Below are 552272 nucleotides of genomic sequence, written 5' to 3'. Positions count from 1 at the left end.
CAGCTCTCCCAGCCCGGCCTCGCAGCAGAGGGGCTCCAGCCCCCGGAGCATTTCTGTGCCCCCTCTGGCCCCGCTCCAACAGCCCCGTGTCTGTCCCGTGCTGAGGAGCCCCGAGCTGGAGGCGGCGCTGCAGGGGGGTCTCACAGAGCGGGGCAGAGGGGCAGCACCCCCTCCCTCGCCCTGCTGCCCGCGCTGCCAGGGATGCGGCCCAGGGCATGGTTGGCTGCTGGGCTGTGAGTGCCCATTGCCGGCTCATGTCCAGCTTTTCATCCCCCGGCACCCCCAAGTCCCTCTCCACAGGGCTGTTCTCCATCCCCCCATCCCCCAGCCTGTGCTGATACTGGGGGGCTGCCCTGACCCAGGTGCAGGACCTTGCGCTTGGCCTTGTTGAACCCACCATTCTTGAAATAAAAGCTGTTCCGGTGCCATGAATTAGCAAGAAGTTAAAATAATCCAGTTGAATCGTAGTACCTGATGACCAAAAGAATTAAAAAGCAATAAAAGCAATCTTGGATTGCCAAGGAAATTGATAACCTGTATCGTCCTCTGCTTTTAAGTTAGTTTAAATCCAGTAAGAGGAATATGCACGCAGAGGTTCCTACATGTGGATACACCCGCCGTATTAGACTTGTGATGATTTTTTTTTATATCGGTTGATGAAAGTCAACCTAATGAAACCGGTGGTCTTACAAGTCCAGTTGTTTGTGTGCTGAGGGTTCTTGTGTTGTTACAAATGATACAGACAAGGTTAACAGAACATAGATTTGGAAGTTAGTATAGAGGTACCTTTTCCAATTCCTTTATACATCTGCCTGTTAATGTACCTTTTTATTTCTAATAGAACTGGTGCTTAAAGTTAGAATACAAAACCCTAATCTTAGAGAAAATGACTTCATTGAAATTGAACTGGACAGACAAGAACTGACCTATAAGGAGCTGCTCCAAGTGAGTTGCCGTGAGCTGGGTGTTAACCCTGAGCACGTACAGAAGATCAGAAAATTACCAAATACAATGTTAAGAAAGGTAAGAACTCTAAATTTTGAAGTAACTTAAAAAAAAAGATCTTTAGGTTACCATTAAAAAGGAGTAATTTGTTGGGCACCTGCGTAGGCCCATGTTGGGATGAAAAAAAGCCAAAACAAAACCCAAAAACCCAAACAAACCTCTCTCCCACACCCCAAAAGAAAACCAAGCCAAAAAACCCCAAACCAAAAACCTCACTTCAGTTTTCAGCACTCAGTGGTTGTTGGGTAGGTGTCCAAAGCCAACTGCCTCTTCACTTCGGTGACACTTACCTCTGCAGCAAGCAGAAAACAGACCTGCTGACCTGTGTTACTGATGCATCACTGAGCTTTCTTTCACACTCAGATCGCTCTAGAGCATTGCTGGCATCAGTTGTGGAGCTAATCTGATCAGTACTGGATTAATAGACTTCCCTGTACGGCATCTGCACTGACTACAAGATGACTTAGTCAAGACGTGAAAGAAAAACAGACATAAGCAATTCTGTCACTTGCCAGCTTAGGTTGTTGAAAGGGCTGGTTTTATTTCCAGCTCTAATTAGCTCGGGCTCCCTGGGTGGGACTGCAGGACACTTACTGCTCCTTGGGGTGATACACAACCAATTCTGTTTAATGCTGTTTAGCAGCAGAGTGCTGCTGCGGAGGGGATCGGAGCGCGAGGCTGTCCTGTGGGAGGGTGTGCTCCGTTGCTCGCCAAGGACCCCGCCTAAGCCAGCGCCACGGCGGTGTTGGTGGGCCACTCTAGAGGAAGCTGCTTCTTGGGTAGAGGCACGAATCAATTCACGAGCTGCTAAGAATTACCAAGGGGGAAAAAAAGAGGCGCTGAGGGCGGGACGCAGTAGCTCTTCACAAGTGTAATTCCAGTAATCGCTCGCACTCACCGTCAGTATTGCATTCCTTCTAAAAATAGGCTTGAGTAGCTGAATAGGATCCCAGAATAGATTTAAGATGCAACTGGATGTCTGCTTTCCAGTGTAAAGAACTGTCATGTTTATGGATCGATACATACCGTGTTAGTATGAGCCTATTATTTTAACTTACCTTTGCAAAACTGAACAGACGGTTTATCACCTAACAACTTATTGTATTTATTTAAAGGACAAAGATGTTGCAAGGCTACAGGATTTCCAAGAACTGGAGCTTGTTCTAACAGTAAGCGACAAAAACTTACTTTTCAGAGTCCCAACACTTTCTGAACGGAGTGGTTATAACAAGAAGGCATCAGAACTGACATATTAATTGTTTAAAGACTAAACCAAAAAGATTTGTATGTCTCATTTTAAAATTACGTTTGAAATACAGTCTTATAAGGGCTAACGATGTGGGGAAAAAAATAACCTATTTTGTTAACCTCAAAATAAACTGAAGATGTTACGCACAGTTACAGCCTCTAGTTAATGTAAGAGCAATGAGTCTGATACGAAATAGCCTAATGCAAAGGAAGTATCTGTTAACGCAACACTTCTTACAAAAATCTTGAAATACCGTAGAGTTCGCAGCTCTCAGGGAAAGGCTTACCTTAAACTGTTCTAATCGCCGGTTTGCTATAAAATAGCAGAGGTACTCAAGCTAAAGAACCTGCCATGAAACCCATTTAATATTTGTACTAAGTCCATTCCCATTAACGGTCACTTTTTAGGTCCTGTATTTTAAGTCATATCTTATTTAGAAGGAAAAAAACCAGAAGGGTTTAAATCTGGAAGAAGCACAAAACTATGTCTAGTTTAAATACTATCAAGTGACTTATTACCTGTGATTTCTTAATCCCTGTTTACACTTTACCCTATTTCTCAGGTTGAAAACAAAAAGTGATAGTCCTTATCCAAATCATAAATATGCTCTCAACCAAAATCCCTTTCATTGTTGTCTGTCAGTATCTAGTATTGACATGTGCAGTTTAAAATACTATTTTTGTTACCCTATTGAAAACCCATCTCCAATGCTGCTTTAATTTCCCCTTTTAAAAGCACAAAAACTGTAATTTTATTTTCCTTTTACCTCCACATTCCTGAGAAAGATTGCATCTTGAAACTTCAGTGTTGCCTGTGTAAAAAGAAACTAGTGAAATGCCCAGGGTTTTCTGGGCTGATATTAGATCTTGACGTTCCTATGCAATGTATTTTCTTTTTTTTCCAGTGACTTGTGTTTATTTATGCTTCTTACTGAAAAATCACTTTTCCTGTTCCTTAAAACTCAGACTACTTTGCTATGAAATTCTGGAATAAATACATTGAAAAGTCTTTAAGAGCTGGATTTTACCGAATTTTTTAGGATTTTAGTTTTTACTCAGTCATTGGCATGTGAGGAAGAGTTTACCCTGGTAGGTTAACTGTAAAAGTACGCAGCATGAATTAGCTGAACAAACTGAAGTACGAGATGTAACAGGCCAACAACATACCGAAGTGGGCTGACTTCCCCACTGTTTCTTTGTCTTCGCCCTCCCCCCCCAGTTTCTTTGGAAACTGGAGCAACCAAAGTATTTTACGGTCTCGTTGGCTAAGAATTTACGGCGGCGTTGGGTGCGGGCCTGTACGCGGCAGGTCCAGCAGCGGCGTGCTGAGCGGGGGCGGCCAGCCTCGCTGCAGGAAGCGCCGAGGCGAGGACCGCATCGTCAGCTCGTACCGCTCCAGACGACTTCAGGTACCTGCCACAGCCTTGGCTCCTTTCTCGGAGGCTGTGGCAGGTAGAGGGGTTGGTTCTCCCCCTGCCATCAGCACAGTCGGCTGTATTACAGCTAACACAGCAGGAACTGGGGCCCACACTTACCCCGCTCGCTCTGTCTCGTCCAGTGACTAGTACTTTGTGCGAAGGGAAGCCGCTTCAGCAGGAGTGACTGGGCACACAAGAGGGAGCCCTCTCCCAGTCTGCCTTGGCGCCCGCTGTCCAGTGCTCACCTGGAAGCACAGCTCCGTGCAAACACCCAGATCTCCTGTGTGCCGGGTAACTAGACTGACGCTCACTCTCCTAAGGCTAACAGTAGAACATTTTGCCGTGACAAAATATCCTCTTCGGAAAAGCATTGGAGGTCAAACGTGGCCCAAGTCCTTGGCAATATCTATTTTTTATACCAAATTGCTGGCGGTGACTTAACTCCTGTACAACAGAGTAACAGAGTAGTTGTTCCTCGTACTGCACTTTGTCGGTTGTGGTCTCCCCGGCACACGGCGCAGATGGGGTTTGGGCATCAGCTGCCTAAACGCCAGCTAAACAAATCCACGAAGGTCCCGGGATTAACCAGTCAGACCTACTAGAGATGAGCTCAGCTGCTGGGTGGAGGACTTCGTTGTCACACTGATTACCTTGCACAGATGCTCATCGCTACCTATGCAGTCAGAGAATATTTTTATACCTTATGCAGCTGATAAATAGAAGATACTATTAACACTCTCACAACCTGATCAGCGTATAATCATTGCATTACTGTGTACGATAATTCATTACTTTGTGCCCTGCTATAGGAAATGTTTATGTCAAATTAATGCTTGGCTGCAGATTCTTGTTTCTATTTAAGAAGTATTATTTGTAAGAATCAATAAATGATTATTTTTGTCTTCTCAAAGCTTTTCTGAACTTTACTTATGGAAAAACATAGGAACTTTTTCTTGCCGGGTAGGTTTCTAGAGCGCTCGGTGGAGGAAGTGAACAACTAAAGCAAAAGCCATTTGATCAGATTCCAGCAGCAAATGTTGTTCAGACACAGTACTCCCTTTGTCTGAGGGGGCTTGGTTAGCAGTAATAACGTGGATATTTATTTCTGCAAAAGAAATCACTTATTATTTCAGGTGGTTAAGCGCTGAATGAGATAAGTTACACAGACATCTGCTCAGCATGCACGTTCGGCTTAAGTGGAGACTTACTCAGAGTGGCTTTGTACGTAAGAGACACAGCAAAATTAGGGTACTTCTGTGCCCGTCGTGTCCCTGCAGGCTGACGTGGAGTCTGCTAAACTGGTAGGAATTGTGTCAGTTAATGATTTATATTAAGCCATCTGTAGCTTTAGTTTTAAATAGACGTTACTTGAAATTCTTCTGCTGAAGAACTTCGTAATGCTCAAGTTGCCCTGGGCAGGGATGCCAAAGGGCCCGGGACAGCTCACAGCCTTGATGCTGTAGCATTCAACTCCCTTGTCCTGGGGGAAGTCTTGAAAGGAGCAGGTTGGAACCACTCGGAGATTACACATCATTTCACTACTTTTCAGCTGAGTCAGTGCTTAACTGAGCCTGTCCTTCTACCTCAGAACCAATGAATCCTTATGCAGAAAACACACAAAACAGGTGTATTTTGTACCATTAATATAATTTACTAATTATAAACCTGAATACAGTATATCTTGCCCTGTGATACATCAATTTTCTTGGCAGAATGTTTGGCATTCTTTGGGAAAAAAGGATATAACAAAATACTTTATGTATATAGAAAATATTTAAAAATTTAAATTCACCTTCTGGTCCTTGTAAAATACTTTGTTCACATATCACAAGTTCTGTCTACTACAAAAACTGGTTTGTAAGTTACAGTACATTCACAAGTCACTTTTGTGGCAAGTCAGCAATATTAGGAAAAAACAAACGAACCCAAACCAAAAACCCACGGGGTCGTCTTTTCATGCTAGTCCAGCATCTTTGGCCATGCTGTAGAAAATACCCTTTGCTGCTATAAGGCTTGCAGGTGTATCGAACTCAGCTATGGTTCCGTTGTCTAGAACAAGAACCCTGTGCAAAACAAGAGGCATTGGGGGGGAGATGTGAGAGAATCCCTTGCAAGAAATGTGATCCCCCTTTTTATCACAAAGCAAACTGCTCTAATCTTTGCCTTGCCTTTATTTCCCTGGATTATTTTTCACACCTCGAAACACAACAGATAAACATTCTCCCTGGGCTGCTGTTTAATTTAAAAAGGTACAGGACAGTCACCACCTCCCAGGGGCAATAAGGGGAGGGAGGGGGGAAGTTGTGGACTGGTAGATCTGGAACTGAAAACCAGGAAGCCAAGGAGACAAAAGCTCATGAAGCGTAGTAACATATTTTAAAGTAATTACTATGACATGATGTTAGCAAGAAGGTTACAGCAGCTGCTAGTTTAAAAAGGATCTGTAAGCTTGCTGCCAGTGCCATTAATGCAACTGGTAGTATCTCTTGCACAGCTCTGGTTACTGATTATAGAACCTGTTTCTTACGCCGACAGTGGCAAAGTCGGGTCTGGGTATTCTAGGATTACCTGGCTTAAGCATCATTGCCTACATCCTGCCTGACAAGAGCATCCAGAGACAAACCAGACCCTTTTAAGTGCTGCTTCACACCCCCAGTAAGCCAGCGAGCCCGCCCCCGCCACGCACCATTAAGAGATTTTTACCTCGTGTAATCCATAATCGTGTTCAGCCTGTGAGCTATCGTCAGCACCGTGCAGTCTTCAAACTGGGTCCGAATTGTCGTCTGGATAAGATCATCCGTCTCGAGATCGATAGCTGCTGTCGCTTCGTCTAGGATCAGGATCCTCGTCTTGCGAAGCAACGCTCTCGCCAGACAGACGAGTTGCCTTTGGCCAACGCTGCAAGCAGAGACAGGGCTTTCAGGAACGAGGCCCCACTGCCCAGAATGGCTTGCGCTAGAGCTGATCACTCATCAGGTGAAGTTACCCAACAACAAAAATAGTATTTAGCAAACAGGCATGTCCGCCCCAGAGCTAATAAATACACATTGTGGCGGCACTCAGCTAGTTTTAGCATATGGGTTCGCTTAGTGCCTGACCCAGTACTGACAGAGCCACCAAACGCCCTCTTCTATCACTGCGACAAATGCCAGGGGAGCTAACGATGACACCGCTTCTGCCCAAGCTTTCAGAAACGCACACACCTGCAACAACACTGAGCATATGCAAACTCAAAAAGAAAAAAAAAATATCTGAGGCTATAAGTCCTTTCTACTGTCAAGAAAACCCCTCTGGGCAGCCAACACCACCTCCCCTGCCACAACACCACCTCGACAGCCTCTGCGGGACAAGGAAGGCGCTGAGCGTTCATCACATACGTAACCTGGTTACACCACAGGCCCTGAAGCCAACGCAGCTCATCAAAGCATGGCATTTTATCATGCTCCTTCACGTCTTCATGGGTCTTCCAAATAATAATGGAAAACAAACAGGGCTCAAGTGTCAGTTTAGGCAGAGAACTCTTACTCAGCTCAGCAGTTATATATGTTATGGCATTTCCCTTCCTACCGAACCATGTTTAAGGGACTGCCTGTCCCTAAATACCCCATCATCCTCATAAGACAGGATTTTGGTCTGGGAGAAATCCTTCCCAGCAGCAAAGAAGAATCGGCTCATTCGTGGCAGGGGCAGAACAGCAGGTAAACAGTCGAGCCTTAGTGGTTTTCTTGAAACAGGAATAGGTAGCTCAGTCATTTCAGACACAACAGACTGCGCTGTAAACTTGTGGTCAAGTGTTGTTACTCACTGTTACAGCTGAACAAAAGCTCAGTCTACGTTTCTAGTCCAAGCATTCCTTACCTAAGATTTTCTCCACCTTCTGAGCATTCATAGTCCAACGTGGATGGCTGACTGCTGACAAACCTCTTCAAATGAGACAGTTCAAGAGCTTTCCATATTTCTTCATCGGAATACTTATTAAATGGATCCAGGTTCATCCTCAGTGTTCCAGAAAAGAGAACGGGATCCTGCATATAAAACCAACTTTCATTAGACAAGTGCTTTAGCTGTTTTAAACACAGATATTACGAGTTAGTGCTTTGAAGGCTCCATTGCATTGCAGGTGGGCCACCTCCCAACCCCATCTACTCTGAAAATACATTATGTTATGCACACTTAGAACTCAAGTTCCAAGTGTAAGGATGGTTTATCCTAAATCTTGTTTTTGTCACCCAGCATCAGCTTATAAGGTGGCAGGACAGAACCACTTAAAGTATAAATGATTTGTTTTTGTGAAACAATTTTCTGAGTGTAACAAAGCATTTTTCTCTGTGGATAAACAATTATTTATGGTTTGTTAAGCTGTTAGAGATCCTTCCTTATTGTGACACACGGAAACAGTACCTGAGGAATAATTGTTAGCCTTGATCGAAGGTCATGGAGACCAATCTCTGAAATTTTCACACCATCAATTTTAATTTCCCCTTTTACAGCTTCCAGGATCCTAAAGAGACAGAGCGTCATGGAGGACTTCCCCGCTCCGGTTCTGCCAACAATTCCAATCTACAACAAATTGCAGGTTTAACAACAAAGCATAGAGTTAAAACCAAACCAAAACCAACCAAAAAAAAAAAACAAAACCAAACCTCCAAGATTCCTCTAAGAGGCCTGACAAAGATCTGAATCTCAAAGAATGTAACCATCCTTCCCTAGAAACCCACGTCATCCATTGTAACACATCTATTGCCATTCCTGTAATTTGAAAGATTCGGCATATAAACGCATGCCTAGGCCTGGAGCCATCCTACCTAACTTTGGGTGATTAGCTGGAGTACCCGTGCTAGGAGTCCAGTCACTCAAGGACTAGAAATAAAGGCTTTCCAGATGGCAATTCAGACCTTCCGGTAAGCACGTGTATCCCCATTCCAGAAGGTGGCTGTCATCCTGTCTGCTTAGAATAAGGACAATTCTCTTTTAATAACAGCTTGTTATGTGGAGGACTTTCCCATGCTAATTGGTCTGTCACCAGCACACAAAACCCAGAACTTTCTACTGAAGCATGAAGAAATGAATCTCCCAGAACAAAGACAATTTCCTGATGAAGGAAGTAATGAATGTCATTTCCTTCCGTGCCAAAAATTTCACAGGGAAAGCCAGAGAGCAGAAAAAGCTGGAATTCCTTCTTCTGTCTGCACTGCTTCAGAAAAGCGTTCTTCTCACTGAATTCTTCTCACTTGCGCTGGTGCCTCCTACACGGTCTTTCCGGCAGCCTGTTGCCAGCTTAACTTGGAAAGTCCAGAAAGTCCCATGCAAGTGGTCCTACTGCTTCCAGCCTGGGGGATGCGGGCACACCGACAGCGTGGTTGTCACTGCGGGCTCCTGCAGTGCCAGCTGGAGTAGGTCTCCAGCAGGGGGGCAAGCGTGCTTGTAGACCCTGTCCTCTACGCCATGGTTGTCACTGGAGGCCCAGAGCACAGTTTTAGCAACGACACAGAGCTGGTAACTCACCTTTTCTCCACCGTGCACTCGGAGGTTTAGACCCTTCAGCACTAGATCCAGGCCCTTCCTGTACCTCACTGAATAATTCACAAACTCCAGCTCGCCCTTGGATGGCCAGTCTTCTGGGGGACTCTTGCCCTCAATGATCCAGGGAGCCTAAGGAAAACAGGAGTCAGAAATGCCTCATATACGTTTAAGAAAAAAATAATTCACACTCAGATATAAACATTAACATTTGTGGGTTACTAGAAATACATCTGATAAATCAAATCTCTGTTATCAAATAAATTTACAATAATTGGGGAAAACCATGGGTTCCTAAGTATCCACCCATTTTGGTCTTTGTTGTGAAGTTTACAGGGGAAAAAAAAGTCTCATCACATAGGGCCAAATCCTCAATGGAAAAAATGCAAATTTATATCCATTAACTTACTAGAACACTGCCTGTTTCATGCCAGCTCAAGCTCTGCCTTATAACATGTATCATGCATCTTGTCTAGCTTCCTTTTAGCTTCCAGATTAAATACTTGATCTCCAGAACCACACACTGCAGCTTTCCTCAGAGCCTCCATCTCCTGTTCCTTAGTCTCCCATCAGGTACACAGGGCTAACGAAACCCAGCGTGCCCACAGAGCAGACTTCCCAGCATAGCTCCATCTGCCACCTTTAAAAGTCTCTGGCAGCAAAGGTAGGTGATCGGATGAGTGGCCTGGATTTGGCAGTACAGTGTTCCTAGAGATGTTCTTCTCTTATGGGAGACGAGGACTGATTAAGAAGATTAAATAGAAACACCATTGAAAACACGTGCATAGCCTGATAACGGTCCTGCAGCTGTGCTCAGTAGCAGGATCACAGCACCATCCATGCAGGTAGGACTATGCATCAAACACTTCAACCCCAGTGGGAGCGATATTCTGATGGTGAAACTGATCTCTGTTGTGCTATAGCCACTCACAGTAGCAGAAAATGAGATGCTAAGCACAGGCTGCATGACGGCGGTAATGATTTGGAGCTCTGATAGCATAAATTACAGTTGAGAGTGTGACATTTGTTCAGGTTAAATGATAACACACTCAGAGCAGGAACCGTCTCTCAAGGGTCTAAAGACTGATCATGTAGGTGCGCGCATTAAAGTTTTGCCACGCTTGTTGGCGAGAATGCTTGACGCTGACCTCTGTTTCAGTTTCTGAATACTCTTTTATTCTTTCAACAGCCACAATGTTAGTTTCAAGTTCCGAAGTCATTCGAACCATCCAATTCAGAGACAAGGTCACCTTGGAGGAGACAAAGAACAAAATATCACCCACAGAGGAACAACAGATTTAACAACAACAGCAAAACCAGACACTGCTGTTAAGACCTGGATTCACATTAATATCGCAAATGGAATAATCACTGTTGCATTGGCATTAGGAGTTACTGGGACAAGAAGCCTACAGATAATCAGGTGCTCAGGCGAAGAAGCATATGCCTCCCATGGTGATTTAATAAATGGCCCTCAAAAAAGATGGTTGGAAGTCATTCCCCTAGTCAGGGGTCTCACTGGAGAACAGCTAACAGCAATCCTGCACGCTCATGGTACCTAAAAAGCTTCTGGCAAGAGTGAGACCATTAAATCTGCTAAACTATCCACAGCTTGGGTGAGTACAGTTTATCTTTGTTCAGATTTATGAATCCTACTGATCTGCCTGTCATTACCCAGACACACCAATGCAGTACAGGGCAGGCACAACATGGGACACGTTAAGCCCACGCTGCTCAAATGACCTGTTCTTGGTGGGTGCACCTGCCACTTCCCGAGCTTCCTGCATGCCACCGCTGGGGATACCGGGGCGCAGCACAGCCTCGATGCTCCCAGAGTGCCCCGAAGCCCTACTGCACATGAGCTTGCTGATGGTCTGTTGGCAGCTGGTGTAAATACCTACCGTTTCCAGATTCCCCACAACTCATTTTTATTATCTCTTTATTAACTTCAGCTTTAACAAGCACTTAAATTATCGCTAATATACCCATACCACCTACAAAAACGCAAACCTATCAATGAACAGAAAGCTGTAATACATACCTGTAACGCATAAGATACTGAAAGTCCTACCAAGCCAGCGTTCAGGCTGTTTTTACCAATCACAGCAAAAAGGGCAGCAAAAAGGACAATACAGTTCCCCACAAACTCAACTCGAACACCCAGCCACCTGGCAAAAAGGCAGACGTCAGCAGAGCGGTGAATGGTTGCTTGGAGCAGTTACGCAAGCACAGGATTATCGAAGGGGAAGCAAGAAGTCATGTGCCTTTTTACCTGTTCGAGACTATGCCAGGATAGTAACTCTTCTGATTTTCGTCGACCTTCAGATCACTGATGTCTACGAAGGACTTCACTCTCCTGTAGGCTCTGATGACACTGGCCCCTGACACGGTTTCTGAGAAGTGTGAGTAGATGGGAGATCTGCTCACAGACTCCAGGCGCTTCAGCTGGCGGGAGGTAGCCACGTAGAATCGCTGCCATTTTTTTTTTTTTTGTTTGGAGAAAATTGAAGGGTACATTAAACACTTTCTCTTTTAATTAGCAGTGAAGAATTTTTTAGGTTGAGGATTTAAAGGGAGATTGACACTGTTGCACTTCAACCCTCCAAAATATTCTCTATAATTAAGAATAATTTCAAGAAAGTTATCTTTGCTTCATTCCACGAGAGTATTGGGTAATTGCGGTTTCTATAGACTAAGTTGAATTTATCTACGTCCCTTTAAATTTAGTTAATATAGCCTAACCGAATTAATCCATTTGTAGGAGCCTCATATTCCAAGAAAATGAGACATGAATGTGCACATCCCTTATCAGGTCTCTATTTATGGTCTATAAAATAAGCTTCATTTTGACTCAGAAGTCAATAAAGTTGATGCTTTCTATTTTCAACATTTTAACTCCTCACTGCCTTTAAAAACTTGTCAATATGTCAAATATATGCACACGTCAATACGTTGAAGTGCACTGCAGCTCTGTCTCTAGCAGTAGGCTTATTTGTATTACTTAAAGGCAAAAAAAAAAAAAAGCTTATGCCTATTGACTTCCTGACCAAATCTCACAGGAAATTGCTTTATCTGAGAGAAGTAAATAATGTTTTGTTTACATAAACATGTAGTTACTGCAGATATTTCAATTCTCCCCCAAATTGCTTTTGTTTTTCCTAAGAAGAAACATGAACAACGGAATAAGAGTCATTGCAATGGTAGTCAGATATTTTTCCAGTTACCTGAACAAAGAAGTACAGAATTGCGAGTGGAACTATAACCACAGCAAAGAGCGGAGTACTCGCTATAATTACAATCATCGTCGATAAAGAGGTGAAGAATGTCCCGAGGAACATCAAGATGGTGGGTGGGATTACTTCATCGATCACATAGATGTCCTTCGAAAAGCGGTTGATGATTCGGCCGGTTGGGGTGGTGTCGTAGAAGGACTGCGGGGTGTGAAATTTGTTTTCCAGCAGAGCAGCGTGGAGTGTCCGGGCTGCATTAATGCCTCCCATGGCCAGGGTAAAGGAGCAGATGAGTACTATGAGGCCTAACGGGTGAAGAGGAGACGTGTTAACCAGTTCCTGATTCACAGCTCTGACTCTCAGCAGTTTCTGTTGTGCTAGAAGCTTGTTTTCCTTTGCTATATTCCCTGTCCACCCTTCTCTTACCACGCACCTTCGCGCTATGGCATTGCGCTCGCTGCTGCATAAGGCACAGGAACATGTCCTGCAGGATTTCACCATGCCGTCCACATACAACGGACGCACAACCATCTTCCCTCTGCTTTCCGCAAGCCTTCATAAAGTCCTAATGCTACAACTCAGCCTCTTCTGCACCTACATTTTCATGTTTTCTCTCCAACTTACCTCTCTCAAGCTTCCACGTCACCTGTTCAGCCCCTTCCAGGGGCTTCACAACAAAATTAAAAGTGTTGGGCTGAGCTCAGACTTTGTAGCTCCAGGTTACGTTACTTGCCTTGCTTAGGATAGGATTTGGGGGGTAATTTGGGGCAACCAGCAATGGGTGCCATGGCTTTCCCACTTAAGTCCTCTACTAAACATCGGGACATCATGATTTTTATCTGGTTTCACCTTGCAAGAGGCCCAAGGCAGCATAGACTCCGATTCGCATGGCCGTGTTGTGCTGAGTCCCATTTATCACCGGCTCGTTGGTCCAGTCACTGAGCCACACGTTGGCCCCAATGGCAGCAGCGTTTTGACAGCAATATAAGAAACATATCACTAAAGAAATGACAGGGCTGACAGCCTTCACGTATTGCCAGAACACCGTTAGCTTTACCTGCAAAAAAAAAAAAAATCACGCACCAAAGCTGGTTTGTACAACTTGCACAATGAGGAGTTTAGACAGAAGAGGAAAAAATTCTTCAAAGGAACTGCTAAATTCAAAACTGCCCAAACTCTAACATACCACAGAGAAACCGTCCATCTGCCTGAGCTCCACATCAGGGCAATGGCTTTCAAAATAAGTCAGAAACTTCTCTGAAATACTCTCTTCCTTCGTTTTGAGGAACTGTATTTTACTAGTTTTGTGGGGTTTTAGTTTTTAAGACTATGCCAGAAGGAAAAAGCAAAAAGAAAAAAAAAAAGAGGCTGATCAAATGGCAGCAAAGGATGGGTAACAAGAACAGGAGACAGGTTTTTCAGGCAAAAGAAGGAACTTGGCAGGCATATCTAGCTCAGGACTACTTTAAATGGCCTATTTAAGGAAAAGTGCTGAATATGCCTCCATTCAGCAGCTCAGATGAGGTACCAAATGCTAGTGCACCCCAACAGGAACATAATAGATGGTGCTTGTGGCTAAAAGTAACGATGCTGTCTCTAAGGGAGTGCAAAAAGGCAGCAAAGCAAAAAGAGACAGAGGCTCAGGACAAAACTCAGTTTCTAAAAAAGCGTAAGAGGGAATAATTAAAAGAACAAGTGTTGTTGATTAGGGACTTTGGAAGCGAAAATAATCCACAGAAACAGTTAATTACATGTCTGTGCCATGGGACCATGTACAGACTAAACAGGACACACTGAGCCTTCTCTGAAGTGGAGGGAAGGGGCTTTCTTTCACAAAACCTCCCTGCTCCTTTCTCATACTTTTATATTCCCATCTTCCCTTTTTTTCCTTCTCTTCTGTTTTTCCCTGCTCCCATTTCCCACTCTGGCCCTGCTCGAGGAGTGTACGGGCCCTTTTGCACCTACAGGAATAAAATGCTCTCAAAGGCGAGGCGGTGGGTATCCCCTGGAAGAGACCCACGGGCACAGAGCGGCCAGCTGCCTTGAATAACCCACCGCTGCGGTTCATCAAATAGCCAGTGCTGCAGCTGGACTCAGCAGCAGCCAAGCAGTTTGATGACCAACAGCGCTGAAAGCTTGGCAGTGCAAAGACAGGGCTGTCGGGGCGCAGTGCTATGTGGTATCAGGTGACTGTGGCAGAAGCTGGAAGGGATTTATTTTCTTCTTTCCCTAAGTACATAGCTCTTGCCAGGTAAAGAAAGCTCTGCCAAAATCCCAAATTTGAATCATCAGTGGCCACCAGATAATGCTTACAACCTGCAGTCATAATTTGTACACCACATTTAATGTAACTGGATCAAATGTAAAAATAAAAATTATTTTTTCAAACAGGAAAAAAAACGTAGAAAAGGGGAGTGGGGAATCAAACCACACCGTTCCCGTTTCAGTGGTTTCATCCTGAATAAGTTTCTCGTTAGGATTTTTTCTTGGCAGAGGAGGCTCTGCTGGCTTCTTTTCACAGACTCTTCTTCTCGTTGACATTTTGTTGGGACATTCTCCTCCCTCAGAAGATATTACACTAAGTTGCCTAGTCAAAACAAGAGAGTCATTAGGAGAAAAAGGGCAGATTCTAGCAGTGCCAAGGCAAGACCGGGATGCAGCAGACTGGACTTAGTCCCAGCCCTTCTGCTGAGCTCCCATGCCAGCCTCACCCACAGCTAGGGGTGCTTGTACCGCCCCTCTGAATGTTCAGGGATGTTCAGTGACGGCAGAAATACGGCTCCTAACGAAGGCTGTGGCAGGGCCGGGGCTCTTTGGTAAAGGCCTTTAGAAAGACATTTCAAAGCTAACCCCTGAGCTGCTCTGTTTCCACACCAACAGTAGCTGGACAGCATCTATAGGTACGGTTATGAAAACTTTTAAAGATTTCCAAGATTCCCAATGGAAAGGCACAATGCAAAGGGTTTATCATGCAAATGGCAGCGGTTTAGTGTTGTGTGGGTAAATACAGTGGTGCTACCTGAGAACCGGGGAGTTGCTTTAAGAAATTGGCTCAGTTCAGATTAATAAGAGGATTGCAGGAATAGATGTTTGATCTTCATTTTTATGTTATTTCCCATTTATTTTCAAAAGGACACTAAACCAATTCATTTATAAAAGGAAACTAAGGAAACTAAAGCCCAGACTGAGAAGCAGTATGTGACTAACATCTTTCAGATGTGTTTCAACCCAGACTATACAGACTATAAACATATGAACCTCATGTTTACCTCAGAAACTGTTTGCGGACCTCATTTGTCACCGGTTCATTATCTGCCAGATCAGTGTGGATGCTGAGGGTGTCTTCAGCTAGCAGGACTTCTTCCTCCTCCACCACTGCAAGACAAGATCACACCTCAGAATTTCTGCTGAATAAAGCAAAAAGGACAGAAAAAGGCAGCTATACAAAGTAAGAGTCATGAAAAACAACACCACAGCAGAAAAATCATAGTGCATAAACTCCCCCACAGTTTTGCTTCCATCCCTTCTGTGCATCGCTTCTCCTAACTAAACTGCAAAGATCTTGTGAGGCAGGTTGGCTGCCAAATGCATTTACATCACATTCCTTTAGTGCATCAGAAACGTTAAGCAATAGTGCTACAGTTGGTTCTAGCTAAATTCACTTCTAGGGCACGCTCTAGGCATGATCTTGGGATGCAGGAGTCGTGTCAGGAACTACTGCAAGCCTGTGCTGTTGGAAGATGTCACGCATGTTCCTTTCTGCCTGACTGGAGAGAAGCAGTGCTGCAATCAAAGGGCATCGGAACTCCGTCACACAGAGGAAGCATTTACTGAAACGCTTTAATCTCGTATCATTTTATCAGAATCAAACCAAGCTGAAACGTAACCCAAGATTAAAACATCATTTGAACTTTGCTATATGCAAAAACCAACAAAACAGAAAAAAATACCAGACTCTGGGTAGCCCCTTTGAAAGCAAGCCCTGTTTGTTCTTGGCTACTCCATTTTCCTGCTGAGCTTGACCGTGCTAATTGTATAATAAATTACCAACTTTAAGATCATTTCTAACACAAGAATTGCTTTTTTCTAGGACAGACCACATAAAATTTTGAAAGAAATTTGTGAAAATATTTTCCAATAATACAGACCTGGCCATAGCCAATAATTTTCATAGTAGTGCAGAAAGGCAAATGCCAGGTTGTCACAAAGAAGCAGGGGACGCTTTATACAGAAAAAAAAGGACATGTTTTAAGAAAAAACAATACTGTACTTGTTGGTTCGTCCTCTTCGATGTCTTCATCAAGTGCATAATTTCTCAGGAATTCTGCAAAGGCCTTGTTTTGTTTCAGAAGGTCTTGGTAAGATCCCATTTCAGAGATTTTGCCATCTACCAGGACAACAATATGGTCTACCTGAGGCAGGAAGCTGATGCCGTGGGTCACCAGGATTCGGGTCTGGGTAGGGGAAAAACGAGAAAAAACACACATCTCTCAGTTGTCCCTGTGGGGACTAGCGTTACTCAGCAAGCCAAATGCTACCGCATGTTTGGGACAAGGAGTGAATTACCACGTCAAGGTGAAATACCAGGGGAAATACACTGCCTTTGTTAGCTTGGAAATACCTACATGACCTTACTATACTTCCTACTGCATGCTGATATAACCACAGAAGGAAGTAAATCAACTGAATCATCATTCCCTCTTTCCCATAGGCTGATTTTCTCTGCAGCCCTTCCCTTCTGAGCTCTGAGATAGCCTGAGAAGATCATGGAGTAGAAGGGAAAGAAAAGAGATTGCAGGTGGGTCACATACTGCCAGAGACCCCTGTAAGATCAGTAAGCTGTTCCAACTTCCGCACCACACTGCCTCCAAGTAACGACAAGCAACACTGAGCTGACAACCTTTACAAGTTTCTGCAAATGTCGTGTTTTTGGAGATCTCATAGTAAGGATTTTAAAAGACAGACCAGGTTTCTGCCTCTACATGTTCTGACTAGATGACATCACTTCTGGGCATGCCTAAATAACAGCTCACTGCAGAGTCTGTGCTGTGGGGAAAAGGTGTCCACATTGCCACTTAAACACAGAAATTCAGGAATGATTCAGCACTCAAGCCTCGGTGGTGAAATAGAAACACTGATGGTTAACGGGAAAGCTGAGTTTGTGTGCATTTTGAAGAGGATGTAAATGCCAGCTTACTTTTCCTTTAAGTACCCCATCTGGACCAATAACTTTGTCAAAGATGTGCTTTGCAACATGCGAGTCCACAGCAGAAAGAGGATCATCTAATAGGTAAATGTCAGAGTTGCTGTACACCGCACGAGCGAGGCTCACTCGCTGCCTCTGGCCACCTGAGAGGTTGATGCCCTGAAGGGAAAGAGGAGAGAACAAAACATATCACACAACTCGGTTCCAACAACAGCTATGACTTTTCAAGGCTCTCACCCAGCCAAACACACGGATGCTAAATTGAAACATGAGACGCTGAAGAGAATAACTCACTCCGAGCCAGAGACAGGAACAGAACGCCTCTAAATCTGTTTGTTCACTGCCAAACTTCCACTCACCCAGCAATCTGGAGACAGAATAAGCCTCTTGCTTAATAAGCTCCTAAAGGGAGCTCTTAAAATGCAAAACTATAAAAAGGAAGACCATCAACCGAGATGTAAAATGCAAACATTCAAAAGCAGGGCTGCAGCACCTGGAACACCTTTCCACATGTCTCATCTTACATACAAATCCACATCTCCACCCCACTTCATGATATCCAGCTCAGATTTGGTGGCTTATGAAAAAAAGCCTATGTTAGTAATCACAGATGTAAAAGTTTCTCATTAAAATGAGGTGTTAAGGGATGATCATATCCCTTTTTCACTTGATGCACACCATAGGTTCCCTCCCTTTTTATCCCTATGGGAAAAGGAAGGACTTCAAGTATTGTAGACAGGCACCTTTACAATTGGACAGCAAATGGAGGACGCTCTGATCTTCCAGGACTAGACGTGCAATTACGCCTCACAGTACAAACACACACTTAAAGTTAGGAACAAGTTTAAGTCCAACTGCCTTTCACAAGGCTGCCCCACACCTTTCAGCATTGATTGTAGCAGGGATGCCATCGTAAAGATCAAACCAAATCAAGGGCTGACTTTACAGCATTCTCTCTTTAAGTTAGAACAGGAATCACCAAGCAGGTTTGACTTGAAAAAAAAGAAATTACCTTCTCTCCTATCTCAGTCTGATCTCCTCCTGGCAGCACTTCCAGGTCAGTTTTTAAAGCACAGGCCTCCAGGACATTTTGGTATTTTTGTTCATTAGGAGCTTGCCCAAACAAAATGTTATCTTTCAGCGTGGCATTCTGGATCCAGGCTTGTTGAGGCACATATGCAACAGAACCCTAAACAAGGAGGGAGAAATGAAACCTCTGACTTGTAACAAGCAACAATTCACGCTTAAAACTCTGATTAAGATCTGCAGCACGTAGATATAGCTCCTGTTTGATACACATTCACATTATACATACCTGTGTGCTAACTGCTGATGTACTGCTGATAGAATCAGGAAAGTCATTTCATATAAAACACAACCGAACAGGTAACACACAGACAAGTTGGCACAGGAGCAAACAGAATTCCCTCACCAGCCTGATGTATGTTATAAGCAATGGCAGGCAGAAGCAACACATTTTCATACCATCGTTAAATGACATCGTAAACAATACCAACCTTCACAGCCACTTCTCCTTCCAGCTTTTCCATTTCACCCAGGAGAGCAGACACCAGAGAAGACTTCCCACAGCCAACATGGCCAACAATGGCAACCAAAGCACCACTGGGGACCAACAGATTAATACTGTGGAGGAAACAGGCTGGAAATTAATTAAACATTAGTTTACTAAAGACATTATGGGTCTTTAAACCAGGGCTGAAATACAGTGACAAATCAGCCTGACTGGATAGAGTAAGCATGGCTTGGTCACTAGTCTTCTCCCTTTCTATGTATAATCAACTGTAACCAGAACTGTAGGAGTAAATGGAAACCCAGCATTAACCTATCTTGTTGGTTGTTAAATCAGTAGGATTGGTAGCAAGCCTCCTTACAACCTTTGCTGTGTTACATCAGTCCATCAGCAAGGCAAACAGGGTTAATAAGCTCTTTGCAAGTGGAAGTCTTTACAAGCAGAAGTCTTCTGGGTTTTGATTTCAAAACCAAGAGCAATTGTAGGAAAGTAGCAAGTGAATACATCCCATCTAAAAATGTTTAAGTCACTTTAGTAGCATATTACAGTACTGTAAATAGGGTTCACAACGACACAGTAAAACAAAACTTCCCCAATTAAAATTCTTCACCGTTTTCCCTACTGTTTTTAAAGGTACTACTTTAAGTCCTGGTTTTGAAGGTGAACTGATCACGATGCAGAACTAGGGCTCTAATTCTTACCAAGCAGGTAGTCGAGGTCTTGCACACTGTAGGGGGTTTTCTGTTTGGTGGGTGTGTGTTAAAAAAAACACCACAAACACACCAAACAACACACAATGTTCAAAGCAGGAAAACTCAAAAGCACTACAATTTTTTTTTCATTATTTTTTTTCCCCCTGGCTGAGTTTTGCCTTCCTGCTACTTTAGGAAGCACCAGGTACTTTTTAGGCCCAGGTAGCTAGCAAACTTGAGCTGGAGATGCATGGTTCTTTCTGAAATAAACACCACAACACTGAAGTCAACCTGGCTGCAGATTTGATTGCCTGATCCAAACTGGCTCCTTTGAACTCTAAGCCTCTTGCTTGCAGGAGATTCATGTATAACTTGTTAACAAAATACACTCAGCACAGCAGCACAAGCTCCTTAGACTGAGAATTCTAAGAATACTTATCAGATTTCTGCAATTTTGATCTGGCAACAAAGCATAATGTAAGGAAGTATATGCTTCCAAGCAAATCTTGTTTGTATTCATTCAAATAGGCAAATGAGCAAAACATGCATCCCCATAGTCTGGAAATGGCCCATGTACAGCCAGAGGGATGAGTCTGGCACGAGACTCCTAAAAAAGCACTGTTCGCACACTCAAGTCCAAACCCAGACATGTCACCTGTCCTCATAATCCTTCAAGTCAATATGGTTTGTCCAACGCTTCAGTTAAAAAAGAGCCTGTCCTTTAATAGGTAACTATTTTATGCTCATCGCTGTGGAGTTAAAGCCTTACAGCACTGTTCTGTAAATACCGTGAGGATTAGCTCGATGTTTTAAAGGCAGAAGAGATGCACGTATGGGATGTGTGGAAACAACCCTTTCCAGAAGGAAGCCTGCAGATACTAGTAGACATCTTTCAGACCTCCCAGGAACCAGAAACCAGGAAGCAGGTAGATGTATTGCAATTGCATGAAGAAATCTTACTCTTTCAAAGACGGCTTAAGCTCCTTTCCCCAGCTGAACGTTGCGTTTGCTACACTGATGGCATGGCCTGTATGATGGAAACACAACAATAGAGAAGGCAGAAAACATATTACACAGAGTAGTACGGCTGAGAGACCGGTAGACAGAGGAATCTTTATTTATGGGTGTTTCATGTACACTGTAGTTCCCTTTTCTACTGGCATGGGAAGCAGAGTCTCATGACTGGGTCACAAGACAGGCTTGTTCAGAATGAAAATAACTGATGGCAGCTTAAGCTATAGACTGTGAGCTTACAGACCTATGGAGCTGAAAAGCTGTCCTGCTTCACCCTGCCTCGGTGTGGCTGGTCCCAGCATTTGCTGCTCAGAATCCCTGGGCAACTGTTAGCACAACTTAACTTAAGAAACCACTTTCAAGTCAGTAGGAGACCACTGCACGCTGTTGACTTTGACCTATCAGATTAAATTTGCCTCTGTGCAGCTTTTCGCTTGCCACACTAACAGGTTACAGATCCACAGGTTTTCTTCACCTCCTGGTGGGGTGGTGTATAACAGTAATCGCATGACAGCCTCACGGCCGTCCCTGCTCCCCCTCTGTCTACAGCATCACACACGAGAGGGGTTTCAAACCACCGTATCACCAAAGTGCATTACATGAGAAAACCCATGGTTTTTTTTGAGACCGCCCGGTTTGCTCATTCATTTTGGGATACTGTTTCCAACAGGAAAAAAATCAAAACTGTTTATCATCTTCCCGAGCATTTGTGCAGTGCAAAAGGTTTGAGCAGGTCTTGCTGTCCCTAGTCAGTGGATGCACTTCATTATTCAATGCTGTTAGTGTCCGATACATTGCAGGTGCAAACTCAGGCCCAATCACTCAGCTCGAAGCTCAAAAATATAGCCAGAACCTTTTGTAATTTCCACATAGCCTGAACAACGAACACATACTTTACAAAGCAGCAGTGTTTTTTTTTTTAAACCGAGATTATTATTTTCTTTTTGTTTTTTTCCCTAACTCAACCAGTCCAAAACAAATACAAGATGTTTGTTGTATTAGCACAGTTCGAAAAATACTGATGTCTTTACCTGGTGCGATCACTTGTGTTTCCACGCAATTTGGATCAAGCTCATCATGACTCAGGAACTGCTGAATTCTCTTTAGGGAAACGCTTGTCTAAGAAAAGAGTGTGGCATTATTTTATCATTCTTTTAATGGGAACTTAATGCTCTTTTTGCAGAAGAAGAAAGCATGCAGAATGGCTTAAGCTTTCACCCCGTGAGCTTCCTGAACAGTGACTCATTCTTTCCCTGCAATCGGTCTTATGCTGAAATTCAGGCTTTTAACTGTGAAATTTCTCAGGCCAAGCTGAGTTCATCTGAGTGAAGCAAAATTCACACAGACAAGCTTACTCAGAAGATGTCAGGCTTTCCAATACAGGGCAGCAGTAGATAAAGGATATTAGAAAGATAAAGAACAGGGAGATGCAAGGGATCTCTGCATTCTAGAAACCAGGGGCATCTGGGGTTTCTTTTGTTCAAGTGGCCCAAAACGACTGATGCACCAGAGCCTCCTTACTTGCGCAACGTTGCTAATGACTTGTGGAAGCATATTGAGGGGAAACTTTAAGATGTTAAACAAGGAGAGGGAGACAAAAGCCTTTTCTGCATCCAGGATATTCTTCTCATCCACCGAGACATACACAGCAAATGTCGTCAACGCTACCTGAAAGCCAGAAAGTGAGTTTACTGTAAGACATATGTAATATTTTGACATTTTGAAAATCAGTCAAGCCTGATAGGCATCTTTGAAATAAAAGTAGCAACAACAAAACTGGGCAAATTCTCTAGTTGTGACCTTTTCAACATGCTTTACAAATGACAAGTCATATGAACAAGTTGATACAAAAAAGGGCACACAGAATAAAATAACTTTCAGATGACTAATGGCTACATTTAGTTGAACTAGGAGGCTCAGGAGGTGAACTACAGAACTTGGGTAAATAAAAGAGAAGCGGTTATCTGGCTGTGGTTTGGCTGCATTTCCAACTCTACCCAACCAAATTTTCCCATTGTAAACTGCGGGCTAAGTAAACAAGACTTACTGATTAGTAGGAAAGGGAGCAAAATCCAAGTTATTTGCTGGTTCGCTGTATGACAGGGACCAGCCACTGTGGAGGGACTATCCTATGCAGTAAACTAACGGGGAGTGGGAACGGGAATGCGTATGTAAGGAAGTGCATTAACTTTAGGGAAACATGAAAAAGGCTGGATCTTGAGGCTGTTAAGAATATTTCTGCAGGTTTGGGCCTTTGATCTCAAGAACAGTTGGCTAGGCATATTTTTGACAAAACACTTATCTGAATGTTTTTATTCACCAAAACCCTTTCTGCAAAGGAGATCACGGTGCAATGAAGTTGAAAATAGAGGGAAAAAGAAAATTGATGAAAATGTATTTCAGAATTGGCAAGGTATCATCTGGGCTTTATTTTTTACATTAAATCAATCTTTTTTTAGGTTGTAGAATAATTTATCAACTCCCTCTCCCACTAAAACAGGCAGAGCACTGTAACACGAAGGTAGAAATGAGAGCTCAAGACAGACGTTGTCCTGACTGACTCAACTAAAATTTTTTTTGCTATTCACAAATATCTCTGAGGTTTCAAATTCTAGTTTCAATTTGTTATGGGAAGTGCTTTGAAGTGGTTGGAAATTCTCCCACGACAGCTATTCCCAGCTTCCACTGGCAGGATTTATCAAGAAATACTTTAATACCGATTAACAAAAAGGCTCTAGAGACGGGGAACCTTGCTTCAAAGCATGTGAATACATTTAAAAAAAAAAAAAATGTATTTACATTGTATTCCTACGTACATTTAGCAAGCAGAAAGCCTCATGCTTCAAGGATGTATTTGTAGAGCTTAGGAAGTCATGCAAATTCAATTTACCAGGAACGGTGCGCTGATCCATGCAAAGGTGGACAAAGAATTGAGATAGGCAGATTTTTTCAAAACTCGCAGCTCATTCTTTCGTATCTCCAACACTTTTTCTGAAAACGATGGTTCCCAAGCATACAGCTTCAGCACCTTTATGCCACCCAGAATCTCATTCATTAATTTAATGCGGGAGTCTTTATATCGCATTTGTTCCACCTAGGTTATTAGAAAACACAGGAGACAGAGTGTCACAGGAATGACTAGAAGAGAGCTTTCGACACGTCTCACAGCTGTCGTGGTCCTTGGGCTATTTCTAAAGAGGACGCGAAAGGTAATTAAAGTAAGCCAGAGTGTTATCAGTGAGCTTACTGTGCAAGTCTATTCCTCCAAAGAAACCAGAAATCAAAGAAAATGGCTGAAAAGCAGAGTCTAAAAGCTTTCAGCTCATCCTCACTGTTAGGGGTTACATTTTCAAAACCACCTTAAAGGAAGATTCAGGCACTTCACAAACACTACCCTGCTTCTTCCCTTGATTTCTTCTGATTTTTTTTCCTGATAGGCATAGCTGTATTTCTTAGGGCATCCCTTGAAAATTGTTGCCTCTAGGGTTTGTTCGTGGGTTTTTTTTGTTTGTTTTGTGGTTTGTTTTTTTTTTTTTGGCTATACATTAGAATACAGTGCTTCATTCAGTTACTTTAAAAAAAAAAAATCCCTGCTTAGCTGTATAGACAAAATGAGAGACTGCATTCACACACCCCCTCCAAGTGATGCAGCTCTGAGCATCTTATAATGGGCAAGAGATAAAAAGAATGTTAATACTAGCATGTCAGCATCCAAGAGATTTCAAGGGAAGTCTGGATGCCTCTTTAGGGCACGTAATAACACCACTCTGTTACTACGGCTGTGCTTAAATGTCATTATTTATACTCGTTTTCCAACTCCTACCTTTTTTACATCAACAGCTGACTTTTTTTTTTTTAAATCTTCCAAACAGTCACTGACAGGTTGCACAGCACAAGCCACTTATTAGCTTTTTCTATCACAAAGCCAGAGGGCACTATTATATTGGGTTTTTGTCAGCCTTCCTTGACTAGAGACGTCTAAGACTACAAAGAATGGAATAAAGGATCCTTTTACCTTAGATGATAATTCAGATTTAGCCCAGCTCAGTAGCAGTGAAAGCCAACACTGGCTATTAGCAAAAAACCCAAGCTGCCAGGTTTCAGTTTCCATCTCTGAAAACAGTCATTCACAGCTTAAGAAACAGCATTTATTTGCCCTTTCTCTTAGACACTCCTAAAGAAGCCACCAGGTGAAGGGATATGGAGACGAAGAAACTTCTTGCTAATTCCAGAAGCTGCTGCAGCAGTAGGAAGAGCCACTGACTTGAAGCCACACCTTTCCCTTAAATAGCATTCAATTCACTACAGGAAACCTATCTGAGAGGATACAGTTATGAAATATATCAGTACAATCTTACTCATGAGTAAATTGGTGCAAATGGCAGCTCTTTATTGGCCAAGACAACCGCTGATGCCTTCGTTTCTCACAGCACAGCTATGATAATGTCACCTTCTCTGCCGGTACCTTACCTGGAACGCTCTGGTTTTCATTGCTATTGCAGAGTTGAATGGGATAAGTAAAACCATCACGGCAACTCCTGCCAGCACAGAAGGCCCTAAAGTCTTGATTGAAAGAAAAAAGGTAAGTAGTTGTTGTACCCAAGTGCTCCTGTTCCCTATGTGAGCATCAAAACAACAATAGGTTATGGAAACAGAAATGAACGTTTTACATAGACCAGTTGAACCCCTTGCAGTGACGTGTTCCGATTCTGCAGAACAGCTTTGAGGAGGAGACAGAAAAATATGAGAGCATCCAACCTGAATTATTATTATTATGATTATTATTGTTATGCTAGTATTGGTGAGAGCAGAGAGCTTTGTGATTTACCTGTAAGTGGTTCCCAGCGGGAGGGGAAAGTAAGTTTGAACTAACACAAATACAGAGCTATTGAGCAAATGTAGGAAGGGAACAAACAGGCCACACAGAAGGCCTTTTTCCATCGACTCCTCTCTTACCTAGGGAACTGTAATTACTGAATTAACCGAGTACCCCCAGTGTGAGTCAAAGCACGCAAACTGCTAACTACCAGAGTTCAGCTTGCCAGCAGAGCAGTAACTCATAAAGCTGCTGCAACTTAATGGCTTTTCAACTCTAAATCAATATGGTTCTGTTGGTGCTACTGTTTTATGCAGTAAAACAGATTGATTGCATAGAAACGTTTTAAGGATGAAAGCCAGTGCTCAAACTGAACCTGGAATAAACCAGAAACAACTTTGCTGTAGCAAAGGAAAAAATACAGTTATTCCAGGTGAGATTTGTTTCATGTTGACTTGCACAAAGCTTCTTTATATGGCGTGATATGATCTGATACTATCTTTACACATGGCTTACATTTTCTGCGTCCGGTTTTTTTTTTGTTTGGTTTGGTTTTTAAACCGTTTCCTCTCGTTTGTATCAACTACTGGGAACACTGTGATGAGTCCGAGACTGATCCTATCAAAGCATGCTGGGGACAGAGGAGACATAAAGGCTATCTTTTGCTTCAAACGCCTTACCTGGCCTACCAGCTGAACAAAATAATTAAGAGACTAATTGATCATGTACACCAGTACAAGCTATTTTACTGCAAGGCAGAACAATGAGTTTCTAAAAAAGCGGTGGTGGGTCAAATTAACAAAGAAAATAAGCAGCTTGCACATCTTCTAGATCAATTCTGAAAAAAAATGTGACAACGTCTGTACCTGCCAGAGGAAATACAAAGCTAGAAATATCTGGAGTGGTGCAGACCACAACATGTTCAGGAAAGTCATCAGGTCCATGAAACGCTGGGCATCCACTGACATCAAGTTGACGATTTCTCCGACAGTAGACGAGCGCTTCGCAGAGTTTGTGATGACTAAGGACTGAGAAATTAGAGAGATTCAGCAGATTCACAATCTTGGTACATATGGAGAAACGCAGAGAAGAAATTCTCAATTATTAGCAATGTGCTTCTCCAATAAGAATAAAATAATTCACACCTACATCAACTCCTGATCTCCAAAGAACAAGACTTCATGAAATGGTTTGCCTGTGAGCACCTCTGTCTCAAGCAGTACGCAGCATTCTGAAGAAAACCTAGCTGCACCTAATCAACTCAGCACAAACATGCTATTCTCCTGGGTCCCTTTTCCGGAGATTTAAAATGAACCAATATTTGCCTGTGATATGTCTGGTGACCTACCAGTACACCCCCATTAAGTTGCTGATCACTAGAAAATGCTGTAGAGTATGACAGAGGTACTCCTAAAAACTCACCAAAAAACCAATTTTGTATTTTCCAGGAGGCTATTCTTCTCCAATATGCCCGCTCCTCCCTGAGCGTTTGAGAACTGAGGCCACTTGCTTGGCTATACACTGGTGTTCCAGCCCATGAAATGCTTCCAGCCTTACCTTTCGGTATATGACTCCAGTGATCCCAGTTCTCAGCCTCATCCCAGTAACAAAGCAGTACTGGAAATGCTGATGAAGTATGAGTGTCTGCAGCACAGCACAGACAAACATCAAAGCGGCAATCAAAAATCCCCACCAGGCCGGGGCATCTTTGTTCTTAATGAAGCCGATTAATATGCTGTTTTTCAGAAGATTGGGGAAGGAAAAGGAAAAAAAAAAAGAAAAATAAAAAACATGCAGCAAGTTTAATGGGACATAACACAGCTTCTCTCAACTATGGCATGCTGCCACATCCTCTCTCTAACCACAGATGGTAAACAGCTCTCCAGGATGCAAGCTGAGTTACGGTTTCGGTCAAACAACATTGCAAGGATACAACAGCAAAACCTTAGGCTTTGCCAGTGAGAGAGCCCATTTGCAAATGAGCCTGTAGAAAATGAGATATGACGAGAAACTCCAGGTCTCCCCCGAGATCCAGAGTTTAAACACATGGCTCACTGTCTGAGCTCTTTTAGGCAGCCCCCCCAGGGCAAGAGGTGAATGATAGGACACAGTAGGACAGTGTAGTAAAGCAGGCGAAACCAGCTTCTTACCCAAATCCTTTTTAGGCAGCCCGAGTGCTTCTGCCTGGGGTGTTTTCCCACAAAAAAAAAAAGTTAGATTAAAACACATCCTCCTGGATGGCTGCATAAAGAGATTTTCACTCCTACCTTTTTGGTAAAAAGGTACTACCATTAAACTGGCTATATCGTCTTTTATTAACAAGCCATTGCTTACTACACACAGCTGCTCTCCCTGTGAGAGCTGCACGCTGCCATGTAGCAAACAAGCAGAACAAACCATGGCAATGTCCAGTGTTCTCAAAAATCACAGCTGTGGTATCAGCCTACTGACCAGAGCACTGAATTGTCAAAATACAGGAGGAACAGAGATCTGACTCTGTGGTTCAAATAACCAGCAGGGGGAAAGTGCACCTGGAAACTACAAATCAGGCCCCAAAGCCTTGCGTTAGAAGCATGAGGTTGCTACATTTCTTTCTTCCAGGCCAGAGAGATCTTCCATCTGCACTGCACCAGTCATTCACGCTGTAAGTGGACAGCTTCAGGAAAACCTCTCCCTCGTAGTCCCAGCATGGCATTCAGCAGTCTTTCAAGTAACATAAAACTGTCTTATGTGCAGCCTGCCAGACAGCCATGGCTTCTTCATTTTCTCTTACCACTAGCAGTGCATTTTTCTAGACTGCAGGATTTTAGACTTGAGAAGAAATTCCCCATCATACGCTTTGAGATATCACTGACAACATATCCAGGAATTTATGCAAATTTGAGAAATTCCCAAAATAGATTATACTTAATGTGCTCTCAGAAAGAAGCCAGCTGCCTCCTCTTCACTAAGGACTCTGGAAGAAGATGGACTACAAGCTATTGGAAGTCACCATACTGGGTCGGACCCTCTTTTTAGCATGTTTCTGGGTATGTCACAAACGACCCACAGAACAACATGATCTCAGAACGCAGCTCCACACTGCATTATTTTAAGAGACACTCATATAGGAGCAGGGCCCTCTCTTCTCCTCTTCCCCACACCCACCTGCGGCCTCCATCCAAACCCCATTCCTCTCTCATGCATTGACAGGACTATGTGCTTTTCCACTGATTTGGAAATAAAAAAATAATTGTTTGATATAAATGCTGGTGTCTCCACTGTTACTTTTATCCTAGTTAATGATTATCTGGTGAAAGTTCTCACCTTAAAAATAATATTAACAGCAAAAAAAAATGTGGGCATCATGCAAATTCCTTTATGGATCGGGCTGAGCCACTGGTCCCTCTGGAGATGGGAGGCACAGGTGTTCCTCATACAAGGAGAGTTTGAGGACATACCACTTTTGTCAAGATCTCTCTCTTTTATTTTTTTTTAATAGAACCATAATTTTCTTTCACATAGAAATTTACTGCAACTGTGCCTCACACATTCTCATTGCTGTGCACAACTGAGAACGCAAGAACTCATCTAAATGCTCCAAAACCTCTCCCAGATGACACTGGCATGGCCAAAGCACCACATACTTGAGCATCACGCTTCATTTTTATATCAAGTCACCCCGCAGCTGCGGCCACCACCAACACGTGTGGGTATCAGATGTACAGAGACCACTGGATCCAGCAAGCAGCGCTTCACTTTGATTTCACAAATAATCCTTTAGGAATGGGGAAGAATTGCTTTGGACTGCTGCACGGAGCAACAGGTAATTTGTAATTCAAAGCTGTCTATTGGCGATGGACGATTTATGAATCTTGCATTTCACTGAAGCTCAGCCAATTTACAGCTTAGTCCACAATAAAGAACTTCTTTATTTCATAAAGAAATGGCATTTCAGTGGGAAGGTGGGGGAGCATACATATGCAGCACTGTGAGGGAAACTAGCTATGCATTTCAAAAATAAATGCTCCGTGCCAAAGCCAAGCCTCCATAGGGGTTGCACATAGAAACTACTCGCGCAGTAAACCAACCTTAACAACTGAGGGTTGATGAAAGAAAGCAGGTCTTGTATCAGCTTGAAGAAGGAGCCAATTAAGAAGTATGGCCCAAAGGTCCTCAACAGAGCTTTGAGAAAGGAAGGCTGTCTATTGTGCTTCTTGTCTCTGATCAAAACTTCTGCTTCCTCTGGACCGTCACCAACATGATTCAGCACATGGTTAGATTTCTTCACGTATGTCACATCTTCTTTCCTAGGGAAATGAAACAAGCAATTAGAGACAACTGACAACGAGAACGTCACCGCTCTATGGGTACAGCACTGCAGTAACACATACAAGTCTGCTCCTTTCTTTCCTTTGCCACTGATCAACAGGAAGACTTTCAACAAGATCTAGATATGCTCAGGGATAGGCCACTCTTGTGTAACGAGTGTTCTTTGGTTTTTCTGCAGTACTTAGGAGGTATACTCCATAGGCCAGAAAATCAGTCACGGTGGGATGAGAACGTGGCCCAAAGGAGGAGGAGATGAAGGCTTGACTTCCTTTGGCAGAGGGCAGGGTTGACCGTGAACCTCCAATTTCTTGTAAATGAATCCTCTAACAGTTGCTGTTTACATACCACAAAAGGCACCCTCACCTAGTCAATCCAAGACTATATTTGTTATTCAATTAGTAGTTGTACTAAGCCTTTAGCCTTATCTGTCCGGGGTGGACAGGCATTGAATCACAAGGTAAGAGAGGAAGCCGGCACAGTCCTCTCAAAATAGTGTTTTGCATTCCTGGAAACCTGAAAGAGGACAAGCTGCAGCACCTCCAAAGCTGAGCCGCAGCTGTCCAACGTTCTTCCAGGACAGAAACTTTGGGTTTAGGTGCCTTCATTTTACTTGGATGACAATTTAAGCTTTTAAACCCTGTTTGGCTGTATCCATTCTTTACTTTCTGCCCCTCTTTCTCCATCTGCAAAATAAGCCAACAGAAGAGACCTCTTCTGCAAAACCCTTTGAGCCTGACTGATGAAAAACAGACCCAACAGGGCCGTGCTGCTCTCCAGGGCTCTAGGTGGGTTTTCTAGAAGCACCTCTGGGTTTTAGGTGCCTGACTTCTGTTGTCCATCAATAAAGAGGGGGTGCTGTGGGAAATTATTTGCTCCATGAGTTGTTCTCAAAGAGCAGCCTGGCAGCTCTTCTACCAGCAAATACCAAATTGCTGTTGTTTCTTTGGGGCTATGGGACCTAGAGAACAATTTCCTGAATGTCAGCCAGGAAGGTTAAGTCCAGGTGGAGCAGGGAGAAGGAAATTAGTCTGGGGCACATAAGCCATATAAGAGGGGACAGATGGAAAAGAGACCCCAGAAACAGTGAAGACTTACAAAAAGGCATTTGAAAAATAACTTGTAAGTACTACCAAGTGAGGTTGGATTTATGATTCTTCATAAAGAGTGTGCACATTTTTTGGAGCTGCCTGGCTGCAGAGTTGAATAATTCCAACAGCCTGTGAGCGTTCAAAATGATCACCATAGCTAACAGCCCACAGGTAGAAACTTGTTCACATCCCTTCAAACAAAGGCATGTGCAAATCCCAATTTCTTCACAATAAAGTTTGAGGGCAGGGGTAGAACCTAAACCAGACAATCTTTTTTTCCCCCCAGCAAGAACAAACAGCTTGTCTTTGTCCTTCCAGATCAAACCCAGAGAGTTTATGAGCAAAGCCTTATTTTTCTGGCAACCAGGCTGTTAAACTCATTCAAGGATTTGAAGAAACAAGACTACTTGCCCCTGGCTTTGTGCTATTAAAAATGTTTATTACGGTGAGCTAACAGCAACGCAATAGCTCACTCACAGCAAAAAATCCCACAGGGAGAAAATTCACGACTGCTGTTTACTACAGGTAGCAAGATGAGGTCAGGTTTTCAGCAATGTGTGGGACAGCTCACGCCCAGGTTTTTATCAAAGCAAAAAGCATGTGCCTGGTTTCCATTATTTATAGCAGGGCAGATAATAGATGCTGATTATCTCATGGGAAACACACAACTTTCTCAATGGTGACGACGCAGCCCTGCATCTTCAATTTGTCTTCATAAGCATAGTCTCTAAAATCAGAAGGTAGCTAAAAATGAGGCGAAATAGATTCCAGCTCTCTTCTCCATCCAGCACAGCTCTACATTTCTCAGAAGCAACTGCACTTATCAGCAAAGTGAGCGAGTAAAGACTTCAGCCATGCATGCAAAGAGAGCAAAGCAAAGGAAAAATACTCTTTGTGTGCTATATTCTCTATAATAACGACTTAAATCCAGGCCGATCTCTCCTGTAACTTGTTAGTAGTAAATTAATTATTAGCAATTATTTAACCATAATTGACAAGACAGCTGTGGAGCAAAATGTGAAAAAGGTTTTGCAGGTTTAAGAACAACAGAAGTGTGATATTCGTTACCATAAAATAAGTTTAAAGGTTTAGCTATGCCAGAGTTGCAACTGATTAAGTTTTTTAAAATAAATTACTACTATGTACACTGCAAATATTTTCCACGCCACTTTCAACACATGTACAACTTGACACAGCATTTTCAACGTCATAAAATCTTGCTCAGAGCAGACTTAATAAAAAGAGTTTAAAATATATATTTACAACAGCTCCCAAGCAACTACCACTAATGTTATTTGAGATGAAGTAATTGAAAACACCTACTTATAATTGAGGAATAAGCAGAGCCACGAAGATTTTAGAGTGATGTGAAACTCCAATCTGGAGTACAGTGATTTGCTTTGTTATTGCTCTTTTCCCCACCTTAGAATCATTAATTGAGTTGCCACAAAATTCTACCTGAGCTAAATACATGCCAGAATTTATGGTTAAATTCATTGCCAACTGGCCCCAGTTTGTATGAATAATTTCCAAAACGCAATGAATCCCATGACAAAACTCCAGGCACGGTTTCTGGTTTCCTAGCAAAAGTTTTCCTGGACCCTAGGCACTTCTGCAGAACGGCTGTGCTCTTACTATATAAAAGCCTGGGGGAGTAAGATTTATGTCTGTGCGAAAAGACCAGAACCCAGACAATGCACGTTATTCCACACCATAAAAACAGAGACATTAAGAAAACAAAAAAAGCCCAAACTAAAACCACAACGCACATACACACAGAGCACTAGTGGACAAGCTGCTGGTGTTAGTGCTGGAAACCTTTCAAATTTTAGCTGTGAAGTGGAACTCTCCACATCATATTTAGCCTTGCCAAGAACCTTACAACTTTCTCCTAATATTAATCACATAACAGGGTCTTTCCAATTCGGCAAGGATATGCACAGAGCAGAGGAAAGCCTCCACATGGAGCAGAAATCTCCACAATGAAAGGAAATGGAAGTGCAGGCCTCCTCCTTATGGACATTTTTCATTTGAAACACGCTATTATCACATTTGTTTGGAGACATTTTGGACACTAACCAGTGGGAGAAGGAAACACAGTTGCACAATAGATCATTTCTTAAGATTAGATTAGGTCCGAACATGCAATAAAAAGGATATCCTCTCTGCATGGCTCATCCCATTTCCATCAAAGACTATGAGAATTTTGCTGCTAGCTTTCTAGGCAGCAGGAGTAGGGTCTCAGCTCTTAAAGTGGGATATCTCTTCCCCTCCTGCCTTTCACACGTTTTGAGTTTCATATCTTTACTGCTCAGAAGTGAAGAGTTGCTCACTCCTAAGAGCCTTAAGGCTAAAAATAGCATCAGGCAAAAAACCTCATGATGGGGATGATGAGGAATTCCTTTTGGTTTGTGGTGCCTAGAAGTTGTGCTCTAACATGCCTAGGAGGGATGCAGTTCTGGGGTTAGACATCTACCAGCCCAGTGATGAAGGCTGTTCATTTTCTACAGTCCAACCAACTCAGTCCCTTCTGCTTACGCATCTTCAGCCCTTCTCCACAGGGCAAACAGCACCACCTGCCCATCAGATTAATCTCCGTTTGCGGACTTGTTCGCATACTTACTGTTTGCACTCTGCTTTTTCTCTGTCCCACTCTTTACTTAGTTGTTGCACAATAATTTTTGAAGTATCGTCTTCATTCAGTGACCACAGATCTTTCTCTTCGAGGGGCCGTTTGTACCCAAGAATTGCCATGCTGCACATATGGAGAAAAGCAGTCCAATTCAGTTTGGCTAATAGTACTTAAAGCATTGCTAATGACTCTGGGACTATGAAGCTAACAGAAGCAAGAAGATACATCTCCACAGAAAGGGTAATAATTATACCTCCACCTCCCTTTGTTCCTTATATTGATGACTGCGGTTAAGGAAAGGACATTATGTAGTTTTGATTACATGTATTTTACTGAAAACATCACTTCAGGAAAAAAGGACAACAAAAACCAACTACCAGCAGCATTTGAATGAAACTGTGGTGTTAAATGAAAACAGTGAAGCTTTAGACGTTAAAATAACTAAGTCTATCTGGAACAACTGTCAGAGGTGAACAAAATGCAAAAGTGAAGCTCATGTACGTTAAAGGAGAATCAGATTTCTCTGAAAACTACAGTTCCTCAACTGTAAGAGGAATTCTGTCAAGGCATACAAGCACCTAGTTGCCAAGAATCTCAATGCAGAAGCTGAACATTCAGAACTCTGCAAGTTTAGAAAGATCTCACTCTCTTACTAAAAAGAGCTTTACAGGGTTGTTGCCAGGACAATAAAGTTACATGGATGGAAGAATGAAGATCTCAACACATTCAACCACTATGGAAAAACTGGGTCTTAACAGGACCTTTGACAGCTGTTCCACTTCATTATCATGGAGTAGCAGTAAGGCCAATCTCATATTTGCATCTTGAATCCACATGCCTTTTGACAGCAGTATCAGTTGGTGGTAATCATTTGTATGTGTAGCCCAGTTTACTTTCCCCCTTGCCCAGAAAATGTCCTTATAAAAAAGCATTCACCCATGAACCTCAACAGGAAATAAAATGCATCCTCGGATGGGTGAAAGGTTGCCACAACTAATCCTGTGGAACACGGTCTTACATGTTGGTTTAGGTTATAGTCCAGCACCCAGAAAGTACAGCCAGGACACACGCCCTGCTATTCATACCACAGTTGTTGCCACTGCTCTTTAGTGAAGAAGCCTGGGCAGCATGACCACTCGGAAAGCTGCTTCTAAAAAGTCAAATGCAAAAGTGCTGACAATGCTGTGGATGAAAGAGCGTCCAACATCCACAACTTACAGAGGAAAAACCTCTGCATTTCTAACTCTTACAACACACGTCGCAAGTAGAGTTTGGGGTTGTCAGCTGTCCAGCAGCTTGAAAAAGAGAAGCTTACCTTGTAAACCACCAAAATGTCAATCTTGACAGGAAGCCTGAAGTTAACTCCGGACATGGATTCTATAGTAAAGTTATAGGGGGGGGGGACAGGACACCACAATAAATACAGCAAGACATTTACTATTACTTTAATAAGACAACAGTCTCTTTTGATCAGTTTTGGTATATTATATGGTATATTACACGTATGTACTTATGTCCTAACGAGACATAAAATTGATTTCTTTCATTTCCCATGTCATGCAGAACTATCTCTAAAAACTGCTTCATATACTGCCTTAAAAATCACACTTCTATAAAGTGAAATGTCATTCTATAGTTTCTGAAATGTTAATTTTAAGAAATGAACTCAACTCTCAGCATGGCTCAAACATAAATCCAATTATAGAGACCATTTTATGAATTGGAGAAGAAATTGAGCCTGTGACACCACTAATATCTTCTATTATTAATGTTTTTCCATATCTAATCTCAACACATATAGAACTCGTGTATTAAGACAACCCTTATAGACATTAGCTAACTCTAAATGAATGTTAAGCAGGTAGACCACCATCTCCACAAGAGCTGCTCTTGAAATAATTAATATTACACTTCAGGTTTATAAATGTAATTTAAACTGCCGCAAAGCAGCAAGTAGGAGAGCTGCTTTCACTACATAGCTTCCAGGCATCACCGATGGCATGTGTAATGGAAAAAGGCTTCAAACCCCAATATTACTCTACATATCCAGTGTTTCATAGGGGAGTCACTAACTACTGCAATCTCAATGACAATCCAAAGCTGTTTTCAATGACAAGTATTCTCAGTGGAACTCTCAAAACATGATATAGTCTGTAAAATGCAAATAAAGCAAAGTAAAAATACTTACAGGATCTGTATTAATAGGGGAGAAAAATGGAGGCTTTTCTTTAAAACACGAAAGGATCAACTCAATGATTATCAAAGCAAAGTAGATGTAAAACGTGGTAAACCTGAACCTTTCATTTACATGGCCCTGGAGGGAAAAAGAAACACAGTAAATGATTGTTTTAATCGTACTTCCCAGCCCCCCCAACACACTCTCTCACTTTTTCACAGCTTCTTTGGCAAGTCCTTTCTTCCTCTACAGCTGAATACCGCAAAGTAGTTGCTAGCAGGAACTAGCTTACAACAGCGTCCACATACTCTGTAAAGTGCCTAGGAACATGCTTATCTCCAAGCTTTTCATTAAATTATGTCAAGTTCAAAATGCTTATACATCTTTCACAGCATACAGACACTCTCTGGAATCAGGGCTACATGACATCCCTTAAAATTACCTCCAGGGGTTCTTGCAAGATCATGTCTTAAGCATAGGAATTGTCAACCCAGATCAGAGAACATCCACTTACTTTAATATCTTGTCACTGACAAGCAGTCAGTGTTAAATACTTTCAGAAGAAGCTGCAAAAAAACCCACTACATTGCATAACAACAGTTCCATCTGCTCTAGAGATATTTCCTTTCCTACTCGTAAGTCTGCAGTTGACTTAAAACTTCTTGCTGTGAGGGTATGTCTCTTATACAGCTCCTTCATACCCTAATGTTGTGAATGCTCTCATTGTTCACTTAAAATATTTAAGCCTTAAGTGCAAAAGAAAGAATATTTGGTCCTTGGCAGCTGCAAGAACAGGAAAAACATCACCCATACCCGTTCTAAGGCTCTGCACCCATAATTTTAAGTTGATTAAGGATTCAAACATTGGTAGTCCAATATTTGTACTTATTCACCACTACTACAGTTTTTAAATTGACTTTAAGCGGTGTTTGAAAGGATCTCACCGGGACTGCAGCTATTTTCTGAAGAAGTTCTGCACAGACTGTCATTTCAGGTTTAATTCAATCTCTGCTGGAGTATTTACAACAGGCTGAGATAGCAAAATACTTGCTAAAAGGATAATGCTGCTAATAGTTAGAAAAAAGTAAGTATAAGAAAAAAGAAAATACCGAAGAGAATCAACACTGATTTCACTGAGAAGAAGCAATCACCTTAATGTTTTTCAAGTACTCATTTTCACTCCTAGCCTTTGATGATCTAATCACTGAAGCAATCTGCTTTGCCCTACTTGGTGAAATTTGTTTCTGTGGAAAACATAACAACTTTCTTACTGTGGGAGAACCTGCTATGTTTTCAAACACGAATCATTACAGCCCAGGTTTCTTTTGTCTCCCTCCAACTTTCTGCCCTCTATTTACAGCCACAGTTGGAGTCAAAATGCTGTCCTCAGCACATCAGGCACTGACAGAAGAAAGCCTATGGAGCTGTATAATGTAGATAAGCTGCCTAAGCAAAAAAGGAACTTTACATATTAAAATGAGTCATCTCCAATTACTACCCATCGGTACTTAAGCATGGAAGGGGAAGGGGGCTGCAAAAGGGAAAAGGGAAGGGAAAAAAACCAAAGTCTCTTCTAGTATATAGACAGTGTGGGTACAGCCCTCGCATGTCTATCAGGTTTCCAGTATAGCCTTGGGCTAAGCAAAATCTGCTTTTTGGCATTGCATGAGAAATCCCAGTTCCCTTCCAGTTACACAAGTCTGAGTCAAGGCAACAGAACCAAACTTCTCTTTCTCTCTGGCAAAAGCTGGGCTCAGATCTGACTCCAGACTCACTGATCCACTCCCTTCACAGAGATGTTAATGCTACATTTCCTGTTCTCCAAGCACTAACAAGGATGGCATGTTACCTGTGCCGTTGTAGTCATGATCTTAGACCGGAAAGGCCCCACGGCGCAGAGCACAGACAAAAACCAGAAGATAATGAGCACTCCAGAGGACTGAACTCCTCTCAGCCTTTCACATTGAATAAGCAATGTAGCTAACAGCTGTAAAAGTAAATACAGGAACACGTGAACACAATCCCGTCCCGCTGCTCCCCTTATTCACGCTCTCAGTTGGCAGCTATTACAGTCATCATCGACACAGGACCTCTCTGAAATAAGGCCCCATTATAACTTCACAGAAGTCAACGGCAAAACCTCCTCTATCTAAGGAAAGCAGCAAATAACTTTGTGAAATTATTTGTTTTTACTGTTTTCAAAGCCTCATCTCCAGAATTCAATTTTTAGACCAGACTTTGTACCTAGGGCTAGGCACAATTAAATATTAGCTACAAACATTTTTTAAAAATGTAAGAGCTGTCACTTCCCCAGTCCAGATGGACAATCATGACTTATCTAGAAAACAAGATTTTAAAAAAAAAAAAATCTAATCAAGGGAATTAAAAACTTAATGGGCAAATTTTACTGCTTCATTTTTAATTCAACAGCCACAAGCCTGTTTGTCATCCTAGGCAAAGCAAACTTTGTTTCTATTTAATGGAGGAACAGCCACCAGATAAGAGACACAGTTTTACAAAGTCCAATACAATGTTGAACAATGCACAAGCTGTGCTTTATCACATCTCCCCATTTAGGAGAAGTCATACCCAAATTCTCTCCACACCTGGCTCACAAGCCTGGAGAAATAGATGAGAGCAAGGTGGGAGAGAGAACAACCTCTCCATTATAAAGATTTTAATTTACATAGCTGAATCTACACGAGAGAGATATTTGTAACTGCTGCCTTTTCAGTAAGCCAAATTTGCTTCAGTAATACAAGTACTGATAATTCAGTTAAAAGAGTACAGGATGAAGCAACGAATGCAAAGGAACCCTTCCCCCCTTCATCTGTCTAAGAAAGAGCTATTCTTATTGATCCCAACAAACAGAAACAGCTACGAACCATGGTGATGCCAACGATCAATGGAGTTACAAAATAGACTGGTGGAGGCGTTCTGTTTTGCAGGAGCTCATGGAAAGAGTAGAAGAGATCTGCCCAGCTCACGCACCACAGCAGGACACCGAACAGCTGAAAGCAGTCAAACAGAAACAGCATTTGGTAAACTCATCTCCAGGGGCAGTCAGAGGGCTGGCAAACCCCTTACGATGTGCAGATCCCAGCAAGACAAAGCTGTGCAAATGGAACACCACTGCTGTGTCCATCAGCTGCTACGGAACTGTCCCACTGCACTTGCACCAAGGACCTCCTCTCATCTGCTTTCCGAGGGATTTGCAAACACAACCAGTAGAAAGACTAACATATTTACCTGTTTTTTTTCCCCCCATACTATTCAGTTTTGATTGGAAACACAGGCAGCATCCAGATTAAAGGCAGACGCTTTTCTCCAGGAATAACCCCAGTTCTTTCACGGCCTATGGAAAATCACTTGCCCGCTTTCCTTAGACCTAGTCGTTTACAAGCCAGAGGCGCTGTGACACCAGCCATCTCTTAAGCACAAGATGCAGATGAAGTCACACAGCTATTGGGCAGGAAGAGTAGCTTGAAAAAATACCTTCTTGTGCTTACTTTCATGAGATTAATTTCTCACTAGACCTACCTTAAGGTCTTTCTTTTGCAGCTTTCAGTGGTTTAAGGCTTAAGTAAGGGTGAAGCAGCACATTTTTGCCTCAACAAAGGGTTGAACTCTCTTCTGCAGGGCAATCATCTCCTCTCTACCCTGAAAGGTGGGCTTGCAGAATGGATTTTCTTTCAGATGAGCTATTCTTTGGTATCCTTCCTCAGAAATCTGTATGTACGCTGTTGTTTCCTATTAGCACGTTCTTCAGTCCCCCATAAATCAGAGGAATTTTCATTTAAACCCTAATGCAGCACTTGCTTGGACACTGAACAAATGCTTACAGACTCAAAACTGCACATTACTTGTGGAGCACTACAAAGAGATCTTACCGTCTTGAACCTGCTCAACATGGAAAGCACAATGTACCCTCTTTTGTTGTGCTTTAGGTAGAGAAGATACAAGGGCAATGCACTCCACAGATAAATGCTAGGGATCCACGCTAGGATGGTATTCTGGAAACACGGTGTCAGGTCTGGATTATCAGTGTGTATCGAAAGATTTGAATCCTGGAAAAAAAGATGAGACATTTATTAATAGAGAGGTGGAAGCACTGCCAATTGCAACATCTGCTTGAAGAAGTTCTATCCAAATTCTGCTGGATTTAGCCAATGGCTTCAGTAAAAGCTTTCCAAAAATACCTTTCCCAACTACTTGTGGTTAATCTGCTATAGCAAAAGAGCTAAGTACAGTTTTAAATACTGGGCAAAACCTAGAAAGACAGACTTCTGCCCTTCTGCATCTCAGAGCTGGACATACATTTTGTAGCAGACGAACCCCTTGTGTTTTGTGTCTTTGCTAAGGCTTAGTTTCAGGTGCTGATACCACAGCATTCCTCAAGCATTCCCAGCCTGGAGCACAACTGCTAACCAAAGCTCTCGAGGCAAAATGCTCAACTTGAGAACTCAATCCAGCAACAATGTCCAGCACTGGAGAAAATGATCAGGTTTAGATCAACCACATGCTGACCTGGGAATACCCCCTCCATTTATGACTAAAATTTTGTCCTTCTTACCCATATGCCGCCAAGTATAATTACTTGTGTACTGGTTTTGGCTGGGAGAGAGTTAATTTTCTTCCTAGTAGCTGGTACCGTGCTGTGTTTTGGATTTACGTGCTGTGTTTTGGATTTAGGATGAGAGCAATGTTGATAAGACACTGACGTTTTAGCTGTTGGTAAGTAGTGCTTACACTAGTGAAGGACTCTTCAGCTTCCCACACTCTGCCGGGTGCACAGGGAGCTGGGAGGGGGCACAGCCGGGACAGCTGGTCCCAACTGGCCAAAGGGATATTCCATACCATATGACATCATGCCCAGTATATAAACTGGGGGGAGTTGGCCGGGGGGCAGCAATCGCTGCTCAGGGACAGGCTGGGCATCGGTATGTGGGTGGTTGCATCACTTGGTTTCCTTGGGTTTTGTTCCCCTCTCTCTTGTTGTTTTACTTTTCATACTATTATTATCACCATCATTTTAATTATTAAACTGTTCTTATCTCAATCCATGAGTTTTCTTACTTTTGCTCTTCAGATTCTGCCCCCATCCCACCGCAGGGTGGGAGGGTGAGCGAGCGGCTCTGTGGTGCTCGGTTGACGACTGGCGTGAAACCATGACATTTCCCTATTCTAAACAAAGGTAAAAGGAATGTATTGTACTTGGAGGTAGGAATATGGGTTTTCTTGCAAATATTGTAAGCAGTGCTAGCCATCTGTGACCTTGGACACCACAATTCACATATGCAACTTGTACCTAAGGATTTGAATACACCACGTGCGTTACACAAGTTCAAATTAAAATAGAAGTTTCAGTACAGTGAAGGGGAAATGGGTTTTAATCAAACCTACTGGAAATTCACAACTTGCATTTCACCATCTGAGGTGTCATCTTACATGTGGTAGATAAATACTTACTTGCAGGAAATGTAAAATTACTTTGTTGTACTATCATTAACAAGCAGATGATAAAACTAAGATATCTGAGCTTCAAATATGCCTTATCTCTGCACTAGAATCATTTACTTGTACCTAATTATTTTTGGGTATGAGCTCTCAGTAGAAATATGTTTCAGTTAAGCTCAGCCACTTCTCCCCACCCCTTGTAAATGATTGACTGACTAGTCTGAATAGGAATTCTTCATAAGAATTTCTAGTCCTGCTTTTGTTTACCAAGAGAAGAGAAGCCGAATGCTGAAAGTGATGGTTGATTTTAGGCAAACCAAAGAGCCACAATTTGCTGACAGTCTTGCAATTTTGGTGACGATCTGTCAGAAGGGACACGCATGACTGCATCGCTCCACAAACACACGAAAGAGCTCCTAAGTGTGATGAAAATACAAAGCCTTGGCAGGTTGCAGGATGGTTTGGCTGAACTGTGACAAGTCTGTCACTCAGTGCTTCAGCTTTGGCACGAGTGAAACCTCTGGCAGCGGTGAAGGGTGGCACAAATCCATTAGCTGCGTGTCTGAACTGTACCCATTTAATGCCGCAGTTAGTGCCGCTCCAGCTGAGAAATGGCTCATCTGGACGCACGAAAACACCCAGCGTGGGCCAGGGGAATAAACACATTCCCATTTACCTAAACAGGTTTGTCCAGACCTAAGGGAGACTTCAGCCACAAATCAAAAACACTGGGGCAATTACACTGCAATTCAAACTCAAGATCAAAACCAACCAAAACTCCAGCCTCACATTCAAGCTATTTCTGTGTTTTTCTCCAGCAAGCAGGTCTCTGGCACCAGAAAGGAAGATAGCGTCTAAGAGCACCCATTTTTGGCTCATCATCAAAACATTTCAGCATCTTTAACGTGATAAGCTCCCCTTGCAGCAACCCTGCTTGGGGCAGGAGATGCCCTCTGGAAGTTTGGAGATGAAGAGCTCGTTAGTTCCAAAGCAGGAGTTTATCTACTATCATTTATTCAACAAAATACTAATTTCCTCTTTAAATTACATGTGGTTTAGCAATGTCTTGAGCATGTTTGCAATTGTGCTCCTTTTGCTTGCTGGAAAAAAACTCCTGGAAAAGGAAACCTGAGGAATAATAGCAATAACTGGGCACAGAATAAAACAAAGATTCTGTTTAAGGGAAAAGTTATTGGGGGGGGGGGAGGGAGGGGGGGGAGTCTTAATTTAAACCTTTCCTGTAAGACCAAAATGTTCAGAAATGGCTTTCTGTCTGACAGCAGCCTAGAAACTGCCCCAGATGTCCATTAACTTCGGACAGAACACAAGCTGACTATTGTATCCAAGACACAGACTGTATGGCTGCCAAGCCATTTAAAGGTTTTCATTAACTCTTATTTAAACAAGACAAAGGACTTGCATTTCTGAATGTATAAATACAGCTGGCCAGAAAACAAAAATTCTGTCCTAAAAAAACATGTAAGATTTCAAGATTTGGTTGAATTATTCCTGAGAATAAAAGTGGAACCTTTCCAAAATTACGTGAAAGTACAAGAAATGGCACCGTGGCACCCACCCAGTGACCAACAAGAGCCTACTACCGCCATGGCACATGGAAAATGGGGATGTGGGCTGAAGGAACAACCTCCATCCAAGGTGACAGACCTGACTACTGGCTATCTTGGCAATGTTTCCCAGGTCCAACTCCATCCTGGACCAGATATACTAGCTTTCCTGGAACAGATCTGCTTCTGTAAAAAGCTTCCCTTTCAACAAATTGGTGTTTTCTGAGAGGAGACTCTTTCCATCCTTGACTACAATGAGAGGGGTTCCTATTAGAAGATACTACTTAAATGTTTTAGGTATTGTGTAATTCCATGCAAATTACTTGCTGTCCCTAAGACCGGACCACACTGGACTAATGCTGCTATGCCATGTGCCAGGGACTCTGCTGGGAATTATTATTACCAAATTATGAATTATTAATAATTATGAATGGTTGTTTTTATTATTATTAAATCCGGGAGTCTGAAAGTTGCGTTTCTTATCATATTTCCTACCAAGCTGGATCTGTTTTCACGGAGCTGGCAGTTCTGCTTTCTGGCTTTATAAATCACCACACTGACAGCATATATTCCAACATCCACTCCAATCCTAAACAACTCATTTTGAGCCAGACTGTAACACAGAGTCTCAACCCTATCTACCCTGACCAAGCCAACATTGTTAAATATTGCTAAATACCCTTCAATTCAGCAGTAAAGTTATGAAACGCCACCCTTGAGAACAAACACAAGAAGCAACAGCTGGAGGGACACACCAGCTCTTTGACTCCTATCTTTAAGGCTCCTGCTTTAATCTGGCTTTGACTTTCCATATTCTGAACTCTGTCCTGGAAAGCAGAGCAAGTTTAAATGCTTCTTGTGTCCTATTCTGACTGAGAATGAAAATACCCACCTCGGGCTGTCTGGGTTTGAGGGTTTTCTTTGGACATGCTACTGAAAGAGGTCTAACACGCTGACGTTGGATAGCGGACACATTCCTTGGCTCACAGCTCTGTGCTGTCCTGAGAGCCGCTCACCTTCCTCCGTGTATCACAGCTGTCTCAGGGTCCCCTTCAATGAAAGCCCACTGAAAACACTCTGCAGACAGCTGGGCAACCCATCAACAGGGACCTCGCAACGGGAAATACTCAGCAGCAGATGTTGGGAAACACACTTTCTCTAAGAAACACATCCCAGGGAAATTGTAACAGCCAGTGTGTCCAACTCGGCTAACTCGCTTCCCCACAAGCAAGTCTTAAGGGCAGTAACCTGTGACCTCTTCCTAATCCAGATGCCCACTGTGCTCCGTGGCTCCTCCAGAGTGCCGAGAGCCCTGTGGCAACTGTCTGTAAGCAGCAGCGCTTCCTTGATGCAGTGTCATGGATCAGCTTGGAGGCTCTGCTGGTGAGATACAGCATTGCAGAAACACCAGCCCACTGTACCGAACTCCCTGGGCACACAATTTTCCTTAATCCTGTAATAATACTTAAATGCAATGGCAGCGTCCATGGGAAAAGAGATTAGAGACTTTTTACAGCTTCGCAGCAGACAGGAGAACCCCTGGAGTCTAAAACTTACAAATTGGTGGGCCTTTCTGTTGATCAGTTAAGAATATCATTGACATTGTCCCCTGCAGGAGCGTTCAGTCATACCCATCACTCCAGTCGCAGTCTTTGGATAAACATGACCCTTCTATTAAGGGCCATCTGTGCCGTAAGACTTATATTTAGATGTGCAGTTTTAAATACATGATCTTCATTTACGGGAAAGTATTCAACAGGGGAAGCTCAGAGCAACACTCAATCTGCTCTAATACTTAATACTTTCTATTATACTTTCCCCTCTGGAAAAGAACACTGCTATTGAGAAGGCCATCCTTGAAATTGATAATACCTTTAAAGGAAATAAAAGTTCAGTAAAACATATCTTGCGTTTCTTGCACATCATCCTTTACAGCTTTCAAAGAAAAGGGGGAACAAACAGAAAGCCTAAAGCTAGGCTGAAAAACAGCAACAGGGAAATTCCTTCCTGCCCCTTACCCAAACCCCAAGCATGTTGTCAATAGAGCCTGCTGAGAAAGGCCAGCTGGGGTTGTGGTCTTGGGTTTAAGTCTAAACCAACTCCTACTCCACTGCAAAAGCTCAAAAGAAAAGTACCTCACACTGGCTTTACCCAGCATACAGCTGATGCTGCAGTAACACTCCTCACGCAGCCAGCAACGGAAAGCTTCCAAACCCGAGGGAAGACTAACAATATCTTTTATAGTCTCAAGCTCCATTGAAAGGATAAATTAATACATCGTTTCCCCCTAAGTTTCTATAGTGCAAAAAGAATCTGGAAAAGCACAGGAAACAAATTCATTCCTTATCTGCTAGGAAGGTGAAGGCCATTGTGTTGACGTCATTCACACTCTACACAAGGTTAAAACATGCCATATCGCTGATTCTGTGTCAGTTATCACTAGCTGGCACATTATTTAAGACTAAAAATCAAATTGGAAAGCTGACTGGGAAGGTACACATGAGGCGTAAAAGACAGGGAGGAGAATAACTGAAAATAACACCACTTCCCTGCAGTGAATAAACATAGAAATGGTATCTCTTGTAGAAGAAACTGTTAGTGAGAACATAAATGCAGAGGAGAATCTTCCTGCCCTTCTTTTACCCCTAGCTCTGGTAAATACCCTGCCAGCATGTTTCATTTTCACAGCCTGGCAAAAAAAAAAAAAAGTAACAAAAAAAAAAAAGATGTTCTTCTCTTGGCTCTACCACACTGGCTCCTCCCAAGAACGAGGATAGCTCTGCAGTGGCTCTGAACCACACCACCAAAAACTATCAGGGCTCAGTCTTTGCTACAGCACAGGCTTCATCTCAGCCTCCCCATGTCTCACCTCCCACTTTTAGCTGTTGTCAACCTTCTCTGCTTGGTCTCTGTTGGTAAACTATTTCGGGCAAACCCTAATAATAATTTTAGAACATAAATGGAAACAAGCAGTCTGCTCCAGGCCTCCAGAAGGCTTCCAGTTTCAAATGGCCTTTTCAGAGCAAGCTCACCTTATGCACAGAAGTAGTAACATGCTTCATTAATCCATGGTGACTGCTGCACGACTCAATTCCTTCGCACGATTACATGAGCAACACTCCCCACCCTCCTCCTTAAGGCAGGGCAAAAGATAACAGCATTCTCCACTGTTTGTAACCTATATAAGCTAGTTTATGGTTGTGGAGTAACTAGTCACAGGTTTTTGCTTGAGCTGAAGTTTCATGGTACAAATGGTACCAACCATGCAATGCACTTGGGAACTGTGGGCCAGACATCAGAAAAAAACAAACCAATTTAAAAAAAAAATCAAATCAATGTACAGGCTTAGTGACAGATGTTACACAAAACAGTAAGTTTTGCTCTCCTCTTCTTCTTTTTGTTTTTGAGTTTTAAGAGTAGAAGTTCAGAGCTTCTCTGCTGTTATGAACAAAAATGAGGCAGGATGAAAAAAGGTAGATTCATGCTCTGCCACGGTCACACAGCCCAAGGAACTGGGTCTTTCAGGAAAGCATTTGTAGCTTAAGAGATAGTAAACAGGAACCTTCTGCATCTAAGACAACATATACCTAAAGTAAAAGTAAAAGTAAAATCCATCTACTTCAACATTTAGTAGCAGTCAGTCACCTTGCTTGGACAGAGGGACATTTACCGACCTGCAGAAGGGAAGGCTGAGTGCAGCCACAGAGGTATGAATGCTCATGAATCAAAAGCAGGACTGAGAGGAAAAGGGAACAGGTCTTTCAGCAGAAGAAAGTCCCCGACTGTCTTTTAGAACTGATCTAAGCTATATTCTGTTGTAGAGAAAACTCTAACTGCATCAAAGGCCTTTCCTATGGCCTTGTGCAAGTACAAATAAAGGTGTGGGTTGCTGTATTTCAGCCCGGTGTGATGGTGCGGGAGGAATATCCTTAATTTGAGCCATCCCAACTCCTTTCAGTTGAAAGGAACAGGCTAAATCCAAGGATCATCGTGAATGTAGCTCAATTAAGAAGTAGGAACAGCTGAAACAGCTGCAAACGAGATGGCCCCGGCTTTATTTTCTCCCCTTCCCACCCTGATACCTCCGTTTTAAGCCAGCCCATCCGGTTGGGCTGCTGTACAGTTATAATAAAAGGGATTTTCACCAAAAAATTGTCATCAGTGCCGCTCTGACACTCCGCCTGCCTAGTGGGAGCTGGAACCAACAAATTGACTGCAGCGATAATGAGCTTTCAGAGTCTGGTCAAGGCTGTCTTTAACATGACGGCAGCGTGGGAGTTTGGTGGGGCAGCATACAAAGGTGACGCGCCATCTCAAGCGTCCGAGGTTGGTCACACTCTTCAGCTGCAGGGATGCTCATTAGGGGAGCACCAAGAAGTCAAATGCAGCAGCAGGCTAGAGGGCAAGACAGGCTCGGCGTGCTAATGAGCTCTAATGCCAAGATTAAGCCTGGTTTATCACTCACACAACTGACCTAAGCTCACCTGTCACAGACAAGCGTTACATTCTAGCCACATTCTCACAGTTAATTTGCACAAACCGTACTCATCTCTCAGTCAGACCTACTTATTTCAGTCATTTTTACTCAGAAAAGGAGTAAACTCTACAGTCTGGCCCTAAACCAAGACAGTAGTTTCAGTGATAAAAAGAGCTCGCAAAGCACCATTACAGGTAGCATCAGTGGGAAACGCCTGCTCCTAAGGCTCCCCCACCCTCTCAGCTATTTTTTCTTTTCTTCCCTTCTCCATAAAGTGAAGGTTGGCCTTCGGTGTCGTGAGGCCAAAAATAAAAGATGGGACCAGGTGACTACAGAAAAGGAATATGTTATTCAGAGAAATCAGAGCAAAGGCAGAACTGTCCTGGTGCATTGTTTTACCCCAAACCAATTGCGTGCACAGCTTCTCTCCAATATCAACTAGGTGATGTAAACCTAAAGCTTAAAACTTAATTTTTGACACCCAGAAACCCCCTATCTCTAAAAGAATATTTTTTAACTCTGACCTGTACAAACACGCTGCAACCGAATCCGCCGAGCCGGGGCTGGTATGAAGAGAGCAGCGCCAGCCCTCAAGGACTGCTGTAAGACCACGATGGCCCAATTGCAACAATAACACTGCTTCAGTGACCCAAAACTTTCACACTTTGCCACAAAGAGGCTGAGACATGGAAAGGGAATTTTTGCAGGTCACCAACATGTAAGCAAGAGGTAGCACCTCTGTGTCAGGGCAGGAGAAAAAAGGGGAAAAAGCAGCAGACAAAATAGCATTGCTGCATATGGAGATTACCACAGGCCACTATTTTCCATCCGATAGATCTTCCAGTAATAAGTTGTTTCCCCCAGAAGATATACCTTGCTTTTTCATAGGAAACAAAACATAAAAGCATAAAGTTTTTTTAATGCTTTTTTGTTTCACTTTGCCTGCTGTCATCTCCCTTTACTGTATGTCATAAAAAGATGACATCCAGAACGCGGAGGTTTTTCCCTTTTACTTTTCCACGTTTCCAAAGGTACATAATAACAAAGGGAAATGAAAAAAACCCTGCATGTCTAAGAGGTGACGGGATTCTAGAATACAAGTCACTCAACTAGGGGGGAAAGGAGAGACACCGAAGGAAGAAATGAAAAATATGCTGCTTTTTTTTCTCCTAAGTGCACAAGCATCAAATGTATTTCTGTATTCTCAGAAAGTTTCAGAAAGAAAAAAAGAAATTACTTCTGAAACTAAATGACTTTGACATTTGAAATATCCCCCGTAAAATAGCTTTTCATTTATTATTCTGTTCTAGTTCAAAGCTTTATGACACTGGCACATGACATTACTGTAAATGACCTAAGTTTTACTGCACTGACTTCACCTCTCGCGCTGCCGTGAGATTAGCACCAGGACAAGATGCCAGCTCACACAGGCCCAGCACAGAATCAAGGCTGTTGGCTGTACAAAAGCCTGAACGTGTTCCTGGGAAGATCTCTGGCTGCTTGCCGCCATGCTCTCCTCCAGCTCAGCCAAATAACGTGCGACTGGATAACGGCCCATCGCATTCATGGCAGTATCAGGAGACAAATGGAGCATTAGCTTACTGGAAAAAAATCAAAGATCCCATTTAATAGGTTTCTCAAAGGAATTTTTCTTAAATTAAATTTTAAAGAGTAATAGTCTCTTCATTTTAATACATTTCAAATTTACACGTGTAGACAGGAAACGATTACATCTCCAGTGGCATAGCAATTTGCCTACCAGGTAGGTTAGGCCCATCTCAAAATGCTTTATATTCTTAACTGTAGCGATTTAACAAGTCCCATTTTAAGGAGCTCCTCATGCAAGCCAGATTTTGTTTCATGTAATATTTCTTTTCAGAAGGCAAACTTTATAGTACTCCTAAGTCCCAGACACTACTCCGACCAGCTATGCCACTTAAGCTAAAACAGTCAGAGCTGTGACCAGGGAGGAACAGTGGTGCTGAAAGCTGAAGAACGTACGTGACCTTCAGTTTTGCTACAGAGAAGTCATCTCCCTGCGGGGCTTTAAATCCTCCACTAAAGCAGGGAGGGACCTTGCCTCCCTACCATCTAGCCCACCTCACAGCATCCTCGAGTTTTACTGTCCCACCCCAGGGAAACACATGGAAGGGAGGGACAAGCAGGCTTTTGGGTCCAGAAGACCTCAGTGAAGCATCTCCCACAAAGCCACAACGCACCCGGGCAAAAGAAAATTCTTCTCCCCTTAGGTGTTTGGTTCTTTTTTTTTTTCCTAAAAATCCTCTTTTCCTGCAGTTCCAGAATTGCAACAGGAATTCAAGAAGGGACCCAACCATGCTGATCAGATGTTGACCGTGAAAATTTTATCATCTGCCCCCGTTCTCCTGCACTACGCCGTTCATCTGGCACCCCATCAGCATGCTGGTTTGAAGGAAATGGCAATGACTGCTTTCCTTGAAAAACGAACCACCACATTCACACATTCTACTGATATTAATGTTATTTTCATGAGCTTCATTAACTGACATTATCATTGAGGGACTCCATAAATCCTTGATATTGGCAGCTTTCTCTGGTATTAAGTTTTGCTCATAGCTCTCAAATCCACACTTTGTCTTTCCCAAACAGATTCAAATACAGTCTGTTGTGCCATTTACACACAGATGAATGGTAACAGGTCCTGGAAAATACTCCAAATCTAATGGTAAATATTTAAACTGCTCCTGACACTGAGAATCTGTGGCCCAGATCCTTCAGCAATAGCTTCCATTTAGCTCGATTTGAGAGTCTTAAAATCTTGGAGGATTTGAGCTTGAGTACTTAATTGCTTTTAAGTTCACAGGATGTTACCAACAGAGCTACCCTTTGAGAGAGCATAACCTCATAGATCCGATGCCTGAAGAGACCACTGAAGTTACCTATTTTGATCTCCTACCTAACCTGAGAAAGAACACAGATACCTGACACGAGCATTTGTGAAGAGATTTATAGAAGTGGGACTCAGTTATCCGAAGTTCGATGCAGTTCACAAAGGTTACATGGAGACCTGCATCACGATTACATGCCTATAAATACCGAACGTTCTGTGTTTTATCACAGTGAGGCAGAAGGGGAAGCTTATATATGAAGAACAGCCAGTCTGGACCATACCATCTTACTGCAGAGTCCTTCCTTGGCAAGGACCTGCCACCACCTTTCACTTCACTCTTCCTCTGCTGGAACTAATTTAGGTGAAAATATAACAAAATAATTGAAATTTGATGGTTTATTATCAATATAGGGCCCAATCATGTAAGTTGTAGGGGTTTTAAAAATAAATTTGTACACATGTTACAAGAAGTACGTTTTTTTGTCATCTTCCTTAAAAGAAAATTTATTCCTTACTACAGCTATCGTAAGTCATCTGGAAGTACAAAACATTAAGCACGAAGCATGATGGAGCAAAAGGGGAAATTATGCAGAGGGGAGACTGATGGCACTTTGACCCAACAGAGCAGGAAGCTGCATTTCTAGAGAGCATCATGACTTAGTCCACACCTACCAAAATTTCACAGAATGACTCAAGGTAAAGGAATATCCGCAAACCTAAATGTTAAAGGGCTCGTGTGAGACTATCTCAAAGACAAGACCGAGGTATTGTTTACTTTTGAGAGTTACTGCAACTTCCTGTTGAATTACTCAAGAGCCTCTGGATGAAGAAGGAGCCAGCACTCCATGTAGGATGGGGAATTAAAAAAAAAAAAAAAGGCAGACCGACATCTGTCAGGATACCAAGCTACAGGGTAGGCAAGGAAACTGAGCTCTGTCAGCTAAGCAGGATCAAAAGGAACAAGCCTGGATCTCACCCATAACTGACTAGATGTTGTGGTCTCCCCTTTGAAGTGCTCTCTCGCTTGTCCTCCCATTTCCTACTGTACCGTTAACAACAAAAACCCACCAAAACCATACGCTGCTGCTTAAGCCTAGGCACTTAGTCCGGCTGTAGGCTCAGGTGTTTATATGACCCATCATCCCAACAGTACCCACTTACTGCAGAGCACTTAATGTTTTAGTCCCACAGCAGCCATAGCGCCATTTCCTACCCAGAGAGCCTGAGCCACAGAAAGACAACGTGGCTTTACGCTGGAACAGGGTTTGGTTTTCTAAGCTCATGTTGTTTAGTCACTAGGCCAAAACACTTTCGCAGCAAACACTCCCTAGCAGATGACTTTGTTCTCCTCTCGGAGGAACCACTCACATTTTACTCCAGTGGAGGACATAAGCAACAAATAAGTGATAATTCACCAGTATCTACTTCTCAAGTACAGAGATTGTGGGTCACATTAACTGGCATGCCTAACAAACATGCTTACTGTCACATAGTAAATATGTGACACAATAAATAGGAGGTAATTATGGGCAATAGTAAATAGCACACCTAAGGACTGCCTTGTGTGGGTAAGCGCTATTGCGCTCATCTCCTCCCGAAAGGCATTTAGCATGGGAATGCTGGTAGAGATATTAACAATTAGCTTCAAATTCTCAGCTGAAGTAGGCAGCATGTTTCAGCGTTCAGATGAAGAGGCTGTTCATACTGCATTTTGAAAGAATAACATTCCGCTTGTACCTCTTATATATATATAAATACCCTATATTGGTATTAGCAATTTGCCGATTCCAGGTTCAAGAGGTAAAGCAGTAGCTGGAAGCCAGAAGCTTTCATAGATTTCTAATGTGGCCTACAGCACTTCCTTTAATTTCTTATTTCTAAAATGGGTTGAACAGGATATTATTTTGCCTCTGCACAAAAAAAATCCCAACCTGTTGACATTTCCAGCAAAATTCCCCATCCTGCATCAGGGTGAAGAGTTAAAACCTTACACCCTCCAGAAGCCAAAAAAAAACCCAACAAGATAAATCAATCATCTGTTAAAGTTGATATATTTCAGTGTAAACATTTTCATGAGCTAATTCTGAACTGTTTTGGTTTGATTCTGACGTCCTTTTAACAGAAAAATGTTGTAGTTGGTTTAAACTCCAAAACAAAGAATTGTTTAAATTGGAATGGCATGTTTCCTTTCCCTCTAAACAGTTTTAAAAGTGACCCCAAAATGTTATTCAGCTTCCAAAAATATCTGGATTTTCTTTGACAAAAAATGGGCAGTCTAAGTTCGTCAGCTATGAAAAAGCAAACATTACTACTGGTTTACATTTTGTCAAGTTCTTGATCTGAACACCTTTAGTTTGCATGCACAGGCCAGTAACTGCCTTTCACCCTGTTCTCCCTTCTTCAAGCATAGAGCAGCACGAGAAACCCCAACTTTTGTGGACGTATTTAAGAAGCCTGTAGCTCTGTTTTCGTAGGGAATGGCATATTTTTACAGCAAACCATTTCAAGGTGACTGTCATCTACATGGTCATCACTTAAAATCTCTCCTACAATCAGTTCACTGTATACACTTTTGTTAACAGAGAAAATCCCACTGGCTACCAAAAATAGGGTATAAGACCCTTGGTCACTGGGTCACGTGTTCCATTTCACAGTTATCGAGTCCCATTTTTTAAAACAATTAAACAGGTGGAAGGTTGATCTGACTCTCAACAACTCTGGATCATTCCAAAGAAACAGAACAGGTCTGCATTTATTAAGTCATTCACCCATTTACTTATGGAACACTGCTCGTCTCTTTTCAGTCTCCTTTTATTCTTCAGTAATATTTTACAGTCAGGTATAAGTATGGGATAATTAGACAAAAAAAAGCAGTTTCTGGAGAGCTTTGTAACACATACCTGACATCTTCCTTTGCAGACTCGGACACAAAATGCATTCCTCTGCCAATGCAAACTACCACATTTCAGATCAACTGGCATTAATCACATTTGAATATTACTTCAAGCAAGGCTGAAAGTATATTTTTTAATTATGATTTATGCTTTCTTAAGTACATTTAGCCCTCATCATTTATGCTGTAAATAATGTTTATTAATTAAAATATCTTCCCTGGATTACCTTTATATTACTTCCTGCAAATTTAGTTTTGAAAAGCCTTGGCAATATTAAAACCAGGATGCCCTCATAGCGTACACCGGCCACAGCGCCGCAAAGGGTACCATGCTTGAGACTAACAGTACGGCATCAAGCACAGAATGATACATTTACTTCCTACTTAAAACCAGAAAAAAACTGCCTGAATGTTTTACATTAATGCATCAATAAATGGTTAGCAAAAGCTTTGGCCACGACGCGTAGTTGCACTACAAGACTTCCTTGAGAAGCTAGAACATGCTTCTCAAGGCAGTCAATAAACTAGCGAGCAGTGTTGATCTGTTTGTGCTTGTTCCTATTCTATAAGTGTTTATAGTAGAAGAGGTGAAAATACTTGTTTGAGCAAGCTTATCTGCCAACTGTTGTAGCAGAGAGCGCTTGGAAATGAAATCTGAAACTGAACAAAGAAATGTAACCAAGAAGCTTAGGAGCCCAAGTCCTCCTTTAAAAAAGTAATATTGGGACAGTTTTTGAAAGATAATTAGTTGTCTGAAGGTGGAGCTCAGTATTAAGTCCTCGCAGCCAACTGCTTGTGTTGTCCTTTAATAGCTGTCTAGCAGTAATTAATCTTCAGACATCTCTTTTCATTCCTGCTCACCTTTCTTTGAAAAAAAAAAAAAAAAAACCAAAACACAACTCCCTTCAGCTAAATCAACGTAAGAGAAAGGCACATGCAAAAATTGGGATTTATTGGAGGGCAGGTCCAGATTCACCACACGTGCTCAAATCCCCATGGCTTCATACGGTCTAAAGTGCCTGCCTAGAGAGCGCCGAGGAAAGCGGCACGCTGTAGCTTGGGGAAATACTGCACCGAGCACCTGTAACAGCATTTACACACCACACCACCCCAGCAGACCACGGCAGCAATTTCCAAACTTTTCTGCTTACAACCCCACTGCCCGCTGCAGCCGGCCTCTCCGCAAGGCTGACGGCTCCAAACGTAACCGCAGTCCTCCGAGGCTTGTGACCACCCTTGGCTGCCATGGGCCCACACCCCTTAGCAGCAACAAAGCGCCGAACGGGGAGCACCTTCTGCTCATCAGAGGGGCTCTGAAGGGCAGCAGCAACGCCAAAACAGGACCCCTCTGAAGAAGGCAACAAACGTGTTCATCGCTGAGAGGTCCCGGACTGCAGCTGTTAGGAAACTCCCCATCTGCTGCCGGAGGGCGGGAGCTGTGGCATAGCCTGGGGTCTGTGGGGGTCCCCTGGGGCCTTGTGGGGTCTTGGCTCCGGTCCGGAGATGCTGAATGGCGAACGAGCAGGGCGCTACCGGCCCCGCTCCTGCTCCTCAGCCGGCTGCGGGAGGAGGCAGCGCACCCGCCGCTCGGGCCGGCCGGCCGCCGGCGCTGGGCGGCCAAGGCAGAGCCGCAGCTCGGCCCCTCCGAAGCCGCAGGACCGAGCCCTGCCCGCCGGCTCCGGCCCCTCAGAGCCGGCGCGGCGAGCGAACGGCCCCTTTCGCGGGGAAACCCGCCCGCAATGGGCGCCGAAGGGGCTCGTCCCCGCTTCCCCCCCCCGCCCCCCGTGCGCAAACTTCCCCATCCAACTTTCTCCTCAGCGGGGGGAGAAACCCACGGCGCGGGAAGGCGGGGAAGGAGGCGGCACCGCCGGCCGCGCTGCTTACCCAGAAGCGGGACCCGCAGAACGCCTCCATAGCCGCGGCAGGAGCGCGAAGCCTCCTCCAGGACCCACGCCGGCCACCAGCCGCGGGGAGAAGCCGGCTCCTTCCCTCCTGGGCGGGCCGGGGGCGGGGAGGAGCGGGCCCGCCGCGCCCCGGCCCGCCTTCCCCTCAGGCGGCGGGAGGCGCCGTCACCGCCGCCCCGCCGCCGTGCCCTCCTCAGGCCGCGGGGCGCCGGCCGGGGCCGCGGCGCTCGGCGACCCCTCCTCAGGCAGCGAGGAGCCCGCCAGACGGTGCGAGGCCTCCCCTCCGGCGGCGGGGCAGCCCGGGCGGGGCGAGGGCGACCCCCGGCCCCTCAAAGACGCTGGTGCCACAGGGAAGGAGAGGGGCTGCCACGGTCCTCCTCCGGCCCCTCAAGCCTGGGCACCGCTGCCAAGTTGTGGCTTCTTGCTTTCCAAGGGTGACCTTCCTGTGGAAGGACCGAGCCCCCAGAACATTCCTCCTGGCCAGTGTGACCTGCTGGGACAAACAGACCCCTGCTCTTGGAGGGGTACATTGGTGGTTCCCACATGGGAAGCAAAGGGCGGGCTGAGGGATGGTCACCCAGCTGGCACCAGCTGGGTTTGGGGCTGACTGTGTCCATCCATCCAGACCACTCAGGCTAAAGTTGACACCTTGTTGTCTCCCCTTCAGAGTGGTGGGGAGTGCAGTTGCCTAAGCGGGACTTAAATGAGCATCACATTTCTTATCCGTCCATCTGCAGCCTCTTCCTTCATGCTAATTGCTTCCGCTGTAGATGGGAGGTTAAACCAGTGGCATGGATCTATTTTCAAAAGCTTTCAGTTAATAAATTTCACGTAAATGTGTAACTAATAGATTTTGTAGTGTAGCACCTTGGACACAATCTGGATGTCACCTCCCCGTGATGCAGAACCACTGTTTGCTTTCCTCTTGGGCAGGACTTCCCCTACAGCATTATTGACCTTCCAGCACCTGCTGTTTGTCCACCCACTTGCTGTAGCATCTGGTTCAATAACATCATCTCATGCAAAGCACCCTCCTGCCACAAAGCTCCTTAAATACTTCAAGAGTTTGAGTTTCCTTCCTTGCTGGAAGGTGAGGAACCATCAGGCAGAAGGGTGTTGTCAAAAATGCTCACCAGAATGGAAAAGAGAGATGAGAAGCACAGTATTGCTGCGTCCCCAAAGTATTTAGTCCCCAGAGAAAACATACTCTGCTGATCTTTTATGAAGACCACTGAAGTTGCTAGGGGTGATACGCACTCAGAGCACTGTCAGAGGAAGGCATGTGCTTCCCATGAACAATGCTGAGACTTTGTTTTAGACAATTACTATAATCTGGCTAAAGGGACGCAGTTCTTATTAGTGTGGGAAGATAAGAACTTGCCAAGATAAGGTTTTCGGGTGATTGCCTACATGATTTGAACTCTCAGGCTGATCCAGGCTAATCAGCACAATCACGTTACAATCCTCTCAAGGAAATACTAGTGGAGCCCTAGCCAACTGGGTGAACGAGATCTTCTAAGGACACCGTGGGTTGTCTTTGCAAGCCTTACATCAAAATTTTGTTCAGCGGCATTGCACCACAATAAAAGTTTTACAAAAAGTCAGTAATAGCTGGGAATTACTCCTTTATGGCTCTTTAAACCTCCTGCCCTGTGACAACCTGTGAGAGCAGCTGCTCCAAGTGCTGAGAATTCGCTCTCTCTTGACACACGAACATGCATCTTTGCTTCTTGCACTGAGGAGCAGAACCTGGTGCAGTTTGAGAATGTGCCCTAAATTAAGACCAGCTCCGGCATTATAAGATGTCACAGGTACAGAGGCACCCCGCGAGCAGCTGCCATAGGCTGTGTGTACAGGAGGGGAGAGGTTTATTTTATCAGTGTACCGCACAGTTCCATTGACATGTGCAATACGAATTAATCCCTGATGAAATTATTGACTTCAATGGAATTGTTCCACCATATCTGTGGAGGAAGGTCCTGTATTAGGGTATTTCCCTGGGCCTCACAGGTCCCTAAAGTAGTGGGCCCTAAGCGATTCTGCCTCTTGCTTCATGTTCCTAATTCATGGTGGGCAGCTTCTGCCTTCAGTAGCAGTCCATGCCATTAAACCCGGGTGGTACTGATGAGTGGGCGCCAGCTCCCGCTGCGCACCCCACCGCAAGCGCGAGGCGAGCCACCGGGCAGCCAGCGTGGCCCTCGCAGCACACCCTGCTGACTTGCACTGACTTTGCAGTGTAATTACCGACTTCCAGGTGCTCTCTGGCAAAACCCACTAGCAGATAGGAAAAAATCAAAGGCAGGAATATTAAAGTCTCAGGCAGACAAGATGGGGGGGAAGCTTAAAAGCTCCGGGGAAGGGCCATGGTAAAGGATTCTGCTGAAGCTGGTGCAAAGCAGAGCCTGAAGCACTATCTCAGGCAGCTCACTTTGGTCCTGTTCCCTTTGATGATGGGAAGGCAGATGGATGTACCTACAACACGTCATCACTGCTGTGATGTTCCCCCAAATGCAAGCTCGCTGAATTCTGGTGCAGGAAAATGAAACAGCACCTTTGCTCTAAACGTCAGGGAGGTCACGAACTCACCTTTCTCACCTGACATGTATTCCGGGGAGTGGCGAGATCTGATCTGGGTTCATTCAGTAATGTATTTGCATCCTCTTTTCCATGCCAGCTGCAGCGTAAAGGACTTTTTACCTGCTAACACATAGAGCAGGTCAAGTCAATGCCATCACAAAGCACTACAAGGCACACCCAGGGCCACGCAGCAGGTTGGCTATCAACTAGGGCAATTGGCCGGGGCAGGACAGGAGGTAACACGAGAGAGAGGCTGGCTGTGTGAGCACGGTACCAGGTATGAGGCAGGCTGCTTTTCATATCGCACCCCATGCTGATTTGCAAAGCACTACAAGGAAATTGAAGCGTGACCAGCTTCTGAAGAAATCCACATAAAAACAGCCATTTAGAGGTGAGGGTTGGGGAGGGCTTGAGCATGTGCAGCTCTGGAAGTCACAGTTTCATGGTTAGTTGACTATAAATATCACCTTCTTTTTCTGCTTGGAACAGCAGAGACTCAGCTTCCTCTGAGACCCACAGAGTGTCACATTTTACAGATGGGAAGAAAATGAGGTTGCCAAAGTAGCATCTACAGCAAGGCCCTATACAGTTACTTCAGAAGATAGGGGATGACATCTTGTTTTAACACATGAAAGATGTGGACTTGTAACAAACTCTGCTTAAAGTCAACACGGCATGAGTAGCAGCAGGCTTCGTGTTTCTTCTCAAACAGTCACTGCTGCATATAGCATGCATCTCTTCTTGCACGAAAGGATTTTAACTTTAATTTCCTCATTGCTGAAAAGCACCATGAGCAGTTTAGACGTCCCATGATAAAACAGATGAAGGAGTGGGCTGGGGATTTGCAGCTCCAGTTTTTACTCACAGCTCTGCTTTTGGGCATATTATCAGCTACGTGGCTTTGTAGGCAAGGAGTGGAAAGCAAGACTCCCATGGCTGGAAGAAGAGAGGCGGCGGTTCCCGGGAACGCTAGCGCAGGGCGGTTGGGAGCACGCTGCGTTTGACCTGAAGCTGCACTGTAAAGTCATGCTGTTCACTGTGGGGTGAGGTGGGGTCCACCCAGTGCATCAAGGCTCTGTAAAAGGAGAAAATGGTGCACATATGACTCCTCCAGGATGCCATGTGTAATACCGGCTTCCCCTGTTACATGAGTGCTCTTACATTTCACGCTGAGGCCAATGAGCAGGACAAGCATCCAGACACACTGAGAACTGCCTAGATTACCCCAAACTGATCTTGGAGCTGCTCCAGCAGTGAGCAGTTGAACTCTGAATGCACCAGGCATCTCTCACATGCTAGATAATTCCACAAACATGCTCTCAAGTGCCTACAGCAGTTGATGGAAGCCATGGCAGGTGTAACACATCGCAGCTTGGGGGTGGTTTAGCTGCAGAAGGAGCTTAGAGTGATGGACAAACAGCCACAGACAAGTAGCACGTGGCACTTGGGCCTTCTGGAGCCAAGACCCAAACTACCCTACTTCAGGCCCCACCATCATTGCCACAGCTTATCTTCTCCCCTGCCAACTCAGCCACCCCACAAACCTCTCCTAGTTTTAATGGGCTGAAGCCATTCAGGATTTCACTGCACGCAGAATTCACAGTGGTTGCAGGAATCCAAACACCAGGTCCTGCTTTGTTTGAATGAACATGGAGTTGTCTCCAGCCCTCGGCCGGGCTGAGCCGGTGGCACCCGGCAGCGCGGTTCTGCGCTGCCTTTGCAGGTCTCAGCACGGCACGTGCTGTCCACTGAGCATTTGTTCCTTTGTAGACTGACTCATGTATTAACTTCTTCCTGATTTCCCCTGGAACAGCTGGATTGTGCTTCTTCTTTCCGTAAAATAATTGTTAGCACAGTAAGTAATTAAGTGTTTTAACCATCCTTTTAATTTCCCAGCTGGAGCTGCAGGGGTCTTTGGTTACATTATTTAGAGTATTAAATTGATATGGAAAGATAATCTATTCAGGACCTTTGAAAGCTTGCCAGTTATAGTATCCAGTGACTCAAGCAGTAGTAGAGAATGCTGGAGGATCTTGCGTGATTACGTAGTGTATTGTAAACATAACCGAAGCATGTAGAAGCCACTTTAAAGTCCAATCACCCTCGAATGCAAAAAACACCAGTGAGGCAATGGCTTTCGCTGATGACACTGAAGACCATGCCAAACCAAACAGAAACAGCAGGTTACCAGGGATCTCAGGTGCAGCCTGAACTAACCCGCACAAATAACCCAGCCGAACCACTTCGTGGCATTGCCATCTAGTGACGAGCGCTCAGCCTGTGCCCGAGCAAACACCGAACCCCTGAGCACCTCGGCACACGCCACAGAAGGTGGCACGAGGCCTGCTTGGTGGTCCTCCTGCCATGCTGGGCCAAGCAGAGGTTGAACACCCCGCTTGAGCTCACAGGTCGTGGATGTATCGCAGCTGCTGTGTGAGTGCACAGGACTGGCATGGATTGGCACGCACAGGGAGGGCTGTGCGCTGGGCTGCACATTTTACACGCGCTTAAAGGGAGGCATAAGCACGTGCAGGGACGAACAAGCCTCTCAGGTGCTGCCACAGCCTCTGAGATACTAGACAGCCCTGGGACTGTCCCTGGATGGGCTGTTGTCTCCCAGGGCTTTGCAGAAGCCCAGGCCATGCTACCGGGGAAGGGAGATGCCGGCGGAGGCGCGCAGCACCCAGGCTTCGAGCAGCTCCCGCAAGCACGTAGCAATGCGTGCCTCTGCTGCGTGGCTGCACTGGCTGGCACGGTGCTCCTGCAGCTGCGAGAAATCCTTCCTCTCCTCCTACTGTAGGAAGAGATTTTTTATAAATTGTCGCTGAAATTCCCCACAGTAGAAACCCTCTTTCCTCCCCCTCTCAACACTGGGCTGTTTCTGCAACACCGAGCTAGGAACAAAGCGCTTCACGGGTGGGCGGAACGGCCCCGCAGGGCCCTTCTTGCCCATTTCCCCGGCAGCCGCAGCGCCACGCTCCCGGTGACCCGGAGGGCAGCTCGCCCAGACCCGCTCCTTACCCCAAGCCCACTAGATGGTAGCAAAAGGCTGTGCACAGGGCGGCCGTGGGCTGCCCATGCCCCGGGGCTGATGACCCTTTCCCACCTCTGGGCCACTCAGTTCAGGGCTGTGGCCCTCCAAAACTTTACTAGCCTTAACCCTTTAACGTGCAGGATCCTCACCCCACAGTAGCTGATCACCGCTGGTCCTTTACACAGTTCTGAGGCAATAAAGGGCACCAGGTATGTTTCTTTAAATTGCTTTTTCCTACCTTATCTTTTGGGGAATTCTAGTACAGGTCACATCTAAGACTCGTTGGTGTGTCTCCCTTTATCTCTCTGGAACACCTGAAATCCAGAAGGCACAAACAGGCCTTTCCTATTGCTCATGCAACTACTTGTAGGGTTTTGCAGAGCTCCGGCTGACTGATGTGCTGTGCCTACAGCTTTTCCACTGGGACACTGCTCTCCAGAAGCAGGACAGTTAGCCAAGTTCACCTAACTGTCTCAGTTAAACCAGAAACAAATTAAATTTGAAGTGCTACTTCCCTAGACGCAGCTACCATTTCATGGAATACAAAAATCTGGCATCCAAATTACTTACCAAACAGAATAACAAAGTAACATGCCCGAGCTCTGACAAGTTGAGAGCAAGCAGCCACCCTGGGTGGGAGCCTTTTAAAAGCCACAAGCAAAACTCTGCAGAAAAGCTTCATACAGGACCACTCATAAAACAGAGCCAAAAAATACACACACCCCCACCACTGCCCCAAACCCAGCATTGGAAAGAGGGGGATTTGCCATCTTCTGTAAGGAATTACCTCGGGGCTGAACTCACCTGTGTGCAGAGAGGTGGGAAGTGATTGAACCTGTGAAATGCCCTGCTTTCTTGGCCCAGCCCAGCTCATCTAAATGCCATATGGATTCTCCAGCTTTGGAGGGGTGGGAAGACACTCCAGTGGTTCCAGCTTGGTGGGGTTGGCCCCACAGCCTGGACAACACAGATGCATTACGGAGCTCACCTCTGGGGTCCTGCTCTGCATGGATTTGCATCGGGTTTTGCACAGATTCACATTTTCTCTCTTTAAGGGCTAACTTCCTTCCTGCTGTTTTCTACTCAGAGATGAATACAAGAGGGCCTTTCTTGAAACACCCTCTAGACAACATAACCACTCTGGATGGCAGTTTAGGGTCTCTCCTGCTGCAGGGTGATCAAGTCATTCAAGCCAAAGCGCCTGGTTCCTCCCTCTAGTGGCTGCTCCCCAGAGGAGAGGAGACCATGGTAGGAGCCAAATAATTCATTCACTCTCAAGACCCCTGAAGTGTTTAAGTTCAAATGTTTCTGGTGGTACCTGAGGCAGCATCTGGAGCCTGAGCCCCCGCTGCCCTGCACCACGCAGTCTGCGGCTCCCAGGGTGGTACCATCCCCGCCAGCTCCCGCTTTGCAAGGAGCTAAATGATTGCAGGAGGGATGGAGAAGAGGCTGCTCTACTTCACGCTGGAGATCCCAAAGTAGTGAATGCGTGGAAAAGCCCAGCACATTTCTCCTCACAGCAACATGTTTTCACGGGCAGATCGAACCTGCCCCTTCTCCAGCCTCCTTTCTCCCCGTTGGCTGCAGCTCTCTCCGCTGCGTCCCGACAGCCTTCGCCTTGTTAAGCAACTTGCCAAGCTGTCCCTTGCCAGCGTAGTGCAATTGCAGCAGCACAGCTGATGGCCTCCTCGGTCAAACAGCGCGCCCTGGGCCATGCGCTGGGCCGGATTCGGTTGCGGTGTCAAACCAAATTGCTTCACAAAGGGCCGACGTGTCGCAATCTTTCTTTCAGCTTCCCGTCCGCTGCTGCTATACAATACCTACTCCAACTGTTCGCAATTAAAACATGACCAAAGATTTGACCGCTCTGAATAATACAGATTAGCATCAGCAACAACAAAAAAGGGAAGTGCACAGTTGTTTTCTTTTCAAAAGCTTTTAATAGGACACATTTGTTTTTGTCATTTGTAAAGATTTACACTCATTTTTTGTCTTTTTTCTTTTTTTAAAAAGGAACATTTTAACCCAATTTTCCCCATGAATACCACCTTTTGTTGCCCTGACCAAAAGACCTCGTTTTGGCCTATGTACCTGATACAGTATAACAATATATTAACTATTAAATACAAAGTTCTATAATATATACTGGGTTGTTACGGACATTGCAATGGTACCGTGCCTAACTCTAGTCACCTTGTGTAATAGTGTACATGGGTTACTACAGCCAAAGGGGCAGAAAAGGGGAGACTGGGGCATACCCTAATTTACAATGGTAACGCTTTTGTTTTCCTTTTTTTTTTTTCACCTTGAACACACTTTGTGCTGAGTGCAATCCACAGAAGTCAAAACCAGTGTTTTCTCTGCCCTCCTCCAAAATATCTACAGTATTAACAGCCTGTAACCGAGCTATGAAAAATCAGTTCTATGGGCGAGGGGCTGCAAGAATGGCGTTTACATTTTTCCAGACGCGTCTGCAATCTCTCTTTCCCCACGTGTCAGACTGGCTATAGCAGAATATCCTCCTCCCACCTGCATACAGTAAATCCACAGTAGTAAAGTGCTGGTGTGCTTGAATGAACCGGATAGCCATGCGACTATTTTACCATTGATAGGGGCTGAGTTTTGGGGGTAGATGTTTTCTATGGGTACGGTCTCGAACAGTAATAGCACTGCAATATCGTAGAACTTGAGCTTAGCTGCTTACTTCTAAATGCGACCTGGGTGCAGGCTCTGAAACTAGGCTCTACATGTTGTAATACAGTAGGTCTGGCTCCAGGTTTATGAAAGGAAACTTGTGGATAAGAGCTGCTTCTGTTCCCAAGATGCTACGCGGACTTTTAACAATTTCTCTATAGATTTCTACAAAAATATAAAAAATTCTATCAACATAACCATTCTACAGAATTCCTGTGGATTTTGTACATTTGGTTTAAAAAAAGTCAAATTCTATAAAACCCCCCCAAACGGTATTTAAAATTATCTTAAGATTATTGCACACACTGCAGTACACTTGTATTTGTTTTTCAAAAGGGCATCTAGAAAAAACTTATCTGGTTTAGAAAACAAACTATTTTACATGGATTTCTTTGCCTGAATGCATCATCATAGAGTACTTTTTTATTGGCTACTCTTCACTGAATATTCACGTGTGATGTAAACTTTTTGTTACTTCCACAAACCTTGTCAGTGGGCAAAACCTTTTAGCCTTTAGGCTTTCTGTTACATTTGGAGTTGAGCTTTGGATTAACATCACATCACCATTTTGTGCCACGATTTCAAGCTAAAATGTTGCATGGTTTATTTTGTAAGGAAGGAACTGTACGAGTAGTATCATTCCAGCTACACAAACACGCTCCTGATCGTTAGGGAACCAGGGTCGGCAATTTTAACGGCCTAGCGATTTTCCCAAATTATTTAGTACATGTGAAAGGCAAAGCTAAGGCTCATTACGAGTGTAAAACCAAAAAGGGATTAAGAATATTTCTCAGGCTTAATACACTGTAATTTTATTATTTCCTTAAATATGATCTGGGGGAAGAACCGATGAAAGGTTTGTTTGAAATCATTGCTTTAAACGGGCTTAACTCTGGATTTGGACTGGCATATCAAAGAGAGCGGTCTCCATATGGGCCCGTGTTGAAGACAGGAAAAATGTCCCAGGCAAGAATTAATCTAACTGCAGTAAATAGTACAGAATGTTAATCCTCCTACTTCAAATACCCTGACTGGCTGACTTCCCGCTGAAAGCCCTTACATTTCTACAGGACATGTAAATCAATAGGGATTGTTTATGGAGTAAACGTCCTCAAGTGAAAATAAAGGAGCTTAAGACCTCACATGGGCTGTTAGGTATGAACAGCATCTTCTTCTTGTAGGTACACTTGAAGCTAACGCAGATACATGTAGTCGTAACAGTCTAATCTCTGAACGGATAAAAGGCGGTACATCGACATGTTGTAGTGCTTTGAAAAGATCAGTAGTTCTCAAAAAGTTACAAACTCCCAGCTGACAGAATTAGCACAAAACCTCCTCTTGCTTGCGCTGGTTTAAAGGTTTAAAGACACGATCCAGCAAAGCCTTATCCATGTACGCGGTTTTAAACCCGTGACTATTCACACACTTCAAACCACGCCTGCAGAGTCGTATTTAGCCTGCATCTTAATGTGATTTCATGGGAGTCGAGTGAAGTTAATGTCTGGTTTCCATCGGTATTGCGAGGAGCGGGAGGTGTCGAACCGGGCCAAACTCTCTTGATTTTCAGGCTGTGCTGTCCAGTTCTACAGATTGCTTTTTGCAGAGGGTGTCAGCACAGAAGTAAACAGTTAATTTCTGAGATGACTGACATTAAGGGCGTGTTATAAAGTAAGTATATGGATTCTATTTTTATCTACTTTTTTTCATGATTTTGCTGCTTAAGGCTTTTGATAGATTGGAAATAAAATTACAGTCAGGGTCATGTAAATTAACTCTAGCAGAGATAGCAAAAAAATGACTTTCTGAACTGAAAATCAACAGTCATTTCAGTACATACAGACTTTCTTACATGTATTCCGTAAAATAACTCGCAGCAGGCCTTGGTTCTGTCGAACACATACGCATATGATTTTAATTTCCAAGAATTACTTAAATACGATCAACCTCAAGGCAGTTTAAGCAAGAGCTTAACTTTAAACATGCGCTTAAGCCCACTGCTGTGTCATGTCTGCACTGAATTCGCCCACTGCAAACCTTAAACCTGCCCTTGCTCTCCGTTTTGCACGGGTGCAGAAAGGAGGAGCCCCACTGGAAACGGTGGGCTTCCAGGGGTGTCAATCTCAGCAAAAGGAACAGTCTGTCTTGGAGACGCTGGAAAAACATCTCAGAAGTGACCACAGACTTTTCTTGCCTCGGTTCCCTAGGCACGTAAGAAAATTATCCATGGACATGATTTTGTGAGTCACCAGTGGATGATCTATAATATCCTTTCGTAATTCAGGATTGCGCACGGTTAAAGGGCCCTACATTCACCATCTTCAGGCATCTATCAGCATGTCGTACCTTCCCGGGTTTGTGCACCTGCTTTTCCTCTGGATGTCAATTTTATGCAAAGTTGGAATATTATTTTAGTAAAAAAAACGCCGCTGCATTTCTATACTACCCAAACAATCTTTTTCCCGGAATAACATTGAAGTCCAAGGGGAAAAATAAATTACATTAAATAATTCTTATTTACTGCTGACTGTGGGATACATTTCCTCTGTAATGCACTAATTGGCTACATTTTGTGCTTTGCAAAACAAAATGAAACCCAAACAAAGCAAAACAAAAAAGAGAAGGGATTAAATATATATTTTTTTTAGGTTAAAATATTCATAAAAACCAACTTTATCTCAGAAATATTCTGAGATACATAAAATAGAAGAAAATTAAACGAGTCTTTAGTCACAAAATGTACTACATCCCGCAATACTAGATTCAATTAATTTAATAAAATATAATATACATATAGATTCTGCACATTGTATTGCTTTTACCTAAGCAGAGCATACGCTTAAGTAAGCGTGATATAGGTTAACCACTCTTTTAACCAGCTGGTTCTTTAATCTTTCTTTGGAAATTTTTTACCCAGTGCCATTTTGGAATACAGAGTTCTTTAATTTATTTTTTTTTTCTATTACATGAAAGGAAGAAAACATTTGGCACCAACAGAAAAGTAGCTCAGGGGTCCATTTCCGTTTGATCAAAGGAAAAGCTAGGAAGTGTCAACAAGTCTTTCTTTGGGGTCGGAGATGTTGACATACTGTCTGTAAGCAATGAATCCCCTATATCCATCGAATCCTTGGACTCACAAGACGGAGCACGCCGTCTCAAGCAAACATCTCCACTGGCAGGTGAGATGCTGTGAGGTCCTCTAGGTAGTAAACTCTGTCCGTCGGGTGGATCTATAGATATACAGGGAGGGCTCAGTTTTTTCTTCTGCCGTGTTCCTTGCAAGCCTTCCATTTCACTTACCACCTGACTTATGAAGCCAGAAGAGCTCGATGTGGAATGGTGCTGAGGGCTGTTTTCCATCGAACAGATTTCTATTGAATGTCTCCTTTGATCATCTAACCAGGAGGGCGGTTTTTTTAGAAGACCCTGGGTGTCTACACTGTGGTATTTCTTCAGGTCCTTCAATGTAACGTTGCCAGTATTGCCTATGTTCCTCTTAGGAGTGAGAGGCTGAACCTCTGAACAGGCACTCGAGGCTGTACAAGTTTCTGAAGTGAAAGGCTCCGAGGAGCTGTTTATGTCAGGTGCTTCTTGGTCCATTGAATCTCCAGGTGTCTCCTGATACGAGTCTGCACAAGCACACGATGCTGGTGCCTGCTTTGAAATATTATACTGATTGTGGGAAAGCTGCTGCGTATGAACGCTTGCCCGGCTCCATGCAGCCAACTCTTGTGCTTCCGAGGGCGTCAGAGCCACTGATGACTCCTCCTTGGGCACAGCGGGGACACTTGGGTCAGAGAGTTCACTCACCTCGGTGTGGAGGTTCTCCTTGCTGTCCAAAGAGTCGTTCCTTATAGCCATCTGTATTGGAGCGCAAAGGGATCGGGGAGGAGGGGAGTTGCCAGATGAGAGAGACAGACCAAACAAAGGTTAGTACAAGCAAGGCACAGTGTTTACAGGGCACTCAACTCGCTGAGATGCCTCAGCACAGACCCGCTGACTCCTATAATGACCTGTGTTGTGGGTTCTAGCAATTCGCATGCTGCAGAGATCTGTGGGTTTGCCCCTGTGTAAGTGACAGCAGAACTTGGCCCTTCATTCTTCCTAAATGGTTGACCTTTAGCTTCCTCCTCTAAGGATGGAGGGCTGTAAAAACAGCACGCCTCCACCCAAACGTAAACATCTTGTTATGCAAAGAATGAGGGTCTACAGCAAAGCCCTTTATAATTTTAGCAGCCCGGGCAGGAGCGGGAGAGGGAAGATGTGCGAGAGAGCCTTTGTATTCCCTTCTCTAGCTCAGGTGATGCTGAGGGCATGGAGCAGGATCCCCAGAGCCAGTGACGCCAGAGCAACCACGCTCTGCGCCAGCATCAGCGCCTGTCCCTGGCTTTGGTTCCCAGGCTGGAGCCACGACTCTGCACCATCTCGATGGCAGAGGAGCTGGAGAAGCTGGAGTCCAAAGCTGGACTAAGAATAATAATAATAATCTGTAATTATTTGAACTTATTCTGATGCTTGAGTTCAGGCTTCCTAAGGCACATTTTGCCTTGGCTGTCTTGAGCCATATGCAGCATCAGTGCCTGCTGGCAGAGAGAACCTATGGCATGGTTTGAAGGCTTTGTCTTTTCACTGCACTGCACCCCCTTGTCAAAAGGGTTTATAAATCAGCTGCATTAACTGGCCCTTAAAGGCAGAGTCTCAGTTTGAGAAGACTCTTAAATGATCTTAAAGATTAGAAACTTCACAGAGAAATTTGGAGGAAATGCGTACAGCTGGTCTCAGTCCTTTAGAGAAGTGTAAGGAGATGAAATTCCTCATACTATGGAATGCGTTTGTGACAAATCGCCCCAAAATGATCTTAGAATTTATATAAAAATTGTCCCACAAGGATCGTTTGAGCCAAATGATCTCTATTCAGGCAAAGCTCTCATCAGCTGCAGTATGCACATGTGTGCGCACAGAAAGACAAGAGTCTATTGCTCCATCTGCACATTGGGCTCCCTTTGTCATCTCTGAGAGCTGAGAGAATAATATGGCAAACAATTTTGTCCAATGCTGGTGAATCCGTTCTAGTTAAAATTTTACAGCATAATCTGGCAACTAACCGCAGTCGAGAGCGGAGCTAATTCTGGTCTCCTCAATGCCAATAGTTCTAGTGAGTGTTTGGGAGAAGAAACCACATTTGTATCCTGAGAAGAGACACAGACTATAGAAAAGTAGAATAGAGAAGCAAAAAGTAATTGTTGCCATTATTTTTGCTTGTACACCAACCTGTGCTGCATACAACGACAGTATTAGTCACCACCAGCTCTTTATTTCCCTATGATACAGGCATCTTTGGTAGCTGTTAGTAGTAACTGTTTGTACAAATGTTTTACTGGTTTGTTTCAAAGTAAAAGGACCCTCTGCCGTCCCACTGGGGTGTACACCTGTGGTAGCCACAGCTTGGTGCGGGCTATACCTTGGATACACGGTCCTGGAACCAGAAAATCAATATAGCTTTAATTTCAGATAGAATTCCCTTGGAGAAAAGCTTTTGTGCAATGCACTGCCAAGGAGTGTATTCCTCAGCAGGGAACGTTCTCTCAAAGCATCCGATCCACTCATCTTCATCTGTGAGTGCATCACTAATTGTCAAACTTTCCGGAGTCTCAACTGCACGTTATCGGGGGGGGGACTGTGTTCACGCTCCAGCACTCTGGAGGGAAAAGGAGGTGAAACACACGGGTTTTAATGATGGAGAAAAGTGCACGGACCAGGTATGTGGTGGACAAGGTTTATCTATACGCACATTTAGGAAAGGAGAGGGGACAAGGGGGAAGGGAAAGGAAAGAAAGAAAAGAAAGCAAAGAAAACAAATCAGAATTACATGCAATATACGTAACAATAAGGAAAATGGGTACTTGAAACCAAAACGCTGTGCTAGTTTGGGCTATTGTGATGTGCTGGGAGCAAATTAGTGGTGGCAATAAAAGGAGCCAAGCAGAGAGCACTTGAGCAAGCAGAAGTGCCGGGGGTGTAAAGGGAATTTTGCCTCTTTAAGGACTAACTTTCACAGTGCCTGGCCTGTGAAGACTGCAATTAGCAGTAACAGGAACACTGCCTTGTTGCCAGGAACAACCTTACTGCTCCCATTAGCCGCAGCGGGAGCTCCTCGCTACTCGGGAGCCTGCCCACCGCAACACCTCAGCAACCGTCGGAGGGGTCTCTCCAGCCCACGGACCATAGCTGCTCACTGTCCCAAAGCTTTTTGCTCTCTGAACTGTCACTCCAAGAGCATGCTCATGTCACTGCATGAGCAGAGGAGGGAGGGGAATAAATTAACTTCAACATATGAAAAGGTTTAGAAAAAGAAGCCTTCAAAGATAGGAACAAAATTAGGCTGAGGAAGATGGCTAACATGGTAATTTATTCTGGATAGATCAATTCAAAAGGATGGGTCTGTTATTCATTGGAAAGCAGGAGAGAGTGGTTATGAACTGGAATCATGACATCAATTAGTTTCCCCATTAGCGGTGATTAGGGTAGCTGGCCAGACCTGTGCAAACGAATACATGCTAGGAATTCCTTATGTCAATTTAGTATTACAGACTAATGTAATTGTTAACCTTGGTACTTCACATTCATTTTTAGAGCTTAATGAATCAACTGTCTAATTTGTCAATGTTGATTAAAAGATGAAAGAAATGGGAATATTTTCATGCAGGAAAGAAACTGCTTTTGAAAAAATAGAACTGATCTATTTTGTGTATATAAAATCAGGCATGAAACTGTGGAAGAAAGCAGAGTTTGGGAATCAGACATGCCCATGGACCTGCTTAAAAATGTGGGAGTGAAGCACAAGTTTAAGTATTTTACTAAAAAAGATAAATTTCAACTTATGCTTCCAATCAATCAGACTGGAATCCTTGATTAGATCTCTTAGATCTTTTGTTGAATCAGGATTTAAATCAATGCCAGGCAAAAACCAGAGACGAAACCAGTTGCACAATAAAATGCGTTCTGTTTTGCATATACTCAAACGTTTCAAAAGCACACAGGAGATTCAAAAGGACCCTAATTTTCAATTCTCACTGTAAAAACAGTATGCCTTCCATGATGGCTTTGCATACGAGATATCCAGCTTCCTTTAAACAGTTTTCCTCTTTCGAGAAACCAGAAGAGCCAGAGGAAGGGTGGCCTGGGGTGGATTCTGCAGTCCCTGTGTCCTTTCAAGCACTAAGAAAATCACAGCAGTTAAGAATTAGTTCCTTAACCCCAACGAGCCCCTGGGGAACATTTGGCTGCGTTTATGAAGAGGACTGAAAAAAATAAAGCGCTAACAATGCGGAGAACATTTAGGCACGTTGCCAAAGGAGATGATACTCATCACGCACATTCTTTGGAGACTCCCGGATGGCTTTTAGATCAAAATCCATCAACATTTTTGGTATTTCTGTGGGAGAATTACCATTCTCCGGAGGTTTTTCTGTGAATGCCTCCTTGAATTTAAAGTATGGTTAACCTGGAAACACGACCATATAAAACCTCAGCAGGTCCACGATCGTAAGTCTGCTTACCTGTCTGCGGAGCAGCCTTTCGGCAGAGGGAGAGTGCACCTGCTGGGAAACCTGGGGTTTGCTCTCCCTCACCAAATGGTCATGGGCTCTTATGTGGTGAAAATGGTCTTTTGGAATTTGCAGGAGAGAGCTGGTGTCCGCCGGCTGCGACTGCACCGATGCCTTTGAACCTTGCAAGAGGGAGAAGAGACAGATACGTGACATGCTCATCTGGGGATCACGTCCCAATCTCAATGGCCTTTCAGAGAAAACTGCTCCGTTGCAGCTTGGGCCAGACAGGCAAAACCACTGAATTCAGCAACTGGCTGTCCATGATTGGGAAAAAACTCCAGCCTACTAATAAATTATTCCGAAATTGTCTATTATTTCATTTTTCTTGGCATTTTCCCCTGATACAACTGGGACTAGCTCCTGTTAAGAACAGAAGATTATGAACTAAAAGTTCATCTGGATTGGCAATTTCTACATCCCTGCTTTAGGGCCAATAACTTTGCAGGCAACCACACATCTTAGTGCCGCAAGGATCTGACTTTGGAAGACTCTAGAAAAGGATGTCTCCATACCTGAGCGTATGCAGAGACCGACTGCCGGGATCTCAAAACCGGTGTGCACAGTGGGAATGAAGCAAAAGGGAATGGCACCTGGCAGCTTTCAAGGCTAGTTTTACAAAGCATCCCTGGGGAAGAAAATACGTACTCTCCAGCCTCTTTCTGACCCTTTGTGGTTGCTGGCTACTTCTTCTAAAAGGTTTGAAACTCTGCATGCTCCCCCCGCCACAGGCTCAACATTTTTCAAAACAATTCATTTAACCTGGACCGCATCCCAGAGAATCTCATTTGTCCTGGAATCTTTCCCAGAACAACAGCCCCATTACGAAGGAGTATTCAAACAAATACCTCCTGCAAGTGCCAGTGTTTCTGACAACAAAACCTTTCTCAGCTTGAAATATTATGGCTTAGTTGGGGTGATTTATTGGAGGCGCCTGGCACCTTTTGCTATCTTCACAGCACTTTATAATATTACAAACTAAACAGGTAGGGGTGACTTCCCCCACCCTGCAAAGCGGTGACATTGTAGGTGGAACAGGACAACGACGCGTATGCCAAGATTTGGGCACCTTACCCACCTCTGGGTACTTTGGCCCACTTAAGACGACTGGAATTTCACCAGCAGGATTAAAACACAACAGGTTTAATTGCTTAATGTGGTGATGAATAAGACATCAGCTCTACCTTCCCAAAATGCTTCTCCTACATCTCGGTGGAACAGCTTTTCCTGTGGATTTACAAGGGTGCAGTGCCTGCCCCTGCCCAAGCCAGGGCTGTTAGGTGGGGCTATTCAGTTCTCCATGCTGGAAGTGCAATCTTGAAGAAAGAAGGGACTCAGAAATTGCCCACTTTTTGGTCAAGTTGACGTATTTTTTGTTCAAGACAGGACAAATCCGAATTAAGGGTCAAAAATGCAGCACTGGAAACTCCCTCTGTAACAAATATGATTCTTCTGTATGGTCAGGGATTATAACTCCAAGAAATTTCTTGGCTATTAGAGAGCGCCGTAAATTCTGGCTCCACTGAAGGTAACGGGAGTTCTGCTATTGACTTCAGCGGGGTTTGACCAGGATTTTAGCTGCACCTTTTGCATTATGTGCAAACAGGTTCTTCAAAGGATGGCTCTTGACCTTGAAAGTTTTGTATTAGGGCAGTGATTTCTCACCACTCCAGATTCAGCTTCCTCCGTTGTGTCCGCATTTTTTTTCCCGATGCTCAACAGTCACTATTCATCCAAATTCTTATTACTATGCAAATTTCAACATCTTATTTCTAATCTGTTCAAATCTCCTACCATACTGAACAGTGCTTAAATTATGTTCTGCTTAGAGGCTTTCAGATGGCAATGCTTGTAAAAACTTCTCTGTTTTATCTGTGACAAATGTCTAAAATGATGGCACGTACAGAAGAATTAAAGGCAGCTACATCCACTTACCAGCTGAAGGTAACCCCTAGCAGCCAGAGTAGATGAAAGCACATTGATAAGCACCGTGAGGCAGCTGCAAATACAGGTACAGAAGTGCGGGTAGAGAGAGAGCCCTTGGTATCTGCAATCCGCTGTATCTAAGAATATCTCTGAATTTAGCTCTAAGGCGTATATCCCAACCTCACACACTGGGAAGGACAATTCTACACTCTCTCATTTTTTCCATTCATCTCACACTGAGTTCTCTCTCAATTCAGCACGTTTATGTTCATTTTACAGGCATTTAGAGACACCATTTTCCCTTCTTTCACAGATGTTCCCATGTAGGGCTTCCAAGACCTGCTGGAATAGGTACTGCTGCAAAAAAAACAGACACGAGGAAATGTTTTGCTGCTGGGATTTTTGCCCTGGGGCCATAGCTAGCTCAGGTGAGATGGATGGAGCCCAGGCTGCGCGGACTGTAACCTTCAGGAAACCAGGCAGGGGGACAATCAGCCTTGAGCCAGGCCAAGTGCTCACTGTCACATTGGCAAAAAGTTCAGAGGAAAGGAGTTATCTTTAACAGCCTGGACTTTGCAAGTTGTGGAGGGTCTTTGCAAAGCCATTCCGCAGGTCTGGATACCAAGACCTCACTGGAAACCAATGGCAATTTGCTGCCTCCTACTGAAGAGCTTGGAAAATCCCAGCTATTGATATATTGGAAAATCCTGCTCTTGTCCCAGCTGAGAGATGTGTACCTGACTGAGACTTGTGATGTGCCGGATTCCTCTCGCCCAGGGAGGCCGGGCAGGGGCTGGAGTACGGCGGCTGGAACATGTAGCTGTCATTTGGCAAAGAGTGGGTGCGCCCCACCGAAGGCTTTCTCACGCTCAGCAAGTCCTTGCTGGGAGACAGGGTCAGCGTGTCATCTTTGGAGCGGAGATCAGCCTATGGGGAAAAAACCAGTGAGGAAGGAAGACATCGTGGGATGGGAAGAGGAGAAGTGCCCAGAAACGCTAGCGACAGCCATTGCAATCAGTATGGCACGATGGGCATGCACATCGTCAGTATGTACAAGTTGCACAAATGGATCTACCAGGAAGCTATACCCCTCATTTTGTATTGTCAATAAATTGTCACACAGAATGAACCACAGAAACAGAGGAAGCAACACTGTAGTAATAAACCATGACTATTTCAGGGATATGCAAAGGCGGCATCATGCCTCAAGGCCAGCAAAGGTCACATGCTTTGCATAACTTTGATCCTCTGCAATAACAGTCAAGCTCTCTCTATGTGCCCTCATCAGCGAGTCAGACTTTTGCAAAGGTGAGTAGTTTCCTCTTCTCACAATGAAAAAACCCCAAACCAAATACAAACACTAGTTTACAGAAAATATTCTCTATTCTGGCTCCCAGCACAATTTTATTGGTTTTCCTTCTCACGTAATGAATAACTAAACCCATTTTATTGAAAGGGATATCTAAACCTACCGCTTCAGGGTTAAAGCCATTCTGTAATTAGACGGGGACTAATGCAAGCGAGGGTTATTGTATATCTTTTGACTGTGGAGTTTTTACAGCCAGTCTCTTGGAATGGGCAGCACCAGAGGCGATATCGAATGAGGTGGATTCAGGGCTGATTTCATAAGGAAGTATCTCCATCCCAGAAATGTTCTTGGGTGTTATTAGGTTGGACAGTATTAGCAAAAATGGAAGTAAAGTCAACTTCCCTGGGTATTTCTAATGAAAGAATTATTTCGTCTTTAAAAGGTCTCCATTGAAAAACACAGAAATAAGATGTGACACTGTAGTCCGATACAGTATATTGCTGATCACTTTTGGAAGCTTTAAATCTTATTTTCTGATGAATCTTCCCTTCACTCAGTGCATTACAGGTTTTCTCAAATCAACACTGAGATTTTTTTTCCCCAATTTTATTCATCAGTAATAAAGCAAAAATTTCACTATGGCATTGCCTTTGCACAAGAAACATGATGAGATTAAAAAGAATTTACAAAAAGGGGAGGAAAAAAAGGGAGGAAAAAAAGGGAGGAAAAAAGAAGAAAAGGAAAAAAAAAGGAAGACCACTCTTGTAAATTTAATGAAGGAAGCAGATCTGCACTGTCATGCAGCATTAGTTTCAGTCCTCAGGAACCTGCCGATGTGGATATAGCCTGGATATAGGCTAGATAAGAGGGACTGCAGTCTCCTGATATAGCTCAGGGAAGGAGAGCAAAACCTGTGCTGGTAAAGCTGAGGCTTGGGTTTTGGGAACCTCTCTGTTGCTCCCTGTCTTCCCCTTCCGAGCAGTGTGTTTATGCTATTTAGCTTTCCTATGATTTAGCTTAAAGCAAAAAAAGATGGCCTGAAACCTGAGATTTCAAATTCAAAACCATTTGGATCTGAACACGGGAATTTGGATTTGACATCCTACCCCAAACCAACCTTTAATGAACCTTTAGGTTCATTGACAGGATCCAATACCACAGTGGGCTTGTTTCCACTTCCTGATCATCTTGGGGGAAATCTCATGAGTGAACTTCATGAAAACCATTTAAAATGGCTGCAAAATGATCTTCCGAGTCCAGCTCACAAACAGAGCAGTGGAAGCACATGACTTTTCGGTTCACTGGTAGTTTTGAATAACATGTTGTTTTGGCTTGAAAATCAAATCTGAGTTTTCCATGAACCAAAAAAAAAAAAAAAATCCCAACCCAAATCTATTTTGAGTTAAACAAAACATTCTGAGATATTTTTCAACTAAAGCTGTGTCTAAATGAAGTACAAAAATATTGCATTTAGCAAATATTTCAATGAAAGCTTGCAGTTTTTCAGGAGTTTGGGAAATTGCTTTGACCAAAACACTTTGTTGGTATTGACACAAATTCACAAAAAGCTTTGTTCAACCTGGGTTTGCCCCTTTTTTTTTTTGGAGAAAACCCATCTCTTGGCTGTACCCTTGAGACCTTGCTGTGCTGCCAAACAGGTTTGTCTAATCCGATTCAAAACTAGGAGGGCTCTCCCCTCAATCCAGCTCTCCCATACGAAACGTTAAAACGTCGTTTTCAAAATCTTTTGCACGTGATGCCATGAAGCATGATGGGAAATACTGTCACGGTTTAGGAGATGTTTCCCAAATAAGTGCTAATTAGGATGACAATCAACTAGAATGGCAGAAAATTTATCAACAACACAAACATCCAAAGGCAGGTACATGAACAACAACAAAGAAAACAAGAATGATCCAAAAATGTTGGAAGAGGAGTTATGTCTGTTGTACAGCAGAAAAAAAGCACTTGACCGCTACACAGCTAAAAATGTCTAATGTTTCAAAGAGGAGATGGTTAAGGCAGGGTTCAAAATACTGGTTATTCCATTCAAAAAAACACAAAATAGTCCAAACATTTCCCCCCCCCCCCCCCCAGCGGGATGACTGCTAGTAAGAATTCACAAACCAAGCAGCATCTCGGAGAGATCCCCATCTGATATTTGTAAAATAAACAGTCTGGCACCAATCACGCAAAAAGCCTTGTGGTGCCTGTGTTCATAAAGACAAAAATCCATTACAAACCAAAGGGTTGTAGACGACCCCTCAGCGGAGGACACATGAGTCATGAGCTCATGGGTGTCTCTTCCACGCAGCATCACTGATTTGTTTCAGATGGGGAGGAAATGTCAACCTTGACGCTTTCCAAAGCATTTTTTTACTCTTTATTTTACTTGTAGAAAACACTTTGTTTTTTACATAAGACACCAAAGGAAAAATAGAAACAAATACTTGTTCCTCACAAGGAGCCAAGTTCGTGGACAAGAGTCATAACAACCCTCGACCTAATGGCATTAAGGACAACGTCCTGTTTAGGGGAGTGGTTGGTGCTATGTGGAAACGGGCTTGAACTGAAAATGCCATTAGGCAGGTGCAGAGAGGTGGAAGCAGTATTTCGAACCCTGTAAACATCAGACTATACAGCGACCAGTGTATGTACATTGCTTTCCAGAACATTAAGTAAGTGTGTGTTAGTATCATCAGGAAAAGAGTCATCCGTCAGAGCTAAGGACCAGGACTTTTCAGAGAGAATATCTGACGTCAGAGACAGAGCCTCCATCTCAGCTAGAGGGATCTAAAGGGAGAGATGATTAAGCATAAGAAACCAGGACACAAATCTTTAGGAAAAGAAAAAAAAAATATCATAATCTAAATACTTCTAGACACTAAAGCAATATCCCTGCAGTGGGAGATGCTACATCATGCACATTGTTACCGGGGACAGAATGTTAAAGAAACGAAATATAACAAAGAAATGAAAAGAAGGGAAAAAAAAAAAAGGACTGGGACATTCATACTTAAATGCTTACCAGTGAGCTGGGAGGGAGTTTAAAACCATACACTAATGCTAGCATTGTATTTTGCTGTTCTCCTGTCTAGATGAAGAAGCAAAAGTAACATTACTTTCATACTAAAGGTATTTATCCTCTTGGCTCTGATCAAATACAAGAGGCTTCAGGGTCTCCCGACGTCTCTGAAGTTGTTCCTACCCCATAACCGTGCCATTTTCTTGGCCTCTGAGCTAATCTGGTTGAGTGCCCAAAGATTCCCCAACACCAAAATCAGTTTGCTGGTGGGGTGTGGAGCGTGCCTTTCCCTGTGCTCCGGGAGGCTCCGGGAGGCTCCGGGAGGCAGGTGAGACTATCATTAACTTCCTAAAGGCTAAACGGGGACAGGGAGAAACTTCAGGCTTGATTCAAAGTCTGGAAAGGTCAGCAAGTGCCCTCCTGGTGACTTCAGTGGGGTCTGGCCTGCTAAAGAGCCTCCAGTGCCAGGGTAAGCACTAATAACTGTCCTCCTAAAAGAACTGCCTCCATCTTCCAGCCCCCAAACGCCGCCCCAGCCCTGGCCCCATCAGCCTCCTCCAGCTCTGAGCAAAGCCGAGCTGGGAATAGGGGCTGCACTGCCGTACCGACGCCGTACCGACGCGTCTTGCACGAACGCGTCCCCGCTGAAGGCATTATCAAGTGATTGATAAAATCTTTATCAAAATATCGATAAAGCTCTCTCCCTAGGCACAGAGCTCTTTTTATAAGAAATGCTAAACGTCACTTCAGGTTTTGGAGAGAAAGGGGAAAAAGGGGGCTGCGGGGTCTCCCCCAGAGCAGCATCCCTGCTGCCAGGCACCGCAAGGAGGAATTGCTCGCCCCGCAGTGCAGGCTCAGCCCTCCCCAAACCCCCACCTCAGGTACACGGCTGAGGCTGGCGCCCGCGGCAGGGGGAGAGCTGCGCCAGGGACAGCATCTCATCGGTAACCTGCCCACCGGGCTCACGCTTGCGGGGGCCTCCTGGTCTGGACAAGTCCCAGGTGCTTCCTTTCTGTTTCTCACTGTGCATTTTTTTTTCCCTATCCTTTATGCGTGAAAGGTCTTTCAGCAGCAATATATCTTCCAGGAGAAACCCCAGAGGCCCAGATCTGTTGCACTTAAGTTGTCAGAGGGCTGGATTTTCTCACTCTTAGAAATGGCATCAGTGGAGTGAAATAAACGCAGTGATGAGTGAACCTTGAGAGGCTCAAAACTTCAGCTGAGATAAGGAAGAGGGCTGGGCTCCTCTCGTCTAACCTTGGGTTTGATATCTCCTTTAACACAGTTGTCTGCTGGCAATGGATGAGAGAGACGCTTTGGAGGAGCTCCTGATTTCATACAAGGCTCCCCAGAAAAGCATCGCTGCAAAGGCTGCCAACACGAGGACGGTGATGCCTAATGGGGACAGATTGAACCCACCGCTGGAGCCCGGGCACACGGGGAAGGGCTGCGCTAGAGCACGGGGGGACACCAGCAGCTCCTGCCTGACGGAGCTGCTCCGCCGGGAGCTGCTATTAATCAGGTTGCTTTCAGCAAGTCCCAGCGCTGCTCTAAATTTCTGACTTGCCTGAGAACATGACAAATGCTGTGAACAGAAAAGCCAAAATGTAAACAAAACATCACCCCCCCCCCCCTTCAGCCTCCCCTCTCCCAAAATTGAGTTTGAAACTGTCAAAACATTTTGTTGGAAACATTCAACTGATTTATATGGGTTTTAGCTACGGGGGGGGGGAGCTTAAATTTTGACAGAAAAAGCCATTGCAAACCGGAATGCTATACTTTTTCATTAAAAAAAAAGTCAAAACAAAACCATTTTATTGCTGCAGCAGCACTTTCTGGTGAAAAATGTTGTGACCAAAAATTTCCAACCAGCTCTCGCTGAGTTTCATACTGACCCTCTGCCTTCCCTGCCAAAGCTACCCTCTCTATTCCTCCAGCAATTCTTAGAGGCAGCCACTTCCTATAGCTTAGCAGACCTCAATCTGGAAAGCGATGCGCAGCAATCAGAGGGAGACGTTATCCCACTATATAAAGATCTGCAGTAGGATTTCATTTTACCTAAGCTTGTTCCTTTCCTCTAATGAACCACCGAGTCGGATAATTTTGAGCGTCAGTGAGCTCATAAATAAGCACATTGATTTAACAAGAAAACTTCTGCTATTTTTAGCAAGAAAGGAAAAAAAAAAAAAAGAACCATGAAATATGGAATTTGCTCAATTCCAACTGCAGGAAAAAATAGGTATGCTTGAATTATTATTATGGTCACTGCTGTGATTCAGGGAAAATATTTGCTCTAAAGAATAACACGCTTGAGAAAGCAGGTATTTTATTCTAAGTAGAAAATGAACTAATTTTAAACAAGTATTACAGCCCCTGTTCGAGAAAGCACTAAAGCACACAATTACTTAAGTACACCATTAAGGGCTGCCTCGCCTTCTAAATTCAGTTTAGATCAGAGATGAGGATCTAGTTTACAGTGACCCACTTGCAAGAAGCCTCTTCAGGAAAATCATTCGAAGCTGGATTTTCATGCAGTGTAAGTAGGCACAAAAGGTAGAGATCGTTTTGGGATCCCCAGCAGCTCAGGCTCTGCTCTGGCAAAACCTCACACCGTACTCCAGGCCCTGTGGATGCGTCCTGACGTCGCTACAGAGCCCTGGTTAGGAGCAAGAAGCCAAATACAAGAACCCCACTGAAGGATGGCGATGGGATTTTGTATCTTTTTCCCTACGACACTCATGAACGGTAAATCCCAATGAAAATCCGCTTACTGTGTTGAAGAGGGAAACTCCGGGCCTGTACTTTTCCTCTTGCATTGTTATATACCATCATAAACCAAGATATTATCTCAACTCCCACGGAAAAAGCCAAAATTGCTTATGCTTCAAATTCCCTGTAACTATATTACATAAAGTAAAGAACTTTAACTCTCTACTAAAGGTCTCAGTCAAATCGAGTTTGGATGGAGACTTTGCAGGAAATTAGGAATATTAACCTGGTTCTCAGAGTTGTAATATTCGGGAGCTGGGAGGGCATAATGATGGCACACAGAGCCTGACAGGTTGTCCATCAGCTTCAGCTCTCCTTCCAGAGACTCCTGGATCAGCAGTGATATGGTATCAAACAAGTGCCTTTCCTAGGAGGGGTGGTGTATAGCATGCAGAAAGAGAGCGAGCCAAAAAGAGAGAGGGGAAAAAAAAGCAAGGGACAGAGACAGAGAGAAAAAAGGACAGTGTGTAAAACCCAACAAACAAAAGGGGAAAAGAAAACAGAACAGAAGGGGTGGAGAAGAGACGGAAACGTTCAGGGAGCATAGCAGTAACAGAAACAACGGGACAGGAGAGGTGAGGCAGGAGAGGAGAGAGAACAGTGCAGTAATATCACGGTGAGCAGTGACAGCTTTCTCAGACATAACTAGAGACGGGGCCGACGCCGGCTGCCCCGGGACCGCGGTGCTCCCGCTCAGGGCCCTCCTCGGGGACAATTCTCACTCTCAGCAAACATGACCGGTTACTCGTGGGATCTGAGCTGTGTAGTGGGGCCGGTATAGCAGCATCTTGAGACTTGGTGCTGTGAACTTCTACAGGACACTACTGCTGTAACGTTTCTGTACCCACTGTCGGCATTTTTGAGCAAGACCTAATATTTGACACCTAAATCCATATCCAGGGGTCACATAAATTAAAATAACCTGACTTGAAGAGAAGCTGAGCCTCCTGTCCATAAAAGCTGCCGATTCCCAGGATGGACACACGTCAGGTCACTAATTCACGTGCCAGACGTGGGTTGAGGTGCCTCAGTTGTCCTGGCCAACTTCAAACCAGCTGGCCACAGCGCAGCCAACGGGAGGTTATAGAGAGCAGGCTCTGGCTTTCGCAGGCAGCATGGGAGCAATTTATGGGTTGCACCTTTCACGTAGGGAATGCCTACTACATACAATGAAATGAGGACCGTCGTTACAGTCAAACAGCACGCGGTGCAAAAATCCAGGGGAATAGGCAAGCAAAAGAGCATGCTGACCACATGTCCTTGCAGGGTCACGTCCTGGGAATTGTATTCCTCTGCTATCATGCTCAAGCATCAGATTTTTCCTGAAGTTTTTGGCTGGGAGAATAAATAGTCAGAATAAAATCTCCCGGAGATTTTTGAGGCTTCTGTTTGAGTGAAAGAGCACGAAACACACTCTGGAGATTATGACTAAAGTAATCCCTTTCCAAAGCCACCTTCAGAGAGGGCAGGTTTAAGAGACCGAAGCGCTGAGGGTTATCCTTCCCACTGGCTTGTCTTGCAATTTCTCTCTTTGCCAGTGTGAGGACTGATGCAGGACAACAGCGCTGAGGACAGCTTGCTAGTGCTCTGCTTAACATGTGCAACAACAGTTGGGGCATGTTGTTTCTTCCTAGAGGATGTAATGAGTCTGGATTTCCCCATATTGTCCTGAACTCCTTTTTCCTGTGCCAATGAGCAGCTTTGGACTTCATCTCAGCCCTCAGTGACTCCTAATGGCACCAGAAATTTCCAGTAGCTTAAGAACTGAAACAAAGCTTAAGCAGGGATTTACTCTTTTTCACCCTTGGACTAAAGACCATAAATGAGTTTTTCATGCATTAGGATACTCATTAGTCCACCACAGGCAGCAGCCAAGATACGCTGTTGTGAAATCATGATGTAATAAAAGCTAGTGAGGTCTGTGTAGAGTTTAACCCAATTTGCAATCAGCTAAGACTAAAAAAAGGCTGGACCATTTTTCTTACATAATTCCAGTCCAGTTCCCTCCCGAAGGACCTGTCTGGGTCTTGACCTCACCCCTCTCATTCCTCAAACCGAGTCCTCATCCAGACACTGTGCTTTAGAGAGACGTGTTGCAGCTCGTAGCAACTACCACATTACAGCCCTGCCCCGGCACCGCTCCTGCTGGTGGGAGTTTTGCCACCAGTTCTGGTGAGCTCAGGTTTGAGTCCCCTCTGGATTTATTCTGTTGTTAAAATAATCTTTTCTTGCAAGCTTGATTGTGGGGATGGATTTTATATTGAGGTTACATAAAACAAATTTAATACTTAAGCAAAGATTAGTCAAGTTTTATTCCTCTTTTATGTTGCAGTTCATGGTCTGCATTAGAAAAGCAAACACATTATGCTCATGATTTTGCTGTCACAAAGGACCTGGCCCAAACTGTGGATTAGAGCAAATTTGGAGCTGGCTATGAACTGGGTGGCTTGGGCACATCTCCAGAACAAATTGCAAAGCTCTCTACCTCCGAACAGATGCATCAAGGCGGTCTGGAGACCTGCTTAGGGTCTCCTCCCTGGAGCATCGGCTCCCACACCACGCAGCAGTCGGTCAGCAGACAGTGAGGAATACAAGCCCTGGACGTCCAGTACACCCACTCCTTCATTACCGCCTCGTGCATGTCTTCCCCTAGCAAATATGCAGGACAAGCCCTTTTCAACCCCCAACTGAGATTCTCACCATAGGGTAAACTAATGAGAGCTGAGAATCCACCTTGATTTGCATGGGATTGGTACATCCTCGGGGGCTCTCAGGTCTCTCTCCACCGGCACTGCCTGTCCACGCAAAGATGTCCGAGGGGCTGTGCTGGCCGGGGGTGATTGTCTTCATTTCCATCTCCAGTTCCGCTTCGAGCTCTGCCTCCTCCTTAGCCTCCTTGTTGCTCTCCTCCAAGTGTTTCATGAGCACGGCGATAACCACATTCACCAGGACAAACTGGGCCGTCAGCACGAAGGAGACGAAGTAGATGGGTGAAATGACGGTGTTGTAACACGTGGACTCCTGGTCACAGTCTCGCAGGGTGTCCTGGAAACGGGGGAAACGATGGAGGGATGTGAAGAGGTTCTAGCATGGACCTCAGTCCGCTGTCTGGCCGTCTGGCTGCAACGGGTTCTCCTTTCATGAAGAAAACTGAGAGGATTGGGCAAATTTCATGTCTAGAATGGCAAAATACTTGCCAGTAAAACCTTACATTTCTCCCTAGTCACCACAAGCAACCTCAGAGGACATTTTCCTTGGGGCGTGCAACAACCAACATCGACACCCTGCTGCTCCTAAAGGCAAGGCTTTTTGACCAGGTTAGAGACCAGATACACAGGAATGTGGCAGATGGATCCAGGGCAAAGCAGGGTGCAGCTACAGCCCACCAGCTATCCCACAGCAGCTGGGCTCGCAGACACTCTTTCCTCAAGTTCACATGCTGCCATTAAAGCTCTGGCTACCTAACGCTCACCGTGGGCTGAGAAGCAATTCCTTTGGACTAGCTAGCACCCTCTGTATTCGTAGACCAGATTTCTTCACAGTAGCATGTCTTTATGGCTGTCCCCCAAGACAGACTCTCTCTCAGAAACCTGGGTTTTCCCAGAAAAAAGACCCACAAAGTAACACCACCACCAATAATAATAATAGGAACTGGAGACATCTAAGGAAAAAAATAAAACTAATGCATGTTACTGAGCTGAACTCGTGTTTTACTTGAGACATGAGTCCCTTTATTTTCCCGCCTGCTTTTAAAGTAGCTCCCTTAAGTTAAAAAAAGGGAATACATGGAGTACGTCAGGAGCCTGCAACCAGAGGCACAGTGTTGTTGGGAGGAGAGGACAGAATTAGAGACTTTGCCCAGTGTACAAATGAAGACACCAGCTCTCTGCAGGACGTGAGTGTCCTGGATGAGCATCGTCACCGGTCTGGAGCAGAGTGGCTGGCTTCTAATTAAGCAGTTATAGGCAACAACTCGTATTCTGTGGGTCTCTTACCTTCATTATCCCATTCCAGTTGTCTCCCGTGGATACTCGGAAGAGAGTCAGAAAGGCCATCCCAAAGTTTCTGAAGGTGGCGTGCCGTCCCAGCCCCTCGCAGGGGTGCGTGTCGTCGCACTCTGTGGGACCAAGCACAGCCGTGAGACCCCTGCTCGCAGACTGCCCCCACCCCTTCCACCGGCGCGGGAAGACTCACCAAGGTCTCCAAACAGCTCCACTCCAAGAGCTGCAAATATGAAAAACAACAACATGAAGAGAAGACCCAGATTCCCCACCTGGAAAGAGAAAAAGAAATGGGGGGGGTGGAAAAAACACAAAAAAAGAACATTCATTGATTTTTTTGTTCCAGACCTGTTTCTTGCTGCATTCTTTAATCCAAAACTTAAATTGCTTCAAGGGAAAAATGACCTCAATGTGAGGACTGTATCTCAGACTGCTTCGGAAGGGAAATGTGATTCTCTAATGACAGCAAAGATAAAATGATTAGCATTCCTCTGCAGTAGGAAATTAGCCCTGGGCCAGAGGAGATCTGGTTTGATATGGCAGTGGGTTACCTGCGGCAGCGCTTGCATCACGGTGTCCAGCAGGGCTCTCATCCCTACAGCCATCTTCAGCAACTTCAACACTGCAGAAAACACATGCGTAATATGGTAACAGCAGCGTTAGCATGGAGGCGCGACCTCAGTCCCTCTCCCAGGAGCCACAGATTACATGAAGAGAAATGTGAAATCATGTCAAGTGTTCTCCATTAGCTGCTATAGTCCCTGGCCTTTTTACATCCCTCCTGGTTGCTTAGATACTATTAAAATCCCGTGAATGGCAGCATCGCCCATCCTGAGACCTGGAGAAAGCGTTATCGTTCTGCCTGGCTTTCCCTTTCCCCACCTTACCTGTGTTGGACCCGTCTCATTCCTCTGGTTATCACGAGCAGTTACTTTCCCAGCCCTGGGACTACTTTCCCACTTCCACAGGCTACCCACTTGCACACATGATTCACTGAGGAGCTGATTTACACAGCTCTTCCAGAAGGCTGCATTTCCAATTGGAAACCACATGTATTTTTAATTCTGAAAGGGATCCAATGCACAGGAAAAACACTTCCCCCCTCCGCCCTTGAGACAGAGCAGCATTTCATTTCTCCTCCAGTTCCTTCTTTGCTTAGACCAGGGCTGCAATCAGAGCAATTATGCCTGGGAGCACAACGCTGCCCTTCAGGAGGGCCTGGGAGTACTTTATTAGGGGCCTTAGCACTCACATTTTACGTCTTCATCATTTGGCCCTGAGGCCTCCCTGTTCTGAAAAATCAGGCCCTGAAGAAGCTGAAGGCTTCCCAACTCGGGTACGTGTCGTTACGAGTCTGAGGGGACAGATGGATGCAGAGTGACGAGGCACGCTTTGTCATCAAGCGGTGAGATGTAAAGTCCCACGGGAAATTAAATTTATTAGATGCTTGTCTTTTAAAGCCAACGTACTCGAGCTTGTGTTCTCTAATCCCTGTTAGCGACGACTTTGATTTGACTGGCATATTTTTTCCAGGTACATCTCTGGGAGTTACAGCCACAGCTATTTCTCCTTTATTTGTAAGCTCTCAGCCTTCAAGTCCTCTTAAGACAGAAACACATGGTCAGTTGGCTCAGCTTTTTGGCTCCTCGCAAGTATTTTCTCCCATTGTTCTTTTATTTGTTTACAGCCTGTTGATGCCAGAACTATGCACATCATGATGGGGATGTGCCCCAGAACCGTTTCCCAACGCTTAACTCTCTCCTGGAGGGGACCCTGCACCTCAAACACACGTCAATCCTGCTTTATTCGTCTCACCTCGAGCAATCCTGAGAACCCTCATGATTCGGATAATAGTGGGGTTAATTGGTAGCGAAGCGTTCACCTCGATCTCTTCCAAAGTGATGCCCATGATAGACAGCAGCACGATTGCCAGATCTAATTGGTTCCATCTGGAGACAACACAAAATGAAGTTTAACATCTACTAAGAAGCTGGCAAGGGGAGGTAGCTTGTTTCACATAAATTCCAGTCATTTCAATGGTTCTAGCACTCAAATGATTCTGCAGCATTTTTCTGAGGGTATTATACAAAAGCAGTTATGTTATGAAATCATTATAACTAATGCATCTCATTAGAAAATCAGCCAATTCCAGAGATACTCTTGACTGTGGAGAAACAGAAACAAAAGCTGGGCAGTTTTCTACCCAGAGGCTGCAGACCTCAGGGGAGAGGCTGCGGTGACTGTCCGGCCACTTCTAGACACGACACTCGTGGACCTCAGCGTGAGACCTGCCCTAGGAAGAACCCGGACCCTGTGTCCAGTCCTGGCAACAAAAATCACGCTGGGTGAAGGAAAGACCCCGAGGATTCGCGCCGGTTCGGAGAGAGGCGTAATCCCTGCATGGACACCCGAAATGTGGGGAAAGGGGTGGAAACACCCCCTGGCTGCTGAAGGGCTCGTGTCAAGTCCTGCCCAGTACCAGCGCTCTTAGTATTAACATTGAAGGAGGCAAAACTGGGCGGAGAGAGAGTCACCAAGGACATAAAATCTGTATTTGTGAGGTAAGAGAGTGAAAATCTAGAAAAAGAAGCAATTTCATCTGCTGCTCATCATCTGCATAAAGGGAGGTCCCTTTTCTCTTTCATTTCCGCTCGTGACCTAATTCTCTCTCGGCATAAATTTTGGCACGTCACCAGGTCCTCTTGACTCTACGGACACGCAACTGGAGTGAGAAGAGAACCAGCCGCTCGGTGTGAGACGCGCTCCTATTTTGCCCATCCCCGAGGGCCAAAGTGGTGCAATCTCACTCCTTGGCACGCACGGTCCTTTCCCCAACTCACGTCCCAAGCGCCCACCTACCCTGGTTTCAATCAGTGACACCAAAAAGCGGTCACATGTGTCAGACTGACATCACCGGGAAGAGATTGGGGTCCAGCCCACTGAATTTGGGCAGCTGTCTTCAGAAACCTGCTGCTGTCCCCCACGGTCACGATGGAGCTTTGGTTACCTGTCTTGGAAGAAGCGACGAAACCCAAAGGCGATAAGCTTGAAAACGGACTCCAGCACAAAGATAACGGTGAAGATGTAATTGCAAATCTTCAGGGCTTCATCAAGAACCTGGGATGTGGGCACAGGACCGAGGTTAGATGCTAGCTCTGCTGAGGGGCTTTGCTGTCTGCAAACCTGCCCTCCTCTTCTTTCACCAGTTCCTCGTTTCCAAACTACAGACAAAAGGCTCCAACCATGGGCCCTCTCCAGTGACAAACGTCCCAGGGAAAGGTCCCAACACTCCAGGGAGGGCACGGACTGCCTGGCCCCAGCCCAGCTGATACAATTCACAGGAGGGGCTGACACAGCTCAAACCCCGCGGCAGTAACACAGTCCCAGCCGGGATCACTGGGGTGAGTGGTGAGAGCTGCTGCGTTTGCAGGTGTCAGCAGCGCAAAACCCCTCGTGCTCTTGGCAGAAAGCTGAATTTCATCCCTCGTGCTCTTTTGTGCAGTGCTGCAAGAGCCGTGGGCTGGCCGGGACTGTGCAAGCGCTGGCCAAACGGCTTCTTGGTGACAGCCTGTCATTTACTCCTCACCTTGAGCTTTTGGCAAGGAGCAGGAGAGAGGGATGCTGTGCCAGCAGGAGCGAGCGCCTCTGGTTTTCCTCTGCCCACCCTTCCCTCTGCAGGTGTCACAGCCTGGCCATTAACTACAGGTGCCTCCTGGCTGGGACAACTCCTGCAGAGTCAGGCATTAAGCCATGTCAGAGATTATTTCATCCCAAAAGTCCTGCTCATAAAAGGACTGCGGTAGCAGCATCCTGCGTGGCCTCTTAAGTAACCTCCATCAAATCGGATGGTAATAACTGTGTCCAGAGCACTATTAGGGAACGTGGGAGATGGCAACAGAGTGCTGTCAGACCAAAAATAAGACTTGCTGATCCCCAAGCAGGAGAAATCATAGTAGAGAGAATTTCAGCCACGCGCTCTGCCTTCATACTACAGCTTAGTTTCCAGCATCCAGGGACAAAAACCACCTCACCTGCCCAAGAAGTACAAGCCCAGCCACCAAAGGAAGCCATGGCTTTGGACGAGCCTCCCTGTCATACTGCAGGGGACCTGGGCTCTGCCAGCAAACGAGCGCATTTATTTGGCAAAAGCAGATTTTGCCCAGCAGCTCTTTGCTCAAACCACCTCTACGTGCACCGCAGTCCCTCCTCTCACTGGGCAGCCGCAGCGTCTCTGGCTGGGATCTCATCCACAGGGCACCAGCCCGGGGTATCCCACCACCCACCCCTTTCAGCACCAACCCGCCAAGCAATCGTTAGACTGGATAGGAAGCTCTCTGGTATGTTTAGCCTTTTAAATATCTGCAGGATCCCAGCCATCAGTTACCCAGAGCAGAGTGATTTTGGGGCCCTGATTCAGCAGGGCTGTCAAGCGTGTACATGGCTCTAAGGATGCTGTCATCTCAGCACAGCCCGAGCTGGGAGTTATTACCCAGATGCTGCATACCAGAGGCTTAGAGACAAAATATTATCTTCCTAAAGAAAATTAAAAACAAAAGCCTGCCCAAGGTTTTTATAATACAAGAGAAAACGTAGCTGCAAAATGACTGCGGTAAGACACGTGCCCTAGAGCGATTCCCATACAGGCTCCTTAGCCAACAACCTTTTTCATCACCAGATGACTGAATCATGCAGTGAGACTTCCAGGGTATTTAAAGGTGACCTGAACAGAAAAAAGAAATTGGGCTTGTGCCCTTTCACTTTTTGGCTTCTTTATGATGCGCTGGAGGGTATTTTTCCCCTTGCTTGCATGTCTTAGTTGTTTGGGGTTTTTTACATTATGTATTCAAGTCCTCTCTAGTCTTAAAGAATAGTTCCTCCTATTGTGTGTTATATTTATTCATTCTGAAAGTGGCTAATAAAAATAAGTACAAGTTATATGGCAAAGGCAGCTATTTCCATTTCATTCTTATGCAGAAGAGACTTGACATCCCAGGATAGGCTGGTTTTATTTTCAGAATATGACAAAGACCCAGGAACTTAGCACACTAATATATTAAAATGTAGTTTAAGGCCCAGCACGGAATCCAGTACCTGTGAGAATTGGGCCCTATGGGGCACCGGGGATTTAGGAGAAACTTTGCAAAAGGAAACATCTCACAAAATCTTTTTCCTTTTTTCTCCCCCCCCCCCCCCTTTTTTTTTTTTTTTGTGTGGTGGAAATTCTAAGCCAAATAGAAGATTTCAATGACGATCTCATCTAGCAAACCAAACAAACGTGCTCCCACCCTTGTTTTCAAGGCAGGCCATTTGCACTTAAGTAGAAGGGAGAGGGGCAACAGCAACCAGGTACCAAAAGCCACGGTTTGAGCTGGAACCAGCTGAAGGATGGGTACGCCCCACGGCGCAATGGGCCAGGGGAGTGGGGGCCCCGAGCTCTAACAGCAAGACTGGCCTTAACTCTGCCCATTGGCACATCCCACCCCGGCTGAGCACGGCCCCCCCCCCCGGGCTGTTCCCCCTCTCTGCCCCGGTACCTTTGGCTGCTGGTAGTGCTCCATGGCCATGGTGATCACGTTGAGGCCGATCACGCCGGTGATGAACAAATCCAGGTAGTGGCTGGTGCACATCTGGTGGATCAGGAGGCGGAAGCGGGAGTAATCCGAATAGTAGGGCTTACACTGTGCTTCTGCAGCGGGGAGGGGGAGAGCGGAGAGGCACGTCAAGTCATTTCTCTGCGTCTTTCTGAAGTCAATGCACCCGCACTTTCCAACTCCAAAGATGATAAATTGTAGACCGACTACAGCAACATGCTGTCTTTTGGGTTTTTTTTTTTTCCTTTTTTCTTGCTGGCATGTTACCATTTTTAACAGACAGCAGGGCTCCCATCATCTTACTTCCATTAAATATCTTCCGTGGGACATGCGCTATACTCAGCCTTATGGCATCAGGGATGAGGTGAGCTGGGACTATTGTGCTGCTAGAGAATGTTTTCCCTGTAGGGAAATTTAAATCAAATTAAAACAACAATTTTTGTTTCTGCCGATCTTAAAAGTCTCCAAATTATCCAAAGCCCAATTACTGGTCAAATGTTATGGACAGATTTTACTAACAATGGCTTAAAAATACAGGCCATTGAGTTAGCGGTGGTCTCTGAAAGAGAAGTAATTCAGTCATATTATGTTCCTTGCAAAAAACTGTAGAGGGAACAAAATTCAGCACTTTGGCTGTGAGAACCCTGAAAAATGGTCCATAAAAATACCAAGGAAAACTGATCAGTCAGCCTTAGCGATTAGAAAACAATGATCCTCCATTTAGACAAGATTACCAAAGTACAGATTTCACCGTTCAACTCATTCTTGTGTTCAGCTGCCTCAGGGATGACACATGCTCTTTAGACCCCGAATGTTCATGGAGATAAACTCATTTACTCACCTAATCTCTAATGAGGAAATGCCAAGGCTGAGTATATAATTCAGTACAATTTTCAAGGAGGCATTATAATGCAGATTGAAGTGGAAAGGACTGTCTTGAATATGTCAGAGTATAATATTACTCTCATAATTAGATGATCAACTGGTTATGAAAATTATTGAGCTGTAAGAATTACATGGCTTGATATTTAGTGCTCCTGAGCAAATGTACAGTTTCATACATTATTCTGAGCAAAAAGTCGGGCAGAATGAAGCCATGAAGCACAGGTTTGGGTTGCCCTCAGGGAAAACTAATTTCAGAAGATTAAATTTTGCCTGGAAAGAGAATTCGCTTTGTCAATAGCCAGTGACATTGCAATCAAACCCATAGATTTAACGGTTCCATGTGCTCCCTACTTCACAACGGGATCCTGAAACATCAGACAAGTTTTGGTTTTTCCATAGAGACAGACCTTTCCCTTACAGCCCAGGGACCAGAGAGACAAATCACTCAGCAATTTTATTCTGTAGGGGTTTGGAACGCCCAAAATTCTGCTTCAGTGTCATCAAATGACAGGCAGTATGAATATTCGCTTTCTGATCTGCAGTGTGCTTTAGGTGATCTCCACCTGGGCGCTAAAGCACTGTATCGATGAAAAGGTCTATAAAATAAATTTTCGTGCTGAATCTATTGAGTGCTTACAAAAAAGCAGACTGGTAGCTGCTGACTCACTCGCAAGACTGTCAGATATCTCAGAATCTGCATAAATCTCCATAAAGCCAAGATATCTCGATCACAATATGCTAAATTATGAGTAGCAAATTAACTAAAATGTTTGAATACAATTAGGGTAGGAATAGGGCCTATTTTTACGAACCAACTTATCATGTCAGAAAGAAACACCATTGTAATTGGATCACTTGCTTCTTCTGCATTTATGCATAATTCACGTACAAAAAGAATAATGTCAGTGTTTCTGCCTTTTCTTGCAGTGGATTTACTTCTGAATAATTACACCGGAATTCAAATTTTTCTTAGCTTTGATGGACAGGTAATTCCAAATCCTACAGAATAGCACCGACGCCGTTAGAACAGAGAGGATTTAGAGAAAGGTTGTAAAAAAGTCTCCTGTGCAGGGCCCCTGCACCTGGATTAGCCAGCGCATGACCTTATAAGCAGGGTTGCTAATTATTCATACGTCTGCCAAGGCTCTCCCCCTTCGCATCCGCCCTCTCCCGAACGCCAAACCTCCTTTTCACCTTTCCCAGCACATGCCCCCAGGTTTCCACAGGCAAACGTCTCCGGGTGCTGCTGTTGCAGATGCGCTCGCAGCCTTCGGAAATTACCATTAGCAAATGTTTCATCCTTCCCCGTTAACTTTGTTAGGAGGGGATTTGTCAACCCTGTTCATGAATCATGCCACCGCTCGCCTCACCGGCTGCCGCATGCCGGCCATGCAGGTTAGTGCAATACCGGTGTTACCGAGAGATGAGCCACACGCAAGCTGGCATGCCGTCCGAGGACTATAGATAAAGAGCTACTGTGTGTAGGTGGGCAGGGAGCTTTCTGAACAGATCAACCGTTTTCTTGCTATTGAATAAATACCGTTGATTTAACCCGACCTGTGTAGTTCTGCAGAGAAGCTGGGCGCTGCTCGTGTATGATCACCTGAGTGCAAAGCCCCTGCCCCCTATCACACAGTATCATTTCTAATTATTGCAGTAAAGATCTAAACAATACCAACATCTTGGGAAATACAGACATCTGTTAAAGTCCAGGTGGTGAACTTCACAACTAACACAACACCACATTACTGTACTGTTACAATACACTGTGTCAAGAACAACAAGAGCTTTGGGTTAGTCTCGGTTATTACTGGAAAGGTTAACTTGGCTTCCCGGCACACATGGCGTTAAAGAAAAGAGGAGGACAGCAAATGAACAAAAGAAGAATTGGCAGAATGAGAATGTGAGAAAATGGGGAAATACAGCAAAAGCCCACTACAAGACATCAGGCTGGTAAACAGGGTATAAATCAAGCTGCTTCACCGTGGCTGGAGGCCAGGAGTCGGGGAGAGGGAGAAGTGGCTCAAATTTAGATATCGTTACACTGGAGAAAATCAGCTCAGACAGAGAAGCCTGAGCAATCTCCTCCTAACCCAGGTAGGAAGGCGATTTTGCAGCTGTTTGAGAGCTGGCTTGGGAGAGGCCCGCCCGCCCCTTCACCTGGGTGGTGGTGGTCTAAGGGGACCATGAGGGCAAGGGGGGTGGGTGCCCGGCCTGGGGGGGGCTCTCAGTTTTAATTTGTTATTTTTACGGGCTCTCAGCTCCAGTTGTTTCCCAAGCAGACATTCCATACTCCTCTTGGCATCGTCCCACATGATTATAACTGATCCCCTTGACAAGGGCTGGGAAGCAGAGCACGTAGCCCCAGCCTGTGTCCTGGGGTGGCCACGCTCATCGCTGTCCTCTCCTGCCCCTTTGGAAAGGCAACGACCGCTGCCGTCGCAGGACGACCGTTTCCCCCTCCTAAGCCTGCTCCAACTTCTCCCTTCGGCTTCGGCGATCGCAGCCCGGGTTTGGGGCATTAAGCCCTGCGCCCCTGTTCATCTGACAGCTCTAGGCCGTGACCTGTGAAATGGCCCCAGCGACCAGCAAAGCAGCGCTGGAGGCACCCCTCGTTTTGCCGGGCAGTACGACTGCCAGCTCCCAGAGCGGCCCAGGGCTCGGCCGGTCTCTGCCGGCGCCGCGGATGATGGGGCCAGAGCCTCTCTCTTCCCATTAACTGCATTTTCTTGGGGGGAATTGGGCTGGGCATGTGGCTCCGAAACGTCTCCAAACAACGGCTGCCTCCGAAGATAGCCCTGTCAAGAGAGAAATTGCCACTTTCCCCGAGGTGGCTTTCGAGCGGAGGTGTGTGGGCACGGGAAATTGGAATTCACGAGAGTGGGACAATTCCATTACCATCTCCTCCAGCCTCTTCCTTCTCCTATAATAAGGGAATTAACTACTTTGCAGGTCTGAGTATATCTGGAGGACAGCGGCAAACCAGTAAGCAACGAGCCCGTGACGCAGCTGGATTTACAAACTGTATTAAGAATATTATTAAGTTAAAAAGTAGTTTGCACTGAAGGAACGTTTTTTATTTAAACACAGCATATTTCTTGGCTTTTATTGTACTGAATGGATTTATTAAAAAAAAAAAAAGGCAAAATGGAAAATGGTAAATTATTTCCACTGAGAAGATTCCAGTTGTGATAGAATGTAGACTCAAAAAAAAAAAAGGAAAAAAAAAAACAACTATAATATCTCAGTAAGCACCAGGCAGCCGCACACACACACAATACTTCATCTTATCTTCACAGAAGGAGAAAAGCAGCCCTCTGTAAGTGCAGAGATGTGTGGAAGCTTTGGGGTCACAACTCCAGATTTCTCATTGAACCACGGGAGGTTTGTCTACAGCGCCCCGGACCGATTCCCTGATATCCCCAACAGGCAGGTTCAGAAATAAAACCTTCCTATTCCCTTATGCCCGTGCCTGAAAAGCAGCATGGCACATTCACTACTACTGGATCCAAAGAAAAGACAACAAAAGGAAACACAAAGCACAGACCTGACAATCGCGCACATTTTAAAAGCAAACTCTAAGAGTCTTTCTGAGCCTGAGCGGGAAAACGGAGGAGTTTGGAATGAGTTCAATGCCTTGAAAGTAAAATAAGACAGTCTTGATGTAGCTCTGTCGGACCAGGAGAGGAGTCACAACCAAATAAAAAGAAGAAAAAATAAACAGACCCCCAGACCCAGTGACAGCACCCGCCTTGTGCTGCCCGTTTCGCAAGAGAGGACAGGAAGCCTACCGAGAAGAGCAAAAATGAAGGCAAAGAAATAAAAATACCAGGAATGTCAACAGGAAAGAGGTTCAGGATTTGTTAAAGCATGTTGTGATAACTTCCAACAAGGCCTTAGAAATATAAGGTGGGAACCTCGGTCTCCCTGAGTTATCCTCTGCAGTGAAAGACGATAGCCCTCACCTTGCGGTCTTTATTTAATCAAAACTCCCTTCGATACGTAGGCGACGGATGGAGCCCTGCTCCCGTCTCAAGCACTGGGAGCTTGTTCACAGGTGAAAGCTTTAAGGGCACAATTTTCCTAGCCTATTATTTTTCTCAAAAATTACAGCTATATTTGTGTCTATGTTGGCACCTCTTCAATTATTCAGGCTCATATTCTCATGTTATGACTTAAACAATATGCTTGCCAGATCAAAGCTTCTCCTAAAAATTAAAAGAGCAAGGGTCAGATCTGCATCCCCGAGCAGCGTCCTGGTGAGGGGGGGTGGGAAAGGGGCACGTGAACAAGCCCTGCTTCGGGTGGCCAGGTCAAACCCCCAGCAGTGTCCAGCCCAGCTGGTCCATCCCCACCAGGACCTGGAAAGGCTTTGAGCTGGCATCTTTATTTCTTTTCATTCACAAGATGCCTCGTGGATCAAGTGACTCTCAATCAATATGTAGACTTTACGAGCTGGGCGGCACAATGGCTAAGCCCCATGCCCACGCTGAGGGCTGGCGTGGGGTTGATCTCTCTGTTACAGCACTGAGGCTCTGCTCTATATTGAATCTTACCCTACTGAAAAAATACTATGCCTCCCTGAAGCACAGCGTTTGTGGAGCAACGAGCAAGGGCTGGAGAAATGATGAAATAACCTCCCTAAGCGAGACTGACTGCCTTCCAGAGACACTCCTGAAAATTATTCAGAGACTCCTAAGTCGGTGGTTGGAAAGCTAGAGTAAACAATAAAGGACCCATTTCACAGTCCAGTCTTTATTCTCTAAGAAAAAAAACAAACAAAAAACAAAAAAAAAGGAGAGAGAAAAAAATAAAAGCCATGAAAAGTCTGACAGTGTCTTAATGAAAACCAGAACAAAAAAAATACTGAGGAACGTAACATGATCAAGGGTTTGTAAGTGTCAGCCCTGAGCCAGGTCTGCAGACCTGCAGTTCAGAATGATATGCGTGTGCCATGAAGTAAGCAAACGAGCTTTGCACCACACACACGGTTTAGTGGGATGCCTCACAGCAGCGGTGGCCAGCCGTTAGTGACACAGCACTGCCATTCAAGTGGGACGAGACGTGCCGACTTCCCAGTACCTTGCACTGCACTGGCTGAGCTCTCCATTAATACATCATCCAGCATTAGATCTAAAAGAACGAAATGGCATTAATCACCCGGCAGGACACACGGCAAGACTTCCCTTCCCCTTCAGAGGTCCCTATGGCTCTCCGGCTCTCCATCACCTCTACTGGCAATGCCTCCTCGCGGGATCCTCTCCTCGTGCCTCGTGGAGGGTGGGGTCAGGTACGCGGGCTCATCGTGAAAAAAGAAGGGCTCTTGTGCTTCCCCCACGTACACAGGTGGAAGCCCAAGAGATCCCTGAGAACCCTCTCACTTGATGATGATGATGAAGGAGAAAACAATTCTGAAGGATGGACTTTGTACACATCCTGCTGGGCCAGCGCACCTTACAGCGACCACTCCCGCATCTGCCTACACCTCACCGAGCGGGGGTCTCACATGCTCCTCTGATTTTCAGATGTCCGACTGGGTAAATGCATTCGAAGGGTCTACGATCAGAAGTGACCGTGCAACCAGGTAGATGTCTACATCTGTCTATGTCTGACATCCGTAGGTTGGTTTGGGTATCTGGGGACCCTCAGGAAGCCCAGCTGAAAGGAGCCCCCATGCAGTTGCTGGCATAATCAAAGCCCTAGTCTCGGTATCATCTGCAAGGTCCCATCATGCTGAGCGAAGCTAAGCAATGACATCTGTTTCCTCCGAGGGCAAAGCCAGACACAGTCAATTAAAACCAATGTTTCACTGAACACGAATTGGGAAAACTGTTCTGAAGTGATTTGGAGGGCTTCATACTTTGCTCTTGAAAGGTTTTTATGGGGATTGAATACTCAGCAATATTTGATCCTCAGTAAAATAGCTGTTTATTGCCTCTTTAATTAGGCATTTCATAGGACTGAATGAATAACTACATCTCCAAGGATGGTTTGTGATTCCTTCCCACTGGGAAATTGCCCAGACTTACGTCTTTTCTTCCTCCAGTTCCTCTAGCATTACAAATAAGGTCATTAATAATAACTAAACATCTATTTTTCTTCTGCAGAAATATCTGCTTTCCAAAACTGCAACTTTAAATAGGGATCTTTCTATCCAGCCTTTAAAAACATTTTCTAACTCATCAGCCTGAAACTGTGTTTGGGAACTTGGACTGACCGAAAGAGCTTTCTAGGCATTTCCTTGATGTGAAAAACAACAAAAAAAATTCTTTCCATCTGTATCCCACTTAACTGAGAGCAGTCTAACGTGTCCTCCACCGCTCTTGAGGGAAGCCTCCATCTTTCCACTGACCATCGAGGAAGCCAGGCTCTTGGCATAAACCAAAGTTTGATGTCCAGAGGCTGGTGTGATACATCCTATTGGTTACAAAACCTGTGAAGCTCATGGGACTTAAAGATGTGACCAAAGGAGAGCGCTGGGTAAGTGCTGAACAGAGAGAGGCTGAGACACCGTTGTGGTATGTGGTTGCACGATTAAGCCTGTCACGGCTATTAAACACCTCTTAGACTATTAAAAAAAATAAATCAGACTTAATATTACCAGCTTTCGGAACAAGCGCCCGATCAGACAGCCTCTTAAACAGTACTGAAGTCTGTCAAAGATAGAGAAGAGAAGTGAAAGGGGACACGGAGAGAGCAGCAGGCAGACGGACCAGGGAGGGAAAGCACAAGGCCATGGACACAAAGGGCAACGAAGAAAGTTCGGTCAGAAGAGAGGGCATGCGAGAAGAAGAGTACCTCCGACCTGTGGCCTCTGGCTGAATTGTGTCTTATTTATTCAACCAAATTAAAAGAAAAAAAAAAACCTACAAGACAAACGTCAGGTTGGAGACTTTTGACAGAGCGGAGGTCTAGCCTCCTTTCACCTGTAAAGCCTTCTCTAGGCAGGGCTGCGAGCTTGCACGTCGAGTTGGGAGTTTGGCTCAATTTGCATCAGCGCTACTTTGCCTAGTGAGTTACTCTCCTCGTCTGCTTTTTTTTTTTCTAATCTGTATTTCTCAAGCAAATGCATTGATATGTTTCTCTAAGGAGTTTTTAAGCATTACTAGAATGAGATGGCTCCATTATTTTATTACACTCTTGAATAGCAGTGGTGCTACTGTGCCGATAAATAAACCTGCTTGATAAATGGGACAGGTAACATCACTGTGGCATTACAAGGCTGTAATAAACCAAATAGTGAATCCAGTTATCAGCAACAGTGCTCATGACTCAGAAGATTTATGGTGCCATCCGGCACTGCTGATCTTTGCAGTTATCACTATTTGTGTAACACTGAGCTCTGCTATCCAAGAAGCTCCAGGTCTGATTATTAATATGTTTTAATTTAAGTAACCTCCAATGAAAAACTCATTGCAAATCATGCAGCCATTAAAAAGGCTTCCGTGGCTCCTTGCTCAGCCTAAAACGACACTATTTCCTTCATGCAAATTTTATAGCTGGACATGCTTTTGGGAGAAGAATGATCACCAGACGCGAGGGAGGGAGGGAGGAGGGAGGGAAGGGAGGAGGGGATCATGTGGAAGGTCAAGCAGGACTCAGAAAGATGTGGAAAGACTACCGACCAGCCATCTGTTTCTCCTTACTCCTTCTCTTTTTCTCCAGCCGGCGAAGCCTCTTCTCCTCCCGCCTCTTGGCTTCTTCCTCCTCCTGGTGCTGCCGACACTTGTGGAAATTCTCCACCACCACCCCCACGAACATGTTGAGGACGAAGAAGGCCACGATCAGCAGGAAGGAGATGAAGTAGAGGAGCATCCACGGGTTGTAGTTCATGACTGGCTGCAAAGTGGAGGAAGGCAAATATCAACTGAACCTCAAAAAAAAAAAACCCCAAAAACCGGGGTGGGGGGGAAGAAGGGGAGCAAATTGGTACAGCTGCCCCATCCACAAACCCACAGGTGCCCCTCTGAGGCAGCTTGGTGTGCTTTGCTCTTCCTGAGAATTAGAGCCCTCTGAGACACTCTAACTGAATGCTCCCAAACTGCAAAGCACGTTGAGGACAGACGAGTCACCTTGTTCTGCCAACAGCAGGACAGTTGCATCCTTTGCAGCTATTGTAAGTCCCTCACTGAAAACCTGTACCTACACAGAGCACTTCTGTTCTCCTGAGATGTCCAAATTGCTTGAAAAGTCAAACCATTCTTCAATAGGAGAAGTTCTCCTAACGCTAGTTACACCAGTTGTGTCGCAAAATCTGTAGGGAAAATGCTAGGTCCAGGTCCAGACATTTCAACTTGAGTCCTTGTTACGCCCCAGGACTTGGGTTAAACGGCTCCCTCGATCCCAACCCCATAACCCCACCTGACTGTGGAAACTAAGAGTATTTTGCAAAACAAGAGCCAAAACGTGTGACCTTTGACAACTCATTTCTTACAGTTCTGCTAGAGCACGTACCTGCTGGTCAACTCCCACAGCATCTAAGCCATCGTACATGATGTCCACCCACCCATCCTTGGAGGCCAGAACAAAGAGAGACATCAGGGCCTAGAAATACATGGGAAAAAAGTTAGACAGAATTGCACTAAAGCTCTTTTACCTATAACATTTTACTCCTCTTTGCCCTTTCCTGTCTGGGGATTATCATTACCTGTCTGATAACGGGACACTTTGATGCCCAAGGTTTCTCCTGACAGCAAAAACTTATCAATGACAGCGCCCGGTTCAGCAATGAGCGCTCATTTGGAAACCACAAAGCCGAAGACAAAAGCAGCTTCATTTCCACCCTCCAGGTCTCTACTGCTCCCGACTAATTAGTCCTTACCATGCTGCTAAAATAAGGCTGTGTTGCAGAGATGGTTGAAAGTGTCCGGCTCTATTAGACAAGCCCTTCTGCAAGATATATTTGGTTTGTTATGTAGCAGTGAAGCAATTAAGTACTCCACGAAGCCACATGTGCTTGTTCTGTTCCGAAAAGAAGTGTATGCCTGCTTGGAAACACTACCTTTGGGATTTACAGAGACAGAACGCTGTGTATGTGAACTGAATATTTACTGCTACTGGTAGTGCCCTGTAAAAAAATCCCATGGGATAATAATGCACAGGTTTTAAGGCAAGGAAGTAAAGGAGCAAAGAAGCAGATTACCATTCTATTAATACCTGGCCGAGATTATCAAAATTATACTTGTGCCGGACCCATTTGTAGCTTGCTTCTGTACAGTCCGATTTATTTGTGATGTTTCGGGTGTCCTCCCCCTGGCAGACAAAAAACTTGCCTTTGAAAAGCTGCAAAAGACGCAAAGAGAGGAAAGGTAAGGGTTCGGTCCACGGGATTTCTCTGCAGCTGATGGGCATTTCTCCTGGGGTATTCTGCACAGCCCACACCAGCCAGAGTAGTTAAGGGAAACGGCCTCATTCGTGCTGGTTATTAAGTGCGAGCAGCCTGTACAATATGCACCTAATGAGCAAGTGCATGATTTCACACCATTTAGGACACCCACCTCGTGCATTAGGTTGCCTGGTTCAGTGATCTGAGACTGGCCTAAAGGCCTTTCCTTCTGGGACGCCAGCTCAAGCGTAGCCCTGGCTAATAGCCCAGACCAGCTAATGGCTTCTTGCCACACGTGGAATGACTCCCGTGACTCCAGGCCAGTCAATGATGCTGGTTTCAAGAGTCACCGACAAATTAAATGTAACGGGGGCCCTCTGTCAGCAGAGAAAAGGTGGCACTGAAGAGGCACAGCGATGGACTAAGCTCTGTTCTCGCAGGTCACAAGGAGATGCGGCGGAGAGGAGCCAAGCTGCTGCGAGTGACGTTGGGCTCTCGCTGAATCAAGATTGCTGTCAGTCCAGCTCCGGTCTCTGACCCTCAATGCTGTTCTCCAGCTGTCATCAGGCTCCGCAGCCTGTGCAGGGGTCTCTGAAATTATTCCTTATGTGCAGAGCTTAAGAAGTCAAGCCCGACTGGTGCTGGGTACCTGATCCCAAGTTTATTTCGTTGGTGTAAGCCAGGAGAGACACAACTCCTGAGGACTCAGCTCCCGATTTACACCTGCATGAGGAACATGAGCCTCCATGCGTTTAATTCTAGACCTGGTGCCTCCTGCACACAGAACAGAGAATGGCAGGGGATGATTACTGCTTCAGACAGGGTGATTGATTCTAGCAGGATGGATGGTATCAAAGCCTGGGAGACATCCAACAAATCTGGTTTTATTTGCTGACAGAAGCTATTGACATCACTGTTTTGGGGGGAAACGGCAGCCTGCTCTCCAGGCTCCTTAAAACACCACCTGGGTATACAGAGAAAAGATGCTGACGGGTTTTGATCTGTTGTTCTAGACAAGCATCGGTAGAAATAATAGTGAACGCGATAAACCCACACATTGCTCCATGGGTTTCCTTCAGAAATCAACAGCAGCAGGATGTTCTCTAGGCATGCAAAATTAATCACCACTCAACGCAGTCATAAAACTTCTGGATGCGAGAAGAGAAGTATTCCCTGATCTTTCCATGGAGAAACACTATCCGTGGGTAAGGCGGACTGGGGAGATATAGCCTTCACAGAGAAAAGCTTTAATTAAGCAGGAAGGTAAACAACTGCTTTTAATATATTGTCTATAAATACAACTTCTGCAGGAGCTGGACTGCAATGCCACTCAGACGGGAGCAGTAACACAGCTACTAATGGGGCTTGGAAATACAAAGCCCCATTTGCAAAAACGCTGATCCCTGCCACTGCTTCAGATTTTAGGACTTCCAAAAGTGAAAGACCCAGTGATTCCTACTGTACTTATTTTATCAATCTATTTCTTGTGTCTTTTTAATGACTATTCATGTGCAGACAAGCTCTAAAATAAGAACAGTCCCGCTAAGAGGAGACACTGTTAGAAACCCGGACATCTGGATTTTAATAGCGTGAAAAGCTTGATCCCCAGTTTATATCTACATGGGAAAAGCAACCGTAACTTTGAGAGATCATCTTTTTATAGAAAATAGCTATGGCCCTCATCTCACACCTAATTAGCCATAAATATTAACTGAGAATTTTGCATCCTGAATACAGGATCAGCCTTGCTTGTATCTACCACTTAAGCACATCAATAGTCATGACAATTTAACGTCAGACTGCAAGTCACCGGGGAAAGCAAGCACAATTAGCAGGGAGGAAATTCAAAGAGCATGCTGCAAGTTTTGTTGTTTGACATAAATTTTCCCGTGTCTGAGTTTTATATTGTTTTACGGGATATGCTTAGTTTTATGAATCTGTTTAGTATAATGGATGGATGTTGTTGTACTGTAATGCTAAGCCAATCTAGCTGCTGAGATGATTATGGATGGCATGATTTTCTTCTCTGTTTATTTTCAATGCTGCATTTATTATTTAAACAGTATATTAGTATAAAATATTACATAAGACACCTTTCCAAAACAAAGCCAAACAGAGCTGCTTTCTAAAGCTGACCTGTGACAGGTCGGATAAACTTCAGAAAGAAATAAGTGTTATGTCAGAATATTTATATGAAACAATCTCTTCTCAGGTAATGAGAAACCAATTGTATCGGAAACTCTGCCACTTTTCCCCCAGGTTCCTGCACTCCTGGGACTGAGGATATTGCCAGCAGGACTGGCAGGAAGCAGACTCAGAAATCTCTATTTCTGCAAGCTTTCAGTTATACAAACTGCCAGAATATGGACGAATCTCCAGGTCAAGGTCTCTCTGGAGTTTACAAACCAACAGTTTCTGCTTTGAGAGTTTCTATTTCCCCACTGGCTTATACCTAGAAGAAAGGTGGAGGCAGATGTCCCCATGTTATCTCCTGAACAGAACAGGAATGGGATTTAACAGTTTCCCTGAGCAGAGTTTTTCTGGTGGTACATGTCATGCCTCAGGCCCGACCCTTCCCTGGTGTGGCCGGGGGAAGAAAGCAGAGAAACAGCTTGGTTCACGTGCTGCTGCAGGCAGAGCAGAAGTCCTTGTGGTGGGGAAAGGACGAAGAAAGCCCATTCCGTCCTTTGAGGGGGTCGTCACGCTGGCTTTTGTATCACTGCATAAAATAGGGAAGCTTCAAGGAAGTTCAACACATCAAGTGACACATAGCCAAGACTGGGCAGTCAGGAATAAACGTGTCTGAGAGCACTAGAAAGACGGTGCTGTGCTGCTGGGGAAGCAACCGAGCGCCACATAAGCCCTTGGGTCTGAGTCATGTCAGGCTGTTAACCGTGGCAAAGTTACGGATTCAAAACCAACACACGTTTCCAGAGCTGGGGAGAAAACCTTGATGGAACCAGAGGGAGGCAAAACCAGCCCCGCTAACTGACCCTAACCGTTGCTCTTTCAGCTGCGGGTAGGGATGCGTGTAGCTGGGCCACTGTTGTTAGGTTGTAATTGTTAATGAGTTTTTAATGGCTGACCAATAATGGGAAATCGGCTTCCTCCTCGCTAGGAGCGCTCCTCAAGGAGGCCAAACTGGTTTGGTTCCAGAAAGGCTTAGAGTGTGCCCGTCAATACAGATACCCAGACGTGGGACAATCTGGGGCCTGTTACGGTTCTGGGTTAGGTGCTGAGGCTTACAGGGGACTCACCTGAACTCCCAGGATCCCAAAGATTATGAAAAAGGCACAGCAGATGACCACAATGTTCCCAATGGGCTTCAGGGATGACATGAGAGTCTCCACCACCAGCTTCAGTCCTTGGGCTCGACTAATGACTCTGTGGGGGCAAGTAAGCACAAAAGCTATGTTAGCCCTGTTCTTGCCCAGTTCCGCCTCCTATGAAGATAAAAGATGTGGAGAAAACAACATTAGGAAATTTTTTAGGGTGGCAAATAACTCAAAAATCATGATGGAAGAAGCAGTTCTGGAAGATTGACCTGTGAGATTATGGAGCTGTTTGAGGGAAACGGTCTCTGCCTTGACATGCAGCTTTGCATAAAAGAAGAGGAGACAGGCCAGAAAAGTCACTGGAGAAGGACCTAGGAAAGGAAGATATACAAGCTATCCCCATATTTTTCAGGCCTGGAATGATTGTTTTAATCTAACCCACGACCTATTCTTGATCAGCATCTTCTAGTTACCATTCACTATAATATATTCAAGCCGTGGTATTTTCCTTTTCCTGTCATTTGGTCCAAAGAGCTCTCCAGGTTTCCAGCCTTGATCACACCCTTCCAGGATCCGGTCTCTTGGTCTGGGCCATCCACACACACACCTTTATGCCTGTAGCCTGTCCAGGACTGCAAAGAGAGGGCCTCCCAGTGTCCATTCCTGTGTAGTTTTAGGCAAGGCTCTTGATTTCCCCGTCCCAGTCTGTGAAATGGAGCAGCCACTCTTACACAGCTCCCTGCAGATCTGTAGTGATCATAGAATCACAGAATGGTTTGGGTTGGAAGGTACCTTTGAAGGTCATCTAGTCCAACCCCCCTGCAGTGAGCAGGGACATCTTCAACTCGATCAGGTTGCTCAGAGCCCCGTCCAACATGACTTTGAATATTTCCAGGGATGGGGCATCGATCACCTCTCTGGGCAACCTGGGCCAGGGTTTCACCACCCTCATCATAAATAAAAAATCTCTACGTGTCCTTATAGTGCTGCTGTGTACGGGGGCCTGAGCTACCCCTCAGTACTATCAGTCTCCACGTTATACCCACTGTACAACCAAAGTGGTATCATCCAGATAAGACTTCACCAACAGGACCAGAGGTATCTAACCTTATTCCTGTAGCTCCTCTCCAGCTGGTACTGCGTAGAATTTCATAACAGAGGATTAGATCATACAGGAAGGTTGGGGAAGAATAACGTGGGCATCATGAGTGAAGCAGGTAAAAAAAGAAAAAGGAGAAGCTCTGCTATACCCTCAAGGACAACACTACAATGAAAGGACAAGGCTTGTGTGATTTAGAGAAGCCATCTCGCCGTGCTGGGCAAGATGAATGGGGTATTTGGGCTCACAGACCTGAAGGTGGAGAGCTGGGGGACTGAGAAAGGCATCTGAAGAGGTTGCATGTCTCCCTCCTCTTGATACCAACTGGAATTAAGAATTTCACTAGTGCTGTAAATAAATTTGTATTGATGCCATAGAAACTGTGCTTTCCCAAGGCAGAAATAGCTGTCTGCTCTGTAAGTCGGCGGGAGGGAAGCTCCTGTGTGTTTCTGGGCACCGGCTGGTGACTCCTTTGAACACTTGGCACTCAAAAGCGCCACAAACTTCCCCACCTTCTTGTTTCTGCCTGGTTCTCTCTTTTGCTATGGGAGTCCTCTCACCGCCTCTCCAGTTTCACCCCAAGTCTGGCTGCACCACCTGAAGCACAGTTGGAGTTTTGTTGCCTGGAGAGGATCCAAGTTCTCCTCCTCTCTCCCCCTCCTGGGCTATGGTGCTCCCAGCAGAGGTCCCCATGGACACATCCACATGCCCGACATGCATGGCCCTAGCTGGGACCCCAGCCAAGCCTGCACCAGCCCTCTCCTGCCCCAGAACGGACAGGTTTAGCAAACTGCAGAGCTCAGCGCACAGGCAGCAGGTCTTTCAAAAACTGTTGGCTTTAAAGAGTATTCTGTAAAGCTAAAAACTATTTCCCTTTTTTCTGGTTAAATATTTACTTGATATGTCAAGGGTAACTCATCAATTATCGTTTTAAAGAAGAAACAGATGGTGGTATTTTTATCCACTCCTTTAGCAGTGAAACACAAAAGGCAGATGCTGCTATTCCTCATGCTGGGTGTCTCTTCCAGGTAGCTGCTGTGGCTCCCTATTTTGGACACCTCAGCTTTCCTGATGCTCAGATATGGGTTATTTTAGGGAATGAGCCAGGGAGTGAGATGGCTTAGGGAGCAGAAGTTTACTCAAGGCTGAGATGCCCCAGGGGATGGTGCGGACCCCATCAGCCGTGGCAGGTGGAGACTGCCTGTGTGAATTAGCCCAGGCTGAGGTCTTCGCTGGGACAGCTACGCTGTCATGTTGCACCTGCACCGGCGCTAAGCGCCGAGCTGAGGCCAGCCGGCAGAGGAGGCTGAACGGCAGGTTAGTGTGCCCAACTCAAGGAGCTGGTGACTCCAACCTAACGGGCAGTGTCCGCAGGGCAAGGACTCTTCCGCCCCCATCGGAGTGCACACCACAAGTGTTGGGCTGGATGGTCTAAGGCTGAATTGCTCTTGCGGATCCTCAGATGGCCTCAAGACCTCACCATCCCTCACCAATCACCTTCACACAGTCCTGGGTAAAATACTATGACAACTGCCAAACTATGGATGGGAAACTGAGGCACAGAAGGACCGCAAGCCGTGTTCTCAGAAGTACACAGGCACGTCATTTCCAGTGATTTCAATGGAAATTAGGTACTTTGGTGCCTTTAGGGATCCTGACTTAGCTATTCTGCCCACTGTCGCACAGGATGGAACCAAAGTCACGTCTCCTAAATAGAAGGCCTGTTGTCTAACTACTGGAGCATCCTTAAATTTGGGGGAACAAGGAAGAAATTTAGCCTCCAGAATCTAAAGTTGATAATTTCCTCCAACACTTATTAAGAAAGCCTAGTCTAGAAATAATAAAGTGACTTCCCTTGTGAGATACTATTTGGTATCCAGCAGAGAAAGAAAATAGGAGGTTACTTGTCTGACTTCACAAAGTCATGTGTGTTGAGAAAAAAAGGGCTGAGAAACTGCAGCATTTGGCTGCTTTCAGAGTTTTGATCAACTAGGGAATTCCTCAAATGAGAATGCATGAGGGTAAAAGCTGCCACCAGTTTAACTCCACACCAGTGCTGTTTCCAGCCCTACAGGGAGAAAAGATTTTGAAAAATTTTGAAAAGTAATAGTTCTTACTAATTAAAATCTTCAGACCTTGAAGCTGCCTCAAACTAAGGGCCTCATCCAACGTCAAGGCAAGTCTGTGCAAAGACTTTTGCCGCTTCCCTGAGAGTCTGATAACTCCCTAAGAAGTGCCAATAAAATCCTCAGCATTTCCAGATTATTAGTGTCAGCTCCAATACGTCAACATACAGCACCCTGCGCCTCAACAATATTGCCCAAGGTCCTGCTGATATCAGGCGTGTAAACTAAAATTATGTGACCCACCACTCCTGCAACTTATCGCTGGAGGATGCAGCTGATTTGGAGCCCTCTGGGCGTGCCAGAGCCGCAGACTCACCGAGGTCGAACTCAGGAAAATTCCAGCCTGCATTAGGCATGTGACAAGTGGGGAAATTGAAATGAGACCCTTTTCCCCGCCCCGCCCAATGTGAAGAAATGTTAATCCCTTGAGTTCCTCCTGGTTCTGCTGGTCTCAGCATTCCCAAAGCTGTTAAGACCCCTGATGTGAGACACTCCAAACCCACTGCCGGCCTCATCCCAGCTGGATCACACTTACTAACGTTAAGCCTGCTAGTCTGATCAGAGCTCTCAGAAGAAGTAGCAAGGCTTAGATAAAGCAGCAGATCAACATTAATGAAGACCTTCCTCCACAGATTACGAAAAAACTAGCAAAGGTGATAATATGATAGATAGGAGGGAGTCTATGAAATTACTATTTCATACTGCAATGGTATGAACAGTGAATAATGTATCCATCTGCTTTGGAAGTCAAAGCCCAGGCTCTGTAGAGAGTAAACCAGCACTGAAGTCCATCCACATTAATTCTGAATACATTTTCAATTTTAATTTCTCTTGTATCTTAAGCTACAACACTTGATCCCAACAACAGCAGGTTGAACGCATTAGGAAGGAATGTTATTGTATAAGCAATCCCCCTACTGGCTGAAACATCAGAGGGTCATGGAAACCTCTTTAAATGGCACTCCTTTGTGAATATATTTTGGGAATTCTGGTCATAAAGCTGAGCTCGAATCCTCATGGATTCAATTTGGAGGCTGGTAATCAATCATGCAATCAAGAGCCCGTGATCGGCACACAAGCCAGTTTTTTTTAATGCCTGTGCAAAAGACACGAGCATGCATGGCTTTGTGTGCTGCATAAAGCAACGGGGTTGTTTTCACAGTAGAAAATAAGTGACAGATTGAGGGAGATCTTTTGCAAGAAGAATCCCTTCAGACCATCAACCAGGAAAGCCAACGCAGAGACGACAAGGGCTGTCCCTGCCCTCCAGTTGAGTGTGACAAGCCATGGCTTGGCTTCTCACCGAGGGTGTCCTCCCCGCAGTCCCGCCCCCGAATGCCCACGGGAAGGGAGGACAGAAGGAGCCCAGTTAGCTCCTCTGTGGTGGGGACAGAGCATTCTCTTTGGTCTCTGCCCTACGCTTCCCTGGAAAGGAAAAATTGGCTCAGTCTCCACCAGGGACTTCACCTGGACCCAGGGACTGGAGCCGCGGTGTACAAAGGCCTCAGGTCGCCTGTCCCAGCTGTCACCCCATGCTGATCCCGCTGAACATCCCACACAGATCCCCGCGCCATGCGGCACAGCCTGCGGCAGAGGCAGAGCGGGCAGCTGCGGGCAGAGGCGTGCTCAGGGCAGCCCAGATGTGCATCGCAGAGGCAGATGGGGTTCCACATGTGGAGATTTATGACTTACTGAAAAGCCCCAGTTTGATGGCTGCTTTTTCATTTCCTACAAATCTAATTACAGGGGAATAGAACTGATTGTGAACATATTTAGAGAATGGGCTTGTTGCTGTCTTTTTACATTTCCTTTGTAGCAGAGAGCAGTATGTTGGCTGAAAACATCGACACACTCTCTTGAGGAAACATATCAAATGCCAACAGGAACGGAATAGCAATGGAAGAGCCTAATCCTGCACATGCTCCAGATGGCAGGTCTTCCTCCAGGCTGCGGTTACTCAGTGGATTGTTCCCCATAACTCAGACTACTCATGCACATAGGTGACTGCAGAGAAAGGCTCTAGTAAACAAAGACCCAGGTCCTGGCCAGCCCAGACCTACAAAGAAGCACAACAGGGCTTTTACTAGATCAGACAGGTGACCCTAGCAGGGCTTAGCACAACCCAAGCTTCTTCCTCTCCATCCGATTTAACCACACCACCTCAAAAGCGAAACTTGCATTCCACAGTTCAGAGATGGGAAATCAATCTTTTACCCAGCGCTATCCAGATTATTTTGTAGATTTTCTTAACATTGATCAAAAATCAGCCATAACAGAAGAGCAGAGCAGATCTACTGAACCAGCAATCTGGCAGAAACTGCCCCCAGAAATTACAGGTTACGTGGAGATGCCAGGGGCCACATGAAGAGAAAAAAAGTCTGCGCTGGCGTCACATAGGAAGACAGTCCAGTCATATGGTCAGGGAGCTGAACCACACCAACGGCACTATCTGTCCAGATAAAAATGATGAAAGCAGGCGCGTCCTAAAACTCACCAGGCACAACATAATACAGCCCAATGTAAGAGAATGTCTTTCAGAGCTGTTGAGGATATTTCAAAAATATAAGTATAGGCATGGCCATTGTTACTTAGACTTATTATTCACACGGGGGTAGTAAAACAACATCTTATGTCAGAAGCAGGGTCCTATTTTTCTGTCCTGAAAGAGAAAATCCTGACTCAAAGTGAACCTTTTATGAAGGAAGCAGCAGTAAGATATGACAGGCACACAAAGATGCTTTGAGCAGGAAGGTTTATTAGCTGCTGCATAACAAGAGCAGCAACAATGGTATTAAAGAGGGACCGCATTTAGCGTGGAGAAAAACCTTCATGCCTTGGGGTGCAGGACAAAGCAGGTGCCTGTTTGGAAGAGGCTGGTCCTTGGGCAGGTTCTTGTCAGAGGAGTACCTGCCCCCTGGAGCGTGGGATACTGCTGCTCTCAGAGATGGGGGACCACGTTACCAGGACAATCGCTTTCATCTTGCCCGGCCAATTTTTAAAATAAATGTCTCTGTAAAATTAATGGGGAACTGAGGGGAAAAAGGCTTCTTTGCATTCTAGGTTAAGCAACAGTTTAGTCTCTGCTTCCTTAAAAATGATCTGCCACCTGCTACTAATTTCCTTCTTTGTTATGAAAGCCATTGACTGCCTGAAGGAAAGGGGGAGAAGAAGCTGTTAAGCTGCACTTTACACAGAGCAAATGAGAACACAAATAGCAGGGGATGTGTGTTTTAATGAGCAAAAGAGGCATTGATCAGTTTACTACTGCACTTGGGGCTGGTCCCAAAACACAGCGAGTGCCTGGAGCTCCTCGCGGCTCTGCAGGACCTGCGGACGCTCATTGTCTGCGGAGCAGCAGGAAGCTGGGCGCGACGCTGGCGACAGGCGCCGTAACCTTGTCTCGCCTGCCCCTTCCCTTACAGGAATGCTGCTGCTTGTGGGAGAGGCTCAGCACCCCCTTCGGCACGCACACCCTACGATCTTTAGGCGTTCCTTATCCTCTGCTTACCTTAAAGGCCGCAGCGTCCTCAGCAGTCTTAAAACGCGTAGCATCCCCAGGATTTTCGTGCCGCTGTCTGACACCATCGAGACCAGGATGTCGATGACAGAGATGAGAACCAGCACCCCATCCAGCACGTTCCAGCTGCTTTTCAAGTAGGCTTTCTCCCCAAAACACAAGCCTAGTGCCACCACCTGCCCGGACACCAAGTTGCAACAAATTATGAGTATCACATCCAATATGTTTCTTCCAGTTAGCAACCTGCTGAGAATGCATTATTTACAGATACAAGCCTGTGAGTCCATTTGCTTCCCAGTATAGAAGCCTAATTAGACAAATCAGCAAACTGTTATATCTCAAGAATTGTAAAAATACCTCAGCAGAAACATCCCAGATTGTCCTTTACAACTGATATATTTTTAATGCAGCTAAACCTAGCTGCCCAAAACTGTTCCTAACATGTTTAGCTCCGGCACAAAAAAGTTTGATCATATTTTATTCCTACAGACTGCTGGAGTAAAGGTTCAGAGTGGCTGACCCGAAGCAATCATTTACAAGCTTTGCAAATAAAGAAACTAGAGAAACTTTCCAAAGAAAAAGCAATTGTTCTGCAAGATGATTATGGATTACACAAGAGAGGTTTACAGCAATGGGTTTCTGAGCCTCCTGCCTCAAATCCAGCAAAATGTTTCAATGTGCTTAAGTCTCTCCCTCCTCAGGAAAGCACATAACTGCTTAGATTGTTGAGGACAATTGGTTGTGGAAGACAATGGGACTTACATGCATGGCTGAAGTTAAGCATGTGTTCAAGAGCTTTGCTGAATAGGGAAGGATTGCTGAATTGAAGCATCCCATTGCTCATATAATGGTGTAAATCAAGTGCAACTTCAGGGAAATTGTTCTGATGTAAAGCGTGCTCAGAATAAGGCATGTGGTGGGTATCTGAATATGATTTTGAAGAGGAAAATATACACCTTGCTTGTAGCTGGTAGACCTAGGGGTTTTGTGAGTCCACCCTAATAAAACATCACTAATATAATAAAGGAACACTTATCCTCCAGCTACATTTACCTTAACTGTCATCTCAGTCAGGAAGATAACTGTAAAGATGTAGTTGGAGAGCGTTAGGAAAATCCGTTCCTATAAAAAAGAAAATGAGAGACAATGTTTTATAGCCTCCTCTCCACAGTCGTACATGTCCCTGTGCATATTTGGGTGGTTGCTAATTGTCCTCCAGCTTCTGTGCTGGAACAAGTCTCGGACTGTTTTCTCGCAAAGAGGGGAAAATCCAAATATTTAGACAAAACCAGTGCGCACGGCACAGCGCTGCCGTGCCTGGCCTGTGTCAGCACCATGGACAGGGGCGGCCGCCGGCCCCAGCCCCCAAATCCCCCCATTTGCCCCCAAATCCCCCCATTCGCCCCCCAACTCCCTCCCCCAAGAGAAACAGGGAGATCTCCCCCCGCTTGGAGCATGCTTAACAAATCTCCACCTGCCCCTCACCTGAGGACGTCACCGCACAGTGTAAATATCACTGAGCTCCCAATTCTCCCAGAAATTAAGTCAATATTAGAGTGGCTGTGCTGCAAGGCAAGCAGGACCCATGGGATGCTGAAGCACAGCTGGCAGGAGTTGTCACAGCTCCACCGAAGCCAGTAAAGCTCTCGGGGTTTATGCCAGCTGAGACCTGCCCCCAGAAGGTTGATTCGCTTGCCCAAAGCCACAGGCTAGACCTGGGCGTGAAGCCCAGTAGTCTCATCCCCCAGTCCCCTGCACTATCCACCAGCCCATGCAGACCTCGCTGCCACCACGCTGCAACAGCAGCTAGTGATTACAGATGAGACCATGGACCGGTTCCCTATCTGTAGTTAGCAGAAACCTTTCTTTTTAATGATGATCATTAAATAAATTACACTCTTCCCTAATCCCCGAACAATCTGATTGCCTGCACTGAGAAATGGACAGCAGAAGGCGAAGGCTGGAGGAAAGATGATGCGTATGCATGTATGCATGCGCGCATACAATTGAACCAGGCCCAGTTCTGCTAATAACAATTTTGGATTTATTTCTGCCTCTCCCTACAGAGCAGTCCTGGAAGAGATGCAGATCTCTCACTCAAAATGAGATGCAATTTAAACAAGACAAAACACCTTGGCAACTCTCTCGCTTGCCAGATCATGATTTACTGAAAGTGACTCAGGAACCACAGAGTAGCTTGTTTCCATACTGGGTCCATAATTAATTTGGTCCTAGACCTGCACTGTGATTGCCTGGGCTGTGATAGGAAACATCTCCAGCCGCTAGCTGACTGCCACACAAAAAACTGCTGTAGAGGGGTAGGCAGTATGCAGGCGAAAGAGAGTAGGGACCTGCTTGTGGAGCTGGAGATAAAACAGCAATAGCATGGAGGAGAGACGGAGGATATTACATTCCTCTCTGGCAAGCGTGTGGCTATTTCCAAGGATAATCTCCCCGGCCCATGTTGCACACTCTGCGATGGGGAGCGCGTGTTGGCTAGCAACGGCATCCCCTGTTCCGATAAGCCAGCTGAAACTGGGACAGGCAAAGAGAGCTCGCTTGAAGCAGCTAGAAAATCCACAGCTTGGGGAAGCAAAGTACAATTATTTTAAAGAACTGAAGCTAAACTAACTCTCTTGGTTTCCAGATGAGAGCTCCATCAGCGCAGGCAGGGCCCGCGCGCTCCTCCTGGCTCCCCTGCTCCCTGCCCCACCACTCAGCATCCCCCTTCCCCTCCCTGCTGCTCCCAGACCGTGGCCCAGCTCAGCTCCAGCCCTTGGTGACCCGATTTGGTACCCCTGGTTATAACCTGATGCCGATGAACCTCACACTAGGCACTGTCTCCTTTCTTCTCTACAACTCCAGTGCCCAGGGACACCACAGCTCTTCCTCCTCCTTTCATATAGAGTATGGGGTTTTCGTGCTACAGTTCTTTGCTGGGGACTCCTCTGACTCATGCATGTCCCCCCATTCCCTTCATCTTGGGGTAACTACAGTTCCTTTTGGAGCCAGCCTTGGTGAATGGTGACTCTCAGAGGAAAAAGCAAGGGGGTCCAAAGAAGCATTTGGCATTTCAAGGGACAGACTCAGGGTGCCCCATTTGGGGAACAGCAGGGTGATTTTCTCCTGCTAGATGGGCTGGCAGAGACTCCTGCTCTCTTCTTGCAGCTGCGAGATGGTGCCCCACGACTGCATGAGAACCAAAAGGAAAAGAAATTGATTTAGGGGAGGGACCAGTGGGCAAACTATTACAGTAAGAAGGACTACTAGGGAAGGCTTAAAATAGGCACCGAGCAGCCAAGACTCCAGTTTTGAGGTCTTACACTGAAGATCCACAAAAATGAACAGCCTGACACGCCTACATCAATAAAACAGGATTCTATATGATTGCGATATGAGCAGTCTTTTGCAACACATCAGCAAGAGCCCAGCGTATCGCTCAGCCACAATGCTAAAATAAAAGAGCAATAGGATGACTCTGCCCCTCTGACTGACAGACGTTGGTGCTGCGAGGGCCTGGTTTGAGAAATCTTCACGTAGTCTATTAAAACAAAATGGTTCAGGGAAATGGCATTGCCGTGCATGTATCAGTTCAGTTTTTCTTGTGTCACAACAAAGCTGATACACAAAGGGGAGAGAAGAGTATGAAATGAACAGTTTCCCCCATTCCCTTCGCACCACACATACGTGCCCGTGGAGAACAGATGGAAGAAACGAACATTGTGTTGAGAGAGTAAAAGTGTTTGAAGGTTTCTCAGGGAAGGAAACAGAGACAGATGTCATGCTTATGTCATGTGTTAAAACCTTGATCGCACTTGCAGAAATGGGATATTCCATATATTGCAGGCCACGAGCCCTGGGTAGGGACCAGGAGAGTTGCTGTACCTAATTCAAAGGATATGCAGGGGGTGTTGGCAGCACCCCATTTAGAAAAGAGAAAGAAAGCGAGACCAAGCGCACAGCAGTGGGGTCCAAGCCACGTGTTGGCTCCACGAGGAGCACAGGAAAAGGTTAACCTTGGAAACTCACAGCACTGTGAGGCTCGATTTTGGGTCGTTCCATGGCAATGGTAATGCAGTTCAGGAAAATGATCACCAAGACGATATGATCGAACATCTTGTGTGTGATGATTTTATTACACATCAGACGAAACCTGCCGAGAAAGAAGGAAAAAAAAACCAAACCTAAACCAAAACAAACAGAGGAAACACAGACTAGCTATTAATGCTCAAATGGTTGGGGAGAAACGCAGCAGCTCGACGCATGGCAGGGAGATCGAGTGCTCCGTTTGCAAAGCAGATGAGCTGCAATCTCCCAATCCCCTCCCTGGCAGAGCCGCACGCTGCAGGCAGATTGGGGTATGAATAGAAAAGGATCCAAGCTACAGAACTGGGCCACAAAATTCAAGCCTTGGTGACGTTTGTAGAGGACTTTGGTTCACTGTAAATGGAGCAGCTGCTTCCACAACTCGGACATGCGGCCAGGTTTGGATCTGACCTCCTACGTGGTCCGTAGTGCTCAGATTTAGCTTAAATAAAGGAAGAAATACTCCCAGCAAGCCCCTAAGGGTTGAGCGCACATGGAACAAAGGGACAGAAGCTATTTATTGTGACAGATGGCAGTACACTGACCCAGGATTTATAATACCGTATTACATTTCCCAAAGTCTGTTTCTGAAAATCTCTCTAATCTTTGTATGAATGAACTCAAATGCTGCCCAGGGCCCACCAGCTCGCACCGGGGAAACCCCTCGTGAAGCGTGAGTTTATGTCTATAGGAACACGTAGGACGCCACAGAGCCCAGGCGGCCCCGGCATGGCTGGGCTTTGGGAAGGGCAGAGCTGGGGTCCTGCAGGCGAGGAGAGCATCTCTTCTGGGGGTTGTTGGGAGAGGGGGGAAAGGAAGGGGGAGGACAGAGGAGTCCAGGTTGAAAGGCAGGTTTAGGAGGTCAAGGAGCATCTTTTGCTGTCTTCTAAGTGTGCACTGGGGGCAAACTCAGATTTCTCTGCTTAATGCAGCACCTTTCGCCCTGCTTCAAACTCCCCGCATTGTCAAGTGAAAAACTTGCAGAGCACTGGCATCACCGATGAAGCAAACGAGGAACTCGATAAAGCTGTAGCCATGCCCTGGGCTATGGGTCTCTACTGGATGCTCCTATGCCGGGGCCATTTGCTGTGCGACCCCCGTGTAGTGCTAGAGCAAGGACTGGGAGTTTTGTGGACTGACACATAGAGACCCGTCTGGGATAGACGGGCAGAGCGAGCCATCGTAATGAGGGCACGCGTGCCCAGCGTGCCACCACCGCTCGAGCGCAGCCGCCTTACCTGGAGTGAGGGGCGAAGATGTAGATGGACCAGGAGTCCCTCTCTTTGCAGCAGGTGGGGAGACGTGCCCGCACCCATGCCTTCACGCGGTCCCTTTTGCTCTAGGAGGAAAACGTACAGCAGACCAGGAGGGAAACAGAAAGAGAACTGTTAAAAAAAATAAACCCCCAAAACTTCCAAGTGAAGGACTCAGGGCAATTTTTCACTGAACACATATCTCCAAGTGCTCAGTAAAGGTGAAATAAAACGATCTCCCCAAAAAAAGATCCCGCTGGGCAGGAGAAGGAGCCCTGGCAGCCAGGCGAGGGCTGTGCCAGACCTGCGAGCTCACAGGGTTTGGTCTTGCTTCTTCCTCCGCACGGTAACTGCGTCTGGCACACAGTCAGACAAGAGGACAAACATGGTAAATAAAATCCTTGTCCCTGAGTTTCTGAGGACTAATAACCCGCTGTGATCAGCCTCAGTCCCTCCAGATACTTGCCGGATGCTTGCCCGAATCTTCTAAGGCTTTGGGGGTATTTTTGTTGGGATTTTGTTGTTTGTTTTTTTTTCCAAGAATATATAATGCTTATGTCAGAGGTTATAAAGGGAGCAGAGGGAGGGATTCCTGCTGCTTGCTGGGCCAAGCCCTACATCCATGCACCACTGGAAAGTCAAAGAAATCATTTGGGGACCCAAGTTTTGGTCCAGGAACACAAACGCAAGCATCTGTGTCTCATTCAAAAATTATAAATCCAGAAGGGAACATCATGGCCAGCCTGACCTTCTGCTTAACACAGGCCATCCAACTCCTGCAAATTAATTCCTACTTGAAACCACAGCGCATCCTTAGTCACGCATACTTGTGTTTTAGACTGTCTGCAAGGTCGCTTAAGGCCAGGAGGGCAGATTGTAAAAGCCTTGGCCAACAGGTCAGCTAAAGACATGAAAATACGGACACTGAGGAGAAGCCTCATCCTGGCTGCAACAGCCCCTGGATTAGGTCTTGTCGCCTTCTCATCCTTAGGTCTCCGAGGGGACGTCAGGATCTTTAATCCAATCGACACTGCAGTGCTAGCATCTCACGCACGGACAGCCAGCAGAAGCCAGGCAAACTTCTCGCCCACCACACCGGGGCTTTCCCAGCCCTTCCAAATCAAAGCACCAGAAGATAAATCCAAAGACCGGTGTGTGCAATGTCACCGCAGTGCTTTGTGCTGACAGATAAATAAAAATGAATCCTTGCTCTTTCATTACCCTTGTTTCTCTGCTACCACCTGGGCTTGGGTGGGCACACATGGGGCAATGTGGCTGCACGGGCTCCTTGGGGGTTTCTTCTGCAGATGTTCAGCGCCGTGAGTGTGCAGAGGGGCGCGGAGCAGCAACAGGAATCACCGCTCGCACCCCAGGAGCGCCCAGGCCCTGGGGCTGAGGCACTTTTATTCATTTCACCCTAGAAACAGGGAGGGGGGATTCATTTGGAGCCAAACTGTTAGCAATTGGAGGTACTCTGGACTGTAAAAATGGGATTTGTTAGGGTAATTGAGTGGAATGGAGGAAGTGTTTTCTGTTCCTATACGCACTCAGCCAGGGGTCTCATTAGCGATGGGTAATAGCTAGTGCAGCGTCGGTTTTAATGAAAGCACTTGGTGACAACCTAAACCCTTCAGAAAATGAAAACCACCTTGTGAAATAAGTTTGAATAACAACAAAAAAAAAGCTAGATCTACCCTTCTCCTTCAGCCATCCATCCTTCCCTCTCCATCTACGCAAACACAGAGCACACCATGGCACACCAGCACATTTTGGCCACGTCTTGGCTGTTTTCACATCCCTTTTCCAACTCCAGGCAAGGAATCAGAACTGCTCCCTTCTCTCTAAACTGTATTTAATAGAGCATGCATCCTTGGGGTTGCGTTACCCCTTCGAGCAGCCTAGTTAGCTTAATTATCCATAGATTTAAAAAAGGTAAATAAACGGATAAAAATCAGGTGTCTGCTCAAAGTTGCAGAAAGAACAGCGATTGCTACTCCAGCCTCCGGACACGGAGTAATAGCTGCGACTCAGTCCAGTTCATTTTGCGAGCTGGAATGTTTCCAGAAGTATCTATTATTCAAAGCAGTTCTGGTATTTATCATGGGGATTTGTAGTGAATGGTAATGCGTCAGCAGCACAGAATGCTTCTTTATATTCCTTTTGTCCAATTTTAATGCCAAAGATATTTTGGGGTTTGGCTAATTGTTGCAGCTTGCAGTTCATGGGCTAAATCAGATAACAGAGGCAAAAAAGCGATCTTCCATCGTGTCTCTCTATTCAGCATGTTAGAGTAAGGGTGAGGACCGGGGCTCGGCCGGGGCCGGCTCAGCCGGGGCCGCAGCCCGGCTGCTCTGTGCGGGGCCAAGTCCATCCGCAGAAATCTAAAGTCAAAGGAATTACTCCAGATTTCTGCCAGTGGACCAGCACAGTTCAGTTAATTTGAGCCAAATGTAAGATATTTGTGAAATAAAACCCCAGCATTTCCAGCCTAAGTCCCATAAAATGCTTTCTCCGCAAGGTCCAGACACGCATCGACTGCTCACAATCAGGCTGATTGCTGCTTAAGCCTGCATTATGTTCAAAGCGATGTATCAATTATGTGGTTTAAATCATATCTATTTGTTCATAAAACACACCTGGACAGGATGAATAAAGATGCGGGAGGAGAAGAAAACTGCTCTTTAATTCAGTTGCCACTTACTTAGACAAAACCTCCCTGGCTAAGACCACCCGAACTCCCCCCGCCGGGACGCAGTCAAGGGCCGGGACACGGTGTGACGCCGCTCGCTAACAGGCAGCGGTGCTGCCTTCACCCGGCAGCGTGCGAACAGGGCCCTCTGATCCCATAGCTGCTGCTAACTACCTCCTTTTTTTTTTTTTTTTTTTTTTAGGACTTCCAGCTATTAATATAGTTCTGAGGGCAGGATGAAAGGCAGTTGGCTTTAAAAGATGACTGATCCACTCCTCGGAGTCAGGGAGAGGCTTAGATTTATAAAAGATTTATTATAAGGATTGAGGGGGAACAGCTGAAAAATGCTCTACAAGCGGCAATGGACCTCCAGGCAAGCTGGAAGCTGCACAGAGACACTCGGGACCTGATTATTTAATTTAAATATGCAGCAGGAGCAGGCTGAGAGGGTTTGGGGAGCGGCTGGACTGCACGGCACGGAAAGAGGTGCGATAGGCAGTGGGGAAAGGAGCTGCAACTGCAACGTACAGTGAGGATTTTGGGAGGAAGGGAACACGTTATTTGGTTGCAGATTCAGTATTTCTCTCACTTTCTGCTCTAAGCGTTCAGCAATTTGGGTAGAAAAGCATCCAAAAGCATTCAAAATCCAGCACATGTGACCAACAAAGACCTCGCAGCAGATCCCTGATCTCGGTCACGGCCACATGAACCCAACCAGGCAGCAGATCGCTCTCCCCGGGAAGTTCCTCCTCATCTGCGTTCATGCAATGAAGAACAGATTTCAGTCCCCTGATTTTACACTTCTGGGGAGAAGAGCAATCAGGGGCCTGATTCGGGCCCCTCGGAGGGATGTAAATCCAGAATAAACTCATTGAAGGCAGCAGAGCGGCGCTAATGTAACGGGAGCCTGGGAGATCCAAACGAAGCCTTTGCACTTCCTTTCATTTCTGCGCAGAGGCCATCAAAACCAGCCAGCAAGGAGAGATGTGAAGCTTTGTTGCAGAAGGGCATATTTAAGATTACTTTGATCTCAATAATAGTCAAGTTCTTTTCTTCTTTAGTTGGTGAGGGAGTTTTGAATTTTATTTTTTCCATTTAAAAAATAATTACTTTTTTCCTGACTTTGTCAAGGCTAATTTGGGGCAAAGCATCCCCCCGAACGTCAGGAGGGAATCACAAAGGGAAGCTCCGCAACCTGGGGGCTCATTTCACTAACCTAAGCAATATTTTCCAATCTGTCTGGTTTAGCGATTTGCAGTGACGACATATTTCAGAGCATGGGGAAAGGCACCAGCTGCCAACGTCCCAGCTGTGGCTACACCATGGGCTGGGGCACAACTTATTTACCCTATTTTGCCTGTTCTTTCCCTAGGCATTTGCTTCTGACCACTCCGTGGGAGAGGACTGAGGGACAAGCTTTGGTCTAACCCTACGTGGCCAGACCTCGGCACACAGAAGAAGTTTGGTTTATGCTAAAAGCAGCTGCCACAACAAAGATTAAAAATGTGCATCTTATTCAACAGCCCAGCATCAGCACTGGCCGCGGGGCTGGGTGGGACAGGAGAGGAGGGGCATGTCTCATCACACCATGTCCCGTGCAAGGGGGGCTGCTGGCTTCTGATCTCGCAGGGGGAAAAGAAAGGACCTGCAGGATGTTTGGACCAGGTGAGCTGGAAAAAGCAGCAGATGGAGCATGGAAAAAAAGAATCCCTAGCTAGCAAAAAAGAGCATAGTCTCTTGATCACTTTTAATAGTGATTTTTCCAAAAATAATTACTGCTCCTTTTCTTTAAAATTCAATTTATTTTATGGAGGTTAAAAACCAGGTTAAGACAATCAGTAAAACTCCCAGGCTGAGGATCCATGCTGGAGATGTAATGGGATAATGGCTTTTTTTAAAGGCGATTCACAGCTGAGTGACTCCATTCTGCCAGCACTCTCTTTCTCCTCCTGTTCCTTCTCTGGAGTCACCGCTGCCTTTCGCATCCCTTCACATGCTCCAAATTCTATTTTCATTCAACAAACTCGGGAAAATCATGTCCACAAGCTGCAGCTTTCATGTTCTCAATACCGCCCCGGTTACCATCACGTGGCTCTACCCAAACCCCCTCCACTTCACCGACAGAAACACAGTTACCCCCTGGGGATGACACATCACATTTTTAAGCCTGACAACAAGGTAAAGTGAAACAAAGAGGTAACCTGGGAAGAGCAGAAAACACCCCAAAACCCCCCCAAGCTGTCCTGGGGACATCCCGATGGGACAGTCCTCCCAGGCATCCTGCCGCCAGCTCAAGCCCCTCTCTGCCAGCCACGTGAGAAACCTTGGAAAAGCAGCCAAATTCCCTTAAGACACAAACATCCACATGGAAGAAGAGCCAGGGACCCTCGTCCCTTCCCTGTGCTTGCAGCCCTTTTAGCTAACATGTCCTAAATGGTACTTTTCAGGCCCGTGAAAGAGAGACGCTTCCTAGACTAATGCCTCTTCATTCTGAAATTAATGCAAAACCTTTGAAATTGCCACCACCTCTACGGGACTTACACTGCCACGGGAATGGGGGGGCCAAACCCTGCCCTCTCCTTGCCTGCTGATGTCAACAGAAATTGTCCGCTGTGGTGCGTGGGGCAGAAAGCTGAACAGTGGCTGGAGAGCGGAGAAAGTTAGGGGGTTTTTTTGTTTTTCTTTTAAGGAAAAATAAAACCAGAAAAGCATATATTTCCAAGAGACACCCTTTGCTCTGCACCTTTTACTGGAACCTGGGGAGTTTTGCCTTGATCTCTCCATCACAAACCATCTGATACTGCAGTGAAATATTTAATCCGATGCCAACCACATTTCTGGTGGCATCCACAGCCCAGAGACCTTCTCGTGCTCTTCTGGCAAGACCCGGCCCCTGCAGCGGGCCATTGCTTCGCACCCACCCATGCGCTCCTGAGAAAGGTACATGCATGAATTTGATAAGGGAAAAAACCCAAACTGAGTGTTCGGTGTTTCCTTACCATGTTGCCTTCGTCATCGCAGTCCTGTCGGGGGTCATCCAGGTGGAGCTGGTGCAGCAGCAGACCCGGAGAGGTCTTCCCGTTGCAGTCCTGGTGCTCGGAGGTGGAGGTCCGGCTGCTGTGCATGCTGCTGGTCCGGTACAGGGAGGGCACCTGCAGGGTATCCTGGAGGTCAAAGGAGCCTTTTGTTTCCAGCGACTCCATGCGATGAGGCAAAGAGCCGTTGAAGCTGCCGGCCCGGCTGGAGCGCTCCTCATCCGAGCTCTCCCCTTCCTCCGAGCTCTCCTTCCCCTCTCCAGAGAGGAGGGATCTGCGCTCGCCGCTCTGCCCCCGACGCTTGAGGCTGGGGGCCCGGCCGATGCTGTTCCAGCTGGAGCGGCGGCTGTTCCAGCTGCTGCTGGCGCTCCAGGGGCTGTGCGGGGAGCTGCGGGCGCTGGGCTGCGGGAAGGACAGCGACAGAGAGGGCGTCAGCCCCGTGCCACCCACCCCACGCCGGGCTGCTGCTGTGCCAGCTGGGGTGGATGGAGGGACAGACAGTCCCCTAAGCCCAACGGACACCCGCTGAGCATCCGCAGGAGGTGACGCGAGTACCGGGGACTTGAGCTCGTGTGCAGCAGGGTCCATGGAGACGCCGCTGGCCCGGCGCGACTCGTAGCCCTGCGCTGCGTCTCCGAACATGGCACTCTTGGGCATGGGCATCGGGGTGGCAGCGGTGTGTATGATGAGCGGCGGGGTCAGGCTCTTCTTCAGCTCTGGGTGGTCGCTCAGGGCCATCACTGGAAGACACAAGCGGGTTTTAGGTGCCACACCTCAAGGGGCGCATCTACAGCCTGCTCCTGGGCAAGGAAAGCGGCTGCTCAGGGACGGCTCTCCTGAAGCATCAGGAGGCTGGGGGCCAAAACGCCCTTCTGGAGAGCTGCGAGCCCGTCCTTCAGCCTGGCAAGGGAGCAGGTGGGGGTGTAAATCAGGAATGGGATCAGGTGCCAATGGGAGAGGAGAGCAGATACAGACTGTCACCTGCTGCCCCTCAACCCTCCAGCCAACACCCACCAGCTCCAACCCTGGGAACCTCCTGCCCCTGCTGCGCTCCCTCCATCCTCCTTCCCTGCAGCTCCTCCACTTGTGCCCCTGCAGAGAGACTCCAAAAGCCCAGGCCTTGGGCTCGGCGGGGAGATTACAGCCCGATGCCATCACGTCTGGCTCTGCATCCCACAATCCAAACCCATGCCACAAGCCTGCTGGCCGCGGTTGAGCATGCCACGGCTCAGGCTACGCCACTCTCTCTAGGAAGGCTCTTCCCTTCGGGACACGTTGTTTTCACAGCAAAGCAAGGTTGCTGCGGAAGAGCCCTGGGGTTGTTACTCACAGGCTGGATTCGACAAGTTTTTCTTAAGTCCTCCCTCCTCTTCCAGGCTGCGGGGGAAGAGATCCCCCTCAGAATCAGACTTGGAAGCATCACCCTGGAGCAAAACAGAGGGCTTCAGCAAGGAGGGTGAAGGGCTGCGGTGCACGGACACCCCTCTGAAAAAGCGGATTCCCGTCTTCAACACCACACCTACGGATCCACTGAATTTCGTACCACGATGCAACATCACCTTTCACAAAATGACGCATGCACATATTTATACCACAGACTAATTAACCTCCTACCAGGAAGACAGACTGCTTCTGGCTCCAAACGTGGTCCCAGAAAGGGATCAGCAAAATACAAACCATTGCTTAATTTTTGCTGCTGGAATTGCATTCTGGGCAGGTATTAGGGAAGGACAGATATCCGATAAGCAATTTGGGGACAAAAATTGACCCTATTCATCTCTCTTAATTTATACACTATGGCTCAAAACTCCCTGCATGTGGCTCTTTCTAGTGATGCTTCAGTGAAGCGGCCCAGGATTCAGAAGGGGCCAAGGGACCCTGACTTTCCAGCACAGCTAATGGGCACGTGTCGATGGACACCCCACCAGCTCAGAGAGGACCCAGGTGGCAGAGTGGGATAACAACTGCCCTGGGTGGCTGTTCCTCTTCCAGCTGCAACACACAACAGAAGCAGGAGTTTTGCGGGTTTACGCTGTGTCATTTTGGCGATTTAAATTCCGCTGTATCATTTTGAACGCCGGGGGCTGAGCGAGAGCTGCCCGTTGACATGGGCCCATCCTCAGGAGGAGAAAGAAGAGGTTTACCATTGCTCGCAACGTGGTGCCTGGCTCTCCCTCGGTCTTGTGGCACAGACCCGATGAGGGACATCCCTGTGCACTCCACTGACTCTGTCCATTGGCACTGCAGAAAGGCGCTTAGGGTGTGGTATAGTCAGGATACACCCAACGGGCAGTGGTGCTTGCCAGAATGATGTCCATCCAAAAGGGGAGGATTCCCGGCTGAAACCACTGCTCTGGCAAAGGGCACCAAGCCCCGTCGTGATGTATGTCGGGAGGGAGGAGAGGTGGGAAGGGAGGGAGGATGCTGGGATGAAAGAAGCCAAGCAGACCCTCACTTCAGCTGGGAGAGACCAGGAGCCCCAGAAAACCCCGCCAAGGCTAAGCTGCATCCCCAGGACCCCTGACCAGCGCTGCAGAGGTTTGGTGCTCGGGTACCTGTTGGTTGTAAGAACCCAGAGGGAGCCCAGCATGGGACGGGAGGAAGAGGTGGCATCTGACACAAGGTCCAGTGCCCTGCTCCTCTTTGTTAAGCAAAACCCCAGAGGGATGAACCCTAATACTCTCCCATGGGGTCACTAAACAGTTAAGGTTTGTTCCAGGCAGACTGATCACTCTCAGACACATATTTTTAAGGCAAAAGAGAGTGTGATGTGAAGTATTGGCTCAAAACTTCCCCTCCTGATGATCCAGGACTTCTGTGCTCTTCAGGGAAGATCATCCTGTAAGATGCAGACTGGAAAAGTCAGGAATGCACCTTGCAAGGGGGAGAAGTAAAGTTGGGCTGGCCTGAACTTCACTGGAGTCAAAACTGTGTCTCTGTATGAGCAGGGGCTCCAGCTGGCTCCAGGTACGCTCCTTACGGAGGCTCCCAGCTCAGCCCGTCAGAGGGCCTGCCAGGAATTACTCATTCTCCCTAATGGGTTATTAAAAAGGAATAAATAACAGGAAGAATTTTATGTATTCCTGGAGTGCTCTTTAACAGCCCAAAGGAAAGTTTTAGGGTGCACGATGAGATGTGTGCCAAGATGGAAAAGCAGAGCTACGCGGGGACTTCCCACCCCCCTCCCCAGCACCAAACCCCACGGCTGGAGGGCAGAAAGCATCCCCTCTGAAACACCACGTGCCAGACTCAGTATGGTGCAGGCAAGCATCTCGCAGCCGGGGCTGCTGCCCGTTACCTGTTCTTGCACTCCCAGTTTGCCTTTCTGGATAGAAAAGGGGTTATGAGAGAACAGGGAGTTAAAATTCTTTTGGGAAACGAGGGTATGCCAAGATGGACCAGCCTGTACCGAAGGGGACTGACGCACTGGGATAAGACGGGAAAGGGGGTTTGTGCTGAAGAAAAAAGCCAGACTTCTCAGGAAGGACAGAAAGGGAAGGGAGTGGTAAAGAGAAAGATGAGGTTGGCAAAAGAGTAAGGTTTGGAGCGTGCTGCATTTCGGAGATCCACGGCTTCCTCAGACCTGAAGGGGACCATTTCACATCCTGACCCGCACTGTAACACAGCATCTCGTCAGAGATCCCAGCATCCCAGCCAGCCTTTCTGGGACACGCCACACCTCAGCTGCCACCATCCTACCGAGCACGGGGCTCCCCCCACACGTGTCCACAAACAGGCTTGATTCCAGGTCCCTTCGCTCCCGGGCACCCTCCTCCACCTGTGAGATGCAGGGAGTGCTTGGCAGGCGTGCCCAGCAATCAGCATCACCATCTGCATCCCTAGGGAGGTCCCTGGGATGTGACCACGCTGTAGAGGGGCTGTGACAGCCCCATGGGGAGCCTTCCCTGGGGCAGGCATCTAGAAAAGGGTTGGCGAGAGCCAGGGCTGGAGCCACATCGCCACCCCGAAGCACCCACCTTAATTTACCTGGCTCCCCCAGAGAAGGAAGGGACTTAAAATCAAGGCTGACTCAACAATGAGGACAATAAAAAAGAAAGGAAAAAAAAAATAAAAAGAAAAAACAAGACCCAAAACACCCAAACAACCCCCAAAAGAACAACAGCTACTACAATGAGAACAGCACCACGGCGTGTGACCAGGCACCACGAGAGAGACAACCACAGTGGGCGGTGGGATGTGCTGTGTACATACCCCCGACGAGTCGACAGGCAGCTGAATACAGCTTAACTGCCCACTCGCGTCTTCTCGCTTGGAGATCTCCTGAAGGAGAAACGGGGGGAGGGAGGGGGGAGGAAGGGGAAGGGGGGGTTCAATTTTCACAGTTTCAACAGCAGGACTGAGAGGGGAATAAAAAAAAAACACACGAGAAAAGGCAGGGATGGAGAGGGGAAGGGGGGAAAGGGCAGCGTGCGGCCGCGATGGAGAGCCGGGCTCGGGCACCCACTCCACTTGGCGCAGGGAGGGGGTGGAAGATCTCGGATGGAGCAAAGCCTTTCAAAGGGACCAGCCTTACCTTTAAATTAAGTGTTTCGAACAAAGCTTACTTCAACTCCTAAGTGATAATTGTGCTAATGAAACACCAGCTAATTATTGAAAACATGATTATTATTTTTTTTTCAGCTGCATAATAGGATCTTTATTTATTATGCCTTCATTAAGCAGCCATGGAGGCTTTTGATGAATGTTTGATTAACACAATATCAGTCCTCTTACAGCCAGGTGAAATACCTAACCTAAGGAAAGCCTCCAGAACCTGCCGTGAGTTCAGATCCCTCCTCACCCCATTAGTGGAGACACCCGTTGTGCCCAAACAGAGCAGAGGTCTGCGGGCAGCGGGGCGCAGCCCCATCCTGGGGGGCTTTGCCACACGAGTGGCTCCAGCATCTCTTCGCAGCACCAGAAGTCAGTCTTTCCCTACCCACTTGGAATGCACGCGTCGTTTCTGACCTCGCTGTGTTTCCCCTTCCTCAGGGGTGGCTCTTCCAACGCTCCTTGGCACATTTCGGCAGCGTGGCCGTGCCCAGTCCCTTCCCGTGGGGCTGTGGGAGGTTATGCACTGTGGCAGGAGGGCACAGGTTGTCCCATTGGCTTCATTTCTTGCCTACAGGGCAATGGATCTTTCCTCCGGTTGCTACCTGGGATGCAAAACTCACCCCGCTCTAGGCTGGGATGAAGACTTTAAGAAAGACTGATCCGCTTTGGGATCTCAGTGGGCCAACGGTGTCTTGCTGGGCATGTAACGGACACTTAATTTAAAGTGTTTGGTTGTAACAGAGAGACATGGAAAAGCCATTGGAAGAAAACACAGAAACACTTTTCCTTCACAAGGAAAATCCCACTGAAACAGATAGGAATGCAAAAGGTAAGAGATGCAAGAAAAACACCATCCAAAATGCCTACTGGTGGGAGAAAGGACTGTTCTCTCTGGTTGAAGCCCAGGAGAAGTCAACATCCATATTTCTCCGAGGATGCTACATCCAGAGAGGAGTTAATGTCCTCCTGCAGAGAAAAGGATGGAGGTGCCGGAGGAGGGTCCTGGGAAGGAAGGGGGGCACAAAGGAGGGGAAGGAATAAACACACGAGCGAGGACGGCTGGGGACAAGGGGACACGAAACTGGGAGGATTACCAATGGAAGAACACGCTTTGGAGATAATATTAGGAAGTCCCTCGGGAGAGGAGCTTCGTGCCTGACAAAGAGGAGTCATTGCTTGCTTCAGAGAGAAGTCCCCAGGGCAGGGACCTGAGAGGTCAGGCAGCAATTTCAAATTAGAAGCTCGATCAAACGGAGTCCCCTGCTCGCCTTCCCCGCTCCACCAGCAGGCTCGAGTTGAATCGGAGAGCGCGCGGTCAAAAATAACCACATTGCATAAAGTCCTGCGTGCGCCTCTTGCAAGAGAGAAGCAGGTTACCAAATAAAAAGAAAGGAGGGAGAAAAAAAAGGAACAACGAAACTCAACCCTGCAAAATATATTGCTCCGTATTTAAAGTTTGGAACAGGTCCTTTTTGTTTCTCAACTGCTTATATACATCTGCTGCCTAGCAACTGGGGCTGCAAAGCCATGCACTAAAATTAACGAGGTGCTTGCAGATTGAGGAAAGGCACTCAAGGACCAGGGAGATAAAGGCAACAGCCCTGGGGTTGTGTTTCAGCCTAGAAATCTGAAGGAGAATGGGGAAAAAAAAGAAAAACCCACAACAAAAAAAAAAAACACCAACCCAACTCAGAAGAAGGGTCAAGTGCAATCACAGGAGGGGGGTGCTGGGGTTTGTTTACGGCGAGAGATGATCTCTCTATTAATTCTGCTTAGGAGAGGATCCTTTGTGTGCTGGCTAGCAAAAACCAGAACGAGATCTGTTTGCAAAGCTACACACCAGCAAAGCTGAATAAACATCAATCGGCAAGGCCAGACCTGACTCCCGACCTCCAGCAGACATTTGCTCCCCATCTGCTGCGGGAAACTTGCGCTGAGCCGGGGGATCTCTTGATCCCATTGCAATTTACTGGAGGAGCGTGGAGAACTCAGAGTGATGAGGACATGGAAGAAAGATTATTGCTAAAAATGCCATCATCAAAGCCTGAGATACAACAGAGTGCTGTAATCAGAGTCACAAACTATAGAAATGCGGTGTGAGTTCACCGAAATTGCTGTGGTTGGGCAGAATTGGCTGGGTTTGATCTACGGAGGCTGTGCTGGATCCCGGTCCCTGAACTTGCCTCTCAGTATGGCACCGGCCTCGTTGGCTTCAGGCTGCCTCAGTGCTTTCCTGAACCAGAAGTTACTCCCTGATTTACACTGCACTTAAAGCACATTTGCAGCTTACATGGAAATCCTGGAGCGGGCTTGGACCAGCCCGGCACTGCCCCAGCAGAGGAGAAGCAGGGGCAGGCGACGGGGCAACCCCGCTGCAAAAAACACAGCCAAAAGCAAATTTGGGGGGCGTTGCAGGCGATTCCTCCGACTCCAGGGAAGATGTAACCCTCAAGGACATGGCTATTGGAATAAAATCGCAGCGTGTTAAGCCAGGGCATGAATTTACAGGGAGTTATGCCATGGTACCAGCTGGCTGCAAAGCGAGCGTGGGATAAGTCGCTGCCCAGGGAAACAGGCGCGCCGCAGCTGTGTTGCGCGAGCGGGAGCATGCCGGCGGGCGAGCACGAGGATGCTCTAGCATGAAAAACCAGGCTGAGCCAAGGACCAGAGGTGTCAGTCTCCCTCGAGGACCAGGGGATGGAAAAGGCGCTGCTGAATTTAAAGGCTACGTCCTTTTCTCTAAGAAGCAGGTGCAGCAGGTGAGCTCCCACTTCGGCGACCTTCAGAGAATCAATGTGCTAGACCGAACAGACGAAGGTTCGGGTTTCTAAACCATCATCACAAGCAGACAAGGAGCTTTTTACCTCTTCTCGCTCAGGCAAGGGAACATTGTGCTATTCGGGAGGACCTGGCAGTGACCTTCCCTCTGGCTGACTGGCGGGGGGGGATTTGCAGACAGAAACAGTACGACAATAACAATTAAATAACAATTAAAAGAGAAAAGCACCAACACGGAAAGGGACGATAAAAAAAATACAAAACTCTTCTTGCTGACTCCTGGTACGGCTCCATTAATTTAACTCTAAACTGTGCTCCAAAAATAATAATAATAATAATAAAAACGGTTCTGTGCAGAGCTATTCACAGGGCGGTAGGGTATCATGATATACAAGCAACAAATCTCAAATAATATTTAGTCACCCCAGAACGCTTACAAAAATCAGAGATAGCGTGTAATCAGAGATAGCACAGCCTACACAATCAGATCCCAGTGAGCAGTTTGAGGTTATATTTACCTCTCCAACCCCCTGGGCAGGGCGTAAAGGTCCCCTCCCCTTACTGATGCTCTTGGACTGTCGGTCAATTTTTGCAGAGAGCGGGTGGGCATTGTGGGTCCCCCGCTCTGGGGACTGGTGACATGCTGGCTCGCTCTGAGCTGGGCAGCTGGGGAGGCGGTAGGATGAAAAAAAAGGTTGACTTCAAACCTAAGTGCCCCCCTGCCCTTCCATGAAAGCCTCCAGCAATCCGCGATGTCTCGTGGAGGTTCCCTGCCCAAGGACGCAGCTGGCAGAGACCAGAAATCACATACTTTTAAATGTGCGTAACATTGCAGAGCTGGATGCAGGAAGAGCTCCATGAATGCATACCATCAAAAAAGATAATCATGTCGCTAATCTCTTACCAGCCTGAGTAAGTTTTCAGGAGGGGCTTTTAATCTGGCTGACAAACACGGTAAGAACTGTTTCAAAGACACTGTCGTAGCAGCAATGCCATCCGCAGTGCCTGACTCACCGCTGAATTCCCACTCCTGCATTAATGCTAACAATGCTTTTCATTTAAGCCCTTCGTTCAGAGGGTTTGCTGTATTAAATTGCACCGTGGCTAAGAAAAAGAAAGGCGGGGTGGGGGGGAAGACAACTTAATATTTTCCCCCACTTTTTCCATCTACCACTCTTGTAAACATATTGCTGTCCATCTCAGAAATCAAATTCCAGGATCTGGAGGCCCTGAAACTTTAGAAGACAGCAGAGGCACAAGCATGAGGACATTACCTCTGTCTGGAAACCCTCTACCAGGATGGCCACCAGCAGGTTAAAGAGAACATAATTCCCAAACGTCATGAGCGCGATGAAGTAGAGAGCAGCCCAGGAGGAGGTTGACGCCATGCCGTTGTAGAGGACCTTGTTCCAGTCTTCCTGAGTCAAGATCTGCAGAGGAAAGGTATCAGGAAAATGGAGATACTGGAGGATTGTGTGCCACTTTCCCTGAGCCTGGCTGGGAATCTGTGCTCTGGATGGGCCAAATGAGGATCCCGCTTCTGGGGTATCCACCATAGCTATAAACAACAAAAGGATAAATCTGGCCCAAGCCATCTCTGAGCCAGAGAAGAGACAGGACCAAAGCAACCATGACTCCCACACAACCGGTAAGGACCCTGCCCAAACCGCCCCGACTCCCACCCGCACCAAGGGACGCGTTCAGCTGTAAGGGAGTGCGACATCGCATGGGTCGGACCTTTCCTTTGGCCGGCTGGAACAGCTAAAAGGCCTTCACAGATCCAGAAGTTACAGAGCTCAGAGCGGCTAGAATGAAAAACTGAACGTATCAATTACAGTCTTAAAATGGATTCTGTTCTTTGTTATCACTGCAAAGGGTCCTGATCTCCTCCTCCATCTCCACCCTCTACACTTACTTTCACCCACCCAGCCCATACCCTGCAAATGCAAGAGCCTCCTACCTCGGCAGCTCCTCCTTACTAGCTTTCTGATTTATTCTGGAGAAGGGTCAGAAAACCCCTGTGTTCCTGCACTTGTGGTTTTGGGTCCTCTCCTTTCCATGGTACTGAGCTTCACTAACCTCTGCCAGATGCTTTGGAAAACAACCCCAGCCCCTGCAGCCCCAAAACGCACAGGAATTGTGGCGTTTTGCATTTTGTACCTGGAAAACAGTGACGATGGCCCAGAGCAAGGAGTCAAAGTTCTTCCTGTCAGGCAGTGTGTCGCCGTCTCGCTCCGAAGCAAACTTGCATCCGAAGAGGTGCATCCCCAGGATGCTGCACGGGAGGGAAAGCAGGGGCTCAACAGGAGACAGCATCGGTCTCCTATTAAAAACTAAGAACCGTACAGCAGGGCTGACCGTGTCTCCTGATTTCGCCCAGGCAATTCTTTTTTCTTTTTTCAGAAAGCTGAATCATTCATTCACTGAAGAACATGCCTCGAGATCATGCAAACCAGTGGTGAATTTGGGTCAAACCCATCAAACAGTTTCAACCAAAAAGTATGCCCGCTCCTCCTTTTTCTTCTGCTTTGTTTTTTTGAAAGTCAAAACATTTCGTTTCATCATTCTCTAAACAAAATGTTTTGAATTTCCATTTTGCAATGACACGTTTTTAGCAAAATATGCTTAAATTGAATTAGGAAGACAGAAAGGGTTTCTGTGAAATGCCTGAACGAGACATGTCAGGGGACCCAAACCAGCTTTTTCAATTCTGACATGAAAACAGAACACTTTTCATTAGAGATTGACACTAAAAGAATAATTTGTTTTCCCCTGCTCTCGGCCAGGAACCTGAATAATCAAATTATTCACAGCTCCACTGAGCACCACAGTTGCAAACGGTGGCTTCGGAGTGAACGTGTCACTGGGAGAAGGGACGTTATTCCCTGGAAGAGGCTGGCCTTCTTCAGCCTTCCCAGTGCCTGGGTCGCTGGCACACCGGAGGTGGCTGTTACAAGGAGACAGGCTCTTCTCAAATTCTAGACCAAAATCCAAAAACTGGGGGCTACACCAGGCCTACTTCTAATGTTTCCACTGCAGAGCCTCACTTCTCAGAAGAGGAGGCCATGCAAGAGCACAAGCACCACCACAGCTGACTTTATTTCAGGAACATCGCCCGCTCCTTGGCAACATACTTAGCACCAGGCTTTCTGCTAGTCGGTAAAGAATGGGACCGCTGCCTTTGGGCGATGTCAAGGAATCATCCAGCTGAAAGATTTTCCTTGTAAATCATCTCGCAAAGACAGATGTCTCATTTGGCCGGAGTTAAGAGAATTTTGTCGGGGCAGCAAGCCATCGCCAGCGCTGGCCAGCAGCGCTGTTTCCGGGACTGTTCAGCTCAGCCATGCCCTGGTATGGACTCTTATATCTCACCTCACCACGGGATCCCACCTAAAAAACCCAGAGCAGCCTCAGGACTGGGAATCGGAAGCGCTCACCTGAAGATGAAGATGAAGAGCATCAGCAGCATGCAGAACGTGGCCACGTTGTCCATGGTCTTCATGAGCACTACGAGCTGGCGCTGGAGGGCTGGCATGAAGCGGACCAGCTTCAAAACTCGCATGAGCCGAAAGGTCCGCAGGACCGAGAGCCCCCCGCCTTGCTGGCCCACTATCTCCCACACGCTGATGGAGGGGAAAAAAGGTCATTGCAGGATGAGAAGACAAAGCCTAACGCAAAGGTACGGAGGAGAGGAAGCAAAGGGAGGGTGAAATTCAGAGAGGAGTGGATGGAAAGCGGGCAGAGACGCATTGCCAATGTCCCCGGCGAGCTGGACTCCATCCAGGTTTGCAAAAAGCAGAGCCCCACTAGAGTATCAAAAACAGGCCTGCAAATCAGTGGCTGCAGCTGCAGGGCAATTACAGCCTTCACACATGCCAAAAACCAGACAGCTACTTAATCGGGCACTGGTTGTACCGTTTGGATCATAGACTTTCCCAGGACATTGGGACTGATAGCTTTCTGCTTGGGCCTCTCTTTAAATTGACTATAAAATAACCCCAAGACATGTATTAGCAATCGTGTCTAAGTGCATTAATTTGCAGCAGAAAAGTATAAATTGTCATAGGAAGGTATTTATGCCCACTCTCCATTACTTTCTGTTTAATTATACAGCCAAATGAGGGGAAACAGCATAAAGAAAGCTCTAGGTTTGTACCTAATCACCACGATGATCCCATCAAAGATGTTATATGGATTCTTAATGTAGCCAAAAGGACCATAAACAAGGACTTTCAACAGCATCTCCAGGGCAAAGAGGCTTGTGAAGACTATGTTGCTGATCTCCAGGGCATTGGTAAGCTCCTCCGGCTGGGGAAAGAAGAGGAGGAAAGGGATACAGTAAGCAGCACAGCTCCATTTGTTAGGCGTATCCAAAATTACACCTGGAAATACAAGCCCCGATACCACAAGTGTGGGAATACTGATGCTAATGGTGTAGCGAGGAAATGGTAATAGCCCACTCAAAGCCCAGGAGAGAGGAGAAAAATGCTATCAGAGTATTTAAGGTTTACACACCCGTTGTAAATTGAGCAGGTAAATCCAGACACGGACTTCACGTTAATCGCAGCTTTAGTACCACCTCAGGAGCTTTATGCAGAAGTGGCGCATACTGAGCCTTAATGCTTTCACACCCTCCAAACCAATTCTCCTCGTGCAGAAGGGAAAGTCAGACTATTTTCTCACACAAATATCCTTTTAGGGCCTGTCTTTTTATTTAGTATCTCATCAAAAGATTTAAGATAAGATTTTCAAATGCAGAGATTTGAGGTGCTATAGCTGCGACGGCTCAAAAAATCCTCATTATCAGGAAGCCCCAAATACTGCGACTGAGGAAGGGCCCGATCCTGGCAGTTCAGACTGGCAATCTAAAAATAGAGATATGAAAAAAACCCACCTAATAGACTTCCTACAATCTTAGACCTAAATTAATAATTTTCATGTTTTTCTAGCGTATTTCACAGAGGGTTCCCCACAATGCCTGCAGACACCCAGCGCTGTGCTTTCCCCGGTGGGTGGGCGGGCATTATTGGAAAACGTGTGGCAGAAGACAAGAACCGGTGGCAGAGCCTGTTTAGGATCAGTCAGTGGCAAAGACAGGAGCGGAATCTGCAGTACCAGATCCCTTCTTCCCCATTTAAGCCCAACACACGGCCGCAACTGCATGTTTCTACTCAAAGGCGTCGTTAAAATCAAGAGACAGTGTCCCGCTGGCAGATGGCCGCAGGGTCGTGTCACAACGCCGAGGTGCCCGTGGGGCAGTGGGCTGGCACAGTTCACAAAACACCTCACACTGGGGGCTGGATTCCTTTTGGGGGTAGTCTGGCACTTAACTTGGATACTTTTCTAAATCCCCACATGTAATGACCCACGCTTTACGTGCCTGAACACCATGGTGGGTTATGACCAGATGTGCAGGTTCACAGCAGCCACACCATGAGCAGAAGCCACCATGCAACGCGTGCCGTTGACTGCTCCCCCCACTTACATGGAGCACCTTCACGGCTCGCCAAAAACTTCCTACGACAGACCGGGAGCTCCCACGCCACAGCACGTGCTGCGGCACAAGCTGTAGGGTTTGACCTGAGGTGACCCAACCCCAACCCGACACCACGGGAGCCGGGAGAGGGGATGGCTCAGGGAGAGGGTCAACACTTGATCAACTGTGTTTCAGAGCCCCAAGAAACTACAGCAACCAAAGGCTTCAGAGATATACACTGGCAAATAAACAGAGACATCCCCATGGGCATCCAACTCTTTCTTTCTCAGGGTTGGAGTCTCCAGGCACAGCTGGCCCTTGCAGCTCAAGTTCCTCCAGCCCAGTGCAATGGTAGATGGGGACCAAACTGGTCTGATGTTATCTCAGCACGGTAGCGTAATCCCTGGGGACTTGCCCTGATACCGGTGGGAGCTTGTGATGACACAGCAATGGTCACAGGAGAGCAAAGCGGGAAACAGCAGAATTGAGAAGAAAAAGTAATAATAAAGGGAAAAAAAAAAGGGGGGGTGGTGGTGTTGAACACCTCCTATACCTCAGACATCCTCGCTGAGGAGCAGCTCCCTTGGCTAGTTTGCCAAACACACCAGACGTACAGCCCGAATTGCCTCCTCGCTGATCTAGAGCTAAAATACAAATGCTCCAGCTCTCGATATTAAACGCAGCCCTGGTTTAAAAATCATGTACCTATGGGAACACTGAGAAACAAAGTAATAAATAGGCCAAGAACTTATATGTCAAGCTGCACCTCAGGACAATTTCAAATAGCTGAAAGTCTACATTAGTCACAAAAAAAATGCCAACTCATTCATGAGTGCCCCAACACCGAGGCAGGCTGTGCTGTTATCGTTACCGCAGCGATACTGCTGGAAAGGAAACGTGTTCCTGGAAGCTTTCCTCCTCATCCATCAGCGCCACTAACCCGGGCCCCGAAGGCTGATTTCCACCCTCTGCTCTCCCCCTGCAACCGCGCTGCCAAATCTAACCTGCCCCACGGGCGCAACCCGGTTAAGTCCCTTGGCGCATGAGCACCCCCAGAGCCGCGGCAACCCTTCCCCGCGGGGGCTGACATGGAAAACCCAGCCAGCCCCGGCAGGGATGTCATGCTAATAGCGTGGATTAATGAAACTTTGCACTTCGTGAGCACCTTCTGGATGGAGATGATACTGGGATGTACAAATCTGGATGGGAGGCGCTGGCAGGGCACGGTTGAGTGATGTGGGGAGCCATGGGGGGAGAATTGCTTACGCTGCAACTCTCCCAGGACCCCCAGCACCCACTGGAAGGGCCATGACCCCCCCAGCCCACGAAACATCCCTCCCAGCCCACCCAGCTCACAAGAGCCCCAACTACCCCTGACACCGGCATGGCGTGGCGATGGGTCAGCCTGTGCAGCGTGGTGATGCTCAGCACCCACAGCAGCACCGAATCCATCCATCTCCCGCTGCTTCACCCCGAAAAAGCTGCCTGCCCCCTGCCTCCTCCTCCACACACTCTTCCACTTCCCTCACAGGAAACATTTTTAATGTCTGAGACACTGAGTGCCCATAATAAAAATGAAAAGTGGGTTCTTCTGAACCTGAGGTGAGAATTATTATCCAAAAAATCTAAGATTACTGGCCAAAATGGGTTGAAAGAGGAAGGGAAAACTTCCCTTTTACCCAGCCAAGAGAAGAGGAGGGTCTGCAGGGCAGCCTGGAGCTCTGCCAGGGGAGGGCGAGGCGAGCATCTGCTGGAAGCACGCCGCAACCAGAGCCAGCTGAAATCAAGCAGTTCTTTTGCTTCGGGAAACAACGCATCCCTGCACAGTTGAGACGGGGCGATGTGAATTACTCGGAGGATTTTTGCAGCCGGCTGTGGAGCGCTCTCCCCCAAGCCCCTCGCTCCCGCTCGGCGGGTCCCCGGGGCAGCTCATGAGCCCCCTGCAACGGCTCTGCATCCCTTTCAAGGGACGCACCGCTGCAGCCAGTCCATGGGGCACCCGCCCGCACCCCTGCCACCAGCACCGCCTGGAATTACTGACAAAAATAGAGGTGGGCTGAGATCATGGTCCTGCCCAAGGGGATCACGGCCAGGCAGTGGGGATTCAAACACTCCTGAGAATGCCAGCTACAGGATTTCCATGCAGCCATAGATGCATCTAGATAATAAGACCGTTTACAAGATGCTTCTGCTCTAGAGAAATCACAAACGTGTCGAGACAGCTTTCCTTAGACATCATTAAAAATACATCAGGAAAGCGGCTTTTCTCTCCCGTGGGAATTGAAATTGTCATCCCATCCCAAACAGGAATGCAGAGTTTCAGAACTGGTGAACTGAAACACTTTGTGCCCAAGATTTTGAAAGCTCTCCCCTCCATTTCGGTCCCTATTCCCTTATCTATTTGCTCTGTACCGTAAATAAACCTAAATTAAAAACCATAAATAAAAGTCAGCTTGTAGAAGAACATGGAACTTTTTGTTCCCCAACCGTTCAAATGGACTTCTCGAATATCTCAGACAATGTATTTCAATACTGTTTTTTTAAGCCAGTTTGCTGAAACTGCTCCCCTCCCATGAACAGCTTCGAGTTTGATAAACTGCCATTTTCTGACAATAACTGTCTAATCACAACAATATTGACCAGCTGTGCACGTAATGCACCTGGGAGAGTCACCGACTCCTGGCACACAACCAGCTCCATGGGTTCTCACTGGGCGTGGAGGAAAAGAGCCGGAAAAATCAAGCAGTTTCCGCCCCCTGACCACAACATGGCAGCTGGGGGAGGTATCATCCTTCCTTTGATTAAATTATATATCTGGAAAACAAACCCCTCCAGGAAGGACCCCGCCAGAAAGGACATTTGGCAGCGAAGCAGAGCCAGAGGTACAGATCCTGGGGTCTCTTTGTGCCACAAAACCTCCTGCCCACCACCCCAATTACGGCGCATCTGCCACAGCCTCAGCTTCTCCATTAAAAGAAGAGCCTGCTAATTCTCTCAGCAGCAGCAGCAGTGACTAATTAAAAGGAAAGCATCCTATGATTAAATGAGCAACGCTCAGAAAGAGCGAGATACAAGCGCAATTCAGCTGTGGCACGAAACACCATCCCTTCCAAAGAGTCTTTGGTAAATACTGAATTTTATTTCCAGGACACCTTGCCTTGCTGGACACACAGACGTGGCGTCCTGGATAAATCATTCCCTGTTAGCTCTCTGTTTGCGTAGTGTCGATTTGTTGATGTACCAAACAGCACACTGACAAGCTCTGGCAGCACATAAAATAGGAGCAGACAGCGCAGCATCTCTCATAAACACCACGCCGCAAACGAAGGCGGCGGGCAGGAGGCGAGCCATGGGCGCCCGCTGGGAGGTAACCCTGCCTGGCAGGGTGCAAACGTGGCGGCGACGGGGGGATGCTCGCTGCACCCTGCCGGGAGGTTTCAGGCAGGGCAGCCTGGCAGCAGGCAGGGCGCAGCCGTGAGGGACAGGAGGAGGCAAGGGAAAACGGCCCCAGGTGCTAAATGTTGCCTTGAGGGGTATCTCAGGGCTGGACCAGCACCTTACCCTTTCTCAGCCTTCAGAAATAGGCTTTAACGCATTTCTTTCAGGTTTTTTCTTTTTTTTTAACCTGAGCAGAAGCTCCCTAGTCACATTTCTGATGGCAGAAGGGACGCGATCCGTTTCCATCTGGGCATGAGACAGTGGCACACGCAGCTCCTTCCTGCGCACGGGGCTCCAAGGTGGCGGCTGAGCCAGCGAGGCTGCGGGCGACGAGTGGGGGAAAAAGGCAAGGACGGGGGTTAAAAGCGCAAGCTCTGGGACCTGTGTTCCCCAATTCCTGAAAGGCAAGCCATGCCGTGTTATGAAGTGCAACCACGTGCCCTGGCAGATGGTGCACATTGCTTACAAGGCTTCTAACTCCTGCCTTCCTCCAGCCGTGACCCATATAAGGCACAGGCACAGCACAGGCCCTTCATCATCATCATCAGACCTGTGCCCAGCACCGTGGGCATGTCTGGCACGGATCCCTCCATCCCCATTTCCCCCTTGCCCAGGCAGCAAGCTCCAGGCTGTGGCCAAGCCTGGTCTTGCCCAGCCTCTGCCCCTCGGGATGTCAGCACAAAAGAGCAGAAGCACCCCCAGGGTCTTTCTATCTTGCTAACAATAAAATAAAATAGAAAAAACACTCTGCCTTGCCACAGCACAGAGGGAGGGATGGGGTGACCGGCCAGGAGGCAGATCCCTCCTGACCCCGAGGGCTCTGCTTCTGCAAGCAGATCCAGAAGACCATGAAAACTTCTAACCATTCAAACGGCTGCAGAATAAAACCCTTCTGAAATCATTACCATGGCAACTAAGGCAAAATAACACAGAAAGAAAATACCAACCTCAGCTATTTCACAGGAAACACCAACAACATTTTACTGACTCATCACTTGCAGATATTTAATATATATACATAAGAAAAAAATCAAACAGGTCAACACAAAGACGCGAATTTCAACCTGACACCACTCCATTAAGACCCTCTCCACCCTCCGTGTGGGTGCAGACACGCACTGGGTCCGCCTCGAAACAGGAGCCAGACCACGAGTCCTGGGGCAAAACTCAAGAAATTCTGATGAATGGAAGCAGCTCTTAACAAGATAAAGTGCCCTTTTTTTGCCCTCTCCCATGCCCAGTTCCCCATCATTTGTAGCTCATGGCCATGTCCTCAGTCAACCAACGAGCCTTCTCCATGCCCTGCCCTCATCGCATCCATGTTATTCCCCCTGCCTTGGTGCACCCGCTGAGCAACAGCCCCCCGAAAAACCACTTTGGTTCCCTTCAGTAAATACAGCTCCTCTTAGCTCCAGAGCCGCTTGCTACTTTATAAATAGAAACTCAATCCACACATATTTTCAGCGATGACATTCATTGTCTTTGGGGCTCCTTAAAAGGCATCAGGCTTTTGCTATTGTCCTGGGTCCAGCAGCACGAACCTGAGCCGTGCTTAATTGGAGCCTGATAGACTGATAGGCTTTCTCTACTCATCCTTTGCCAAATTGGCTAAAGAAAACAATTCAGAAAGTAGCAGGATTGCAGCGGTTTTTGCTCTGTTCCTCCTGGGGCTGGAGACATGGAAAGGGCAGCGTGCTCACTGCTCGGTGGGCTGGAGGAGGACTGCTGGGAAGTTCAGGATTTATAAGCGTTTATTAAAAGGAAATGACTTTGATGGACAAGCAAACAAGTCCAGTTTTATCCCATCACCACATGGGAAAGGAGGATTTTGTTACAGGCTGAATGGAGGCTGAATATTTCATGCCACAGCAAGTCATGCTGTAAGAAAGGGAGGAAAGCAGCTTTCATTTCAGAGAAATCAGAGCTGTCTGCACAGGAGGGACCCCCCTTCTGCCACCGCCGCTAATCTCCTCACCTTCCACCCGTTCTTCCCCCGTTCCAATTAACAGATGTCCCTTCCCACCCCACACCTGCAGGAGGAAGGAGCTGAGTCCTATGGACGTGGCATCTTCTAGTGCAGGACCTTCCTCTCCATCACATCCTTGCTGAACAACCATGGAAAACCACCGAATTCCCCAGCCCTGACTGCCTGTACAGGGCCGTGTCCCCAGGCACCTCTGCCTCCTGTCCACACTGAGCCTGGCGTGCAAATGAGGGGACGAGCCCCAAGCACGATGGAGAACCTCATCAGCCAACCCTGAAGGAACCTGCCATGAACCATCCCTGCCCAGGACCACGAACAGGACCTGCAGACCATGCTCTCCTCCCCCAGGCCCTGGGGCTGGGCTTTCTTTACCACTCTCAGGAGGCACAGCAGATATTCTTGCCTGAACTCCTTATCTCTCTCAGTTTGAGATTTCTGGATGAATATTATCCCAGAAAATGCAGGAAAAACATGAACTGGCTCATCCCTCTGCCCAGGTTTCGAAGGAGCTTAAGCTGAACAAAAGCTGCATTTCCACTTGGTCACACCTTGTAAGTACTTGAGATTTAAAGCCCTCTATTGCCAGTTAATCTAAACCAAGTTTGAAACTTATCTCTGCATTAGTACTTGAGAAGGTACCGGGGGAGGGAGGAAATAAAAAAAGAGAAAGAAAAAGGCTGTCTCTGTATGGCTCCCGCACAGTTCTGCTGAACCCGGGTTTCTGATGCTGGTAACACTATCTCTAATGCTGACAGGCGTCCACAGGGGGAAAGTCGGTCGTTTCCCAACATCAGCAAAAACCCAATTATAACCAAGAGCTCAAATCTAGCAGGAACAAGAGGAAAAGCGCTCGGCTCCTGTCCCTGCTCCTGCTGGGGGCTGAGCGGGGTGGGAAGGGGCTCTGCGAAGGAGACGGGTGGCAGCCGGGCAGAGTCATGGGCACCACCGGCATCGGGACCAACCTCTACCAGCAGAAGCAGGGGAAAAAAAGTGGACTGAGCCCTGGGAAATCACCAACAATCAGCAACCAGGAGTGCTTACAGATGAAAGCGTTTGCTGGTGCAAGCTGAGGATGCTCCAGAGGCTCTAGCTGAGTTTGCTGGCTCCTACCCAAAGGGGAACAACAATAATCCAAGAAGGAGCAGAGAGAAACGCCCGGCTATCTGCAGACAGCAGCGATTTTTCATCCACGCGGGGATGAAGCGAGTTTCGAAAGCACACATCATTTTCCCATTTCACTGAGCCAGAGTCTCTTCTCAATGCTGCCTGAGCAGAGATAACACGAGGGTACGGATGGCAGCTGAAACAACAGCTGTAATGATAGGATCTAAGGCAGCCCAAGTATTTTTCAGTCTCTGAACTAAATTAACAGGAAAGGATTGACACTTACAGCTCCCCATCCAGGGAGCTGAAGAAAACTTTAGCAGATGTCAAGGAATCTGCATAGGCTCATCCCTAAAGCATGCAGAGGACTGAATTATCTGATAAAAAACCCATACACTTTCCAGTTGCATGAAATCTCATTTAATTTTCAAATCATTCAGTCTCCAGAACCAGGATAAAGTCTGCCTTATAGGCAGAGCCCTTTTTTTTTTTTAAACGACTATGAGGGCTGTGGCATCCCTGTATTTTCATGACACTCTGGAAGAGCTTCGTGAGCAAATCAATTAAAACGTGCGAGTCCCTACAAGACCTCATAAACCCTTCAAATCACTGAGGAGTGGAAGAACCCCCGAGGTCCATAAAAAGAATTACCCCCAATAACAAGCAGAGAGCTGGTTTTGAAGTCAGTGATCCTAGTGATTAACAGCTCTGATGACTTCCATTAGCATTGACTTGACTCCTCCAGCCTCCAACAACAAACCGTTAATAAGAGTAATTTCTGCTTAAGCAGGAGCTAATTGAATACGGCAGGTACAAATCTATAGGGCACCTCATTTTCCTACCGTGGGAGTGCCCTATGCAGCTGCAGCACTGAGAAATTAAGTTGCCGCTAGCTAGAAGCCCTGCGTTGGGCAAAGCCAGCAGACACCGATGGAGGGAAAGCCTTGCTGTGCTGCCAAAGCTTTGATCACTTGGCTAAGAGGAGCTGGCACAGGGCTGGAGAGATGTGTAATGGAGTTAAATAGAGACATGGGATATGCACCAAGGTGGAAGTGGAGATATCTCTAGGAAGAGAAGACAGTGCATGAATGCGGGGCCTTGCGAGCTCCTGGGGAGAGCCCGGGGCAGATGGGGGTTGTCTGGGGAAAGGCTGTCCCATTGATTTAAGGGATGCATGCACACGCCTAGGTGCCCTCCTGAATCAAAGCCTAATGAATCAGGTTCATACAGGGAAGCATCAAATTAGAAATTCCACCACAATGAAAAGTTGAGCTATACTGTTAAGGCCACAGTTGGAGTAAAGCAGCCGGGGAGCAGGGTTAAGGGGGTACAGCACTGGTTTGCGTCGGTGCACGATGCAGAGCCCCTGGCGCGGCACCAGCTGCTGCCTTGTTCTGGGACAGGTCTTTGCGTCCCTGCACTTGCAGGAAGCAATTCAAGAGAGGTACAAGAGATACCAAAAATATTTTACAAAAAACGGATTCCCTTCCTTGCTGACCTGGAGGCCTGACACAAATCCACGCACACGAAAGCAGCCTAAATTTAGATGTCCTGGATCAACCTGACGTGGAGCCGTGGAGGTGGGAGGGGACACGGTGTTGCCCACGAGCACCCTGTGCAGCCAGACAAGGGCAAGCTGGGCAGCATGCACCCTGCAAGCTGCAGCTCATCCCCAGACCCTCCACAGCCTCATCAGGAGGCAAACAAGCATTTGGCAAGATCTCATTTGGCACACAGGGACATCAAAGGAGCAGCCTCCATATGCCCAACAAATCTGCAGCTGCCCTCCACCACCCTTGCAGCCAGTAATAAAACGTTCAGCTTGAAGCTGGTGGAGGTTAGAATGCTCTTAGCCACCAAGTCCTGGGAGTAAAGTGCTTCTGATCCCCAAACACCCTTATTTCTTGAGGCAGTGCTCACAAATGGATCCAGACCTGCTCCCCTCCAGCCTGCCCAGGACTTTGGACACCAGCACAGACTCAAGGACCCCAAGACCTGGGGCACCAGCCTGCCACATCCCCACTGTCCAGCTCCGTTACACCACTTCTCCATGGAGCAATCAAATTTTCCTCCCATGTGGAGAAATCAATCAGTGGGTGTCACAACAGCTAATAATTTTCAGTTACCTTCTTCCCTGCACACTGAATTCAGGCAGAAGCAGAAGTACATAAATACCATTTGGGTGACTATTATTAATGCTTGAACCTGGAGCCTAATGGTTCCTCCACGCCAGCAGGTTTTCTAATGCTGCTGCAGTTACTGACCCTTCACCTCCCCTCTCGATCATCCTGGATACCTGAAAATTTCACATCCTCTGATGCTGATTAGGAAGACTCCCATGTTCTCCAGCCTCGGCTGTTTACATAAATAGACACTTTAATGCATTTTGCCAGCAAGCTTTCCTTTGACGCTTTGGCACAGATGGTTGATATTTCCATGCCGCAGCGGCTCTTAGATCCTAATGTTACCAGTGACAACTTTACATCATCTGTACTGTGTACGCTCTGGGCCCCTGCAGCGGGATGCACTAGGAATCCAGCCTGAGACGCTACCATGGGCTGAGGCTGCTCCTGCCTTCCGCAGATGGAGTTTGCGCACCTTGGTTTGGGGCACTGCTGCTTTGTGGATTCCTACAAGACCTTGCTGTAGCTGGGGGTACTCCCCCAGTTATCCTCCTACCGGGGCGATGTCAGGCATCACCTCTTCCCACTTCCTTGAAGAACTGCCTTCCATGGATGACCAGTTTTTCTCCTTGGGTGCTGTCCCGGAGTCATTCACCCATGTCATCTCTCCAATTTGCTTTTAAGAATTAATAAAAGGTTCTCTACAGGTCTGAACCAATTTCCTCTTCCTTCCTCCAGAGACACCAGAGTTTTGGACCACTCTACATCCACGTCCCCACAAGCTCCAGCCATGGATTTGAACCAACTGCAGCTTTGGGGAGGCCAGGGCTCTCCAGTCTCTTGTTATGTTAACAATGGCAAAACACCGCAGAGACGGCGGCTGAAATTCAAGCGCTATTTAAACAAATGAATATGTAGGGTATAGTTCATACAATGCGAGTTCAGACAAGGAAAATCGGAACAGCCAGGCAGCTCAATGCAAACCAGATTTTGAAAACAAAAACAAAACCCCAAAGCCCTTCCTCAAGGAAGCCCTTGCTGAATTCTTTCCCCTGCTGAGGAGTCCAACATCACGCCTTGTGCTAAAGCCTTTGCATTTCACTCCAAGGAAGGATTTGGAGAAAAAATAAAAAGGCAGCAGCACACGGAACACAGTCTGGCTTACAGCCAGGGCTGGGGGGAAAGCAGCACAGAAACCCTCTGGTTTAGCAGTGCATTTTACTCCTGCTCTATGGCAGACAAGCTTTTGCAAAGCCCCAGCCATTTGAACCCGCAGCACTGCAGAGTCCCAGCTTCCCTAGGGCAAATCAGTCAATTGGTTCAACAGTGTATTTAAAATCCCCCAGAGCCTACCTTTAAATCACCTTTATATTCCTCTACCCAAAGCTAATAGTTTCTACCTGCATTTTGCTTCATCTCCGTAGAAAAAACAAGCTATTTAGCAGTGACATTAATAATCCGCAGCAATCTGCTTGTCATTTCCCTGATGGAAAATTTCACACTGCTGCCCAGCAGCAACGGCATGGTGAGTGCTATGTGCACCTCCAGCCCCTCCGCTTTCCTCCCACTAAACCCAGCGGCTGTGCCAAAAGCAAGAGTCAGAGCTGGACGGGTGGGGAAGACGGGCAGAAAACACCGAGTTAAGCCCGGTCAGGTGCACCTACAGCTCACGCACGTGCAGGAACCACGTGGAAGCAACCTGATGCTCAGTGAGAAAGTCAGCAAGCTCATGTGAGAAGGAGCTTAGAGGAAACCCAGCTCCTGAGCCCCCAGCCATAAGACGGTAAAATATTTGTTGATAATTACTTTACTGTGGAAGGTGGTCTATGGAGAGGAGCTTCAGGAGGGAAGGTCCTTAGGTAGAAGATGAGCTCCTGGGGACACGAACTACCTTTTCTATGTGCATCCAGCACCACTGGCCATGGGTGCGCAGTCTGGCCAGGTTGACCGATGGGTGAATGCAAAGAAATGGCAAGAGGTGGGGGCCAGTGTTTTGAACACACTCCAAATTTCTACTCATTTTGAAGTGCCTTCAAACCACCATTTTCATCCTAAATATCCCAACTTGGCCTTCTCTGGTTGATGAGTCTGTTAAGCACATGACTGTAAAGACTATTTCAGTCTTTGAGGCATCTTCCATGGAAAAAAGCAGGTCTCTTTAGGATGCCTGTCCCACGGTGAGCTGCAAAACCTCCAGAGGAGCATACTTTTCTGCCCTGGCTATATTGAGGACCTCAGCTGACCAGCACACGTTCTGAAGTCAGGATGCTCTGGTGGTCCCAGATCTGCTGAATCCCACCCAACACTGCTAGGGACAGCTGGGAGGGCAGAAGCCTTCCTCCTGCCAGCGTAACCACCAGCCCATCCATCCTCCCATGCAGTAGCTGCTAGCATGTCCTCTCCCCTCTGGCAAGGTGCTGGTAAACAACACAAGGCTTTTGACATGGCACCATAAAACATGTCCTGAAAGTATTTATCCTAATATAGCCCGGTGTGCCCAGGGTGGCCTCATGTGAAAAGCCCAAGAGGTAAATATTCATTAAATAAGCAGAGAGCTTAATATAGAAAGTCATGGAGTCAAGTACTCTTCAAGTCCCCTCACGTCTTTGCAAACATCAGCCAATGAAGATAAATTTGGTGTGGTTGATCACTTGCACTTTTAGGAAAGGCTCTTGTAAAAGAAAAAAATCATGTTTCACTGCCTGGTCCAGCATTTCTCCCCTCTAATTCCTGCTCTCATAACTGTCAGATTATGAAACTGCAGACTATAAGCCTCCCGAGTTTACAGAAAAACACCTCTCTGCTCTCTGCCGCCGCTTTGAGCAGATGAACTAATAAAAACAAGCTCCACTATTCACTCCAAACGCTTGCAAGAAAGGAATCTGGAACAGTAGTAGCTTCAAAATACCGTCAAAGAAAGCAACCACCCACAGCGTCTGGAGTCCCCCCACGCTTATCAGCTCCCTTCACCTTGTTACCCGAAAACCACCACAAAAATCTGCCTCTTCCCATCCAGCTGCCTGCTGAGAGGCGCCGCTGGCCGGGGCAGAGGCCAGCACCCCACTGCCTTATTTCCCCCAAGCCAAAGAATTAAGGAGCGGTGCTGCCTTTAGGGTGTTTGATGATGGGAGCTTGCTCGGGCACCCATCCCTGGTGGGCTGGTCCCCCGGTACGCACGCAGGAGCCTACACCAGCACCTCCCAAAGATGCTCCTGGTAAAGGGCGACAAGCTCTGACAATCCGCCCCTTGGACAGTGGCAGCAAAAACACGGTGGACCTGCTTTCACCCCTCAGCCGAAGGAGGAATAGGACTGTTTATTGGTTTCCTGAGCCACCTCCTGCCAGGCTCTTAGGAGGTGATCTTCCCGATATTATTAAATAAAGGTGGAATCACTCAAGCTTCCCCGCAGAGCTCCCACCAAGGGCAGCACGTGAAGGTGAAACATGCAGGACTTCAGAGCACATCGCTGTTTAATGTGTACTGAAAACAAGGGTTAGCCAGCCAGACTGCATTAGGATGTCAGGGAGAAGGCGCTGGCTGGAAGGGACACATTTAGTACAGCCGCGTCTCCCTGGCGTTCGGTCATTGAGGCATTAATGCCATGGGAGGACACGGGAATTTGGAGCCGGTCTGCAGCCGCTGCCACTGGGAGCTGTGGGAGAAACACCTCTGTGTGCAACTGCAAGTGACTCTGCAAATACAAAACGTGCCAGGAAGGGAGAACTGCAAACAGCCAGGCTCGAGATGCAAGGGAGTTCCCAGCAAAGGCTGGTGCTGGGACAGGGTCTGTCTGGGAGGCGAGAGCTCTGGCGTCCCTGGAGAAGCACCATGCCGGGCTGGCCACTGGGAGCCCTCAAGCACTGGAAGGGTATATAACACGGTTTTGCAGCATCTCAGCATCCCTGCTAATAAACTCTTCCCCCCAAATCCACTGGAAGCGTGCACCAGCAGCACCAAGCCACCCCACGCCTGCAGCAGGACCAAGGGCACCGTGTCAGGTGTGCTCCCGGCAGAGCCACAAAACCTACGTGAGACCAGACCGTGCAAAAACCTCTCTAAAAGCAGAGCTCTTGTCATCCTTATAGAGACATTTCAAGAACAACGTGGCAACTCCTTTTCTTAATGGCTATATATAGGGAAAAGCTCTGCTAGGTGACAAGTGTGCGAGGGGCTGGAGCAGAAGCAGCCTCTTGCCTGCAAGGACTCAGATAATCGAGCAGAGGAATAGCCAGCAATGAGTCTATTTTGGACTCAGCGTGCTGTTGTTGGAGCATTCACTGGGGAGGCAAAGACATTTGTTACCTCCTCTCCAGGGACTGCAAATTCAATAGACTTCTCTGCCTGCAGCTGCACCGACCGTGGAGCCCGCAGCCGCCGGCAGTGCCACTAGGACTGCTGGGCTGGCGCAAACCCCGCGACAAATGCTGCTCCCTCTCCTTGGCCCCTGCACCACAGAAACCAGCAACACGTGGCGATGCCCACGCGACGGCGGTCTCGGCACGGTGCTGAGCATCCCTGGCAGGGCCGGGATGCGGGAGCTCACGCAGCCAGGTGCCAGCCAGGTTGATCACTGCCTGCAAGCTGGATGTGGGCTCAGAGGAGAAAAAACAGCCCTGCTCTGTCCTCGGACCCTTCCTACAGCACCCCAGTGCCTCTCGCCCCAAACCATCGTGCTGGCAGCTGGATTCGGATAACACCTCCCACCTCCCCGCTGCACTGGGAGCTGCCGGGCCAGCGCTCACCTGCTCGTGGTACTCGATCCCCATGCTGAGCGTGTTGATGAGAATGGCTACCATGATCCCACGGCCAAAATATTTGCTGTCCACGATCTTCCGGAAGGTCTCGCACACCACGTGCCAGAAGGCCAGCACCCGGCTGGTTTTCCTGGCCCGGGCTCTGCCCCGCTGCGGGTCCCGCTGGTCGCTGTAGTGGGCGTCCTGCGTGAACTCGTAGACCCCCTCGCTGTCCGAGTCGGCCATCTCGTTGTCTGTCAGCTCGACCTCGCTTGCCAGCGCCTTGAGGCAGTAAGGGCAGCCCTCGGGGTTGCAGGAACCGCCGTCCAGCTTGGTGCAGGGGCTGGAGATCTTGCAGGAGCTTTGGCAGGGACCTGAAATGCCAGCAGGGCAGGGGCAGGGCAGCCCGTCAGCCAGGACACGGGGGCTGCAGGCAGCCACGGGAGCAATCCCCAGTCCCCGTTAGCACCAAGCTGTTGCCCTCAACAGGACAGGCATTTCCTAAAGGGAAATGGGCTCCTGTTGGGTAAAGGATACCTAGGCAAAACCTGGGCCCCCCAAGCGCCTTCTCTGCAGTTACAAAGCCCTCTTTGCTGCCCCCAGGCAGACATTGCCACCAGCCTGGGACCCCTAGCCCATCTCATTATACCTCTGGCCATCGTGGCTACGAGAAAGCAATCAGTTCCCCTGGCCCTGGCAGGCTCTAGGCCATAATTAGTGGGAGCGCTGCCGCCAGCAGCCTCCTTTCCTGCTCCTGCTGTTTGCTGATGCTCCAAAATCACCAGCTTCCCCCTCCACATGCTGCCCCCAATGGCAGCTCCCAGCTGCCAGGTGGCTCCCGGGTGACAATACCAGCAGGATATTCCCCCAAAATCCCACCAGCTGGCTGCCAGGGGAGAGGCTATTGGCAAAGCACGCTCCTGACTCATGCACAGCAGCACGCAGCAGTGTGAATAAAAGCCCAGCGTTAAACCATCTCAGGGCCCAGCTCTGTCTATTTAGTCTCTGGGCACCTCTGGGTTAGGGGCAGGACTTGGTCTTTTCCCTTCAGAGCTCCTGGCTGGAAAGGTCAATTCGGCTGAGGAGGGGTGGAAAAGGCATTGACTGCCTGGGAAAGCTTGGCCAGAAACACTTCTTGGATGCTGAGGGGGTTTGGACTAGACTGGCCTGAGCTTCCAAACCTCAGGATGTGGAGGGGGAAAGAGCATCTTGTGGTGAAGGTATGAAACCCCCGATCCAGGAAAGCTCCATTCTGTGTCTGGCTCCGTTACAGGCTTCCTGAGCAAATCACTCCGGGCAGATTTTTAGTACTCGGCATCTGCAATTTCCATTGAGCACTCGTGCAACGCAGACAATCTCCGCGAGCCTCAGGCCCTGCGGGGAGCAGAGCTATGCAATGCTCAGGGAAGTGCTGGGACATAGATCTGGAAGGTGTCCATCCCCAAGCTCTGCAGCAAGCGGTGGGCAACGCAGCCACCTCCAACCCCTCTGTTTAGCAAGGAAGGGACGTGGCCATTTGGAAGTGGCCAGGCTGGGCTCTGGCTCTGTTTGGTGTCACTGAGCCCAGTTCTAGCTGACTTGGGGAGTGCAGGGATTTGGGGAGCGTTCCCTGTAATTGCAGAACTCATTTGACTGGGAGGAGATGGGATGGGAAAGAAGGTGGGTTCATTAAAACATTCATTTCTCTTGGATTTTTGCAAGTATGAAGTCTGGGAAATTGAAACCTCTCTTCTAGTTTTGGCTGTAAGATGCCTTAGGTATGTCAGAAGATTCATGCTGGCCTCACCTGGAAAGCCATCGCCTTTCTCTGTAACGTGGACTGAAAAAAACCCTGCAAAGATTCAGAAAGAGAAAGAAATTGGGTCATAGCTCGTATTTCTGCAAGACAATCCCAAACTGCAGTCCAGCCCCAGGCTCACCCGTACTCTGCGTCTCCAGCAGCTTGTGCATGGTGCTGTACGGCCCGGGCGGGATGTTGAGGCTTGTCAGGGTGCTGCTCCCGGCACCGACCGCCACCTCCGCCAGGCTCTTCTCTTTCAGCATCTCATGGGAGGTACTGGGGTGCACCGTGGGGTACACCTTGCTGCCCACGATGTTCTTGGGGATTCCCTCCGGGCTTGGCAAGCCGAGGCCTGGCTGCTGGAGGGATGACCGGCAGCGCACCGGCTCGAAGTGGCAGTCGGCGTGGTAGATGCTGTGGACAGACTCGGTGTTGCTGGGAGCAGTGCTGGGGGCCCCGTGGGGGTTCGGTGCTGAAGGGGGGAGCATCAGCCGGTTGGTCCCGTTGTGGAGCGAGCTGGTCTCCACGTCACTGATCTCCGGGCTGGCGCGGGGCGCCCGCAGGTTTCCGTTGCCCAGGTGATAGTGGTGGTGGTGGTGGTGATGGTGGTGGATGAGGTGGTGCACAGAGGACCTCTTCCTGCTCCGGTGCTTCCCAGCGTGCCGGTCGGCCCCCGCCTTGTTCACAGGGCTGGTGAGGAAGCCCATCCTCACGCCCGCCAGCCGGTAGACCTCCACGAGCTGCTTGCTGCCTTTACGGGCAATGTAAACCAGGTACTTGAGGAGTTCGTCATAGCAGCTGCCTGGCTCCGAAAAGCTGGCGAGGGTGCTGGCATTGGACAGGTAGCGCACGCGCTGCTCCTTCATCAGCTGGCTCTCACGCTGCTTCGTCTCAGAGAACTGCGTTGCTATCACCACCAGGCAGAGATTGATCATGAAGAAGGAGCCCACCTAAGGGGACAGGAGCAATCAGCCACCTTGGGGTGGTCATGTCCACCCCACAGCCCTGCCTCACCCCACACCCCGCTGCGAGGAGGGGGGGGCAAACCCCAGCCAGCCCCATCTCCTGCGGCGCCCGGCAGGGACCACTGGCCAGACTGCGGAGGGGCTGACTCACCCCCAGAGCTCCCACCCTGGGGACTCCCACGCCCGCACTCCATGGAGGACGTCAGAGATCAAAGACGAGAGAAGATTATTTTGACAAAAAGCTTTTGCTCTTTTAAGATGGTGTTTTTCTCTCCCCGCAGACAGCGGTTGTAATTATCACAATTAGCGGCATTACGATGAATGCACTGAGCCTTCCTGATAGGAACGTTTTTTCTGGCAGTGTGTGGGCAGCTTGTGAGCGGATCCCTTTCCCCTGCTAACGGGATTTGCGGGTGACTGTTACGCAAGGGCATCAGCAGCCTGTACCCACAGCTTGGAGATTTGATTTCCAACCAGGGTTTCACGAGGTTCTGCCTTCTGCAGAGCCCAGCCTGGATCACACAGAATTACTGACGCGCTAAGGGGCTAGGACACGCCACTAACGTTACTTGCGCGGCATCTGGAAAAGTACTGCTTGCCCTTCCTCTCCGTTGTTTTGGGGAGGCTGAGAGCAAGGGATTGTTTCTTTTTTGGGAAAGCTAATAGATGAACCAGAAAAAGCATCATGGACTAAACAACCTCCTACCTTCTCATCAGGGTTTGAGTCCTGGTTTGATGAGGAGCAGAAATCCCCACAATGGCCTAATGGATGACGTGCAGCTATTTTGCTGGACTTAGTCCAATTAGACAGCAAGAAAGGGACTCATCTCACTTATCTCAGCTACATCTGAGTGAGGCACCTAATGATCCTTTAGAGTCAAGAGAGGAATAGGCACATCAACTCTGCAATGCATCTAATTTATTTTGGATGTCTACCTTCGGAGGAGATGAATCACCCCCTTAAAGCACCTATTTTTCTCCCTTGACGATAAAGGGAGTCTAGACAACGAGCTCAGCCAGTCACAGTAGACAATTCTGCTTGCAGAGATGGAGCCCACCCCACAGAAACTCTTTGTTGGGTCCTTTGTGGGTGGTCTCAGATGACACTGTGACGTGTGGGTGGGCTGCGGGCAGGAATCTCTTCCCTCCTTTCTTAACGTGCTCTCTGAAGTTTGGGACTGTTTTCCTGAAGTGTCCCCTCTGCACCAAGGACCCAGCCAGCTGGGTGCTTCAATATGGGGGGATTTCTGGGCAGCCTCCTCCCCTTCCAGAGCTCAAAACCTGACCAGGGCAAATTTGCCTACTTTTAAACCTAAATTCAAGGCGGCAGCTAAGGGAGAGGACCTTGGAGCATAAGGAGAGAAGTAGTAGAAACAGCAGCAAGAGAAATGCATCTACCCCAGCTTAAGCACATCTTTCCTTCCTTCCTTCCTTCCTTCCTTCCTTCCTTCCTTCCTTCCTTCCTTCAGGTTTGCAGCAAAATGCAGCTGTGATGCAATGCCATACTGAAGCTGCACGTCTTCCAGCAGGCTGGTTTCTACCCCTCCTGTGTGGCACCAGCTTTTATATTCACTGTATTTTCTGCCCCATTCCTCTGGGTGACTCCAGCCTGCCCTCCCCAAAGGCCAGGAGGACACCCATGTTGCCCTACGGCCACTCACAATGATCAGGAGGATGAAGTAGATGAAGTTGTAGAAGGAGTGTGCATCCATGACAAAGTACATGATGTCCACCCAGCCTTCCAGTGTGATGACCTGGTGGAGACAGGAAGGGAAAATGAAGCTGTCAAGGCTGTGTTACACCACCAGATGCACATGCAACGTTTCTCCTGGCTGGGTCATTTCTGACACCCCAGTGCAGTACAAGACACTGAGGAGCCAAATCCTGCTCCCACCAGTGCCAATAGCCACATTGCCAGCTGCCCAGGCTGAATCCAGCCCTTCTTTTCCAGCTGGACCTAAGGCCCACTATTGCATTTTGCAGAGGGAAGAGCAGGCTCTAGGCTCCGCTCCACATCAGGATGGTCTCTCTGCACGCACACAGGGTTTGGAGGCTGGGGTTTTGTCCATGCATGTGAGATGGAATCATCTTCAGAGAAGGCGCTGAATTGTATCCCCGATGTTTTGAGCACCCATGAACTACTATATAGGTGCTGCTGGTACAAAACAGACCCCAGGAGTGTGATTACGCAGCCCCTAGGAACAAGTTGGGGGACATGACCAGCTGCTCCCTGCCTTGTGACAGTTTGCACACAGGGCTCACCTGAAATATCGCAATCCAGGCGTAGCCAATGTTATCGAAGTTGATGGCTCCCTTGAAAGGGTTGTGCTCCCCAGCAGAGCAGTTGGTGTAATACTGGTTCCAGTTGACACAGGATGTGTTGGTGGTGTCGTTGTAGGAATAATAATCTAGAGTGCACTCGAGACCCTCTTCCCTCCGCGTTGGGATACTCCGGCAGTAGCGCATCCCATTCTCCCGGGGCTGGGAGCAGATGAAGGGGTTCTCGTCTTCATTCTCTGTCTGGTAGTATCGCTCCAAATCCACCGTGTAGGGGCTGAAAGAGTCCAGACAGGTCTGGGGTTTGCACACTGACTGCAGGCAATCTGGCAAGGTAACAACTGTAACAGCAAAGTCTGACATCTGTTATTTTGGATCTTAAAGCTCTTTTTCAAAAGGAATACCCTTGGACTTTCTGCAGCCCCAGTGGGTGAGCTGATGTCCCTAACTGGGTTTTGGGAATCTGAGGCAGTGCCCTTGGCCACTCAGCACCCCTCTGATGCCATTGCTAAGAGTCACTCCACCTATAAGTGCTCTGGCTTTGACTTTGGGGGACTAAGAGCAGGATTCAACCCAGCAGGGCTTCTCTGAAATGTCTTTGCTGCAGTAAGATGGAAATCAGTTTAAGTTCCTGTAGCTCCTGTCCTCCTGGAGATGCTGAGAATGGCTTAGGAAGACTCTATGTCCAAGGACCTCCCAAGCTTCCTAAAAACCAGAGACAGGGCCTTCATCTGCATTTCACAGTGCCTGTTCAGCCCACAGATAAGCTCTAAATTCCCTCTGAGGGTGGTCTTACCACAGCAAACCAGCAAAAACACTCTTCAGGGAGATGAAACAACCCATGGCCAGCCAGAAACTGGCTTCTTGCTCTGCACAGAGCATTCTCCTTAATGCTGCCAGGACTCCCACTAAAGCTTGCAAAGATATATTTAAGCCTAGTTCAGCCCCGTTAATTCCTGCAGAATTGCCTTTAATACCCTTGAAAGCTTACCTAAACCCCTGGAATTCTGGCTCAATTAAACAGCACCCAAACCCATGGCTCTATTGGATTTACTCACTGGTGAAGCAGGCCCTCTGCTCTGCTGCCGTTTACTTAACAGGGATGTGCCCTGGTAATGACTCTCCCAACTGCCCTTTGAGGACGCAACCTGCAAGGTGGGCAGCAGTTGATTAAGGAATGCGTGGGAGAGGGTAAAAGGTGCATCATGGCGGCTCCAGACCCAAAAGCCAGCCTAGCCACAGCAGCATCGTTAGGCTTGCAGGACTTCTCCATCCAGGTGTGGATCTAGCTGGGTCAACTCCAGGGAGTCAACATTTGAAAGCGATCCACTAAAAAGGTGACAAGGGTGCTGGAGCTCAGCAGAGCAGCCACTGAGGGCTTGCGGTCACCTGCCCTTCTCCTAACATTCAAAGGGAGGGAGGTCATGGAAAAAAGCAGTTAGGTAGAAGAACAGGTATGGAAATCCTGGTCTGAAAGAGGCGGAGAGCTAGCAGAACAGAGGGGTACTTCAACCACTGTTCAAACATTCCTACATCTGGCGAGCTGGCTGGCCAGGAGGCTACAAAACTCCATTTGATCACAATAGTCCTCCTGGCCTTAACATCCAGGGATCTGTGAAAAATCACACTTTGGGACAGGGACTCTCTCTTGCTCTGAGACTGGAAAGGATCTAGCATCCTGAAATGTATTGTAACTCCATCAGCCTCTCCCAGGGTTTAGGTGGGACTACAAAGGCCATACCAACAGACACCACCAGCTGCTGAACAGGATTCAGACCTCAACATCATGACAAAAGCAGAGAAGGCCGTGTGTTAATGATATGCTGAATTTAGAAAGCCTGAGCTCTTATTCTCAGGCTTTTTTTGGAGGCTCTTATCAACCAGAGACGTTCCCAAGTGCCAGCTGAGGGGTAAGGTCAGCCCTGCAGGACTTGAATGGCAAATTGTCACAGCTCGCTCTGCTCCAGCCGTGTGTGCCTGGGCAGGAGTTGTGGTGGCATTTAGGAGCAGGGAGCATTTACTGAAGACCAGAGCTTTCTAATGGAGGGTATCCCTGTCTCCTGGAGGGACAGACTTGCCCAAGCTGGAGAGAGGCTTCTGCTGCCCACACAGACTCACATGCTGAAGTTCTCGGGGAGGAAGCAGCGGTTTCTGAGCAAACCTGCCCACAGCTGGACTCCCACGATGCCAAAGATGAAGAAGACAAAGAAGCAAAGGAGGAGAACGTTCCCCAGCATGGGCAGCGTGTCCAAAAGAAGTGTCACCAGGATGCGCATACCTGAGGCAAAGAGGAAAACTCCACATTGAATTTTCTTATTCCAGCTATGTCCTCACGACCTTTTCCTTTCCATCCATACCTTTCCTTCCACGGGCAGCTGCTGCCTTCCCAACCACTGCCCTTGCCACCCACACATGGCTTGCAAACACCCACAGCTCCCCATTCCCTTCTGGCTTCCCCCCAAACCCCCTGGGATACCCCCTTCATCCATGCCCTACTCCTGGGCAGATCACCTACCTTCCCCCTCCTCCTCTCCCTTCACTCCCACCTCAAATCCTCTTCTCCTCCTGAAGTTTTCTAGCAACTACATGTCTCCTTTCTTCCCTGAGATCAAACCCTGACGTCCTGCCTTGCTCAGTCATATTTCTTTCCCCACTCAGTATATATTAAAATTCTCTTCCCTCCCTAATTCCCCTCATCTAGCCTAAATCCCCTCTCTTCCTTAAAATACAGGAGTCTCTCTGGCAGTTAATTCTCACAAGTTCAGGAACAGCCAGTTCTGTAACAAGACAAATTGATGGTGACTTCAACTCGACATTTACACACAAAAAAATTGATTTCATCTGACGTCTCTGTAATATTCTGCTCATCTCTTGCTCTTCTTCTTTCCCCATCTTCTGTATTCTCTCACTCGCTTATATTGATTTTCATTTAAAGAAAGCTTTACTGTTGCACCCTTTGCTTTGATACTTCAAGACGACTTTTTTTCTCTCTTCCTGATGCTGTCACCTCCTCTATCAGGGTTTTTCTTCTACTCCTCTACTGGGGAACAACCACCTCGCGTCAACTCCTAATTAACTGAAATTACTTTCTGTGGTTACTGCATTTATCATCATAGAAAACTCTCTTTTTTTTTTTCTTCCCACCTTACATTTCTATCCCGTTGTAACTACATTGCAGAGAAGCCAAGATAAATTACCCAGGATTTCAAAATACATTAAGTGAATTACATCCCCAGTTAGACAGTAGCAGATAAAGTCAGCCATCCATCAGTTCAGCAGTGGGGATAAAAAAAACATTGCAAACAGCATTCTGAAGCTACCATAATGATTGAAACAGCAGCAACAGCAGCAAAGCCAGATTAAGTTCAAGAGTCAGGACCAGAAAAATATTTAGAGCCCAGACACCTCCAGCATCAGCAGACAAAACCAAAGCTGATTGATTAGTTCTCGTCAAGGCACTGGGCTAGTTCAGATAGGGGAGTTTGGACTTGGATTTAATTTGGCTAAAACAATGCTGGATTCAACACCCAGGATTACAGCACCAGGAAAACGACGTTTCTAATGGAGTTGTAGCTAAGCTTATTACACCCGATCCTTACAGCGCCCGAGGGGGATGGAGCCCAGCGCCTCTCGCAGCGCCCTGGTTTTGCCCAGCACAGCAGGAGCAGCTCCCTGGGCGGTTTGGTTGGTTTCCCAATGGCCGATGCCTCCCCGAGCACAGGGCCGGGTTGCTGTCGCCTGCTGCTGTGCAGGAACAGGTAATGCCACCTTTTGCTGTTCGGGGGGGCTGAGATCCTCACGCACAACCTGATAAACCAGCACTGAATAGCCACCTCCCATCCAGCTCAGGCTTGCTTTGGAGGCGTTGGGGTCGTTGGCTGTACAGAGCAGCTCTGAGGAGCAGAGCAAGAGGTGCTCCAAGAGGAGGCTCCTCAGTGCCTTCCAGGGGCCTGTCTCCAGGCACAACAAGATTTCCTCACCCCAGTTTCTCCAGGAAAGGATGGGACGTTGCAGGGAGGGTGGGAGCAGCGTGGCTCAGACCCCTCTGCCCATGTTGCCTGGCAAAGGCTGTTGGCTCCTTCAGTCCTTCTCACCTGCATCCCTTGCCCTTAGCAGCCTCCTAAGACCATCTTCAGATGAGAAAGGCAGGCATCTGAAGGCAGTCCTGGATTATCTTATTGACTGGTGGCTCATCTCTGATGCCACAGGTGTCAAACGGAATATTATTTAAAGTTGGCAAGTGCCAGGCAGTGGAAACCAGAGAGTGGTGGTAGGACCTCACACTACCAGGGCCTGGGTGAACGTCTGAGCTGCAGTGTACTATGGGAAGCGTCTGCATTTGCCCTTCCATCTTTGGGACACAGATATAAAGAGCTCGCATCAGCTGGGAGGAATAAGGAGCTGACTTACTGGGGACCCTGTTAATGGCCCTGAGCGGCCGCAGGACGCGGACGGTGCGGACCGCTGAGAAGCTGACGTTCTGCAGGTCCAGGGAGTACTCCAGCATCCTGCGAAAGACACGAATGCGGGGGAGCGTCAAGGATTTTTTGGAGAAATGTTAGATCATCAAACATTATAAATCAAACATTATATGCCAACTGCTCAGAGGGACTTGTTACTGCATCTCTCCCATCAGGAACGTTTGCCAGAAGAATTAATTAAGAGTTGTTTGCGTATCAGAATAAAGACAACGAGCAAGAACGTGGTACACCAGCTCGCATAGCCACAGACCTCTCTCTCATCTGCTTTTTTTACTGGTTTTGTATATGCAGAAGCTTCTGAAAGTCCCTGCACGCTCCAGGAGGGCAATTTCCAGACACAGCCCTGTTTTTAACAACAACTGTACAGATACAGAACTGGGTTCGCTGCGCTGAGCCCCACCACGACCCTGAAAAGCAAAGGAGCATGCCCTGGTGCAGACCCTCTCCATGGGGTGCAGGGGGCAAGCAGTGCAGGATGCTGAGCTATTCGAGCGCTACCCAGCAGAGATCATTGGCAGGTGGGACTCAGGTGGATGGGCAAGCACGCAAATCAAAACCGATGACACCTGTAGATAACAACTGGGGCAAACGTGGACCAAGGAACCTCCCAGTGCTCCTGCGCTGTGCCTGATGGGGTTGTTTCACAGCTCAGGACACTGAGGTGCAACCCTGATTTGACTTAGTTTGAGGATGCGCTTGGACTGCTGCAAGTCCCTGGGGACCCCGGCACCGTCTTGCTCTGCTCATGGCACCTTTGCCCAAGCACGGTGGGGCCATCAGTCACATCTCGACCAGGACTTTGCTCTCCAGCCGTGGGAAAACAAGATCTCTGCCCAAAAGTGTTCTTGAAGAGGCAGAGCCAGGCAAGAGCAAGGAAGAGGACCACAAGGCTCCCCGCACAGCCAGGCTCCCGCTACCACAGGCAACCACAGGATATTAATATCTTCCGAAAATTATCAAGTTCCATCTTAAAGCTAGTTGGGTGGTTGGAAGCCTAACCCCCAGCCTGAATTTATTCAGGACAAGCTCATATCCATTTGTTCTTATGCCAGTGCTGTCTTTTAAGTAGCTTCTATAGCTCTTTGTCCCTGGTGTTTACTCATCCAATGTATTTACAGAGGACAAATCACATCTCCTCTCAGCTTTGATTTTTGCAAAGCCGAACAAACCAAGCTCTTCCAGCCCCATCTCGCAGACGGGCTCTCTGCTTCCCGATCACAACCTTTCTCTGCACCTGCCCTGGCCTGAATTAATCATACCTGATTAGACATCAAACTTCTGGAGGAGGCTTTGCTCGCGCCTGGCACAAAGGCACCAGTGCTGCCCCCTCCCTCCCTGCTGGAAGCTGTGCAGGATCCATCAGTGCCATCTCAGCTTTGCCAGGGCTGCAGCACGCTGGAGGTTTCTGCTCCTGCTGTGATCAGCCAAACCCACTCTCCTCCCTCCCGGCCATCAGCAGGTGAGGTGCACCCAGGGTGGAGAAGACTTTCTAACCCACAAATACAAGATTCAACACTTGATGCAGTGACGCTTTATCCCATTTTTCTTGATAAGCTCTAATGAGGATGATGATGATCAAACCACATCTAAGATAAAAATAACCTCAACATATTCCTCCATATTTAGCTGACACCCACAGCCGTGAGACAGTCCCAGAATACAAACGCTGGACAGACGCGCGTGGATGCTAGGAGTTTGTTCTCATCCTCTGACCGGAGAGGAAGGCGGCGTGCCCACGGAAGCCCGCCTGGCCCCAGCGACACCACCAGCCCCGTCCTCGGTGCACGGGACTCACCGTGCTGGGTGACCTTTAGCTGCAGTAAGGAGAGGGGCAACAATTTCCCTCGACTTTAATGGTTCTCAAGCTTCGGTCGCTGTTTGAAAACCAGATTTTGGTATGGTTTGCTGGATTCAGGTAAAAAGCCCATGTCAAACATAAAGCTTTTCTTTCATCCATTATTAACACAGAGGCTACCAGCAAAATTCAGAGCAGCATATGGTTATTTGCACCAAGACAAATCATTTTCTGATTAATGCCAGCTCTAGACTCACTTCCAGAGCCGTGTGTGCTTGTAATCTGCAAAGGGCATGTTGTTAAAAGCATTTTGATTTAATAGATTAAAGAATAATTATAATACCACGTTAAAAAAAAAAACCAACAAAAATAAACCAACAACCCACTACCTTGAGCAAACACTTTAACACCAAGAGCAGGTAGCTGCTCTCCTACCTCTGCTGTCGGCCACCGCTGCCGGTGTTACAGCACCACAGGCTCAGCCCCAGACCTAGACTAGAAGATCCACACATTGCTCTGATAACTAAAAGCTCAACGGCCCTGAGAGAACCCGGTGTCGGGGGGGAAAAATGTGGGTAAAAATCAATCACTAAATGGCAAGTCCAGTGAGAATCCCACCACTTCCCAGCCCAAAGGTCACTTCCCAAGGCAAGGGGATGCACGAGAGGAATCAATCCACGTCCCTGGCAAGGAAAGATACCCAGGGAGAACGAATGTCAGGATGTCACCGACTGGCAAGGTGACAGGTGCACTTACCAGCATATATAACATTTACGCATTGAAAATCTGCAATGTAAAAAGCCCCCGATGAAGCTTCAACTCAAATGTCATTTCTGTTCAAACGGGAAAGCGCAACGCCTGCCAGTGCCTCTGCCACGCACCCAGGTGCCAGGCCAAGTTAAAGGCTCAGAAAAATACTCAGCACTAAATAGGATGGATTCACAGCAAATGCTGAGACTCACCAGAGTGATCAGCATCCCCCGAACGCTGGAGTTATTCAGAAGGAAAGCGGAAATATTTAGGACTTTCTAAGAATAAAAGTGGAGCATCTGCAAAGCCAGACGTACAACGGGCTGGTGGTGGGATGCTGAGAGGGAGCTGATGCAAACCTTTGGCAAACACTCCTCTGAGAAGGAAAACTCCCAGGACTCGGCAGACAGACACAAGGGACGGCTCAGGATGGACCGGGCAGCGGAAATTCATTCCTGTTCTGCCTGGAGACAGCAAGTCTTGGAGCAAGCTGGGGTTTCTTTCATATAAAACCCAAAGGCTTAGGAAGGATGTCATAAGCACAGCATCAGGCAGGATGTCTGCCTGCAGCAAAGGGCTCACAGAAGTGATGCTCAGGAACATCTCAGGAGAGGCTGAAGGGGCTCTTTTCACCCAGTGAGCCTCTAACAGAGCACAGAAATGCCAGCAAAGCCCTTCCCACACCTACCCAGCATCGCCTCTCCGACCCACCCTGCTGTCAGCCCTGGCTCTGCTCCCATCCCCGGGATCACTCCTGCCTAGGAAGCAGAAGATGGTGTGAAGACCCATCAGAGCCATGAAGTTCATGTCGAAGGTGCTTTCCAACGAAAACTGGAGCTCTCCCCTTTCACCGCCGGGTGCCAGGGATGCTGCAGAGCTAGGGGATGCGACCGAGGGCACATAAGGAGCCGGCAACAGAGCAGCAGTGCCTGCAGGCATCCCCGGGAGCTGCCCACCCCTCTGCCTGCGGAGGCACAGAGCCGCCGCTCACTGCCGGCAAGAAATAGGGTCAGATTTATTCAGTATTAAAGGGTTTCCAAAACTGGGCATATAAGCACCCTCTATCTACAAAGCACAGTAATCAGTGGATGTTAAGCCATCAGTGTTGGAAAAGACAAGGGGAAATTCTTTAGGCAGCATTGTATCTTCAGAAAACTGGAATGAAATTTCCTCCCAGCCCTCGCCAGCTTTGCTGTGCTCCGCTTTTGCTCAGGAGCTGCTTTTTAAGCCTCACAAGTCTCACCGCATTCGTGGGTGTTGCTTAATTTTAAAAATACTCATTTTAATCAAGCTGAACAGAATAAAAAGAGCACTGGAGGGAGCGTGAACCCTGAAGGCTGCTGGATCCGGCCACACCGTGTGTCCTGGCCAGAACACTTGACTAATGAGGATCTTGACGCAGCAGCAAGTTCAGCTGAAGAACTAAAAAGAAACTAAAGAATTCTCTTTTTAAAAGTCCTAAAACTTAAAAAACCCAAGGCTTTTCACAGGTGGGTTTGAGTCAGCTTAGCTGCAAGGGAGGCTGCTGAGGGGTTTCTTTCACCCAGCAGGTTTCTGCGAGTCAGGGTTGTGGCTTGCTCAGGATGCTCTGCTTCGAAGGCGGCACAGAGCAGAGAGCATCCGCAGCCAAGGGCTTCACTGGCCCCAGCTCTCGGCTGCTCTTCGTCCTCCCAGAAGTCACTTAAAGCATCAAATTGCAAAGCTTGACCCCAGATTTTTAATCCCTGGAGATTTGTAATCTTGAGTATTGGCTTGATGTGTTCCTGCCACTTTAGCTCGGAGCAAAGAGCACCTAATTTGGGATGAGCCAGGGCGCAGCGGGGCCCCAGGAGGACGCTCCCAGCTTCCAAGACACTCATGCTCACCCCAAAAAGCACCGGAGAGGGGCAGGCTCCTGAGAGAGGGTTTGGTGCAGCTTTCACTGCAGCTCAAAGGGGCTGCGGCTGTGATTGCACATTGGGTAATTGCGTGTGCAAATCGGCCACTTACACGGGCAATTACCCCATAGCGCTCGCGGTGCCCAGGCAGCGCAGGCGGCACCGCACATCCACGTCTCCCAGGTGCTGCTCCTCAGTGCGAGAGGGATCGATACAGGCAGGCAGAGGGGCTGAAAAAGCAACATTCATCCCTGCCTCTTTTTTTTCTTAAAGGGATGAAGGGACTAATATAATACATGGGGAAAGAAAAGCCTTTGCCCGCAGTGGGAGGCTGCAGCAGGGACCACCGTGGGCAGCCCCATGCCAGTGCTTTCCTCCTCACATTTGAACTGGGGAGTTGGAACAGCTCCTTGATCAGCCTTGCACAGCCAAAGCGCCCTTCAGAAGAGCCCTGCCCGCTTGTGAAGCGAGCCGGCGCTGCGAGGTGAACGCCACGCGCTGAAAGCTTCACCCAACGCCAGCAGGAGCCTTGCTCTGGCTGCGGCAGCCACAGGATCCCTGCTCCCTGCAGAGACTGGTCTGGCAGCATCCCCCTTATCCCAGTTTCTTAGCTAAAGAGCATTTCAGAAACCACCCACTTTTAAAATGGAGCAGGGATGGAGCAGGGGACTGCAGCATCCCTTTGTCTCCCAGGTACCTATGAATACAGCAAGGCTTCCTGCAGCATAGTTCATCCCTGAAATTCAGCATGCAAAGCCAGGAGGGAGCAAGACATCCTTAAGGGTTGTTGATGAAGGCTTCACCAGAGCAAAGTCTTTATTACAGCCTTCAACAGAGAGAGAAAAAATTATAACAAACATTAGAAGAAGTGTTCAGGAAACAAAGAAAAAAGAAATGGTATCTCTGTTTCTAAAGCAAGCAGCTTGCCAACCACCTCCAGCCCCGGCTCGTCTCAAATTGTAAGCGAAGTATTCCAGAATTGTTTAAGTTTCCTACAAAGTCAAGAGGCCCGTTACCGTTACAACGAGCAAAGCACAAACAGGACCCCACAGACTTGGCCAAAGGACTGACTGAGCCCGGAGTAACAACAGACCCGCACAACTCAAACACAGGATGATGCACAGCCCTGCTTGGAGGGGAGCAGAAAGGCAGGCGTGGACCCAGAGCCCAGCTCGACCCTGTGTCTAGGGAAGGCAGAGAGGAGCCCTGTAAGCTCTCACAGCACCAAATTATCCCCTCTCCTGGGAAAACAATCAACCTTTGGGTTTTTTGTGGTTTGGGGGCTTTTTGATGAAGATGGTTTAAAGCACAATTCAATCCACGGGGATGCAGAGGTTCAGGGATGTCCTTATCCAACCCAAGTCAAAACAAGCCGATGTCCCGCGACCTGGGACTGCAGCAAAGTGGCTGGGGATGGGGGTGGCTGCAGCTGAGGAGCAGGGAGATCTCGGTCTGTGGCTGTCTTCTTCCCACCGACTGATCGGAGAAGAGCTCCCTGAACCCTGCCCGGAGGAGGAGGCGGCAGAGCAGGTGCTGGGTCCCGAAGCAGCCAGCGACATGGCAAGTCAGGGCATATCTCCACCCCACAGCTCCAGTTCACCAGCCAGAGCCTCGGCCAGCACTAAACTGTAAATGACTCTGCATATTTTTGGATGTAAACAAGCATTCATCCTCAATACATCTGTGTCTTACGTTGGGAGAGGTCGAAATCATATTGAATCGTCTTTAGAGTATGAGAGCTGGCTTGCAATGCCCGTTAACCTTCAAGCGTTCTCTTAAACGCTAACTCCCCAAATCCTCCTCTTTAAAATAACACAACATAATTATGTCATTCATCACTTTTTTCCTTCCCTTTTCCCCATGCAACTCCATAACCTACAGTCAAAGCCATGTTTCACTAAGCTGAGTTTTGATAATACAGCGCTATTCTCATCTCCAGCAAGTTTTACTGTAATTACAGAGATGTGTTGCAGACATTACACACACTACAATTAGCGCTAATTGCATTACATTGTCACAAAGAAGTCATTTACTCTCCATGAGCTCATGAGATCGGTCTGGACAGTTTAACAGAGCTGAGAAGTACTTAATGGCACGCCACGAAAGCGGCCGCACCACGGTGGGAGCAAGCACAGCACCCGAGCGGCTCTCCCAGCCCTCTGCAAGCGGCAGGTTTGGGGCACACACACAAAGAAAGGTTTCTCTACGACTTCAACCCCTGGCAGGTCCAGAAACTTCTCAAGGAATGGGGAGGATGAAATGCCACAGGGTTTGGTGGGATTTTGGAAGCCTCTCCTGAGCGGGTGGTGGTTGGGAAGGGTTTCTATGGGAGGTCTGCCCATGGGAGCTACAGCCCCGGCGTGCAGGACATCCCATGTGCCCCCTTGCACCTTTCCCACCCGAAGCCTCGCAGACAGTTTGCTGCTTCTCCTCTGCCCCTGCCATGGCTTTCTGCAGCCCATGGGCAGGGAAAGCAGGAGCTGGGGACCTGCTGGGCCATGGGGAGCCCTCGGTGTCCTGCTGCCTCCCCCCCTCCACCTCTTGCAAAAAAAACGGGAGGAAAAAAGTGGGAAGACAGAAGCAGAGCTGCTTTGTTGTGGTCACCAGGGCCATGTGGAAACATCAGTTTGTGGGTCTCTTCCCCTGCCATTTCACTGGGGAACCTGGCTGAAGCCCTTATGTGAGACCTACATAAAAACGTGACACACTTCATCAGGTATCTAGCAAATACAGCGGGGATTTGAGGACTGTCCCAGTGCACACTCTCCAGGGCCACAGCTCAGCTCTGGCCTCTTTCTCCACACACCCTCTCGGGCACAAGACGCCTCCATGTCAAACTCTTCCCTTGCTCTGGTGCTCTGCTGTCAGCACCATGGTCCGGATGCTCGTCAGGGTAATTTTCCCATGTGGGAACTGTAGAGCTACACTCAGGGGCTACCGGAGGAAATCCCCCCCGTCTGGTTGAGGTTTGCGCCTGGAGTGCTTTCTCCTCTTATCCTTACAGTGTTTTTTACCAACACCTTTAATCTAGTAATGGGCTCTGGTCCCTTCGTTTTTCCTCTGCTATGGCAGCAGCCAGCCTGTTCCTCCAGCCCCTTTCTCTCTTCCCGGCACTCGGTGCTGCTGGGGACGGCAGCGATGCTCCGAGCGGGATGCAGCGCTCCCGGCTGGATGGACGAGGGCTGGAGGAGAGCACAAGGGCACGAAACAGAGCAGAGGCAGCGGGTGTGGGGGAGGAGAAGCTCCGTTTTGTATTTAAAGGCAGTTTGATCCTTTGTCAGCTGAATTAGTTTTGATGGGGCCCAGATGGGAACGGTCCATGCACACGAAGAAAAGACCCATCATTTAGCGAGAGGCAAAGCCAACCTGGCAGGAGTCACAGGAGTGGTCAAGCTGCGAGGCTGCGAAACCTCTACAGCAAATAAATGCCTCTGTGCATCAGGGATGTGGGAAGGAGGGTGCACCAGAGGGGAGGTCGGTGCTGCTATCCATGCTCTGCCCGGGAAGGAGGCAGCTCTCATGCACCCAAACATTGGTCCAGGTGCAGCAGGTGGGTGGGAGATCTGATGCTCACTTAAGCATAATACAGCTATATTTTGGCAGTAGGAATTAGGACCATGTCTGCTGATGTCCCTCTAGACTGAAGTCCCATCACGGTGGGGTCTCTGTAGAAACACACCAAGGACAACTCGAGCGCCATAGACTTTGCAAGCTCAACAGGCAAGGCAGGACTGGGCTGGGAGGGGAACGCAGCAGCACCCCGGGGCGGCAGGGCTGGAAGCAGCTCAGCACCCACTACCACACCTCCCTGAGCCGCCCCAGGTGGGATGCCTGGCCTTGCTTGGGTCTGGTTCTTCATCACACTTAATTCTAGTACAAGAAATAATAAAGAAGAAGAAATAAAGAATACACAGGGTGGCTTTAGCAGGTTCCAGCCCTTGGCTGTGCTGCTGATGCTTACCACACTACAAGAGCCGGTCGGACCTGGGGTCCCACCTTGTCCAACGTCCTATTGCTGCGGCCCCTAACGTTGTTCAGACACTTCAGGAGGAAACTTCGAGCCCTCTCCTAACCCGAGGAGCCAGAGACTGGTGCAGCCGGAAAGCATGAGGTTGTAGCCTCCTGCAGAAGATGGGTTTACAGGGACAGTTCCAGCTCTCAGCCTTTCTGCCCTCCATCTCTGCCTCCACTCTGGGCCTTGAGCAGAGAGCCTTTTAGCCTCTGCAGCACCCTGTGGCAACAAGTTTCCTAGGCCAAGGATGCACTGGGACACCTGGCACCTCCTTACTGGTCTTATTGGGCCACTGTCTTGGCAGAGTTGTGTGCCATGACCCTATGGGGCCAGCAATAAGCAAAGCCCACCAAGGTGTTGCCCCTTCTTGGGACACACCAAACATGTGCCAGGTAAACAGCCCAGCTGGGAGGGCCCCTTGTTCCTTTCCAGGAAAATCCAGTAAATTTGATCTCTAGCTCTATCAAAAGAAGAAAAAAACCCACTGTTTTCCCAAAGGTCTTTGGGCTTTTGGAGCAGGGAGCGGAGGCGAGGGCCGGTGAGTGGTTCGTGTATCAAAGAAACTCAGCTCACTGGCCAGGGGCCAGGGACTTTTCATGTGGATTTCCAGCCTCTGCCAGGAGACTCTCGGGTGCTGGAAGAGCCCTTAATTCAAACCAGGTGTCTCAAAGGAAAACACTCAAAAAGGAAAGCTTGGTCACTTTCCCTCAAAAAAAAAAAAAGTATAATAACGAGGGCAATCACACACATTTCAGTGAACTATCCTCCTTGGCACACCGCTCCATGCTCCCAACCGCCCGCCCTGCCGCCACCTCGCCCAATGGAAACCGAAACCACGAGTGGAGCTGGAGGGAGAAGAGCCAAGCCCAGTGCCCGGTGAGGAGCCCCAGGGCACGGGCTGGCCCAAAGACCACCGCAAACAGCTTTTGTTGCCCTGCCCTGCTCTCTCCATGGGCTGAGCTGCAGCTTTCCCAAGAGCTACGGAGAGGACGGGAGGGACTGCTGTGGTCCGGGCAGTGATTCCCGCTGCAGAGCCAAGATGGGCAACGCCAACGGCACGGATGCCCAGCAAGCCCCAGCATTCACCACTGCTCCCCCAAATGCGACACTTGCCAAGTGGTGCCATGAATGACAACAGAGAGGCCCGGGGAGACGGGGCCCTGCCGCGCTGGGCTTACCCTGCAATGACGATGAAGAAGTCCAGGCGGTTCCACGTGTCCCCCAAGTAGCATTTCTTCCCAAAAATTCCCAGTGCAATCATCTTGACAATCATTTCCACGGCGAAGAAGGCAAAGATGAAATCATCAAAGCTCTGCAAAAGAAAGGAAGGGAGGAGGGATGCTCCTGCATCGCTGCACGCTCGCACCAGGGGATGGAATTAGGGACCTGAGTCCAGCAAAGTCTCCTCTTGCACCACCAAGGGCTAAAATCCCCGGGCAGAGGCAGTGCTGGGAGCAGCCCCCCGTCTTCCCCCAAGCCAGCTGGCCAACAGCACCCACAGCACTGGGGTAAAGGGACAAGTATATTTTGGGCTCTTTTCACTATAAGCTCCGTGGTTAACCCCCTCCAGCGATTCCAAGCGAGGCTTGGCTACGCTGGGGCTGACACAGCCTGGCAGGGGCTTTGCCTGGTGATACCACACGCTTGCATCCGAGCACCAAAATCAGAATTTTTTACAAGCCGGCGGGACAGCCAGTGCAGGCAGGACCCAGCCATCCCAGGGCACCTCCACCACAGCTGGAGCCAGCTCTGCCGCAGCTCGCTCCTTCCCTCTCCCCATCAACCCCGGGCTGCCGTTAAGCGAAGAGCAGCGGCCGAGCCGTACCTGGAGGATCCTGCAGCGCGGCGAGTCGCAGGCGATGTCCTCACAGGGGTGGAACATGCCCAGCGTCACGCAGTTGAGCAGGATCACCAGCATGCTCACCCTCTCGAACCACCTGCACGACGCCCCGTCAAGGAAGCAACGGACCCAGACGAGCATCCGCGAGCGGCCAGCGCTGAATTGGAAAGGTTATTCTGGTCTTTAAAGCAAGGGCCACACCAGCTTCCCTAGGTAGATTTTATCTGGTTTTGCACAGAAAGGCTGCCTGCTGTTTAGACACCTGCACGGCAAACCCACGGTGTGTTGTCCCCGCTCTGACATCAGTTTCTACAGCTAATGCGAAAACTACTATAAAATACTATAAAACGAAAGTCGCACAGCAAGAGCGCTGAGTGCTGATGTAATGGATTAAAAAATTAAAAGAACTACATCAACTTTTAGGAAAAAAAAACAAACCCACACTGTTAATTTCCTCTCCTGGCATTTTACGAAAAAGCACTTTAACATCACAATTTTCTATTAACCATGTCACGGCTTATCCCAAGGGCGTTTCCCTGAAGTTACTGCTTGGACTTTTCATTCCCAGTCCAGATTAAGACTGTCAGAACCATTAACCAACTGCCTAAAAACCTTAAGACTGTGAGGGCCAGCAGAGCCCGTCCCCTACCCCAACTTCTGCCTCTTGGAGTGATTTTAAAAGAGCTGAGCTGCCGGGACAGACTTTGGATGCTATTACTTTTGGGGCGGAATAAAGCGCACTGCTGCAGCAAATCCAGCTAGGGATGGTTCAAACCTGGTACCCAATTTCTGCATCCTTCTAGGGGGTATTTCCAGCCAGCTCCCAGCCGCCTGGGGCACAGAGATGGGAAATCCGGGAGCCGGTGCAACACGGCGCTGGGGATATCTTCCAGTCTAGCACAGAAAACACCCCATCGGCTGCCGCGACCCACGAGCAGTCGGGGCCACGCTCCTGCCTGGGCCCAGGCAGCAGCTTCCAGGCTCTAGGAAAATAAGCGTGGCCCTTGTCAGACAAGAGCTTTCACTGCAACACGGTAGCGGGTAGTCTTTGGGAGCCCTTGCTGTAGCGTTATCTGGCTGGGGAAGAAGAAGGTGAGGATGAATCAGCAGGTGCCTCCCCACCAGGCGCGTGGGGCTGGAGCTGGCAGCTCCTGCCGCCCATTCTGGGTGAATTCCTGGGAAATCACATGGGGCTGAGTCACGGCTTGGTCGCCAGCAATCTGGATCTTTTAATCAGAAGAAATGTTTACAAGATATTGGGATAGACATTCCAACTGTCAGATTGGGACTATGGGCTGGAATATTTAGCCCAAATATAGCCCTGCGGGGGGCAGGCGTGGAGGGCAGGCTGGGGGAGGGGGCAGGAGGCTGCTGGCAGGAGCCGTGGGGGATCCACGGGCGTTCCCCAGCTTGAGGGCTGGAAAGGATCCCTCTGCAGAGCCAGCCACGTCCATGGCTCTGCCAGCGAGGAACTGCAAAGCCCCTGAGAACATGAAGAATTAAAAAAAGAAGGAGCTTGTGTCTGAAAGGGCTGTGCGAGCTACTCAGCAGGGAAGTGAGGAAGCTTGGGAGTAACCTGCTTGGTTGGGTCAAACCTGCAGAGACAGACGGGTGCTTCCCCAGACAGGCAGCGCTTCTCATGCAAAATCTTTCGTGGCAGTGCACAAGACATCATGCCGGGCCTGGCTCTCCTCTGCAGGCTCCATCTCAGCTGGGCACAGGACCTGGGTGATGCTTTTGCCATGGCAGGCAGCTGCTTGGATGCTGGCTGGGAAGCGTGAGACAGGCACGCAACCATGATGCGCATCTGCTTGAAGCCACTTTCCATCTCACCTCCTCTCTCTCCAAGACCCAGAGCAGCCCTCACACCCACCCAGGGCAGCTGAGCGGATCCAAGCTCACCGCAGCCCCACGTCCAGCCCAAAGGGCTTAGCAGTGGCTGGGATGGGAGGGACAGCACGGGACGGCACCGAGGGCACCCTCCCCATCCTCCTCCGGCATGCCACGGATGGCACAGCCATGGGTGTCCCTCAATGCTTGTGAGCATGCCGGCACTGGCAAGCGGAGGGTAGCCAGGAGAGCACAGCCCCCAGGACACCACAACCTGCTGCACATGGGGCACAAGATGCAGCTGGGAGGGAGATGTGGGGACCAACGCCAGGGCTGCACCCACCAAAGCATCCCCCACCTACCCAAACGCCCTGCTGCCCCAAGCCCCAGCACCCCCCATCTTGGCACAGGCACAGCCCTCCCATGCTGCCCTCCCCAGCAAGGCGATGGCGAACACCCCCCGTCCCGTCCCCCCCACCTCTGTCCATGCCCCCAGCCCAGGGCTGGTCCCTGCCCTCCCACCCCGGCTCCCCTTGCAGGAACAAACATCCCAGAGGCATTAAAACAGCCTGGGGAAGGGGGTACCCAGCAAGCGGGAGGAGATTTTATTTGCTGATGGCAGGTCTTTTTTCCCCAGCTTTAACCGCAGGCCCACTTATCAGCATATCACTCCCTCAAGCAAATACATTTCAGTCCAATATAACACTTCAACCTGATTAAATATTCCCGGGACGGGGTCCCCAGCGGTGCCGAGGGCGGTATGTTAATGTGCAGCTGATAGATCAGAAGATTGGGGGGTTTATTCTATTTTTTTTGCCCTTTTTATTTTTTTTCCAGCTGAATGAAACTTCAAGCTCTTTCTTCTGCTAATGGGATTTTCAGAGGCACACAAAGTGCTGATGGCTACGGCTTTGTACCGACCCTCCTTTGAGCCGAGAGCCTGACAAAGGGAAACTCTTCAATTAGCAAAAGCAGAAGGTGCTTTTTGAATGCCGCTCGCTGCTGCTGTGCAGGCGGCGAAGGGGCAAAGGGGCTTTGGGAAGCACCAGAGACAGTGCTGACCCTCGGCCAGCAGCTAAGGTGAGGAAGAGGAGGCAAACGCGAGGGGCAGCGGTGGCACTGCCGCTGTCTTTCATGCCGGTGACAAACTGAGCCCACATTGCATGAGATTAAATACTTGCGGGGAGTGGAGCTGGCCCTGGGGGGTCCTGCCCCGACCTCGTGCTGAGCAGGTGGGCAGCACAGTGCTGGTCTTTAAAAACAATGAATAATGGGGTTCACATGCACACAGCAGGTAATCACCCCACCTGCTCCATCCTATGGACATTGGAGGAAGAGCCCCTGCTTTTCAGGCTCACCTGCTTACCCCCAGCTTATTTTTAAAAATCCACATTTTTACCATCAACTTGGTCAAGACAGACAGCCAAAGCGTTCACTGATTTGATTCTTTTCAATTAGAAATACATATTTCTGCTACACAGAAATATCCAGTAAGATTTTTGATGTAACCTGACTCTGAAAATTCATAAAACAAAGAGCACCCAAAAAAAGGAAAATATCCAGGAGTTGCTCACTTGTTACGAACAGGAGCCTTTGCACAGAGCAAGAGCCCTCAGCCCCCACCCCCCCCACCGTAAGCCATCCCCGTGCTACCTGCCCACGCTCGGCAGAGCCTGACCTTTTGTAATTAAGAGGCAAAAGCCCCAGATTCAATTAGCCAGCAGTACCCAGCTTAATATAATCAAAAGAGAAAGATATTGCATTATACTTGCTATGATTTGGTTGCAGAAGTTTGGATCAAATTCACCAGAAGTGAATTAAATGGGAAGCTGTTGCTCGAGGGCAGCGGCAACCAAGAGGACGGCGGGCACGATGCTCGGTCCATCAGCAGCCAGGGTGCTCTCTGCCGAGCCGCAGCACACACACCGCTCCCGGCGTGCTCTTTGGCTTGGGGACGCGGAGAGCAGGCACCGCCGTGACACAGCATCACCCATCCCCGGGGATGGCGGTCCCTTCCCCAGGGATGCCGGGCACTGCTGCCAACAGCTGAGCCAGGTACCGGGGGCAGCGTTTGGTGATGCTTTACAGGGACACACACGCCTCCGGGGGATTAATATTCTTTTCAGCCCTTAGTGCCCTGCTGCTTCCACCGTTCCCCCTCTCCTCCTTCCCTGCACCCCTCTCTCTCCTCTCCAGCTCCTTCCCTGACGCCCTTCTCCAGCTCCCCATGAGCAGTGCCGATGCTCCAAGCAGCGGCACCAAGGACACGTGCTGCCATCCTCCCAGCACCGGGAGGCGGGGTGGGACCCCCCCAAAAGCACAGCCAGCGTGATGGGGAGCAGGGCTCCATGGGTAAGGTAGGGACCGAGCTGACCGGGCAGCCCTGTGGGGCTGCAAGCTTATATCCTGCAGTAAAACCCAACCATAGAAATGCATCGAACTGCCTGGATCCAGCCAGGTGACACCTCGGCTCTGCTCTGCTGCCTGTTTTCTGGGGCAAGGAGAGGTCATTCAGACCCACGGGCCATGGCCACGGCCGGGTCCCCCATCACCACCCGCAGTCACTTCTCTTGCACCAGGCAAAGCCTTCGCTTGCCGGGACAGCGGCTGGTATTTGACAAATGTGCCGAAAGCTCTGGCGAGGCCTGGAAATTTTTGTGCAAATGTGATGTGAAAATTGGGTTGAAATGACAGCCTTCCCCTGCAGTGTCACCGAGTCCCACCAGCTTAGGAATGACACTGGGATAAGCTGCAGACGTTAATGAGAGCAGAGTTTTAGGCTTCATTCATATCATCAATTCCAGAAATAGCCCCTTTGACAGGAGCATAATGGGACTTCCAGGGTCTGGCCTTTGGGGGGGGTGGGAGGAGGCAGGGACTAAAATCCTAAAACATTAATTCAGGCTGTTTGCAAGGGAAGTTGAAAGTCCTCAGAATTAATCTGCCTCACGGATGGAAATAATAACCCCTTCCCAGCTTTGCCTCCAACTGCACCAGGCCAACAGGAAAAGGCTTTTAATGTCATGCCCAGTCGAAAGGCTATAGGATACCCATTGCAGTCCTGGACATTTGGGTTTTTTTTTCCCCTACCACATTTCTTCAAAGGTGAAACCCAGCACCCATCTTCTGCTTTTAGCATTTACAGGACGCATTTGCATCCCCTTGGCTGCTGCATGCCAGAGGTGCTCTCAGGGCATCTTTACCTGGTCAATCTGCTTGCCTGGCTTGCAGCAGAGTGCTGGCAGGGATCTGCCCCGGTGTGATCCTGACACAGCCTCAACCCCGCAGGTTTGCCCTCCCGGATTCTTTTCCAAGCCTTGTACCTCCCCTACCTCCGGGGAACACAAGAGTGGGATGAAGCAGGAAAGACGCAGCAGGTTTACAGCCCTTCCCACAGCACTGCAGCACCGCACCGGCAGCAAAACTGCTTTATCCTGGCGGGGTGGATAACCCGCTGCGGGCACAGCAGCCCTGGGCACACTCGTTGCACGCGTGTGGAGGAGCACGCCGCCTGCCCTGCGGTCCGCAGGGATTCATGCCAGGCGAGTCTGATCACCAGGGCATTCCTGGAAGACAAAGCCAAGAGGAGCTACTCCGGTGGGGCTGTAGCAAAGGGGTTTAAAAATTCGAACACTGCTCAGGGAGCATTTCCAGGATGTGCCCATCTCCTGCCCCAGCCCGGATCGCTGCATCTGGCAGCCTGAGGACACGCTGCCAGGAGCCGGCGTGACCCCACTGAGCCTGGCACATCCCCGACTGCAGGCCCTGAGCTGGGAAGAAGCTAGGCAAGGAGCATCCCTGCCTCATCCCTGCTCTGCAGCTCTTTGAAACCACTTCCCTCGCAGCACAGACAGGCCCAGGAGGTTATTTTAATTCATGCAGTTTCACAATTAAACCTGGGAAACCAAAACAGGATGATTATTCATGCCAGTGTTTTTGGAAATTTAGTCTCTAATTTACTTTCTCTTGCAGATGTTCAAGGGGATGCACTGGCAGCTCCTTCCCTCTGCCATGAAACGGCCGCGCTCTGCTCCCATCCTGGCAGGACCACGGGGCCACGGCCACATGACGGTCCCCAAAGGCCCTGTAACGCACAACAGCGACTGCAAAGACCAAAAGTAGAGGAAAAAGGGGGGTTTGGGGAGTAATCATCTTAATCATCTTATTTTTCTCCCAAAGATTTAAGAACTGCGTTGTCGGCTGCAGACAGGAGATGCTCTCCTCTGCCTCGGAAACGCAGCCGCCTCTCAAGGGGGATGTAGGATTTGCTCAGCAGCACAGAGGAACCCTGCTCAGCTGCTCAGGTGATGAAGCAAAGAACAGGGCTGTATTTAGAGTGGATGAAGCTTGATTAAAAAAGATATTTTGTAAAAAAAAAAAAAATCCTGATGAGGTTCCTACTTGCTTTACTGTTTCAGAATTGTTTCTCTGTTACCTTTTAGATTTGTACTTTAAGGTTTTTTTTCCAGCAACCAAAAGGGTTTAAAATCTTATTGCTTAAAGAGGGGGAAAAAAAAAAAAGGAAGATAAAAAATCCTGCAAGCTGAGTGTCTTGCATAATCTCCAAACTTCAGGAGCTGGAGCTTTTAAGAAAAGCCCTACATATTTCTTGCAATTAACTCCTGAGCTGGGAGGGCTCGGCTGCTGGCAGCCCGGCCCCAGGACCAGCATCTGGGAGGATGGGTACTTTAAAAAAATAATATAAAACAAAATGTCAAGCAAGAACACTTTAGACTGAATTTATTCTGGCTTCTCATCCCAGTCCGTCCTTCCTCCTCACGCCTGTCTTGGCATCACAGAGCAGAGACCAAAAAAAAAGCCCAAAACTGGCCTCATGAAAGGGCAGCCCCGGGCGAGAGGGGCGGGTAGGGATGGAAGCCCGGCGGGGCCAGAGCAGCACCAGCTATTTTACCACCTGATGCCAGACGCTGGGACCCCGACCCTTGCTGCCCCGCACCGCCCAAAGGAAAGAGCAGAGGAGGAGCCACAAAGCCTTGTTGCCCTGACCTCCCTCTCTCCCTCCACTCCATTGCTGGTTTAGCACCTTCTGCTGACGTTTGGATGGCTCAGGGACGGGCTTTCCTCCCACTCGCCCCACCAAAGCGGGGCTGCGGAGGTGGGAGCGTGCCCCGGCGCACATACGCCTCTCCCCGTCCTCCTCCCCGCTCCCAGCTCAGCCTCCGCACCAGCCATCGCCTCCCATGACGATGTGCTCCCTCCCAGCAGCTCATGCGTGGCATTAACGAAAACGACGTGAGAAGTAAAATCCTTCTTAATGGACCCCTCCTCTGCCAGAGGGACCCGGGGTTACCGGTTAAAATACACTAAATATGCCCAAGCCGTTGCTGCTGCTTGATAATGTATTTAAGACCTTTTCTCCCACCACACCTCAGGAAGCGCATAGTGGATACACACTTAATCCCCAAATATATATATTTTTAAACTCACTCACTGGAAACCGTCCCTTAATAGCACCGCAGAGCAGAAGAGCAGCGGTGCTGGCTGCTCGCCGGGACGTATCCGCGGCACCACCCCCCCACGGTGCGCAGCCCCAGCCACGGTCCGGGATGGAGCAACGCCGACAGAAACCCAGCCAAGTGCTGCAACACGGGCAGATGCATCTTTCCCGCGTGCTCACGCAGAAAGGCACCTTGTGCAGAGCTGCCAGAGACTCCTCTCTGTCACTAAGAGACTTGGGATATCTGGAATACTATTAAGTTTCTCCCATCCCTGATCCGGCTTACTGCATTACTCAAGACAAAAACCGTTATGCAAGGCTTCCTAAACAAGTTGCAGTGAAACCTTTGTAACATCCTACACCGACACGCAGTCGGGATATGTCACATATTTGTCTTATTTTCTTCCTCCTTTGTCCTTTTTTTAGTCTCCTACTTTTTCCCCCTTGGAAGTACGCTGGTTCCCATGGAAACAGTGATGTTATGGGTATGGACAGAGCTTCAGTGACGTGCACAAGTTCAGTATAAAAGCGGATTTATGTAACAGTTGGTGAAATGAAGGAATTGAAGAGATGGCTCTGCATGGCCACACATGTGGCATCAGCGCTGCCGTGCCAGGGATGCCGCACCAGTCAGGCGGGTTCAAACCGAAGCGGGAAAGAATGAGAGGGCAAAGCAGAGAGGAGGAGATCCCAAACACATGGGAAGGTGGAGCGGGATAAAATTTGCCCTAAACATACACACATACATATATATATATAAAGAATTTAAATTTATTTATTTATATTTTTCTACTCATATATTCCCATGGAGAGTACCTCTCATCCTTTGCTTCTGAAGCAGAGGGCAGATGGGGGGCCAGGGTACCAACCTCGGGCACAGAAAACCTCCTCCCATCACTCACTCAGGGGCTGCAGGAGGGCAGCCAGGTCCTCCCTGCTGCCCCAGCCCCGGAAGCCGGCTGGGACGGAGGCCACGGAGCAGCGAGCCCACGTTGGTGCTGGCAGACAGCGCCTGCCTCCACAGCCAGGGAAGATGATCCCCTCCGAGCCAGACCTCCCTGAGCAGGGAAGGGGGGCATCTCTGGGAGGCTCCTGCAGGCTTCAAAGCCTGCAAAAAGGGTGCATTTCCTCTTTTTCGCAAGCCTGTGATTGAAATCCCTTCCAAGGGCAGCACACAGATGGAGGGGATGTCTCTCCTCCTCCTCCTCCATCGGTCCCCAAGAAGAAGCCCGAACAGCTTCCAAAATGAGATCTTGCCATGCCCAGAGACATGCCACCTCGAACCCCACCTCCTTCCTGCAGAGGCCTGGCTGGCAGGCACCGCACCGCACGGAGCCAACCCCCCCCCCCCCAAAATCAATGTATTAATAAACCCAGGGAAGCGACAGGCTGATTATAGCCCCGCTGCATCCCATCTGGGGAGAACAAGCCCGTGCTAATTGTCCTGGCAGCTCCTGTTTCCCTTGTGATCCCCGGCACGCTCCAGGAAACCTCGATGGGCTCTCTGCTCCTGCCACCGCTGGGTTAACCCCCCTTGGCCAGGAAAACCCTGCACTCACCCCTGCAGAGCCAAAATATTTCCTGTGGAGCCAAAATATTCCCTGCGAGCATCAGCACCCTGCACGGTGCAGGTGATGCGGGGTCTCTGCCTCTCTCCATCCCTCTACCTTGAGGACCACCCTCTTCCCCCCCCAGCCACCAGCACAAGCTTGAACCCAAACCCAGCTTATTAAATATACATAAGGTTAGTGCATGAAAGATTCATCCGGGGCAGGGGATGTCAGCCGCTGCAGCCGGGAGTGCAGGAGACGGGACAGCTCTGCAGGGTCAACAGCAGCCACTGATTAATTCAGCGCTTCGCTAATCACCTGAACAAGTGGGTGGCAGGGTGGCACTGAGACGCAGTAACCAAGTGAGGACCACAAAACCTGGCAAACCCGGGGAGAGGCAGCGACTACAGCGGCTGCAGCTGGAGCTTGGGCAGAGGAGAGGGAATTCCCTCTGCTGACTGAGGGCCAGGGGAAACCTCGGAGGGAAGAGCTGTTAGCGAGGAGCTGGGATGCAAGCAAGCTAAACAAACCAGCTCCATCTCTGAGACACACGACCAGTTTCTACGCCCACCCTTCCCAGAGCCCATTCCCATCCATCTGCAGGCACCCGGGCAAGGGATGCTCACGGGCAGGATGTGAGAGACGGGGAAATCGGCGTGGGGCAGGAGGGACATGCCGGAGCATCCCACCCCACGGCACGGCACAGCCCTCACCTGGCAGACCCCACGGCTGCCAGACCCACAAAGTCATTACCAAGATCTCCAGAAAGGCAAACAGGCATGGCGGCATTTCAAAACATGCTTCTGCCTGCCCTCTTCCACCAAGCAGGGAAATGTGTCCACCACACCGAGGCAGACACCTTCCAAGGCCTTTAGAGAAGCTCAGGCTTTGGGTTTTGCCCATTTGCACCCTACAGATGGGCAGCCTGGGGCTCAGCAGAGGAAAGGGGAGAGATGGGGCAGGCATGGGAGGATACAAGCTCAAAGCCCCTGAGGAAACCAGGCCAAGCCTTGCAAAAAGCTCAGAGAACAAATCCAAGGACAAACCCAGCATCATTTTAACCCTTTGGACCAAGACAGGGCAGAAGGGCTGGTGGAACCGGTATCGCTGCTTCTGAAGGGTGCAAACACCAGTTAAAGCAGAATTGGGGGGGCCGCAGACCCCATGTCCCTACACCTTCCCCCTTCCCCTCTGCTGGCACCAGTGTCCTGCCCTGACCTGGGGACAGGGGGGTTCCCAGGAGCTGTTCGGGGCAATGCCTGAGCTGCTGTGACAGAAAGGATAACCACGTCAATCGGCTCCTTCGGGGCAAACCTCCTCCGGGCGCCAGCGAGGGCTGTGCCCGACCACCACAGAACCAAGCCCTTTCCACTTCCCAGTCTCCATTAGCCAACGCTGGTATAACTTTCCATGCAAAGCTTTGCTGAAGACAGCCAGCTTTGGGGCGACAAAGACAGCCCACAAATTTTTTGTGTATGTTTTCTTGCCTAGTGTCAAGTGGGGGGTGGGGGGGGAATTAAAGAAATTATGCTTACAAAGTCTGAATACGATGACAATTTTCCAACTGGCCTGCTTCAGTGTTTCGCTTAGAAACAGAGCCAACATTTCCTTTCTAAAAAAAAAAAAATCAACGTAAAATGCAATATTTTGTTGCGGGTTAATTACTTAATTAGACACGAACCATCTTACACACTTCAGATTTTGAAGTCTATCATCACAAAACGAAAAAGAGTGGAAATAGTGGTTTTCAGTGTGAGCAACGCAGAGCTTTCACAAGGAGGATGATTGTTAAGAAGGTCATTTTGCAGGTGGAGAAATGGAGGTCAAGGCTACCCCGGCCCCCAACCCGCTGCCTTTTTGCCCTGAATGGAAGAGGTTGCTCCTGCCCGCGGCGAGGGAGCAGTCGGTTCCCGGCTGCACTGGGAGATGCGAGGAGAGCATCTCCAGTAGCCGCTGGAGCCGCGAGCTGTGCCCGTGCTGGTGCGCCTGACTCATTTCTTGAGGTGTCTACAAGTAACGTTTGTCTGCGTGAACCGAAACATCTTGACGCCACGTCAAAATACCGCAGTGACTAAATGTGACTAGAAGCCGTCGCGGGCGCAGGGTTTATGCGGAACGACTGGGTGCAGCAAGCTGCTTTCCCCAGGGCTGAGCCCTGGCGGGGAGAGGGAGCTGGAGCAGGCTGGGGGGCTCGGGCAAGGCTTGCCCCCTGGCGCCTGCCCATGCGCGTGGTCTAATTGCTCCCTGCGTGCAAACCCGTGGCCGGGAACTCACGAGTTAGCATCTCGCTGGCAGAGGAGGAGGAGGGAGGCCACAGGGGGAGGAAGAGGCAGGAAGATAGGGTCGGGACGATGCTCAGCATGCCCTGCTGCGGAGCTGAGCTCTGCTGTGGCACTTGCATGGACGCAGTAGGAGACGCCACCCTGAAGCGCCTCCCAGCCTCACGCATCCACACAGCTGCAGCCCAGACTAAAATGGGGCAAGACCAATTTAAAAGCAAGGCCCAGCCCACATGCTCCAGCCCAAACCCTGGGCTGCACTTAGACACAATCTCCTACACATGCCACGTCCCACCGCCTCCTGCTACTGCCTAAAAACCAAAGCTAGATATGGAAGGAAGGTGTACAAGCCCAAGAAGGGGGGGGGGCTTCACAGTGGGGTTTGTGTGATGGAAGTTAGATGAAGTACCTCAAGTCCTAGAAAAGATCACAAAAAAAGGCTTTTTTGTACAGGTTGAGGTGCATCCTATGGAATCTGCTTGCAGGGGTGGCACAGCCCCCCTGGTTTCCCCTCCCCAGGTGAGTACAAGAGGAGGCGATGGCGAGGAAGGCAGTGCCACTACAGGAGATGACAGGGCACCTGCAGCCAGCCAGGTCTGCGCCTGCGTCCCTCGCCCCCGTAATGCCCTCCGCCCCCTCGGGTTGCTGCTGGAGGTAGCTCAGGTTTGTGTTCTTCATGATTCTGGCATTCCCAGGGGAAACCTGCCAGCATGTCGGTCCGGTCTCCCCTCCAGGCGAGGAAAACCAAAGAACAGGGGGAGGCACAACCGGCAGCTGCCCACCTTCCCAACGGGCAGGGCGCAGGCAGCGCTCCTGAGCTCCCCGGGGATTTGGAGCATCGCACCGTTTCGGTGCTTTCAGCTCCAGTGACAACGTGTTGATGTCTCCTTGCAGAGACGGGAAGGGGGAGCAAGCCGCGGGGGTGCATGGGGCTGGTGGCTGGGCGGTGGTGGGGAAGGGGATGGGATGGGACATCACTGCACAGGGTGGCCATTGGCCGGGGATGCTCACCCAGCTCCAGCACTTGCAGACCCTTCTGGGGATCCCAAAGTGCAGTTAACCCAGCGAGAGGGCTTTTCTTCCCAAGGATCAGTAGGCAAGCTCACTGGTGTGCAGGGTGCAGCAGTATGCAAGGGTGCAGGAGAGCACCCACGGGGCTGAGGGGTGCAGAAGACCTGTAGGGGGAACCACCCGGGTGCCGACACCACATGGTGCCGCTGTCAGGGATCCAGCCAGCGCCCTCCACCCACCATGACTCAAGTAGGATCTATTAAATACAAAACACCTCATTTAATTAGGATCAGGCTTCTACAGCAGCTGACAAAAGCCAGGAAGCTCAGAGAGTGGATGGCACGTCACCCCCGATGCCTCGGAGAGACTCCGGCACGGCAGCAAGGGCCTGACTCTGACTTGTGCGGCTCCTCCTGTGCCGGCAGCTCCAACGGTGTGGTGCCGCCAGAGCCAAACCTCAACAGAGAGGGATGACCTGCCGCCATCTCCTAGCGCCTGTCACCCATGTCACAACCTGGCATTTAAAATGGATTTATTCTGTTCATTCATTCCAGCGTATTAAGCCCTGGAGGGTGCTGGGCACCTGCTGCCCCAGGAGCTGCTCGGTGTCAGCAAGAAACTAGGCAGAGAGACCCTGGCAGATGCAGAGGCACCATATTTCCTGTGCCTTCCAAACCTCAGGCCATTTGCTCAGGTGGCTGGGAATGAGGTCGGTTTGAGCCCATTTTGGTGGAAATTGTCACTTTGGGGGTCGGTGTTCTGTGGTGAGCCCTGCCGAGGGATCGGGCGTTTTCGGTGCAGATGACTTGACCCTTGGCATCAGTGACCAGCAGGCTGGGACGGAGGTGGGAAATGCTCCAGCACACAGCCCCTTGTAAGCAGTGCCCCGTTCTTTCCTCTCCAAAACCTTTATTAAACCAAATCCGGACCTGGCAGCAAGGCAAACCCTGCTCCTGCAGCTGGATCCAGCCCCGCACACTGCTGTGCCCTGGCACAGCCCCAGGCTGCTCTGGAAAAGCCCCAGCCAGGGCATTTGGCCACTTCAGAAGCCTTAAACCAAATTATTTCTAATGCTTCTGATCTCTCCAAAAACTTCATGAAAAACACACCAAACCCCCCAGGTTCCCAATCTCCTGCACGTCACCTGAGCCTCGCTCGCTTTGACTTAGGAAAAGCAACAAGGACAACCTTTAGCAACCCAAAATACCCTCATATTTGTTCAGTCCCAGCCCATTTGACCACCTCCTCACTAGAAACCATGGGGATATGGGGAAAACCCCCGAACCCTTGCAGAAAAGTTACCGGCAGCAGAAGCGGCGGCAGCCTGGGGAGGAGCCCAGCAGAAGCCCTGCAGCAGCACTAACCCCAGCACCGCTTGGTGCAGAGCTCTCGGTGTGGATACACCAACCCACACAAGTCACAAAGTGTCCAGATATTCAGCCACGCTCCCCGACCCGGCATATAATTATGGATACAAGATACAAAATTCACCCGCGAGGCTTGCCAGGCAGGAGAGAGGACACGGTACAAAGCCAAGCCCTTTGGTTTGGCCAACGAGAAACATGATGGCCAATCCCAAGACCCAGCTCCGGACTCAAATCTCAGATATTTATTTTTAAATTATTTTTTATTTTGCCCCCCTCTCCGAATGTGACTCATCCTTAGGCGGCATCTCCAGCCAGTGTGCTGCTCCTGATGAGCTGCTATTGATTTACTCCATGTGTGGAGAAGCTTATTGGGGAATAAGGGCGCCTTGTTCCTGTTCCGGCATCCACGGGCCTCTGCACATGGAGTTAATTAAGAAAGAGCTCCGTGTATAGACAAGCCCTCACCAAGCCCCAGCACCTAACAAAGGCACGCAGCCCACTGCAGCCCGGCCCCGGCACCTTCCACACCCCCCACCCCAGGGCCTGGGTGACGCTCAGCAGGTGCGACCGGAGCGGTAGGGTTGGGGTGCTGGCCCCGGGGAAGCACCCCACGCCCCTGCACTGCTCCCCCAGCCCGGACACAAGCATGGGCTCCCCAAAGCCTTTCAAAGGGCAGCTCCTCCCAGCCAGCACTGCAGTCCAGCAGGAGGCTGTAACGGGAGCAAAGCACGCTTTAAAAATTAATGTGGAACAAAAGAATTTCCACAAAATAAAAATTGCAGTTTCTTTTCCATTAATAACATATTACAAGCCCTGCTAAAGAGGCTGCAGGCTCCAGCTCTTGCCCTTTGCTGTCCTGTCTCCCTTTCCATCACAGCCTCATCGTCCCCTCCTGCTCCCCCTGCACTTTTCACTTCTGTTACCCACAGTGAAAGCTCTCCGAAAGCTCAAACTTCCCCATCTCAGCCCATCACTGGTAACTCTCTGATCCCGTGTGATTTCATCATCTGCCCTCTAACGTAAAATGGATGTTCTAATTCTAACTAATAAAGTGAAAAGCAAGAAAGAAGCCGAAAATAAAGCCATCAGGCACGGGACTGATCTGTGTTTGTCTTCTCCTTAATTCCATTATTGCTCTGAAACGAGCTCTAGATATTACTGCTCCCTCATTAACAGCTGCTCCGGTTTCCCTCCGAACCCCGGAGACTGGGATCTAATGAATCCCACAGCCAGAAGAAGGGGTTTTTAACCACAACACCACAGACAGAAACTCAGATTAGAGCATCTCACGATGCTATTATTTATCTTTTCTCCAAGCCTGCAAGGAGACAAGATATTTCAGCCGAGGAGAGGAGGTGCAAAAGCACTTGCATGCACGGAGCGGAGCAGGACATGAATGCTTTCAGGCACTCACAATCCATTTACACCTCATAAAATTCTCATTGCTTTTGCCTGGAACAAGTGCAGTGGCTGCACCAACCCTTATTAAAAATGCCAGAATATTCTGCAGCAGCCGGCTGGAGAGTCGCTGCCCCAGCACGGCACAGGCAGCGCGGGTCCCGCATGCTACGGGAGCACTTGATGCTCGGGAGGGAAGCGTTCGCTTGCATCCAGGGGCATCAAATGCCTTGGTTTATGGTGCAAGAGATTTTCAGGTGATTTTGGTCTCCTCTGCAATGCTGCAAGGTGAGACGAAATCAAGTCCCTCAGGGCTCTGTCCTTCCTCATGTCCACTTACGGGGCAGCGCTCTCAGATGTCCCCACTGCTCTTCCTGAGTCCTGAGCTGAAGAAAACCAGCCCTGGGGCCTCTCAGTGAATATTTTCAAGCAGGACAGCCCAGGGAAACCTCCCCAGCACCGAGCCCCTTCCCTCAGCCCAGCACTATGGCAGAAACACCAGCTGGGTGCTGCCCGCAGCACGAAGCCTGAGGCATCGCTGCAGGCAGGGGCTGCAAGGCTTCCCTGCCTGCCCTCTGCCAGCCTAGCAAAGACACTCAGCACTTCATTTCCCCACGTGCATCCCATGCCGAGGGGCTGGGGGCTCCCATCGCCCACCCCCAGCCCTTCCCAGCCCCGTGCCTGCTCCGACACTCCTGCCTTTGGCTGTGAACACTTGCTCCAACCGCGCTCAAATGCTCCGGGGACAACAAGCGCTGCCAGCAAATACATTAGCGAGAGCAAAGCAGCTAGGGGGAAGGAGATCGGCTTTGTGCATCTTGCCAGGCTGCTTTTCTCCTGCCTTCGGCAACTGTAAATAAGGAGGACTGAGCCGGATTAGAGGTTACTGTCCCGATCAAGGGGACTTCTGTGCGTCCTAATTCGTTTTCCCCTGATCTGGCCTTTCCCATCCCATCTGTGCTGCGGCTGCAGCTCCTGCCAGCCTGAATGCCAGCAGGCCAGGAGGTGCATTTCAGACATCCTGGGGAGGTGACATCTCTAAGTGACAAGAGAGCAAAAGTGGGTGCGTTTCCCACGAGAGCAGCCACCTGCGAGGGGAACTGCTCCTCGCCAAGCACGGGGAAGGCTAGGCAGACCGGCCGCTCGCCTCCGCCAGGATGGCTTCTGCTTCCCGGCAATGCCCATGGTCCTCCTGGGGCATGAAGGATCGCATCACAGACTGACCGAAACTGGGAGGGAGCGAAATACCAGGCACAGGGCCACCAGGGCAGCAAGCAGAGAGCAAAATGTAAAAGCTTCTGTACCTTTCCCCATCCGGCACTGTGGGTGCCCAGCATCCTGCTCCCTCTGCGGGCAAACATTGACCCAGCATGGTGCTCACGCCACGGCTCCCCAGGACACTGCCAATGCCGGCGCCACACAATGCCAGCGGGAACCAGAGGAGCTAGGTTTGTGCCTCACCCCTGTCCCATCGCCCTGCAAGCTCCATCCCAAAGCAACGCAGATTTGGGACGGAGGAGGCTTGTGGGCTTCTCCCAGCCCTGGACATGCTCAGCCTGGCTAGCCCTTCTTCACAGGGAGGAGATTTTGTAGGACAAGCCAGGTAACAAAACCAAGATAACGCAAGCTCTGGCATGCAAAGATGACGATGCAGGTGCCACGGCTGGGACCAGCCCTCGGTCGCAGGAAACGTTTATTGCAATTCTCGCTCATCCTATTTCACAGACAGGCCCTGATCACAGAGGAGGGGTTGGTGTTGTAGCTACATAATTAAAATTGTAATTTGTTCTTGCCCAGAGCAGAGGAGCGCAAGTGACCTCTGGTCCATACAAGGAGGCAAAACACAAAGACATATATTTTGCCCCCTCCTTGCATCACCACCCTGCTGCGGGCCTGCCAGCACCTCCCTGGGGCCGGGCTGTCACAGCGTCTCCCCACTGCCCCTTTTGCTCCTCCTGCACTGCAAGCTGCAGAGCTCGGGAAAGCAGCTTCCCAGCCTGGGCAAGCATTTTGGAAATGGCTCCCACCTCCCAGAGCGACCCACCAGCCTGTGCCTCTCCCCAGCTGGTCCAGCTTTAGGATCCCAGCTGAGCCCACCTAATTCAAAGCTCGACTTCTGCAAGTATTTCACCTCTTATTCCTGGTGAGATTGACCCGGCTGACTGCTCAGCTGAGCAAGCGAGATAGCAGTTTCCTTTCAAGGGATTTTGCTTTATATTTGGGCAGCAGCAGGATGGGGAGGAAGACGGAAGAGAGGAAGACGATCCATGCACCACCAAAAGCATCCCGATGCCAATTCCGCATCTGAGGAGCTGTAATCAGCTCGGCTGCTTGGGTTAATGCAGGTGCTTTGGTTACCTCTGTTTCCTCTTTCCCTTCACCACTATTTATTACTAAATAAATTTCAGAGGTTGGGGTGTGATGAGGGGACTGAAAAGCCTGACTCTTCCTTTGTTTTCAAGACCCGGAGGGATCCATCCCCCAGCACTACTGAGGTCACTGAACTCACCTGGCTAAAACACAACTTCCTCGAATAGAAACTCTCTATTTTTCTCTTAAGTTCAAAGACATTCAGATAAATTCCCTCTCATTAGCTTCATCATCTGCTCCTAGATCTTAGCAAGGCTCACAGTGGCAGCACCAAATTAAGGGAAAGAGGCTCCCTCTCCAGACCTAGGCCACCTTTGCAGACCTACGGAGCTAGACTCATTCCAGGTTCTACCCCAGAGACCTGACCAGCAGTCTATTAAAATCAGGTCATTTATTTAGGTGCTTAGATCTGGACTTCAAATGGCTAAAATTAGCCAGGAAAGTTGCACTTTTCTGGCTTTCTCATCCCATGCCTCAGTTTCTAAAACCAGGGAAAAGAAGAACAATTATTTCTCTCCAACCCTTTTGAAAGCACTTGGAGATCTTTGGATGACAGCGCGATTTGGTACAGACGTATTCATTATTCTTCCCTTCCATGGAGCAGTGTTAAATCTTTCTCCATATAAAGTCATTTTCTAAATTAGGTAAAGACGGTGAGTTTTGCACTGAGCACATGTGGATATTTTTATAAAATGTTTAAAACTTCTTGTCTGACTTTTCCTTGCCTTGAAGGACAACGTACCAAATTAAACCCTTCTATGACCCCGTTTCGTTTCACCCTCGAGGACTTCTCAGTAAGACTTTGCCGAAAAGTAACATTAGCGAGTTCGCTTCATCGTGGATAATAAACGGCAAAGTTTGGGTTCATGAGCTGCTTGGGCTCACAGTGAGAAGAGAAGGGATAGGGTTGCTCCAAGACAGCCCCCGCACACTTTAACACATTGGTTTTGCTACCCAGAACCAGACAGGCGAGTCCACACGAATCCCGTAGGAAGCGCTGTCACAGACAGAGCCTCCAGCTCATCTCCGGTTTCCATACCTGTCTCGTTTTGCTCGGCTAGAAATGCTGCCAAAGCAGCTGTACAGCCACCGGCTCCGCTCCCCAAAACATACACCTCAGCGGGTCTCAGGCTGGTCCCCAGGCAGGCAGGAGGATGCTCTCCTCCACCCAGGCAGGCAGGACCGGCTGCCCCCAACACCTCCCCTGGGTGCAGGCACGTTCCCACAGAGGATACAGCTGCAAGGGTAACACGTGAAGACCCCATAGGGGATTTTTTTTTTTTTCCCCCAGAAGGGGGTCATATTGCCAGTAGCTATGCAGAGATGGGATTGATCAGCCCTTTGCCTCCAGCCCTCCACTGGGAAATGCATCCCCTGTGGGGAGCCTGGGGATGCTCCGGCTCCAAGAAGCAGGTGCAGGGAGGGCCCAGAGCAGGGGTCTGAGCAGGGAAGTATTTCTGCCAGGTGCTCGCCATCGCCCACCAGCTTCATTGGGGGCTGCAGGGCTGCAGCCCGAAGCACAGATGGATCTTGAGCCCAGACAGCAAACACAGGAAAGGTCACCCCTGCTCAGGCCTGGCAAGCTCGAGCAAAGCTGCCACTGTGTCAACAGGGAGAAGATTTGAGCAGAACCAAAATAAGACATCGATGCCGAGAAACGTGCCCGCACAAGGGTTTGTGAAGGTTTGGTGTGAAGGTCACGGAGGATGCTGTGTCACCAAACAGCTTCAGGCTTTTGGATGGCAAACCAGCCCCTTCAGCTCTCCCCACACAGTTACTGAGCCAGGAACACACTCGGCAGAGCCCAGGCCCGCTCCTGAGAGCGGGGCACAGGGAGCATCCTCCTCCCGCCTGCCCCAGGGATTGGGAGCCAGCCGTGCCGCAGACACCCCCCGGGAGGCTTTGAAGGGGCTCTGGGTGCTGGGAGCAGCACGGCCTTCGGCTCCAGATGTGCCCAGTGGCAGCAGAGACGCCGGGAGCGGTGGGGTGGGAACCCCTCTGACCCCTGGCAGGGGAACAAACGGCTGCAGCAACAATAAAAGCGACCGGGTGGGATGCATGGGAGCCGTGACCGCACGCTCCTCCCTCCCTGCAGCCGCCGGCAGCCCAGAGCAAAGCCCTGCTCTGCCTCCCTCCGCTCGCCCCTGCAGCACCCGCTCAGCACCGCACAGTTTTTGGGGCTTCCCAGGGTGCTCCTGCGCCCTCCGGGAACAGGGACGATCCCCACAGCCACAAAACAGGACCCAACACACCAGGAGAAAGGGACCCGCGGAGCCCCAGTGGACACAGCACAGGGACGGAGGACAGCCAGCATTAGCTCTGGCATCTGAGCACCGAAGTAAAAGTTTCTTATCCTCCAAAACAACTTCCTGAGCTTAAGTTTTTGTTATTTTTAACCTCACTGCTGCATTATAAATATCCATCGGGACCGGCACTTGCCTTCCAAGTCAACCACTGCGCATTCATGCTCCAGATGGGGCAAACTTTATGGCTTTACTTTTCCAAGAGCCAATCCGAAACCTTGGAGGGGAGCCAGAGAAAGGCCTGACCCGCAGGGAGAGGCCGAGGGAACCGGAGCTGCCCCATGGGGCTGCGAGGTCGAGAGGTGCCGGGACTGTCCCTAGCCGAAGCGGAAGGAGTCGCTGGGAATCGGCCACGCGTGGGTGGGAGAGTGGGACTGGTGCAGGGATGTTTCCTGGGGAAGCCAGGCTTCTCCCATGGAGAGCATCCCGAAAACATCCCAGTGCATTCATGTATCTTGGTCTTCCTCACCTAAAGTTACCACCATTTTGGGTCCCTGGCTGTTGGCAGCTGGCCAACAGCCCAGCTCCCCGGGGAGGGAGCAGACACGCAGCAGCGTGGGTGCAGGCAGGGCAGCAGGGCTCCAGGCACCCTCAGAGCCCTGAGCAGAGCTCCTCAGGGGCAGTGTGGCATGGGAAGAAACCCAGGGGTCAGGGCCAAAGCGGCGAGCAGGGATGATGGGGTAAGCGCAAGAGATGGTCATGCCTGAGGACAGTCACACCCATGCCAGGGGACATGCTAAGGGGACAGCGTCTTCCCCAGCACATGCGCTGCAGCCCCTTCCAGCACGCAGGGAGGGATGGGCAACGGCTGCTCAGCCCTTTGCCACAGCCTCTGCCCCCTTCCAGCACTTGGGGGTGAGCAGAGCCCCCCAGGGCAGGCTGCAGCGGGGCGCTGGCTCCCACTGCTGTTTTCCTATCCCCTATCTGTGTGGCAAAGGTCACTCCAGCATGCCGGGCAATTGTTCTCACAATCTGCAAGAAAGAGATTAAAACCTCCCAGCTCAGTGGATGTGAGTGGCAGAGGAATTAAGGAAAAAAAAAAAAAGAAAAAAAAGAAACCAAGAAGAGCTTTTATTCCAGCTGCTCCAAGGCGCGAAGCCAGCCCGGCTCTGCAAGGCTACCAGCACGGTCCCCGCGGCACTGCGGCCGCGTCCCTCCCGGTCCAGGGGGTCCCCACACAGGCAGGCTGGGGAAGATGCAGACTTCGTTAGCAGCTCGGAAACTTTTCCTAGTGGAAGGTTCCCCAAAGTGCTGGGAATTTTGGCCCTGAGCTGTTTACTTTCTGTATTTCTACAGATTTCACTTGTGGTTCAGAGGAATTCAGGCACAATTAGAGCTGCTGCCACTCACCCGCCAGAGCCCAGCGTGGCAGCACCAGGACCCGCTGCCCGGCTGGCTGGGGAAACCACCGGCCCTAAAACCCAGGCAGAGACAAAGGGCTCTGCCCTGCGCCCCTTCCTCACACAGATGTGATGGCCAAGGCCAAGGGCTGCCTGGGAAAGCCTCGAAGGAGACAGGCTCCCACCGCCAAGCCAGGAGAGACACGTCTCCCAGAGCCATCCTGGCAGAGGCAGCAGCCTTCACTCCCTCCGGACCCATCCTTGCAGTGGGAAGATTTGGCTCAGAAAAGGTGCTGTTGAACAACCACCCCCCCACCCCATCGCAGCCCTTCGTCTGCCAGCACAGACTCCCGCAGCCCTTAGACCCGTCAGCTCCAAACACCTCTGTCTGATTAACTGGTTATAAAGGGTAAGTGGGAACAAACTGGAAGGAGGAGAATGCCGAATCCCGAGTTAATTAGCCGGTCCTGGGACGAGGCCACACGCAAGGTGAGAGTACCCCATGCCAGGGCTCGGCAAGCAGCTCGGCTGCTTCGCTGCCAGCTTGCATGGGATTCTCCCCTCCTCTGGCAGCTTTCCCTTCCACACTCCCTGGCCCAGGAATGCCTCTGGAGGGGACAGGATAGCTTCTGCTTCCCACAGGATGGAGGAGGCTGCTCTTCTCTACAGAAACCTGTAGAGAAACCTTTCAGCATTATTTTTAAGGATGGACCCCAGCCTGAGGATTGGGATGCAGCATCCTCTTGGGTTATTGCTTCTGCTGGACCCCTGGTCAGTCTGCAGCCCCTGCCACACCCAGACCTGCAACAGGGACTCTGCCCTGCAACACAGCCCAAAATACCTTAGGGGATGGGTCCAGACCTGCTGTGCCATCCAGACTTTGCACCTTACTGGGGCTGAGTGGAATGGAGACACAGTTGGCCTTGGTCTTGCTCTGGGAATGCTCATAAGCAAATCAATCCCCCAGGCACTGGAAAGGATGGACCTGAACCCAAGCCCTGGAAAGGCATCGAGCATGGGGAGCCTGGGGCAGTTTGCACCCCAACATGGCAAAGTTGGACCAAGTTGGGCTTACAGAGCATGCTCGCTCCGGAGGAGAGCAGCTCTGGCCATGCTGGCATTGCCTGCCCTATCCCACAGTGCCGGGAACAGGAGAGCAGCAACTGCTACCAAAACCAGCTGGGGAGAGCTGAACAGCCCAGCGTGCACCACCCAGTTCACTCCATCCCCACCGCCTGCTCTCCCCTCGCTTCCCACGGGATCCTCTCGGCTGCAGGAATGGCAGCAGTGAGAAAAATCGAGGATCAGCTACAGAAAACAAATTCTGAATTAAAAAAACCTGCAGCTGCTCATGGCAAAGCCCTAGTTCTCAGAGCCACATCTCACCCCGCTGGGGGTCAGCAACCCCTGGAGCGAGCTACGTGTCCAAATCAAAGGCAGGCACAATCAGAGCGATCCAAATAACACACACAAACGGGTTATTTGCAAATAAACAGAGTGAGCCAGAGCTCACCAGCGGAAGCGACGGGGCAAGGAATGCTCTCCGGTTTAGGAAGGTTGGGATCTGCTGGTGGGCAGTCCGAGGAAGGAATGCAGTGACGTCCATCCAGCTAATAAATTAGCAAGATGAATTATTCAGGATGAATTATTCGCCCGGCTCTCCATCCCCGTGAGGAGCTGAGCGTGCAGCCTGGCGTGGCAGGGACCCCGGCGGGAGCCAGGAACCCCGGTGAGGCATTTGCTGCTGATGCTTCCAGGAAGGGCTCGGCTCAGCGCAGCAATGATGGGCTTGGGCAGTTCTCACCCTGGCAATGGGGCAAGCAGAGGAACAAGAGAGGCTGGGGGCATCATGCCAGCGGATGTCCTGAGTGCCAGGGGCCACACAGGTGTTCCCACGGTGGGTGACAGCCAAGGGCACAGCTTGTTTGGGACACCAACTCATTTGGGTCACCACTGGTGCAGCATCACAGCACGGACTGGCCAGGGGTGGGGGGGGGGCAGAGCACCCTGCCTCTGTGTTGCCACCTCAGTGTCCCCCTCCAAGGCCATACCTACACTCCCACTGCCTGGTTCTGCTCCACCAGAAGAAGGGATGTCCTTGCCAGTAACATACAGGCACTTCCATAGCCACTGCTCTGTCCTCCAAGGCACCATGCAGACCCTAAATCCCAGCCGTGCTTGTCCATTTGGGGAGAGAGGGGGAGACAGGGTCTCACAGAGCCCATCACCCTACAGGCTGTCCCATCCCACCCACCCCACCCCCAGGACCCCAAGGATTTCTGCCTGTTCAGCTTCGTCTGTCCTGCGCCAACCAGCCAGCGGTGCCCTCACGGGGCTGCCACCACCCCCCAACATCACACCTCAGCCTAATGACTTCCTAATTAGCAGAGCTGCAAGGTGTGAGATGGTGGGCCGGCGCGGTGCAACCGGGACACGATAGACACAGCTCAAACGCAGTTAAACGTGAACAGCAAACGGGGGTTGCCGCACCCTGCCCAGGGCAGCCGCTCACCTGCCGGCTCATCGCTTTTTGGGCTCCCTCAAAGCAAAGGCATCCTACATGGGAGCAAACGACGAAGCCCAAGACTCCACAGCCACACAAGCGGGATCGCCGTGCTCCACGTGCGATGAAATCCCCACCTCCCCACACCCTGAAATGCCACGGCCCAAACTGGGAACCTTGAGGGGAACCTTGAGGGGAACCTCAAGCGCCCGCTGAGAGATGGGGGAGCATGTGGGGAGCATGCCCGCTGCCAGCATGCCTTCCTGTGCTCCATCGGGTTTCTTTTCCTTTTAACTAGCTGTCTCTCCCAGGGAGCGGTTTCCTGGGCAGGGACATGACCCCACTCCCCCGAGAGGCAGGGCCGTCGCTGGGATTCATTCTCAGGGTTACAAAACCCCACAGCCGCCCCTGGGCTGGGCTTTCCCCTCCATTGGACCACGCTGGGAACCGGGCAGCAGGAGGCGAAGGCCAGGAGCTGCCCCTGCCGGGGTCCAGCATCCCACCAGCCTTCCTCGCCAGCAGTGATGGAGAGGGTGAGGAAGGAAGCGGTGATGCCCCATACCCCCACTGCAGTAGCAAAGGGAAAGGCGACCATCAGAGGCTGCCCCCGCTCTGTGGGTGCTGGCAGGAGGAGGAGGAGGATCCCAACACCATAGCAGGCGACAGCATGGGGACGAGCTGCAAAGACCCTGGTGAGGATGCAGAGCCCATGCAATACCTCTGCCCCAGCAGTGGGGCGGGGGGCTGACCCCCACCCCTCCGCAGCCTCCCCAGACCCACGGGGTTGAGTTTGGCCATAACTAAAACCCAGCGCAGTGCCGGTGGCAGGTCACCCTTGCAGACCATGAGCCCACCCCCTGGTTATTATTAGAAGCCAGCGAGACATTAAAATCCAAAAGCAAAGTAGCGGCTCCACACTCAGGGACACACTGAGTTGGCCGGCCACGGGGATGCACCCGGACTGAGTCAGGGCTAGCCCTGCCCTGCATCCTCAAACAACTCAACAACCAAAAAGAGCCACCAGCCCCAGCCCCCCGGCAAGCAGGGACCAGCGAAAGGCAACTGCAGAGGAGCCCGTCCCGCTGCAGCAGGGTCTGGCCGGGGAGACGCTCGGCGGACGAGAGCCGGGGGCAGGCGGGCACGCTGCCGCACGGTGCCATGAACAACGCCCAGGTTTACAAGGCCCCAGGGAGTGGGGAGGCTGTTACGTTACCAAATTCCCATCCAGCCAGGGAAATAGCAGGTGCTGAGGAACAGTGGCTGCCAAGATACAGTATTTATACACGTATATATGTATTTTAAGAAGCAAAATACAAAAATCGTCTGCATGAGCAAGAGGAAGGTCACGAGTGGTGGGAGAGAAACCAGAAAGCTGCCAGTTCCTAATATTCATTTCACACTATCAGTGGGGGATGATGCCCTCCCCTGCAATTCCCACGTTTCTGATGGGGAAACTGAGGCAGGATAAACCTTTGGGATTTCCTGCACCCCCTGCAACCCCCAGAGCCCCTGGGAGCTGCCAGTGCAAAGATGAATCCCTTGAGATACCCACCCCAAATATTGCTCACGCAGAGGGAGGTGTTCCGGTGGGACTGCCCAGGGGATGCAAGGCAGAGGGACAAAACAGCAGACCCAGCTCCCACCCCACCCCCAAGTCTGCTTTCATGGGGCTCCCCCAGCTGAGCTGTAGGGTCCTGGGGGGGGCTGCCGCAGCAGGATGGGGGACACTGAGCCGCTTAACTCCTGCCCCACAGGAGTGGGATCACAGGGCTGGCTCAGCCCCAAGGGGACCACCCGAGGGAAGTCCCCTCCCTCCCTGCCACCACCCCCAGGCAGGACCGAGCATCCCACGGGGATCCGCACTACCCCGCCGCGGCCCCAGGACCCACGTGGACGTGAAGTGGGACCATCAGCCTCCCAGTCGGGGGTTTCCATTGCACATCTTCCCCTCCCTGGGCAGGAAAGGGTCTCATGGGACCAGTCCTCCCCAGTGCCAGCATCCAGGAGCAGCTTCCAGCGCTGGCTGCTCCACCATGGAGGAAGAGGAGAGCTGGGGCCGGGGAAGAAGGGCATGTGCGGAGGGAACAGCATGAGAAAGCCAACCCTCTGCCAATTGTGCCAGGTTGTGCAATGCTCAAAATGTTACCATGGGTTCCTCTTTTGTTCCCCTGCCCCAAGCAGGGAAGCAGGGCAAGACCCACCTGCCAACGGGCTCCCCCCACCCTCTTCTCCTTTCATTTCTAGCAAAGTCAAAGCCTCTCGAGTTTCCACACAGCATCCCCAGCTCAGCTGGCTGGTGCCGATGGTGCATGTTCACAAGAGAGGGCTTGGGCCAAAGGGAACGTGCCCATCCTTCAGGGTCACTGCAGAAAGGAGCCAACCCCTCCGGCAGCCGTCGAGCACCGGCACACTACGATCCCTCCCTGCCTTCCCTTTCTGGCTCCCTCCACTCTCCAAGATAAATATTTTGGCTTTTTCCTCCTTCCAGGCAGCAGCACTCAGCAACTCTGCATATTTTCAGTGGGTGAGCAGGAGCTCAGACACCCACAGCCAGTGATGCCAGGGCAGCAGCAGCCTTGTCCTGCACCCACCCACGGCAGTGGCGATGCTCGTGATGCCCCAGCGTGACCCCAGCCACACCAGCATGTGGATAAGGCACTGCCTCGTCCCCATCCCCAACCCCACCACTGACCCAGCATTAAAGAGACACCCAAAACTGGGGCAGACAAGGCGGTGCACAGCAGCCCTAGACCCATTACCTGTGCAGCAGCCCTCCTTGGAAGGCAAACCCAGGGGGAACCGCGTGCCAGCTCAATTAGAGGGGAGGGAGACAAGTGACTGTAAACCGGAGAGGCGAGGAGCCTCGTTAGAGGTTATGCAACAATTTCTTAATCAACTGAGGCTGCTCCACAGAGCGCGGCCAACGCAGCCGCTTGGGGTTTGGCCGGCGCCCGCTCTTGGCCGCGGCCGCCCGGGCTCAGGTTGCAGGCAGGGTGGGTGCAGGCAGCAGTTGCCAGCGCCTGTCCGACGGCAAGCGGGGACGTAATGCGAAGTGACAGTGTTTACACTCTGCTCTCCACAAACATGCGTGCGTCAGGTCCCCACAGCCCGCCCGGCGCCAGCCACCCTGACCCATCCATCGCCGGTGCCCCTCCATCCATGGAGGATGCTGAGCTGAAAACCTCTCTGGCAGCAAGGCGATGCTGGGGAGGAAGCAGGGCGCACAGCATCCTGCTCAGCCACGGCATCGTGCGAGCGATTCCTCCAGCAGGGAACCAACCTCAGTAATTTTAGAAAATGCCAGTTTGCTAAACCACCCGCTACACCTCCAGCGCCAGCCTGCAAGCTCCGCGTTCTCCCCAGCTTTTAGTTGGGCAGGCGTGGGCCAGCCGGGAGGAGCGAGGAGCACCCGGTTCTGCCAGCTCGCCCAGCCAGCTGCTCCCCCGGCTGTCCCGGCAGCTGGAGTCGTGGGAACACACCAGAAATCACTAGAAAAGCATGAAAACATAAATCACATTCCCCATCCGCAGCTTGGGATGAGGCTGGAGGCAAGGAGAAGCCGCCGTTTGTGCCTGTTTCTAAACTTGCTGGGTTGGTGCTTGGTTCACTGAGTCTCTCTACCAGCTCGAAGGGAAACAACAGCCAAGGTCAGGGGCTGAAATGCCGAGACCGCGGGCACCTCCGAGAGCTGCGCTTGACTCCCAGGGAGCCAGCTGGAGCACAGTTGAAGTGGCACTCGAGCCTTGGCACCCCTCCAGCCCCAGCAGCCTGCCCGCGCTGCCGCACCCGGAGCGGTACAGGGGGACACATCCTGCACCCGTCCCGCTACCCGCGTACCCGATGGCCTTGCAACTTGCACAGCATCCTCACCGTCGGGCTCTGGTTGTGGGGCACTGCTGGTGGTGAGAGGGGAGGAGGAAGAGGAAGCTCCCACCAACGCTCCTGGCCAGCATACACGCTTTTTTCCTACTATTTTTATAAATAAAATACAATCCACATATTTAACGGTGATGAGGTATTTCAAGCCACGCTTGTTAGCGCCTGCTGCGAGCATCTCGGAAAGCAGCGCTCATTCATCCCGTCTGCCCACGCGCTCTCGGCAGTGACAGCGGGAGGGGTAGGGGGTCCCCAGGATCCGTGTCACCCCGCAGGTAGCCAGTGCAGGGACACTGGCACCAACCTCCTGTCCCCTGCGCTGCTCTGGCCGGGCAAGGTGAGATGCGATGGGAAGGACATCTGCCCCACCAGGCAGCATAAATCCTCACAGAGACCCGACACCCTCGTCTGCCCCACCGCCACCTGAGCAGGGCAGGATCAGGCCCCGTGGGAGCTGCCAACGGCATCTTCCCCTTCCCCTCCTCCAGCCCAGCTGCAGCACGGGGCCGTGGGAGGTGGAAACGAGGCAGCGAAAGGTATCAAACACGGCACCAAACCCAGCCATAAATAATCCCCCGAGCACAGCCAGGTTTTGCAGCCTTTCCCCCACCTTCCTCCGGCAAACCTGGGAGCGTCCTGGATTCCTAACCTGGAAACGGAGCGAGATGGTGGAAATAGCAGCAACTTTCTCCCCTCTTCTGAAAGGATGGGGATAAGAAGCAGCATCGTCAGGGTGAGCTGCAGCCTTACCCGGCTCCACAGGCAGCACCAGTCACAGTGCAGGGATGGGATGACCCATGGGTGCACAAACCGTGGCCCCTCCATCCCTTTCCCACCCCAGGAAAATTTCATCTCTTGATTACGACACGGGATTGCCAAAAAGATCCTGCTTCGCATTGCTTTCCCTGCATACCTGGAGGCAAATCATCTCGTCTGCCATATGCATCAGTTCAGCATATAAAATTTGTGGAACAACAACAAGAAGGATTTTTTGCCTCCTTCCCGACACACTCTCTCGTGTCTGTCGGGAGCACAGGCTCCCCGGGGTGGCATCAGCTGCCTGAGCACACCGCAGCGCCCAGCGCGGCTGCACCCATGGGCGCCACATTACACAAACACGTGCTGCTGCTCGGGCCAGCTGTCCTCGGAAGATAGTCCAGGCAAAAACAACATAGCTGACCCTCCCCACCTACCCCTGGGGTATTTAATGCTAACGCGATAATCTCCTCTCCCCAGGCACACACAGTTTCCTTGGAAGAGCAATAAAGGAAAATAAAAATGAGAGTCTGGGAATACTGGACATTTGCTAAACCACCACCCCAGCAAGGCTTGGACGGCCAAAAGGCAAGGGGAGGGATGCTCGTGGCTCTGGTACATCCCGATGGGGACCCAGGGCAAGCGCAGCACCTCGGCCGCACCCCACCTCAGCACCGCCAGCGCACCCAGCCAGGAAACCCACACCAGTTTGGCCTGAAAAATCGGTTGGTGGAGACAGAGTGGGTAGGGACCACAGTTTGGGGGGATAAGTGGATTTTTGGCAGGTTCCTGTGAGCTGGAGGCAGAAGGAGCTGCCCAGCGGGGGCTCTCGCAGGCATGCCCTCGCCACCCAGCCCCCGGCTTCAGCCCGGCAGCATCCTTCAGAGCTACAAACACCAAAATCTCTGCCAACACCGAAACCTCCGCCGCGGCGGTGGCTCACCCCAGGCGGGCTCTTGGCAAAAGCACCCCGGGCACGGCGTGCACACGGATCCTCAGCGGGGATGTATTAGTTCAGTCACGCAGACCTATTGATTCGGGAGCATTAATTGGTCTTCACTGTTCAAATACTGACCTCAATTAGAGCCGCTTTTCCTTTTTTATTTTTTCTTCCTCTTATTTTTTCCCTTATCCTTACCCCCTTGGCTCTGCTAGTTTAAATACCAGAATACCTACGCTGGCCTTGGGGATGCTTGGCGTTAACTGTACATTTGTAGCTAATTTATAGTCAGGCTCTTTGCAGCCTTAATGAGCCTCTATAGAAAATGGGGGAGGGGGGCAAGACACCTACTACAGGGGATGTTTGCTGCCAGGCTCGGAGCCGCTCTGTCATTAAGGGGGATTTGGAGGTGGCACCCCCAACTCCGAGCTCCCAGTTTGAACAAATCCCAGATTCGGGTGCTGCTCAGCTGGAGCGACGGCACAGCCTTCCCCCGGGAGTTATCCCATCTATGCCACGTGCATCCCAAAGGAGCGCGGCTCTGGCCTGCTGCAGCCCGCCCAGCCTCCAGCCCCCGGCTAGCCGGGAATGCAACAGCCCTTGAATTTGCTCTAATTCTCATTATTTCCTTCCACTGATTTCCGGCCCGTGGCATCCTAACCCAAAGCCCAGGAGAAAACAGCCGGGATTTCAGATTTAATTAAATCTCGCTGAGCTGGCTGCAGCCCTCCTTCGAGGCGGGCGTTGATGCCGTTATCGCTGAGGCTCCCGCGCACGGCGGGACGAGCCAGTGCCGAGGAGCCTGAGGGAGCAACTCCTGCCTGATGCTGGCACATGGGTCCCTGCTGAAGTCCATGGCTTGGGGCTAATTCCCATCCCAGAAGCACCACACACTTGTCAGGGTAAGAAACAGAAGAGTTGGAGATTTTACCCCAATTCCCTATTTATTTATTATAACCAGCTTGCCGCTGGCTGAATGGAGCCCCGGGACCTTCAGCCCAGTGCCAAAACCACGTTGGAAACTGAAAGCTGACTTCATTGGGTCAGAGACAGAAAGGCAGGCTGCGTTCCCCAGCTCTGCCCAGGGTCTAAAATAAACCCAAAGAAAGCTTTCCCAGGTCTCCGATGCTAAAGGATGGGAGCAGGGTGCTACAGGCACCCATGAGGACCCCTGGCTACGGCACCAGCTCTGTGCAGGAGAAATGAGCTCCCCAGCAGAGGCAGGAGCACCAAGTGAAGCCACCCAAAATCACAGGTTAATTATCTGCCTAGGGAGAACCGGTGCTGGGGACAGACAGACACACAGGGGTGGCTGTGGCAAGGACCTCCCCAGGCTGGGGTTTTCTCTTTGCCTGGGGAACAGCAAGTTGTTTACAGGAGGCTGCCAGGTTGCAAAGCCAGCAGGAAGCAGACACACACACACAATCAAGTATTTCGCTCTCCCACCCCAACCACCTTGACAAGTTCCAGCAGAATCTGGAAGAGGAGTACAAGACACCACAAAGATAACTAAACTCCCCCAATTTGCACCCAAAATTGCCGGCTAAGCGGAGGAGGAGTGGGGAAAGCATGCCCCAGGCTCAGTGCTTGGCCAGCCTCAGCACGCTGGCTAACCAGCCGGCACAGCCTCGGTTTTCACATGAAACCGTTTCCAGTCCTGCTTTAAAAGATGAGCTGGAAATCAGTCTTGAGAGCCACCAGCAGCCGCACCGCCCATGGCGGCTCAGGCCAATGGGGTTATACTGGTGCGTTACCTGGGTGCCAAATCACTCCTGCCTTTTGCTATTTATTGTGGATACTCTTATTTTTTCTCCTAACCTCTAAACCATTAAGTGCCCAACACAAGCAGCAGAGGAGAGGCAGCAAAGCGCTCCGGACCGATCGCACTGCAACCTCTCACAGCCACAGGGTGAGATGTGCAGTAGGATTTCAGGATGAGGGGAGGGATTTCCCATCGGGATGGAGCTGGGAAGGAGGGAAGGCAGCTACTGCTGCCTTGAGAGCCCCCAGCACCTCAATGAGCTGGCAAAAACAGGCACATCACAACTGCAGAGGTAGCTCTTCACTGCCAGCCCCAGCAGCCAGAAGAGCTTTGGCACAGATTTTCCACAGCTTCAATGTCCATCCATCACTGCACCAATTTCACGCCTGACCAGGACAGACCCACAACCCCAAACTGACCAGCAGGAACCACCTCTCCCACAGCACCAGCCCTGCTCTTGGCCAGCATTTATCTTCCCACAACAGATAAACCACGGGTAAAATTCTGAAAGCACTTGAGCAAAATCAGAGCTTAAGTCCTCCAGAAAGCCAGCGGGACTTGGACACTGCTGAACGTGTTACCTAACCATGACTCCCAGCCCCCTGCAAATCGAGCGCTGGCCAGGAGGAGAAAAATAAATAAAAGAGAAAAGGTTGGCCTGAAAGTTCACCAAAAAAAATATTAAACAGCTCAGTTCACAGCCTTTAAAAAAAACCCAAACCTGTAACCTTCCCAAAGTAATCACATTTATTTGCAGGAGTGTTTACAGAAACCAGAGATACTCCTAAGTGTCCATGCAATGTGTTTTTAATGGTAGGTCTGCAACAACAGGGGAAGAAATGTATTTGCTAGAAACGCTTCAACAGCTCCAAATAAATGAATTCCTAAAATTTTCAGCCTGTTAGCGGATGAACTCGGGAAACGGCTGCATTTGCTGAAGCGAGTCAGCGCAAACGCTGTACCTAGCATGTGCGCACCCCTTGACGTCCGCAGCATTTTACAAGAGCCGGGGCTGCTCTGAGCCCGCCCGGCCCCACCATGCACAGCATAACCCCTGCAGACCCCTCGCACCTGACAGCTCCTAACCCTAATTATCCCGAAACAGTAGGGCTAGTTAACAAGGTGCTGAGCAAGCCGTGGCGGGGGGCTCGGTGGAGAGGCGGCACATGTCCTGCTGCCTCCTCCTTGCTGGACGCTGCCCATCGAGGAGCATGTTCTCAACCCCTACACCCCATTTTGGCAGCTGGGAAAACCCCGGCTCGGGAGACTGAGGACGAGGTGACACCAAACGTGGCAAGGAAAACCAGCCTGCGAGTGCCTGCAATTATCCCACCGTGAAACCATTTTACCTGTGGCAAGGCAGTTTCCAGCCCTCCAGCCCTGAGGACCACTTATTTTGGTCCCCCTTCAGCAACCCAAAGCCCATCGGACGATTAATTCGAATCATTTTTCCCCCCAAGATGAGGCAGCATGCACCTTTCCCATCTTCATCAGCCTGGGAACATCCCACTAGGCTGCACCCCTGGGTTGTGTTACGAGCCCGATTCCCATGAAGCCCCCGGGGTCCTACAGCCTCTGAGCCCCCTCGGGTCTCCCCTCCTCCCCACAGTGGTGGGTTCACCTTGGGATAAACCCCCCACCGCCACCCCCCAGAGTAGAAATTTAATGCAGCGATGCTAAAAAGCTACCCGGCCCGTTTCCATGGGTACGTGAGGCACATGTTGCTATGTGATGTTCGGCCCGTTACCATGGAGACGGCGGGGATGTCACCACGCAGGGCTTATTAGTTGCCATGGCTATTAAAAAGCGCTTGTCCTCTGGGGACCTCGAAGGACCAGGGCCACCAGCTTCCCCTGCGCCTCTCTCTGGGATGGCACCAGCTCCCTGGGAGCCTGGGGAGGGGGACCCGGCCATGCAGGTCCCCAGGCCAGTCCCCGAAGCCATGGTGATGGGCACCTCTGTGCTAAGATAAAGAGGGAGCCCAGCCCCACATTTGCCTACAGAGAGCAGCATCACCTCGCAGGCCACCACACGCCCCAGCCCGCGGGGTGTCTTATCGACACATCCCGGCAGTGGGGCTTTACGGGTGCGGTTACAGCTGACAGGGACCCTAACCCTGGCACGCGAGGTGAGCGGGCGGAAGGGCTCAGTCGCCGTCTGCCCACTGAACCCTGTTATACACACAGCACGGAGGGTGCATCTTTGCCCCACTTTGGAGATGACTGTATGACCAAAAACACACATTACCAAGCAAAAAACACTACAGGGCTCAGCCCTTACGGACAAGGCAGCGCCACAAAATAAATATAAAAGCATCACCCACCCTGAGGTCCTGCAGATAGCCCTAACCTGGACCTCCACGTGGGAAAGCGAAGCTAAAAACCAAATCAGATCCTGAGGCTGGGGTTTATCTGGGATTAGACGCCCCGCTTTGCTGCAAGCGACAGCTTTTCTTTTTACCCCTGCACGTGCAGCCGTCCCAGCGACGCGAGCGAGCCTGGCCCTGAACAAGGTGCCGAGCAGAGCAGGCTCCCGTGGGACCATCCGAGACCACAGAGCTGCTCAGTTACTCACTACGCACCAGCACAACAACTGCCCATAGGTTCATTTAACATCTCCACGACCAGATTTTCATCCCTTCCCTCCCTCCTCCTCCTGCAAACAGCTGCACAGCACAGCCCCTGCCTGGTATTTCCAAAGCCCATTTCTCCAAGCACAGAGAGCTCCTTGCTCCCTTCTCCAGCCCCTGCAGACACCTGGGCTGCCAGTCCCAGCCCCCCAGCGCAGGATCTGGCCCCCAGCACCACCCCGCTCCCAGCAGCTCCCAAGTGCAGCTTCACGCCCCGGCTCCAATCACAGCCCTGAACCCGCCGCTCCAACTTCTAACTGCATTCCAGGAGAGGAAATAGAGATGCAAGGAAGTCCCAGCTTTTATTCATTTTTATCCCCCCCCCCCCAGACAGGCCCAGGCCCCCACTGCACAGCTCTCACACTGCCCGGCTGGGACCATGCCTGAACCCATCTCTGTCCAATCGCAAACCACTTCCCCAGCAAGCTCAAAGAGGGTTTGGGGTTTTTTATGCAGCCATATAAACCCCTATGGAAAATACTTACCTGCTTTATTAAATAAATTAAGGTATTATTTTCTCATCATTTTGTTAGATTTTCTAGGAAGGATATAATTTTTCGTTTAACACCGTTGGACTAAAAAAACCCACAGCTGAAAACCTATAGAAAGGTATATTACCCTGTAGTGGAAAATTAGATTCCTCCTACACAATACTATAGGATGATTTAAATATAACATATAGGAATATAACATGTTATTAAATTGTATAGTATCTTTCTAGAAAGACCTACAGTATAGGATTCTAAAAATTACTCCCAAAACCTATTATGTTTCAATCTAGCCCAGCTGGTTTCCTTTCCATTGCATACTGCAAGACTTCTCCTGAAAGGTTAGGGTTTTAATTGCGTCTTGAAACGGTGCCGCAATCACTCCCCGAGACCGGCTCCAAACTCCTCCGGACACGACAAACCCGAGCAGGAAACCCCCAGCCTTGGGGTGGGATGGGTGCGGGCAGGGATGTGACCCCGCTCCCTCCCACAGACAAAAAAAATACCTTTACTGGGAGCAGGGAGAGGGTCCCAGCCAGGGCAGAGCTGGTCCCAGCCCCTTGGCTTCGTCGGCACAAAGCCACTCTGGATCTCAGTTTAACCAGCCCCACCCCTCTCCCAGCACTTGTTACCCCAAATATTAGGGGGGTTCAAATAGTTATTGGTGTCCCTGCATTGTGCACCCATCGTCTTCTCCCTCTACAAATAAAAAGAGGGTTAGGGATAACAGTTGCCTTTAGCTGTTGCCATAGAGACTCTCGGGCTCGGCACAGAAACCCCAAATCTTGTCAAAAATGGAAGAATTTAAGGTTTTAATCAGCAAGAATGCACGGGAGGCCAAGAGCATCAACGGACATCCTTGCCTTAACAGCCTCTGCCTTCAGATGTATTCACCCCTCATTTAATAGCACTCTAAGAGCCAGGATGGAGAGAGAGAAGAACAAAAGCCATGAAACCCCATCCGCTTTCGAGTATTTTCTCCCCCCGCCGAATCAGCCTCTTGCTGGTCAGGCTGATTTCTGGACCAACAACCCACTGGCCAAGCTGTTTGCGTTCCCATTTCCTTCATCCGCTGCCAGAAAAAGAAAATAAAGTTCAACAATACGAGCTAGGCAAAATATTTCCCGGAACCGCCACTATTTCTCCCATAAACTTCACCTCGCAGCCAGTGCGGCCAGCAGCGGGGGGAGGAAAAATAAAATTAAAATCCCAACTCGTAGCACCACGAGATGTTTTTCTGACCGTCTCGAAATTGCTTTTTTCTGCCTTATCCTCCACATTTACTCCTGACCCGACTTCCACCACAACCACAAATCAAACACCATTGGATAAACTCACTGCTCTGGCATTTTCGCTCCTTGGCAGAGACCTGGCTGCAGCCGTGGCCCCTGGCTAAGACAAACACGGCCGGGAGCACGCTTCGGTGGCTGCCTTTCCCCCAGCAGCCCGGGCAGCATGCTGCGGCGTGCCGAGGTGGCCGGAGGATCCTATTTTACCACCGTTTAAGCCTTGCGGTGAGTTTGGGAGGGGATGGCATCCGCCGGCGGCTCAGGGGTGGGGTGGTGGTTTCACCAGGCAGTGGGATGCTGGGGATAACCGAAGCCGCGGCATTGGGGAAAAGCCTCCGGTGCCAAGGGGTGTTGTGTCTCGTGCCTGAGGATATGAAGTTTGAGGAATACCAAAACAAGGAACTTCAAAAAGGAGCGGTGCTGGCCCAAGGAATATTGTTGTATGAGCTCAGCCTCTTCGGAGCGATGGAAAAAATCACGCGCTGACCCCGAAGGGATGGCGGGAAGACTCTGTGCGTGGGGGCCAAGCTGAGAGACGTGCCACCAGCATCCACCCAAGGGGCCCAGAGGGGAGCTGGGGGGGACACGGGCACCCGTGGCAGCACCCTGCAGGAGGGGGTGCTCCCCCGCACACCCCAGCACCCCAAGCTGCTCCACAGCACTGAAGCCAGGGAAGAACCCAGACCGGGGGGCTCAGGCAGGTGCCCCCACTAGCCCCCCGGCACGCTGCCTTAGATGGGTGCTTGCTGTCAGCCTGCAGCCCAGGCAGGCTGAGGTGTTTTTAAACTTTCCACCCCCGAGTCCCCCATCTGCTTGGCTTCTCAGCCAGCCCCTCACGTTTACCTGCTGCTGCACACCTAGATGCCCACCAGGATGAAGGTTCATTTGCTCTCCGCTAACCCCATCCCTCCCTGCACTGGGGGATGCATCCACACCACCATCAGCTCCTTCAGAAATCAAGAGCTGGAGTCAGGACCTGGCTGGCAGACGGCATGGATGGGGAGTTACAGGCTAAAGGAGCCACTCCAGCACCAGCTCACCCTTGGAAACAGGATGACTTCAGCTTGGAGGTCACTTGGAGCGGAGTTTTGTGACTCCTTTCTGTGCCTTTGTTCTTCCCCCATTGCAGAAGCAGGTCTCACCACCACGCCGCCATGGCCTGGGCACTGCTCAGCCCCTGGTGGGTACATGTGTACGTACACACATGCAGTGTGCGACCCTACAGCTGCCCCGGCTGCTCTCGGGGACGCTGCCAGGCTCAGGGCAAGGGCTCTGCTCAGGGACCCTTGCTCCTCCCGGCTGCTTCCACTCCCCCTTTGCTCTGGACTAAAGCAGCCAGGCACCCATGGGTGCAGCGAAGCACCTGCATGGCCTTGAGATATAATGTTGAGGGAGAGGTTCCCATCTCCTGTCCTCAGATAAAGGCAATGGACCACACAGAATCAGATTCACCAAGGGGAAAGGCCCCCAGGCCCCCAGCCCTCCCCTGCGCCGCCCCATCCCCCTTGAGCAGCTCCCTCGCCTGCTTTCTCTCTTGCTGTGCCTGTGTGTGGGTGTATTTGGAAACGAGATCTTTCCAGCTGAACTGCAAAATGAAATGCAGAGATCACAACTCCTCGAATAGCTTCATCACACACACACACACACATTCCCCCTCCCAACCTCCATCCTGCCCCCGATGCAAAACCCAGGCAATAGTAAAAAAGAGGTAGAAAAATCAAGGTATTCAGCAGATAAAAGGAGGGGATTTGGGGGAGGGGAGGAGGAGGCAGCACAGCAAAGCGCTTTCGGTGCATCCTTTTGTCCCCTAGTTCACCACCAGATTTGCAGCTTGACCGCCACTTGCCCAACCCTCTCTGCTCCCAGAGCCGAGACATCCCGGTTTCATGGGGCTACGAAAAAAGAGAAAACAAAACCCAGCAAAAAGCCAAGCCCAAAACCCAGCTGCGAGATTTGAACATCTGCTGCTGGAGGAGCCAGAGACCAATTACTGAGACGAAGGAAGAAGCATCTCCACCCTCACTGTGGGTACCCCGTGCTGGCCTTGGGCTCCTCCGCTGTTCTCCAGCCTGGTAAAAGACAGGATTCCCCCATGCTGCTGCCACGAGCGGTTTCTGGAGAAGGGGCTTCAGTTTGCCCATGGCAGGGGAAATAGCTCCCACAGGAGCTGTACATCAACGGCCGGGGCTGGAAGCAAGAGGCAGAGCCCAGGGAAGGGGTTGCCGGAGGGGACAGGGCGTGCTCCATCCTAAGGGATGGGCTGGTAAAATAGAAGCATCCTAACAAACACCCTCACCGTAGCAATGCCCAACCCAGGCAAGGGGATGCACCAGGGCCTAGAGCAGGGGGCAGGGGAGGGGAGGGTGGGGGCTCGGGGCACCGCTCGCCTGGCCCAGGGACTTCTCCGCTAACATGGGCTGTGCCGGAGCACAAGGCCAACCCACACTGCCATAAGGAGAGTCACGTAGGCAGTAAGTTGTCCCCTATATGAAACATAGCCCAGGAGGTGGGAAGAAAACGTCCACCTTAGCTAGAAGGACAGGCTGCTGCAGCTCAGCCACCCAGGGACGTCCCAGCACCAGCTCCGGCCTCGCAAGAGAGGGGACCGTGACAGGTCAGCATGGCCCATGCTGTCACCAGACCACGAGTTTCCCAAGATGCTGACCCCATGTACACATAGGTACAAGCAGCCCAGTGCCTGGGACACTGAGAAACCCACCCGCCTGGGCACGCTGAGCCACAAAATACCCCGTACCAGCCCCTCAGCCAGCGTTGCTGAGGTGCCACGGCTCGTCCCGGGTTGGCATCGCATCCACTGGGTCACCCGGACCGGAGCATCCACGCGGCATCGAGGGCTGAAAGGGAAGGTCTCACTCCTCTGCCCAGGCTCACGGATACCGACCCCCTTGGCTAGGGCTGCCAAGGGGCACGCTGAGACCCCCCCAGCTCATCTCACCAAAGGCACCCTCAACCCCCAAACGACGGCCTAAGGGGGACAAAATCCCAGGCACAGGGAAAAAAGGGAGCGATGAGAGTACGAGGCTCCAGCTGTGATCCATCCTAACTCGAGAGCTGAGGAGCTTTACCCTCGCCTCTCCCCGAGTCAAACTGGGCTCCGCGCCCTCCAGCACCAAGCCGGCCGGAGGATTACAAACAATAAAGCGGTTTATGCAAGGCAGAGGCCTTCAAGATTTATGCCGTACGCTCACAGCAGAGTGCAAACACATTGCCCTCCACATGTGGCTGGGTCCTTTGTCAGAGGAATTTGGATTTTTTGACCCCAGAAGTCAGGATGAGTCTCTGAAGGAGCATCAGACACAGACCTGCACTGTGACCCTGAGCAGATTATGGTCTCACGGGTATATCCCAAGACATATTTATGGCCCTCTAAAGCAAGATAAGTCAATAACCACATACAGTAGCAGTTACAAGTCAGATATTAATTTAATTCCTTTCCTCCCTGTCTGCCCAAATAAGCATTAATTCAATGGAGCATCAGGGCTCCGTTATTTATCATTCTTACCAGAGCTTCTGTTTTCTCCCGTTAAGGTAGAATTGCTACAGCCAGGCTATCTAGACACAATGGTTCCCAAATTAAAGATACTCTGCATCCAACACAGGCACGGGGACCGCCAGCCCGGACCCAGGTTTCAGGCTATTAGCAGCTAATGCCGATGCGGAGGAGGCTGGTTAAAGTGCAGCCCATCAAATGCACTTGAAAGCCTTATTCAACCCACAGCAGAAGGAACATTTTATTCCTACGGACCCTGGAGCTGAGCGGGAGCAGAGACATTTGCTCCCTCCTGCAGGATCTGGCCAACCCAGCCGCAGGGGCTGTGCCCCCCGCCCCTGAAGGCATCGCCCCCCACCACCCACCCAGAGCCAGGTTCCTCCCAAGGCTAGTCTCAACACAGAGCTAAAAAATGAACCTTATTCACAATTAATATCTATATTTGCATAGCGCGGCTGGCAGCTTAACTCCAAATAAATGTTTAGGCAGAGGGAGTCGCAGGCATGGGGGCGAGCCCTGCCCTCCAGAAGGGACCTTCAGCCTTGCCGTGGGTTAACAAGCACTTTCTAATTGAATTAAGAAATCATTAACACATCCCATCCACCATCTGGGCAGGAGAGGGCTTTGCCTTGGGCTGCTCCGGCCACCAGCATCTTGGGAGCACGCAGAGGCAGTCAATAACGCCGTAGGAGGAGTGAGTGCTAAACCTGACCTGATTAAGTTATGAATCACAGGAAATCCTGAAGGCATAAAAACCCCTGGGGAGGTCAGGCTGCCAAGGTGCATGAATCCCTGTGAATCCCCTCAACCAGCTCCTCCACCGCCAGCTGCGGGTTTGCCTTCACCCCTGGGGTTAGCGAGCATCTCAAGGCTGGTTCAGTGGATGCACCAGGGGAAATCTCTTGGAAAACACCCAAATTAGAGATAAATAAGGATGCTTTGCATCAGGAACCCTGTAAGTGTGGGGCAAACATCTGGATTACAGTAAATAAATCCCCTTTTCTTTATAAGCTTGTCTGCGCCAAGCTGCCAGCTCTTGCCCATCACCTGCTTTAGCATTTTGTTCCCATTTTCAGCCCCCTCCTGTCCTCACCCTGGGGTTTCACATTCCGGCAAAGGGAGAGAGAAAGCAAGGAGGACACGAGTGACCAAGAAAAAAAAAAAAACAAAAAACCCCACCATCACCAAACAACAGCCAGTGCCTTCCACCTAGCAAACATGTTAGAAATCCCAACCACAACCACGTTTCAGGCGCCAGAGCCAAACCAACAGGCAATTTCCATCTACTTGTGACTAACCGGTGAACTTCTGAGGGTTGAGTCACGGGCACCTCCTGGTCCCACACACGTGTGCGCGGCCACAGCTTAGGGCTCACGTCGGGACCTGCCAGGCCGCGCCGCACCTCAGGCACGCGATGCTGTTCCTGGCACCCCGACAGCCCGCTTCCCGTAAGGCAGTAACCAGCGCCATGGCAGTCATCACGAAGATCGAGCCTGAAAGCTTCTCTCAGCAAATATCTAGGCTGAAATATGTGCTTTTTCCATCTGCTCGAAGCCTCTTTGCTGGGGCTTTGGTAGGAAGCAGATGTGAGAGCATCCCAAAGCACGATCGGTCGTTACTCACTCCGTTATATAAAACCATGAGAATTTCCTTTTTTTTTTTTTTTCTTTTTTTCTCTCTGTTTCTTAGCACCAGGCCAGATTCCTGGGTGAGAGGCCAAGGCTGGCAAAAGCCAAAGCCAAATGAACCCAGGCTGGGGGAAACCTCCGTGTGCATCACCAACCAAAGGGAATATTTCACATCTAGGTCGCTCAGCAGAGAGCCAAGGCGCCGGGGAAGGGAAAGCCACGATCTGGCCTCAAAACAAACCCAGAAACACTTAGGTCTCCTAATTAACTAGGAAATTCAACCCCCTCCAAACCACAGCAAAGCTTCAAAGCCCTCCCAACCTGACTCCGGATGCTGCCTCCCCAGTTTCCCGCAGACGGCCCCGCTCCCCCAGACCCTCCTCCCCATCCACAGCGGCCAGCAAAGCCGCCGGGGGCAAAGGCTCCCCAGGGCTTCTCTTCCAAGGGAAAATGATTTCATGATCCAAATGAAAACACCATCAGGGAGGTTCATTTTGGCCAAAGGTTTTGCTCCCTTCCAGCAAAACAGTAGAAAAAGAAAAGGAGAGCTGAGAGAGACCTGGGGAACTTGGGGCAATCAAAACTTGGGTTTTTTTCTGCACGGAAAAAGTCAAAGAGAGTTTAAAGTAAAAATGGGAAAGAAGCATTTTTCAGCATGACGCCAAAACATCTGCAGGGGGTATTGGGGGAGAATAAAGCAGAAAATTTTCTATGCATCATAAAATCCTGGGCATTTCCAGACTGGCTCCAACACCCGGTGCTACTGAACGGGGGAGAGAGCATGAAAGCCGATCAAGTCGAGAGCAGCGAGTCTGCACAGATCGGCTGGGAGACGCGCTGTCCCCACGGATGAGCGGCAGCTGGGGTCATCCAGCCCCATCCTGAATTACCTCCTGCCTGTCTGTGCCCCCCGGTCCTGGGCACAAGGGCTGGGGAAGAGGCTGCGATCCCCTCTCAGCCACCCTGCCTTGGCTCCTGGCCCCAAATGAAAAGCAGGTCTCTGGAGACGGCCCCCGCCGCCCTGCACGGGAGTCCTTGTTCCGGATTTCCTACAAGAAGCCAAAGCAGAACCGTCCCTGAGCAGAGCAGGGTCCCCGGGCAGGACGGGGCCACCCCTCCCAGCCGGGGCTCCCCGCGCCGGGATGACATAACCATGAACTGCATGAGGCCGAGCCTTTTGTCTGCACGCCGGGAGAGAGGGAGGGAAAGCAAGAAAGGAAGAAAGAAAGAAAACTTCTGGAAGTCATTACGATTCCTCTGCTCCAGTCTCCTTTTTGGCAGACAGCTTCCCTCTCCCCTTCCCTCCCCCAGCCACCAGCCCTCTTCAAAATGCCAGCCTATGATTTTTAAATGAGAAAAAGCTGCGCTGTACTCCAGCGCTTGGATAAACTCCTACACAAACTTCCAGATGTGACACAACAGCCTGGAAGAGGGAATTCGCAGAAGAATCTCCTTAAAAAACACACACACAAGCAGGGAGCAAAGGAAGCGCCCGGCTGCCGGCACGGCTGGGCAATGGATGGGCCCAGAGATCCCTGGTGAGATGCGATGCATTACCTAGATCAGGATTGAGCGGCTCCTGGCTCTGCTGGGGAGAGAGCAACGAGAGGGATGCTGGCCATTGTGCCCAGCTCCAGGAGGTGAATACCGCCTGCCTTTCCTGCTGAGCTCCCGAAGGGTTTGTGAACAGCAGGGAAGAGGTTTTGCAGTTATTTCTCCCCTGGGAGGAGAGAAATAGCGACCCTACCTTCACACTGCCCTTGATAAAAGGTGATGGATCCTGTTTCTCTCCAGGATCCTTGCACAGGAGCTGGCGTGAGCCCAGGGATGCACCAGCACCTGCCCAGGGAGCAGCAGGACGCTCCGTCCCAGCTGGGGGGGGATGAGGGGCTGTGGGAGCCCCCAGCCTGGCAAGTCATGCTTCTTATTTCCAACCAGGAGCCAGGGAAGGGGCACAGAGCTGGCGGAGGCTCGGCCGCAGCAGCGGCATTTCCCTCTGCCCAGGGAGGGGCGGGAAGCACCGGCCAGGTGAACTGGGTCACAGGAAAGAAACAAGTTCAGGTGCCCTGGGACAGATCAGACATAGGTGAAGCAAATAGATCCTGACTCCTTTGTGGGGTTTTAAATCAAACCAAGATCCCTTTCAGACCCAACCTCTCAAACCAAAGCTCTTTGCTTTGTTAAGCCCAAAAGCGGCGTTGGAACAAACGTAAAAGTTTAAAGGACACAGCGTGCACTCTCCCCTCAAAACACACCCTTTTGGTAACGAAACTATATTTTTAACTCTGTGCCACAGTTGAACCCTTCAAATAGCAGCACACACAGCACCCCCATGAGCTGGCACAGCTGTGGAAGGGACAAGGACCCCAAGTGCCCCCAAGGTGACGGGGGTCCTGCTTGCCCACTGCCTGCCCCACAGGAGGGAGCGCTCCGGGAGGTACGGCCAGTGTTGGGAAGCCCAAACCACAGCACAACTCGGCGTGTTCGGTTCTCGTCCCCACCACGCAGGAGGGTCCTTGCTCCGGTGCAGTGGGACCCGGCCAGGACGATGCGGAGCGGTGCTGGCACACAGACCCACGGGGCTTGGGGCGAGCTCAGCGGGCGAGGGCTGGCCGGCCCCCTCGGCGAGGCCAGCGCTGCCTGCCGCACCGTGCCGAGCTCCAGCACGGCGAAAACCTCAGCTATGCCTTGGCGTGAGGCCCCGAGGGCTCTGGGCCCGCTCCTGGACGCCGCCGGCCATCTGCAGCTCTGCTGACTTCCAGCAAGAACTGGGGGCACTCAGTAGCTCCCCAGGACTGAGCCTTTGATCATCCACCTCTCGCTAACGGGAAGTGAGTAGAGCCTAATGGGACATGAGTGGAGCCGTGCAAGAAGGCTGCTGGAAGAGCCCTCTGGGTTTTATTGCAGACCAAAGGGAGAAGGCAGGGCTGGTTGCCGTGACCGGATCGAGACGTGTTTCTTTCCTAAAGCCATTTTCAAACCCCAGATCCCAGGGACCACACACCGGGGCAGCCAGGCGCGATGGGAGCACTCCTGCCAGCGCTGCCCAAACCTCCCCTCCCCAGCCAGGGCTTTCACGGAGCTGCCCTTCACCCTCTGAACTGGGAGGAAAAGATGGGATTTCAACCCATTTGGGGGTGTCTCCCCAGAACGGCACCTTTCAGCAGCTTTTTGCAGCCCCCCCCCCCCAGTTGCCAGCGTGCTGCTCTCCAGGCAGCAGCGCTCTGCAGGCAGACACCACGCAGGGAAGAGGCAGATTTCAGTACTACAATAGAGATCACAGGCCCTTTCACTTACACTGTTATTTTCCTATTCAGAGCTCTTAACACCAAGCGGTAGCATCCTCCCCACTTTCTCCACCCCTGCTCTTCAATCACTCGGCAACTCTCAAGAAATAGCCTCGTTTCTTGTCTCTGATCAGAGGAGCAGCCTGGCACAGACCCTGCTACAGCCTTTCATCCTCCCAGCCTTCATGGTGCTTTTATTTTTTTAAGTGAAAGTCAAGTAACCAGCTTGCCTCCTCTTTTTCCACCCCCAGAAATGCTGGCTTCTCCTCTCACTGCCTCACCGGCACGCACACCAGGACACCCTGCCTGTCGCCGCAGCCCTTCCCAGCCCCAAGACTGTGGGTCTAGCACTGTGACCATCAAACACATCCCACCAGTGACACTGCTCCTTCCTTTTTGTCCCAGGCGGTCCTCACCAGGGGCAGAGCCTCTCATCCCAGAGCCAAGGGGAACACACAGGTGGGGAGCCAGGCTCGTCATGGCGCCCCGGGTCTCCATCGCATTGCATGCCTGGCCCCAGCTGGGTTTTCACGCAAGGACCACAATGGAGTGGAGCGGGAGGACAGCTTTGCAGGACTGATACAGTTTTACAGTCAAAACCCCAAGATTTCAGGCTCTAGAGTGTTTCTGAATCAGGACAAACTTCAGTGACCTCTTTCTAGCCCTAAGGGAGGGGAGGAGCAAGGGAGCAGCACAGGTCCTCCCAACTCTGCTCCAGGCAACAAGGGAGAAACCTCCCTGGCCCAGGCAGAGGATGCTCTGAATAGAAACACAGTAGAAAAGCTCAACAAACCGCCTCAACAGGACTTTGCATCCTTGCCGGACACACGGCACATCAACCATCACTGTCCTCCTAACCCCACATCCCAGCCTCAGCTACCATGGTCACGCAAGCTGCCTGGACAGGGATGGAGCGCGGCATCCCAGGAGCTCCATAGCTGCACCCCAGGGACACAAGCTGCCCTTCCCAGGGCAGGAGCAGCTCCAGCACCTCCTCCCAACACCTCATTGACAGCAAAGTTTATCAGCCAGATTACAGCACCGCAAACCTGCCTTGCCAAGCCAGCACGCCGTGCATCTCCACAGGCACGGCTCACACGAGAGCCCTCCCATCCAGTTTCCGCACAGGCAGCCAGCCTCACCCACGGAAAGGTAAAAACCACCCGAGAGCGCGGCAGAAGCCAACGAAAACCCCAGACCCCCTGGGGCAGGATTCACCACGTGAGCCCAAGCACCATCACTCTTCTCCAGGGCACCCAGTGGCAACAAAGACTTTCCAGCAACGTGATTATATGGTTTTAGCACCAGGACACAATTCCTAGAAGATTACAGCCTGAGAAGAGCTGCTTTACTGGCCCACCACACTAAAGGAAAAAAAAAAAGTAATAAATATAAACAAGCAATGGGCTCAGCTCCAGCAGTCAGGCTGCAGAGAGCCGAAGGAACGAGCAAGATGCTGCTCTGCTGAACAGCCCAGCGAGCGATGGGATGCAGCGTGGGTGCCAAGCTGGCCACTGCCTTCCTCTCATCTGTAGGCTGAAGTGGGTTTTTTTTGTGTTGTTTCTAAATAAACTCCCCCAGTTCTGGGTCAGTGACCCTGAAAACAAACAGCTGCATGCAGACACACGACTCAGAGACCCACAGCATCGTCCCCTGTAGCCCCTGGGCTCCCGGCAAGCACCTTTTCTCTGTCAGTAACAAGTGAAAGATTAGCGACAAGGAAAATCCCAGTTTGCGGGGCTGCACCTAATGCTCATCCCCTGCTCACAGCGGTGCTCGCAGGTGCCCACAATATCACTAATTTTCCAAGGACAAAAGTTAATCTGCTTGTAATTGCAGCCCTGAAGGAGAAGATGCATTTCAAGCCATTATTGGGGTGACAGATTTTACTGAAAACAACTAAAAACATACAGGTGTTAACACCTGATTCAAAACAACATCATTAGGAAGGGGAAAAAAAAAAAAGAGACTTGAAAACATTTAAATCAGCAGTCATAAACAATTAGTCACAGTAGGCAATAAGAACACACTGACTCGTAGCCTGTCGTTAATATTTCTTCCCGAAACACAAGGCTTCGTGAAGTTGCAAGATTTCTTAAGATGCTTAAATAAACACAGCTTTGAACTGCTTCGCTGGTGTGAAAGAGATTTGGGGGGAAAACTGCTGGGAGTATTCATGACTGGGAAGAGAAATCTTGTTATTCCCCTCCTGGGGGACATTTTAGGAAAGAAGGCAGCCTGTTTATCAGATAAATTACTGCTGAAACTCAAGTAAAACAATATTCACAACTCTGGCAGACCCTCGCCACTCTTCCTGGGCACACCGACCTCAGCCGAGATGCAATTCCTAACAGTTCCCGCACACCCGGAGCGGAGGAGGACTCGCACGGGATACTCTGGCCCTCTGTACAATGTAACATGTCCTCCCCGCTACCACACAGCCTCTCCCACTCCAGATGTGGGTTTGGTGCCCGTCCGTACTCGCCTGCCTTTTGCACAGGCGGAGAGGCACAGACCCAGGAACTTCAGCCTGGCAGCAGCTGCATCTCCCGCACCAGCCCCTGCTTTATTTCATTTTCAGGTTTTTGTTTCTGCAAATAATAAATGGAACTGGAGTTTGGGGATGGTAAAACACTTGTGATGCTACAAACCGTGTGCTGGTTGCAACTCAGCTCCAAGGGAGGCTCTAAAGGCACTAAGACCATAGCAAGATGCAATTTTTCTATTGTCTTTTCTATTTCTTTATTCCCCCCCCCCCCCCTTTTGAAAGCTTAAACTTGACTAAAGCAGCTCGGACACAGAGCTTGTGCCGGAGCAGACAGGGAGTCGGGAAGCAGACCAGATGCCTTTGCGGGGTCACGGCTTACGCCGGGACCTGGCAAGCAGCGGCCCTTGGCCAATGGACAGCCCAGAGATGGTGATCCCCACCTTGCCCAGACCCCTCCAAGCAAGGAGCATCCCCCAGGGGACTGCGGGGAGCGGGCACTTCAGCCAGCCTCGCATTCCGTGAATTATTTAGGGACCCTGAAGCCGGGCAGCAAACCAATCCCCTCAACACCACCACCTCCCCCCACCCCACCCCACAGATTGCACCCCCGTTAAAACCCTCGGGAAAGGGACCGAGGAGCTTAAAATGGGTGAGAAACAGTGTCAGGGAGAAAAAACAGTTCTGTAAGGGGGGCGGGAAACTGGGGTTAGGGTCCCTCCGTGGGCCGGGGGGAGGGGGGACACTGGAGGCAGCCGCTTCCCGGGGGGAGGAAGGGCCCTCCGGGGCTCCCGTGGAGCGGCGCGGCAGAGCCGGAGCATCACGGGGGGGGGGCGGCCGGGGAAGGGGAGCACCGTCCCCCTGCAACAGCCCAGAAAACTTCCCGGCCGAGCACCGGGGAGGGGGCGAACACCGCCCGGGTGGCCCCCAACCCCGGGGACGGAGGGCGATGGGTGCCCCCAAACCCCGGCTCCCTCCCCATCACCCGGCGGGCTCCAGCAGGGAGGTGCCCCCCGCCCCGGGAGATGGGGGAGGGGGCCGCGGGGCTTACCTCGCCGCCGGCACCTGCAAAGGATACGGGTTACAGACCAGCCGGAGGCACCAGCTCCGCGGCCGGCTCTCCTGGCTCAGGTAGAAGAAGACGACGGGGGCCAGCGCCGGGTAGGGCAGCGCCTCCGCCTCCGAGTCGCCGCTGCCCGCCTCCCGGTCCCCCGGCCCCGGGCGGCCCCCGGCCCCGGACAGGTCATTAAGGCGGATGAAAGTCTTGGCTCTGCCCGATTCCGGCTCCTCCTCGGCCGCTCGCGGTCCATCCTCGTCCATCCTCCGGCCGGCGGCCCCGGGGGGAGCCGAGGCGAAGCGGGGCGAGCCGGGGGGGCGCTTAGAGGGGCGCGGCCATGGCGGGGCCGGGGGGCTGGGGGCTGCGGCGGGGCGGCTTCAACGCCGGGGTGGCATGGCCAGACAAGCCGCTTCCTCGCCCCCCTCCGGGGCCGGGCCGCCCCCCTCGCCCTGCCCTGCCGTCTGCGGGCTCCGTAGCTCCTCCTCGCCGTGCCTCCGGGGGGCCCGACCCGGGCAAGCCGCGGGCAGGGAAGGCGGCGGGGCGGCCCCCGCTGCCGGTGCTGGCCCCCACCCGCGGGGCGGGCCGCCCTAGCACCTCTGCTTGCCCCCTCCGCACCCCAACATCTGCCCGGGGCGGGGGGGGGGGGGGGTGTTGCCCGGCACCCCGGGGACGGAGGATGCTCCCGCGGGCGGCCGCGCCGAGCCGAGCGCTCCGCACAGCTGGATCCCTCACTCCAACTTCAAGTCCCGGCTCCTCCTCCCCCCGCCGCCAATAGGGACTCGCTCCCGGCCCCTCCGCGCCTTCCCATTGGTTGCCGCGGGTGTCAGTCCGGGCAGCACAGCTGGAAGAGCAGCCACGGTCCCCCGGCGGGGCTGGACGGGGAGCACCCGGCCGGGGGTCGGTGCCCCCCCCACCTACCTTGCCGCGGGGGGAGGGGGGGACCTGCAGCGCCGAGCGCTGGAGGGGAGGGGGGGGGGGAGCCCTGGGCCGCGTTAGGCAGCAGCAGACCCCGGTGGGACCCGCGGCTACACGGGGAGAGGCGGAGGCAATGAGCGACAAGAGAGGGGGGAGAGACGGGGCCGGGGGAGGAGATGGTGGGGCTCGGACCCCGCTGCCGGAGGGCAGGAGCCCCAGGCGAGGGTGGCCCGCCGGGGCCAAGGTGCCGAGGGCAGCAGGAGCCGGTACCGGGAGCGAGGCGTGCCGCAGCCCCCGGTAGCCCGGGGTTCAGCGCCCTCCCGCGTGCCGCGGCTCCGCTCCTCGCCGCTGTACCGGGGGGTCCTGCCCGAGATCCTCGCCCTGCTGCTTCCCCCCACCGCTTGTGAACGGAGACGGTGCTGCTGGGCTCGGCGCATGTGGGTCACCGCCGTGTACCCCTCCCAGCCCCTCGCAAGGGGCCACCCCCTCCGCAGCATGTCGCCACCGGGCTGGGCTGGGGCACGATCCCGGCCAGCAGCTGCCAGGGGAGCCGGGCCCCAAGCGGGGGTGCGGGGGGGTGACCCGGCCGCCCCGCAACCGCGGGTACCCCCGGTCCCCCCTGCTCCGAGGACGCGGCCGGAGCTCCCTCTGCCGGTGCGACTCCCGCCGGCGGCGAGAGCCGGCCCCGACGGCGGGGACCGCACCGCAAGCATCCCCCGGGATGCCAGGGGGGACGACGACACGGGGGCGAGAACGGCGCAAGCCGGAGACCTGCTATCAGGAAGGCCAAAGGCTTTTCTGCAGACACCCCTCACCCCGAGGGCAGACATCCCCGCAGGCTGAGCCAAGGCCCTGTTTCTTAGTGCTTAAGTTTTCTTGCCACTTTAGAACTAGCTTTCTCACCTTTCCCTGGTAGCCCCCCACATTATACACATCTGTGAGCTCCGGTCAGCCCAAAACCACCTGCAAGACCAATAGGAAGATGCTCTTGTCTGACCCAAAATGCCTTCTCTGGGCTGAAACCTGCTGGCCTGGGAGGACGCTTGATCTTGGATTCACAGCCTGTGCTGTCCAGCCCGAGACAAATCACATGGCTGTTGGCAAAACTTCAAGGCCAGCCAGGCTCTGCTGCGGAACTGCAAGAGATGGTGTCCCAGGAAAGGGGATACAAACCCCACAGTCCCACCACCCATGGCCAGGAGACCCTCCTGAAAGCCCATGGGGACACAAGCATGAGAGCACATGGTGCACATGACACCAGGTGAGTGGAAAGCCCATGACATGGGTGCTAAGGATGGGAATTCCCATTTCTTTTCCACATTTCTGAGCAATTCCACCAGTTCGGATCGTGTCTGCACCCATGGAGAGGGCAAAGCTCTGCTTGCTTTGGCAGGAGTGGAGAGAGGCCAAAGGCCAGCTGACACACTGACATGCTGGGAGCTCCCTCACTTCCCCAGCAAAGGCTCCTGTGGTGGGGGAGACACCAGCCTTTGCCCCCTCCCCAGCAGGGCACATCCCAGCAGCTCAGCTGTTGTACAAACGCAATTCACCGAAAGGTCCACAAACACGTCTGTATGTGCAAGGTGCAGTCTTCGATCAAGCAATTTCCTCACTACATATGTACAGCCTGGCCACAGCTGCTTTTGATCCGATTCTCTTTGTATCCTGATAATGTACAGAGAGCCTTTGTGTGTCGGTCTGTTTATTTAAATGGATTTGGAGCAAACATTTTTTTAAAAAAAAAAAAGCTGAAGCTTTGAGCCTCTAAGTGGGTTACCAGATTATATGCTGTCTCCATTTTAATTACATTTGGCTCGTTTTGTTGCGTACATTTTCAAGAATTATGTTCATCGTGAGAATTGAAAACATTTTGCTTTGGAAGATACCTGCCCTATAAAGGGATCCAACATCACACAGGAGACGCGATACAAACCTTCCCATCTCAAAAAGCACTCCCCTTCAACTAGAACATGAAAACAAGAAAGGCTCAACAGAGCCATATATTCTCTAAGTTTAAAAGGAAGTATCCAAACATCAGGGGGATCAAGCCAGCACCAGTCTAGCAGGATTTTGGCATCGTGTACTACAGCAAACAGATAAGGATGCGCTTGCCAGGGAAGAGTCATCTTCGTTGTGGATCTTAGAGGGATGAGAGCACAGAGCCTGTCACAGCCCAACCAGGACAGCCGTCATCCCGTCACAGCCGGCAGCAGAGCAGAGGGAGCGCCCAGAGCTTTGCTGTCTCACCTTGGTGGGCAGAGGAGTGAAACTGGGAGCACCCTGGCACCACCCCATCCCAGGGCATCTCCCCAGGGAGCCCTTCCCAACCACCCAGGGTAGAGACCAGGAATTTGTCTTCCTTAAACACATGGAGGGGGTTCAGCTTCGAGAGAGAACTGGAGCGATCGGTTGAGGAGAGGGAGCACAGTGCTGGCCCGGAGCCTTGGCGAGAGGGATGGAAAGCAGCAGAAAGCAACCCTGGAGACCAGAGCTGTACATTTAGGGATTTGGGATGTAAATGAGAAGAAATTTCAATACAGCATGAGAAACTAATGAGGTCACATTCACAGTCCTGGCCTCCTAATTATACCAAAGATAGCACAGGAGAGAGGGATGGGGGTGAGCCAGGGACAGCTCAGGGGATGGCAGGAATTTTAGGGCTGCGGTGTTTTCAGAGGGGTGAGAGGAAGGGGGCTCATGCACTGCAACACCAGTTATGCCTCTGGCAGCAGATGCAATGCACCCCAAATTACTCAGCACACCCCAGCAGGGACAGGAGCTGTGCCACCTGAGGAGGAGGAGGAGGAAGAGGAAGCAGGCCCACTTTTATCCCAGCACATCCCCCTTGCTATCATTTTCCCCCCTGCAGCAAAGCTTCCCCCCACCATTTTGGGGGAGCACAGCCCTGCTCTCTCTCTCTTAGCAGTACTTCTAGGAAAAGCATCACAAATAATGTTTCATGACAGAGGGGGAGCTTTAGCTGAGCCGATGCTCACCAAAGACGGCTCCGGCGTGGTAATGGGATTTGGAGTCGGCTGTACAGGAGCTGCACTGAGCTGTAATGGGAAAAGCCTACATCTGTAACCATTTTAGCAGGAGGCGTATTGAAGACAGCCTCAACAGAGCAGCTCCAATCCGATGGGAACTAGTCGCTATTTGTTTTGCTGTTGACATACAGCTGCAGTAGCTGTGGGTGATTTTAATAAGACAGGATAATATTTCTATCAGTTCTGGGAGCTATAGATTGAACCCATATAGGCATCTGGCTCAGGGCTGAGTGATAAATCGCAACAAGATCCAAAGCTCTTCTCATGCCTTGGAACCAGAGAGAAAACTCTCGTTTCGTTTCGGATGTCATGGTTTGGGGGCAGAGCAGGCCTCCCACGACCAATTTACAGACTCAAGTGCTGTTGAAGAGCACTTTGACAGCAGCGAGCCCACTCTGTCCCTGTTCCCCCACCCCACCGGTGACAGCAAGTGCTGTGGGATCGGAGCCCTTGCTGCGCATGGGGGCTCCAGGCTGCCCCCATCAGTGAATTAACCTCCTGAGACACACAGTTCACTGTATTTCAGCTGACACAGCTACAGCAGAGACACCCACCAAACCCAGTCCCATGCAACCCCTGCTCCCTCCCCAGAGTCACCCCTTGCTCGTCCCAGCCTTGGCACAGCCCTGCCAGGCTGCTCCCACCCCCCAAAGAGCACACACTGTTCTTAGGACAGCAGCTAAGGACCCAGGAGGAGCAGGAGACCAGCCCCACCTTCAACACAGCATAAGATAACAGCTTAACCCTGCATAACCCCACCCAAACAGCTGCTTTTCCCAAGCGTTTATTTTGCTAATTCCCTTTTTCACCACCCAGACAGTTTGCTGCCCTCCTCAGTTAACCCATCTGTGCCACAGCCGTGGCCTTCACCCCGAGCATCCTGGGGCCTCGTGGCTTCCCCGAAGCCCGGGGCTGGGTACCAGCACCAGGAGTCACCGTGGAGGGTTTGGGAGAAGCAATTGCTTAATGAAACCAACTGCTGGAGGCTACAAGTAGGGCTTCATCTTTTTTTTTTTTTTTTTTCCCCTCTAATGAATGTTTTTATTGTCTCTCTCAATCTTTATTAAGTGAAGAGCTAGACAAGTAGTTGGAGGGAAAATATACTACGGCATGAAGCATAACCACTGCACAGAGGGGACGTACACGACCGGCGCAATCCATTTGGTGTGCAGAAAGGAATTAATAATTTGAGCTGGGGAATGCTTATTTTTGGCTGATGACCAGCACTTTCCAGCATGATCAATGCTTGCACCTTGACTTTTTGGTACACAATCAATCCATGCCTGAATACGGCCTGAGTTTTGGGAACTGCTACGTCTGCAAGGGCTGAGCCACTCGGGGCTGTAGCATCGGCGCGCTGAACCTCCTGACTTGGTGGGAGCCAAATATAGTTTATAGTAAAAATATAATTTATAATAAAATCCTGTCTGCCCCCCACATCATTAAAAAGAGTTTCATTTTCCTTAACAACCACTATTACCTCCAGAAAACATCAAAAGGAGAGGGAATTGTCCTTTCAAGACTATCCTGGTTGGGCAGGCTGGGTGTTTTGGTGGCCAGATCAACCCTCAAAAGGATCAAAGGTCCATCAGCCCCACAAAGACAGCTCCCCCGGGCAGGGTGCAAGGACCCAGCACCGTGCTGGACACTGACCCTATTTAATAGCCTCTCACATGTACCATGGCCGCAACCAGAGCACGTCCTTGTCCCCGAGCCCTGCCGAGCAGCCACAAGGCTTTGCACCAAAGGCTGCAGCATTTCAGCAAACAGCTCAGTGTCTACGTCTCTCTGAAGCATTAGTGCAAAATGAAGCATGGCTTTTGAGGGAGAGGCAGCCTTCAGAAAGGGGAAAAAAACAAATCCCCGAATGAAATCCAGCCTTCTGCTGCTGGGTCGAGGCAGCTCCCAGCTGATGCACTCAGGAGGCTTTGCCCTGCTCCCCCATCAGGTACCAAGACCCAGCCCTGCTCCCGGCTCACTCTCACAGCTGCCCTGGAGACCCAGCTCCGTGGGATGAGGTTTTGGGTGAGCAAGCCCTACCCCGACACACAGCCTTACCCCCCTGAGAGCACGCCGGGTCATTTCAGAGCAGGTCTCCCCTGCCCCAGCCTGGCGCTGCCCTGGGAGCCCCTCTCCCAAGCAGACACCAGCCTGCAGCTCCAGGGGCTAAAACACAGCCTGAGCCTCCAACCATCCCTCAACCCCCTCCAAATCCACATTTCTTGCCTTTTTCTCCCAGGCTTTTTGCCAGCCAAAAAACCCCTCCCTTTCCAACACCCTCCTCTCCCCAGCCCCCCTTGCATCGCTTTCAGCTTTCATCTGGTTCCCATGCAGGGCGCAAGCAGCACGCCAGCACCGCTGCTATCAGCGGCTCCCACTCTAATTGAATCTTCAAATCTTGTCTGACAGGAAGAGACAAGAGGGAAACGAAATGCTTGTTGCTGAGCCCCTAATCCCCGAGCACTGCTGAGCAACGGGATGCCGGCTCCCAAGGGTGCCCACCTTGGCCTCCAGCATTGCTACGCAGGCTTCCAGCATCCCAGTGAGCCCACAGAGGCATCACCACAGCTCAGGGTGGCCCCAGGAAGGAGGGGTACAAGGTGCCAAAAAGCCAACAGAGCTCAGAGATCAGCAAAGGGAAGGGCAGAGCCATGCAAACGCCCATCTCACACCAGACAGAGGATGGGCTGCAGAGCTCAGCCCTGGCCTTGGCAGGGATCAGAGCACCAAAACCTCACTCACAGCACACACAGGTTTGCAAGGAAACCTTCTGAACAACAGCAGCACACCCACAAGTCAGCCCCCAGCCCTCCCAAGTGACTCCAAACACAAGAAAAAGCAACACCCAGCTCTTCGTCCAGGAGCTCACAGCAGCCAGAGGCACACGAGGGCATCTCCACCTCCCCCACCCCAGCACAAGGTGCACAGCACCAACAAAAGGTCTCATCACAACAGCTTTGCCTGGACTCTTACCTGAGCATTTGGGACCTCCAACCAGCAGACACCTTCACTCCAGAGCTCCAGCAGCACCTTCAGGCAACCTCCTGCCCTTCGGGCTGGCGGCGGGTGAAGGCAGGAGCTGAAGTGGTGATTGGCACCTGCTGAGCAAGTGCTAATTGAGAAAAGGTGGAGGTGGGAGGAGGAGGAGAGGGCACGGAGAGGACAGCAGCTCCTGGTGCTGCTGGTGGCCAGGCATGAGCAAACCAGGTCTTGGTCCATGTGAAACAGATTAACCAAAATTTGCCCTAGTAAAGGTGTTTCCAGCCAACCCTCCCAGCACACACTGGCCGGGCTGCAACAGCCCCAGCTGAGGCCCATGTCATGGAGGTCAAATTCATCAAACCCCTGAGCAAAGGCTGTGCTGCTCTGGGGAGGGGGTTCACCATCCCACCCCAAAGAGGCTGATGCTGACTCCCAGCCCAGGGTGGGAGGTCTGGGGGGGCACTGCACCCTCTGCACCCCCTCCCTGTCCCAAAACTGCGGCGCCCCCCGCCAGCTGGGGAGCAAATGACCCAAATGGTTTTTAAATAAATTAATATTAAATGAGCACGTGGCACTGATACCAAGGACCGACTGACCTGGTATAAATGTCTCCTGCTCTCTGAGGAGTAGTAAATCTCAGAGACGGCAGGAGGAGGCAGGAACTCAGCCCTCGGGGGACTGGGAGGAGAGGGGTCAGGACTGGAGGGAGATCGGGGCTCACCCAGGCTCTGCGGAGGCAGAGGAGATGCTGCCGAGCAGGCAGGATGCTGGGCCACAAGGAAGAGCTTGTGCCCTCCGTCCCACCGAGCGCAGCGGGACTCAGTCGGGAGCCCAGGCTGGGACGGCTGCCCTTCCTCCAGGGAGGGGGCTCGGCACCCACGGGCGAGCCTGGCCATGATCTGGGGCCACCCCTGAGTGCCGCTGGGACTTCTGCACCCCGAACTTTGCTCCTTCACTGCTCAAACCCCTCTCAATCATTATTCATATTCCAGCTCACCTCCAGCAACCCTTGATGTGGAAGGGCCTTTTTTTTTACCCCTTTCCTTTTTTTTGTTTTAAAGACTCTGCTGGGAAATCTTTGTAATTAATGGCCCTTTAAAGTAAAATATAATTAAAAATAAAGTGGAGCACGCCAAAGCCTGCTGGCAGCTTGCGATGTGGATGGCTGATGAGGAGGGGGGCAGCCGGGCGGCTGCGGGTGCTGCAGACCTGCCACGGTGGCACTTGGGCCAGGGTGTGCGGGTACCCACTGCGAGACGCTGGGGTGGGCTCAGCCTGGCCTCCTTTAGCCCTAAAGCAATTTCCAAATCACGGAGAGTGCAGGGCTTCTCTGTCACACCCATGGGGACGCTGGGGCATGCTTTGCCCCCACCCTCCCATGGCAGATGGGGCACGGGTGGCCTCACCAGGAGGAGATACTGAACACAAAGTGCTGGGGCAGGGGGAGACCCGATCCCACCCAGCTGCTCGTGGGGCTGCAACAGGTCAGTCCATGCCCAGGGGAGCCTTCTTGGGTAGAAAAGTCTGATTTTCATACTTTTAGAAAGCCAGGGAGGAAGAACTGGCTCGCTGAGCCTCCACTAAAGCCCGCATTCCCCAGTCACTCTCTTGCAGGAGCCGGTGCGCGCAGAAGCGTGCAAATGAGGACTGGCTCATTTAAATTTAATGCTGATGAGGAGATCTTCCTTCTCTTTCCAGCAGAGAGCAGATGTTTTCGTTTCACATAGGCAAGCCATCTCTAAATCACTTCCCCAGCAGCGAGGTGGACGGTTATATCATTGTTTATAGGTTATTCGTTATTATTTCATACACAAACCTGACATTTTTCCCTTTTAAAGATACATTGGGATGTATTCTGAGTTTCTGCCACTGAAAATATCCTGGCAGTCTCGTCATTAGCCTCCTTCCAAGATTCAGGCTGCTTTCCTCATAGCACATAATTAAAACAGCACTTTGAATTTTCAGCAGCTTGCAACATCTTCATGATATACGGGAACCCAGGCAACAGCTCGCTGTCGAGCCCAGCCCTGCCAAGCGACAGCACCCGGCGAGCCCGCGCGCGAGCAAGGCGTGCACGGCGTGCACGGGCGAGATGCGAGCACGGGACGCGGCACGAGAGGTGGCAGAGCAGCGCCGTGACCCCGGCGAGCGCCGGCTGTCAGCCACGTGCCGGCTGCTCGGTGCGTCCCCTCCACTCCTCGCCGTGCCCTGGGGAGGTGCCAGCGGTACCCGGGGTGCTTTTAGCCAGTTCAACACCGTTTAGCTGAATCACGCAGCCCATCCGTGGCCTTTCTCTGGCATGAATCATAATTACCTTAATGAATCCCCAGGGAACATGAGCAGCTTGCCACTGGGGTTTTAACCCGGCCGGTGGCACCACGGGCTGTCAGGGTCACCACTTGAATGGGGCAAAAAAGAAGGGGTTTGGGGCTGCCCAGTCCTCGTGAGCACACACGGCCGGAGCCGCGCGGGGCCAAAACGAGACTCACACGTGCAGGAGGTACCAGATCCAGTGGGTCGGGGCTGCCAGCACAGGAGAAGAGCAGAGTCGGAGGGGATCCGGCTGCTCCGTGGGGCGCAGGGAGCCCAGGGGATGACCGCGGGGCTGGAGAGGGGAGTGCAGTGCTGCGAAGCCCCATAACACCAGGAGATCCCTGTGCCAGCCCCATACCGCCACTCATGCTCTGCACACTGGTACCAGCCCAGTGTGTCCCCCCTTTTCTCAGGGTACTGAGTGGATTTGGCAGTTGCAAGGCAGCCTTTGGGCAGCTCGCAGCTCCAGCCTTTCCCACGGGAGGTCTCCGAGGGGCAGCCTGAGTCCCTGTCCACGTGAGGATGGGGGCAAGGGACCAGCAGCTGCCCCATGTCAACCTGGCAGCCCCACAGCAAAGTGCAGGACCGGCAGGCTTAAAGCCTGTCCCCTGCCTCCACTTTGCCACTGATCCTGCCACGCCAGAGCTGAAGTGCTCAAGAAGCCTCACCCTGCCTTAAAACATTCATAATCGTACAAAAGGCAGTTTTGGAGTTGTTTTGGTGGTTAGCCTGGATCCACCCATGGCCCAAAGGGCATCACCTCCTCTGATGCAGACCTGCGCAATCCCCGGCACGCTGGACCTGGCTGTGGGGCTTGGTCCCCCCCAGCACAGCAAGACCCCAGACCTGCCCTGAGAGCCGCTCTCCCACCTTGCCTGGGTCCCACTAGCTCAGGACAGACCCAGCTTGTCCTCACAGGTAGCAGCCACCACCCCAAAATCATCCTGGGCTTCCTCCTGCCGTGGCCCCAGCCCATTCCACCATCCGAGCACCTGGCCCTGACAGCCCTGCCCCAGCCCAGGCAGGGACCACTGATGCTTTACTTCATGTCCACCTCGCCCATATCCCTGCCCACGTGGCAGCATAGCAGGGGCACGACACTGGCTTTATTTCAGCCCAGACAAGGCTCCGTTCAGCCCTTGCCCTGCAAGACCCAAGCCTCAGATACCTCCTGGCCCCCCAAGCTGCCCCTACCCTTCCCATGCCCCAGTTCCCACCCATACTGGCATGACTGGGGCAGCCCCCACCCGCAGCGCTGCTGGAGTGGGCACACGGTGCTCGCACGCGTGGAGGAGCCGCCAATGAAAGGGAACATATTAGTGTTCCCCTAACTAACAGAGGGGAGTTAATGACATCAAACTGGGCTTGTTGGTGGTGGTTTTGATTATATATTTTTTAAGATCTGGCTTCTATCTGTCATTACCATTATATTGCATAACCGGGGAAGGAATCTGAATGAAGTTAATACCCGTGGAGCGTGGTGCAGAATATTCATGTACTGGGAACCAGAATGAGGCAAATGTGAATCTTTATTACCAGTGGAGGTTGTTAAATATTTATATTTTCTGTTTGAGACACGCTGTGACACATGAAACTCAATTAGAATAAAACTAAAACCTGTGCTAAATTATAGATAAATGGCAACAAATGCAGGGGAGCGGCCTGAGCTCCCCCATGCACAACCGGGGGGGGACAAAAGTGACAACTTTGGAAGAAGTGGACAGCCCCACCGAAAGGCCGAGCTTCCCGCAGCGACTGGCCAGCAAGCACCAGCACAGTGCTGCATTTCCTCTGCAGGGCTGCTTTTTGCCCTGAGATACCCCAAAGGAGACCCTCGGGGAAGCGGGACGGATCCTGGCTCCCTGCAAAGCACCCCGCGCCTTCGTGCAAAGCAGCCCCAGACATCAACAGCCCCTGAATGCCCACTCCTGGGCTGTGTTTGCTCTGATACAAATGTGTCTAGTAATAAAAAAAACACAGTAAAAAGGAAAGACAGATAAATACACTGTACGTTCCGGGGTGTATAGAGAGAAATATATATTCAGGGCCAAACACTGCGCTGGTGCCGTGCTATGGAAATGGCTGGAGGTTTCTAACACTCTGCTTACTGAAGCCAAGCTAAGTACGTGGTCAGAGCTGGAAAATTAGGGGCTGAAAGGATTGAGGGGTTAATTCTGCAATTGTTTGCTCTGGGAGACACTCGTCATTGCGAGGCTGGGGAGCGGGGGAGGCCGCGCGGACACAGGCTTTAAGTGGCTGCTGCCGGGGCAGAGATCAAGCAGCGCCTCTGTGCAATATCTGCAGGGATATTGCTGTGGGTGGACGGACAGACAGACAGCCGTGCTCCCAGCCCAGACAGGCGTTTTCTTCCCAACCCTGCGTGGTGCCGAAGCCCCCCAGGCTGCTGGGATTCCCCTCGGTGGCCTTGCAAGAGCATCCCGCAGGAGCATCCCTCAGCGTTGCCATGGAGATGTGGCTCAGGAAGAGCCGGGGTGCTGTACCCCTCGAGATGGGGGGGCTGTGGGATCCCCTGCCCCATCGCAGCCCTTCTCTTTGGCTGACCCGGGAGATAAAAGTGATTTTAGGGCTTCGTTAATGCCACAAGGAACTCAGCCAGAGACGAGCGCAGGATCTGCCCCAGCGATCAAAGCCGTGGCCCTTCATTAGTGGCACTAACCAGGAGTATCATTAGTGTGTGATGAGGGCAGACAGACTGACAGACAGATGGGAGGTGGCATGGAGAGAGAACAGCAGCTTCCCAGAGGGGTTTTTGCCTGTGCTTCTCAGCTTTGCAAGCCTCAAAGGACCCCAAGTCCCCGTTGCCCCCCTCCACCCTGCTCCCATGTGGGCGGGGGGACCAGGGGCCTCTGCCAAAGCAGCGCAGGGATGGGGACACCCACCCCCTGCCCCACGCCGGCTGCCGCTAACCCAGCCCTGCCACAGCCACGCGCAGAGCTTTCCCTCCCTGGGGCATGTTTCCAGCCCGATTTCCTCCTAATTTTGTCTCCTACCTCCTTTTGCTCTGCCTCGCTGGCCCTGCCTGTCTGCCCCCAGCACGGGGTACGCCACCCCCTGTCCCCCCCTCCCCAGCTGTCCCCTTGCCAGCGCTGGCCAGCCTGGGCACTGTGTGCAGAAAGATCCTCATTTTGCCAACAAATTAAAAACATGCCATTTAGTGAAGAAAACAGCAATACAGAAGAGAAAAAAAAGAAAAGAATTTAAATTAGATTTAAATTATGTCTTTGCTGAAGCTTGTGAGCAGAATCCCTTCCTCCTGCTTCTGACTCCACTCTCTCGGAGTGGAGGGATGGGTGTCCTGCCCATGCTGGTGGGGATCCCAGGTCTCCAGGGATCCCACACCTGCAGGGAGACAATCTGTGGAATCCCTGGACCTGCAGGGATGCCTGACCTGTGGGGATCATATTTTCCATGGAGAAAGGAAGGAAACTCTTCCCCAGCCTGTCCCATCCCCACAAAGCTGCCAACAGGAGGTCCCTGACCCAACTAACGCTCCCGTGGTGCTGAGCCCCCTCGTGCCAGGGCTGCGTGGAAGTGCTCGGGGACACCCATCAGCCGCATCCCCCAGCCCAGGGAGCCCCCCAGCATCAGACCTTGCCCCCCATGAGCCTCAGTGATTGACATTTTAACGCCTCATGACCACAACAGCGGCTTGCAGAGTGTGCTCAGAGCTGGGCTGAGCTCTCAGCCATGCTGCCAACACCTCCACTGCAAGCAGGCTTATTATTAATAATAATAATACTAATATCATCAGCATTTCCCAGTGCAGTGTCTGCTACCGGAGGCTGACGGCCTGGCACTGGTGATCCACTCCAGGTGGAACAAGCCTCTGCTGGGAACACAGATGTTCCTGGCCAGAGCCGGGGTGGAGAGTAGTCAGAGCAATGGGGAGTTACAGACCAAGAAAGCAAAGCCAGACACCTTCCCCTGCCAGAGCTTAGCACCTTTGCCCAGCCTTCCTGTGGGCGGAGGGGTCCCCAGACACCATGGGGAGACCTGCTCTTGCCCCCACCTTGGGCCAAGCTGCCAGGACACATCCAGCCCCTGTGGGCTTGTGGTGTGATTCTCCACTGATGCTCAGGCTGAGGCCAGGACCCCCCCCAGCACTTCTGGCTTTGTGTACTCTTTCTAAATTAAATTTTTCTCTTTTCTCTGTTGCCCCTGCCAACCCCTTAAGAGCTGGGAGATAGCTTTGTCCCCTTCTTGTCCCCCTTGAATTTCCAGTTGACCACCAAAACACTGACTCCCTTTGTTGCCTGCTTTTCTGGGAGATACGCACAACTGTGCTGGCCACACTTTGCACATCCCAGAGGCAGCCGGCATCCCCAGCACACGGAGCAGGTAGCAACTCCCACACCCCTCGGCAACTGATGGAGCCATCGGTCACAGCCACAGAAACCTGAGTTTTAAAGGATGAGATGTTGAAGAAGAGGTGCCCAGAGGTGCAGAAAGCCTGGCACTGCCAGCCTGCCGAGCAGGCACCCGGGAGGGATGAGGACGGTCACGTGTGGGAGCAGGGTCTGGTCCAAAGGCAGGACCTGAGAGCTGCTCATGCACCTCCGGAGGGACGGGGACCCCTCGCTCCACCACAGCCCTGCTGTGGGGTCACACGACCACCCTCTGACCGTGGAGCTGGGGGTGATATCAGTGCCACCGTACTCAGCACCCTGGCTCTATCCAGGGCCCCTGACTAATTTGGGATGTGGTGGACATTTTTAATATGCTGCTATAAATATTCATGGGTTGTCAGCTATGAAAAAGGACCCTGCCTCCCACCGCGCTGCCCAGCCAGGAGGCAGCACAAGGGAGAAAGACCGAGACCTTGCCAGTGGTCACAGGGGTTCAGAAACCCTGGGGACCACTGGGACATCCCCAGTTTACACCAGCAAGCATCCAGTTGTGAGGATTCCTGGTTGGTCTGCAGTTTGCAGACAGCCCAAGCCATCTTCTGCCCAAATTCTGGTGAACCTCAAACCAGTCTCCTCATGGGTGTGTCATCCCCGGCAAGTGCGGGGGCGAGCGCGCCGGCACGGGGGGGGGGGGGGGGCTGGCTGTCAAACCCGTGCCTCGAATCCCACAGAGCCGAAGCTCACGCCTGTCACGGCAGCCTCCAGTCTGCTGAGCTGCAAAAACCTGATGAAAGCCTTGTGCTGAGTTGCAGTTCTGCTTTGCTGGCGTGCATCGCCCGAGGGATCGCCTGCCACCAGCTCCCACGTCTCCACCTCTCCTTCCTGGCCCAGCACCACTCAGGCATCACCACTACCTTGGCTCCAAAAGCATCACCCCATAGGGCTATACAGCCTGTCTTCTGCATTTCTGAACACCTCTTTTATGTGCTTCACCCCAACATACGGATCCAATTTAGCCTCTGTAACTCAAACTAAATTAGCTGCCTTTAATCCGTGGATAATCACAGTGAGCCTGGCTCTGCCTGTCCCAGATTCCTGGGTGCTGGGGTTGGCGGGGAGAGCGCTGGGTCGGGCAGGGACATGCAGGCTTCTCATCTGTGGGTTAAGCCCCCAAACAAGCCAGCGGCCAGCGGCCCCAAGGCACCGGGGGAAGCAACCTCAGGACAGCCAGAAACCTGGCTCCTATGACTGGGCGCCCATCCTGCTATTCCAGCGGGATATTTGGCCCCACAGCCCAGGCATCACCACCCAGCTCCTGCTTTCCCCAAGCCCCAGGCAGGGTCCCTGATGTGAGTTTCAGCTTTAGCTGATACCAGGAAATGTCGCTACATGCTCCTGTTGGGCTGCATTAACCCCAAAATACTCCCAGCCACGGGGAGAGGAGCAGCCTCAGCCCTCGCTGGACCTGTGTATAAAACCCCAGATGAAAAGTGGAGCGTGTTCCCCTTTGATTAGCAGCCAAGGCTCCCCAGGAGCCCGCGCTGGGGCTTTGCTCTCAGCATTTCTCGCCTCTAATTTAGCAGCTCACAAAGTGCTGAAGGCATTGGGGATGTCACCAGCACCTCACCTGGAGCGACAGCTTGGCACAGCACCTGGGGGACATCCCCATGCTGGTGACGAGGCCGTTCAGGAGCCACTGGGGCTCCCTTTGTGCACCTCAAACCCCCCCTCCCAGCCAGGGACCCACAAACCTACACCCACATCCCCAGACATCCTCCTCCACCCTTCTGTAAAGCCTCCAAAATACACATTTAATTTCAATTAATGCAATAGTTACCGCGGTCAGTAAACACTGAAACCATATTAGAGGATTAATAGCCATGTAATGGCCAAGTGTCTATTGCATAACCCTTAATGAGCACGATGGCCTCCTGCTGCCCTCCCACCGTGCTGCGGGCGCTGCAGGGCCCCCAGCCTTCTCTTCCCACCCTTCCCAGTGGTGGCCGAGGGTGACAGTCCCATGAGAAATGGATGAGATTGCTGCAGCACTGCTAGGCGGGAGGGGGAGATCTCCAAGTGTTAAAGCTGGTTAAAAGCATCAGGCTGCAGCTGCAGCGCCTGTTTGGAGGGGCTGAGCATCGCGTGGGGATGATGGTCCCTAAAAAGCCTTGGCACGTGCTCGTGGCCATGGCAGCCAGCCTGGGAATGGCTGTAAATTCCCCTGCATGGCCCCTGGAGAGTGTCTGCCTCTCTCTGCCCAGTAAAAAATAGGTGTTAAACAGCTCGGCTGTATCCTGCCCGTGTTTTCTCCCTCTGGGAGGGGGAGGCAGGCAGCATCCCCGTTCCACACCTCCATCGTGCAGACTGCTCACTGCACCCAGCAGCATACCAACACCATCCCGCTTGCAAGGGCAGAGCCATTAGCTTGTCTCTGGGGTCTCCCCGCTCCCCGCTTTGGGGGGGGCGTTGCCCTGAAATGCAACATTCAGGGCTCCCAGTTTATCCTGACAAAAGAGGAGCTGGAGCACACGGTGGCTCTGGGAGAGGCCAAACAGGGCACACACTCCAGGGCCACAGGGGGGTGGTGGATGGTTTGGATAGGAACCACCAGGGCACGTTAGTGGGAAGGGAAACTGAGGCAGTGGCCAAGCCAGGCAGGGCCCCCCCAGAGCCCCCGCACCGTGGTCTGGCGCTGCCCCCAGGTCCCTGGCACCAATCTGCATGGAAAGTCAGTTTAAAAAGAAGAAAAAAAAAAACAACCACATTTTGAGCAACTGTTGGCCAGCTTCAGCTGCAAATTCACTTGTCAGGAATATTGGAATTACTGGAGCTGGATGGCGTGAACATCTGTGCAACACAAGTGCTGGGGTGGGGAGGGGGGGAGCGGAGCCACTGCCTGCAGATGCTCTGGCGGGATGCAGCCAGCCCCTGTGAGGAGGACAGCCAGGACCCAACACGTGCCCTCCACCCACCTCCCAGAGCAAGGGAACCCCACTGAGCTCCCCAAAGTGCCCCAGAGAGGTGGTTGTGACACAGGGCACTCACCATGCCAGGACGGGGACGGAGGGACTCCTCATGCCAGCGGGACTCCAGCCCCACATCTCTGCCCTTCCCTAGGTCTGCCTGCACTGGGGTGCCCACAGACTACCCCAGTGTTTTGGGGTGCAATGGGGTTTTTCCATCTCTTCCAGAGCAGCTGCAACCAGCACTTGGCCATCAGCACCACTACAGCCCCAAGCTACCAAAACACGCCCCTTCGTGCCCAAAATAATGCTCAGGCTGGAGCTAATCAGCCACTCAGGCATGAGCAGATTGGGTGCTCAGGTGTTGACTAATTTCCCACCCAAGCATGGCACAATTGGGTGCTCAGGAGAGACCTAACTGGGTGCTCACGCATGAATTAGTTGCATGCTCAGGTGTGAATTGGGCACCCAACCCATGAGGGAAGCAACTGGGTGCAGAAACCTCATTATTTTGCCCAACATACCTTCTTGGAGGCGCTGGAAACAGGGATGCCCGAATTGTACCCCCACGTGTGTCTCAAGGAGGGATAGGCACCGAAGCAGGGTTGGACCCGGCCTTGGGGACGTCCTTCTCCATCCTCCCCCTCCCACAGATGCAACATTGCAAACAACAGCTTTCAAAGCCCCATCTCCCATTGATGTCACATCAATGCCAACGGAGATAAAAGCCAAGAGACCCAGAACCAGCGCCAGCTTTGCTGGGGAATATTAATTAGAGGGAAAGCCTCATTAGAGCAGCAAGGGTGGCTGCCGGCGCTGCCTCCCCTCCCCGTGTGCCCCAGAACACCCCGAAGGGGCACAACAGGCATCAGCCCAACCAGCTGCCTTGGTGGGCTGAGCAATGGGGTGCACTGCAGATCCTCCAGTGTAAGAGTTAAAGATTAAAAATGTTGAAAAGGGTTGTTTTTTTTTTATTAAAAAGAAGCAAGGGGAAAACCTGCTTCTCTCCATCCACTGTTGCCGGGGCTTCCAGGCAAGCCCAGAGCCCCAGGAAGGGTGATAAACCCCCCTGCACCCTCCAGCGCAGCCTGATGGCAAACCCAAGTATTTATGGGGAGAAAGCAGCACATGGGTTATTTAATGCATTTTGGGGGTGGGTTTTGACACCTCTGCAGCTGGAAAGAAGCATGGGGGAGTGTGGGACACCACCTCCTGCCACCCAGAGCTTCCCCACCAGTGAGGAAAGGGAGATCCAGTGCTGCCCTAGGGCAAGTCCCTGGAAGTCCCTCATCCACTGCCGAAGGAAACATGGGAAGGGGTCAGGAAAATGGATACTGTGTCTTGGCACGGGACCCTTGAGCACCGAGACCCCACTCCATCACCCTCCAGAAGCCCAGGCCAGCTGGGCAGCACCCTGCCAGCCCTGTCTCCCATTAATCGCCCTGGAAAACACTTACAGCAAATCAACAACATTTGCAGCAAAATCAGTGGGTCAGCGACAGGAAAGTAATGAGGAAGGAAGCATCGCTGGGAGGGTTTCACTGCCGTGGCCACGCCAGCTCCCGCAGCCAGGCCCTCCTTCGGCACCGCTTGCTGATGAGGAGCAGCACCCATGGGTGCCCTGGAGCCCAGCTGGCCAGGGGACACTGAGAGGACCAGCGAGGGGGTTGCTGCAGCTGAACTCAAGCAAAACGGGCCCTTGCCAAGGGCACAAACGCGAAGGGCTGGAGCAGCCGGGTGGCTCCGGGGATGGGGCAGAGACCGTGACCCGCTCAGGACGGGGCCACCGGCTCCCAGGCAGCAGCGAGGCGGAGGTGCCAGGAGTCCTCAGGAGCCACAACATGAGTTATTTATTTCAGAGACCATTTCTTCCTTTTTTGTTGTATTTTTTTCTGAGAGGTAAGCCCAATTCATCCTGACAGAGGTTCACAGCACGTTTTCGCCTGGCGGCTGCTTAAAAAAACATGCCGGCAAGCAAGACGGTGCAGGAGAAAGGCACCCAATGCCTGTGCCACGGGAGCTGGTGGGCACCAACACGAGCTCGGCACATTGCCCCCAGCACTGTGCCAACCCGGGGACGGCTGCCACACATGGACCTGGCCAGCCCTGGGGCCCAAGATGTCTGGGCTTCCCTGCAGGGTGCTCAGCAGCGGCCCCGCGCTCCAAGGATGCTCTCCTGGCACGGACACAGCACCAACCCGCTCCGAGCGCTCATGAGGACGGGTGGCAAATCAATCCCTGCAGCAGAGATGCCAAGTTAGGAAAAAAAAAAAAAAAAAGGAAAGCAGCCAGCCATCTGCCAAACCAGCAATTTTCAGCTGGATTTCCAGAAATACTTCAGCTTTTAAAACCAAGAGAGGAGACAAAATAAAAACCCCTCCTCTTCCACAAGCATAGAAAGCATTCACGAGATGAGGTGCAAAATTCCTCCTTGACTTCAAAGACATTTCTCCTGGCCGGTTACCCCCAGATCCTGGCACAACTCACTGGAAAGCCAGCAGGCAACGCAGCTCTGCACCGCTTCGCTGCCAGATGACAGCATCCCACCGGCCAGGGCACGGGCTGCTGTGCCGGGGGAGCCCCAGGGTGTCAGGGGGATGCTGAAAACCTGGTACTGCCCGTTTGGAAGCAGGGAGAAGGAGGAGGGATGAGCAGGAAGAAAGGGAGAATGAAGTTTATGTTGCAGCAAAGGGAGCTTGCGGTGGTTGACGACAGCATCCCATTTCTGCCAGGGTGGGCTATCTCCCCCTGCTCAGCGTGCAGAGATGCCAAGACCTGTCCCCGCAGCCAGCGTCAGCAGGATGCGGCCGAGCCCCCAGTGAGGATGGGTGAGACCCTTGGTCCAGCCTAGGCTTTGCTAGCAAAGTTCAAAGCAAACACCCCCCTCCACAAACGCTGGCCAAAAGGTGTGTTCAGGTCTTATTCCTTGTGCTGTTATTGAAACCTTCTGCAAGCAAAGGCAGGGGCCAGGCTGGGAGAGCTGCAGCCCCAAGCACCCCGCTGGCAGCACCCAACCAGAGCACCCAGCCTGAAAACATGGCCCCGGCCAACCTACCTCACCAGCGTCCACCCCTGCCTGCTCCAGCCCAGCCCAGCCATCCTGCCTCGCATGGAGCTGCTGCCGGCTGCTCTCCTGCCAGCAGGCTCGGGGGTCCCCAGCCCCCCAGCGCCTGCCCAGCAAGGAGGGCTGAGCCCCAGCCAAGGTGCAGCTGGGACATCTCCCAGCTTGCCATCCCTGCTGGGGATCCATGGCCAGGGCAATGCCAGGCAGGGACGCCCACCCACAGCGATGCTCAGGATCGTGGGGCAGCCGTGGGGCATGCCAGCCTCCCAGCTCCTGGCATCCCCAGCCCCTGCCCCCTCCAACCGCCCCAGCCCCCCAGCTCCCGGCGTCCCCAGCCCCTGCCCCCTCCAACCGCCCCAGCCCCCCAGCTCCCGGCATCCCCAGCCCCTGCCCCCTCCAACCGCCCCAGACCCCAGCTCCCGGCATCCCCAGCCCCTGCCCTCTCCAACCGCCCCAGCCCCCCAGCTCCCGGCGTCCCCAGCCCCTGCCCCCTCCAACCGCCCCAGCCCCCCAGCTCCCAGCGTCCCCAGCCCCTGCCCTCTCCAACCGCCCCAGCCCCCCAGCTCCCGGCATCCCCAGCCCCTGCCCCCTCCAACCGCCCCAGCCCCCCAGCTCCCGGCATCCCCAGCCCCTGCCCCCTCCAACCGCCCCAGACCCCAGCTCCCGGCATCCCCAGCCCCTGCCCTCTCCAACCGCCCCAGCCCCCCAGCTCCCGGCGTCCCCAGCCCCTGCCCCCTCCAACCGCCCCAGCCCCCCAGCTCCCAGCGTCCCCAGCCCCTGCCCTCTCCAACCGCCCCAGCCCCCCAGCTCCCGGCATCCCCAGCCCCTGCCCCCTCCAACCGCCCCAGCCCCCCAGCTCCCGGCATCCCCAGCCCCTGCCCCCTCCAACCGCCCCAGCCCCGGGGAAAGCTCCCCACCCTGCTGCAGGTCCCAGGGGACGCACTGCAGCTTCACAAGCCCCATCCTAGCATGGATGCGGGCACTGGCTGCCAGGCCTTTTACAAGAAAAACAAGACTTTTGAGAAGTCCTTTCTCGAGCTGTACCAGGTCTCTGCACCCTTGGCAAAGCCAGGACGAGATGTTTAGCTGTTTGGAAGTGCTTAGGCTGGGCCTTGTGGCACGTTTTCATCAGCTGTGGTAATCAGCAGGTTTTTTGCATGCACTATATATTCACTTAACGTATGTTACAACCTACCCTGTAATGGAAAAATACCGCGGCTGTGGTAACCGGCAACACTTTCAAAAGCACTTGACTCCCAAGCCATCCAGGTGCTTTTGACAATGTTGCCCTGGGTTGCTATAGGAACCCTAATAGTTTTCCCATCTGACTTCTCCTTTAACACTGGGATTTATATTTAATTTGTTTTCCTTTTCCTCAGCGAGAAGAGGCAAAGAGTAAGGGGAGGGGGGAGATGCTCATCGGTGGGTATCTCCTGGCCATGCCAAAACCAGCACCAGGGACTGGAGCCAGTTCTGCCGAGATGCTGCCAGAGCAGTGATGCAGGCAGAGCCAAATCTGCTGCAGGCAGGGAAGGGCACAGCCCCGTGGCGCTGCCAGGAACCATCCAGGAGGCAGTTGATGCCCAGGGTGGCTTTATTATGGGTCTCTCCCGTGTTCCCAGGCGGGCACGACAGTCTGTCTCCCCCTCACCCTCCTGCAGGCAGAGGGACCGGGGGGCTCACTGGCAGAGCATCCCACGCAGCTCCTGGGGTGAGGTGACGGGAAGGGAGCAGGCAAAGTTGCTGCAGAGATAGGCAGTGGCTTTCCCATCCTTCCTCTCCAGGGACGCAAGGAAAGGCAACTGGCGGTAGAGGAACCCGTCGCTGTCTCCATCTGCTAGCATCAGCACCTGCCGGAGAAGGAGCTGTGAGAGCGCAGCCAGCGCCAGCCAGCTGCTCCTTCCCTCCCCGCAGATATGCCAAGCGCTGGCAGCGTCCCCCCACGCACTGGCCCAGAGACAAGAGGGGACGGGGAGCCGAGGGGACCCGTGCCAGCCCTTGGCAGCCACCTCCCCATGGCGCCTGCGCTGCCCATGGTCCACACCATCCCCAGCAGCTTTGCCTCCCTTTTCCCCTCCAGGCACCTGGGGATGAAGCACAGGGACCAGCACACACCGGCCCGGAGGGTGACCAAGCCAGCCGGCTCCCTGGGGACACCCACCCAGCCCAGGGACAGCCCCAACCCCAGCACCAGCATTGCCCCTTCCCACCCCGCAGCCCAGCTCCTCCTGCCCTCCAGATGCTGCCCAAAAGCTCGGACACCAGCAAGTAGAGGGCTGGGGGCTCTCACAGCTGACACGGCAGCACCAGCCAGGGGTGATGATGAGGCTGCCGTGATAATTAGCTTTTCTGAAAGGGAAAACGTTTGTCAAAGCCGCAGGGCTTGCAGGCTAATCAGGGCAAAGGCCAGGAGCCAGCAGGGAGCCTGGTGCCGACACGGATACGCAGGGTGAGCAAAGCACAGACTCCTCCCAGACCCAAGGCACAGCAGCAGCATCCTGCTGCCAGAGCACTCGGCTGTCTCTTGTCCATGCCCGGCCCCAGCCCCACATGTGTGCCCACCACGGCACCTGCCGAGCACTGACACGCTCGCCACACGTTTGTGCTGCTCATGCCGCTGCCGCCGAGGGATGCTGACACCAAATGCTGCCACCCCAGCTCCCACAGCCCCTGCCAGCCACCGAGCGGTGGCACACACCCCTCCCACCATGGCACTGCTTGCCTGGTGCATGGCATCCTCTGCTGCCAGCCCCAGGGCCAGGAGCAAACCCAGCACCCACACCGAGCAAGGACACCTCTGCAGCCTCCCCCGGGCCTGGCAGGGACTGCCCTCGCCCCGTCTCCCCAGGGGGTCACCGTGTCCCCAAGCCCTTGCCCAAGCTGCTGCAGTCCTGTCCTGTCCCAGTCGCCCCAAATCTCCCCCTCTGCCCCTGCCTTGACCCAGCTCCTGCTCAGCCCGTTTCCCTGCCTGCCTCCTGCTCCCCTCCCCAACCTCCTCCCTGCTCGCCTTTGTCTGGAATTAATTCCAGGAGTGATTAATTACCAATTCATGTCCAATCTGAAATTCATTATTCATTTTTCTCACAAGCTCCCTAAGGTCCTCTTGCAGGGCCAGGATGAAGGCAAGCATCAGGCTAGCACTCTGCAGCTGAGGAGATAATGGGATCCTTCATAATTACCCTGAAGACCATTAACAGGGCAGGGATCTATACCAGGAGCCAGGATCCAGCCCTGGAGCAGGGATCCAACCCTCTCTGCTCCTGGCACTGGGACCTCCAGGGGAGCAGCCACCAGCATCGCCCCCGGAGCACTTGCATCCCTGCAGCAGCAGCTGCTGCCTGTGGCAAAGGGCTCCTCCGGGTGCAGGGTCCATTTAAACCTGCGACCTCAATGCCGTTTTATCATCAGCGTCTCGTTACAGCAAGGATTTCATTGTGAGGTTTGTAAGGAACTAATTCCTGGAATGACCTAATTAATTGTGTTCCTGCAGACAAGCCTAGCCCCCAGTGCCCTGCCAGTACGAGGCGAGTGGGGGCAGCAGGGGACATGGCCGTTACATTTCCCCAACTCCCTGGCAAAGCCGATTCCCAATGCTGCCACATCCCTGGGGTGGGTGATCCGGGGCTGCTCTGCCTCGGGCAGCTTCTCGGGGTGGGGAAGGAGAGACAGGGAGATGCGTCTCTCTTCTCCGTGTGATGCAGCGCAGAAAGGTGGATGGCTGTCTGGAGGTGGCAGGCTGCTCCTGAAGGCAGGGAGACCCTCTGAGCAGTGGGATTCCCCTCCCTTCTCTCCATCACCTCTGCAAGGCGAGGAGCCATCGCTACCACCGGAGATCAGGCTCTCTGCAGGGAATGAGCGTGGGATGGGGGAAGCCCCCGTGGGGCTGTGCTCCTCTGGGGAGCGAGCATTCCCAGCAGAGACCCTCCTGCCACCCTCCCTCTTCCAGGAAACAAACTTGGGCTGCCGAATGGTGGCTCCTGATCCACCCCACCGTCACAACATGAGGCACACACGAGGGGAGGTGCACCCAGCCCCCTGCCCTGCCTGCTGCCAGCCTCCAGCTGCAGCCCCCTGCGCACCCTTCCACGCACAGCCGCCCCGCACGCAGCCCGGGTGGGCGCCACTGTCCTTGGGCAGCTCCCGAGCACCCTGTGCCTTCAGCTGCCTCATGGAAACATCCATCCAGAGCACCCAGCCCTCCTCTTCCTCCATGCTTTGGGGAAGGCAACAGCCTGAGAGAGACGAACCTGCCCCTGGGGAGCAAGCATCCCCACCAGCCAGGCTTGTAACTAGCTTAGCAGGAGGGAACCAAGCAGCACAGGCTGAGAGGGAACGGCTGCGTTATTTGCTCTGCTCAAGACAAGACCCTGAAGCTGCCGGCTGCATCCCCCACTGCAGCCCACGTGGAGTCGGGGGACCAACAGCTGAACAAGCTGCAGGGAAAGGGACGGGGTTATTAGCAGCGGCACTGGGCTCCCCACTGCCACTACATCCCTTCCCGTCCCTGCAAACCGGGTCAGCCGCTGTAATCCTTCAAAGGGAGAGAGGAAGAGCACGGGAGCAGAGGCCTCACGCGCAGCACTGGGACCGGCGTGGCCAAGGGCGCTGCTGGACAGGGGATGGCGGAGGAAGGACGGAGAGCTGCATCCCCAACCTGTGCTCCCGGGCAGAGGCTGTGACCATCCTCCAACACCGGCATTAAACACTGCTGGGCACGTAGGCAGAGGGCCAGGGACAAAACCTCCATGGGCTGAGCGAATGCGAGGGCAGAGCAGGGAATCCTGTGCTGACGGCTCAGCCCTCCCCAGTTCACCCCAGCCAGGGTTAGAGGGGGAAACTGCTGCTTTGGCTCCAGTGCCAGCTCCCGATGCGCTGCAGCTCAACATGCCAGTCCCTGGAACCAGGACCCCAACAGGCGGGGACAAATCCAGTTCAGAGGCTGAAACACTGAGCCCCCTCGCTCGCAGCCCAGCCCTGCTTCCCTCGGCTCGACAGCCTTGCCAAGGCATGAGCCATCCGTCCCCGAGGCAGGGATGCTGCCCGCTGAACATGACGGGTGCCCGCTGCCACGCTGCCCTTCCCGGCCAGCTCCGTGGGCAGCAAACAGCTCCGTCCCCGCGGCACCATGGCCCTGCCGTGGGACACGCCGAGTGACGCATCTCTGAGCGGGGACACAGAGGAGCGGAGCGAGGCGGTAACCCCAGCACACAGCGACAGCACAGCTGGGGACAAAACGTTTGGGAAAAGCTAGACCCTCCCGGGCAGGGGTACCCCCACCCGCAACGCAGCCGGAGCGAGGTTCCACCTTGCCACTTCCCGAGGATGCAAGGGTGGCTCCAGGCAGAAGGTGACTGAGACACCCGCTGGATTCACACCGGGCATGACATATCCACACCGGAATGGAAGGTTTTCCCTTGGGAGCGCGGCGCTGGGGACACAGCTCAGGCTGAGAGCAGTATAAACAGCCAGCAGCGATAGCAGCCGCTGCTGCAGCTGCTCCCTGGGCTGGGCTGCCAGCGCTCTGTGCCAGGGAGAGGGGTGCAGCGGCTCAGCCGTGGCCCTGCTGGCTGCGCCTACGAACATGGAGAGGATAGGATGCTTCCCAGAAGGGAGGCAGGACAGAGGAGGAGGAGGATGGATGCTACAGCTGCACTGGGAGAAAGGATGAAGGCAGCAGCAATGCGTGACGGCAGCTGGCGGGGAGCGGCTGCGCAGGGCTGGTAGGCAGGGCTGGCACCTCTACCTTGTTTGGGCTGAAGACGGAGTGGACACAGCGCAGCATTTCTTTCGTGTCTTCTCCTCGGGGATCCCCACAGATAACGACCTGTCCGGGGAGAGCGTGGGTGGCAGCGGGGAGAAAGCAGAGAGCTGTGAGTGCACCCACAGCGCTGCCAGGCCCCCTCCCTGCGGCAGGTCCTGTAGGGGACACAGGAGCCCCTGTCCATACCTGTTTGAGGGTGTGGTGGAAGACAGCGTTGGCCCGGGCCATCTCTGGCAGGATCATCGGGATCTTCTGCAGCCTCTTTGAGAAGGCGGCCAAGATCTGCCCAGCTTTTTCCACCCACTCCATATGGCCAGAGTAACAAGCTGCTCGGAGCAGGTTTGTGACAGTGACTGAGTTGGCGGTGGGCTCTGCTCCGTCCTGGTCTGTAGGGGACAACAGCTCCTCCATCAGCCCGATGCCTCACCATCCCACGGCTTGGTCCTCCAGCCGGGCACCAGCCCTGCCCTCCCCATGCTGCCCCACACCGTAGCCCATGCAGAGCACGGCCGTGTCCCTGAGCTCACCGTCCTTCAGGCGCAGGAGCAGAGAGGGATCACCAGCCTCGCTGGAGAAATACGCAAAGCCTTTGGGGTCCCAGAAGAGCTTGTCTTGCATGTGCTGGAGCTGTAGGGCCCACTCCAGCCAGCCCTGATCCAGCGAGGCTTCGTACAGGTCAAAGAGAGCCTGGATAATGAAGACGTAATCCTCCAGGAAGCCCTGGATGGGCACAGTGCTGCAGTGGCAGATAGGGAAGGAGCATCAGGGCCTCTGGCCAGGTGGGAAATGTTCTGCAACCCAGCAAAGCCCTACCTACTGGTCTCTGCTACCTGAGGAGATGCCACCTCAGAGCTCAGTCTGGCATAAGCAGTGGCCGGGCCAAGCCATGACAGGGCTCAGCCCCGGTTTCTGCACAGCAGGAGAGGGCAGGGGAAGGCTCCTGCCAGCTTGGAAGATGAGGAATGGGAACAGACTTGACCTTAATTCCTCCTTACTGGGTGGGGGACACTAATCCATGCCAAACTGCACCAGAAGCAGTTCTGCACAAGGCAAACAGCCTCTCTCCCTCCAAGGTCAGTCCTGCCTGGAGAAAGGGAGGACGTGGACCACCATGGCCTGGGCAGATCCCACAGGATGGCTGGTAGGTCTGGAGACACTCTGCACCACTTCTCACCTCTGCTCCACCGTGTTGTCTTTGCCCCGGTAGCAGCTCCGCAGCAACCTCCCACTGGTGGGGTCAAAAAGGTGTCTCTGCAGGAAGGCAGCTGCCTGCGCAGCCCGGCTCACATACTCCTGCTTGGCCAGGGCCACCCCAGCCTGGGCAAAGCCCGAGATCATCAGCCCTGTGTAGGCACAGACACAGGGACAGGCTCAGGGGAGCACAAGGGACTAGTCTTTCCTTTAAAGGATGCTCAGCGTGAAGCTTATCCTCCCTGACGCGCGAGGCAGATCAGAGCTCAGTCATCAGCTCTTCCGCTCAGTTCAGACCACTGAGAAAATCACTTACTGTCACCAAAGAAAAAGGACAAAGTGCTGCAAGGCCAGCAAGAGCTAAGCTTTCACTTGCGGGCAGAAACAGGGCTTAAGAGAGCCTTCCTGTTTGCAGGACGTGGTATAACTGCAGCTCACACCACCTCCAGATGCAGCTACTGCTGGGAACAGTGCCTGCGGTAGTGCAGTTACTACCTTGCCGCAGAATACCTGGACAGACGGACACAGAGCTGGGGTCCCCTCGCTAACGCAGTGGTGGGGATGGGCTCTGTGCCCCGCCTGGGTCCTGAATCCCCAACTCCGTCCCCTTCCCCAGAGCCCAACTGGGGGAGCTGGGCTGAGCCAGGGGAAGAGTTTTGCTGCTCTCTGCTGGCAATAGGGGAGGAAAATAAAGCCAGAGCACTATCCCAACCCCACGGCTTGCAGGTGTGGGGCAGCTTTCCCCAGGCTCTCGCAGAGCCCTGGATCCCAGCCCACCCACTGCCTCCACAGTCGGCTGTCCAGTCCCAGCAGGACTCATTGCTACGAGCCCCCAGAAATGTGCTGGCTCCAGGCAGCCGTGGAGGGGTCCAGCCAAGGCACACACCCCCAGAGCTGAGCCGCCTCTCACCATTCCACGCTGCCAGCATCTTGGTGTCCAAGTGTGGCCGCGGCCGCTGCGCCCGGGCTGCGGACAGCCTTCGCCGGCTCTCCTGCAGCAGGGCACCGAGCCGCCCCAGCTCCAGCCCGAACCGGGCCGCCGTTAGCTCCAGGGAGCACTGCACAATAAGGACGTTCTTGCCCTTCAGCTCCTGATGGGGGTCCTGAAAGGAGAGCCCCGTTCTACGAATGCCACCGGGCTGAGGAGGGGTTGGACCCCGCGTGCTTTGGGGCTGCTCTGCCACCCCCACGTGCCCAGGGGTGCAGGTCCCCCACCGATGCTCGTGGTACCGGGCAGGCCTTTGCTCACCCTCACCTTCATGGGGCTCACGTTGCCGGTCTCCTTCACGCCATAGTGGTGCATGAAGACATCTCCCAGGGTTGTCCCCTCTATGGCCCCCTCGACAGGGTCAGGAAGGAGAGCCCGGATCTCCTCAGCTGCCCACACACAGAAAGCTCCTTCTCGCTTCTTTCCAGATGCGGTGGTTGGGTAGGAATCTGCATCTTCCGCACTGTAGAAACCTCCTGCCTGGGGAAAGAGCAACAGAGACCCTCCAGCTACCAGGGCAGCCCCTTCAGCCAGCGCCCCATCACTGCTGGGCTGGCAGTCCGGCCAGCAAGCCAGAGCAGTGCCCCAGACTGAGCTCAGCTGGGAAGGGAGGGAGGGAAAAGCAGGCCTAAGCCACAACCCAGGGCAGGATAAGCAGCTCCCTTTGGCCCAGCTCAGGGAACAACCTACCTGGTCACTCAGATCCCGTGAGACATAGAGCAGAATGTCTTGGGCGACATCGGCAAAGAACTCATCACCAGAGATCTGTGGGAGGCACAGGGTGGACGTCAATGTTATAAGGGGCAGAGGGGAGGCAAGAGACCCAGCGAGGTATAATAAGTGATTCTGATTTAAAGAGCTGGAACATTTGAACATCCAGGGATTTTAAACATGGGGTGGATTCAGAGTAAGATCTCTGATAGAAACCTACAGGCACTGGAGAGCAACCCTGGAGTTACACCAAGGTCAGAGGCAGCAGCACGTTTGCTGACTCTTGCAAAGACAGAAGGCTGTTCCCTCCCCCATTAGGCTCAAAATCCTGGGGCTAAACTGTCACGGATTTGTGCAGCATTCCACCTACTGGTCTTCATCCGGACAGAAGGGGAGCACGGGACCGCTCCACACCACTGGAATGGGCAATATCTTGGGGAACAGGCTTTGAAGCTGCTCCCAGACCAAGCCAGCCCTCCCCAGCCAGCACTCAGTGTGCCAAGTGAGCCCCCCCTGCAGAGGGATGCCATGGCCATACCTGAAATGCTCTGCTGTACGTAGCTGCCAGCTGCCCCTGGTCATACAGCATCTTCTCAAAGTGAGGGACGTGCCAGTGCTGGTCAGTGGAGTAGCGGTGAAACCCCTGCAAAGAGAAGGGGGCATGCCTCCACCCCACGCCTCCTGGGCGTGCCACGGGTTCACCCCTGAGGCTTTCCCCCTACCTGACCGATGTGGTCATGGATGCCCCCATGAGCCATCATCTTGAGGGTATGCAGAGCCATCTGCAGTGCCCGAGCACCTTCTGGAGTTGTTCGGTGCAGGGCCCAGTAGGCGAAGAGGAAATTCAAATTCACTGAAAGACAGAGAAAAAGTGGGAGGCTGTGGGGTGGGCTCTGCCCCCACGGCGCTGCCCGCCCCACGGCACAGCTCAGCAGCAGAGGCCGGACTGACCTGGGGTGGGGAACTTGGGGGATTTGGAAAAGCCGCCGTAGTCTTCATCATAGGAGTTGGAGAGCTGCTGGAAACAGGTGGCCATCACCTCTTTGGATGGTGGGGGTGACTCCTGGCCCTGCACACGGATCTCGGACACGTGTAGCAGTGCTTCCAGGATCTTCCGGCTGTTCTCCAGCAGAGCTTCTTTGTTCTCCTTCCACTAAGAGGCAGAGTGAGAAAGTCAGTTCTTCCATTTTTTGCCTCTCTGCTTCCTGCATTGCGCCAGGCCAAACTGCCCCTTCAGTTCTTGGTCCCCCCTCCCCAAATCGGTTCCAATCCACCTCTGACCCAGCCGAAGCTCTGACGTGTTGTTTGGGCTACTGTTTCTCACGACTGTATCTCTTAACTCAGTCACCCACCAAGCACAGACCCATTTCCCTGCGGCCCCTTTGGTAGAGCACTGCCTGCTCCGCCATTCCTGCTCCATACCTGCTCTGCGATTCGGAGCAGCACAGTCCGAAAGCCAACGTGATGAACTCCATCTTCAGGAGGAAAGTATGTCCCCCCTACAAAGGGCTTGAGGTCTGGAGTCAGCCAGACGCTCATCGGCCAGCCACCTCCACCGCTGGTTGCCTGAAAACCAAATCACGGGTGCACCAAGGTCACGCATGAGGCACCCTCTGCTCTGACCCCTCCGGCACATCCAAGTGCCTCACTTGAGGACAGGCGCGTGCTTCTCTCCACCCCTGTGATCACGCATGGCCCCATTCAGACCACCCACATGCTGGTTCTTCTTGCCTGAGGAACATGACCAGGAACTTCATCTTGAGAGCGCCAGCCAAAGCCCCCCGAGCCCTGCCCGTGCTTCCCTTACCTGCACGAAGGTCATGTACACTTTGTCCACATCTGGCCGCTCCTCGCGATCCACTTTGATGCACACAAAGTTCTTGTTCATGATCTCCCCGATCTCCTTGTTCTTGAAGGACTCCTCCTCCATCACATGGCACCAGTGGCAGGTGGAGTAGCCAACTGAAAACAAGCTCAGGCGCGTGAGGAAAGGCCCCTTGCAGGGAGCAGGACACACGGTACGGGGAGGTCGCTCAAAAGGGGGACGCCCTGCTATGGGGAAGAGCTGCTGCTCCCTTGGGGAAGAGGGGGAGGAGGAAGGCCTCCTGTGAGCACAGCGGCTTGCAGAGCCTCCCAGGCTCTCCAGCTCTTGCTTCTAAAATCTGGCCAGGGACTCTGGTAGCCAGGAAGGCCCCTGGATGGAGCCCATCTTCAGCGAGAGCTATTAAAAAGCCCTCTCCTGCTGGCAGAGAATTAGTGCCCGGTGTCCATCCTTACCTCTGCAGCTATTCACACACCAGCTCAGGACACAGCCCGGCTTACCTGGTCATCTACTGAACAACATGTGGGAACATGAAATATGTCTTGTTTCTGGTTACCTGACAGGAATATCAGCTTGTTTTCTTTCTTTGCTTTATCAAAGGCTTCCTGACCCCAAGGGTACCTGTGGAGGGAAGACAAGAAAGGAGCTTCAGGGGTCACTGCTGTCAGGATTCACGGGCTCCTCTAAAGCTGCCTGAGGAGCTGCTGCCTGGTCGAGAGCGGTCAGGACAGTCGGGGCACAGCTGGCTCAGGAGCACGGGCCCCGAGCCCGTGAGGAGCTGCACGGGAGGCCAGGCTGCTTCACCTGCCATCACTTCGCTGGCGGAGGGCCCCTCAGCCCCACGGACACAAGGCAAGGAGGAGGGAGAAAGGCACCGGCTGCTCTTACCAATCCACGGGGTTGTGAGCGTGCTGCAGGAGGTAGGGGGACTTCTCATTAATCAGGCGGTTGGTGTGACGAGGGATGCTGGGGGGGCTGGTTGTGCCCCCCATGGCCATGGTCACGCTTCCCGTTAGAAACACACACCTGCGATGCCAAACAGGCTCATCATTTCCTTGTTCGCCCCTGGAGAGAGCCGCGACGTCCCAGCCCGGCACCACCTTCACCCTGGCTCCTGCGGGTGCCCAGCAGGGGGTGGGGTGCTGCTCCCCACTCCCCACTATTTGCCCCCGTGCCAGGGGAACCACTCTCAGCCCCAGGGCTGGATGGCTCTGCTGGGGTTCTGTCCACCTCCTTCCCTGCCCCAGGACCCTACAAATTCCTCCCCACTTGCTGGAGGCTCAGGCAAGGTTGTTCTCCTCCGCTCGGCACAGCCACCCCCAGGGCCCCCTCCCCTCCAGGCCCCAGCCCACCACCAGCACCCTTTGGGCACACAGTCACCCGAGAGCTGCGGGTAAGAGAGCAGCATTTGACCCGTGTGTCCTCAGAAAGGAAAAATCTCCCCCTGCGGGTGCACAGGTAGGTGCGGGGTCAGGGTGCGGGCAGGGCAGCACAGGCTCTTCATGGTGAGGGGCGCGAGGGACAGGAGGGGACCTGAGGGATCCTCCCGCTGCTGGGCGGGATGCAGGGCTGGGGCGCAGGGATGCGGGGGGGGTGGTGCAGGGAGTATGCAGAGTCATTGCAGGGGCTACAGAGATGCAGGGAGGATTTCAGGGAATGCAGAAGGGGTGCAGGGAGGATGCAGGGGGTGCAGGGAGGATGCTGGGGAATACAGGAGGGGTGTAAGGATGCAGAAAGGGTTTAGGAAGGATTCCAGAGGGTGCAGGGGGGATATAGGGGAGATGCAGGAAGGGTGCAGGGCGTTGCAAGCACGCAGGAGAATTTAGGGGGCTGTGGGAGGTGCAGGGAGGACGTCGGGGATGCAGGAGGGGTGCGGGGATGCAGGGAGGGCGCTGGGGGTGGAGGGGGAAGCGGCGGTGCCGCAGAAGGGCTGCGGGGCGCCGCAGCGATCGATGCCCACCGACTGCAGGGGCGCAGCCCCGGGGCCCCCCGCCCGCTCCCCGGGGGCCGAACCCGCTCCTCCCGGGGCCCCCCGCCCGCCCCGGTACCTGCGGACCCGCCGCAGCGGCGCCGCCAACATGGCGGCGGGGCGGGACGGAGCCGCCGCCGCTCCCCGTCACCGGCCCGAGGCCTCCGGGGCGGCCCCGCCGCGGCCCGGCCCGGCCCCCCCCGCCTCCCCGCCCGCCCCCGGAGCCGCACACCGGGTCCGACAGAGCATTTTATTGTCTCGCAGGCAGCCCGGGGCCGCCGCTCTCCAGCAGCGCCGAAGCACCGGCGGGTCCCCGTGTGTGTCCCCTCCCCCGCCGCCGCCCCCCGAGCCGGAGCGGGGCCCAGCAGCGGGCGAGGCGGCGGCTGACACCCCCCCGCCCCCGACCCGCCTCCCCCCCCCCCCCCCCCCCCCCCGCACTCCGCTCCTTCGGAGGGTCCGGGCGGCAGCGAGCGTGGGGTGGGGGCAGAAAGTTTGGGGGGGGGGGGGGGGGGGGCGGCCGGAGAGGGGCGGCGAGTAACAGCCAGGGGCGTGGGAACCGGCAGGGACCCCGGTGTGGGGCAGCGCTGGGGCCGGGGGGGCCGCCCCCCATGCTCCCCACCTTGGGCAGGTACTGCCCCAGCTCCCCGCAGGCGCCAGGGCAAAGCCCCCTACCCAACCCAGCAGCGAGACCCCATGCACCAGCCCAGCCCGCTGCACTGAGCCCCCCAACCCCAGCCCTTAGGACTGAGCCCCAAAACTGCCCTTAGCTGCGGCTCTGGCCTTTGCCAGGGGAAAGGGGGGTCCCCTCTTGCCGGTCAAGCACGGGGGCTCATGCTGGCTGCCCCCCAGCCGGTGGGCGTGCGGAGGGGGCTGGCGTGGGGGGCTCCCTCCCTTGCAGCTAGCAAACCGCTGACTCCCCCCACAGTCTTGGCAGGAGGAAAGGCCGGGGAAATTTGTAACAGCTGGGGAAAGGGTGAAAGTCTACATGTCCAGAGGCTTCAGAGGAAGGGGTTGAGCCCCCCCGGAGCGGACGGCGGGGCCGGGGGGCCGCTCAGCGGCAGTAAAGGCTGCGGCAAATTGCTGGGGAGTTCAGGAAAGGTGCCAGCCTGGGGAAAGGCACTGGCGGAGGCGGGCAGGGCGGCGGCGGCAGCGGGGACGCTGCTGAGGGGCAGCGGCAGGGACGCGCTGTAGGTCATGGAGTTGGCGGGGAGGCCCGCCGGCAGGCCCGGCACCGGCGAGCTGGTCCGCATCTGGTTGAGCGTCGGCTTGGGTTGCTCGGCGAGGCTGAAGGGGTTGGTGGGGGACGGCGTGCTCAGGCCTAGCAAGGAGAGGATGGGACATGTCAGGGCAGCCATGCCATCCCCAGCCCTCCTCCTCCTCCTCTTCCTCCCCTGAACACCCCTCTGGCCCAGCCCGGGGAAGCCCCCCGACTGGCAGCATCACGGCACTGGCACCTACCCGAGAGAAAGGGGTTGCGCGTCTTGGAGGCCGGTGCAGGCGCAACCAGGGAGTCCAGGTTGACCAGGGAGGAGGCGGCGGGGCCGAGGAAAGCCTCGGGGGTTTTACAGTCCTTCCGCTCCTTGCCGGATTCGGGCAGGGAGTCAGCCAGGTTGGCGAGATCGAAGCTCTTTGCCCCGTCCTGCCTGGTGCTGGGGAACAGCTCGCCAAAGGGGTCCAGCTCTGGGGTGGGGGGGTGGGAGATGAGCCACGTGAGCCAGCAGGGAGACACTGAGGGTGATGGCATCCCCGCCATCACCGCACGAGGCAGCTAATGGCACGTCACACCCCCGGTCACAGCTCCATGCGGTGGAGCTGAGGCTGTGGCATGGCATACCCTGATCCCCCCACGCCACCGCGGGAGGCGGCGGGGTTGGGGACATGCAGGGACCGGAGCTGCCCCCTCAGCTACAGGGCAGCCCAAGCCCAAGCCCATGGTGGGAACAAGCTTTGGCCACACCAGCAAGCAGCCGTGCACGGCCCGGCCAGCCCTGGAGCTGCCTCCCCGCGATGGGCAGGGACAGGTCACCGTCCCCACCTGCCCAAATTGGCCCCTGCCCGCTCCCCCGGCTCTTACCGACGGGGCTGTTGGACTTGGCCGAGGAGGGCGGCTGCGAGGGCTCCTGCTCTGGTGGCTCGGCTGGCTCGGGTGGCTTTGCAAACAGGTCGAAAGCATCCCCCCCTGGAGCTGGGGGGAAGAGGTGAGACTCAAGGAGGGGAGCAAGCGGGGAGGTTAGAGGCGGGAGGGGTACGGGCAGGAGAGAGGCAGGGGCGGCTGCCTGCAAGGAGACAGAGAAGAGGGCATGCGGTGGAGGGACACAAGGCTGGGGGTCAGGAGCATGCACTGGCCTGGGGTGGGGGTTTAGATGAGCCCCCCACCCCAGTCCCATCTAACCCCAACGGTTAGATGGCCATTGGGGGTCATTGCAGACCAAAGCCGCCCCCAGACTGCTCACCGCCGTCACCCCACAGCAGGCAGGTCCCTTTCCCCGCCTCAGCAGGGACAGGCGGAGGGGACAGGCCTGCAGCAATTGCTTTAACAACCAGCACTGGCCCCCAGGCCAGATCTTGCTCTCCTCCCCAGGGACCAAAACTGAGGGCAGCACACATGGAACCTACACGGGGCTGGAGGAAGCACTGAGGAGGAACCAAGAGCAGCACTGAGCTCTGTAGGCTGCTCCTACAACCACTTCCCCATCTGCAACGCGGCACCTGCAAGCAGCAACTGCCGCATCCCGGCAGGGTGCACGCAGCTGGTTTGGGGTGAGCAAACAAACAGGTATCACCAGGGGGGGACACATTGTCACCCCGCTGCTGGAAAGCTGCTGTCTGCTCCCAGGGGAGGGCTCTGTTAAATGTGCCACGTTAATTAAACATTAAAGCAGCCTATTCTGTGCAGAGAGAAAGCCTAAAAGTTCCTTCAAGTCTTCAGGATGCTGAGGGGAGAGTGGAGGCCCCGCTGCGGGGCAGGAGGGCGGGGAGGGGGTGTTTGCAGAGCTGGCTGCGGGGGGAAGGGGGGAGCACCCCGGGATGCCCGCTCACAGGAGGGCAGCGATGGCCAATGCTGCCTGCAGCCCCCAGCAAAGCCAAAGTGACGATCGAGCCTCTTACCAGGGTTAGGAGGTTGCTCGGCCACAGCGGCCCAGGGGTCAGCAGCTGGCGCAGAACCAGACACCTGGGGAGGGGGGGATGCCGTCACCCAGGGGTCCGCAGGAGGGAAGCCAGAAGACAAGGGCGCCTTCCCCCAAGGGTCGGAGGCTGCAGTCGTGCTGGGGGCGAAATCCCAGGGCCCAGCGGAGGTTTGCTGGGCCGAGGTGCTCGCCTGGGAGAGGGGCTCCCCACCGGCGGCTGGGACCGGCACCCAGGGGTCAGCTGCACCAGCCCAGGCAGAGGCTGCCGGCTCTGCTTTGGGTTTCATATCTGAAAGAAGAAGGGAAGCTGTGGAAGAGGGGAACAGTGCAGGGGGCACGGAGGGATGCTGAGACCACATCTTCCAGCAGCCCTGCCCAGGTGTGCAACGTACAGGGCAGCGGAGGGAGGAGAGGCAAGATGTCCTTACTGATGAGCTGCTGGGGACTGGGGAGGGACAGAGGCAAGGGAGAGGTTTCTGCCACTGTCCCAAGCTTTGGCAGCCTGCAAGTTGCCCTTACCTGGCATATCCCATGGGTCGGCAGATGTGTGGCTGGAGGGGGCTGGCGCCGGCCCAAATATATCTGCCAGCTCCAGTATAGAGGACTGAAAACAGAAAGGGAATAAAGAGGTGAGGGAAGCCCAGGGCAGACCTGCAGAATCGCCCCAGAGCCCAGGGCTGGCTGTGTGGCCATCCAGGTCCCCAGTACTGTACCTGGCTTTTCTTCATCTTATCTTCTTCTTCCTCTTCCTCCCTGCCCTGGGCAGTCTCCTCCGTGGCCCTCTGCAGCAAGGAGTTCTCCCCTTGCCAAGCCCTCACCTCCTGCAGGGACAAGGGACAGGGCCCATGAGCTCAGCAACCCTGCAGCCAGCACCTTCTCCAGGAGACAGACCCACCACAGGAGCTGCCACCGCATCCCCGAAAAGTCCCAGCATCCGAGCGCACAGCTCCTCTGGGGCCGAGCCCACCAGGAGAGGGCTCAGCAGAGAGCCCAGAGCAGCAAAAGCAAAGCAGGTGCTGGAGCGAGGCAGTGTTTTGGGCTCCAGTGCCCCAGAGAGAAGCCCAAGTGCAAGGGGAGAGGAGCACCCGGGGCTCAGGTACCTTCTCGTGCTCCTCTTTGCTCAGCGCGAGCGCTAGCTGCAATTGCCTTTCTTCGTCTGTACTGGAAATTGGAGGAAGTGGCTTCTGCCAACAGAGGAAATTGGGTGACATTTAGCTTGCCCTCAGCTCGCAGGATTGCTCGGAGGTCCCTGTCCTCGCCACCACCTCTCCTGCGGCCCCTTGCCTCTCTGCACAGCATCTCTGTGCCCGTCCAGCCGGCTTTGCCTGCAGAATCCCAGCCAGGTGCCCCTATGCTCTTAAACTGGCTCCTGCTCAGGCTCCCCTGTGGCCACTGTCCCAGCTCCTTCCCCTACAAAGCCACCTGCCTCTGCATCTAGGCTGGGATGACCCTGAATTAGGCAGCCAGCATCTCCCCTGAGGGGTTTTTGAGGACTCCAGTGCAGTCAGCAGAGGAGAGGGGATCAATTAGGTGTCTCCTCACCCTTGCAGCCTGCTGAGGAGGAAGGTTGGCAATGCCGACCAGCCTCGGTTCTGCCCAGTGCTGCTCTGCTGGGGGAAAAGTACCCAGACCTGAGGCAGGTTTTGGGGAGAGGCTGTGCCCGTACCACCACAGCAGCCCCGATCACTGCCCCGTGACACTTGTCCCGCAGCGTGGGACCAGCTGGGGCTGGGAATGGGTACCCCTGTGGGGGTGTACGTGTGTGCACGGCTGTACAAGTGTGTGTGAGCGTGTACATGTGTGCGCGGCCCAGATGGGCTCCAACAGGCAATGCTCTCAAGAGCGTGTTCTTAGCGTTCATCGCAGCAGCATGTGGAAGCTATAAATACTCCAATTCCAGGACAAAAATAGGGATATATGCTCTGCTCCATCTCCAAAAGAGCCTCCATCAGGCAGGGAAGATGGGCAGCAGCAAGTGCCATCTCTGAAGCATGCCCCCTGCCCCGGCAGGACCAGGATCGTGACGCTTGGTGCCAGCCCCACAGGGATGCCCACCGGCCCGGGCACACAACCCCTCGGTCACCACGTCCCTCTGACTTTGTGTGCCTGGCCGTACCCGCACGCCCCACACAGGCAGTGCCAGCTGGTGACAATCTCAGCCAGTGCGCAAATAAGCCGTCCCTGGTGGAAAAGGGGCCGTGGCCAGGAGATAGGAGAGGGGACAGGCCTGGGGGAGGTTTCACCGTTGGGGACAGCAGCTCGCTTGCTGCCTGCACCCCTGCTTAGCTCCTCCCAGTGCTGTTTTCCAGTGCGCCTTCTAGGCCGGTTTGAAAGGACCAGCCAGTGGGAGGGAGCAGCCGGCCCCACTGTGCCCCCAGCCCGGTGCACAGCCCCGGGGACGCTGCTGGCCTCCCACCCACCATGCGAACCGCAGCGCTGGGCAAGGCATCGCCTCCCAAAACCTCTGTGGCAAGGCAAGAGAAATGGGGGAGCTTAGACCAGAGCTTAGACCAGAAGCCCTTGGTGGAAGAGAGCAGTCAGGTTTGGTGGGAAGGGGTTCGCAGTGAATCCAGAAGACCCCCTGTAAGTTCACCCTGGGGTCTGGGGGCTGGACAGGTCTTGGCCTGATGTTGTCCCTCCTAGTATGAGGATGGGGAGCAGGAGCAGCACGTGCCTCCACCTGCCTGCTGGTGATTTTGCATGCCAGCCACAGTGCGAGTAGCCTGGTGCAGTTGTGTGTGCATACACCAGCCTCAGGCAGCCCCCCAGAATCCTCCCTCTTCCCAGGGAAATGACCCACCGTGCCCACAGGCAAGGCAAGGTGCAGGGAGATGCCCGGCCTCATGCACCCCACGGCGGGCAGAGTCACCCTACCTTCTCTGCCTCCTCCCGACTCATGGCCAGCGCAAGCTGCAGCTGCAGCTCCTCCTCACCCGTCGTCTGGGGCCTCGCTTGCTCCAGGTCAGAAGCAAACCGTGGGGATGAGGATGATGCTGGAGATAACAGAGGAAAAGAAGAAGAAGCAGCGTCAGGACTGGGATATTTGGGGGAGCACATCAGCAGCCTCCCCCAGGCCCCATCCCAATGCCCACAGCTCTGCAGCGCAGCTTCCCCAGGGGACATAGCCCCACTTTAGAGCTCCCTACCACGAACAAGCCATGGGTTTAAGGTTTGGGGCACCGCCAGCTGCCACCACTCTTGGGGTTCACCACTGGCCCAGCCAAACCTCTGCCCGTTGCACAGGGTAGAGTCAGGCTTCACCGCCACCCCTCCAAAAGGTGACAGGGAGCGATGGGGGGAGCAATGGGCACCAGGCAGTGCAAACCAAATGCCTGCCTCCACCCCACAGCGAGCCCGAGCGAGCCGCCAGCCCCGCGAGCAAGCCCCCAGCCCCCTCCAGCAGCACTCACAGTTAAAGGAGGAGGGCGAGCCCCGTGCCCGGCCGTAGTCGTCGCCGTAGGGTGATGCACGGCGGCCATAGGCGGCCTGGTGGCTGCCGCTGCCCATGCCCTCGAGGGCCATGCGCTCCTTGGTCTGCAGCGCGTGCGCCCGCTCCTGCTTCAGCCGCTCCTCGTCCTTCAGCAGTGCCATCACCTGCTTCACCTTCTCTCGGATGTTGATGCCCTGGTCTTTGCCGTCCCGGTCCACGTACTGGAAGTCCTTCAGCGTTTGGATGGTGTAGAGGTTCTCCCGGCATTGGTGGGTCACCTTCTCAGAGCCGGTTTTGATGAGGTAGTCCAGGAGCGTGAGGGCTTTGTAGACATGACGCCAGTTCTTGCCGCTGTCGTTCAATCGCCGCCAGATCATGCCCATGACCTCGGCGAAGGCCACCGTGTTGAAGGTGAGGTCGGCGATCTCCGACATCAGGGAGCTGGGGGGTCCCCAGGGATCATTGGAGGTGGCCTCCCGCACCTTGATCTCTGCCTCCGAGTAGTTGTGCACGATGTTTTTCACCTGCCGGCGCAGCGCCGAGGTCGTCATGGCTGTGCAGTGCCAGTGACCCGCCGCCGGCGGGCAGGAACAGTGGAGAAGAGATGGACGCTCACAGCTACGGCCTCACCGGCGCCTGCAGTGGGGATCAGGGACACAGAGACCTCAGCACCGCCCCAACCACTGAGACCCGTCCCCAGAGCCCTCGGCTGGCACCTGGGACACTTCTCAAGGTGGAAGTGCCCATCGTCAGGGTGTCAGGTGCTCTGTGCCGGGCTGCCACTGCTCACTAACCCAAAGACACACAGGATGCAGGATGCTCAAGGAGAAAAAAAATCCATAGCAAGCCGGTACCCAGCACTGTGGAGCCGCCAGGAGATTTGGCTCTGGATTCGGCAACATTTGGAGGAGATTTTACCCTGCGCTTCTGCTGCTAAAAGTAACCACCTGAAAATGGCAGCTCCCTCCTCCAGATCCCAGCTGCCTCAGCCCCACCATCCCGGCAAAGCTGGTTTCAGGCCCCCCGGCCCTCACGCCAGCCAGAGCCCCCCCTGTACCCCCAGGTGGGCTATCTGAGGCCATATGTGGCCCTGCTCGCCCCGGCCATCGCCCCAATGCTCTCGGTGCTGCTGAGGATGTGTCGTGCAAAACCAAAACGCTGCCGTGAGTCAGACCCTGCCATGACTTACCAGCGCTGGCAGCCATCGGGTGGGTTTTCCCAGAAAACTTGATAATTTTGCTTCCCCAAGAGGCTACAGGTACAGAAAAGCATGCTAATGCGGGGCTGCGAATTCAGGATGCTATCCTCCAGCACCAGGTCAGTGAGTGGGTTGGATAACGCGGTCGCCCTCTGTGAAAATGCCCGAGCTGCCTAAGCCTTCTCTGCACCCAGACCCAGGGCTGGAGCAGCAGGGGCTGGTACGGCCGGGAGCTGCCCTGGTACCTCCCCGGAGGTCAGTGCCCGTCCTTGGGACACGCTGCGCCTGACAGGGATGCAAAAATCACGTGGGTCAGTCTGGACCCATCTTCACTTGAGCCCGTCACCACTCTGTCCCCTATTCCAGGCCAGTCCTAATCCTCACCTTCTCCCCGTGTGGTGGGAAGACACTGTTTACCCTCATTTTATCAGAGGGCTAAGCAAAGCCCAGAAGCAGACACTGCCTGGAGCTGCCTTGCCCTCAGCAGGGCCGCACCGCGGGGGAGCCAGGCTGTTCTCATTGCTCCCGCTGCAGCTGCAACAAAACTCACTAGCAATTTCTCCCCCTCCAAGATAACGCTTGCGGGCAGGGGAATATCTCCCCTATGCAGCAGTGCCTGTGGACAGCGATTGCTGGTTTCCATCCCACCACCCACCTTGTGGTGACGGTACCTCCCTGAACCGCAGCCACTGTGCTGCATCCAGCCCTCTCTCGGCTTGGGACACTGCTCCCTCCCGCCAGAGCTGGGCCAGGGCCATGCCGACGTGCCCAGGAGCCACGCACAGCGCCCGCCTCGCTCCCGCACAACCCGTGCGACCAGTCCGGCACCTCCTGCTCCCGCGGGCCAGCGGCCGGGCGCCCCACGGCTCCTCCACCGGCAACGTCCCCCGTGAGTCAGAGAGGAGCCTGGCACCGCCACAGTCGCAGGCGGCCGAAGTTTCTCTCGAGACGTTTCCCTGTACTGATTCCCTTTCGCAACACAGCCTGTCGGCACGGCCTTTGGGTCCCGCCGGGAGGGCCCGCGGTGCGACAGCCGCGCCGTTGCCCGCCTGGCACGGAAACACCTTCGAGACAAGGACAGCAACGCAGCAAAGTCCTCCAGGACTTGGCTCCATGCTCCGCTTTCCACCAACACCCGGGTGGGAGATAAAGTCACATTTTCCAAAGATGCCACCGGCCTGGCAAACACCAGCAAACACCGGCAAACATCAGCGCTTCTCCTCTGGGGCAGGACAGTCCCTCCTGCCTCCAACAGGTCTCTGGGCAGGACAAACCCCAGGTCTAGCGTGACGGGCTCCGTGCCGGAGGCCCAATCCCAGCTGGACTTTGCCCACCACGAGATGGCCCAGGATGTCTTCATGGGAAGAGATGGGAAGCAGGGGCTGGGGTAGGGGCAAGAGGAGCGTGGCCCTGGGTGGAGCGCTGCCAGCGGCGTTAAAAGCAGTGGGGGTTTATCAAACACAATATCCCCCACCCCGGAATATAAAGGGAGTGAAACAGAAGCTGTGCGGGAGATAAGGCGGCAGCACCCGGCAGCTCAGATGGAATTACCGCAGTGACCTTGAGCAGGAGGCTGCCAGGTGGGAGAAAGACACAGGGGTGCGGGGACAGGTCCCCATCGCCCCACGACCCGGCGCAGGGGGCTGCGAGGAGGAATCACACGGAGGGGGAGCAGGAGGGGATGTGGGGACGGAGGAAAGGTCAGAGGGGCCGGACGAGAGGCGGAGGAGGGAGGCCGGGGGGGGGGAGGGTGGGGGATTAAAGCCTGGCTCCATCCCCGGTCGGGTGCGGGGCTGGGAGAAGCGGCGCCCGACATGGAGGGAGCGGCGGGGAAAGGCTCCCGGCAGAGCCCTCGGCCGCGCCGCCGCCTCCCGGGGCCGCCCCCGCAACCCGCCGCGGGCTCCCGGTGCCCCGAGCCCGGCCCGGGGAGGTACCGCACCGCCGAGCTACCCGCCGGGGCCCGGCATCCCCCGGCCCGCGATGCTCCGGCCTCCAGAACCTTCCTCCTCCTCCCTTCTTCTTCCTCCTCCTCCTCCTCTTCCTCCTCCTCCCCCACCCCCCGCGGCCCGGCTGCCGGGGGGCGCGCAGCCCCGCTTACCTGCGCGGAGCGGAGCGCGGTGCCGGTGCCGGTAGGCGCGGGTTGGAGGCGGCCGCAGCCCGCCCGCCCCGCTCCGCGCCGCCGAGTTGCCGGGCTGGCTGGGCAGGTCCCGGCTTAACCCCTTCGGGGCCGCCACAGCCCGGCCCCGGTTCCCTCCCGGAGGCACGGGCAGAGGCTCCCCCCGCACCACCCCCGTCCCGGTGCGGTGCAGCGCGGTGCGGTACCGGCCGCCGGGGATGCGGCGCCGAGCCCCGGCCCCGCCGCATGCGGGAGGCGGGGATGCTGTAAATGCTCAGTCACTGCCCCTCGCTGGCAGCCAGCCAGGCGCTGCTCCTGCTGCTGCTGCCGCCTGGGCTTGAGGGGTTTGGGGCTTTTTTCTGTTGTTGTTTTTCCACTCCCCCCCATCATTATTTTTTTTTTAAACCGAAATCAGCGTCCCTGAGCTCGGAAGCGGCTCTGAGGGATGCCGACCCTCTCCATAACACACCTCCCTTGCTGGTACCCAAGGCCACAGATGCAGTCTGGGTTCATTAAAATTTGGTTTTGGGTTTTTTTTTTTCCTTTTTTTTTTTCTGGGATCTAAATTTGGAGCAGATTCTTCCCCTGCTCTGAACAGCTCCCGGAGCCTGGGAGAGAGAGGGAGGCATCAGATGACATGACAAAATAAGTCATGTCTCTCGATGATTTCGATGCCACCCCCTCGCTCCTGGCCTCTGCCTTCCATTTTAATCACTGACAGGCCTTCAAGTATTATGGATATATATAATCTTTTTTGTATCGCTGACATTTTCCATAATGGAGAGCATCTCCTGGGTGCTGAGCCATTCTGGAGGGGGATCGTGCCTCCCCGCTGATGCTCCGGCCCCGCAAAGCCCAGAGCTGATATTTATCTTGCCCCAGGCTCCAGCACTGATGGTCTGAAGGTCGTACCTCGGGTCACAGGGAGAAGGTGGCGGGGAGGCTGCACGCCTCCAGGAGCTTTGCAGATCTCCTCGGCCTGACTTCCCCAGATCTCCTCAGCCTGACTTCCCCAGATCTCCTCAGCCTGACTTCCCCAGCAGGCTCTGGCCGCACAAGCTGAATGTGCATCTTGTCCCACTCCCATCCGCAGCCTGGGAGAAGAGCACTTCCAGCATCCAAACCATCCTCCAGGACAACCTGGAGAACATCCCAGCTCAGGCAACCAAGAAGAACAGCTCCCACTGCCCAAGATCCCAGCCTTCCACTTCCTTGGTTCCCAGTGCTGTGTCAGATGGCCGAGGCAGCTGGCTCACCCCTATTTGCTTTTCATAAGCAAAGTGAACCTCTGCCCGGGGACACGACACCCCAGGAGCCGCAGCAGAGCCATACAGACGTGGCGTTTGCTAGGTGGCCCACAGCCCTGCCAGCAAGGCTCTAAAGCCGATTTCCCTCAGCCCTGGCACAAGGGGGTGGTTCACCCAGACCCCCTCTGCCATTGAGGGGCCTCTGGAAATGTGCCATCACCTTCTGCTTGCAGCATTTTCCTGGAATCCCCCTTCCCGGCCTCTCTAATAGTTACGGTGTCTTCGGGCCCCAACTCACGTGACGGGTTTGGTATGCAACTCCCAAGGCCAGGAAGGTCGCTCACCTCGGTTATTTAGCAAACACAGCTCAAATTATTAACACTAATACAAATAATGCCCACGTTTGGGAGAGAAGAAGGAACGGTCTCCTCACCGGGCTGCTAGGACTTGGCACGGCGCGGAGCGGAGCGTCCACGCGCCGTTCAGAGCGCAGGGCTGGCCAGCCCTCAGGGTCCTGGCTCTAGTGACACAACCCACATCTCACACCGGGCCTGTAAATGAGGGGTGTGTGTTTCTAAAGGTGTTCTGTGGAAGCCGGCTCTAATTCCACTGCAGTACCAGTCCTGTAACTTCCACAAATCAATGCAAAAGAAAAAAGGCAGCTGGCTCAGAGAAAGCTGCAGCAGCCAGACAGGGGAGTGCCGCACTTGTTGGCCCAGCACATCCCTTCCTGTGCGCTGCCTGTACCTTGTCCCTTGAGGACAATCTTGTCCGAGGCTGTAAGAGGCACTGGCAATATTTATGACAAAAAAAATTAGACTATTGACAGCATTCAGGTTTGTTCTCCTTTGCAGAAGTTCTCGTGCCAGGCACCAGCCCTGGGCCTCGGGGCTCCTCCCTCGGAGGGGGAGGCCAGCGCGGGGCATTCTCCCAAGGTACCCGACTAACCCAAAGCTCCCATCCACCTGTTCTCCTATTAAGTGTTCCTGTGAGTAGAGGTATAGGCGGAGCCTGGTTTCTATAGGCTGGACTGGAGGCATGGATCTTGTGAACGGGCTTTGCCATCTTTTAAGGCAAATCTACCAAATAAAAGTATTCCTGCCTTTGAGACAATCACGTTGCCTCTATAATGTGCAGGCTCCCCCCTGTCTAGAAACAGATGGCTTGAGCTGTTTGACTTGGGCATATTCACAAGCTGATAACCATCTCCAGGGAGGCAGGAGCTATTGTCAGAGCCTGCGAGACACACCCCAACTTCAGGCCTTTTTCCTTCTAATTCTCAAAATGTTGCTGAAATTCTCACTTACAGGAATGCTGAGCAGAGACATTCCCTTTGTGGGTTTGTGCCCACTAAGCCAGAAGAGGTTCCTGGCTTCCGCAGAAGCCAAAGTGCTTCCCCGCACCTTGTTAAGAGAGTCTCGACGCGTGAGGGGCCTCACCTGGCCGACAAAAAAAATAAACCGCAATTTGCTATTGTCGGGAGCCAAGGGGAGGAATATATCCTCTCCCTAGAGACAGCACACGAGTTAAAATGAGAAAGCAAAAGAAAGCAATTCTGCAGAAGGGACAGTTATTTTACACTACGTGCAGCTCCAAGACGCGTGTCGGTGTGGCTGCCAACGTAAAGCAGCACCTGCCTGAGGCACACGTGCCTGGTGCGACTGTGCAGCGACAGGCAGAATTCCTAACAGCAGTGCTCAGCACGGACAGGCATCTGCTGCCTAGGAACCCCAAAGGTATCACAAACCTCAGTTAATAATCGACACTGATGTCATTTCTCTACAGGGCCAAAGCCTTCCTGGGGAATGCCGTCCAGCTGCTTTAGCAGGAAGATGGCACTTTCCTGACATAGTCAGGTCTCTCTTGACCCCAGGTCGAGAGGGACCCTGCACCCAGCTCGGTCTGCCTTGGAAACCTGCTCCAACCCGAGCCCTGGTGCAGAGCGTGTGACACTCAGAGCTGGGATGCCTCCACAAAAAGCTCCATTCCAGCTGTGATGCACAAGGAAACCCAGGCAGAAAGCGGTGATGAGCCCAGACACACACACTGACAGAGACAGGATGGGTGGCTCCAGCCACCTGGGCCTAACCATGCCCACGGTACTTATGGCATGAATTTCACTCATTTTAATTCATGAGTGATTAGTCTCAGAAGGAAGCAAGGAAAAGCTGGCTCAGAATGGGACATGGGTCAGGTGGCAATGATGGCAAGGTCAACCCAAGAAATACACCTACGTGTGCAAAACCAGGCAGGGTGGCACACCCCTTGGGACAGTGCGTTTCACCGGGCTCCTGAATGCCTCAGAGAAGCCTGCTGCCAGCGAGTCCCGAGAGGAGACCGGACAAGCAGCCAAGAATATGATCAAAACCACGATGGATTTTTCTCAGTTACTGTCCTGGTACTCGGGCTCACGAGTACGAGGGACGCTCTCTGCTCACTCACCTGCTAGCCAAGCAAGATCGAGACCAGAGAGTAAGACCTATCTCTCGTTGACTGGCACTTCTAAATTCTTCTTCCTTAGCAGAAATGCCAGTATTTTCTACTCTTAACGGTTTCTGAGGCTATGATATTTCTTGCCTTATCTCTTCTTGGCAAGCCATCATCTGTAGCAGCAACAGAGGATCTAGCAACAGTCTCGCATCACAGCACATCAGCAAAGAGGCAGCCAGGTAACCAGTGCATCACTCGGAAAGAGGAATCTCCACTTGATCTGTGTAAATATGGTTATTTATTTTTTAAAATTAAGTCTATTTCTAGTTACAGAGGGCTTCACTCTCCCACTTTACAGCACCTTTTTTCTTCAGTTCCTCAAATAAAGAAACCATTTTGCTCACCATTGAATCCAGCAGCCCATAAACCTGCAGCAGAAATTAACAGAAGACAGTTGCAGCGAAAAGACACAAGGAAAATCCTGGTGATGAGACTGACAGACCAAGAGACAGTTTCCTCACGCACATTAACGTACATCTGTGTAAAAGTGGCTGCCTGCTAGCAGCGCTTAGCTCTAGTAATAACTTTTCTGGCTACGAAGTGTGTTTAACATTATCCGAGATACAATTAATTCTGCTGATCCCTCAAGAGTCCGCAAGCATGTTAAAGACATCCCAGATAGAAATCCCGCATGTGGCTATGTGATGGCTGGATTTATGTTAACGGATTCCAGGTTGGAATAAAGGACATCTTACCTTGTATTTCATGCTCACCTTGCTACAGAAACACAGGCGGATGTTTGTCAGTGTTCCGAGTTTAACAGAACGCTTACCTCTCCGCCTAAGCTTCAGCGTAAGCTTACAAGCAAAGAATAAAACCAAGAAACAAATATGTAAGTCAGACTCACTTCAATATAAAGTTTTTCCTGGTATGTCCCAAACAAAATAGGGTCCACCCGCTCCTGAGGAGCTTCTACTCTATCTGCAGTTATGGCTTCCACAGGCTGTGCTCCCTCTTTCACCTCCTGCGATGAAGTGGAAGATTTCAGCTTTTTCTCATCTCTTACTTTTAACTTCCTGCTGCTTGGATATTCCTGTTCAGGGACAGACCACAAAAAAGAGTGACAAAGGGGAGAACACCTTTCAGATTGGTGCAAGATGCACCTCCCAGAGGCAGCACCTCTTTCACTGGGTTGGAAACCAGCCCAAACTCAGGATCGATAACTTCAGAATGGATCACACCATCCCCAGCGCTTAGGTTCAACAGGCATCCCAACACATACCTCTTTCTCTTTCCCTGCTGTCTTTGTTGTTCTTTTTTTGCCTTCTTTATCCTTAGCACCAAATGACCTACTCTCTTCTTTCCTAGTGGTTATTCTGTCTTCCTTTCCTCCTTTTATAGGTTGCTTTACTTCCCCTATAAAATAAAGCGTTTCAATTACCCAAAAGCAACATTTTCACATGCAGAAAGGCAAGCCCACTGCGCTCACACAGTGGAAGTATATTACTTTTGCAACGTGTTTTCCTCTTCGTATTAATCTAAGCTGTACTGCACTGCAAAACAATACCTTGAAGAGTATTTTGTTTAAATAAGGAAGGAACAAGTCTCAGGTGTGTATCAGAACAAGCCTGTAAGACAGCTAAGAGCAAGATGGCGTTTTCTGCATTAGTCTCTGTGAAAGCCATGGCTAAATTAAACAACTTATTTGTGTGGCGCTTCTGTAATGACACCAAACCACACATCACTATTAGTATCACACAATCTGCCACGTTTTCCGATGTGTTTCCTTATAAAAGCTTTGAGGGGGAACTGCTGAAATCACCATTTCTGCTGAAATTCAGCACGTTTTCTGGATTTCAAACAGTCCACAGAAAACAGTTCCTGTGCTAAAACTACCATTTACCTGTTCCCTCTGGAACAACATCTACATAGGTGTCCTTCTCAGGCAAGCCCAGCAGGGATCTCAGCTTCACAGAGTGACTCACCAGACCATCGATTGTTTCACGCCACAGCTGGAGACTGAGAAAAAGTATCAGAATCAGAAGGGAGACAAGTACAGCAGCTGCCATCACGTTTCACCCTGTGCCCAGGAGCGAAAGCACCTCAGAGCTGAGACCTGCTTTGTCCAACTAAACCAATAAAATAGCATCCACCATCTAAAAATGTGTGCAGAGAGAAGCTGAATTACTTTCCTCATAGAATCATAGAATGTCCTGAGTTGGAAGGGACCCACAAGGATCATCGAGTCCAACCCCAAATTCACACCATGTCTCTGAGGGCCTCGTCCAAGCCCTCTGAGGTCTCAACGGTTTGCAAATCAGTGGGCTCATGTGGACCCATAAATATTACTGTGAAACTAGATCTCCTCCTCTTCAACACAATAGATGTTGGTAAATCAGCATCGACCTGCTCTCTGCGTTTACCAAGAGGAACCTGCATCCTCCTAATTTAGAAGCAAGAAGAAGCTGTTGATATGTTTATAGTCTGAAAGCCTGAGTAAGGAACAGAGAGACTGTACCAGGGAGGATACAGTTATCTGAGTAAAAGGGTACAGGTAATTACCCAAAGGTTTCATAAAGATAGACTAGAGTAATTTTGCCAGAAATAATCTTGTATACTCCCAAAAATTACATTAATTTAATATTCTAAACTTATCTCCAGGAAAAAAAACAATGGCATTTGGGTCCTAGACAGGTGCTACAACTAATCTATTGAAAAAACCCCAGAGTGTAAAGAAGACTTCTAGACCTCATACAATTATCTGCATTCTGAATCACAACGCTTGCAACACAGCTTGCTGAGGCGGCTGATCACACGATGCATTAACAAGCTTTATCTTGCAAAGGTAACGCACCAGGTTTGATACAAAAGGTCTGACTGAGCTGGCCTCTGTTCAACACACAGCTCCAGTGCTGCCTTATTGAGCTGGGTCAGTGCTTCTTCTCGCTGCTCCTCCTTGGGGATTGACTTTATAGCCTGATGAGAGAGAAAACACGGGGTCCGTGGAGTGCTGCTTCTCAGTCTTCATTCCCAGTCCGTGGACCCTGAGCTAAACAGAGCACACCAGGGCTCTCTCTTCACACACCCGTCTGAAACCCTCCTACACGGCTGGGATTTGGCCAAGGTGCACATGCGACCCAAGATCTGGGGAGCAATCCCAGACCCCTAGTTAGCTTGACAGCAAGCCCCTTTGCAACTTCCTGTGAAGTTGGAGAGCAGGGATTCTAGCGAGCTAGAAGGCCCCGAAGGAAAGATTAGTTATAAAAACAGCAGAGATATTTCCAAGAGAGCACTACAGAAAAACTGCACTGACAGAATCCAAACCACTCTTGCTTTAATCTAGGGAGGTCTGTACTTAATCCACAGCCTGTCACGAGTGCTCCCTTAGTGCTCCGATGAATGGGAAGGACTCTCCAAGGAAAGGAGCCCTTGGGGAAGCCCCAGGAGGCTGTGGGATTAGCCTGCCCCCCGCATTCAGTCCTGGGATGACAGAAAGCTAAATGGGCAAAGAGCTTAAAATATCTATTACAGTGCATGGTTCTCTCCTTCTTCACACAACAGCCCTCAAAGTCTCTTGGGAATCTCTTTACAAGAGCACTGAGGGTGTGGTCAGCAGAGCTGAAGTGCTTTTCTGCAACATGCAAAATAAATCATCTCTAACTCACAGCACAGTGGAAGCAGACCTTTGGGTGGGCTCACACTGGGGTAGGCCAGGCTATTTGTAGGGAAACAAAAACACCATCGGCTTGTCATAGCAGGAGGGGGAACAGGGGTGACCACCTGCTTAAAGTCCTCGAAGGAAAGGTTCCATCCTGAGGGGCCTGGTTCTTCCTCCTCCACGTTCACCGTTTGATCTGGAGCCTCCTCGAGTGTGTTCTCCCAGCCCGGGACCTCTGCGGCGCTGCTCTGAGCACAGAGAGCCTCCGAGGTACTCTCCCCGTACAGCATGTCCTCCGCAGCGCTCTTCTGGCCCGAGGGCACTTTCTCCTCAAAGGCTGAGGGAACAGTCATGTGCTGTCTCCATAGTTCATGCAGCTGCTTTACCACTTGATGCTGATAATGCAACTGTGATAAGGGGAAAAAGGTAAATAGTGAAATGAGCTAACCCTTTCCTCTACAAGCCTAGTCCTTAAAGCTGCCATGGCAGACTGTGCCAGCCTCCAGAAACCCGGGGATGCGCCAGCCCCACAGGTCTTCCCTCCCTGCTATTTCAGCTGTGCAGCCCATCAAATGGCAAATGTCACCTCAGGATTCTTCCGGTGGAACAACTCTTCCTCGGTGACGTAGGCACCCGCAGGAGACGGGGCGCGCTCTGGGGTCCGAATTCGGACAAGAAGTTCCTTCAGACTCTCTTCTACTATAGCAGCACGCTCTCGAGCAGCCAGGTCAGCCTGATGCATCACAACAACCACGACATACGTGAGTCCCCGTTCCATATACGGACACACCAACAAACTTGCACCCATGCCAGTGACCGCGTGTATATGCTATACAGGGTTACAAGGACAGGAATAACTGCAAACCCCACTAAGCAGAGTGATACTTACAACAGCTTTTCAACTAAACCCCATGAATCTTCCCCCAAACTATACTTTTCAAAGGGTAGCGTAATTTTCAATTTGTACCTTAACTGAGATCATACTGTACGACACGTAACCCCATCCCCACTAAGTAACTAATGAAATTCATTACCAACAGGAAATTAATTCTTTAAAGGACCAACGTGAACACTTTAGGAGGCGCAATCACGTCTTTATTAACAACGTTACAATAGACTGCAGAGTTCTTCCATTTTATTTAGCAAACCTGCTCAAGTATGTGCAGATGTTCTGTAAATAAACAATCATCTCACTCTCAGCCCTAACTGCACAGCAATAAAAATACCATGTCATCCACTCCCACCTTTATCCTCTATTTGCATATTAAGTTCAAAGCTCGAAGTTACCCAGTTACATGCTCGGTTACCTCCAGTTTCTCTCTGAGGTCAGCCAATTTATCCTCATACACAGCAATTCCCCAAAGGGTCACCTGCAGCAGAGCTCCTCCTAACAACAGAGGATGTGTCCTAAATTCCCAGGACTCGCTGAAAATGCCTGCTCTCTCTGACTTGAAAAGAAAGAAAAACTCCCTAGTTTCTCCAGGCAAAATTACACCTGAAATGAGAGAAAAATGCATCGGGTCTGTAAGAAACCACCTGGGTAACTTGACCCTTTTCCAACTGCACCCCAAGTGCACAAGCATTTCTCCATAGCTCAGCTGGTTACTCACACTTCATCCAGCTATTTTTCTCTTTCCAGATTTACTCCCAGTCACCATGTTACTGAACTGGTGTTATTTCCACTGCACACTCCTTTTACAGTGAGCTCAGTACTCTCTCTGGCATATTGCACCCAGCTTGCCATCGGAAAATGATTCACTTCTCAATATTCTATCCATTTACATTCAGAGTAGGAGCAACCTTCTTCCCTTTAAGTCCCATGAAAGGGATCTGCCTCGCACACCTCTCATGAGTCAGCTCCAACGCCCAGGGTGGCTTCCTAAGGAGAATCACCCCACAGGCCTGCTCTGCCATTAGTCAGACTCGGCATCTCAGACAACTCCTGCATACGTGCTCTCTGGTCTACAGACAAGGGTCTCGGAGATCAGCAGCTGTCCTACCTGGTCTGGTATCAAAGTAAAAACAGGGCATCTTCTTCCCCTTGGTTTCTCTGGAGGGAATCTGCTGGGGAAGCCTCATCCAGTTGTACCAGATGGCGGCTGTGCCATTGTTGCTCACCGTCAGGGAGCTTTCTGCTTTCTCACCGGCCAAAGTCTCATAGGTGAGCCGGGCAGCAATGCCAATTTCATCCTACAAGGAAGAGGCAAAAGACAGAGATAACTATTTCTACTCCATCTAGAAGGATTTATCTTGCCTGAAGTCATACTGCAAAGAAGGGGTTGAGCCTTGGTAGGAGAACTTGTAAGGCAGGTCCAATGAAGTGGCCATTATACAGAGCGCGCCTGGGAATCCGAGCTTCGCACCACGGAGAGAGCAAGCCCTTCTGTTTCTAGATCTCGCTGGAGCAAACGCAGGAATACTCTATTATGCTCAGAATAAATCCCCCATTCTCTGGCCTGGGAGTGATACTCATTGTACAGCTGCGACTTGGGAACTCAAGCAGGCTTAGCTTGACTAAACAATAAAAAGCACACAATTACCCTGCAAGGAGCAATGCAGTTGATCCAACGAGCAGGCTGGCCACAGAAGTCTAAAGATGGACCCAGTACTGCTTCTGGAACCACATCGGGGGAGTCCCTTAAGGAGTCACTGCTAAAAAGAACAAGAGCCAGCATTTTTATGGAGCGCAATTCACTTCCAGAGAGGGGAGAAGCAGGGGTGATTTACAAGACCCTGTAAGAAATAATCCCAACTAATGCTTTTCTACAGTCACCGCTTTAGGGACAGAGCCCTGCAGGTGTGGTAAATTCCAGCTAGTGACTTGTCACCACCAAGGAGGACAGGACAGCCAGAACTCTAAACGATACCTGCCTCAGGAAGGCTGAGGGTACCTGACTGAATCAGGAGAGGGCCTTGCATCGTGCCTATTACAGATGGACAGGCCAGGGATAAAAGGCAAATTGATGATGGAAGTGGAAGGCTGGAAAAAGACAGCCAGATGGAGGTAATTTAGAGCCGGATCCCCACCCTGCCTCATGTAAGCTCTGGAGCCACACAGAGGGAAGAGTGGAGGAAGGGCCTCAGAAAAACCCAACCCCTTTTCTCTGATTTCTGCTCCTTAGGCAGGAGGCCCCAAGGCACAAGGGAACTGCTTGATTCCTAAATCTGGTGACTTTAATATTAGAATATGCCCCTTACTCTGCCCCAGCAGAGACTCCCCTGCATTCTGGATAAGGATGGTTAAGGATACCTTTACAGACTGATGGCACATACCCAAAATTCTTTATTTCTGCCATGAAGTAGAACTTACAGGGTTTCAGACTCTTCAGAAGTGGTGGAACATGGAAAAGAGTCTGCTGAGACTGATGTGAAAGGCTGCCCTTTACCAATCACCTCCAGTCCATCCAGATCCTGGACGTAAGAAAAATGACCATCTCATGTTTTCTCTTTTTATATAGAAAGGAAGTTAAAATACCAGACAAATGTACTAAGTAAAATGAAGTTGCAACGTCTTGCTCCTGTGATGGCTTTTAGAGGTATCCAATGAATACTTAAGAGAAACAGGAGGGAACTACCTCTGGGTCTCCCAAGAATCCCAGATGACTGCATGGGTGGGAAAAGTCTCCCTCACACGTTTCTCATCCCCAGAGCCAGGTTTCAGAAAAAGAAGAGTGATGTTTGTTCAGTTTTTAAGAGGAGGGGCTACCTGCCTTCAGGAGATTATTTCAGATGTGTGTCTTGCACACGGGCAAAGGTGTTTTCCCTCTGCCGTGAGGTACTAAATCAAAGTTCTACATCAGTATTTGGCAGAGGTTTTTCATTGCCTCGGCCTTGGCAGCTGCATGCTGCTGGTTCAGGGTCCTATTCTGATCACTCCATGCAACACTTTGGGAGGCTGGACAACCTTTCATGGGTGTGGCCCTTTGGAAATGTGGGAACTTCCAATATAAGCACTGTGGGGCTAAGTTTCAGATTCCTAATGCTTCTTCAGATCCAGTTCTTGGCAATTTCATTTTACTCTACAGCATCCAACAAGAGACGAGAGATGTGAAGAACGTCCTCGTTCCTCCAGTCTTACCGGCTTATAAAAATCTATCTCCTCTAGGACAGATTTTAGCTCCTCCCGTCGATGTTTTAGGAAAAGACTCTTATCCCAGGTTAGATGGAAAGGGATCCTCTTTGGAGGCTTCAGACCTGTGGAAATACCCATACAAGAGCTCACTGTCTACATACCCACATGCCTATTAATTCCACTCTCTGACAAACTTTGGTCTCATGGTGTTTTAAAGAGGTCCAACAGGTGACTGGGAAGTAGCTGGTGCTGCAGCTGTCAGAGGGACAATTATAGCACAAACCTCCGGACCTGCAGGAGTCACTATTTCTCTCCGCTGCTCCCTCCACACTTGTACCCCATTTCTGCGGAGTCACCTTTCTGTGACATTCCCTTACCCGTTTCCATCCGGACAGTGCGGGGTTTCCCCACATGAGTGACTGGCTCTGGGTAACCGCGTTCTCTCTGAGTCAGCGTCAGCGTCAGGCCGGTGAGTTCATCCCCAATACGCTCGGGCTGGCTCCAGAACTCGCTTCCCCTTCGGTAGCCCTAGGGTGGAAAACAAGGCTCCCACTGACGTTTTCAGAGGCGTATGGCTGCCTGCTACTTTCACAGCGACTAGAAGCTAAAAAGAAGAAGGGTCTAACTCTGCTTATATGAACATTTTAAAAGTCTGTAAGTTATCGCTTTCTGCAACACAAGCCAAAACTTCCAGCAGGCTGCTGTCAAAGACAAAAGAAGAACTTGATTCTATTTAGTGCTACATGAAGGTTGAATGATATTAAAATAATGCCTCATGCAAGTGCAAATTCTTTGATAGTGCTATAAATGTAAAAAAAATAATTTTAACATAGGATACTCCCATAATCCGCCTGACTTACCCATACCCCCTTTCTCCATGGCAATCGCCCAAATTCAAGCCTGAATCTATCAGATCTTTCTGCCCCTGGAACAGCAATTGCGGCACGTCCCCACGCCATTTCCCAGCACGAGAATCTTTGGTGATAAGAAATGGCACTTGCCCACCTACAGCAGTTCATTAGCAAGGAGCCCAAGCACACCACCGCTGCCCTCCGACTAGCACGGATAGCACAGTTCATGTTTTTACTTTTGAAGTCACTGAAAGCTCTGCTTGAACGCTAGGCTGAAGGGCTTTGAGTGGCTTTGATAAATATCCAACGACAGCTCTTCAGAGATGTTACCCAGAACACCAGTGTCTCAGCTCCTTCCCACGAGCAGCGCAGCCAGGATGCAGAGGAAGTGGGGCTCTCACCTTCCCAGGAAGCAGGGCAGGGAGACTCCGGTCAATGAGGTCACGCTCCTCCTGGATTTGCCTGTAATCCTCCGAGATGCTCATCAGCAATTCATTCTCTGGCCTCCGAAGAATTTCTGTAAAGAAGGAACATCAAATCATTGGTGCTGCACTTCTGGGCACACCCTTTATCTTTATTGCTCACGTGTAGCCCCCTTACCCCATCCCCTACCAAATCCACTGTCCTTTCCCCAGCCAGACCCACCAGCTCACCTCCCCACAGTGTCCACAGCCACTAGCAGCGTGGGGAGCTCAGAGAACATGCAACAGCAACAGGATTAACCCCGGTCAGCTGTGACCATTACCATCTGTTGTGGTGCCATCCAATTTCCCCACCTGCACACAGAGTTTCACAGAACGAGGCCCCAGCTTTTCTCACCTCCTAGATATTTCTCCTGCTTTTTCCTGATTGCCATATTACGGTGCCAGTTCTGCAGAGCTTTGTGCTCTGCTAGCGGGGTCTGATGAACCTTTTTCTTCTTCTCTCCACCACATTCCTCTTTTAAAGCTGCTGCAGTAACATCTTGATGAGAAACCTTAATAAAATCTGCTATCTGAAGAGAAAGGAAATGTTCAGTTAACCTCTCCATGCACACACTGTCACCACAGCAAGGATGGGAGCGGGGAGGAGAAAAGACTTCTTCAGACTGACAGTACTTTTACTTGATCACTCTGAGGGGAACAAAAATAGGCTATTAGGAACACACTCAGAAACAATGGAAAGGTTCATCTGAGTAACTAGGCTTGAGCAACGGCGTTGCTGCAACACCAGCTCTTCCCGTGTGAGCCTGACACGCCAGCACATATGGAAGAGGAAGCCTCTTTAATTCTTCCCTCCATGACCTCCTCCTGCATGCAGGACTTCAAAACCTGCTGGTGCAGTTTCTCTGAAGGCAAGCCCTCCCCGCAGAGCATGAGAGGCTGGGAAAACCACACCTCAGGCATTACCCGTTCCTGATAGGCGCTGGAAATCATCAAAAAGTACTGTAGGCACTGCACTCCACCTCTAGAAGAGTGCTGCACAGCAGCATATTCATAACTTTACAAACCAACCTGAGTGTTTCCTCTGGCCAAAGCTTCCTTTCTGAACTCCTGGAGACTTCCCAAAATGTGATGGGGGAGAATCTCTTCACAGCCATCAAACAATCCTGGTCCTACAACACAAAAAAACCCCAAGACCCCAAGCAATCCCAGAGTCAGGCCAATAAAGCCAGGCTTGGCAAAACCAAACCCAAAGATGTGAAGGTTAACCCTACCAGAAAAACTCAGTGGTTCCCTGGGTGCCTTTGGGAAAGCAGGACATGCTACGAGGAAGCATGACTTCTTCTTTGTCTCTTCAGGTCGATATTTTCGAACGAGGTATTTCCTCCTAACTGGAGCTCTCCCAGCATCATGGGGAAGGTGTGGAGCGTGGAGCTTCAGGAAATAAACAGTCACAATGCAATTAGGTACATACTGACTCACCTCATTCCTTCTGAGCCTTCTAGGATATGCAGAGAAGTCATATCAGTCCAGGCTGCTCCTCCCACAAGAAGCACGTTACATGACTGTGGAGTTCCCAGCTTAGTTACTGTCTTTACTCTTCTGGACCCTGCTTTATAACTGGTGCAGGGAAAAGAGTTGTCAATTGCTTTCTCAATAGTTTTCTGCTGTGTCACTTGGTGTCAAATGCTTCCACTCACACAGCCTGACCCAAGTTTTGAAAGGGACATGGTGATAGTTACTAAACAACTTACACATCTTATTAGAAGATTGGAATCGTAATTTTGAAGATGCAGGAGACTTATCCTTCCATCTGAAAAGATTGTGTAAAGATCAATAGTCCTTTACTTCTAGCAACTGAACCTGACGATCTGACAAGTCATAAAAAGCAGGACAGACAAAATGGAACGAGAACTGAACTCCAAGATTGGGTTTTGGTTTAAGTAAATGGACAGCAGCCTCTGTTAAACACACAAAATGGAAGGAGAGTGTCAGTTAAGGTAGCTGTTTCTATCAGTAAAAATACATACTTTCTCCAGGTCCTCCACTTTAATTGCAAGTGCCTGGACGTCATCGCCTTGCAGGACACACGGAACGGGCTCAGGCTCTTCTGAAATTGTTGAGGGGGACAGTTCGTGTGTCTTTTCCTTCTTGTCTGAAAGAGAGATGAAAAGACCTCCTCTTCAGACTCCCAAGAAAACCCCATCTTCCTCTTGTAGCCTGGCTATTCATTTCCAGCTGAACTATGGTTTGGGGTGAGTCTTTTTAAGGTTGCACAGAACAATTAAATTCAGCATCTCTTACAACTGGAAAGCCAAACTCTGGGAAGCTACGAGGACCAAAGCAGGTCACTAGGACTGAACTGTCTCACAATTTATTCCAGATGAGAGATAACAGATTGGATAAATACAGCTTGTGCTTCCCACAGGTAGAAGAACAAATTCCTGCGAAGTTCCCTACAACAGCTGCAAGTGCAGGCACAGCTTTGCTGCCCAGCTGAGCTATGCTCACCAAGCACGACTCTGCTAGCAGGCAACTGGGTTTCCAGAAGCTCCTAAACAGCGAAACAGCTCTCAAACAGCCACCCCCTGCAGAGCCGGGCCCAGGGCAGCTCCCCCCCGGCCCAGGGCAGCTCCCCCCCGGCCCAGGGCAGCCCGCCGGGGCTTTGCTTCTCCCCGTACCCACAACCTGCGAGTCCCTCCAGCTGGGAGCGGCTGCTCGACACGCGTGACATTACGCAGCCTTTCCAGGTAAATGATAGAAGAATAATAAAAGACAAGGGCGGGGGGGGGGGGTGTCATTGCGTGGGGAAAGGGCTGTTTGTGGCGGCTCGGGAGCGGCGGGGACCCCTGGGCCGTGTGAGCGCGGCCAGGGCCGCACCGGGGGCACAGACCGGGCCCCGCGCTGGGCCTGGGGCCGGGGCCGTACCCGGGGGGGTGCCGGGCCGCAGCTCCCGCCGGGCCGGCCCGGGCCCTGATCGCCGCCGCATCCCGCCGGCCCGCTCCGCGCCCGGGCGCCATGGCAACGCCACCCGCGCACCAGAGAGACGCGCGGCGCCGCCGCCTAGAGAGGCGCCTCACAACCCCGCGACTCTATGGTACCGCTGCTCGCCCCGCCGTGTGAGAGCTGTGCGCATGCGCGGAGCGGCAGCAGCCAAATCGGGACCTACAGCGCCGCGCCGTTCCCACCCCCTGTCGTGTTTTTATTCACCGCTGTTGCAGATGTCACCAAGTTGGGTGGGAGTGTTGATCTGCTGGAGGGCAGGAAGGCTCTGCAGAGGGACCTGCACAGGCTGGATCGATGGGCTGAGGCCAGTTGTGTGAGGTTTAACAAGGCCAAGGGCCGGGTCCTGCCCTTGGGTCACCCCAACCCCAGGCAACGCTCCAGGCCTGGGGCAGAGGGGCTGGGAAGTGCCCGGCGGAGCAGGCCCTGGGGGTGCTGGCTGACAGCCGGCTGGGCATGAGCCAGCAGTGCCCGGGTGGCCAAGGAGGCCACCAGCCCCCGGGCTTGTGTCAGCACTGGTGTGGCCAGCAGGAGCCGGGCAGGGATGGGGCCCCTGTGCTCGGCCCCGGTGAGGCCCCACCTCGAATGCTGGGCTCAGGTTTGGGCCCCTCGGAACAAGAAGGGCCTTGAGGGGCTGGAGCATGTCCAGAGAGGGCAGCGGGGCTGGGGCAGGGTCTGGAGCACAAGTGTGCTGGGGGGCGGCTGAGGGGGCTGGGGGGGTTTAGCCTGGAGAAGGGGAGGCTGAGGGGAGCCCTTCTCGCTCTCTGCAGCTGCCTGAGAGGGGCTGGAGTGAGGGGGGGGGTTGGTCTCTGCTCCCAAGTCACCCGTGACAGGATGAGAGGAAATAGCCTCAAGTTGCAGCAGGGGAGGTTTAGATTGGATGTGAAGAAAAATGTCTTCACCACAAGAGTGGTCAGGCCCTGGCACAGGCTGCCCAGAGAGGTGGGGCAGTCACCATCCCTCAGGGCATTCAAAAACGTGCAGATGTGGCACTTGGGGACATGGTTTAGGAGGCCTGGGGGTGTTGGGTTGGTGTTTGGACCTCATGATCTTAGACATCTTTTTCAGCTTTAACGATTCTGTGATTGTATGTTGCGGCTTACAGCCCCCGCAAGCCCGCTGCGCCCCACAGCCTCGCCACCAGCCCCGCTCCCCCCGACGGGGTCCTCCTCGGGGTGCTGGAGCCGGGCACAGCTCCCCTCCTCGGGCATGGCTGGTGGGGCCCAGCACCGCTGCAGCTGGCAGAGTAGGTCAGGCAGGAGGGAGTCCAGCAGGGCCAGGCCCTTCATGGTGCACCGCAAGCCACTGGGGAAGAAGTGGCAGCTGAGCCTGGGCTCCATGCCGGAGCCCTTTCACCACCACCCCGGCACCCCCGGGGCTCACCCGCTGTCCAGGATGAGCCAACCCTGCTCCTGCAGCGCCTTCGCCTCCCCCGGCGCCCCGAACACGGCCTCCAGGCTGAGCTGGGGGGAGAAACACCCCCAGCGCTGCACGCCCAGGGCGAAGAGAGGGTCATTAGCCGTGGGTCATGAGCTGCGGGTGGGTGACGGGTTCTCCCACACATGGCTCCTCACCTCGCGTGTGACGCCCTCGTCCGTGCGCAGTCCCAGGGCAAGCAGCTCCTCCAGCCTGCGGGCACACGGAGAGCTGCGGGGCAGCATGGCAGGGGAGGGGGCGCAGGGAGGGGGACACCCCTCTACTCACTGCTCCAGTGGGCTCAGCACCACCCGCCTTCTGGTTCCATGCCCCTGGCTCTGCACCTCCCGCATCCAGTTGTCGGGCTCCAGCGTCTGGACACGGGCCTCCCGGCTGTGGCCGCCCTCTCCCCGCGGCACAAACCGCCCGTGGGCCCCTGCAATGGCAGCAGGGGGGGACAGTGGAGTTCAGGGGACACACAGGGCCATGCACACACCCCCACCAGCCCCTCTGTCACCCTTACTTACCTGGCCCCACGCCGATGTACTGCTCAGCCCGCCAGTACGAGAGGTTGTGAGTGCTGAGGGCACCCTGGGTGGGAGCATTGGCTGGGGTGAGGGGGGCTGAGCCTTCTGGTGGGGGGCAGCATGGTATGGAGAGGGGCACAGCATGGGGGGCACCCTACCTTCCTTGCAAAATTGGAGACCTCGTAGTGCCGGAAGCCGGCGGCCACCAGCATGGTGCGGGCGGTCTGATACATGTCGGCCAGGAGGTCCTGGGGGGGTGTGGGCAGGGCCCCTCCCCAGACCTGTGCTGCCAGGGCCGTGCCCCGCTCCAGCGTCAGCTGGTACAGGGAGACATGGTCGTCGCAAAGCCCCAGTGCCGCCTCCAGCCCCCGGGCCCAGGCGCCCCGGCTCTGCCCCGGCAGCCCGAAGATGAGGTCGATGGAGGTTCGGCCAGGGAAGAGCTCCCGCGCCACCTCCACGGCCCCCCGCGCCTCCGCCGCCGTGTGCTCCCGGCCCAGCAGCCGCAGCTCGGCATCATCCAGAGACTACAGAAGGAGCACGGTGGAAGCAGGGAGCACGGGAGGGGCTGGGACGGGACAGGGACGAGCCCCCCTTACCTGGACGCCCACCGAGAGGCGGTTGACGCCGGCCGCCCTGAAGCCGGCGAGGCGCGGTGTGCTGGCGGAGCTGGGGTTGGCCTCCAGCGTGACCTCGGTGCCAGCGGGGAGGTGGGCGACCCCCGCCACGGCCTCCAGCACCGCCGCAATGGTGCCGGGGCTGGCCAGGCTGGGGGTGCCCCCGCCGAAGAAGACGGAGGTGACGCTGTAGGGCAGACGGTGGGGAGGCTGCAGGCGGGTGCCAAAGGGCCCTGCGCCCCCCCCGGAGACCCCCCAAGCACCCACCTCTGCACCTGGCTGAGGCGGAGCAGGGTGCGTGCCTCCCGCACCAGGCAGGCGCGTACGGCCGCCTCGTCCACCACCGGCACCACGTACTTGTTGAAGTTGCAGTAGGAGCAGCGCTTGCGGCAGTAGGGCCACTGCGAGCATGGGGTGTCGTGGGGGATGGCTGTGCCCCCCATCCCCAGGCACCCCACTTTTTAGGGGGGGCTGTGCAGTCCCAGCCCCATGCACAGGCCCCAACCTGCGCCAGGGGCACAAGGTGTGTGCCCTGTGGGTACCACCCTTCGTGTGCACAGCTTGGGGACCCCCCTCAGCACCCCCCACGCGTGCATGGCCATGGGGTGCAAGGCTGGGATGACCCCCACGTGTGCAAACCCCAGCACCCTGCGTGCACCCACACATGAGCAAGCCCCAAGGTCCCACATCAACCCCTCCCCGATGTGTGCAAGTCCCATGTCCCACGTGCACCCCACGCATGCAAGCCCGCGGTCCCCCTGCAACCCCCGCCCCCCACGTGCAAGTCCCTGGGTCCCACCCCTCCGTGTGCAATCCCGGGATCCCCGTGTACCCCCCCCACGTGCAGGCCCGGGATCTCCGCGTACCCCCCGTGTGCAATCCCGGGATCCCCGTGTACCCCCCCACGGCCCGGGATCTCCGCATACCCCCCGTGTGCAATCGCAGGGCCCCGTGCACCCACCCCCCGCCGTGTGCAGGCCCAGGGCCCCGTGCCCCCCCCCCCCCCCCCCCCGGTGTGCAGGCTGGGACCCCCGTGCTCCCCATATGTGCATTCCCAGGACCCCCGTGCACCCCCCGTGTGCAGGCCCGGGCTCCCCCCGCTCACGTGCACGTAGAGCGCGGCCGTGGCGGGGGCGGCCGCTCCCGCTCCCGCCTCCGGGGCCCGTTCCAAGGCAGGAGCCGGTCCCGGAGCTCCCCCCGGGCCGCCCCCGCCGGGCCGCGCCGCAGCGATCGCCGCCGCCGCCGGCCGCCAGCCCCGCACCGCCATCGGGCCCCGCGGCGGCGGCGGCACCGCCCCGAGGCGGGGGCACGGCGGGGCCGGGGCGGCGGCGAGGGCAGGGGGATGTGTGCGGGGTGCCAGCCGGGGGGGCCGCGGCCGGTGCCCTCCCGGGCACACGGTCCCGACGGGGCTCCTCGGGCCTCCCCCTGGGGCCGGAGGAGGGTTTTCCAGCCGCGGGGCTGCTCAGCGTGCGGGGAGGGGAGCCGTGGCGCGCCTCCGCGCCGGGTTGTGCAAAGCCAGCGGTGACGATCTTAGACATTATTGCTTTTCATAATTCGCACCGTTAATAGCCTCGGAGAAGTGAAAAACGCCGATGACAAAGGCTGTGGCCGCAGATTCCTGTTTCCAGGCCAAGAGCCGGTAGTTTGGTGTAACCCACCCCTGACGTAACCCTCCTTCCCCGGGTAGAGCCCCCGGCAGCCGGGAGTTTCCGAGCCGGCAGCGAGCTCTATAAGAGCAGGGCCCGGCCGCGGAGCAGGGCAGAAGCCCCGGAGCCTGCCCGAAGCCCCTGGGCGCTGAGGCCACGCTCCCAGCCATGAGCGCTCGCCCTTCGCCTCATGTGAGTACTTAAGAGACAGGGCTGTGCCGTCCCGGGGGCCTGGGACGGTCGTGGGACATCTCGGGAGGTGACCCGGCTGGAGAGGGCTGGATGTGCCCCAGGGAAGGGGATGGGGATGGCAGGGAGAGCTTCCCAGGCTCTGCCGGGGCTCAGACCCACGGATGGTGCAGCACCGCTCCGGGGATGCGAGCAGAGCTCCAGGGAGCGGGGATGGGGTGACGGGTACCCCCGTGTGTTGGTTGTGACTGGCGCCCGCTGTGTTTCTCAGCAGTGTGTCTACCCACGCAAGCCAAGGCTGACTTTATTTCTTACCAGCAAATTCCCAATTACGGTGAGTACAACGGGGCGCTTGTGCGCAGCACAGCGGCTGTGCAGAGCGGGGAGTTATCAGACAGGAGCCAGAGGGAAAGCTCCTCTCACAGCAAAGCCTGTCCCATGCTTGGGTTAGTGCTGTGGGAAGCAAAGGAAAGTGAAAAGCCCTACCCTAGACATCAGACCTAGAGGTCCGCTGCGTCCCCGAGGTCACTGGCTGCAGTTGCTGTAATGCAGGTGATGGTTCCGCCTCTGGGAAGGAAGGTTTATAAGGATCCTAAAACCAGGGCAGGGAGGAGACCTGTGTTTCGCTTGCACGCATCCCACTTACCCTGGGGTGGGCAGAGGTGAAGCCGGCGAAACACACCGACACCAGCCCCAGCAGCAGTTTGGGAACTTGCTGGAGAGGCATCGTAGGGAAATTGGGTCCAACATGGACCATCTGAACCATCCTGGATGTTTTTTTCCCCTTTCAGAAAGCAGGCACGAACTGTGGGTGTGTTGTCCACTTGGTCTGCTTCCATGGGTAGAGCCCACAGTCCAGCTGGGAGATCAAGGATCGAGACCTTGCTGACGCGTCACATCGCTCCCCGTCGCACCGTTTCCCCCCCACCCGTCGGAGGAAGCCCCAGCGTGGAGGTGGAGGCCCAGCCGCGAGCCCTGCTCGGGGAGGATGAAGGAAGGAGGTGGTCGGGAGGTCGGTGAGAGTCAGCAGCGACGTTATCTGCTTCCCAGCTGGGGTGGGACACTTCTGCCGGGAAGGAAGAGGAGCTCTGCTCTTCCACTTCTCGGAGTAGTGTTTCATGGTTGGGAGTTACCAAATAACTCCTGTAAAACACTGTCCTGGGCGTGCTCTGTTTCGTGCTGCCGACAGGACAGGAATGTTGGTATTTATGCAAAATCCTTTGTGTCTTGTCCAAAACAACAAAATAAACGATGCCAAGTCTAATCTACCCTGGAGGTGTTTCTTTGTGGGGTCAGAAGGCCCAGGGGAGGTGTGGGAAGAGGGCAAGCTTTTCCAGCCAGCTTTAAGGAGCCCCTTCCCATACAAAGTCTCACTCTCTAAAGGCCCTGCCCCTCATTTCAAGTTCATCAGCCGTGTTACATGACTGAGGAGTCCCAGCAGCACCCAGACACAGCATTCACCTACCTTGGGAAGCCAGGCCAGGCTGTTATGACTTAAAATATCAGGAAAATATCTACCAGCATCTGTTCAGGCTCACAAAGTCTTCTGAAATGGCTGCAGCCAAATTGCTCAGAGATGCAAGATTTTAAAACCTTCATAAGGCCTTTCAGTAACAGGAGAGAACTCCAGAAATAAGCATCCCTTCCTCACACCGCGGTATTTCTGTTGGCAAAGAAACAAACCCAAGGGGGAAAAAAAGGCGCTCTGTTTTATTAACTAAGAAGTGCCACCAGCCTGATGTCGGGGAGGGAAGGGCTGCACTGCGTAGCCCAAGGCACAGGTGAAAAGCAGACACGAAGCTGGCTGAAGCGGGACTGATTGATCCCCTTTTTCACTCTGCCTTCCCCGGCTCAGAGCTGAAGGTGCTTCTCCATCTGCTCCCTCAACTTGTATTTCTGAATCTGGAATAAAGTGCAGAGAGGAGGAGGAGGAGGAGGAAAGGCTCAGACAGGAGACGGGGCAGGAGCCCAGGGATCCGGCCCTGCCCCAGCCTCTCTTACCTTGCCGGAGACGGTGAGCGGGTACTGACTCACAAACACAACGTACCGCGGGATCTTGAAATGGGCGATCTGGGAAGAGAAAACCAACCGCTACACAACCTGCCGGGAACAGCAGATCCTGCCCTCCCACCCCAGCCAGGGCTGGATCCCCGGTTGCTCTAAACCCCTGCACTTTCATCTGCAATTCCCCAGCAGCTACTGGGTGTACTGGTCTGGCAGGGAACTGAATCCGTGGGCTCAGAGGAGTGGGAGACCCACCTTCCCTTTGCAGAAAGCTTTAATCTCCTCCTCGGTGCAGTCCTGCCCAGCCCTCACTCGGATGCAGGCGCAGACCTCTTCTCCCATCCGCGAGTCCTTCACACCAACCACCTGGTTGGGACAGAAGGACGTGGTGTGACCCCTGCGGAACATCCCTCTCCTCCCGCAGGGTATGTCCGCTGCAAAACCGGTGCGACCCCTGACCCATAGCACAGGATGCTGGAGTTGTGGTGTGGGGCTGGGCAAAGGCAGCTTGAGCTGCCTGACCGTCCCACCGGTGCTTTCTACACGACATCGAGCCCTCCTGGAAGGGCTTCCCAACCGTTTGCCAGAGGAAAGGTGGCAGAGCAGGCTGGGCGCCCGCCAGCACTTTCCTTTGGTTTTGCAAAGTCGCTGCAGCAAGGGCTGAGTCAGACCAGCTCACTGTGGGTGCAACACAGACCTGTCACCTTCTGTGTGCCTCTGCTTCCCCAAAAACCCAGGCAACAGGTTTCATGACCAACACGGAGGCTTGTGAGGCTGCTTCAAGTGCTTTGGGATCTCCAGACGAAACAGCAGGAGAGGGATGAAGTCGAATTAAAGGATTATTTGAAACCCTTATAATGGCAGATCTTAGTACACCACTGCCTGTGCACCAGGAGATGGGCTTCTCGAGCCTGATCTCCCTCTAAAGTTTGCTCACGCTATCTCACAAGAGTCCTACGGTCATTCCCCGCCTTGAACCGGTTATCTCGAAATCCTAGAGACACGTCGATCCTTTTGAGTCCAGAGCAGTGACATAAAGCCCTAGAAACTACATAAACAAGGCTGGTTTGCAACCCATCTGCACTGGGACTGTTCCAAGGAGAGATGCTAGCCTGGCACAGGCACAACACTGACTAAGTAAGTGGTTTATTTATGGGGAAACTTGTCTGGCACAAAACCTGGAGGAGAACAATCACAGCAGATTGGGAGCAGCTGCTCAATGCTGCAAATCATTGCTGTCTTGAGAAGGGGTGAAGCTAAGTCTCACTCCTCATCTCCAGGGATTCGTTCGAGGAGTCTTTTTGGATTTAGGAGTTTATTAATTAATTATGAGTAAAGACTGTCCTTCCAGACTGCTTTCCAAGTAAGAATTTCAGAGGGAGCTATGAAAGTGGACAGGCAGTTTAAAAACTGAAGAGTGACAGTCACCACTTTGCAGCCGTGAAGCTGGTGCACGAGGGGATTGCCCAAACCGATGTGCCCCATGCCAGGAGCTCTGCCTGCCCCTTCCCTGCCACGAGCCTCTCCCCCCCTGCTCACCAACCAATATTACACGAAAGGAGATGCTGAAAACAGGGGAAGACAACCAGGTCCCAAGCAGCAGCCCCAGCAGCTTTGTGCACAGGTTTCCCACCACAGGAACCATTGCTGCTCACCCACCCCACCTGCCTCCCGCTCACCTGGACCTCCTCAACCTTGGGATGGGTGTGGAGAAACTGCTCAAGTTCTGCTGGGTAGATGTTCTCTCCTCCCCGAATAATCATGTCCTTGCAACGGCCTATAATTCTGCAGTAGCCATGCTCGTCCAGGCTCGCAAGGTCCCTGCAACAACACCACTCTCCTAGTCCTGTCCCAGCCCGGTCTGGAGGCCAGGTCAGGGTATCCGGAGGGTGATGGCTGAGATGCCACCTGAACATGTGGAAGAGATCAAAGAGCTCCTGCTACAGCCAGACATTGCCATCGGCAGCCTCCACACAAACATCAGGGTTCAGGGGGAGGCGATTCCTGCCCCTGCAGTGTACCCCCACAGCCCCTCCATAGCGAAGTGACTACCCCCATCTCCAGGGGCACTCGGCACCGAGGGCTCTGTGCTAAAAGCTGTTCCAAAGTTTCATGGAGAGACCAGACCCGGAGGAGCGGGGCTGTTCCCAGACTCACCCCGTCTTGTACCACCTCTCAGCTGTGACCACTTCGCTCGTCTTGGCGGGGTCATCCCAGTAGCCCAGCATGACGCAGTAGCCACGGATCTGAAGCTCCCCAGGAGTGTTCAGAGGCACAGACTTCCCGGTTTCTGGATCCTCAATTTTTGCCTGCAATGGAAGAGAAGGGCTTAGCAGGGGATGTCTGAGCCAAACATGGTGGTGTGCCCCAGCTCCTGCACCAGACCGGGAGGATGGACTGAGGACGGCTGCAGGCTGGGGACCTGGAGCAGGCAGGGAGGGTCACGGTCACCTCTGTGTGGGGAAAGACGCATCCCACCGTCTCGGTTTTTCTGGTGATGCTGTCATTGGGGAATCCCATGAAGGTGACAGGGCTGTTTTCTGTGGTCCCATAGGCAACCTGCAAACACAAGAGGAGAAACGTGCCTCAAGGGGAAAGAGCACAGCTCCAGGCATGGGGAAGATGAAGCTAGTGATGGCCACAGGGGAGCGTGGGTGGGAGGAGGATGTTCTCGCAGGTCACTCAGGTCACAGGCGAGCACTGCCTTCCTCACCTCCACAGCTGTGCTCCACAGCCCCCATTCACCATGCACAACACGTTGGGTGTCAGGTAGTTTTGACACCCCAACTACTTTTCTTGGAGGACCCCTGGGTTCACCCTCCTCTTTTTTAACCTATGTCTCTCCAAGCCCTGTCCTGTTGGCTGCCTACCGTCTCTGCCACACACTGATTTTGCCTTGGTGCCCTTCCAGCCACCTGCACAAGGTGCTGAGTTCACCTTGCATCTTTGACAGCTCAGGGCACATCGGACGTCGCTTTGGAAAAACCTTGGAGGCAGCAGCGGGCTCCTGTGGGATACCACGTGTCCCGCAGCATGGCTTCTTGCTCCAGATCCTTTTGTGCAGACATCAGCTCCTCTAACCCTCGTAAAGGCATCACAAGGCTGCACAACGCTTGGCACAGCTGCACTTACAGACTGAAAGCCTCACAGCAGGACGAAAGCTTCTTGCTGCTAAACCTCCCTCACCGTTAATCCCAACGGCAGGCTCTGAGTCACCTTGGCTGAAGGTCACTTCTCCTCGGAGGAAAATTCCAGCTCTTTATGTCAAACTCAGAGGCCTGGCGAGGCAGGAGGAGCTGGGCAGGAGGTGCTCTGGGCAGCTCTGAGCTGCACTAACAGCACCATTGCTGGAATTGCTGCTTCACCGCCAGCTCTCGGGAGCTGCATTTCAGCGGTGCGACACGCTGGAACACTGCTCGGGTCTCTCTAATAGCTCAGCGTGTTGTGTGTCGGCAGGCAGGGTTTCTCTCCCACCCACTAATGTCACCGGTGGCTGCTTTGCTGGGAGAGCACAGCTGGGAAAGGGCTGATGCTAGAAGCGTTTGCTCCTTTCTCCTCCACATCTTCAGACTGACACGAGAGCAGCTCTGACCCACCGAACTGCAACAGGGCCTGACCGTCTTCCTACAGCCTTGGCACCCAGTCTGCGTCATGCCTTTAGAGCAAACGCCCGGGCTCCATCGCTGGCTGCACGGTCAGGGCTTCTGCACGGCGCTCACCGAACTCCAGGCACTGCGTCCAAAATCAATGAGAAGCTTTGCGAAGTACTGCGAGGCGGCGTCCTGAGCAAGCATGCACATATCCTGAACGAGCTATCCATAATACTGGTGGGAGCACTTGGCGGTTTCTGCCGCTCAGGGCTGCTGAAGCATCTCACGTTGGGCACAGTCTGTCATAACGGCTGACGCTCTTGTTTGACTACACCAGGGTCAGCGTGAATCCGAGCTGGAGATTTGCAGGAGCCTCCTCTTAGCCAGGAATCTGGAGGAGATCGTCTCCAGGATGCTGCAGGGACCATCTGGTGCAAACGGCTCTGCTAGGAGCCTGGCAACCCACAGGGAGCGACTGTAAATAGGCTTCTCCTACCAGACGCAGTGATAGCTTCCCAGCCGGGGTGGAAACCTACAGCATCTAATGCTCAGACAGGATTTCTTTCCCACCCACTAATACAAGTCCTGTGGCTGGATCAAATGACTGATGAGACACAAATCCAAGATCTTAAACACTTATTAAAAATCCCAGAGCCTTTGTTTTTTTGTTTTACTCTTCTGGATGAATTGCAGTATCGGTCCCAGGATCCTGGCCAAGCCCTGAGTCAACCCCTTCTGCCTCTCCGGGTTGCTCCAGCAGTTTAATTGGACACAGCGGCAGGCAGCTCCCTGGCAGGATGATGCTGCGGGTGCCGTGGCTCACCACGCTCCTCTAGATGCCTGGCGGCTTGCCATGAACCCCAAGCACCGGCTGTCTGTGCCTTGGCCGGTGGCTTGTCCCCATAAACACCCTGACACTCTCAGTATCGGGCTTCCCGACTCGGCCCAGAGAGGAACGCGGGTCTGAACCTCCAGCCTTCAGTCTGCTGCCTGATCGCTGCCCTCCCCTCCCTGCCTGCCTGCACCGGCACCGCTCTGCAGCCAGGCACCAGGATGTTGCTCCTGACCTTTGCAAGATAGCATTTCTCTCTCGGGACAGCGTTTTCTCCATCTGCATGCCCAGGGCCAAGGCGGTGGCTGGAGCAAGCCCTCGTGCCAGTGCTGCTGTCCTTCCCAACCCTCATCTGACGTGCGGAGCATCCTCCAACAGCTCCAGCTCCATTGTCCCAGCCCAGCCACAGCTCGTGGTGCATGAGATGAAACAACACTTCCACAAAACCCCATATACCAATTTAAACTTGGAGATACCCACAAAGATTCGTAGCTTTCAAGACCCAAAGGGACACTTAGCATCATCTAGCCTTGTCATCTGGTATAATTCAGTCCAGAAAACCTCACCCAATCATTTCTGCATCAGCTCCATAATTTCCACTGGAGCTGTATCTGGTGTCAAAGCAAAGCTTTTCAGAGGCAAGGAGTCCAGCTCAGACCCTTGGCTCTGAGAGGAGCTACTAGAGTACAGAACATAATTGACTGTAAAGCCTTTTTTTGACTGTGGGGACCACAAGTGACCCCCCCAAAGCCCAGCTCACAGATCAGTCCTGCCTTCAGCAATGACAGGGACAGCTCCAAAACAAACTGCTGCCTAACTTACTCCTACCGACAAGAGATTCATTCTTTGTGAATCCTAAGCCTCTGTCTAAACCAGGAATAAAAAGAACATCTTAGCAGAACTGTGTTTTTTAAAGCACATTTCAAAAACATTTCCTGCTAGCCCTGTTTAAACACTGGCCACTGTGGAACAGGCAAAACAGCCTGAAGAAGGAAGCGTCTAAAAATTAAAAATAAAGTTAAAAACAATCAGACTCCAGTCTCTTTAGTAAACATTTGGGAAGCAGACTGATCTGGCGGGGAGAGCGGGGGACTCTGAAGACCCTGGGTTTTTCCCAGCTGTGCCGCTTATTTACTGCATAACTTGGAAGTCACATGAGCTCTCTGCTCCTCGGTTTTCCCCAGCGTTCAACAGCAATAAAAACACCCACTTCCCTCCGCATTCAACTGCTGCCGAAAGGCTGCGGTGAAAAGGCTGGCTTCAGGACCACCAGTACCCCAAGTGGGGTTACACTGGGTGGGACTGGAGCAGAAGGTCAGGGCTGCAGGAGGGCACGAGGTCCTTGGAGGAGATTCCCTCTGGACCTGAACGATGCTCAGGGAGCATCTTCACGTCCCTCATCACCACCCTCTGGTTATGCCACGCTGGAGGATGATGGCAGGGCTTGAACCACCAAAATAAAACCTACAGAAACTGAGCTTTGCTGAAGACAATATTGGCCTCGGAAAAAAGAAGCAAATTGACCATGAAATAATAGGGAATTTCAGGCTTCAAAGAAGGCGTAATGAACAACAGAAAGCAGGCTGGCAACCCAAGAGATGCGCTAGGGGACCTCTAAGAAGCCCTTTGAACCCCTCTCAGTGTAACATGCCGGATGGATCTAATTATCCCGAAACGCGTGCTGAGTGTGTCGTCTGCCTCAGCCATCTCCACCAAAGTCAGCCCAGCCCTTCCCTTCGCAGCCAGCTCGAAATCTCTCTCAGCTGAGCAACGATCTTCCTTCATTCAGCTGCTCTCTACTAAGATCCCCAAGTTTTGCTGTCCTCTGGGGACACGGATCTCCTTGCTTTGCAGATGTCCTGCTACCCCAAATTGTATTGGAATATTCCTGAACCTTCAGGTCAACTTTGCCGCTGCAAAAAAAACCAACTTCTGATCACGTCCAGCCTATGTCACACTGAGATTTCATTTCCTTCCCCAGCAACAGTGCCATCTTTGTGTCAAAAACGTCAGGACACAAACAAGCAGGTCTTGTAGGACAAATCTTCAAGGGTGGCCACCCTGTTGGCATTTCTCCCTACCCAGAGAGCTGCCAGACAGTCCCAGTTTGGATGGGGCTTAAAACGTTCCCAAAAATATCAGGTGCCCAAAGCACCGTCTTTGTGTTATAGCACGCAATAGCTTTGCCTCAGGAGGAGACCACTGCAAAAATGGCAACCCAGCTTACCCAGGCCAGAAGACTGCTGCTGAAAATTGACCTCCTGTTATTGTACAGTGAGGACAAACTGCTCCTCGCGGTCTGGAGTTAAAGCTGCTTCTCTTCTTTCCAAGCGGAGCAGAAGTCTTGAGGCTTGCAAGTATTTCCCCAGCCCTGCCAACATGTCAGAAGCACTGCCCAGTGGCAACCAGCAAAGGCATGTGCAGTTACTTACTGGTTTATCCACAGCTTGATAAAAGGTCTTTGCTATGTAATTAACTCCATCCTCCCTGCTGCTGGGTGCCAATGCATTTAGAAAAAGTGGAATTAAAAGGAAAAAGTGAGAGGAAATGTGCAGAAACAAAGTCTTGCAAGGGTGGAAAAACACTGGTTTGGGCCTACCTGAATGCTCAAAGCTGCTGGAGAAGGGAACTCAGCAAAAAGCGAGGGGCAAAGGTAACATCCCCCCTGGATCTGGAGAGCTCAGCTCCCACTGAAGACATGGCTGGAAGTCCAGGATCTTGTTGCTTCCATGCTGCATTTTAAATGTTCTCACAGCACATTCCCATTGCTTCTGCAGCTACTGAAACCACCTACTCGTCAGGTCCTCCCTGAAACCAAGGTGGGATGGGATGGGGAGGTCTCACTTTGGCCAAGGACAAGCAGGGAAGCTGCCACCGAGTGGAGCCGGTTTTCCATTCTGGGAACAGGGTGGGAACTCATGGCTGGGGAGCATTTGGGAAAGTCAGGAGTCTTGCATGGATCGGTTGTGTTCTGCAAAGGAAGAAAGGTCCGCTCTTCCCCAGAGCCTGCAAGAGCTGCGGAGAGGTCAGCAGCCCTGGGGAGAGCAGCGGGCTGCTAGGGGATGCCTGGTGCCTTGCAGGGTGGACACAGCAGGGCTGGGAGAGGCAGCAAGGGCTGGGTGAGCTTCACAGGAGAGGCCAAGAGCATCATGCAGCAGCTGTTGGGATCAGACAGAAGGGAAGGGTGGGTGGACATCAACGGGGAGCCAAACTGGCAACATATCAATGGGTGGAGGCCATGCTACAGTGGAAGAAAACCATCAGAAGGAAGGAGGTGCACCCACCACCACCTCCTCCAGCCCAAGGAGCAGCCTGGGCCCCCACACCACAGTGACAGGTACCCTGCACACACGGCAAATAGAAATGATAACTTGGGCATCAACTCAGAGCCCCAGATGCTGCTGTCACTGATGAGATACTTGCACATCACCAAAAGCCAGGGACTTCTCTAGGTACCTCTTTTCCAGGTACTGCCTGGAAGGGGGGGGACCCTGCAGACCCTCTGGGGCACACCATGCCCACCCCCCAGGGCTCTTCAAACACTGCCTGCAGGGTGCTCTGCGCTTGGGACAACCCCTCTGGGACTCCGCAGAGCTTGCACCTTCCCCTAGCCTGCTCCCTCCCCAGCGCGCAGTGCCAGGCAGAGGCAGGGGCTCGGCTCCGCAAGGGCTGGTGCAAATGGGGACGGTACACGCACCCCAGGGCACCTCCCCAAGCTGCATGAGCCCTCGCTTCCAGCCCGGACCCCAGGGCCGGCAACACTGGTGCCACTGCAAGAAGGTGATTGCTAGTGTGCACTGATGTACAAAACTAGATCTGGGTCCCCTTAAAAACTACAGCATCAGGCTTAAGCAAGCAATGGAACATTTTATCATGGAATAACATGTGCAGCTGTATCGATATGCCAGAAGTGTTAGTACTATCAAAAATAAAAATTAAATATGGAATAGACCATCTCCAATGTTATATCAAAACAGCTCTGACCTGCAGCACCAAATAAACACCCCAAATCTATATTTATACTGTTTCAAAAACTGTATTTATTTGTTTAGACCACAACGCCTCCAAGAAGGAGAGGAGGCGAGTCCAGCATCTGCAAATTACTAGGCACCAGGAATGTTTGCAGAACTGTTAATCAATTAAGAAAGAGAGGATGGTGGGATAATCCTGCCTCTTCTGCCATGTCCTGCGAGGCAGGGGGCTGGACGGGACCCAGCTCACTGCAGCATCCCACCGCAGCAGAAGGAACACTGACACTGCTGCCATTGTCACTGCCAGCCTGCGAGCCACCCACGAGCGGGACGCAGGAGAGGTTTTGAGGATCGCTGGATGTTTGCTGGCTAGTCCAGGGCTGCAAAACCCGGTGTGGGAAGACCAAACCCCACCAGCGAGCAGCTCAAAACACAAACAGCCGGGACCCCAGGGGCAAGGTGCCAGCTGTGGCAGATGCCAACCAGCTCCCGCCACAGGAATGTGCTCAGCAAGGCATGGAAATCAAAAAACATTAGGGGAAAGAACTTCCTTTTATTCAACATTTGTGCCTGTAGAAATGGAGCTGAGAAGCAGACACCCTTCCCTGAGTAGCACTGCCTCACTGTCACCCCACCGCAGGACCAAAAATAACCTGGAACCCACCTAACCTCTGCTGCAGGCACTGGGCTGGCGGGGAGCCCTGGGTAGGGACAGCTTCCCACCTTGTACCGGCATCGTGGCAGCTACGTCGCGGCACCTTCACGAGGAAGCTACGGGTCTCACCCCTGTCCACAGCCCGCCTGCTCCAGCCACAGCACACACGTCCCTGCAGGGAGAGTGTCTCTGTCCCCAGATACATGCAGTCTCAGCCAGCAAAGAGATAAATGGTAGAAAAAAGGGAAATTTATCCTCAGAGGAAGAAAGACGGGAAGATGGTTTGAGGTTTAACCTCTGAAAGGGTCTTGTTCCAGAAATACACATGGGTAGGATGTATTTATGGATGGAGTTTGCAAGGCCCTCAGCAGCTTTTTGCTCTAATCTGACCTGCGCTGGCAGAAATCTCTGCAGAAGCTGTAAGCTGTTAGCCAGTAATTTTTGCAAAGGGGTGGGAAAACCAAGTATCAGGCATCAGCTGCACTCGGGGAGGGAGCACAGACAGGCTACCTGGCTTCAGTGTCCAGCAGAAACAGGCTGGATTTTAAATCTCACCCATCAGTTGCTCTTGCACAGCATAGCTGGTGGTAACTGCAGGAATTGTTCATCAAATGATTAGAAGTAAGACTAAGGTGGTTGAACCTGCTCAGAGGAAAAAAAAATCAATCAGTGGATAAAAGATGTTGCTTTAGAGGTGATTTTTTTTCTTTTCCATCCATTTACCCAGCTCCCTGTCTGAGCTTTACGAGCAGCGCACACTTAAGGGGCACTCTCAGTCCCAATCAACCTGGAGAGGCAAAGGAGGAAAAGATGGAGGGTTCTTCTGTCTACCTTCTCTTTTGCTGTCTCAAAGGTCCTGACCATTCAAAGAGCTACTCCAGAGATCAAAGCATGTGCATGACCGCTGTGGTGCCAACTGAATCAGGCATAAGCAAAAATACCACTGTTTCGATGAAGGAGTTTTAAATCCTACAGTAACTACAGCAGCGAGTCCTGCAGGAGGTCCCTCCAGCAGGAGCCTGGAGCTCTGACGGTCAAAGCATCTCTCTGGAGATGCGGCAGTAGAAGCACTTGGTAAGGTGAGTGCCCAGGCCCCTGCTGCTCAACCGCAGGGCGTTGCACCTCCGGGCTGACAAACACTGGGAGCCTGACATGGCCTGGTTTGCACTGAGGTCCCACATTACATCGTTTGGCTAACCCCATCTGCCTCCCAGGCTCACCAGAACCTACATTCACACCCCAGAAGCCCCTTTTCTCCCCCAAATGGGCCATGCAATGAAAACACCGTTCAGACTGACAGCTGCTGACCAGAGCGCGGGCTGCCAGGCAGTTTGCATAACACCGTCCGGAGCATGCTCGGCCGCGCTGGCTAATTCCTCATTGCAACAATGGAAAAACCCAGAAATCTTGGTGAATAAGCCAGTCTGTGTCCTAAGCCAGCCCTTGGATTTCCTCCCTTTCTTGAGCCTGTCTCGCCCCTGCAAAAGCTCCGCTGGGGCTCTGCAGCCAGCCTCAGGAGCAGAAATCTCAACAAGCTCACAGTTATGTGCTCAGCTCTCAACTGTTTGCTGCAGCCAGGAACTGGCTGGAAATCAGTTCAAAATGTTCCACTTCCAAACCCCACCCCACAACCCCTGGATCTCTCTCTTCACACTCACAGAAGCAGGCGCTGGGGCTTTTAACCGCTTTGCTTTAGCTTTCTCTACTGGGAGAACAAGGGACATCCCCTGCATTGTTAACTCACCTCTGCAACTGCTACCCCAAGACAGGAGCCAAGGCAGACCCTAGTCCCAGCTCCGGCAGTGAATTCCTTGCTCTCCTACCTCACCAACCCTTTAGCAATGCCCACAACTTTCCCTGTCCACAGCTTCGTCTCGAGACCCACAGACATTGCCATCCACCTCATCTGAGCCAGGCACGCAGCAGGGCACCACTGTCTGGCATTTCATATCCACCAGCTCGTGCCCCACTGCTTCCCTGCAGGCTCTGCCACTGCCCCAGCCCTTGCTGGAAGCAACAGCCACTGCTCCACAGTGCCACGTGCTGAGAAAAACCCCCTCACACAGGGCTTCTGACCATGACCATGGATGTGTCACACTCAGCTGCTCATAGGAAAAGACACAGCAAAAATTAAGACTGCCTTTGCTCTCCCTTTCTTGGCCAGCTCCAGGTGTAGTCTAGGTCAGGAAGTCTTCAACGAAAACTCTGCACTGCAAGAGCAACTACAGCACTGGTGGCCTTTGGCATGACCCCGTATTGCTCCCATCTTCTCCCAGTCCTGCCCAGGCAATTGGCTTTGAAATCACCAAGACCAGACCCCCCCCAGAACCCTCTGTGATAACAGGACAAGGTGCTTCTCCCCAAACCAGCTGAGGCTAAATACAGCCCAGGAGCCTGCTGAAAGCTTCTGCACAAGGTGGCTGCAAAGCACAGCAGTGCTGCCTGCTATGCCGTTCAACCGAAACAGGTTGGTTTTTCCCCCCAGTGATGAATCTGGGCCCCGCTTGGCTCAGCAGGGACCAGAGAGGTTCCCCGCAGAGCAGGTCTGCGTTTGTTCTTCCCGACCATTTGCCTCCCTGTTGCAGAGAGGAAAACTACCTCTGCACAGTCGCTTCAGCAGCTGGGCCAGGCAGGACTGCGGACACTCCTCTGCCTGGTGCCAAGGGGTTAAGCTCACAGTAAGTTCCCAAAGCCAGTTGCTTCCAACTGGCTGCTGCCTGTGGTTTGTGGGAAGGGATTTTGCTTTTTAATAACATTATAAATAGGGCTGTGTTCAGCATGCTGCAAACCCAGTTACTCTCTCTCTCCCACCCATCTCCCTCCTCCTCCTCCTGCTTCTCTTCCCACCACACTAATTCCAGATCTGACCATGAATCGGTCAGGCTTCTTCCTCGGTGTCCTCAGCCTACTGGCATGTCTTGCCTCCATCGTTCAGGCATGTCCCCCGAGCTGCCACTGCCACGGCGGAGACCTGCAGCACGTCATCTGTGACAACGCAGGGTTAAAGAAGATCCCCAAAGTGCCTGAGCAAACGCGGCTTCTCAACCTGCAGAAGAACAACTTCCCCGTCCTGCCGACTAATGGCTTCCGTGACCTGAAAAAGCTGGTGTCCCTGCACCTCCAGGGCTCACGGATCAAGGAGATCTCGACCGGAGCCTTCCGGGGGCTCAAGAGCCTGGTCTACCTCTATCTCACTGATAACCAGATCAGTGTCATAAAGCCAGGAGCCTTCGATGACCTGTCTGAGCTCACCTACCTGTACCTGGACCAGAACAAGATCCCAGACCTACCCAAAGGGCTCCTCTCCCCTCTTGTCAACCTCTTCATCCTGCACTTAGGCAGCAATAAAATCCGGGAGCTGAAACCAGGGGTCTTCAATGGGGCTAAAGACCTGCGCTGGCTCTTCCTCTCTGACAACTCCCTCACCAACCTCCTGCCCGGGGCTCTGGAGGACGTAGAAAACCTTGCTGTCCTCCATCTGGACAAGAACCAGCTGAGCAGCTATCCTGTGAACGCAATGAGTAAGCTGAGAGTGCTGGAGGAACTGAAGCTTTCTCATAACCCAATTGAGGTCATCCCTGACAATGCCTTCCAGTCCTTCGGGCGTTACCTGCAGACACTCAACCTGGACAACATGAAACTGAAAAAGGTGAGTCTCTTTCCAATTGTTCTAGATAAGTAACATGGGGCTTCTCCTTTACAAAGCCCTCGGTTTGCTGTTCCTCCCTTGCAGAGGAGAGGGGAGATGCAGGTCTGCAGGCTCTGCAGACAGCAAGGCACTGGCCAGCTGATAACACCCCTGACACGGCCTAAACAAGGGATGAGACAGTACTCCACCCTTCTGTTGAGTTATTTTATGCAAAACCAAATTATCTGGAGCTGATCAAACTCCTTGGAAAAGCTGCACATTCCCTCCCAAGCTGGAGGTGACACCAGTCACTGAGAAAGGTATTTGGGGTGCTCCAGAACAATTAACAACCTTCCATCGTCCCAGACACACGGCGTGGGATGAGAGGCAGGCGTCTGCCTCGTACTTGAGGGACTGAAGGGCACTGCCACCTTGCAGAGCGGAACTGCTCTGCCTCCTTCGTTCAGCCTGGGTACCTGCTGTAGGCTGGGAGGGGGAGACTCCTCGGAGGGGGGCTATGAATAGCAGCGGTTTCTTACCCACGCCTTGCAGACAGGTAGGCATATGGACCTTCACCTCCCCCCATGCCTCCCAACCTTACACGTTATAAAGAAAGGTTTGTTTATTGATGCTCTCTCAAAAAGGAACTCTTGCAGCATCTTACAAAGGGGCCCTGTTCCCACTGGAGAGGAGGAGGGACATTCAGGTATCCCGAATGGCAAAACAACCCCCTTCTTCTTCTGTGAGAACGCATGATGCACAGGCAGGAGCATCACCCTCAGGGAATCACTTGTATTGGGACCTCTGCAACGTCAGGCAGTGCAAGAACAGAAACAAGCACACTGCAGGAAAAGCAGCACCCTGTTGCAGCCTGAGGTCTAGGTGCACCCCATGTGGCTGGAGAGGAAGGGTGCTGCAGGTGGAGCAGAACAGTTCTCCCTGGGATGATGCTTTGCCAGGAAGCCCAAAGGCAAAGGGAATCCAGGTAAGGCAGGCAAGGACTTCACGGCAAAGCAACACCCACCACGTGCAGGAAGATGTGATGAAAAAGAGAATTACTTGGCAACAAAGAGCAAGTCAGAGGGTCTCACAGGGATGAGCAGATCACCTGAAAGATACAAGGAATAAAGCGCACCAGGGTTTTAAAAGGGATACAGCATCCCAAAATGCTCAAAAACTGGAACTGCAGCTTGCCCAGGTAGAGAACAAGCAACACTACCTAAAACAGCTTGGTAGCACTCAGTCAGTATTTAAGCCCTTGTCCACCCTCAGCACTAACGTCTCCAGGATGGGAGTAGGCAAACTCAACATTTTAAAACAATGCACTGGCCTCTCTAGGCAAGACCTTAGACATGCTGTCACAGCACTTTTGTAGACTCAGTTTTAAGGCACTTTCATCATGTGCAAGTCAAAAATTACAGCTTAAATGTTGTACCAGCTGTAGGGACATCAGAGTCCCACATTATACGTTGAAGAAGTTAGGCTAACCCATGATTCTGGGGTACTCCAGGGAATTAAGTGTCCTTCAATTAGCCAAAAAGCAAGGGTTAACAATTCTAGCCAGCAAAAAAGTCTTTCTTCTTTTCAGTGACCACCTGTGGAGAGCACCTTTAAAGGCTCTTCTGCAGCCAGGTGCCTCCTTTCCTCCCCAACAGCCCAGTAAGGCACCAGTTTACAGGATCAGCACTAACAGGGGTGGCTTCTGCATCTTGCCTTCTTTTTCAGGAAAACAAAGCTCCCATCCCAGCTCAGAGTTCTCTCTTCAAATCCTCAAAGGCCTCATATCCAAACGGCCCACGCATTAACTTTGTGCTGCTAGGGGACATCTAATCACAGAGGCCTCATGACCTAGGAAATCACTACCAAATACTTTAAAGGCTGTTGGCAGCTTGACTGCAGCACTTTTTCTTCCACAAAAATACTGTCCTTAGCTGTTCCCTGCATGACTGCACGATCTTTGAGCTAATCGAATGCAAAACCCTTCCAGATGAAGCTATCCCAGCCTATACTGCACTTGAGCAGAATGAGAAGAGCCCTTAGGCTGCTCTGCAGCTCCAGCACAGAGCTCCCTTTCCCCACCAGCATCACGGACCCTCACCAGTCACCTGCAGGGCTGCATCACACGGGCCCGGACCCAGCACGTACATCAACAAGAAAGCAGGCAGTGCAGATCCTGGAAGCTTTATGTACGCCCCTCTCTACATATTTCTTACAAAATAAATTACAGCAGCAATCCTCCATCTAAATAAGGGGAAAATCACTGATTTCTTTACAAATGCATGCTCTGGCAGGCAGCTGTTACCAGCAGATGGGAACTCTTCTTATGGGGCTGGGAGAGGAATGAGCAGCTGAGACAGTACACCACTGTCCAAAACAGAACGTGGCCAAGCTACCGCCCCGCTGCACGGCATGCCAGCATCTCTCTGAGCAGCTCCACTATCAGCACAGTAAAACCTACCAAGGTCAGCTCAGTTCTGGACCGCAGAGGCCAGCACTGCCGACTGTCCAACAGCTACAGTACTCTGGAAGTCTCCTAGCTAAGCTCTAATCCTATCCAACATTGCTTAATTTGGAAGATGACAAAAGTTCACAGCTTAAAATAGTGCATTTCCTCTGTCAAGTGTTTCAGCTTAGAAAGCGAGAACACACCCTGATGGTCCTGTCTGAACGCAAGCTCCTGGCCAGAAATGGGAGCACAGGTCTTTGACTGTGGGGGCGGTTCTGGTAGACCTAGACCTAGCTAGACCTAGACCTCCTCTCCACCCTTTTGAGAAAGCTTTGTCCTGCTTTGAGAAGAGGAAGGAATGGTTTGTTATAGCCAAGAGGAGCTCTGTGCTTTGTCGATGACCCCCTCTCCAACACATCACCGCCAAGAAAGTTTATGTTGAGGGTTTGCTTTCAGGAAGAAACTTTCCGACCCAAGTAACCATGGGCTGAGAAAAGCCAGAGATGAGGCCTCGGGGAAGAGAGGAGAGGGCTGCAGAGCTGGGTTTACAGCCTCCCTCCTCTTTTTTAAGCAAGGCTCTCCCTTAAAGCCTGGCCGTTAATTGAGAAAAGAGAAATCTCGCAGCATCCCTTGCAAATAACCCACTGGAAATGAGAAAAAAACAGAGGAGGTTGAGGTGCTGGAAACTTGCCTCTATTTCTAAACTGCTCAGATGCCAAGTGTAACTTTCCACTTGGAGCCCCCGGGCACTGCCAAAGTCTACAGCCCCTTCAGACGCCACAAACACTCTCTCCTTCAGCCGTTCCAGGACAGGCAAGGCAACAGCTGCTGGGAGAATTTCCAGCCTCGGAAAGGAATACGCTCAGAAAATATCTTCATTTAGAATGGGGAAGTATGGCTCAAAAATAAAGAGGGCTGACAGACTTCACTTTATTTAGGGATGTGACTACAAAGACAATCCCGCATGGATTTGGGACATAGGTCTTTTCAGGCAGGAGACTCCACCACCCATGAGCCCATCAGCCTGATGCCTCTCATAGGAGTCCAGAGCTTCCACTGAGCCAGGATCCCCCTTCCACCGCTCCTTCTCTTGCTCTTTCCATGCTTATGCCACCAGAAGTCTTGAACAGAGGCACGCAGATTTGCAGTCCCCTTCCTTAACTCAGTGTTCCTCACCAGAAACCTTTGTGCTTTAGTTTGCAGACAACGCGTTCACCAGTGTGACTGTGCTGAAGACCGCTCACCTGGATAACAACCGGCTCACCCAGCTCCCCCGCAACTTCCCCTTTGACAAAATGGAGACGCTGACGCTCTCCCGAAATGCCTGGCACTGCAACTGCCAGCTAGCACATCTGCGCAAGTACGGCACCACGCACCCCTTCCCTCCCCACGTTCCCTGGGGTCTCCTTGGGGCTCCCCTGAGGGAGGTGCCCTTTGAGCTGTGCCAGGCTAAGAGGAGGCTGCTGAAGGCTGCACACATGCTCAGCAGCTCTTTCTCCAGCCTGCCCTCTCCGTTCGTGGTATGAGTGTTGTCCATGATGGTTTGTACCTCTTGTGAACTCCCGGTCTTGTTTCTCCCCATGTCCCAGGTGGCTGAAGGGCAATCGCAACCGCACCGAGGAGACCTGCTCTACACCTGCGCAGTACCGGGGGCAGTCCATTAGAGACACCCCGGCCCTCCGCACCTGCAAGCTCCCCACCAAGAGGTCCAAGAAGGGAAGCCGCCATTAAACACGTAAGATGGTTCACAGAGTCATTTCCTATCGGTAGCTTTTAGTCTGACATACAGCAAACCCTGATGCCACCAAAGGTACGGGGTCTTCTGTCTCTGGCATCAATGGCAGTAGGGTTTGGCTCAAAACAGCTCATCCATTCACCCACCAATGCCTCAGCTCAGAGCTGCTCCATCTCCTGGCAATACTCTGCTCCATGTGCTCCCAGAGCAGAGAATCTGCCTGGAGCATCAGGGATGGAGTCAACCCTGTAAAACAAACACAGGTCTATAAACAGACCTGGGGCAGCAAGAGTGAAACGTGTAATTAAGTGTCAAAACAAGGGCGGATTTAGCCTACTCTTATCCTGAGCTGGGATCGCAGGTGGTTTACTTTTCTAACCAACTGGAGATGCTCAGCCTTTTGCCCTCGTAGAAGTCCTCTGAGCCTGGTCTGAAATCCAGGGCAGGACATGGCTGAGAAATCTGGCCCCAGGCTGCCCAGCCCATATGAAAATAGATGTCTACCACAAGGAGCAGTTCTCAGTCCAGCACCTGCCTTTCAGCAATTACAATTCCCATTCAAGACACTCAGGTATTTAAAAACAAGGGCTGATGCTTTCAAATGAATGTCCCAGAAAAGGAAGGTTCGAGACAGCAAATATTCTTTGAATAAAGTGCTCTGGGCCAGAAGGTGATTCAGAGACAGGGCTGACATTCCCTTGAGCAATGAGCTTGCTGACATCTACCAATCCAAACACCAACCATGAAAACCTATCACACAAACACCTTACACAACTGGAAACTACCAAGAGTCTTAAATTCAGCGCACAGTGTAGCAAAAAAAACCCACAACTGTCATCACTCCATCCCAAGAATTTTACTTTTCCCCATCCCAGGAATAGGTCTGGAGCCTGTACAGATCCCCAAGGATTTTGGATGAGCCTGCAAGTTTGTAAACTCTTGGGAAAGGGACCTTTGCTCTTTTGTTAGGTAAAGTGCAGTGACGCTGCACTGCACTGTATGAACAAGGGTTGTCACTGTGCCCTTTTGCAACAGAAAAGACGAGGAAGAAGCCCGAAGCCCAGCCATGGCCATTTGGTCCCCAGTTCACTAAGGATATGCATAACAGGATGGAGAAAGTAAGTTTACGACCAAAATGTCAGGGATGATGCCAGCTGCTCTGCACCTTCCTAAAGTGGTTATTTCTCTTGCCATGCCAGAGGTTTTATGGATTAGAGATGGAAATACCAGTCGTTCTGTATAGGGTGGGTAAAGTTCTGCTCTAAGGATGGAAAACCTTCACTTTTCTAAACCACAATACTTAAATATATTTTATTTACAGGTCTGGCCATTCTTAACCTTCTTCCCTCCCTGTCTGAACTCAATTCCAGTTCACTCCTCCATGATGAGACTAAGAAAACCATGAAATAATACCTGGTTTTCTATAGCACCTTCCATCCAGCTCCCTCAAACAGGTTTACAAGTGTTACTAAAATAGAAAACTATTTATTCCAGTCCTGCAGAAGACAAAGCTTGGTACCTTCAGGTGTCAGTGCCAAAATGCAGGCACACAAACCCACTCCAGTGTGGTGAGGATGAGTTTAAGGAATATGAAGAACCTTTGACTTCATTGTTCACCTCTTGAGAGCCAGGCAGCTTTCTCAGATGTCAGCTATGGGCGTCTGTATTCCAGGGCTGACCAGCGACTTGCCTCACTGACCACATGTCAGATGAAAAGCTGGTTGGCAGTTTCTAAAAACCTTCCTGCCCTGGATTTTCAGAACCGGGGCACCAAAATAATTCAATAGTCTTGAAAATTTCGCTGTTGGATTTCTTCCTTTATGAAGAAAGTGCTCACTGACCATCAATGCTTTGGGTGAGATACTCAAGAGTCACACAGAAAGTAGGCAGAAGAGGCCAGAGACAGGACTAACCCACCTCCTCTACTGTGGGAACTCGTAATGGCTTTGTGACTCCTAACTCTTCACTTTCAAGTATGGGCTTCATTTACTGACAGTAAAAATAAACAGACATGCTAGAAGTTTACTGATCTGCTTGAAAAATCTCCTTAAACATGTGGCCTTCTCTCTTTTTTTCCCCTAGCAGGCCCTGGTATGGCCTGTCCTGGTGACCGGTCACTTCAACCATCAGAAAACTACTGACTTCTGAGTCCTTCCTTAAGCTTCTCCTACCTGTCAGGAAACATTTCTGATATATCCGAACACCTCCAGCCTCCTCCGAATCCCCGCTTCTCTGCTCACTGCAGGATGGAATCCACCTTTTCAATCTTTTCCGACATCTATATATTTTAAAAGAGGCATTTTTAAAAACTAAACTATGCATGACCATACTAAGACAAGCTAACCTAGATCCTGCCGGTAAAACACAGTCATCTTTCTCAGAGGCAACGTAACCCACGTTCCCGATCAACCAGTTGGTCGCTGTCTCTTCCCTTCCAGTGGAGTGGAAGCAAGTGGGAAGGTAGGAGCATCCCTCCCCCAGCTGTTTGATCAGGAAAATTGGTCTCAACCCATGCAAAGAGACTCCTCTGCCTTCCCACGGAGGGGATCCCTGCAGGCCAGGGCTGAGGGGGATAGGTGAAGCAATGCCCAAGAACCTGTGGCCCCGAGACCGAGCTGCCTTTTCACGCCAAGAGGCGGCAATCTCTCTAGGTTGGCCAGAGATCATTTACATGACGCAGTACTGGGAAACGCCGAAACTGAAGCCATCTGAAGACTGGATTCCCTCCCACTCTGTGGGGTCTACCAAGATGCATGTATGTCCGAGAGGAGAAGGTGCGCACCGTGCAGCCTGCCTTGGGCACCCCTCCTCTCTGCCCATACTCCAGAGGATCTAGCAGGACACCAGGATGACTGTGGTTTATTGTCACGGTTATTACAATACCACAGTTGCAATTTAACTGTGTTTTTTAATCCTAAAGAGTTATATAAATATATGTATATTTATTCCTCTGTAACTGAGTGTAAATGACCTTTAAGAGGATGAAAACTCCTCTGTCTCCTATATAGAAATCAAATTGTATATTTTCTTATGTACATCTTCTGTATAAAGCTCTTGCTGCAAAGATGAATTCAACAAGTCTCCCCGTGTCTGTCTGAGGGCTGGGGGATCAGAAGGAACACGAGACTGGTGGTACAAATATAGACTTAATCCTCTTTATCCTATGGGCAGAGCAACTGTTTGGGAGGGTTTTTATTATCTCTCTTTCTACAAAGCAGGAACATGTGATACCTAATGAGTCCTGGGCACTTGCAGTAATGTCTGAAAATATTTTGTGAGGCAAAACCCAAGCCTACTATAAAAATAGGTAGCTGTCACCTGACAGAGTCTGGGCAATGGCACCAGGGCTATCCCTGGTGTTTCCAGCTCGGCATTAAGAGCATCACATCCAGGAAAAAACCCTGGCCGCCTCTGAGATGGCTCCGGGACAGACGCCCTGGACTCCCCTGATCCACAGCAGAGCACACAGTCGTCCCTGTAAAACCCTGGTGCTGGTGCAGTCCAGGCCTGCCAACAATAACACGCCTAATCTGACTCCCAGCCCTGCGTGTTTATCCATCACAACAGTCTGCTTCCTCAGCATTTGCAAGCAGCGTGGCACCAAAGTTATTTCCTTTAAAGTAAAACAAAAAAGGCCTTTTTGGCTCAGCCATTCACTCACAGCCATGCACGTGCGGATGACAGGACCTGCCTACAAAACATGTCACCTGGAGTGCCACCGACCCCCTCGCCGGTGGCCTGTCCCCCTCCACATGCAGGACATGCTGATGCTCTTGCGCAGGCCAAGGGTGCAGGGACATGTAATGGAGCAGCAGCACGCGTGGTCCAACACGTGCTGCCCTTCTGGCAACGCAGCACCTGGTGCTGCACGTGCAGACGGCGCCGTTTCCACGTTCAGACTCAAACCCGTAGCATGCAGCAAGGTTTTGCATCCGCATGCAGTCCAGGATGAGGAAACAAACCCAGCAGGTCCGCAGCAAGATGAACATGTGCACCCACCCACACCGATACAAACCAGCAATGCCTCTTCCACAATCATTTATCCTTGCAGCACGTACAACAGAAGGGTTTATAAAAGCTTTGAAATGCACCACCAGAAGCTCAGTTTACGACACTGAGCTCTTCTTACAAAGCTTCCTCCACAGATACCCCACCAGCAACCAGGCAGAACCCCCCTTCTTCCTCCCAGCCCCTCTGCCTGGCCTCGTGCCCATGGTCCCGTCACACCTGATCCCAGCGGCTCTGGTACCACCAGGTACCGCTGCAGTGCAGAGATGCCCAAGCTCAGGGTCTCACCACAACAAACACCACTTGTAGCTCTAGTCAGCAACCACGACTCACCACAATCTCTGGCATGTGCATCTTGGTGATAATCATCTTCATGATCTCAGGGGGAACAGGAGAACCTGCAATGATTCCTGGAAGAAAGAGGACAAGATGACCATCTTGGAAACCATCTATTTATTCCCAGGAGCAGTCCCTTAGAAGGTTCTGCACTCCCAGATTTAAATGCTGGCAAGACCTTTGGGATACACGGGTTCCTGTCAAAATATTTTCTATTTTTATGGATACAGGTCCTAGTTATTCAAGAAGCAAAGGCTGCAGCAAGGCTAGTTTACCTGAATGAATTAAGGGTTGGCAGAGTTTGCTTGTTAGGAAAATAAACTCTATAGCACAAAACTAGTCCAAGCTGCAGTTCCCAAAAAGGAAAGACTCAGAGCAGAAAGAGGTACAGATTTTTTAGCATGACAAACACTCCCATCAATCATCTCCACCATAAAACCAAAAACCTTTCCTCCTGCCTTGCACAGAGCAGCCCTTTCGGGAGAGGGCAGATCACACATTCACCTGTTCCATCTTGGGATAACAGAGTGAAAGAGTGGGGTGATATACAGGCTTTGCGAGGGAACAAGATGAGACAGGATCATTTTTCACATAGCAGAGATGATTAGGTAACCTGCTTAAACATTTCTTTATGCTCCAGCGCCATCTTATCTCTGTGCTGCTCTTGCCTCAAAAGGGCTGGTGGTCTCCCTGTTTCGGCTCAGCTATTTCTGAGGCTGTCTGCGACAAGCGAGAAAGCTCCAGCACATGTTATCACACCCTCTCCAGTATTCAGATTAATGACTTCAAAACCAGGCGGGAAACTTTAGGTCAGAGAAATCACAACCTAGCTCTGCTTTAAGGACTGCACCAGCACACAAAGCATCTGCTGCCACATGGTGGTGGCTGGTGAGATGAGAGTTGAGCAAAACCAGGCTTCCCAGCTCCCCAGTCCAGCAGATAAAATGTTAGAAAGGTCCTTCACCAACCTGCTTTAAGATGAAAGAAATCTTAGAAATGCATAATTCTGGAAGGAAACCCCAGGAAAAGGAAACATGGCATCAAATTAACAGCAAAACATGAGGCTCGTGCCACTAAACTCTTCCCTCCAGAAGAGCAATTTGCTCGCAAAGCTTAATACAGCCTCCCAGCAGGGAACCAGTAATATCCAGTTTCTTGGATTTTTTTGATTTGAGCTGTCAGACTTACCTCCCCGGAGAGCTGACAGGTCATAGGAGTCAAAGTCCGGCTGGGCGAGCATGTCTATAAACATGGTTGGCGTGCCGTGTAGAAAGGAGCATCTTCAGGAAGGGGAGAGAAAAGGCAAAGCTGCAGAGCTGGAACAAGGGGCAGCCCCAGCTCAGCACCCCATCCCATCCCCATCCCCATCCCCATCCCCATCCCCATCCCCATCCAATGCAGGGCTGCAGAGCAGCAGCATGGGGGCAGGCACAGCAGACGTGCTCTTCATCCGTGCACATATACATATGTATGTATAAAAACCTATATAAATACATACATATGTGTGCATTATGCAGACACAATAAAAGCCCTTTTGTTTTACAAGCTACACATGATGAACAAGCTGGAAATGCAAGTAGCTCAGCAGCAGAGCTGGACTTGCAGAAGGTGGGCAGGCGGTTAGGTGTAAAAGCACACCAGCCATAGCAAACCAAGACACCACTACGTTTTCCAGCCAAAACCTTATGGTGACCTGAAGGATCCCTTATTTTTGGGAAAAGAGGAGCGTAACAAACTCCCAAGCGCACCTGAAAAGGCAGGATTTAGGCTCCTGAAGTGCCTGTGCAAGTGTGTGCACCAGCAAACCCGCCTCTCCCACCATGGGAAAGAAGAGCGCAAGCAATGGCCTGGCAGGTGAGACAAGGGAAGAAAGCATCGCCGCAGAGCAATGAACTCCTCCGCAGCAAGACACAAACTCTCACTTCTCCTGAGACACTGCCTCCAGCGTAGCCTTCCCCTCGAAGCTCGGCGATGAGAAGACGCAGGTGGACCCGTGCAGAGCCATCACCATGCAGCCTCCTACCGACCCCAGGCAGTGATAGAGCGGTGTGGGGATGCCAACGCGATAGTCCTGGGATCAAGCCAAAGACAACAGTAAGGAGAGGAGATCTTCCGTTCCGTGACTACCCCATCTCACCGCTGAAGAGCAAAGATCTGAACAGAGTTTTCCCGGATTCACTGAAAACTTGCTAGAAATCTGACACTTATCTGTATCCCCATTAGGTGGAAACACGACGCTGATGCTTCCTGCCTTTAATAAAAATCAGTCTGGGAGGTTTTTGATGTGAAAATTTCAATGCCTTTTCATTGCTGGACTTTTTGGTCTGGTATTGCTTAGACATTATTTTATGATATGCCAGAAGAGAAGAGTGGCAGTGCTACAACAGGCATGAAATATGCAGGACTTGGCACATGCTATTAATTTTATTTTGTTTTTAAAAACACCAAAGGCTCTGAAGACTGATTGAAACAACCCATCTTTTTTTTCTGGATCAAAGCTGCTGCATTAGAAATAACTACTTCAGAACTTCAAAAGAAAATATTTGCCTTTACCAATTTTAAATGAAACTACAAATAGAAAGGTCATATCCTGATAAGCGTTACGAGACTGTATACAGGACATGAAATGAAGTCACATAAAACAAATTAAAACCTCATTCAACAGAATTCAAAGCTAGCATCCAGAGTCTCGTAATTATTTGAAGTGAGTATTCGCCAAAATGAAAACCGATTAATTTCACAATTTTTTCCCCCACAAAAAGGTATTTTTTATTTTCCCCCAAAAAAAACTTTGCATGAAACTAAAATGAAACATCAATGAAACTCCACTGAAATGAAAAACGTTATGCACGAGTATCCCTCAACACCACCTGCAGCAAAGCATCCTGCCCTTTGCCTGAGCAAGCACCAACGCTCTCCACACATGCGGAGACGACCCCAAACTGTTCCCGCCGAGACCCACCTGCTCTGTGATGCCCAGCCGCAGGCCGATCAGATTGGCATTATTCACAATGTTCCTGTGAGAGAGGGTGGCTCCTTTGGGGCTTCCCGTTGTCCCCTGAAAGACACAGGGCATTATGCAATGACGCCACCTTCTCCAAGGATGAGCCACACGTGATCTCAAGGGAGATTTCCCAGGAAGATTCTGTGGTCATCTTGCACTTCATTCTCCATTCAGACCTGGGAGACTTTATTTTATTCTTTAACAGCATCTTAATCCCAAACGAAACAAAAAAATGGCCCAACTTCTGTTGGACAGAATTCACATGACACCCTCTCACCTCCATCTGCCCTTGAGAAAGGGCTGAGCAGCAAGAATGGAAGAAGCAAGGGAAATGTTAGAACATTTCCTCCATCCTACAGCAGAAGACGGAACCAGGGCTTGGACTCAGAGGGCAGATGGCAAAGGAAATGGGATGCTCAGCATCGCACACATCTTTCCCTGTGTCCCCAGGAAGGAACCCAACCACGAGGCGTGGAGAGGGCAGAAGCACCTACTGAAGTGAACTGGATGTTGATGGGCTCGTTGCAGGAGAGGGTCTGCTGCACGGCTCTTAACTGCTTCATATGGCTGCTGTCCCCAGCCTGCATCACTTCATCCATGTGGAAGGTGCCAGGCAGCTTGGAGTCCACTGTGATGACAATGGATAAGTCAGGTAGCCTGGCAGAAAGAAAAATACCATCAGCAATAACGGAGCAAGAAGGAAGCTGTCTGGACAGGCGTTCGCCGGTCAGGGCAAACCTCCAGGACAGCCTAAACCATTCTCTTCGCATGAGACCCTGTGCAGGTCCTTCTGCTCGAGCCTGTGTTGTGCAGCTGAGAGGACACAAGGCAGGACACAGCTGTGAGGTCAGTGCAAAGCCACCAGATGTTTCTAACTCACCTTTTGCTCTTTATTTCCCCTGGACTGGAGTTTTCTAGCTCAGGACATGACTGCTTTAGAATATCATAGTATCTCTGCGTTTTAAATTGAGTGGGAAACACCAGTGCCTTACAGCCAACCTGTGAAGGGAGATGGGAACTCATGAGAAGTCACCTCGGGTTGACGCTCAGGACATGACAAAGAGCAGTTGCCACCGACCAGGAGTGTGCGCAGCCCTGTGACCCCACACAGCAAGCGCCACCCGTTAACGCCACGCCGGGATTTCCTCCACGGCTTATTTCTGTAAGTACATGATACAATGATCTCTCTCCAGACTAAACCTGGAGGTTTTTAACACCTTCCTAGTAAAAGCCATGGTGTAGAGCCATTTAAAGATTCACTGAAGAGCATGATATAGGTCTTTGCACAGGGAGGGCGCCGCAGCCACGCTCCCAGGGCTGGGAACAAGCCTCCAGCAGGCAGATTCACTGTAGGCAAATGCAAACTGAGCCCTTAGAGGTGTGCACTCATAAAACCCCACAAGTGCAGGGCAGGGTGCTATTACCGGCACCCCAAGGCCCGATCCAGGCATGCAGCCAGCTCTTTGCTCCTCCCCAACATTCAGTTCAGGATGGGCTGGTTGCTTTTTGCTGGGCAAGAGAGCAGAGCTGCAGCCTGAGGTTCCCTCTTCTTCCAGGATCAATCCTCCTCATTGTCAGCACAAGACAAGCAACTGGTTTTTCACATTAGGCATCCCAACGCTAACAAGGAGCCCAGTCCCAAAATACAAAAAAAAAATCGAGTGTATCTGAAATGAGGACGTTTGAGGAACTTTGGAAAAATAAGTAAACCTAAAGGTCAAGGCAAGGTTTTGTTGTGGGGTGTTTTTACAGTGTTCTGTTTCCTAAGGTTTTTCCACCTCTTTTTAAAGCATAAACTATTTTGAAAATTAAAACATTTTTTCATCAACCTTTACATTTACATAATCTTGAAACAAAGCACTGTAATTACTCCAAGAATTTATATTTCTTTTGTAGCAGAGGAGATTTGCTGAATTTGACCCAGATTTGCAAACTACTTTCATCTTCCAAGAAATGCATTCTTGTCAAATAAACTATTTATATAAATTATTTACTCGGCTGTTTTCATTATTTTCCCAAGGTCCATGAAATAAGGAGACCGAGGCCATGCCAATAAATTATTTCTAAGTACCCTCTGGGGTTTGTCAGAAGGGAAGATAAACATTTGCTCTATTTTCTGGAACAGTCTGCCCAGAACCCAGGGGACTGAGTCTGTTCTGGCATATTTTGGGCCTTTGTAACTTTTTACTATTAGTTCCTTCAAACCAGTACCCTGGTGGAAGTAGCTTTGCAAAACAGACGCTACAGGAGGAGAGGAGCTTGTAGGTCAGACACTATATGAGATCAGGGTCTCTAGCTGGGCATCTCCCACTTGGTCTCAACCTGAATGGCAGCAGACTGTTCTTCAAAGGACCTGTCATATAAGCGCTGACGTGAGTTTGCTTTTACAAAGCCCTGGAAATACAGCAGGAATCAGAGGAACGTTATTCAGCATGTATTTCTGTAAATACCAAAGGGAGGGAACCTGATGGAGCAAGGAAGGGACTGCACAGGCTGACAGGATCCAACAGACAAAGCCCTAAAGTCTTCAGGGGTTTGGTTGTGCAAATAAACAAACACAAACAAATGATTAGGGGGGTGAGGGACAACAGGGATCCCCGTGCCAAAGGTACAGGGGAAAGCTACAAACAGGAGAAAACCTGGGATGGTGAGACAAGAGTAATCAACAACGGAGCTGAAGTACATTTCTGCCCTTACCCCATCGACGCTCCAGGTTTACACTGAAGGAGAAAAATCAGAGCAGAATCTGACACACAGAGAGAGAAAGAAAAAGCCAGGTCTCACTGGGAAAAAAAGGAAGTACTGCCATTTACATTTCCACCCGGTGAGAGACGCAGGAGGGCATCCACACTGGAAGAGCCATGCTTCACCACAGCACTGCAGTCAATCCTAACGCATGAAAATGGGAGTGACACCAGTGAGACTACCATAAGAGGATTAAATGAAGGATGAAATGGGAAGTCAAATTGCAGGCCAGCAACTGAATTACAGAGTTACTGATGCAAGAGAAAAGTCTCTCTTTGTTGCTAGAAATTATCCGCTTCTTTCTAGGTAAAGCCAGAACTTGGATGGTGCTGGGAAGACCCAGATGTGGTTCCAGCTCTTCTAACATCAGCCTTTGATTTAAAGCTGAAGAAACCACAGATGAACAAGTTAGCTTCTTAATCCTAGGATTAATTTCTAGCCATCAGATGATTAGTAGCCTGGATTCCTCATTACTGGACCTAAGGAGCCAGAACAGTTTAAACAGATCGGTGCTCTGAGCATTGCAAACTCAAACCCAGGCAGGTATATGAGGGTAGCTGAGGCAGCCACAATAAGACAGCAGAAAGATGTCAAGCAGTGGCAATACCTAGGACTTAAAGCAGGTTAAACTCAAGGCCAGCAAGGCCTAGGACATATCTGGGATGGAGAAAACAAGCTACCAAGTAGGCTGGTCCTTTCTGAGCCTTCCTCCTTTCTACTTTGAAGGTTAAAATCCCAGATTTTTGCCCCGAGTGGCAGCCAGGCAGGATGGCACTGAGTCAGTCAGGACGGCCGTGCAGTGCTCTCCCTCCCAGGCAGGCTGGGGAGTGAGTGTGGGAAAGCTAGAATTGATTTAAGACCGGTGTTGCCTCTAGAGATTGCAGCCACACTCTGCTACTACACAGTCTCTGCGGTCCTGGTCACCAGCTTCTTGGGTAGAACAGTCACTGCGTCAGATATTAGTCTCGCCTTGTTTTCCTCATTCCCTAGTAAACAACTGCTGGCAGGTATGGCTATTATCAGTGCAATATTGGCAGTACATGGTTGTACTGCCGACGAGAGGGATGAGAAGGATGCAGAAGTCTCCATCAAACGGACGGGGGGCAGCCAAAGGGAACCATAACAAACCTGGCCACTTAAGTGGAGCTCCATCCCCTTGGTCACTGCGTGGTGGTGTTCCGTCTACACAGCCACCACCAGCCCTGCTCTCCAGCCAGCTCTCCCTGATGTGCCAAGTGCTGATACGCTCACAGGTGCTGTGTCCCCCCTCTCCCCTTTAACAGATGGCTGCTTATATGCGTTCTCACAACGAATCAATCAGCGTTACCAGCAAGTGCCATACAAACCTTCCTGATGATAAACTCCAGCTCAAGGGCCTGGTAGGCTGGATTCACAGATACCTTAAGAGAGAGAAACAAAAAAGTCGATCAGAGTTACCCTTGCCTTGAAAACCCTCTCCCCTAACACATATTCCAACAGAAAAGTTCCCCCAGGGTCAAGCCACAACCAAAGCCTCTCCTCATTTCCAACATGCAGAACTAAGAGCTCCCCACTACAGGGATTTCCCATTCACCACAAAAATTAGCTGAATCCTGTGTTTGCACGAAAGAAAACGATCAGAAAAGGGGAGAGATTTATGTGAGGTCAGACAGTCACAACCGAGTTTCAGGAACCAAAACCAGACCTCCTGGCTCCCAGGCAGACATTCAATCCACTAAACTGAAGACTCAAAACTCAAGAGCAAGTCACGTTTCTTAACAGACAACCATGAAAATACCAGCTTTCTCCTGTCCAGCTCTCCACAGAAGCAGGATCGGCCACTGGCATTGAGTTTACACCAGGATCACACTGAGCCATGCTCATCCACCCTGTCACTGTGTCTTAGCAGACACTGGGACGAACCATGATGAAGAAAACAGACCAGAGGGCCCAGTGCAGTCCTTACTGCCGTGCACTGCCTAAATAAGATGCATTTCAGTGAATGTGCCAGGTCATTCTCTCAAATGAAAATTGGCTTTGCGGGATATGCGACTTGGACTACATTTTTAAGTGAGCAGTTGCACCATGAAGCAATACAGGTCTTATTTAGGAGGGATCTAAATAACCGGTAACTTTAGGACAGCAGCATGTTACATAAAAATGGTCCTACAGGCAAAAGCATGTCTCCAGCTATCAACGGCTGCTGCAAGCTAGTTCACAGCAGTCCATTTCCTGCTGCTCCTTCCTCTGCAATCTGCTTTCCCACATAGTGGAGGACACAGACGCTGAGTGTTGCACAGATCTTGTTTAAATACTGGAGTCAGTTATAGCCAACACGCTGGGTAAGAGCATGGAAAAAAGAGACAACAAACTTTACTCTCCAGTGTCTCCTATTGCTTCTCTGTCTCCATTTCCTTTCCCAACAGACTGCTAAAAACCCAGACACAGCAAACTCCTTACCAGGATGATTCCTGCCTGGGCAGTTGCAAACTGCATGAGAACCCACTCATATTTATTGGGACCCCACATTCCCAGCCGGTCTCCCTTTTTCAGGCCAAGAGCCAGAAGCCCAGCTGCTGCCTGGTCCACCTGTAAAACATGAGACAAGAGCCTGAGGATCACACACAGGATGCAGTGGGGGATATCTGTCTCCAGGCACTGCTTTCTGGGGAAAAAGCATCATCTTCACAACAGAAATCTGCTGCAGTCTGTCAGCCGACTGATGCAGCAGCAGCATCTTCTGAGTCACAGAGCACAGACCAGCCTCAGCTTCGCAGGTTGACTGAAAGCATGAAAAAATCCAAGCACGGAACAATACAACAAAGCAGGAAGGAAACCAAAATGGGCAATTATGTACAAATAGTTGCAAATTAATTGTTGCCCAAAGACTAGTGTCTAGCTCCTCATCAACTCAACTTAGGACTAAGCCCTGCCCATACGCTGGGTCCATCTACACCACTCGATCTGCCTCCATCCTGGCATATCACTTACTTCTCAAAGGACTCAGGTGAGGAAAACTGGATCAAGTGGTTTTTGACCAGTTTGGGGTTCCCATCCTCATTAACCTTCATTCAGCCACTATATTAACAAGACTGCTTTATTTTGCAAGATGGTTAAGCGTGTTTCAGGTGTGCAGACTGTATGTTTAAATATTCTGAGGTATTCAGGGAAGTTTGTACAGCTTTGTTATGTTCTCAAATGAATTACAAAATCTACCTTGTAGGAGACATGAATTTGAGGAATAGCTGTTCTCTGATTCAGTCTGAATTACAGCCTACTTTTTAAAATTAGGGTGAACACAGGTAATCTTGTCCATCTGAATGGATGTAACCAAAATGCTAGTAAATCTTAAAAAAAAAAAAGCCCAAAAAATTCTTCCTATCCAAGATCGTATCTCACATTTAATAGAAACTTTCCAGGTGGTTAGCCTTGAAACAGTGCCCCTCCATTCCCAATACACACAAACATATATTTGTATGTAATAAGCACACGTACACACACGTGCATTGGCATACCCACACACGTGTTTGCATATGATATTGAGACCAAGTCCCTGACTTTGCTCAGTTACCCTTGTGCTTGGACTAAAAACCTCTGCACACTCAGGACCTCGACAGTCGGCGCAGTGTGATTAATGCAAGAGCTGGAGCCTACTCCAGTTGAGAAAACCACCATGACTCGGCTCATATCCCATCAGATGGGGTGATGATTTTTAAGTATGAAAGTTCATTCTGGGACATTCAGCAACCATTTTACATATGCTGCCTTCTCCGTTCGATCTGGAGGCTCTAAGGAGGACAAAGGCAGCACGCACCCATCGATGTGTGCTGGGGAGGTGTATCACCCTCTGCTCAGGGCCAGGATGAAGATCCACATATGATAGACCTCCTCCCGAGCTGAGCGATGAATCATTTTCCATTTCTCCATCGCACCTGCTGCTGCCGTTATCCACCCGCCTCGGCTCCCCGAGGGGCAAACCAGGCACTCACCTCCTGTTTGAACTGAGCAAACGTCTTCCGAACCCCATCTCGGCAGAAGACCAAGGCGTCGCGGTCAGGAAACCGCTCGACAGTCTCGTGCAGGCACTGGCCCATGGTTTTAGTGAGAAGGGGAATGTCAAAGGCCCCCTGGACATAGCTGTTGGTCACCCTGTATGAGGCAGAGGGCACCCCTGTGTGCAGGGCACTATGAAAGAAAAGGAGAAGAGTCTATTTTTTAATATAACCCATCAATAAATTCTCAGAAGGATTATCAACCTGCCGACAGTATCAGGAGTACTCAATGCACATCCCCACACCAGTGGGAACCACGGGCAACCACTTCAGTGGGACAAGATCGGGAAGATCTCCGAAAGCATTTGGAAAGCATATGCAGCAGCCGGGGGAGAGCACTGGGCAGGCACACAGCCTCGGTAACACCAGTGCACCCACCTGGACCTGCCCACACCAGCAGGCAGCACAGACAGAGCCTCCATCCCTCCACAGGAAACCAGGACCCTGCTCCTGGGGAAGGAGCCTGCGCCAGCTCTGCAGGCTGGGCACAGCCTGGCCCTACAGTCATTCACCTGGGGTGAAAGCTACCCTGGACATCTCATGATATCTGGACAGATGATGGACCTTGACAAGAGGGGGCAACTGAGTTTGGGCAGCATTAAATAGCACAAATATCTTGGAAGGAACACAGGCAAAACTGTTGGTAGGGAAATTCCCCCAACTGGCTTCTCTCTGCTTGAAAGAGCAGACAACAGAGAAAGAGAAAGTTAAAATTAAAGCCAGAGGTCTGTCATTTTATCAGTCTCCAAACCAGTCTGCAAAGAAGAGTATAATCCTGCAGAATAAAAACTGTTTAGAAGAGTTCAAAGAAGCTGAGCTGTAACCAAGAGGCATTTGCAAAGTAATGCTCTGTGTATACAACAGCAAGCGGGCTGTGCATGTTTTACTATCTCTGCCAGCTAGACCACAAATTTATGGTACTGAAGACAATATCAGTAAAACGAGGAGCTACCAGCAAGATGGGGGGGGGGGGGGGAAGTGCAGAGGCAATAATACAGCAGGCTCACAGGGTGGAGGAGACTACAGCCACTGCAGACACAGGACAGGAGGGGAGGAGGAGAGCAGGGAGGTGTTTCGGGAGAGCAGCACCTGGACAGGAATGGCATGACAGGGTCCTTGGGAGGAGCACAGAGGCCTGGAGAGGCAGCATAGTTAGAAGAGGCAGCAATGAGAAGGTGCGGGCAGGGCAGTAGGGAAAAGCATTTAAAAATCATTAAGGCTTTCACTGAGGTCTGATCATCAGTGGAAAAGCAGTGACCTCCCTGCAAAGCACAGCTCCTGACCGTCCAAGCGCTACAGTTCTTGCCTTGGTTTCTCTCTCCATCTCCTCCTGCTCTGAGCCTCTCTCTGCCCCAGCAGCCACCCCCCGCCACACTGCCCTCCTCCCCAGGCAGCCCCCACTTTCTCTGTCCCTCCTTACTTCTTCCCTGCCTCCCTCCATGCTCTTAGCTCCTCCCTTCCTGCTGTAGGAGATGACCAGGAAGGACAGGGTGAAGGAACACTTGTGGGATGCATAGCTCAGAGGCAATGTGCCCTGTGTTTCCATATTCACTGTATAAAGCGGGGAATCCCTGCTCTAGAGAGAAAAACAGATCAGCCTGAACTCAGATTTCCCCCATTCATTACAGGAATATTCAATATTCTGCAAAGACTCAGCACTATTTAGCATAAATTCTTTGTTTTCCTGCCCACAAGAAAGCAAACCTAGCATGAACTTACTTCCTCCAGAGGGTGGAGTTCAACCTCACGATAAACACAAAGCAAGATTTTACCTTCCGGGGCACTTTTGCTCTGAGAGCTGAGCAAGTGGCCCAGCCCTCTTTCCCCACTGCTTTTCTGCAGATGGAGGGTTGTGCAACTCCCACTGATGCTGTTCCTGATGTCCCTCCTAGCTTTGCTCTTGGACAACTCACCCCAAGGCTGTAAGGGTTGCCGAAGGAGGAGGAGGAGGGAGAAGTGCTAAACGGAACTATCTTTCATTGTTTGAAAGCTCCTGGGCAAAGCACGTAGATAAACTAGGAGATGAAAGAAAGCTCTGCAGAAGAAAAGCCTTTATAAGTTATATAAAATAAAGGTTGAAGAAGCTCTCCCTAACCCAAGGGAAGCATGAACACTCCTGGCAAAGCAGCAAAAGCCACTGCAGCCACTGCCACGGCCGCTCGCTGTTTGAAATGGCGACCAGAGAAGCCACTGTCCCATTGCCATAGGGTGGTCTCAGACAAGCAGCTCCAGCCCCTCACGTGGGCAGACAAGGAAACCGCAGGCTGTTTGCAAAATATTTAATGGAGGCAATGACATTCGTATCTCTCTCCAGCCAAGTTGCCTCCAGCTTCAGCAGAGCCTGTCCCTAAACACTCCATGTTTCCCTGCCAGCTGAGGCACAAGTAAAACTCCGCTCGCTCCCGCAACCTGAGAAGGGCAGGGGCGGCCAGAGAGCAGCTGCTGACCCGGTTGCGCAAAAGCACTTTCCCTGAGCACTATCTCAGGGGTCACGGGGAGCTGAGCAGGGTTGGTGCTGGGCTGGAGTGGGAGGAAGTAAGCAGAAGCATTCCATGAACTGCACAGTTCCTCTGGGGATGCCACCCAAGGAACTAACTGGTAAAAACTTCGGTCCAACACATTCTTCTAGCGTGTGATTGAAAAAACAAAACCCTGTCACAAAAGGAGACTGGAGAGGGAAGGAAAAATTATTAGAAAATTCAGATTGTGAGAAAATTCAAGCAAAAATCAAAAATGTCCAGCTGAAACAGTCTCCTGCTGTCTGCGGTCAACCTTCAAGAACTTGCACAACCCTGCATTGCTAATGAAAAGGGTGATATTTTACACTGTCATGTCTTGGCAAAGCACTAGGCAGACCAGGCTTTCTGGTCTTACTCTCTCAACTTTTGCCAAAGGGTTTCATTGACTTTACAGGAACCAGACTTTCACACTAAATGCAAGAGGACGCAAAGGCAGAGCCAAATGACAGTTCCACCTCCAGTCTTCATGGCTACAGCTCTCTCCCTACCCCCAAACATGGGGATGAAAGAGCTTCAAAGAGCAGTAAAAGATGTCTTTATAAAGCCTGCACTGCAAAACACTGTGAAAATACCACTGGTTCCCCTCACGGTGTGAAAACAGGCGCAGCTTACTCTCAAAGGTCCCAAGCATTCGCACCTTCAAATGAAGGCATCAGCAGCTTTGAAATTAGGGCCTAAGATACCTCATCCTCATCACCCAGAGTCGCTAACTCCTCTCAAAGCACTTGCTCACATGGTTTCTTCAAAGACATTAAGGAAAGCATAAATCACTGTTGTCATCTGGGTTGGGCTCCCTGAGTTCTGGTCTGACGTTCCCATGTGCTTCAGCATTTCTGTATCACTGATCTCCTGGCCAAAGCAGAAGTGAAGGGTGTGGGGTAAAACACAGCAGGCTGTTTTGGAAGCACTGGCAGTTGAGAATGGAGGGAAGAAGGCAGATACATGATACACTGATTATCAATAGCATCACGCTGGAAATAACGTAAGGTCCATCTTCCTCCTGCCTGTAGCCAACAGCAAGCATATAGATCTGATCTGAAAGCATGTATCAAGAGACTTCTACAAAGAAAGGGTCCAAAGGATTTAGAAATAATCTTTTCATTTAGCTCTGTTGCAGAAAACAAGTAATTCGCCCTCCACCTCTTCCTGTGAAGCATCTGATACTGATGGGGATAAAACATGACCAACGGCCTGATGGTTTGATATTACAGCAGCTCTCATTCCCCTGCATCAGCCGGAGGAGAGCAAATAAAACTGTGCTTGCTCTTGGGTCTCAGCATAGACCGTTAAACACTGCTCTTGGAGAGCACATGCCTTCTGCTGGCCACACATTCCAGCAGCAAGACAGCCCGCAGTGCTTGCAAACGAGCCAGCCTCAGCACTCGGCTGCTCCTGCAAATCTCTGGAACCCTGGAGTTCAGCAGTGCAACTGAACGGAGAAACACCAGAGACACAAAAAAATCAGGCCCCCTGCCTCATGCAAAAGGCAGGCAAGCGGCCAAATGCTGGCAGGCCCAGAAGGCATTACTGCCTGATGGCGGCAAGCAGAAACAATCAGACTGAAGCAAGCACTCCCAACTAACCCTAGGAGCTCGTTGTATTTATCTCTGAATAGCCCCAACTAACATTCTGTAGTTGTTGATATAAGATAACCAACTTCATTTTTCACCTTTAACTCTTCACCAGTCTCTGTAGAAACTATCAGAAGGGACAAGAGACAATCACAGAGGCATAAGCGTAACCATCCATCCCCTACGACGAGCACACAAGCAAGCTCGTGCTTTGCAGCTGTGAAGGACATCGACCTGACCTGTGGCACCATCTGCTCTGCACAAGGATGAAAGGCCCTGCCCCTGCAGGGCTGGGGAACGATCCTGACTGCACAGTTCATACTCGGAGAGGTTAGCAGACTCCCCAGCCAGTTCTTTTGTTCATGGGTGTCTACCAGGAGCTTCTCCCAGCAAAGCAAGAGCTTTTGGGTCTTTTGCATAACACAACTGCAATGAAAATGTGGTGAAAGTTAACCCTGCTCTGCTCCGTCCTTACCTCTTCTTTACTTGTTAAAACCTTATTGACTAAAGAGTTAACCAGGTTCTGATTACTTTTGTTTGCTTGAATCATAGAATCACTTAGGTCAGAAAGGGCCTCTAAGATCATCAAGTCCAACTGCTAAAGTAGCACTGCCAAGTCCACCAGTAAACCATGTCCCTAAGCGCTCCAGGGATGGTGACTGCCCCACCTCTCTGGGCAGCCTGTGCCAGGGCCTGACCACTTTTGCAGGGAAGACATTTTACCTAATATCCAACCTAAGCCTCTCCCGGTGCAACTTGAGGCCGTTTCCTCTCATCCTGTCACGGGTGACCTGGGAGCAGAGACCAACCCCCCCCTCACTCAAGCCCCTCTCAGGCAGCTGCAGAGAGCGAGAAGGGCTCCCCTCAGCCCCCTCTTCTCCAGGCTAAACCCCCCCAGCTCCCCCAGCCGCCCCCCAGCACACTTGTGCTCCAGACCCTGCCCCAGCCCCGCTGCCCTTCTCTGGACACGCTCCAGCCCCTCAAGGCCCTTCTTGTCCCGAGGGGCCCAAACCTGAGCCCAGCATTCGAGGTGGGGCCTCCCCAGGGCCGAGCACAGGGGCCCCATCCCTGCCCGGCTCCTGCTGGCCACACCAGTGCTGACACAAGCCCGGGGGCTGGTGGCCTCCTTGGCCACCTGGGCACTGCTGGCTCATGCCCAGCCGGCTGTCAGCCAGCACCCCCAGGGCCTTCTCCGCCGGGCACTTCCCAGCCCCTCTGCCCCGGGCCCGGAGCGTTGCCTGGGGTTGGTGTGACCCAAGGGCAGGACCCGGCCCTTGGCCTTGTTAAACCTCACACAACTGGCCTCGGCCCATTGATCCAGCCTGTGCAGGTCCCTCTGCAGAGCCTTCCTACCTTTGAACTGATCAACACTCCCGCCCAACTTGGTGTCATCTGCAAACTCACTGAGGGCGTACTCGATCCCCTTGTCCAGATCATTGATAAAGATGTTAAACAGAACCAGCCCCAACACTGAGCCCTGGGGAGCCCCGCTCATGACCAGCTGCCAACTGGATTTAAATCCATTCACCACAACTCTTTAGGCCTGGCCGTCCAGCCAGTTTTTTACCCAGCGAAGAAAATGCCCATCCAAGCCATGAGCAGCCAGTTTTTCCAGGAGAATGCTTTGGAAAATGATATCAAAGGCTTTACTAAAGCCCAGGTAGACAACATCCACAGCCTTTCTCTCATCCACTAGGTGGGTCACCTGGTCATAGAAGGAGATCAGGTTAGTTAAGCAGGACCTGCCTTTCACAAACCCATGCTGACTGGGCCTGATCACCTGGTTATCCTGTACATGTGTGTGACGGCACTCAAGATGAGCTGCTCCATAATCTTCCCTGGCACCGAGGTCAGGTTGACAGGCCTGTAGATCCCCAGATTCTCCTTCCAGCCCTTCTTGTAGATGGGCATCGCATTTACTAATCTCCAGTCAACTGGGACCTCCTGGGTTAGGCAGGACTGCTGATAAATGATGGAAAGTGGCTTGGTGAGCAGTTCTGCCAGTTCCTTCAGTAATCTCACGTGAACCCCATCTGGGCCCATAGACATGTGTGTCTCTATGTAGCAGGTCGCTAACCATTTCCCCTTGGATTATGGGGGCTCCATTCTGCTCCCCGCCTGTCTTCCAGCTCAGGGGGCTGGGTACCCAGGGAACAACTGGTCTTACTATTAAAGACTGAGACAAAGAAGGCATTAACAACCTCAGCCTCTTCCTCATCCTTTGTCACTATGTTTCCTCCCACATCTAATAAAGGCTGGAGATTTTCCTTAGCCCTCCTCTTGCTGCTAATGTCTTTATAGAAGGATTTTTTATTGTCTTTTGCAGCAGTAGCCAGATTAAGCTCTAGCTGGGCTTTGGCCCTTCTAATTTTCTCCCAGCATAACCTCGCTACACCTTTGCAGTCCTCCTGACTTGCATGCCCCTTCTTCCAAAGGTCATAAACTCTCCTTTTTTTTCCTGAGTTCCAGTCAAAGCGCTCTGTTCAGCCAGGCCAGTCTTCTTCCTCACCGGCTTGTCTTTCAGCACATGGGGAGGGCCTGCTTTTGCTCTTTTAAGATTCCCTCCTTGAAGAATGCTTGGCCTTCCTGGACTCCTTTGCCTTCAGGGCTGCCTCCCAGGGGATTCTATCAAGCAGTCTCCTAAACAGGCTGAAGTCTGCTCTCCAGAAGGCCAAGGCGGCAGTTCTGCTGACCCCCCTCCTTAATTCTCCAAGAATCAAAAGCTCTTATCATTTTGTGATCTCTGTGTCCAAGACAGCCTCCAACCACCACATCACCCACACATCCTTCTCTGTTCTCAAACACTGGGCCCAGCAGGAGCCTTCCCTAGTTGGTTCCCTCACCAGCTGTGTCAGGAAGGTCTCTTCCACACACTCCAGGAACATCCTGGACTGTTTCCTCTCTGCTGTATTGTACTTCCAGCGGATGTTTGGTCACCTGAAGTCCCCCATGAGAACAAGGGCTAGCGATTGTGAGACTTCTCCCAGCTGCTTATAGAATATCTCATCTGTCTCTTCAACCTGGCTGGGTGATCTGTAACAGACTCCCACCATATCTGCCTTGTTGTCATTCCCCCTGATTCTTACCCATCAACACTCAACCCTATCGTCACCATCATTAAGCTCCAGACAATCCAAACACTCCCTGACATACAGGGCTACCCCACTGCCTCTCCTGCCTTGCCCATCCCTTCCGAGGAGTTTATAGCCATCCATTGCAGCACGCCAGTCGTGCGTCATCCACCGTGATTCTGTGATAGCAACTATATCAGAGCTTTCCTACTGCACAATGGCTTCCAGTTTCCTCCTGTTTGTTGCCCATGTGGCGTGCATTGGTGTAGATGCACTTCAGTTGGGCTATTGATCCCTCCAGCTTTTCAGGGGGAGAAGCCCTAATTCCTACATGACCATTCTCAGGCACTTCCATGGTTTCTAACACATCCATAACCCTTGCATTTTTGCTGCTGCATGGATCTCCATTCCCTACTGCCACTGAGACAGCAGACTGAAGGACCTTGCTAGCACACCATCCCTCAAACATTGGTGTGCGGCCCCCAGGCTTATCTCTAGCGAGCCTGGTTTGATCCCTTTCCCCTTCAAATCTAGTTTAAAGCTCCTTCAACGAGCCCTGCTAACTCCTGCACAAAGATCCTTTTCCCCCTTTGAGACAGGCGTATTCCGTCTGTCACCAGCAGGCTGGGTGTTGTGTAGACGAACCCATGATCAAAAGACCCAAAATTCTGCCGGTGACACCAAGCTCGGAGCCAGGTCTTGATCCTCTGGCTCTTCCTGTTTCTTCCCTTGTCATTCCCTGCGACTGGAAGGATAGAGAAGAACACTGCTTGTGCTCCTGATCCCTTAACCGGTCATCTCAAGGCTCTGAAGTCCCTCTTGATCACCCTCGGACTTCTTGTTGCAATTTCATCGCTGCCTACCTAAAAAATCAGTAATGGATAGTAACCTGAGGGCCGTACCAGGGTAGGAAGCTTCCTCCTCGTATCCTTAACACCGGCCCCAGGGAGGCAGCAGCCTTCCCTAAGAAGGGGGTCCTGTCAGCACACTGGGCCTTTTGTTCCCTTTGGAAGGGAGTCTCCAGTGGCAATGACCCAGCTTTTTTTCTTTATGGAAGCAGTTTTGATGCAAGGCATAGACCGACTTAACCTCGGTGACACCTCCAAGCTAGATGGACCATCGTCCTCGTAATTGCTCAGTTCCACTTGCAGAGCCTCATCCCTGTCACGCACGGGCACCTGGGAAGGCGGGGGAGTCACAGAGGAGACGCACTTGCTTCGCCAGGCAGGAACGTGTCCCCGTTGCCCCCTATCCCTTAACTCACTGTGTTCAGCCAAGCAGAGGGAGGATAGGGAATCCTCCATATCATGTGTTCTGCCTGCCTGTTGGGCCCGCTCCCAGGGAAGGGAGGGTGCGATTCCAGCAGTCCAGCTCTCTCGCTCTCCCTGATACCCCTCAACCTCCTCACCTCCTCCTCCCAGAGCTCTGCCACTGAGCAGGAGCTCCCCTACCTGGGTGCACCTCCCAGGGATGTGCTCACTGCTGCCATCCCGCCCTGGCGTAAGAGTAGAGCATACCTGCACCCTGGCACCCGGGCGGCAGCATGTTCCCACCGGAGCTCCGTCTGGGAAGCTGCGGCAGTTGTGGTGGGTGCAGGGTTTAGAGAGGCTGTGCCTTTCTGCCAGGTGGATACCCTGGTCAAGCCAGCAGAGCTTCAGCACCCTTCCTGCACGCCCTATCACACACCCTTCCGTGCAAACTCCCGTGCAAACTGCCATGCCCTGCACTGTTTGCCCGCCCTGTTGGCTGGCGGTGCTCCCGGTTGCCAGCGCTCCCTAAGGGCTTCTCTTATATAGGGGGTGCTCGGCTGCCATCGTTCCCGTCCCCACCCAAGTCTTGTCTGCCACTGTGGCAGGAGCTGCGGGCTTCCAGCGGGTCTCTCGTCTCCCCCTGAGGTTCCCCTGTTTCGGGAACCACCCTGTGTACCATGCAGGCACCGGAGCTGCTTGCCTCGGCGACTGGCTTGGTTTGGTTCATGGAAGGATCAAGTCCCCAGAGCTTTCAGTCTCCAACTGCAGCAGACTTTTTGGTTACATTTTACACTGTACCTCTCGCCCCTCTGCACTATTCCTGCAAAAAGGATAAATATTACATAACACTAGGAGCAGAATTTAATAAACTTTTTTATAATGTTACCAGAAGGAGTTTACCCTTCTAAATACACTTTTTATCCAAGCACTTTGTGTTCCTCCCCCTCAGTTTCACTTCTGGGCTGGAGTCCAAACTGCAGTGAACTCTCTGCCATGCTTCCCTTCCTGTTTCCTAAGTACAGATACCAACACGGCAATCTTGGCTCCAGCAAGGGCTTCAACCACCTCACTCCTAATCTCGACCCAGTTGAAATGAAGCATCCAGACCCCGCGTGTGGAAAACAAGGGCTGCTCCCCGCAGTTCCTGGAGAATAACTCCCTGGAAGTCATGCCTCCAGGTGACTATTACACTCTGAATATCAGCTAATCCTTCAAAGCCTTTCCCAAAGCCAGCTGCTTTCTATTGCTGTTCTTTCCCATGAGCTTGCTCTGAGAGGCAACATTGAACAAAAGCAAGACAAAGAACTTCCCTGACCCTCCCTGAACCCCAGAGCTCCTCTGTGCCCTGGACCTGCTGGCACCCCAGTGCCCACCACCACCCTGCCCACCCAGGGGAGGTGCTACAGGAGGATGGGGACGCTACCCAACCAAGCCCACATGCCAAAGGGCTGAAGGAGGACCAAGAAGCTGTTTGATATATTTCACGTAACCACAGTCAGGATGAAGCTGCTGCACAAAGGAAGTTCAGCCCTGGGTACATGTTCATGTCCCTCCGCAGGTTGCGTGGGGTTCATCTCCGCCCCTGGTCCCCTCCAGGGCCCGGGTAGGGGGTGGGGGCCAGACCCAGGGGATGCAGTCTGTGTTCTGCCACTTTGGATGGATTTTAGAGGAGCCAAGGGACAGCAACACACACTGAGAGTGAAACCTCCAGCTGAACCTGACCCCCTGCTGCAAGCAGCCACACACCTGCCTGGACAAACGTATCCCTCTGCAGCTGCCATACAGCCCCCGTCATGTGTCACACATGGCCTGCGTTCCCTACAGCTCCCACCCCTGCCCCTACAGCCCTCTCATCCTCTGCACCCACAGCCCTCCATCCCCTAGATCCCCCATCCCCTCATCTACAGCCCCTGTTCCCTAGAGCCCCCCATCCCCTCTTCCCCATGACCCCCATCCCTATCGCCCCCTATCCCCCCTCCCCCACGCCCCCCCGTGCCCCCCAGCTCCCCCTAGCCCCCTCCCGGCCCTACCTTCCCGGCGGGGCTCCCCGCCGCCCGCCCGCCCGGCGCAGGAGGCCGAGCCCGCCGCGGGGCAGCGCCGCCAGCCGCGCCGTGGCCATGCCTGCGGCGGCGGGACGCGGCCGCCCGGAGCCCGGCCCCTGGCCCCGCCGCTCGATACGCGGGGGCGGTGCGCTCCGCGGCCCGGCCCCGGCCCCGCTCCCGCCCCGCCGCCCTCGGCCCCGGGGCCCCCCGCCGGGCGGGGAGCGGAGAAAGGCAGGGGGCGAGAGACACACACGCACCCCCCGGCTGCCGGCACGGAGCCCCACGGGCGCCAGCTTCCAAGTCCCCGCACTGCGCTTCCATCCCGCATCCCCCCCTTCCACTCTCTCTTTTTTCCAGCCTGCTCCATCAGCCTTTTTCTGCCTGACCCGCCTGCTGCTACACCCCACCTTCTCCATGCACCCCAAATAAGCCCTACGCTCTTGCTGAGGGGGACTTGGGTGCAAGGCAACCAGCACCACCTGCATCCACTTTTGTCCACCTGTACCGCTTGGTACCTGAGCCCCATGAGTCGCTGCAGGATTTCCAGCCCCGTCCAGTTCATGAGTTATCACAGTTACCACCTCAGGCACCCCCCGGCTGCCTGTACCCCGCTAAGGTCAAAAGAGAGACCAGCTGGGAGCTGCTGAGCTACTCCAGACCCAGGCAGGCTGAGATCCCCTCACGTAAGGGCCAAGGAGCGCTGCGGTGCTGAGCTCCGCCAGGCACCCGGCCACAGGACCAGCACAGCTCTGCTTCAAGCTTAACTGATGCTGGAGAGAAAAGGTGACACACACATCGTTTCTCTGCATATAAAACGCCTTTGCGGGCACTGCCTGCAACACTGGCCAAAAGCTAATTAATCCTTGTGAAAGGGCTGATCCCAAAAAATAACCTATGTCTTTTAAAAACTCTAGGGGCGTTACCAAACAGTGCTATCGGCCCGAGGCAGCCGTTCTGCCGCTCTGCACAGGAGAAGCTGGAATTCGGTGGGTCTGGACACAGCGTGTCCGTACCACGTCGAGCGCAATGGTGCTGACAAACAAGGGTCATCAGATATCAGCCTCAGAACAGGCGTATCTCAGACACCAAAGCCATAAATGTGCTCGTAACATAGCACGTAGCAAAATACCGACTGCAGCCAGACCCCAGCGTTAGGTTTTAGATGCAGGAAGGATTTTTCCCCAACATGCGTCTTGCTCACAGTTTGGTGGCAGCGGTGATGGTGTTTTGTTGGGGGAATGGAGATTTTTGTCTTTGAAATGTGAAAAATTGGCAGTGGCTGCAGAGGGGACACTGGGAGAGGCAGAGTCTGGGAATGGTCTCCGGCCCCTGGCTGGTGTGGCCAGCTCATGTCCCCAGGGCCGCAATAAGGATCCTTCGCTCCGGATTAGATTGACAGTGTTCATCCTGCTCCCCGCAGCAGCTCCTGCTCCCCTCTCCTTTGCAGCCTTCCTCCAGCAGTGTGCAAATGCACCCTGTGTTACAGCTTGTCTGTCTCAGGAAGGTCGGAAACCTTTTAGATACACACAGGTACCTCTATTTACACGCCAGTCCCGCTAAAATCAGTAGCTAGGTGAGTTGATGCATTTCCGCAGACAGTGGAAGGCTGTATGACATTCGTGGCCAGACGTTATCCTTCCGCCATCTCAGCACCGGACGGAGCAAATCTCTTTGGGCTCCAGGAATATCAACGCGTGCTCAGTGTTGTATAACCACAGAGACAGAAACCCCCAACATCTGAGATCCCCAAACCCCCTCACCTTCAATAAATAAAAATAAAGCCGACTTCCAGTTTGATCTCCCCACGTCCTGGTCAGTAGCCTACAGGGGGAATCCAGGTTAGGTATTAAACCAAGAATTATGCAGAAGTTAATGGGACCTTGACATCTGGGTACATTTGTTTGAGATTGTCAAAGTGAAGGCAGGCTGAACCAGTAACGCCTCATACACCACTAAGATATCATTTCTTTCTAATGAAGATTTTAAAATTTGCCTTCAAGTTAATCACAGATAAGCAGGTAGGTTTTGTAACTCATCCACACCCTCGCTTCCTTCCACTAAGAGACAGAAGCTCTTGGACTTGTGTAAATCCAGAAGCGCAGGTTTCGGCCTCTGCAGCACTGCACACCCGAAGGCCTTTTCCAGCCGCGCAGAGGGTCTTGCTCAGAACCCCCCTGAGTCCCCCCAGGTTTCTCTCCCAGGAGCAGGACTGTATGTGGTGCCTCCCAGCTGGGGAAGGGAGCAGGGGCACGCCACCTCACCTGAGCCCCTCGCCACCTCCAGGTAATGTGGGGCTCGGGCAGCCGGTTGCCTCCCTTGGTGTCGGCACTGGGAGATCTGGCAACGCTAGGTTACCCCACCGGGCCCTGCAGCAGGTCGTCCTCCGGTCCTTCCTTGCTCCTCCAAACCTTGCTGTGAAAAGCTGAGGGACAGGAGAGGTTCTTGCATAACTAGACCTTGTTTTTCCCAAATGAGGGCTCTGTAATTGCAGCTCATCTTTGGAGGAACAATAACCTGCTCCAAGAAACTTCTGTAATCTCCTGGATGCGAACACGGTAACCTCAGGCAGGTTTCATTACACTTTCTATGAGGCAAATCCCTGTTTGCTCTTTTGGGGTGCCTTTGCTCAGAAAATCCCATGGTCTCAATTACCTCCATGCTGAGCTAATGCAGATCTACAGGTGCTGGAAGAAACCAACTGGCAACTTAAAAACTAACCAAAGCACCCACAGAGTAGATGTGCTGAAGGAGTTAAAGCATCTTTACAAGGTCCTGTACCTCACAATGTGCACAGGGGTTGGGAAATTCAAGGTTAGTCCTCACTGTAACCCCGCTACCGGGTAATACTAATTTGGCTCAGCCCCAGGCTCCTCTTCTCTTTCCTGGACTTTCTCCCCAGCAGGTCAGTTGAGCCAAGAGAGCGCTCTGCTCACTGGAGCCTTTGGATCAGAGCGGGAATGTTAACTGCACGTTGCTCCCTGTGAAGAGAAACATCTCGGTGTGATAGCCCAACAGCAAGGGAGCTCACCACTCCCGTTACAGGCTCGCGAAGAGATCGAAGCAGCGGCATCCGCCGTTGTAAAATGAGGTACGGGTTACTCGGTTTCTGCGTATCTATACTGGATTATTAGTTGTGAAGAGGTTGGGATTTTTTGGGGTGGTGCATGGCCGGTGAAATCACTGGGTACAAATCTCACCCACCCATGGAGCCGGAGTGGGAGGTCTCCAGCCCTTCGTGGGACGGTTTCATGTCAGAGGCCACTGACCAGGCGACGAATTTCTGACAGCCTTGGCGGGGGTCCGGGGGCGGCGGAAAGGCCCGAAGGTGCGCCGAAGCGGTGCCAGTATTCCGGGCTCGGCCCGGTTGGGTTGGGCTCAGCTCGGCGGTTAGGCTGGGCCGGCGGGGAGCTCCGGGCCGGCAGGGGGCGCACTCGGCCACGCAGCGGGCGGCTGGCGGGCCCCGCGCGGACGTGGACGCAGACGTGGACGCGGAAGTGGGCGGTGGGGCCGCGCGGCACCGCCCCCCCCTCCCCCCCCACCCCCGAAAGCTCCGCATCCCCTTGTTCTCAGCGGACCCCGGCGGCCATGTCGCGGGGCGGCGGGAAGGGGCCGAGCCTGAAGGACAAGCTGGACGGTAACGAGCTGGACCTGAGCCTGTGCGACCTGAACGAGGTGCCGGTCCGGGAGCTGGTGAGCGTCCGGCCCGCCCAGCGGGGCAGGGGCCGGGGCCGCAGCCCCGGGCGGGGACCGGGGCCCCCCGGGGAGCGGCTCTGCCAGCCCAGTCCCCGGGAGGGGGCAGCGCAGGGGAGCCCCGTGCGCTGGAGGTGGTCGTGACCCGGCCTGCAGGTCTTTAAAACAGCAGAGAGGAGGGGTTCATCTCCCGTGGGCAGAGCAGCTGCGGCCCTCAGCTCTATTTCAGGACAAATACTGCCTTTAGACCCAGAAATCAATCGAAATATGACGTGACCTCGGAGGCAGCTGCGGGGGGATGGACAGACCGACACGGGACAAAACCACAGAGGCCATAGAAGCAAAACTAGCAGGTGTCAGAAGGGTGTGGGTGTACCTCGGTGCTGATTTTAGCTTTCTTTCTCTTTCAGGCCGCTCTTCCAAAAGCCACTGTATTGGATTTGTCCTGTAACAACCTCATTTCCTTGCCGGTAAGGTGCTGGAGAGCCTTTGTGGGGATGGGTCCCCTGGGAAATATTTTGAAAAGATAACTAGTGCTTCAGTAAAGGTTTAGCAGGAGGTTTGGAGCTGGCGCTTTCCTCAGCCAGGGGTGGCTGAATGGCTTTGTCGGTGACGGGTCGGTGGTGGGTGGTTTTGGCCAAGGCAGGGGAGAGAAAAGCTTTGCGCTGTGTGAGGATTGCGGTCCGGAGGATCCCCACGTGAATACGGACTGGTTTCAGCAGCAGCAAAGACTCAGGTTTGTATCCATTGCATCACCACACATCGCCTCCTGTCTGTCTGTCCTGCCTGTCCCACTGTTTTCCACTTTCCTCTCCCGAGGCAGAGGAGGAGAGCGGTTTTCCTCCATCACAGTTCTGTAGCAAGTTGAGGATTTGTGGCTTATGCAAGGTGCGGGCTATCTCAGCGTGCTTCCCCCGCCAAGGTTCCTCCACAGAGGTGCTGACAAGCTTTTTCTGGGTTTTGTGTTTGGGTTTTAGTCAGACTTCTGTAGTTTGATGCATCTGGTGAAACTGGATTTGAGTAAAAATCGGCTTCAGCAGCTGCCCTTGGACTTTGGACGCCTGGTCAATCTGCAGCACCTGGACCTTCTGAACAACCGTTTAGTCACCCTGCCAGTCAGCTTTGCACAGCTCAAGGTAAAACTGTTTGCTGGGCAGTTACGTAAAGCTTTGGGATGCAGCCCAGGGTCTCGTGATCCTGCTCAGGTTGATTTCTCTGGTAAAGCATCCATCCTGCTGACAACCCATTCCAAAATTGAGCTGGTTCTGCTCCGCAGCTCAGAGGAAATTCTGTCACTTCTATTGAAAACACCTCTGCTCAAGCTCTCTGCTTGCCCGCCGTACCTGTTTCATTCATGTGAAAACTAAGCAATTCTTTGCTTCTGCTTTGGGTCTCTTAAATAGTCGGAGACTACTGTGCTCTCACAGCCTCCCCTTCATCGTTCCTTTCTGCAGAACCTGAAGTGGCTGGATCTGAAGGACAATCCCTTGGATCCTGTCCTAGCTAAAGTAGCAGGAGACTGTCTGGATGAGAAGCAGTGCAAACAGGCCGCTGTCAAGGTAAGGAATCTGCTTTTATTCTTTTTTTTTCTTTCCCCCTTACTTGGCTTGGTCAGTGGTAGTTCTTCCTCTTTTGCTTAGCAAGCTGGGCGGCTGCGGCAGTGGGTTGAAGTTCCTTCAGTCAGTGAGGTGCAGATTCACTGCACCGACTTCACTGCTGCTGTGCCTGTAGAGAGCAGAGACTCGGCTGAGTAGGATTCTCTTCCATTACTGAGTTGACAGAGGACTAAATATGGATTGCTACGAAAGCGAAGGCAAAATAATCCACGCCTAGGCTTATAGTTCAGAGTACAAAAATCTCGGGGGAAGGTCTGGCAAGCTGTCAGTTCACGTAAAGAGCAGCGTTCTGTGATCCTCTCGACCAGCTAGCACCAGTTTGGCGGTTAGGTTTTTAACGCAAAGATCCATTCCTTAACTGCAAAGCTTCAGGTGGGGAAGTGCGAGCTCTCTTCAGAGCTGTACGTGTAGGGGTAAGTCAGGGTTGGTGGTCAGCCCCAGCTGACTGTCCTCAGCTACGCTCCAGCTGTTCCATTGTGAACTGACTGTGCAACGAGCCTGCTGCAGAGACCCCAGCTTGTTCGCTCGGACCTTGCAGGTACTGCAGCACATGAAGGTGATCCAGGCTGAGCAGGATCGACAACGGCAGCGGAAGCTCCAAGCAGAGCGAGGTAAGCCCAAAAAGCCCCCGCACGCTGTCTGCCGACGAGGCCTGCTCTTGATCTCCCGCACGCGCCCAAACGTACTGATCAACATTTCACAAACTGCCACCTAACAAATACTTGGAATTACCAAAATCCTGTGGACTCTGGGAGTAGTAGGGTGGAAGGATAGCGGGGATAACGATGTGATTTCCTGCCTGAATAATAGTTAGATCTCTAGATGGAATGCACATAGTTTACCTATGAAAAAATATGAGAGAAGAGCACGGGATTTATATTGAGGGAAGCATAATTCTGAGGGAGCAAAATGCAAGTAATATTTTAAAAAAGAAGATAAAAAAAGGATAGTTTCCTTGTTCCAACTGGGAACAGATAAGCAGGTAATAAGGAAGAAGGCAATGACAACCCTTTACTTGAAAGGGAAAAAACTTCCTATTAATCCCCAGAAATGGAGAAGAAGCGTGAAGCAGAACAGCGAGCAAAGGAGGCTCAAGAGAGGGAACTGAGGAAGCGAGAGAAGGCAGAAGAAAAGGAACGCAGGAGACGAGAGTATGATGCTCAGAAAGCTGCAAAGCAGGAGACAGAAAAGAAACCTAAAAAAGAACACGTGCAGACCCGAAGTAAGTAGTATCCAGTGCAGGTGGGATTGTATCAGATTTCATCTTCATCTCATTTTGATGCTGCCAGCTTTGCTTTTATGCAGCCCAGGTACTGGGAGATGGGGGAGTTCGGGGGCGGGGGGAAGGGGAACCCATAGGGCTTCTAATAAGCTCTACTGCTGTGCCCTGTCCCCTTCGCCTGCATTCCTGATGAACTGCCGAGCTACGAGATTCAGAAAGTTTTTCAGCTGCTCCTACTGAGAGCTTCCCTCCGCTCATTTCTTTTTAAACATACTAAACTATACGTGCAAAACCAGATCTTGTGCAACACAAAAGTTCTTTACACCCTGTTTGCTGCTGCATGTGAAACTAAATCTGAAACTTTTCACCCTAAATGGGCAGATCCTGTGCATCTAGTTATTAACCAGAGTTAAGAAATGAAAAGTCATGGCAAAAGACAACTGCAGCGCAGGCTGAAGTATCTTACCTGAGCAGCTGGTTTCCGAGCGTAGGATCTTAAAGGTATTTGATTAATTCCTCACGTTCTCTGACTTGTAAATGCTCTCGTTACAGAGCCCGCCTCCGGTTCTCGTCCCCCTCAGCCAGCCCGGCACAAGCGCTCCTGGTCGCGGTCCGTGCTGAGGGTCCTGTTCTTTGTGCTGTTTTGTGTCCTCTGTACTTTGGCCGCCTGCAAGCTGACAGAGCTGCAACATCAACCGCTGTGCGTCAGCGTGAACACTCTCTACGAGGATGTGTTAGCCGCTCTGCAAAACCACAAAACCCTGCAAAATATGCTACACCAGAACTCGCAGCAGTGATTGTCCTGGACGGGCACTTGCTTCATCAGCATCTCCCTCCACCATCTACGCAGCCAGAATTCCTATGGAATTGTGTTCTGATTAAACTGCTTTTAATCAGTCAGCATTGGTTTGCTGGTCCACTCCACACAGAGCAGAGTTATTGTTCAGATCATCTTTGCCGTGCATGTTTCGCAGTTGGCCTGTAACTCCCATTATTTGCCCACGTTAACCTGAACCTGTTAACACTTCTTACCTCCGAGGGATGTGTACCTAGATTGTGAGACACAGAAAGCTGCCAATCTAGAGGAGTAGGAAAGACCCAGCCCTCCTGTTCTCTGGGCAGCTATAGCTCTGTCCTGGAGGTACAAGATTTTTAATGTGTATCCATTCCTTGCTCTCATTTCTGTTTGTGCTAAAATTGGTGGGATGGCTGTATGGGAATAATATATTAAGGCCTACTCCAGGACCAATTACAAGTGTGTAGGATGGCTGTGTGTCCGTCTGTTGGAGCGAAGAAGCTGATGTACTATTGAAAGGAGCTGAAAATTTTCAATACAACAGTTTTCGCAGCAATTTGTCTGAACTGGATGTTTATCTTGCTAATGCAGTTTTAATTTTAATTAGGTCTTTTAGAAACAGCCAAAAATGATTTCTGAGTGCGTTAATTTGAACCAGCTGGCACCAGCAAAGTGGCTACGGCTGCAGAAAGGCTTCTGGTGGGTCTGCAGGCTGGTTTGGTGTGCGCAGCAAGAGGGGGGTGTCAGAGACACGCGGGCTGCAGCGGTGGCAGGCGGCGCTGGGTGGCACTGTGGCAGCAGCACACCGAGGCATCGGGGCAGGGAAGGGCCTCGCCGTGGGGCAGGGGTCTGTGAATTATTTAGAACTTCCTTACAGAGAGGAGTTTGTCATATCCTTAAGGGCTTTGTGAGGACTAACTGAGGTATTGTTAAGTGCGGGTTTCAGGGATACCCGTGCTACAGGCTCCACTGAGACATCCTATGTCAATCACTAGAATCACTCCCTCTCTTACACCCAAGATTGTTGCTGATAAAAGCAGTGCCATGAGGAAATTATCTCTAGCATTTCATACCAAGGTCATCTTCGAAGCAGGTTACAAAAAGGCAAAGCCTTACTAATGATAAGACTGATTCCTAGAGTTCCATGCAGAAAAAAGCAATGGCATGAGTATCAGTTAAAAGCAAGAAAAGGCTGCCTACCTCTGGCTTAGCAGTGCATGTGTCTTCTGAGCTTCCTTGAAACAGCTTTAGGCTTTGCTTTTGGTATCTGATTCATCCCACGCTTTAAAAGGTCCTTGCTTACTATCCAGCAAGGTTCAGAAACACAGCAAACAACACTCAGAGTGAAATTTCCGCTCTGCGGACACTCCTGCGAGCGCCTGGCAGGAGTCTGCTGCTTTGCCATCTAGGAGAGCAGTGCTTAAGTTCACAAATGCCAGGCTAACAGGATTTAGCAGTTCAGGTCAGAAGCGCACCACCGGCCAGCAAGGACTCCTGCTGAATGCCTGAAGCCAGCGTGGCAGGTGGGTATTTTTTCATTCGAGACCACAACGGCTCCAGTGGATAACCTCCAGACTTCGGCTGCGGTTTAATTCACTCTCTGTGCTCATCTTGGTAAGCGCTGCTGTCGCAAAAGACTCTAGCTGTCCTTGTGTGCACACAAGTGCCTGTGGCTTTGTGGACAGGCGAGCACGTTCCCCAGTCTAATTAAAAAGAAAGCTTTTTCTGCCAACTGTTTGGTCCTCATCATTCCGGCACATATAATCAGATTTCAAGACTCTCTATAGATTAAGCCAGCTGGAGACTGAATCAAGGCAGTCTAAATTTAATGTCTGAAAATTAGTCTTACTCATTCCCATCTGCCACAGCGGAAAACTGAGAGTCTGTGAGGTAGAAGTTCTTCCACCTCACTCGAGCAGGTGCTTGGGGGGCAGCACCATGTTGCTTTTAGCATTAGGATTTTTCACATTGGAGAGAGAAGGTAACTGCTTGCAGTTTAGGATAGCAGTAAAAAGTATTCCTTTCAACAGATGACATACCTTTCTATATTCAAGATGGCATGTTAAATAGCAAAAGATCATTATTATTATTCAAAATTATTTATTTTCTAGGAAGACAAATAAAAAGAACTATCAGTACTGTAAGTGTCCAGCTCATGCTCTTATGGAAGATGTTCACCATCTTTCTTGTGCAAATTCCAGCCATTCAGCAATTTTATCCAACCTTCCTTCACTACAATAAAGTCTAAGTGTGTTTTAAGTCTTTAAGCTAGGATCAACGTCTCTGTTTGCCATCTGAGCACTCCTTCCCAGAAGGAAGCTAAATACTTAAACCAAGCAAACAGTAAAATCCTCCTTGCCAAGGGCTAGCCAGTGAAATCCAAGTAGAGACCAGGATCGTGGGAAGTCATCTGCAGATAGATTCGGCGCGAGAGTTCGGGTCCAATCCGCCGGCAGGTGGCTGTCACACCGTCACCACGGTGCACAAGGATGTTAGCCAGCATGTTTTCCCGCTCCTGCTCCAAGGAGCACCTGCTATAGGCCTAAAAGCAACACAAAAGAACAACGGTATCATCCATTTGCATCTGTTGCTCAAAATAATCAAAGCTGTGCACCTGTGACTACTCTACCCTTTCACAATGTACCCTCATTTTTCACCTGGTCTCTCCCCAGATCTCATTTGCAAGCTCACAGGCTGATGCAGAAGCAACACTGCTCCCTCAGTACTCTGCTCTGTGAAGCCAAAGCACTGGGTGCCCAGGAATCTGTTTCTTCACTGCCTTACAGCTCATACAGAATTGTGTCAAATTTAATACCAATTAAGTTATTTCCTCCACTCCTTCCATTGGTTGGCACAGTACTGGGTATTCCTGAGGCATCCTCACCTGGTTCAGCAGCTGAGGAGAAGGGTAGGCAGACACAATAGCCTCAGCCATCTCGAGGCTGACCCGGTTGAATTGTTGTATCTGCCTCTTCCAAACTTCCAAGAGACCCTTTCCGGAACGATCCACCTTCACCCCTCCACACCACCCCTTCTCTAAGTAGAAAGAGAAGCCCGTCTTCTCTTGCTCTCGCCTAGGGAGAACAAACAGGAAAGCAAATGAGACAATGAGGCTATGAAGAAACTCCTGTACCTGCATCTGTCATCATGTAGCCAGAGACAGAGCACCATTTATCACCCCATGTTGTTATAGACACCACCGGCATCAAAGTAAATGCTAAAAATTTGACCCTGTTTTCTTCACACATGTTACCCATTTCAGTAAAAATCTGGGTCTTAAACAAGGAAAAAGGAAAAGAAACAATCCTGTACTTGGGAGCAATCCTGACGCAGGCCAATGCACATCCAAAGTGGTAAACAAGAATTCACTTTCTGACTGTCAACCATAATAAAACACTTTCACACATCGTTTTTAACAACATCTTATCTCTTCTCAGGGCTGAGATGTAAAATACAGCAGCCCCTGTGACAGGAATGCTAGGATTGTGTGAGACTGCACAAGATGGCTTTCTTAGCTATCACTGCGCAACAGGCTGCTGTCCTTCCTTGCCAATGGAGGTGGCGAAATGGTTCATTCCCAGCACTGTCTCTCTCAGTTATGTACTGAAGAAGAAGAGCTGGTGCTGTAAGAGCCCAACCCTACATGTGTTCGCTTCCCACTCCTAAAATCAGACTGAGAACAAGAGCTTTCCTTGATGTAAACACTCCAATGTGAAGCCAGGGCCTGTCCTCGCCCCTCCCCAGGAAGGGCATCAGTTTCCAAGAACCACCCCTTGTTGAAGGAGCTGCAGCAGCAGCTGTGCCATATCACCTGCTCTTTTAAAAATCATTACACTGCATTGTACCGAAGTACAGCCACATGCCTGCCATCCCCTCCCAGTAACTGTCAAAGCGAAGCCTCTCCAAAGAGGACGTGACGAAACCTCATCTGCTTACTCACTTGAACGGTGCTTCAGCTACTGCTTTTGTGAACATAGTGGCAAATTCTCCAAGCTCCTCCCAGCTCTCAAAAAAGCTGACTTGGACTTGTTTGTCCAGCTGCAGATCCACCAAGGCCTGTAAACATCATCAGAAACAACAAATGGAACAATTAATCTTCTCGCTCGTGTCTGAAACAAAAAAGGGTTGCAACATCTTGCTATAGGCCAAGAACATCCACTCTCTCCCCATTTTGAAAAGTTAATTTAAGGCACTGAAGCATTTGCTCGTTAATATCAGTTTACCACCATTTCAGCTGCTGCAGTTCCTCAGTGGCCAGCTCTCGTTACACACAGGCCACCCAGCCCAGACCAGCACCGACGTGCTTTGCCAGCCGGTCACAAAGGACGAGAGATGCTGACCAAGACTGACATTTCACCGTACGGGATCAAGGCGAATGAGACACGGCAGTCTGTGGGAGAGCAGGTACATACCTGAGCAGTGGGGAACTGAACCGAAAAGTTCTGTCCATAGGGACATGGACTAATGAAGGTTGAATGCCCCCACCCAAAAAAGTGTGTGACTGGGTCAGATGTTCAAACAGCAGCAAAGAAGAGATGACTCTTTTACAGGTACTCACTTCTTCCACATCCATTCTGGTTATCTTCAGGCCAGAATCCTTAGTGTTCTTTTTTCTCCGTTTTCCCTGTTCCTCTTCATTGCCACTCACTGCTACACGTTGAGGTCTCTTTTTTGACTGAACTCTGAGAGGTGTAAGAAGAGTAAAGTAAGACTGGGAGTTCATGCTCTTCCCCAGGTGTTTCCCATTGGCCACCACAGTGACAGGCTGGATGGCCCTTTCCTTCTGTTTCTATGTAACAAATAGTGGAGCAGTGCTGGAATTAATGTAAACAACTATGGCATTTTGCAAGGCCAGAGACAAAAAGAAACATATGGAGGGAAAGCAGTTTAACCTGAAATAGTTTTCTACTTCAGCTACTGCCAGCGCCAGAATTTTCCCAGGCATTTTCTCCATCACACGAGATACATAGCTCTGTAGGGTCTCCCCCTGTCCTTCCGTACAGCCCTGGGCCTCCTGCAAAGATCAATGGAAAAAAGGAGTTAAACCATTCTGAGTTACACATGCAAGCACAGCAACCTATGGCTCCACTTTTGCAGCTGGGTCTGCAGGTAAAAATGTCTGTTCACACAGCTGTTCAGGGGCAAGCAGGCAATGCTTGATTAGGTATAAAGTTGTGGCAGAAAGATATAAAATTAAAAGTTAAAAAAACCCAACCACTTGATCTCACAATGTTACCTCTTCAAAAGTCTGTAAAAAATTGTAACTAGGAAAGAAAGCTTGTCAGAACCTTGCACTATGCAACCCTGGTGTTTTTGATCCATTAATGGGTTCTAAAACCAGGTATCTGGTTTACTGAAACCATAGCTCCATCCCACATCAAAACCTTCCAGCTATGAAGAGGGGGTTGACAAACACCATCCTTACAGCAAAGGATGTTCGAGCACACAAAAGCCGTAAGCACTCTCACTTGTTTGTAGTTGTGAACCATGGACAAAAACTCCTCCAAGCGAAGCAGAACCAGGACATTTGGTTCTTCTGTCCATTCATCTCCTTCTTCTATCTGCTCAGATATGAAACCAAACAGACGGACCATCAGTCTGTTTATAATTCACTCAAACTGGTGCTCCCACTCAGACCCCAAGACGGGAAAGATTAGAGGACACTTACTTGGGTTGTTAAGTACAATTACTAACGCATGCAAATAACAGAGAAAAGGGCAAGAACACAGAGATTTTGCAGAGGAAGAAAAGGGCAAAAGCACACAGATTTTGCTTGCGCACCTGAGATAACACAGTTTTTCTCCTCCAGGTGATGCTGCAGGGAACAGCCTGACTCTCAACAACACAGGAATACTTTGCAGCCTGCAAAGCACTAAGGATCTGGCCACCACCTTCTACCTGCAAAAGAACTGAAATTGGTGTGTGGGTCAGGCCTCTGCAGCAAGAACTGACAGTCAGTGTATGGCAGATGCAGGCTCTGAGGACAAGTACCTGGATCTAGCACCACTGTTATGTATTTCTGGCACTCCCCCGGTCGCTGAGCTTTCAGCATCTTAGCAAGGGCCCTCTTCCTCTCTTTTTCCTGCTCCTGCTGCCTCCTCCGTTCTTCTCGTTCTTTCCTCCTCTGCCACACAGCCTGGCAGTTTGCCTCCCTTCCCTTCTGACTACATTTCAGCTTCTTGGGACGGGGGGATGTTTCTGGGCTTGCTCCACTTAGCAGGGGCTTATTAGCCTGGTGCATGGATTCAGACTGAGAGGCTATAGTCCTCTCAGCACCACACATGCCATTTTGGCTGCCACAAGACGCTTCTCCAGATGACACCAGGGGTTCCCGCAGCCCTCCACTACCAGGTGTCAAAAGGTCACCGTTAGCACAAAGGCCAGCTCTCCCTGATGCATCCCCTCCGCCCGGCTGGGGGGGCTTAAAAGCCACTTCTCTCTCAGCTTCTACCCTTCTCTTGATCCTCTCGTGCAGAGGGATGACTTCCACCACGTCCTCCTCTTCCTCCTCGCTCCCACTGCTCACCACCACAACCAACCCCGCCGCCCTCCCTAGCTTGGGAGCGGGGGACGAGGATCGCCGGTGAGTCAGCCCGCTGTGCGGTAGCAGCGGCCATAGCGAGGACTGCAGCAGGGAGGGTAAAGTAGGCAGCTCCTCCTCATCGCTCCCCTCACACCTAAGCTCTCTGTCCGCCATGCCACCTTCCCCTGAGGTAAACCCCAAACGTCCGAGGGAGGAGCGGTGATTGGTACAAATGCGCGCGCCGTTGGCGGCGGTTGGTCCCAACGGGCGCGCACGCGCGCGTTCGGACCAATCGCCGCCAGCCGCGCGCCCTTCCTAACCGGAAGAAGAAGAGGTGGCGCTAGAGAAAATGGCGGCCGTGCGGCGGCTGTGTGAGTGAGGGGTTATCGCTCACCTCCGGCTTCACCCCTCCGCGGGGCAGGGAGCGGGTCCGGCCTCCAGCCGGAGGCAGAGCCTGGGAGGGGGCACCCCGGGGGAGATCACTGCCGGTAGTTCGGGGTCGTAGGCCTTCGCCTTTATGTCAGGCCGCGGCTCGGCTGAGGCGGTGCTGTGGTGAAATTAGAGGGTTTGGTTCTCTTAACGCTACGGCATCGCGGGGTCGTTCATGCGGGAAGAGGCTTCGGGGCGTCTATAGCGCAACCTGCTGAAGGCAGGGTCAGCTCTGAGGTGGGGCCGAGGTGCTGAAGGTTTCATCCGTTCTGGCCTCTCAAACCTTCACGGGTGGGGATTGCACAACCTCGCCGTGCTGCTGCTTGGCCGCCCTCACGGTGAAAAAATCACCCTTGGAAAAACAGTATTCGTGTGCGCTAGTTAGAGACCGAACAGCGAGGGGCGCTGATCTCTCCTTGCACGGTGCTATAGTCAGGAGGCTTTAAAAATTCATTTTTTGTAATCTAGAAGTATTATGGGCAGAAATACCCTTTCTTTGGTGGGACACCAGAACCGTGAAGTTCTTCCACTGATTTCCAACGTGATTTGTCACTTTGTAAATCACGTTAATCATTTGTAAATCAAGTTAGAAACTCCGTCTCAGCCTTCTCTAGGTAACTGCTTTTCCCTGCATGTCTGATGCTTTGAGGTTCATTGTTTTTGTCAGCAAGCTTCTTGCACGCAATACCAAATGTAACCCTGAAACCAACCCGTTGGAGTTCTTTTGGTAACAGTTAATTGGACTATAACTTCGTAGAATCTGTGTATATGGAACTGTAATTCTCGTTCATCTTTGCCTACTTCCCTGTAGTCTGTCAAGTCCCGGAGCCTTTCTCTTAGTTGGTGGATAAGCTCTTGAAATTAGTGGTTCTTTGTAGAGCAATTTCCCTTTTCTCAAAAATATTTCTTGCTCACCGAGTATATATGATAATTTAATTAAGAGTAAATTAATCCACTGGTTTTACTCAGGAATGTTATGATAACCACTCTTCTGTGCTGCTTAAGAGGTTGAATAGAGAGACTCAGAAAAGCTGGGTTTCCCTGCTAGCTGCACAAAAGGAGGTACCAAAGAGATTTTTAAAAATAACTGATTACATCTCGGTCATTTTTTTACTGAGAGAGTTGACTAGAGGGTCAGCTTTCTTGATAAGAAAACCAGTGTGTTTTCTGTCTGTGTGTGTTTGTTTGTTAAAGGAGGAAGTTTGTGGTGTGAGTAATATCTTGCATTCCAGAGACAATCCCTGTCTGCAACAACTGATTTTTTTTTTCCCCCTTGACTTGTCCTGTTTGTAACCCAAAGACTTGCACAAAATGCTTTAATTAGTATGTTCAGGATAGCAATTCTGTATATGCTTATATATCATCCTGAATTGGAATCTTCCCATTTGTAAGATTTCAAAATATTACCGTATAATTAAATGCCATTTGATCGAAGGGGAAACTGAAACAGAGATCACAACTTGTCTTTTCTCAAAGCAATAAAAGGCCAATTCACAGCAACCAGTAACTTCTGTATCTTATTTTACAAGGCCTTGCTTAAACATGAATTTGTGCACATCCTTTAACATCATCGCAAGAGTTTTATTCCCTCCTGGGCAGGTGTGGTACTTGAGATATGGCCTCTTTGCAGGGGGCTTAGGTAGCGGTGGTCTGAGTATGGTTTATCTTAGAACAACCTTTTTTTTTTTTTTGCCCCTCAGAGCTGTCTTTTGCCTTCAGTTTTATAGCCTGTATTACCTAACATTCTTTAAATCTGAAAAGAGAAAGTGTGTGTAATAGATTTTTTTTCATCTGATGTTGTTGTCCTTGCTCTGAACCTAGTTCTAACTACTCCACAAACAAGCCTGGTTGCCATCAGATGTGCTTCTAAGAAAACTGGGGGCAGCTCAAAGAATTTAGGTGGCCGCAGCCCTGGGAAGCGCTACGGATTCAAAAAAGTAGAAGGTAGGTCTGAGCATCTGCTGAGTCTCACTTGCGTTCATTGGGTTCTTCACGGCTTCTCCCCCGGTGCGGGTGTCGGCTGTTGAGCGTTTCAGTAGGAGGAGGTGGCCAGGGCGTTCTTCCAAGAGAAGGGAAAGGGGGGGTTCAGTGAAACCTTGTGACGAAGGGTAGCCGGCAGGAGGGCTGGGTGAGTCAGCCTCCCTCCCAGGTGGGCCTGCAAGCGGCCGGCCAAAATTGCCTACAGAAAACGTACTTTGATTCTAACTTTGCCTCTCTGGAGAGTCTGGGAGGAGGGCACACTGTGGGACACCTAATAACTTAAGTGCACTTTTCCCACACGCTGTGTTGAAAAGCTGGGCATTTTAGATGTTTACAAAGGGGAGAATTATGAGGCTTAGCAGAAGCCAAAGTACGGATTCTTGCAGCTGAGTGCTGAATAATTATTAGCTTTGCTGATGGAAACATATCAATGTAAAAGGTAATAAAACAAATGCCTTGTACCCTACAAGTAATCTTTTCAAAGACTGGAATTGCTTTTTGCCATTGTATATCAATTGCCCTTTATTTCCTGCTAACAGCATTTTTGTTTAGATGCTTTTAGCATTTGAAGTACTTTTTTCCTTAGAAAATTCCCACAGGAAGCTGGGTTTTGTAAGTCCTGGAACCATTTGTGTTCTGCCAGGGCTTTGGAGAGCTCCGTCTCCCTGCAGTCTGACTCTGTCGCTCTGTTGCAGGTGCATTTGTGCACGCAGGCAACATTTTGGCTACGCAGCGGTTGATACGCTGGCATCCGGGGGCTCATGTAAGTTGTTTTTCCATGTCTTCCTTGGTTCTCAGAGAACAGCAGTCTGCAACAGAGTCCTATACTCAAGCACCTCCTCTCCCTCAAGCTGATTTTTAAAGCTCTTCCTTATATTCTATAAAATCCTGAAATTGGGGTTCATTACCTGATATTTCCTAGTTACAGAGCCTGCTCCATGTCACAGCTGTGCCCATCTGACTGATGAAAGGACTGAAAGTTAGGCATATCCCCAGACACTTCCGTAACCTAACTGGGTCCTGGTGCTTCAGGATGGAATCAGTATCTCCTTCTGTGTAACAAGTACCGTTGCGTACTGATTGCTGGAAGGAGAGACTCTGGTTTAGTTTAAAATACAAAGCAACAGATGCTGTTGAAGCCAGGATATCGAACGAGGCAGACCAACAATCAGATCTGCTTTAGTGGTGGACCTCCAGCCTTCCCTTCCTAACACTTCTCCTCGTCCTCCAGGTGGGGATGGGCCGTAACAAGACACTCTACGCCCTGGAGGATGGCATCGTGAGATACACCAAAGAGGTCTACATACCCCCGCCCCGCAGCAGTGAGAGCAGGGAAGTGATCTGTCGTCTACCCAGAGGAGCAATTCTTTATAAAACCTTTATCAACGTTCTTCCTACCACAGAAGTAGGAAGCTTTAAACTGGTCACCATGCTCTGAGCCTCCTGCATCACACAGGGACGGATGGGAAGGAGCGGCTGGGACAGACTGCTCCAGCTGGACTGGCATCTGAGGTCAGGAATAATCTAGTGCTGAAGAATCCTGTTTAGGGACTTTTTCTTGCTCCTAAAGCACATGTGGTCGGTGTTCAGGCAGTGGGCTCACCTGCTGGCATGTGTAACCATGTTTAATAAATGCCATGGGGCTGCTGAAGGTCTTGGCTGTTCACAGACTGTGTTACTTATGTTCCTTTAGTATCAAGCTGCCTTCCTCTGGCGAGCCTGCTCTGTTGAGCCGCTGGAGTCTCTGCAGTCCCTCTTATGTTAGCACTTCTCCCACTAATCATTCCTTCTATCTATTTTTACTCACTTTTAGACATTACTGTTATATTTGTATCTTAGAACAGCGCAGAAGAGGACACATCCATTTCCACTTGCACCTAACTGTGCGTCCCAGGAAGCTAGATTTTTCCTTCTATCTAACTCACCTCAATGATTAACTCAAATATCTGAAAGTGTTCCCTTTACTAGCCACGTGAAGCACATTCACACTCATAAAGCGAACTCATTACTAGTTTCAGGGTGCCTGCTAAGATGCACGAGTCTGGGGTCGTATGTGAAGCTCAGTGGCCACAGGGGTATTGTAAAGCCATAATCCAGAAGACTTATCCTTTTGTCTTCCCTGAGTCATTCTGTGACGTTTTTGAGCTTACGTTGCTCGAAAGAAAGGAGCCCAGATGCCTTGTGGCCAAATGGATCTCATTTTATCTACAGGTTGGTAAATAATTTGAAACATTGGCTCTGCAGTAGAAAACAGGTTATCAAAATTGGTGGTGTAAGGACACCAGTGTTGACATTACTAGATTGTCTGCTCTGCAGAAGACGACTGGGTAAACTTGGGTCAGCCACGTACGTCCACGCTTCTGTCCTTTCCCAGCTTGCATATACATTCAGGTGGTTCAGCTCGGTGGTCGGTAGTTGCCTACAGCAGGTGACAGAATTCCTGGAGTCTCTCTGGATCTACCTGAAGTCCATACAAAGTTGTTCTCAGTCACAGCTGACAGTTGCTGTGAGAGCACACAGCGATGCTGCGATGCAGATTTGTTCTGCCGCTCACGGGTGAGGATTCCCACCTGGTGTCTCGCACACCAATAGAGTTAAACATTTTACAACCTAAGGAAGAAGTGAAGTAGCAGTCTGCGGTCTGATCCTTGGCACACTGGGCAGTGCTTGCCTCACAGAGGTACAGGAGCACCAGCTGCCTGCAGGAGCTCTGGCTGAGCAGACGTTCACCTTGGCTTTGCTCCCCGCGTAGAAGCAAGCGGCTGGTCCGGCGCCTTTGGTAACACTACACTCGCTGGATCAGAGCGAGGAGAGATCCCTGGCTGCTCCGCTCAGAGCGTGATACCTGGCGGTGGCTCGGTGGTTGTCCTTGTGCTGCGGGAGGGACGTCTCCACCGGCCCGGTCTGACTTGCCTGTCTTGGCTGATGGCGAATCTGGGTGGAGGTCTGAGGTTCGGCTGCTCCCTGCAGGGGGAGTGACGGCACAGGCACTTCTGTCGCTGACACCACGGGAAGAAGCAGTACGCGGAGGCCGAAGCCTTACACGTCTGTGTTTCGCTGAGTTTGGTAGCTGAGAGGGGCCTGGAAAGGGTCTGGCACGCCACGTCTGTCCAAGGTCTCTGAGCTTATTACTGTTCCTGAGAAAGCTGGAGGATGCCTCAGAGCATGCTCGTAGGGAGGTGGCATCTGTTGAGGAGAGAGGAAGAGCATTACAGCTGATCAGAAATAACCAGGAGATTATCCCACCTCTTCTTACAGAGCTGATGACAAGGCTCACCACCACCACCAGCCTGAAATTAAATTCCTGCAGTCCTCAGCGCAGCGAGCTGCTGCCTAGATGAACACCTGGAAAATGAGTGCTTAGCACCAATTTGCAACACGGCAGGGTGGAAATCCGCTGGAGAGGCACATCCCCCCTGCTCTCCCCCTCACACCCTCGGTGCCGGGCTCCTGCTCTTCCCTTTCCCCCTCCAAGGACTTGTTGCTACTTGTAGCAAGGCCAGAGAAGGCTTGACTTTTGTTAGAAGGGAACTGTTGCTCGCTTTCCTTTGACCAAGGGTCAGTTACTGGGATTTACACAAGCACCTTCAGACCGGGCTTTCTGCGCAGGCTTTGTTAGCAAGCGCAGCAGCAGAGAGGAACCTCCGCACTCTCGTCACGTTCATTTTGGCAGAGCTGGGCTAGCTTTGTCCCCACAGCAAGCGGCGGGAGTGGCGCAGGGATGCTGTGGGGGAGCTCCCACTGCAGTTCCTTAACTACTCATCCTTGAGGGCTTCGCTCTCCTGCACCCTCAGTGCTCTGGTTTCGGGGCAGGTATCATTAGTTACACCTCCTACACCAAGCAGCGGGTGCTGACGCTGCCAAACTTTATGGTGCAGCTTTAAGAGCCCAAAATCCAGCTAAATCGGTGAACCTTTAGTGCTCTGCTCAGGGTTTTGAATGTTTCTGTTCTGCTTTAGTCATTGAGTCTTCTTGTTCAACAGGAGGCTCTCGGGCCGCTGCAGGACCTACGTGGCAGCTCGCTTTTCTCTCTTCTAGTGCAAATCTTACACGTCATAAGAGGCAACGCCTGCTGCTCGTAAATAAGCCATAAACATTTCAAGGTCACAGAGGGGCCTCCCAGAGGTGTCCTGCAGGGACAAGGGAGCAAGAAACGGTGGAAGCCTTACAGATCTAAAAATAACATTCCCAGCTTGGACTTGCACAGAGCGGATGATCTGAAGGGCCTGCCCTTTCATAGGCAGCTCTGCCCAGCCTCCTGGCACAGGCATTCCTGCAAACACCGGGAGAGATGGATCATTAACCAGCACAGATGTACACAAAAGGAGCCTCCTGGTACACTTTGCGCCCTTCCCAGAGATAAAGGCTATCGGCGAAAGGCAATCGCAGGGAACGGAGTCCTTAGCTACTGCAAATTGCTGAAGCAAGACCCAGGTACAGAGCGGAGCGGGGACTGCCCCGGCTCTGTGCCAGCACCCCGGTGCAGGGGAGGGAGGGCTCACCTCCTGGGAGGGCTCTGCCCACAGCCCAAACCTCTCGGCAATCATCTGATGGATTTCCCGCTGGCGATCTTTCTTCCGCACGCTCTCGTAGCTTGGCAAGCGGGGCTGCTCCCAGGACGGGAGCTGGTAGCTGCTGGGGGGTCCGACGCAGAAGAGCTCGTCTCCCTAGAAATGCCCAGCCCAGAAGAGAAAGGTCAGCACAGCAGTGGCAGAAGGTCATGGCCTGGTACCACCTTGAGTTACTTCAGGGTTCAAAGTTGTGTGTGCCCTTCCTTGAACCCTGAGAGAGGAAATCCTCCCTCCCATGAGGTAATTACACCATGACTGGCCTTGCAAATCCCAAGCCCTGAGGCATCTGCCTGGCACTTTGTGCCCAAACACCTCAAGGCACCATGGTGTCCTCTGCAGGAGCCCCACTCCCCCCGCCCCAGGTTCTTACACACCAACAGCACTTCCCACAGTTCCTTCCTGCTGTCCAGGAGCTCCCCGGGTCCCCATAACCATGGGCTCTTCCTGAGCTCATCAGGATCTTTGCTACTGTTTCCCCCCCAGCTCCCATCGGGGATCCCCCCCGTCACCTGCATTCCGGGGTTCTCGGCGGCGCTCTCCAGCCGGGATGCTCCGCTCTGGGGACCCACGAGCCGCTGGCTGCTGCTGAAGTAGGGCGGGGGGCACTCCTGTAACGGGGGGTCAGGGAGGAGGCGGTGAGCGAAGCCGAAATCCCTCACATCCCGCGCGGCAGCGAAGCAGAGCTCGACCAGCTCCCACGGGACTCTGGGTGAGGCGGGGGAGCCACTACCTCCGCCCGTTTGGCTGATGCGGCTCTCGCCGCTGGCGGCCAACCTCTGCCTGCCTGTTTACCGATGGCGACCACTCGGGCACGTCCGTGCGGGGCCTGAGCCAGCTGGCACTGCTGCGCAGCGCACCCAGAGGGGCGGCAGCCCTGGCCCGGGGCAGGGTTTCATTCAGACTCAGCAGAACCATCTCCCTTCAGGGGACACCGAAACCCCAGCTGTTCCGCTAGTACAGATAAGAGCTCTGATTACAGCGCTCAAGATTACGGAGTTTGTAAACCCTTATCTACCGAGGTAGTCGTTTCATGATAACATAGCTGGCTAATCTGCAGCGCAATAGCTGTGCTGTTCCCGAGCAGTCTTGCTGCAGTTAAGCTCAGTTCCCTGTTGAGGTGTCAAGCAACAGCCGCGATCCCTCTTGTGGAAAGCGGGGCCAGAGCCAGGACTCAAGCCACGGGGTCATCCTCGCTCTCAGAATAGCCCCATCTCCGCCAGCAGAAAACACTCCAGAGACTCCCAGAGCAACCAGGGAGTCACTGGGGGGGCTCTGAGCGACAGATTTACTTTCGCTCCTAACAACTGAGGCACCACTTGCCTCGGCCCTACAGCACAGTTCCAGAAGCTGCAGGAAGCGCGGCTGGCTGCGGGGTGCAATTATTTAATAACTGCTTAGCAGAACCAGCGCAACTACACCCGCTTGAAAGCCGCCTCAGGCCACTACAACCACTTCACTTTTGCTGATGGAAGCACACCCTGTATACGTTCCCTTTCCATACGCAGTTCTTTGTATCCACATCCCTCTGCAAAAGGCGAGACGCCGTCTCCTTCACCCACCCACCCAGGAGCCAGGCCCGAGCGCGGTGAAGGCTCACGGCACACCCCACACAGCCTCGGCAAGCTGCTCTGCGGGGCCAGGCGTGCGGCGGCCGAGCCCTCTCCCCACCGCGCGCCGTGCTGCCGACGGGGAGTGGGGAGGAAGAGGGGGAAAGGAGCGGATGCGGGGACGCGGGCAGGGGACGCCGGCAGCGCAGCCCGTTCCCGCTGTGATTTCTGCTGGGCACTTCCCAGCCTGCGCCAGGCTGTTAAATCTGCCTTTCATGGCACAAGTCTCTCCATTCCCTGGACGTCCCCTCTGCTCCCAGGGACTCTGGAAGCGGCACCCATGGCCGTCGGAAGCCAGGCTTTACCCAGGCAGCCCCCACCACAAAGGCAGCACTGGCTGAACACGCTTCTCTTTTTCCATCACCACCTTCCCCACTTGAAAGCCAACCCCAGGAATTCACAGACACAAGCGAGAGGGCTTTGTCTCTCCCCGCTCCACGCCTGGGAGCCATGCACAAGAGAGCCAGTCGCCGAGCACTAGCGCACAGCATCGTCCACCTTTGCCCTGAGCTTCCAGCCCCCTTCCCCGCAAAACAGAGCCCAGCCTCACACACGACCGTGCCGGGGAAGGAGAACCCCGCTCCTGAGCTGCGTGGGGATCTGGGGGACCTGCGAGCCTCAAGATATTCCCCGCAGGGGTGCGACCAGGCAGGGTTGGGTGGCTGGATCTCTGGGGCAGAGAGGGAACGGGGGAGGCAGAGCCCGGCTCTGCTCGGAGGTCCCACGGCCGAAGGGGAGCCCCGCAGGAGGGGAGCGCGGGGGGGGGGGGACGGGCGGGAGGAGGACACTCACATACTGGCTGGGGGTCTGGAAGAAGCGGCAGGAGCAGAGGAACTGGCAGCACATGGGGTCCCGGTGGTACAGGAGCAGCAGGAGGATGAGGATGGCCACGATGAAGACGGAGGTGGACACGGCTGCCAGGGGAAGCGAGTGGAGGCGAATGAGCCGGTGATCCGTGGGCCTCCCCCGGGTTTCTCGGCTGGGAGAAGCCCAGGAGAAGCCGGGGTCGCCGCTGCGCCCCCCGGGGCCGCAGAAAGCCCCGCTGTGCCCGGCGCCTCCCTCTCCCTGCGGGACCGGGCCGAGCCGCGGAGCCCGTGAGGCTCAGCCCCGGCCCGGGCCCCGCAGCAGGGACCAGCGCCCGCGCACAGCGCGGCCCCGCTGCCCTCCCGCCCGGGACCGGGGCGCCGGGCTGGCGCTCAGCACCTCGCCACGGGGCCGGTTCCCCCGGTGTTCCCGGCAAACCCGCGGTTCCCGCCCGGCCCACGCTCCCGCGGAGCCAGCCCGGCACCACCGACCCCTCCCCGCCGCCCGGGACCCAGCCGAGCACCGGGGAAGGGCCGTCCCAGGCCGCTGTGCCACTCACTCGCGGCGATGACGATGGCCAGGACGCCGCTGTCCATGGCCGCGCCGGCGGCCGTCGTGTCCGCCGCGGCCCCGCCGGGGTTCGCCATCCCGCCGCCACCGGCGGCCCTGCGGCCGGGGCCCCGCCCCTGCCCGGCCCCGCCCCTCCCCGGCCTCCCCATTGGCCGCCGCGCCGCTCCCCGCCGGCTCCCATTGGCTGTCAGCGGGACTGGCTACAGCCGCCGGATGGAACGCGGTCCCGGCGGTTGCCGTGGCGACGCGGCGCGGCGGGCCCGATCCTGGCCAGCGCTCTCCCAGTCGGAGGGAGGGAGGGACACACGCCTGAGCCAGCCCAGCTCGCCCACGAGTGCCCCGGCCCCACGCTCGTGGTACCGGAGCACCGCGGGCCGCACCGCGCAGCAACCGGGAGCCGCGGCCCGGCGTGGTGTCGCTCCCCGGACCGGTCCGGGCTCGGTTGAGAGGGAACGGCCCCAGCGCTGCCCCCACTCCCGGTGAGGGAAAGCGGGAGGCTCCTGCCTCACCCTCTGCTCCGGCCCGGCAGGCAGCGGGAGGGGCCCCTTCATTAGCTAATTAACATTATTAAGTGCTAATCTGAGCCGGCGGCACCTCCGGGGCACCCGCTGCCTCTGCGCAGAAAGCCAGGAGGGAACTCCCGGGTGCAAACATGAGTGGTAACCACGCTAAAAAACCCAACAGCTTGCTCTTGAGTCACACAGCACCCAAGGGAACAAGCCCACCCCTGCCCCAACACCCACCCAGCACAGGAGGGATTCACACCCTTCACCAGCAGCGGTGGAGGAGAACCCACCCGCCTCCAAGGCCTTTTGGAGGCCCAGCAGCTCCCCCACCCCTTCCAGCCCAAGCTGCAAAAACCCGACACACGGCACCGTAGAGATATAGATATATTTGTGGCAATGTTGCATATTTAAGACAACTTTACATCACGTCTCGGACACAGAGTTTTGGCGTCATCGCCCCCCCAGCCCCGCGGTGCCCTGCCAGGCAGCGGGCACAGGAGAGATGGGATGGGGCACCAGCAGGTACCTGCCCTCACGCGCCAACGCCTCCATCCATCTCCCTTCGGCCTGAGGAAGGAACACCACTTCAACAACACGCCTCTTGCGGCACCAGCATCCTTAAACCGTGAGCCCTGTCAGGCGGGGGGAGCTGCGGGTGCCGGCAGAAGGTGACGATGGCACAGATCTTTGGAGTTGGCAAAGCCCGGCAGGCTCCTGCAGGCCCTGCGGGCTCCCGGTCGTCCCCAGCAGGCTGAAGGAGTTCCCGCTGCGGTCCCGCACGGAGCACATGAAGCCTCTTCACTGTGTGAAAACCAAACCCAGACTTCTCCGTGAAGCATCAGTCTTCGAGAAAGGAATGTCACAGGCAGCCCCCAAGCCTGGGAGGAGGGCGAGGAAAGGGGATGCTCCGCTGCACCCCTTCCCCAGAGGAGGCAGTGTCTCTTCCCTCCAGAGGAGGGGGAAGCAGAAGCAGCAGAGAGTGAATGGAACTAGCTGGACCTCATCTTGCCTCTTTGCTTTTTGGCTAGGGAAGCACAGCAGATCCCGAGAGCTTCTGCCAACTCAGAAGAAGAGGCCAAGGCAAGGGGCCGTGGCACAGGGCAGCCCTCCGGGCGCAGCAAGCTGCAGTCTCATCCGCAGCGAAACATCAGCCCCGGGGATGGCGTTTTGGCAGGGGACCGAGGCGTCCCTTTGCTGAAGCGGAGATGGAGGTGGTGGCATCTACAGCGGCTCGCTGGACCTGAAGCGTGAATTGAGCGCTCTCCCCGCTCGCCGTCGCACGCCAGCACCTCCAAACGTTTGGCACAGTTGGGCAGCTGCCTCCGAGGGCAGGCAGCACCCCACGACCGACCCTGCCCCGGGGCGGGAGGGTGCGGTTCCCCAGCAGGGCACGGGGAAACAGCAAAATAATAACAACAATACTACTAATAAAAAAAAAAAAAATGTAAACAACCCAGCACCCTGTCCTGTAGCGCCAGGACACGCAAGAGAACAAGGGATGTTACAGTCTATGGGGAGATGGAGACACAAGGACTTCCCGGCCAACACGGGGTCTCGTCTCTCTATTGCACTTTGCATCATATATATTTCTATATATATATATTTATAAAAATACAAACTAAAGGGCTGGGATGGAGGGGATGAGATGCAAACCCCGGGCCAGCAGCAGCTCCATGCACATGGCAGGCTTCAACCCTTTCTTCTTCTGCCTGTTCCCAGAGCCCCCTACCAGCCCTCCCAGGGGGGCAGCCAGCAGCACAGGGCCTGATCCTGCAGGGATCCAGCCCGGGGCTGGGCAGGGTGCTGAGCTGGTCCAAAGCCTGCCCATCCGCCAGCCTTCCCTCTGCTGTCACCCCTCCCCGAGGCTCTGAGGCCTGCAGTAACAAACACGCAGCTCTCCCCAGCCGCCAGAGCCATCCGTGCCCCCGGCACGCTCTCCCTGGCCAGCGAGTGCCTGTTCCTGGGGGAGGTGGGCAAGACCCACCTCACACCTCCCCCTCCACCCAAAATATCCCACGGGAGAAGGTTTTCCCCCTGCCTTGAGGTTCCTGTTCTCTCTTCCTCGAGTGACTATGGTGCAAATGGCACGGGGTGACGTAGTCTGAAGACCTGCCCCACGCCAGTGACGGAGGATGCTCCTCGCTCCCAAGGCCGCCCCCCCAGCTGCTCCTGCTACCTCAGCCGCCCGTCAGCTTTGACGGGCCCCAGTTCCGATTTGGGGTCCGGGGAGAGGGAGCTCCAGGAGGTTTTGCTGCAGGTCTCCAGGGAGGTGCAAGCAGAGGAGCTGCCGCTGCAGATGTCCGCCACAGACCAGAAGGTGCCAATGGCACTGTCTGCCCAGTCCTCCAGTGCCTTGCCCGTCAGCTGCGCCTTCCGCACCGCGTCCTCCACTGCCACCTCAGAGTGTGGCAGGTTGAGGATCCCCCCCAGGCCCTGGAAGCTCTGCTCCGTGTACTCGTTGCGGGGAGGCCCGCCGTGCAGCCAGTTGCTGTCATCTGGGCAGGGCAGGGAGAGAAGAGAGATCAGCGGTGCAGCAACACCCCAGCACCCTGCCCTCCCTGCTGCCACCCGCCCAGCAGGGCTCAGCACCCCGTCCCTTCTTAACCCCAGCCCTCCTCCAGCCCAAGGTGCTGCTGCAGGACCTAGGGACGGATCTGACCCACAAACAGGCTCTCCCCAGCTGCCCGGTTTGAGGACTCGCACAGGCAACAGGACGCCAGCGGGAAGGATGACTCCTGCCTTGTCACCAGCTACAGCCCAGAGAGGCCAACGCCTGGGGGTGCACCCGCAGGGAGCCCTCAACCCAGCCCCAAAGTCCAGAGCAGCCTCACCTTTCCTGAGAGGCTGCTTGCGGTTGAAGGTCTGGGGCACCACCAGGAACTGGTTCTCCCCCAGTGGCTCCCAAAACTGGAGGAGGCGGATGGTCCAGACGCCGGGGCGCAGGGGCCGATTGAGGGGGGGCTTGTACTGGGTGAACTCTGCCTCAGCATCCACCGTGATGTCGTAGGAGGCAGCGATGACATAGGTGGGGTCGATCCACACCACGGTGGCTGTCAGGTTGGGGCCCCGCGACCACTTCTGCATGGCCACTGGCTCATCAAAAGGCCCCATCAAGCCTCCAAAATTGCGGAAGAGCCTTTCCTTGGGGTCCCACTCCGTGCCCACCTGGGGGAATGGGAGGCACAAGCAGTGGGGTGCTGGCCAGGGAGATGCCATCAGCTCAGGTTTTGTAATTCACCTCCCTGAACCAGGGAAGGCATAAACTTCGGAGCCTGAAGCAATCCATGCCCCACCCTACACGGCTCTCCTGCCTGCCTGCACCATGCCAGTGCAAATCCAGCTGTGTGGTACCTTCTGCAGCTGCAGGCATTGGGCGCCACAGCCTCAGCTCTGCCCTGAAAGATCCCCTTCAGGCCCTTTCCCCACTGATCAGTTCCACACCCCACACAGAAGCCCCGCTCCTGGAAGTGGGCGTTGTGAGGGCAACTCTCCCCATTTACCTCAAGGTTTTGTAAGCGGTTTGCCTGCCCGCCATGACCCGCCAGCTTCAGAGCTCCTTGGGGCATCATCCACATCTCCAGGGACTCTGCCTGCCCAGTCGCCAAATTCTGCACTTCCTGCATCACCAGGTAACCCTGGAAACGGTCGTCATAGAAATATAAGTGCACGCTGGATGGGAAGCCCCGGGGCTCAAATCTGGAGAGAGACACACAGACGGAGAGGTTGCACAGAGCATCAGCATCCTCCCAGCATGAGATGCAGGCCACCACTCGGAGCCTGGCTCAAGCCCATAGCAAATACCCCACCTGCAGAGCTTGTCAGCCTTCCCTGCCGGCGTGGCTGCGGCTTTGCGGAGCCCCAGCCTGGAGAAGGCCGTGTAGAAGGTGAGAGTGACGTCGCTGAGGCCGCTGAGCCCATCAACTCGGTCATAGACGTTCTCCCAGTACGCCTTCAGGGCCGGCGTGTTGGGGGGGTAGCTGCCATAGAGATGCGTGTCCAGGATCTCCAGCACCTCCTGATTCACCGTTGACTCAAACTTGCGGGCAAAGAAGGTGGGTCTGGAGAGTTGCTGGAAGAGCACAGGCATTTCTAACAGTGTCGGTGCAGCCCCTCTGCCCTCCCACGTGAGCGGGGCAGCCAGGAGGGAGACAGGCCAGAAAGAAACATGCTGGGACCCATCCTGTCCCCTTTGAGGGCACAGGCTAAGGAGCAGCAAAGTACTGCCAGCATCTACGTGGGATCCTCTATGGCAGGATCAGTGGGAGCATGCAGTACACTTCCTGGTAATGCAGATGGGTTCCCATCTCTCCCACTGCCTCCCCCCTTCTGTGCTCAGAAGCAGCCATGTGTCATCAAGCTCCTTTGCTGCAATCTCTGCATTCAGATGGGCTCCCACCCTGCAGAGCCGCTGCGGAGCCCTGTACAAGGCCTGGCTACGTGGCACAGCTCGCAGGATCAGGGCCCTGCACCACAGGACTGCTCGAAAATCCTGCTAACTTCTCTTTTCAGGGCTGGGTGTATCTCCCCCAAACCTCCCCCGTTCAGTCTGTGTCCCTACTCACTGAGAGCACGAGAGACAGGTTGTCACAAGTTGTGTTTTGTCCTGCCAAAGAGGACAGCACTCTGGAGTGGTTCTACCGAAAAGGTATTTGCCCCAGGTGACAGGTCTTCAGGGAAAGAGCAGGAATATGGGAGAGGAGGTCTGGGAAGAGGAGCAGGATTGCAAGCAAAAGCTTGGCTGCTGAGCAGAACAGTCAGCATAATCCCACCACCCGAGCATTTACAGACACGTCTATGCTGAGCCCCATGGCGGCTGTGGAGCCAACGCTACTCCTGCCCCTCGTGGGGCTGGGGTGAGGCTCATGTGGGCGTGCACAGCAGCTGGCATCGCACCCAGGGCTGCAGCCGCAGGGGAGCTCAGAGGGGAGAGAGACAGGAGGAGGAGGAGAAAGGAGGATCTTTTTCACCTGTAGCCGGAGGAAGTCCTGGGGTTTGAAGTCATTTGGGGAGCACCCGCACCAGTCGACTATGTGTTTATATTGGCACTTACAGCCCAGCTTCCGGTTCCAGTTGGTCACTCGGAGGTTGTTATCGACCAGTGTCTCACAGGCGTGACTGTTCTCCAGGACCGTGTGGAAGAAGGACTGGGCATGGCAGAAGGGACAGGAGACCCCGTGGGGATGGAGGACAAATGGTTAAAGGAGACACACCCACCCCCCCAACTCACGGAGGAACAGGACAGGCTTCGACAGCTCCCAAACAGAAACCTCTCCCTTCTCCCAGCACAGGACAAGGCTTAAGGGATGAGACTGTGCACCCACATGCGCCCTTACGTGGCCCGAAGAGGTGTCTGGCCCTAAAGCAGGGTTGAGTATGAACATGACCCTTGGCCTATCTGCTCCTCTCTCCCTTCTTTCATACCCAGGTCTGGACAAAAGGGAGGTGCAAAGCTGCCTGCACAAAGCGGTGCCCTTCATGGATACCCAGAGCAGGGATGAAGTGGGACAGAGATGTTAAGTACAGCCAGAAGAAAATCCAGCCCGTGCCCTGCAGGCAGCACCCACCTCGGCTGGCAGGAGCGTGTAGGTGTAGAACTGGCGCAGCTGGGACACCAGCTGGTCCTCGGCATAGACCACATACTCCACAAAGCTGCGCGTCAGAGAGAACCAGTCGGAGCCCCCATCCACCACGATGCCCTCGGGGATGTGGCGCTCACCCAGGCGCCACATGTGGGAGTCACACTCGTGGAACAGGCGGTCCAGGCCCTGCTTCTTGATAAACCTGGGCACAGGGACAAGGATGAGGGGTTTGGGGTGTCATCCACTTTGCTGGGTGCAGCTACATCCAGAACATTCCCCCCCTGCCCCAACTGTTTCAGTTTTTTTCTGAAATCCCGCCTTTTTCTGTCCCTCCAGCTCAGCGCTGCCTCTTGCTGGGATTACCTGGCATTGTCTCGGCCATGAGACTTCAGGAAGTTCTTATCTCGGTATTTGGACAGGAACATCACCAGCTCCTCATTGGTCCTGAGGTGCAAATTAGAAAGCATTAACAGCCCCTGGGGTAAAGCAGCCCAGTAAACTTTCACTCTGCAAGAGCCACCAGACGAAAAGAGCCTAAGGCTGCTTGGCAGGTGCTGACTCAAACCCTGGTCCTATCGCTGAGGAGATACAGCTGTGGCCTTTCTGTTGTCTGGCGCCTCAGAGGCGCATTCCCCTGCAACACCCAGACCACAGGAAAAAAACAGCCTCCGTGGTACTGGCTGGGCTCCTCTGCAGAGACAGTCTGGCCTCAGAGCATCATCACCAGCACCTGGGTACAACCTCCAACCCCACCTTCCCTCAGCTCCCTGCCCCTCCCAAGGCTGCTGCAGCATCACGCAGCCCATACACCTCCACTGTCCTCCCCAGCCCCAGCCAGCTCCTCACCTTGTGGGGTAGTCAGTAGCGCTCAGGTTGATGAAAAAGTCCCAGGGCCACTCAGCCAGTTCCAGCAGGTCCTTCATGCTACGCAGGTACATCTTCAGCAGGCTGGCACCTCCCCAGATGGTCACCATGCGCCAGGGCGTCACGCGGATGTTGGGGTAGTGCCGGGCCAGCTCCACCGCCTCGCGATGGAGGTAGTTGGAGCGCTGCCAGGGAACACAGCTCACGGTCAGCAGTGAGCTCGTATTCCCAGCACCTCCTTGCCGCCAGCCCGGGGTCAGCCCTTACAGCAGCCTCCGCAGGGAGGAAAGCAGCAAGACAAGACTGTTCTGGGCAGGAGGGATAGATCCTGCTTTCCTGGGGTTGCAGAAATAGAGGTGGGATGGTCACAGCTCCACTGGCAACGAGGACAAGCCCTACCCAGCCACTTCCTCCAGCACGGTGGATGCTGTGTTTCCACTCCCCAGCTCTGCACACTGTCCCGGTGACCAATCCCAGCACTGCTAGCATCTCCCTTCCCCTCATCCCTCCTGCATACCTTGTCGACATGGATGTAGAAGAAGTGCTGCTGGTGGTACACAGCCTTGATGAGCCGCTTCAGCTGGCGAATGGCCCTGCCATGCACAACCAGCATGTAGGCGATGCGCACGGGCTTGCTCGGGGGTGCCTGCTGCAGCCGGCTCTCATCCCACTGGATGACAGGGCTGACCTTGCCTGCGTGGGAAGGGAGAGGGCTGTTAGCCTCCCCTGGCCTTGGCACCCACTGCCCCACCACCCAGAGCTCCTGATAAACCAGGGAGACCTGAGCAAGGGGGAGACAGCAGGGAAGAGCTCAGCCTCAGGCAAACCCTGTCACGCTGCAGTGCCAGGGCATGGTGGCAGACGCAGCCCCTTGCGTTGAATTGACAGGGCTGCATTGGGAAAGGGGGAGGGGGGAGCATCCCTCAAAACAGCACATGCAGCTGGGACCTGGCTCTGACCTCTGCAAGCACCACAGGCTGGGATGAACAACCCAGCTTAAGGAGGCTGGCGCAGCTTTGATTGGATTACAGAGGCAGCAGTAATCTGGGAATCAGTGACAGACTGATGCTGCTTTTCGCCAGGTGAGACAGTTTGGTGACATAAGGAAGGTGGCCCACGCGCCTGGCTGGGATGTTGCCGATGCCCGGGGGTGACCAGGAGCACCCCAGCAGGACTCACCCGAGAGCTGGCAGTGGCGAGGCACAGACTGGGGCATGAGGCTGCCGGCCCGGTGCAGGCACACCACGTTGGCGATCTCCTGTTGGCACTGCTTGCTGCTGGCCCGGGCCAGTGCCGAGAGCGCATCTTTGCCCGTGATTTCGCACTTGGGGGTGAAGCTGTTCTCAGTGGGCTGGGGAGCCCCCTCCACACTGCCCGTGTCTCCCTGCTGGAAGACAGCCAGCTGGGCCTCCCCGCGCGGCTCCGTCAGGTTCCTCCGGTTGGAGGAGTCCGGTGCGACCGGCAGCCTCCGGCCCGGTTTGTGTCTTGCCGTGACAGCTCTCACCACCTTGGACACCAGCGCCCCGGGGCTGTCCGGCCGTCCCCGCCATCGCCCGTGCTTCCGGCTGGTGCTGCCCCGGCGCCCGGCAGAGCTGTCCGAGTCCTTGGAGCCGTCACTGCTCTCAGGCAACCTGGCTTTTTTCTGCCGCTCCTGTTTCAGTTCCAGGTGGATGCAGAATAGAGGACAGACAGCATTAACTCAGACCTGCTTTCCCCCGGCCCTGCCAATGTGCTCCCCAGAACATCCCTGTCCCCAGCACTCAGTGCTCCCAGTCCATGCAGCAACACACGAGGTGCTCCAGGAGCATCCACCATGCAGCAAAGGATTCCATTACACCACCCCTCTGCCACCTAAAACCCCAGGCTGAGACCCCACAGCACCTCCTTGCACAGTCCTATGCCCCCCTCAGGGGACACCCCTCTATACGCCAGCAAGGGAGACCCCGACCCACAGACCCTGTGGTCACAGCACCCCAGATGCACAAAGAGGGTCTTGCTCTCTGCTGTCAGGCTCACCACAAGACTAAACAGCCAAGGTCAGTTGTGTCTGCACCAGCCACCCTCTGGGGTCCTGCCTGGGCAGGGACATCCCGGACTGCTGCTCTGGCTGGCTGTGGTTATTTTACTGGGAAGCAAACGGACCAGTTCCGCCCTGCCAAGATCTCACTGTGAGCCCAAACCCAGCACATCTGTCTGGGAGCCAGGGTCCCAGGCAGCCACCGCTGCACACTCTGGGGCTAAAATCACTGGAGAGGCATCAAACGAGCCCATGGTCCCTTCCCTGGGCCCCGGCTCCCTGCGCTGGGGCAGTCACTGCGATTGCCAGGTTCTCTAGAAATCCCTTTAACAAACTCTCCCACCGAGCCAAGCTGATGTGTAAAAGGAACAGTTAATTACGCTTCATTACCTGCGCCAGGCTGGCTGATGAGCAGAGTCAGCCTTGGGGAAAGCAGAGAGTTGGGAAGTTTGGATGCCCATGAGAGCCATGCCCATTGGAAAGCACTCTCCCAGCAAGTTGTGCCCATGGGCTGGGGCCGTACACCCCCAGCCCATTGCAGGTGCTCCCAGCAGGCAGGCAGGAGGCAGCTGCTTGCTCCAGCCAGGCCTCCCAGGGCTATCTCACAACCTCCTCAAAACCCTGCCTGCCCAGCCACTGCGCTAGGCACCATGGGAGGCAGCAAGCGTATCAGGGGCTACTCCTGGGCAGCAGCACCTTCTGAGGATGGGCAGATGCCTCACAAGGACAGCAGGACCAAAACAGCCCCCTGCACAAGCCCCCACTGTGGGCACAGCTGCTGGGAAGGTCACGGCCAGGAGAAACCACACCATACAAAGGCTGGAAAAAGCATCTGGCAAGATCTGCCTGCTCTGGCATCCCTGAACTACCCATGCTGTCGCAGCATAGCCTGCAAACCATGGCAATTCAGGAAGGGGCCATGCCACTGCTTAACTTCTGAGGGGCTGGCGTCAGCAAGGATCAGCCGGGCCCCCTTCCGCCCAGACGGGCATCGCAGGCGGCCCGAGACAGGCGGTGAGCCGTTCATTAGTTACCATGCAGCACCATCTGTTCAAGAGTTATAAGCCCGTTTTCTCTGCCGAGCATCACAGGAGAGAGGAGTCAGGAGGCAACAAGCAAAAAGAGAGTTTTTTCCTTGGGCTCAACCCTGTTCCTGCAGGAAGGGACCCACTGCCCCTGTTCACACCCTCCACTCCCCAACACACCTGGCTCTGGGGACATCCACCACGCGATGCCCACCCTCGGTTACATTCCCGCTGTCCCCCTGGAAGGAGCCCAGTTCCCAGTTCGCAAGCATGCCCAGCTGCCTTCCCCAGTAGGGAAGTCATTAGAAGCATCACCAGCCCTCTGGAGCTGCCAGCTAACGAACTCAATGGCTTCTAATTATTGCAGCACAACAGAAGCGATCCCTCCACCCCAGGCTGGCAGGGAACGACTCCAGACACATTGCTCTGCTTTATTTAAGGCTAATGCACAGGACTTTAGGGGATGCTCCTCGTTCCCCTCCTCCCGACACACACAGATGACTCCAGGCACCAGTCAGAGGTCACTTCTCCCATCCTCCCACCCCCAATGTGACACTGCTGTCCCCACAGTGCCATGGAGCTGTGGGTCAGGTATCTACCTGCACCCTATCCGACTGTGCCAACATCTCCAAGCTCTGCCATTGTGAGGAGCAGAGCTAATAGCACCTGGTGTCCTGCAGGATTCCCCCTCTGATCCATCGACTCCCGTGTCTGCCACATACAAGCACTCATCAGGCAAAACCGGTGCCAAAAAGTTCCAAAGTCACCAGAGGAATCCAGATGCTTGATTGCCAATTGCAGCAGCAGACCCTTAAACCTCACAATTAAAATGGCTGGAGACAGCCCCTAAAAACAAGCTCTTTGGGGGGAAAAAATAAAAATCAAGGAATCTCAGCAAAACTAGAAGAGAAGATATTTCATAGGAATATTTCTTTGGCAGCCGCAGGACATGGAGGACACCAACACACAGGCCCCAGAGAGGTGCTGCCTCCTACCTGGAAAGAGGAAGATGGGAGGTGAAGCAGGGGAAGATGTGGCTGAGCTAAAACACTTCTCCCAAGTGACAGCTCCTCTTCTCCACCCACAAGGATACTTTGCAGTTTGCATCCTCCTGGTGCCAGCTCCACTGCGGACCAAGTGCTCCGGGAAGCTCCTGCACTCGCCCAGGAGCCGTCGGTGTCACCACAATGGAGGCAGGATTGCTCTGGTCCCTCAGGCTCCCACCTTTGTGCGCAGAAAGGCTCATGCTGTCTGCTGCAGGGATGCTGTCAGCAAAGGGTTAGGTATCGATGGGAGCTCATCTCCCACCTGTCAGTCTGGACAGGGATTGTGGTGTTTGATCCCAGTGGAACAAGGTAATTTGGCTTCCTAGAGGTAGGAAGCTCAGTGTTGAGCTGGGCGGATGGAGACTGATCCAACCTCTTTTGGTCTGCATGCCATAAAGCATCTGTTTGGTGAATAAAGGGAGGGACCCTGACATCAGGCTTGCAAAGCAAAGCGACATAATCCAAGCAGCATGGCCCTCTCACGCAGGGCTGGGCTGGTGGCTCCGGTGTGGATGGAGAGTACTCGCAGGGTGGTGAGCGGTCAGTGCTGCTGGTGCCAGATGGGTTACAACCTGCTGTGGTGAAGGGCAAAGATCCTCCCTCAGCCTCTCCTCAGCTCATAAAAGGGAGCCACTTGGGAGGGTGCCTGCCAAGCAGGGGAAACTCTTCCCTCCCCTATGAAGGGAAGAAAAGGAAACCAGCGGGCTTTGAAGAACCAAGCAGGACAGGGAAAGGGGCTGCCACCAGCAGAGATCAGAGTGGCCCTTTCGGGAATACCTGGGCAGTGCAGGCAGCTGCCAAACCAAGGCCCAGGGCTGCAGCACAGCCTCCAAGCGCTGCAGGTGCCCAGGCTGAAGGTGCTGGTCCAGCAGGGAAGGCGAGTTCACCCAACTCCAGACGCTCCATGCCGTTTGTAGGACTCAAGTCTCATTTTTGCTCTCTACGAGTCGCAGCCCGTTCGTGTGGGGACGAGCCAGGTTAGAGCTGTGTCCATTAATGGGAAGAAGCCATTTACTCTGGCAATTAAGAGATCCCAAGGTTCCCCAAATCCTTCCATGCCCGCAAGGTCATGCTCTCCTGGGAGGGTTCCTCCAGCTTTACCAGAAATGCCCCTGGGGAATGGCGGCTCCTCCAGGTCTGGCCAAAATCAGAAGCTGCAGGAGGGCACAGAAACCAAGAGCTTTGCCATTTTGTAGGAAATAAAAGGTTAATTGGACTTTTCCCAGCTTGCTAATGGGTTTGGGCTGTCTGTAAATTTCAGGATGGTTCTTGCCTTCTCCAAAGAGGTTTGTCTGTTCCCAAGCCCTGGAGTCAGGGCTGCTGGTGGCAAACCATCCCCTCTCCAGGCAGAGGGGACTCACGGCCAAGCCTGTCAGCTGCCCAGCCCAGCTCAGTTTTGGGAACAGACCTGGGGAAACCTGGCAAGGACCGAGGCCGTGCAGGACAAGAGGAGAAAAGCAGATGAGCGGTGCAGGACAGTGCAGAGAGGGAAGGAGAAGCCAGGACAGGTGAAGCGATTTGATCATGGTCACAGGAAAGGGGAAGTCGGGCACTCCTGGATGCCAGATCAGTCTGCTCGCAGGCTCCCAGTGCCTCCGGATCACAGGCAACTCTGCTTCTCCACTCCTTGCAGAGTTTATTCCCTGGCTCTGTTTTGGTGGCGGGCAAACAGCAGCACACAAGAATGCTCACAGCCGTTCCTGATGTCCCAAGAGGAGGCCCGGGGCTGGGAATTAATCCGCTGAGTAGGTAGTCACCTTAGAGACCTTCCCCCCTACAAGGGGCTGCCCAGTTCCCCTTCTCACCTCTTCACTCTAAGGGAAAACTTTCTAGTCCTATGAAAAGACCTGCCGACCACAGGGTTATCCTCCACACCAGGGAGGCACCCGATGATGGGGAGGGGAAGCTCTCAGCCCTCCAGAGATCCCCCACCTCTCACCTCACGGCCACTGGCTTTGCTCTGCCACAGCTACTGTGCTCACCACACACCTGCCCCTGCACAGCTCCCCGCACAATATCCCTACCAAACCTGGCTTCAGCATCACCCTGGGGCTTGTTGGCAGCCTGCAGAAAGTCTCTACAGCCCCTGGAGCACAAGGGTCCTGCACAAGATGAGGGGCTCTGGTGCCACACCAGAATTCACCGAGGAAGCCCATACAGGGACTCTCAGCCCTTCCCCAGTGCTCTCGGAGAAAGCAGCATCAGCCACCGGTCCAGCCAGATGCAGCAGGCCTGGACATGGTCCAGACAGCTCACAACAAATAAATAACTTCAAATAAGCAACCCAGAGGTGAAGAGCTCTGTTTGAAGATGGCAGCAGCATTCTCCAGAGGCCTGGTCCTCCTCGACACCAATTCCATGTCTGCCTTTGCGCAAACACCTTCGCCAGCCCATGCCTCAGTTTCCCCACATGTAAAAAACAGGTGACACCTTTTGCCTTAGCAGAGTGTTCTGGTATGAAGACAACAGGTGACTGCAAAGGTCCTTGTACCCTCGCACTTCTCAGGGACATCCCTGATCGGTCCAGCCAAACAAGCTGCCGCAAACTTCCTGAGCTGCTGTGTGTGCTCTCCCCAGCCCTCTGAATCACTGCCTGTTTTCATATTTCTCTGGCTCAAGTATCACCAGGCCTAGCTTCCCACAAGGTCTCCCAAACCAGAGAGAAGTGCGAGACCCCCAGTGACCTTCCATGCTCCCCCCCATGACAGACCCCAACAGACACCCCACGGGCCATAGGGTCCCCTTCTCAGGTGCCGCAACCCCACGCTGCTGCAGCAGGAGCCCCTTCACAGCCCACGGCCTGCTGCCTGCCCCACAGCGGCCTGTGGGATGCCCACCCACCCCAGGGACCCCGCCAGCCCCACAGAGACACCCTGGGGGGAGGGGGCCACCCCCTTGACATCCCCTCCCAGCTCCAGAGCAAGGGATCACACCATCCCTCCCCCCCCGAGCACGGCCCTCCCAAGACCCTCCCCCTTCGAGACCCCCCTCCCAGCGCACAACACCCTCCTACGACCACCCCCCCGGGCCTCCCACCCACCTCAAGCCCCTCACGGCCTCCCCCGTCCCCCCCACCCCCCTTATCACCCCTCCAGCCCCCTCAATCCCCTTTTCGATCCCCTTCCCCCCTTATCGCCCCCCCAGACCCCTCAGCACCTCCCTGCCCTGCTCAGCACCCCCCAGACCCCCCGCCCCCTTATCTCCCCCCTACCCGCCTCAGCGCCCCCCCCAGCTCCCCCTCACAGTCCCCTTATCGCCCCCAGCCCCCCCCACCTCCCCCAGCCCGCCCGTCCCCTCAGCGCCCCCTCAGCCCCCGCCGGCAGGCCCCGGGCCGCCGCTCCGCCCCGCTCCGGCCTCCCCCGCGGCGCACCTCTGCCGGGCCCTCCTCGTCGAGGCCGACGGAGGTCCAGAGGACGAAGCCCTGGAGCAAGAGGATGGCGAGCGCCGTGGCCAGCGCCAGCCGGTACCGCCGCGCCAGCTTCCGCGCCCGCCCGCTGGCCACCATGGTCAGGGCCGCTGCGCCGCGGCAGGGCGGGCTGCGCCGGCGCGCGCCTCCCGGGGCGGGGCGGGGCGGGGGCGCGGGGCGCGCGCGCGCCCTGCGTGCGCGGCTCTGCGGGTGTCCGCGCGTGTCCGCGCGAGCGTTCCCGCGTGCGGCTGCGGGCGGGGCGTGCGTGTGGTGGTGCATCACGTGCACGCGAGGCGTGCGGGTGGTGGCGCGGGGTGTGTGGGTGGTGGCGCGCCGCGTGCTAGCGGGGTGTGCGTGTGGTTGTGCATTGCGTGCACCCGCGGTGTGCGGGTAGTTGTGCGGGGTGGTTGTGTGGTTGTGCATCGCGTGCAAGCAGGGTGTGCGTGTGGTTGTGCATCGCAGTTGAGTGGGCTGTGCGTGTGGCAGTGCATGGCGTGCCAGCAGGGTGTGCATGTAGTTGCGCATTCCGTGCAAGCAGGGTGTCCATGTGGTTGTGCATCGTGCTAGTGCATTGCGTGTAAATGGGGTGTGCGTATGGTTGTGCATCATGTGCAAGCAGGGTGTGCGTGTGGTTGCGTGTTGCATGCAAATGGGGTGTGTACGTGCTTGTGCATTGTGTATGAATGGGGTGTGCGTGTGGCTGTGTGTCATGCAGAAACAGGATGTGCTTGCGGTTGTATGTTGTGTGCGTGTGGTTGGGTGGGGTCTGTGTCACGTGCAGGCAGGGTGTGCATGTGGTTGTGCCTTGCATGCAAGCAGGGTGTGCACATGGTTGTGCGGGGGACGTGTGGTGCATTGCATGTGAGTTGGGAGTGCATGTGGTTGTACATTGTGTGTGAGGGGGGCGAGCGTGTGGTTGTGTGTCGCATACAAGCGGGTGTGCATGTGCTTGTGAGAAGCACAGTGTGGATGGGCTTCTGCCTGTGCGCTCCAGGGTACGTGTGCGCTCATGCGTGCACGCTGGGGTATGTACAGGAACGTGCGCACTGCAGTGCGTGCCTGTCCCTGCTGGGTGTCTGCAAGTGTACACACACTGGTGTGCACACGTGCAGGTATGTGTGCATGCTGGGATGTGCACATACACGTTCACATGTACTGGTGTGTGTAGATGTGCCTCGGGGGTGTGTACACATGCATGTTGTGGGCAGTATGTACATGCACGTGTGTGCACGGGTGTATATATAAGCATGTGCATGCACTGGGGTGTAGGGCTGTGTATGGGCACATGCCTGTGAGCGTAGGGGTGTGTGCACAGGCACATACATGTGCATGGGGGCACCTCCATGTGTGTGAAGGTGCTGGGTGCCTCCCATGCAGGAGCCTGCTCTGTGCCAGCCACGGGTGCCAGGTTCCCCAGTTCCCTTGCAGTCGGTTATGGGGCTGGGCGCAGGTCCCGGTGCCCTTGCTGGGTGCTCACGGCTCTGCTGCTGCCTGCAGGCAGCGTGCAAAGGCCTTGCTCAGCCTCAGGGAGTCCCCCAGCCCCGTGATGCTGCTTGGGGGCTCTCAGCAGTGAGAGGTATTGCCAGCTCCTCCCCACTGGCAGAGAAGACTTTCTGGGTGCCCAGGGGTGAGTGCCAAGTTTGCTGCTGCCCCAGGGCCACTGGGTTGTCAGAGCGAGAGCAGCAGGAAAGGCTTGCATGAAGGTGTGGCACGGCAGGGGCTTCTGCACAAACCCATCCTGCTGCCCAGCTTGCTTTAAGGTAAAAACTCCCACCCCATTCCTGTTTCTGCTGCAGTAAAACCTGGAAAGATTCAAAACCTCTTCCAGGACACCCACCCAGCAACAGCAGCTCCGAGCAAGCTCCCAGGGTGGCTGCAGGCAGCAGAAGTGCCCCAGGATGGAACCCAGGTGCCAGTGGCAGACCCTTGCCACAGCTTTGCCAGCTGCCCCCCGCCTTCCTCCCGTAAAAGCAGCTGTGGAGGAAGTATTTCACCAGGGGAAATGGGAAGCAGCGCCTGGGTGGTGATAGCAGCCCGGAGCTGCAGGAGGGCTGTGCAGCCTGCAGAGCCCCGGTGGGGCTTCCCCTTGTACAAGAGCAATTTAGTCTGCGCCTGTAAAGACAGGGAGCTGCAGGACCGCCTCGGCATCTCCACACTGGCAGGGAAAGGCTCAGCACATGCGACGGTGGGACCTCCCTGCATATAACAAACGGGCAGCCTGCTTCAGAAGGAGCCTTGCATGCCCCATCCCTGGGCAGACTGCAGTGACGGGGCCGGGAGCGAGCGTGGCCACAGCTCTGCCCAGCACTGCTCTCTCATGGGAGCTTTGACCAATCCATAAGTGAGGCTCAAGCCAGAAAATGCATGGCTTGTTAAAAAAGGACAAAAACTTCATCTTCCATCCTCTGCTAGAAGAGGTTTGTTCTTCCCTGTGTTATTTCCCCATTCAAGCTTGCCGCCTTGCAAGGCGCAAGAGGCAAATCACAGTTTAACGGTATTTAGAGACTGTTGAGCAAAACCAAGCCAGTTGCTCCCACAGCCTGTCATTCTGCAGCTTGCCAGGTAGCAAGAGCCATTTGGGAAGCAGCTGGACAACTCCAGGGGTGCAAGTGCTGTGCTCCCCCTCACCAGCTTCTCAGCCAGGGTTCCTGCCCCAGCTCATGTCCCTGGGGAAGGGCAAGCAGCAAGCCCCAGGCACATGGGCTTTCTGATGGAGAGAAGGGAGGGAAGAGCTCCAAGAATAGATGGAGGTGCTTCCCAAACCCTGCCCTCCACCCCGGACAAGCAGGAGCAGAAAGCTGGGTGCACCCCTAGTTCACGGTGGAGGGGGGTAAAGCATGTGACTCCAGCCAGCAGGACCCCAGATAATTCCCCTGCCCTGCATTAGACCTGCCACTCATATAACACTCAAGTTCCTACCAGATCACGACCAAACCCATTTATTACAGGAATTATTTAAACTCAATTATTGCACAGCTTCCTTAAAAAAACTACCAGGCAGCAACAACCACACCCGAGCCCCAGCACAGGCTCTTCTACCAGCCCAGAGCCAAACAAAGCCCAAATTGCAGAAGACAAACACCTACCTCCTGCCCAGAGAGCCAAACACCCCAGCCTGGCTGCCCTGGGATTTGTAGCCCTGCAGCTCTGCCTCCTTTGCTCTCCTGCTGCCTGGGGGCATAAAAGCAGGGCTGGCAGCAGCACCCCACCTCCTTAGCGAGGGCTCTGTGCTTGGCTGCTTTCCTGGTCTCCCCTTTCTTAAAAATCTTGCTGTGGCAGGAGTAGAAGAAAAGCATCTTCTCTGCTTGGATTGTCCTGCCTGCTCATCTCTCCTCACGTGCTAACTGGGGGCTGGAGGCCACAGTAATTCATTAATGAGCAAGGCAGTGGAGGATCCCTGAGCTCTGTTCTGCTGGGGCTTGTCTCTCTCCCCAGCTTCACGCAGGCTCCCCATTTCCCCAGGAACCACTTTCCTTTCCAGCAAGGCTCAGTTGCTGCTTCTGACTCTGTCTTCCTGCCCTGGCCAAGGGAAGAATTTCCTCTGCTGCTGAGCCCCCCTGAGTATTAGCAAATTTTGTTATAGAGTATATAGGTGTTCCAGAAGCCATCCCCTTTACGCCTGAATGAGGTACAGGGGGGTCAGTACATGAAATACAGGCATGATGGAGGGAAGGTGGAGAAGGGAGCAGGGCTGTGTGGGACAAGGTGGACATCAGGGAGCATCCCTGCTCGGTGGTGCCCGGCTCCCTCACCCATGAGATTCACTGCTGGGCACACACGACAGCACTAGGAACTGAGCCTGGCTCTGAAAATGAATTTCCACAATACTCCTGTACCCAGCCCACTCCCGCTGTCCCTCCTCGCTCAGGCTCTGCCGTGCAGGTCCCCAAAATAAGCAGCCCAGGGCCGGGATCTGCCTGGAGGCGGTGGTGAAGAAGCAGCTCTTAGTGCTTCCAGAAAAATCACTGTTCCCTTTGGGGAAGGGGTGAGTTACAGGAAGGCTTGTGCGCTGGGTTAGGATATCTCTGTGTTCAGCTGACTCCTGCAGCCACAGCTTGGAAATCGTGATTTTGGGGCAGAGTTGGTTGTGTCACCGAAAACTGGGAATAAAACTCCTTAACACCGAGCTTGTTAAAGAGCAGGTGTGACTATTTGGCGCCGGGTGCATAGGGGACCCTCCCGCCCGGCACACACACCTACTGGAGTCCATTTTTGACGTTTATACATGACAGTTACACCGTGCCTGGCTAATACATAACAGCTGGCCTGACTGAGCATCCTCTTCTTCCACTGCTCTGTATCTTCTTCGCTTAAGTTTAAAACGAATGGTTTTAATTCACTTAAGTTTAAAACTAGTGGTTTTAATTCACTGCTCATGCTCAAAAGCAGTGGGGTGTTAGTCCTTTTGTCCCTCAGTTAGGTCAGGGGTCACAATCTTCCCCTGTGGAATTACTTTCCCCCCAGTTCCTGTGACTCTCACTGGTTTCATTGTTCCATGGCGGTGGCATCCCTCGATCTTCCTCATGGGAGAATGTTTCTGTTATTGGTGTTCAAAGTTTCTCAGCTCATGAACCTTGAATTCCTTTCACAAGTTGGCTCACAGAGTCGTTTGTATTTCTCAGGATGTGGGTTTAGGTTAATAATGGCTCAGGCTGCAAGTTTAACCCTTTAGTTCTTTACAACAGTTGCACAGTGTAAATCAGCATCCCCGCCCCTGACGCCAGCCCGGCTGCACGGAGCTATAGTGCCCGAACTCCCGTGGCAAGGGAAAACTGGTCTCTCCAGGCAAAACCACTTGCATGGGACCCTGTGCATGGAAGAGCTCAGGTTTTCTGCTCCCAGCCCTGCTTCCACCATCAGTCAGCCCTTCAATGCTGAAAGTATAGAGGCTTCACCTGCCTGGTGTTATTTCTGTCTTCCAGGGAGCTGCCCTGAATCACCACTAAGTGCCTTGGTGCTGCAGCGAGGGCTCTAAGAAAGCCATCTAGTTCTTTTTTTAAAGCATGAAAACTACCTCCAGATAGGGCATAATGAGATCCAGTTACCCCCCAAAAATCCAACCGATTCCTCCTCCTGATTCCTTCAGGGAAGGGTGTTATTATTTCCAATAATAAATGTTGGAGCAGGAGGAGCAATATAAGATGTTCTTTTTTTCCTCCTTTCCACATGAAATTTGTGGCAGAAGAAGTTTGGCTGCTTGGGTGTGGAGGGGTTTGCTTTCCCTTTTTTCCCTGCAATGGCTGGAATCTGGGTGGATGCTCAATTTCATTACCAGTTGCAATGACGTTTGTCCGTGCCATCGCTGTTCGTTCCTTGTGTGCGTTCAGCTCCTGACCGAACACAGGAGGAATTTTGCTTCTATAGAAATATAACCTTATACAGGAATAACCTATAGGAATAATCACAATTATTGTACCACAGACATTTACTTCCAGCTGCTTTTGGTTTTGACAGAGCAGGGATGCTCCGCATGGCTTCTCGAATGAAATAGTTACAAAAACACTGAAAAAAAGCTCTGCAGTGGTTGATAAAGTTAATGAATTCTCTCCAAATGAAGCCTTGAAACACACTCGACTCGGCCTCACAAACAGATGCCCACCCCGTGACCTGTTTTTTGGGGGTTGTCACGATGGATGAATTGCCTGGCGCTGGGCAGGAGCAGAGGGAATATGCACAGAGCAGGGCACTGGGGCACCCTGGGGACAAGAGCGCACCCAAAGCACGGCCCCGTGGGATGTCCTGGCGGGGAGCGGTGCCACAGCAGGTTTGTGCTGGAGCAGCGCAGCCCTTGCCCATAAAGATCTGGGTTCCCACACTGCTGGAATCCACCTGGGCGCCAGCAAGGGGCCGGACCCGCTTTCAGGGCAACACTCTGCAATAAACCCTTTAGCGAGGTGGAAGACCGCCACACAAATACGGCTAAATACGGCATTGGATCCCATCAGATTCTCAGTTGCTGTCACTGATAAAGTGATACGGAAGAACGTTCATCTTTACAGAAGAATGTAGTTAGTGGGTGCCAGATAATAAATTATTAGAAAGCAGAGAAGAGCAGGGTCACAGTTACAGCCCGTCCATGTACTCCCAGCTGGGGGGTCCCTGGGGGTGGTGGTGGGGAGAGCAGAAGCAAACCTCCCTGGGGGCTGTGGGACAGGGGGGTCGGGGGAGCCGCTTCCCAGCAGCTGCACAGCAGGGGTGGAAGTACCTGTGCCATCTCCGTTGCACCGAGACCCTAAGGCACTGGATCCTCCAGCCGGGTCCCCCCAGCATTTGCATATAACATTTCTGGCTGTCCTGCTTCCCAGGAGCTGCCAGCTCTGCCTGGCATCGGCATGAAAAAAAATCAGTCTGAGGCGATCAGTGGGTATGGGAGCTTCAGCCTGCATGAATAACGCAGCCAGAGGGGCAAGCGAAGAGGGTGCTGGGTGCAGGGAGCCAGGCAGCCCACCCTCGCCTCCTCCCACCAGGCTCTTCCACACCCTGCCTGGCCGGTCTCTGGCCCGGGCTACCCCAATGCGAGGGGCAGGTTTTTTATTCCCAGCACCATTGCTGTATGGGTGAGGTCTCCAAATGCAGAGGGATGATTTCATCCTCACCCTGCTCTGCACCTCCTGTTCAACCTCACCCTCTTCGAGGTTGCTCCCTGGAAACGTCCAAGCCTACAAGAGCAGCCGCTCCGCTGTCAAGCCAGCTCCTGCCTGAGCGGAAAGCCGGCCTGTGTCCCGCTGGTGCTGCCGGCAGCAGAAGCAGCCCGCGGGGCCGGGTGCCAGCTCATACCCCCTGCGCTGAGCTGCAGGGCTCTCCTGCGGGACGTGGGGCTGACGGCATGTTGATGTAGATCTCCTGCTGCTCCGGTGGGGACTTCTGCACATGGGCATATATAGCCTCTTTTTCCTCTTCCAAATGCTGGGAAAGGAGGGGGATAAACAGAAAACATCCTTCGTGGGGTTGCTGAAACCTCTCTCATCTGTTTTAAGCACCCAGGAGCAGCCGCGGGGACCAGAGAGGGCCTCCACATTATCCAGGGTCATTTGCACCCCAGCTTGGCATGTTCCCTTTGCAGCGCCCTCCCGACCCAGCCAACCCATCCCAGCCAACCCATCCCACTGCCCACACCATTGCCCACCCGCCCCGGCTTCCCACCCCCCACCCCAAGCTCAGCACTGCTTTGCATTCTCCTACCTTATCACTCTGCTTGACCTCTGCATATTCAGTCGTGGTGTTTGCCAAGCGGCAGAAAGCCTCGGCGTTGCTGTACAACTGGCTCTCAGCTGTGCCCGTGCTGTGGTTAATGTCTGCATAGTTCAAGGCATCCGCTTCCTGACATGTGAAGGAGAGTGATGAGCTCTTAACCTACAGCTGCTCCCCTGCCTGCAACCCGGAGGGGTGCAAACATCTCCTGTCCTGCTGCCTTTCCTGATGAGAGCTGAGACTGCTGGAGCACCGGGTGGGGGGGAAATTTAACCTGCAGCAAGGGCTGGCTCAATATTCCCCTAGGGAAATCTTGGAGGGGCTTGGGGAGAAAACTCTCAGCTCAATCCTAAATTCTCTTCCCAGAAATACTCTGCAACAGTCACACAAAAATCCCTGGTTGGGCCTTTCTGTTGGTGATCAGAGCCCAAAGGGTCTCTCCCAGCTTAAAGGGCATGAACGTGGCTGAAAGCAAACGGATCTGGCAGCTCGTTTGCTCAGCTCAGTGTAGAATGTTTCCCCTCCCCTGGTGTGCTCGGAGCACACCATCCCCAGACCTTGTGCAGTTTGCCTTACTGTATGCGACATGCTGCGAGTCCTGTCCATCTCTAGAGCTGCTCCGGAGAGGGCTGTATGAAGCACAGACATTAGTCATGAGTGAAACCAGAGGAAAAAAAAAAAAGTATTAAAAATGGCGCTGCCGCTGTGAATCTCACTGCAAAGCAGGAAGGGAACCTGTTGCTCCATCAAACATCTAAACTGGAGCAGTTCTTCCAATAAAACCAGATCCCACCCTCCAGCTAGTGATGTCCCCTCCTGTCCCTCCCCATCCTTCACACTGGCCTTAAACTTTGCACCAAGCCTAGTGCAAGCCTGGCCTTATACAGCTGAGTGCATCTGGAGAAGCTGATGGTGCCCTGACACACTCAAGCGGGTGCCACGCTGGCAGCATCCACCCCGAGAGCTCCCATTCCCTGCTCACGTGGGGATCAGACCTGTGGGACGGTCCCACCGCTCCCTCAGGGGAAGGAGACCTCCTTGGCAGAGGTCTCAGCGATGGGCCCAGGAACTGGGTGGATCAGGGAGGGAATGGGGAGAAAAAAAGAAATATACAGGAAAAACCAAATATAACAAAAGACGGGCTGTGGTGCAGAAACAGCGTGTGTGTGGCAGCGACAGCTTCGCTTTACCCTTTTTCCTCTTCCTGGACAGCATTACCAAAACGCCAGCAGCAACTGCGAGCAAAAGAAGAACCACTATGATGCCTGGAGTGAGGATGTTCTCGATCACACTGCAGGAAAGAAAGAGTTTCTGTTCTCACACTTTTTGAAGCAGATTAGGGAGGAACCAGCACAGAGCAGGCACGCAGGGAGTGGCCGTGGGTGACGAGGCTTGTCTTGGGAGGAAGAGAAGCAGGCACGGGGATGGTCAGGCTGCAAGCTGGGCATGGAACAAAGCAAACGGAAAACCACAGAAGCAAACGGACGCTTAGGTCTAAGAGCTGCTGCGTCTTTGCTATTTTAAGGATCAGTTCCTGCACCTAGTTTAGCTCCAGTTTGTTGCCCTTGTAATGGGCAACGAGGCAAGGCTGGTGTGCCAGCTACCCTTTGAGGGTCCTGATGGATAGCCCCAGCTTTGCCCACTTCCTACATCATCCCCAAGAGGCAGGAGAGGCGGGAGGAAGCTCTGCCACTCCAGTCTCAGGCTTTGTCAACTTTTTCTGTGAGGCTTCATGTGACTACAAAGCAGAACAGGACTCAGCTCAGCACTTGGGTTTCCCACAAGCAAATGGTTCCTCTGAGTTTTGGGGAAGGAAACAGGGTCAGTGTTGCAGCCAGAAACCACTTCTCGCGTGGTCCTAACCTGCACCTTGCTTAAGCTGCAAGTCAGAGAAGGGACAAGCAGGGCTTTGCCAGGGCCACGCAACCAGGGGCGCTGGTTCCTTCCCATTGGGAGTGGCTGCCTGAGAGGATGAAAAGCTGGTCTCTAAAGGCAAAAGCAGGAGGTCTGAATTCTTAAGGGAGGTGCGAAGAGCCCGGAGGGTTGCAGGGCACCAGCTGCACCAGAGACCTCATGGAAGGAGGTGGCTGCTGCAAGCAGGTGCTGGTACTCACTGTGCAGGGCCAGAGTCCTCATGGAGGCCGTCATCTGAAGGCATTTGGGGAGCTGTCTGTGTGGGGACTACTACCGAGCTAGAGAGATAGGTGTGCTTGGTGAGCTTGTAGTTGAAGGTGCTGACTGGTACTTGGGAGCTGGAAGAAGCTGTAACACGAAGAGAAGAAGCACAGGCAGCCTCCCTGCCTCCACAAGGGAAAATGCTGTGGGTTTTGCAGCAAGTCAGAAGTGACCTATTTACTGTCATGCCAGGAGAAACTGAGTCCCTTCTGCCACATCCAGAGCACGCTCCTCGAGGTGGGACAGCTGTAATCCCCTGCCCCTGCCCAGGAGGAGGACTTTTGCAGTCCCAGTTTCCGCCCCCCCTCAAAACACATGCACATGCAGTGGAGTTCACGCTGCAGGAAGGGGTCTGGGAACCCCGTGCCCAGCCCAGCATCAACGCAGCAGCCCCTTTTAAGTGTCCCACCGCAGGGGCTGCTCCCTGGTGAGGGGACGCAGAGGGACATTCCGTAAGCCCAGGGCCTGGTGCCCACAGGCACTGGCTGCCCCACAGTGGGAAATGGGGCGCGTGGCAGGGGGAGGAAACCCCTGGTGTCATAACATAAAGCAAGGAGAGCAAAGATAGGGCAAGCAGGATCTGAAGAGGGGAAAATGGAGCACGGAGGGCAGGGTGGAGCACCCCAGAAATGGGTGGCTGAAGCTGGGGCACCAAGAAGGGGCTGTGGTGAGAGCCACACACAGGGAACGGGTGAAAGCAGCATCTGCTACAGCAGCAGACTGCCAAACCCTGGTGTCACATCCTGGGGCTGCTGCGCTGGGCCAGGGCAGCCCCTCCTCCAAGCTGCCCCTTGCTGCAGCCCCTACTCCCAGCACCTGGAGGGGACACACCAATGCTAGACCTGGGGATCCACAAGTACTGACCTGGGGACACGATCACCTCCACCTTGGCACTCTCATCACGCTGGAGCACACCCGTTCGCACCCCGCAGAGGTAGGTGCCCGCATCCCCCTCGACCAGGCCCTCCACGGTCACTGTGAACACCCGCTCTGTGCGATTGTCCTGGATGGAGAATCGGTGCCACCGCACTATGGGCTGCCCCGCCGACGTGATGACGATGTCAGTATCACAGGTAGAAACAAGTCCTCCCGGTGTGCACCAGAACTTCGGTTTCATCTCATGGCCATGCCGGTACGTGCAGCTCACCGAGAGGGACCCCCCCAGGAACCCCCACACGGTGCGGGGCCCCCTCACCGCCCAGCAGCCTGCGGAGACACACGGAGATGTGGGAGTGCTGCTACCGCCGCCGACCCCCGCCCCGCCCGTCGGGGCCCCCCCGGAGCCACTCGGGGGCTCCGTCCCGGCCTCACCTGGCAGCAGCACCCAGGCGAGCAGCGGCAGGAGCTGCATGGCCGCTCCCGGAGCCCCGCCGCGCCCGGTTCCCCGCCGCGGGCCCGGCCCTTCCCTGGGGACGCGCCTGCGGCACCGCCCGCCCCGTCGGGGCGGAGCGCCGGGAACCCCGGAGAGAGGAGGCGGAGGCGGGGAGCGGTGTCGGAGAAGTTTTATTGCAACCGGAGGCTGAAGGGCCCGGCGGGTCCCGGTGCTGCCCCCCCCGCCCAGCCGCCCCGGCGGGCCGTGGGGTCCCCGGCGGGGGCTCAGCCACCCCGCAGGGTGACCCAGAGCACGGCCCCGCTCATGGCCAGCAGCGCCAGCACCTGCAGCCCAGCCAGCACCGGGAAGTGGCGGAAGGGGCTGTGGGGCTGCAGCGGAGAGTCTGTCGCTGCGGTGGGTGTCTGGGGGGTGGTCGGAGGGAAGACAGGGGCTGGTGTGAGTGTCGGACTGCAAAGGGCAGGAGGGGACAGATGCAGCGGGTGCCTGCTGGGCTCTGACCCACTCCTGTCCCTCTCCGTCCCCCCACGCCCACGGTACCATCTCCTCCTGCAGCCCGGCCCCAGCCCCCCGACGGGGAGGTCCCTGGTGCTGTGCAGGGGAGGGGGCGTGCAGGGACTGACCTGGGGACACGATCACCTCCACCTCGGCACTCTCATCACGCTGGAGCACACCCGTTCGCACCCCGCAGAGGTAGGTGCCCGCATCCCCCTCGACCAGACCCTCCACGGTCACTGTGAACACCCGCTCTGTGCGATTGTCCTGGATGGAGAATCGGTGCCGCCGCACTATGGGCTGCCCCGCCGACGTGATGACGATGTCAGTATCACAGAAAATACAGCTCTTCCCAGTTTGTACTAGAACTGCTGGCTGAGCCTGAGTGTGCCCAGGTGGCCAAGGAGGCCACCAGCCCCCGGGCTTGTGTCAGCACTGGTGTGGCCAGCAGGAGCAGGGCAGGGATGGGGCCCCTGTGCTCGGCCCTGGGGAGGCCCCACCTCGAATGCTGGGCTCAGGTTTGGGCCCCTCGGGACAAGAAGGGCCTTGAGGGGCTGGAGCGTGTCCAGAGAAGGGCAGCGGGGCTGGGGCAGGGTCTGGAGCACAAGTGTGCTGGGGGGTGGCTGGCGGAGCTGGGGGGGATTAGCCTGGAGAAGGGGAGGCTGAGGGGAGCCCTTCTCGCTCTCTGCAGCTGCCTGAGAGGGGCTGGAGTGAGGGGGGGGTTGGTCTCTTCTCCCAAGTAGCAAGTGATAGGACAAGGGGAAACCGCCTCAAGTTGCATCAGGGGAGGTTTAGATTGGATGTGAAGAAAAATGTCTTCACCACAAGAGTGGTCAGGCCCTGGCACAGGCTGCCCAGAGAGGTGGGGGAGTCACTGTCCCTGCGGGTGTTCAAAAGACACACAGATGTGGCACTTCAGGGCATGATTTAGAAAGCATGGTTGCGTTGGGTAAACGGTTGGACTTGATGATCCTGGAAGTCTTTTCCAACCTTAATGATTCTATAATATGATTCTTTGTGGAGCCCGGCCCTTCCCTGGGGACGCGCCTGCGGCACCGCCCGCCCCGTCGGGGGGGGGCGCTGGGAACCCCGGAGAGAGGAGGCGGAGGCGGGGAGCGGTGTCGGAGAAGTTTTATTGCAACCGGAGGCTGAAGGGCCCGGCGGGTCCCGGTGCTGCCCCCCCCGCCCAGCCGCCCCGGCGGGCCGTGGGGTCCCCGGCGGGGGCTCAGCCGCCCCGCAGGGTGACCCAGAGCACGGCCCCGCTCATGGCCAGCAGCGCCAGCACCTGCAGCCCAGCCAGCACCGGGAAGTGGCGGAAGGGGCTGTGGGGCTGCAGCGGAGAGTCTGTCGCTGCGGTGGGTGTCTGGGGGGTGGTCGGAGGGAAGACAGGGGCTGGTGTGAGTGTCGGACTGCAAAGGGCAGGAGGGGACAGATGCAGCGGGTGCCTGCTGGGCTCTGACCCACTCCTGTCCCTCTCCATCCCCCCACGCCCACGGTACCATCTCCTCCTGCAGCCCGGCCCCAGACCCCCGACGGGGAGGTCCCTGGTGCTGTGCAGGGGAGGGGGCGTGCAGGGACTGACCTGGGGACACGATCACCTCCACCTCGGCACTCTCATCACGCTGGAGCACACCCGTTCGCACCCCGCAGAGGTAGGTGCCCGCATCCCCCTCGACCAGGCCCTCCACGGTCACTGTGAACACCCACTCTGTGCGATTGTCCTGGATGGAGAATCGGTGCCGCCGCACTATGGGCTGCCCCGCCGACGTGATGACGATGTCAGTATCACAGGTAGAAACAAGTCTTCCCGTTGTGCACCAGAACTTTGGTTTCATCTCATGGCCATGCCGGTACGTGCAGCTCACCGAGAGGGACCCCCCCAGGAACCCCCACACGGTGTGGGGCCCCCTCACCGCCCAGCAGCCTGCAGAGACACACGGAGCTGCGGGAGTGCTGCTACCGCACTTAAACCACCTGCCTCACAGGCCGGTCCAGTGTGGGGCTGGAGCCCCAGGTGTCCCCTCAGCCCTACCTGGTAGCAGCATCTAGGTAAGCAGTAGGAGCTGCATGGGCAGGCTGGTCTGGTCTGTGCCACAGGGCAGCCCTTCTGCCCCTCACACTCCTATGTTATGTCTTTGCGGCTTTGCTTCCTCTTCTGGGTGGGGTAGCAGTTCTGTTGGGGCTGGTGGTTTAGCAGGAGTGTGGGGTTTCTTATTTCCATTGGACTCAGCTGACCTCTTGCCTCCCCTGCTCTGAGAGCAGTCTTGCACTGTCCACCGTGCCCTGCCATCTCATGCCTGCCCCTGCTCCTGCCCCTGCCCCAGGGGCTCCACTTTCTGCCCCCCAGAATGGCTCTCACCGTGGGCTGCAGTCCTGCCTCTCCCAGCCTCGCTGCCACACCACCCAGCCTCTCTGATTCAGGCAGGGCACCCCATGGGGGATCTACCTCTCGAGAGGTGGCTCAGCCCTGCACAGGGACCCCCTGAGCCCAAGCGTGCCCCCAGGCCTGGGGGCAAGGTTGGCACAGTGCTCCTGCGTGGGCACCCATGGGAGATGCCGAGGGGGAGCCCCAGCCTCCTGTGCCTGAACAGCTGGACATGAGCACCCGCCCCCGCTGCTCTGCCCCGCACATCCCCCCGCACTGTCCCCAGCACAGCCCCTCTGCGGGTCAGTAGTTCCACGCTTGGTGCCCTGATCAGGTCTCTCCAGGCTTCCCTCTCCTCTCCCCATCCCTTGTCTCCTGGAAGTGACAGTTCTCCACAGCGTGCTACTTCCCACACCCATCAGCGACTCGCTGAGCCTGCGCCGGGTTGGGCAAACCCTTCGGAAGAAGCTCCCAGGGGTGAGGAAGAGTTTGGGGACAGGTGAGGACAGGCAGAACAAATCCAGCCCATGCACAGAGACCAGACACGTGCTGGGAGTCACAGGATCATTCTCCGACAGCCATGGGCAGGTCCCGGCACAGACCAAAGCCTCACGCGGACCTGCTGCTGGTACTATTGCAGCTCTGGCCTTAGCAAAGGTGAGGAGGCAGCTTTATTGCCCACAGTTGGTTCTGTTTTAGCGGTGCTGAGGGTGTTCCTTGGTGGAGACACAACCAAGCCGTTCCTGTCCCTGATTTGTGCCTTGCCCTGAACCCTGGCCCCTGACAGCGGCTCTCTGCATGCGAGGGGTCCCTGCCCTGAGCATCACCTGGGCTGGCCTCTGGGATGCTGCGTGTCCCCGTGCAATTGCTCCTGGGACCATTCCCCTGCAGGGAACAACCTGGGAGCCCTGCGGTTCCCCGTGGCTCTGCCACCTGGTTCGTGCCTGCTCCTGGCACCTTGGGCATGTCAGCTCCTTAAACAATGCTGAAGAGAAACAACTCTCCTCCAAAGCTTTCTGGGGGACACCAGTGAAGCGGGATGTGCCATGAAATGTGGGAGGTGGCGTTGCCCTGGGGGGGATGGAGGTGGCCACACTGCTCTCCCTGATGAGGCTGCTGGTGCCACACATGAAGAGCAGGGTTTCTGCAAGGTTCCAGCAGTGTGCAAGTGCCCGCTTTTTGGCGTTGCAGAACCTGGAAAATAACAGGACTAATGAGAAAAGGAGCCCACGGTGCAGCTGGGTGCCATGTGAGCTTTGCTTTCAGGCTGAGGGTGGAAAGTCGCTGTAGTGGGGGAGATAGTTGTGGAAGGAGACCTTTCCCCAGCTCTTGCTCAGCTGCAGGCAAGCTTGGAAATGTTTGGCTGGAGGTGGGGATTTGGTTTCATCAGGCAGGGCTAGCAGGGCTGACGGCTATTCTCCTTGTGCCTGGCCTCAGTGGGGCTGTGGTGGAGCCAGTGCCCATGTGGCACCCTATGACCCCATGTTCCCCCAGCCATGCCGCAGGCAGACAGACAGACAGGCACCTGCAGGATACCCAGGCTTTATTGCAAAATTGTCTTCATTTGGCAGCTCCAGCTCAGCAGACGTAGGCTCTCTGCACCCCAAACTCTCCCCCCTCCAACTCAGGGGCTGCCAGGAGGGGCCAAGGTTTCACAGGAGGAGGAGGACCCAGTGCCAAGCAGCTCCTGGTGCGGGGTGGCCGTGAGGGTTGGTGCAGTGCCGGCAGGGTTGGGGGAAAGGGTGCAGGAGGGTGTCCCTGTGGCTCTGGGGTGAGGGGGCCACCCGGTGCCCTGGTGCTGTCAGCCTCCTCGAGGAGCTGCAGGTTTTCCTGGTCGTGGTTCCTGCGCCGGCATCTCACCCAGGCAGCCCCGCACACCAGGACCAGTGCCACAGATAACTTCGCACCAAGGAAGAGCAGCAGGTGGGTGATGCCAAGCTGGGACCTGGGCAGGAGAAAGGAGATGATGCTAGAGCCTGAGCAGGGTCTGGGCAACGAGGATGGGGACTGGGGCACTTGCATGCCTGCCAGCCACCCTGCTTGCCCCGGGATGCTCCTTTGGGTTGCCGCTACCAGGGGGATCCAGGGCTGGGGGGTGCATGCAGGGAAAAAGGTGTCTTAGGCCAGGGGATGCTGTTGGGGTCTTTCCCAGACCCCAAGCCCTAACTCACAGCACTGGAGGCTCCCCACAGCACATGGGGCACAGGGTGTTGGTGGCCAGTGGGCTCACATTGCTGCCCTCGCTTGTGGTTGAAACAGCTGTGAAGAAAACAGAAAGAGTCCGAGCAAAGTGGAGACCCCCACACCCCGTCCTGCCCCCTTCACGGTGGGTCTTTGCCCCAAGACTTCGGCTGTGGAGGTGCAGAAGGTGGAGATGGGTGTCCCCAGGCAATGCACTGGGCACTGGGGAGGAGGAAGAAGGAAAAGGGGGCTTTAAGTGGGAGGGACTGGAAACCCCAAAGGATGGGCTTGTGGAAGCAGAGACCCTGAACGGGAGCTCTGCATGAAGCTCCCTACAGCCTCCTCCGTCCCTCATCCAAATCTGCACTGGGGCGGCCCCCAGTGGCTCTCGGTGCCTGCAAAGACCTTGTTCCCGCTTTGACAACCCCTGTGTCCCCCTGCCTGGGGAGGCCCTGTCCCCAGAGCTCTGTCCCAAGTGACAGGCTCCACCACATGCCCCCTGCTTCGCTCCCAGACTGGCTTTACCTGCAGAGACCATCACCTCGGTGTTGTGCCCCAGGCTGAACCACAGGCTCCTCCTCACCCTACACGAGTACCAGCCTGCGTCCCCCGGCGTGACATGGCCCAGCGTCACCATGAATGAGCGTGCGATGTGGTTGTCCCTGATGGACACCCTGCCCTGTGTCATCGTCCCCTCCGAGCCGTTGGTTTGGGCAATGTAGGTGAAGCAAAACCAGAGGAACTTCGGGCGGCACCAATACTTGGGGTAGAGCTCGTAGCCCTGCTCATAGCTGCAGGACACAGCCAGTGAGCTGCCCTGCTCGGCCGTCACCTGCACGGGTCCCGTCACCGCCCAGCCACCTGAGGGGGACAGGGAGAGGTGCTGCAAGCACGTACCAGCATCGCCTCGGGGGACCGGGAGGGAGCTGAGCCTGGGGTGCTTGGGGGAACCTTGTCCCGACGGAGGCTATGTTTGGGTACCCACAGAATCACAGTGATTCTGATTCTGTAACCATCCACTGACCACAAGAAAAGGACGGTATCAGCTGGGCTCTTGACCAGCAGTAGGCTTCCTGGGCTGGCTCCATCCCAGCCTCTCTGCAGCAATGCCAGAGCCTGCGGGGTGGGAACCACCTGACCGAGTCTCACCTGGGAAAAGAGTCCAAACCAGGAAAATCCTCATTTTCCAGCTTCTCATTCCTGAGGTGGATTTTTCCCTGTGGTTACTCATGAAGCACCCTGTGGGACACAGCCAGGTTCACACACACACAGGCGTCCCAAGAGTTTCCCGAGGCTCCTTCTCCCGTCGCTTGCTTGGGCAGTGTGTACCCGGGACCCTGGCCGTCTTTTTTAAAGGCGGTTATTTCCTCCCCTTCACCCAGGACCATGACTCACCCTGGTGGTGTCTCATGGGAGGGATTCTCTGCTTTTGCTCTGAAACAGCTGCTGGGTCCTAGAAAAATTCCAAAATGCAGCAGGTTCCTTCTCCGTGATGCCCATCCCAGTGGGGAACGCAGCCCCTTCCCTGTGCACAGAGCCCAAAGGGCTTCAGGGGACTTTGCGGGGGGGCCAGGCCAGAGTGGGGAGCTGGGGTCCAGCACAGAGCAAATGGAGGTCAGCCCCTGTGGATGGAGCAGTTGGGGCCACCGGGATGCTCTCCTGGTTGTAATGGACGGGGATGATGGATGGGGATGATGGACAGCCATCCCTGCTGCACTGTTGCTCCCCGGCTCCCAAGCCAGCTGCCAGTGCGAGCGGGGATGCTTTTGTTTGTTTTCTCAAGCAGAAGTGTCTCATTTCCCCCCAAAACCGCCTTTTTTGGCACACCCATGATTTTGTGTGGCAATGCTGTTTTTCTCCCAAAATTAAATGTTTCTACTGAAAGTTTCATAAACCCAAACACAAAAAGCAAAGCCACTTCCCTGGCAGCTGCCTTGCCGACGGCTTTCTTCCTCAATGCTCCTTGGAAAGAGCAGAAAGCTCAAACCCCAGAGGCTGAGGCTTCTCCTTCCCCCCATCCTGTCCCCTCCCTGTCCCCCTGCCATGGCAAGAGGAAGCTCTGGATTTTCCATCTGATCATCAAGTAACCCCATCATTCCCAGCAAACCGGCTGAGTCAAGTCACTGCAAATACCAGCAAGACGTAAATTCAAGAAATGGCTGGAGGTTACAAGCATGCTTACAGCTCATAAGCCTTCCTGGAAAGGGTGGGCAGCCAGGGCTCCAGCCGCTTCCCCCACTGCTCTTGCCTTCCTTGCTTTGAGTGTCGGTTCCCATTGCCCCCTCCTGATGTAGTGCCAGCAGTACTGGGGTGCCCCAGGGACCCCCAGAAGGGATGACAGCAGCCAAGCAGCTCTGTGGCTGCACCAGATTCCCTGTCGCCTCCAGACAGAGCCCTCCCCCCAGAGGAATTTCTTTATTGGATTTATCTGAGCCCAAAGCAATGTTTGCTGCTAAGCCAGGAAAACACCCCGCTCCTCAGCCGGTGCAGGAATCAGGGGTGTGGGTTCTTGCCAGCTGAGAGGTGTGGGTCAATCTGCCAAAGCAGGGGCAGGGTGTTCTCAGGGCCCCACGGGCTGGGGGACGGTGCCAGCATGGCCTCGGGCTCCAGCTTCATGGGTAGAGGCTGTCACACCGCTGAGACACCACAGTGATGGGACAGCATCTGTAATGCCTTCTGCAACAATCCTTTGCCTCCTCTGCCGCAGCAAGGACATCCCCAGGGGTGATCACAAGGGCATCCCTGGGGGTGGCCCCACAGGGACCCTCTGCCCACAAGGGGTGCTCCACTAGGACAAGTAGGAAACCTCTTCTCCCAGGCAACGCTGGCCAGGCATCCCCGTCACACCCTCCCAACACAGGGTGTTTGTGTAGATACCATCATCCTCCAGCTCAGGGTCCCGCTCCGTGTCACTGCAGCCACCCTGGCAAGGGGACAGCATGTCCCCACAGCCCTGGGGCACAGCTGGGCGGTGTGGGGGGCTGCCCAGGGTGGGCAACCGCACTGTATGGCCCCTACCCCCGCTGCCTGCTCTGCCTGCGCTGCCCGCATTGCCCTCGCTGCCCGCAGCAGGGGCTCTCACCTCTACCAGCACCAGCTCGTTGCCATAGACAGGGCCGTGGTCCAGCTCCATGGCAGTGCCCGGCTCGCAGGGGCAGCGGGGGCTTTGGTGCAAGAGGGCAGCGTGCCAGAAAGAAGAGACATGGGGTGGGGTTTTCTGTCTCACTGGGAGCGGGGAGATCCCCACAGCCCCACGCACAGGGTGGGTTTGTCCCCCAGGTCCTGGGATGGGCACTGGGGTGTGTGTGGGATGGGATGTGCACGAGTACCATTACCTTTCCCCCTCCTGCACCGGGTGCAGAGGAGCCTGGTGGAGCTGGCAGCAGCCAGGAGGGAGAGCAGGACCGTGCTGGGCACCAGGGCGCTGAGAGATGGTCCCCTGGGGCTCTAGGTGAGGGAAGAGAAGCAGGGCTGCTTCTCTCCCTCACAAGGCTGGGACTTTGCTTTTTCAGTGCCCTGTGAACCAGTGCCCTCCCACAGCCCCTCTGCGGCCAGCCGCAGGGTGGGACACGAAGTGGGGACTACGGCCTGGGACCCCACTGCATCACCCCCAAAGGTGCAAGCCACCTTGTACAGGGGCACCCACTGCTGCCCATGGTGGTGAGAGCCATTGCCCTTCCCCGTGCCCACCCAGTGCCCCAGGCTCACACCACGTCGCTGGTGGAGGGAATGCTCCGTTGCGGCGGTAGAGATCCATCAGAGCTGCCGGGGCAGCTGATACAGCTGCATAAAAGAAGGTCCTCATGGGAACTGGTGGCTGGAGGTGACTGTGGATCCCCCATGTCTCCTCTGGCAGCAGGCGAACGCTTGCTCGTCCCCTCCAGCACATGCCCCTGCCCCATCGGCATCCCTGTGGGATGTGCCCTGCATGCACCTGCCTGCCCAGCTGCACCCCTGATTCTCTGGGCTGTGTCTCCCCAGTTTGAGACATTCCTCCACCCGCTGTGAACCAGATGTTTTCCCAAGGGCAGGGGGTGTTGTGTCTACCCCTTTTCCTGGTCTAAAAATTCAGCTTTATGTCATCTGGCTGCCAGAGGTGAGTTTGGCAGGCACTCCCTGGCCTCAGCGCTGGGGCTCAGCGTTAGTGCTTGCTGTCATGTGCAATGGGCGGCTCCACCGTCCTGCCCGCGCCGTGATGGGTGCCAGGAGCCCCAAAACCAGCCTGGGGCTGGACCCTGCATTGGGCTCCAGCACACTCTGCCTGCACCTGCAAGCATCCCCAGGAGACAGCAACCTGTCACCCCTCCCAACTTCTGCCACTAGTTTATACTGGGTCCCATGGGCCTCTTCCATCACCGCTGCCTCCTCCCTGGCCACTGATGGGAAGCAAGTGCCGATGGTGTTTGCTGGGACAGAGTGCTTGGGATAATGTGGGGTGTGGGGCTTCTTCCTCCTCCTCCTCCTCTGGCTTTTTTATCCCAGGTATGACTATGCTGGGGTTCAGAGGAAAATTGGGAGCACGGCTGCATTGCTGAAGCTGGTCCAGGCAGCGGCTCTCCCTGTGCTCCTGCTCCCCATCTGGCACCGGAGCTTCTTGCTTGGGTTGCCCTCGGGAGCGAGCAGCACCCGGAGGAGCTCCCCTGGCCTGTGACAGGCAGGGATGGAGCTGAGCTTCCCCCCAGCTTGAGCTCCAGCTTGGACACCCGCTGCCCAGGCTGCCATCGCAGTGCTGTCTGCAGGCCCTTCATGCAGCACTGCCCCACTTCTTTTTCCCTCCATCCTTTTGGTTTTTCTTCCTCTTTCTAAAACTCTTGAGTAGATTTCCATTTTGCGGTAGGGTGATTCTGTGTGGGTAGATGGTGAGACCTGTCCAAACCTGCTTTTCCTTGTGCAGGTGCCCCACCCAGGATATGCAGCTGAAACCCTGACAGCTGTGTGGGAGACTGGGGTGGGGGGAGCAGGATGGGACTCCCTGCAGCCAGGCTCCCCCAGGATCCCTCCTCCACCCCACCCTGCCCTTCAGCTCCTTCGCTCTGTGCAAAGACCCAGAGGGAAGGAAACAATGCACCAAGTAAAAATGAAGAAGCAGAAGTCTGAGGGCTGTGTGGGAACGGGGTGACCACACTGGCCACAGCAGCACCTCCTTCCCGAGGCACCTCGGAGACACTGGGGCCGGGTAGGGGAAGGAGGTCACGTCTCTGAGCACATGCTGACGTCCCCTTCCTCCTCATATGCTCCTCATTGCTGAGAACAAGAACTGTGGAAGCGTTGCATCCCCTGGTTCCCCACAGCTGGGAGTGGGGCTGCTGGACCTGATATCCCTAACTGGGGGTTATTTTAAACACATCCCAAATATCCCAATCTCATCTCATTTAATAACCTCATGACAGGGTGGGGACAAACAGCGCTGCTGGCCTGGTGGCAGGTGCATCCCACTGCAGGACTCTGTAGCACAGGGGTCCCCGGTCTTGTGCAGTATGGAGGGGATGGGGGTTGCTTCTGCGGGGGACAAGGAATCTCATTGGGACAGGCAGTGAGAGATGAGGAAGCAGTGGGGAAACATGCCCTGGAGAGTGGGAGAGCTGCGGGGGAGGGCTGTTCCCAACATGGGGCTTTCTGGCAGCGAGGGGCCAAATGTGGAGCCACTCAGTGGGTGTTCATGTAGATCGGCTGCAGTTCAGGAGCTCTGGAAACAGAAACTTCGACTCCCTTTTTAAAGTCCTGAAATGGGGGAGAAATGTGAAGATTTGTGGCACTGTGCAGGTCTGCCTATGCTAGAGCCCTAAAAGTTTGTTCCTCTTCCTACAGGGTTTGATAGCTGCTGCCTGGGATGGCTGTTAAAGGGAGGGGAAAGGCTGGTGTGGGGGAAGGAGTGTGACCCTGAAGCAGGGCAGCTTCTCCTCGCTGCACCCCAAAGTGGGGCAGCTCCTCCTCGCTGTGGGATTGGGAGCAAGGAGCACCCATGGGGTAACTTGCTGAGTGCTCAGGGAGCTGCCCCAGCCACTTTACCTGCCACGTGGCCGGGCTGTTCTCATAGTCATCCTCGGGCGAGCTGAGCTCCCACTCCCTGTTCACATAGACGTTATTGGAATCTGCTTCTTGCTCCCAGCTTGCAGTGTCCTGGAGGGGATGAGGCGTGTTGAGGACAAGTGGGGTTCCAGGCAGTGGCTCCCTTGTTAGTGGAGCCAACACAAGACCCCCATCCCACTGCCCTCCCACCTGCAGTACCTGGAGGTCCTTGTCCCTCTTCCACCCCACAGCCCGGGCTGCTGGGGGAAGAGCAAAAGAAAAGGGGTCAGACCAACATGGAGCTCCCGTTGCTGAAGGGGAGCACTTTGGGGGTTCCTGAGCCCTTCCCCATGGGTGTCCTATCAGTTCCTGTGCAACCTCAGGTCTGGCCTGACTTTGCCAAGAGCCCCTGGACTGTGAGGTTTGGCGGGTTGGGGTCCTGGGAAAGGCTCCAGCCCCTTTGACCCCAAGCCCTGCTCACCCCTGGGGTGGGAGTGGGAGGGCAGCATCTGGTGTGCTGGGCTGGGGGGACTGCTGCTGGGGAGCAGCATGGGGACCCCCACAGCCACCTCACAGAGGAGAGCCACAGCTTGGGCCCCCAGATCACTGGTACCTCTGCTCCTCTGCAGCAATGGTCTTCTCATCCTGCAGCCGATGATGATGCCCAAAAGCAGCACCAGCACAGTGGAGGGTGTCAGGATCATGACAAGCAGGGTTGGGGTGCTAGGAGGGGAGAAAAGGGTGTTACTGCCCTTCTGCACTGGCCTCTCTGCAGCCCTGTGCCCCAGGGAGGGCTTTCATGCCTGTGTTTAGCACAGCCCTGGGAACATGAGACTACATGAGCTTGCAAGGATATTCCAAGGACTTCTAGGTTTACTGGCCAGGGATCCATGTGCATGTACACAACAAGTCTGTTCAACTTGGCCTGAGCAGCTGTATAGACTCATCCCCCACCTCCATGAACAAGTGCCCAGGCACGGCACACACCTGCCTGGGGTGTCAGGGTCCCCAGCAGTCCTGTGGAAGCTGGGAAAAGACCCTGGAAGCCCCAACCAGTGCAGCCATATGGCATGCAGGGATACAGCAGCCCCCTTAGCATCACATTTTGCTTTCTCCAGATACACCCCGCTGGTCCCAAAGCCCTGTGGGCAGGATGGAGCTGGATGCTGCATCCTCAGGCTGCCTGGTCCTTGTGCTGGGGACGGTCCCTCTGCTCCCCAGTGGCCCTGGCACTCACCTAGCCTGCAGATTTGTGGCTTTCAGTGTGGCCGTGGTGTTTTCCAGCTCCAGGGGAGTCCATGGGAAGGTGGGAGCAGATGTGGCCTCTTCCCTCTGTGTCATGTGGAGGTCATAGTGTGTTGTATTGGGCACTGTGGTGTAAACAGATGGGAAGCAAAGCGCTGTGGTTTGTGTTACCTGGCCCTGGGCAGTGGCTGAGGTTGGTGACTGGGGGCTTTGGAGCTGGGGAACACCCAGGCATGGTCCCAGGGGGGCTGTGTGCACCACAGGAGTGAGGTGGGGGATGGCCAAAGGCAGCTGGGAGGGAGTTTTCTTCCCACCCTGGCTCTTCTTGTCCTCCCTCCCAAGCCTCCCCACTCTCCATTCCCTCTGCCCCTCCAGCCTCCATCAAAGCAGAACAGCCATGCCAGGCACTTACCTGGGAGAACAGACACCTTGACGAGGAGCATGGGGTCATACCATGCTACCTGGATCCCGCACCAGTACTGATCCCCATCCTCCATTCTCAGGTTCTCCATGGTCACCACAAACATGTGCCGAGTGGGGTCATCTCGCAGGGACACCCTGTCCCTCTGCACCTCAACCCTGGGGGCCATGGTCTGAACGAGGATGGAGCAGGACAACCAGCTGATGCCCCTGCACCAGTACTTACTGGCGTTCACAAGCTCCGGCTCGTACTCGCAGGGTACCTCCACAGAGCCCCCCAGGAAGCCGCTCACCTCCCTGGGGCCCTGCAGAGCCCAGCATCCTGCAGGGACAGAGACTGTGCCAGCCTTTGGGCAAGCACACACCTTCTGCCAGTCCCCAGCCTGCTGCCCATCCCGCTGCCACATGAGTCGCTTCGTGCTGCCCCCAGAAAACCTCTCCCGTAGCGAGCGGGGCTGCAGCCCGGTGGTCCTGCCCCAAGGAGGGCTGCCAGGAGCTGTGCAGGGGTGAGCATTGGAGGTGCACTGGGTTCAAGGTGGGGGAGCCTGTGTGGGACCAGGGGCCGAGAAGGGAGGTAGGGCGCGGGGGGAACGGCTCAGTCTCTCTTTGCCTCCCCACAAAAATCCACTTCTGCTTCTGCCAGTGGGCTCTTCCGAGATGAGATGCCCCTCCAGCCCTGGGCAGAGCAGTCCCACCCCAGGCTCTCCCAGGGTCAGGTTTAAAAGACTGGAAGAAATGTCAAATATCCCACCACTTTTCCCCAGCGCCCCCCAGGAGCTTCACCTCTGCCATACCCCAAAGCCAAACCCCCCTGGCACGCTGCCACACACCCCAAAGCGTTTGGGTTTCTGTTAAAGCCATCGCTGCCGGCAAGTGCAAGGTAGCAAGCCCACCCTGTCTGCCCTGCCCACCCGGCACGGCAGCGTCACAGGATTTGCAGGCTCCCAACAGCCTCCCACAGGGTGGTTTTAGGGATCTGTGTGTTGGAAAAGCTTGCCACCCTCTGCATGGGATTGAAATAATTAATCAGCTCTTGGCAGAGGGGAAAGTAGGGAAGAAATATATCCGTGAGGCATTTCCATCACTGCTGGATGAAGATGTGGATTTTGGAAGGTCGGCACAGCCCCGGTGAGCCCTTACCTACTCCCACCAACACAAGAAGATCCCTCTCTCACCTGGGAGGAGAATCCAGGTCCAGACCAGGAGCCTTTCCCCCATCCTGCTCACCGGGCAGCTGCAGACTCAACTCTCACCCCCCGGAGCTACATGTTCCCGGCAGCGGCCATGCCGAAGGCGCCCTTCACTACCACAGTTCCGCTCCTCGGCTTCCTGCCCTGGCACCGCTCCCCCCAGGGCGCGAGTGCCACCTTACTTCTCTAGCTCGGGACAATGCGTACGGCTGCTGCCCTGGGCCAGGGAGACCCGCACCAACCGCTGCTTTCTGAACTTGTGCAGCCCAAGTCGTAACTGCACCCTTCCCAGCAGCTCCGGCTGCCAGGGAGGTGAGAAGGGGGATGGCTTAGGCAAAGACCTTGACAGGCTAAACTCAGCCTTCACTTTCTGTTTAAGAGTTTCAGGGCTGATGTAAAATTAAGCTCAGCTATTCAAAGGGGAAAACCTGTTGCTCAAGAGGAGACATATGCTGAGGTTGGCCAAATTGCTATGGGCCAGCAGCCTGCGCTCTGCTCCTGCTGGTACCTGTGTGCTGGGCTGCTCTGGGCTGTGTGCGTGAGAGGCAGCAGCTGGAGGAGCTGGGGTTTACTTTCCATCTGCCCCAGAGTCTGTGTGGCCCAGAGCCAGTACTGGTGTGACTGGGAGTGTGGAGGCCAGGGTGGGAGATCTGGTCCCCACCAAGGTGTCACATGCCGCCTCTCCTGGTGATGGTATACTGCCGATGGTACACGAGAGCTGCTGAGACAGCAGCGCTGAGCTGCAGGATATGGCAGAGGGTCGAGCTCTTCAAAACACAGACAAAAAGGTGTTCAGCCCACCCAGGAACCGGAGAGGCAGGAGAGGCAGGCACCAAGTTACCCTGCAAGGGTGTTTTCATGCGGCCTGGAGAGGTGATGTGCTGGCATCCCTGCCACTGCCGGGCAAAGCGCAGTGGGCCCTTCCCACCTTTCCCTTGGGGCAGGAGGAGGATTGGGAGAAGCAGCTCAGAGGTGGAGGCTCCGGCTGGAATATGCACGGTGAAGGCACCTACAAAGGCATTTGCTGGCTGGGGATTCTGAGGGCAGCTTGGTTACCCAAATGCAACCAGAGGTAGTTCTTAAAAAAGCCACTTCAGTAGAGAGGCTGGGGAAATTTTTCAAGCCGCAACCGTACTATCACCATCAGATAAGAGGTATCATTTCCCCTTCCCTTTCTCTCTTTCAGGTTTGGTTTCTGGGCAGGACCCCAGGGCAGGGGCTGGGACAGTCCGGGGCCAGTTGCTCCCTGTCACCGCAGCCCCCAGGACCGTGTTACCCTCCAGAGAGTTCCTGACTCTGTTGCAGTGGCCAAAGGCAGGTCTCCTTCCTGCCCCCAAGGGCACTGCAGAGATTTGCAGCTGCCCAGCACCGATGCTGCAACTCCCACGATTTTACCCCTGTTGGGCCAAGGGGCCCTGGCTGCAGCAGGGGTGTGGCTGGGGGGTGTCGATGAGGGATTTGCAAAGGGGATGGCTCCTGCTTAGAACCTCAGCCCCAAACCACCTGGGCAGCCTGTGGTGCTCCTGGAGTGGAAGAACAAGATGGGAGCAGGCAGGAAGGAGCCCCAGAGCGCTGCTGTGAGAGGTTCTGTCACACAAGGGACTGTAGTATTTATCCCAATTAAATAGAGTGTCAGTTTGAAAGACATGAAACTGAAAGCAAGTGCAGCAATTCAGACAGAAACCACTTCAGCAGGGTGTGGTGCGGAGTCGCAGCACCTCGTCCCCTGCAGAAACAGAGAGCGCCCTGTGCAGAGCCTGCCCGACACCCTCCAGCCGGGGCACAGGCGTGGATGCTGGGGTCCTGCAGACACCCTGGCAGGGAATGAATAAACACAGCTGCCTGCGGAGGAGGCTGCAGCAGAGGGCAGGGAAAGGCACCAGGCTCTGTGCCAGCGTCTCCATGGGGTGGCTGTGGCTGGGAAGACACTGCCCTCCCTGCCACGGGCAGGGCAAGGGGGTCATGATGGGCAGAGCCGGGTCCTCTTTGCCAGGGCTGGGTCCTGCCCTGCTCTTGCACCAAGACCTCCTTTCCTCTCTCCGTATCTCCACCTGGATGCGTTCCTGTGCCCCCTGCTCTACGTGTACCTGCTCAAGCAGCGGGTTGGATGAGATGATCTCCAGAGGTCCCTTCCAACCCCCAACATTCTGTGATTCTTTCAGCAGCAAGTGGCTTGGGAAATGCAAGGCAAGGCTATTCTGTAAGAGAAGAAGCATTGCTGAAACACTTCTCAGGAGTCCCAGTGATGCATCCCGACAGGAACAAATCAGTTCACCTTTGTGTCTCAGCCACACTTAGTGCTGGAGCAAGCACTCGCGTGCGGCTCAGTAGCCATGTCAGTGAGCAAAGCGGCCCTGGCAGCGGCAGAGCGATGGCTGGGGATGGGATCACGGCTGCAGGAGAGGAGCTGACACCTGTGCTCCTGCAGCCGCTGCCCAGCGCCTGCCTGTGGGCAGCCATTCCCAGCCCCAGCCCAGCAGCGACGGGACATGGAGCGACACGATCGGATGCTGCATTTGCCCCCGCTCTGGTGAGATTCTGGGTCAGGGTTTAGTCTCTGGTGGTGGCCTTAACAAAGAGGCTCAAAGCCCCCATGGGAGGCAGTAGCAACTGAATCAATCAGTGTGTACACCCCTCAGTGCGGGGCCCCACACCAGCAGGTCCTCCCCTGCTCCCATCCCACCTTACTACCTGCTGCCACAGCTGAGCCTTTCCAGAGTCCTCCTCTGCCCTGGGCTTCAATGACATTTCCAACCCCTGATTCTGTTATTTAATCTAGGACCTTTGAAAAATAATCTGGGTGTTTCAGGCTGTGCTTTCATAGGCAGCTTTAGCAACTTTGAGGAAATTGTCTTTAGGAGATAAGGCTGAATACGGTAATTGCTAACGCAGCTCCTTTAGTGATGGCTGATTGAGCATGCACTGTCTGATCTCTCCTTTTGCTGCCATCTCCGATAACCAAGATAAACCCAGATCATTCCCAGATCTCCTGACTTAGCAAAGCTACTAAGAGAGAGAAATCCTTGCAGACTTTGTGATGGTGGAGGATTTACCCCGGGCTGTGCCTTAGGCTGGACTCCTCAGCCAGAAAGGGTTAAGGCAGGGGTTAGTTATCACAGTGGAATTAAGAAAGCAAAATTCAACAGATTCAAAGGATGAAATTCTGGCTCCTCCCTAGTTCATAGGGAAGGAATGAGTTTGGCAGGTCTCAGGTCTCCCCCAAAAAGTGTTGTAAGGGCAGATCAGGGACATATTACAGCTGGTTATTGGTGTTGGGCAGCGGACAATGAGCAGGACCGGGCAAGGGGGACAGTGGATTAGAAACTCCTGAGCTGGCTGTAAATCCTCCACTGCTACAGCTGTACTTCTTCCCAAGGCAAATAGACAAGTAATTAAGCTATCAGGCACACAGTCTACCAGCACACCAGATCAAACAATGGGTCTAAATTGCAAGTTTATTTGAAATCATTCCTGCCATTTGCAGGTCGTTGCCTCTGATTTCATTGCTCGGCACTGAGGTCATCTGGTCAGGGCTTGCTGGGGGCTATAAACTGCTCTCTGGCTCCCAGAAACCTCTGCTGGGGTCTGGGGGAGGCTGGGAGAGCGACTGGTTTGCTTTGAATGGTGGGGAGAGATTTATTGGTGTGTGAGGGGAGGAGGGTGATGCAGGTGTCAGGCTGCAGGGCTCCCATCAAGCTACTGATAACACTTATCTGTATTGGGTCCAGACCCCAGAGCCATAAAGTGCTATAAAGCCCTTGGAGCCGTGCCAGGTTGTGCCAGTGCCTGTGTTTTGCCAGCAATCTGTGTTGTCTCATTAGGCTACGTTACACTTGGCAATATCATGATAGGTAGGAAACCTGCCGACCTCCTGAGCACTGTTAAACCCACAGGGCTAAATGTGTCTCTGGTGTAACGCCAGTGCCTGCAGTAGGAAAGAAGAACTTGGCCTTACAAGGCTTTCCTTCCTCCCGGCCAGGCTCTTGCTCAGCAGCAGCTCCTTGCCGCTTTCCTCTGCAACTCAGACAAGGGAGACAAATATTGCTGGAGTTGAGGTGGGTCAGAGGATGCCCTCAGAGCCCCTCCGGCAGCAGGAGGGTGCCAGGAGTCCCCTTCCAGAGGTAAGTAGGGCTGGAGTCTTGGACCCAGTGGTGTATTGGGGGCTTCCTCTCCTCTTCACTGAGGGCTAAGTTCACCCCACCCCCTGGGAGAGGTTTGTCTGAGCACCAGCACAGCTTGGGTGCCCAGGGTGGAGCCGCAGGGTGCCTGTGGTAGGTCTGGGTCTCTGGGGTCTGTGTGACCCAGCAGGCAGCTCGGACTGGGGCAGTACCCCTGCTCTGCATGGGTGCTGGGGCAGGGGAAGGCTGAGCACACACCTGAGACATGTTAGCATGAGGTCTCTATCCTCAAGGGGCTGATATGGCACTGGAACACCCATGAGAAGGCTTTTTGCCAAGTTCTTGGTGTATTTAAGCGGACAGAGTTGCCATGGCTTCATTGAAGTCCCCCTGAGTTTTGTTGTTCTCATCTTCCTGACCCTACCTGGTGTGGGGTATGTGCGCTATGTTGAACCATGATGCTGGCCTCACCACTGATAAATTATCCGTTCGTGATACTGTTTATTTTTGTGCTGTTGATCATCTTCCAGTGCTTGAGACCAACGGATTGGTCTGCCTGCAGGGTGGTCTGTGTCCGACCTGCATTTAGCTTCTTGGCCTCTGGGTTGTTTTTCATCTTTTCTGGCTGTTGTTGCCAAGACTGATCATATGACCCGGCAGAACCATCTCTGCTGTCAGAGGCAATAATGGGCAGATATAATTAGCAACGTCAGGCCCAGGCAGTCAAACAGCAATCGGACGGGTGCAGATGGTTCTTGGAAACATAGTCTGTTCCTCTGGCTTGGGGCCGTCTGCTGATCTGGAAGGGGAGAACCAGAGAGTCTCTCTTAAATAAACTTCTCAGTAAAGATTAATTTATTTCCAGTCTAATTGACAGCACTAGATTGCTCTGAAGGGAGTTGTAAATAAAAGTATCTCAATGAGATATTGACTGTCACCTCCGTGTTTAGGCACAGATTCCTCCTGTTTCTAAATATGTTTTGTTTTTCGCTCCAAGCAGGCTCCTGCCTGGGCTCTGTGGATGCAGTGGGTTTCCAAAGGGAGCTGCCGGGGTAGGCTCAGGCTGGCACCAGTTTCATAAAGAAGCTGAAATGGCCTGGTTAGCTCAAGCTGCTGCCTCTTCCTGGGGTGACGCAGGGCTAACCCTGGTGTCCACACAGGTCTGTGTTTTGCCACTGCCCGTGGATGCCCAACAGCTGTATGGGCTGACAGCTGTGGGGGTGTCAGCCGGAGTAGTCCTGGTGCAGGCGTGGGGCTCCCCAAGGTGGATGCCAACGATCTGGGGGTGAAGCAGGGCTCAAGTAGTGTGGCGGACCCAGCTTTGCACTCTCAGCTTGGTGACTGATCAGAGACGGTAGCGTGAAACCTCTCTGCCCAGGGCTGCCTTCCAGCCCCGCCTGCTCCTGCCCCGGGGGCACCTCCCGCAGAGGAGGGAGGAAGGGCAGCATTTACCGGTAGAGAGGGCAGGGAGCCCCGGGCGCTTTGCAGAGCCGGTCTTGGGCGGGGCGGGGGGGGGGGGGGGGAGGTGGAGCGGTGGGGGGGCTCTGTCACGGCGGACGGAGATGAGATGGGGGGTGGGGCTGGAGAGGGACCAGTAGTTCTGTGGAAACTGCCGCGGGTCCTGCCTGCGCGGAGGGGAGCTCCCACGGCCTCCCCTCCCCCGGGCAGGACCGGCCCCCCTTCCGCCCCCCCTTCCCGGGGCGGGCACGGCGGCGGCGAGGAGCCGGGGACAGCTTCGCTGTCCTGCGAGGGCTCGGACCGAGCCGAACCGAGCCGTGCTGTGCTGAACCAGGCTGCACCGAACAGAACCCGAAGGGGCCGAACCCAGCCCGGCTGTGCTGAACCGGGCCGGGCCGAACCGGGACCCCTGCGGAGCCAGACCGGAACTAACGGGGCCGAGCGGAGTCGAGCCGGGCGCTGTCCGCGGTGCTGAAGGCTGGGCGGGCGCTGTCCGCGGTGCTGCAGGAGCGTCCCGGCCCCCCCGCAGCCGGCCCATGCACCCCGGCCATGGAGGCCCGCGCCGCCGGCTCGGGGGGGGCTGGCTACAACGAGGCCCTGCTGCACAAGGTAGGGCTGGGGCAGCGGAGGGGAGGGGGGCTGCAAAGTGGACGGGGTGGGGGGTGCTGGGGTAGGGTGAGAGCAACCGCCAGGGCAGGGCGCCTGCATGGACCTCCCTGGCGTACCCTGTCTCTCTTCCCTTCTCGCTCCTCTTCTTCCAGTGGGGTCCATCACCCACCCCACATCCCGGTGGGGTGGGGTGGGTGGGATATGGCTGCAGCTCTTCCCTGGCGCGGAGGCGGGGGCTGGGCAACCTGGGTGGCTTGGTCCTGGTCCCTGCCACCTCCCGGGTGACGGTGGGGCGGGGTAGGGTGGCAGGATCGGGCCTGTTTCAAAAGCAAAGAGAGCACGAGTGCTGGAAAGAGGCCAGGCCCGCGGCCGGCATTCAGCCGCTCCCGCTGTCTTGTGCATACTCCAGGGGGTCAGGGGGAGCTGCACCACAGGGCTCTGTTTGCCAGTGACAGCCTAAGGAGAAAGGACTTCCCTGCTGTGAAATAGCAGTGTCCCAAGAGATGTCCATCCCTGCCCTCCTTGCTTTAAAATCCTTCTTTTCTGTGGGGTCCCTGGGACTGCGTTTTGTAACTCCACATTGCACGGAGGGTGGACACGGCTGCTGCTGTCCCCAAAAGACCTTGGGGGCTCAGGCTCTGCTGCAGGCTCTGCTGGAGCAGCGCTTTTGCTCCTTGTAGTCAGACACTGCCCAGCAACTTCAGGAGACATGGAGGAGATGCTGATCTCTGCCAGGCCCACCCATCTCTCCTTCTTGCTGTCCTCATGCTGCTTTTCTGCAGTCCCCAGTGACTGACACCCCTCGGGAGGAGGGGAAAAGCAGGGGTGGGGCAGGGCAGGGGAAAGGGCCAGGGATCTGTGGATCCCTCTTCGCAAATCCCGGTCTATTCTATATCCTGCTTTACTCAGGGCAATGTGCCCAGCCCTTGATTAGCAGGAAAATATCAATTACTAGCAGCTCTCATTTCTGTTGTACAGCGAGTACGTAGGACATGCCTCCAGGGATGACTCAAGAAACTTTGGTTCTTTGCAAAGCCTTAACTCTCTCTTCTCCAGCAACGAGCTGCTGCAGTAAAGGAATAACATTGGTGGAAACGAGTCTCTGGGCAGAAAAGCTGCCCAGGCAAGTAACCATCCCAGCCCCATGTTGTCTGCTCTTTCCCTTGGTATTTTGCTGCTGTTCCTGGCTGGGTTGCTTATCAAGCAGAAACAAGTATGCTTTCAATCCAGGGACGTGAGGCAGCAAATATCTCACTAGATCATGTTTCTGAGCAAGGAATCACATTTCAGATGTGCTGAGAAACCCCGAGGGAGCTTTGTACTCTGGAGGCAAAGGTTAAGTGATTTCTGGTTGGTGGCTAAACCCAGGCCTGCGGAAGAAACAGATTAGGACCAAATCAAAGCAGGAACAGCAGAGGTTTATTCTGGGCTGTTCCAGAAAAGTTTCACTTGGCACAAAATGACAAATTGTGCTTTCAGGTGATTTGACCCATTGCCAAATCGTTCTTCCACCCATTGGATGCTTGGATCCATGTAGCTGGCACAAGCCCCAGTACCATCCCTCCTGGGGGAGACGGATGTGCCCCAGGGCTGTGGCTGATTCAAACCGCTAGCAGGGGTTTTGCAAACAGGGATCCCCTGCATGATCTGAGCCAGCTTTTGTTTGATGTGCCACCCTAGAGCTTATGTCTACAGGGCTGAAATACAGCCTCTGCCGGGGCAAGGGCCCAGCAGGGCTGGCAGAGGGCCCCGGGCTCTGGCTTGAGCTAGTGTAAGGGGCTTGGCCATGGTAAAATAGCACCTAGGCAGGGTGGGGACAGTTCTGAGGTGTCCCTGTGGCACAGGACAGCTTGAGGCAGCATCCAGCAGCATCTAAATTGCCCTGGAGCACTGTCTGGAACAGGAGAGAGGTAGCACAATTTCATATATAGAGCGGGTAAAAATAAGTCTCAGTAATGCATCCCTGAGAGACCGTGGGAGTGGGGTGGTGAAGAGCTGAAAGCAGCCACAGCTTTGCTCGCAGACCTAACCCAGTGTCTCATCCTGGCTGAGCTCTGCAGGCAGCTGTGCTGGGGTGCACGTGCACAATTGCCACAATTTGTTGTTACAAATCCTGCTGATCTGGGAGAAAAACTTTGGGACTTCAGCAACTCTCTGAGAGCAGACGAAGAGCCACTGGGGGGCACTTCTCCCCCTCCTCTGTCTCAGGACTGGGGTTTTACCCTGTCAGGCTTCTACTAGCTACATTTAGCTCAGGTCCAGCTACTGCATGATAAAGCTTAGAAATGAACTGGGAAGATAACCTCAACCCATATGTGCTATCTCAGATCTCCTCCCGCTTGGCTGGCATTGGAAATGCGGCAATCACCTCCCTATGCTGCCTTGACAGCCACGCAGATCTTCTCTTACCTAGACAAGTTAGACCAAAATATCTCCTTGCTCACTGGCTGCTGACATGGGTAGGGGAGATCTGCGTGGGTTTGCCCTCGCTGCCCCATCGCTCTGCCTTGTCTCTGCAACCTACACCAAGCCAGCAGAACTTTTGAAGGGAGATGATTTGTCTAGGTCTCAGTTAGCCCCAAACCCCTAATATGAGGTGTGAGGAGGGATATTTACCCTTTCCCTAATGCAGACAGGTCTGCTCGGCAGTGTGTTTCAAGCTGTGCCTGCTTTTCTGCTGGGGCCGTGGAGCAGGTGAGCTGTGGGGTGGTGGGGAAGTGAAGTTACCTCTGCCCACCCAGTGGAAATCATCTCCTTTAGCTGGAAACAGGAATTGCTTTGATCGCTCTGGGGCTTAGGAGCGGTGCTTTGGGACTGTCACCGAGCGGCTCTCCTGGCCTTGGCCATGTTTCCCTCTATGCCTTGGCCAGCCTGTCTGTGCATGCACCCAGCAAAGCACCGCTTCATCCCCACACCACCATGTGGAGAGGAAATGCAGCACCAAAAGGAATCTTGAAACTTTTTACCAAAGTTTTCCAGGCCAAAAAATAAACCCTTGGGAATACCTGGGGGGCTGAGGGGGTGCTGGGGAGGCCAGGCTGTGGCCAAGGATGCTGGCAAGAGGCAGGGCTGGTATGGAGGTTTGTTGCTGGGAGGCTTCTTGCTATCATGACTCAAGCATGTCCAACCTGAGCTTTCAGCAGCTGGCTAGCCACATCCACTCCACAGTGGCTTCTTTTATGTTTATTCCACGGTGGGGAAGGCCACAGTGATTTCTACTGTGCTGTACCTCCACAGAGCCCATAAGCTTTTCCTAAGATCATTAGGAAAATCTCTTGGCTGATTCAGGCCAACTTTTACTATTATTAAGTCATGAAGCAATTCATGAGTTGTCTCTATTATAAATCCCAATTAAATTATTGATAGGGGAGTCTGCCTTTTATACTTGATCTCTGTAAATCCTGGCCTCTGGAGGCTTTCTGGTGCTCATTTCACCAGCTTCCCTCCCTCCATAATTAATGCTGTTCTCTGCATTAAGTGCTCCTAAAGACAGTGCTGCAGGGTGCAGCTGGTCTGTTGCACCTCCCAGCACCAGTATTTCACCTGGGAATAGTGCGTAGCACCAAAAAATGCAGTGCTGGGGTGCAAAATCCCCACAGTAATAAACCCCTGGGGTGTTTTCCTACATGGCTGCTCCAGGGCAGATCCTGCTCTCTGCACGGAGAACGTGTCTGGGCCCCAGGGCAAAGCCAAGGGGGGCTCGGGGAGGGAATTTCCCCCTAGGGAAAGGAGCGACCCAGCTCTTCTGACCCATGTGCAAGGGCCTCACCCAGAGATTTCTGCCTGCCAATATCCCCCCAGCTCCTGTGCAGGCTCCCAGCCTGCGAGGCTGCTCTGAATGTACAAGTGACCCGCAAACAGCCCAACCTCTGGTTCGGGAGGAGGGAGAAATCTCTGGCTGCTCCAGATCTGGCTGCAGCTTGCTGCCTCTCAGCATATAGGTCTGTGTAGCAGCACGTATCTGGCAGAGGTGCAGGGCTTCCTCCTGCCAACAGCTCTGCTCAGCAGGTCAGGCTTCTCCCAGGAGATATCTGGGGTTTGGGATGTTTTTTTCTGAGGGAAAATGCTGGTTCACCAAAGTGAGCATTTCACTGAAGCGTACCAGTGTTAACAGGCTCCAGGCAGGTTGTGGGGCAGTGATTTATGCAAGGCAGGATGCTGGTCTCCTGCCAGTCCACGTTCCTGCTTCATTTGTGATCCTGAAGCTTGTTGGCTGTTGGTTTCAGCCCACTCTGTTGGGGTCTGTGGGGTGCAGGAACCTCAGGACTGGGTGCTGTGGCATGTGGCTGGTTCCCTCATGGCGTGTCAGGGCACAAAATCACGCCTTGATCTGCCCAGGTTCTCCAGGCACTTGATTAAACACATTTGTCCGTGCTCATCTGCCCTGCACTTCATGAGGGGGTCCGCGCAGTGCCTGAAGTGGTGCCAGGCTGGGTCCCACCGCAGGGCCCCTCGGTGCAGGGGACGTGATGGAGGGAGCGGCTCCCTGGCTGTTGGGAAGATGCTGAAGCAACAGCTCCTGCTCAGCAGGCAAAGAGTGACCTTTGCGATGTCACCTGGGGTGGGAAGAAAGGGTGCTGCCCCAGGATGGAGCAGGGCTGCTGGAGCTGCATTGGACTAAACGCAAATCGAGGGGGGAAGCAACAAATGCAGTGAATGCAGCACAGGTCAGGGCTGTGGGGAGGTTCAGCCCCAGTGTGTTGCTGGCTCAGGGGTGGTAGGGAGCGTCACCGGTGGTGACAGGGCTGTCTCGGTGCTTGTCAGAGCTACAGGAACACCCGTGCCCTGAAAGACAGAGCCAAAACCACTTCTGAGCAAGAAGTCAGTTAGCAGAGTGTTTATTTTAAGTTGTGTCCCTGCAAAAGGGTTGGAAGTGCCTCAGTTTCCTGAAAGGATGGGAATGTTTGTACCGGTGGTTCTGCCAACAAAACCCAGATACCGGCAGAGAGGGGAGGGAGGGGTTTGCATTTGCACTGTTGGTCTCCCTTAGGCTGGGGATTTGGAGGAACACAGGCAGTAGCAGAAGGGAGGACGGGCTCCCCAGGGATGTGGTGTGGGTACCATGGCCACAGGCTGGCAGCTTGGGAGCTGCTCGGGAGGTGATGGCAATGCCCCAGCTTCAACACCCGCACAGCTCCCTCGTCCCTTCTGCTTGGGGACAAGCAAGCTTTTCTCCCTGTGGGAGAGCCCTGGGGCTTCCCATGGAGGGCTGGAGAGGCAGAGAGGCTCTGTGACTTCAAACCCAGCATCCTGCTGGGTGGGGAGAGTTGCGGATACACAGAGTTAATGCAGCTTGAAGGCAGCTCAGAGCCCCAGAGAGACGGCGTGGCTGTGGCAGTGGCTGTGTGCAGCAGCTGTGGGAGATGGTCTCTTATTAAATGGTTTTGGGCCTAATCCCGCACCACCAAAGTCCTCCCAAAGAGGTTTTCCACCAAAGCTGTGCAAGCCAAGGCTGCCTCTGCGTGGCAGCTTCCCCAGCTGGGGCAGGAGCATCTCTGCTGCTTGCTCTCCGTGATGGGCTGCACTTCGCTTTCTTTTCCACATCTCTGCACTTGGAGAGGGCATAGTGGGGCTCGTGCCTGAAGCTCAGCCCAGGGCATATTGCATTTATTACAGAGATGATCAGAGGGGTGGAAATTCCTCCCCAGGCAGGTGGCAGGACCACAGGTGACAGCGAAGGACAGGGCACAGAGGGACGAGCCATCTGGCTGTGATGCTGGCACCCAGCAGCCCATGGGGACAACCTGCTGCCGAGTGGGGCTGTGCAGTGGAGCTGTGCCACGGGGCTTAGGGTTTTGCCATGGGCTGGGGCTGGGCTGGTCCCTCCCGATCCTGCTGCCTTCACTGCCACATCATCCCGGCACCCCCTCCCCAAACACCTGGCCCCCAGCTGCAAGCCATGCCTGCAGGCTCAGGCTTCACCTGCTCCCGTGTGCTGACGCCTCTTTACCTGGTCTTTGCAGACGATACTGGTTGGAGACAGCGGTGTGGGGAAGACATCTCTGCTGGTCCAGTTTGACCAGGGCAAATTCATTCCTGGCTCCTTCTCCGCCACCGTGGGCATTGGGTTTACGGTAAGAGCCCAATCCCTGGTCCCTGGTCTGTGCAACCTCGCTCGCCCTTGGGGAGCAGTTTTATTTGGGTAGTCATAATCTATGATTCTAAGTGATGTTAAGCACGAAGAATTGGGATGATTTGATTTGGTGCTGCTGGATGAGGGGCCTGGTTTGGCACTGAGCTTGCTGGCAAGCAGGGGCAGGCACGCTTCAGGCTGCTGGGGGGATGGAGGATGGATGAGGCTTCATGTCCCAAAACCCTCAGTGAGGCTATGCCTGAGCACAACCTCTTCCATCGCACCCAGAAAGTGCCTTTGGAGCCCTGCTGTACCGGGGAGAAGTCAGCCTGCATCCTGCCTGCGCGGCCTGGGGCCCCTCACAAGAAGCCTGGCAGACGGTGGCAGAGCCTGGGAGAAGCACTCTGCTGCCGTCCAGTGCTATTTGCAGAGCTGCCGTGGGGATGATGAGCAGCTCTGATGAGTGTGTCCCCTCCCCCCGGGGAGCCCAGGACAGAGACAGCACTTGGGACCTCACCGCACAGCGAGGCCGGCATCCCTCCAGCATCCGTGGCAAGGCTGTTACCCATGGGATGGCTATTACTCATGAGGAGGCTATTACCATTACCACGGGGATTTTGTCTCTAGTCCAGGCCAAGGAGCAGGGAAACATGTGGTACCAGCGGGGGGGGGTCTGGGGCCAAGCAGCCAAGGGTGCCCCTTTGGGTGGTGCTCAGCAGGCAGAGGAGGCTCAGCTGTGCTCCCAACCTTTGCTGGCTCCCAGCTGCCTTGTTTCTTCTGCAGCAAATGACAGAGTGTGGAGGTGATGCTCAGCCAGGCGTTTTTCCTGCCTAGGCAACTGTGTGAGTACCGGCACTGTTTGCTGTACCCTTCCAGAGCTGCTTCCAGCAAGCTGCAGGGGAGCTCAGCTACTTCCAGGAGCTCCAAGTGCCTCCAGCCTTCAGCTCTGGACACTTTCCTGGCCAAAGAGCATATATAAACTATAAATCCCCCAGCTGGGTCTGAGAATAGTTATGGGACTGGAAATACAGGTTCCCTTTCCCGAGGGGCAGAGGAAGGCTTGGCTGGAGCAGGAGCCAGCAGCCGGGGAAGGCGCGGAGGCGGGTGCCGTCACAGAGGGCATCTCTGCCATCAGACCTCCTGCAGCCGTGCGTGGCCTTTGCCTGGAGGGCGGCGAGGGCACGGCTCTGCACTGGCATCCCACACACCTGAATCCCAGCAGCGTGAGCAGGGCTGGGGGGTTTCGCACTGAGAGTAGCCCTGACATGGGGGAGACGGGCTGGGTATCTGGGGGAACATAAATCAGAGGGGGCTGAAGGCTCCTCTCCATGAAGTGGTGCCTGTAAGCCTGAAGACCCTGGGCAGCCATAGTGCTGGACCTGGAAGGGGTTTTGTGGAGTGGGTTTTTGGGTAACGCAACATCCCTGACTCTCTCCCGGGACTTCTCCCACGTTCCCACACTTGGGCTTTTCCCAAATGAAGTGCGCTATGAGCCAGGCCCCAACGGGCGGCGTAGGGTGCTGGGGACTGTGAGCAGCCGGAGGAGCGGGAGCCCCGGCAGCCGTCCCAGCCGAGACGCAGGCGCCGCTGAACCGGCTCGCCGCAGCGTGTGGCTTCCGGCTAACGGCCGCTGCTTCTGGTTTCCTCCCAGCTTTGCTGCGCCTTGGTACTAACCCAGGGCCCAGCTCAGCAGATGGTGGGGCTGCAGCAGACAGGGCGAACCCCCAACCCTCAGGAGGCTGGTGGGGTGGGAGCAGGAGCTGCCATCCCCACCAAACTGGCATGGTGGGGGTGATTTGGCAGCACCGGGTCTCCATCCCCACACCCTGTGGGGGACGGGGGGGATGTTCATTTGTGGGGTGAGCGGTTCCTCCTCTCCCCATCCATGTGCCCGGAGGGACATGGCAGGGCTCTGACCCCAATCCGGTGCCGCCAAGCTCCCCCGGTAAACCCAAGCACCCCGTGGTCCCGGGTGTGGGGGTGCAGGGGGGCAGGATTCCAGCCTTGAGCCTCCTCTTCCTCATCCCGGGCCAGACGGGCCAGGGAGGCGGCCGGGGCACAGCCTTGGGGGGTGGCATTGGGCTGGGGGGGAGGAGGAGGAAGAGGAGGAGGAAGGCGGGCCGGGCTGGGTCGGGTGGGGCCGCGGCTCCCGCTGCGGCGCCGGGGCTCGTTGGCTCCGCTCGGACGCACCATGAGCGGCCCCGGCGGGGCGGCGGGGAGTGGGGACCCCCCGGCGGGGAGCGGGACCCTCCCGGCGCTGCCCCGGGACTACGAGCTCGCCGGCAAGGTGGGAGGCGGCGCGGGGTGCGGGTTGGGGGGGCAGCAGGGATGGATCCCCCGCGGGTGGAGGTTGAGGCTTGCAGCCCGGTCCGGGGGAGACTGGGAGGGGTCCAGGGGGGTCCCGGGGGCCGCCCGCTTCCTCCGCTGCCGCGATCGCGCCCAGGAAGCGGCTGCGGGCCGGGGAAGGGGAAGGCGGGGGTGGCCCCAGCTGAGCCCCACCAGCTCTGCCCCCCCCGCCCCGGGGAGGTCCCAGATCTGGCAGATGTGGGCATGGGGGCCCCTCCCCGGGAGGTGGAGACAGAGGGTCCCTGCCCGGGGGCGGGGGGAGGTCTGTGGCCCGGGTGTTTCCCAGCCCAGGGGTCCGCACGCACCCCGCAGCCCCCCGCACTGCAAAAGCCCCTGCGCCCGTGCTAAATATCGGGGTGGGAACCCTCCTCGCCGAGTGTCCCCCTTTTCCCGAGCTCAGCCGAGGGCTGCCCCAGGGAAGCGCCCTGCTCTTCCCGACGGCGCTGGGGAGGCATGGGCTGGGTGAACCTTTTACCCAAAAGATTTAATATGCAGCCTCAGGCTGTGCCCAGCGCTGGCCGTGCCAGTCCTGAGACCTCCCGCTGCCTCGCTGAGCCGGCTCCCAGAGCGGTCCCACAGGCTTCCACCTTCCCTAAACTGCTTTTATTCCTTCGCCTTTATCCTCTCTGCTCTGAGTCCTTTCACGGGCTGATAGTGGAGGGAGGTTTTTGTGTTAGAGGGAGGAAATCAGTTGCCAGCTGGATCTGGAGCGAGGTGGTGGCAGAACTGGGGGTGTTCCCAGCCTGGGCTGGGCAGGGGTCTCCCAGGGAAGGATTTGACAAGCAAAGTGGATTGGCAGGAGACAGAGAGAGCACTTCCAGCCCCCAGCTCTGCTGTGCCGGTCCGCAGGGTGTTTGCTGTGCTGTCCCTACCCAGGGTGGGCACCACTCACTGCATACGCCCGGCCTGGGGGCAGCAGGGCTGCGTGGGTTTGCTTTGCAGGCTCCGGCGTCCTGGCAGGGTGGGGTTGCGGGGATGGAGGGAGTCCTGCTCACTGCTGTTTTTAAGCAGGGGATAGATGCAGTCAGTGTCAGGGGAATGATTGCTGGGCAGGAAAGGGCTGCTGCCAGCCAGCAGGGAGAGCACAGCATCTGGGTGTCAGGTAAGGCTGTACTTACTGAGACCATCAGGCTGCTGCCTGCCCGGATCCAGCAGTGCCAGAGCAGCTGGGGAGCCCAGGCCGAGCCTGTTTGTTTAGCAGGAGGGGAAAAGGCACCATGTTTGCTTTGGTGTCTGCGTCAGGCAGGGCCCTGGGCACCAACAGGGCGAGAGTCCCAGACACAGCGGGGTTTGCCTCAGCCACACATCAGCCCTTGGGCCGGGCGCACCCAGGCCTGAGGCAGAGGTGGCTTCTCGTGTCTGGGAGCTGTGGCCAGTTCTCCTGGGTTGGGAGGCAGCCATGGGCTGGCCAGGAGACATCCCTTCTTGCTGTGGTACCTGCCTTGCCACCAGCTCTCCTTTTCTGCTCTCCCCCTCTTCTGTGGCTGGGGTCTGCTCTGCTGTCCTGGGGCATCACTTGGCTGTGCCCTTGGGGATCCCATCCCACCCCCAGCTCTCACAGGGCTCCCCAGATGTGGCAGGATCAGCCCTGGGGAAAGAAACGGAGGGACACAAGGGGGTGGGGGGGGGCTCAGCACCACCCAGGGATGCTGCCCCCTCCCCTTCCCGCTGACACCTCTCCCTGCGCCCATTTGCAGGTGATGTTACTTGGAGACTCGGGCGTGGGGAAAACCTGTTTCCTGCTCCAGTTCAAAGACGGGGCCTTTCTCTCCGGGACGTTCATAGCCACCGTGGGCATAGACTTCCGGGTGAGACCACCACAGCTGCCAGCCCCTCGCCTCCCCTGATCCGCACATCGGCCAGGATGGGGCACTGGGAAGGGGGGATGGGGGTTTTCCAGACTCTGCACCCCAAATTATCTCCTACCTGGCTGCAGGTGCTTTCTGAAACCCTTCCACCTCTCCCTGGGAGAGCAGTAACAGATGGAAAAGCCTGCTGGGACCGTCACCTCTTGCCTTTAAATCAGCAAAAAGCCTCAGTTCAGCCCATCCCGGCCGGGTGCATGGGTTGGGGGTCTGCAGCGGGCAGCCAGCACACTCCACTGGCCGGGCTGAGGCCAACAGCTGTCAGGGACACAGGCTGGTGGCTGTAATTTTGTGCCTTGAAAGGGCTGAAGTTGGCTGCCGAGGAGTTGTTAAGGTCATCGGATCCCTTTTAAACCCTCCTGCTGCTCTCTGTTCACCAAATTTCAGCTGCAGGGTCTCCCTGGGGATGCATAGGCAGGCAGAGCTGTTTGCAGCACAGGCTTGAGCGGTGTTTCAGCAGGCTGGAAGTCACAGGGGATGTCCCCTGGTAAGGCTCTGCCCGAGGCTGCTGACACGTGTCAAGTGCGGTCGGTGCTTCCTCTGCCTCTGCCTTTGCAGCTGCAGCTGCTCTCGTTTTCCGTTGCCTTTGCTTCCCCGGGCTGCTCTTGGCTTGCAGGGGGCGTTTGTGGGGGTGGGTGAGCGGGGTCCAGTGGGAGAGGGCTGTGGATTTGCTTTGGAGGGGTCTCGTAGCCTGTCCTTCCAATAAAGTCATGAAAGAAGGAAAACCTGCTGTGTCCCACTGCTGGGCTCAGCACCAGTGGCCCCAGGGGGTGTTGCCAGCTTACCGTAGGTACCTGCTCTGCCTCGTGCAAGCATCCCCTCCAGCAGCTCGCGGCTTGCTACTGGTAGGCAATTTCCAGTGTCTCCTAGGGCACATGTTTTTTTTGTTCAGCCCATTTTCTTAACTTTTATCATCTCCACATGGGCTGAATTTCCATTTCAAACAATTCCAGGCAACTAAATTATTTATAGGGGTCTTTTCTTTCCAGAATCATCCCTCCAAGTACAATTCTTCAAGAGTCTTAAAATAGGCCTTTGGTAACTCCTGCTTTTTACTCGGGCCTCTCGGGAGAAGTCCCTGCACTTCTGAGATGGGTACAGGGGTTGCTTAAGCCGTCTCTGATAACTGCCTTCCCCGCTCGCCTCCAAACGCTGCTTCTCTTCCCCAGTCCCAGCCTGGCTGCAGGGTCCAGCGGCCCCAGTGCCTGGCTGCAAACCTGGGAGATTTCCTCCTGCCATGCTGGATAAAGTGATGTGCTACCTGCAACCCACCAGCTCAGTGTGTGCAACCACCTTTAAGGGCCAAGCACTACCAAGGAAGCCAGAGCTGGACACCCAGGAGGTTTAGATTGGATGTTAGGAAAAATTTCTTCACTGCAAGAATGGTTAGGCATTGGAACAGGCTGCCCAGAGAGGTGGGGGAGTCACCGTCCCTGGGGGTGTTCAAATAACATGTAGACGTGGCACTTCAGGGCAATATTTAGGAGGCCGGGGCGTGTTGGGTTGGGCGTTGGACTTGATGGTTTTAAAGGTCTTTTATAACCTTAATGATTCTGTGATTCTAAATAGCCCAAATTTTCAGTGCAGCGGTGGTTCCTTCAGCCCATGGAGCACAGGAATCCTGGCAGAAGAATGAGGGCTTTATGGTGGGCAAAAATAAAAGCGGGCCAAGTTGTAATTAATAGACGCACATTTGCGTGGAGTCGATGCAAGACCCTCCCTGCTTCCCCAGCTCTGCTGAACCTCCCCATGCCATGTGGTGGGGGCTGCTGCAAGCCCGGGGCTGCGTGGCAGGATCCGGAGCAGGTCGGTGTCCCCGGGCTTTGCAGGGCAGCCTGCCTCATTAGCTGGCTCTTTAGGGGACTGAGGAGCCACAGGGCAGGGGCGCTGGCTGCAGGAGGTGAGCAAGGCACCGGATCCAAAGCAGGCTGGGATCTTGCTGTCCTGTCTCCGTCAGGGCCTGATTCTGCCCTTTTCCACCCTGGCACGAGGGGATGCTGCTCTGGGATGTCCCTGTAGGTACCGCACAGCACCGCACCACCCCAGCAGGACCACGGTTTGTAGCAATGAGGCTTCAACGTCCAGCCCCACAGGCAGCCTGGCTTCATCCCGCCGGCCGGGAGAGAGCAGCTGAGGGGCCAGGGCAGAGCTGGCTCCACGCTGGGGACGGCTGGCACCCGCGCCAAGGTGCGCTGTGGGCTGAGAAATGTGTTCTCCTTCTCTTCTGCAGAACAAAGTGGTGGCTGTGGATGGCGTGAAGGTGAAGTTGCAGGTGAGGTTTGGGAGGGGGTAAGCAATTCCCAGCCACACTGCTGGAAAAAAATACCCTGGACTGCTGCGGGGGCATCCCCAGCTTGGGGGTTTCCCCTCCCTGCGCTCACTGGGGTGGCTTCTTGGCAGATCTGGGACACGGCGGGACAGGAGCGTTTCCGCAGCGTCACCCACGCCTACTACAGGGATGCCCAAGGTGGGTTTGGGGTCCGGTGGGGACTGGGGAGACCAGCCAAAGGACATCCCTGCAGCGGGCCAATGCCTCTGCCTCTTCCCTTCCAGCCCTGCTCCTGCTCTACGATATCACCAGCAAAATGTCCTTCGACAACATCCGTGTGAGTCCCCTGCGCTGCTCGGGAGCGTGTTTCTCCCTGAGGACTGGGGTCGTGGGTGCCCTCTGCGGCTTGCTGGGTGTTTGGGGCAGTTTGAAGCTTGTTTTGCACGCAAGCGCCGGCTGTTTCAGCCAGAGCCAGCCAGCTGGGAGCTCATCCCCGGGGCGCCTGGCTGGGCACTGCACGGCTGGGTGAGTTTTGTTTAGGGACACAGTAAATGGCTGGAGGGAGAAAATGCGTTTTGGGATGGATGTGAACTACGTGTAGGCTACTACGTGTAGGCTTGGGCCGTAGCCAGGAGACGGGGCGTTTTCAGGACTGTTCCGCTGTGACGCTGGAAGGGTTCCCATGCCAAAAAAAAAAAAGCTGTTTTCCTGGTCTTTGCGGGGGGGGGTGTGTGGGGGTGTGGGTGCAGGCTGAAAGGAGAGGGGCAGGGGTACCACTCACCCCGACGCAGCCCCACTGCCTTGCAGGCCTGGCTGACGGAGATCCACGAGTATGCCCAGAAGGATGTGGTCATCATGCTGCTGGGCAATAAGGTGCGTGCAGGGTCCCCCTTCACACCGCGGTTTGCTGTGCTGTGCCGTGCCGTGCCGTGCCAGTCTGGCCTTGCCATCCCTATGGCTGTAGAGGGATGGGGCTCGGTAGGTGCTCTGCCTGCCAGCCGGGTGTACCCTCTGCCCGGCTCTGCCGATTTCCAGGCTCAGCCAGACCCAGAGGTTTGGGGGGGCTGAGGGGGGAGCTCAGTGTCCCCAGCAGCCAGTGGGGGCAGCACGAGGCTGAGGCTCCCAGTATGGGATGCTGCTGGGTACGGGATGCCCGCCCAGGTCCTGGATGCACCCCCATATCCCAGGTAGCCCCAAGTCTCAGATACCCAACCAGGTCCCAGATTCTCCCTGGGGGTCCCAGATGCTGCCTAGTGCCCAATGCCTGACTGGGTACTGGATTTTCCCCTGAGAATGGATGCTTCCTGAATCCTGGATGATGCTGGGTGCTCGATGCCCAGCAGGGTACCAGAAGCCCCTCTGGGTCCTGGCTGCCCCCAGGTACTGGATGTTGCCCCACGTCCCAGATGCCCCCCCCAGCTTCTTGATACCACCAGATCCCGTATGCTCAACAGGTCCCGGATTCTCCTCTGGGCACTGGATATTCCCAAGTCCCTGACACCCCCAGTTCCTGGCAGTCCCCCTGCCCACCCCACACTGCCTGCTAGCCAGGTGCCCCGGGGTGCCAGCTGGCCCTGGTACACGGTGACACTCTCCTTCCCTTGGCAGGCCGATGTGAGCAGCGAGAGGGCTGTGAGGACGGAGGATGGAGCATCACTGGCCAGGGTGAGCCGTGCCGAGGTCTAACCCGGCTGCAGCCCCCCGACAACTGCACGTCGCTCAGGGTCCCCGTGCAGCCGTGCCATCCCCTCTAAGGGGTGCCCAGATGCGCCTGTCTCTAGCACAGGCAGTTCTTGCAGACAAAACCTGGGGCAAGGCAGGGAGAGGATGGCACCTTGTTCCCAGGCCTTGGCCAGGTGACAGGAACGATGTGATGGGGCAGGAGGGCAATTCGGGGCTGTCTGCTGATGGGGCCGTGCTGCCCTTGCAGGAGTATGGGGTGCCTTTTATGGAGACGAGCGCCAAGACGGGCATGAACGTGGAGCTGGCCTTCCTGGCCATTGCCAAGTGAGTACCTGGGGGACCCGGGCAAGGGAGGTGTCCCCCCCAGCCCCACTGCCTCCTGCACCGGCACTGGAGCGGGCAGGGGGTGTGATGTGGCCCCACCACCCCAGGGAGCTGAAGCAGCGTGCGGTGCAGCCGCCAGACGAGCCCCGCTTCCAGATCCACGACTACATTGAGTCGCAGCAGAAGAAATCCAGCTGCTGTGCCTTCGCTTGAGAGCGGCCAGGAGGAGCTGGCAGCCCCGGGGACGCAGGCAGGCAGGAGGCAGAGTGGGGACCCAGTCCTGCCCTTGAGCACCTGTGGAAACCAGGCTCTGACAAGCCAAGCATAGATGGGGCAACACGGTGGAGCAGAGCGTGCACGAGGAGAGCCATCGCCCCGGTGCCAGGATCCAGGGGCTGGATCCTGCTGCCCTGCAAGACAATGCCTGGAGCTTACTGTGTGCCACTAAGGGAGTAACCACGGTGTGATGACTGCCAGCCCGGCCAGCGAGCCACAGTGATGCCTCTGTGACCTGAGCAGGATGCAGGATATGGCCCCGCACCCAGCTGAGGGCCCCTTGGAGTGGCTGGAGGGGCCACGTGTGTGCCATGGATGTGCCCTTGGGCAGGCCCCAGCCCTCTCCTCCCCTACAGCCATCCCTGCTTGACGCTGCTCTCACCTGGCTGGAAGGGCCTGATCCAGCCCCCTGTGTCCCCGGTGCTGCCGGCCTCTGGCTTCCCTCCAAGGAGCTCCGGCTCTGCCCCCGAGGCTGCCCCACACCCGGGTGCAGCCGGTGCCCGCGCTCGGCCGTGGCTCCTTGCTGCTGTGGTTGCTGCTGTCAGCTTTTATCCTCCTGCCGCCACGAGGGCAGTGATGTCCCTGTTAATGTCCCCGTTGTGTCCCAGCTCTGCTGGAGGGAAGGGCCGAGATCGGGAAGCGTCCAGCCAAGCCTGCTCCCTGCCCTCGCAGCTGGTATGAGAAATAAAACTCCCCTGGGAGCACCCGAGTGACACTTGGGGCACTTCCAGCACACATGGCAATTGGAAAAAGCCCTTTATTCCCCCCACCCCCCCACTTGTAGCCACAGGAATTAGAGACTTTTTTAATGAGAAAAGCCTTTTTCTTTTCAATTCCTCCAGATAAAACCACCTCTGGCCTCACGCAGGCTGGTGCTGGTGGGGTAGAGGTGCCTGCGGTGGCCTGGGGCTGCTGTGCCAGCTCTCAGGGCGGGCTGCGTTTCTCTCCCACCACTGCACATGTAATACTACAGTTTCTTCCTGCCACTGGCAAAGAGCAGCTGAAACCCACTCTGTGGAGAGCAGATGCCTGAGATGGTTCAGCCAGCAAACGCTGCTCCGTTGGCCCAGTGGGCGCTGGCGGGGTGCAAGGCTCAGGTGTTGCTGCATGTGCTCAGCCTGGCCCTGCCGACTCCTCTGGCACGCTGCCGGCTCCCCCGAGTGCTAGATAGGGTGATGAGATGCTGAATATTCGGTTATGCAGCTGAAAAGCTTTGCATCAGCAAAGGGAAGCTGTGGAGGGCATGGCAATGCTGCACGTGGGAGTGGGGGACTGGCTGGTGCATCTGTCCCTGCCGGCCTCTTCCCTGGCCCTGCACCTGAGCTGCTTGTCTCTCACTGGCCCCAGTGCCTCCTTCACCTCTGCTCTGCTCCTGGGTCTCCCTTTGCAAGTTTACAGATTAAAGCTGAGTATTTTTGAGGCTTTGCATCTGCCTGTTTTTTTTTATCGTGTGAGAAATGCCTGCCTCGGGTCTGCAATGTGTGAGGCTGCTGCACCAGGGGGCTGTAGAGCAGCGGGGCTGGGGGGGGGCCCTGGGAACAGCCATGGGGAGGGGGAAGCACAGCCCCTTCCTCCCTGCCGGGGCTTTCGTTGCACATTTCAGACAGTCCAAAGGTGAGAGGGGAAGAGTAAACATGGCCTGTTAAATTAAAACCAACCGCCTCCCCTGCTGTTCTCATGGTGCGGAGTCCAGCATTCCCCAAATAACTCCGTCTTCCCACCAATGACATTGCTGCTGCCGCTTGGCTGATGTCTGCAAAAAATGCTGGATGGCTTCAGCACAAACAGACATTGGCTCTTTTCTGCTTCCCCCCCCTGCAGCCTGAGCTCTCTTAACATCACGCTGAGCAGCTGGGGTGCGACGTGCTGCCCGCGATGGTGCTGCCCGCACCCTGATGTCCGGCAGGCGCTGCTGGGGCCTGCCGGACCCAAAAGGAGCTCCGGCTGTTTCCTTTGCTGCTGCCTTTCTTCCTTATCGCGGTCCCGTGCTCAAACCAGCCCTCTTGGAGCTGGGTTTTGTTTCCTGAGTTAGGGCAGCGCTCCCAAAAAGTGTCCCCCCGCCATTTCCCCCCCAAACACGCACGCTTGCAGAGCCGTGCCGCTCACAACCCCCTTGCTATGGGGAGGGGCTGCGCTGCATCGATGCTGCAGGCGATGGACCCCCCCGCCATCCTGGGGCCGTACCATGACACGCTTGCCCTGGTTTTCATCTCCGCAGGCATCTGCTGCCGGCCACCGTGGGATTCCTCTCCACCGCCTTTCTCAGGGCCGAGCGGCCACGGACAAATGCTCAGCCGAGTGGAGGAAACAAACGAGCCCACCCTCCGCTCCCAGCCCAGCCCCGAGGAGTCAGAGCGCAGCCACCCCCCAGCACGCGGGGGGTTCCCCGGCCGCTGGGGTCCCCGGGGTCGGTGCAGAGAGTGAGGGACATGTCCTGCTGCTGTCTCCTCCTCGTTCGCCTGGCTGCGGCACCGTTAAACGTGCTCCCAGCTGCCCTGGGTACCATTTGCCAACCTGAACTTCGGCCAGGCCCTGAAGACTGGCAGTGGGGGACAGTGATGGTACCTCCATGCCACCCTCCCCAGGATGATCCCAGGGGGCCGTGGGCCAGCTCTGCCCAGCATCAGCAGCCTTGCCATGGGGCCGGAGCAGCCCAGGCTTGCTGCTGCCTTGCTCTGTGCTCAGAAACCTCAGAATCTCACACTCTCATAACCCCCTGCAGCCACTTCTGCTTCCCAGGTTGTGAGCGGAGCACTCCGGGGCAGAGCAAAGCCAATTCTCCTGGGGTTTCCCCCATCTTCTCACCCCAGGCTCCTGGGGGTGCTAAGCAGGGGCCGGGAGCTACTCGGAGGAGCGGGGGGGCTCTCCTGCTGCCCCCGGACGGCAGGTACCGGCGAGCCCGGCCTCCCGTGCCGCCGTCCCACGCAGTTTCACTTTGGGTTTGGGTTTTTTTTTTTTATTTCCCGTTTGAGGTTCCAAGCATCCCTCCAGCACCAGAACCGGCAGCGGGAGCGGTGTTCGAGGAACCGGCCGAGGGGAACGGGAAGGACGGGTCCCGGGGGGCTGAGATGTGCCACGCGGGACGTGCCCCGGGGGAAGTGGGGAGAGCGGAGAGTGTCCTGCCGGCCTCCAGCCACCGTCGGGGGGCAGAGGCCATCTTCGGGGTGGTGGTGTGGTGGTGGTCCCGGCGGGGTGGCGGGGAGAGGCGGAGGTGGCCCCGGGGAAAGCGATCCGGCCCCACGGGGAGAGCAGGGTCCGGCTGCCGGCGCTAGGACCCGGGACGCCCCGGAGGGGTGTTGCATATTTGCATAACCCCACCCCTGTGGTCGCGCGTAACCACGCCTCTCTATTTACATAGCACCGCCCCGCCGATCTCCTTGTTTGGTTGCTCTCGCCCCGCCCCTCTTCCCGATTGGTGGTCGCCCGCCCCGCGCCCCGCCCCCGGCTATAAGAGCGGCGGCGGGATTGGGCGGCGCAGAGGCGCTCGGCGCGGGCGGCACGGACGGTCCCGCCCCTCCCTCCCTCCGACTCCCTCCCGCCATGAGCGGCAGCGCGGGCGAGGCGGCGCGACTCTGCCGCCTGCAGCGGGGCCCGGAGGGCTACGGCTTCCACCTGCACGGCGAGAAGGGCAAGCCGGGCCAGTTCATCCGGCTGGTGGAGGCGGGCTCGCCCGCGGAGCGTGCGGGGCTGCGGGCCGGGGACCGGCTGCTGGAGGTGGACGGCGAGAACGTGGAGCGGGAGAGCCACCAGCAGGTGGTGGAGCGGATCCGCGCCGCCGCCGGTGCCGTCAGCCTCCTCGTCGTCGATCCGGTGGCCGATGAGCAGCTGCAGAAGCGGGCCGGAGCGGGTACCGAGCCCCCCGTGGGTGGCGAGCAGGTCGCCCCGGAGCCGGCGGAGCCCGCGGCGCGGGAACCCAGCGGCGGCGGCCAGCGGGTAAGTGGGGGGGGCGGGCGATGAAAAGTTTTCGGGGGTTTCGGGGATCGTGTCCGGGGGGGGCGGGGTGTGGCGGGTCGGGACCTCCCGGGTGCGGCCCCGGTCGCCGCCGCCTTGCAGCCGAGCGAGCGGGAGCAGCCGCCGCCCCTGCCCCGGCCTCCCCCGGGTGGTTTCACTCTCCGTTCTTGCTTTCTCGCTTTGCTTTAAACGCGGCTCCCCAGGAGCACCTTGCTGCTTGGCCGTCTTCATTTAAAATTTTCGGCTTCTTTTTCTTAACGTTTTTCTTCCCCAGCCGTGATGGGGTGGGGGCAGGTGGGTTGCACGGGGCTGTTTGGACCCGTAACCGAGCAGCCCCTCGTGTCCCCGAACCCTTTGGGCTGCCCTTGCACAGCAGGGCTGGTGAAACAGGGTGAGAAAAGCACCAGGGAGCGAGGGCGGTGGTGAGCTTCGATGTGCGGGTGAGCCCCTGCCCAGGCTGGGGGTGGCTGGCGTTAACCAGCTCCAAAATACAACAAAACAACACCTGTGGCTGAGGGTACTTTTGGGGGGCTGTGACTGCAGCTGTGGGTGGCAGTTACTCATGCCCTGAGCATGTCTCGTTTCTGCTGCGGAGCAGAGATGGTGGAGCCCTTCCTGGGCTGGGGGGACTGATCCCGTCTGTCGGTCCCCATGTACAGACGCTTACTAATTCAGGAGTGTCAGCCTTAAGCAGTGCGTGGGAGTTAGTGGTTGCACAAAGCGATGTAGAAAGGTGAGAAATTGAGAAATAGCTGACCTTTCCTGCCCAGAGCGGTTTCTAAGAGATGCTTTGGGCTGCTGGAGATAATACTGTGTTTTATTTACCCAGCGAAAACATACATTTGTTGCTACAACAGAGATGTGGATGGTCTTCCTGGGAAGCAGGCTCCTGGTATCCCCAGTGGGGGGGGACCTTCTGGGGACCTTGTATGACCTACTCCTGAAGACCAGCCATGGTGACGACCAGTGGGATGGGCTGAGCCCCAGCTCTTGGTGCTGGGGAAGGATTGGTGCCTTGGGGCTTTCCCAGTGCCAATGCTGAGCCCCAGGTGGACTTTGGTGCCTCACCGAGCTGTTGTCACACATGGTTTTGCTGAGCATCAGGTGTCTTTATCAGTTTTGTCTCCTGTTGGACTTCAGCCTGGTGCCGGCTGCCTTTTGCCCCCGGTTGGCCTGTTCCGCTGCAAGGCACTGGTCTCATCCCTGCCTGGCTAAAGCACTGCTCCGGCACCTCCCTGATGGGCTTGTTCAGGTGGGAGCAATCAGGCTCTGCTGCTGTCGCTGCCCCACTCGCTCCCCCCGTGGCACCCCTGGTCCCTTGGGTCTGGCCCCGTGCGACGGGAGCGTGCCTGCCCTCCTGTGTGTCACAGTGCCAGCGAGACACTGCTGCACTTTCCACTTCCAGATATCTCTGTGGGCTGTGAAAAATAAAAGGGATGTAGTTAAGGAAGCTTGGGTGAGTCCCCTTGCCACGCCTGGGGGGCTGAGGACCTGTGGTCCCCAAGGGGGACGGAGCCCCGATGTGCTGCTGGGCAGCTGCCTGCTCGCAGGGGCTGAGCTGGCCGGAGTGATGCAAAGAGCCTGGGAAGCTGGGGATACCCCCCACGAAGCCCACGGGGTATCTCCAGCTGGAGCTGGGCTCGGTTTTGGAGGGCAGGCTTGGGGTACAGCCCATGCAGAGTTACTGTGAGCAGTGGCTGCCTGCACGGGAGCAGGAAGTGGGTGGCATGGGGTGACATTGTCACACGGCCCTGGATGGTTTCTCAACAGGTAGCAGGAAATCTTGCGGCTGGGGGTGGGGGCCGGTGCTTGCGGAGGGAGAGCAAAAGCAAGCAGGTCTGGAGACATCGCCCCAGCTGGGCATCCACTGAGCGGGGTGGGAAGATGCCAGGCGGGATGCCAGCCAGAGCGGGCAGAAAGGGATTTCTCTCTGGTGAGTCAGGAGCACAGTGGTGTGTCTGTTCCCTGGCCACTGGTGGGCAGCCGGTGCCTGCTGCCCCGTCCCCCTGCAGCCCCCGACAGCCCAGTCCCAGCCCCTGGGTTGGTGGGATTCCCCCGGGGATCACTGTGGTGGGGCGGGGGAGGTGCACGTGTGTCATGGTCGTGTTTGCTTTACCTGGCTGGACTTGCCTTTATTTGCTTAGTGAGCTTGGAGACGCTGCTGGGAGAGCTGGCTGGCAGTGCCGGCACCCTGTGTGAGGCCGAGCGAGGGTTTAACATCTCCCACCTTCGGGTGGGATCCAAACCCTGCTGGGTCCTGCATGGTTGGGGCACCCCTGTGTCAGGGGGCTCGGTCACCCCCATGACCCCCTGTAAAACCCTGGGTGTGCAAATCCCCCTGATGCTGGGATGGGGGTTTTTGAGCCTCCCTGAAGGCACCTGGGGAGCTGATCCGCGCATCCCTCTTCTGTGGGGCTGAGCCGGCGAGGTGACAGCTTTACACCCCCGGGGCCAGCCCTGTATCCGGGGGCCCTGCGCTGCAGCATGACCGTCCCCAGTGCTCAGCTGGGAGCCGTGACAGCTCGTCCTCCCCCCGCCTGTGTTTCCGGAGGTTTCAGCTACTCGGGGAGTGTCTTGAGAAAGTTTCATGCAAACCGCCTGGCGTTAGCGGAGCAGCACTGCCGGCTGCCAGCCCCGCACCCTGGCACAGGCTTCAGCTGCTTTTACCAGGACAAGGCTTTTGCTACCAGCCCCAGGCTTCCCTCTTGCAAATTTAGTGTTAAATTAGAGCCTTCCTTGCTAGCGATGTGATGTATAGCCTGGGTGAGGCTCCCAGGGCTGGGTTTTGGGGTGTAATAGGGAGCAGATCCCCCTGTTTGGGAGCATTGCACTGGGGGTAGCTGGTGTCTAATTAGGAAATGAATTAAATTTCCTCTCAAGGCAGCTGCATGAAAAGCAGCTCAAGTCAAACAAGACGTGACGGGGATGCTGCGAGGAGGCTGCTTTGCATCCCCTTTGTATGAAGCCCAAATGCGTGCGCCAGATTTCGAGACCCATGTGAATTTGCTGGCCCAGGCATCCTCAGAGCCGTTGTGTTTCTCTTTGAGTAACCAGGAACGCTGCTGCTGATGGGCTTGTTGCTGCTTGTAGGGCTGCAGGGAGTTTCCCAGGACTTGGGGCTTCAAAAGCTGTCCTGAGGCTGCTGTTGGGGGACTCGGAGCTGGGGAGCGGGTCCTGGCACACCGTGCAGTTGGGGTCCCTGGGGCCGCTGGTCCTGCTGGGTGCCAGAAGGTGCTGGGGAGGGATGGTCTGGCACAATTCTGGAGGGAGAAGGGTCTGGATGTGATGCTGCTGAGCTCCCAGTCTCAAGTGGGCATCTTTGCAGGCAGGAGATGTGCACCCCTGGGTGCAGCGAAGGGTGGCACAGGCTGCCCATGCTGGGGGCTGAATCTGGTTTCTCCTGCTGCCCTCCCTGCTGGTGGCTGTAATTGCTCGTAAGGAGGCTCTGCCAGCTAATCCATGCTCCAGCGCAGCGGGAGGGCTACTGGCGTTGGAGGGGAGGATGCAAAAGCTTATAGAAATTAGGGGCATTTCCCTTCTGCTGTCCAGCTCCTGGCCCTGCAGCCGTGGGGCTTCTCTGCATCCCAGGTGTTGACCTCAAAACCTCTCCCTTGCATCCCTTCTGGCCACGGGGACTTTGGGGCTGGAGGGATGCCCTACCATGGGGTGCTTGCGCTGTGGACAGGCAGGGTATGGCTGCTGGAGGATCAGATGCATTTACATTTTTCTGCTGGGCAGGCAGAATGGTCACTGCCTGTAGGATTTCTGCTGGCACAAGGGATTTGGGGAGGGCGAAGGCGGCCTGGCACGCTGGGCTGGAGGAGCTGCCAGCTGCTGGTGGGGGCATGCTGGGGGGGGCCAGGTCATGGCTTGGCCGTGTTGCCCTTTCACTGGGTGCTCCTGCCTTTGCCGGCTGCCTTTGAGGGCTTGGTACCTCCGTCAGTGCTATGACCTGTGCCCTGAGGCACCTGTCCATCCTGCAAGGCAATCCCCCTCATCCTCCCCCAAATTCATGGCCCCAGTGTCTCTGGGAGCACAGGCTGCCAGGGCTTTGTTGGTATGGGTGGGAGCAAAGTCCTCCCTTCTCCTCGCCTGGGAGCTCTGCCAGCACTGCTTGCCGGGTGCTCCCTCTGGCTTTGTCCCGAGCTATCGACGTGGAGCAGCCCTGTGGTGCTGCCAAGGGCTCTGGGAGTGTGGGTGCTCGCAGAGCCTGAACCCCCTTCCCAGGGCTGGGCCAGGGCAGGGACCCAGGGAGGTGCTGCCTTCCTCCAGGCGCCACCAGCTCCTGCTTTTTGGCCTTCCTTTGGGTCTCCCCTGTCCCAACCCCTGCTAGGGATTGCTGCCTGGGTGGAGGGTGCAGCTGCAGCAGCCTGGGCACCCTGTGAATGTGCTGCCACTTGGGCATAGGCACTGCGGAAGAGCCCGCAGCCCCCCCGGCGTGGGGAGGTCACCAGCGGGTAGCTGGGGCGAAATCAAGGTGTCGCAATCCTCCACCCAGCCAGGGAACCTGCTGCCAGTCTGCAGAGGAGACACCACCGGCTCCTCCGGGTGCAGCAGGGCTGTCGTGCCGGGCATTGCCCAGCTGAGCTGTGGGTAGAGCGGGTTCTGTGTGACAGCCAGCGCTGCGGCATCCCGGGCTCACCTTTGCTCCCCGGCAGACCCAGCTGGGTGCTTGCGTGCGCCTCCCTCCCCAGGGCCTTGGGGAGCGGTGCTGGGGCGGCAGCCGGCCTTGACCCTGTAGAAACGTGTTGTGCAAGAGGATGAGGTTTTACCGCAGCATTGGGCTTAGTAATTGCAAATGTGTCATCCTGGCCCGTGTGGGACCCAGCGCCGCTGTGGTGCTGCCAGATATGGGGTGCAGCACCCTGGGGACCAGCCTTTCCTGGTGGGGAGCAAAGGGGATTTCATGGTGCTGTACAGGGGGTGAAGAGCAGCGTGGTGTGGGTATGGGAGGTGAAATTCCTGCAGGACATGTCCCCAGTGATGCTGTGGGTACCAAAGGAGAACAAAAAATCTCAGAAGAAAGAATAAATATTAAATCCCCTGGTGAGGAATATTTCAGTAGTGTGGCTTGACTGTTGGGAGAGCCTGACCAGAGCCCAGGAGCTGGTGGTCAAGGCAGGACCAACCCATTTCACATATAAATATGTAGAAGTGGTGTTTGGGTGCCGGGGTCGGAGCAGTTCTGATGGCGCTGCGTGCAGGCGGCTGGTTCACATCACCTGGTTCCGCTGATGCTTCCCAGGCATCCCGCTCCCCACCAGGCGAGCAAAGGCGGCTCCTATTTGCCAAACTGCTGGGGATGTTTCTGCTTCCCTGCTGCTGCAGTGTGGGGAATCGTGCTGTTAACAGGCTCGTGGGGGCCGGGTTTGGGGCCAAGGCTGTCCAGGTTGGGTTCCCTGGCTCTGGGTGTTGGTGGATCCGTGGGTCGGGGTGAACCGGGTGAAGACGAGCTGGGTGTTGCCTCCTGGAGAGGTGAACGTCCCATGTCGTGCTGCCCTGGTCAAGCTGGTTTCTCTGTTTTGCAATCACAGAGGGTCGTGCCAGGGCGTTGGGCTGTGCTTTGGTATCAGGGCTGCTCTGTTTGTCTCCCTGCTCGAGCTCCTCACTTGAGCCAGCAACAGCTGTGGGATGCTTTGGGGTGGCATGGCAGGGTACTGCTGGTCCCACTGCTGGATTTGCTGTGGAGGGGGGCCAGAGCTTGTGAGGAGGTGATGGAGGGGATCTGCACCAGTGGCTGAGGCTTTTCAGGTAGCAAAAGGCTTCCTGGGTGGGGTGGGGGTGCTTCCCAGCAGCCTGGGCTGCGTTTCCTCCTCCACCTTCATGTGGCAGTTGCAATCCTGATCCTAAAAGAGAGTGATCTAGGGACAGACATAATAACATGTTGCCTTAATGTTTTGCTGCAATTAGCATGCCCTGCACCTAATTAATTAGCCAGAGCCTGGGCTCATAGGGTGTTCTGGCACCCTGTGTCCCAGTTCAAGGTGTCTGTGGGTGCAGGTGGCCACCTGAGGATGGTGTCCCTGCCACCCAAGCAGGTGCCTGGTGGTCCCAGGGCTGTCCCTAGGTGTTGGTGGGGTCCAGGAGCAGCTTTCCCACAGGCTGTCTCTGTTGCAGGAGGAGCTGCGGCCTCGGCTGTGCTGCATGAAGAAGGGCCCCAATGGCTACGGCTTCAACCTGCACAGTGACAAGAGCCGCCCGGGACAGTATGTGCGCGCCGTCGACCCCGACTCGCCGGCTGAGGCGGCGGGGCTGGCCCCCCAGGACCGCATCATCGAGGTATGCCGGGGCAGGGACGGGTCTCCCCAAAAAGCTCAGCGCTCCCTCGCATCCCGGGGCGCGGGAGGGCGGTGCCCTTTGCAGGGAAGGTGCGCGGTGTCCCTGCGCTGGTGGTGACTCACGGTGCAGCCACCCGACCCGTGCCATTCTGCCGGTCCCCACCCAGGGGAGCAGCACTGCAGAGGGCTTGAGCTGAGCTCTAATTAGCTGGCTGTGGGTTAAGCAGAGGTAGTGCTGTCCCCTGCCTGGAGCAGGAGTGTCCCTGAGCTGTCCCTGGGGTGAGGCAGGCTGAGAACAAGGTGCATGATGGCCCCAAGCTCTGCTGCTGGCCATGACTGGAGTGGGGGCGGCGAAGCGGTTTGTGCCAGCCAGGGTGGTGACCTGCGAGGGCGGGGACCGGCCGAGCCCCAACACCGCTGCTCACCAGGGCATGCGGCTCTTTTTGGGTGAAGCTGTGGGGTCTCTGGGGACCACGCCATGCGTGAGGGCTTTGTGCCTTGCCTGCACTGCCCATCTCCTGCACCAGCCCCGGGTCCATGCCCTGCCAGGTGCTCCCTGCTAGCTTTGCCCGTATGATCCCATGCTAATCACTCGGAGGAAAATCTGCTTTTAATGAGGTTTTGCTGGCTTCACCGCTAATCCCGGAGAGGCCGCAGATACCTGCGGGGGCTGTGTAGTGGCTGTGCTGGGGTTGTGACTGGTACCGAGGCTGGTACCCAGCCCCTCTGCAGAGCTCCCAAGGGACGGATGTCCTCTGGCTGCAGTGGTGATGTGGTCCATGCCCGCAGGTGAACGGGGTGTGCATGGAGGGCAAGCAGCACGCCGATGTGGTGGCAGCCATCAAGGCGGGCGGTGACGAGACCAGGCTGCTGGTGGTGGATGTCCTCACGGATGAGTTCTTCAAGAAGTGCAAGGTGGTGCCCTCTGAGGAGCACCTGGCAGGTGGGCCGGGGGCTGTGCTGCAGGGAGGGGAGTTTGTGCCATCTCTGCTGGCTCTGTGTCACCTTGTCGCCAAACCTGGGGGTGCTGGGGGAGTCCCCGACCGGTGGAGGTGTCATCACCCTGGGGCCAAGCAGAGTCACCCACATTTGGCATCTCCCTGCCCGGCTGAGGGCCCCATGCTGGGGCAGCGGGGCTGACGTGGGCTCTGTGGGAAGGCAGGTTTATGGCCCCGCGTTGTACTTTGGCAAGGTTTATGGCTTGGGGAGCGAACAGGCAGCAACCACCCTTTGCAGCCTCAGCTCGGCTGTGGCCCCCTCCCTGCTGTGTGACGGTGGCCCCTAGGAAAATGGGGGTGGGTGTGGGTGTGTCTCACTGGGCTCCACATCGTGGCTGTCATCGTGGGGATGTACTTGGTGCCTGTCAGCATCCCCCTGCCATGCTGCAGGGCTGGCTGTGGGGGGTGGGCTAAATCCGGGGGCCTGGCCAGACTGTGGGCAGTGTTGGGTGAGCACTGGCCATGTGCAGCTTTGGGCACTGCTGTGCCTGCTGGGCATGGGGACAGAGCAAATGCATCCTCACCCAGCGCCCGTGTCCTCACCCTGCAGGTCCCTTGCCAGAACCAGTTGCCAATGGCGATATAGGGAAGGTAAGAACGCCTCGTTTTGCTTTTCATCCCATCTAAGCCAGTCCCTGGGCAGGGATCCTGCCTGTTTACGTGTCCCCCCTGCCGGTGGGTGATGCCACAGGGGACCGCAGTGCTCCCAGGCTGCCACACAACAGCAGGTCCCACTGGGAAGGGGACTGGGAGCCAGTGCCTCCCTGGAAGGGGTTACCCATGGGGCTGAACTTCGTGGAGGTGGCTGCAAATGCCTGCCTTCCTCCTCCATCCTCATGATGCTGCAGGGCTGGGAGCCCTTGTGCTGCAGGCAGGTAGCATCCAGCCCTGCAGCCAGCCCTCCTCCTCCTCTTGCTAAAACCAGGGCAGTCAGGCCAAGGTTTAATCCTTCCTCGCCCCGGATGGGCTGCACTGAAGGTATTTATGAGCCTGGAGCTTGTAGGGGATTATGTGTGGGGAGGATGGATTTTGCATCTCCCCAGGTGGGAGCTGCAGCTCCAGGGACTGTTCCCAAACCCCAGGGCTGGAGCGGTCCCGCTCACACTTGCTCCCTGCTCCCCTCCACAGGAAAATGGTGGAGAGCCACGGTCCAACTCGGTGTCCGAGAGCCCGTCCAGCCCTGGGCCGCTGGCCACGTCCCGCAGCCCTAGTGAGACCCGCAGCGAGGTAAGGCTGAGGATTCTGGGGGAGGTGGTGGCTGGAAAGCGGGGTCCGGGCTGAGCCCCCCCTGCAGGGCTGTGTGTGGGGACACACGTCAGAGCTGACACAGCCTTTCACCCCCCAGCCCAATGCACGGGAGGGTGACAAGCGCCATTCAGCACCTGGCTCCCTCCTGGACCTTGACATCCCGCTGGCGGTGGCCAAGGAGCGGGCGCACCAGAAGCGCACCAGCAAGCGGGCGCCCCAGATGGACTGGAGCAAGAAAAACGAACTGTTCAGCAACCTGTGAAGGCCCCGGGGTGCGGGTGAGGGCCCACCGGCCCCACCCTGGCGTCGCACCCACCTCTCCTGCATCCCCCTCCTCCTGGCTGCAGGCTCCTGGTGGGGATGCGGGGCTGCTCCCCACCACCCTGACCTGAGGGATGGGGCTCAGCAGCTGGTGAGCAGCCCCACAGCGGGATCCTAGGCGGTGGTTTTAGGCTAGAGGGTGCCGGGGGTGCCGGGGAGGCTGCCCCCTCCTGTGAGCCCATCCCCAGGGTGCTCCTCCAGCCCTACCTTGATGCCCTGCACACCCCGGGAGGCACAAGCAGGGGTCTGGGGGTGCTTGGGGGTGGCCCATGCCCCACAATTCCAATCCCTGCTGTTCCCCCACCTCAAAACCCATCTCTGTTTGAGTCGTGTCCCCCCACCCAATTGCCCTTTAACTGCAAAACCTGAGGCTTTTAGTAACTTTTAGCAAATCCCACCTGCCCAGCCACAGAGCAATTCCTCCCTGGGGTCTTTGATCCCCACCTGGCAAGCTCCGTCCAGTGACCCTGTCCCTTCACATCCCCCCAGTTGCAGCGGGTGCAGGGAGGGATGTGGGTGCCCAGTATAGGGGGGAGCCCCCAGCACCCTGCCCCTGGGGCTATTCTGGGAGAGGAGAGGGTGTCTGGAGCCAGCACAGCAAGCAATAATTATCTCCTTTGCTCTTGCTCACTCCTGGAGACAGAGCTGATCAGGGTTTGAATCTGACACTGTTTAACTTAAAGGCTTCTCATAGACTTTTTTCCAGAATAAGTTTTCCAATCACACTGGTGTTTTTTTCTTTTTTAAATGTATTTTGTGGGAATTCTTCCTGTGGATGTTTTGTTCCTGTGTTTTGCGATCGGGTATTGTCGTACTGTCCAGTTAAAGAGAAATTCTGTTTATCGGAATAAACCTTCCTGACTTTGCGTTGTCCCGTTTTAAGGCTAAATCCTTCCAAAGCCCAAGGACGCACGGAGGGCTCCTTGGGGGCTCGCCGTGCTTGTGGGGCTGGGGGAAGAGGCAGGTAATGCTCCCAGGGGCAGGGGACACCGGACTGGTTTGGGTGCCCCCTCAGCACCCAGTGGGGCCAGGCTTGGGGGATCAGGGAGGGACTGGCTGGTCCCAGCCCAGGTTAATGCCTCGGGGTGATTAAAGGGCTTTAATCCCTTGGGGAGCGCGGGGGGGGGGTGATGTGAGGCTCTAATCTGTGTCTGCTGGCCTGGTTGGAGGGCAGCAGCTCTGCTGGAGGCAGCCCAAATCTGCACCTAACCCCTTGTGGGGGTATTGGGGTGAGCCCAAGCCCTAGGGCTGCATCCTGGGCTGGGGGGAGGCAGCGGGGGGCGGTGGGGAGAGGGCTGCTTGTCCCTTGGACAGATCTCAGCCCTGGCTGGGGAGTGAAGCAGGGGAAAGCAAGGTGGAGGGGTGTTTCAGCATGGGGTTGTTGATGGTGCTGTGGCTGGAACGGGCTGGGGGCACAGCACAGTGGGGCCAGGGTGTCCCTGGGCACTGCCACCCTGCCTGCTTCCTATTGTTTTTAATGGGATTAAAATTAATATCTTAATGTCTTAAAATAAAATTACAGGCTATTTTTAAGCCTGTACGGGGCAGCTTATACATGGCGAAGCTGCCACAGCGGGCAGGCACAGGGGCATGCTGTGGCTGTGCAGGGCTGGTGGCACTGCGGCTGCACTGGGGAGGGTGGGGTGGTGGCTGCCCGGGGGCAAGGCAGGGCTGTGGTCTCAGCAGGGGCCGTGGTGTGCTGTGACCCGCAGCCCCGGCCTCTGCCCAGCATCTTCGCTTCCTCCCCTTCCACAAGCTCTTGTTTCGTGCTCCAAACCCCCACACAAGCTCCTCTGCCTGAGCAGGCGAGTGGTCACGGAGGTCTGCAGCCCAAGTGACACCCAAGTGACAAAGTGCCACCAGATCTGCAGGGGACATGAAGGCTGTCACTCCCACCTGGAAGCCCGAGGAGCCCATTTTACCCTGCCTTGTCCTCCAAAGTCACATCCTCTGCGGTGGTGCTGAGCACAGGTGAGCTCCTGTTCCCACGGTTCCCACCCTCACCCCCTCAGGCCTCACTGCGTGGAACAGGGTGCGATGCTGCGGGCTGGGGCTGCCCACGTGGGGCAGGAGTGGGGGCACCTGGGGGCTCCTGGGAGCATCTCTTCCATTGCTGCCTGCTTGGAGCAGCCAAGGGGCTGGTTCCCTGTGGGAACCCTGGTTGAGCCCCACCAGGGTCCCCCACTCCCAGCCTGGGAAGGGCTGTGGCTCTGGGACAGACCCAACTTTGTTTTGGGTTGCCACGGCGAAGGCTTTTCCCAGCCGCCCGTGGAGGCGGGGGAGCGTGCCGGCGTTGCCAGGGGACTGGGGATGCCAAGCAGGGCGCTCACAGGCTCCGGAGCAACCGGCCGGGTATGGGGAGCTGCCAGCAACAGCATGATTTCACTGTGCCCCCCTCAGCCTGGCAGCAGAGGTTGAAAGAAAGGACTTTTCCCACCTTGGTCACCTTTTAGGGGAACAAATCCCACCCCAGCTACGTCTCTCCTGCCACCCTGACCTTGCTCCTTGGGCAGAGGGATGAAATGCTCAGTGGAAGGAGCACAGAGCCAGCAGTTCACCCAGCAGGTCTTGCAAATCTCATTCTAGGGGACAGAATTCATTCCTGCCTGCAGCAGGTGACGGAGAGCACGAGGATTAGTAGCCCTTGCCATGGTAATCCCAGCTGGAAGTAGAGCTGCTCTTTACTTTATTACAGCACAAAGCTTTTGCTACAACTAAATCCACGCTAAATACTTGTTGTTTAAAATACCGTGATACACTGTTCCCATGCTTGGTTTTAATATTAGTCACATGAATGATGTATTTAAATGAACTAAAATTGGAAAACTAAAACCCCCGGGCCCTGAAAATACAGGCCCAGCAATACTAAAAATTCCATTGCCTACCAATCTCTGATAAAAACATCCCTGGGCAAACCTGAAAGCTATTACCTGGTACTCTGTAATGGCAACAAATAATTTCTGGTCTAGAATTAGCCATTATGGCAGGAGCCTCAGTTTTCCTCCCTACCTTCTGTCCTCTCCCCTCCGCAAGCTTCCCTGCTGTAGAGAGTGTGCTGCGTAGGGCAGGAAAGGTCAGGCTAAATAACTGCATTAAAAAGTCTGCCCGGTGGGCGTCAGGCAAGCGCTTCTTCTTCAGTAGATCTCATATATATCACAGCAGAGGCTGCTGGCTAACTCCTGCCCTAAAGGTATCTGCCCCCAGTAAGAGATATTCCCCCCACCCCCCATTCATCTTACTGGAGAGCAGCGAATGGAGCCTCCAGGCTCAGCAGAGTAACTCCTGAGCTCCTTGAAGAAAGGGATTGCTCTTGTGTCTCCTTTCAGTTGTGTTCTCCTCCTTGCTTCCACAAAACCTGCCTGGTAAAATGACGTGCAGCTTCCCTTCAGTCAAGGCCTGAGGTTTCCAGGTCCATGCTCTTAACAGGCAGCAGCATGCCAAAACATGGTCCTGAAACTCAGCGAGAGGTTTTGTCTCGGCAGCCTCCTGCAGCTGCCAGTTCCCCCCGTTACACAGCCGTCGTGGCAAGGCTCCGTTCTAGGCTCCATCGGCTGATATCAATAATTCTCATCATGTTAACAAGCACTTGCCGTTTGGTTGTGCTCACCTGCACCTGGGCCTCTCACTTCCAGGACCCGGCGGTGTCCCCCTGCAGCCCAGCACACCCCAGAAAATGGGGGTCAAGGAGTCTCTGCTGTCCTTACAACTTCTAACCACCCTTTCACCAGCCAAAGTGAGCAGCCGAGCCCCACTGCTCCCAGACAGCTCTCGGGAAACCTCAGGTTTTTGTCAGCTTTTTTTTTTTTATTCAAGAGAAAACAGACTGAGCTACCAGCACACTGAAACTGCTTGTTGAAGAGATGAATCCTGCTCTAAGGGCAGTGGAAGAACGAGCAGTGGGTGCTGCTTGTCCAGAAACTGGTCGCACCAGGAATCAATTAACTGCTGGTGATTTTAGGCTCTGCTGGAACAGCACATTAAGATTAGAGTCACTCCTATATAGTCATTCCTGGCCTGTGAATTAGTGGCCGTCCTCCAGGTCTAAATTTCAGGCAGTGTTCCCGGCTGATGCAACAAGGTGCAAAGTTGACAAGGTGACAAAGTAACCGAAGGAGACTGCTCGGAACAGTCAAGTGCAGTGTTGGCTCGCTGGTGTCCTCCACACCCAGACCTCACAACAGCATCCAGTTCCTCCCTGGACACCAGGCCTGTGCGTCTGGATGCGCCCATCAGGTCTCCAGCACCCCAGCTGGCAGCTTCAGTTCAACATAGCTCTTCTCCTCCACGTGGTTTGTCTGTTCCAGGAGCCATCGTCTCTCCTGGTCACTGACGTCCAGCCTCAGCGTCACCTCTTGGAAAACGCTGTTCACAGCAACCTGTACCATACAGAGGAAAACCAGCTCAATCCCAGCACAGGGCAAACGCTGCTCACGTTCTCTGGGTAGAAGACAGGCTGTTACCGCACCTCCTTAAAGTGAAGCTTTTTGAACATACAGATACTGGCTTCATTTTCCTGACCAATCTTAGCCTCAAACTTAGTGAGCCCCAGCTTCCTCACTCCTGCAAAAGAAATCAGAAAAATCAGAGAGAGAAGCATTTTTTACCTGCTTGGCTGCCATGTCTATGAAGGCACAGGACTCCCATTTCTGGTGCAGATGGTGCCCTTAGTACCCTGTCTGTGTCACTGGGAATATGTGCTTCTAGATCACATCCTGACTGTGCTTCTGTTCCCTTGCGCTAAGCCGCCCTTACCGTAGGACATCATCATCAGCGTCGCCTCCTTGCCAAACCCTCTGCCTCGGTAGCTGGGCTCTGAAAGAGACAGCCACAGGAGTCAGCATCTGGTTCTGGGAGACAAATCAGCCATGCTGGAAACTCAGAAGAGGCCGTGACCGTGACCAGCAAAGGAGCTGAGTACCACCCATGGTAAGGCAGGGAGAATAAAAAGCTGCTGTACATAACATCTGTCTGCAGCTGACTTCAGCCACGGTGACAGAGGCCCCAGCTAGGAAGCAGAACTTGACCTGCAATCATAATTTCGATCTCGCCCGTTGTCGGATCCTCAGTGTCAGTGAGGAAGAGATTCACGTCCCCCACCATGCAGTCCTCATCCGCACACGCCTGCCCGGACCACCGCTCCGTGTCCAGCACAATGAAGGTGCACTCTGGGGGAAACAAAAACATAGCGGCATTCTCAGGGCAAGCTGAGAATTATTCACAAATTACTGAAGGATGAAATTAAAGGCATGCAATAGATAGAGGAACACATGCTAACAGTGAGGAAGAGCTAATAACTGCGCCTCCCACACCAAGTGTGCCTGCTCCCATCCCTAGAAATATAAAAAATATTCTGGAAAAAAAACCCACGTTGTGAGGGTGACATAGACACCCAGGCTAGAAACAGCCTATTTAAGGAGCAGGAAAACATTCACCCCATGACCGAGGTCCTGCTTTGTCTCACTCTGCAGCAAGTTTGGGCAAAGATTTGTTTGGTGCACAAGGGACACAGACCTAGTGATTCACCTCATCCATATTATTGCTGCTTTTAGTAAGGCTTCTAATGCCAGCTAAGAGAAATGCTCCAGACTGAGGTCTTTGCCAGCCTCAGTATTTTGCAGCTTGCTGTATTTCTACCAAGCTTTTATGGGCAGTGATTAATCACGTGTAGGAGAGCCAGGGAACCCATTCAGTCAGCACGGCCCAACCAGATAGTTATAAAGTAATTTGATTTCTCAAGGAAAAATACAACCCCCTTCCACCCTTTTATGACCATCGGACCTGGGGAGTGCTGACTGTGCAGCAGCAGCTCAGCAGATAATGCTGGGGGAAGCACATCACTGTTATCTTTGAAAACTGCATAAAAAGCACACCAACAGCCCCAGACATTATAGCTGGTACATGCTCAGGGAAGTAGATAAACAGAAAGCCATTTCAAAGCTACTGTTGTAGAAGGTCTCACATCCCCTCTGCTTCAGCAAGTAGAGCCCGCTCATCAGGTGCTCTCAGCCCACCGTGGGCCCTTCACAGGACAGAAGGGACCTGCTCACCACTCCCACCCACCCTTAGAAAACGTTTAAGATCCTCACTGTCTGCGTCATCCCGCCAGCTGCGCTGCATCTCGTACTCCTGCTCCAGGCTGAGTGGTTCAGAGGCGGTCAGGCGCTGCAGCTCCTCTGACTGCATCCACTCGTGGTACCTGACAATGGGACCCAGTTCCAGGTTGCTGCCTGAGCTACAGCACCGCAGACTGATTTCCACAGCTCTAAGGATCAGGCTGTCACAAACCAGGTCTGGAAACACTAGCCTGGCATTCACGGCAACTTAAAAGTATCCGCAAGCCCCTCTCCCTTATCTAACACGGGAATCAGTGTTCTCTGGGGAAGTTTAGCAAGTTTGTCCATCCTGTGGCTTTGTCTGAAGAGCACCCAATGCAAACTTGGTGTTTTTAAAAGTACTGAGCATTGAGTTCTGGAGCATTTAATCCTGACTGGGATAGATACAGCATCTCTTGGACACTGACAAAGAGACTAATACTGGCATCTTTGTGCCAAGGCTGCAGCTGCCCAGGCCAGTACTTTACAAACTGCCTGTGCCTCTGCTTCTAATTTATCAAACATCCATCTGGCTTTACACGCTGAAGTTTTGTTCTTCCAGCGTCATTAGGGAAAGACATCAACAAATGAGAGAACTGTTGGCAGTTCACTCACAGCCAGGTATTTCCCTTCCCATGGGTACACAGTGGCACAGATGAAGTTCTCTCTGTCAGCAGACCTGGCAAAGAGCACAGACCTGCCAAAGAGCACAGACCTGCCAGGGATGTCTGCTGTTGGGCATGGAGGACAAAACTGACTGCCTTTCTAAAAGTGTTCTTTCTGCTGTGCAGTTCCCAGGGGGAAAAAGGCCCTGTAACTGTCAAGGCAGCACCCTTTTGGAACACTGCACTCCCTTTAAAAAGAGAAGTGATATCAGACCGTGTGAGAGTATCAGAGGAGGACACAAGCCACGTACCGGGGCACATGTGCAGAAGTGTATGGCACCAAGGTCACCCTCTTTCCTTGCAGGACAGTGTTCTGGTTAATCTTCATGGCCTCTGTGTTGAGACAGAGACCCAGCACACCGCTCCGTGCCTCCAGCGAGGCCAAGGGCTGGGGCAGCACTCCCTGGAGCACTTCGGGAGCCCGCAGCGGCTGCTCTCGCTGTGCAGACATGCCCCAGCTCATACCAAGCCCTCAAACAGCAACCTTCCCGTGTCCCCCCACCCAGCGCAGGGCTGTATCGGCGCTGAATGCACCCCGAGGCCCAACAGGGGCCCGGGGTCTGCCCTGGCAGGGGATATTTAACAATTCACGACCCGGGTGGTGGTGGAGATGCCCTGCTCTGACCCATGGTGGGCCTCGGGGCTGTAGGGAGCCTTGGGGGGCATGAAGGGAGATCCAGGGGGCTAAGATTGGGGGGGGTGGGGGTGGGGATGAGGGGAGGTCGGAGAGCCTGAGGGGAGACCCGGGGTCTGAGGGGAGATCGGGGGAGCTGAGCGGAGATCGGGGGGGCTGAGAGGCGATACAGGGACGGGAGATCGGGGGCTGCGGGTAGTCTTCGGGCCATCCGGGGGCCTGAGGCGCGATGGGGCGGGCTGCGGGGAGCCTCGGGGCCTGAGGGGAGATCGGGGGTCCTGAAGGGAGCCCCGGGGACAGGAGGAAGCGCCTACCTGCCGCGCCGCCCTCCCGCGCATGCGCAGAGCCCCGCCCACTCCCGCCCCGAGCACTTACGCCACCGCCCCGCCCTTACACCGTCCTCCCTCCCATGTCGATGTTCACGTGACTCCGGCGCCCAATCACGGTGGGCACATTCACCCCGCCCCCTCGCCCTGCCCTTAGAGCTGGTCACGTGCGCGGAAGGTCCCCGTGGGCGACGCGTGCGCCGTGAGTGCCCCGCGAGGAGAGGGGCGGGGCCGCCGGCACGAGCCGCCGCCGGTGAGGTACCGGCGTCCTGGGGGGGGGGGTCCCGGTGTGGGGAGGGTCCCCGTGAGGGGCGGGCCCTGGAGGGGAGTCAGGCGTGAGGGGATCGGGGGGCCTCGGTGGGGCGGTTGCGGGGTGAGCCTGGGGGGGATCCCGGTGGGGGGTCAGGACTGTGGGGGGGTCGGTCCCGGTGTGGGGAGGTGGGTGTGTGTCGGGAGGGATCCTGTAGGCGGGGGGTTGGGGTGAGGTTTAGGGGGGTTCCTGTGAGGCGTGCGGGGGGTGTCCCATAGGCGGGTGTGTGGGGTGAGTCTTGGGTGGGTTGCCTTGAGGGTCCCTGTGAGGGGTGAGGCCTAGGGAGGGGTCCCACATGCGGGAGTTTGGGGTGAGGCCTGGGGGGGGTCCCGGTGTGGGGTGGTGGTGATCTGGAGTGGCAAGGCCCTGCCACGGAGGGGTGTGGGGGCCCTCGGTGTTCTAGGGGGCTTCTGTGGGCCAGGGGTATTGCAGGCCCTGGGGGAGCCGGGAATTGGCAGGGCTGAGGGCTCTGGAGGCCTTGGTGGGCTCTGGGCCCTGGGGTGGGTGCCCTGCGCAAGCAGCCTTGCCCCAGCCGTGTCCCGGAGGTGTCCGTTAGCGTGCCCGTGGTCCTGCTGCTTTCTCTTGGCTCACGGAGCTTCGCTTTGGTGACTTGAGCTGAGGTCTGTTATGAAAGATGATGTTTGGCCCCTTCTCCTGAGGGCCGGTCTGGTTGTGACCAGTGAGCCTAATTGATTTCTGTCATCTAGCATGTGCGTGTAAGCTTACAAACAACTTGGGTTTTTTAGTAGTGCTCTTAGCTTCTGAAGTTTGTGCTGATAATTTGTCCCGGTTGGCATGGCGAATTAGGAGCACGTGTAGAAGCATGAGGAATTTGATAAAGCTCTTAAACAGTTTAGCTACACCTAATTTTTTATTGACTCTGAAACCTTGCAGAAGGCTTACGTTCTCCCTCTCCCCTGTAGTTTTTTTAAGACAATGTGAAGTTTCCCAAAGACTTCTGCTTTGGAAACCTTGTTACACGTAACAAGACTTCTTGGGTTTTTTTTCATAGGTCCAGTATTTTAATTTGTCTGCTTGTTTCTTTACTTGAGATCACGAGGAGAGACTGTAGGCTGTTTTTTTTTATTGCTTTGATTTGCAGGAGGCACGTGATCTCTACGAGTAGTAGCCGCATGAGAAGCAGCGGTATGAGATCATCCTTAAGGCAGGCATTCTTCCTCTTGAGGTTTTAGCGACTGAAACAGCCCCTCTGGCTGTTTGGGGAAGGTGAAGTTTCGTCATCACGTGCTGTGTGAAAGGGCAGGGCCTTTTGGTTACTTACTTTCGAACTAGTTTAACAGATATGAGAACTTTTCAGCAAAGTATTGAACCAAGTGTTGCCAGCCAGTGGGGTTTATGTGTCTGAAGTGCAGGGTCCTGCTGAAACCTGCTTTTGTTGATGTCAGAAGGCTGATGTGCAAAAGCTGACTCATGAGTTCCTCCTCTTTCCAACACAGCTAACACAACCTCATGATGTTTCCCTAGGTTAAAGGCAACATAAGTTGAAAACACCCTCCTCGCTTTGCTCTGAGTCTCCCCACTATCTTCAGCATGGCTGGTGGCATTACTGACACCGGAGAGCTTTACTCTCCCTATGTAAGTACCACAGTTTGTGGGTTTGCTCGGAAGCCTTTTCAAAATCCTCTCAACGTTGTGATTTAATTTCCTGCTTCCCCACAGACAAAACCTCAGTCTTTCAAGAGATGATGGAGGTCCAAGGGAACTTAAAAATTGTTGCACTTAAGGGTTTCTTAAATGTCACAAATCCCTTTATATGCTGTGAAGGGACAATGTCTGCTTAAGGTATAGTCCTAGAAGTGTTAAAAAGAGCTTCATGCCCCGTACCAGCTCTTGCATCCTTCTACCCACTGTCCTCATATTTTGTTAGGGTTTTCATCAACTTAAATTGTGACATGAAGCTAGCATAAAAACAGGGGGGACAGTGACATGGAAACTATCCCTCTTTGCTTCTTTTTTTTACTTTAGATAACATTTTCCTCTGAATTTCTTAAAGTTTATTTATTTGTAGCTGTTGAAGTAATTTGTGTTAAACCACTTCACTTGTAACCAGTAATTAGGATGTTTCTTCCTTGTAATGTGGTTTCCTATGAAACTGCAGAGCCAATTAATGTTTTACCATGTTACTGGAAATACTGGTTTTCATAGCCACCAGTGCTCATATAGTGTCAGCTCTTAAAAACAGCCCTTTGCATACACTTTTTTTTCCTGAAGTGAACTCACAGATCACTAAAGACTGAACCAGTCCTGAAATCTGTGTGTTGGCTTTCAAATGCTTTAAAACTTTCATCCCCATGTTAATGACTGAATTCAGAAGAACTGGATATTAGGCTGCAGAAGTAGGTCACAACTGAGAAAATGGAGAACAAGACAGTAACTGGGACGTCTGGACCCTAAAGGATTAGTGTCACCTGCTCTTATGTTAGTGTTGCATGAATTTCCTGGAGTCTAATCTCGAAGGCTATGACTCTCTCATCTTTCCCTGAAGATGTCTTGCCAGACTGAACACACGGGCACCATTCTCATCTCTGTCTACTTGGCCAAAGTCAAGGAAAATCACCTGAGGTGTTTTTTCAAGAGTCCTTCACTGAAGAGTGAAGTCAGGGCCCTGGGCACTTGAGTTGTGCTCAGGGAATGACAGCTCTGCCAGCTGAAGGAAAAGAACTTTCCTGCAAGCTGCAACGGCTGATTCTTTTTTTGTTGTTCTGGGAGACTTGTCAATAGATGAATTTTCTGTGCTTATGTCAGCGAATGAAGGGCAGGAGTGCTTGCAGGGTCTCTGGGGAATAGTTCTCCTGCTATTAATTGCTCTAGACCTGGAAGAGTGTACTCACAGTTCTTTACTGGCTCTCCTCTGGAGATACTCTGACCTACATAAAAAAAACGAAAAACAAAACAAAGCAAAACAAAAACCAAACCCAAAGTCTTTGGGGCAGTTTTTGCTCTTGAGTTCAGCTAAATTTATAGTGTGTGTGGGTCCTGTCCAGGTGCACAGTTATCTTTTGTCCCTGGGCAGAAAAAAGCTCATTTGCCAGAGAGGATAGAATCCTTTCCCTTCCAGAAGTAAAATCCCTTCTTCAGAATGTGCTCAGCTGCTCGCTGGTAAAATGGCAAGCAGGGCTTAAATTAGAATTCTGTTTGGATATTTCCTTCCTGACTAAGAATAAAGGAGAACAAGAGAATCTGAAAGGTAAGTTAGGTATGTAGTCATAACTACTTAGGTTCAGGTCAGAAAACAAGGAGGGACCCCAGCCCACAGTGTAGACCCTTCTGGTATAAGGCAGTGGATTTGAAAACAAACAAACAAACAAAAAGCTCATGATTTTCTAACTTTAAAAGTTAGAAAAAAAATATTTAAAAATAATAAGAAAAAATGGAGAGGAATATCAGTTTCTCCAGAAATGTGCTGACACTCACTTTGTTCTCTTTGGTTTTCACTCCCCTCCTATATTTATTTCTAGCAAGGGCTTGCTCCCACCCTGCTTGTGCAAAGATTGTTCTCTCCATTTAAATTGGCACATAAGTGAGGTGTCTTGGGTGGTCTCTGGCACAGCTGCAGACTCTCATGTGGATTTTGTGGGTGATTGCAGGTTGGTCTGGTTTACATGTTCAACCTCATCGTCGGAACAGGAGCCCTAACCATGCCGAAGGCCTTTGCAACAGCAGGGTGGCTCGTCAGCCTTGTTCTCCTAATGTTCCTGGGGTTTATGAGGTAGGACGTTGAGTGCGTGTCTTCAGGGGATTGGGAATTCAGTTGGGTGGGGCTGTCAGCCAGTGCTAAGATTTTGCTGCTTTTCTGAGCAATCCTGTCCCTCTGCTATGTGAGCGTTGGTCTCTGCGGTTGTGTTGCTTGCAGACCTTGTTCGGAGGGATGCCTGCCATATGGTGCTACATCGCATTTACTGACTGTTGGGAAAGACTTTTTCTCCAGTCCAGAGTCTTCTGGGACCTTTCTCCCAGCTTCCTTTTTTTGACACTCTCCTCCTCACTGCGGATTCACCCCCTGCTTGCCTCTGTCATTGATCAGTTCCCCCGAACGCTAACCAGGTCACAGGTGACATGGGGTCATTTCTCTGCTTTGTGACTTGCAGATGTGGAGCAGACCTGTTGTGTCAGCTTTCTCTTGGCTTTGGGTAATGCTCTGGGCAGCTGCAAGAGTGTCAGGAAACCAAATTAGTGTATAGCTGGGCCGATCTTATTCCCCCCACACCTTTGCTGCTGGAGACCTTGGAGCTGGTCTCATGGTTTTCACGTGGGCTCACCATGAGCTTCTGCCCAGATGTCTCCCTGCTGGAGCAGCAGGTGGAGCTGAAGGCTGTTGATACAGCACTGATGTCTAGTTATTGATGCCATCTTCTGACGGGCTGTGAATCCCTGTTTGCTTCTTGCTTGGTTTTAAAATAAAATAAACCAAAATCTCCTCTTGCTGTTTGTAAGAATGGAGTGTAGAAGTTCCTTTCTTGTCAGTAACCAGCTCTGTTAGCCTGAATGTGCCTTTGATTTGGAGGCAGTGCTTTTTGGCTCTGTTATGTGCCGCTATGTAGAGGTACTGCGTGGTCAATACTGGCTGTAATAATGCTTCTGAGTTCCCCACCTCAAACCTGTATGCTGCAAAGGCTTGACAAAATGTAAGCTGTGGGAGTACTAGTAGCTGGGAGCTTTGGAAGCAATTCCTTTTAGATACATTTGTTTAAAAGCGTAAATTCAGTGTATGAAACTCAGCACCAGCAGACAACCTTTCAAGGTCAGCAGAAGAGCACAAACCTCCAAACCCACGTACCAAAGCTGCACTGGATTAAACTAGAGAAGATGCAGCTCAAAGTACCACATGCCTTGGGAGCTGCATTGCCCCGTTGCTTTTGTTCTGATGCTCATGAGTTCCTCGTGCCCACTGGGGACCCTTCAATGCCAGAAGAGTCTAGGTGGAAATTGATACATGGGCCTCAGGATAGGGCTGCTTTTATTCTTGCAAAACTAATCTCTCATTTGGCTTGATAAGTGAGTGAGAAACCACTTTAAACCCTTGAATAGGATTGATTCAAGGGTTTGGGTCCTATAACAGGACTGGTTTTAGCTGGGATAATGCTATTCCATTGGTGGCTCTCGCTGCCTCCCTGGACAGCTCTTCCCCTGACCTCCAGCAAAGTGTATTTGCATGCATGTGCGATCTGCTCCTTGGTCTTGTATTGCTGCTTTGCTTCTGACGCCGTTAGTAAGATTCTTCAAGGGACTGTAGTACCTTTGCCACGGGCCCTGATAGATAAGCTTAACAATTGTAGTGTGTTAGTCCTAGGCCCTAGAAAGAGGAAGGAAGCTTGCTTTTTAACAAAGGAGGAAGTCTTTTTGCCTTCTGCAACCCACAGAAACACCGGGACACTATCTAAAGCCTCTTCTTGTATCTGAAGGCATGTTATTTTACTGCATTTTGTGGTCTGCTTGAACACCTTAATATCAAGGACAGCAGGGAGCAGGAAACTGAGATGAAACACTGTACCAAAAATGGGGTGTGTGTGTGGGTCTGGTGAAGGGGTGAGCTTGTTTGCGCCTACAGTTCTCCACCTCTCTTCAGTGACGGTTCTTGACTATTGTTGATATCAATTGAATTCCTCTCTCCAGCTATATGACTACAACCTTTGTGGTAGAAGCCATGGCTGCTGCAAATGCCCAGCTGCGATGGAAGAGAATGGAAAAACGCAAGGTTCGTGTGGAGTTTAATTTTCCATTTTCTCTTGTTCTTTTATCCTGTAGGACTTGCCTGAGAATTCCTCAAGGCATCTTTGCCTTGCCTCATTAGTAACTCTAAAAGAATAAATTTCTACTGTACTTAACTTTGCCATATAAAATATGGCTGTTGGTTCCCTGCGGGGTTGCTCATTAAAGACAGGATTTTCTGCTCCTGCTCTGAAAGATCTCTTGTGTTGTTCGCGTTTCTTACTGATTGTGCTCTCCTTGCCCAGAAGCGCTGCTCAGCGAATGTGGAGAGGTGGCAGCCAATATGTTGGTGCCATTCGGAGTGTGCTGAGGTCTATAAATCCTTGCTGATCTTGGGTCCTTTAACTGGGACAGGCTGGAATGTTCTTGCTGCCACTCGGGCTGTATCACAGGAAGTGAACAGTCCTGAAGTATGTCCTTGCTGTAAAACTTACTTGTGGCTTTTTAGATCCTGGTTTTAGTGGCTTTTCTGGATCAATGCAAGACATAATTGTTCGCACTGATTTAGATCCCTGCCTGTGTGTTAGTGGATTGGAGTTAGGAGCTAGACCCATTTGCTCTGACGAGCTAAGAATATATATGGTTTGGGTTTTTTCCTACTAGTTCTGCAACCTGCAGATCCCTGAGAAGTTTCTAACTTCCTTGGGCCACATATCACTACATGAATCGGACACTGGTGCTGTGTGCATGGCCTAGGCTAGGACAGCAGAGCCTGTCACTCACTTTAGCCTGCTATGCCTGTGCCCTCTTCTGCTCTCCGCAGCATCCCAAGCCCAGGCGAGGGGCTCCCTGGTATTTCCTTTGCTTACATGCTTTGCCCATCCCTATTTGGGACCTTCCTTTGAGTTTCTGGGAGTGAGACCATGCCACCGGTAGTGCCACAGCCTGTACTGTGGGTAGCAGACATCTCGGCAGTGGTCTGGTCTTTTCTTCCAGGAGGATGATGAGGATGAAGATTCTTCCTCTGGAGTGTCTGACAGTGATGTTCTTCTCCACGATGGCTATGAGCGAGCAGAGACACGACCTATCCTGTCAGTTCGTAAGTATCCAGTTCATGGTTTCACTGGATCAGAGACCTTTTCTCTGCAGACAGTGTCCCAGTGCGCTCCAGCAAGTGGAGCAGAACTCTTCTGTCCATTTCACCCTTAATTCCACATGCTCACATCCCAAAGTCCTTAGCACTTGCAAGATAAGACTCATTGAGAATTCAGTTCACCTTCTGCAGACTGATAAAGATCTTTTCCTTCTAGGTCACTAAGATGAGAACACCTTACTTTGAAAACACTTTTAGACTAACTTCAGCAGAGTATTTGGACCAGTGACTCTGCAGCTGTGGAGTTGTACATACTGTCCTTCAAACTGTTGCTAGAGCTTCCTGAGTGTCTTCAGACAGTCTGGCCTCTGGGTTTATTGGAGGGACTGGTTGAAACGCTTCTGTTTTCAAATTGCAGAGAGACGTGGCTCACCCAATATCTTTGAAATCACTGAGAGGGTGGAAATGGGCCAGATGGCTTCCATGTTCTTCAATAAAGGTAAGCAATTTACATTTTCAAAAGTCCCTTCAGGTCCTCCTGCATGTCGTGTGTGTGGTGTTTCCTTAAGTTTGCGTGCTTCTCGGTCTGGGTTTGCATTCTGAGTTTGTGATGATTCCACCCAAAAGTGTCATTCGTTCTCTCTGTGGGCTGCATTCATCCCCCCATGTGGTGTTTCTACAAAACAGACAATTTATGGGCCAGGTGGGCCACAACCTGCATGAAGGGGAGGACGCTGTGGCAGTAGCAGAACTAGCCAAAATACTGTAGGTTACAGCCCCAGTTTCTTGAGGCAGGTAAGTGTAAGTCAGTGTCCTTTCTGACTGCCTTTACCTATCTCTGAACTGCATCTATCCTCTGTGATCTCCACTGCCTAAAGCAGTAGAGCCCAGCTGTAGTGTTTGCTGTTCCATCTTTGTAGTAGCATTTGAGAACAAGATGTTTGGGGTTCCCTGAATCCTGTAAATGTTAGTCTGAAGGAGAGAGAATTGTGGGGACAGCTTCTGAGAATTGCATGTGTCTGGGGAGCCACCAAGAGAGCTCCTGGGATGTGAGCTGCTGAAGGGGCCCCTGGTGTGCATATGATTAGGCAGATGTCTTGTCTTTTTGCTTTTAAATGCAGTAACTGTACTGCAATAAAACCCTATCCATTGCTGCATGTGATACAAATGCGAACTACAGTGTTAGCTATTCTGAAACTTACACAACAGTACATTTGAAATGCTGTGCAGAGCCAGAAAATCATCAGACACCATGGCTGTGCAGTTTTGAGCCTGTCAGGCTCCATTTCTTGTGGAAAGTGACATTTTCTCGTGTTCACTGGCCACCTTACAGAGACGCGATGGGCTGGTTTTTTCCACTACATTACATCAGCTTTATGCCGGTGAGAGACTGTTGCCTCCAAAGGACAGCTGGCCTTCAGGAGAGAAGATACTTTGAACTATATTAATGCTGATTTTAAAGTCCAAATGAAAAAAGTTTTTAATTTCCCTGCATGCCTCTTCTGGGCCTTTGTAGATTTAAATCACTTAGGGCTATCAAAATAATCCACCTTGGGTCAGACTGCCACTTTTCTGGTCGGAGGAGAGGTGATCGGAAACCCATACCCATCTTGTTCCTAGCCTTGCCTATAGCACTGGGTTGCTCTGACTTTAGACAAGTTTTCTTGCTTGTAAAGAAGAAACACTGTAAATGCTTCCCTGCCTCTTGATCACCCTCTGGGGAGTAATATTTGGGAGGTGCTCTGAAAGCCAGCACCGCGTAACAGGGCTCAGCAGTATTGCTGAGGATTCAGCTGTAGAGAGCGGCCTGTTCAGCTGTGGGAGGGCTGGGGGAGCACAGGTGGAGGAGTGCTCCCAGAAACAAGTTCCAGAAGGTCCCTGCTTTGCATGTGTTTCACAAGGGGAGATGGTAACGACGCCTCAAGCCAGCCAGGAGTTGGGCAGTTGCTTTCTAGACCTCTCTGCCTTGATGCTGGCTGCTGCTCAGCCAGTAGAGGGTGCTGGAAATACATGTCCTCTCTGCTGTCAGGCACTGATGTACGCTTCCTAGCAAAGTGATATAAACTGCTTAGTACTCTAAATCTTAATTCCTCTTCTTAATGTTGCTTTAGCCAGAGTTATCTGATTTTTGTGTTAGGGATCCTTCCCAGGACCTACTCAGCCCAATGCGAAGGCATGAATCCCTCTGCAGGAAGGCAGCTGGAACAGTTGCAGACCATAGTTTGAAACAACTTGGGACTTCCAGATCAGACAAGGTACACAGAGCGAAGCGTCTGGGGCAGCTGTAACTCATTTGCTGCTTTCCCTTCCTCTGCTCACCAATGAGGCTCCATCCCTATATTGTTGCTGAGTCCTTCCTTGTCGAGAGACACCCTCTGGTCTGCTGAGTGGTTGCAGAGAAGAGGCAAGTTAAGTACCTCTCTCTGCAGATGCTTGCTGAGGTGCTTCCTTCTCATGGTTGCACAGAAAGGCCTTCAATAAGGGCAGTTGCTCAGTGACCAGTTGCTCCTGCCTAGTGCTGAGAAACTGGGCCGCTCTTGGGAAGTCCTGGCTCCAAGCGCCAACCTTTGCAGTCTCACAGCTAGTGAGTGTCTGGGTGGGTTTTTGCTCACGATATACAAAGCACGGATCCAAACCCAAGGTGTCTGAGGCTTTACAGCCTCCAGAGGGAAGGTTAGTGAAAGCTTTGCAATAGACCTCAAAAGCCTCTGATTTCTAGTGAGTTCTCTGCTCCTGTCTCTTGACTGATTTTTATTTCCAACAATCTGACAGGAGTTGAATATGCAGTCCTGGGAGGTAAGCTGGGGATAAATCTCAATTTCAGACTGTCTGCTTTCTTAAAGGGAGCTGGCTTAGGTTTAGGCTGTAAAGGGCCCGTGTGCTCTTTCAAAAGAGCTGGCTCTGAAGAACTGCCTTTTTTTATTTTATTCTATTTCATTTAATTTGCAATGTTAGGTGCTTTCTTCTGGGACCGAGCAGTCATTTATTGCAATAAAGGATTCTAGGCACATCTATCACGCTGTTTCCTCACAGGAAGTCATTGATTTCCCCCCCCCCCCCCCCCCCCATTTTGTGTCCAGTAATGAAAGTATTGATCAGGGAGGGTCAGCAGCAGTTTATAAAAGAACTGATGCTAAAGTCTTCCTGCCTTTGAGAGGATGAGTTTGGGAGAGGAGTGTCACCTGGACTTCCCACAGACAGAGAAGTCGGCACTGGAACGGGGATGTAGTGTGTGCTGGTGGGTACCTGGTGGTGGTGCTGCTGTGGCTTAGCTGGTCATGTTAGCCTTGTTTTATGGGGGGGAGCACAGCTGAGGCCTGAGATTAGTAGCAGATCCCAAACCAGAATCTATATCTGAGCCTGTGTAGTCCTGCGCTTAGTGTGTCTTGCACCTTCTGTCTGATGTCAGGTATTTATTATAACCTTCAACACTTTATAATGGGGAATTTGGAGAAGGTGGGTGGGTAGTCTGTTGCTGTCTTCAGAACAATGCAGAGACTTCTTAACTGTGAAGCCATGTTAAGTCTTTCACAGAGGAAGAAAACAAGGGAGGAACTGTATGAAATGATCTGACAATTTCTGTAAGACTCCATTTGTATCTTTAGACAAACCAGGAACAACTCTAGAGTACTGGCTTAGTGTCCTGCTTTACAGAGGCAGGGAAGTTTTGTTGCTGCTTTTCCCATACAGCCCTTTATTTGAGGACTGTTTTATGCTAAGTAGGCTTAGCATATTGAATAATTTATTTAAATGAAGGAGAATGCCTATTAACATTTCCTGACATCCAGAGACCCAGAGGCAGTGTGAAGGCAAAACATGGTAAAACTTTGGGGCATCCAAGCACTGCAGAAATATTAGTCCTCATTCCTGCAGTAATGCTGTCCTTGTTCAATAGTTGTCACCTGCGAGGCTTGGAGAGGTGAATTGATTTGCTCAAGGTGCATTTGGATTAAGCATCAGGTGCCATTGCAACCTGAAAGTACGGGCAGGTTCCTTGAGCTGTTTTCCTTCAATGTCAACTTCCTAAATGAAACATATCTGAGGCTTTTTTTTTTTTGCTCACCTGTCCCTGAACTAAAATTTGTTCCAGTTTGTTTTTCCTTGGTGAGATTTATACTGGCTTGCTTGGAAGAAAAGAATCTTGGGGTCTTATCAAGCATTTCATCATCCCTGCAGGTTTTAGCCCTCCCATAGCAGCATCTTCTTGTGCCCCAGTAAGGCTGTTCTATGCACCCAATTAACCTGTGTAAAACACTTAATCTCACAGGTGAAGGGAGAGCAAGCTTTAAAAACAAACAAAAAGCAACCCGAGAAAACGGTGTGGGGCAGGAACAGTGCACACTGTGGCAGTAGGGTAAGGGGCCTGCAGAAAGAGAGTTCTAAAGCTTTGCAAGTTTGAACCTTTGCTTAAGTTGCTGATGGTGAGGAATCTCCCAAAGCAGCTCCATTTCAACCCTGTGGAACCTGAGCTCTGCAGGGCCAAATCCCTAATGTGAAGGTCCTGCAGGTTTGCAAGTGGAGGGTTTGGAATCTGCAGAGACTAAAAGTGTCTTCTCTCTTCGTTTCACTGTCCATCAAGCTGCTCTCCCACCAAGCGCGTGAGCATCAGCTAGATGTTTGCCTGTGGCTGTTCCAAGCTCACAGCTTCATCTGGCAGATGACTTGGGTGAGACCTGTTGGTCTTGACCAGCAACTGGAGGATGGGCTTGAACTAGAGGGCCTCGTGTCAGGTATTGAAGGAGGGAGAGTCGAGCTCTGAGGCACCTCACGTCCCATCGGTTCCTGTGCTGTGTCTAAGTTCCCTAAGCTGCTGATGTGACCCTTGGATGGAGTTTGCAGAAAGAAGTAAACTATGGAGGGAAACAGTGATTTATTTTTAAGACCTTGAAAGAATTTTGTGTATTTCAAGTGCAGAGTTCGAGTCCCTGTGTACTCTGCTGCCTCTGTACAATATTTTCTTTTCCTGCAGTGGGTGTCAACCTCTTCTATTTCTGCATAATTATCTACCTCTATGGAGACCTGGCGATCTACGCAGCAGCTGTACCAGTCTCCCTCATGCAAGTGACCTGGTAAGTGTGCTTACTGCTGTGGGGTTGTGTGCTGACAGGGAAGAGAGTGGGCTTTTGGATTTGATGGGGTGATAATTCTGACTGGGATCAGCTCTACTTTCTGAAGAACGGAGTGGAGAAATGACTCAAGGACAGCTCATCGCTTGTGGGTGGAAAGGTGAAGTTGTTTTGTATTCCCCACCTGAGTGCCTCCTGCCTGCCTGAAAAGTAGCTGACCTGATTTACGACGAGTCCTCAGGTGTGAAGTACTTCCAGCTTCAGCACTTGCAGCCATGGGACTTGTTGCTCAATGGTTTGATTGCAATACTGCGCAATATTTTAGCTTCTCTGTCTCTTTGGGTACGAGCTGAGAGATGTGATGCTTACCAAGCCTGTGGCTAGTGAGTGGTGATGTTACGAGGACTTAGCTCTAGACTGAGACCAGTTCCTTTCTCAAGGAAACAGAAGATGAGAGAGATCGGTTTGATCAAATCTGGGCTCATGACTTGGAAATGGAAAACCTCAGCGATCCACATATAACCTCAACTTGTTAGCTTGGTGACCAAATGACCAAACCTGTAAATAACTACAGGAGATTCAAGAATTTGCCTTTAAATGTGTGATTCTCACTGACCTGCTCTGTCACACAGTCCAGAAGATATCAGGATGGAGGGTGTTCAGGGAGGGAGAGGACGAATGGACACTTCAGGTCCCTGATTGTTCTTTCTTGAATGCAGGGGAGGGGAAGACATCTGCTAGGAGTTAATTGCTGTCTTTTTGTTTCTCCCTTCTTTCCCAGCAGTGCCACTGGCAACCATTCTTGCAGCGTTGGAGATGGCACAAAGTATAATGATACAGACAAGTGCTGGGGACCGATCCGACGGATTGATGCTTACAGACTCTATCTGGTGAGTTTCTGAAACTGGAATGACCGTTATTTCCATTTAAACTTTGCTTCTAGTGGATAGGGTTTGGTTTTTTTTTTCCTGTAGAGTTAATGTGGCTCAAGTGAACAACAGAGGTGTGAAGCTTTCGGTTCAGTCTGTCCTTTTTAGCCAAATACCCCCTCTCTGTTCTTGGTGACACGGCTGTGTGTTAATTTGGTGGCCATCAGAACGATCCTTACGATTTTAAGCAGAGTTCTGTCCTTCTTGTTGTGTAGTTTTATATTGCTTGAGCAGGTAATATGTCCATGCCAAAGAGTGGGTTTCTCTTCAGCGGCTGGCAAAGTAATTGTTTCTTTGAGGTAATTGTTGTCAATACACCGGAGTATATTAAGCTCTCTTGAGTGCGTTCTTTATGTGAATAAAATTGTTTATGCTGCAGGAGAATCTGCTTTTTGAGAGGTGATGGAAACAGCCCACTTAAACAACATCCTGTGCTATATGCTGCTTTAGTAATAGCTTTCTGTCTAGTTTAGGATTGTCTATTGCATCTATTACTGTGCTATGGTTCTGCTGTGAAACTGAGGGTTTTTCCCAAAGGATGATAAAACACTGCTTCTCTCGAGCTTGGGGAGAATTGAGCTCTCGTACCTGGAGACAGATGTCAGTAGGACGAAATGAGAAGAGGGAGGTATGCCAGTGCTGCATGCTGTGGCTTCTGTTAAAGGGTCTCAGTGAGAATTTTAAGAAAAAAGACTGAAGGTGGCTGTGTGTGCACAGAGAAATCCAGGGGTAAAGGCAGCTTGAAGCAATTTTGCAGTTAGTCCATTTTGGACATGCAGTGGATCACAACCCGGAGTGCACTTGTTCCAGTGCTATTGCAAAAGTAAGAGCTGGGCTTCAGAAATTAGTGAATGTCAAAGCCTAGTTAATTATTTAAGAGAAATATTATTGCTTTATTAAATTGTGTCTTGGTCTGTTTCTTTAAAACTTCCAGAAGACTGAAGATTTCCGTCCTGAATTTCAATAGCTCTCCCTGACCCAGCAGAAGGAGCTAGTCAGAAAAGGCAGACATGCATTAATTACTGCCTGCGTTTCTCAGATATTATGTCTACAATTCATGAAGATAATTGTTGTTAGGACTTGAAAAATTAAAAAAATTAAGACTGTTTAAGCATTAGGCTTGCCATCTGTGTACAGAGCTCTCAGAGGAGCTTTTCCCTCTGCTTGTCTCCTCTTGTGGATTTGGAGAATAAATATCTTTGGCAATGGTTAATCCTCCCCTGCTCAGTAATTGAGATGAGGGTTTCAGCGCTTTTCTCTGCTCCTCCTTAGAAGTAGGGCGGGACTGTTTGTGGGAGAGCATGCCAGTCTGTAGTGCGTTAGTGGAGGTGGGTGGCTCCCACAATCACTGTTTTCAGGAGGCTGTTGGGTGTCAGCATTACTTCGGAGTTGTGGTTTTCTGTTACTGTCTCTAATGCTTCTTACTGGATGAGTATGAGAGTAAACTGAGACTTGTTCTACCTCCAGCTCTGCTGGTCCCACTCCCTGTTTGACCTGTGTGGTTTTATTCTCCGGAAAACAAAGATGACGATGACTTCCCTAGAGAGGGCTAAGAGATGTAATCATTTAGAAAACATTCAGACCACAGTACTGACACCGTCTTCAAGTTTGGGCTGCCTCTGAAGTGACTGTGCTGCTTGATAATTTTCCTCTGCTGTCCTGTTTGCAATGTGGACAACTAGTGAGCGGTAGTAGAGCTCTTAAACTTCCTGAGAGAAACCTGGGGATGGGAGGGCAGGGGCAGGGAGTTGCTTGGCTTCAAGCAAGAAATTTAATAGCAAAACGCTGTAACTATCTCTACAAATTTTGTCCAAGCTGCTTGTATATATAAGTGGAGTCTTGAATGTGCAAGAAAAGCTGAATCTTGCCTGTCTGAAGGGGAAAAGGCAACATGAAAGTGAGGACGAGGGAGATGCATGAAGAGCACAGCTATTCTTTTGGTCCCAGGGGATCGTGCCCATAGAGAACTTGCTGTTTTCTTGACTTTATTCTTTTTTTGAATTCTTGCTTGTTGGAATAATTCAGGTTCCACGTTTCAGTGGACAAACAAGGACTCTTTTTGCAGGCAAGGGGACAGATGGACACTGCGATCTCAAACGAAAGCAGCTGAGCTTTTGGATCAGTCCTTTTGTCCTAGATGCCTGCCTCTAGTTTTTTCACCTTAGTACTGTGTTGGGGTTTCAGTGACTTTAGGAGCATGATGAGTGGATGTAACTGGAACCTCTTGCCCATTCCAGTGAAGCAGGTGTCTGGATGTGGTGTTCTGTTTCTTACTCTGTGCATGACCCCACAGAAAGCCTTTTTCAGACTACCAGGAGAAATAATCTATTTGAAGTTTTCTGGGAAAATGGTGCCAATAGGAGCTCTCTTGTGCCAAGTGCCCCCAGTCTGCCAGAGATCTGTTCTGCCTTCCTCCTGTCGACTCTTTCTCTCCCAACACTGTGTCTTCTTTTCAACAAAAACCATTTCAAACATTGACTCCTCGAGCTGGGGGTGGAAAGGGGGATAATGACTGATGTAAAAATCCTATTTCACAGTTTATTGTCCAAAAAGGCCTCTGGAAGCTGTCTCTGCTCTGATCACTGTGAATGGAAGCTGAAAACTATGTACATAATGAGAATATTTAGACAGATTAAATTCTTCTCTCGAGACTTGCTTGTCTGTGCAGCATCTTTATTGCTACTCCAGAATTTCACACCTAAGTATGACTGCAGTGTCTTCAGAGACCGCTAGGCCCCTATTAACCTTTGTCTGAACAAATGGTTATCTTGCTTCTTGTTTGTTAATTGCCTTGGAAAATAAAGGCTTGCAAAACAAATAAGTGAAGGCAAGTGCAGGAAATACTGAAACAGACTTTTGGTCCTGCCCCATCACTTGCTGCTAATATTTGCTGCCTCTTTGGGACTGTAGGAGTCCTGGGAGGTTTAAAAGGTGAGCCTTGCCGTGCTGTTCCATGCCTGTGAAGGCAAGACCATGCAGAGCAAATTGGCTGGAGAAAGGCATGTGTTAGATGGCCCAGCGACCTCGTTGGAGGCAAGCGCTGATTACAGTTAAAGCAGATCGATGGCTTTCTGTCTTCGCTTCAGATCCATCACCACACTGTCATGTCCTCGACAGCTGAAGTGACTCCTGAGTCCCTTGGCTGTCTTGATGGCAACGCTGAGGACAGGGTCGAGTTCTCTCCGCACTGAATTCACAGTTCAATGCAGTTGCTCTATCGTGCTTTCTGTAAGGTCGGCTGGATGTCTTCTGTGTAGGCTGCGGGGAAGGGGCAGCGGATTAAGTTTCAGATCTCTGATCATAACACTTGTCTTTCTGTTCCAGTGATGTAGGAATGTGACATGATAGTCCCTGTTTCTCGAAAGCACATACTGAGATAAATAAGAGATTAAATCCTGGGGATCAGCAGCCATTCAGAGTGTCTGATCCAAAATGCATTCATGACCTGGCAAACGGCGCTTGTCTTCTGCACCAGGGCAGCCGTTGTAGCTGAAACCTCTGCTCTCTTCTCAGCCCTCCTCTTCTGGCAATTTGGGGCATGGTGTCTTCCCATGGTGGAAAGGAAGCGGCTTAAACTCTTGGAGGGAGCCGTACGCCTTTCAGAAGAGGCACTGGCACAGGGACTCCTGGTAGCCTGGCTCGATAGCGCATCAAAGCTACCAGGTGCATCTGTTCCGTCTGAGTCTCTGTTGGTTTTTTAGCTGATTGGGAAAGGGACGCAGCATCCGCTTTTGCCAGTTCACAGATGCTGCAGTATCGCAGGCAGCCCAGCGGGTGTGGGCCGAGCGAAGATGGGAGCGCAGATGGTTTAATGGAGATTATCCCAGTTGGAAACGTGCTTGTGCAGTGAATAAAATGAGTGGGCTTGCAGGCGCTTACCGTCCGTCTTCAGGAGGGGACAATGTCACCCCAGCCTGACGCTCTGATCAGAATACCCAGCGACCAGAGCCGGGCCGGGCTGCAGCCGCGGGAGACTGCACAGGGGGGTGAGGAGGTAGTCTGAGGACATGTACAATTGCACAGTGCCAGCAGAACTTAATCGGCAAATGCGAAGGCTGAACTGATAAGTGTTGATGTAGATCCCGTCCGCCTCGGCGCGGTGCTGCCTCTCTGGCCCTCTTCGGCTACAGGCTGGAGCTTTGTGCCGCTAGCGTACGTGCTCTGCCTCTCTCCGGCGTTTGTCCTTCCTGACTGTGCTGCATGTGTGTGTGCAACCACTGCTCCTGGGTAAAGGTACCTGTGATTTTTTTGTTGTCAGAAAGGATCTTTCTGGATACCTTTGCCTGCACTAGGGCAGTTTTATCAGCTTGTTCAGTGCATGAGGCTCTTGTGGCCTTTCTGTCCATGTCTCCAGCTCTGGGTTGCCTTTTGGCCTCTTGTGGGCCTTCTTTGTGTGGTTTTTCTTTTTTTTGGTTGGGTTTGGTTTTTTTACCTCCCAGCAGCAATAGGAAGGGAGCCCTCATGGCAGTACTTGAACATCCATGCTTGATCTAAGTGCTCTCTTGCCCACTGGGAGCTGGAGAAGCAGAGCTGGAGCAGTACTGAAAGCAGAGTGCTTCTTCCAAGGACACCTGTGTTTGCTCTGCTTGTTCCCTTTGCAGCAAGTGTTCTTCCTCTGCCCTGCCTTCTTCAGCTGTGCCCTGCAGCAGCATCCGGTAATAAATGGGTCACAGCTGCTGTCTCCTGGATATTTATTCTTACAGGTCTCAGTGTCTGGAGCCCTTGAGAGCCAGCGGTGGGGAAGGTAGCTGCTTCAGTGGCAGGTGTCTGGCACAGGGAGGGCTGATTTCACAGCACATCAATCAAAAAGGTTTGGGGTGCTTGCCCTGGGATCTCAGAGTGAGCCAGGGGAGAGGAAGGAAAGCTGATGGAAGTTTATTTACCCTGCTGGTGTGAAGCCATCGTCTTGTTTAAGTAAATTGCTTAAACTGTAGCATCGTTAAGTTCCAGGTTACCCCTGCTTACAGTAAGGATGGAGCAGGACTGGGGCACTATTAGCATGTTGCATATCCTGTAAGACGTTATTAATGGTAAGACCTTCCTGCCAAAGATATCGCATTATATTCCCTACCACAAATGCTCTGATACATTTCATTATTATACTGATATAGAAGTAGAAAAAATGTACAAAAAAGGTGGCTGCTACTTCTGTGCATAGATCCAGTTCTGAAAGCCTTCAAAACAGGGAAAAGCTTCTTGAGAGTACAGAATACTATGCCATTTGTGTACATACAGGCACTTGAGTTTTGAACTATTGCTGTGGGAGGAGAGGAATTAGTACTGCATTAAGCATAAATACCAATAGCCCTGTTTGTTACAGGTGCCTCTGAAAAACAGCTTTGCTTGGCTAAAAGCCCAGTCTCAGAGGCTGACTGGAGTCTTCTGTTGCCTCTCATCTAGTCAGCTTCCAAAAAGTAAGGTCGGTTAAGTTGCTGCTTTGCTCTGAAGTGGTTGAAGAAGGACAGGAGCCAAGTTTGTTTAAAATAAATGGTGTCTGGATGTGGGATGGGAAGGCAATTCTCATCCTTTTTTGTTGTGAAATTAATAAGGTTGAAAGTGGCACACAGCCTTGTTAATATGGCATAAATCCTGCCTCCTTCATCCTGGTCCATTCTTCTTCTGCAGACTTGTCAATAAATTCTTTCGATTGCTCGCTTGTCATACGCCTGTGACAGATAAACCAGCTCTTCTGGAGTTTCCACACCCCTCATGTTTCCTAATGCAAAGAGAACTTCAGATAATAACTGGTCTTGTGAATACGAGGCTTTTCCTGACCTGGCAGGAGGAGTGCAGTGTTGTTAAAGTGGAATGTAAACTTGTTATGCTGGTGACTTAAGAGCTGGAGTTCAGCTTCTGGGGTGTGATTTTTGTTGGTTTCCTTGTAACTGATTGCATTTTGAGTAAAAGAAATGTCAGCCAGAAGGCGAGCCTCCCTGCTGCTAGGGCTGGGTAGGAGAGCGAGCCTTTGGTGCAATAGTGAAGCAACTGCAAGAGCACGGATTGAAGCAACTACGTTTAAAGGATTAGCTTGTCTCTTTTCACAGGAGAATCAATAGTGCAGGGGGCAGGAATGTGTTTTCTGCACAGAGCTCTCTGTTCACTTCACAATGAGAAGTGTTTTTTGCCTTAAGTGGCGCTTGGGTTGCGGGTTGCGCTGTCACTTGGACACTGAGCTTTTCCAAAGGGCCAATCCTTCGCTCCTGCCACTCCCAGCTGGCTGGCAAGGGCTGTGCGGAAGGGAAGGGGGCTGTGCTGCTGGTTGTAAGCCTGGCCAGATGTGCTGCAGGTGCTACCAGCCCTTAAGAGAAGCAAGGTGTCTGGTGTGATGGGCAGAGGCTGTTGGTGTGCTCAGGTGCACTTGGATTCCCCATAGAAGAATGTTCTGCACGCTTTGGTGCTTGGTTTGACTTACGTGATGATGGACGGTGGGCCTGAATCTTGGAAGCAAGTGAGCTAAACCAATTGGGCAAAGAGGTGGCTCTAGAAAAATCTCTGTTTGCTTTTGTGCACTTCCTGAACTCACCAACGCTGTTTGGGCTCAGACTACAGCCCCCGCTGCCCAGCGGAGCCACCCTGGTAAGGCTGAGAGCCCGTGCAGCTGCCTTTCCTAAATAAAGCTGTCCTTTGGAGTAAAGCTGACTTGGGCAGCAAGGTACCAAAGCTGACGCTGTTGTCTCTCAATATTGGAGACCAATCTCTGCCAGACAGGGCAGGTGTCAGAACTCATACCTGTTTGCGATCGCCCACGTGCTACACAAGTTGTAAAGATTAAGAAAAGGCCTTTTAAAATTCCTTTCATGGACTAGATAGTTCCAGCAGACTCACAGATCTTTCATTTTTGGAACACTTTTGTAGAAAATAAGTAATAAATGTGTTTCCTCGTGCGGTGTTATTTTGTGCAGTGGTAGCGACAGCATCCTAGAAACCAGAATTGGAGAAGACCTGTTAAGGCAGCTAAGCTCTCCCCTGACAGCTGCGATACAAGCCTCTTTCTCAACAGCATATTTTCCAGTATTTTGTTTGGTGCTTTAATACCAGTTTTGTTTTTAAACAGAGGTCTGACCTTCCTGCCTGCCTGATTCGCATCAGCGTTTTCATCGAGTAAATAGCAGTCTTGATCTCTCCTCTCCTGAAATTATCATTAGTTCCTTAATATCCAGGTAGAAAGCACCAGGGCTGCAGAACTGTGCAGTTACGCCACTCTGAACGTTCCCAGAAGCTGTGGAAAGAGCTCTGGACAGACTAGTATCTCTTTATGTTCCTAAATAAGCCTGCAACTTCTTAACATCCTCCTAAATTGCACTTTATGTCTGGGTGAGATCACTGATGCTCTGATGCTCTTGTCCAAAAATGTGGATTTTTGGACTACATCAGCAAATCCCACACGTGGCTCATTCTTCTGTAAGCAGGACTATAAATACAAATAATGCAGCTGGGATTTATCTTGTAAGTTGAAGTCGGTATAATGCTCTCAGGCAGAGCTGATCTCCGATGCCTGTTGCACCAGTTTGGTGTGCACTGTACTGGGAAGGTAAAGGAGGAGGCTGGGAGCAAGCACACTCCCCGCTAGCCCCAGGCAACAAGGCTGTCTTTCTCTCTTGCTTTTGTGCTGCTGCAAAGTAGGTAAAGTGTGGGACATTTCCTTTCCCTTCGGGCAACTCCTGCCTGGCACAGTGAACACGATAATGTTGTCCAGGCAGTTGAAGAACAGTGTGAAACTCAACTGAGAAGTTTGCAGGGAGGGGAAGAGGAAAAATAATGGCTTAAGTGGTGGAGGCACTGTTTGTGTTGTGGCAGACAAGGGGTTAGTGGCCTTCAGGAACAGTCATCCTTGCTGAACCCAAGTACCTCCTAACCCTGGCAGTTTGTGGCTTGACATGTTTGCAGGGCCCTCTGTGCATCCATGTCACGCTGGTCCATGTCTCCCTTGCTTTATGCTGTGTAACCCAGGGGCTTTTGTAGTCAATAGAAATATTGTTGTAGTTGCCAATACCCTGCCAGAAGAGGCTATGAATATGCAGGAATTCTGGGCAGTGTCTGTATATAATGATTATGCCTTCACACTTTGTTGGAGGGAACTCATTAATCTCTCATACCATGCTAATAAATTGGGGAGGCGGGGGATGACTCCTCAAGGTTACCCAGTGTCAGGAAGGAGGAAGGCTCCTGTTTCATAGCCTGTGGGAGGTCAAAGCAAGCTCGTGGGGGGGAGGGGGGGGGTTACAGCCAGACCTGGCTCTGCAACTCCTCTGCTGTCCTTCCAAGTATCACAAACCAACCATTCAACTCTCCTGCATCTATCCACTTTGCTGCTTCCCTCCTGCTTGTTCAGATGCAATTAGGAGATGCAGAATAAGGGGGAGCCAGGGGTCAAGGAGGCGGTAAAGTGATTACAAGATGCTGCAAATGGCCACGCCATAAATACTCCGATGATGAAAAATTAGATGCCAGTCACCTCGGGGTTATTGCTGGCCTCCATATTTATCTTGTTGTGAAAAATGATAATGGAAGTGTATTTACCCCAGAGTGCGAGCTTGCTGCTGGCTGTGATCCTGCACACCCCAGGTGTGCCAGGGACTGCAATCGTTGCACTGGATGTCTTTCTGAAAACACTTTGTGTCTGGATTTCTTCACTTCAAGCAGAGGAAGAACTGTTTTTCCAGAGTGTTCTTTCCAAAGCAGAAAGTTCCTGGTGCTTAGAGGTGGGCCAGCTCCAGAAGCAGACTCTGGCCCTGAGTCAGGTGGGGAGAGGGGAGCAGCACGCTCTGGTACTGCCTCGCCATCCATGGGCTGCTTCTGCCTCAACCTCCCAGAGCTGCACGTAGAGGCTGCTCAGTTGCTGGCTGGTCCTTGGTGTGTCAGATGCACGGCAAGATCCCAGCTTGCAAGGACATCAGCTGGGACAAGTACACTCGTTTGCTGAATGGGCAGTCAAAAGCAAGGTGCCATCAGCTGGTACTGGGCTAGAACCTTTGGAAAATCCCTAGATCATACTCAGATTCACTAAACTAAGTAGCTTTGGAGGTGCTTCTTTCCAACTCTTGCAGAAGGTCTTCCACCTGGAAGAAGCTCTGGGAGCACTGTGGCACAGGAACCATGAGCGGCAGCATCCAGCTTAATGGGTACCGTAGGTGTGAGTGGGTGAAATGCCACTTGATTCACTGGCAAGAAACCAGCCTGGCAGCAGCTGAGGTCTTAGTTCTTGGGGGATACCTCCTCCATGCCTTAAGATACTGGGGAGAAAGGTGGGTGAGGGCTCCTTAGTGCCAGCAGTATGCTTTGTGTGAGTTATGACTATAAACCTCTGCCAGGTGTCCCGAGAGCAGCACGTTGATTACCGGAGCTGCTGTGGCAGCAGATGCCTGCTGTACTCAAACCGTAACTGCCCTTGTTTCTTTATCTAGAAATATTCCTTGTGGGATGTCTGGCAATTGCATCCTCCCTCTGTTGTGACTTTCTGACTCCTCAGAGGTTCTGGAGGTTAAAATCCCTCTTGTCTCTCAAGTTCTTTGAGCAGTCCTTGTTCTGTTGCTGGTTTATCTTTTTTCATCCAACTTTAAGAGCTTCATAATTGCTTGTGTGCTGATAACTTGCTGCCTATCAGCATGGCCCCTGCTGCAGCCCTGCCACCAGCCTTGAGAGGCTGTGGATCTTCGGCTTTATTTTTCTTTCCAGCTCTCTAAAAAGCTCCTTCCTGAATAATCAGGCTCCTTACATGTATTTATATTTGTACTGTCCACTGCAAGGGGTAAAGCTTTACCGACGAAAGCTTGGATCGCCGCCCTCACTGGTGTGCCATCTGGCTCTCTAGCTTGAGATATGAGCTCATGCAGGAGAGAAACGTGGCCGTGTCACCCTAGTGAAGGGGAGGAGAGATGGCAGAAGGGGCATCACGTTGCACTTGAGACCCTTTTCCCTTGATGTGTTTTAGCTGAAAAGCACTGAAGCCCTGGCATGAGCAACTGGAGCCTGCTGCTGGGTAGCATAGCATCTGCCACAACTTGAATTGGGTGCACAGGAGCTACCGGAGGCTGTGGGTGGGTGTTGGTGTAGCTGCAAGTAGCTCTGAAAGGTTACAAAGCTCTGCTTTCTTTATCTAGGAGTCCCAAATGGGAGCAGGGAAAGCACCTTGCGTTTAATATTTCTCTCCAAAGTCAGCCCTAAAAATTCCCTGAGGATGTGTATGGGAACACAAATGAATAAGAAACTACTCTACTGAAGACTATAGGTCTGGTTCAAGCTTCCAACCAGGAACAAAACCTCTGACCTGTGTCAGTGCTGGTAAATCAAGCTTGGGGTTTGGGTTTTCCCTCGTAGATGTCTCCTTAGACACACTCTAGAGGAGAGTACCTGAGGTGGGAACAGATCGGCCAGTCCCTGGCTCTCCAAACATCTTGTCTGATCTCCATACCTGTGCAGTCTGGTTTTGTTATATTGTTTTGTTTGTCCCTTCTAGTGCTCAGCTGGGTTGTGAAATAGCTCAGGGACGTCTTGCAGAAGCAGAGTGGGTGTCAGAATTGCCACTCCTGACAGCGTGGATGAAATGTCTGCTTTTTCCTACTGTGCTCAAGGAGACTTTCCTTGTGCCTGAGAACCGAATCAAACAAAGCTTCCTCTGGGAAGTGCTCTTTCAGGAGGGCTTGTGTCTTCCTGTCATTATCTTGCTTTGCAGTGGGAATGCTGCGTACCCATAGTCCTGTGTGAAGCACTCTCAGCTTTCCAGCCAATGCGGCAAAGTCTACCAAGGAGAGCGATCGGTTTTGTTTCGTCATGTTGCTCCCCATTAGAGTAGGGTTGTTTGCTGTACTCTTGTCTTTGGGGGAAGAGGTGCTGTTGCTCAACAGCTGTGAAACCCAAACATTAACGTCTGCAGAGCAGAGTTGGTCCTATCCTGGAATGAAGTTTGTGTGAGATGCTGTCACCTCTATCAAGGGGAAGAAAGAGCCTCCAAGGAAGGCTTTGGTTTGGGGTGGGTTCTGGTTCTGAATGAGGGGGAGGAAGGCTGGGAGGAAGAGGAGGAGGAAAGGGTGGTTGGGGCCTCAGTCCCAAAGGAGATATCTAAGGAGAGAACACTGCAACATCTCTTTACCGTCTTCATATTAAAACGGAGGGATCCTTGGCCTGATTTCTGAGACTTATTAACTTTGCATTGATGTGAAAGCGCTCTGCCACACAAATGCATTTATCCAAAAACTCCCAACCTCTCCCCTCTCCCCGCCCCCACTTCTGGAGTATTTACTGCATTTAACAAGGTCAGTCTTCGTGGTCTCACTTTGCTCAGGTAAATACCCTGCTTCTACTCAACTGTCTGAAAGTTGCCAGGCTCTGAATCAACAAGAAACAGTAGCTACTGTTTTTAATTCACTTCTCAGCAAGGACCAAAGACAGATGCAATTCTTACAGATGAGTTTGTGGAGCATGAAAACAAGCAAGTTCTGATGACAGTTATGAATGAAGCTGGTTTTCAGATGGTCCTCTTGCAAATGTGTGCAGGCACTAGCCATAATGCTGGAACTACTGCATCTAATACATGAATCAGCCACATTTTGGATGCGAATTGTGCTTCCTGAGCTGTATTGGCTGCTTCTGTTAAAGCTGCATGCTGGGAAGCAGATGAAAGCTATTGAACTGTACTGGTTCAGAGTGATATATGGACCCTTCAGGTCAATAAAGAACTTGGTTAGTCAATACAGCTCTCTGACTGGCTTAAAGCATGTTTGTATGGTCTGAACGACTCTTGGTATTAGCTGGCCATCGGTTAGTGGTTGAGAGCTCTCTTGGTGGTCCTCTTGGCTGAAACTAAGCTGATAAAACCAGCCAGATGTACTATCAACGCTTGATCTTACTTTTGCTTTTTTAAGATAAACCAATAAACAAGGTTATGTAACCAAGTTTTAACATAAGAGCTTTAATAAAATACACTTTTATAAATATATATAAAAATATATTCCAGGCAATGGTAAGCCCCAGCTAGTTTCCCCTCTGGCAAGAAGACTTTGAGTTGACCTGCCTGCTTTTTACTTTGAAATACTAAGAGCTGACAGGTGCAGAGGCTGGGAAAGTGGCGTCAGCTGAGCAGCCAGCTAAGAGAAGCTCCCAGACCTTGGTGCCGGTACTGTTGTGGCTTGGCTTGGTGAGAGGAATGGATTTGAAGACCCTCCCTGGGGCTGAGCAAGCTGGTGTGCTGCTCATGGCTCCTACTAGCCTGGAGGGCAGACTGTGATTCAGGGTGACAAGCTGCTGTTCTTTCCTCTGCACTTGCTGGCTTCTAATTTTCTGACTTGAAATGTCAGTAAAAGCAAGAAAACTACTGTTTTTTCAGTCACTAATGTGCTGGATCATCATGCTGGTTTTAGTATGAGGAAGGAAGGAAAAGTAAGGAATTCTGCATCTGTTGCATTTATTTGTTGTGTGTGGGTTCTGCGTACCCCTCAGCAGCAAGCCTGGTGACTAGTCTAGCTTTCCCTGTTTAATGGAGGAGCTTGGAGGGAAATTGGGGAACCACTCTGCAAAAACACGGTAAAGGTTTCTCTCTGCTATCCTGTGAATATTAACAGCATTTGATAGATCTGATGCTCCTCCTTAGCCAAAGGGAAGATTTCCTTACCTTGCTTAGGCTTAACAATGAATCGCCATGTACACCTGCTTGGTTCTAATAGGAAACCACTTCACTAGCAGAAAAAAATTGATCAAAGTAGACTATGCTCGTTCTGCCTTGGGTTAATTTGCTGAAGCTTAGGAAGAGAATGATAAACTCCTAGAAATCATCTCAGCTAGCTCAAGAGGTGAACTGGAAAACTTGGAAGAGCTTTTTGATGTGCTGGAGCTGTGCATATTTGATTTCTGGCAAGGCTCACTGGTGCAGTTTTCTGTGTAGGTTTTGGATTGTTTGACTAGTACATGTAATTAAGCACTTTGTAAATTATATCCCTCTGGGGGAGGCCTGAGCCTGGAGAACATCAGGTGGAAAGTTCAGGTATACGTTTGAGGTGCTTATTTGGGCTTACTTTTTCCTTAGGGAGAAGTTATGAAACTAATTAACTTAATGGGTTGGAAGAGCATTTAGGTGTCTGGCACAGTGAGGTAGAGAAAGCAGACATCTTCCTTCTAGCATCATGGTCTCTTCTCATCCTTTTGGGGGTGTGTTTTTAAAAAGGCTCCTGGCCTTGGGACTCTTCTGAGGGCTGATGATGAGATTAGCTCTAATCTAGGGACTGAGTCCTTGCCCCTCGTGTCCTGGCTGTCGGTGAGGAACTGATCCCCCTTTCCTGACCTGTGCTGAATCCTGTGAAGCTGTACAAAATTTCACATTGACATGTTGTTAATCTGGCCATTTAATATCCTCTTCTGCCCTGCCTTCCTCCTCTCAAGCAGTCCAGTGTGTGCCATGGCTTCCCTCCCTAAAAGCTGTTGGCACAAATCTCTGCAAAGCAGGGCAACCTCTTCTCATTCCAGGCCTTAGCGTTGTGCGTATTGATCTGTGGATATCCATCTTGGTTCACTAATGGGTGTCAAGTGGAAAAGGTAATACATTTCTATGTATTCACAGAAATTTGAATTCATTGAAGTTTGAATTCATCTCCCACTTGGTTCCTTTGGACCAGCTCCAGGATATTCTTAAGAACAGAAGATGCTGATCATCTTAAAGGATGAGGGAGGAGGAATCCAACCATTCAGGGGCAACGACTTTTATCTCTTCTCCATGAGTTGAGCAGTAAAGCCCGCAGAGGAGGGCGAGGGTTGAAAGAGTTGCTCAACAGATTTGGTTGTGTAAGATGCTTTGAGCATTGGAGAATAACTGTGGAAAGTGGAGTGTAACATCCAGAGGAATGAATGTGTTGAGGCCTGACCTGCTGGAAAGCAGCTCTGCTGAGCAGGCCCTGGGGGTGCTGGGGGGCAGCAAGGTGACCCTGAGCCAGCACCGGGCCCTTGGGGCCAAGGCCAACGGTGTCCTCAGGTGCATTAAAAGGAGTGTGGCCAGCAGGGCAAGGGAGGCTACCCTCCCTCTCTACTCTGCCCTAGTGAGACCACATTTGGAGTGCTGTGTCCAGTTTTGGGCCCCCCAGTTTAAGAAGGATGTGGAACTGCTTGAGCAAGTTCAGCAGAGACCTACCAAGGTGATCAGGGGGCCGGAGCATCTCCCTTCTGAGGAAAGGCTGAGAGACCTGGGTTTGTTCAGCCTGGAGAAGAGAGGACTGAGAGGGGATTTAATCAATACCTATAAATATCTAAAGGGCGGGTGTCAGGAGGATGGGACTGGGCTCTTTTCAGTGGTGCCCAGTGATAGGACAAGGGGCCACGGGCCCAAGCTGGAACACGGGAAGTTCCCCCTGAACATGAGGACAAACCCCTTCCCTGTGCGGGTGCCAGAGCAGGGGCACAGGCTGCCCAGAGAGGCTGTGGGGTCCCTTCCCTGGAGACATTCACACCCTGCCTGGATGCGGCCCTGTGCCCCTGCTCTGGGGGTGCCTGCTCGAGCAGGGGGTTGGACAAGATGATCTCCAGAGGTCACTTCCAACCCCCACCATTCTGTGATTCTGTGAATTCCTTACGCTTCCTCAGCAGTTGTTGGGGAGCACATAGAAGACCCAGATTCTTCCAGTACCTAATGATGCTTTTGATGCTTTTCCGCAACTGAGTCCCAAACCCACCTTAACACAGCTCTTTCCTCAGTGCTTAATACAAATCCAGGTTTCAGACCCAGCTGCTTTGGTGCTCAGAGATTGTGTCATTCCCTGCCATGCTTTGAGGTGCTGTTTTGCCAATTGGTTCTGGTGCATTCTGATTTGCAGAAGACACCTGTTCCTTAATTATCACCATCCTTCGTCCGTCTCTTTTTGTTTCAGCTCTTTCTGACACACGAGCTATAAACATGATTTGAAGGGAGGCTGTGTTGAGCAGTGTGTGTGTTGGGAGGGGACGTTGAAAGATACTAGTCACAAACTTGAGAATAATTTCAAGTAAGAGGGTTGGTGTCTTCTTGGTTTACTCTAGGTCCTTGACATCTCTCTTTAGACTAAAAGTTTATTGAGTCCTTTGGGGTTTGTGCACTATCCTGGGATGGAGTGGCAGTCTGGAGATGGCAGGAGACGGTGGAAGGACAGTGGAGTTAAGCTTGAAAAGGAATTAGAAAGGAACAAGAAGGAGAAGATTGAACACAGAAGCAAACCAGCCAGTTACAAGTCTTTTTTTAAACTGAGTGTCATCAGTATTAAGGTTGGTTTAGCTCTTAGTCTTGCCAGTGATGCCTGTGTTGTTGTGTTCAGTGTGATATCAGCGTTTCCTCTTGCGATCCTCAATTACTTTCTGTGCATGCTTTCTGTCTTTTTTTTTTTTAGCAGAAAAAAACAAGACTTGGTGTAAATGATGGCCTCAGGTCAGAATACATCTTGACCGAGTGACGTGTGAAACCAAGGGTTCTCTCCTCTGGTCCCCTTAAGGGTTTGCCTTGGTTTTCTGAGAATACTTGTGATGCAAGGCGTTTCCAATTTGCCTCGCAGATATTCTGAAACAGTTTCAAAAAAGGCTTCTTGGGGTTGTACTAGTCTTAAAATAGCTTGGATTAATTTCTGTCACTGACTCTGTTGGGATCAAACAGAGACCTTGAGGCTCCGCAGCCTGCCCTTTTGTGTCCCAGTTCTTCCCTTCTGGTTACACTTTTTTTTTGGAACTGCTTTAAGAAGTCATGGAAAAGAGCAATGTGTAAATATTAATGTTGAGTATTTGTTTTTGAAAATCCTTTTGGGATGCTCAACAAATCTGTACTGTGTATGCTGTGGCTTTCTAGATACTGCTTGCTTACAGCTTTTGGACCTGTTAGTATATCGCTAGCCCATGCCATCCTGTGGATCATGAGCAGGGCTGCCTTCTGTAACACCCATTTTGTCTCCCTGTCCTGTCACAAGTAGCTTCTCTCAGTTCACGTTCAGACCTCAGTCAAGGTCTGTTGTCTTCCTGCAGTAAAGCATTTTCTTTTCTCCATCTGCACTAGACAGGGCTCTGAGTGCCACTCGGTGTCTCTCAATGTACAGCTAAGAGGGCAGTGAAGATAGATCTTTCCTCATTGACAGGGTCTTTAATTTCCACACTGAATTAAGTTTATTCTTACAAGTATCTCTGATTTATTCCCTCTCCCTCACTTTGCACAGGTTTTCAGCTTCCAAGTCAACAGCTTAACTGTTATGGTATAAGCTTCCCACTGTAAAACAAGCAACTTAAAGCATGGGGAAAAAAAATGTTCTGGGCAGACCTGGCTCCGTTGCTGTTCAGCCTGGGACACCCTGAAGCTACCCCATCAATGTTAATGCGAGCAGACTGGTCATGGCTATTGCTATCCAGACCTAAACTGAGCATGTACCCAGTCAAAGAGGCCATAGTTTAATATTCCATAAGGCTGTACTGAAAGCTTTACTGAAATGTGTCAGTAAAGACGTGCTGTAGCAGTGATAGGAAGCGGCTGAGAGCCAAGAAGATCCTGTGCTCTACTTCTGCCCAAGGCATGTTCTCTGATACCGAGCAGCTTGCTTGACCCCCTGTGTCTCAGCCAGCCTAGCTGTAAAATTGAGCAACAAAGAAAGCTCAGTGACAAACAGATGTGTCTGGAGGTGAACTTTCAAGGCGAGCTTTGCTTGACTGATAAATTTGTCGTACTAGCAATATTTCTGGTTTTTAACCTAATGGGTGTTTTTGTTGTCCTTCCAGGCAGCATTCACTCTCCTCCTGGGTCCTTTCACCTTCTTCAATGTGCAGAAGACCAAGTATCTTCAAATCATAACGTCCCTCATGAGATGGATAGGTGAGTCTTGGCCACATCTTTTCCATAGATGGTAAACTGAGTCACGCTACTGACGCTTGCTTTTCTTTCTTTTTATTTTTTTTTCTGTTTCCCAAGATATTCTTGTTTGGAAACAAGTGCTTGTCAAAACAATCTCTTTGAGGGAGGTGGATTGTCCAGGCATGACAAATCTTTGAGGAAAAGGATTTTTGTTTTAGGATGAAATTTCTGATTAAAACAACCCAAATTGTTCTCCATCAGACATGAACTGGTAGATGAAGTTTTAATCTGGTTTGTATGAGAGGCAGAAGGGATTTGGAAGAGTCTTCTGTGGGGGGACTAACCATGATACCCACCTCTTGCTGTTCAGCAGTAAGTTTCTCATTCTCTCAGCATTTATACAATGGACTTTGAGTGATCTCTGTTTTGATCTGAGAACAAAAGGCACTTCTGTCAGACTTTCTGCCCTCAGTTTTATCATCTGTTTGCATTCCTGGGTGTTGCTTTAGTGTAGGATATGCTGCATTGGAAACCCCCAGTGTGTGTTGACCTTGGGAAGCCCGGCTCTCATGAGTTCTCTCTAAAATCTTCTGGGAAGACAGATAATTCCCTTAAGGAGAAATAAGATATTGCTACTCTTTTTGTAGTGCTTTTGTCATCCAAAGATGCAGCTGCCTTGTATCTGGCTTATACGTGTACATGCCCTTAAAGGCTGAGAGGGGAGTATGTGTGTGTTACGGAGGCTTATGTTGAGGTTTCTCTTGTTTTGTGTAACCTAGACAGAGCAGCTGATATTCGGGGCTAACAGAGAAGATGTTACAGCACCAGCAGCATTTTTGCAGGTTAACAGCTTCCTGATTCATGGGCCCAGACTGTTCAAGCACAGAATTAGCTCTGTTTATACCTATTATTGACCTGGAATAGGAAAAGCTGATTCTCAAACTATTTTCCACCGTACACACACACACTCAACCTGACTTCAGTTGGCTATCATCCCTTTTCTGGGAGTTCAAAGGGCTGTGACCCTGTTGGGGAGCAGCTGGCAGTCACTGTGGAGGAATAGAGATCCTCTGTTCCAGGGAACATCTGAGATGGGGTTAAGCAGTTGTCACCCAGGAAAGTGAGGCTGAATTTTAAGCCCTCAAGTCTCAGATGCTGAACAGCTTGAGCTAACAAATCCTGACCTCGATGGTGTGAAAATCCTGATTGTATGTTTTTCCATTTTGTTGTCTGAGCACAGAAAGGTTTGAAAGCTCCGATATTCTTCAGAGAAATATGTTATCATTAAGGGATATTAAAGGAAGTTTGGAGGTTTTTTTATTGTTTTACTTTGGTGTTTTTCTTTTTTTTTTCTTAAAAAGAATAATCTCTGTTCAGCTCACTGGCCTGTTTCCAACCATTTTGCCTCCTCTTTCCTGGTAAAGACATCAGTCAGGCCTCATCCTGTCTCTGTGACAACCTGACGTCTGCCTGATCTGCCATTCATTTCCCTTTAGCTGGCTCCTTCCAGTATGAGGATTGCTAAACCTTGGCAGAAATGCAGAACTGCTTCTCTTTTCATCGTTTGATGGAGAGGGACAAAGGCAGTGTTTGGAGAAGTGTAGGGGAAACTCATGCTTTAGCCTGATTGATTCCTGCGTCAGCACACTGGGGAACAGCTGCCCCAGATAATGATATTTAATGACCCTGACAGCACCTCAGTGGCTACTTAGAGCGACGGATTCCGTATGTGTACAATGAGGGATAGGTTTATTAGGAAAGACGATTTATTAAACAGCCATATTATGCAGGGAACAGATAAAAGCTCTTGCTGCAGATGCCAGGCTAAGGATGGATCCTGTACTGTTTAGATTTATCAAGCTGGCTTCTCCCATGTCCTCACATCACCTCTGTCCCCTCCTCCAGAAGCAGGGCTGAGTGTTAAACATGGGTTGGTCTTTTGGTGGTGTTTAGAGAGTGTAGATCCTGAAGAATGGTCGCGGCTGGTGTTTTGTGCTCTCCTGAACTTGTCCCGTCTGAATGCCAGTGGCCAGATGTGGACTCCTGTCCTGCTCTAATATGTGCCTTTTTATCTTCCTTTAGTTGTTTTTAGCCACGTGGTGCTGAAGGTGGCTCCCCTTGTGCCGAGCACTCTGAACAGCAGAGCTGAACGCTGGAGCTGCCAGCCTGCCTGTTTGTTTTGCTGGGTAAAAACTTCCCACACAGACAGTGGCTTATTCAGTTTACCTGTCCCCGCTGGCCTGGGGTGGATGGGAAGCTGACCCGTGCTTTGCATCGTGATTTGAAAAAATCATGCCTATTTGAGCTGGGAGGCCAGTACAGGCTTTGCAATGCAGGTACTGCAGGAGCTGCCCTACACCCTTTTCCCCAGCGTGGTGAAAAGGCCCTGGATTTTGGAGCAGCAGTGGCTGATGTAAGGCTGCACTGCCGTAGGTGTACTGGCAATTCAGATGACAGTGGCTGAGAGGATGGTTCTTGGCAGCAGGGAGAGCTAGCTGTGTGTGAAGGTCATTTCTGCTGGTGTTTGTAACAGTGTCAGCCTTGCCTTTGAAAGCTGCTTTCCCTTTTTCTCCTGATCTAAGTGATAATCAAATGTCACTAGCCTCTTTCCAGAGCCTCGTGCTCATCTTAAGCAGCACATCAGCTAACAAAGCTTACAGCGGTCACTTTCCACACCTCGTGGACAAGAATATTTTAATTCTATCTCTGAAAAATGCAGTATTAAACTCTGGGACCCGAACTGGAAATTAAAAATGGGCCGGATGAAAGAACATGGTGATGCGGCAGGGATCAAACCTTCATCTGGCTGTGTTTTTCCTCCCAGGGTGAGGGACTAGCCAGGACAGGCACCTCTGAAGTCTCTAAAAGGAGGAAGTTGAAGGAGGAGCTTGCAAGCCGAAGTGCCGTACTGCTAGAGAGCCCAGACAGATGGGCCCTCATTGTCTGGGCCTGCTGAACATGGAGAGCTCAGCTGGAAACAAGGCTGGCATGGCGAGCTGTTTCCCTCTCAGAACTGAGAGGAGCACAGAGGGTGGTGGATCTGCGTCTCCAGGTGGAGCGGGGCTGATGGCAGAGAGAGGGCTTCCAGAGCCATCGAGCTGTTGGCAGCCTTCTGAAGAGTCACAGCTTACCTACTTGGCTGCAAAACTGATTGCCACCTCACATGGGTGAGTGCCAACGGTTAAACTCAGTGTAGCAGTCGGTGCTTGAACTGCTGGCCTTATCTGTGTTTAGAGATCTCTGTTCTCAGTGAGCTGGCTGGTGTGGAAGGGTTTGCCTACACAAGTTCCCATCCCTTTCCCAACTGTAACAGCTCCTGAGGCTGCTTTGTCAGCACTCTCCTACTCATGCCCAAACTGCCTTGGGAGACTGAGCACAGGCACCCTAATGGGTGTGATAGGGAGCCTGTCATCTGTGCTTCTGTGGAGAAAGGGCTAGTTGGCGAAAATCACTTGTTTTAAATCCTGGTAATGGTGCTTAAGGTGAAGCCTTGATCCAGTTGGGGATACAACCTTGCTGGCTGGCCCAGCCCTTGAGCAAGGATACTAAGAGCAGGGCCCAGACTGGTTCACCAGGGAGGTATGAATTGTCCCCTTGGGGTAGGGAGGGTTCCTTCCCTCAAACTGTAACTCCTTCCTTCCTTTCAGCTCTCTTCCACCTCAGCCTTGCAGGTTTGGAGCTGTTACCAGCCCAAGTCCTTCACCAGTTTTGGAGCCTGCTTCCAGGTCTCTTACAAGGTTCTCAGAATAGGGCATTTCCTGCAGAAGACTAAACCAACTAAGCCAGCAATAAATTAGAACTGATGATATTTCCAATTCTGCTGTTTGGACATTGGGCTCTTTTTTCCTCAAGGATTTAAATCTGTGGTGGTGATGGATTGCTCCCTAAAGAGACTTGAATATCTAGCTGGTTTTTTTTCCCACCTCCTTTCTTCAATCCTGATCACCTGGGTGGTGTTAGGGGTGAGCTGCTGGAGGGCAAAAGGGACTGAGCCAGGCAAGTCTGATCCACCTTTCAAAGCAGAGGCGATGCAGCTCGCTGGGGCACAGGCCTACCTCTCTATTATTGGATAATATTGGATAATAACTGTCCAGCAGCGTCATGGGAAAGGATATGGATTAGGAAAGATGATAAAAGGACAGGGCTTGTGGGAGCTCAGCAACAAACATTGGGCTATTGTGTATTAAGCAGCTAACCCGATTAATTGCAGCCTGTTGCAGCCTGAGATGCCCAGCTCTATAGGTGAGCACTGTTGGCTTTAAAGACATTGGTAGCATGATTATCACCACTGTTATTGAAGAGTCGCTGGCAAATGTTCCCAGACAGCTCCCACGTGGGACATTTGCTCTATGTGCTGTTCTTGATGCTGTATTGCAGTTATTAGAAAGTATTGTGTTTTAATAAAGAGACATTTTATAGAGGAATAAAATTCTAGGTTTGGTTGCTCAGACTCAGTAGCCTATCCCTGTAGCCTAGTCAGATCACATCGTAACCACTCACGTAACTGCAGCCCTTGAGACACATCACTCCTAACCCTGCCCAAACTAGGGCCCCACAATTATATGACCAGAAATAAAATCTCTTCCCTAGCTCTTTTCCCTGGCCAGTAAGATGGAGGGGAAAAGGGCAAGAATAGCCAGGAAATGTGCGTTAAGCTCTATTTTTTTTTTTTTCTTCTCCTCTCTCCCCCCTATTCCCTCCTGTCCTGTCCCCCCATCCCATCGCCTTCTAGGGATACTTGGTAGAAGGCTGCTAGGCAAGAAACTAGGAGAGGGCTCTTCAAAGCACATTGGTGAGGCTCTTCCCTTATCTGTTCATTTCTCTGATACTTCTGCTTCTTCCACCAGAATCCTGCCCTTTACAGGACTCCTCAGCACTTTTCTGCAGAGAACTGGTCTCAGACCATCTCCCTTTATGAGCAGGTTTCAGCTGCTGTAGTAACTGTTGCTGCCATCCTTAGCAGGCTTAACCAGCCATGCTGGAGTTGATCCAGTGCAGAAATCCAGAGTTGCTCTGCTACGTCCTTTCAGCTGCAGCTGCAGAGACTGAAAATTATAGCGGAGGCTGATATAGGAGGGGGTGACGATTATCTGAAGTCCAGTGTTTCCAGTCTTGCAGAGAGATTGGTCTGTCAGTGTCCAAAGTCCTCAATGTGGCCTCTCTTCTGCATCGGAAATGGAACTTTCTGCACACAGCTTAAGGAAGGACCGGTTCAATCTCTGCCCTTTCCTTTCACAAAGCAGGGCATACAGGAATGGCAAGGAAGAGGGAACTGGACTGTAAATCAGGACACTGTTGCATGTTCATTCTGACAAGCTTCTTCAACAAAGTTACTTCATGTTCTTGCGTTCGTTTCGGAGCAGAGAAAGCTGCTGCCAGCACCCAGGGTAAATAATTCACTAAGTGAAGTGAATATATTTATGAAGAGTTAGTTAAAAGGCTGTGCATCTGTCATGCCTACTTTCAGAGTTGTTGGCTGAGGAGCTCATTTCAGTGCTGTTTGTGGGGGGCAGTGGGGTGAAGCAGTGCCTGTGTGAGTGAAAGAGCCTTGTTAACTTCAGATGCAGATGGAGAGTGACGTGCAGTGCTGGACGGGACCACTGAGATCCTGCCTGAGGAGTTGACATTCCTGAAAAGAGCACTTTATCCAGGCAGCAGGAGACAAACTGATGGGTCTGAGAGCTGGAGAAGAGGAGCTGGAAATGTAAGGACACTTTCAGCCCTGCAAAAGTGTCCAGATGATGGTGCCCGCACAGGTTTTCAGAGTGAGTGTGCGGCATCCAAAGCAGCTCTCTGTTCAGAGTGTGTGTGTTAGAACAAGGTGATAAAAACTTTGCTGGGTAGGGCCCGAAGCAGGATGGAGAAGGTGTGACTAAGGCTGCAGAGCACCTGGATTTCATGGGACATTGGTGCTCTGCACCCAGTGCTATCCAAAGCATGCACAGCTCTGTCTCAGGCTCATGGGGACACCAAAGTGTGTGTCATTCCCTTCTCACAGAAGAGTAAATTCTCACACAGAGAGAGAAGTGACTGTCAAAGCTAATAGACCAAGTCAACAGCAGAGCTCAGAGCTGAGTCCCGGTTGCAGAGTCTTTATGGTGCTTCTGCCAAAGGTGACCGGAGGAGAGAGGACGATAAACTACACGGGTAATTTTCCACCAGAAGCAAAAAAGCCTCGCTGGCTGCTCTTTCATTCCCATATGTTGAGATAAAGCGCCCGTGATAAACACCAGAGTGCAGAGCCGTTTTTCTCCTTGTGAACTGTTACTGGTGTGCAGATGTCTGTGGAGACCAGCTGATGTGGGCTGCGAAGGGCCAGCTCCAACGGTTTCACAGCAGAAGTTGTTACCACGGTAGGGGAGGCTGCTTGTAAATATTGGTGATTGTGTAGCAAACCCTGCCCCAGATGATAAAGAAAAGCAGGGAAATGATGCCTTTACAGCAGAGAAGCCCTGCTGAATCGCTTTTGACAATCAAAAAGTCCTAGTGGTACTTTTTAATAAAGCTTCCCTTTATGAACAAAAAGGGCTGTGCCTGGCCTGAGGCCAGGGCAGCTGTAGTGTGTGAGGCAGTTGCAGCAGGAGCTTGCCAAGCCTGGCAGAGTGGGTGGGATGGCAGGGGGAGTGGAGGTGCCCGAGAGGCTTTTTCTTGCCTTCCTGGTACGCTGCATCACACTTCTGTGATCGTAACATGCCCAACATGTGGCTGTGCTTCCCCTCTGTATGAGCAACGGTCCCCTGCCACATAGACCCTGCCTTAGGCTTTGGGGCCGGGAGGGTGACACTGTCCCTGCAAGTCCCTGCTCTCCATTAGAGGAAGGAGCTACACTGATTTTCCGCAACTTTTGCTCATACCTTTCTTCTGGGAAGTAATTTCCCTCCTCTTCTCCTGACATCTCTCTCCAGAGAATTGCTGTCTTCTTTAAACATATCCATCTTGCTTCCCCACAGTCTCTGTACTCATAAATCCTTCATCTTCCTAGATATGGTGTTTTGGGCTCTGTCCTTGCCAAATCTGATCCTTAACTACTCCAGCTCCCACATCTGATGGAGCAAACCTGGTGTTCATGTTACCTCTTTACTGCCATTTCCTATGGAAACCTCCTCTGAAGGTTGGAGAAATTTACCAGTTGCTGCTCTGGAGTTTACAGAGAGCTGGAGGTCATGAAAAAGTGATAGGATATAGCTTCTGCAGGAGAAACTGGGTAAATGAGTTTTAAATTTAAGAATCAATGTCTTAATTTCCGATACTTTGTTCTGCCAGCATGGTGAACTCCAGCCATGCTTTAATACTTCAGAAGCTACAGCATCCATAATTCCTGGCAGTTCCAGGGTTGCAGAGGGCTCTTAAACTTTCCCAAAACATGGATGGAGGGCAGCTGGCTCTGAGGGGGGACATCAGCATCCTAGGAAGCTGTCAGCAGTGAAGCAGACTACACAAGTGTTGGCTAGGGATGCAGAAGGTAGGACTGTCTTGACATGATGCTGTGCTGTTCAATATGCACAGAGTAGGTGCTCTTGCTTTTATGCCCTCTCTCCTGGAAGAGCTGCCTCATGTTAAACTGAATGAGATCTGCTCCTCTGAGTGGTCTGCTGTGTTGTGGCTTGATGGAGGATCAGGATCAAGGTTAAGATGGGGAGAGATCTTCCTCCTCCCAAAGACAATGGGCTCAGGAAGCTCCTGAAAACATCCTCCTCCTGGAATCCATCATGCCACCTAATGTATGAAAAGGGAAGCTAGTGGCATGCTTTGTGAAAGGGTGATTCATTATCATTATTTCCTGGCATATTGATTCTCCGCTTTGACAAGAAAGCTCTGTCACACCGTCAGCCGGCGGTGACGGATGGCCCTGTCGCAAACGTGTCAGCAGCGCAACGCGGCGCCTGCTTAAACAAATGGCTGTGGGTGAGGGTAGGGGGAGCAGCCAGGCGTGGGCTGCTCTGCTGATAGCGGGGTGGTGTGGCTGCGTGCCACTGCCTCTCTGGATCCCTGGAAGGGATGGCGGGCAGGTACGGTGATGTTCTCAACAGACTTCCCATGTGGAAGGAGGAATGAGAGTAGGGACAGAGTTGGAGAAGATGTGACTCGAACTGTGGTGAATGGGTGGCAAGATCGTTCTTCCTCCATCTTTACCTTTCTGGCTCTTAGCATACAGGTGGCTGTCATGTAATCTGTGTTCTGTTTGATGGGGTTTTTCCCCAGTGAATCTTTTACTTATTCCTGGTTTGTGACTGACTGCTGCCACAATTTCTAGAGCCAGTAAAACCATCCTTGTTTTAACTGGGACCAGTGCTTTGAAGGCCAACGTTCGCTGTTGAATCTGGCCTTTCTTGCTGGGATCCCAGAGGGGTAATTCAGCATCATGGTTCGGCAAACCCTCACTTCTGAGCTCGCTTCCCCCTTGCCAAGCCACCTCTTTCTGAATTACATGACAGAGCATCTCTCTGCTCCCTGTTCCCCAGGACGTCTCAGTTCAGGACCTTCTCTGCTATTTTCTACATGCCAAAGAGACACAGACATGGGGCACCAGGTGAAACATCTCAAATGCATAGTGTCTTGCCAGGGATGCAGGGGAGGGTTAAGCCAGAAACTCATTCTGTGCATCCATTCTTCTTCCAGGAACCTACCGTGATGGGGAAGAAACATGTTTTGGCCTTGGGCTTTTTTTTTTTCCTGCAATAGCCTTTCTGCAGAGAGAGGAAGCTCATGCACAAGACAGCATTTTTCATTTACAAAGGTGTTTGCTCTAACTCTGCAAAACGGTCTTTAAACTTAGAATAGCTAAATTATCTTCACTGCTTCTCTGCAGCTCTGTTATGTTTCTATCAAAGCTCACAACAATGTACTTTTTTGTATCCCCAGACTCCCATATTTCCTCCAAGTGCTCTTATTTGGATGTGTGCTCGTCCATATTCATCCTTCTTCCACCAGCAAGAACCACAGCAGAGCTGCCCTGTCTCTGAATCAACATCTCCCGAGTTGACCAGGACAGGCAGCAGTGGCTGTCTGCAAGGTCTGCTTTGAGAAGGGCCAGTGTTTGCTCCTCAGAATGAGATGAGGGCTCTGTAGGGGAGGCAGTTGGGCAGCGGTGACGAGATTCATCACAGCTTTTCCCTTACGGCATATCCACTTTCCCCACACACACAGCATCACTTGCATCCTTCAGTGAAAAGGATGCTCAGACCTCTAGAGGAGAGAAGATGAGACAAGTAGAAGCGCCCTCTGTGCCTTGCTGACTGTGAAGCCTCCCTGCGGTGTGTGTGTTTGGAGTGGGTCTGACTGTGGAAAAATCAGGACAAGCAAAACCCTCAATTGCTTTTTAAAGTATTTGTATAAAACAAGGCTTAAAACATAGCTTTCACGTAACCTACTAATAATCCACGGTAGCATCGCTGTCGCTTTGTGATTCTGGGTGCCGTTGGTCATGTTATCTGAAGGTGTTTCATCCCTGGAGTGTGTTGCTTATATCCTCCATCCTGCATGTAGAGGAACAGATCAAGGCTTTTTTTATGAACCTATGTCTGGCTTCGCCAGGATCCTTGTGGTGCAGGAACACTGTTGGACAGTTTGTGAGGTAACTGTAGGTGACTTGAGATAGTGTAGTGTGACTCTGCCTTTAGCCTGCTGTTCCAGGTAGAGGAGGATGCGAGCAGGAGCTTTTGTGTGCCTCAGGATCCTGAGCTGCCTCTCGTCTGCTCAGAGCTGCCTGTCAGTCGGTCTGTCATCTTCTTTTCATCTTGATTTATCATCCAACATAAATAGGTTTCAGAGTCTCATTTTTGGGCTTGCCTCCTCCCAGGGACAAGCAGATAAATCTGACATGCAAATGTTTTAACTCTCTGGTTCCAGGAATGAGAAACTCTTCTGCTGCAGGGAGTGAGAGAGAACACAGCAGTTGGGGCAGGGCTGTTAGTGTCTGCTCTGGGGCTGGAATTGTGTAGGGGAGGCTTCCAGTCTGCTCAGCACCCCCTCTCAAGGATCATGCGTCGGCAGAGCGAGCACAGCTTGCCCTGTTGGAAACAGTACCAGTTTAGATCTTAGTATCGGATTATCGCTCCTTGTAACTTTGAATTTTACTAGGTTTAATTTATGAAGGAAGTATTTAAGGAAGAACAAAGGTGTGATGAATTCTAGCTTCTTAAGCCATGGACTTCTATCCATCATTTAGGGAAGCCACTGGAAACCTTGGCCCATCAGTGCTCCCTACTAGAAAAACACGTGCTGGGACAGAGGAGGGCCTGAGGGTTTCTATGTGAGGATGGGGTGCAAGCCTGGGGCTTCCCCTGAACTGGTCCTGTTAGCGCTGGTGCAGAAAGTGGGGTTTTGAGCCAATGGCAAGAACGAGTTGGGAGATGAAAACAGTTCAGTTTTCACTCTGCTGAGCAGAGCAGGTGGAGATTTACTGTCTTGTGTGCAGGGGAAGAGGTGCCAGACTTCTGCAGCTGCACCTACTCCAGATACAGGAACTGCTCAGGACTGGGCTGCAGAGGCCAACCACCTCCCCCCGGTGAGAGGGAAGGCAGTGGTCTCAGTGTATTTCCAGGGCTGCCTAACCTGGTTGGTCTTGTTGCTCTGGGCACCTTCTCATCTTCCTTGCAGCCTGTGCAAGCCTGGGGACTGCAGCCAATGTCACATCACCTGGAACACAGCGCTCTCGGGCTATCTAGCACTAGCAGATACGTCTGGCAAGCATCTCCCCTCCAGGGAGCAATGGGGGAGGCACAACAACCATTGCTCTGTCTCTGAACACACCGAACTGTGTTCACAGTGCCCCTCCCTTGCTGGCTTGAGTGACGGTGAGGGGAATGGCACCAGAGCAAGGAGCTGTTGCTTTCCGTAGCCCTCTGTGACTGCTCTTGGGAAAGTAAATAGAGCCTGGCACTCCCAAAGTGGCCTGGCCCTTGTGGTGCCGTGAAGAAATGGATCTGCTGTCATCAGTCCAGTGTTTGTGGACATATGTTAGACTTGCCCTGTCACTGGGAAACAGCTGGAAGCAAGAGGTTTCTTGAGGCAGCACATGATGGAATGCAGTGTGTAGCTTGGTAAGGGCTCGGCACAGCGCTGGTGTTTGCTGCAGGAGGAAAAGGAGGATTGCTGGGAGAGGAGAAGCTGGGTTTCAGGGAGTGCTGGGGGTGATGGGAGGCAATGTTCAGTTAAGGGTAATCCAGTCTCGCTGGGGACAAGAGAGGCAGCGTTCGCTAACTGGTCTGTAACTGTCCCTTCTAGTCCCGTCCCTGCCAGGGTTTCCCATCTCCAGCCGCCTGCGTCAGGCAGAGCAGTACTGGGCACAGAGCAAGCCAGTGTCCTTGTCACCCCACGCGAGCCCGCCTGGCTCACAGTGCCAGTGGCCAGCCTCTGTAGGCTTGGCTGCAGGACTGCGCTGCTCTGTTTAATTTTTCTATATTTATATTTATGACATTCAAAGTTGTCCATAGCAGTAGTGTCAGCACTTTGGTTTTTTTTTTTCATTACCTGATAATTCACAGCTCTGCTCCGATGCCTCAAACCAGTGCAAAAGACAACTCTGTGCAAGCTACAGCAGCCCATCCATTGCCAGCACCAGCCTGTAAATCTCGCTGCTTGCTGCCCTCGCAGGCAGATTTTTTTCCTCCCGTTTCTTGTTAATTCCAGCAGCTGGTGATCATCTTTCCCAGGTTGATGGGATTTCTGTGACACCAGAATTCGTTTTCTGCTGGTTTTATGTGCCATGCTAGGAATAACAGTCTAGCAGTAACTGCTTCTGGCTCAAATTTCCACCAGTGAAGTAAATAAGGGCATTAGCCCAATCTCCTCAATTCATTTTTTGTCCATAGCACGTTGCTTTGTTGTGATAAGCTTTGTAAAATGTTGTTAGGCTTTTCCCTGACATAAGTGAAGGGTAGACGAGCAGACTTTGTGCCTAGAAGTGATGAATTTTAATAGCAATCTTTCAGTGCTGCGTTAGTCCCTTCCAGACTGGCTTCTCCACCCTGGGATTAACTACAGACAGCCTGTTCCTCCTGCCCGGGAAATGGCTGGCTAGTTCTTGCTCTCTCGTGCTTGACAGATCACAGGGACAGAAAAGCTCGGTAGTAGCTGCTGCTCCCGCACATCTGCCTGCGTACATAGGTGAGGTCTTGGAAACATTAGTCCGGTTGCAAATGTGTCGGAATATTCCTGGCGCTGACTGCAGTCAGATGTAGTCTTTTCTTTTAGAGGTCAAAGCTCAAACACCTCGAAGGCGTTTTTAAATGGTAATGTTTAGCCAAGGTGTGTGACAGAAGCATCCATGGACCGAGACCCTTGAGGGCGATGGGCTCAGCCAGCCGTGTTAGTGTTGCACTTCTGAAGGGCCCAGAGCAACCGTTTGCTGTCGAGGGTGGGAGGGTGTCCCTGCAAGAAGGACACTGGAGGGAGATGCCTGCCAAAGGCAGTCCTGAGCCTGTCCCTCATCTGCTGAGTAGTGCTGAAAGCAAGTCGTGATTAATTCTCATGTGCCTTGCCTTTGATGTACCACCTTCTCCACAGATAAGGAGATGCTCTAGTGGAGCAGGAGGGAGCTGGTGCCAAGACTGCCGGTGCCGATGGGGGGAGGGTTGTGGGGAGTGCAGACCTGGGCTTGACCTGAAACCTTCTCTCTCTTTAGCTTTCATCCTCATGATTATTCTGGCCCTCATCCGCATCAGCAGAGGCCAAGCTGAAGGTCACCCGTCCATGGCCCAGCTGTCGGGTATCCGCAATCTCTTTGGGGTGTGCGTCTACTCCTTCATGTGCCAGCACTCCCTGCCATCCCTCATCACACCCATCTCCAAGAAGAAGCATGTCAACAAGCTTGTGCTGCTCGATTACATCCTGATCCTGGCTTTCTACAGCCTCCTGTCCTTCACTGCCATTTACTGCTTCCGCAATGACACCCTCATGGACATGTACACGCTCAACTTCACCAACTGCGAGATCATCAACGTCGCCTTCATTCGTTACTTCCTGGGCCTCTTCCCCGTCTTCACCATCAGCACCAACTTCCCCATCATCGCAGTGACCCTGCGCAACAACTGGAAGACCCTTTTCCACAGAGAAGGGGGGACCTACCCGTGGGTGGTGGATAGGATTGTCTTTCCTGCCATCACGCTGATTCCCCCAGTGCTGGTGGCTTTCTGCACCCACGATCTGGAGTCCTTGGTGGGGATCACAGGAGCCTATGCAGGGAATGGGATCCAATATCTCATTCCAGCTTTCCTTGCATACTGCAGTCGGAAGGACACTCAGCTGGTCTTCGGCAGCGGAACGGTTAACAAGCACCTCTCCCCTTTCCGACACACCTTCTGGATTGTGTTCGTGCTCATATGGGGCTTTTCTTGCTTTGTCTTTGTGACAGCAAACATTGTCCTGAGCGAGTCAAAACTCTGACTGGGGGTAGCGGCATGCTCCCCCGGGGCTCCAGAGACTTCAGCATTTCAGCTCCCCTTCTGGGACTGTGGAGCGGGGAGAGGCAGCGTGAAGGGAGGTTTCCAGGCCATCGGCTTGGTGGCACAGGTTTAGACCTGGACACAGACTTTCTTCACTCCATTTTGGGTGTGGATGGAGTGGACCCAGCCTTGTTACAATCCTTATTCTCAGACTCACTCTACAAAGCCACGGGGCTGAGCCCTTGGCAGCCTGCACGATTAGCCAGTGTCCAGCCGTTTCTGCCTTCAGCTCTGTTGGAGCATCACTTTTGCCGTCCCTACAGCGGCTCTCTGTGTGCTGCAGGTCTCGGCACACAGGAGAGCAGACAGCCTTGGCTGCTCACTACACTGGTCGGCTAAATGTTCCTTCTCCCAGAGGCAGGGGTGTGCTGTGCAGAACCTGGTAGGAGTTTGGGAGAACTGAGTCTCTTCTTTCTGCTGAGACCACTTCAAACCAACCTCCTGTGCCAGCTGAGGGAAGAAATTAGGGTGGGAATAGGCCTAGTTCAGAAGAAAATAATTTTGTGCTGTTACATTTTCTTTTTCTAGAGGCATTAACCTGTCTGTGCACCACGGATCGCCTGGGATCTGGGATCTTTTGCTTAGAGCTGGATTTCTCCAGCCCAGGAGTTTACATTCACACTCCTCATCCTGTTCTCCTGTGCTGTGGCTGCCCCAGCCGGACAGAGCAATGCCCCAACGCGTGCAGGGATGCAGCTCTTTGCCCCTGGAAAGGGAACTGCAGCCTCGCTTCCCTCGGCTCCCGCATGGCAGAGCCAGTCTCCCTCCCTCACCTTTGCACGGGCCTGGCTCTGACTCCAGTGGTCAGGATTCGTGTGGGCTGGGGAGGTGCTAATTACCCAGTCCCGACACGCGTGAGGCCTGCAGGAGCTCTGGCTGTGCGCACTGATGTGTTTCCAGTCTCCTGCGCTGGGTAATTAGCCTTGAAACAAGGTGGGTGTTAACTCGAGGGAATGGGCTGGTGCCAGGAGGAAGCGGCAGTGCCTGGGCTCAGCCGTGCCTGCCTGCAGGAGCAGAGCTCCCAGGTGTGGTGGGGGAGCGGAAACTGAAGCCCTGCTCGAACTGGGCTTGAATCCGCCCTCTTCTCTTTCTGCACAGGGTTGAGGTGTGCTTTGGGCTGCTCCTGCTCAGCTTCTCTGAGAATTGGGCTGCCTGTTACCTTCAGCACCCAGTGCTCTAGGTGAGCCTCTGCTTTCGAGGCTGCTGGTGGTCACTATAATACGAGACGGTGTCAAACAGCGCTGGGTCCTGTGCTCTGAGGCCCTTGGGCAAATGTCGTCTGGGCTTTCCTAACAAAAGGAAGAACTTCAGAAGTTTTCACCTGAAATATTTTAAGCCCCACTTATTAAAGCAGGTTCAAAGCCAGGTGCACGTCACTTATGTTAGATCCTCTTGCCCTCTGCACTTGCTGCAATATTAAGTGTCACCGCTCACTAAAGCAAGCTTTGAACTGCAGCTCTTTTTAATCAAGCTCTGTTTTCAAGTAGGACTTTCTAGTTTCCATATGACCTGAAGTGCTCCTCCTGGGGGAATATGCAAGTACCTGAAGCTGCATAAAAACACTTCATGGCTTTTAAAGCAAAACCCTGCACCTCTCGAGCCTGAGCACCGACTGCCACTATGTCCTTGCTGAGCTGCTTGGAGAGGATGCAGGGGGACTGTTTGCCTCCCCTCCACCTTGATCCTAAACAGGCGTCGGCAGCCCCCCCTAGTGAATTTAAACATCCCCAAGTGCTCCAGGAAACCGATGTGGCATTTTCAGTGCCAAATTAACAAGTTACTTTACAAGTAGCTGATGCTGGTTTGGGAAGAGTTGGTTGGAGGGCAAATTCATGGGGTGAGCCGGGAGCCACCTGCGAGGCAGCTGGGAGCTGGGCAGAGCCGGAGGGAGGAATTTAATGCTGATGAAATGAGCCTTTGGAAAGCTGGAGAGGCTGCCGGAGCTGTTCCTCTGCACAAGTGCACACGTGTGGGTTTATGGAGGGGGCCGAGGCCCTTCCCACTGCACTGCCTGCCCTGGGCTGCCCGTGGTCTGCAACGCGCTTGGCTCAGCCTCTGTCCCTTCAAGCGCCCATTTCAATCTCTCGCCTTCACATTTCAGTGCCAGCCAGAGAACGGGGCCGTTCTCTCTTTTTCCATCTCCTCCCATCCTTCCTTCCCCTCTTAGGGCTGCCCTTGGGCTCCCTCCCGTCCTCCCTGTTTCACACAGCGCAGCCTCCTACCTGCCTCGCCTGGGGTGGGAGGAGAGGGAGCCCAGCCTGGCGCACTCTCGCCTGCCATCTCCTACCGCTCAAGATGTGCCTTCTCTCCCCTGGCCTGGGTGACCACCTCTCCTCCTCGGCGCGGTCTGTGGCAGTGACTTCTAAGGGGCCTTACCTCTAAGAGCTGCTTGGATCCAGGTTCTGGATGCAGCGGCAGGGTGAGGGCTCACATCCCGGCCCCAGCCTTTGCCGCGGTACCTTACCGAGAAGGAGCACGAGCGCTTTCTTAAATAAAAAACGGCAAATTCCCTGACACCCGCTGTCCTTGCACAGCAGCAAAACAAATCTATCCAAGGAATTGGGGTGATTAACGGAAAGAAGCTCTATGGCAGAGAGAACATTTTTCATACAAAACATGACATAGCGATGCCTTAAAAATTACTGGAGAAAGCGGGAGGGGGAGGGCTCGGTGGAGCCAGCGCTGGCTGGGGTACGCTGGGTGACCCCAGCTCGGCATGGGGCAGGAGCCTCCCTCCTCTCGCCCATCACGAATTAGTCTAATTTTTATTTGGCTGTTACCAACACTAACAATTCATTATTACAGATTCTCGCGTGATGCTTGTCCTGACTGTAATTAGTTTTCAAAAAATGGAATTAAAACCAATAAAGTGCACATTATACATCTGGTTTAGTCTGGCTTCTTTTTCCACCTCCTTCCTCCCCCCGTGCGTGCACTGAGCCGCTGTTCCTGGAGGGGACGGCCGTGACTGATGGGGCTGCAGGGCGAGGAGAAATGGCAAGCGGAGAGGCTAATGGAGACCCTCACCTCTTCTTCTCTGTTAGCCTCCTGCTACGCTGGGCGGTAACTGCAAACTCAGTTAAAACAGCTGCACTTTCTCCTTCTCAATACGGCTCCTTACACTTAAAACCAAACAAACTGAATTGCTCCACTGCCTCGGGCTGCAAAGGCAGTTTCTGCCAACAAATTTATTATCACCCATAAAGCGCAGCTTGATTTATGTTAAAATATTAAAACAGATCTTTATGATGGAAATAAACACTTTCTGCTGTGATTCTCTCAAAGGATCTCACAAGCAGCAGAGGATTTTGGGGCTTGGGCCATAAATCTGAGACCAAACTGGCATCGGGGAGGGATTTGGTCTTTTGCAGCACTTTGAAAAGCAACAGCCAGAGAAGGGAAAATATAAACCTCGAGCCTGAGGGGCAGGTTTAGGTGAGGCTTGAGCATCACCGAGGAGCAGCATGTCACTTGGGGGGGGGTTTATCTCCCTTGAGCAGCCTTGGGCACAGGCCTGGCAGCACCCTGCTCTCCCTGTACAGGCACCAACACTTTCCTGGCCTTGTATCTTTTCTGGTTTGTGATTTTAGCAGTTCCCCCTGCCCTGACCCAAGTCACCATCTCCACACGTCAGTGCACCCGCACGTCCTTGCCATGGGAAACCGCCTCCCCGTGGCTGACCTGCGCTGGCCTGCCTTGTGCCCGCTTTCCTCAGGACGATGGGTCGCGCGATGCCGAGCGATGGGGGCAGTGAAAATGATACGTGCCGGGGGAGGCCGTTGTCGAGCCCAGGAGGCAGGTGGCCAGCACTGAGCCAGCCGTATTTCTCTTTGTACATAAACGGCAGCCCGCAGCGTCCCAGGGCGGCACGGGTGCCAGAGCCGCCTGAATTAAAAAGTGATTGATTAGACAATTTCACCAAAAAGAAATAATATCCCTCAGCGGCTGTTAAGCACTAAACTGCCCAACCCCTGCTTTGGAAAGCCCAGACAGAGGGTGCTTCCAGGCTGCTCTTTCCCTGTACATCTGTCCCTGGTGCACGCCGGGGCAAGGGGATGCTGTGGGAGCAGCTCAGCCCTTCCTCAGTCGGGGGGGATCAGGCAGCTCCCACCCTCTCCGGGCTGCTCGCTCCCCCGTGCCCCCTTCGGCTCCTCTCCCACCAGCGCCCAGCACCAGGAATGGGAGACAACCAGTGTTCTTCCATCCCAATTAGCACATAGAGGTGCTATGCAAATGCCACCACCATGGCAGGGACCTGGGCACTGGGCACCCAGGATGGCCCTGGCCTTACAGAGGGTGCTGACACCCACCCCTGGGGCCACTTCCCCTGGGAGCACCCACGGCACCCCTGATTCCCCCATCCCTCGCTGCCCTCAGCCTCCCGCAGCAAAGCCCTTCAATAAAACATAAAGCAAATCCATTTGGCCTCTGCTGAGTCACCGGGGACATCACTAATTAATCTAAAACGTGGGTTGGGGATTTTTGACATTTTTTTTTTCCCTTTTCTGGTTCCTTTTGTTCTCACAGCCCCAACCCCAGCTCAGGCCCTCGACCCCGAAGGTGCAGCTCTGTGTGTGCTGGCTTCCTTGGGCCAGAAAGCCACAATTTGGAGGAAAAGCTCCTCAGGGTACATTGAAACCTCCTGGGGACCAGCCTGTCACCCCCCAGGGGCATCCGGGGCACCCAGCTGGTGATGGCTGTCCTGGGCAAATGGGTGCCATCGCCTGGGGCAGCCCAGCAAGGCTCCCCGAAACTTCAACCCCATTTATTTATTTATGGCCTTTATTTATATAGCAGCACCTCCCTCCCTCGCCAGGAGGCTTCGGAGGGGCTGCCAAAGCAATTAAGAGACAATTGCAATGATAAATAAGTAAAGGGAATTAAAGTGCCGGCACCGGCATGTGATGGCAGCCAGTCTGGGGGATGGGGCGGGGGGACTGGCTGGATTTAACCCCAGACAGATGGGTGGATAGATTGACGGACAGACGGATGGACAGACAGCCATTGCCAGTGCTTTTGACCCTAGGCCACACACGGTTGGGTCCTTCCAGACCTCTCTGGGGTTTTGCAGCCGTTCCCAGGTCTGGGTGTCCTGGAGCAGCCCCTGCCATCGTCCCCTCGCTGTTACTGGCCCCGGCTGCCCGGTGGCTGCCATTGACCCCAACGGCTGCTTTTAAATAGGAAAAAAATTAAAATAATGGTGCTTTAGAGCAGCTTCTCGGGGGGACGGGTATCCAGGCAGGCAATGCCAGACCAGCTGGGAGATGGGGCTGAGGGTTGGCGTCTCCCTGGGACGGCCTGCCAGCCTGCCACGGGCAGCTCTGCATACCTCTGGCACTGCCCCGGCAAAGCCACGGCCGCTGCCCCGAGGGCCCCTGGCTCCCCCTTCCCGAAACTCCTCTCCCCTGCCCGGTGCTGCCTGTGAATCACGGCCGCCCCTGCCCACACCCCCGCAGGGAGGGGGCTGTGTTAGACATGTACAGCAAGAGAAGAATTAATCCCAGCTCATCTATTGCACCTGATTTATGGCTCCGTCAGCCCCAGGAAGGTGGAGGAATTTTTTTTTTCCCTTTCTCATCCTTCCCGGGGCTGCCAGTCCACGCCGCAGCTCCGTGCTGGGCTGCCAGTTTGCAGCCGTGGGAGCATCACTGACCCGAGCTCGCGGCCATCTGTGTCCAGCACCCCAAAACCCAAGCGGGGTGCAGGAACTCCAGCTTTGGTGCTCTGCTCCAGCCTCAGCACAGGCTGGTGCCTCCTAAGTAATTATCCCTCAGCAGGTTTTAATGAGTTGCCATTTTCCTTTGCCTGCCTGATGCCAATGGGACGAGCCTGTGCTGGGGCTCAGCAGTAAAGGGATGCAAGCGGGGCAAGGGCATGCAGGACGGTGAGCACCCCGTGACGGGCTGAAGCCAAGGGCAGCCTGGGCTCATCGCCGGTGGATGGAAGAAGGGTCCCCAGCCAGCTGAAAATGTCTTTTTAATGACCTGGACATGGTGTTTCGAGTCCCTTAAATGAAAACAAAACGCGACGGCAATGAGTTTGGTGTCCCCAGTGCCAGCCCTGCCTGCGGGGAGAGCCCAAGCCAGCGCGCCCCAGCCCCCGCCAGGCTCCTCTGATCCCCCCCAAAGCGCACGGGACCCGCCGAGCCGCTTGGAGCATCCCACTGCCAGTAGTGCAGGACCCCAGGAGGCTGGGGCCTGGCCAGGAGGTGCTGGCTGGCCCGCTGGGACAGCCGGGCAAAGGGCAGGCAGAGGGGTGCAGAGCCCCCCCCATCACACCTCCGACTCCAGGCTGGAGACCCGCCGCCAGGACCCGCCGGCGCAGGGACTCATCACCCCACGGGCCGCCAGTGGGTTCCTCCTCTCCGTCCCCGCCGACCGTGGCAAAGCCGGCTCCCCACGCCTCCCACAGTCTCTGCAGCCGCTGTCCCAGCGCCCGGCCGCTCGGCTGCAGCCCACCGGCACCCCGGGGTGCTCATGGGGTGGCGGGGACCCCCGCGAGAGGTGCCCCAGGTAGAGGGGCAGGTTGGCATAGGAGTTCATGCAGGCGTACGATGTGCATGCCGGCACGGTGGCGGTGGCACGGGGGTTTTGCCGGCAAGCCTCCCGGTAGGACGGCAGCCTGGCTGTGGGTGAGCGTGGTGCCAGCCGGCCAGTGGCCTGGGGGCAGCGGGGGCCACAGCCGTAGCCGGCCTCAGCTTCGGGGAAGAGGTCGGGCACGTCGGCGCGGGCAGGTGGTCGGGCAGTGCCGCAGCGCCGCAGCCCCCCGGGACACCGCTTCTCGCCCCGCTCCCCGGGCACCCTGGACGAGCTCGCCCGCCGGCTCCGCTTCTCCCGCTCCACCACCACAGCCTCCGGCCAGGCCGGCTCAACCCCGGCTCTGCAAGTCCTGGTGGCTTTGAGGAAGGCTCCACGAGGGCAGGATGAGGGCAGGAAGGGGCTGCCCACCTCCCGCCTCTTCTCTGCTGCCGAGAGCGGCTGGGGCAGTGTCCCCAAGCCCCCATGTCCCCCGTCCCCCTGGAGCAGGGGGTTGTTTTGCAGCCGGTCCCCCCGCCCCGACGGCCGCTTGTGCTCCCTGTATATGTCCGGTGGCGGGAGGTCCCTGGGGGATGTGGGGGGTGGGAGGGGAGCCCCAATGTGATTCCCCACCAGTGCCTGCTCCCCAAAATCCCCCCCTGGGGAGGTCTTCACCAGGAGGTGGGGGAAACTGGGGAGGGCTTCATCCCCCGCACAGCCACCCCGAAACTTCAGGGGGTGGAGGAGGTGGGGAACACGCTCATTCGCCCCTCTCCACTTCTCCTCCCTGGGCAGCCGGGAGTCCACGGGGATGGGCTGGGGCAGCGGCAGCCCCATGGGAGCACCCTTGGGAGCAGAGGCTCTCCCCAGCCTCTCGAGTGGGGCTGGGCCAGAGGAGGGGGCCCGGTGGGCGCCGGTGCTGTTCTGCACCACAAGCTGGGGTGTCCTCAGGGAGAAGGTGGTCTGGAGGCGCTCGCTGTGGCTGCTCCAGTCCTCGATGGTGCGGGTGGCCTGCTCCAGCGAGCCGCCCACGCTGGCCGTCGACACCATCTCCTTTGCCGCCTGCAGCATCTTCAGCACGTTGGCCTGGGCTGAGCTGGCGGTGACGTCGGGCGTGGGTGCCCGCCTGGGGCTCGCCAGCGTCTGCACCCCACTGAAGCAGCTGTAGATGCCCTGCGGAGAGAAGGGGGTGGGGGGGCCACCATCAGCAGGGTCACTGGGGTCCTGCAGCTGTGAACCCACCCTGCTGAGCCGAGATGACGCTGCTGAGGCTGAGATGTCTTGACAGCAGCCATGACCCATGCCCAGCATCACCCAGCACTGCCAGGGTGGGTGACAACATCCTCCATCACCCCTTTCCCCAGGGGTGCGGATATGGACGCAGGGTCATTCCCAGGGCTGAGCCCTCTCCCCAAAACCTGGCTTTTCTCCCCACCCAAGAGCTCACAGCAGCACAAACATCTCCAGTCCCTCCCGTGCGGGTCGAAAGGACGATGCCCACCAAGCCGTGCCCATCCCCATGTCACCGTGGGAGGACATTTGGGCCCTGTGAGGGCCTCCGGCAGCATCACTCACCCTGCTGATGGCCAGGAGAAAGTCAAGCTTGTGGGACTTGGGGACGGAGTGACGCAGCTTCCAGTAGACGAGGTGCTCCCAGGCGAAGACGAGCAGGCTCAGCCCCATGGCCACCAACAGCATGTAGAAAACCCCAGCCATGTTGTCGATGTCCAGCTTGCTGCTCATCACCTCGTTCTTCTCATTCTGGCAGATCCCTGACAGCCAAACTGTCTCCAGCTTCTGGGTCTCGCCTGGGGCCAGAAACACACAGCGGAAGGGGGGGGATGAAAATACTCCCCCAGGGCATCGTCTCCCCAAGCACAGCCCCTGCCCATCCCCACCCCACCATGGCTGGAGGAGGAGAAAGCCACCCCCAAGCCCCTGGAGCTGTTACAGCGTAGTCCTTGCTGCTGCCCTTGGCCTGAGCATCCCACCAGTCAGTTGCCAGCTGTGCTTGCTGTCCCCTCCCAGGCTTCTCCTCCTGACACTCAGATTTTGCTCATGGCCATCTCCAGGATTTTACAGCCTGCAAGGAGAGGAGGGACCCCAAAAGGAACAACCCCCCAGCACCCATCTGGAGAGAAGCTGCTGGATTTAATGTCACCTGAAAGGAGCTGTTGGAGAAGACCATCTGACCCCAGCCCCTCGGTAGCATCCTGCAGCAAGCCACGGAGGCTGTGCTGGGTCTGGGGACCAAAGCCACCCATGCCGGGGAAGGGGCAGACAGTGACGCCTGGTCCCTGGGTTAATTTGCAGGGCAGGGGTAAGGTGAGGATGGGACCATGGCTAGCAAGAATCTCACCCAGGCACCTACCATCTCCCAGGAACTGGAGCAGGGCCAGGTCGATGGCTCGCTTCCAGCGTGAGTCCTTCTGCAGGGCGATGCCGTAGCCCGTGGTGGCAAACACCTTCCCGCTGCCAATGGTCACCAGCTTGCAGCCCTCGTCCTTGCCCGCCATGTAGTTGAGCACCGCTGCATCGTAGATGAAGGCATCCAGCTTCCTGCCCCGAAACCAGGAGGGAGGGTGAGGAGGGGGCCCAGCAGCCCTTTTTTTTGGGACTGCACCCCTTTTGGGGGGATCCATACCCCATTTTGGGGGATCTGTACACCTTTTCAGACAGCCATAGCCCATCTGGTGGGGGTTGTGTCCTCTTTGGGGGATCTCTGCCCCATCTTGGAGAGCCGTAACCCCACTTGGGGGGGAAGTACCCAATCTGGGGGGGCTGTGCCCCATCTGGGGAGCCATACCCCATCTGGGAGGGGCTGCATCCCTCTTAGGGGGAGCTGTATGGAGATCTACCCCATTTGAGGGGATTGTACCCTATCTGGGGGGGCCCGTATCCCATGCAGGGAAGCAGCACAGAGCATTGCCCCATCTGGGAGAGCCATACCCAGCCTGGGGAGCCCATATGTCACTTGAGGAGTGGGGCTGTACCCCAGTTGAGGAAGCCCTACCCCAGCTGGGAGGCACTGTACCCCATGCTAGGGAGCCGTAGCCCGTTTGGGGGAGCCATACCCCATTTTGAGGCTTGTGAGGGCATCCTCCACGGAGCGCTGGTTGTACTTCACCATGTGGGTGTGCATGTCAGGGTAGTTGCTGCGGATGTTCCTCTCGGTGCTGCCGTTGGGGACGGTGCCAAAGCGGAACGGGGGGTACTGCTCCTGTGGCTTCTGAAACTGCAATGGGGAGCCCCGGGGGGTGGCATCACGAGGGGTCCGTGTCCCTGCCATGTCCCCCCTCCCCACAGCCAGCCCTCCACCCACCCACCCATGCCCAGCCTCTGGCAGTGACACCTGGGGACTTCTCCCCACCCAAAAAGCCTTGTTATTTTATTAGGGATCCCAGCCCAATCGTCAGCCCCACCTTCCTGTCGCTCAGCCCAGACACGGTGTCAATGTACTGCTCCTGGATCATGAAGGCAGCCAGGTTGGCAGTGTAGCTGGCGAGGAAGATGACAGCGAAGAAGGCCCAGATGAGCACCATGATCTTGCTGGTGGTGCCCTTGGGGTTCTCGATGGGCACTGAGTTGTTGAAGACCAGCGCCCACAGCAGCCACACCGACTTGCCAATGGTGAAGGAGGGACCTCCCGGCCCTGCAGGGACAGGGGACGGAGGGGACAGCCGTCAGCCTGGCTGGGGATGTGTGCCCCCCGCCCCAGCTCCCGCCTCCCCCACTCACTCTTGCCGCTGGTGAGGTTCTGGTTGTAGCCGACAGGGCTGAAATACTCAAACACGAAGACGGTGACGGCCACTACGGTGAGGCACATCACGAACATCATGACCCACACGGCTGGACTGTAGGGCTCTGCAAGGGAAGTGGGACCCCATCAGCCCACCGGCACATCCCATGGGACCCCCAGGAGCCCTCCCTGAGGAATGGGGCTTATTCTCCTGAATATTGCCCCTCCTCAGAGAGGAGCTGGGCTGGCAGCACCGCGGCCGAGCAGATCCACACGACATCAGGAGGGAAGGGGGATGCTGCAAGATGGGGGGATGCAGCCACACTTCCCTGCCTAAATAAAATCAAGCTTTCATCAATGGGGAGGTGCTAATGAGACAGTGCCCATCTCCAGGGTCATCGGCAGGAGGGTTTCCCACGGGATCACGGGTTGTCCCTTGCAATGGCTCCGGCCATGGGATCATGCCTGCCATGCCTGCACCGGGCACGGAACAGCCCCCTGGCCCTGCTCAGCCCCTGGTTGTGGGTGGTGAGCCCCTGCCTGCCCGGGATGAGCCGGGACGGGGCGGCGGGAGCGGTGGGGATGCATCCGAGCCCTCGACATGCGGCTGCTGAGGTCCATTTGTCAGCACGTCCTTCGCTGTCAGGGAGGAGAGGCCTCCCCTGATGGGGATGCGGCTCATTAGCGCGGGAGGCGGCAGCGCGGGGTCCGTGGACCTGGCCCCGCCGAACCAGGGCAGGGTGCTCCATCTGTCCCTGGGGCCGGTCAAGGTGACCCCTGCTTCAGGGGGGGATTGAGCCCTGCAGCGTGGGGGGGATGGATGGGGGAAGACACGCCCAGGCTGATGAAGTCCTGCACCCCACAACATCCCTGGCACCCACACCCACCCATGCCCACGCTCACCCTCCCCACGCGGGAGCCAGGACCAAGCTGGGGCACCGCCACTGTGCCCTTGCCAAGAGCCTCAAGCCCTGCCCGAGTGCTCAGGCTGAATTTTGTGACGACCTTGGCCAGTCTCCTCCCCTTCCTAGGCTGCAGCTTTGCTTTTTTAAAACTCATTAAACAAAACTTTTAGCACCAGTGGTTTCCTACACCCAGCTTAGCCACGGCCTCTGGTGATGGTGGCAGAGAAAGGATCCCCAGAGCAGAACTCAGAGCTGGCAAATGCCTGCCTTATCTCCTGACACGTCCCTGTCCTCCCTCCTCCACACAAGTAATGAAGAGGAGGAAACCACCGATCCCAGTCTCCGTCTCTGTAATAAAGGGATTATTCAGGCGAGGGGAGGAGGAAGCCCCAAAGCCGGCAGCACAATCTCCTTCCCTTATGACTTAGGCTTTTTCTTCTTAAAAGTTATTAAAGAGAAACAATATTTCTAATTTGCATTTGTAAGAAGCGTGGGCTGAACCTGCAGACGGACAGATAGACAGACAGACAGGCAGATGGAGGGACACACAGCTCACCCAGGAAGGCCGAGGGGGAGACGGTGCCGTTGCTCCTGGCCACCATGACGCTGATGCCCGTCTCCACGAAGGGCACGGAGAAGTCCACAATCTCAGAGCGCTCCTCGTTGATGGTGAGGGAGCCGATGGCCATGTCCGCACGCTTGTAGTACACCTGGGGAAGGGGCAGGTGGTCTCGGATGGGCAGATGGACAGACAGAGGGACCCAGACCACCTCCCCCAGGCATTTCCTCATCTCCAGCGTTTCCAACCTTGACTTTTGTCTTTTTTTTTTTTAATATTTGCTACTCAAATGACCAGTGACACAAACTCAAACAGCTGTGGGGTCATAAATGTTCAGCTGACTCCCTCCCCGTTCTCCTCCACCAAGCCTTGCCCATAAGCTCACGCCGAGCTGTCCCCTGCCCAGAGTCCCACCGCAGGCACCCTGACCCCACCTCCGGCAGGAAAGCCCCAGGTCTGGGCATGCCCCGAGCGAGCAGTGCCCCACAGGGAGGGCTGAAAGTGGGGTCCGAGCCATGACCACCCCTACCTCACCAATCATGCCGTTCCAGACCCCGCGGACAATCTTGCCGTGTTTGCCGTTGGTCACTAGGTAGAGGTCGTAGGAGAACTTCACCGCCTTGGCCAGCTTCTTCAGGATGTCGATGCAGAAGCCCTTGCAGCACAGCTTGGTGTAGGGATCCACGAGGCCATCGCCACTGAAACCACACCAGGAAAAATGGGTTGGACCAACCAAAGATGCTCTGAGTATGCTGGTGGTCCACACCACGTGCCCGGGGAGCGGTGGCCAAAAATGCCGAGCTCCAGCCTCACTGCTCACCTCTGGGAGGAGTTGGTCTGCTTGCGGCAGGGCACGGTGTTGCGCACGCAGACCCCGGTGCTGGGGTCCGTGTTCTCCACGATGACAAAGGGTCTCTCCTCCAGTGTGGCCACCGTTAGGTGGCGGTTATCGGCCACAGGCTGCAGGAAGGAGCCGTAGCGGGGCCATACCGGGTACTTCATGTGGATGATGCCTTTCTCCCACTTGCCCACCTGCCCCCGAGGGAGAGCGCACCGTCACTTCGGCAAGGGGCTCTGGGGGTCAAACGGGGTCCTGTGTCCATCCTCCCCCTGACTTTGGGGCTCGTTTTCCCGGAGCATCATTAGGCTGGAACTCAGCCATGGAGAGACCCATCTCAGCATCCCTTTCCCCACGTACCCACAGACCACAGAGCAAGGTGTTTCCTCCTGAGTCCCAAGCACTGGGCTTGGGTGAGCACAAACCTGGCCAAACTTCACCCAAAATACTTTTGAACTAGGAAAAAAAAAACCTCCACACAGCTTGTTTCATGTCTAGGTGTTTGGCTGCTGCTCTCCAGAGGAGGGCAGCTGCAGTTTTGCCTCTTTTGGAAATTTTCAGCCAAATTGCCAGGGGAAAAACACAGTCCTTGGCAGAACTTTGGTGCCTGGCATTGCCACAAAGCCCCACCATGCCACCATGGATATTTTTGGTTCTAGCTATGGGTTTTGCTGCTCCAGGGTGGGATCCCAGCCTGTGCATCGCCCCAGGCTCACCCTGCCCAGCCACCCCCCACCGTGTGCCTGTTCTGGGGGATCCGGGGGTCCTACCATCTCCCAGAGCCGGTGCTGGTTGAGCGAGATGACCACCATGGTGGGCCTGACCAGGTAGCCGCCTTCATTGAAGGAGAAGTCTCTGTGCTCCCATGTCACGTTGAGGAGGTGCCTGGTGGGACACAGTGCCGGTAAGCGCCTGGCTGTGGGGCTGTGCAGCACAGCCCCAGACAGCCCTCCTCCTCCTCCTCCAGCTCCAACTGGGCTGCTACAGGTCCCATGGAGAGATGGGGCTGAGAGCTGGGAACCAGGTTGAGCCCCTGTGCAAGGGGCAGCAGGGAGCTGGAGAAAGCCCTGCAAGGAGGCACTGGGGATGGACCACTGCAGCATTGAGGATGCACAGACTGCCACAGCAGCCCCAAAGTGCCACGTCTGCACTGCAAAGCAGAGCTGTGAACCCCCTCCCGAGACCCCTGTGGGTCCTGGGTCACAGAGAAGCGGAGGAAATGGCAAGGGCTGCTCTGGGGAGATGCTCCAGGAGAAACCCAGCCAAGAGGCACAGACCACCAGCTGCAGCCCACAGCAAGCATCATCCCCCCTACCTGCCAGTTCCATCCTCCTCCTTCCCTGCCCCTTCCTTCTCCATTTCCCCATTCCCTCCATTTCACACCCATCCCAGCGGGTCCCCGAGCCTCACCGGTAGAAGCTGGTGTTGGTGGCGGCGGCCCCAGCAGGGGCCCAGCAGTCCCGTCCCACCTCTGGGAGGTAGCCATGGGCTCGGAAGAAGCTGGCTGCCCCCATGGCAATAATGGCCACCCCATCCCGCACCTTCTGCCGCAGGCTCAGCTTCCAGCTCTCCGTCACCACGCTGATGAGGCCGATGGGGAAGGAGGTGGGTGGCACCTCCATGTTGCCCACCGTCAGGCTGGGCACAATCCAGACGTAGCCCGGCCCCACGAGGCCGGCTTGCTCTGCCATGGCAAAGAGGAACTCTGCCTCCTCTCGTGAGCAGTAGACAATGAGGACCTGGGAATCGATCTGCCGCAGGAGCCGCTGTGTCCTGGAGCTGCTCCGCTCCTGGCTCATCTCGAAGGTGAGCACCTCCTGCAGCTCCCAGCCAAAGTAGCTGGCATCTGTGAAGGAGCGGATGACGTCGAGGAAGATGTTGTAGCCTGGATAGAGGCTGGTGATGACAGCGAAGGAGCCCCAGTCGTATTCCTCCAACACCTTGAAGATCACCTGGATTTGCTGCTCTATGGAGACACCCAACTGCAGAAAAGCTGAGCCGGGCTCCTGTGGGATGAAAAGGGGTCAGGGGCTGCCCCGGCACCCTGGTCCAGGTCTTTTGCACCCATGCAAGCCACCTTGAATTAGGCATCATGAAGAGCTCATGGGAGCCATGAACTGGCACGGTCCATGGGCTGGAGGCACCCAAAATGGGACTGATCCACCAGTGGTCGCCAAGGAACCTCATCCCATGCAAAGGGTCAAGCCCTGCGGCCTCTCCTCCATTTCTACGCTTTTTGACCAAAAATTCATCCATCCTCCAAAGGAGACCAAAAATTTCTCCTTAAACCAGGAGAGGGAGGGGGGCAAGGGCTCTGTCAGGAGCATAAATCCCATCCCGGCTTCAACTCGCTACCTGCTACCAAAGCCCACACAGCTCCTCTTCCCTCCCACCTCACCTCCCCGGCCATCTGGCTTCTCATTAGCAAATCTTAATTGATCTGATTCTGTCTTAAATGATTCAGCGAATGGCATTTGCAGAAGGTCACGTGCAGGCAGCAGGGTTTTGCCACCCAGACACCCCCCCCCCACCTCCAGAGTAGTTTTTCCAACAAGGCTGGTGGTCTGGCTGGAGGGCTGAGCCGTGGGGAGTGCAAGCTGGGGAGTGGGAGCTGCTGGGGACCTCGGACCCATGGGAGGAGGAGGAGGTAGAGCCTTCAGACAGGTCCCTCCACCATCCCCAAAGTACCCAACCCCTGGAGAAAGCTGCAGAGAAACACCCAGACCAAAGCAAAGCCATGGCTATTTTTCAGTTGCTTGGGACTCCACCTGAGCCCTCTGCACCCACCCAAGTCCACTGCACCCACTGCCACCCACCCACAATAAGCAGCAGCCTGGGGTGGTCCGGGAGCACCAGTCAGTGCAGGCAAGGCTGCTGAGGTGCCATCCAGGGGGTTTAGACCCCAAAAACCTCTGGGCAAGCAGAGCATGAAACCAGTGCCCCGAGGAGCGGCAGGGTCTCCACCCCAGGGGCTGCTGCTGTGGGAAGGAGCCAGCGCCGGTTCCCCTCCGGTGCCCAGGCTGGGCAGGGTGAGATGAGCAGCCAGGAGGAGATAACCCAAATCTCCTCCCCAGGAGGGATGGGAGCCTCGCCGCAGGCCATCGCTGCCCACCCAGCACCCTCCAGCCTGGCACCAGCTCTCCTTGCCACCAGCACTGCCTGGCAGGGAGGTGACAGCGACAGAGTCTGATGCCAGCGAGAAGCCAAAAATCCCGACTCGGCTGGTGATGCCCCTGAGATTGCTGCTGCAGTGGCTTCTCCATGCTGCCTGCCCAGCCATTTCAGGGTTGGATCCTGCCCTGGTGGGGCGGGGAGGGAGGAGGATAGGGGTGTGCGGACCCTGCCGCTGCCCTGGCAGCCCCGCTGCCGTGACCCCGGCACGCCATGGTGGGCACAGCCTGGAGGGGGTGGGAAGCAGGACACCAGGGAAGGTCACTCCACGGGGCACTGAAGTCCTCTCCCATGTCCCATCAACAGGGCCCCTCCTTCAAGTCCCCTCCATGTCCCACCACCCCCGTCGGCCACGCTGCTGCAGCCACCTCCTATTCCTGCCCATGACCCCCTGTGCTGCAGCCCAGCAGCTCCTCTGCCCTCCAGCATTTCACATCCCATATCTACCCCTCTCTAATAATCACTTGTTTCTCTCCTCCCTGGAAATAACCCCCAGCAAATGCCTCACCTTTGGGGTCAGGACCACGGCAGACCCCCCACTGATGCTGATGACGGGGACCTGGGTCTGGGAGGAGATGAAGTCAAGGATCTGGGCCACAGCCTCTGTGCCGACGTTGTCCTCGAAGATGATGCCGTGGATCTTGTGACTGGCAAGGATGTCACAGATCTGGGTGAGGAGGGTGCTGGGGTTGGTGTTGTTGACGATGACGGTGATGGGGTGGATCTCCAGCGGCATGTCCAGGAAGCTCTGGGGACTCAGGCGGGAGCGGATGTGCAGGGGGTAGGACGTGCCCCCAAACACCACGGCCACGTTGACCACTGGCTCCTCGGGGCCCGGCAGCAGGAGGTCCGTGAAGGCAGCCGAGCAGCCCAGCACCATTGACAGTAGCAGAGCGTGCGCCGGCGCTCTGCCCATGTCCACCGCCGCGTCCCTGCCGGGATGGGACACAGCCCCTCACATCCAGCCTCCCTCCAGGACCTCCGGCCCCACTCGCCCCAGCCCTCCCCACCATGCCAGGGCAGCACCAGGGTGGGTTGACCCCAAGGAAAGAGAGGGACCCTCACGCTTTGGAGGCTGGGCATGGTGGAGCAATGGCCACAGGGCCAGCCCAGCTCCTCTGGGGGGTCATAGAGGTGCTGCTCCCCGCACCGTACACACCAGTGTCACGTCCCTTGTCCCCAGTCCCACCAACCACTAACTCTTCCCAGCCTGTCCCCCCTTCCCACCACCACCCCCTCCCAGCCCTGTCCCCTCTCCAAAAGCCATCACTGCTATGATGCTCCTTATCGCCCCTTTGGCCAGGGACGGGGACAGCAGCAAGAGGTGACAGGAGGAGCTGGAAGCTCCCTGGTGCCTCTCTCCACCGCTGACAGCCACTGTCAATATTTAAAGGCTTTGCCCTTGAGGGAGGGTTCAGCTCTGCAACCCCCATGTTGGGATTTTACAAATTGCACTGTCACTGAAGCAGCTGGTCCCCTGCCTGTCCCCTGTCCCAGCCCCCTCGCTGCCGCTTCCCAAACCCCAACCAAAGCACCTGCCTGGCCCCTTGTCTCCAAGTTTTCCCCATAGACACCATCCTTCTTGCCTCTACCCCCCAGTGTGTGTCCCCCACTGGGATTGCCCGCCCAGCTGGGACACCCGCCACGCTGCGTCTCGGCCAGCTGCACCCCAAATCCAGGCTCCAGGGGGATGTTTTGGCACATTCCCCCGCCAGGTGCCCAATTCCCCACTGACTGTGGGTGCCCAGCTGCCCAGCCTGCAGCAGGCAGGGTGACAGTCCCCATGGAGGGCACGCATCCCTGGCACGGCGATGCACCCCTGGCTTGGAGCTCACCCATTCCTCGGAGCCCACCAGCAAAAACCGACCCACGGTGAGACCTGCAGCCGGGGGCATCAGAGCCCCTCCGATCCCCATTGCCCCCAGGGCCATCACCCCGGTGGCACGCTGGGCAGTGGGGAGGGGGACAAGCAGCCCTCCACGGTGGCACCAGCCACGCGCCGGAGTCGCTCCATGCAGCAAGATGCCAGCTGGTGCTCGGAAATGTCACTTGCAGTTAAAAGCTGCTGTTGCTTAACACGTCCTCGGCACGGCCAGAGGAGATCCTGGCCGAGGTCTGGATGGTTTTTGGGTCTGGGTTGCCCTGGGGACCCGTGCCTCAACACCCCTCCATGCTGCAGTGATGGCCAACCCCTTGGCATGCTGCGAAAGCGCAGCCGGTGTGTTGGATTGAAAAATGCACAAAATAAACCCAACGACTGCCTGGCTGGGCACCCTGCAAGGGCTGCTCGGTGTGGATTTGAGCACCAGGGCTGTCCCTTCCAGGGTGGCAGGGTACACGAGCCCTATGTCCCCCTCCTGCACCCCACAGGCACCAGGAGGGCTTGGGCACCCAGCCGGGCGCTGATGCTCCCCTGGCAGCATCTCTCTCGGCCAGGTGGGTTTTGGCAGGGGATCATCCACCCCCAGCACCCACCATCACCCAGGGGGGTTCGCCCTGCCTGGCTGCATCCCCTGCAGCGCCCCACATCGCAGCTGGCCAAGCTGCAGGGGCCACGACGCCACACCGATGGCCGCAGCCAGGGCCCCTTGGCCGGAGAGGGCGGCGGGTGAGTCATGCCACGCTGGCAGCGTCCCATGCTCCGGCACGGCCAGCCCAGCGGCGGGGCGGCCTGCACCGCCCGCTCCTCGCTGTGAATTCCCGAGTATTTTTAGTCCCGTGATAAATAATTCATCGGGAATCCGGCATCAGCTACCCGAGCAGAGAGGAAGGGGAGCAACACGCCACCCAAAACAAACAGAGCCGCTCTCCCAGCAGCTCTGCCCATCTGAGCCCTCCTCAAGGACGTTTAAATATACTCTGGGCCCTCACGGTGACTGATTGGGTTTGCTCATGCCAGCCCTGGCACCTCACCTATCCCAGGCCCTTATCCTCCTCTTCCCCAGCCCAGCTCTTCCCCAACCCAGTTCTTCCCTGTGCCTAGGAGCCTCTTCCAGCACCAATAAACCCAAGCACAGGTGAGCAAACCCCTCCCGTGATGCCAAGCACTGCTGCCGAAGGGGCTGCTCCGCAACTGGGGGCAGGTTTGAGCAAACTGGTTTCCCACCGGACCGAGCTGCAGGTGGAAAACATCCCCGTCCCTTGCAGCCGGAGCACGACGGCAGTGGCAGAGGGGAGGTGGGCATGGGGACATCACATCGTTCGGCCATTGCTGAGACAACCAGGGGAATGAATTCCCATCCTTCCCGCCGGCCGGAGCCAAGCCTCTCGCCGCAGCCCTTGGTGGCTGTGGAAGATGGAGGGGTTTAGAGCTGGCGAGCCCACGGCTGGCACAGGCTCCATGTGTGGGTCGGAGCCAGCGCTGCTCCAAAATGGCCGAATTTGGGATGCCAAGAATAGCCAGCTCCTCCAGCCCAGCCAACTCCGTGCCTGGTTTTTCCAAGGGGCAAGCTAGAGGGGTGCAGGAAAATGGGGTTTTTTGAGGGGGACGAGGGTAGGGAATGCAAATTGCAGGAAACTGGTGGAGGCAGAGGAGGAACCGAGCCCACCCCTGTGCTACTGCCAGAGCCGGGGCTGCTCTTGGGCTTGGCACAACACAGCAAAGGACCCCGCGGACTCTTAAAAAAAAATTAAAAAAATCCATGTTTCAACCTCTTGTAGCAAGCACTGCGGAATTGCTCCTTTGGGAAAATGCCTTCCCAAAAGGGAGGTTTTTCCAGCCAGGTGAAGGGCCAGCGGCCGGGCTGGAGCAGGAGGAAGGTGGCCCCTGCCGGGAGCCCGGGCACGGCAATGCCACCTCCCAGCAGGCTCCCTGGGGACCAGAGGACACCCACGGAGCTGCTCAGTGGCTTTAGCACCTGTTTTTTGTTGCTTTGGGGTGGTTTTGAGCAGGTTAACCCCTTTCCTAGGTACAGCTTTACGTGATACACCAAACACATGCAGAAACCTCCCGCTAAAGGCACTGATCGAGCCCTTAGCTCCCACCACCCCCTGAAATGTCATTTTAATGCAACAGGGAAAGTTTGCTCCTAATTTTAAACCTCCTTTTTGCCCTCCCTGCATCCCTCCCACCCCTGCTCTGAGAGGGGAGAGCTCATGCAGCTATTTTGACCTCAGGAAAGGGAAAAATAAAATACAAAATATCTCTGGAGAAAGAGAAACCTTATCCCTCAAAAAAGCCTCCAAGCCTGAAACCACAGGGAAGGCGCAGCCTGCGCCAGGGGAGGGGGAACAGATGCCAATGGACAGAAAGGACAGAGCAAACCCGAACCCAGCGGGAGCTGCACGGAGAGGATGGGGGGCACCGGGGAGGGCACCGGGTTGTGCCAGGGCTTGTCATTGCCTGGATGGGGGACACCCCTGTGGAGCAAGGAGACCTCGACGGAGCCCCCCTCCCCCCAAAAGGAGGGAAGGTAGCAAAACCTCCCCAAAGCCAACTTGTCGCCATCCCTGTCCCCATGCAGGGGGGACGACTTGGGAGGCAGAAGCGCTGGTAGCCCCTGGCAAGCCGCGGTCTCCTTTCAACCTTCATCTGCCGCTACCCAGCATCACCCTCCTCTTCCTCGCCCGCACCTTCGACAGCAACAGTTGCGGGCCAGGGGCTGCGAGGCAGGGCGACGGCAAGGGCCCCGCACACGCACGCACTGAAACGCAGCTTAAAAAGGTCGAATATGGATTAACCAAAAATAAACGCCAAGTGTCCTGCCTGCCACTGGGTTACGCAAGGTGGCGGGGGGGGGCGGACACGGACACAGGGCTGGTGGCACCCAGGGAGGTCCCCTCTCTTTTTCCTGCCTCCTACCACCCCAAAACCCCCCTAGCACAGCGCCCAGAATTAGGGCTTATTCCCATCCCCTGCCCGGGACGGGGAGCAGGAGCTCTCGGGGATGGGGATGCGGGGGATGCTGGGGCAGAGGGAAATGACCAGGACAACCCTCCAGCCCCCAAAAATTCCCCCCACACCGCCCCTAAAAGTTACTGGTGGCGGTGGCGGGGCGGCGGCAGAGCCCGTCGGGGGTCCGGCTGACCCCAGCCCGCCCGGTACTTACGGGACCGCCGCTCCTCGGTGCCTACATGCCCCGGGGACCCCCGGGGGGTTCGGCTCTTCCCAGCCCCCTTCTCCTCCTCCGGGGCAGCCCCCAGGGGCAGGATCGGTCCCCGCCGCGGCTGGCGGGGGGGTCCGGCGGCCGCCGTCGGTCCCGGCTCGTCCTTGGAGGCGGCGGCGGCGGCTCTGCAGCGGCGGCTGGAGGCAGGGACGGGAGCGGAGGAAGGAGGGAGCGGAGCGGGTGTGCACGGGGGGGGGCCCGGTGGCAGCAGGTGTCTCGGCGGCCGCCGGGCCCCGGCAGCCATCTCCCCCCCCGCCCCTTCCCCGCACCGGGACCGGAGGGGCTGCCCGGGAGAGCCGGCGGGGCTGGGGAGGGCTGCGGGGCTGGATGCACGGAGGGGAGGCACGGGGGCGGTGGAAGGACAGGACGTGTGTCCTCCCGCCTCGCCGCAACTTCGGGGCTGGCCGCCAGCCCCGGGGAAGGGGGGGTGGAGGCGGGCAGCCCTCCCCTGCTGGAAGCTGCCCGCCTCCCCTTGCACCCAGGGCCGGCCCCGGCGCTGGGGAGGGCAGGGAGCAAGTGCCCCAATCTTTCATCCCCTTCCTCCTTCCCCAGGAGGGAAAACCCACCGCAAAATGGCACAGCCCTTACAACCCACCCACCCCAGCGCCCCCCCGGTCACTGCTTGCCCTACAGCCCCAGGAGGAGCTGGAGGGGTGCAAACGGTTGAGTTGAACCGATCCCCACCCACCTCCCCAGGTATCTTCCAGCCTGAACTGGTGGGGACTGGCCAGCTGCCCCCCTATGGTGCCCCCCCAGCCGGCGCAGGGCAGCCCCAGGGTCCCCATCAGTCACAAGGAGGGGGTGGGTGACACAGAGCAAAGCCCCCGCAGGCAGCAGCATCCTCCAGCTGTCGCCAGGGCCAGTATTAAAGCATCAGCTGATCCCACAGCACTGGTTTAGAGCAAGCCAGACTGGGGGAGAGAGGAGGGAGATCCAGAAACAAAGGGGGAGATGGACAGAGGCCCTGCTGGGGTCCCCCTGCCCCCATCTGGGTGCCCAGCCTGCCCCACAACCCCAAAACCAGCCGGTGCTCTGCAGCAGCCAAGCTGCGGGCAGAGGGAGCAGGGCTCCCAGCAGGGCCTGGCAGGGGCTAGAGCCCAATTCAGGCCCTGCCGGGTGGGGGAGGGCAGCTGCTCCAAACCCTCCCCATGCCCTGGCTCAGAGCCACCAAAACACCGAGCATCACCCCTAGAGCATCCGCCCGCCTCCGCCGGTGCAGGGTGCCAACAGTGCCCGTGCCCAGGCGCTGCCCTCCTGCCTTCCCCAGGTGCAGGTTCCCTGGCTCGGGGACACGGCCACCCAAAAGCTGGGCTGTCGCGTGGCTGCTACCCGACCTGGCACCGCGGCCACCTGCAACAGCATCCTTGTGGCTGCTGGGGCCTGGAAAGGCCGTTACCAGAGAGGTTTTAACCTGCCAAAATATCTGCTGCCTGAGGTCATCCATGAGCTGCCTGACGCAGGACCTCCCTGTGCCGTCCCTGTCACCGATGCAGCCGGGCCACCCGTTGTCCGGGGCTGTGGGTACCCTCGGGGCACCTCGGGGTTGCAAGAGATGCCAAAAATGGAGGAAAGGGAAAATTTATTTTCCTCCTGGGCTTCATTTTAGCCGCTGTAAAAGCAGCTCCCGCTCTTTCTCTCTGTGGTGGAGAGCTTGGCTGAATCTCCGAGGCTGCTGCTGTGCAGGGGCTTGGGGCGATGGGGGACTGGGACCTCTGCCCCCTCTCTTGGCTACCTGCTGGCCACATCCTACTCCCCCAGCCTCGGGCAGCCCCGGCTGCCCACCACTGCCTGATTCTGGCAGCGCTGCCTCTCTCTTGCCCAAGGAGGGGAGATTTAAGTGTTAGCAACAGGTTCTCCTGCCTCAAATCCTTTTCCCAGGACAGCCACAACAAAAGGGTGGCTTTAACACTGAAAACCCGTTAAAGCAACAGCAGCTGCATTTAACCCCTTCTGCTGCCTTCATGGTTGTGGTGTGATTGGGCCTGGGGCACTAGCTTTCCAGGGACCTGGTCCCTTGGGACTGGCACAGAACCTCTGTGCTGATCCCATGCCCTTAGTGCCCCCCCAGCAGCTCAGGGGCCTCATTCGCCCCTCCTGGGACCGGCTGCTCCCCAGGCTGGGTCCCTCAGAGGGTCTCAGCTCACACCTATTTCAGCCCCAGTGATGCTCCCCAGCAGAGCTGCCTGCATCTGGGCAGGGTGAGGGGGGCAACAGCACAGCCCCCTGCAGCAAACGGCTCTCCCATCTCACCCGTGACCCTCCAGTGTCTCCATCCCATGGGGCATTCCCCACCCCCATCACAGCCCAAACCCCACACGTGGGACAGATGGACAGACCCAGGTCTGGTGCACAGCTGGGCACAGCTGGAGGGCGTCTGCAGTGGGGACAAGCAGCGGAGGGCGAGCACTGGTGGTGACACATGCACTGGTCCCCCCGCAGCCACACCTCCTCTGCGCTGGGAGTCAAACCCAGCTAAAGGAAGAGCCAGACCACCCCCTTGAGCTGAGAGGAGCTAAAGCCCTCCAGTTTCTCAGTTTTTCCCAGCAAAGTCCTTCAGTGTCTTAAAAAAGAAAAAAAGACCACAACGTTTTTCTAGGGGAAAATGCAGCACATCCCTGAATCGAACCCAGTGCTGGGTCTGGGCCATGATGCAGCTTATGGGAGCTGTTCTGCAAACACCGAAATAGCTTATTTGTGCCTTTAAATAACAAAAGCCTTTTTTACATTAAAAAAAAAAAAGTGCCCTAATATATACAAAGGTCCAGGTTGAACCAGAGGCACCAACTGCACCCCAAGATGACGCCCAACCCCCCGGGAGGTGCAGTGGGACTTTTCCTCCTGGTTGGAAACCTCTGACTTCCCCAGCCCCTCAGTGCCACACTCTCCGGGAATGCTCTGCCCTCTTTGCCCAGCTTTCTGGGCTGGGTGGGGATAACACAGGCACAAAGCTGCCTCCTCCCTCCTTCATCCTCCTCCTTCACACAGCTGGGGTGCTCCCCTGGCCCGGCCCTCGGCATCCCAGCGGGTCCCTCACCCGCAGCACAGCCCTGACAAGAGGGAGCTCAGCCAGCTTCTCCATCGCTTTGTTACCTTTCCCCAGCATCTTTTCTCGCAGGAGGCTCTGAAAGCAGGTTGATAAATGCAAGGCGCCACACTCCAACAGCTCCTGGAGCACAGCCACTTCCTGCAGGGAAGGGCCGGCCGGTGGCCGGGCCAGGGGAGCAAGGGGGATGCGGGAGACATGGCAGGAGCCCAATGTTAGTCCAGCTTTGTGCTCACCCATCCAGGCCAACGCCGGTGTCAGAGAAGCACCTTGTGCGCCACGTAGCCTCCTCACATCCCATCGCAACCCTGCTGACCTCTTGCATCCCAAGCTGGGGTAAAGCCCCGCACAGCCCATCCTGCGCCAGCCCACTCCATTCCAGTCCCCCCAGCCCTGCAGAGTCAATGGGAGCCCATCACCTTCCAGCATAAACCCGCACCAGGCCCCTACCTACAACATCCATCCCCGCGGTGCACCCACAGCCAAGGCAGCATCGCACAGCTCAAGCCGTGTCTAATACCTCCAGTTCTGCAGGGAAGCCCCTGCCATCAGCCTCCTATTTGTAGGAGAAACTCAGCCAAAGGTTTTTAACATGAGTGCTTCCTAGACGAGGCCTTTAGATAGGAGAGGACCCAAGTCTGTGCACTACCAGCACAAAGCCAGAGCTGGCCCTGGAAAGGCAGGGTGGCAGCTGGGTGACAGCCCTCTTGGGCTGTCCCTATGGGCGACTGCACCCCACGAACAGCATCCAACACTAGACAGGACAAACACAGCACCATGCCCACAGGTCCAGAGCTGAGTCTTGCAGGTGACACTTGTGACACAGGCCATCGATTTAACCCCAGACCTGCACCCAGCCCGGACCTGCACCCATCCCAGACCTGCTTGTCGGCTGCCAACCCCCCCCTTCCCCAGAAGTCTGGCCAAAAATTAAGAAGGGCTGAACCCAGCCGCTCCTACACCTGGACACCCACCTCACCCTGTCCTTCTGGGTCTCAATTAAGAAGCAAACATGGGTGAAGATAGCCTTTCTCCTGTGCTGCCTTCCCACAGAGGCTCCTGGGACCACCCCCACCAGGCACCATCCCCACATCCCATCTTCTCCATCCCACAAAGGGATTCAGGGCTTCACTGCTTAAATAACCACACAGAGCTGGCCGGTATGACTCTCAGCAGCCACAAAAGCAATCGAGGCAGAAAGCAGAGCAAGGAGAAAGGTGGGAGAGAGGCCATGGGGATGGTGCTGTACATGGTGCATGCGTGGCATGGATCCAGCACAGCTCCACTCTGCTGCCACTGCGTCCTACCCTCACGGTAATTAAGGGAGCTAAAATAAATAGGGATGGTTTCACCCCTGCAGGGATAATTCCCTCTCCTGGGGTGCTGTGTGCCTGCAGGGCTGCCCTGGAGGTTGGGGATGAGACAGCCAAAACCAACGGGTTGGAAATGGAAATTTCCCGGGAAGGGAGGAAATCGCTTCTTTCTGGGGCGTATCCAGCCCTCGCCCTCCAACAACTTTATTTGCCGCTGTCGTGTCCCTAAATAGCTCCTCAAAGCAGCTGCTGGGAGTTTACATCTCCTTCACCTCTGCTCCCCTCCAGCCTCAGGAAATGGGCTCACACAGCCCTGATTTCCAGAGCAACTCACTCAGCATGGGGGGAACCCCCTGCAGCCACTGCAGGGTCCTGGTGGCACTGCTGCCTGTCCCAGCGCAGCCCGCCGGCTACGGGCAATATTTTCAGGAGTGCAGAGCCCTGGGAAGTTTGGGTCTTTAAGGTCAGGAGTGGAAACCATGAAGCCTCTGGTGGGTCTGGAGCCAAGGATGTGCTTGGGGTCCTTTTGCAGAAGGGGTGATGCTGTGCCAGGAGGGGAGTGGTTCTGTGGGCACAGTGGGGCTGGCGACCCGCTCCAGTGACCCCTGAAGTTGGTACCCCAACCCCAACCTGTTGGCCGTCCCTGCCCGGGGCTGGGGCTGGCTCTGGAGAGAAGAGCACATGAGGTATGGGAGGATGCACCCGGGAGAGCAAGCGGCGAGGGGAGGGTGCACGCAGGGGCCGATGCTTGTGCTCAGCCAAAGCGCTGAAGTCAGCACTCTCCGGAGCCATCTGTTCCCAGCGAAGCCCCGGCGCAGACGGACTCGCCCAGGCTCCCGGCGGCGGATGCTGCAATTCGGTGATTCATGCAGCGAGGGGCCGGGGATGGGGTAAAGCCGGACACCGCCTCTGCGGCCGTGCGAACTCCAGGGATGGGGCTTGAAAATTATATATTAGCCATGCTGCTGAAAAGCTTTTTCAACCATTTTCTGATTGTGTGAGCTGGTTTTTACACGGCAGCACAGCTCTCCGCTGCCGGGCCAGAGGCCTGACTCAAGCTGGTTTTCCCTTATTCCAGAGCACAGGTAACCTCCCGCTTCACAGGCTCTAAATGCTCATTTGCAAAGGCCAAGTTCAGCAAGCAGCCTATTAGCAAAGCCAGCGAGAGCCTCTGCATTTGTCTCCCGGGTGTGATTGCAAAACGCAGCATCAACAGGAGCTTCTGGGGTGTCTCAGACCTGTTTCTTCCCTGGATTACCCCAGGCTGCCCGGTAGCCCACAGAAGGCAGGAGCCCCAGGCAGAGCGGAGCTACTTGCACAGCGCTGCGGCGCGGGGAAACTGAGGCAGGGCAGCAGTGGGAAGCTGCAAAGACCCAATTGAACAGCACTTACTGTGCAAGCACCGCACACCGTGATGGGCTCTCTCTGCTCCGTACCCAGCCTGGCTGCCTTCCAGAGCAGCGCGCAGGACACCAAGGGAAGTGCGGTGTGAGGAGCTGCGGGAAGGGAACCGCGCAGCCTTGCCCAGCCGGCCTCGAGGCCGCCCCTCACCAGATGCTGATGTCCACCAGCTTTGTGCAGCCTCATTAAAGCCAAGCTGAGCCATAACTCATCGGAGCAGGGAAGTCCACATTAAGAGCTGGCAGCGACGACTTCAGCTTTTCAGGCCTCCTTCCAGCAGCAGACGGGTGTCACTCACCGTGTCGCCCTCCCGGCTCCGTACCCGCTGCGCAAAATGACTGTGGAGCTGCTCCTCGGCTGCTCGGGAGAGAGGAGGGCGAGGGGGTGCCTGCCCAGCGAGGTTGCCCCCCTGCCCCCCGGACCACCGTGGTGGGGACAGACCTGGATTAAACGCTCACAAGGTTAACAGTGCCTAAAAGCAGCAGTCAAATGTGACAGGAGCCTGCAATAGCCCCCCACCCTGCTCAGAGCCCAGGCAGGCAGCTGGGGCTTTGCAGGCAGCCAGAGAGCCGGGTCACCACCTCCCGCCCCCAGCCCCGGGTCACCCCTCCATCCCCTCTCTGCTCCCCGTTACCGGCCTCCCAGCGCCACCTAACGACACAGCGACCGGGGATAAGGACCTTCCCGGGGAAGCTGGATGCATCCCCAGGATGGAGAGCACAGACAGCGATGGGGAGGCAGCAGGACACCCAGCTGGGGCTCGGGGACGCAGGCAGCAGAGGAAGGGGGAGCTGGAGGTACATTAGGGTAACGATCCTTCCTCTGCCCATGAGGTTCAGTCCTCCATCCCTGCCCTTCATTACCCTTGATCATCCCATGGCTTTTCCACAGCCCGGCATGAACCCCAGGGCCTCGGTCAAGTTCTGGGTTGAGTAAAGACGCTGGGCTCAGCAAAGACAGATGCTTCCCTTAATCTGCTCTCACAGCCCAAAAACTACCCTGAAGCATCACCAGTTTGGGAACAGCCCTCTGCCATGCTCAGCCCAAGCACGGCGGCCCAACTCATGGCCACAAAAGCACCCTGACATCAACGTTCAAAGCAATGTGGAAGAAAACCCTAGGGAAGAGCCAGCTCACCTCTTCCTGATACCTGCAGATTAGATGCAGCCACAACAACCCCTTCACCGTCACATTTCTGTCTGGGCTATCTACCGAAACGGCTGCTCCCCGCCCTGAGCACAACCCCCTCGCCTCCACACCCCCCTTTCCAAAGCGCTTATTCGCCTCCAAACCCAGAGCTGATGTAATCTCCCGCTCAGGAGTTCAGCATTAGGACTGCATCAGCCGCGAGACGTAACGAGACCCACATCACACGAGCAGCTGTTCGACAAAAGCTTTATTGCTCGTTTGCGTACGAGTTCCCAGTATCACATTTCCTGAGTTTCTTAATGAGCTTGCAAATGAGATTTAAATAGAAGGGGGGGTGGGGGGGAAGAAAAGAGGAGAGAAGCCACACATCTTCCTTCCCTAAGGTTGGACCAGAGATGAGGTGGGAGTACAGTGCCCGGTGGGGAAGCCCTCTACCATGGGAGAGGGCTCGGCAGAGATGGAGGTTGAGCTGAGACAAACCCCCATGGGCTGCCCTGGCTCAATTTACCCTCTGCCTCCATCACAGAGCCTAATTTGTTTAAGCCACAGCCACCAACTGCCATCGCCACCGTTCACGCAGGTCAGAGAGGAGCGGCTGCAGTCCTGCGGGGCTCCCGCGGGGAGCGCGGTGGGTCCGGGACAGCGTGGGTGGCACGACGGCCAGGGGAGGGGGCAGCGCTGACGTGGCCCCTGCGCCACGGATAAAGAGGAGATTACGGCTCACGGCTTGTAATCTGGCTTAAAACCTGACACCGTCACCGTAGCCAATTTGGGCTAAGAGAAGCATTTAATAAGCTTCAAAACACATAGGCCAAAAACAACCCCCACTAGTGAATGAAGTGAAAGGGCTCAAGGCATTGCTTGCACCAGTCAGCGCTGGCAGGTACCAAGGAACGCAGGATCCCTCATGATCCAGAACAAGGCAGTTACATGCTTGCTATCCCAATGCACCCCACAAGCTAGGACCCAGGCTCTGCCGGGGCTTAACCGTGGGAGGCAGAAAGCAAATGAATGCCCTTGTTGTGAGCTCTGAACCACCAGACGAGCGGAGAGCAAACGGTCCCTCCCTGCGCGAGAGGAGCTGCCTTGCCTTGGGATACGTCACAGGAGACGCAGCGCTCGGCTGGCCGCTCCGAGATTAAGGCAGTCACAGACAAAGAAGCCAGACTCAAGCGGGCAGGTCTAATTTGGCTTTCCTGGAAGGGTTTATTTAAAAATAATAATTATTAAAAGAAGCCTGCTCAGGCATGAATGACAAGGCAATGAAGCCATTTGGCTTGAGGCTTGAAGGGGAGGCAGCGAGATGCAAGGAAGTTTCTCCATGCTACTTGCCATGGGGAAAGTGCCCGGCCACCCCTGCCAGGTGCGCATCTCCCCTCACCTGCGCCGGGCAGTCTGTTAATGCTCGAAGGACCGAATGACAAGGATCACCCCAGAGGCAGCAGCCGGCTGCAGAGAGGCAGGCCCAGCCAGCAGCCTCGGATGCTTTGAAACACTCACTTCAGGAATGCAGAGCTCATCATTACTAGAAAGGCTCAAGTGTCGCACACCTCCCAGAGTGGCCACTAGCCGCAGGCACAAGCCCTGTGCTCCCAGGCCCTGCCTGTACCCCACTGGTGCTGGCCCAGGACAGCACCGGCTGGACCAGTGCCACATTCCCATCGCTGCTGCTTTAGTGACCGATCAACTGCAGCATCTCCTGAGGATCCACTATCTTCTCTCTGGGTTTGCCAGCAGCTTTGCCTCTTGCCACTTCAGCAGCATCTATCTTCTCCCAGTCCAAGAAGGAAACAGGACGGACTCCTGGGGTGACGGCGAGAGACGGGAAGGAGAAGTTAACGGAGTACAAGCAAGTTCAGCCTCACCTCCCCGTTAGCAGGGACCTGATGTGCCAGCAAACCCTGCCCTTTTCCGACACGGTGTCAGACTTCAGCCTCACAAAGGAATAATAATTTCTAGCACCAGGAGGAGGGGGACGGCAGGTTCCAGTCGACTCGGATCAGTCAGACCTTTGCAAGCCGCAACAACAGCGAGCACGGCACCACCTTAGGGGACAAACCACTTCCAATTCACTGTTAAACCTCAGACAGTTAAGAGGCAAAACACACACACTTTAATTGAATGCCTTCAAACACAGCAAATGACTCTCCTGGGCATTTTAATCTTTTCCTCAACTTGCCTGGAAGGTTTGCTAGGAAAACCACTCAAGAGCAATAGCTCGCTGTCTAAGCAGCTGACAGTGACATTTTACCCAAGGTCTGTGCTGCTTGTAACAGCCCTTCCCAAAAAGTGGTTGTTAACGTTAGCAATGACGACGAGTTTGAGGGAATTCAAGTCCCGCTCTCCGTGGGCTTTGGAGCAACGGAACAGCAGCGTGACACGTTTCCTCGGTTCAGACCCTGCTCCCAAAAGTGGCTCGTGGGACTCGCTGTCCCAGGATACCCTGATCCAGGAGGAGTTTGGCTGCATCATACCTGCACGTTCGCTGCCACAGCACCTCACCCCCAACCCCCCCCGCCCCCCGACTGACCTCGGCTGCGCAGGATGCTCTCCACGGCCCCAAAGCCTTCTCTGGAGGCAGACACGTCCAGCACGCCCACCTGGAGATCCTCCAGCACAGACTGGGCAGTTTCAAAGCTGTCGTTCATGGTGGTGATGATCACGCCCGTGGGTCCCCTCTTCACCCACCCGCTGCAGTACAGACCTGCATGGGCACAGAGCAGCCAGGCTCAGTCCAGCACGTGGCCGTGGACCCTCCTGGCTGCAAGTCCTTGCCCTGCTCATGGGCGTCACATCAAGTTGCAGGCAGTGGAAGAATCCACCCCTGCGGTGGGGGCAGAATGCGGCCCTTCCACGGCACTGGCGCTGCAATTTCTGTACCTGCAGACTGGCACTAACAGCCGTGTGGGCTGTATCGCTTTAGCAGCGGACTCCAAGGCCTAATAAAACCACCATCCCCTTCAGGGCTGTTTGCTGCAAAACCAGACACCCCTAATGCAGGCTGGGGATGGGCCAGGTCTTAATGCCTGACAGAGGCGGCTCATTTCCTCAGTTTCCGCTCTCTGACCGCCTTGTATCAGTGCCCTCAGTGAATGGAGCTTCCCCTGCCAAAGCCCCCACCCCACCAGCTGCACTAAACATGTCCCACACATCCCCCTGTGGATACAGACCTGGGACACCCTCCACTCTGCCCGAGGCGTTGGGGATAACCCCGCGCTGGGTGTCAAAGGGAACCGCTGGGTCCAGGGGCAGGCTCCGGTAGCCAATGCTGCTGAGCACCAGCCCACACTCCAGCTCCTCCACGTTTCCAGTGGGGACGGCTTTGGCAGAGTCACCCGAGCCCTGAGAGAGGGAGGAAGAGGCCGGTGACCACCAGACAGTCACCAGACGTAGAGCAGACTCCTCTGGTCCCCTCTGCCATCATTGATCCCCAGGTATTTGCTAAAAGCCTTTCTGCAGCAGTAGCAGCACGGAGAGAGCTCCCTTTAGATGGGGAAAGGCTCTTGTCGGTGCTACCGGCTTCCCCGAGAGCCTGCCAGTGGCCACTCCAACCAGCCAGGAGCACAAAGCTATCTTTGGAGAGATTCCCAAGGGCTGCAGGGATGCAGCAGTGTCCTGCTCCATCCCCATAGCCCTGCTAGAGCCATACCAGCTCCAGCACGAGCCTGTACCTCCAGGCGAGTCAGGGCCATCCGGACGCCCCTCGCCCGCCTCCCATCAGCAGTGGGCAGCACCTCCTCGGGGTTGCGCTGGAACTTCAGGCCCCACTCCCGGGGGGCTGCTGGCTGCACCGCCCCTGCCTGCACCTCCATCGTCTTCTCCCCAGGCTTCTCTAGGGCTGTTTTGATCATCAGCTCGGTCAGTCGCTTCCTGGGCCTGGGGGCATCTAGCAAGAAAGAGAGCTTCAGGACAGGAACCTCAGCAAAAGCCACTCGGGACATGGCACAGAGCCGAGGTCCCACCAAGGCCGTTTCAGTGGTATGTGAATGCATTTGGAGTTTGTCATGCTGATGGGAGCCCGGCGCCTTTGAGATGACAAACTACAAGTCAAAGTGACCAGGAGAACTCCTGAGGCTTGAGGCCAATCGGACACACAAATCAAAGCCTGCAATTTTGCTGTCTTGCTGGTGCTCAGAGGCAGCAGCCTGTGGAGAAGAGCAAGTGTCTGGACACCCTTGAACTCGGTGTTATCTTTTTAGCTCTGCGGGAAGCTCTTAAATCAACAGCTTTGGGATCTCTCCTGCAAGATTCCCCCAGCCCTCCCGAACCTCATGCCCTCATCACTCAGGGAGTAAGCATCACTCCTAGGCAGCAAAGTGGCTGCACAAACAGAAACAGGCTGTTCCCTTGACTTTGTGGCCTCCCAGCTCTCTTGAGGAGAAGCCACATCACGGCCACCCAGCTTTCACACACCGTGCGTTAAGCACAGGACAAAGAGTTTCTCTGATGCACATTCTGAGCGTCTCCAGACCACTCCTGGATGCTCACTTATCCAGGTGAGTCCCTGTCCAGAGGAGCATGGCACAGTTCCCTCACCTTTAATAGCATTTTCGAGGCCTGTGAAGTCAGCAGGGTTCAGGAGAGGCCTGGCACCAGGCAGGTTTATCATCTCCCGCAGTTCCTGGGAATTGCGGGCAGAAGATGTTACCTCCATCATAGAGAGGATGTCCAACAGCCCCATGCCCTCTTCCCCCAGCAGTCCAGGCTAGGACCCAGTAAATGGGTGTAGGAAGGAAGACGCCTAGGTTCTCCACCCATCCCTGGATCACCTCTCCTCACCAGGGATGGACAGCCTGGGGCTCAATGCTGGGAAACATGCTGCCCTCCAGCACCCCCAGCCGTACCTTGATAGTGAAAGCAACTTGGAGAGGTCCCCTCCTCCCAACCAGCCAGACGCGCTTCACCTTGCTGCAGGCGAGAGCTGCCAGGGAGCCAGCAGTGATGTCTGTCTTCTGCAAGAGAGAGAGAGGACAGTGGGACGAGGGTGGGTCTGGAGGGAGCTGGGAGAAGGCACAGCTTCTGAAGGTGAAAAATCAGCAGAGGAGCAGGCTGTGCATGCAGAGAGCCGGGGCAAAGATGGAAAACAAGTTGTCTCCCTTTGCACAGAGCTATTTGCACAGCTGGTCCCTCATCACTGAATGTACTTTCCAAGGCCATAACACACGAGAGGTAACGAGCCAGCACCCTGTGAGATTGCCTCGGGGGATCCACCCACATGGGTTAACCTTGGTGCTAACAGAGCAAAGCCTTCCAGTGATACTGATTTTGGGGTGCCTGCAGATGCTGTTGGGTGAATTCCCAGCTCAGGATATACAGGCATTCAGGCGAAACCCACTGCAAACCACAGCTCAAATCACTGCCTGCTGGCCCCAGGCAGCTCCAAGCTCAAACACAAGCATTGCCAGGGCTCGACCAGTGGTTGGCATCTTGCAGCAGCCCCATGCTCTGTTTCAATTGTGTGCATGTATCTAGATTGCAAGATCATCTTTTCCAGAGAAGACACAATGGTGGGGACACCAGGTAACCAGGATAAACCATTCCAGACCAATATTCTTAACAGGAAACTGTCTGTACGCTCTGGCACTCATTTCCAGTGCCATGTCTTTCGCAGCACTGCTCCCACAGCTGGGTTTAGCCACTGGTTGGCAGTCTCCAAGGGGTTTTTCGTGATCTAATTTAGATATTAATACAGGAAGTTGTTCACAGCTGTAGTGAGCCTCGTGGCATTTCACCAGGAGGGAAATCCATTGCTGCCAACGTCTGGGGCAGCAGCTATACAGAGCAGCTGGTGCACACCAGCTCCCAGCTGGCTATAGGGAAACGCGGCAGCAGGAGGAGAGGTCCACTAGCCTGGATCAGCCACCAGTATGCCCAGTTCCAGCTACCAGCAGGAACCAGGCTGTGGCCCTCAGCTACAGCAGTGGAGGAGGAAAAAAAAATTCCCAACAGGAGAAGCTTCTAGTTCGGTGGTGGAAAAGGCTGAGCAGCTCCTCCTTTGCTTCTCACAGGAAAGGAAGGGATAAAGCTCAATTGCCAACCTTTTAGGTACGAGCAGAGCAATCCAGAGAGCTCCGCAGCATTACCCGAGGCAGAGCCTCAGCCTTGGATCACACCCTACAGACTGTGCGCCCACAGGGTGAACCCAAGGGGCAACAGGCTTCCTTGGTGAAAGTGCCCAGAGGCAGGAGAGTCTGAGGTTTTGCTGAGATGGGTGGGAACCAGCACCCACCCAGCAAGGAGAGAATCTGGGCCCCAGGCTGCCTTTGCAGTGCGGGGCACCCCAGTGCCTCACCTTGAGGAGAGGCAGCGGGGACAGGAGGATCCGGGCAATATCCAGCGCCACATTCCCGTGACCCAGAATCAGCGCCGTCTCGCAGCTCAGGTCGGGCTTCAGCTGTGGGGAAAGACCCAGCCATGAGTGAATCCACCCAGCCTCTATGATGTGCACCCCCTCAGACCCACTCCCACCACCCAAATTCCCTTCCATCCCTCTTTTCCTCAAAAAAGGTGATGCAGACAGGGAAACTCTACACCAAGCTCCTCCCCAAACAGACACAGCAACACAGCTGCTCCGGGCACCCCAGCTGACCCCTCTCCCCCTCTTCCTGCGATGGCATCTGTGGGAGCCAGAGCTGTTTTAGGCCAAAAAAAACCTCCTCAGTCCAAAGCAGAGCATCACCCCCCTCAGCTTCCCATCTGGCCCGGCCAAAAGGTGCTGCCAACCTACAGAGCCAGCTAATCCGCTCTCACTGATGTGCAAATTGTTCACATTTCTACCATCTAAGAAGGATTTAACGTGGTGCCTGCTAATCTTTTCCAATTGCAGGCGTTTCAGGACTTAATCTGGAACTGAATGCTGGCGTCCGGGTACAGGACGGGGAGGAAAGGCAGGGAAACACACTGCTATACTCACATCCCGGTTCTCGGGCAGCCCGTTGTACCAGCCCACGAACGCTCGGGCCGAATAAACGCCAGAGAGGTTCTCCCCTGGGATCCCCAGGACCCGGTTATCTTCAGCACCGTAACTCTGAGAAGGGAGCAGACACAGTTAGAGATGTCTCCATGTGCAGGGTTTGATACCAAAACACAAATCTCCCCTTCCAGCTACTGCTGGGGACCTGCACGGCTGCCAACCCTCCCCAAGGGCTGGGATACTCAACGGAGGGGCTAATCACAGCCTGAGCACAGAGGCTTTGCCCACCCCATCCCCTGGGCTCCAGAGCTATACTTGACCTTCTTGGGCCAAGGCAGAGCATGAAAGTACTGAACAGGAGGGACAAATCCATGTCAGGCTGAAACAGGTATTGGCCATCACAGGGAAGAGGCTCCTCAATGGCTGCTCCTTGCAGCGGCGTTTCAGAAACCTTCATTTGATGCCACGCTCTAGCACACGCTCTCTGCAAGGCTTCAGACAAGCCTTGTAGCATCTGAGCTGTCCCGAGGCTGGAGAGAGTTTACCGCGGTAATAAGGCACCCAGAAACACCTCACCCAAACCCTCCTCCCAAGATCCCAGTGGGGAATAACCCTGCAGACCTCCCCTGCATCTTCTGGGGAGCGAAGGCAGCCCCGGCTCTGAGGCGCAGTACCCACCAGCACCACGGCGTGGTAAGCCTGCCGCAGCTCTGCCACCGTGACGTCCCTGCCCACGGTGACGTTTCCGTAGTAGGCGCAGCGCTCCGAGCGCGCCGTCTGCGTGAAGGCATTGATCACATTCTGCCGAGATCAAACAAGCACCGGGGAGTTACATCCAAGCCCCAGCTGAGGCCAAGGTCTGCTGCCGACAGGAGGTCCCCGTTCCCGTCCTCCCCAGCCTTGAGATGCTTCTCCCCTTCTCTGAGTCAGTTATTTTGAGACTCTTATCTAACCACAGCCACAGATAATTCACAGGGAGATAAGCACAGCTTTGACTTGGCACTCTTTCCACTACCCTTTTTAGAAAGGAAAATTCACCTTTTGCACCCGCCTGGGGAGGGCAGGATCCTTTCAATACCTTCGGCCCCTCTGAGTAAACCCCACTGTAGGAGAAAGCTCCTTCCCAAAGCTTGCAAGGGAGTCCCACCAAATGACCCCTTCCATCGAGGGTGCTGCCTGCCAGACCCCCTCTGCCAGCCTCTCATCTCAACCCTTCCTGAAACCCGCTTCATCAAGAAAGGTCGCAGGGCAGGATGGTGCCCAAAGCCTTTTCTTTGGAGCAATGAGGGCTACACAGCAAAACCACCACTTCTTCCCCTGCAGCTCCAGCCAAACTCAGCCTGGTAACAGCACGGATACCACCGCACTGCGGAAGCTGCCCAAACCCACATCCATTTTGGCTACTCCTCATCTCTCAGCTCAGAGGGATCCAGTCATTTTGGTCTGATGCTCTCCAGGGATTAGAGAAAACCATCACAAGATATTGCTGTGTCTGGACCTCCCTTGTCGTATCACTCCAACCACCTCCACCCCAGCTCAGACACAGCAGATACCCTGGGTACAGCTCACGCCCACTGCATGGCAAGCGAAAATGGTAGATTTCAAAGAGCTCCTTGGTTTAACTTCTCCTTGCCCACGTGTGGGCACTTACAGCCCAGCTCCGTCACCCCCAACAGCAGATCTGTGTGTGCAAACAGCAACTGCAGCGATCGGGCAAGATCCTGCCAGCATAAAGCTTCCTGTTACAAAGTCACCCACGCGTCCTCCTTGGTCTTGCTCTAGGCCAGGCTGACCAGCACCAGGAGCAGCACTCCCCGTTACAAGCCTCTAGTTTTGACCCACTGTCCAGAGCCCGAATGCCAGACAGCCCACATCACCTGGCCGTGGCCTTGCTGGGTCTCAGCACAGACAAGGAGGAGATTTGGACCTCTGCAGTGTGACAGCTCCGCACCTCATCGAGCCCTGAGGCACCATGAAGGACGGCAACTGCCTGGCCCGCACCCGCCACCATCATCGCGTTCACCCGCAAGGGCCCGGGGCTGAGACAGCACTAACCTTCACTTCGGGGTGGTCTGGGGCCACCCCAAAACGGACAAGCCCGAAGGGGACAGGCAGCTTCTCGTAGATGTCCACTCGGGCCCCGCCGTGGTGCTGCAGGAGAAGGAAGGCACGGTTAAGGGGTAAGGACAGAAAGCCCATGCGAGCCCAGCAGCTCAGGAGGGACACAAACGGCTCGCCTGCTGCTGGGGGAAACACAGGGCAGGAGGGAGGGTTGCACCAAGATCCCAAAGTCGGAAACAGCCTCTTCCAGGCTCCTCCGTGCACAGGATGATGCTCAGATTGCAAGGTGTAGCAGAGAACGTGACCCAAACCATCACTAAGTACATCTCATGGAAGGCTCCATCCCCCCACCCACCTCAGAGCCCCTCTTCCACACTGACCTGGTGGCTCTCCAGTACCCGGGGGGCTGACCAAAGGGTGGACCCACCAGCCCGTCTGCCAGCCCCCAGCAGAGAAGCCCGTGGCCTAAGATCCCCCTGAGCTGAGTCACCTCAGGGTCAGAGCTTTAGATAGATGTTTTGCTGCAAGGCTTTTGTTATCTTGTATTTTGAGTCAGCCTCTTCCCAGAGATTAAGCAGCCCTGAAATTTGTCCCTGAGGCTTAGCAACAGCTATTTTCCAACACGTACTGGAGACAACACAGCACGGTTTAATGACAGGGTTAAGCTGCTGCATCTCTGGTCGGTGCCAGCAGCCCCGCTCCTGCACTCAGGTCTCATTTCCCGACGGACGTGACCACCCAAAGCACTAGCGCTTCCAGGTGCCCGGCAAAGGATCGCCCGCGCGCCCGGGTCAGCTGGGGGAGGAGGAAGCAGGAGAGCGGGTCCTCCGCGTTCCCTTTAACGCATGGTTAATGTCCCCCCCGTCGAGTGACAACGGGTCCCAGCGAGGCAGATCTCCGATTCTAGAAAAATCACTTGGGCTGAGCTCGTAGCAACGCGGCCAGGGCCGGGTCTGGTCTGGATGGCCCAGGAGCAGGGCAGGGACGGCGGTGCCCACCTCAGGCACTCTGTGGGGTCTGGGCTGCCCCAAGCAGCCCCCCAACAACCCAGACGTGGCTGGAGCAGGGCCGGGAGCCCACAGAAACCACTCCCGGACCCGTTCAGAGCCAGGCAGGATGGAGACACCTCCCTCAGCCGGTGGGTCCCTGCCCTCACCCGTGGCCAAATCCCACGCCAGTACCTTGAGGACGTGCTGAGCCGTGTAAAACCCGGCGGGCCCGCTGCCCACCACGCAGACGCGAGGAGCCGGGGCGGCCGAGGACAGCCATCGCTTGAAACCTGGAGATGCGAAGGGCAGAGGCAGACGTGAGGCCGTACGCGGTGCCGACTCCCAGCCCCGGCCATAGCCCTTCCCTCCAGCCCAGCACCGGTCCAGAGGGGTTCGTCCCGCCGCACCGGCCATCCCGGCGCTGCCGGGCGGCGGAGGGAGGCTGGGGTTTATGTACCGGGCCCAGTGGCACGTCCCACTGGGGAGATTTAAGGCGGAAGCAGCTCGAGGTCAAGGGCAGCGGCCTTGGCGCTTACGGCTGGGCCGGGCTGGGGGTGCCAGAGGGGCTGTCACAGCTGCCCCGGAGCCGGGCACCGGGAAGCACCGTACCGAGGACACGCACCGGAAGGGCCCGGTCCCGGGGGGGCACGGGGACCCCAGCGCTCTCACCCCAGAGCACCGGGCACGGTTCTCCCCCCGGCCCCGCGTCCCTCGCTCCCCCTGGGCTGCAGCACGGTCCTGCCGAGTACCGTTCTCGTAGCCTCTCGGGCCCGCAGCCCCGGTTCCCTCAATCCCGGTTGGGTCCCCCCGGTGCCGGTTCCCCCGCAGCCCTTCGGGCCCGTAGCCCCGGGTCCCCCCGGACCCCGCACACGTGTTCTGCGCCCCCCCCACCCCCCGGCGCCGGTTGCCCCGTGACGCCACCAGGCCCCGCCCCTCACCGCCCGGGACGCCGCCGCCCCTCCAGTACGCGCCGCCCGGTCCCATCCCGGCCGCCGCTGCCGCCGCCCCGCCCCTCCTCCCCGCCGACCAATCGAGAGGCGGGAGAGCGTCACGCTTAGCATAACCCCGCCCCTACAGCGCCGCTTGGCCCCGCCCCCGAGCCGGTAGCCAATGGCGGCATACAATTGCCGTCGCGCCTGTCCGGAAACGAGCGGTACCATAGAGAAGCAGGGAAGGAAGGGCCGCCTCGCGGCCTCCTGCGCTACGGCTCTCTATGGTGAGGCCTCCGCGGTACCCTGGGGCTCCCCGCATCAGCACCATCTCCGCGGCTCCTCATTGCGGGCGCCCCTTTATTGCCAAGGGCGATTGACTGCGGAGGTCTCCCGGGGGAACCGAAGCCCAGGCTGATTTTAATCCTCCCCCCTGCACAGCCATCCGCCTCTCGCCAGGAGAAACCCACACCGTCCCCTCCGTAAAGGATAAAACATCACTGCCAGAGGCAGCGGATAAATGCCGCTGCCAGAGCTCCCATCCCAGCTTCCACGACGGTCCCTGCTTTATTTCCTCTTTAATCCCCATCACTGGGCTCATTAAAATGCAGCTACTCACACCTCCTGTGCAGGATCATCCCATCTTGCTTCAGCCCCTGCGCAATACTCCAGGCAGGGAAATCATCTCAGCGGGCCCAGGAGATGTTTAAGGGTTGTACAGATGCCAAAGCATGCAGGCAAGCACTAACAGGGCTTTTTAAAAGCAATTAAGACTGAGAGGATTTTACAGCTAGAAGCTGATTTTAATAAGGGTCATAAAACCCACAAGCTTTCGCGCATGGTCTTGAAAATTAGTTCATGGCTTTCTGCAAAGGCATGCTGAGAACGGCAGCTGGCCATATGCCTCCATCTGCACCCGCTCCTTCAGCATGTTTGTGGCGAGGACCAGGATTTCCAACAGCTTTAAAGCCTGTGCCTCTGCTCCAAGCCCCCAGCCTCAGCTCAGCGCAGTGATTACCAACCTATTGCCTGGAGAGGCAATGCTGGAGGCTCAGTTCCAAATATCAGCATTGATATCATCCACAAAAAGAGTTGGGTTTAAATTTGGGGCATCGCTTGAGGCAGAAATTTGGGGGGGATTCTGAGCACAGGTCAGAAATCTCCCCTTTCCCCATTAACCTCTGCTGAATCTGCCACTTCTGACAAGGAACAATCCACATATTTCCCAAATCACAAGTCATCTCCCGCTGGCTGAAGGACCTGCGAATGCTTGCCTTTAGATGGCACTGTGTTAAACAATATCCATGAAATCCAGCTCTGAAAGGGCTGTTGCTCCCACCAACGCTTAGAAACATTTTGGGACTGACCTCTGTGTCACATGGGAGGAGAAAGAGCATTTTGTGCCCACAAGCAGGGACACGTGAGGCTGAGATTACCCTGTCTGAACTGAAAGCACCACTAATTTGTGCTCGCCCCACCTCGCTGGAGTCAGACGCACCATTAATTTGGCACATTTAGCATAACTTGGCTGTGATAATCAATTAAAAAAACTAATCACAGGGGTGGGAGGGCAGCTATGGGGAGGGTCTTTGCCAGCCCCGAGCCCTGTGTGACCCCTGGGAGCACTCAGGCCATTTGGTCCAGCCACCCCCTCCCAGCTTCCCCACCCCACCACTTACAGAGACAGTGTAACCCATGCTCAAAGGGCGAGAATTTACCCTTTGGATGTTTCGCAATGTCCTGGATCAATAAACTTGCATGGGGCCAGTTAGAGGTGACACAGCAATGCCGCCAGCTCAGGACATCAGCATCCCCTGGGCCCCAGCCCAGGCTAAATCAGTAATTCCCTATTTCTGATGCCAAAGGCGTCACACTGCTCAGATTCAGGCCCAGTTTTCCCCACACCTGAGTCTGGATCTGCTATACTGGGACACACCATGGCCATCCCAGCTCCTGTCCCATGGGAACCCTTCTCCAGTGGGTCTGAGGGCATCCCTACACTTGGTGAAGGAGAACAGGGTACGTGATGCTCACAGGACAGCAAACACCACGGGCTGCCTGCTGCAACCCTCTCCCTGCCATGGCCCAGTACCAGAGCAGAGCATCCCCGGGCCTCAGGACACATTTGCAATGTGGAGCCTTATAAATCCCAGTTGTGGAGGGCACAGCACAAATCAGTGAGCGAAACCCCAGGCTCAGAGCAAAGCCTGGAGCCAGCGCTGACTCCCTGCACTGGTCCCAGTTGGGCTGGTTGCTTTTTCTGCTGCCAGCTCCCCACCGTGCCACTGGGCTGGACTTTGTCATCAGTCTTGCAGGTCTGGGGCAGCAGAGCACCCTGGGAAAGGCAGGCACATCGTCCCAGAGGGATGGAACCAGCCACGTGAGCATCCCACCCACTGGCAGCAGCTCAGTGCGCTGAGTTCACCCTCCCTAGGCAGGGAAAGTCTCCCAAGCCCTGGAAACCTGCCTGCCTCCGAGAGGCGATTCTCCTGCTAAGCTCTTGCAATAGCAGCAATCAAGTCTGGGGTCACTGATGGCACCCCAATATGGATACCCCACATGGGGCAAGGGTCTTTCCCCTAGGCATTGCAGGATATCAGCATGACTTGTTCCAGCAAAACCCAGTAATAAAGAAGATCCACTCCAACACGTTAAGGCTGATTTTGCCAAATCTTTGTTCCTAGGAGGGACTGATTTACCCCAAAGTCAGGCAAAGCGCAGTCAGCAGTGACACAACCCCCTCCCCACGATCTGCCCCTTCCCTGAGCCCCTGATCACACATTTACAGCCCTTTTCCACAGGCCCCAGCGGTCCTCAGCTGGGAACCAGCTCTGGATGCCCCAGACATGGTGCCGCATCCCCCACGTCCTGCTGCAGGAGGCCCCAGCCAGCAGACGTGGGGTTTCCTCTCCCCAGCTGTGAAAGCAGAGTGGATAAAACTAAGCCTTGGCTGGAAATAACTGGGGGGGACCCCACTTTTTCTGGACCCAGTGTTGCATTGCCTGGCCCTCCTCCTGCAGTGGCTCCATGCATCGTTATCTAGCCAAAAGCAAGACATCGGGGAGAGATGTTTCCTACGCGATGGCTTTATGGAAGCATGTGTCTGTGTAGCCCGGATCCTGCTAAAACCACCCCTGCCACAAGTCCCGCAGAAAGCAGCCCCATGAGTCCTGGGGCCCTGTCCTCACTGGATGCCCACCAGCTCTGTTATGGGGGGAGCGTGGACCATCAGCTCCTCGTATCTCCGGAGGAAGAGCCGGAGCCTGGAGGTGTAGGTGTCCTCGTTGTATGGCAGCTTCTTCTGCTTCAGGTACTGGGAGACGATGGGTTTGATCTGCAAAGGCAAAGGCAGAGTCATCTCTGTGCTGGATGTCCTGGTGTTTGTACAAGGTTTCCAGCCTGAGGCATCAAAGAGCTCCCTGCAAAGTGCCCAGCAAGTGCACCTCACATGCCCAAAACAGGGCTGGAGAAGGCAACACTGGCTAAAACACCTTTGCCATGAAAATCAAGAGGTTTCTCACTGCAGCAAGACAGGGAGTTCCTCCTGGCAAAATGTCTTTGCGAGGCTCCAGGACTAGGAGAGATGCCCTAACGAGGCTTCTAATGAGCACCAGCCACGCATGCTCATCACTTACACCCATAGTTATCCCCACCAGCCCACACAGCTGGCTCGGCAGCAGGGCTGGGAGGCTGCCACCAACATAATTACCCCTTCCCTGCAACATGCCTTTGCAGGGGGCAGGTCCTACCGGTCCTGTGAGCTCAAGCAAAGGGCACAACCCAAACCGCACTGGTGTTCCTGTTCCTTCTATTACTATTACTTCATTTTTCCCCTGATTTGAGACGGAAAATAAGTGCAGAGCATTAAATGAGTGGAGATCCCATGCTGAAGGGCAGCACATGGATCTACCTTGGGATCCCCTCGAGCCAGGGCAGTGCTCAAAGCCCACATTTTGAACACACTCCACACCTCAGAGCAACAAGTAAAGGCACGACCAAAATTATAGGGAGATTTGCCTGGACACTGGCTGAAATGAATGCCTGACTGTGTGGCACTGCAGATGCTTTCCCAAGGGAAAAGTTAGGAGGATCCCAAATCATTGGGAGTCTGCTGCAGGCTGGAATTGGGACCAGGGGAAGGAGCAGGGAGCAGAAACTCAGGAGAAAGGGGAGTGGCGATGGAGGGAGGTGAGTTAGGGGCTGTTGTAAAGCAGTGAGAGGTCTCTAGCATGGGGGGAGCATCGCACAGGGGTCTGGGGGCAGGAAGAGGAGGGGGCTTCAGCAGTGTGTTGAGGAGATAGATGATTTTGTCCCTGTGTCACCCACCAACACACTCATCTGCCCCACGGGGCCATCTCACCTTCAGGCACATGTTGTCGGAGAGGCTGGGGAAGAGATGATGCTCCACATGGCAGCTGATGAGCGAGTGGCCGAAGGACCAGTCGAGCAGGGCGTTGCGGGGCAGGTTGAGGACGCCCAGGCTCATGAGGTGGATCCGCTTGGGTTTCCGATCGGCCGCAAACATGGGGAGGCCGATGTGCTGTGGGAGAGGGAGGTGGGGACCTTGCGGCACCTGCCGCCCCCCCGACCCCTTCGCAGCAGAGCAAGCTGCAGCTCTGGCCATGCAAGGACACGAAGGTGACGGCCAGGCTGAGCCACATTTTAGGGTTTGGTTGCCAACCCCAGCACTGGTCATCCCTAAAGTCACTCCGTCCTGCACTCGTCTGTCCATGGAGCCACTGTGGAGCACCCCCACCCCACCTACACTTTGTGCCACCAGCCTCTCTCCATCCGAGAGATCTGAGATCTGCAATATCAACTGTGTGTGCAAACACACCAACCCCCCACAGAGGACATCACCCTCCAACCCTTCGCACCCATCTGCCCCGATGTTCTCCCAGGGCCACCTCGGTCCACCCCAGCGCTGCCAGCCTGACCTCCCTATGATGGCATTGGCCAAAGGAGGTGACAACTGAGGCCACTCGCCTTAAGCCAACACAAGCTCCAGCCAGCAGCATCGGGCTGTCACTGGCACTGGGTGGTGGCTGGTCTGTCCCCAGCACCATCGGGACATCTTGGAGCTTCAGGTCTCTACCTGGAATATGTTGACGTGGATGTAGGGATGGGCCAGGAGGGAGCGGGTGAGCAGCATGCAGAGCAGGGCTGACCACGGTGACTGGAAGCCTGAGACATGGAGCAGCAGCCAGTAATGGCAGTAAAGACCCAGAAACATGCAGCAGAGGGTCCGGAGAGCCGCTTTCCACTCCACATTCCTCAACAAATCTGTGCGAGGAAGAAGAGGCAGCACATGGGCAAGGTGTTGATGCTTCCCCACCACCACTGCTCCAGCAACCAAGCTGCCTGGCATGCTGATAAACCTACAGCCCATCCCATTCTTAATCTGCCTTTCCCCATCCTCCAGGTTGGCCCAAACACCCCAGCCCTGCTGACCTGCTCGGTTTTGGGGCTAAGGCCTGGACCTCCCCAGGGCAGTGCCCTGTGCGTTGCAGCCCCGGCAGAGGCTCCAGGTGTGCATCATCACACAGGGATTTGGCTGCATCTTCATTTCTTAGAACTTGTCAAGTCATCATCTGCGTTTTTGGCGTTGCGGAGAGCTGTGCGTTCAGCTCAACAGCCTGGGCTTCCTCAGCCTCTTACTATTTTCTGGGCTTTTCTCCCCAGTTGTTTCCTGGAACTACTGTTTCCCCCAAGCCACTGCTTTGTCTGCCTGAGCTCATTCCATCCCAGCCCCCAGAGATCCCCACGCCTCCACCCCATACAGAGTCAGCAAATGCACCCTGTGCGATGCTCTGACCGGCCGGAGACCTACGCGTGACACTGAACCCTGCTATGGCCAAGGGCCTGGGTTAGAGGAGAGCAAATCTGAGGCGCTTTGGGCTCATGATGGCTTTCGCCAGAGCTTTCAACTCTTGACCCAACATAAGAAAATGTGAAATGTTTCTGAGCACCAGCAGAAAGGAGAGATGCAGCAGATGCCTTCCCTGGAGCAGGTGCAGCATCACCTTCACTGCAGCCCTGTGTGATGCTGAGGGCTGGTGTAGTTAATGTCACGACCCCAAAGCAGGACCCTTTGGTGGGGCGAGACCTGGACACAGTAACGAGCTCACGGTACCCAACACCCCATCCCAAGGCGGTTGGGACACATACCAAGAGCAACCAGAGGGGTTATGATGGGCACTGCAAGAGGCGCGATGAACATGTAGATGTAGCGGTTCAGGAAAGGCAGCTTCCAGGTGCTGGAGTCCCCCAGGCCAATGACGTTGGTGTAGCCGTGGTGGATCTTCACGTGGTTGAAGGTGGCCTGCTCAGCGGTGAAAGCTGAGCAGATCTGGGAGGAAAGAGAAAAGGGAGGCAATGCCAATAGCTGTGGTGCCAGGGTTGGGCACCTCCTGGCTTGGGCTCATGGAGAGGCACCCAGGGAAGATGGCCTGCACCCCACAGCCTCCAAACCACTCTAGGAAAGGACTTAGAGTTAAGCACTGAAAACCATTCCCACCATTCTTTGCAACGCACTCTCCTGCTCTGCAGCCCCGCGGCCAAGGGGACCGATGCCAAAACCCACAGCCCAGCACGTCACAGGGGCTGTCCCCAGCCAGGGGTTCACCTGCTGCCTCCAGGCAAAGCCCCGCAAGCAGGGATCTTCCTGGTGCTCCCTGGGGTAGCATCACTTTTAATTTAACTCTCCTGCCTGGAAGTCAGGAAGCTTTTGGCTACATCTTGGTCTCTGGTGCTGTTCCTGAAGGGCTTGGTGTGCTGGCAGGGTGCTGATGGGGTTTTTGGGGGGCCCACCATCCGAACCCTGTGGTCCCACTCACCTCAATGAAGAAGATGGCCCACACTTTGCCCCAGGACTTGGACTCAGTCAAGGCATTGTGACTGGCCAGGTGGCTGCCCTTCACAGTCAGGGTGTGATGCACCACGCCGAGGATGAGGACACCCGCCAGGAAAGGGATGGCCTGGGCTGACCGCAGGCACAGGAACCCTGCAGAGAAACCAGCTGGGCAGGAGTTTGGCCACGCACGTGTGCTGCAGCCCTCCTTGCCTCCAAGCCAGGCTGGAGGTGTTGCTACACCCAAACATGCCAGCCGCTGCCCTAAACCTGTTTTTCAGACGTAGTTACAAGTATTTAAACTGCCCAAGCCAGAAAGCTTCCCTCCACACCATCCTGCATGGCCAGACAAGCCATGCCCGTCATCGTGCTGAAGGTTTGGCCACTTCCAGCCATGATGGCACCAGGCACTGCTGGTGCCAGGTCCCATCCCACAGCTCCAGCTGGGATCCCGCTGGTGATAAATATGACCCTGTCAAGATTTCAGCATCCTCAGGAATTCAAAAGCAAGAGAAGGCACTGGCTGCAGCTTTCCAACTGTGCCACCAGAGCCCTGTGCTAGCCATGTCCCCCTGCACCCGCCACAGCCATCATCACCCAAACCTCCTGTCCTGCCGTGGGGCACAGATGGGGCATGTCTCTCCCTGTTCTGCCCTGTGCCCATCTGCCTGGGTACCATCCCCTCACCCCAGGCTGTATCCCGGGTGCCACCATCACCTGCTGCAGGTTTCCAGCAGGTCAGGGTACCCCATGGCACGGGATGAAGGGGTTATTGTGGCTTTGTTACAGGTTTAACAGGCTGTAACACAGGCTTCCAGCACAAAGGAAGTTGCACCACCGATGCAAAAGCCAGGAGGAGGAGGCAAGATCCCCCTGGGACACCCAGCTGTGGTTTGAGGGTGGGGGGGGGGCTGAGCCCAGTTACCTGCCGGGAGCAGGAGGAAGCTGAAGGCGAGGATGCTGACGTCCACACCATGCCGTTCCCACCAGCTGCTGCTCTTCACCACTCTCTGCACCAGCTCCGAGAGCTCCACCATCAGGGCTTCCTCAGGCCGCCCCGGCTCCTGCCCCACTTGCTGTGGGGCCCCCCCAGGGGTCACATCCCTGTCACCCCGTGCTGCACGCGGCTCCCAGCCCTCTGCCATCGTCTCCGTCCTGCTGCCATCAGTAGGTGGCATGCCCCGGGGCGGGGGGTCCCCCGTGCCCCTGACGCAGGGGGTACCGCTGACCTCGCCGTTGACCTGCTGTCCCCTCCACCTCACCGGGTCCCCGTCCTCCAGTGGCATCTCCCTGCCAAGCAGAGACCACACCGGGTAGGGGAGCACCCACAGCACCCTGACCCGCTGCAGGCAGGCTTCCCAGCTCCCACTGCAGCCGAAGGACACGGGAAGGGCAGGGATGGAAAAAAATAAACAACCCGAGGAGGACGCAGACAGCGGAGGCAGCAGCAGAGCCATCCAGCCTCCCACCCCGGGGACACCCCAGCCACCACCCGGCCACTGCAGCCCCCTACTCACGCCAGCCCCGGCGCCGCGGCTCTCCCGGTGTTGGGTGTTTCGGGGCGGCTGGCCAGCCCGTGCGGCACCGCACACCGGTGCCGTGCGGCAGCGATTTGGAGAAGGGAGGAGCAGGGGAAGACAGGGAGGAGGGCAAATGCAGATTAGCGATGGCAATAATCCGCCTTGGTGGCCCATTCCCGGGAGAAGCCTTCGGGGCAGGGGCCATGGGGATGACACTCGGCCAAGAGCATGGGGAGCAAGGGCAGGCAGAGGAGGGAAGGAGTGGAAAAAAAGATGGAGAGAGGTAGTGGAAACGCTGGAGGGGAAGGAGCCAAGTGCCAGAAATAGCCCTGAGAAACCCAAGTGGAGCACCAAGGATGGGGATAGGGTTTCACTTCTGCCAGGGAGCGGGAGCAAACGTTGCCCGTCCCATGATGGAGCTGTTTTAGGGAGAAAAACGGCCTTTTTCACAGCAAGGAGCAGGCTGTGGGAAGGAGGGGACAGTGCACGGCTGCGCGGCTGCTTGCCTGCGCCTGCCTGCTTGCCTGCCTGTCTGCCCAAACTGCTACGGAGCCGCTTAGCACCCTCCTCTGTGCGGGGGGAGGCACACCAAGCCCAGGGGCACCCACAGGGGACCCAGTCACCCCAAATCTGTGCCCAGCAGCCATAGCACCCAGCCCTGATCCTCACAGGGTCCCCCTTCTCTACTGGGCTGTTCTCAGGAATTTCATAAGAATTTCCTCCCTTTTCCATCGCTGCCTTGACTAATCACCCAGACACAGGGCAAGCACCCCAAAGGCTTTGGGGATGCCTGTGCACAGATCTGCACCTCCTGAGCCCCATTTCTTTACAGGGGAACACTAAAAACACATTGCTTCTCACCGGGGCACTGCATTTCTTCTTGTTTTCTTACTTCTCTTAACCAAAAAACTGAATCGGCTCAGCTGATCCACCAAAACCTTGATGAACACTGACATCTAGCAAATCCATAGATGAGGCAGGTTTGCTATACCCATCGCTGGGGTACCCCAGCCCCAAACTGGGACAGGCTCGGTGCCTCCAGTAACAGCACATCACTGCAGCAACCCACAGGGAAGCAAACCCCACACCCAGGTTGCACCCAGCTCCAGGCAATTGCTGTTATAGACTGGAAAAAAAATTAATAAAAATTTAAAGAAAATAGCACCTACTGCCAAAGGGGCAGAGCTGAGGGTGCCCTCGAGACCTGCTGAGGTTTCATTTCTACTGTAAGAGCTTGTATTACGAAAGACTGTTTCCAGAGCCAGGGACACTAACAAATTAAAGCGGCATCCGAAGCCCAGCAAGCTGCAGGGCTGGCTGCAGCCGGCCAGGTCGGTGATTCGTTGTGATATGCAGCGCAGCTTTCATCACCCGCTCCTTAGCGAGGGAAGCCCGCAGCCGGGGAGAGCACCCATGGGTGCTGCTGGGCCAGCGGGAGGTGGGTGTCAGATCCAAAGGGTGCATCAGGTGGGGCTGCTGGGTCCGCTTCTGTCTGGTGTCTTCTCTACCTTCATCACACCTCGGATACCACCACAAGGGATGGCGGCAGCACGGTGACAAGCCCTGCTCCGAGGGTGCAGGGGCAAAGGTGAGCGGTGGTGGAGCTGCCATTGCACAAGTGCAGAACGGGGCAGAACTGGTTATGTGGTGGCAGCCGAGGAGGAAGAGGAGGAGGTGGGGATCAGCCCCACATCCAAGACCAACACGAGCCATCAGGATCCCACCGCAGCCAGCGGCGAGCGTGCCGGTGTGCGTCGGGAGAGGCAGGCACGTGGCATCGCTTGGTCCCGTGCCACCGCTGGGAACAGAGACCGCCTGGAGAAGAGAAGAAATAATGGGTTGAAAACCACGTGGGGAAGGCTGAATTTTGGCTTCTGGGGAAAAGTGTAAAATCCGTAAGAGCCTCTTGCTTCGACTTCCAGCAAAGGTGGGATTCGCGATGCCCATGGAGGAGCAACAGCCATAGGGAGAGTCTGCAAAACCACAAGGAGAGACAGAAAATTCAGGGCTGTAGCCCTAAATCTGCATCCTTGCTGCCTTGCAGAGCTCCATTTTCAAAAGAAACGTTTAAACCCTTATTTACACCTGATATTCCACCACATGTGAGCCAAGCCATGCAATCCTACTGACCCCACTGAGATTTTAGAGATGAAAGCTAATGCTGACTTGGCCCTTGCACCATGGGCACAAACACCTCCAATTTAGCAGGAAAAACACATTAAAGGGTCAGAAATCCTTCAGTGCAGCAGGGTGGCCAGAGGGGATCAGCATAATCCCTGGAAGAGCGAGCTCTTCCCAGCGGCTGCCAACCCCGCAGCTGTCCGTTGCATGGCACAAGCGCACACATGCCAGGCTGGCAGGACCCAGCAGAACACAAGTGCTCCCTGCTGATCTCCCCAGGGCTCCCCCAGCCCATGGGGCAGTGCCCACTGCAGCCCCCCAGGGGGCCATTTCCAGCCCCAAATCCAGGACCTGTTTTCAAAAGTTGCACAACTTGCACCCCGGCGATTGAGGGGAGGATGGGCGGCAGAGGCCCCTTGGCAGCCTCTCCATCCCTATGGCCACCTACTGTGCGCACCCTCCTCCTTCTCCTCCTGTGAGGAAGGAGTAGGCTGCAGGGGCTGGCAGTGGGGCACCATCAGCTCCCCTGGCTGCCACAGTCAGACACCCCAAAACCACCATCCCCTCCTTCCCCCAGCATCACTTGGGCTGTAGAGATCCACTTTTTTGATACCTGGGTTTGGGTGGGGTGTTGTTCCCCCGACCCCTGCTCTTTCAGGCCAAGCAAATTTGGGTAAATTAACTTAATGAGGGATTAATTACCACCATCCCCTCCCCAGCAAGCAGAGCTTAAGCACTGTCCTCTTTTCCTTTGGGGGTCTGGCAGAGCCACGGGGTTCTCAAGAAGTTTAATACCTCATGCCAACCCTCTTTCCGAGCCTGATGGCTGAGCAAGGAGCTCCATCTGCAGGCAAAAGCCTGTCTCCATCACCCCCAAAAGCAGCTCCGCCCCCCCCAAATTCAGGCCCTGGCACAAGGGTGCTCGGCACATCCCAGGCTCCGTGGCCGAGCAGCTCCCGTGGCCGCTGCCAAGCCAGGAGCTCAGCAACCTGCCCACCCACCCACACCAGGGCTCTCCCATGGCCGGCCAGGGCACCCCAAACCCTCCGTTCCTGGGGCTGTGGGGTGAGGAGAAAGCGAAGGGCCAGCTCGGGCAGGCACCAGAGGGAGTCACAGCTCCGCACAGCGGCTGCCCTCGCTGTCATTTTGCCCAAAGCGCAGGATGCCCAGCCCTGGGCTGGTGGGCTCCCAAAAAGCAAAACCCAGCCTGATCCATGCACCGGGGTGAGGAGGTCTTGGTGGGTGCCGGGGTGGCACGGCCACCCAGCCCCAGCCCATGGGGTGCAAAGTCTCCCAGCGACCGAGACCCCGGGCGCAGCTGTAGCTTCTCCCCAGGGTCCCCGTCACGGCGGTGCCAGGCTGGGATGGGGCTGCCAAGGCGGTGAGGTGCCAGAGCTGGCCAGGGCTGTTTGGTAGCTCACGTGCTCCCAGCCCCACTGGGACATGGCAAGGCCATGCTTTTAACCTTAAATAAATACTCCCCCGGGACATCTCACTGTTTGCAGGGAACAAACGGTCACTTTGAACAATAGAAAACTTCCCGCTCGCGCTCGGCACCTCCGGGAAGAAACTAGATCCCAGCACCAGCTAATCTGGCCGATTTGTTTGTGCCAGCTGGCATGGCACAGACCGGATGGCAGCAAGACGGGGCAGGCAAAGCCGCGCTGCCCTGTCTCGGGTCGTCCACGGGCTGCCGGGAGGCACCGCGGCTGGAGGCCGACGGTTTCATCCAGGGTCTGTGCTGGTCCGATGTCACCTTGCGCTGCCCCAGCACCTCGGGAGGAAAGCGGCTGAATGGCAGAGCCTCACAAAGGGCATTGCCCAGCTAGAAAGGGGGTGCAAGGCCCACACCCCCAGTGTCAGTCACACCATCTTTGCGTTGCTGCCTTACCTTCCTTGTCCCTGTTTGACCCCCAGATGGGTGCTGCGGGGATCGCACATGGGGAATTGCTCTGCTAAACCTCAATAATGTTCACCCCGGGGTGAGAAGAGCCAGATTAGCCTGCCAGCAGTAGCCGGGCATGGAGGCATCAGCCTAGCTCCTCCGTGCTGCAAGCTTTAGGGGCCACACGGAGCAGCAGGACATGAGCCCGCCTGGCTCTGGGGCCGGGACGATGGTCCTCCAGGTCCTGGCCAGGCCAGTGAGCTGCAGTGCTGCAGGGATGGACCACGGGCATCCCCAACTTGCAGAGCAGGGACAGACCCATGGAACTGCCAGTGCAGAGCGGGAGGCTTTTCCTTGTGTAGGGTCGGACACATGCCTGGTATCAGCTGCACCGCGGAGGGAACACAACTGCCTTCCTCATCCTGTTTTCAGTAGCCATCTGCAAACACAAGAGCCCCAAAGCCCAAGGACAAGCTCTGGCTGTGAGTCCCTGCCTTCCCCAGGCTGCAGGGCTGGGTGAGACCTGCAGCAGCGATGGTGCGGGAGATTTATTCAAAGCCAACTGCACAGAAAACCAAACCCAGCACAAAACCCAGCTCCGAGCCCTTGAACATCACTTCCCAGGGCTCAAAGCCTTGGCACCAAAATCCATCCCTGCCCACAAGCACCCCGGATCCCCTCAGAGACTCGCCGCATATCTATCACTGGCCCTTTTTGGCCACCACCACTGGAATATCCTGATACCGTACCCAGACAGCGTTTTCAGTTTTATATATCAACAGTGAATAAAGCAGTTGTCATCCACCCCCCTGCTCCAGCCCAGCTTAATTTCCAAAGCCTGGCTGAAGGTGTCAACTAATCACAGACTTCCTCCACTTAGCAGCTCAGGGCAAAGGTAATCACGGGTTTGGGTGCATCTGCTCTTGCCCCAATCGAAACTGCTTGCCCCCACCCCTCGGTCCGTGGCGTCACCGCCTGGCCAGGTGTTACCCAACGCAGGCGCACGGCGGAGATGCCACAGGCTCCATCCCACTCCACTTCCAAAATGCCAGGCCTGCCACTGGTGGTACCGCAAAGGGATGCCCGAGCCCTCCCACCCACTGGCCCTGCAGCTCTTTTGCGACCCTGGAGGGCTGAGGGGTCCCGGCCTGGTGGCAGCGGGTCCCAAGGAGGGAACCAGCCATCGCTCCAGTGCCAGTCGTCAGCCAACGATTGGGAAGATGCCCCTGGGCACAACGCTGCACCTCCAGTCCTCAAAAATTAAACAAATTTTTCCTTGTAACCGTGGCATTGCTCAACTCCAGAGGCCCCCCCGCCCTGCTCCCAGGTGCCCTCCCAGTCCCCAAGCCAGGGCCGCCGGGGCTGGGCACACACGTGTCCCCACGGGCAGGTGCCCAACCCAGCAGCTCCCCAGCAGCCGCCCACACGAAACTTTTACCGCTCAGCACAGGCAGGGTAACTCCAGGCTCCGTCCTCTGCCCTCTCTAGGAAAGAAGGACGTTTCCAGCCTCCTTGGCACGTGGCACTGTAGGGACGGAGGACGATGGCCCCGGCAAGGTTGTGCCGAGGACAGCACCACCCGGCACTTGCCGCCTCAGGCTGATCTGCGGCCGAGCAAGGACAATTTGCCAGGGCGCCGCCGCGCCGCCATCCACAGCTGCTTTTTGGGGCCAGGTCTCCCTGCCAGCTCCCACCACCAGCCTCACAGACCGGAGGGGAAAAGGGCTGGGAGCGAGGGTAGGTCTTGGGGCCAAGACCCTCTTGCCTTCTCCCCCAGGAGTATTTGGGCACGCTCTGGCAGGGCTGTTGCATTTGCCCAGTTTAAGAAACCAGAGCTAAGGCGGGTGCAGACCAGTACCTGCATCTGGACTTCATCGCTGCTCTTTGTGGGATCAGGAGATGTTGAGTTCATGGAAACCAGGAATTCCTGCAAGACAGAAAGCTCCCTGCTCATTAAGAAGCCCTCACATGGCTTTAATTGGCAAGAGGAGGGGTTGCATGATGCTGTCCCTGCACCTGGGATGGGCACTGCTCTCCACCGGGCACAGAACTGTGCTCTGCTCCGGCATCTGCTCTGCCCCCGCATGTGGGTTGGTGCCTTCCTGGCTGCAAACAGCAATTGGGTGCTGCCGTCCCCGGGCAGGTGCCCGCTCCCTCGCCACTCCGGCCGGAGGGGAGGCGAGGACAGCCGGGGCCGTGACATAACCCACCGTGCCCGGGAGGCAGTGCCTGGAAGGGAGCGAGCCGCCCGGCCGGGGTGGGAAGCCAATGCGCTGTGTCACTCCTTCGGGCTGGAAATTTGGTCAGGAGCCAAAGGGCTGCCTGAATCCAGCCGGACTCCAAGAACACACCTCCATCTCACCAGGTCTCACGCGGCCATAACCTACTTCCCCGCTTTTGGGTGCTGCGGGGAGGTGATGGCTGAGGCGAGGGTCTGCTGTCCTGGCTCCATCAGACACAGGCGGGTTCCGTCTCCCTGCCAGGCTTGGGAACGCATCCAGCCAATACCCCACGTGTCCACCCTGCCCATCACACATGGGGCAGCCCCCAGCCGCAGGCAAGGGGGACTGACTTTCTGGGGCTGAACTGCCTCAAGCCCACCTGCCCCAGGGAAAAGCCCACCCTTCCCGGTGGGCACAGGCAGCCCACCAGAGCGCTGCCAAACCCACCTCCCACGTGTGCCACCACAGTGAGGGCAGTTTTTGTTTCTTCTTCAAGGCGAGCGCCTAGATGCACCCTGCCAGCCAGAGGGATAACTCACACACCACCTGGCAGCTATTTCATCAGCACGGCCAGACCCATAAAACCAGTTAGCTTGGAAAAACAGGGACTCTTCTAATGATACCTTTGGAGCAGTGGTGCTCCGGATCCCAGTCCACCAAAGGACTACCTGGAGGAACCCAGAGGAGGCTGCGGGTCAGCTCTGGCTGGCACACGGCTGCATCCCCAACGCTGCCAGCAGCACCGGGCAAAGAAGACATTCCCCATCCCCAGCACCCCAAAACCTTGCATTTTTCAGTCTCCTAGGAAGACACAAACACCAGGAAAGCTGTTAATCCTGCAACCGGTTTTGCCACAAAAGCAAAGTCTCCCAAGCTTTGTTCCTCTGACTTGCCCCCTCCCTCCTAGAGCTGTTGCAGATGAATCCAAGGTGTTGCTCCTTAATCTGAGCCTGAGGAAGCAGGAGCCACCTCGACCCAAGCAACCTTGCTGGTGCATTTTATTACCGACTTCGGCAAGGCCCTGCTGGGATCGGGGTCAGCGGCAGGCAGAGCTCACTGGCAGGAGGGCAAAGTGGGACAAAGTGAAAGAGGGAGGAGGCCCATAAAAAAAAAACAACAAACCAAACCATAGAGCTTAGAATAGAAACCAGGTTAGGGCTAAACTGTGGGTGGTAGGAGCTGTCGTGACAGGTAGAGCGGGCTGCTGCCGCCAGCCCGGGGGACCCTGGGGTCTTGGAGCCATCCTCACCATCCTCACCATCCTCACTGATTTTGCAGGGTTGCCAGGCCTCCAATTTTGGGAGTTGCCGGGCTGGAGGGCACAGCAGGAGAGGGGCTATAGGGACGAGCCTGGGCACAAAAAGAGCAGGAGTTCAGCCCTAAACCCACCCCTTCATCCCCCAGGGGGCTCTTCTGGTCCATCAGACAGTCGGGGTTCAGGACTGCCCCTCCGGAGGGTCCTTGCTGCCGCAGGGGTGCCACATCTGGGGCAGCCGGACAGAGACTCAGTGGAAATAGAGACTCAGATAGCAAGTCTGCAAGAAAAGTAGGTGTTCTTTTTTTTCTCCTTTCTTCCTGATTGGGAAAAGAATCAACAATGAGCCAAGCTCCGCACAAGGTGAGATAAGACCGACCTCCCGCAGCACTTGCGGCGGCAGGTTGAGCGTCACCAGCCACTTGGCACATCCTGGAGGGTCCCCTGAAGCGCGCAGAGGGCTCACAAGGTGCTGCTGGCACTGCCCTGGCACCTACCAGCCCAGGGAGCCCATGGGCAGCCGGAGCCGCCGGCAAACGCAGGAGCTGTCCCATGGCCACCTTCCCGGCTGGGCCGCAGCCACGTCCCCGGCTGGGTCGTGGCCAGCTGGAGCCAGGCAGGGAGCTGATAGCAGGATTTTTCAAGGAAGGCTAGGAGCATTTCTGGGAATAGCCCTGCTGCCTGGCACAAGCCGACTTCCCAAGCAGGATGTCACCTGCCAGCACATTGCATAGGTGATGCTCTCAGAAAACTGGGCATTTTGCTGGGAGAGGCATGACTAAGAATTGTTTTGTTGGGAAAGGGGTGAAACTAGCCTGCCTGGAGCTGATAGAAAGCTGCCTTGGAGCACCCGGGGTTCAGCCTGTCCATGGACTGATGGCTTTCCCCAACCCACATACCACTTGTCACCCAGGATTTCACTTCATCTTTTCCAGACTTGGAGGAAACCTGCTGTCAGTCATGGCAAAAAAACATCCCTACAACCTCCGTCTTCCCCAAACAGCAGGTCTCCCTTTCCTGTAGTGAAAATTCCCACGGCTAACGAAATTACCTCTCCAGAAGACAAGTCCACAGCAATGTTGTGAGTGGGTTCTCGTGCCCATCCCCTGCCCTGCTGAAGGGCTGGGCACATTGCCCACAGCCCCTTAGGAAGGCTGAGGTGGGGAGCCAGGCTGGGGAGGGCATCTGAGGACAGATGGCAAGTGCTGCCTGTTCCTCCTCCTGTACACACCCAATAATTCTGGGGAAGAAACAGTGTGAAAAGGTGGGTTTTTTCAGTCTTCAGTCCCAACATGGCCTTATCCTGCTGTCAGGGCTGGGACAGTTCTTGGCATCATCTATCTTGGGGTGGTGAGAAAGGAGTTTACGGTCCCCTTCAGAGAGGAAGGCACCCAACCCATGTCACCTCCTGCAGCCCCTGGCATCCATGGGATACCCGCGGAGGGCTGGAGACCTGCTCATCCTCCCCCTGGCATGGAAAGCCACCCAGGAGGCACCCGCAGCCTCCAGCCCCTCCACCTCACGCAAGGTCAAACCAGCCCCAGCTCGGGGACACTGTCCCAGCCGCGGGGCTGGTCCTTCCCAGGGAAAGGTGGTTTGAGCACGTGGCATTCCTGCCCAGTGGAACCGAGCACAGCCCCAGGCCGGGTGAGTAACACCTTCAGCCAGCTGCCTCAAATACCGGGGGTTGATCTATCACCTGGTGCCAGCGGGCAGGGAGGTGTGCTGCTCTACTGGCACCCAGGGGTCCCTCTCAGTGGTGCCTCCAGAATGCCTCCTGGGGTGGTCAGGGAGCCTCTCCCTGCTCCTGCAAACAGGGCTGACCCAGCTCAGCACCATAGCACAGCGCTGCCCACGCTCCCCCTGCTCTGCTGTGCCCTCTCCCACCCATTTGCTCCAGGCAAGTGGTCCCCATGCCCTGCTCTTGCCACAGCTCCTGAGCCACCAGCCACAGATTCTGCTGCCCTCTACCCCAACCACCCCCAGACATGGCTCTTGGGCAGGTGGACGCCACCAGACCATCTTCATCGCTCTCCAGGTTGGCTTTTGCCCTTCTGTAGGTGCTGCCCAGCCCTGCCGTGCTCCTCCAGGGAGCCTGTGCATCCCTCGTGGGTACTGCTCCAGGGTGCCACTGCCACCCAGGGCTTTTGTGAGGGATGCCCAGCACGGGGCAGGTGGCTGTCCCCACTCCTGCAGGTGTTCCTGCAGAGCAGGAGCAGAGCTCTGGTCACAGACACACTGATGCTGCTGCCGGCACTCTGCCCACGCAGGCTTGTATAACCTCTTACATCAGGCAGTGCTGGGCCACGGCTGAGCCAGCTCCTGCTTCCCTCCCTGCCCGCAGCAGCCCGGCACCACGGCTGTTCGCAGGGCCCAAAGCTCTGGGGTCCCACTGCCTGGGGATCCCCACCCCTGCTGGGTGCCCCATAGACCCCTTGGGCCAGCAGCCTTCCCATGGGGACACTGGTGGGTGCTGCCACCTGGTCCCCGCTACGACCTGAGGATGCTCGTCTTCCACCCTGCAGCTTCGGGGCACAGTCCTGCTTCACACAGAGCAGCTTTCCCAGTCATCTTTGAAATCAAACAAAAAAAGGGATGGTTTCATGCTTCACCCAGGGGAGAAGGGGCAAGATGCAGCCTGGGCTGATCCCTGGCTGGCAGCAGAGACGAGCCCAGCACAGACCAGAAAGCCTCCACCTCCCCAGCCATCCCTGGCCTGCTTTCCAAACCCGACTGGCTGGGTTTCGGGGTGCCGGAGGTGTGTCAAAGCACCAGGGCAGTGGGGTGAAGGCATTCCCTGGCAGCAAAGAGGGCAGGATGTCATGCCAAGAACAGCACATGCTGCTCGCCTCCCCTTCCCAGCCCCCAAAACGAGAGCAAAACCCCTGGGGAGATGCTGCCTGCGTGTGCAACCAGTGGCCAGCTCATGGCTGCCCGCCAGCATCCTCAAGGGCTGTACAGCACCCATGAGACCCGCAGCCGGGGCCCGCACACCCCTGGGCACTGGTGGCTGAGCCTGTACACTGCTGTGAAGCACCCACTGTTGCCCCTCGGGTGTCACTTGCGGGTTGCAAAGTGCCGCGGGGTTTGCTTTGGTGCTCGGTGCTCTTAGGTAAGGGAGCGGGACGGCGGTGGGGATGAGCCCTGCTTTATAGGTCAGAAAATGGAGGTGTGGGGCAGTTAGGGGATTGGGCTAGGTCAGCCCATGAGTCAGTAGCAAAGGAGGGACCGGCGCGGCGGAGGCTTTATTAGCTGATGATGGGTGGAGCAATGCTCCGCAGGTAGGCGAGGAGCCGCGCAGAGACGCGGCATCAGCCAAGCGGGGTCTCGCTTTCCCGCCCGGTGCGTCCCCCAGCACCCAGACCCGCTGGTGATGCGGCCCCGACTCCGCTCCTCCTCCTCCTCGCCGTGCCCCTGACAGGTGGCTGAGCCGCTCGCCCCCTGCCGCGGCCCCAAGCTCGCCCACGGTGCAGCCAGGAAAGCGGTGATGGAGCAAGGTCAGTGAAACAGGTTTCTCCTCCTGGGTCCCTCGAGCAAAGCGTCCTTCCCTGCATGGGCTGGGGAGCTGCAGACTTGTTGACAGCGGCTCTCGTTAGCTCTGTTATTGTGCGGGGCTGAGGGCTGGGCTCTCGGATCTGGACCTAGCGGCTTGGATGGGGCCACCTCGCGCACGGCCCCATCCCTCCCCGGGCAGGCGGCCGTGCTGTTCAGCCTTCCCTGGCCTCGCAGGCCCCCACGGGAGCCCCCCACCCTGGGAGGAGTGCTCCAAATCACCAGTGGTGATTATTTCAGCCAGGGCAGCTGAAATAACGGGTGCTCACGTGGGAGCGCTGCCGTGCCAGGGACCTGGAGGGGTTTGGGGGCGGCAGCCCCAGTTGAACCTTGTGCTGTGGTCTGTGGCCGCCCCCCAGGTGCCAGTACACTGGCTGAGTGGCCAGTGCTAAGTTCGGGGTTGTTTGTTGTTGTGGAAAAGGGCCAGGCTGGGGGTTTATCACAGCAGAGGTGAAAGGCAGCATTCAGGCCAGCTGCCAGAATCCTTTCCGTGTCCCGTTCAGGCCTTTTACTGTCTTGTTGGAGCTCCCACACGCTCCTCTGTGCTTCTCGCCAGCAGTGCCCACGGCCGGTGGCACTACAAACCGGGGATGGGGAGATGCGGACGTCAGCCATCCCGCCGCGGGCGCGTTTCCAAAAGGCAGCCGGAGAGCCCGGGGGCAGCATCCTGGGGTGTGAGCGCAGGTGAGGGTCCCTGCTGCTAGCACCGGGTTCCACTGCCAGGCGGCCGTGCCAGCCAAGCTCTGCCGCTTCCCAGCGGTGAGATAATGGGGTGAGAATAAAGCGATGTCGTAGCAGCCGGATCGGTCCCTGGTGCCGCCTGCGAGGGCAGAGCCTGTCCTTGGGCGAGAGCAGCGGCAGGCTCAGCCCACTGCTGGTGGTGCTCTGCTGCAACCTCCACCCGGGCACTGGCAGACTGCAGCCTCACCAGAGCCGGGGAGGGGATCCCAGGGAAATCCATCCCCACCGGAGCTTAAATGCTTGTATAGGACTTACCGCCTGGGCTTAGGTGGTGTTGGGGCTGGATCCCCTCCTTGCAGCCCTGCACTTGCTGCTCCAGCTTGCTGCAGTCCCGTGGGGGTTCAGCCTTCACGCGGGTGTCTCCTCCGGTGGTGGCTCCTCCTGGTCCCGCCAGGACCTTCTGGGCTGGGTGGCTCTGCTGGCTTTGGGAAGTGCTGGCATGTTGCAGCTTGGTGCCCTGCAGCAAGAAAATGCAGTTGTCAAACTGCACCCTAAAAGGTTAAAGCTCAAAGATGAGGGAACAGGAGCCGTGGGAAGGTTGTCCCTGTCGCTCCAAAAAAGCAGGATGTTGGGAGATAGTGCAGAAAGCTGGGATTGCTGCCAGCTCTCAGAGCTGCCCTGGGGCCCAGGCGGGCAGGGACCCCCCGTGCGGCAGAGCAGGGGGTGCTGCGGAGGAGGCAGAACCACAGCACATGCACCGATGGGTGCTGGCTGACCCCATGCCAGCCGGTGGTCACGCAGCCCCCCCGCTGCCTTCATCACCCGCCTTCCTCCCCCTGCAGCACCTGGGGCAGGACGCACGGGCCATCTGGGGCACCAGTCCTGCAGCGCCAGTGTTTGACCGCACGGTCTCGGCTAGCAGCGCTACCGGGGAGCCGGTGCCAGTACTGTCCCAGCTACACAGAGTTTCCCACCCACCGTCACCTCTGGGACCCATGTGCCCCCGTGCTGAGCTGACCCCTCGTTCAGGCAAGGAGACGCCCGTCGCTGGGCGCTGTGCAGGGCTGCTCGGTGCCCTCACCCCGGCACGCGGAGCACCACAGAGCCAGCTCCATCACTGGGGTTGGAGCCAAGTCCTCCTAAAACACAGTTCCTCGCAGATTTGGCATCCCTGCTAGCAGTGCTGGGCCCGGCCCCATCCTCAGTTCTGGTTTCAGGGCCTTGCCAGAGCAAGCCAGGAGCCCGGGTGTCACAGGGGACGAGGGATGTTCAGCAGCTGGGGACAAAGATCGGGCGGTGCCTGTGCTCAGAGCACGCTTATCCCCAGCAGCACTGTCAGCGCTCAGGGGGATAAATCCAGACGAACGCCATGTACCTGACTGCAGCCCCATCACCACCCCAAAGGCCCCCCCAGCCTTAAGTGCCCGTCTACGAGCCCTGAAATCCCTCTCTCTCCATGCTGTTGGGGCAGGAGGTTGGGCGAAGACATCTGGCTTTTCCAGCTCCAGGTGACTCCGTAACGCCCGTATTAGCCCCCAGCTCACCCAGCCTGAGTGCCAAGGGACCACGGGGGGTCTTGCAGTAGGGGCATTTCCTTGCATGCTTCTGCAGAAACAGCTCCGTACTCCTGTTGAGGCTGCAAAAGGTTATTGCAGCCACAGCTCCCCAGCTACAGAGCAAACCTGTGCTCTGGCCCTGCACCGAGCCCCGAGGGAGGTGCTGTTCTGCTCCTGAAGCTCATTCAGTGACATTTGGGGATTTTAACTTAACACCCAGGAGGAAGCATCTCCTTATCCTGCACCTCAAGCAAAGAGCCTGCCTGCTCCAGGTGCTGCAGGCAGACCACCAAAGGCAGGCGGGCCCTGGAGCACCAGTGATGCCCCAGACCTTGGTCTGCCCTGGCTCGCCCCAGGCATGCTCGGTGCCATGTGTGGGTGCATCCCTGTGCTCCTCTCGCCACCCCAGCTGAGAGTAGCAAGGGTGATGGGTACTGGGGAGCTCACTCCAGCCCTGAAACACTTGGTGGCAGAATTCACCATGTTGCCTGATATTGTGCTAATGTTCATGAATCTCATGAAGCAGATGTAGAAAATAATTTAATCTGCTAATACCTAAAGCTAGCATTAAAAGAAAACAACACACTACTCCTGCTCTCCTGGCCCACTTGGCAGCTCTCTCTGAGTCAGAATGTGCTGTGCCATGTCCATGTTGCTGCCTTTCAGGGCACTTTGGGTTTAGGAATAGCCATGGAGGGTCCCAAAAACCATTGCAAGGCGCCTGCAAGATGCTGCATCCAACTGAGGCTGTATCAATGCCACATCCAGCCCCGTGCTCGGCTGCCGGCGGGCACCGTGCAAGGCACACCGAAGCCGGAGCGTGCTGTGGGTGCTCTGCCGGAGCCCCTTCCCGCTCGGCTCCGTCCCGGCTGTCCACCTTCCTGCAGCCGCGCGTTACTCAGCCACGCAGCCAGGAAGTGAATCCCCGGTGGGATGGGCAGGAAATAGTTAAGCAAGTGGTGTGCAATGGCCCGGGGTAAGGGCACCATGGCCACCACCGGCTCCAGGTGAGACTCGAGGAGAGGAGCATCAGGCATGGCTGAGGACCAGGTGCCCCCACCCAAGGGAGATGCCTCCCCTCTACCTGTAGGACTCACCTGGTGTCCTGTGGGCAATGTCCTTTCTCGGCTCCCACGCCAGCCCCGCGTGGCATAGCTGAGCACACGTGCCATCAAGGGGAGCAGCCAATAACCCCGGTGCTGCCAGCAGCACGTCCTCCCTGGGCTGGCTGCGGAGCCCGGCTGCAGTGATGCTGCAGCTCTCACTCAGCGCCTGCAAAGCCACATCCCCAACACCGCCGCTGCACACCCTCGGTCAGCCCCCAAATCTTCCCCTTTCTTCTCCCTCTTCCAGACAGCAGTTGGGGGCCCAGCCACCTCCCAAGGACAGGGAGACTAAAGCACCTGAGTGACAGCTAGTGCCAACATCCCCCTCGCGGCAGCCGTGTGGAGATAAGGGCAGGGCCTGTGAATTAGCATCACTTTTGTGAGCGATGCTCCTCCAGTCGAGGAGCTGGGGCTGTCTGGCCCAAAGATGGGGTGTCCATGCCATGGCTGGACCGCTGGCACAGCCTCTTGGCCCCTCGCTCTGCATCCTACACACCACCTCCTGCACCACCAGGGACAGGGAAATACATGTCCAAGCTAAACTCAGGGGACTGGTTTTGCTGAGAAGCCTGGTTTAACACAGGCACAGGGCGGTTTGGCATCCTTGGGGCGTTATGGTATGACTGTCCCCTGGATCACAGGTTCCCTGCCAGGGAGCTGCTGCCATCCACCACCACGGTGCCCCCAGGACCTGCGCCACATCCACCTGCCCAGGCGCCGCAGGCAGACCCGGCCACAGGCAGGCACGACAGCCGGTGTTTGCGTGCCGGCAGCACCGGGTCGGGGAAACCTGCCGCCTGGCTCGGTTTCTGTTTGGGAGGGTATTTAAGGGTGTTCTCCAGGGTGTGCCAGCCCTGGCCTCCACCCCGCTTTCACAAGCACCCTCTCCGAAAGGAGCTTGTTGTTCTTGGCCGTGGAGCAGATGCAATTAGCACTGGTGGGCTGCTGATGAGCAGAGCAGCGATGGGCCCTGTCTGTGCTGGGGACCCGAGGAGAGCCACGTCCCTTCCTCATGTCCAGCTCCATCAGGAGCCCAGTGGGATGCAGCAACCCAGCTGGCCAGGGGGAGCTGGAAACCAGGGAACATCTCCTGGGCTGGGGGGTTTGAACACCCCTGCAAGGCCTCCGTTCCCCCACTTCATGGGAGACAACATGGTTGGAAACCAATGGCCAAACCAAGCAACACACACAGGCCCAACGAGTGGGTGCTCACTCTGGGGCTGCCGGTGCCTCTGACAGCAACCCCTGTGCTCACAGACCATCTTCCTCACCCCACCTGGGGCAGCCACGGGCCTGAGCCCATCGCCCAGGCTCTGCAATGCTGCGCTGGTGCCACAGCTCAGTTTTGGTCTCTCCCTGTGGTCATGGAGGTGACCGTGTTGGTCTTAGGGCTCAGTAATCCTGAGTGGCATTTCTGGGCTTGGTCTTAGCTGCGCAGGGATGTGTCCCATGGCACTTGGGACATGTCACCAAACCCTTCCACTGGCTCTTTGGCAGAAAGACAAGTTGGGAGAAGGGACCTCTGTCAGCATCAGCCCAACACCAGCAACTGCTTGGGTGCTCCTAAGCAAAAAGACAAAGTTAGGGAGTCTGCAAACCCCAGTGGCCCCTAAATACCCGCTGCGTCCCGGTGTGCAGCCCGCAAAAGGCTTCAGAAGGTGCCAAACCAATCATCTGCTTCTCCCTGTCATCTGCTGGGTAAACTGGTCCCCACTGCACTGGAGTGACAGCGACGTGAACCAGGGTGACTCACTCCCCTCCCGGGTCCAGCACAAACCCAAAGGCACAATTCAACCCCAGAGGAATTGGAGCTGGTTCACGGTGGGCAGCTGCCCTTCTGGCAGTTATCAGGAGCAAGGGCAGAGGGCTTGGATGAAATCACACATGTGCACAGGGAAGGGGGTGAATTGAGCCACCGTAACCTCACCTGAAAACCGGCCTGGAGTTATGGGTCCCGCTCGCAGCCAGGACTTGGCGGCCACCCCTTTGCTGCACTGCCTCCCTGCTGGGCAGTGGTCCCATCCTGCTCTCCCAGGCCTGGTCCCGGCAGAGGGAGCTGTGACATTAGCGAGCCCAGCCACTGCTCTCCATGCTGGGACGGCAGCCCTGGGCTTTGGAGAGGGACCAAAGAAAACACAGCCTCCACAGCTCCAAAGGGACAAGAGTGGTTCTGCTCCCGGCCAGACCGGGGGTGAGCACATTCAGACCGCCGGGAGCGGCTGTGCTCAGGTCATTCCTTATCATTTGCATTCTTGAGATAAGGCTGGATAAGCAGTACCAGTAACACCATGAGACATTCTCTGATCTGGTAGTTTGCATCACAGCCTGAACAGGCACGTTGCCAGCATCCCATGGCAAGGGGCTGTTGACTTTCTCCTGTTAGGATATGTCACTGCGAGATCAGGGGACGGTGCAGGTCCCCAGCCCGCTGCTGCACCCCAGAAACCCTCCTGCCACCCAGGAGCTGCCCATAGATCGTGCATGTAAAATGGTGCAGCGCAGCTGGGAGGTGAGGGCTCAGAAAGCGAGCGCGATGCTTAGCGAGAGATGGCCCTGGGCTGCAGCCTGGTGCTGCGCTCGGTCCTGGGAAGCTCCTGGAGGTGAAAGTCCAGGCCCTTCGCACAAAAACTGCTTATGCAGCTCAGTGCCCTGGAGAGACAGGGCAGAAACACTGCTTCCCTGGGGCAGCTATTTGACCAGCGCACTGGAGGACAGCTACCAACACATTCAAAACGCCACCTTCAGTTTGGATTGTCACACTCAAGACAGCACAGACTGGACTCACAGACGTGATGGGCACCTGCTGGCAAAAGTCAGGGCCGGCACATCTCAAGCTGAACAGCCCCAAACCACAGTAATCAAAACTCCCTTCCAAAAACACAGCATCAAACGACGTACCAAAGCAGTCAAGAACCAGGAGAGAGGCCAGGACTTCCCATTCCCCTCCTCCTCCAGCCCAAACCCCCAGTCAACCACTCGCTCAAGAAAGAATGGGTGTAATTATTTATTTTGGGGCCCTTTGAAAATACCATCACATATCTCCTTCTGTTCATGGCTTCGTGTGGTCCCTCAGCCCGTGATGGCACGGTGTCCAAGCCAGCCGGGCAGAGCACTTGTTCCTCCAGCGAGCAGGTGAGCCTTGTCCCTTCAAGGTTGGCAGGTTGGAGCTGCCTGGTCCGATCTCAGCAGTTGTCCCTCCGTACCAGGTATCACCCGGGATGCATCGCACAGACAGGGAGCGGAGCGAGGGAGCAGGAGGGCAGTCCAGAGGGACCAGTGGGGATGGCTGTAGCTTTCAGCTGCCCCAGGAAGAGAGTCTCTGGCTTGTATTTTGTGGCAACTTAGAACTGGGTTTGTTTCTTGATCATTAAAAAAAATAAAATTATGCTGCTGCTGCTATCTGCAAAGGGAAAGAGAAAAATCTGTCAGCACCCTGAGGACCCAAGACTGAGCTGTACTGAAAGCCTGTAAAACCAGCAAGAAGTACACAGAGAGTTGAGGGCTGGAAAGCCCAAAAAATGCAGTGGATTGGGGTGTCAGCGGATGTGACAGTGGGGAGACCCACGCCAGTGCCTTCCCTTCACCTCTACGGCAGGCACACGGTCCTCCAAACCAAACCAACCAAACCCTGGAAACACAATAAACCAGCAACAACTCCAATCCAGATATGCAATCTCTAAAGGTCTGAGTAAGATCTCAAGCATTTGGGGAAGGATTCCCAGTGCCACTGGGCACTGCCGTCAGCCTGCTCCCACTGGGAATTGCGGTTGGTTTCCTAACGCCTTCAAAAGGTGAAGAGTCAAGACAAGCCTGCGTGTGGTTGAATATCCCAGCTACAGGGACTCGGAAGAATCAGACCACAGCGCAGTCTGCATTCATATAGGTTATGAAACAAAACAAAGGCTTCACGTCCTGCCCAGCCACCTTAGGCCTGTTGAGTAATGAACTAACACTATTGCCACCTCTCCGAACTCTCATTGTTTCCACACGAGCAGGAATTTGCCCACACACAGAAGCACTGAGGTTACCTGGACTCCTACTCTTCCAAGTAGATTGAAAACAAGACCTTACATTATCCACATCTCCACCTGCCGAAGGGTTTAATGGCTCAGAGGCCCCATCTCCTACTTACAGTTCGGTGTCTACAATGACATCTGGCTTCTCCAGAGTTTGCCTTCTCCTCTGGATGGCATCCACAATCTTTTTCCTGGGGCCCAATGGAATATTGATGCTCTTCAGGTCATTGTCTGAACATAGCATGAGGGCTTCCAAGTCGATCTTTTCCTTCTTCAGGATGGAGATGAACTCAAACATGTGCAGGGAGGCCAGAAAAGTCTCCAAGGGGCTGGTGTCTGGTTCATCGTCGTCATCTAAGCCCAGCTCCACCTCATCCCAGGGTAGCTCCTCCGCGTTCCTCTCCTGCAGGCTGTTGGCACTGCCAATGCTGTCATTGAGACTTGGCGAGCGCTGCAGGTGGCTCCGCAGTTTGACACCTACCCCGTCTGCGCTGTCTTCACCCAGCGCGCCAGCGTCCTCCCGGCCGATCCCAAACAGCCCGCTGCTGACGTAATTGCGCCGGAACACCATGGTGCCCAGCCCGGGGCGGTTGAACAAGGAGTCGTGGCCAGAGTCTGTGCTGACTTCTGAGTGGGCCGAGTCCATGTGCAAGCCCGGGTCACTTATGGCACGGGAGACAGTGTCTTCATCTGTGAGGAACATGTCTCTGATATTGCGCCGAGTCCACTCCTTGGGGCTGGCGTACGTGCCCTGCTTCACAAACATGACATCGTTCCCCAGCTGCAGCCCAGACAGAGACCGCACGCTTTTCCTCCCATCCTCGTAGATCTTGAATGTCCCATCCACCTGCTTCTTCTTCTCTAGCTTCTTTTGTATTTTCGTCTTTCCCTTGGCAGTGCCATGGATGGTGGCTTGTGAGTATGGCAGGGAAGTCACCATAGACATGTGTTGGAACTTCTTGCTTAAGGTGCTACTCGAATAGCTGGAGAAGCTCATGGTATCTGAATTATCCGACATCTCTTTCCTGTACCGTTTCTCCATCCTTTCATGGTGCTTCTTCTGCAGCTTCACGCAGTCCTTAATCCTCCGCTCTGCGTCCCGAAAGGCCTTGTCCTTCAGTTTGCTCACCAGCTTGGGGTTGAGGCTGCTCTGCTTGGCAGCAATAGAGTCCAGGTATCGCACACACTCCATGTGCCCTTTCATGGCTGCCATGTCCAGTGGGGTGTGGTAGTCGTTGTCCAGGCACCAGATGTTGGCCCCAAAAGAGATGAGGAAGGAGAGGCAGTTCAGGTGGCCATTGGCTGCTGCCAGGTGGAGAGGGGTGTTCCCCCAGATGTCACATTTGTCTGGATCGCCCCTAGACAGCAAGAAAAACAATCAGTTAGCATGCAGGCATGGCTGGCAGACTCTACCAAGATATTCCCAGTTGTACAGGGGCAAATCAGTACCTCAAAATATGAAGCTACATGCCTCCAGCCCCAACAGCTTAATTTTAAGGGGGTCTTCCGGAAGGGTGTACCACTGACATGGAACTTGCCTGACACGCAAGTCTTTGATTATTCCCATGACTTGAATTTAGCTCTCAGCATCAAACCGAGTTTTGAGGGGACTGAAACCAGATTCTGAATAGCCCAGACCTGAGATATGGGGCTGATTCTAGCTCAGCTTGTTATAAAATTTCAAGTCTCAAGCATACTATTAAATGCTAATCAGATTTGATCTTCAAACCTTGGCTTCATTCAGATGCCGTGGAGAGACATCCCAAAGTACCTCTCCACACACCACATCCTGTGTGGGACACCTTGCGTTCCCACCACAATGGTAGCACCACAATGAAACTGCCGTCCTCAGCATCGGTTCTGAAACCCGCCGGCTGCTGCGCCTTCCCACCCTCCTGTTCCTTGGTGCCTGGGGGAATTCGGGGCACAGGAGGGCATGCAGGAGGAGAAGAGCAAAGTTGCTGGCGTTGGCCTCGGGTTGGGGTTTTGTGGGGGGTTTTGCTGTACCACGTTTGGTTTCGATTGCACAGCTTGAAGCTCGTTGGTATTAGCACATCCTGAGAATCCAGTTTCAGAGAAAGTGGAGATTAGGTTTCTGCACTCCTCAAGAGCTGGACACTCAACTAATGCCATTAGCATCTCTTCTCACACCGCGCCAGACCCTACCACCCCAAGGTGCTGACGGGGCACAACCACCTGCCCACATCTCCTGCCTCCCGTGATGGGATGGACACAAACCTAGGACTGAAGCCTGTCCTCCTGACATTCCTCCATATTTACAATCTGCTGAAACAAGAGATAGTTCACATCCCTGCTGGCACCAGCCTTCACCCGAGCGTGTGCGCTAATGATATGCAGCCAGCAGCATTATCTGTCAACAAGGCGCTCTCCCTTCGCGCACATGGATAAGGCAAAACCTTTTATTAAGGCTGTGCAGCTCCACCACCCTCAAGAGCAACTCTGGCAGAGCTCTGGCTCAGCACAGCTCCTGCCTGTTTCCACACCACCCCTTCCAATGAGCTCTAGAGGAACCGACCACTGTCCCTCTGCCACGAGGACCCCAGCTCCGAGCCTCAGTGACACTAGGACTCTGGAAGGCGAATGCACACTTGAGACCTTCCAGCCTGCATTACTTTACTCCTTGCTGCTTTAGGACCTGTGTTGCCAAGCACTGGGAGCAGCAGAGCCCAGAACTCTCTCCCAAACCCCACGTGTTTGACTTGAAAGAGCGAAAGCTACTTCAGAGAAAGAACACAGAGATCACAGGAGCTGAGGGACTTCTTTCCCCGGCCGGCTTCGCACCCTCATCGCTAGCGCCCACGCACAAGACCCAGTAACAGCCTCATCCAGCACGCTCACCCTCCCATACTGCAGGCAGGCTCCCCGCTGCCGGCTCTGGATGCCGCTGTTCAGGGAACAGCAGAGCCGGAGCAGAGCCACCCGGCGGGTGCGATGCCTAGTTCGCAACCCACAGGCTCTGCCGACATCTCAGCTACGTAACACTGAAGGGAAATGATTCTGCAAAAGGAAGAAACAATAAAGACGGCGTCCAGAGGTTAACCTGGAAATTGTTTGGACCCAGAGCATGAGCTTCCCGGCTGTATTCCCCAAGAGCCACTATGAGGTCCACTTGGCTTTCCCCTGTGGGAGCCATCAGCAGTTGCTCTCCACCACACAAGTATTTTCACAAAACTTGTAGAAACTTAGTAACTACAACCTCAATCCTGCTGGCAAATTCAGGAAGAATTAGTCAAAAGGCTCAAAACTGTGTAAGGGCAAAAAGACCCCCAAAAACTGCAGGACTTCTGTATCCAGGGCCTTCGACATCTCTCACAGAAGCACAAAAAGTCTTCAAAGATGGATGCTAGGGAGGAGAAGGGCAAGACATCACAGGATTGAGGACCCATGAAGCCAGCAGAAGGAGAGGAGGAAGCAACACCGAGTTTCCAGGAGCGGTAACTCCCCAGCCCTTGCCTCTACCCTCGTAGTGACATGTCCAGGCTGGGAAATTCATGGGGAGGATAAATATTTGATGAATTGCAAGAGAAGAGTAAATTATTGATGGAGCTGGATTAAAGAGCCAGTGAAACTGGAAATGCCAGCGCTGGTGGTGGGACTCCAGCACGTGAAGGGTTGTTCGTTTGTTTACGTGTGCTCTGAATGGGCACATGTGTGCCTGACACATGCAGGCAGGCGACCCAGGGCACTACGAGGGTCCCAGCATGTATGTGGACTCACGATCGGGGCACTGACTTAGCAGCAGGCGCACCAGAAGCAATCCTGCTCCCTAAGAGAAGCGTATGGATGCTCGATCCATAAAGTACATCTCAGAGCCCATTCTCAGGTCTGTCTGGTTCAGGTGGGAAAGAGCAAAGTCAGGGAGGTCTTGGGGGCTTCATAGTTGAAGGTCTGCTTCCCTCACGCTTTTTACCACCTCACAGAATAAGTGAGGGGAAAGAGCATCAAAACCAGCTTTCCCTGGACATTTCTACTGTCTAGAAGCAAGACTATTGGAGCAAAATTAGATCTCTAGGTCCCTTTGTCCTATAAATGTCTGCCGCAGGCGCTAAAAATGCATCAGAAGGAAAGGAGAATGGTGACTTGCAAAGTAGAGGTGTTAGATCCAGCACAGATAATAAAGAGGAGGCCCTCCCTCTGGCAGGTGTCTGTCCAAGCAAAACTTCACCTCCAGGGCGCTGCGCATGAGGAGATGCTGACTGCAGGGTCCACTAAGTGGGAACATATTTTAATAACAGGTGTGAAGTGCAGCACTTCTCAACTTCAAAGCGTTTTCAAGTGTTGAGTCAACTCCTGTAATAATCATTATTAAAAACGCTGTTAATTGAGCCCCTTAGGTGGACGTGTGCATCTCCTGAGTCATTGCGTTTGCACTGACACACGCACACTCACTCCCTTCCTGCCGGTTTTTCCCCTCCACTTCTCCCATGGGATCCCAATTAGCCGGGGAATCCACCAGCACTTACATACGTCCTTCCCTGGCTGCACGTGTGAAGTTCCTCTGATAGCAATGGGCTGGCTCACACTTGGCTCTTGTGTGTGAACACAGGATCGGGCCCTCGGACCAGGAGCTGCCTGGGTGCAGAGTATCACTGGCTCCCATAAAATGTTTTTGAATACAGGAAGAGGAAAAAATAATTTATGGCTTGAGGGAAAAAAACCATCAGCTTCAGCATAGCCAGTCAGGGCAACAACCCAAGCAAAGACCAGAAATGACCAGAGAAGAGGAGGTTTTGGACCCAGAGCACAGCCTTGGGTCCTGTATCCCAACCTTTGTCCAGGTGGTGGTAGGTCAAGGATTCAGCTTTTCTCCGAGCTCAGTTCCCCCAAAATCCAGCCCAGATGCTGCAGGTGAGGTTCATCTCAGGGCTCTCTGCCTGTTGCACCAGCACAAAGCTGGGCTAGCAGTTATTGTTACTGCTGACTGTTAATGCTGGCTGTACCGTGGGAGCGCCTAGGGGCACGTCTACCGACGCAGCACTTCTCCGTGCCCAGATCTCACGCTGACTCCAAGCAGCCCACTCAAGTGCTGGAAGTGACGAAGCTGCAACAGCGCCCAGCCCTGCTCCCTCACCTTCCCGGCAGGTTGTCACCCAGGGGAAGGTCCCCACCGACACGGCCACGCTGCTCCTGCCACCCACGTGGCCGTCAGCCCTGGGGCGTGCAGAGGATGCACATCACCTTCACGTGCCTTGCTGCAACCTCCACTGCAACGCTGCCCCAGCCGGGGTGATGTGACTCCCTCGAGCAGCTTGGCTGATGGCAGGAGCAATCTCATCCCTTCCCACCCACTGCTGAGCCACTTGCACCCCTCTGCCATTAACATCCAAAGCATCTGTGACCCCCATTTTTGTAAGAAGGGAAACCGAGGCACGCCTCTGCAAAGAAACACTGGGTGACAAAGCTGACTCCAGACCTGCCTAGCAGAAAGACACATCCTCACCCCTCCTGTGGTCCCCTTCAAGGCCGTTCCCAGCCGGTGCCCCCAGACCCATGGTTAACTGGACCTGGACCGATGCCCGCCGCTGCCGCAGCAGTTCATAACAAACCACGCTGAAGAATTACTGCCTCTGAAAAGCTTCATTACTAAATGCCAGTTAGCCTGCCTTTTCCCAGCCATCATGTTAATTGAGTTCGCTTCCCTCGCTGGAGCCCAGCCAGGAGGAAGAAAAGGGCTTTTTGTGTTGCAGACAAGAAGGATGAGCCACTGCTGATCCCTCCATCCCAAAGGCTCCCTGCGTCCCCACGTGAAGGCGGCACAGAGGCACAGACACATCACTGGCTCTTACGGACGGAGCAATGAGCCTGCTTTGTTACCCCTTCTGTGTGAGTTCAGACTACAAACTTTCCTCAAGGAAACCACAAGGGATTTATCACTTTCTTTCCCCTGCCCTATTTCAGCCCTACACCACAATCTGCTGAACATGGAGGCGCACGAATGAGGCTCCCTCACAGATGACAGAGCCTAGATAATCCTAAGCGTCCATCTGCCTGGCCTGCAGCAGGGCACGACGATCAGAGCCTCCATTTTTGCCCCTAGCAGCCCCCCTCCCTCGCCGTGCTGCTCGGCGCAGCCCAGCTTTCTCAGGGTGCCTCTGGCCAGCCTCGCTAGGACATTTTGTAATGGCCTGGCCCCAGCTTGGCTGGGCACTGGCACCACTGCCCAGCGCTGGCAAGGAGGATTCAGCTTTTCTTGCTGCCCAAGACTCCCCCATCACGCCCTGTGCCTTGGCATCCCCCCACAACCCCGTCAAAGGCTAACGAGCCCCCTCAGACCCCAAAGTTGCCTCCCACCCCATCCCTGCATGGAGCCAGTCAAGCTCGGAAGCCTCTGCTCGCCCAGGCTCTGCTCCATGCGCGGTCCCACGCTCTCCTGCCTCACGGTGCAGGGCTCTCCGTGCCGAAGGAGGAATATTTTGACAGCGGAGGCCAGAGGGAAACGCCCTGACGTTTTGGGACACTGAGGCGTCCTCCCTCTTCCCTCCCAGTTGTTATAGCGCAGGTGTAATAGTAACATATCCAACACAGAATTAAGTTTCCTCTCTGAACAAGACTTAAATGTCGTTGCACATCGTCCTAAGCACTAGCAGGAAATTACAGGGTCTGCCCATGGGCCCTCCCGGGTCCTGCACGATTTCCCCTCTCCGTCACCCCTGTCCCCAGGCTGGGGCTCTCCTGCCTCTCGCAGACCCAAAGTCAGTCCGGGGAGCAGAGGAGCGCCTGCCTCCGCACCAAGCTGAGCAGTGGGGCAAGGAGGCTTCCCTGATCTCTGCATGGTCCTGGGTGAGGACCTGACACAGCAAGATGAATGCACAGATGTAAACGCGTCCCGCAGCCCCACAGACACACGCTTTGCTCCGCCATCCATCACGTAAAGGGCACTGGGCTTTGGCCAGGCAATTTTCCCTGTCAGGAACAAATGTATATTAGGCTGTTAATTAAACAGCAGCCAAGCTGCGCTCAGACATGACTGAGCCCACAAGGACCTTTTAATCCAACATGAATTGATAAAAGGGGCCCCTCCATGGAAAAGCAGCCCTTGGGCTTTGTGGAGAGGCAGAAACTGCTGGCTTGGATGCACGGCTCGTCAAGGCAGGCAGCGGTGCTGCAGGGTGCCCTGCAATGGAGGCGAGCAATATAAGGAGATATAATGATGTAGAGAGATATAAAGTCAGCCTGAAAGACCCGTGCCATGGATGAATGACCACAGCATGGGCCTTTCAGGCAGACTTTTTGGCCATCAAATGGTCTTTGGAACCGTTTGTAACTTTGGGATCTCATCCCCAGAGCTCCTGCCCCTGTCTCTGGCCCTAGGCGGCGATTCCCCTCCCGGCAGGAGCCCAGAGCAGGTTTCTGCTGGGCGCAGTCTCTCCTGGGAGGTATGCAGTAAGTCGCACAGCCCTCACCCAGGGAGGCATCGCCGGGCGCTCAGCCCAGGAGCACCCCAGGATGCACCACTCAGGGCGATGTCCTGTCGTCTCTCTTCTGCTGGACCCCGAAATCATCTTTTCCTGAGCGCACTCCTATTGCGCCAGGCACTCAAGGACTTTTCAAAGTGACTCTGTACACAGCCTTTCTGACCCCAGGATCTGAAAAGAAAACGTTTTACAATGGAAGGACAGCAATGTGTGTGGGAGCTCTGCCTCTAAGTACAGCTGGCCTGGGCCAGGGGAGCTGGCTGAAGGTGTTTTTATAAACAGACCGGAGTATCAGGGGATGCTGAGAGCCCTGGAACAGGCACAGCAGTGACATGGCCGATGTGGCAGAGAGCTGCAAACACAGCCCAGTGTGGATGCAGAAAAACCCCTGCTTGGGAGCTGACAGCCCACCGAGCCCCTACCCAACGCAGGGCAGCAAAGCCCTTCCAAGGAGGCACAATGTACGTCCAGGCTGCCGACCCCAGCGCTACTCCTCAATATTAGAAAGAAGTACATCAAAATCAGCAGCACCACCACTAATCTCTCAGCACAAGGCAGAGGCCACCCCACCTTGGATGCCTTTATATGAAATGCTCATGCTCCTTTGGGAGGTTGGTAAGAGCAGGAGAGCCACTTACTGCTCAGGAAGGAACTAGGTATGGCAGCTCTTGCCTTAGCACAGACCTCCTCGTACGATTCCCCCAACACCAAGATGTGGAGCCCTGCAGCCTGACAAGCCCCCTCAGTCCTACCCTGTTCCCTCCACCATATCTGTGCTTATGGAGCCAGAGACCCTGAGATTTGGCAAGCCCAGGGTGAGGGACCGAGAGATGCATCAGCATCAAGCTGCCTCCCCCAAGGCAGACTGGGCTTAAAGAAATCTGCTCTTGGGAAACCTGCACCTGGATTTCCTGGGCTCCAGGTGCACGACAGGCTGCCCGGGGGTCACGTATTCAGACCTCAGTTCGGTTAAAGCAGAGAAGTGTCACCTGCCGCCAGCTGGCACTGCACACATCTCTCTGCGAGCATTTCTTGGGACAGAAGGAGCAGTTATTCTCTTTGCCCCGTCATTTACAAGGCCTTTTTTCATGGCAGTGACCCGATGTGCCACATTTCAGCTCTGCCTGCCTTTACAGGACCTGACTGCAAAAGCATGCATGGGGTGGGGACTCAGCCCCACCTGTGGAGCTGCAGGTGGGGTTTGGGGCAGGAGCAGAGTCATGGGTGGTTATGGGGTCAGAAGAGCTGCGAAAAAACAGGGCGGTTATCAGGAGCAGTGGATTAGACTCAAAGCACCGCAAGGGGAGAAAAATAACAGAGGTGAGGATGGGGGAAGGGGGGTGTTATGGACAGAAGCCATCATTTTGTGGGGCACTTGCACCCATGCTGACCTGTGAGCAGGGAAAGGGGAAAGATGGGCTCTGAGCTACTCTGTCCCCCGGGACCAGCACCGTGCATTCGCCAACGCTCACCCTCTGCTGACAATGAGGCGCAGGGCGTCCAGGTTGCCGTGGTAGGCGGCCCATAGGGTCGGGGTCATGCCATCCTCGTCCGGTGAGTTCAGGTCCTTCTTGGTGGCCTCCTTCAGGAGGTCCAGGTAGCCGTCCCGGGCTGCTCGGTGATACTGGTCGTTCATGGTGCGGAGCGGTCCCTGGGCGCGCGCATGGGTGCCCAGGGGGGCTCAGAGGATGGGCATGGATGTGGGGAAGGGGGAGCAGCCAGGAGGGCCCAGCTCGCCTCGCGCAGTGCTGCCGTACCAGGACACCTGAGAAGTCCTGGCCGGGGAGGCAGGAGCTCCTCCAAGCCCAGCCAGGCTCTCCAGCGCTTCCCCTGGGTCCTAAGCATCCTCCAACGCAACAAACCTTTCACACCCCAGCTCCACGGTACATTAAAAGCTCCAATTAAGCAGCCTCGCTGCGTTGGGCTCAGCCGAGCGCTGCGGACACAGGGTCACACAGTGAGAGCTCACCAGGGTCCACACGTCCCCTAAGCAGAGCAGGCTGCCAGAAAGGCTCAGGGGCCATATCCTGCCTGACACCCCTGCCTGCCCCTCGCTGTAGGCACCCCATGTCGAGTGAGGACCACCAGAGCCCGGGGCAGAGCTGCAGGAGGAAGCGTGGACCGACGGAGCGGAGCCCCGCTGCCTCCGCTCGCAGCCCCATCAGAGCGGGGCAGCAGCAGGGACCTGCAGGGATGCTCCTGCTCCGTGCAGAGACAGCCAAGAGCAGTTTGGTGGCTTCCCTTATTTCACAGCAACACTAGGGTTGTTCACAGCTCAGCTTTTCCTCGTTAAAAAAGATTTTATATATATATATATATATATAAAAATATATCCCTCGCGTCTCTACGTAGACAACAGCAGACCTAGTCACCATCCCTGTCCCCTCACTACCCTGCCTGCGCCCACAGGACTCTGCTTTCTAGGGAATCGTACAACAAACTGCACAAGAGGAATCTGTAATAACCCAAATCTGTGAAAACTCGCACAGGCTGGAAAAATTCCCCTTCCTCTCCCTCTTTAGAGACCAAAAAACCCCCAAAACTAAACCGGCTCCTGTCTGTGGCTCAGTACTTCTACCACAATGCGCACAAGGGGCAGCGTTTGGCTTCTAGTATCTTTTATGCTGACACAGAATTTCTGGCTGCGGTGAGCCCTGTGGGGAGCTGGATGGCCCCAGGCAATGCCTCCAGGGCAGGATTTCTGGCCCCTGGGCACCCTCTGCCGTCGGGAGAGACGGAGCTGAGCCTGGACGCTGGCCAAAGCACGTGGCTGTCACGGCATATTGCGCCCGACAGTGAATTGGATCCCTTGGGACACACTGTCACAGAGGAGGAATTTCCTGCTCCTTGCTTGTGCATTTTGCCTATCGTGTCCTGGCTCTGGAGACCTCTAGGGCTGGACCCCACCTCTGCCACCACGGCCCTGGGACAGCGCAGCCACGGGGCAGACGGGGTTTGGAGAGGGGAAAGGCAGACCCAGCAGATGGATGAGAAAGGAGGAAAGGAGTAGAAAAAGGGGGAAAGACTGAAAAAAACAGCAGCAGAGAAGGCTGGACAGTAGTGAGCAGAGAGGAAGAAAACCAGAGAAACACAGCTTAATTGTTAAGCAAGAAAATGCCCCAAGACAGCAGGGTGGCCCTAACGCAGTCCCAGGTGCACCCACGCAAGCTGCAGTGACTAACCCCCGGGGTGACCGACGCGGAGTCGCTGTCCTGGCTGCCCCGGGACACCTGTAGGTGTGTGCTTGCCACCAGAGGGAGAGTCCACTCCCTGCACAGTTTGCTCACATCGGCAGATTCGGACTCACCCGCTCAGCCTCCCTGGGCGAGCCCTGATGGGATGCACTAAACATCGAGGCATTTGGCGCTGGGATCCTTCAAGGTGAAAAGCAGCATAGTAACGTCTGCAATTCATTACCGAGGTTATTTAATGATTCGTGTGTTATTACTAATTAAGACTCTTGTGCTGTGGCTCCCAGGGAGGACTGGGAGCATTGCCCAAGGCAGTAGCTGCTCTCTCCTCTGTTGCTGGCTATTAAGGGCAAAAGAGGGGGGATAGATCAGTGCGTTTATCCCAGGGGGACTCTGAACCTCTGGCCTCCGCAAAACATAGCTATCAGCTCAGATTCACCTCATGGGGGTCTGGGCTTCCCCTGGGAAAGGTTACAGACTGAGAAAAGATCAACCACTCACCCCAAAGAAGAACCCCTAAGCATCAGCAGAGGCCAGGCAGGGCAGATCCAGAACTGCTTGCGGCAGCCAGCTCTTGACAGCACGGGAAAGACACATGAAAGTCTTCCTGGGCTGCAGGGTAGATCCTGAGCTCTTCTTCACCATCCCATGTAGTTCAGTTTGATTCCGACCCTGCAGCGCTGCAAGAAGGAGCACAGTGGCGAGCAGGCAGGAATGGGAGTGAGAAATGCCCAGCAAACTGCCCCATCTCTGTGCTTGCCCCAGAGGGAGCAAGAGGCAGGGACGTCTCCAAAAGAGGCATCCTCACAAAGGAATAAAACTTGTCCCCATCCACTCAGAACTGCCCTGGGTCCCCCTGACTCCACCACCAAAATATGACAGCTGGGGTAAAAGAGATCTTGAGCAAAAGCTCTCCCCTCTCCTGGCAAATGCTTGAATCCCACCTGCACCATGGTTTGTAACACGGTTTCTTTCTCCTTGGAAGGAGAGAAGTTAAACTCCTGAGAGCCAGAGGAAGGTGGTCCCACCCTGAAAAAACAAAGGCATCAAAGGGGAACATGGATTCCAGTCCCTAAATCCTGCCCTGTTCTAGTACTAAACCTTCCTCATTGTTGGCACCATGAGGGGGAAAAGATTGAGGTGCCCCTGGCACTGAATAGATACAAATGCAAATTTCTTCCTTTTCCTCAAAAACACTGCAGGCATAGAAAATGCTGATGGGAATAGTACAGCGTGAGGCATGATATTTACTGTGCTCAGTTAACCAGAAAGCCAAGCCCAAAATCATCAGCAAGGATAAGCTCATCACCTAACCCATCTTCTCTTAAGGGAGGAGATCTATTGCTTGCAGATAGATGGGTTTGATGGGGTGGCTTTGCTCTATGGTGACCGTGACCCTGCGACCGAGCGGTTCGTGCCATGCTTAGCAGTGTTGTCATCTCATGCCCTCCCCAGATAAATAACCCTTATCTCCTCATCTCTCTCCTGCTTCCCCAAAAATCAGCTATTGCACAAAATGGATCACATGACTCTCTCTAAGAAGCCCATGAAGCACTGCTGTCAGCTCCAGACATGGTATAAATCACAGAGACATCCCAACGGGTATAAATTCTTCGACTGACAAAGCTGCAGCAACAGGGAAACTTCTCCGACAGCCTGGCAAGAGCAGAGGTTTGGAATCCAGGCAGCAAAACAGGTTGGTGGAATGGCTTTTTTTTGGAATAGTTATATTGCTTTGGTTCAGGCTTTTCACTGAGAATCAATGAAGTCCCGAGCTTGGCACAGGCAGGGGCCTTTAGAGGGAGTGACAGTGGAAATAGCTCACATCCTTCTTGCAGGGACTGGTATAAACCGCGATGTGACGTTCCAAATACTCCCAGGGCTTTCTTACCTTTTGGTGGCCTGTTCCTCAGCCAGGAAGTATAACATTTTCTCACAATGTTTAGTGGTTGACATTTAGACGTCAAACCATGTTGGCCATTTGCCTCAGGGTATTTGATCCTGTGAGTGCTTTTCTGGTGCTTTTCCAATGTCTTGCATCAATAAACACCTAAACGTTGAGTGACAAATTAGGCATGTTTTATTAAACTGGCCTGGGACCTCCCCACGCAAAAGTATCTTAAGAAAGAACACAACCTTCAGGGAACCAGGAAGAGAAAGGTTGAAAATGAGCTCATCACTCTTTTTGCGCTCCTTGTCTCAGCCTTCCCCGTTCCTCTGATACGTCCTCTCCTCTTCGTCACATGTCCTGCTTCGGTCCAGCCCTGGACTATTCAAAAATGAAGTGACACCTCTCACTCATGGGGCTCTCCTCCCAACAGCGTTAACCTTCAGCCAAGGCTTTAGCTGAATCATGACCGAAGAGCCCGTGCGGAAGGACAGCGAGATCAGACACCCCAACTCAGGCATGGGCTGCGGACACAAGGATGACAAAGCCAGCCTGGCTTCAAGCCAGATAGCTTTCAGCCACCAGCCTCATCAGCCCCCCTCTGCTCCTGCCTCCAAAGAAGTGTGGAAAAAGGGCGGCCGCATGTTCTCCATCCTGCTGGCCGTGCACTTAGCCCTGCTGGCCTGCACGCTGGTGAGCAGCGGGGCTTTTGAGAAGATTGCCGTGCACGATTACGACGTCTTCTTCCTGCTGACTGTCATGATGCTGATAGTCATCATATGGATCATCTTCTACCTCGCCGGCACCTCCCGGTGCCCAGATGCCATCCTCTGCAAAGACTCCCACGCTGGACCCATCTGGCTGAGAGGTAGGAGTTCTCAAGGGGCTGGGGCTGGAGGTGAGATGCAGGGTGGATGGTTCACAGGGGCATCAGTTATTACAAGGGAAACAGCAACAACCGTAGAATCATAGAATGCTTTAGGTTGGGAGGGACCTTTAGAGGCCATCCAGTCCAACCCCCCCGCAGTGAGCAGGGACATTTTCAACTCTATCAGGTTGCTCAGAGCCCCGTCCAACCTGGCCTTGAGTGTTTCCAGGGATGGGGCATCGACCACCTCCCCGGGCAACCTGGGCCAGGGTTTCACCACCCTCATTATAAAAAATTTTTTCCTTATATCCAGTCTAAATCTCCCCTCCTTTAGTTTAAAATCATCACCCCTTGTCCTGTCACAAGAGGCCTTGCTGAAGAGGTCACCCCCACCCTTCCTATAGTCCCCCTTTAAGCACTGGAAGGCCACAATAAGGTCTCCCCAGATCTGGGGAGACCTTACCTCTGTCCTTATCTCATCTGCCCCAATCTGGGGCACAGTCTCCCCCTGTTATGCTGGAGCATGGCACCATGCCCTGCTTCAGAAGGTTAGCTCCTAGTCCCTCCACTGGTTTCACTGCCAGGTCTCCCTTTATCTGCAAGGACTCTTGGTACCTTACACCAGGCTCCTTCCCAGACTTGCCCTACCTCTTGCAAGAGCTGCTAGCCCTGGTCGGTGTACAGGATTGAGTGAAAATCCCTTCCAGCCAGAATTATTGTACAATTCTGTTGGTGACAAGGTAATTTGGGGGTGGGAGTGGAAAAACAGAGGTAGAGGCAAAGCCTTTCCATGCAATAGTTTCTCTTCTTCCTCTCATCTAACTGCATTACCCCACATGTGCCTACACCTGTCCAACCACAGATATCTTGGTTCCTCAACAGGAGGCCTGGTCCTATTTGCCATTTTCAGCCTTGTCATGGATGTGTTCAAAATAGGATATTACTCGAGCTTCTACAGCTGCCTGTCTGCAATCAAAATAATCTACCCCATTGTGCAAGCAATATTCGTGGTCGTCCAGGTGAGATGGTTATGCTCTGTCTCAGGCAGGGGTAGAGAGACAGAGCCACCAGCAGAAGGAGCTCTGATCCCACGGACATAAATTGATTTAAACTTGTTCTCATCCTGTGACATTTTGGCTTACGCGAGGGTGGCTCATCACAAACTCTAAGCAGCCCCCAGCCAGCCAGGCCTCCTCTCCCACGAAGGGTGGGGAGGGAGGAGGACAGTCAGGGCAGGGGCTGCCTCGCAGTTTGAAGTCCTACACAGAGGACCACCTGCTCTGGGACAACACCAAGGAGGGAAGAGGTCAGACAGGGACAATTTAGACAGGAGCAGGGGCTGGCCACGGGCAAAGCAATGGCAGTAGGACAGGGCAGGAGGAGCAAAGAAAAAGCAGACCACATCCAGCAAATGGCCAGGATCATGGGCTAGTAGGCTGGGCCCAGAGGGACCCAAGCAAAAGAGGCTCCAGCTTGCTCTCTACTGAGCAAGGAGATCCCTACTTCAGAATGTTGTGGTTTGCTTTCTTGCTTTGTTGGAAATAACAACTTCTTTTCTTGCCCCGCCAGACATACTTCCTGTGGATCTCTGCCAAAGACTGTGTCCACGTACACCTGAACGTGACCAGGTAAGCACCGCTGCTCTTTGGATCAAGCAGATTAGTATTAAATAAGTAATTAGCATTAAATAAAATGATTCATAGCTGACTTTTGCTTCCCTGGGGAAGACAACGATGCAGCGGGCAAACCTCAGGCTAAAACAAGATCTTGTCCGTTTTTGCAAGACTGGTTCTACTGGAAACCAATCAGACCTATTAATAAATTCACTATTGAAAAGCTCTTCCAAAACCAACAAGAGGAACCAGGCCTTGCCAATTCTCATGAGCATGGACAAAAAAATAGGAAGAGTGCGAGAGCAGCAAAGCAGGGATCAGGATTTCTAGCCTTGACCACTAGAGTCCTTGCACCACTTCAGGGAGCTCCCACAGCCCCTCTGAGCACGTGCACATCTAACATGGATGGGAGCAACAGGGCCCGGAGCCATTGCTTTAATCTCATTAACCTTGTCCTCCTGCAGGTGCGGCTTGATGCTAACACTGACTACAAACTTAGCAGTGTGGATGTCAGCGGTGACAGATGAGTCTGTTCACAAAGCACATTCAAAGTTGAAGAAGAACATGACAGAGGAAATCTTCAGGTGGCTCCTGAAAGGTAAGCTGCCCATTTGCAAAGCCATCTGGGCCAGGGAGGGAGCCCATGAGGTAGAAATTGTTCTGCAAGTCAGGTTTTATCCCTTTTCAGAAGGCCTATCTAGAGCTGAAGGTTCCTTTAACAGAGCTGGTTTGGTTAAAAGCCAGGTCCTAATGTTCATTTCTTAACCTGTAGCACAGAGGAATCAGAAAGGTGGAAGGCCCTGTACAAATGGGATGGGAATGAAGCAGGGAAGGAAAAAGATTTAACCTGCCACCTAACTTCTTCAGAAAGAACATGAGCACCAGAAAGCTGAGGTTGAAGTGTCCTTGTTTCAAAGTGGTCACATATTCTTCTGTCCTTGATCTTGTTTTTCCCTGACCCTAAGTATCCAGTTCTTCAGGGCTGCTAACAAGTGCTGGCTCCTGGTTTTAATACCACCGCATCTATGTGTTTTTATCTTGTTTCAGCGGGAATGAGAAGTAGCTCAGCTGAAGGATGCAATTGCAACAGCCAAATCTGCCAGATCTTCAAGAACGGCTACTTTTGGCTGTACCCCTTTAACATTGAGTACAGTCTCTTTGCCTCTGCCATGGTCTATGTCATGTGGAAGAATGTTGGACGCTTCATAGACCACCACTCCCACCACATTCACCGCCTGAAGTTCAGGCTCTTCCGAAGGACCTTCTTTGTAGGCATTGTGTTGGGCCTCATCACTCTGGTGAGTGGTTTGGGAGTCCTTATTCTTTACGAGGTGCAGGTAAATTCCAGCACTGAATCCAGCAAGAAGAGCCAAGCACTCACCATGTACTACATCTTCAACATTGTTTGTCTGGGCCTGATGTCTCTTGTCTGCATTGGTGGCTCTGTCATCTACCGGTTTGACAAGAGAGACATGGATCGGCACAAGAACCCAACCAGGACGCTGGACGTGGCCCTGCTGATGGGTGCAGCCTTGGGGCAGTATGCTATTTCCTACTACTCCATTGTGGCCATTGTAGCCAGCACACCAAGGGACGCTATCAGCGCACTCAACCTCACCTATGCCCTCCTAATGATTGCCCAGCACACTTTCCAGAACGTCTTCATTATCGAAGGCCTTCATCGGCAACCCCCCAAGGAAGACCACAAGCATGATTCTCACCAGAAGGATCTCTATGGACTCACCTTTGTCAACATCAATGCAGTGAGCCTCCGCGTGCCCGACACCAGCAGCACCTTGGCCCCCAGCACCGCCTCTGGCACCGAAGCCAACCACCTTTCTGACCTCGTGCGGTCCCTCACCGCCCCCAAGAAGATGAACTGGAGGAGGAAGTTCTTAAGGGAGATCTCCATGTTCCTCCTGCTGAGCAACATCATAGTGAGTACCCGCAGAGAGAAGAGTTTGTCAGGGTGGGGGAGAGGGAAGCAAGCACAAGGGAGAAGTGTCCGTGAAGGAAAGGATACGGCCCATGCAAAAAGAGTCCTTTCTGTGCCTCTGCTATACAGAGAGCACACTTACCTACACCTGCATGTGCAGAGAGCTGTCATTCCTTTGTCACAAGCAAGAGCAACCGCCCTGGAGTTAAGACATTTTAGGTGCTGCCAATAAACCTGTCACTTATCACCAGAATATCGGACAATAGAAATCAGTGGGTACAAGAGAAGAATCAACTTCTGTATTTTTAATTGGGTATTAGCAGATACATAAGAATATCTTATTAAAAGCAATAAAATACATTAAATCCTTCCCTTACACCCCTAAAGAAAGGACATAAAGTGACAAATACCTGGGGTGAAGTCTGGGGTTTCTTGAGAAATGGCAGCATGTCTCTTCTCAAAGCCCATGGCCTAGGAGCCCAAACACTGATCCCAGCTGCTGTGAGAAGCTGCTTACTGACAACTTCAGTTGGGGTTTCCACTTCCAAGAGCAGCCAGGGGACTGCAGTTCCCTGTGAAAGAAACATAGGATTGCAGCTGCACCTCCAAAGCAGCCAAGCACGTGCTATGTCTCTAAATAACCTCCAAATTCTCCTCTAGCCAGTCACATCATGTCCTCAAAATGGTTTTACACTTAAGCTCACAGAGGATGCGCTGACAAGCCCCATGCAACCAGATACGCATGCTGGCTAGGCTTCTGAGCAAAACAAACACAACCGAGCCTGGGGAGGCCGAGCTGCGGCCGGCTCAGCCCTACCCATGCTTGCTCCATCCAAAGAGTTTGGACAGGCCAGGTTCATGCTAACACAAAACACGCTGAAGTTCTTCCTCTGGTGCGTGCTTCGGCACTTGGCTCAAGTCTGTCTCAGCACAAATCAAAACTGGGCTTAAGATACAATGCTAGATCATACCTTCTCTTAATGTAAACACAGGCTCCTGGCATAGGTCCCGTGCTCAGAAGGTCGCTCTTCTCCCATCTCTCATTAGCTGTGATTGCAAGTACTTGCTGTACCACAGACCTTTCTCACTGCAATGTTGTTCTCCTGTTTCATCAAACAGCTCTGGATCATGCCAGCATTTGGTGCCCGGCCCCAGTTTGACAATGACACAGAACTGAACTTCTATGGCGATTCCATGTGGCCGGCCATCGTGGACATTTGCCTGCCCTTTGGCATCTTCTACCGAATGCACGCAGTGGCCAGTTTGCTGGAGGTCTACATCATGTCCTAAAGAGCCCCCTCGCAAGGAAGATGCAATCCTCCTCAACCAATCCACCTTCTTCCTACCCCAGGGCTGGGAGACCACCCAGATGTCCCAAGGGGTCCCTAGCACTGCGTGAATCACGTCCCCTTGCAGTGTTGGGGCATTTATGAATCGTCAGTGAAGATCATCCAAACATAGTCCAGATTTTATTTTTGCTACTTGTGTGTGGATGTGCACGTGTGTGTCTGAAGTTCTTAAAGCTTTAAAGAAAAAAAGATTAAAAAAAAGAGGAAGGTGTCCAGAGCAGGATCACGGTGATTACCCTTGGCTCACGGAGAGACTCACCTTCCTTTTTAAAAGCCTGTTCACTCCATGCCACCGATGTACTCCCCAGCGGGTGCTCGGCACCCTTGGACAGTCGGTGCCTGCCTGCACGCAGAGACCCGGTGGGTCCGAGGGGCCGACGCAGGCGTGGAAGGCAAAGAAAGGGAAACCACTTCAGCTTCTGGTACGGCCAGTCAGAAACCACTCCCCTGCAGAGATGTGAAAAACAGACCAGTGATCACCAAAGCCTTCGGGGAAACATTTTAATCTTTCCTCTCTGTATTGCCTGTTTATATTGGCCCTCTTGACCCTTCCCTGTATCAGCCTCTGCTGTTTTCCTTCCTCTCCAGACCAGGGAGGCCCCACTGCTGCGAGTGGGTTTGCTCCCTGCAGCCTCCTCTTCCCGAGGGCAGCCCGTCTCTACAGGAGAGCTGTGCAGGCGGTCCTGGTCTGGCTGCTCTAAGCACACTATTTTCCCCCTCAGTTCTCCTGGATCGGGGCTCAAGAACCTTAAAGATCGTATGGGCAATACAGTCTGGGGAATGGTAGAGAGATTTGTTTTTCTTTCTTCTTTTTTCTTTTTTTAAATAGATCATGATTTTTTTAAATATATGAACGTTTTTGTACGCAAAGTTATTTATTGATTTTCACTGTAACATTGAACTCCTGAAGGGACCTAAGACACAGAAATCAATCCAATGCCATGGCCAATTCGATCTCCCGTGCCCTGAAGGGGTGCTTGCGCTGCACCCTCAAGCCTGTGCGTGCCTTGAGGCTGCGAGCACAGCCCCAGCACCCAGGCAGCCCCAGTGCACGCAGCGGTGGGGCCCCAGCACAGGTTTGTGGGTGCCTGCAGCTCTACGTGAACCACAGTATGATTGAGGAGGCTTCCAGAGCAGGAGTCCTGGGCTGCAGGAGATAGAAACGGGCCCCTCTGCTGTACCCAGAGTCCAAACAGAGCCTCAGAAAGCCCACGCTGCCAGGCTGGGAGAGCACATGCCAAAATAGCACAGCTGAGCTTTGTCTGTACCCTGAGACATCAGGGTTTGCTGTTCTAATAAAGATCACTGCAAAGGTGGCAGAAATCATCAAGCCTTTTCCTACAGACGGGTGTGCATCCACCAAAGAATAAAGAAAAAGGAAAAAAATGGCAATCACGATACTTGCAATCGAGAGATGCGATTTTCCACCCGACAGCCCAAACTGCCAGCCTGGGCTCGCACATTCCGAACCACCTTTCCCCTCCACACC

The 552272-nt window shown here is 53.1% G+C and overlaps 27 protein-coding genes, 3 long non-coding RNA genes and 1 pseudogene across 69 annotated transcripts in view; 9 read left to right on the top strand and 22 right to left on the bottom strand.

The window, feature by feature from the left end:
• LOC142065467 (ankyrin repeat domain-containing protein 40-like) overlaps positions 1 to 3262 on the top strand; it is an 8922-nt gene extending 5660 nt beyond the window's left edge. The window contains exons 4-5 of the mRNA XM_075111635.1: positions 842 to 1023; positions 2121 to 3262. Coding sequence (XP_074967736.1) covers positions 842 to 1023; positions 2121 to 2261 — 323 coding nt within the window. The 3' untranslated portion in view covers positions 2262 to 3262. The remainder of the gene's footprint in view (positions 1 to 841; positions 1024 to 2120) is intronic.
• A 2042-nt stretch (positions 3263 to 5304) lies between these two features.
• ABCC3 (ATP binding cassette subfamily C member 3) lies at positions 5305 to 55182 on the bottom strand. 3 transcript variants are annotated; one of them, XR_012663434.1, is made up of 31 exons: positions 55033 to 55182; positions 39778 to 39954; positions 38773 to 38898; positions 37737 to 37874; positions 35900 to 36025; positions 35027 to 35088; positions 33703 to 33834; positions 29751 to 29969; positions 27238 to 27415; positions 26547 to 26708; positions 25335 to 25427; positions 23755 to 23958; positions 22386 to 22532; positions 21896 to 21983; positions 20811 to 20877; positions 19145 to 19271; positions 18640 to 18816; positions 17619 to 17786; positions 16692 to 16875; positions 15691 to 15796; positions 14855 to 15008; positions 13271 to 13478; positions 12416 to 12726; positions 11464 to 11663; positions 11233 to 11359; positions 10340 to 10441; positions 9177 to 9323; positions 8073 to 8172; positions 7530 to 7696; positions 6375 to 6569; positions 5305 to 5734 (listed from the first exon to the last, which is right to left on the bottom strand). XR_012663434.1 is itself a non-coding variant. In XM_075111634.1 (31 exons), the coding sequence occupies exons 1-31, from the start codon at positions 55060 to 55062 to the stop codon at positions 5626 to 5628; spliced, it is 4590 nt and encodes a 1529-aa protein (XP_074967735.1). In that variant the 5' UTR covers positions 55063 to 55182; the 3' UTR covers positions 5305 to 5625. The 3 variants fall into 3 exon arrangements, 1 of the variants encoding a protein (XP_074967735.1); XM_075111634.1 differs by having other exon boundaries at positions 8073 to 8231; XR_012663435.1 differs by lacking the exons at positions 5305 to 5734; positions 6375 to 6569; positions 7530 to 7696; ... (6 more) ...; positions 13271 to 13478; positions 14855 to 15008 and having other exon boundaries at positions 19145 to 19287.
• A 7313-nt stretch (positions 55183 to 62495) lies between these two features.
• CACNA1G (calcium voltage-gated channel subunit alpha1 G) lies at positions 62496 to 214675 on the bottom strand. Of its 10 annotated transcripts, XM_075110903.1 has the most exons (39): positions 213979 to 214675; positions 166826 to 166937; positions 166179 to 166312; positions 156496 to 156593; positions 154204 to 154363; positions 152071 to 152362; positions 151470 to 151562; positions 148983 to 149793; positions 148850 to 148894; positions 147073 to 147437; positions 132361 to 132512; positions 131642 to 131827; positions 130365 to 130479; positions 129479 to 129634; positions 125085 to 125153; positions 122203 to 122296; positions 121428 to 121612; positions 120837 to 121274; positions 115134 to 115234; positions 113839 to 113962; positions 110863 to 110931; positions 109801 to 109985; positions 103050 to 103176; positions 99624 to 99749; positions 98922 to 99011; positions 98114 to 98306; positions 95550 to 95600; positions 89526 to 89677; positions 86999 to 87108; positions 85807 to 85940; positions 84543 to 84613; positions 84185 to 84263; positions 83986 to 84107; positions 82691 to 83035; positions 80217 to 80357; positions 76855 to 76989; positions 73625 to 73814; positions 70914 to 71083; positions 62496 to 67215 (listed from the first exon to the last, which is right to left on the bottom strand). In XM_075110903.1, exons 1-39 carry the CDS (start codon positions 214218 to 214220, stop codon positions 66361 to 66363), a joined length of 7317 nt encoding a protein of 2438 aa, XP_074967004.1. In that variant the 5' UTR covers positions 214221 to 214675; the 3' UTR covers positions 62496 to 66360. The 10 variants fall into 10 exon arrangements, with proteins under 10 accessions (XP_074967004.1, XP_074966999.1, XP_074966998.1 ...); XM_075110898.1 differs by lacking the exons at positions 76855 to 76989; positions 80217 to 80357 and having other exon boundaries at positions 62496 to 67008; positions 67165 to 67215; positions 120837 to 121612; XM_075110897.1 differs by lacking the exons at positions 76855 to 76989; positions 80217 to 80357.
• Positions 214676 to 234943: 20268 nt separating this feature from the next.
• Positions 234944 to 246236, bottom strand: SPATA20 (spermatogenesis associated 20). The gene is made up of 16 exons (XM_075110904.1): positions 246130 to 246236; positions 244970 to 245107; positions 244638 to 244702; positions 244067 to 244221; positions 243682 to 243825; positions 243211 to 243412; positions 242982 to 243112; positions 242798 to 242902; positions 242239 to 242313; positions 241816 to 242028; positions 241471 to 241663; positions 240544 to 240712; positions 239897 to 240105; positions 239556 to 239755; positions 239352 to 239432; positions 234944 to 235458 (listed from the first exon to the last, which is right to left on the bottom strand). Exons 1-16 carry the CDS (start codon positions 246159 to 246161, stop codon positions 235288 to 235290), a joined length of 2283 nt encoding a protein of 760 aa, XP_074967005.1. The 5' UTR covers positions 246162 to 246236; the 3' UTR covers positions 234944 to 235287.
• Positions 246237 to 246286: 50 nt separating this feature from the next.
• Positions 246287 to 258273, bottom strand: EPN3 (epsin 3). 6 transcript variants are annotated; one of them, XM_075111550.1, is made up of 12 exons: positions 257390 to 257471; positions 256950 to 257062; positions 256835 to 256901; positions 252589 to 253244; positions 252053 to 252171; positions 250279 to 250362; positions 249892 to 249999; positions 249698 to 249782; positions 249159 to 249467; positions 248125 to 248235; positions 247509 to 247730; positions 246287 to 247368 (listed from the first exon to the last, which is right to left on the bottom strand). In XM_075111550.1, the coding sequence occupies exons 4-12, from the start codon at positions 253157 to 253159 to the stop codon at positions 247049 to 247051; spliced, it is 1929 nt and encodes a 642-aa protein (XP_074967651.1). In that variant the 5' UTR covers positions 253160 to 253244; positions 256835 to 256901; positions 256950 to 257062; positions 257390 to 257471; the 3' UTR covers positions 246287 to 247048. The 6 variants fall into 6 exon arrangements, with proteins under 6 accessions (XP_074967651.1, XP_074967650.1, XP_074967649.1 ...); XM_075111549.1 differs by having other exon boundaries at positions 257344 to 257439; XM_075111548.1 differs by having other exon boundaries at positions 256950 to 258273.
• A 1605-nt stretch (positions 258274 to 259878) lies between these two features.
• On the bottom strand, positions 259879 to 272086 carry MYCBPAP (MYCBP associated protein). 6 transcript variants are annotated; one of them, XR_012663421.1, is made up of 19 exons: positions 271531 to 272086; positions 270633 to 270757; positions 269877 to 270036; positions 269674 to 269774; positions 269000 to 269174; positions 268582 to 268697; positions 267707 to 267857; positions 267336 to 267451; positions 266568 to 266668; positions 265798 to 265909; positions 265258 to 265447; positions 264565 to 264752; positions 263844 to 263990; positions 263265 to 263664; positions 262454 to 262575; positions 261503 to 261618; positions 260882 to 261015; positions 260507 to 260692; positions 259879 to 260027 (listed from the first exon to the last, which is right to left on the bottom strand). XR_012663421.1 is itself a non-coding variant. In XM_075111543.1 (19 exons), exons 1-19 carry the CDS (start codon positions 271589 to 271591, stop codon positions 259923 to 259925), a joined length of 2622 nt encoding a protein of 873 aa, XP_074967644.1. In that variant the 5' UTR covers positions 271592 to 272046; the 3' UTR covers positions 259879 to 259922. The 6 variants fall into 6 exon arrangements, 5 of the variants coding, with proteins under 5 accessions (XP_074967644.1, XP_074967645.1, XP_074967643.1 ...); XM_075111543.1 differs by having other exon boundaries at positions 260507 to 260623; positions 263380 to 263664; positions 271531 to 272046; XM_075111544.1 differs by having other exon boundaries at positions 263380 to 263664; positions 264565 to 264644; positions 271531 to 272033.
• A 579-nt stretch (positions 272087 to 272665) lies between these two features.
• Positions 272666 to 275546, bottom strand: RSAD1 (radical S-adenosyl methionine domain containing 1). Of its 2 annotated transcripts, none has more exons than XM_075111139.1 (9): positions 275268 to 275546; positions 274430 to 274563; positions 274145 to 274349; positions 273707 to 274072; positions 273549 to 273612; positions 273310 to 273457; positions 273180 to 273252; positions 272989 to 273092; positions 272666 to 272910 (listed from the first exon to the last, which is right to left on the bottom strand). In XM_075111139.1, exons 1-9 carry the CDS (start codon positions 275427 to 275429, stop codon positions 272676 to 272678), a joined length of 1491 nt encoding a protein of 496 aa, XP_074967240.1. In that variant the 5' UTR covers positions 275430 to 275546; the 3' UTR covers positions 272666 to 272675. The 2 variants fall into 2 exon arrangements, with proteins under 2 accessions (XP_074967240.1, XP_074967239.1); XM_075111138.1 differs by having other exon boundaries at positions 273180 to 273234; positions 275268 to 275484.
• Positions 275525 to 277265, top strand: LOC142065208 (uncharacterized). Its single transcript, XR_012663316.1, has 3 exons — positions 275525 to 276000; positions 276269 to 276331; positions 276789 to 277265. It is a non-coding gene; the product is annotated as an uncharacterized LOC142065208 (long non-coding RNA).
• Positions 277266 to 277685: 420 nt separating this feature from the next.
• ACSF2 (acyl-CoA synthetase family member 2) lies at positions 277686 to 326506 on the bottom strand. Of its 2 annotated transcripts, none has more exons than XM_075111137.1 (16): positions 326430 to 326506; positions 308920 to 309115; positions 307391 to 307519; positions 306298 to 306351; positions 303087 to 303205; positions 302701 to 302863; positions 302165 to 302260; positions 301125 to 301273; positions 300391 to 300482; positions 299200 to 299276; positions 280453 to 280560; positions 280159 to 280310; positions 279681 to 279822; positions 278257 to 278367; positions 277999 to 278067; positions 277686 to 277899 (listed from the first exon to the last, which is right to left on the bottom strand). In XM_075111137.1, exons 2-16 carry the CDS (start codon positions 309022 to 309024, stop codon positions 277849 to 277851), a joined length of 1617 nt encoding a protein of 538 aa, XP_074967238.1. In that variant the 5' UTR covers positions 309025 to 309115; positions 326430 to 326506; the 3' UTR covers positions 277686 to 277848. The 2 variants fall into 2 exon arrangements, with proteins under 2 accessions (XP_074967238.1, XP_074967237.1); XM_075111136.1 differs by lacking the exon at positions 326430 to 326506 and adding an exon at positions 319424 to 319568.
• On the top strand, positions 289894 to 297931 carry CHAD (chondroadherin). 2 transcript variants are annotated; one of them, XM_075111141.1, is made up of 4 exons: positions 289894 to 290698; positions 294320 to 294483; positions 294713 to 294858; positions 296944 to 297927. In XM_075111141.1, exons 1-3 carry the CDS (start codon positions 289919 to 289921, stop codon positions 294852 to 294854), a joined length of 1086 nt encoding a protein of 361 aa, XP_074967242.1. In that variant the 5' UTR covers positions 289894 to 289918; the 3' UTR covers positions 294855 to 294858; positions 296944 to 297927. The 2 variants fall into 2 exon arrangements, with proteins under 2 accessions (XP_074967242.1, XP_074967243.1); XM_075111142.1 differs by having other exon boundaries at positions 289895 to 290698; positions 296941 to 297931.
• LRRC59 (leucine rich repeat containing 59) lies at positions 322432 to 327315 on the top strand. Of its 5 annotated transcripts, XM_075111143.1 has the most exons (8): positions 322506 to 322523; positions 323006 to 323125; positions 323536 to 323595; positions 324103 to 324261; positions 324580 to 324684; positions 325280 to 325352; positions 325790 to 325963; positions 326516 to 327315. In XM_075111143.1, exons 2-8 carry the CDS (start codon positions 323021 to 323023, stop codon positions 326758 to 326760), a joined length of 921 nt encoding a protein of 306 aa, XP_074967244.1. In that variant the 5' UTR covers positions 322506 to 322523; positions 323006 to 323020; the 3' UTR covers positions 326761 to 327315. The 5 variants fall into 5 exon arrangements, with proteins under 5 accessions (XP_074967247.1, XP_074967244.1, XP_074967245.1 ...); XM_075111146.1 differs by lacking the exon at positions 323006 to 323125 and having other exon boundaries at positions 322432 to 322523; XM_075111144.1 differs by lacking the exon at positions 322506 to 322523 and having other exon boundaries at positions 322964 to 323125.
• A 1254-nt stretch (positions 327316 to 328569) lies between these two features.
• On the bottom strand, positions 328570 to 333509 carry EME1 (essential meiotic structure-specific endonuclease 1). The gene is made up of 8 exons (XM_075111140.1): positions 332751 to 333509; positions 332541 to 332668; positions 332228 to 332320; positions 331652 to 331773; positions 331318 to 331441; positions 330700 to 330815; positions 329644 to 329833; positions 328570 to 329301 (listed from the first exon to the last, which is right to left on the bottom strand). The coding sequence occupies exons 1-8, from the start codon at positions 333454 to 333456 to the stop codon at positions 329125 to 329127; spliced, it is 1656 nt and encodes a 551-aa protein (XP_074967241.1). The 5' UTR covers positions 333457 to 333509; the 3' UTR covers positions 328570 to 329124.
• A 61-nt stretch (positions 333510 to 333570) lies between these two features.
• On the top strand, positions 333571 to 337346 carry MRPL27 (mitochondrial ribosomal protein L27). The gene is made up of 4 exons (XM_075111149.1): positions 333571 to 333653; positions 335533 to 335655; positions 336387 to 336454; positions 336923 to 337346. Exons 1-4 carry the CDS (start codon positions 333632 to 333634, stop codon positions 337127 to 337129), a joined length of 420 nt encoding a protein of 139 aa, XP_074967250.1. The 5' UTR covers positions 333571 to 333631; the 3' UTR covers positions 337130 to 337346.
• Positions 337347 to 337869: 523 nt separating this feature from the next.
• Positions 337870 to 343362, bottom strand: LOC142065206 (uncharacterized). The gene is made up of 5 exons (XM_075111148.1): positions 343233 to 343362; positions 342662 to 342783; positions 340772 to 340870; positions 340194 to 340358; positions 337870 to 338877 (listed from the first exon to the last, which is right to left on the bottom strand). Exons 1-5 carry the CDS (start codon positions 343318 to 343320, stop codon positions 338731 to 338733), a joined length of 621 nt encoding a protein of 206 aa, XP_074967249.1. The 5' UTR covers positions 343321 to 343362; the 3' UTR covers positions 337870 to 338730.
• A 757-nt stretch (positions 343363 to 344119) lies between these two features.
• On the bottom strand, positions 344120 to 360997 carry XYLT2 (xylosyltransferase 2). Of its 3 annotated transcripts, none has more exons than XM_075111732.1 (11): positions 360773 to 360997; positions 351372 to 351843; positions 350710 to 350885; positions 350175 to 350377; positions 349692 to 349772; positions 349314 to 349530; positions 348717 to 348893; positions 347556 to 347818; positions 347250 to 347445; positions 346581 to 346914; positions 344120 to 346244 (listed from the first exon to the last, which is right to left on the bottom strand). In XM_075111732.1, the coding sequence occupies exons 1-11, from the start codon at positions 360980 to 360982 to the stop codon at positions 345922 to 345924; spliced, it is 2652 nt and encodes an 883-aa protein (XP_074967833.1). In that variant the 5' UTR covers positions 360983 to 360997; the 3' UTR covers positions 344120 to 345921. The 3 variants fall into 3 exon arrangements, with proteins under 3 accessions (XP_074967833.1, XP_074967834.1, XP_074967835.1); XM_075111733.1 differs by lacking the exon at positions 360773 to 360997 and adding an exon at positions 357651 to 357785; XM_075111734.1 differs by lacking the exon at positions 360773 to 360997 and adding an exon at positions 354230 to 354352.
• Positions 360998 to 363093: 2096 nt separating this feature from the next.
• LOC142065515 (uncharacterized) lies at positions 363094 to 368985 on the bottom strand. Of its 2 annotated transcripts, XM_075111729.1 has the most exons (8): positions 368364 to 368985; positions 367917 to 368258; positions 366992 to 367139; positions 366199 to 366317; positions 366068 to 366112; positions 365454 to 365506; positions 364869 to 365006; positions 363094 to 364592 (listed from the first exon to the last, which is right to left on the bottom strand). In XM_075111729.1, the coding sequence occupies exons 1-8, from the start codon at positions 368923 to 368925 to the stop codon at positions 364458 to 364460; spliced, it is 1542 nt and encodes a 513-aa protein (XP_074967830.1). In that variant the 5' UTR covers positions 368926 to 368985; the 3' UTR covers positions 363094 to 364457. The 2 variants fall into 2 exon arrangements, with proteins under 2 accessions (XP_074967830.1, XP_074967831.1); XM_075111730.1 differs by lacking the exon at positions 366199 to 366317 and having other exon boundaries at positions 366068 to 366168; positions 368364 to 368982.
• A 1117-nt stretch (positions 368986 to 370102) lies between these two features.
• On the bottom strand, positions 370103 to 370922 carry LOC142065493 (CMRF35-like molecule 6). The gene is made up of 3 exons (XM_075111686.1): positions 370910 to 370922; positions 370377 to 370801; positions 370103 to 370240 (listed from the first exon to the last, which is right to left on the bottom strand). Exons 1-3 carry the CDS (start codon positions 370920 to 370922, stop codon positions 370103 to 370105), a joined length of 576 nt encoding a protein of 191 aa, XP_074967787.1.
• Positions 370923 to 372768: 1846 nt separating this feature from the next.
• LOC142065150 (CMRF35-like molecule 7) lies at positions 372769 to 374754 on the bottom strand. Of its 2 annotated transcripts, XM_075111034.1 has the most exons (4): positions 374573 to 374754; positions 373949 to 374284; positions 373414 to 373501; positions 372769 to 373187 (listed from the first exon to the last, which is right to left on the bottom strand). In XM_075111034.1, the coding sequence occupies exons 1-4, from the start codon at positions 374652 to 374654 to the stop codon at positions 372821 to 372823; spliced, it is 873 nt and encodes a 290-aa protein (XP_074967135.1). In that variant the 5' UTR covers positions 374655 to 374754; the 3' UTR covers positions 372769 to 372820. The 2 variants fall into 2 exon arrangements, with proteins under 2 accessions (XP_074967135.1, XP_074967134.1); XM_075111033.1 differs by having other exon boundaries at positions 373414 to 374284; positions 374573 to 374734.
• A 4025-nt stretch (positions 374755 to 378779) lies between these two features.
• On the bottom strand, positions 378780 to 382433 carry LOC142065176 (CMRF35-like molecule 1). 2 transcript variants are annotated; one of them, XM_075111084.1, is made up of 7 exons: positions 382273 to 382433; positions 381090 to 381270; positions 380670 to 380802; positions 380046 to 380155; positions 379652 to 379692; positions 379433 to 379543; positions 378780 to 379144 (listed from the first exon to the last, which is right to left on the bottom strand). In XM_075111084.1, the coding sequence occupies exons 2-7, from the start codon at positions 381265 to 381267 to the stop codon at positions 379070 to 379072; spliced, it is 648 nt and encodes a 215-aa protein (XP_074967185.1). In that variant the 5' UTR covers positions 381268 to 381270; positions 382273 to 382433; the 3' UTR covers positions 378780 to 379069. The 2 variants fall into 2 exon arrangements, with proteins under 2 accessions (XP_074967185.1, XP_074967184.1); XM_075111083.1 differs by having other exon boundaries at positions 381090 to 381419; positions 382273 to 382409.
• A 14239-nt stretch (positions 382434 to 396672) lies between these two features.
• RAB37 (RAB37, member RAS oncogene family) lies at positions 396673 to 404736 on the top strand. Of its 2 annotated transcripts, XM_075110949.1 has the most exons (9): positions 396673 to 396832; positions 398589 to 398699; positions 400987 to 401028; positions 401157 to 401223; positions 401310 to 401362; positions 401833 to 401898; positions 402634 to 402690; positions 402956 to 403032; positions 403140 to 404736. In XM_075110949.1, the coding sequence occupies exons 1-9, from the start codon at positions 396737 to 396739 to the stop codon at positions 403243 to 403245; spliced, it is 675 nt and encodes a 224-aa protein (XP_074967050.1). In that variant the 5' UTR covers positions 396673 to 396736; the 3' UTR covers positions 403246 to 404736. The 2 variants fall into 2 exon arrangements, with proteins under 2 accessions (XP_074967050.1, XP_074967051.1); XM_075110950.1 differs by lacking the exon at positions 398589 to 398699.
• Positions 404737 to 406783: 2047 nt separating this feature from the next.
• On the top strand, positions 406784 to 416975 carry NHERF1 (NHERF family PDZ scaffold protein 1). The gene is made up of 6 exons (XM_075110948.1): positions 406784 to 407241; positions 413377 to 413538; positions 414327 to 414480; positions 415086 to 415126; positions 415664 to 415762; positions 415881 to 416975. The coding sequence occupies exons 1-6, from the start codon at positions 406849 to 406851 to the stop codon at positions 416043 to 416045; spliced, it is 1014 nt and encodes a 337-aa protein (XP_074967049.1). The 5' UTR covers positions 406784 to 406848; the 3' UTR covers positions 416046 to 416975.
• Positions 416976 to 418752: 1777 nt separating this feature from the next.
• Positions 418753 to 423840, bottom strand: NAT9 (N-acetyltransferase 9). The gene is made up of 7 exons (XM_075110988.1): positions 423810 to 423840; positions 423113 to 423300; positions 422191 to 422300; positions 421129 to 421269; positions 420857 to 420916; positions 420570 to 420664; positions 418753 to 420480 (listed from the first exon to the last, which is right to left on the bottom strand). The coding sequence occupies exons 1-7, from the start codon at positions 423831 to 423833 to the stop codon at positions 420334 to 420336; spliced, it is 765 nt and encodes a 254-aa protein (XP_074967089.1). The 5' UTR covers positions 423834 to 423840; the 3' UTR covers positions 418753 to 420333.
• Positions 423841 to 423981: 141 nt separating this feature from the next.
• On the top strand, positions 423982 to 469991 carry SLC38A12 (solute carrier family 38 member 12). Of its 4 annotated transcripts, none has more exons than XM_075110986.1 (10): positions 423982 to 424079; positions 425617 to 425727; positions 427740 to 427861; positions 429766 to 429847; positions 430798 to 430900; positions 431313 to 431393; positions 435864 to 435963; positions 436745 to 436850; positions 453591 to 453684; positions 466289 to 469991. In XM_075110986.1, exons 2-10 carry the CDS (start codon positions 425683 to 425685, stop codon positions 467047 to 467049), a joined length of 1494 nt encoding a protein of 497 aa, XP_074967087.1. In that variant the 5' UTR covers positions 423982 to 424079; positions 425617 to 425682; the 3' UTR covers positions 467050 to 469991. The 4 variants fall into 4 exon arrangements, with proteins under 4 accessions (XP_074967087.1, XP_074967085.1, XP_074967088.1 ...); XM_075110984.1 differs by having other exon boundaries at positions 423983 to 424079; positions 436742 to 436850; XM_075110987.1 differs by having other exon boundaries at positions 423985 to 424074.
• Positions 469992 to 473066: 3075 nt separating this feature from the next.
• On the bottom strand, positions 473067 to 483767 carry GRIN2C (glutamate ionotropic receptor NMDA type subunit 2C). The gene is made up of 12 exons (XM_075111328.1): positions 483344 to 483767; positions 481075 to 481670; positions 480435 to 480549; positions 479647 to 479858; positions 479356 to 479524; positions 478824 to 478977; positions 477362 to 477487; positions 477046 to 477275; positions 476698 to 476858; positions 475995 to 476182; positions 475199 to 475431; positions 473067 to 474796 (listed from the first exon to the last, which is right to left on the bottom strand). Exons 1-12 carry the CDS (start codon positions 483749 to 483751, stop codon positions 473381 to 473383), a joined length of 4008 nt encoding a protein of 1335 aa, XP_074967429.1. The 5' UTR covers positions 483752 to 483767; the 3' UTR covers positions 473067 to 473380.
• Positions 483768 to 487879: 4112 nt separating this feature from the next.
• On the bottom strand, positions 487880 to 491284 carry LOC142065492 (uncharacterized; annotated as a pseudogene).
• Positions 491285 to 496029: 4745 nt separating this feature from the next.
• FDXR (ferredoxin reductase) lies at positions 496030 to 505825 on the bottom strand. 2 transcript variants are annotated; one of them, XM_075111121.1, is made up of 12 exons: positions 505748 to 505825; positions 505002 to 505099; positions 503815 to 503910; positions 502438 to 502560; positions 501760 to 501873; positions 501139 to 501240; positions 499691 to 499798; positions 499383 to 499467; positions 498518 to 498732; positions 498017 to 498188; positions 497377 to 497550; positions 496030 to 496649 (listed from the first exon to the last, which is right to left on the bottom strand). In XM_075111121.1, exons 1-12 carry the CDS (start codon positions 505791 to 505793, stop codon positions 496519 to 496521), a joined length of 1464 nt encoding a protein of 487 aa, XP_074967222.1. In that variant the 5' UTR covers positions 505794 to 505825; the 3' UTR covers positions 496030 to 496518. The 2 variants fall into 2 exon arrangements, with proteins under 2 accessions (XP_074967222.1, XP_074967221.1); XM_075111120.1 differs by lacking the exon at positions 505748 to 505825 and having other exon boundaries at positions 505002 to 505260.
• A 2983-nt stretch (positions 505826 to 508808) lies between these two features.
• On the bottom strand, positions 508809 to 514381 carry FADS6 (fatty acid desaturase 6). Its single transcript, XM_075111104.1, has 7 exons — positions 514106 to 514381; positions 513514 to 513878; positions 512575 to 512741; positions 511907 to 512087; positions 510834 to 511021; positions 510099 to 510278; positions 508809 to 509072 (listed from the first exon to the last, which is right to left on the bottom strand). Exons 2-7 carry the CDS (start codon positions 513872 to 513874, stop codon positions 508923 to 508925), a joined length of 1227 nt encoding a protein of 408 aa, XP_074967205.1. The 5' UTR covers positions 513875 to 513878; positions 514106 to 514381; the 3' UTR covers positions 508809 to 508922.
• Positions 514382 to 519486: 5105 nt separating this feature from the next.
• LOC142065183 (uncharacterized) lies at positions 519487 to 522150 on the bottom strand. The gene is made up of 3 exons (XR_012663310.1): positions 520131 to 522150; positions 519973 to 520041; positions 519487 to 519639 (listed from the first exon to the last, which is right to left on the bottom strand). It is a non-coding gene; the product is annotated as an uncharacterized LOC142065183 (long non-coding RNA).
• Positions 522151 to 524819: 2669 nt separating this feature from the next.
• Positions 524820 to 526431, bottom strand: LOC142065184 (uncharacterized). Its single transcript, XR_012663311.1, has 2 exons — positions 526140 to 526431; positions 524820 to 525978 (listed from the first exon to the last, which is right to left on the bottom strand). It is a non-coding gene; the product is annotated as an uncharacterized LOC142065184 (long non-coding RNA).
• Positions 526432 to 531476: 5045 nt separating this feature from the next.
• USH1G (USH1 protein network component sans) lies at positions 531477 to 542014 on the bottom strand. 2 transcript variants are annotated; one of them, XM_075111371.1, is made up of 3 exons: positions 541411 to 542014; positions 532619 to 533860; positions 531477 to 531886 (listed from the first exon to the last, which is right to left on the bottom strand). In XM_075111371.1, exons 1-3 carry the CDS (start codon positions 541572 to 541574, stop codon positions 531883 to 531885), a joined length of 1410 nt encoding a protein of 469 aa, XP_074967472.1. In that variant the 5' UTR covers positions 541575 to 542014; the 3' UTR covers positions 531477 to 531882. The 2 variants fall into 2 exon arrangements, with proteins under 2 accessions (XP_074967472.1, XP_074967473.1); XM_075111372.1 differs by lacking the exon at positions 531477 to 531886 and having other exon boundaries at positions 532569 to 533860; positions 541411 to 541669.
• Positions 542015 to 544760: 2746 nt separating this feature from the next.
• On the top strand, positions 544761 to 551644 carry OTOP2 (otopetrin 2). Its single transcript, XM_075110995.1, has 7 exons — positions 544761 to 544825; positions 545451 to 545885; positions 546768 to 546904; positions 547455 to 547513; positions 547963 to 548096; positions 548546 to 549435; positions 550554 to 551644. The coding sequence occupies exons 2-7, from the start codon at positions 545483 to 545485 to the stop codon at positions 550722 to 550724; spliced, it is 1794 nt and encodes a 597-aa protein (XP_074967096.1). The 5' UTR covers positions 544761 to 544825; positions 545451 to 545482; the 3' UTR covers positions 550725 to 551644.
• The last annotated feature ends 628 nt before the right edge of the window (positions 551645 to 552272 follow it).

Source organism: Phalacrocorax aristotelis, chromosome 16, assembly GCF_949628215.1.
Source record: "Phalacrocorax aristotelis chromosome 16, bGulAri2.1, whole genome shotgun sequence".
In the NCBI taxonomy this organism is placed as follows: domain Eukaryota; kingdom Metazoa; phylum Chordata; class Aves; order Suliformes; family Phalacrocoracidae; genus Phalacrocorax; species Phalacrocorax aristotelis.
This window is presented reverse-complemented; position numbering and strand designations above follow the sequence as displayed.

Bases quoted from the DNA above. Each gene is read 5' to 3' on its own strand.
- ABCC3 (XM_075111634.1), bottom strand. From the start codon at position 55,062: ATGGAGGCGTTCTGCGGGTCCCGCTTCTGG. The intron at 39,955-55,032 runs GTAAGCAGCGCG...CTTTTTTTCCAG, and splicing joins TCTGCGGGTCCCGCTTCTGG to GATTCAAATCTTTCGATACA. The intron at 29,970-33,702 runs GTAAGTATGCGA...TCATTTCCCTAG, and splicing joins GAAAAAGCAGAGTGCAAACA to GAAAGAAGATGTGACATACG.
- CACNA1G (XM_075110903.1), bottom strand. From the start codon at position 214,220: ATGGACGAGGATGGACCGCGAGCGGCCGAGGAGGAGCCGGAATCGGGC. The intron at 125,154-129,478 runs GTAATGTCCTCA...TTTCTCCTTCAG, and splicing joins TAGAGGGTTTCCAGACAGAG to GAGATCTCCAAGCGAGAAGA. The intron at 121,275-121,427 runs GTACTCGCGTCA...TCCTTCCCGCAG, and splicing joins CACACGAGCTCAAGTCCCCG to CCCAGCGCCCGCAGCTCCCC.
- SPATA20 (XM_075110904.1), bottom strand. From the start codon at position 246,161: ATGTTGGCGGCGCCGCTGCGGCGGGTCCGCAG. The intron at 245,108-246,129 runs GTACCGGGGCGG...TTGGCATCGCAG, and splicing joins CCGCTGCGGCGGGTCCGCAG to GTGTGTGTTTCTAACGGGAA. The intron at 239,433-239,555 runs GTATGGACAGGG...CTCCCCGGACAG, and splicing joins TCCACCACACCCTCAAACAG to GTCGTTATCTGTGGGGATCC.
- EPN3 (XM_075111548.1), bottom strand. From the start codon at position 253,159: ATGACGACCTCGGCGCTGCGCCGGCAGGTGAAAAACATCGTGCACAAC. The intron at 250,000-250,278 runs GTACCTGAGCCC...TTGTCCCTGCAG, and splicing joins GCAAAGAGGAGCACGAGAAG to GAGGTGAGGGCTTGGCAAGG. The intron at 247,369-247,508 runs GTAGGTGCCAGT...TCTCCTTGCTAG, and splicing joins GCGCAACCCCTTTCTCTCGG to GCCTGAGCACGCCGTCCCCC.
- MYCBPAP (XM_075111542.1), bottom strand. From the start codon at position 271,591: ATGCGGCGGCGATCAGGGCCCGGGCCGGCCCGGCGGGAGCTGCGGCCC. The intron at 268,698-268,999 runs GTGAGAAAAGCT...CCTTCTTTACAG, and splicing joins GCAGGAGAAATATCTAGGAG to AAATTCTTCGGAGGCCAGAG. The intron at 262,576-263,379 runs GTGGTCACCCCT...CTCTCTCATCAG, and splicing joins CCTTCGAGGACTTTAAGCAG to GCTATAAAGTCAATCCCCAA.
- RSAD1 (XM_075111139.1), bottom strand. From the start codon at position 275,429: ATGGCGGTGCGGGGCTGGCGGCCGGCGGCGGCGGCGATCGCTGCGGCG. The intron at 274,073-274,144 runs GTAAGGGGGGCT...CTCCTTCTGTAG, and splicing joins GCCTCTCGGTGGGCGTCCAG to TCTCTGGATGATGCCGAGCT. The intron at 273,613-273,706 runs GTAGGGTGCCCC...GCTCCCACCCAG, and splicing joins TCTCCAATTTTGCAAGGAAG to GGTGCCCTCAGCACTCACAA.
- CHAD (XM_075111142.1), top strand. From the start codon at position 289,919: ATGAATCGGTCAGGCTTCTTCCTCGGTGTCCTCAGCCTACTGGCATGT. The intron at 290,699-294,319 runs GTGAGTCTCTTT...TTTGTGCTTTAG, and splicing joins ACAACATGAAACTGAAAAAG to TTTGCAGACAACGCGTTCAC. The intron at 294,484-294,712 runs GTACGGCACCAC...CCCATGTCCCAG, and splicing joins CAGCTAGCACATCTGCGCAA to GTGGCTGAAGGGCAATCGCA.
- ACSF2 (XM_075111136.1), bottom strand. From the start codon at position 319,512: ATGGCCACGGCGCGGCTGGCGGCGCTGCCCCGCGGCGGGCTCGGCCTC. The intron at 302,261-302,700 runs GTAGGTGCTTCT...TGTGTCTTTCAG, and splicing joins TCAACATCCAGTTCACTTCA to GGGACAACGGGAAGCCCCAA. The intron at 280,561-299,199 runs GTGAGTCGTGGT...TTGTGTTTGCAG, and splicing joins TGCACATGCCAGAGATTGTG to GTTGCCTATGGGACCACAGA.
- LRRC59 (XM_075111143.1), top strand. From the start codon at position 323,021: ATGTCGCGGGGCGGCGGGAAGGGGCCGAGCCTGAAGGACAAGCTGGAC. The intron at 324,685-325,279 runs GTAAGGAATCTG...CGGACCTTGCAG, and splicing joins GCAAACAGGCCGCTGTCAAG to GTACTGCAGCACATGAAGGT. The intron at 325,353-325,789 runs GTAAGCCCAAAA...ATTAATCCCCAG, and splicing joins GAAGCTCCAAGCAGAGCGAG to AAATGGAGAAGAAGCGTGAA.
- EME1 (XM_075111140.1), bottom strand. From the start codon at position 333,456: ATGGCGGACAGAGAGCTTAGGTGTGAGGGGAGCGATGAGGAGGAGCTG. The intron at 331,774-332,227 runs GTGAGAGTGCTT...TGATCTTTGCAG, and splicing joins TGGTTCACAACTACAAACAA to GAGGCCCAGGGCTGTACGGA. The intron at 331,442-331,651 runs GTTAAACTGCTT...TACACCTCTCAG, and splicing joins GAAGTAGAAAACTATTTCAG to AGTTCAGTCAAAAAAGAGAC.
- MRPL27 (XM_075111149.1), top strand. From the start codon at position 333,632: ATGGCGGCCGTGCGGCGGCTGT. The intron at 333,654-335,532 runs GTGAGTGAGGGG...CTCTGAACCTAG, and splicing joins GGCGGCCGTGCGGCGGCTGT to TTCTAACTACTCCACAAACA. The intron at 336,455-336,922 runs GTAAGTTGTTTT...CTCGTCCTCCAG, and splicing joins GCTGGCATCCGGGGGCTCAT to GTGGGGATGGGCCGTAACAA.
- LOC142065206 (XM_075111148.1), bottom strand. From the start codon at position 343,320: ATGGCGAACCCCGGCGGGGCCGCGGCGGACACGACGGCCGCCGGCGCG. The intron at 340,871-342,661 runs GTGAGTGTCCTC...CCCCCGTTACAG, and splicing joins TCCAGACCCCCAGCCAGTAT to GAGTGCCCCCCGCCCTACTT. The intron at 340,359-340,771 runs GTGACGGGGGGG...GGGCATTTCTAG, and splicing joins CCGAGAACCCCGGAATGCAG to GGAGACGAGCTCTTCTGCGT.
- XYLT2 (XM_075111732.1), bottom strand. From the start codon at position 360,982: ATGCTTTTCTTCTACTCCTGCCACAGCAAGATTTTTAAGAAAGGGGAG. The intron at 348,894-349,313 runs GTGGGTGCTGCC...TGCCATGCCCAG, and splicing joins ACACGCTCCTGCCAGCCGAG to TCCTTCTTCCACACGGTCCT. The intron at 347,446-347,555 runs GTGGGGTATTTG...GTCTCTCTCCAG, and splicing joins AAGGCTGACAAGCTCTGCAG to ATTTGAGCCCCGGGGCTTCC.
- LOC142065515 (XM_075111729.1), bottom strand. From the start codon at position 368,925: ATGGTACCGTGGGCGTGGGGGGACGGAGAGGGACAGGAGTGGGTCAGA. The intron at 365,507-366,067 runs GTAAAGCGAAGC...TGCTTCATACAG, and splicing joins GTCCAGGAAGAGGAAAAAGG to CCCTCTCCGGAGCAGCTCTA. The intron at 365,007-365,453 runs GTAAGGCAAACT...TTCACATGTCAG, and splicing joins CTCGCAGCATGTCGCATACA to GAAGCGGATGCCTTGAACTA.
- LOC142065493 (XM_075111686.1), bottom strand. The intron at 370,241-370,376 runs GTACCGTGGGCG...ACCACCCCCCAG, and splicing joins CCGGGCTGCAGGAGGAGATG to ACACCCACCGCAGCGACAGA.
- LOC142065150 (XM_075111033.1), bottom strand. From the start codon at position 374,654: ATGAGTAACCACAGGGAAAAATCCACCTCAGGAATGAGAAGCTGGAAA. The intron at 374,285-374,572 runs GTGAGACTCGGT...TGTCCCCCTCAG, and splicing joins GGTTTGGACTCTTTTCCCAG to GTGGCTGGGCGGTGACGGGA. The intron at 373,188-373,413 runs GTGAGTTAGGGC...TCTCCTGCCCAG, and splicing joins TGTGGGGAGCCTCCAGTGCT to GTCCCAGCTTGGCATCACCC.
- LOC142065176 (XM_075111083.1), bottom strand. From the start codon at position 382,315: ATGGGGGAAAGGCTCCTGGTCTGGACCTGGATTCTCCTCCCAG. The intron at 381,420-382,272 runs GTGAGAGAGGGA...CTGTCCCTGCAG, and splicing joins GACCTGGATTCTCCTCCCAG to GATGCTGGGCTCTGCAGGGC. The intron at 379,693-380,045 runs GTACCAGTGATC...CTCTTCCCCCAG, and splicing joins ATTGCTGCAGAGGAGCAGAG to CAGCCCGGGCTGTGGGGTGG.
- RAB37 (XM_075110949.1), top strand. From the start codon at position 396,737: ATGAGCGGCCCCGGCGGGGCGGCGGGGAGTGGGGACCCCCCGGCGGGG. The intron at 398,700-400,986 runs GTGAGACCACCA...TCTCTTCTGCAG, and splicing joins CCGTGGGCATAGACTTCCGG to AACAAAGTGGTGGCTGTGGA. The intron at 401,363-401,832 runs GTGAGTCCCCTG...ACTGCCTTGCAG, and splicing joins TGTCCTTCGACAACATCCGT to GCCTGGCTGACGGAGATCCA.
- NHERF1 (XM_075110948.1), top strand. From the start codon at position 406,849: ATGAGCGGCAGCGCGGGCGAGGCGGCGCGACTCTGCCGCCTGCAGCGG. The intron at 413,539-414,326 runs GTATGCCGGGGC...CCATGCCCGCAG, and splicing joins CCCAGGACCGCATCATCGAG to GTGAACGGGGTGTGCATGGA. The intron at 415,763-415,880 runs GTAAGGCTGAGG...TTCACCCCCCAG, and splicing joins CTAGTGAGACCCGCAGCGAG to CCCAATGCACGGGAGGGTGA.
- NAT9 (XM_075110988.1), bottom strand. From the start codon at position 423,833: ATGCGCGGGAGGGCGGCGCGGCAG. The intron at 420,917-421,128 runs GTCAAGTTCTGC...TGTCTCTTTCAG, and splicing joins GATCGAAATTATGATTGCAG to AGCCCAGCTACCGAGGCAGA. The intron at 420,481-420,569 runs GTGCGGTAACAG...TGTATGGTACAG, and splicing joins AAAAGCTTCACTTTAAGGAG to GTTGCTGTGAACAGCGTTTT.
- SLC38A12 (XM_075110984.1), top strand. From the start codon at position 425,683: ATGGCTGGTGGCATTACTGACACCGGAGAGCTTTACTCTCCCTAT. The intron at 431,394-435,863 runs GTAAGCAATTTA...CTTTTCCTGCAG, and splicing joins TTCCATGTTCTTCAATAAAG to TGGGTGTCAACCTCTTCTAT. The intron at 435,964-436,741 runs GTAAGTGTGCTT...CTTCTTTCCCAG, and splicing joins TCCCTCATGCAAGTGACCTG to CAGTGCCACTGGCAACCATT.
- GRIN2C (XM_075111328.1), bottom strand. From the start codon at position 483,751: ATGGGCAGAGCGCCGGCGCACGCTCTGCTACTGTCAATGGTGCTGGGC. The intron at 480,550-481,074 runs GTGAGGCTCGGG...GTGTCCCACCAG, and splicing joins ACCAACACCAGCTTCTACCG to GCACCTCCTCAACGTGACAT. The intron at 474,797-475,198 runs GTGAGTGATGCT...TTCTCTCCGCAG, and splicing joins TTCTCCTGGCCATCAGCAGG to GGCATCTACAGCTGCTTCAG.
- FDXR (XM_075111120.1), bottom strand. From the start codon at position 505,223: ATGGCCGGTGCGGCGGGACGAACCCCTCTGGACCGGTGCTGGGCTGGA. The intron at 502,561-503,814 runs GTTAGTGCTGTC...TGATCTCGGCAG, and splicing joins CAGACCACCCCGAAGTGAAG to AATGTGATCAATGCCTTCAC. The intron at 499,468-499,690 runs GTACGGCTGGGG...CGCAATTCCCAG, and splicing joins AAGTTGCTTTCACTATCAAG to GAACTGCGGGAGATGATAAA.
- FADS6 (XM_075111104.1), bottom strand. From the start codon at position 513,874: ATGCCACTGGAGGACGGGGACCCGGTGAGGTGGAGGGGACAGCAGGTC. The intron at 511,022-511,906 runs GTATGTGTCCCA...TTCCTCGCACAG, and splicing joins AACCCCTCTGGTTGCTCTTG to ATTTGTTGAGGAATGTGGAG. The intron at 510,279-510,833 runs GTAGAGACCTGA...CCTCTCCCACAG, and splicing joins TCCACGTCAACATATTCCAG to CACATCGGCCTCCCCATGTT.
- USH1G (XM_075111371.1), bottom strand. From the start codon at position 541,574: ATGAACGACCAGTATCACCGAGCAGCCCGGGACGGCTACCTGGACCTC. The intron at 533,861-541,410 runs GTGAGCGTTGGC...CTTGCTGTCTAG, and splicing joins CGCCTCATTGTCAGCAGAGG to GGGCGATCCAGACAAATGTG.
- OTOP2 (XM_075110995.1), top strand. From the start codon at position 545,483: ATGACCGAAGAGCCCGTGCGGAAGGACAGCGAGATCAGACACCCCAAC. The intron at 545,886-546,767 runs GTAGGAGTTCTC...GTTCCTCAACAG, and splicing joins TGGACCCATCTGGCTGAGAG to GAGGCCTGGTCCTATTTGCC. The intron at 548,097-548,545 runs GTAAGCTGCCCA...ATCTTGTTTCAG, and splicing joins CTTCAGGTGGCTCCTGAAAG to CGGGAATGAGAAGTAGCTCA.